Source organism: Rhinatrema bivittatum, chromosome 5 (assembly GCF_901001135.1).
Source record: "Rhinatrema bivittatum chromosome 5, aRhiBiv1.1, whole genome shotgun sequence".
NCBI classification, from domain to species: domain Eukaryota; kingdom Metazoa; phylum Chordata; class Amphibia; order Gymnophiona; family Rhinatrematidae; genus Rhinatrema; species Rhinatrema bivittatum.
This window is the reverse complement of record NC_042619.1, coordinates 231,588,447-232,082,220: the sequence shown is the minus strand read 5'-3', so window position 1 is coordinate 232,082,220 and position 493,774 is coordinate 231,588,447. Positions and strand designations below refer to the sequence as shown.

The 493,774-nt window shown below is 44.8% G+C and overlaps 1 protein-coding gene, 1 long non-coding RNA gene and 1 pseudogene across 13 annotated transcripts; 2 read left to right on the top strand and 1 right to left on the bottom strand.

The window, feature by feature from the left end:
- Positions 1–91,598: 91,598 nt before the first annotated feature.
- Positions 91,599–460,576, bottom strand: ERG (ETS transcription factor ERG). Of its 12 annotated transcripts, none has more exons than XM_029603434.1 (11): positions 460,449–460,576; positions 349,617–349,704; positions 197,047–197,264; positions 149,863–150,014; positions 137,242–137,445; positions 135,225–135,305; positions 129,754–129,825; positions 121,913–121,999; positions 112,131–112,187; positions 106,947–106,994; positions 91,599–93,569 (listed from the first exon to the last, which is right to left on the bottom strand). In XM_029603434.1, the coding sequence occupies exons 2-11, from the start codon at positions 349,653–349,655 to the stop codon at positions 93,049–93,051; spliced, it is 1,479 nt and encodes a 492-aa protein (XP_029459294.1). In that variant the 5' UTR covers positions 349,656–349,704; positions 460,449–460,576; the 3' UTR covers positions 91,599–93,048. The 12 variants fall into 12 exon arrangements, with proteins under 12 accessions (XP_029459294.1, XP_029459299.1, XP_029459300.1 ...); XM_029603436.1 differs by having other exon boundaries at positions 93,049–93,569; positions 121,937–121,999; positions 460,449–460,575; XM_029603439.1 differs by lacking the exon at positions 129,754–129,825.
- LOC115092529 lies at positions 198,537–259,622 on the top strand. Its single transcript, XR_003857018.1, has 3 exons — positions 198,537–198,722; positions 257,431–257,593; positions 258,602–259,622. It is a non-coding gene; the product is annotated as an uncharacterized LOC115092529 (long non-coding RNA).
- Positions 268,091–268,878, top strand: LOC115092528 (annotated as a pseudogene).
- Positions 460,577–493,774: the final 33,198 nt, after the last annotated feature.

The window sequence follows — 493,774 nt, the reverse complement described above, 5'->3', positions numbered from 1 at the left end:
CTTTTCTTATGTCCTTGTCATTAATATTTACATTTATTTTGTTATTCGTATTTTGCATTTATTTTAAATCTGAGCTGTTTGCCCTTCAGTACCTCCCATCGCAGTCTCCGGGCAAAATGCAGATATATGTTGGGGGACTTACTGCTCTGTTTGCCAATTAGAACTTTGCTCACATGAAGCTCTTGAATAAAGCATGCATTCACAATTGATAACCACCTCTTTGACTCTGGTGGATACTCACAACTTTGTGCACACATTGCTTTTGTGTATCTGATCCTTTGGATGCGTGAACTCCTACTCCTTTTATTGGTTCTGCCTGTATTATTTAGCAAGTATCTCTAAAGAAGGTTTCTTTTTCCATACTCTCGGTGCTAAGTACCAGTCTGGCCCATCCATGTTGGTCTAAAGATGAAATCATTATTGGATGGATGTGCATTATTTAACTTGGTTGAAGGTGTTCCCAATTTCCTGTCATCCACTCCAGTGGAATCTAGTGCAACACACAAACATCAGAATTATTTTGTTTGCTTTCCTGAACTGTGGACCCATCCAGTTCCAGTGGTTTCTAAATCTGACCATCATGCATCTAGTGAAAATCATCCTGTTATCTCATGGCATCCACTCAAAGGACACACTATGAGCATGGCAGTCAGTATTCAGTGTGCAATAACTGAACAAACATAGAAAGAATTTCTAGCATTAAACTGAGCAAGTGTAGTCTGGAAAGGCCCAAGTATTCAGATAAGGCAATCTGCAAATTCCATGTTTCCACAGTAAGATGCTTAATAGTTTACTCACTGTTTCATATTAAAGTTGATTAAAAGAAAGCCAACAAAGTGGGTTGGGTTCGGGTGATGCCTTGGTGAAATTACTGAAAGCTCTAACATTAAAAACTTTCAGGACTACTAAAAGCCCTCTTCAAGCAGTCTGAGGCATGTAGGGCAGGCTGATGACTTGAAGAAGTAATCCTGGATTGCCCAAAACAAAGCTGAGATCTTGGAAACATTCATTAGCTTTACATAAATATCTGCTTCAGCCAACTACTTTCTTGGGTTTCTTGTAACTCAATTTAATTTTATTTATATATATATATTTATTTCTGCGATTTGTCAATTGCCTTCCCAACAAACTGCTTGAGGCAGCGCAAAATGTTTTGAGGTGGCACAATAATGACCTTCAAATAGAAACAACATAAAACAAGCCATGCAAATGGTTGAAAATAAATGCCACAGTTTGGTTGGCCAACTAGGTATTATTCTTTTTATAGTTTCAAGTCAACAGGCTGTTTGCCTGTGAAACCACTGTTAATGCAATTCCTATTATCACTTTTAATACCATATCCATTAAGCAATCTTAACTAGCAAAACCATGAATAAACTAACATGCATTATCTTTCTTATCTATATCCCAGCATAGCACTGCTTCAGTTCCTTAATAAAAGGCATTTGCTATATTAAGCAGTGAACCGTACCTTTTTCAGCATGCTCAAATGACTTTCCCAAGCTTCCCAGTTTACTGGCATGAATCCTTCTTCTGGTGGTTTTCTGTTATTCCTTTGCAGAAATATTCCTTCCTAGAGAAGACAGATTAAATAAACATGTGTGCACACAACGGAAGAGGACGATGAAAAATGTATTCATCTGGAAATCTTTCACAGGTCCAACATGCAGGTAAAGGCTTGTGCTAAAACAGAGCCTTCTCCATGGCTAAGCTGTCAGAGCACATGTCTTCCCATTCCCCATGTGTTTGTAAAACGATCTCCTTGTTCTGAAGATAATGACAATTTTTCCATCAAAACCCACTGCTTTATTTTCTCTGTCTCACTCTCCTTGCTGTTCTGTCTCCCTTCAACTAGTTTTAACTTAATAGAGCAGTTAAAAGTATTGCGCAAACAAGGTGCGATTACATTGATTTCCTTTGAAATCTAGGCGATATGGGGGGTCGATTTTAAAAGCAGTGCGCAGCCGTCCATGTGCACTTGGTTCTCGGCGCGCGCACATGGACGTGCCGATTTTATAATGCACGTGTGGGCATGCGTATGTTATAAAATCCAATGACCGCACGCAGATGCATGTCGGATTTTAAAATCCACGCACTTATGTGCGGGCGGCGTGTGGGGGAGGGCGGGAATTTTCGGTACGTACGTGTGGCAATGCAATCGAGCCTCCCCCAGTTCCCTCCCAGTCCACTTCAATTAGGGAGCGAACTGGGAGGGAACTTCCCTACCCCCCTATCTAACCTTCCTCCCTCTTTCCCTCTCCTCCCCGCCCCCTAAACCTAACCTAACTCACCCCAAATTCTTTATTTCAATACTTACTGACCTCTGAAGTAATCTGCATGCACCAGCCAGCTGCCGGTGCGTGCGTCCCTAGAACAGTGTCGAATGGCGCCGTTCTGTCCCAGCCCCTGGCCACCCCCTTTGGAGAAGCCCAGCACTTGTGCGCGTACTGGGGTTTACATGTGTGGCCGGGCATATTATAGAATGTGCGCGGCGTGCGCAAGACCCGGCCACTTGCTTAAACCCCAATATTTATGCGCATGGGCCTTTCAAAATTTACTCGATTCTGAGGAGAAAATAATATGCTACAATAGACCACAGCTGCTTCAAATATTGTCTAATATATGAAAGGAGCAATTTCTTACTGACACTGACACATACAGTTTGCCAGCTACGTGCAGTCTTACCCTGCTGATACACGTTTACACTGTATCCCTCTGACTGAGAGATTATAATTTTTCCTGCTGCTAGCAGTTGTTATTGTTTGTAAGGTTTTGGGTGGACCCTTGGACACTGTGGCAGCTGACCATGCCCACGGGGGGAAGTCCCATGAGTGGCCACAGGTCAGGCTCAGCTTTGGGACACACAACACAGTTATATCTTTTATTAGACAGAGTTGAGAAGCCACCAGAGGTGGCAGTAGTGAGTAGAGATGAAGCCTGGCTGGGCCAGGGTTCCTCAGGATACTGGAACAGCGATTCCCTCTATGGCTGTGCTGTATTGGAGAAAACTGAGATAGTGAGTATAGTGGAGCATACACAGATTTCTGGTATAGAGCCTCGTTGGTAGAGTTACTCACACAGCAGTTTCTCCTGGAAGGTGACACAGAAGCTGGAATAGAGGCAGGCCCTCGAGGAGCGAGTACCTGGTTCCAGGGAACAGCTCTGAGGAAATAAAGTTGGTAACTCACTGATGGTGTAGGCAGCGGCTTCTTCCAAGCAGAAGAGATAGGTTCAGGCAGTGGTCAGGGAACATGGGCCCTCGAGGAGCGAGTACCGGTTCCTGATAGCGACCTGCAAGAAATGAGAGAGGTCCCCGAGGAGCGGGTACCCCGTTAGGATAAAGTCCAAATGTTGGAGAGGCAGAGTAGCTAGGTACGGAGACCAAATCCTATCCATAAGGAGATCCCTTGCTAACTCGATTAGCTAACAAAAAGTGTAGGCTTTTGTATCCGGGATGCGTGACGTCATCACAGGGGGATGCCCCTGAGGTTTGCGCCAAAGAGAGAATAAGAAGCAGGGCCGCGCGGCGCATGCGCCCTATGGTACCTGGACAACATGGCGGGATGCAGCTCCCAAGCTGAACCAGGGACGCCGGAGAGTACGTCAGGCAGATGCTGCAGCAGCCAGACGTCCATCAACCGTGGGAGGAGTCACAAAAAAGGTAAGGTGGGCGGAGTGGAGACGTCGGGCAGTGAAAGTTGTAACAGCAGTAAAGCTAAGACACAGTGACAGTGACTGCAAGAGTATGAACATAAGAACATAAGAAATTGCCATGCTGGGTCAGACCAAGGGTCCATCAAGCCCAGCATCCTGTTTCCAACAGAGGCCAAAACCAGGCCACAAGAACCTGGCAATTACCCAAACACTAAGAAGATCCCATGCTACTGATGCAATTAATAGCAGTGGCTATTCCCTAAGTAAAATTGATTAATAGCCATTAATGGAAAGTAGTCCATTAATGGACTACTTTCCATTAATGGCTATTAATTAATGGCCATTAATTTCACATTTGGATCATCCAAATGCATTTTCCTAGCCCTTTCATTACCAAATTCTCCTCCCTAAACTTTGCAAGCTCTGTCCAGACCTCTTTGCTTCTGTCCATTTCTCTTAGAAGAAAACGCTCTTGATTTTTTTTTTTAACCTACTGGTTACACCCTGGACTCAACCACATAGGGTTTCACTTCAGGAGTGTTCTTGGGGCATACCATTACTTAGCCATTTATTTATTTGTAAGTTACTATGCTCAGTAAGAGACACAGTAGGATATTTAAGAAAGGTTTACAAACAAGTTAATATAAAGAGAACAACGTAAAATGTCTTTGGAAACAAGTTCAAATTCCAGCTTTACCAATGACCTTGAATAAATTCAGTTAACACCATCCCTGTGCCTCCATTCGTTTAGCTGTAACTAGGTAATACAAACCATAGAATTACAATATCTACATACAGATCCAAAATATGACAATATTGAGAGAAAATAAAATGTAAGTACTTTCCTTACATTTTTTTCATGGGGTGAGCAATATCTGAGCCATTAATGTGGGTAAAAAATTATTTAACCACATAAATTGACCATTTGAAAATTGCCCTCTATCAATGCAGCTAAAAGGATGTGTGTTGTTTTAGCCATATTAAGAGGAGTGTTTCCCAGGGGTGTTTCAGTCAGGAGAAGAAAATAACAAGGTCAATATTCAAACTAAAACATTTAAATGGCTAACTTGGAGTTAGATGGATAACATGGATAACGGAGTTAGATGGATAATTTATGAATCAGATGGGTAAAATGGAGTTAGATGGCTAAATTGTGAGTTAGATGAATAACTTGCCATTTAGATGGATAACTTAAGAACATAAGAAATTGCCATGCTGGGTCAGTCCAAGGGTCCATCGAGCCCAGCATCCTGTTTCCAACAAAGGCCAAACCAGGCCACAAGAACATGACAAGTACCCAAACACCAAGAAGATCCCATGCTACTGATGCAATTAATAGCAGTGGCTATTCCCTAAGTAAATTTGATTAATAGCAGTTAATGGACTTCTCCAAGAACTTATCCAAACCTTTTTTGAACCCAGCTACACTAACTGCACTAACCACATCCTCTGGCAACAAATTCCAGAGCTTAATTGTGCATTGAGTGAAAAAGAATTTTCTCCGCTTAGTCTTAAATATGCTACTTGCTAACTACATGGAATGCCCCCTAGTCCTTCTATTATCCGAAAGTGTAAATAACCGATTCACATCTACTCTCATGATCTTAAAGACCTCTATCATATCTCCCCTCAGCCATCTCTTCTCCAAGCTGAACAGCCCTAACCTCTTCAGCCTTTCCTCATAGGGGACCTGTTCCATCCCCTTTATCATTTTGGTTGCTCTTCTTTGTACCTTCTCCATCACAACTATATTTTTTATTTTTTATTTTTTTTTTATTTATTTTATTTTATGCGGCGACCAGAATTGTACACAGTATTCAAGGTGTGGTCTCACCATGGAGCGATATAGAGGCTTTATGACATGTTCTGTTTTATTCACTATTTCAGAAAATTGAAAGCAGATCTGAAAGATCAATGCATGAGGCCATTGCTTTTTTCTCCTCTTCCTTTCCCCCACTCTGTAGGGTCAGGTTTGGTAGGCCTTGTACTGGCAAGTTCACTCCATGGAACATTATGGAGGCAATTTTCAAAATGTGTGCTTTGGGTCAAAGTCCTTGGATATATTTTAACTGATCTTCCAAGATTATATTTTTAACCAATATCCACATGCCATGCAAACATTTCGCCTTTGTAACCATTTCTTTTAGTTTGTTTCTAATTTCCTCATTTTATCACAGTTTTCCTTTTTAAGTTAAATGTTACTGCAGTAGTTTTACTTACTATCCTTCCTCTAGTGATTAATGTCAAATTTGATTTCATTAAGATCTCTATTGCTAAGTGGCCCCATTGCCATCATTCCTTGCACCAGGTCCTGCACTTCGCTGAGGAATGGATCTAAAATAGCTCTCTCTTTCATCACTTTGAGGACGAACTGTTCTATGAAACAGTCCTTTACTGCATCTAGAAATTTTGTCTCCTTATGGGATGCCTTCTGCCTCATGCACTATCCCACACAGACTTCACCTCTAAAGTTCTCATCCAGTCTAGACAGCAGAAATACGCTGTCAGGCAACTACCCAGAAAGCATTGGCTGCAGAGCATTGAAGCAATATATGAAAAGAAGCACTTCTAGGTAATCTGTAATTTTACCTCCTTTAGTGATGGAATGGAATGAAAAACATTGCTCCGGGATCATAATACTCATACAGACATATATTTTTCTGAATTGTCCTTCAGATGTGATGAACCCTATGCAGCCATACAAGGCTTTCAAAGTCAAAAGTAATATTTTGAAATGTGTTAAAAATTATATCAGTAGACAATGTAAAGAGCTTAAAAGAGGGTTGAATATGGCTTTGACAACCAATGCCTTGAGTTAAACTGGCAGCAAGGTTCTGAATTGTTTGTAACCTCTGCATCTGACCGTATGATAGACCAACATACAGAAATAACAAATGCCAAAATTGCATTTATCAAGTCTTTATGTTGAAAGAAAAACCACAATCTCCAGATTCGACGTAGGCAAAAAATAAAATAATTCCTTGTTACAGATGTGATCTAAGAGTCCATGAACATCTTGTTGTCCAACAACACCCCCAAAGTATGAACCTTAGAATTAACAGTTCTTCATCTAATAGAGGCAAAGCATGAGTAGAGGTTTTCCTCACCCATGAAACTTCTGTTTTAGTTGAATTTAACTTTCTAGTTTCCTTTGTCTGTTCTCACCATAATTAAGCCAATTTACTGCCCCCAGACGGTAAAGGGCAACAGGCTGGATGTCATTCACATATATATGGCATGTAATATTGAGTTTTAAGAGAAGGTCCCCCGAGAGATGAGACTTGCAGATCTTTAGTATTTGCTAGCAAGAGTAATACGTGAGGCTGGATTTACCTTGCAGGAGCCCCTAGATGGTGGGGAAAGAAGAGGCTCCACCCAGGTTGCATCACAGTGAAAGTGATGCCCTCCTCTTCTGTTAGACTCACCCCCTTAAGGGTGCAGGTGTGGGCCTGTGGTGTCACTAACCTACTCCTGTACTTTTAAGGTGGGGGGGGGTATGATGGAATATGGTTATGAATGTTCAATATGATTAAAGAGAGAGGAACACCCTATGTTGGAGGAGTAGAGGGAAGTATGTGAGGGTGAGGGGGAGAGGTATTGGATTAAGATGACAACCAACATGGGCCCTGACTTTTATTGGCCGGGGTACTGTTATGCAGACATAAGGGGAAAAGTACAGGACTACTTCTACGGCTAAGTTCAAAAGCAAAGCATGTCAAGCAGCACTGTCTGAATTTTCAAGAAGGCTCATCACTCTCTAAAAGAGAAACAGGGGGATAACCTGCACAGCACAGCAGATACTATCATAAGAAGCTTGCTGGGCAGACTGGATGGACCATATGGTTCTTTTCTGCCATCATTACTATGTTACTATCTTTCATTATTGCGCCCCTAGGTAGAAGCCTACATGGCTTAGTTGGAAATCTAGGCTTGTGCTGGTGTCCCAGGGCCCTTCTAGTCTCAGGTAAACTAGAAGCTTTGCTTTCGGCATTCACAGACATTAGCAGAATCCCTCAATAGGGTTGTGCATTCATTGCAAATTAAATGGGAAATTATAACAAAATTTCCTGTGTCATTTCCTTTCATTTTTAAAACAAAACAAAAGAAAATTTGAACAAAATTTAGTTCATTTTCATTTGTTTCATTTTAAAACAATAAGGCCTCCACAGCCAGAATTTTCTTTTTTAAATCACTCTCACCCCCTCCTCAATTCCTCCCAGACCCCGTTATCCACTTCTTTGCTTGAAAATGTCATCACAGAGCAAGAGTAATCCCCAGATGCTCCTGTTATGTCAGTGAATCAATTACAAATGGTGCTGGAAGACCAAGGTCCACACTGTTGTTCATTTCTTCCATACAAGAAAATGGCAGTCCTACCCCTCAATACATGCATGGACCCATTTATGCCTTCTGCCTCAAACACTATCCCATGTAGACTTCACTTCTGAAACTCCTATCCAATCTGGGCAGCAGAAAGCACATGTACTCAATAGGGTATACAATAAATCTGTCCTGTCTAATTGACAGGTACCATGAAAGTCCAAAATCTCACCATTATACTATTAGCACTTACGAGTACACAAAACAATGGACATGGATGGATTTTCCTCCTCTTTTTCTTCCTGTGTGTATGAGTCAATAATAATAGATTATGTTAAAGCTTTCTTGTGGTTGGAGCCGTTTTCATCAAAACCACTCAGCTTCTTTATGTAATTCAATACACAGAAAACCTGCCATGCATGATTTAACTCTCTGGAATGCCACTTTTCAATGGACTAATAATAATAATTAGTATTTATATTCTGGCTTTCATCAAAAAGACAGAGCTCCAAGCACTTTTCAATGGTAATGCTTGAAAAACATATTTGCAACCACCTCAGTAGGCTTGGCAATGTGTTTCTGCATGAAAGTTTCCACAGAGTGAAGGGAAAGAGGGGAATTATTACTATTACTCAATTACAGTTAGGTAAACAGAGAAGGAGGAAGAAGGAGACTTGCCCAAAGTCACAAGAGAGCAGGACACTCTTTGAAGAATCTCAAGAGGTGTCATGACTCACCATTTACCGACTGTTTTGCTGGCTGTGTTTCGTCATTTTTTACACAGCTCTCCACAGATAAGCACAAGTGAAAACCAGGGGATTACCTTTAAAATATAGCCATGTGACACTCAGCGCAGTGGCGGGAAGCTGTTTTCCCTGTGGAAGAAATGTTAAGCAAACAGGCCTCTGCGTCCCCTCCCTGTGATGAAAACAGCCATCCATTCAGTAAGAAATCCCCAAGGTCTTTGGAGGTCAGGAGAGCAGAACCTGAATGGTTTCTTGGGTTTATTGCTGCCAGCTGACCAGTCCCCTCCCATGCATGCAATCTAAGCACACGGAGTGTACGGGCAAAGCCTTCCATAGACCAGGCCAGGATTTTCTTGAACATGTGGCCTGCCACTTTATTTATTTATTTATTCTATTTACATTTTGCTTTTCAGCCGAGCAGTTTGCTCATCTGTTGCTTGGCAAAGGTCTTGCATCGCCTGCTGAATCTCCTGCCCTTCCTCTCTGATGGTATCACAGAAGCCTTGTGCTTCCTCCCTGATGGTATCATGGAGGGTCTCTGCTTCCTGCCTTACCACATCGTGCAGGCCTGAGATAGCATCCAAGAGGCTGCCTTGTTGAATTAACCTCTCAATCTTACTGGCAACCATTTCAGGTTCTGGCTGATCAGATGCACTGCTGTCCTGTGGGTGATCATGTAACAGATCAACCAGTGTGTCCTCTGGCTCCTCTTCCTGCCACTGCTGCTCCTCTTCCTCCTCAGGCTGTTCCAGCTCCTCACAGGCTCCCTCTCCCTCCTCATCCAAGCTGTCAGAGATTATACGCAGACGCCTGTACTGCCTTTGAGGCTGTCTAGGTGCAGGTCTTGGACACTCATCATCTGGCTACTCTAGAAAAAGAAATAGGAAAATGTCAAACACTGCCGTTCTGTGTGTTCTATGCTTTGGTTCATATGCCCTGCATGCTCCACTGGATAGGCCTAATTACTAGTCCTTTGGTACAGAGCTATTAATGGCCATATCATTTAATATTGCTACAACCACTCTAGCTGGCAGTCCTTGAGGCAGAAGGAGGGCTTAATCCAGGCTGCAGGGTGCTTGGGTATTATGAATTTCTAAGGACACAGAGTACTTTAAGTGTGATCTACATATTTGGGTCACAGTCTACCACTGACACAAGACAAGGCCCTGTCTTTTGAAGAGTAATGAAAGGGGAGAAAAGCACAGAAAGTCATAAAGACACCCCAAATGTCATTTGTACTGCTGGACACAAGACACAGTCAGGATGGAGTTTTGCTGTCATTGTACAGGACAGTTACTGTGGTCAGGGATGCATTCACTGTTAGCTGATCCCACTCCACACCATGGAGGCCAAAAATCTGCACAGCCCCTGCCTTGAGGAACACATGGCTAGGAGATAGAAATCATTACATCCTAACTTGTTTCAATCTTGGGGCCCTGCTTGTACCTGCACACACATTTTACACACTCATGCTTTAAAACACATCCTGTTTTTGCAGACTGCTTTATAAAGGCACCTTTTCCCTTAAGAAGTAGGAAAGCACAGTAGAAACTCACAATAGATGTTACCTCTGCCATTGGTGTAGAAGGTGATTTTTGTGCTCTCATATGTTTGCTATCCCTTGGGGAACTTTGATGGGGAAACTGACAGAGGAGAAAGCCCCAACAAAGAACATCCCTTATGCTCTTTAATATACAGGCTATGCCACAACACATTAATCATTGTACTTTATTTTGCCATTAAAAAAAACCCAGTGTATTATAGCTGACAGCATTTCTTCGTACACACCAGAAAGACCACTGCACAGTTTCACATAAGTGAAATCAACAAAGTGAAATCAACAAAGCCATAGCAGACATAAGGTGTATGCTGCCTTTGCAGATAAATGTATAGATCAGGCATTCCTGCAATGTTTTTATAGCTTGAAAAAACTTGTCCTGTGTAATCAATAATGAGCTGGCCACAAAATGCTTTGCTCTATACTGTGTACATACAGATAGGTAGAGATGTAACAAATAATGGTTTGCATAGCAGACATGAGCAAATTTCTATGGCATTATGTTTAATAAGGCTGCACTGTCTCACTTATAAAGAAATGCCTGATGGATATCTGTACAGCCTACTTTTAGAATGCAAAATACAATGCCCACCTTCCTGCCATAGATGTTGCATGGTGTCTAGCTGCCCAACTCCACCCACAGCTGCCTTAGATAAGATGCTGAGCACCAGCTGCTCAGAGGGGGTGAAGCTGATATAGCTGCCTTGTCCCTCTGCAATCCTCCTGGCCTGCTTCTGCTTGACACGTCTCCTCAGGTCCCTCCACTTGTACATCAGCTCCCCAATGCTACCATTGTGGTGGAACACTGAGTTGACTGCATGCCTGATCTGCTTCCAGATCCGCTCCTTCCTGTAGGCACCCACCCTCCTGAACTGGGGACTACACAGGAGATTCTGGTACTGCATCTCAGCTGGTAAGAAGTTAGGCTTCCCAATCACCGCTACACTTACCTGAGATATGGTGCAAGTAGGACAGTGACTGGAGCAATAGATGCTTTTGTAGGTAGCGTAATTGCACCCCTCCCTGTGTAAATTACATGCACAAGTGGGTCCGATCTGCATGTATAGGAGTTGACTATGCCGGTCATTAAAATTGATGTGGAACATGTGCGTGCTGGCTGATTTGTGCGTGCTGCCAATTAACATTGATGAGTGAGATGTGTGCGCAGGTTAATTTATACGTATAGAAATTACAGTTGATAGCCAACATATGTGTACTCATTCATTTGTGTGCATTGCAATTAAGATTGATGATGCACATGTGCATTCTGTTTGATTTCGGCATGTTGAAAGAAGATTCATTATACCCTCATGAGTAAATTAGATATAGGGTTAGGAATGGGGAGTCTCCACTCACTCATCATCACATAACTTGGCTAAAATGTTGATGATATCCAGTGTGAAATTGGTGAGGATGTTTAAGCAATCATGGGGAGCATTTTGAAAGTTAACCTTTATCAATGTGGAGAACATTAACACCTGACTACCTTGCTGTGTTGGGGAGTGGGATGGTTATCACCTGGCCATGATTGGGTTGATCTTCTCTCTGACCTTTCAATCCAGATCCTGCATTCTTCACTAGGGTTATTATGTGCACAATACCTGGTCTGAGGATGTTTAAGCAATCAAAGGGAATGTTTTGAAGCTTAAGCTTTATCATTGTGGAGAACATTAACACCTGACTGCCTTGCTGTGTGGGGAAGTGGGTTGGTTATCACCTGGCCATGATTGGGTTGATCTTCTCTGTGACCTTGCAATCCAGATCCTGCAGTCTTCACTAGGGTTATTATGTGCACAATACCTAGACTGGAGTTTTGCATGCAGCTGCTATAGGAACAAGATTAAAACTTTCTGTTAAGTATGAGGTCATGTCTATTATCTTTATCAGTTCAGGGACATTTATGTTGAGAGTTTGTATCTCCTATTTTGTTTTATGTGTGTTTTCTCTCTAAAAGGATCCATGCCAGATGTTAGATTTCAAACATGTCTTGTCTGCTTCCTCCCATCCCTATGTGAGGTCAATACTTGATCAATGAGAACTAGCTGGTGACATTTCAAGATCACTAGAATCTCTTCCCACTATACTAGCTCAGCTAAAAAGCTTCTAGCAAGACTGTATTCTATAGTTTTGGATGTTGAAGCCTTTTGAAAGGTTGAGGGGACCTTTATTACATACCAGGTACAACAGAGCCTATTTTCAAGGCTGGGCATGACCTGAAGCTCTATAAAAGGAATGATAGAAACATTTCTTGGCTTTTCCTGTCCTAGCTTAAAGTGATGGATATGAAAGGATGGTAAATTGATAGGTCACTATGAGTACTCTGTTTGTATGATATTGTATGTATGTGCTGTGACATTTAAAGAGTCTGTGATTTTAAAATAAGAACATAAGAAATTGCCTTGCTGGGTCAGACCAAAGGTCCATGAAGCCCAGCATCCTGTTTCCAACAGAAGCCAAACCAGGCCACAAGAATCTGGCAAGTACCCAAACACCAAGAAGATCCCATGCAACATGCCAGTGATAACAGAGGCCATTCCCTAAGGCAACTTGATTAACAGCAGTTAATGGTAGAGATGTGAATCGTGTGATCGATCGTCTTAACGATCGATTTCGGCTGGGAGGGGGAGGGAATCGGATCGTCGCCGTTTGGGTTTGTTAAATATCGTGAAAATCGTGAAAATCGTGAAAATCGAAAACCGGCACACTAAAACATCCCTAAAACCCACCCCAACCCTTTAAAATAAATCCCCCACCCTCCCGAACCCCCCCCCCAAAATGCCTTAAATTACCTGGGGTCCAGTGGGGGGGAGGGCGGGAAAACCGGCACACTAAAACAACCCTAAAACCCACCCCGACCCTTTAAAATAAATCCCCCACCCTCCCGAACCCCCCCAAAATGCCTTAAATTACCTGGGGTCCAGAGGAAGGGTCCCGCTGTGATCTTCCACTCTCGGACCTCCGGTGCTTGTAGAAATGGAGCCGGCGCTACCGTTGCCTTGTCATATGACAGGTCAAAGGTAGCGCCGGCGCCATTTTGTTTTTTGTCCCCCGAGGTCAGGAGCATAGGAGATCGCTCCCGGACCCCCGCTGGACCCCCAGGGACTTTTGGCCAGCTTCGAATCGTGTTGTCTACGGCCGGCGCCATTTTGCGCAAAATGGCGCCAGCCGTAGACAACACGATTCGACTGCAGGAGGTCGTTCCGGACCCCCGCTGGACTTTTGGCAAGTCTTGTGGGGGTCAGGAGGCCCCCCCAAGCTGGCCAAAAGTCCCTGGGGGTCCAGCGGGGGTCCGGGAGCAATCTCCTGCCGCGAATCGTTTTTCCGTACGGAAAAACTAAAGGTAGCGCCGGTGCCATTTCTACAAGCACCGAAGGTCCGAGAGTGAAAGATCACAGCGGGACCCTTCCTCTGGACCCCAGGTAATTTAAGGCATTTTGGGGGGGTTCGGGAGGGTGGGGGATTTATTTTAAAGGGTCGGGGTGGGTTTTAGGGTTGTTTTAGGTGCCGGTTTTCCCGCCCTCCCCCTCCCCCTTCCCCCGATTTACGATTTTTTGACGATAAATCGGGGGAATTGTTATTGTATCGCGGCTCTAACGATTTTTGACGATTTAAAATATATCGGATGATATTTTAAATCGTCAAAAAACGATTCACATCCCTAGTTAATGGACTTCTCCAACAACTTATCCAAACCTTTTTTAAACCCAGCTACACTAACTGCACTAACCACATCCTCTGGCAACAAATTCCAGAGCTTAATTGTACAGTGAATGAAAAAGAATTTTCTCCAATTAGTCATAAATGTGCTACTTGCTAACTTCATGGAGTGCCCCCTAGTCCTTCTATTATCTGAAAGTGTAAATAACCGATTCACATCTACTCGTTCAAGACCTCTCATGATTTTAAAGACCTCTATCATATCTCTCTTCAGCCATCTCTTCTCCAAGCTGATCAGCCCAGACCTCTTCAGCCTTTCTTCATAGGGGAGCTGTTCCATCCCCTTTATCATTTTGGTTGCCCCTCTCTGTACCTTCTCCATTGCAACTATATCTTTTTTGAGATGCGGCGACCAGAATTGTATACAGTATTCAAGGTGTGGTCTCACCATGGAGCGATATAGAGGCATTATGACATTTTCCGTTCTATTAACCATTCCCTTCCTAATAATTCCTAACATTCTGTTTGCTTTTTTGACTGCTGCGGCACACTGAGCTGACGATTTCAGAGTATTAATCCACTATGATGCCTAGATCTTTTTCCTGGGGGGCATCTCCTAATATGGAACCTAACATCATGTAACTACAGCAAGGGTTATTTTTCCCTATATACAAGACATTGCACTTGTCCACATTAAATTTCATCTGCCATTTGGATGCCCAGTCTTTCAGTGTCGCAAGTTCCTCCTGTAATATATCACAATCTGCTAGTGATTTAACTACTCTGAATAATTTTGTGTCATCCGCAGATTTGATAACCTCACTCGTCATATTTCTTTCCAAATCATTTATAAATATATTGAAAAGCACCGGTCCAAGTACAGATCCCTGAGGCACTCCACTGTTTACCCTTTTCCACTGAGAAAATTGACCATTTAATCCTACTCTCTGTTTCCTATCTTTTAACCAGTTTGTAATCCACAAAAGGACATCACCTCCTATCCCATGTCTTTTTAGTTTTCTTAGAAACCTCTCCTGAGGGACTTTGTCAATTGCCTTCTGAAAATCCAAATACACTACATCTACTGATTCACCTTTATCTACATTTTATTAACCCCTTCAAAAAAAGGAAGCAAATTTGTTAGGCAAGACTTCCCTTGTGTAAATCCATGTGTACTGTGTTCCATTAAACCATGTCTTTCTATATGCTCTACGATTTTGATCTTTAGAATAGTTTCCACTATTTTTCCAGGCACTGAAGTCAGGCTCACTGGTCTATAGTTTCTTGGATTGGCCCTGGAGCCCTTTTTAAATATTGGGGTTACATTGGCCACCCTCCAGTCTTCAGGTACAATGGATGATTTTAATGATAGGTTAAAAATTTGAACTAATAGATCAGAAATTTCATTTTTTAGTTCCTTCAGTATCCTAGGATGAATACCATCTGGTCCAAGTGATTTTCTACTCTTTAGTTTGTCAATCTGGGCTACTACATCTTTCAGGTTCACAGTGATTTGGTTCAGTTCATCTGACTCATCACCCTTGAAAACCATCTCCGGAACTGGTATCTCCCCAACATCCTCATTAGTAAATACGAAAGCAAAGAATTAATTTAGTCTTTCTTCCCTAAGAGCCCCTTTAACCCCCTCGGTCATCTAACAGTCCAACCGACTCCCTCACAGGTTTCTTGCTTCGGATATATTTCAAAAAGTTTTTTATTATGAGTTTTTGCCTCTACAGCCAACTTCATTTCAAATTCTCTCTTCACCTGTCTTATCAATGTTTTACACTTAACTTGACAATGCTTATGCTTTGTGGTGTCCATTGCGGTCCGACATCTCTGCTCCGCCCATCTTACCTCGTTGGCGACTCCCTTCGGGGTTGATGGAAGGCTAGCTGCTGCGGCTTCTCCAGGCCATCCTCCTCCGGCATTTCCGGACTGGCTCGACGCTGCAAGCCGCCATGTTGACCAGATACCTAAGGGTGCGCATGTGCGTATGGCCCGACTAATGTACCAGCATTGACGCGAACCTCAGGGGCATCCCCCTGAGATGACGTCACCAGCTCCAGATATTTAAGGTCTCAGTTTTCGCTAACAAGACGAGTTAGCAAGGGTTCACTTCCTCCTGGTCGCTGCAGATGGGATTCGCTCTCCGCGACCCTAGCTACTCTGCCTCATTGGACTTCACTAGAGGTACCCGCTCCTCGGGGCCTCGCTTTCTCTTTTTCTTTGCAGGTCACAGTCCGGAACCGGTACTCGCTCCTCGAGGGCCCACGTCCTGGACTTGCTCCTGAATACCACTTCTGCTAAGAAGTCATTGCTGCTTACAACATTATGAGTTTCCATCTATCTCTCAGAGCCTTCCCTGGAACCAGGTACTCGCTCCTCGAGGGCCTAATGCATACCAACTCCTGGGTTGCCTTAAGAGACTATTGTGTGAGTGTTACCATCAAGGACTTGTTCCAGGACTCTGCATATACTGTCTACTCACTGTCTTAGTTTCTCTACAGCTCAGTCACCCTGGGATCACTGTTCCAATACCTGAGGGACTACAGACAAGCCGGGTGCTTCCAGCTCACTACTGCCACCTCTGGTGATTTACTATATTGTCTAATAAAAGAACTAGTGTGTGTCTGTCTCCTACACTGAGCCTGACCAGTGGTCCCTCTCAGGATTTCCCCCGAGGGCGTGGTCACCTGCCACTGGTCCAAGGATCCACCCACAACTATTCTAAATAATTACAGATTGCTAATACCAGCTTTTACAACAGAGCTTTCTGACAGATTGCTAATTCCCAGCTTTCTCTACAGAGCTTCAGATCAGATTGCTAACTCCTCACGGAGTCTCTGAAAGATTGCTAATTCCGCCCGGAGAACATAACAGATTGCTAACTCCGTTCAGAGTCCATGACAGATTGCTAACTCCTCCTGGAGTCTCTGACATGCGTTTTTCCTATTTTCTTTAGATGGAGCCTTCTTCCAATTTTTAAAGGATGTTTTTTTAGGCTAAAATAGCCTCTTTCACCTTAAGTCTGCCCCTATATATTGCTTCACAGTCTGTATATACTAGATGACGTACAGCAGTACTGGAGACTAGGCATTCTGTGTAACAGTGGAAAAATGTATAGGGCTGATAAGTACAATGGTGTTCTGCCCCTCAAAACCCCTTCTTCTCTTTGCTGTGCAAATGAAAACCCCCCATCCCTAGCACACTCCATAATTATATGTGTGTACCCAGTTCCAACTTCACCCTGTGTTAATAATGATCCCTGTGTCCAATCCCCCTGTACTCTGTGAGTCTTTAATTTTTCCACTCTCATTCATATTAGAATAAACGAGTTACAAAAAAAAACATTTGGGGGTAGATTTTCAAAGGGTTACGTGCGTAGGTTACGCGCGTAACCCCCGAAAACCTACCCCAACCCCCCCCCCCTGCGCGTGCCGAGCCTATCTTGCATAGGCTGCCGGCGCGCGCAAAGCCCCGGGATGCGCGTAAGTCCCGGGGCTTTGTCCTGGCCTCTGGACCAGCCCCCGGACCGGAACATGGCGCGCCAGCAGCCGACTCAGCGCACGCAAGTTACGCCTGCCTCAGGCAGGCGTAACCTTTGGATTAAAGGTAGGGGGGTTTAGATAGGACCGGGGGAGGGGGGGTTAGGTAGGGGAAGGAAGGGGAAGGTGCAGGGGGGTGGAAGGAAAGTTCCCTCTGAGGCCGCTCCGATTTCGGAGCGGCCTCGGGAGGAATGGAGTCAGGCTGTGCGGCTCGGTGCGCACAGGCTGCCGATTTTGGGCAGCCGGATTTTAACAGATATGCGCGGCTACGCGCATATCTATTGAAATCTGGCATACTTTTGTTTGTGCCTGGTGCGCGAACAAAAGTACGCGTGCGCGTAGTTTTATAAAATCTGCCCCTTGGTGCACAACCCAAGTGTCTCCCTGGGTCCCTGAGCTATGCTGAAATAATGAAAAGAAGATAGCACTGGAAAAGTTAGTAATTTGTTTTTCTATATGTGTTTGATGTCCATGTATTTGCACATTGCAGCTGTATGTGGAGATGGTGAAGGTGCTGCAGATCTTCATTCCAACACTGATGCTGCCGATGGCGCCACACCGCCAGTGCTTGGAAAATGGCCGTTCCACCTTGACCATTACGAAGATTAGGTGAAGGTGAAAAAAAAAAAAAACCTGAACTCCTAATAAATGTGTATAATTGTAAAACTGCTACTCTCATTCAGGCCGATACAGTACAGTGCACTCCGACGGAGCGCACTGTTAACCCTCTATTGGGCGCGGGTTTTTGACGCGCTAGCGTTACCCCTTATTCAGTAAGGGGCCGAAAACGCACATCCAACCCCCCGAACCTAATAGCGCCTGCAACATGCAAATGCATGTTGATGGCCCTATTAGGTATTCCTGCGCGATTCAGAAAACAAAATGTGCAGCCAAGCCGCACATTTTAGTTTCAGAAATTAGCGCCTACCCAAAGGTAGGCGCTAATTTCTTCGGGCACCAGGAAAGTGCACAGAAAAGCAGTAATAACTGCTTTTCTGTGCACCCTCTGACTTAATATCATGGTGATATTAAGTCAGAGGTCCCGAAAGTTACCAAAAGTAAAAAAAAAAAAAAAATTTGAAGTCAGCCCGTGGCTCGCGGGTCGAAAACCGGCCGCTCAATTTTGCCGGCGACCAGTTTCTGAACCCGTGGCTGTCAGCGGCTCGAGAACCGACGCCGGCAAAATTGAGTGTCGGCTGTCAAACCCGTTGACAGCCGCCGCTGTTTATACTGCTGGGCCTAATTTGCATAGTGAAGCGTGCGCACAGGAGAGTGGCCTGTGCGCGTGCCGGGAGAGCGGGCATTTGCCCGCTCTCCCGCGGACTTTACTGTATTGGCCCGATTGTGGTTTAGCAGGGGAATTTCCCTAACTAACTCCACCTCTTTCCCTCCCCCTCTTTCCCTCTCCCTCTTCCCTCCCCCCTTCCCTCCGCCTTTCAAACCACTCCCCCTCTGTCACTACATATACAGTAAAAACACCATTAGAAATGCAAAACTTTGTATTTTTGTGGAATGCTTAAAATATTTACAGTATGTACAAATGAAACAAAAATAAGGTTGGGGATGGGAGCACTAGGAACAAAAAACATTGAAAAAAAAAAAAACCCAACCCCAGGGAGTTAGGAGGGCAGGGATGAGAGAGGATGTTCAGGACCATGGGATGAGATTTCCCAGGACCTATACAGCTGCCCCCAGTAGCTGTATGGCCCTGAGAATCGCATCCATGGTCTCATCATCCTCCCTTGGAAGGCTCCTCTCACGCACCCCCCCCCCCCCCCCTCATGTAAGTCCACATTCCCGATGCATTCCCTCCTCTAGTTAGAGGCTGATCAGGAGAACCTGCTCCCCATGATGAGCCTCTGGGATGCTCACTTGGGGGGGAGGGGTTGAAGAGGGTCAAGAGGGCCATGGATGCCTGCCTGGGCCAGCAAAGGCTGGCCCGACTGGTGTCCCCATGTTCCTAACTCCCTGGTCAAAACAGGGAGGAGGTCCTGCTTCATGGGGAACGGGGAAGAGGCCCAGGGTGCGCCTCTTCTGGTGGAGGCGGCTCAAGGTCCACCGCTTCCATGGCCCCAGAGGCGGTGGCTGCTGCATGTGAAGGGGCTGGAGCTGGTCCTTCCTCCATACTTTCTGCTTCTGCAGCAGCATGGGTCATAATTATGTGTTCTTAAACATGGAAATACATGTTATCTGTATATGAACATTGCCCAGAAGCATGGAAGATTCACTGACCCCCAGCCCCAGCCCGCTCAGCATGCAGCCTTTCCAACCACTTCTCCTTATCATCAGCAGCCACCGAGCCTTCTTCTTCAGGTCCTCTATCTATAGGAAAGAAATAGGAAGACTACCATGAGTGTGCTCTGTCGCTGGTAATGGGTCCTCCGTACTGTGGTACGTGACAATGAATACAATTACTACATTTAGCCTCCATTAATGACCATGATACCCCACTTCAGTACTCATGAGGCTGTGCAATATCCATCCGTGTGCAGTAACATCAGTCCTGCAACGGGTCCTCATGCATGCCTTCTCAATGCATTGTTAATTATTTGCTCTCCTAAGGTCTGTGTTTCTCTACTCATTCTTTGGCCAACACCAAGGCATGCAGGTTTTCTAGTTATGATCTAGGAGCATGCATACTAATGAGTAAGGGATACAGTCAGCTGGGCATGGCAGAGTGTCTCATGCACAGTAATTGTAACTACCCCAGAAAAGCCGACTGCCTAATGGCAAGCCAGTGCTGAGGGTAAAACCTATTGAGGGACATAACAGCAGGAAACCATTTTATATTCCATGGGAAAGTAACTACTATCTGTTCCTTACAGCATTTACAATACTTATAGCAGTAAGGCTCGAACCATTCCATGTAAATTAAGCCTAATGTCTTTATTACCTAGTATGACCTCAATGTAACTATGATCATCCATGCAAATAATCTTTGGTCTTAACATTACAGTCTCCATTCATAACCGTATACTATGACACTCTATGTGGCCCACTTGCTTCCCCCCTCAGGCCTAACCTGAACTTCACACTCCCAAAGTGCCCCCATCTGCAGTAGCTTACATAATTGTAAAGACTGTCAACTTACACCTCGGTGGTGGGAGGCACGCTGGTTAAATTCCAGCTGCAGCTGTCTCCACGACTTCTTCAGCACCTGGAAATTTGTGTGCCAGAAAGAGATGATTCTCCACCACCAGGGATGCCAAAAAAGTAACATTCCTGGTGGTGAAGTTGGGTTGTCTCCCTCTCCCGGCCATTTTTCACACAGTAAAAAGTAGCAGGAAGCCCTGCCCTTGTGTTTCCGTTTGCGCGAGCGAACGTAGGCACTCGATTGCTCAGTACGTATAGGGGCACACACAGAGGCACACACAAATTCAGGCGAGCCCAGGGGCACATGCAAATCCACGCTCAGCGCACAAGAGACACACGCGTATTTTGCATAGCTCGCGCGCATATGCGCGAACATTGCAAAATACAGGCAGCCTGCACCGCACCACACCATACGGCGCGTTTATGCCAGTGCGCGCGCATGTTTTAAAATCTACCCTTGTGTGTGAGGATGACTGGGGTGGAGGGGAGGGGCACTAGGTTCACCCAGGGTGCCTAATACCCTTGCACCAGCCCTGGGAGGGCCATGAGCTCACCAGGCTTCCTCTGCTTGGCTTTGAGTGGCAGCAGTTTGTTGTGGCTGCGGGATGATCACTGAGGATTTTACCAATCATTCCAACTCCTGACCCTGCATCCTGTGAGTCCTGAGTGTGGTACCTCCAGACCTCCTTTTTGAGGAGATCGTATTTTCTTCCGTGCTTGTGGTAATATGAAGGTTTGTGCACTCTGGCAAACGCTGCGGTGTCTTTCTGAGGATGGTGTGTGGTGATTGCTTTGGCCAGCTGCTGCTGCTGCTGACCTGGATGGTGCCCCAGCTGGGGTTGAGGGCTGTGGACAAAGTGAGGAGGCTGGGGCTGACAGAAGGGTCAGTACTCCAGGCTGGGTAAGGCAGCTCTAGGTACAGCAGACATTTCTTGGGCTCCCCAGGGTTCTAGCGGTTGTATTTCAAGGGCCTTGTGCTCGCTCCCATTTCATCAATGGAATCTCTGTAGCTTGTGATATTTTATATTTTAATATTTTAAAGATTTAAATTTTGAAAAATACCAATGATGTAACAATTTATCATGTATTTTATATTATTAAAGTTTCAAAGTGTATTAAAAAATGTTTAAAAATCCCAACCAGACAGAAGAATAATTTTAATTAGCTTAGGATGCAATGAGTTATTAGAAAGTTTGCATGCCATTGATAAATGGCAAGTATTTATGATTCTCCCTCAAATCAAATGCATGTTTTCTAAGGGCAGATGACAATAACTGTCATGTGTGGATGTGGAAGGACATTGTCAGCAAAAAGCTTACTCGGTTCCTCCAAGTGTTTGGAATTTTCACAATTGAAAATTGGCAACCCTATTCTCTGGGTATAGACGAAGTGGCAGAGTCCAGGGCCAGGGAAGGGTCAAAGGTGGGCAGCAGGGATCAGAACCAGATATCAGTCCGAGGAGCAGGAAGGCAGGACAGGAAGAGGATCTGGCTGGGCAGAGGAGTCAAGAACAGGCTGGATGGACGAGGCAGGAACAGGCTGGATGGACAAAGAAGGTAGTAACATGCACTATGAGACATAGGAGGATCTGTTGCTGAGGCAAGAAGAGGATGTCTGGAAGGTCCTTAAATAGGGCCCGAACTGGTGATGTCATCAACAGGTGCCACGGCCTTTTCCCGCCACAGGCCCTTTAAAAGTCAGGCCATCTGGCATGCACATGCCTAAGGAGGACCACAGGGACACATCAGTCGCAGCAGCATCCTGCCGTGTGGAGGAGAGCAGAGAGCTAGGCACCAGAGTTAGTAGCGCAGCTTGCAGAAAGCCCCCCCCCCCCCCCCCCCCCGTGAGCTGTGAAACGCAACACTATGCCCACCATGACCCACTCAAACATACAACCTCTGCCAATACCACAGCCTACCATAATCATTGTTGCCTGCCAATCACCCTGCATATACATTGCCAGCCACACACATCTGCCACTCATGCATTCATTCACCTGCATATATATCCACCCTAGCTATCCAGCCACTTTAACCTGCTCAATCACATAACCTCCACACTGCCCCACTCATCCAGACCTAACCCTTCTACCTCTCACAGCAACACAGAGCTCCACCAGCCTTCACACATGCCTTCCCTAACTCCCAAGCCACACACACCCAGGTTCTAATACCCACTAAAGCCCACTCATCTACACTCCCACCAGCATCACAGACAGACACATATACGATATACCCTGCATCCACAAGCACTGCTCTGTGCCATAGAAATACTCACACACTCCATACCTTCCCTCCTTCCAAGAGGCTTGCACGTACAGAAACACCTCTCCCTCCCCTGCCCACTCCACTCCGCTCCCTCTCTCCCGCCACAGAACTGCCCACATACTGCTTCACATCAAAACACACAATCAAACACTCATGCCCTGACCTAACAGTAATTACTTTACTACATACAACATTCTCCAATTAAATTTCAACAGGTATCAGCTGGTATGGTGAAATAAGTTGTGATCATTTGATAACTTGCATGATAAATGGAGGAAGATAATGAAAGTCAGATCTAGCTTCAAGTATATGTCAAAATCCTCCCCTCAGCATCCACTGCTGGAATTTTGCTGGAGTGCCAACATGTTTCAGCCCAACCCCAACTCTTCTGATCTTTCTGATGCAAGTTCTCATTAATGCAGAAATCTGTTGATTAGTGGCAGTACTGTGCATTTTTTAACAAGGTTTTTCCTTTGGGACTGATGGGGGTTTAGACATGTTGAGAATGTCTTGGCCCCAGGAAATGGAAGGCAATCCTGTGGCACACCCAGGAGAAGACTTCATATCTCCCTGCTCTATTTCACCTCGTAACGAGTCTCCATGAAACAAGAGTAGAAAATGTCACAAAATCTTGGATGAGGGACCATCAACAACCAAGTAACAGAGTACAGTAAGTTTGATTAGGTGTCCTGCAGAGACAATCGAGGCTAAGAAATCCATTTATGGGAACAAAGAGTCAACACTAACGCATAGAGTACAGCTTGTCTTAAATTAAACAGTCTGGGACAGGAGATATTACCTCTTCAAATTATAAGCGAGAATGAGTGGAGTGGGGCAGAGATGTTTATATTCATGATTTCGGCATGCTTGTGGCTTTTCCAAGCTGTTCAGTAATGGCTCCCTGGCTGCTGGGGTGCTGATGGCATTGAGGCCCTGACCCTCCCACTGATGTCATCACAGGCCATCCTGAAGAGGTGCGGCTTGCAGCAGAAGGATGAAAGTGCTAGACATGTGCCTTCGTTTGAAACAAAATAATACATTTTAGCTAAATTTCCCATTTCAATTCAGTTCTTTTTTTTAAACTAAATGAGAGAAAAACAAACCAATTTTCTTTGCTTTAATTCCTTTCTTTTTTTTTTTTTTTAATTATGCTACCAAAACAAAACCACTTCTGGGCCCTCCTCGCAATTCCCGCACCCTTTTATACAGAAGAATTAACAATAGTGCTGGCGTTCGTCTGCCGGCACCATTGTTAATTTTGCTGTACAAAACGGCACCAGCCAGGCCGGCACCAGTTTGTACAGAAGAAAATAAAAATGGCACCAGCCTTGGTCTACTGGCTCCATTTTTATTGTAGCACTGGCAGAGTAGGGGGAACGTGGGGTCGCATCTGCCCCATGAAGAATATTAACATGGTAAATGGGTTTGGGAGGAGAAACTGAGAATGGGGGGGTTTTTTTGGGAAGGTAACTGACATTTTTTTGGTTTTGTTATTTTTTTCTTTTTTTTTTTTTTAATAGTGTTTAGGTTCATCTAATTTTAAATAAATGAAAATAAATGAAACAAAAAAACAAAACAAAACAAAACAAATAATGGAAAAAAAAATAATGTCCATGCATACCCATAGAAGGTTTTGCCTCACAGATACCTTCCAGAGCTATCCAGGGGAGGTTTTTCCATCCTTCCTCCCCTAGAGAAGTGAGAGGGCCCTGTCCCCGTGCTTCCTGGCTGCCAGAATGCTGACAGCATTGAGGCCCCACCCCTTCTGCTGAGTTCTTCGCAGGCTGACCTGAAGATGTTGCCCCATTGCAGGATGGGACATCGCCAGGTAGGGCATCTCTGAAGGGCCAACCCAAAGGGTATGGTCCCATTGGGAGCATTTAGGGAGCACTTAGGGGCATTTGTGCTGTCTGCTTTAGGGAGATCGTATTGTTAGTGGGGTAACCTGGGGGTTAGTAAGGCCTTTGGATGTTGTTTGATCACCCTGGCTACTAAAGTTTGTTTTTTTTGGTTTTGTAATTTAATTTTTGTATTATGTTTATAAATTTTGTCCTACCTGTTCCTGTGTCTAGTATGAGAAGGGAGTGTGAATTAATTGGTGTTAGCAGTTTTTGTTATTATTTTGTCCTGTGTTGAATGTGTGCTGTTTTGTCCTGTATTGATGTGTGCTGTTTTATATTTTTATGAATAACATTTAATGTGTGTATACAAACTGTTATAATATGTTGTATTTAAATGTATAGAAGTGCGGAGTAAACAGCACACACATGAAAGTCAATGTAGAAAGGAGAATGTGTGGCTAACAAAATTAATAAAGGCACTGTTCAATACATGACTACAACAGTTTTATTTAATTATAAACAACAAAGGAGATTTTTAGATAACAATTCACTTCTTGAACATGGAACCCCAACATGGCCGTGTTTCTCACCCGAGCTGCGTCAGGAGGACCAATGATGCCTTATGGTCTGGAACACAAAAAAATTCTTTGAGTAGCAAACAATGGGCTAGCACGGAGAACTTATCAAACAATCAAATAATAAGTAGCACGCGGTATATACCAAGCACAAGGAGGCGAACACTCAAAACCAGAAATATGTAATGAAGAGAGAATATAATAACATGTTTCGGCAAATAAGGGCTGCTAGAAGGGAAAGAAGGGGGAGGGGAGAGTGGGGGGAAGAGAGGCTGGACGGAACAATTTAGAAAGATTTCGCTTGTGCAAAAGCACAGGACAGAAGGGGGAGGAAAAGGGGGGGAGGGGAAGAAGGAGGGGGAGGGGGAATAAGTAAATGAATAGATTACAACAGATTATAGATGAATAAACCAGCAGGATGGCAACTAGGAAAAGGAAACCCTCACCTACGTCCTGCTGGCCCCAGCACCCAAAGGCTCCACCCGAGGGTAATGTGGGCTGGTAAAGGTGAAGCGTCTGACCGGTCTCTGCTGCACCTGGGCCTGCCTGCTGACGTTGAGAATCTGTGGGGCTCCTGCCTGCAGGAAGAACCAATCTTGCCTCAGCCCAAGGGAACACGAACACAACAGGATGGGGGCTTAGGTGGAGGTGGGTTCGTGGGGTATTGGGCTACTGGGTGGATGGGGGGGGGGGGGGTTAGATAGGTGGGAGTAGTTTAGGGGACCATAGTGGGAGGTAATTAGTGGGTGATTGGGCTTAGGAGATAAGGAGTCATATTGGAGGGTGGGAGATGTAGTATGTGGGGGAGGGGAATAGAGGGAGGCTTGAAAGTGCAGACTGCCTAGATTCTGGCTGCCCAGCTGCAGGTGGCCCAGACAGGCTGCCAACAGGGTCCTAGAAACAGAACCCGGGGCCTAGGGAGTTTATGGTTAAGGGATGCCAGGTCTGCAATTCTCCAACTTGAGGATTCCTTTTTCAGGGTTCCCGAACTTGGGGATTCTAAGTTGGTGGGTGGCTGATTCTTTAACTTGGGCAAAATAAAATACAAAAGAGACACTAACAACATAGAGCTATATACGTTCACTTAACAGCTGTTCCAATATGTTTTCTTTTGGGAATGCTCGTTTTATAATCATAGGTCTTAGCTCTTTTTTGATTTTTTTAAACTACAAAAGGTGTCCTAGTGCAATGTGCTTTTCATCGTGATATATATACATAATTATATGTATGAATAAAAAAGATGCCTCGGAGTTCAATTAAGACAAGTGCTATGATCCTTTATCACGAACATATACATATTAGGACAGCTGTTAAGCAGGCATATATAGCTTATGGTGTGAGGGCCTCTTTTTAGAGATATTATTCTTTAGCATTTTATTTTGCCCTGGTTTTTGCTTATGGTGGGTTTGTCATACCACGGTATTTTTTGGTTTATTAAGTGTGATTCTTTAATTTCCCATGGAAGTGAAAGGAAGTTAAAACTTTACTTCAGCTCCTAAGTTCCAGTAAAGTTTTAATTCTGAAAAGGCAAGTAAAATATGTGCTACTTCTTAGCCCGATTTGCTGCATTGAAAGTAGTTTTGCATGCATCTCTAGCATGTTGTCTACCTCTTTCTATAAAATCTACATTCCTTGCCTCTTTCCCATACAGAATGTTCTGAACTTTTATCACCTCGCTGTCAAGAGTGTATTAGTATGCAAAAATGTGTTAAAATTAGCTCCGTTTTTTACCGCCCACATAGTGGGGCAGATTTTCAAAGCCTACGCATGTAAATCCAGGTGGATTTACGCGCGTAGGGGCATTACGCGCGCCAGCCCTATTTTCAAAAGGCCTGGTGGCGCGCATAAAGACCCGGGACACGTTTAAGTCCCGGGGCTTGAAAAAATGAGGGGGGTGGTCCGGGGGCAGGGTGGGGCGATCCGGGGGCGGGGTATGGCCAGAGGTCTCCATATAGCTGCTGGGCCGAGGGATCGCCCGATTTCGGAGCGGCCTCTGAGGGAAAGGGGAAAACCATCGGGGCTCCCCTAGGGCTCGGCGCGCGCAAGGTGCACTACTGTGCACCCCCTTGTGCGCGCCAACCCCGGATTTTATAACATGTACGCACAGTTAAAAAATCGGGCCTACATTTGTGCGCGCTGGGTAGCACGCACAAATGTACCCCGTGTGCGTAGGTTTAAAAATCCGGCCCAGTGCATTTTTTAATGCACTAAAAATTCTTATTACATGGAAATTAAGACAGTAACTTTTAAACCGGTGCACGGATGCTCATATGTGCGCATTTGTTGGCCCATGCCCATGACACGGCCATTTTATAATATACATGCGTATATGCATGCATGTTATAAAATAGCCTGACTGCACGCATATGTGCACGCAATTTTAAGAGGGCACACGCCTATGTGGGCAAATGCCGCTTCTGTGTACGTGGGGGGATTTTAAAAGGCGCACAACGGCATTAACAGGTTCCCCAGTTCATCCCCAGTTTGCCCAGGTAAGGGATAGCACTTCCAAACCCCCCTAGTTTAATAACCTCCCTTCTCCCCTGTTAGCCCCGACCTTTAAAACCCCGCTGATCTGCTAGGAATGTTTTGTTTTAACACTTTCACGCCATCCATAGCAGCAGTAAAGTTACGCGGCAGGGGACTTCAGTGCATGCCTGTGTGCGCAAGTATTTAAAATCCAGGAACACCCAGACCACACCCACTCCGCCCCCTTTTTGAACGTTTTCACTTGAGCGCGCAGCAGCAAGTACGCACATCTCTGGGCGGCTTTTAAAATCCGCTCGGTGCATGCCAGCCCAACTTGGGCGCATATCTCTCCCAGTTTTGGCACGCGCCAGGCTTTTAAAATTCACCTTTAAGTGTTTGGTGCATGGAAAAATGTGTGCTAAACCCGGAGTAAAGCAGCGTGCCAGGCCTAGTGAACCTTCACTACATCAGCCCCTCTCCTCTCCGCACCCATCCTGCTTCTAGTGCTCACGGCTGGCGCTGAATGAGCCAGGAGCACTTACAGCCAGCTGGCAGCTGTAAAAGAAAAGTCAAGCTGCTGCTTTTGAGTCACGTGGAGGGCAGCCTCCCAGGACTCAGAATTGCCCGATAGGAGCAAGGTGACATCAAGACGCGATAAGGCAAAGTGACAAAGCAGTGATAGGGCCGTGAAGGGATTCTTATTAACTGCCGAACCTGGCAGGTGTGGAAAGATGGCAAAACGGAATAACAGGAGGAAAGACGGCGAACACTTAAGCAGTGGCAGCTATAACGGCCGACAGTAAAAAGGAAATAGATGTCACTGATAAAGCTGGAGCCAAGCAGTGCCTTGGAGTGAAAACAGTTCATGTGATGGAATTTTTTACATGGCCTTGAGCTTTTATTGGAAAGTGATTCATAAATCTAATAAATCCATACAATAAAATAAGTCATGAAAATTAGGGGGGGGGGGGGGGGGGGGAGGGTGAAAGAGAGAGAGAGAGACAGGGAGAGAGAGATTTTCCATGTTTTGATCCAGAATATTTTACAACCCTCCACCATGAAATTGCTACCAGCCATGAAAGGAACTAGATTTCACTTCTAACCAAGGGAATAAGCACATATTTGATGGCAAGGTACTTTACATTAGTGAACGGTCATGGAAGAAATTGGCACTGGCCAGCTCTGAGACTGGCGCCATTTTGATGTTACACAGTGTTGGACTGAGAGCTGCCGGTGACATTTTTCAAAGCATTGTGGTGGGACAGGAGCAAGTAGACATCACTCCTTCACTTTCTTGGCCATAGAATGGGTAAGTGGGGGCAAGGGGGCACCCCAGACAGGCAGATTTATTGGGGGGGGGGGGTGGAAAATGCCTAGTGAGTCTCAAGGTGGGCTTGGTTCTGCCCAGCCAAGTAGGCCCAGGCCCAAGGGTTTTGGCAGGCAGTGGGGATTTGGGGGATTTTGGAGGGCCCGGCTCTAGCTTGTGGTAATGAGTTTTTTTTTCTTTTTTGTCTTTTTCTCAGGGCACACTATTTCCTGAACGGAAACACTTGAAAATGTTGGGGATTTTCGTTAGGGTTGTGCATTTGTTTCAGGTAATTTGAACCGACATGAAAATGATCCATTCATTTAAAATGAATGCACACCTCTAATAAATATTGTTAGAAGGCTCCCTCCCAGAGTGGATGGATGATGTAAATGAGCTCCACACTACAATAACAGATTTCTACAAAATGCCACCACTTCTGGTAAGGACCTGGTAGGCCTTACATTAGGAATAAGAAACCCAACCAAACATTCATCTATAGTAGCTTAGTTTGATAGGGAATATAAAAGCCTATTACAAAAGGTGAGAAAATTCTATAACCTGAAACACAGAGAATCCTCAGGGAAGATTTACGTAGCACCTACCAACATATTGGGGCGGATTTTCAAAGGGTTACGCGCGTAACCCTTAAAAACCCCTCCTGCGTGCACCGAGCCTATTTTGCATAGGCTCAGCGACGCGCGTAAGCCCCGGAACGCGCATATGTCCCAGGGCTTTGAAAAAGGGGCGGGAAGGGGCAGGGCACCGATCCAGGGGCGGTCCGGGGGTGGTACCCAGGCATGCGCGCGCATGTTATAAAATCGGGCGTAGATTTGTGCGCACCGGGTGGTGCGCACAAATCTACGTGCGCGTGTAATTCTGAATATCCAGCCCATTGTAAACATAAGAACTTGCCATGCTGGGTCAGACCAAGGGTCCATCAAGCCCAGCATCCTGTTTCCAAAAGAGGCCAAAACCAGGCCACAAGAACCTGGCAATTACCCAGACACTAAGAAGATCCCATGTTACTGATGCAATTAATAGCAGTGGCTATTCCCTAAGTCAACTTGATTAATAACAGTTAATGGACTTCTCCTCCAAGAACTTATCCAAACCTTTTTTAAACCCAGCTTTACTAACTACACTAACCACATCCTCTGGCAACAAATTCCAGAGCTTACTAAACTACCCTCAGACAGAAAAAGGCAGCATCTGTGAACAAAAGGAGTCTGAAATTTAAGAGGCCATAGATAACTTATTCTGAAACATGATAAAATGACTTCAACCCAAATTCAAATCTGATTTTAGCAATCCAAAATGGTAAAATCTGGACCAAGCATTTCCAACAACTAATTAAAGATATCAAACCTGAAGATCTCACACAAAATCAAAGACACAACCAAGAGAAATTAAACTTTCTGGAAAGTGTAGTGAAAGATTACCGAATACCATTAGACATTAGGGATGTGCACAGAAAAAAATGTTTCATGTCGTTATTTCTTCTCGGGTAGATTTTCAAACAGCGCGATTTGGCGTACTTTTGTTGGCGCATCAGGCGCCAACAAAAGTACGCTGGATTTTAGTAGATACGCGCGTAGCCGCTAAAATCCTGGATCGGCGCGCGCAAGGCTACCGATTCCGTATAGCCGGCGCGCGCCAAGCCGCGCAGCCTACCTCCGTTCCCTCCGAGGCCGCTCCGAAATCGGAGCGGCCTCGGAGGGAACTTTCTTTTGCCCTCCCCTCACCTTCCCCTCCCTTCCCCCTACCTAACCCACCCCCCCGGCCCTGTCTAAAACCCCCCCCCTTACCTTTGTCGGGGGATTTACGCCTCCCAGAGGGAGGCGTAAATCCCCGCGCGCCAGCGGGCCGCTAGCGCGCCGGGACGCGACCTGGGGGCGGGTCCAGAGGGCGCGGCCACGCCCCCGGACCGCCCCGGGCCGTAACCACACCCCCGGACCTGCCCCCGAAACGCTACGTCCCGCCCCGAAAACGCCGCGCGGATCGGGCCCGCCCCCAACACGCCCCCGACATGCCCCCCTCGGAAAACCCCGGGACTTACGCGAGTCCCGGGGCTCTGCGCGCGCCGGTAGGCCTATGTAAAATAGGCGCACCGGCGAGCAGGGCTCTTAAAATCCGCCCCTTTGTGTTGTGTTTGTGTCTTTTCATTTCTGTTGCACTGAGCTCTTTGCTTTGTTTTATGTCATTTTGTTTCATATTGAAAAATGGTGTCGGTCCTAAGACCCTTTCTCGATTCCCCCCCCCCCCCCTCCCAATCTGCCTGCCCTGTAATAAAATAAATTTGGTTGGGTCCAGCCACTGCTCACCCCCGTTCATCCAATCTTTGGACTACTCTGAGTCTCCTGCTACCCCCTCCCCTACTCACCGATTCCTCCTCCAACTCCCTCACCCCCCAGAATCTCCTCAAAGTTCCCTTAACTCTGTTGTTATTTGCTCCTGGCTCAGCATCCAGCTGGACAGACAGCAGAGCTTACTTAAAAAAGTGAATTTTAAGACCTGCGAGTGGGAGTACATGTACACACGTCTGTCAGCTCGCGCCCATGGCCGTGGTGATTTTCTAGCATATGTGCGTATATGCGCGCGTGGTATAAAACCGGCTATACGCACATACATGTCCGCACAATTTTACATCGATGCGCACATCTGCATGCAAATGCCGCCTCGATCGCGTAAGTGCGGAGGATTTCAATAGATACGTGTACCAATGCAATTACCTGTTTCCCCAGTTTCTTCCCAGTTCGCCCCGGTAAAGGAGAGAACTTCCTAAACCCCCCTATTTAACTTGCCTCCCTTTTACCCTGTTAGCCCTGACCCTTAAAACCCCGCTGACTAGCCTCGGGTTTTTTTTGTTTCACGACCTACACGCCGTCCATAGCAGAAGTAAAGTTACACAGATAGGGACCCCGGCATACACTGGTGTGCATAAATTCTTACACACTGGCTTCATTCATATTTCCTGGAATGCCTGTGCCCTGTCCTTGCCCGCCCGTGCCTCGTCCCTTTTATGAAAAAATGTTTTCCTCGCGTACCGAGAGATATACACGTGCCCGGGTGCCTCTTAAAATCTGTGCGGCACGTGCTGGGCTGATATATGTGCATATCTCCCGGCTTTGGTGCACGTAGGGCTTTTAAAATCCACCAGTTATCATGGCATCGTTGTAATTTAATCTCCTATCAAAGAAGATCTGCAAAAGTACCCAAACTTGTTTGAGATCTCCTGAAAGTCATGGACCCTATAGGGTTCAATCTGTAATAAAAAAAAAACAACAAACATTTTCCAGAAAAAGTGAAAACATCTCCGACCAAATTAACATTTTATCTAAACAACCAAGAAGTAGAACATCACAAACCCTCGACTGTTTATACCTTGACCTAATGATAAATATATCTGGGAGCTTTACAATGGCTATAAAGGCGCTGCCTGAAAAAAACTCTCAGGGCCTGTATGAAATAAAGACACTCCTGTCCAGTTTCAACCTATCAGTAAAACTATTAAATGATTTGAGAGCATCATCCAACCAATTCTTCTACATGGAAGTAAAGTCTGGAGTGCATCATCAACCCAAAATTATATAAAATGAGACAGAACCTCACTAGAATCCCCACACCTCCGGTTCTCTAAGCAACATAAACCTACTTCATGTGCACAGGAGCTCCCCCCTACCCCGTCACAGAGTGCCACACTTCAGAGATTGCTGAGCACTGACACTTCCTTGCAGCCTCTGGACAAAAACACAGATTCGTGCAATGGGAGACAGGATAACCTGCAAGGCCCAGGGGATCACGCTCAGTCACTTCAAAGAAAACAGTCCTCTCCCCAAGTGTTGTGCTCCATAGCAAAAGGGAAGTTCATTCAGCAAAGATAAAGCAGTTCTGCAGTGCAAAAATAACACAGAAATCGTCGAAAGTGCAACAAGCAGAAAGCAGCTTCTTAGACAGCCCACCAATCTCAAAATGCACATCCTCCTTATGCACTGTGAGGATCTTGCCTTGACGTCTACAGGCCCTCTTTCTCCCCAGATACCTGCTCAGAATTTAGGAATCCTCTTCCCAAGGAAAACAGCAGCAAGTCCTTGGTTGTGCACTTTAGGAAAAGAAATCCTCCCGAGTGCAAGAGCCAGCAGTGGCGGTGGTGCCCGCAGCTAGAGAGCACCAAGAGGCTGCGGGGTGTTAGGGGCTGCTGTGATTGATAGGAGAGGCCAGCTCCCAAAGGATGGCTCAGTGGTCCAAAGTTATATTTATTTATTTACTTACTTACTGACGGATATAAAATCCTAGAGAACTGAAGGGAGACTCCTAGAGAACTGAAGGGCGTTGTCGACGAGGCAGCAGCAGAGAGGGCAACAACAGAGGCTACTTGCTCCCTAGACTCCAGGATAGGAGAGGGCAGGTGGCCCGGGCCTCCTGGCCACTGAGAGAACATTTTATGTTTCCTCGTCTGGTTGGAGGAGAATCCTCCAGAGTCCTTTTGACTGAACTCCTCTTGGTTGGGAGCCTCCTTTCAATCACGATAGCTCGTAACACCCTGCAACCTCCCTTTGCTAGAATGTTCCTCATTTTAGCTAATGGACGAGGCCTAAGCAGCCCCTGCACAAATAATATAGAGGTCCATTTGACAGCCGGGTAATGTTAACCGAAAATTCAGCCTGAATCTGCGCTGGCTGCATATCCGGTCTAAGGTTTCTCGGACAAAGTTGTTTGCACGACTTTAGGATAGCTCGTCACCCGGAGAGAGTTTACCTGCATAACTCTGTCCAGCTAGCGCTGAGCATTAGCACTGTCCGGACAAGGTGGAACCACACCCCAGGAACGCCCTCAGTGCTGCCTCTTTCTTTCCAGGTACATTACGTCTGGCCAGAATTAAGCCCATGACCTGGAGAGGAAGGGGAAGGAATATGAGATGTTGGAGAGTGTCCAGCTAACTTTGAACATGGATCTCATTGTAACAGGGCCATAATACTCAGTGTTATGGATCTTCTGGGCTCCTGATGTGGCTCTTTTACCATGCAGAACCAACAAACGTTTTCACTTGGATTTGAACATTCAGGGTTTAATTCCCTAAAAGACTTTGTGAATCAGGCCCTTAGCTGGACTAATCTAGGGCTTGTGATGGGTAAGGGGGAACACAAGTTATGTTTTCGAAGGTACTAGAGAGACCTAGTTCCAGATCACCATCCGGGAATGCAGTTAAATTTTGTTCTTAGTTTTGTAAGTCAGAAAATTCAGTGCTTTCCCATTTGAAAGCATTGGGGAATGCTTTCAAATAGGAAAGCATTCCCCTCTGCTACATGCATTGGGGAATCAATGCATGTAGCAGAGCAATTTTTTTAAGAAAGAAAAGAAAAATGTTTTTCTCATTTTAGAAGTTTTAGGAAGGAATTTTCAGAGTGGGACTAGCTTAAGTCTAGGTGCTGACTCTGAAAGAAATCTCTTTCTTTATAGACCTCACCAAATTATTGCACCCTTTTTTTTTTTTTAGGGGAGGGTGGGGGCATCTAGCAGTTTTCTCCTGCTCCTTTCCACTCAGTCAGAAATGACCTCTACTGGGCTCCAGTGCCATGAGTCAGAAAAGGCAACTATTCGGGATCCAAGGTTGCCAACTCATGAAATTATTTTTAATGACAATTTTCCAAGTATTTGTTGACATCCTAATTATTTTTACAGACAGGTTTTATTCTTGGCTTTTTTTTTTTTGCACGGCTAGACTTACTTTGCTGTGATTCACCCCCAACTCTCGAGTACTGCGGCCTTGCAGAGCCTGGGCCCACAGCACTGGAGACAGACGCCCTGTCATTCATGACATTTTATTAATGACATGAAATTATTTTTATGGATGGGCCATTTTTTTTTTTTTGTTACTTTTTTCTTTTTTTGCTTACTTGGTAAATTTAATGACAGTCGACAACCCCGCCAGTATCTTCTTCCTCCCTCCTTCTTAACCATATCCCGTCTAGCCCATCCATGGCAGAAAGACTACAGCAGCCTCCAGAATCCCGGATGTCTGTGTTCTGAGCTAGGCCACCCACCTAGGGGGGGCTGGGCACACTGCTTCCACAACACCCCAAGGAGCAGACGCCGTTCCCAGGAATCAAACCCAGGTGTCTCACATGGCAATACATGGCATCTCATTCTTTATTCCAGTGTTGCAACTGCTTCCAATCACTTCTCACAGTGTTTTGTTCTGGCTAGTTCTCCTTGGAGACTCGCTGGTTTTGCCAGTAACAGCCAGGTACCACCCACACATTTTATTCCAGTGCCAACGCAAATGTTTTTATGGGAGGCCCTGGGCATCTGTCCAATATGTAGCCAGTTTAAATTAAGGCTAATTCTCCGGGTCTCTTTGATTGTGTTGAAATCAGCTTCTAGATTACAGGGAACTAAACAGAAAGAGACTTGTTGATATATTTGCCATGCTTGGCATTAAAGCGTATTATCAAGAGACCAGAGAGATATCACAAATTCATATACAGATTTGACGAAAGGAATTCTGTCTGACCTCCAAGAATGTGAAAGTTTCTGTATGAAATGGATCTTTAAAGAGACTTTGTGAGGCCAATACTTAGGTTATGTTACAGTAATACAATGCCAAGTGCATATGGCTGCTATCTCCCCTTAGCTCATTTGCAGCTCTTAAGATTGCTATTGTATGTATTAGCTTAACTTCAACTTGAAGGTCATTGTCAAGGTTGCACATCACCTGAACAACGGTAGCAACATTTATGGCACAGACCCTGGGCAAAATAGATTAAAAATTCCACCAGTACAGCATCTGAAACCCTCTCCGAGAATCCCAGGTCATGTCTTCAAAATCTAGAGGCTGCTGCTGAACGTGATGTAGCCTCCTAGCTAGAATGTTAGGCGGCTAGATTCAAGGCATAGAACATTTCTCGAGTGGCTAAATATAGCTGCCTATCGTACCCTGGGCAGTGCTGGGGGCGAGGTCAGAGCAACAGAAATCTAAAGCCTATTTAACCCTTTCTCCAGCGACTCCCAGAATACCAGGGCACACAAAAGTTCCCGGGGCCACTTTAACACCCGGACTTCTGCTGCTTCTTCCTCTCTCTCTCTCGGCACACAGCTCTCCGGTGTCCCCAAGGTGCCAAGGTCCTTTCCGGCGGGAAGGAGGATACACTTCGGGGACCTTAAGGCACACAGGGTGCGGGGCCCACTTCCAGTCTCAACCCTCTTTCCCTCTCTCTCTCGGTGCTCACTGTCGGCTGGCTCCACTGCCGGGTACTCTCTATTGGAAGAACAGGCAGGCAAACTGAAGTCGTTGTTCAAAAGCAACTTTTACTGCAACAAAAAAATAAACTGGGACGTCCATTTCCAGAAAAATAAAATCAACGCCCAATAGTCTTTAAATAAATAAATAAATAAATAAATAAATAAATAAACCCTCACAAAAGTCCACAGTGCCTATTACGAACTGATGTTCTCTGAGCCCGTATTCCTAGAGGATAGGGGCAAGTTTAATACTCCTGGGCAACTGGAAGTGGGCTGTTGGCAAAAAGGCCACCCTCAGCCTCTCCGCTGGTAATCGAAACTCCTGGGACTTTGAAGGGCAAAGCCCAAAAGATATGCCAGCTATAGCTTCCCTCTTCTGTGCCTGGTGGGCAGGGGGTTGGTGGCATGTCCCCTCCCCTAAAAATGGATGGAAAGATATCTCTCTTCTCAAAACAAACATTTCTCTTCCACAGGGAGAGTGGTAAGGCAATGCAGGCCCTCTTCTTGCTCTCTTCAGGCAGGGGAGGAGAGCAAGGTTTCAATCAATCAGTCCCTCTTGATTGAAAGCATGGTCAAAACAAAATCAGCTCCTCTCAAAAATCAAAGCTCCTTCTCTCTTCCCCTTCCACCAAAGGGATCTTCCCCCTTCACTCCTCTCACGCCAAAACTCAACTCCAAAAGCCGCTCACTGCCCAGGCTCAGCTCCAAGATGTAGGGTGGAGCCGACCAATCCCAGGCTGTGGGAGAAAGCCGTACAGGGATGGTCTGAAAACATCTGGTCAAAAAGGGGAGAACACACCGAATGCAGCTCAGATTATCCCTTACATTCTCCTCTGTCAAAAAAAAAAACCAAAAAAATAAATCCTAAAGTCAGGGAAACGGACTCAGAGGAGTATTTTTTTCCATCAAGCCCCTGAGAATTAATCGCAAAAGCTTACACACATAATACATCACATACCGAAAATATAGTTGTTATATTTAAGTCAGCCACTTGTGGGCTCGCAACCCAAAGTGGAAGGTATGTCCAATAAACCTTCTTGTTTAGCTTAAGGCATTTTGCAGACAAACATAAAGCTCAAAACATAGACCCGCCTTCCCATGACATGTCTTTGACTTTACACCCTTAGTATATCACATCTGGAGCTCTCCTGGCAAGAGACCTTTAGAACACAACTCATTCAACATTCTCTGTGGCTCTCCAGGGGGATAGAACAATAGAGGCATGACTGTCACCATCCTCTTCAGCGCTGGGAAATACCCCAAGCTGGGCCCCCCTGGCCCACCTCTGATAGACACCTGGCCCATTGGAAAACCACACCATCAATGGGGGGTGACTGTATCCCGCCTCACCCATCAGACTATTCTCAGGAACCTACACAATTTCTTCTTATGCTTTATACTGTTTTGGCCTCTTATTCAAATGTTCTCTGTAATTGACCCTCACTATTTTCATTTTAGGGTTCTGTTAATTTTAATATGTTATAGCGCTTGCTATCTTTATTCAATTTTTACATTAAATGTTTTCATCTGTTTATATATATATATATGTATATTTTTATATGTTATGTTGAAATATTCTGATTGAAATTTTCAACACGTAGCTACAATTTACAAAAAAGAAAAAAAAAAAACCCCCACAGGATCAGATACATTGGTGTACACTTCCCAATGCCTGTATATTAAATGTGTACCATATCCCTCTAAACTAAACAGAACCCCGTTTAACACCCCCCTCCCTCCCCCAACACTATGACGTATTGTCCAACCAGACAGACAGACAAGGCAATCAATAACCGATAAGTATAACACTTCTAGCCCTATGAGACAAAAATTGCAAATAAGGCTCCCGAACAGGTAGGAATGTCTTGTATTTTCTAGTCATATCTACTTTATCAATATATTTCTCATTCAGACACATGGTATGAACTTGATTTCTCCAGTGCGTTAGAGTAGGGGAGGCATCTCCTACCCAATGCTGCAGCATCACTTTCTTGGCTAACAGCAAAACCTTTCAAATCCACAATCTAATGAATCTTTTCCCCAACACCACCCCCTCATATGTATATTTTTTTAAAGAATTGATTTTTATTTTATTTTGTGGTGTTCATTTTATTATATTATGTTCATTTTTTTTATTGTGCATCACATTGATTTATTTCTGTAAGATTTGTGATTTATCAAGTATTAAATAAACTATACTGAACTCCACAGAAAGGTCCCATGCCTGCTACCTCAGTCTGGGTGGCAGTGACTGAGGAGATCCCCTGTGAGCAGCAGGGCATTGTTCTTCCTTCTCCCTGCTGGCCCCACCGTGGCACATCTTTCCGTTAAGAGTTGACCTGCACAATCCCATTTGGCAGCTCTCACAGCTGCAAGCTTTTCCACAGCTCTAGCGCTGCTCCTCTCTTTCCCCACAACAGGTTGACTCTCCTGCAATGGTCCTCCTGTCAGCTCCAGACTCGTTCTGGCTCTGTAGCAGCTTCTCTCTCCTCCCTTTGGGGTAAGTCCCAGCTACCTCTTGCATATTTTATGCCACCCCACACCACACAGACCTTCTCTCTCTCTCTGCCAGCATGGGGTCCTGCTGTCGCAGTTCTCATTTCTCCCAACCCTGCTCCATCAAAAACTTATCCAATCCATTAAAAAAGGATTGGATAAATTCTTGGAGGAGAAGTCCATTACCTGCTATTAAGTTCACTTAGAGAATAGCCACTGCCATTAGCAATGGTAACATGGAATAGACTTAGTTTTTGGGTACTTGCCAGGTTCTTATGGCCTGGATTGGCCACTGTTGGAAACAGGATGCTGGGCTTGATGGACCCTTGGTCTGAGCCAGTATGGCATTTTCTTATGTTCTTATGTTCTTATCACTGCTGGCTCTGCGTGCGCTCTGGCAGCTTTTCAGCATTCCTCCTCTGCAGCTGTGCTCTCCCTGGGCCGCTCTGGCTAGGCTCTGCCAGCTCCTTGTCATTCAATCTGGGAGGCCCCACGCTCCGGTTGCATCACTGGCCCCAATGGCGGCACAAGTCAGTGGCAGCGGCCACAGCTGGGTCTCAACTGCATGCAGCTTCCTCCCTCCAGCATGCTTCTGCCCAGCTTTGGGCGCGCAATGACATCACTAGCACTGCTCTTCTTCCACAGGCATGCATACGTTGCACTAGCTCTCTGGACCGACTGCAGCAGTTTTGTCTATTCATTGCTGCACCTCGGGTCCCGATGGTGGTGCAACATCTCCTCCTTGGGCATCCTTCTACAGTGGGTCAGTCCTTCCTTCACTGGCCCACTAGGGAGTGGGATCCCTATTTCCCTGGTAACAGAATCTGACGCCTGATGTGGTATCCAGGCTAGAATAGGGGGCTGGCAGCATATTCCCTCCATCTCTTTTCAGGCTAACAACAGGGCCAGCCTCCTGCAAGAGCAACCTGCCTGCTCAACTCCAGGCCATGCCATCTCCCAACTGAAGTTGGCAAGATCTTCAGGCCCCTCCTGGGATCCTGCCAGATACCTTTGACCTGGATTAATGGCCTCTGTTGGAAACAGGATACCTGACCTGACTCAGAATGGTAGCTCTTATGTTCTTATGTAACATATACATTCCCATACTTTGCCCAATGCCAGCTCACCCCCCACCCTCCATGTCAGTTGGGAGGATGGGCAGACTGGATAGGCCGTACCATCTTCTGCCATCACGTTTCTATGTCTTTTACCTGAATTCAAACTTTTTTCTATCACTGCCCTCCATATCAGTCCCAAGCATGCTCAGAATCTGTTAAAGGGCTGACCGTTATCAACTCCACTGGTAGGACCATTTCAGGCCTGGTCATCTTCCTTTGTCTATCCCCTGTCCTTTTTTCATGCCTGTCTACTGGGAAGACAGAAAGGGGAAAGAAGAAGGGATTCACAACAGATCATGTGGATATTTAACCCAAGCTGAAATAGTCACTCTGTTGAATGATACACTGACATTTTAATTTGGAGAGTCATATAAAGGACAAGGAAATATGGAGGTGGTGGGAGACAGTTCATTTAAAAAAAAAAAATAAAAACACAGACATATTCTTAGCTGCCAATATAAATGGGTAGAGGAAATGTATGAAAAACAGAATACCACCCAAAACACTTGAAATAAGGCAGAACACAAACACCTTTTATTCAGTCTCGAACACATGGTTTTAAGAAGGCAGTTTCCAGGATAACAAGGATACTAATTTAATTGCAGCTTTTATGGTGATCCCTTGCTGGGTTTCCAGATTTGTTATTGCACAATAACAGTTCTTCTGCCATATGGCCACACTGTAAGATTTCTAGAGGCCAAGACAGATACAGATCCAATAAATTAGACGCACTACTTTTTACAGATCACTTCAACCTGTGTGGTCTGGTGGCTCTACCATAGTAAACGCAGCCTCTGGCATCGTTAGGAATAAAGTACGTGGAGTAGTATCAATATGGAAAAATCCCGAAGATTCCAGTAATCTTTATTTCATATAGGAACACCGGTATATAAAAATCTAAAAATAAATAAATAAATAAATAAATTATCTGGGTACAAATCCTTGTAGAATCCTTTTATCATAATTCTCCCTCCTGTTTCCTCCGGTCCTGCAGCACTATTCTCTGCCGTTCTGAGAATTTTAGAAGGCCTATTATTGAGAAAAGCTTCCAGGAGTCACAGTTTTGAAGTAGTTGTTTGGGATAACTAGTTGATGGCTCTTAACACATCTGTGACTTCGTTTCATGTACAACGCATGACAGTGGATGGGGGTACAGGCACATTTTCATGAGATCACCTCATTACTTGTACCTATGCTTGTGCATTAAACAAAATACCAAGCTCAAATTTCCAATTACAGTAACCCAATAACTAGAATTAGCTAATCCTTCATTAACATCCTGGGAAATTTAAAATAATTTGGGCGGGTGCACCTTTTATCTTTGTTGAGCAGTAAAAGAAGTGACAGAGAGACAGTAAAATTATTTCGGGTAGTGAGTTAAAAACCCCAAAGTCTCCCTTAGCACAACTCTCGGAAGTGCCCGCTGTTTCCTCCTCTGCTTCATGCCTAATCTGTCTCTGCCTATGGCGCTCCTGTTCACGGACTTTTGCTAACAGCAGGTCCTTCACCAATAGGAGACAATCGTACTGTAGGGTGAGTTTCTCTTTCACACGGGGATCACAGACTGTGGCGAACATGTATGTGTTCTCTTCTGTTAAAGGCCTTAATCTCTCTTCCACCTGCTGCTGCATAATGTCTAGACAATGCAGCACCTCAACTGTCTTTCCCTCTTCCTGTTTAAAGGCCTCCAAATTTTCATCCAGGAAATTAACTAGGATGATGTCAGCCAAGGTGTCACTTCTGGAACTCAGCTCCTCCATGACATCCTTGAAGGGCTGCAGGATTTTTACCAGCTGACTCATGACTAACCAATCATGATGCCCTAGGGGATTCTGCACACCTATGTCCATTGAACCAGAAAGTTCATGAAGGGGTGTCTGTAGCTCCACTAACCTCTGCAGCATCATAAAGGTGGAATTCCACTGGGTGGCAATGTCTTGAATGAGACGCTTGTGAGGCATGTCCAAATCAGTCTGCTTTTGTCAGAGAACCTGCCCCGCCTTCACACTTCTGTGGAAGTGCGCTGCTATGTTCCTGCACTTCTGTATTAACCTATGCAGGTATTCATTCTCTTTGTCATTGGAATCCAACCCCAGAGCTGACTTCACTACCAGGTGCAGAGTGTGTGCAAAACATCGGATGTTCTTAAAGCGCCTCTCGGTTATTGCCTTAACCATGTTTGCACATTGTCTGTGACAAAGAACTCTGTCTGAGGATTCCTGTCTCGCTGGTGTAGTTGCCAGCCTTCCAGCAGCTGTCTGATGCGTGCTAGAATATTGGCTGCGGTATGGGCCTGGTCTGTCAGGTGGGTGTGCAGTAAAGCCCACCTCCACCCTGAAACTTGTTTAGTAATAGAGCTGCTGCCTGCCCCTGCCTCAGCCAGGTCCCACCAGTGTGCTGTCAGGGAGAGGTAAGAGTGTGCCGCATTCATGGCGGTCCAGATATCGCAGGTGAAATGCACACTCCCCTCTGCCTTAGCTAGCAGCGCTTGGATGCAACTGCGACGCTGCTTGTACAGGCTGGGGATGACCTTTCTGCTAAATGTGGTTCTGGAGGGGACTTTGTAATTTGGAAATGCTTGAAACCCACATTCTTCACTAACTGCAAGGGCTGGTCATCAAAGGCAATCATTTTCCCATTGCTCCTGGTTACAACTTTTGAGGCTGCCTGCCTCCTACCCTGGGATAGCGTTACCACAATCCACCCCATTTCCTCCATGGTGGGTTGTCGCTTCTGCCACATGTCAGGGGGTTGCTGGCCTGCCACCTGACTGCTAGAAGGGGCTGAGGGCATGGCCTGACTCTGCTCCTTTTCAACCACTTTACGCTGCTTGCAAGGGGTCCCCTGACTGGTACTGCCACCATCCCCAGATGGCAGTACTGTTGTTGGATGTTGCCTCTTCATATGATGCGTCATGCCAAAATTAGATAGATGTCCCATTTGCTTGCCTCTGCTAATAGCCCTGCCACAGTAATAACACCGAGCAAAACGCGGGTCCTCGTCACTTTAAAGTGGCTCCAGATCGCAGATGTCTTTCGTAATCCTCCCTTCTGTATAGTCTTGGGGGTGGATGCTGGCACTGGAGCTGAAGTAGTGGGTGTACCCTGAGAAGTAATGCCAGGGGCCTCTGTGCCTGCGCTGACTGCTCTTCCTCCTCCTCCTCATCATCAGTTTCATCTCTCCCCTGCTGCACTGAAGTGGAGGCTAAGACAGGACTAACTGATCCTCCTAAAACTTTGTCAGCTATTACTTCTTCCGTTTCTGATGAGAATCCCACACAAGATGATTCTTCATCGGAATCAGTAGCAAACAGTGCCTGCGCTACATTGTCAATGCTAAGTCGAGACTGCTGTCGCACTGCTGCTTTTGGATGTCGCTATTTTGTCTTGCATGACTCAGCCTCCCCTTCCCTCACCTCCAAAACTACAGGGTCAGAAACAGGTGGTGGCAATGCATCATGTTTAGATTTCATTTTTTTTTCTGGATGGAACTGCCAGTGCTTGCCCCTCCAAAGAGTTTAGATTGCAACAGGTCCCTTTTTAACTTTAATGGGGGACTGGCACTAATGCCTTTTGAAGTGCCTCCTCTGCCAGTCCCAATCACTCAACCATAACTGGCTTTCCCTGACATTATGGATTTGTCACTGCCTAGTGCCCACTGGCTGCCCACATGCACAGTGCCTTGATATGCACTAATGTAATGTGTATGCACACACCAGGCTTGTAACTACAAAAGAGGCCACTGGGGATTTGGCTGCACAGATTGTCCCAATAATATACTTGAGTCTGCTAAACTACTCAGTGCCCACTGGCACTGATACCCAGTGCACAGAGAGACTGAGTGAGTTCAATTAACCAAATGCAGTTAACAAAAAAGCTGGAATTGTTGGCACAGCAGGAAAACCGATGAAATATATTTTTCAATGGAAATTCTAGCAAACTAGCTAGAAATCGAATATATCTCTCCCACCCACAACACCCAAATGGTGCTTGCAACCTACCCCAGAGGGTGAATTAAACAACAAAATGCCACTGCTAGCAGCTTCTCTCCCTGGCACAGAGAGACTGTCTCAGATCAAGTTAAAAAAGTGCTGAAAAAAAAACAGGGCTTGCTGGCACTGTAGCCAAATGAAGCACAAATATCTTTTTCTATCTAAGTATCTAGCCTAGATAGCAATTAAATACAGATTTGAGAACTCAGTCTAGCTCTGAGTGCATCCATGTTCCGCAGAGACAGACCACCTCCCAGCCTTCCAAAATCACCCCTGCAAAGAAGTATATATAGTGCTGGGTCATCAGGAAAAGCATCACCGACCACTGAGTGAGAGTGCGATTGGCTGCTTTGTAAAACTTCTTATCGCTGATACGTTGCATTCTGGTCTCCTTGCCAACCTGTCTGACCCACTCTGACAGGGCTGTGAGGTCACTGATGACTCACAGGAAAGGGCTGGTTTTTGGCTATGGATACACCCAAATAGTGTTCTCCGATTTCAAATGACGGCTAAGAAAAGCGCGCGCCGCCAAACGTATGGAACGGATGATATGTTATATTCGTGGGGAATCGCGATACGTTTCGCAACCCCACAAATACAACGAATATGGACATATACTTTGCGGATTGCCAATACGTTGCAAATGAATGCACACCCCTAGTAAATGTTAAATAATACTGGTGACAAGGAGGACCCTTGTAGGACTCCAGTAGATTGGGTGTAGATTTGAGAGGAGCTGCCTTTGAGATTAACTTGAAAGCAGTGGTTGGTGAGATAACTCTTGAACCAGTCTAATACTGAATTTTGTAGGCTGATGATTTGAAGCCTGGATATTAAAATACTATGATCTAGCGTGTCAAACACCATTGAAATATCCAATAATATTATCAGGAAATCTGTATTTGAATCGAATCCCCTAATGTATGTATCAAAAAAGGAGAGGAGTGTTTCAGTTGAATAGCCTTTCCTGAATCCAAGCTGATCTGGATGTAATATGTCATGTTCTAAAAGATGTTCATTTAACTGATGCAAGATGAATGATTCTATTGTTTTTGAAAGTGAGGTTAATGTAGCAATTGGTCTGAGATTGGAAAAATCTAGAAATGATGTTGATGATTTTTTCTTTTGAATTGGAGTAATATAAGATCTTTTTAATTGAATTGGACAAATCCCAGTTTCTAATGATTGATTTATTATTGAGCAAATAACATCGGGATAATTTTCCCCTAAACTTTTAATGAGAGAACCCGAGCAAGGATTCAGCGGGGAATTCGATACTTTTTGTTTATTTATTATTTTTTGAGCAATTTCAACTGAGATTTTATTAAACGTGGACCAGTGATAAATTGGAGCTTGATCTTTATAGTTAGGATAAGGTAAACTGTTAAATTCTTGTGTAATATTCCCAATTTTTGATTGAAAATATAGTGCTATTTGATCACAAGTTGCATTATCAATGTCTAAAAGTTCATGATTTGACAATGTTGAATAAAGCAGCTGGATTTTTATTAGCTAAATTAATTTTATTGGCATAAAATTTCTTTTTCTCTATATTTATCTCCCGTCTATAAATTCTTAGAGTTGTGTAATAATTATTTTTTGAAGAGTTATTTTTTTTGCTTTCTCCATAATCGCTCTTTTTTCCTTGCAGTTGTTTTCAAACAGCGTAGTTTATCATTATACCAAGGATGATTTGATCTTTGTTTGCGTATAATGACTGATTTTACTGGGGCTATTGTATCTAATGTCTCAATGATAGTGTTACTCCATATTTCAATTGTTTTTTCTACATCTTCTTGCACATTTAGAGGTAATTTAGTAGAAAAGGCTGTTAAAAAATCATCTGGTGTAATGCTTTTTCTCTTATTTATGGTTCTATTTGTATATTTATTTTTTTCTTGTTTTTTTAATATTTAAGGAAAAAGAGATCAAATGATGGTCTGACCATGGAACTTCTTCATTGCTATATTTCCCAGGAGGTATATAGTACAATAAGCAGGATTATAAAACCCTAAATCTAGAATATTACCTTTGATGTGTGTAGGTCTGTAATGAGCTGTAACCAGCCCATTCCTTGCATAGCTTCTAGAAAGGAGGTGGTACTAGTAGATTTATTTAAGGCATTAATATGTAGATTAAAATCACCTATTATAATAGTATTCGCTAGCTTTAAATTTAGTGTGGTAACAAACTCTAGAAATTTAGATAAATGTGACTCTAAAGTTGTTGGAGGACAATAAGCTATTATTATATTTAAAGACGCTGTCGTTATTAAAAGTATCTCAAACGGATCTGTATTAGCTCTCGCAGAACACATAGAAACATCGAAACATGACTGCAGAAAAAGTCTTTATAGCCCATCCAGAGTATCCATCCGTCCAATTAATTTGGCTTTATAAATCCTATCACTCCCTTAGAGATCCCCTGTATTTATCCCATGTTTTCTTGAATTCAGATTATGGTTTTGTCTCCACCACTTCCACCGGGAGGCCATTCCATGCATCCACCATCCTCTCTATAAAGAAATATTTCCTAAGATTACTCCTGAGTCTACCCCCTTTCACCCTCATACCATGACCCCTTGTTCTACAACCACCTTTTCATGGAGTTCTGAGAGATATTTAAATGACTATATCATATTTCCCTATATTGCCTTTCATCTAGCGTAAGGAAAGATAGGGGAGTTATGATAGATCTTTTGATCTTTAAGTCTATCCCCATATGCTATTAGAGCAAAGACCATTGACCATTTTAGTAGCTGTTCTCTGGGCTGACTCCATCCTGTTTATATCCTTTTTAAAGAGTGGTCTTCAGAACTGTACACAGTAATCTAAGGTCTTACCAGGCTCCCAGACAGGGGCAATATCACTCCTTTATTCTGCTGACCATTCCTCTCCTTGTGCAATGATGCATATTTCTGGCTTTTGCCATTGTTTTATAAACTTAAGATCATCAGATACAATCACCCCCAGACCCTGCTCCTCTTTTGTGATTAGAAGAATTTTGCCTCCAATACTACACCTCTGTCCTTGGCTTTTTCCAGCCGAAATGCATAACCCTGCATTTTTTAGTATTCAATGTTAGCTGCCAATCTCTAAAACATAAAAATATAAGAAATTGCTTTACTGGGTCAGATCAAGGTTCATCAAGCCCAGCATCCTGTTTCCAACAGTGGCTAATCCAGTTTACAAGTACCCAACAAATACCCAAACAGTAAATAAATCCCATGCTACAAATGCCAGTAATAATTAGTGGCTATTTTCTAAATCTACCTGATTAATAGCAGTTTATGGACTTCTCCTTCAGTTACAGTGACGTCTTTAACCAATCCTCTAGCAATGAATTCAAGAGCTTAATTGTGCATTGAGTGAATAAGAATTTTCTCCAATTTGTTGTAAATGTTCTACTTGCAAACTTCATGGCGTGCCCCCTAGTCTTTGTATTATCTGAAAAAGTAAATATCCACTAAATTCCTCCTTGTGTTTTCCACACCTTGCTGGCTGTCTACCCTGCTGGATATGTTCTTGGAGGAGAAGTCTATTACCTGCTATTATTTAAGTTGACTTTGGGGCGGATTTTAAAAGGCGCGCGAATAGCCTACTTTGTTTGCGCTCCAGGCGCAAACAAAAGTACGCTGGATTTTAGTAGATACGCGCGGAGCCGCACGTATCTGCTAAAAACCTGGATCGGCGCGCGCAAGGCTATGGATTTTGTATAGCCGGCGCGCACCGAGCCGCACAGCCTACCCCCGTTCCCTCCGAGGCCGCTCCGAAATCGGAGCGGCCTCGGAGGGAACTTTCCTTTGCCCTCCCCTCACCTTCCCCTCCTTTCCCCTACCTAACCCACCCGCCCGGCCCTGTCTAAACCCCCCCCTTACCTTTGTCGGGGGATTTACACCTCCCAGAGGGAGGCGTAAATCCCCGCGCGCCAGCGGGCCTCCTGCGCGCCGGGCCGCAACCTGGGGGCGGGTACGGAGGGCGCAGCCATGCCCCCGGACCGCCCCGGGCCGTAGCCATGCCCCGTACCCGCCCCCAAAACGCTGCCGACACGCCCCCGAAACGCCGCGACGACCGGGCCCGCCCCCGACACGCCCCCCTCGGAGAACCCCGGGACTTACGCGAGTCCCGGGGCACTGCGTGCGCCGGGAGGCCTATGTAAAATAGGCTTCCCGGCGCGCAGGGCCCTGCTCACGTAAATCCGCCCGGTTTTGGGCGGATTTACGCGAGCAGGGCTCTGAAAATCCGCCCCTTAGAAAATAGCCACTGCAATTACTAGCAACAGTAACAAGGAATAGACTTAGTTTTTGGGTACTTGCCAGGTTCTTATGGCCTGGATTGACCACTATTGGAAACAGGATGCTGGGCTTGATGGACACTTGGTCTGACCCAGTATGGCAACTTCTTATGTTCTGTTGCAGATTTTGGTAACATCGGCAAAAAGACAATCCTTTCCTGACAATCCTTCCATTATGTCACCACAAAAATGATGAAAAGAATTGATCCCAGGATTGATCCCTGAGGCACATCACTAGTAACGCACCCCCTTCTCAGAGTAAACTCCATTTACCACTATCATTTGTTGCCTCCCACTCAGCCAGTTTCTAACCCAGTCTGTCATGCTAGGTTCCAAACCAAGGACACTCATTTTATTTATGTCACCTATTAGCAAATTTGTCAAAGGTGTTACTGAAATCCAAGTACTATAATCTAATCTAATGCTCTCCCTGATCCAGTTCTCTGGTTACCCAATCAAAGAAATTGATCAGTTTGTCTGACAAGATTTACCTCTAGTAAATCCACGCTGCCTCGGATCTTGGCAATCCATTGCATTCCAGAAACTGAACTATCCTCTGTTTTAGCAGTGATTCCATTAATTTGCTCACCACAGAGGTCAGACTAATCAGCCTGTAGTTTCCAGCCTCATGAGTACCTTTATATGCATAGGACCGGATATTCAGAATTACGCGAGCGCGTAGATTTGTGCGCGCAACCCGGTGCGTACAAATCTACGCCCGATTTTATAACATGCACGCACAGCCGCGCGTGCATGTTATAAAATCCGGGGTCGGCGCGTGCAAGGGGGTGCACACTTGTGCACCTTGCGCGCACCGAGCCCTAGGGGAGCCCCGATGTCTTTCCCCGTTCCCTCCGCTCCTCCCCCCCACCTTCTCCTCCCTTCCTCTATCTAACCCGCCCCCCAGCCCTACCTAAATCCCCCCTACCTTTGTTGTCCTATTTACGCCTGCCTCTAGCAGGTGTAACTTGCGCGCGCTGGCCGTCTGCTGGAGCGTGATTCCCCCGGCTTGGCCGCCGTGCCAAAGGCCACGGTCCCGCCCTGGACCGCCACTGGATCAGCGCCCCGCCCTCGCCCCCGCCCCCTTCCCAACCCTTTTTCAAAGCCCCAGGACATACGCACGTCCCGGGGCTTGCGTGCGTCGCCGAGCCTATGGAAAATAGGCTTGGCGCGTGCAGGAGGGGTTTTAAAGGGTTACGCGCGTAATCCTTTGAAAATTCATCCCATACTGAACAGGTGTTCTAGCGGCGGAGTCGGTGCAGGGTCAGGGATGCCGCACACCTTCGAATTTTGAAAGTGGATTTGTACGCATAAACCTGCTTTGAAAATTCTAGCTAAGGTCTGCAGGTGAAAAGCTTGTTTGGAAATTACTCCTTAAGTCAGTTTTGAAGTGTTTCCTCATTTTATTTATTTATGACAAATGTTATCATTTGAACAGGAAGTTCCTGACAAGGAAAAGAAGTCTCAAGGCTATACAGAATACTCTTCAGCAAAAAAACAAAAAAACCAATAAAACAAAAAGGAAGAGAAAAAATTAGCCATTCAGAAATTCAAGCCCACAACATGGGGGGAGGAACTGGAAGAAATAAATAAGCACAAAAGAAATTGAGTAATCAGACTGTACAGGAATAAATATCACATAGCCCCGTCAACCCTCATCCATCTTTAACAGATGTAATAACTTCCTTCTACAAATCTCCGGAATTGCACAGGATCAACAGACGCAGAATAAACCCTTCACATTTAATTATACGCCTAGCTGGAAACTTTAAAAAAGAAATCTGCATCCATCTCAAAACGTGGCAATGCGCTTCTTTTGTAGTGGCCCAAGAGTCATGGAATTCTCTTGCTCAGCCACTGCGCCTCACCGCGTGCACTAAGACACTCAAGAAAGTGTTAAAAACTTGAGTTCTCACTCAACTAAATCACGCTCTTCTTATTCCTCTGCTGCCGTTTGTTTACTCAGTTGTGTGTTTTTGAAGACTGTTTTTATGCCACAATGAGATTGTGTGTGTTTTTATTATATAAACCACTCCGGGCCAAGGCGGGATACGATATATAAAAACTCTAAATAAATAAATAAATAATAAAGACAAAGGTAAAGATCTCAGCTGAGCCGATTTATACCCTTGGCTCCATCAACTCTGGCCCAAGTATACCCTAACCTAAGCATCATAGAACAGTACAAATAAGTGAACTCTGGGGGGTACATTTTTTTAAAAAACGTGCGAGCACGAACTTTTGTTCGTGCACCAGGCGCAAACAAAGGTATGATGGATTTCAATAGATACGCACGTAGCTGCGCGTATCTTTTAAAATCCGGGGTCGGCGCGCGCAAGGGGGTGCATATTTGTGCACCTTGTGCGCGGAGCCCTGCGCGCACTGCCCATTCCCTCCAAGGCCGCTCCAAAATCGGAGCGGCCTCGGAGGGAACTTTCCTTCTGCCTCCCCCCACCTTCCCCTCCCTTCCCCTACCTATCCCACCCCTCCAGCCATATCTAACCCCCCCCCCAACTTTATCTCAAAAGTTACGTCTGCTTGAGGCCGCCCCCCCCCCCCCCCCCCCCGACACGCCCCCCTAGCAAAGCTCCGGGACTTACACGCATCCCGGGGCTTGTGCGCACCGCCGAGCCTATGCAAAATAGACTCGGCGCGCGCAGGGGGGATTTTTAAAAGTTACGCGCATAACCCTTTTAAAATCCGCCCCTTGGTTTTTTCCTAAATACCATTATATTAGATTCCTGTCTAAGGGAAAGTGGTAATAAATATTTTGACTAAATAAATAAAATAAGCTGTTCCATAGCATTGGTCTTACAACATGAAAATGCCCGGGTAGAGGGAATAACCAATGGAAGTGTATCGGCTGACCATAAAACCCAGGTAGGCAACAGCTTTCTCAGCCCATCTTCCTGTCAAGCTTGAAATAAATACTTTGCCAAGACTGCAATAGGAAGCCAAGGTAACGCCATCAGACTAGATGTAACATGCTCCTGCCTCCCAAGCCCTGTAGCCAGGCAAGCTGCTACATTCTGCACTGACTGCAGCACCTTCAGATATCTGTAGGTAAACCAAAGTAACTGGCAGTACAGTAATCCAATGCAGACAAAGTCAAGGCCTGGGCCACAAACCAAAAATCGTCTTGATTTACAAGGTACCTCAGGCAGTTCATTTGCTGAAACTTAAAAATAAGTGTAACCCCACCCTGATGTGCCTCTCCTACCCAGGTTGGGCCCATTAAAGAATTTATTGTCTCTTCAGGGCAGGGACTTTGGCCAGCTGTAAACTCTGTCTCTTCTCTCCCCAACGTGCATTTCGTTTGTTGGATGGGGGTAAGTTGCCATTCAGTGTCCCCAAGTGTTAAGGGTGTTGCTTGCTTGTCTGTGAATCCCTAAGATCGGACTACACCATATAAAAGTTTACACTGCGGCCAAATGGTGCCAAAAAGCACTCCAGACGCTGAGGTGGTGCCCAAAATTGAAGTTTACTCTTTGGATAATAAAGGGTTTAGTGGCGCAATTTCACTTTGCTCTCAGTTCCACAGGAGATAATGACTTGATTACATTCCCTTCTCTCAGTCTGTGCAAGAGATTTCCTCACAGGGACCCAGGGTATCTCCACGCTCCAGGGTGTTGAAAAGTGAAGGCCTGGAGTAGAGTAAGTACCCCTTTTTAGGTGGCAGGGATCCCCTCCAGCCTGGATGAAACAGGTAAAACTGTCTTGGCACCCAGAGTTCCAAATCCCCTCTCCGACCCCAGGGGTGAGCACGCAGGGTGGGCGTCCTCAATGGATGCCAAAAAAGTTCTTACTCACAGCTTTAAATCCCCATGTCCTTGATCTGCTTACCTGGGTGCCCGATGAGTGGCATCCTGGAACAGCAGCTCCTGTAGCTCCCTTCAAGGAGGAAGGGGCAACCAAACACTTCCTCCTGAGCCTGAAAATAAAGTCTCTCCTTTATAAAGCAATTTAACACTGGAGGGTCCTGGCACTGGATCACTACCTCCTCCGTCCTCGTCAAGGTGTAGAGGGACAGGTCTTCTCCCCGAAAACAGGGTTCCCCAATCCCTGGGTTCAGGCGGTGCACAGAGTTTCACCAGGCCTCCTACCAAGAAACGTGAAAACCCAAAAATATACAGAGAGGGAAAATCCTAAGCAGCCAGTGAGTAGACTGGGTAAGGAAAAGCCCTCCCGATCTTGGTCCAGGTTCCCCAGCTCCTCTGACTGGGCCTGAAAAATATAAAGCAAACTAAACTCCTCAATCTCTCCTAACTTCAGCAAAACCATAAGGGACTGCCTAGTGACTCCCTCTAAGGAGCCGCTTAACAACCCTCTGAGGACGGCCATTTCATACCCCTCAAAGGAAGGGGCTGTATATGAATGGTATCCTCCCCCTTACTGATCTGCACAATTGTAAGCGGGAAAAGGACTTACCCGTGGCTTACTACTAACTGAAAATGGCTATCAGCTACAAAAGTAACTTCTAAAACCGCTCTGCCTCTGACCTGATACTTATAATTAAAATTTGAATTAACAATAACATCTAAGGCCCACACGTCTCATAAATATAGAAGGAAGCGTAGTCTGGTGGTTAGAGCCACAGGCTACAACCCAGGGTTCAAATTTCACTGCTGCCCCTTGTGACCTTGGGCAAGTTGCTTTACCTTCCGTTGCCTCAGGTAGAAACTTAGATTATGAGCCCTCTGGGGACAGAGAAATATATATGTATCTGAATATAATCTGTTATGAAGTGTCAAAATGCAGCATCTACTGAAAATCAAATAAATAGAAAGGACTGGCCATTGATTTGTGGGGACTGGAGTACAACTTACCCATAGAAGCTTAGTTCTTGCCAAGTTTAAACCCAGTTTATTGGTAGCCATCCAGCTTCCTACTGTCTGTGAGCAGTTAGTCAAATAGATCTAAAGCCCTTTGAGCCAAGCTAACTATGGATAAAATAAGCTGCAAATCATGCTCCCCCAGCCCATATTGTATCCCATGAGCTGCAATCAATTTCCCCAGAGGGGATAAATATAAATTGAACAGGGCTGATAGCGTTGAGCCCTGTGCTACAACAGTGGAAGTAACTTTAACAGCAAAATTTTCATTTTGACTTGCAAAGAATGGTCAGAGAGAATTGAAGTGAACCATTTTAATTCATGGCCTGTGATTCCATACTCGGCAAGTCTCTCAAAAGAAATCTGATGTGAAGTGTGTCAAACGATGAACATCCCATTCAAGAACATTACAATGGCTTCTTTGCCTTTGGCCACCCCAGTCACCAATGAGTCCACAACAGAAATCAGCGAAGTCTCTCTGCTGTGAAACACAACCCTTGAAAGAAGTCTCCATCTGGGAATCCAGAGACCATACTTCATGCAAAGAAACATCTGAAGGGTCCCTAGGTAAAGGGTAAGCTCAAACTCGATAGGATCAGGCACCGAATATGTAGACAGACCTGCAATCACTGAAAGTTCAGGCTTCCATTATCCACCTTGTCGGCACCTTCCTCCAACAGGCTCTCCTTTCCACCTGCCACTCTCATGGACTGACGCCAAAGAGCCTCCATGGCATGAACTGTGAGGCCTGTTCACCGTCAATGTCCCCCACCTTTTTCAGCGATGCTGACATCACTACCATGTCATCAGCCTGCACCCGTGATTCCGGGGAATGGCTGCCTCCCTCAGTGATCGCTCATTTTAACTTAGCGCACAGCTTTTCATTGGTAGCTAAGGCAAGTTACATTCAGGTACTACAATTATAACACTGTCCCTAGAGGGTTACAATCTAAGGAGGTCATTTACTAAAGTTTTTTTTTTACCATTTTGTGTCTATGGGAAAAATGCTTAGTAAATGACTCCCTAAGGGGGTTATTTTCTATTGATATTGCACGCAATAGCTTCATAGAGGCGGAGTCAGGGCGGCATCGGCACCAGCACCAGGACGGACGCGGCAGAAACATTGCTGGCAGCGAAAAGGTAGTAACCCTTATTGCTGCCAGTAGCGCGCCCGATAGCAATACCTTTTACGATGGCGCTATTGGGGGCGAAAGCCGGCAGCGATAACACTGCGGTGGTGTGATCGCTGCCGGCTTTTGCAAGGCCGCCCTCCGCTTTGCCCCCCGCCCCCCCCCGTTAGTGCCAGGATTCAGGAAGCCACGGTAGTTTAGAAAATCCGGCCCTAAGTTTGTACCTGAGGCAAAGAGGGTAAAGTGACTTGCCCAAGGTCACAAGCAGCACCAGTGGGATATGAACTCTGGCTTCCGTGGGTCTTAGCCTCCTGTTCTAACCTCTCGGCTACTCCTCAAATGTCTTATGTCCTTGGATTGCTCTGAATTTGCCTTTTAGTATCCTGGTCATAAGGTCATTGATGCAATGGTCTACAAAATCATGAAAAGACTTGAACTGGTTAATGTAAATCAGTTATTTACTCTCTCAGATAATAGAAGGACCTTAGCAAGTGGCTCATTTAAAACAAATCGAAGAAAATTATTTTTCACTCAGTGAATAGTTAAGCTCTGGAATTCATTGCCAGAGGATGTGGTTATGGCAGTTAATGTAACTGGGTTCAAAAAAGGTTTGGATAAGTTCCTAGTGGAAAATCAATAAACGGCTATTAATTATTAAGCAATAGTAGCCAGGGTCGGTGGAACCAACAGGTGAATTAGGCCTGGGCCTAGAGCGCTGACCACTAGAGGGTGTGAGCCATGAGGAGCCATGAGAGGTGGTGCCAAAGAGGAGTGGAGATTTGGCAATCTCCACTCCTCTTTGCTGCCGTGGCACCACCGCTCACGGCCCCACATGGCTCGCGACCGAGGGGGGAGGGATGTGACCGGGGGGGGGGGGGGAGGCAGGCACAAGGCGGAAGGTGCCTAGGGTGCTTAATCCCCTTGCACCGGCCCTGATAGTAGTTTGAGATCTGTTTAAGGTTTAGGTACTTGTGGCCTGGATTGGCCACTGTTGGAAACAGGATGCTGGGCTTGATGGAGCTTGGTCTGACCCAGTATGGCAATTTCTTATGTTCTTAAGTCCTGGGAAATGTTGCCCACGGAGGTGTCGCCTTGCTCTTCTTTGTGATGTGTGATTTTGTGTCTGTGTAAGTTTATTCTTGTCTTGAACTTCTGGCCTGTTTCACCAATGTCGCATCCCTCTTCACATTTTCTGCGTAAAATAATTTAGGCCACATAAGAGGTGGGGCATAAATAGGGTCCTTTTATACTGAATGTCTTTCCAATGTGGGTGGCTGTGGGATTCTGAGATATATGCTGGTATAGTTTGCAGGGATTGGTGCCGTTGTCTTCCCTCTGAGCTTGAGTCTTATAAGCTTTTGCTTCAGATAAGGCAGTTGCCAGATGCATTCCACCCTTCAATCAGGTTGAAAAGGGACTACCCCACTTAAAGAGTTAACTTTTAGGATATCACAGTTTCAGTAAAAATACTAAAAGAGAAACCACAAAAAGGTTGTCACCCCAACTGCAAAATACTACAAACCCTTACTGGGCCCTCCCCAGCCTCCCCAGATCCTCTTCCCCAAAGCTTCTTTATTCATAGGGCAGCAGCTATCCCGGTCGTTCCTGCCCCATTGGTGCTACAATTGTAAATGGCACTGGCAGTCTGAGGTCGGCACCATTATCAATTTCTTCCAAAGAAGAAAATGGCTCAAGTTGGCACTATTTACTTATTAAAATGTTAAAATGTGTTTGTTTATTTATTTAAAATACATATATTCTGCTTCCCCCAGACCAGTCTTTCAGCGCCATGCACAACTGTAATACCGATAATGCAGGAGTGCCTGGGGATTGCTCCAGCCCCAAGGAGAAAGAAGACTTGAGGAAGAAGATCTGGGGAGGCTGGGAAGGAAAATCAAAGGAAGACCCAGAAGGGGTTTGTGAATTTTGCTATTTTTTGCATTGGGATGTCCTGTTTTTAAAACGAAGCAAAATGAAACGAAAAGTAAAATTTCATTAAAATTCACCATTTCTTTTCCAACAAATGTACAACCCTGGTATTCAGAAAATGAATGACAGATGCAGCTAGCTTTACAGATCCAATTTCCACCCTTTAGATACAAAAATGTTCATTATGCACAGCCAAATCACATGGTATCACAGTATATGCTCTGATTCTCAAAGTCCTGACCAAACAAGGCTTTTTTCAAACAAAAAAGGCTACAACCCCAAAATCATCTCTAGGAAAACTACATCTTCACTTATAACACTCAGGACAAGCCTACTGTTAACTCTTAAAAGCTAAATCAAGAAATGTATAAAGTGAGTCCAATAAAAAGATATTGTCTTTTATTTTTGTTGTTTATTTCACCTTTATATCCTGGGCCAGAAACTCATTTCCAGCCTGGGAGTAACAGAGTTAAACCATTCTATTCCCTGCTTTCATACCAAGAAAATCCACCCAAATCCACTTTCAGTTCAGCTGATTCAACAGAAAATGTGGTTGATGGGAAAATATTTGTGTGACCTTCAGCACATGGCTTTTGGGCTGTCTGCCAAAAACAGCAAATCCCACCCTTATGAATGTATATTTCTAGGCTTCCAAAGGGAAAGAACTAGCCTAAGTGATACTATTATGTCTCTTGATTTCTTTTTTAACACCCCATGATTTACACCACAAATGAATTGTGATCCAAGAAGTTTCTCTTCTGCTTTGTCAACACCTGGTTTGTGGTTACTGTCTCATATTTACTGTAAACTTGCTTTCTATGTTCATTTACAGTGTGGTAGTTATTCAAATTGTGCCAGTCTTTACCCACAACAAAGTTTTAGAAAACCTGGAGCTCATAAACCTAATCTGTGTTAACATTTGAACTTTACTGACCTTGTAGCAGAGAAGACGATCTGCAAAGATTTTATTTGCAAAATGTAAAAACTAGGTATATAGAGGTCCATATTTAAAAGCCATTTAGATGGATAGTGAATCTTTTTGAAGACTTAAAATGTGCGGTGCTTAAAGTTCTGAGGAAAGATCAACGAGGAGGCAACGCAAACCAAAGATTGCTGCAAAAAGAGCAAAAGTGGATCTTTAAACTGCGGTCTGTACACCCTGAAGGACTCAACATTGGTCGGTGTATTTGTCAGAAAGAAGCTGATTGGTACGGAGTGAAGGAGGTTGATTTACTGAAAAGAGTCACTTCCGTCATTGAGTGTTTGAGCGAGAAGCGCCATTGTTGAAAGTGTGCTGCGGGAAGGAGCCAGTTGCGGCCGAAGAACAGAAGTAAGCCCAGTTGTATGAATGGTCACGTTTTGAAATTTATTAAAAACTTTTTGAATTAAGAAGTTGTGAGTAGTTAGATAATGTGCCTTTTCTAATAGGTGAATCCCCTGAAGAAGGCGATAGTAAACACCGAAACATTGCCAATGTTGGGAGGTGCACAGCATGTGCAATGTGGATGGCAGCACTGGCAGAGAAAAGAAAAGAGAGAAACTGTTTTTCGGGATTTGAACAGCGTGTAAAACGCGGCGGACAGTATTTATCATAAGGAGGAAAACAGTGGACTAACAATCGAGCACAGCGGATGAAAGACTGGAACACTGCGGTGTCGGGCAAAATTCAAGATAAGTGGTTTATAAGTGATTTGAAAATTTGTGCATTTTTTACAAGGGTTTTTAAAGTTGGTGATACACAATGCATGATTGAAGCAATTTTAAAAAAATATAAAAACATTGGGAAAGAGTAAATGATTTGATCTTAAGTGCCATATACATGATACTAGTTGCAGCCCTTTGTGGGCAAGGGCCAGATGACTGTAAGTGCACATTATTTTCTGATACGATTTCCCTAAGAATATATTATTGAAATGACTTTAGTGTAAAAGATTAAGTTCCTCATAAGCGTTGATTTATTTTGTAACGTAATAGTTATCCATCTAAATGGCTTACCCAATTATTTTCAGCCTTTATCCAGTTAAATTCTAGCTGGCTAATAAATTAGGGGGCTAGAATTTAGCCAGATGTTAGGGGCAGTCCAGGAGTGTAACTGAGAGTAGCTGAGTTAGCCTGCTAAGTTAACTGGCTAACTCCAGTATTCAGTGTTAGCTAGATGACGTTGCCAGCTAAGATTGGTCGAGACAAAAAGCTATCCTATTGACAGCCGGCTATATTCAGTAGTGTTGCTGCACTGTTGAGTATGACTGCATAGTTAGCCGGATAAGTATATCCAACTAAGGGGGTTGTTTATCAAATTGCTTTATGGCGTTTTCACATACGAAAAGCACCATAACACATGGTGCAATGTTAATTTTTAAAAGGGGAGGGGTTTCTGGCCAAGTTTTGCAAATCCATATCACACAGTTTTAACTACATGTTTTTCATTAAGCTGTGCAATATGGCTTTCTTGTACTTTGCAAATAGTGTTTTCAGTATTTTAAGCTGGAGAGAGAGAGAGAGAGAGAGAGAGAGAGAGAGAGAGAGAGAGAGAGAGAGAGAGAGAGAGAGAGAGAGAGAGAGAGAGAGAGAGAGAGAGAGAGAGAGAGAGAGAGAGAGAGAGAGAGAGAGAGAGAGAGAGAGAGAGAGAGAGAGAGAGAGAGACTAGCCATAAGAGGCCCATCTAATAACTCGAGATGAGGTTTAAGTAGTAGTGTAGGGGTTAGGGGCCCCTTTGACATGCAGAGTGAGATGTACAAACAGAACAGTACACTCTTGTGAAGATTTGATGACCTTCAGAGTGAGGAAACTTACACAATGATGAGATTTGTACAATGTTCTTTCAACCTAGCTTGATGGACTCTCTACCTGGGAAACATCAAGCTAGGTTGAGAGAACATTATACAAATCTCATCTTTGTGTAAGTTTCCTCACTCCGAAGGTCATAATGTTTGGAAGGAGATTCAGGTCTTGCATTCATGACATGGGAAGGAGCTCAAGCCCTGAATGCTGCTGTGCAGAGGAATCCAATGCTGTTTGGTAATCATTGAGGAGCAAAATATGTTCAATCTGATTTGTTTCTTTCTTTTTCACACCATTTTTTGAGAAAATTTGATTTTGGATGGGGGGTGTTTATTCAGGGGTTTTTTGGAGTTTTATTTCAGCAAATAGTATGCACTATTTGCAAATAGTTAAGTGCTATTTGCTGAAACAAAAAAATCTGAAAAATTTCAGGTTTTTTGAAAGCTTTGTTGATTCTTTTCGGATTTAACAAAATGAAATGAAAATGGCCTCATTTGATCCTGATGGTGCATTAATGTAAAACAATTGCACATCCCTAGTAAATGTAATATCACCTAGTTTTCCCAAATAACAGCTCTCAGGCAAATGGAGTGCACATTTTCTATAAGACAGGATTTAAATGTTCTCTTGAAGAAACCTGGATAGAATACAAAGGCATACTTTATTGAAAAGCGTATGAAAATCTACACGACTTTTCAGAAAGGGAATTGTCAACTCTGTCAGCCCCCTCCTGCCCACCCCCCTTTCCCTCTTCTGAGCAGTAATGGCATATGAAGACAATTTAAGACTTAGCTAGTACTATTTAAACCTAGTGTAACTGCACTCTTTCTCTTGTGAAGGGAGGAAAATGTAGTCCCCGATGCATTGAGTTAGTCCAATAAAAAGGTATCACCTACAACTTGTTTGTTGACTTTTATTTCTACATAGTTACATAAAGAAAGATAATAAATAACACCTCAAGATGACTAATTATAAGGCTAGAACTCCACTCCCTTGGGTAACTGAGGATTGAAGGACCTTGATGATAGATAACGACCAAGTGTCCCACTCAGTCTGCCCATTTGTCTTCATCTCTGGTTCCCAGTCACTCTGGGTAGATGAGCTACCACTCCCCCTCTCCCATTGTCTTAACCCAAACTCTCAACCCTGACTGGGCCTCTTGTCCAACACCCCTCTGCAGCTCCTTCTAAATGGTTGGTAGCTCATCCCTTGCCAGGTAATTTGCATTTAGGTATCATTAGAGTTGCATAACCCAGCAGGATAGACACTGCATTGTGAAATCGGTATGCTCCCTTTCATGTCAATGTATAACCTTAGAGCAAATAAACAGTGAGATGCAGGTAGTTATTTTCTAGAGAACAATTTTCAGAACTAGTTTTATGCAGTTTAGAAATTGTTTAGAGTAATTATTCAACACTTTTCCTGGACAAAGTATGCATTGTTGACAGGCGATAAGAACAGGAGTGGGAGGCTGGGTGAAGGGAACGGAGAGACCAGAAGTACAAAAGATGCCAGCAGAAAACAACGATTTGGTCCACTCAGTCTGCCCATTAGCACTTGCTTTCAGTGCTGACTCCATTTGTGGACTTCTCCCTCCCTCCACCACTTAGGTCCTTTTGTGAATTCTGCCACTGTTTTGGCTCGTGTAACCTCTGCTAGAAGTCTGCTCCAGGCGTCTGCCAGACTCACAGTGAAAACATGTTTTCTTGCATTCCTTTTCAGCTTCTCTTCCTTTGCCTTCACATGACGACTCCTTTGTCTTGCACTTTCGTTCCATGGGGAAAACAATTCCTTCTGATACTTTCTTAAAGCCTGTTAGATATTTGCACGTTTGTATCATATCTCATGTTTCCCTTTTACTTCTTCAGAGTATATCTAGATCTCCTTCATTCTCTCTGTGTAGGAGTTATAGTGCAGCAAATGCCCCATTTTGGTGGCTCTCCTTTGAAACATCTTCACCTTGTCAATGTCCTTTGATAGATTTGGTCTCCAGAACTGAACATGGCTCTCAAGATGGAGGTCTCCTCAGACATCTGTAGAGAGGTAATATTGCTTCCCTCTTTCTACTAGCGGGATCTCTTTTTAAGCAGTCAAATATATTATACTATTAAAGGTGAATTTTAAAAGCCCAGCAAGCACCAAAATCAGGCGATACGCACACAAGTCTGGCTCGTGCACGCCGAGTGGATTTTAAAAGATGCCCAGACATGCATGTACTTGCCACTGTGTGCATAAATTAAAAATCTTATTTATTTATTTATTTGCTTTTGTATACCGACATTCGTTGAGGTACATCACATTGGTTTACATGTTGGCGTGGAGAAATAGTAAGACGAGCGTGTCTTACTATTTTACATGGAGGAGGCAAATCAACAGTTAGTACAATTACATTATGCAAATCAACAGTATAATTACCTTTCAGCAAATCAGCAGTTAGTACAATTACATTTTAGCAGTGGTGAACAAAGTTCAAAGAAAGGGGGACGAGGCATGGGCATGGTCTGGGCAGGGCATGGGTGTTCCATGATTTAAACCTGAAATTTGCACATGAATACTTACGCACATTGGTGCACGCCGGGGTCCCCTGCTACGTAATGCTAATTCTGCTATGGAAAACGTGAAAGTTGTAAAACAAAAAATAGAGAGAGAGATCAGCAGGGTTTTAAAGGTCGGGGCTTACAGGGGAGAAAGGAGGCTATTAAACTAGTGAGGTTTGGAAGTCCTATCCCTTAACTGGGCAAACTGGGAAATGAACCGGAAAAACTGGTAATGGCATCAGCCCGCGTATCTTTTAAAATCCCCCATATAGTAGAAGCAGCATGTGCATGCATAGGTGAATGTCCACTTAAAATTGTGCACACGTGTGCGTGCATTGAAGCTATTTTATAATATGCACGGTACGGGGGTGTGTGGTCTGGGCGAGGAGGGGAGGGGAGGAGCAGGAGCCGGCCGGGACAGCTGTCCTGGGGAAGCACACGCCGGCAGCCGTCCAGCATGTGTTTCTGACTTCTGCTCCAAAGGAGCTGCTACACTCACCACCCGCGGTAGTCCCGCGGTGCGGCCCCTCTCACCTCTCTACACAAGCTTCAGGCTCCAGATCCTCATCGCTGGTGGCGGTGGGCCACCAGTCCCAACCTTGGACTTCCCCCAGCACCTCTGACCCTGCTCCACTTCCAGGGACCTCCAGCCAGGATGCCTCCATTCGTCGGACCTCTCCATGGGGTTCACGGAAAGACACTGCCGGCAGCGCCGCTCCCCTTCCTAGGCGCGCACGCACCAGTGAATCCTTTGAAGGGCCCGAGGCGGGAACCTGGCCGTGGACCCGGATGTTGACATCAGTTCCCTCAACATATAAAAGCTCAGGCAGCGCTCCTCAGTGTTGCCTTTGCAACAGGTTTCCTCTGTTTCCTGATTCAGTTCCTGAGAGCTCATTGCTTCTTCATGTCTCCTGATCGTGTTCCTGTGTCTTCGGTTCTTGGTTCCTGTGTTCATCTTGTCTTCGTCTTCTGGATTGAATACCTGGTTCTGACCTCTGCTACGCCTGACCATGCCTGCCTTCTCCGTGCTTGACCATTGCTACGTCTGACCATGCCTGCCTTCTCCGTGCCTTGACCATTGCTACGCCTGACCTCGCCTGCCTTCTCCATGCCTTGACTATTGCTACGAATGACTTCACCTCAGACTTTCTTCAGTCCAGAGTTCCACAATGCTTGCTACACCTTCCAAGTGCCGCCAGCTTCCATTCAAGCTTGACAGTGATGCCTCTGTCCCTATCCTCTGGACACAGACTATTAAGGCTTCAACCTTCCTTTGCTCAGGCACCTTCAGTTCCTTCTTGTCCCTTGGTACTTGAGTTTCTGTTCCCTGTCCCATCTGGGATAAGACCACGCCACCTGCTGGCTACTGTCTTTGGGCTGAACCATCTCCTACCTGTACTTAATCCTGAGTCCCGCCTAAGTCCTGCCGGCCCTGGCACCCAAAGGCTCAACCCGAGGGGAATGTGGGCTGGTATAGGGGAAGCTCCAGTGGCCTCCAGCTTCAGCCCACTCCGCCTGCTGATGGTGGGGACCCGTAGGCCCTCGCCTACAGGTTGCATCAACCCCACCTCAGCCCAAGGATCCACCTCCTATGCAACAGGAACAGGTAAGTTTTAAAAAAAAAAAATAGCTAGGTTGGTAGGGGGTAGGCGTCAGGGAGGAGAGGGGAAAAGGTAGGAAGGCTAAGTAGGGTTGTAGGGAAGTTCTCTCCCAGTCCGCTCCTTAATTGTAGCGGACCGGGAGGGAACTTCATCAGCATAACTTCATCAGCATAACATAAAATATTACAGAGAAAAACAGAATGACAACTAAGTAGATGAAAACTTCTCAAAGGAAGACCATTCCCTTAACCACCTTACAATCAAGAAAGTTAAAGGGAACTTTAGGCGTACACAAGAACAGAAAACATTTGAAATCAGTTTGATCAAACACTTTGAATGAAACACAAAAGGGCATAAGAAGGTCATTGGCTTTCTTCCCCATTATCAGATATAGGCCCTTTCATCTGCAACGTTTGACTTTCTCATCATCTCTGGCATTCTCCCCTTCCCTTTACTCAGCTGAAATGGCATATACAGGCAGAACTGCACTGCTTCTTCACTGACCTGACGAAGAGAGGAGAACTCTCCAAAGCTCATCACTGCTATATTAAGTTAGTCCAGTAAAAAAAGGTATCACCTACAATTTGTTTGTTGACCCTTAATTCTATGTAGCCAAGCAGACAAGCATTAATTATTTGCTCATTAATTTTAGAAATCCTAATTATCAAAATGTACGCAATTAATACAAATGAAAAGAAAAAAAACATATCTTATAAAGAAACATTCCAGAAAAATCTTCTACGGAAATTTTCAGACCAGCAAATACTATCCAATATAAATAGTCTTTGACAGGCATTACTCCCAACAGGGTTTCTTTGATAGGAAAATACTCAGAAAGGAACTTCCTGTCAGATCTAATCCCCAAGGAGAATTTGCTGGGCAGGATAATTACCTGAAAGTGATTTTGATATCAAAGCAGTATAAACAAGAACATTCTTGCCAGGACATTTTTTTCCATTGAGGTAGTGAAAAAATGAAACTTTCTGCCACAAAATAAAATAAAATCACCCTTGCTACATTCTGTTTCACTAAATAAAAACATCCCTGTCTGGGGAAAACTAAAAAAAAATGTTTTATAGGAAGAAGCAAACAGGAGAATTTTCTGAGAGAATAAATCCACAAAAGGATTTTCCTTTCAAATCTTTCCAAACAGCTTCCTGCCAGGATATTCCATCACAACGAGAGCTTCCTGGCATGGCACTGTGGTAGTAGGAGAGCCTCTGACAAGGTACTCCTATTTCCTCCAGAACAATCATTTCATAGCTAAATTTCCTGCCAGGATACTCTAATAATAACTGGACTGGGTGACAGGACTGTCCATTCATACCCAGACTTCTTGGGTATGTATGTCAATATCTTGCTAGGATATTCCACTCAAAAGTGGGCAACTAGCCAAGAAATCCCACTACTAATTGAGCCTCTTTCAAGGCATTCCATCAATAAGATTTCCTGACAGCAGATTACTTGGATAAGTGAACTTCCTGCCAGGCTATCCCATTAATAAGGTAGCCTCTTGCCAGGTCATTTCAAATGGCATTGATAAATGTTCCAATGATTACAAAACAAAAGACAAAGGAGGTGGAGGTATTTACACAGACAAGAGTAGATAAAGCTCTGGGACCCGATGGTTACAACCCAAAGACTGGAAAAGCTCATGAATGTGTGGACCGCACCCTTCACTCTTCTGTTCAACTTACTCTTGAAGACAGGGAGGTTCTGAGGGGACTAGCGGAGAGTAGATGTTATGCTCGGGCTTGTGAACCCTTGGGCCTAAGGGAGGATGGTATACTTTAGGAGGAAGATCTGTAGGTTCTCCCATCGGGTGGCGAGGCTGAACAGAAGATGTGACTAGCTGATCCTCGGCACTGAAGACTGAGATGATCGTGAAGGCAGACGAAGAGTCGTGACATCAAGAAGAGGAACTGTGTCTTCGCCACTGGAAGCCCGCGGTCCCCCCAGGAGGAACCCGTAGGGACCGGACGGCTGGGACTTAGGTGGATCTATGAGAGGTCAAGGAGTCGAGAGTTTGGTAAAGGACTAACTGGAGCTTCTCCCCTGGAAGCCCGCGGTCACCCCGGGAGGAGCCCGAGGGACCCGGGCCGCTGGGACTTAGGTGGGCCCTTGGAGAGGATGGTCCAGAGGAAGTCCAAGGTCAAGTGCCAGAGGGTCGTCGCTTACCAGTGCAAGGTTATACACCAAGGGATCGCCGCTTGCCAGTCTGAAGTCACACACCAAGAATCACCGCTTGCCAGTCCGAAGTCACACGTCAGGAATCACCACTTACCAGTCCAAAGTCACACACCAGGAATCACTGCTTGCCAATCCGAAGTCAGGAACCAGGAACACCAAGAAGAGACAGGAACCAGGAACAAGGATCCAAAACACTAGAAGACTCACCGAAGCAAGCAGACTTAGACAGCGCTAGAGGACGTTGCCAAGTCAAGGAATGGGTAGAGGAAGCCTCCCTTTATACTTCCTCTACTCTGTCCCATTGGAAACAGCTGAGAGTAGTTAAGGGGCCTGGCCCCTTTAAATCTAGGGAGGAGGCACGGCCTCGCACCTAAAGATGGCGACGGCCATCTTGGATTTCCTCCGCGGAGGAAAAGACTGCCGGACGCCGCGAGGGAGGAGCAGGGACGGCTTCCCACCCGGCGGCCATCTCGGGGGCCCACACCAGAGCAACGGGCACAGGGTCAGGGGTTTCCCCCAAAGCTGCCGCAGCGGGTCACCACCGCGGGCAAGGTAGGGGGTTGCGGTCGTGGCCATCCACGGCCGCAAAACACAACAGTAGATGTAGTCTTGCAACACAAAAGTGGGGACAACTACACACCTATTAGTCAAACTTCCAGTAGTGGGCAAAACTATGGAACGAATACTAAAGAAAAAAAATAGTACAGTAGGCGAGCGCACCAAAAATATTTTCATTTTGTTTCATTACTTTTTTCAACTTTCATAGCTATTTTCAAAAATAATTCCAGCTGTTTTAAAATTGACCTGGGCTCAGTGTATATAAAATCATGATTGTAACCTGGTTTTGCATATACTTTTATGCATACTGAGGAAAGGTGTTCTGGAAGAAGGGGGACTTGACACAGACATACTATTTATTTAAAAAAAAAATATGCATGGAAGTGTATGTGCTTGAATCATGCTCCTTGAAGAGGAGGTGTAACATCCTCTTCAGAAACTGGAGGGAAGTGGAATGGATGAAAATCCTTTTACAGTAGAAAATGTGTGGGAAGAGCTAAAGAACCTGAAAGTGGACAAAGCCATGGGGCCTGATGGGATTCATCCAAGGATATTGAGGGAGCTCAGAGATGTTCTGGCGGCTCCGCTGTGTGACCTGTTCAATAGATCCCTAGAAACGGGAGTGGTGCCGAGTGATTGGAGAAGAGCGGTGGTGGTCCCGCTTCACAAGAGTGGGAACAGGGAGGAAGCTGGCAACTACAGACCGGTTAGCCTCACTTCGGTGGTGGGAAAAGTAATGGAGTCACTGCTGAAAGAGAGAATAGTGAACTATCTACAGTCCGGAGAATTGATGGACCAGAGGCAACATGGATTCACCAGGGGAAGATCCTGTCAGACAAATCTGATTAACTTTTTTGACTGGGTAACCAAGGAATTGGATCGAGGAAGAGCGCTTGATATCATATACTTGGATTTCAGCAAAGCTTTTGATACGGTTCCGCACAGGAGACTGGTGAATAAAACGAGAAGCTTAGGAGTGAGGGCCGAGGTGGTGACCTGGATTGCAAATTGGCTGACGGACAGAAGACAATGTGTGATGGTAAATGGAACCTTCTCTGAAGAGAGAGCGGTTTTAAGTGGTGTACCGCAAGGATCGGTGTTGGGACCGGTCCTGTTCAATATCTTTGTGAGCGACATTGCGGACGGGATAGAAGGTAAGGTTTGTCTTTTTGCGGATGACACAAAGATCAGCAACAGAGTGGACACGCCGGAAGGAGTGGAGAGAATGAGACGGGATCTAAGGAAACTGGAAGAGTGGTTGAAGATATGGCAGCTCAGATTCAATGCCAAGAAGTGCAAAGTCATGCATATGGGGAGTGGAAATCCGAATGAACTGTATTCGATGGGGGGGGAAAAGCTGATGTGCACGGAGCAGGAGAGGGACCTTGGGGTGATAGTGTCTAATGATATGAAGTCTGCGAAACAATGCGACAAGGCGATAGCAAAAGCCAGACGAATGCTGGGCTGCATAGAGAGAGGAATATCGAGTAAGAAAAGGGAAGTGATTATTCCCTTGTACAGGTCCTTGGTGAGGCCTCACCTGGAGTACTGTGTTCAGTTCTGGAGACCGTATCTACAAAAGACAAAGACAAGATGGAAGCGGTACAGAGAAGGGCGACCAAGAAGGTGGAGGATCTTCATCGCATGACGTACGAGGAGAGATTGAAGAATCTAAATATGTACACTCTGGAGGAAAGGAGGAGCAGAGGTGATATGATACAGACTTTCAGATACTTGAAAGGTTTTAATGATCCAAAGACAACGACAAACCTGTTCCATAGGAAAAAAATCAGCAGAAACCAGGGGTCACGATTTGAAGCTCCAGGGAGGAAGATTCAGAACCAATGTCAGGAAGTATTTCTTCACGGAGAGGGTGGTGGACGCCTGGAATGCCCTTCCGGAGGATGTGGGTGAAGACCAGAACTGTGAAGGACTTCAAAGGGGCGTGGGATAAACACTGTGGATCCATAAAGTCAAGAGGCCGCCAATGAAGAGTGGGTGACTCGCCAGAATGACGGCTACTGCCTGGAGACAATACCCTTATTCAATAAACATACACATGCTTACTGTGACTCCAACATCGCTCTAAGCTTCAACAGCAAGAGGAAATGTGGAAAAATGGATTACACTCACAAAGAGGGGAGTAGCTGGCTTGTTACGGCGGTTACTACCCCAAACCAAATAAGCCTGATGCTTCACCTTCAATGCATATACAGCATAGTTCTCTGCTTCAACGGCAGGGGAGAAGAAAAAAAGGGTTCGCACTCACAAAGTGGGGAGTAGCTGGCTTGTTACGGCGGTTACTACCCCAAACCAATTGTGTCCGATACTTCACTTTCGATGCATATCCAGCATGGCTCTCTGCTTCAACAGCATGGGAGAAGACTGATACATCACGCATTTCCAGCATAGCTCCCTGCTTCAACAGCAGGGGAGAAGAAAAACAACCAATAAGGACTGTATAACATAGTCTGGGTAAAACAAATAAGCATGGGTGTAGCTTGCTTATTGCGGCGGTTACTACCCCTACTACCCCTAACTAATCAAGCTAGATATTTCAATGGTGGGGGTGGAAGGGAAATAGAACCAAGAGCTAAGAGAAACAGATAAGTATGAGAGAAAAAAACGTGTGAAGCTTGCTGGGCAGACTGGATGGGCCGTTTGGTCTTCTTCTGCCGTCATTTCTATGTTTCTATGTTTCCATTTCTATTACGCACGTGAAGGTGTGTACTTGGCCAATTACACAAGTATTTTCAAAGCAAACCTACATGCGTATGTAAGGCAGCTTACGCCTTACTATATGGTTAAATTATGTGCTGTGTTTAACAGTGAGAATTCTCCTGCTCATGGGAAGCTCGGGGAGGTGTGCTTAGGGTATGAGTGCGGGAGAGTTCCTTCCCCAAAAGGAGATGGGTTTGGGAGAAAGTATACTTAAGGTGCTTCCACAAGCACTAAGGGGATGTTATTTTGAGTTAGTTAAGATGGAGCAGTTGAAGGAGTGTGACCTGAGGCTCTCATGTGTCAGACGTCTGCAGATTGAGGCTGAGGCTATCAGCCTTGCTTGGGGCCTAGATTGGTTCTGGGTTTGAGAAGATTTGAGAGGTGGCAGTGCTGAAGAAGCCCGGGAAGATTTACAAGGAGATAGAGAATCCTTCAGCCAACAGGGGTATTTTCGGTCTGCCTTGGGAAGCCCATAGCTTGGGGCAGAGATTTTCTTTTAGTGAAGAGAGGAGTTTTCAGTGCTGCATTTGAGGTCCCATGGGGTAAAGGGCCTTGGTGGGGTTGGACTGGAAAAAGCCCCCGGGAAAATGATCAGTTTGAAGTGGCTAGAACCATGAGTAACCTTGGTGAAGATGTTGGTATTTGGAAGTGAAAAGCTGTGAATTCAAGTGGTGGACTTGCACTACTGAAGTTCTTCTCTTCATCTGTATTCTGCTCTAACTGGACTGTGAGGTGTTTTTTGACTTCTGAAATAAATTCTGTCTTTCTTTCTTTTTTTGAACAACACTCTGGTGTGGACCTTATTTTTTTTCCTGGATGAGTGTAAATATCCTCTTGGGCCTCACAAATAACCACAGACTGAATTAATATAAAAGAATTAATTCTATGTAAAAAGAAAAATATGCTTGTTTCATTCAGTTTGGCGGTACACGAAATCTCACAAATGGATAGTCGACATGCAAAACAGATGGTATGCGCGTTCATCATTTGTTTTGCATGCCTGCTATCCATTCATGAGATACACTTGTGCCACCGAAACGAATCAAACGAATGGAGCAATTAATGCACATTCCTAATGCTTGTTTGAAAAGGACTGTTTTTAAAGCAGACTTGAAAGATTTTGTACAGTTTAATAATCATAGTTCCTCTAGCAATGAGTTCCAAGTAGGAGCAGACACAGTAAGTCTGACTTGCTTTGTTGATGGAATATCAAGTAAACCCCTTTGTTGGGATCTCAATATCCTCAATGGTTAGTACAGGCAAACAAGTGCATTGGCCAGGGACAATCATTGGAAGTAATCAACTTATGTGTGATTACACCAACTTTATATTTAACTCTTTGATCAATAGGCATCCAGTGCAGGTCAATGAGGACTGGAGAAATTTTATTTATTTATTATAAGTTTTGTACCTGAGGCAATGGAGGGTAAAGTGACTTGCCCAAGGTTACAAGGAGCAACAGTGAGACTTGAACCCTGGTCTTCTGGTTTTTAGCCTACTGCTGTAACCACTAGGCTATTCCTCCATGGTTGTTGTGCTGTTTACCTGAGAAAGCCATGCAATGGTGTTCAATAGCAATTGTAATGGCTTTAATGTGACTGCTGGAAGTCCAACGTAGATTGTATTACAATAATCAACTATTGGAAGTATTGAGGCCTAAATTATTGTATGAAAATCAGCCTCTTCAAGCATTTATTTCAGACCATAGAGAACCCATAGTTTAAAAAAAACCTACCCTGATTAGTGATATAATGTGCTGGCAAAAAGTAAGTCCTGAATCTATCCAGATGCCTAGATTTTTTATACATGATTGTACTGGATAGGATACATTATTAATGATAAAAGATGTCTACACTGATTTTGTATGAGATAATTTCTACTGAATTAATACAAAATCTGTCTTGGCCATGATGAGAGCAAGCTTATTAGGGAAAAGCCATTTTTGGATTGTAGATATACAGATTTCCAGTAATTTGTTTGTCTCCAACCCCATGGAGGATAATCAAGTTCCAAGCCCCTGTACCAAGGGACACCTCCACAGAGGTAGAGGCACCATAAATCTGTACTCTCATATGGATGAAGAACCTGGTTGTAACTGGACACAATTCTTTTGCAATCAATCACAGTAAATTTTATTTTGAACACCCATGTAGTGAATCCAGCCTGGTTCATCAGTGTACCTGTCCCAAAGAGTCATAGTAACACACAGAGAGAAGGGATTCCACCCCAGCCCTGGGCCTTGAACGTTATCCTTCCCCCCATGAGACAAGAACCCACACCACAGTACAGCAAGGTCTCGTGACTATGGCATTGGGACTCTGCTCTGGGATTTTTATGGCCCCACTAAGAATCAGCCCATATATTGAATTGTTACTTAAAGCTATTTGGTCACCATTCTTAAAACTAAAAGTGCAGATAAAGTCAGTAAAATAAAGTTATGATTGCAAACTAGTTCCATTCTATGGGGCAGGCTGATTCAGTTCTGATTTTAACCCATTGCATGCAGAGAGAAATAATTCTGATCCCTTTCCCCCCCCCCACACACACACACTAAAAAAAATCCCTAAAACATTAGGGGGTAGATTTTTTTAAAAAGTACGCTGGATTTTATAAGATACGCTCGTAGCCGCGCGTATCTTCTAAAATCCTGGATCGGCGCGCGCAAGGCTGCCGATTTTGGGCAGCCGGCGCACGCCGAGCCGCGCAGCCTGTCACCGCGCAGCCGCGCAGCCTGTCACCGTTCCCTCCGAGGCTGCTCCGAAATCGGAGCAGCCTCGGAGGGAACTCTCTTTCACCCTCCCCTCACCTTCCCCTCCCTTCCTCTACCTAACCCACCCCCCCGGCCCTATCTAAACCCCCCCTTACCTTTGTCCGTAGATTTACGCCTGCGAGAAGCAGACGTAAATCTACGCGCACCAGCGGACTGCTGGCGCGCCGTGCTCCGACCCGGGGGCTGGTCTGAAGGCCTGGACCACGCCCCCGGGCCGGCGCCACTCCCCCAGTCCCACCCCCGAAACGCCGCGTCATTTGGCCCCGCCCCCGACACGCCCCGACACGCTCCCTTCCAAAAACCCCGGGATCTACGTGCGTCCTGGGGTTCTGCGCGCGCCGGCGGCCTATGGAAAATAGGCCGCCGGCGCGCAAGGCCCTGCTCACGTAAATCCGGGCGGATTTACGCGAGCAGGGCTTTTAAAATCCGCCCGTAGGGCTATAAATCCCTGCATTCCAGGCCTGGATCAACCTATGCAGTAAAAGCAAAAACAGTTGGCAAGCTGAAAGAAAATAATATAAAGAAAAAAAAGAGAGAGTCTGACAGAGTCCTGATAAAGAATACAGATTTAAGGAGTAAAGAGCTTGAGAATGGGTCATCAGTGGTATCACAAGCAGGAGAGAAGTTATAAAGGATGAGAATGGAGAAGCAACCATGACTGCATAAGAACATAAGAAACTGCCATACTGGGTCAGACCATCAAGCCCAGCATCCTGTTTCCAACAGCGGCCAATCCAAGTCACAAGTACCTGGCAAGTACTCAAAATTTAAGTCTATCCCATGCTACTGATGCTAGTAATAGCAGTGGCTATTTTCTAAGTCAACTTGATTAATAGCAGGTAATGGACTTCTCCTCCAAGAACTTATCCAGACTTTTGTTAAACCCAGCTAAACTAACTGCACTAACCACATCCCCTGGCAACAAATTCCAGAGTTTAATTGTGCATTGAGTAAAAAAGAATTTTCTCTGATTAGTTTTAAATGTGCTACATGCTAACTTCATGGAGTGCCTCCTAGTCCTTCTATTATCCGAAAGAGTAAATAACTGATTCACATTTACCCATTCTAGACCTCTCATGATTTTAAAGACCTTGTTCATATTCCCTTTCAGCCGTCTCTCCTCCAAGCTGAACAGTCCTATTCTCTTAAGTCTTTCCTCATAAGGGAGCAGTTCCATCCCCTTTATCATTTTTGTCACCCTTCTCTGTACCTTCTCCATCGCAATTATATCTTTCTTGAGATGCGGCGACCAGAACTGCACATGGTATTCAAGATGCGATCTCACCATGGAGCGATACAAAGGCATTATGAGATTTTCCATTTTATTCACCATTCCCTTCCTAATAATTCCTAACATTCTATTTGCTTTTTTGACTGCTTTTGACTGCTGCAGCACACTGAGCCGAAGTTTTCAAAGTATTATCCACTATGATGCCTAGATTTCTTTCCTGGATGGTAGCTCTTAATATGGAACCCAACATTTTGTAATTATAGCATGGGTTATTTTTCCCTATATGCATCACCTTGCACTTATCCACATTAAATTTCATCTGCCATTCTGATGCACAGTTTTGGAAGTTGTTGAGCAGGATGAATGGGGAGGCAATATAAATTTGAGGCTCCTGCAACGTGAGCAGAGATGGATTTTTAAATTAAATACGGTCTCCCCTGCGGGGCTCAACAAAGAAGTAGACTGGTCCGTTTACATATAAGTTAGTTTGGATTGGCTGGTTTGCCAGCCCTGAGAAGTGACTTCTGGTAAAGGTGAACGAAAGCGTCTGAGCGCCATCTTTTCAAACCTGTGTGAGTTGCTGGGTTAAGCTGGGATCAGCTACAACGTAAGTCCTTTGTGAGTAGCCAGTTTTAAAACTTAAATTTTCTTTAAGATTAATGAGGTAAGGTAAATAAAGTTCTTTCTATTGTAGGAACAACGATAAGTCCCCTGAAGCAGGCGTGAATTGCACGAAACAGAGAGCAGGGCTAAATAGTCAATTTTCTCAATGGAGAAAAGTGAATAGTGCTGTGTCCCCGGGGTTTGTTTTTAACATCTTCATAAATGACCTAGAGATGGGAATGAGTGAGGTGATCAAATTTCCTGATGATACAAAATTATTCAAAGTTGTTAAATCACAAGAGGATGTGAGAGATTACAAAAGGACCTTGCAATACAGGGAGACTGGGCATCAGAATGGTAAATGACATTTAGAGTAACCCAAATTATAGCTACATAATGCAAGATTCCACACTGGGAGTCACCACCAAGGAAAAGAATCTAGGTATCATCATGGATAATATATTGAAATCCTCACTCAGTGTGTGGTGGCGGCCAAGAAAGCAAATAGAATGCTAGGAATTATTGGGAAAGGAACGGTGAATAAAACAGAGAATATCATAATGCCTCTGTATCGCTCCATGGTACGATCACACTTTGGGCCTGATTTTTAAAAGCATTTACAAATTTAAAATTGGGTTTTACACATGTAAATGCACTTTACTAGAATAAGTTGGCTTTTGAAAATTGCTACAAAATATGCCATTGAATTGTCCATAGGATTTACTCATGTAAGTGCATTTTGTTTGAGTACATGGCTTTTGAAAATAGCTAAAATAGTATGTTACATGTACGTGTGTAACTCCTTTGAGAATTACCTTTACTGTATGCAGTTCTAGTCACTGCATTTCAAAAAAAATATAGCAGAATTAGAAAAGGTATAATAGAGAAGAGCAACAAAAATGATAAAGGGGATGGAATGAATCTGCTATGGGGAAAGGCTAAAGAGGTTAGAAGAGTCAGCTGAGGGGAGAAATGATAGAGGTCTATAAAATAATGAGTGGAGTGGAACAGGTAAATGTGAATCAGTTGTTTACTTTTTCAAAAAGTCCAAAGACTAGGGGACACGCAATGAAGTTACTAGCTAATTCATTTAAGACAAATAGAAAATATTTTTTTACTCAATGCATAATTAAACTCTGGAATTCGTTGCCGGAGGATGTGGTGAAAGCTGTTAGTATAGCTGGGATTTAAAAAGTTCCTGGAAGAAAAGTCCTTAAACCATTATTAAGGTGAACTTGGGGAAAGCCAGTGCTTATCCCTAGGATAAGTCACATGGAATCTATCTACCCCTTGGGGTCCTGCCAGACTCATGTGACCTAGACTGGGCACTGTTGGAAACAGGATATTGGGCTTGAAGGACCTATGATCTGACCCAGTATAAGTCTTATGTTCTTATGTTGTAGAATATGGGACACACATATAAGAATTGTATGCATGTTACAGGTAAAGTGAGGAATTTGTATAATATGCACTCAGGGATTGAATCCTCTCATATCTAGCTTGCCAGGTCAATCTAGCTCAGCCTCACACCCTTCTTTATTTTCCTACTCCAAGTTAAGGCTTCCTTGTTATAATGTAACTGTATGCTCCGTATCTCTTGTTGATTGGTTAATTGTATATTCTGCTTAGTTCATTGTAAACCGAATTGATTTGATTTGTATCAAGAAAGTCGGTATATAAAAGCCTTAATAAAAAAATAAAAATCAGTAGCAGTCAAAAGTTAAAACTATCTGAAAGCTGTTTGCTGGCCAAGATACAATGAGTTCAGGAGTAGGTTCTATCATAACAAGATAACACGTAGCTCCTCTGCCATTCTTTGGCTAAGTTCAAAAGCATGGTCTGAGTTTTGAGATTAAGTCAGTCAATTTCCCTAAAATCCAATGGGAGGGGATTAACCCCTGCCACTCAACCCCACTGGGGACATGAAACTGTTGGACCCTAACTAAATCAGAATTAAACCTCCCATTAAAAAAAAAGAACAACACAAAATTTATTTTTTACCACATTTGGTGACCATTTTATGGGTGAGGCAAGTATAGAATGGGCATGGCCAGTAAATGACTCTTTCATCCTTCAAGGTGGTCACTCCAGGATAGATTTGAGGTATAATGATAGAGAGTGTGGTATATATTCCCATCCTGTGAGTAAAACTTTTATGCAAAATTGTATTTCAATGTATAGTTAATGAGCAGATATAGTGCAAAATAATGCAAAGCAGCTCATTAACGTTTAGCATGTTGCAAAGCCAATATCACAAAAAAAAAAACAACTATACCTCAGTGGAGTAATTTGGGTTTTTTTGCAATGTTTCCTTTAGAAAAAAATCTGGATGAGTTTTTTCTTTTTTTCAAAATACTTTTTTATTGCGGAGATAGGCAACAAGAACGCTATCAAATGTGGACACAGCAGTCCACTGAAACACCACAGTACAAAGTAAGTGCAAAGCTGCAGAGCAAAAAATTACAGTGGTGCATCCCTCCTTTTCTATTTTCTTTTTCTATCAAGTTTATTTTCGTAGAGGTCCCAGCAGCAGAGCCGTGTCTAGATATTTGCAAATAGTGGGAAATATTTGGCGCACTTTAGTGCATCAGCCTCTGTGTTTGATTCTGTTTGCTTTTCAAGCCGTAGTAGTATATTAAAGGCATGTATTACTTAAAACAATATTATTAAAAAAATAAAAAAAGATTTATTTGAAGACTTACTTTAAAAACAGAGGTCTTCCCAAAAGTTTAAATTCTGGTGCCATCTTCTGGTCAAAAGATGTACTTTGTGTAGCTCGCCAAGCCTGCGGCATCATTCAGGAGCAGGTGCAGCATTTATTTATTGTCTATGCCCCAGGTTCCTTTATACCCAGCAGTAATTTAAAAATGCATAAAGACAGGAAAATAATCTGATTTTTTCCTTTAAATCAATTCACTTAGGTAGGGTGTCAATCGATGGAATTTCTCTCTCTCTCTCATTGTGTCCTGGTCATAAGTCCATGACGAGAAATTATGGATTCACGGGAATCTTAACAGGATCCATGAGGGGAACACATCTGCTGTGGCGTTGCTAGCTGGGCTGAGTCAATCGAATAATGTGATTGAACACCTGCCCCCAGCGCTGTACAAGATGCCTGTTCTGCAGCGTCGTACAATATAATATCACTCAGTCCCACAGAGTGCACTCTGCATGGTGATGCACCAAAAATACAAATGCAGCAGTCTTTTCCTATTGCCATGGCACTCAGACGCTGTGAGTCAAAATTTCAAATTAAGCCATTGGATTAGCTTTGTGGCCAGGAGGCGGGGCTGTGCCCCTCCTTCCTGAGTGAGCTTGGAGTATGGCACAGATAATGTTCTTCTGTAGCTCCTGATGGGCTGATTGAAAGTGCTACCCTTAAAGAGACAGCATACTCATCAACATCCAGGTCAAGGGCAAACATTGCAATTCCAGGAGGGGAAGATGGCAAGGAAGAATATTGGAAGTAAATGTAAGATGTGAAAGCTCACAGTAGAGGTAGCATTCTCCCGCTGTGCACTGGGGGGTAGATTTTCAAAGTAGTGCACTAGCGTCCATGTGCACGCGGTTCCCGGCGCGCGCACATAGACGTGCCGATTTTATAAAATCGGATGGCCACGCGTACATACGTGCCAGATTTTATAATCTGAGCATGTATATGTGGGCAGCGCATGGGGGGGGGGGGGGGCAAATTTTCGTAAAATACACACGGCGACGCAATCGGGCTTTCCCCATTTCCCTCCCAGTCCACTCCAATTAAGGAGCGGACTGGGAGGGAACTTTCCTACCCCCCCCCCCACCTACACTTCCTCCCTCTTCCCCTCTCCTCCCCACCCCCTAAACCTAACCTACCTTTCCCTAAATGTTTTATTTTATTACTTACTGCTCCTCTGGAGCAGAAGCAAGTTACGCGCGCTTGCCGGCTGTTGGCGTGCGCTTCCCCAGAACAGCAGCTAATGGCCGCTGTCCTGGCCGTCCTCTGTCCCGCCCCACCCAGACCATACCACCGGACTGCCCCTTTTTTCGGGGCCCAGCACTTGGCTCTGGACTTACACTCGTGGCCGGGCCCTTTTGAAAATGCGTGCTGTGCGCGCAGGGCCTGAGCACACGCGCAAGGTCCCGATTTTATGCGCGCGGCCCTTTGAAAATTCACCCATGGGGACTTTAAGTCACAAGAGCGCCTGCGTAATTTCAGTCAACCCCCAACATGGCTGCCAAGCCAGAGCACTGCACAGAAGGCAAATTGTGTAGAGCTGGGGAAAACATGGGTTGGAAGATGGGATGGCTTCACTTGTTCTAGATAAGTAGAAAAATTTGTACAGGGAGATACGGCACTGAGTGACTGACTGGAAGTTGACTAAATCAGTTCCTTGGCCTGTACTTCCATAAATCTGAAGAGAACTCCTACAATGTGCTTCTCTAATTCTGTGAGTAGGGCGCAGATGAGATGCCAGTAGTTTATGAATCTACTCGCTATTCCTATCTCTAGGTCATTTATGAATATGTTAAAAAGCAGCAGTCCCAGTAAAGATCCCAGGGGCACTCCACCTTTCCACATTGAGAAAACTGACTATTTATAGCTCTACTCTCTGTGTTCTATCTTTTAACCAGTTCTCAATCCACAATAGAACATCGCCTCCTATCCGATGACTTTTTAATTTCCTCAAGAGTCTCTCATGCGAGACTTTGTTAAATGCTTTCTGGAAATCCAGGTACACTGTATCAACTGGCTCATCTTTATCCGAGTGTTCATCCAGGCCTTCAAAAAAATGTTGCAGATTGGTGAGCATTTAGCCCTACTCACAGAATTGGAGTACGATAGGAAAAAGGTTTCCCGCTCTTGCTCTGAGGAAGCTCTGCAAATGCTTGAGATCACTACCAAACATGTCTGCCAGTTACAGTCACACCAAAACAGATATTCCCCAGCTTCCTAATCCCCGCCTCATTCACCCAGGGTTTCCTGCAGTCCTCTCACTGCATACGAGAAGAATGAGGAAACAGTCAAAGCCCGCAGGGCATACCTCAGTGACAGGGAGAGCAGACACTGGTCAGCGAAGGTGCGGTCTCCAAAACTGTACACAGTATTCCACATGAGATCTCACCAGGGACTTCTACTGGGAGGGAGGAACAGGAATTGGATCTACTTTACGGGATCTGCCAGATACTGGCCACTGTCGGAGACAGGCTGTTGGGCTCAATGGACCTTGGTCTGACTCAACGTGGCAATTCTTTCGTTCTTATGTTAATATAATAACTTTTTTTTTTTCTGCTGACCATTTCTCTACCTCTGTCCCTAAGCATTCTTCTGGCTTTTGCTGTCGACTTATCCACCTGCTTGGCCACCTTGAAATCATCAGATTTGATCACTCCCGGATTCTGCTCATGCTTCGTGCTGAAAAGAGTTTAACCCCCCTACAGTGTACCACTGTCTTGGGTATTTATTTGGAGCCTAAATATACAACCTTGCATTTTTTTTAGCATTACATCTTAGCTGCAGACTCTAGATCATTCCTCAAGCTTTGCTATATCCCTCCTCATGTTTTCACACTGGATCCCAGATAATCATCCGCTATGATATCAGAAACACTGCCCCATTGGTAAGAACCTTGTCCAGTATCACCTCCTCCCCATGTGGATTCTCTCCATTCTTTTATTTCCCTAGCCCTCCCTACTCTAGCCCGCTGATTTTCATTTCTCTTTTAGTACCGTCCAAACCTGGGAACCTTTGAGTTGTGGTCACCCTGAGACGATGGATTGGCGAGGGCAGAAGGGGGAAAGGTTGCATATCATGCCAGCAACTTTCTCTCGTCTACTCCTTTCCCTCACCCTTACACACAGTCACATTCTCTATTTCTTCCTCCAGGCATGAATCCAGCACTCTCCCCTCTATCCGCAAGCTCATCCCCAGCACTCTCCCCCTTCCCCCAGATTGACCCAAGAATTTTTTCTTCTCTGACTTCAGTATGTTCTTCCTTCCCCCCTTCTTGACCCCCCGCACTCTCCCCCTCCCTACGCACAAAGTCCTCCTGCATAGAATCTCATTCAGCAAAGAACAGTCCTCTCTTTGCTGCTCCAGCCCCTTCCTTCTTAGGCAGCCTGCAGAGAACAGAAGGGGAGGAGGTGAGGCTGAGGCTGGAACAGAAAGACAAAAGAAGAGCTATTCTGCTCCCTAATCTGGCCTCCCTCTGAATATGCAGGGAACAGAGGGAGATAGTGAAGCTCGAGAGGCCAGAGCATAACAGAGCAAAGAAGAGCTACTCTGCTCCCTAATTCAGCCCTTCCCCTCCTATTTCTCCCCCACTTCCTAGGCAGCCTGCAGAGAATAGGAGGGGAAAGGCTAGCCCCCAGAGATTTCCCAATTGTCTCTAGGGACACGGAGATTTAATTGAAATCCCTGAGTTTTCGGCTCAAACCCGGAGAGTCCTCCTTAGCACCTTCCATCATCCTTCTCCTTTCTTCACCTCTCTTCCCCTTCCTACCTGAGCTTGGAAGCGATGACAGCACTAGTACTATGCCCTGGGGCTGGGCTCTCCCTTGTATCACAGCCCTGACAGCAGGGCTCTGCTTTTCCATAGGCAGGAAACACATGCGAAGCAGCACGAGTGCACTCTAGCAATGGTAACGGTGGATGAAAACCGTGAAGCAGGCATCAGTTGGCAAGAGTTATTTAATAAAGTTTTCCCACTGTCTGCATCTGTGATTTTTCCTTCCATCTCTCCAATTACGTCTCCTTTTCTCTTCATTGTATTTTATTTCTGGGTTTTTTTTCTTGAAACTTTACTTTCCCTTGGTTTATTCTCTCCTATCTTCTATAAATCACATCTTTCTACTTCTCTATCTCTTTCTTCCCTTTTACTCTATCTTGTCTCTCTTCCCCACATTGCATCTCTTTTGCCTCTCCTTTTTCTCAATCAGGTCCTTCTCTCCCTCCCCCCTCCTCTCCTTCCCTCCCTCCTGCCATTCTCAAGCCCGCAGCCACAGCTCAGTGCCATCTCATGACAGCAGGGTCATAACGAAGGAAGGGCAAGAGGGGCAGTCCCCAGGAAGTAAAACCTCCTTGGAGGCCAAAAAATATCTGAAATGCAAGTGAGGGGCCAGAAGTGGAGAAGGCGCCAGGAAGGGAATGGTGCAGCTCTCTTCCTACCACATCCAGGTTGGAGTGTGGGAGAGGAGACAAAGGGGAAAAGGCCAAGGTTTAGGATAGGAGAGGTAGAGGGAAGAGCAGCCTGGGGGGGGGGGGGGGGGACGGGGGGACGTACTTGCCTGCGCCAAGGGCTAAAATACCAAGTTACAGTTCAGGCTGGCAGGAACTCTGCACCACTCAGACATGAGATATTTTTAAACCAATTCTCTCTTCCTATCACTAGATGGTGCTGGCAAGACGGAAAAAACGCTGGATGCGACATAATAGCTTAGAACAAGGGCTTTCAACCATATTTCAATCAAGGAACTCCAATCCTTTCTCCCCCCTCCCCTTCCTCTGTGCCTGTGGACTTTCTGCTTCTGGGAGGGGGAGGAGGGGGTGGAAGGTGGTGGAGAGGAACCAGGATGGGGGAGGAATTTCAGGTAATTCTTGGAAGGGCCGGTTTGATTTCCCTGAAAGTCATCCCTCCCCCCTTCCCCCTCCCCCATTTGTCCATCTCTTCCTCACCTTGGTTCCTTCTAGCACCGCAGAGCGCAGATCACTGAGAGCACCAGAACAAGGTGAGGGGGAGACAAAATGAGAATCGTAAAGAATCCATTAGGGCTTCCCTCTTGAACAACACTAGATCAGAGGATGAAGCCCTGCCCAACTACATTTATCCTGTTGCTTTGCATACTAACCAAGTTTGTCCTGGACATGCTGACAACATGCGTGCACCTTTCCCACTAATAATTACTGGACTGGGACTCATATCACAAGAAAATGTGTTGCTTAGACTTTTAAAAATATTTACAAAGGTACTACTGAAGGAGGGCATGTCATTGAAAAACTTTAATGTATTAAAAGCACAGGTAGGCTTGAATTTTAGCCTTTCATATGCATGTACTCTGTTCTGTACATACTTATGCAGACAGCTGCAAAACGCAGCTAACGGATTTTCCCAGTACGTATATATATATATATATATATATGGTAGTTATTCAGTTAAGTACTTTTCTGAGTGCTAACTCACAGGCCGACGCCGAAAGCTGAGCTCAGCTGAACGCACAGCTTAACCCTCATTCAAATGCACGTTTTGGGGCTGATGCAATAAAGTGCACCCAGCCTAGCACACGGGTTTACGCATGGTTGGATGTGCATTTTGGACGCGCTAGACTAGCACCCAATACAATAAGATTAGCCCGTCCAAAGCACGCACCCAATCAATTGCATAGCCGATAGTGCCCATCACATGTAAATTCCCTGTAGATGAGGCTATTAGCTATTACTTCCTGATGCAGAAAATCGCTGGGCACCCAGTGCACACTTTTCAACGCAGCAAATTTAACTCCAGCCCTGGAGCTGGTAAGTTAATCCGCGAGTCGAGTGCTTACGATAAATTAAACATTACTGTCCTCTGTGTTTTCTCCTACTTACTATCGTTGCAACACACAAATCGTTGGTGTTTAAAAGTACAGTGATAAAATAAAGGGTTGATGTAAAAAAAAATTTCTGAATGCACACACACTGTACAGACACAATAGCAAGCGGCGAAACCGGCCTGAAGTAGGATGAAATGATGGACATGCGCCTGTTGCATTTCTGGGCGCCCAATGCATGTGAGTTCTAGGGAATGCGCAATGTTTCCCCAGCGCGTGCTATTAATGCTGCACCTCAGTTTAATATTGCGTCAGGCACCCAGGGCATGCGCGTCTTATTGCTTTGGCCCCTTTGTAAGCATAAACCGTACTGCTAAGGCAGCAAGGAGTTTTACGCTCACAAAATGTGCGTCGGAAAATGTGAGGCCTGCTTAGCGCCCTTGCATGGAAATCCCATGCAAATGAGGGCGTGAAGCAGTACTCCCCGTTGCAGAGAGGTGGGCTGGCCCTAACCCGGGTTTTCTTAGCACTAGAAGCTTAACTCCTGGTCAGAGATGGGAGTTTCTATGCTGTTTTCACCTCAACTCTGTGGCTGCAAATAATGTGAAAATAAAATAAAAAATTTCCTGCTCTCAGTTGGCCAGATAGCCGGTGATGCATGTTTCAAGGGACGAAACCGCCCCCCTCGACTTAAAACGTGCGTTCGGCCCATGCTGAAGGCACATTTTCCAGTCATTCATGCTTTTTTTTTAACTCCCAATGCATTTGCATATCATTAGCTTACTGCATGGAGAGTTAAAAAAATGTTTAATCGGTGCATTAAAACCGTGCGCTGAAATCCAGTGCATGGTTCCTTAATGCACAGATTATTGCATTGGCCTGTCAGTATAACAGAATACGGAGGAATCAAAATATAAAAAGAATCAGATCACAGTTGAGGAATTTTTTTTCTATTATTTGTTTTTTTGTGATAACAGGTTTCTTTTTTTTTTTTTTTATTTTATAGCAGTTTTTTAAAGGCAGCTCAGCAACCCTCCATTATTCACCTAAAAATTTACCAGATTTGATTTTAAAACTTTAAAAACTAATTTCTTAGCGTCCAGTCAGATGAAGCCAGAACAAGTGGGTTATGCACCTCTACCAGCAGAAGGAGACAGAGCAAACTGACATCACAGTATATATTTACCCCTGCAGTGACCTCAGCCTGCCAGTATTCTCTGTCTCCAGCAGATGGATGTGCATCTCCCTACTAGGGATTGCTTCATTTTGAGAAAGGAGAATTAAGGAAATAAATTTGCCCCGCTCTCTTGCAGTGATACCAAATGGTCCCTCCCCCAGTTGAGAATGCCTGAGGTGATTTCCGTGGTTCCTCAGATGAGTGCCTTGGTCCGGTAGCTGGTTTTCAGCCGGCATGGACTTAGCTGCTTAAGCAGCTGAAAGGCAGCGGGTGTAGGAAGCTGAACGAGGCAGTGACGGCACATGCCCTCTTCCCCACAGCCAAAGACCATCTTTGTACTCAGCCAGGTAAGGCTGAGCTCTGGTAAGTTTTAAAATAATAATAATAATAATGATGTAATATACACAGACTTAGAAGGAGGGTTTTGTTGCGTAGAGCTTCCTCCCATCCAGTTTCCATGCTTGGCGCGTTGTTCCGACATTCGTCCCGCTCTGTGGGAGGTCAAGGGATGTGGACAGCCTGGCGGGTTGAGCAGCCTCCTTAGGCTAGGCCCCTCTCCAAGGCTTTTTTTGTTGCACACCACCTGGTAGGCTGCAACAGCAGTTCGTGTGCTTTCTCAGGCTGCCCTCTACAGGATTGTTGGTTTGGCGTGTGCATCTAGCTGTGTGCCGAGATTGTGTGCTCAGTTTTTTGGGCGCACAGTCAGGCCTTATAGTCTGTGCATCCAAGTTATGCAGCACCATAGTGGCTGCACACTTACCTGTGCGCATAAGTTATACTGTGCGCTTACGTTTTTTAGGGCGCTTATTTTTGGGATGCCTAAGCCTTGGATGCCTAACTAGGTGCCTAGGTGTGGGTCGCCTAAGTGTTGGGTGCCTAATTTTTGGGTGCCTAAGTTGGAAGTATATATAAATTTTAAAAAAACAAACAGCTAGATGCACGCCTCTGGCCACTGCTCAGAACATTGTTGGCCATAATGGCGCCTATACCTCAGAAGCCTAATCGCCTTCTCTTTGCACTGCCTGTCATATTAGGGCATTTCAGCCAGGCGTGCCCGCTAACTTGTGCCAGTGCTGTTTGGAGGCTCAGGGAGATTTATCTTCCTCTGATTTCACTAAACCTGGGTCTTCCCAGCTGGATGTAGGTCTGGCTAAAGATGACTCAGGTGGGGGTGCCTGAATTTGGACCTCCCCTAACTGGTTTCTCAGCAGGGGACAGTAGCTCAGTGAGTGCACCTCAGGTGCCTCCTGGTTTGGATACTTCCATTTTTTCATGGGTAGAATTTTTCCAGGGGTTCCAATCTTTTTTCAGGCACAGTCTGCAACCCTGTCCAGAGCAGAGGCGAAGGTAGGAGCTTTGCCTGGACTTTCTGTTAAGCTCCAGAGTACTCCTAGAGCGGCAGCGGGACTTCCGGATAGAGATTCAGATGGCACGGATGATGATGCCAATCCTGACTCTTGAGGATGGTGAAATTCCTCCAGGATTAGAACTATAAAGAACTATGGTACGGTTCTTTCATAGAGATGAACTGCCAGCTCTGATCTCCCAGATCTTGGAAATGCTCGAGGTTCCTGAGGCAGATTCTGGGTCTGAGCTGAAGAGAAATCCCATCTTTGACTCCTTCCATAAAGCCTCTTGTTTTTTTCCCCTTGATGAAGGCCATTCAAGAATTGATTGATCTTGATTGGAGTGCCCCAGAGACTAATTTCAAAGGCGGTCAGGATCTGGAAGGCCTGTACCTTCTCGATCCAGTGATAAGAGAGCGCGTTGGTTTTCCACAGGTAGATGCACTTGTGTGTGCAGTCTCCAAGCAAACCACCATTCCCATGGAAGGAGGAGTGGCCTTGAAGGATGCTCATGATAAAAAGATTGAGTCTATCTTTAAGCAAGCATTTGAAACAGTGGCAATGACCTTGCACATTGCTTCTTGTTGTTCCTTGGGGGCTCATTCTTGTTTCTCCCAGGAGGTTGATGACTCTGGGGTAAGCTCCAGGGCAGTTATGGAACCAGCCACTGCCTTCATGGTAGTTGCAGGCTGTAACTTGGTCCCCACTACAACCAGAGAGGGGTGGCTTCTATAGTAGCGGCCAGGCATCGGTTATGGTTGAGAACTTGATTGGCCGATGCAACCTCCAAGACTAACCTCACCAAATTGCCCTTTAAAGGCTTGCTTTATTTGGGAGTGAGTTGGCGGAACTGGCCAGTAAGTGGGGTGAATCCCCAGTTCCTCATTTGCCAGAGGATAAAAAGCAGGTGCAGCGCTCCTTTAACATGAGAGGTTATACTTGAGGAACTTTTGACCCTATAGAGGAGCGACCTTTCAGAGGACTCGACCTTTCAGCAGGTCTCAGTCCTTTTGTCCCAGACAACCCAGAAGAGGCACAGGCTTGGGTAGTGGCACCTTCGGAGCCTCCCAATGAAGGTTTGCCGCTCTATCCCCGGAAACAGGAGATAGGGGGATGCCTCTTTCTCTTTTATCAGAGGTGGGTTGAAATCACAGTGGGTCCTGTAAATGATGCGAGAAGGATATGCAATGGAGTTTCGCAGTGTTCCTCAAGACGTGTTCATGGTGTCTCCCTGCCACGCCCTGCAGAAGAAGCGGGCAGTGGAGAGTACATTGTCAAGGCTTCTCAGTCTGAGGGCTGTGGTCTCAGTGCCCACATCTCAAGAAAATATGGGGCAATATTCCATTTATTTTGTTGTGCCAAAGAAGGAGGGCTCCTTTTGTCCCATCCTGAAGCTCAAAGGTGAAACCTTTTCTCATGACAACCTTGTGCTCTGTTATAATGGCCACGCAGACGGGGGAATTTCTGACCTCCCTGGACCTGTCAGAGGTGTATCTTCACATTTATGTTTTCTGTGGTTCGCAGTTCTGGGGCGCCATTTTCGGTTTCAGGTGCTGCCCTTTGGTCTGGCCACACCTGGAATATTGTGTGCAGTTCTGGTTGCCGCATCTCAAAAAGTATATAGTTGCACTGGAAAAGGTATAGAAAAGAGGAACCCAAGAGATGGGGCTGGGGGAAGTAAAGACTCCCTTATAATGAAGGGCTAAGGAGGGTAGGGCTGATCAGCTTGGCGAAGAGATGGCTGAGAGGAGATGTTGTGGAGATGTATAAAATCATGGTGGAACAGAACGGATAAATGTAAGTTAATTATTTCAAAGGATACAAAGAAAGACTAAGGAACACTACCTGAAGTTATTAAGTAGCACATTTAAAACATCATAGAAAATTCTTTTTCACTCAATGCACAATTAAGCTTTGGAATTCATTACCAGAGAATGTAGTTAAAGCAGTTAGCATAGCTGGATTTAAAAAAGGTTTGGAGGAGAAGTCCATAAATTGTTACTAACCAAGTAGACTTGGGGACTAGCCACTACTTGTTATTGCATATTAGTAGCATGGGATCTAGTTACTGTTTGAGATTTTGGTAGGCACTTGTAACCTGGATTGGCCACTGTTGTAAACAGGATACTGGGCTTGATAGACCCTTGATCTGAACCAGTATGGCAAGTCTCATGTTCTTAAAATTGTTTAAGTTTGGTGAATATTTCAGTGCCAGTTGGGATAAGTCAAGTGTGGAGGGAGGGCAGGTGTTATCTGCCCTTTTCTTCCAGCCTTGTGTAAATAAGGTATTTTATGGGAAGGATGGGGAAGGGATAGGAGGTTGTGCTGGTGTGTGATGCCATTAATTGAAAATCTTTCTTAAAAATTGTTCTCCCTTGGCCACTCCAGTATTGAGAGGGGTTATATTCAGGGCTTGAATTGGGGGGACTAGATGGAACACTATACCCCTTGTTCATAAAACAAAACAGTATTACCCTATTATATCCTGCACAAGTCATCAGTTATCGCTAGGGTTTCAAAGCTTAGGATAGAAAACATCACATGTAGGCAGCTGTGGACATGAAGCCAAGGAGATGCTGACTGCTGAGCTGTCAGAGCTCGGAACAAGCTGGGGATGGACTTTGCAGGCATAGGACTGGCTCTGGTCTGGAATCTGTGTGTGCTGGAAGAAGTACTGTGGAGGATGGAGAGGCAGGGGTGGGTCCAGAAAAACAGATGTGCCTTGGCTCAGGGAGGGCAGAACAGGGAAGCGATCCAAGCCTACAGAGGAAATTCAGAGGCCAGCTTTACCTGCCAATGAAGGGAAGCCTAACCTGCTGAGGAGGAATGAGGGGCAGGGAAGGAATGGGTGAACCAATCCTACAGGGGAGAAGAGCTGGCTAAGGAGGGGGAGGATGAACCTGCTGGGGAGTGCAGGAAGGGAATAGGAACTGGGGCGTGAATAGAGAGGGATGGGTTGAAGGGGAATGGGGACCAGGGCAGGCTAAGGGAGAGTGGAGCAGGCAAAGGGGTATTAAGCCCTCCTGCCCCAAATATAAAAGTCAAAGTCTGCCCATGCAGTAGGGGGGGGAGTAAGGTGGGGAGGGGGAAAGAGTATAAGATGGGTAAAGGACAAAGAGATTGGAGAATGTGAGAGAAAAAGTGGGATTAAGAAAATGAGGTATGGCTGGGCTTGAATACCCCACCCCCCCAATACCATCTTGAGGGGAGAGGTTGGGAGAGAGTGCGTGCTGCCATTGAAAAGAACTACAATACGAAGCAGCAGTTATAACTTGAGATACCAACCCCGGGAAAAGTCAGAGTAAGGGTAAAAAGGTTATCAGACCCCTGCTGTGAAGGTCATTAAACTCCTACTGAAGAGGTATGAGTGAGTTTCAGGATAGGGGTTTTGCATATGACAACTCTGACTATTACTGCTGAATAACGGTGACACATCACTTCACAAATAAATAGTGGCAAAGTCCTAAATTGTAAAATTTTGACTAAAATAGGGATTTGTGTTGGAAATGTATTGAAAGAAAGTCTTATCAAACAGATCCTTACCCTGACTCAGAACGCTTGGGTACCCGGTTTTCAGCACAGACAGAAAAAGACCATGCAGAATGGGAGAGCACGCATTTGTTTTCGTTACATAATCCTGCCTGGACCTTAATCTTGTGGCTAAGAGGAGCTGAGTAGAACCAAATAAAGTCATGGACTTTGCCGAGCTGCAATGCTGAGAGCCATGATCATGGAACCATGAGTAAGCCATGAGCCTAGCTGAGCTATAAACTTTCCTTCCCATGGAGGAAGAAAGCCTCAGGACATTGGCTGTGCAGAGGCTCAGTTGGGTCCCCCAGGAAGATGTGAATCCCGGTGGCTGTTTGGGAGATGGAGTAGGTCCCACAGGAGGATGCAAACCCCTGTAGCTGATTGGGAGGTAATGTTGGACCCTGCAGGAGGGCACAGACCCCCGTGGCAGATCCGGAGGTGAAATGGGGTCCCCCAAGGGATTGTGGGCCCCAGTGGAAAATTGGGAGGTGGAGTATAGTCCCCCAGAAGGGTGTGAACCCCAGTGGCTGATCAAGAAGTAGAGTCAGGGACCCCAAGGATGCACAGACCCGAGTGGTAGATTGAGAGGCAGAATTCGGTCCCCCAGGAGGGCATGGACCCAGCAGTACAGTGGAAGTGGAGCAGAGGAGATGATAATGGATTTCTTTCCCTTATGAATGGCAATACCTACTGCATTTCTTTACATCAGTGAGACTTGGGTACAGTGGGACGGGAAGAAAGGGGATGGTAAGTGTATTGGATCAAAGGGAGCACAAGAGATTCTTTCTTTTTAGTATGGTGATAACTTTTATTGATGGCTAATACTCTTGAGTAGGTAAATTGCTGGTTGATATCATGTAGAAATGTATATGATAGTGAAGCCTGAGACTAATACCCACTGGTAGATAAATGTATTTGATATCTTGTAGATATACAGTATATATAGTCATACAGTTCAATACAATTTGTACATACTTGTAAATATGGGCAGCACTATTATTACCCCTTATACAGTAAGGGGTAATAGCGCGTGGAAAACACGCGGCCAACCCCCCCAAAACGAATAGCGCTCATCACATGGAAATCCATGTTGAGCCTATTAGGTATTCACCCGCAACACAGAAAGCAAAATGTGCAGCCAAGCCGCACATTTTACTTTCAGAAATGAACTCCTGCCAAAGCTAGGAGTTAATTTCAGACGGCACTGGGCAGAAAAGCAGAAAAAACTGCTTTTCTGTACACCCTCCGACTTAATAGTGATATTAAGTCGGAGGCCCCCCCCCCAAAAAAAAAAAATCTTATTAAAAAAAAAAAAATCTGCCCAGTGCCCGCGGGTTGGAAGACGGACGCTCAATTTTGCCGGCGTCCAGTTTCCGAACCCGTGGCTTTCAGCGGGCTCAAGAACCGATGCCGGCAAAATTGAGCGTCGGCTGTCAAACCCGCTGACAGCCGCCGCTTCCGCCAATAAGGAGGCGCTAGTGTCCCTAGCGCCTGCTTATTAGCGCGGGCCCTAATTTAAATACTGAATCGTGCGCCCAGGAGAGGTGCCTGTATGGGCCTGATTGGCAGGAGAAGCCCAGCGCTTCTTACCTGCTCTGCCGCCTTCAGCCTGAAGGAGCAAGGCGGGGCAGGTCCCATGAGACTACGGGGCCTCACACGTGGTTCAGACTGAAGCTGGCGGAGAAAGCGGCGAGGGCAGCAGACGCCAGCAAGAAACAAATCTCTCAGCCTGCCGGTGAGAGGGAGAGGACAGTGGATGGTGCCCAGGCAAGGTGGGGAATGGGAGTGAGGGTGGCGCAGGCACGATGTCAAAATGTGGGGGGGAGGGCCCTCACCCCACCCAAACTTTTTTTTTAAATCATTTTTAAAATAAGCTTACCTCCCCACTTGTAAGTGGCACACTGAGAAGCAGCACATGCCATGGGTGTCTAATGGGAAATCCAGCCCTTCTAATAATCTCCCCTTTTAGTAAGTGGCAAAGGTCAAGCGTACTCCGTCAGGGCCACTGTGGGAATATGAAAAATTGTATCAAAGATAAAACTGATTTCCAGTACTTGGGGCTCAAATTTTGAAAGACTGTGTGCACAAAAAGTTTTCTTTTTCTGCAACTTTTTATAAGCCAAGTTCGAATTTGTGTAATACAAGTGAGAGTAATGCAAATAATAATGGGATTTCGTCTGCGTGGGGGAGTCACAACCTCTGTGCATGTGAAAAATCTATGAGCATATTTTGGCAGCATAGACACCAGGTCTGCTTCCTGGTTACTTTTCTTTCAAATGTGCTTATCCTACAGCCCCCATTGCACATACTTTATCCTCCCCCCTGCCCCAGGGCTGGTGCATCCCAATAGGCGAACTAGGTGGTCGCCTAGGGCGTCAGCCATTAGGGGGGGGGCGGCAAAGATCAGCCATGTGGGGCCGCGAGTGGAGCCCATCCCACTCACTGCTGAGAGAAGCAGAGATTCGGCAGGCCGCAAGCAGCGCCTCTGTTTGTGTGTGAATAAGTATGAGTGAGAGGGATTGTGTGTGTATGAGAGAGTAATGGTGTTAGTGAGAGAGCGGCAGGGAGCCTGGGAAAGGGTACGTGTGTGAATGAGACAAGGAACCTAAGTGTGTGTAAGAGAGGGGGCCTGTCTGAGTGAATGAACCAGAACCAGCCCGGAATCCAGCCCGGAACCAAGGCTTGGACCGGGCTGGATGCAAGGCAGAAGGTTCACTTAGGGCGCCTAATACCCTTGTACTGGCCCTGCTCTTTTCTCATGCAAAACTTCTTTCTCCATTAATGTTTTCATTACTTAATGGGAGCCCTCAAGGAACTTGCAGCCAATTTGCTCAGCTTTTCTTATCGATCCAAGCATGGGATCAAGAGGAAAGATTTACTTCTGATAGACATTTTTTGAATTTTTAAGGTGACTGAATTATAAATGATCATGAAAGATGCCCAAACAGTAGGGTTGAGGTCTTGACAGTTTAAGACATGCTAATCCGGCCCCTTGGCTTGAACCAGGGCTTCCCAAGCATGTCCTAGTGAGCCCCAGAGCCAGCCGGATGTTCAGGACATGCACAGTGAATATGCAAGAAAGAAATCTGCATTCACTGGAGAGCCAGTGCTATCCAAATTGATCCTATTCCTATTCACTGTGGATATCCCGAACACGTGACTGGCTCTGGGGGTCACTAGGACAGGCTGGGGATGCCTGGCAGGGGCATTTGGTGTATAACTAACGAAGTGCTAAAGCAGCAGACCAAGGCCAAATGATTTACAGATAATTCTGCTAAGGGTTAAAAAGAACCAGTAAGACTCCTCTTTTTAGATTTTTATTTCACTCCTGAAGTGTTGGTGCTGTCTAAAGTGTTTTAAAGCCTCCTTCCACTTCGCCACACCCATCATCCTGTATCTGAATAAATTGGGGGTGCAGCTGTGCTAATACTCATCCTGATTCTGCTCCTCTCTCTGCCAGTTATTACCATGGGGTGATCGTTCCCTTTTTTTTATTTATTTTTTATGGAATTTTTCATTCCCTGTGTGCCATTTATTGCAGCCCCGTCCCGCCTCTGTTTTACAAAAAAAATATATATATACCTATATCTTTTCTCCGGAGGACCCTCCTGAGCTGCTTGCCCTGTATGTATTACAGCAGCGCCCAAAAGGAGATTTTCTAATGACGATCAGCGCAGCGGCACTCTTTTATGGGCTTTGACGCCCCACCTCAAACTGGTGGGCATGATAAACAAAACAAAACAAAAAACCAAACGTAACTGAATTCAGAAAAGCTTCAGACGCCCAAGAAGTGAAATTAAAAGAAAAGTGGAACCCTGATGCTTTGGGAGTGGATATTCATAGCGAGTTGACCGGCTATCTCTCGAGGTTAGCTAGCCAGCCCCAACATTTAAAAATCCACTTGACCTGAGTGGCTACCTTTTCTAGCAGCCTAGTGACATTTTGTGGCTGGAAAACACACACCATTCAGACCATGCCATGTAGGTTGGAGTTGCCATGCTAGGCCAAGCTTATTTTATTAGATAAAATCTGCATTCTAAGTACTAATAGTTCATATTGTAAACATTAAGCATACAGAGTTAAAATTCAAGGCCACGGTTTGTTTTTTTTTGGATTGCCCCTCTTTCTTTTTTTTTTTTTTTTTGTGTCTTTGGTTGGCCGAGATCAACTCGTAGTGTATAAATGCATAAGTTACATAATTATATAAAAATGGAAACCCCCCTCCCCCAAAAAAAATAACATTGACTTGTATACTTCATTCTGACAAACGCACAGCGTTCGTGACTCATAAAAAGAAGAACTGGCATCCGCTTAATAAAACATTACCTAAGAAATGATTTCAGACTATGGCACGCGGAGGGTGGGGAGGGCAAGGGGACGTCCCTTCCCGTGAACCCGGAGAAAACAACGACCTTCCCCCTCCCACCCCCGCACTACAGAAGATGAGGTCCCGCACATTCCTTTCAAACATCAGATAATTCCAGTTGTACATTTTTTTTTTTTTTTAGAGATGTATTCTATTCAGTTTCCCTTTCTCTGCTTTCCTGATTGTCACTCGAGTCCTTCTCTAATACTTGGAATAGCAGTGCACTGCAGAACAGTGGTCGAATTGGTTCCTCAACGTTATTTCACTGCTACCAAGGAAGGTCTTCAAGTCTCTTTGTGCACCCCAACCAACCGCCCTCCCCCTGCCTCCCCCCACCCCAAAATAATTCCCCCCTTTTGCATTTTCATTATCTTCTCCTGCCTCCTCCTCCTTGTGTCAGATTCAGGCCCTCGGCCCTTTAGTCGTTCGCGCACCCTTCATCACGTTCTCGGTTCCACCGCATGGCTCATGGTTCCTGGAATACTGTTGAGAAATACGGTTGGTCTTCACAGTTTGACAGAGCTGATATACCTCTCCACGACATGGAATGTATTTCGAGTTCCACTGCAGAATCCACTTTAGCTTCAACTCGACACCACTCGAAAAGTCTGCTCAAAAGCTTTCTTGTGATATGTTTTCATTTTTAAGTACAGGTGCTTTCTTTTTCGGGTAATCATTATCTATACTTGTTGGGTCATTTACTGTATTATCCTTATGCTGCTGTAGTATAATCCTACTTTGTAGCTATGGGATGTCAAACTTTACACAAAAGCTTATTAAAATTTTAAGAAGACTTCTACCTTCGGATCTTGTCTTGCTTTTAGCTACAACAGTTCATAATTTCTCAGTTGGTCCAAACACTTATGATCAATTAACATTAGATTTTTAGCATATTTAACTTTGGTAGTAATACTTTCTCTTTCAATCACTACTTTATGAAGCATTTATTTGGCATCTTCTTCCCCTGACGACTTTTCCTGTAAGGCACTTAGAATTCATGTTCTCCAATTAAGGTTCATCACCATTCGCTGAGGACCATATTCTACATAGAAATGTCTCTTTCTTCTGTTTAGTAATAGGTGCCAAGGTGAGAAGGCATATGGCTGGCTGGGAGCCTGGTATTGGGGTAAATACCTCCAGTAGGTGAATTCCAGTATGGAGTTGGGGCCCCAAAGAAGCTGGAAGATGTTACTGGTAAAGCAGGAGGATGAGGAGCCACAAAGTTCATCTTCTGAGGATGTGCATGGTAGGAGCTCACGTAGGGAAGATCTGATGGGTACTTGTACATGGAAGACTCTGGAGGGTGAGGCTGGAGGGCCTGAGCAATTCCATGGAAGTCAAACTTGTAGGCATAACGTTTGCCATGGACTTTGGTCATGATATTTTTGTCATAGTAATAACGGAGGGCACGACTGAGCTTGTCATAGTTCATATTGGGTTTGCTTTTCCGTTCTCCCCAGCGCCGGGCCACCTCATCAGGGTCGGTCATCTTGAACTCTCCGTTGGTGCCTTCCCAGGTGATGCAGTTGGAATTTGAGCTATCAGAGAGGAGCTCCAGCAGGAACTGCCACAGCTGGATCTGCCCACTGCCTACAGGAGGAGAAAAAAAAAATGAAAAGTTGAGGAACGGGAATCCTTGCCAGGTTCTCCAAAGAGCCAACAAATCTCAAACTTTCCCAAACACAGAATTTCCATTGTAAAGAAAACCTGATGTTCTAACTGGTTCATATTCACGGTGCTCTCACCAGTGATCTCACACATTCGCACACACACATACAGAGGCATGCTACACGGAGCAATCATACATAGGTGACACTGTTCCCACAATAGTAGGGGTAGGCAACCAATCCATTCAGGTTTTCAGGACATCCCTGATCGGTGCTTTATTTTCTGGAAAATAAAGGTGCTGGTACTAGTGCGTCTTCAAAAAAAAAAAAAAAAGCCCTGCCCCTAATATGCATGGGATAGATTGCATACAGTTGAAGTCATGCGCACGCAATACTTCTCATGCATATTGATTAGGAATAACCTGAAAACCTAGGCAGTCCACAGGGACTGGAGGTTGCCGTCCCCTGTCTCAGGAGTTCCTGGGAAATTCTAGCTTTCTACCTATAGGCCTTCAGCAGCAACTGAAAAACAAGTATATTAAGTAAGACAGCAGGACCGCTTCATGCATTGCATTTTTTTATACTGATACAAGCTATTTTCTTTTTGTCTTTCCCCCTCTTTTTCTCAGTTCTTGGAAACACTTGTACAGGGGATACAAGGTTCCCCTCCCAGGTTACTAGGGAAGCCTCTGGCTGCACTCTGTGCTGGCTGGAATCACTCTTCCTGTTCTCTGGGTCTCCATTCCCACAACACGCCAAATCCTCCCTCTCACCCGCCCAACAAAGGCCTCCCACATGTTTAGTGGAGCTCAGAACACAAAGGACATAGATTCATTTTAGCAGAAAAGCAAAAAGCTATGTTCTTTGTAAATAACTTGATTGTGAATGAGTGCAGTAGAATACTACTTAACATTTCTGTAGTGCTACACAACATACTCAATGCAGAATAAACTGGAAAGTCCTCCGTGGCATCAAAAAACTAAGCAGGTTCTTTATTACTATGCAGCAAGGTTCTCCTGAACGTTGCTGCTAACAGCACCAGGCTAGGGTCCGGCCTAAATAGCAGGATGAACGTCAAATAGTGGTGTCTGAACAGCAGCTAAAACAGGCAAAACTGTGGGAAGCAGATGATCAGTAATGCACTACTTACACTGCAGTTCTGCAGAAAATGCATATTCCCGCAGTATTAGGCCTATCCCGCGATTTGAGTAGGTCCCTCAGTATTGGTGATTTCTCCAGAATCAGAGCCACGAGATGCGCTAGGAGGGTCTTTCCATAACTAGCAGCAAAGTCTATGAGGCGTTTCATGTATAAATGCATCTCCAGGGTGCACCTCCCCAAAGAAAAGAGAACATCACATTCAACTAGAAAAATTATCGTCTGAAGATGCCAACGGATTGGTGAGACCATTTGGATTGTAAGCCCTCTGGGGACAGGGAAATACCTACAGTACCTGAATGTAGATAAAGCCCGCCCTGGGTTCTGGCCTTTGCTTTCACTGGGCAGCACCGCAATTTTGAACCAGTAAAATGGCATCAGCTGGGGCTGGTCGCAACATGAAAAAAACGTAATTTATCTGGATCAGGCAGCATTTCTGAAAACTGCCCTCTGAAGCAGGCATGGGCTAAAACCGGGCATTCTTGAGGGCATGTTCAGGTCAGGGGAGGGAAGCCACGTTCATACCTGACATTTTCAAAAACATGCATGCTATTTTACCCATTTCTCGGCTGCCACTGGAAATAGCAAGTGGCGAGTATGTGGGTCGCTTTTAGCACCTGTACTTTGCGCCTGCTAATTCTCAAAGGGAATACACGTGGTTCCCCGTTGCAAACTGATTGCATTGCAATATACATAGGATAAAAGTGTCCCATGTACATTGCAAAAAAACAAAACAAAAAACTATTGAAAATTGTCCCTATAAGGTATGGCTAGCTAGCTCCAATCCTTTGAGGCCACCACCAGGTCAGGTTTTCATTCTCTCAACAGTAAGCAGGTCTGGGATATATTTGCATTGTTAGGTTTAAGAACCAGGTTCATTTACAGATTTTGGTAATTCTGAAAATCAGACCCATTATTAAGCTCCCCTCTTCCATAATGCACATGAGAACATCTCTAGGGGACGATTGCTCACACTCACTCTCCAGGTACAAGAGTTTATATTGTCAATGGCTTTAACATTCCCTTGCAAAATTCGGAGTTTAAATTCTTTAATCGAGCGCTCGGATCTAATCTTGTCTGAAAACATGTGTGAATGTGTTGAGGGACAGGACGCCAGCTGTATCAGAAACATGATGTGCCCCGGACTAAAAAATAATGACAAAACTTAATGCTAATTTAGCAGAGTGTAGCAGATTCTTTTTGCTAAATCTAGGTGTAGAAGTGGTTTCCTTCTACCAAACTTCTAGGTTCAATAAACAACATCTCTTCTCAAAGTATGGTACCCAAACTTGTCATTGTGGTCTGGAGTGACACATGGCAGGAGCTGGCATATCTGTTTATGCAAACTCTTCTTAATGAGTTTCTGCTGCTCGCTGATTTATATCAGCGTTTGCTGCACACGCACACATCTGTGGTATGTGGCAAGCCGTGCGGTTTTAGTGCGCTCTCATAGTAGAGATTATAATGGGAGGGCCATGAACATGCTGGGGCGAGGCAGGAATGTTCAATTCCACCCTCCAGCATGTGTTTCAGTATAAACACATGCTTTCCATACACAGTATATACACACACCGACAAGAAAATAAACAACTGATTGCAATTTCTGGTTAATGAAAAAGCCCATTCCACAGCTCTGCAAATATACATAGCTTTTCTCAAGGGCTACTCTCGTGATTTGTTTAAAGTAAAACAGTCACACCAAAAGAAGCCCCTCTGACTGGGAGAAGATTGTTCCCTCTTATGTACATGTCCGCTGAGCCCTTTGCCCCACAGGTTTAACAGCGGAATGAAGGGAAAAGCAAACTTCCCCAAACCTTCTACAGTCCAGTCCTCATTTCATGACTCTGCATATCTCATGAAGCTCAGGTACCTCTGGGGGTACTTCGTAGACCACCCCAGGTGCCTCAGTTTCTCATGTCTCTCTGTAATCCGTGAGGCTAGAGTTTTGTATGTCTCTCCGATCACAGCCTTAAATAGGGCAAGACAGAGCAGCAGGTGCTACAGAAGACTCCCGTGTGCCCCCACTTTTAAAGAGAAGGGGTAGGGGACAGTTGCTTAGGGCTTCCTTCTCATCCGATTTTCTTGTACAGGGTTGCTTTGTGGCCCAATAGCCAAGGTTCGTGCAGCTTTGTCCAATTAAATAGTGCCCCCCCCCCCTCACCCATTAACTCACTTTTGGACTTTAAATCTTATCCTTTGTTCTCTTATTTCTAGCAGACTGTTTAGAATAGCAGAGAAATGTATTAAGCTAGCTTTAAATGTTAATCAGCCCAAGGGTCGACCTGGGGTCCCTAGAGCTCACACCTACCCGGCTCCTCTGGCTGTCTCTTATATCAGCTTTCAAGAAAATTCATGCCTGGCAGCTTTACTCATGTCAAGTGGCCCCTTCCTCAGTCATTCCCACCTATGACCTATCCAATTTATTTTTTTTCCCCCCACTCATGGCCCACTTTTGAATCCAAAGCCTCTTATTTGGTTTTTTGCCTATGTGACTTGTCTGTCTGCCGTGAGTAAATTGTAAATTTCAAGGAGCAGGGACTGACTCTTATGCACTGCACACATCTGGTCAGCGCAGTACAAATGATTATTAATAATAATAATAATGACATAAACATTCCAGTCCACGTTCCATCAGTTTTAAATAAAACCCCATCATGATTGAACAGAGCTTCCTTTACACTTTAAAAACTGATTTGAAGCTGAGTTCCCCAAAAAAGATAAAAATGAACCCTATACTATGGTCTCTGTTCTGTGAAATGTGAGTCATGGGGGCATAAGACAGAAGGGCCCAGAAGGACGTATGACCGTGTCCAGGCGGCATCTAACTGTAAGCAAATGTCATCGTTTCTTCCTCACACCAGGTCCTGAAATCTCAGCTTCTCTCCCAGATGACCAGCCCAAACAAAAGCAGACTAAACAATTATACCCAAATTCGCATATTCTTGGTGCCATATTGTTGTTTTTGCAATCATACCTGTACTCTTAGATTGATTTGTACCTGTTTTGGCTCCTGATTGTTTTGCTGTCTTTGCTGCCATTCCTGTACTCCCCTAACCCTACTACTAGCGGTACGCTATTGTGCAACAATGCCTCCTTTTATCGGACATTGTGCCGTGACATATCAAACAGAAAGCCACCCATATAGTCCCCTTTTATCCACTCAACAAACTACACACCACAAAACCCCTCACAAAAACAGAAGACTCATCCCTATACACACCACCACTCGCACTCAAGCTATCAGCCTATCTCTCATTTCCATTATCCTTTTTAACGCACAATCTCTTCAAAAGAAAACCCATCTTCTACAAGACATTCTCTCTGATTCTAATCCTGAAATATGCGCTATCACTGAAACCTGGTTCAAACAACATGACACTCCCCTTATCAACCAATTACCCGTAGATATCTATGATATTTTCTCAATCCTGAGGAAGAAGAAGAGAGGAGGCGGCTTACTCCTAGCTGTAAAAAAAGACCTCCAACTCTTGTCCCATAAATGTGACATCCCTCATCAATACGAAATTGGCTTCTTCAAATCAAAAGCATTCCAACTGTGTCTTATCTGTACCCCCCCTGGTCTACTAGAGAAAGATTCATCACCACTTATTGAATTCTTTGCAAACTCACTATCACCTGACCTACCCACTATCCTCCTAGGAGATTTTAATTTACACGTGGATACAACACCACAATCACCTGCCTGTGAAGCTTTCCTGTCTTCACTTGAAGCTATGGGCTTCCAACAGATAGTAAACTCCCCCACACACAAAGCTGGCCACACCCTTGACCTGATTTTTATCAACTCCCCCATCAGCGTGAACAGTCCTCCTTTATGTACGGCAGTACCATGGTCTGATCACTCCTTGATCAAGACCAAACTATCACTTCCCCAAAGCTCCTTGTCCACGCCCCGTCAGCCCATATCTTTCAAATTTCGCAAATCCTGTGATGTAGAGACCATCACGCTAGCATGCTCGGACATAGACAAACAAATTGACCTATCATCCCCAGATAATGCATTCTCCTCCTGGGTTAACCTTACACTCAGCATTGCCAATGAACATTGCCCCCTAATAACAAAAACTATCAACCCCAACCGAAAAAATAGGAAACCATGGTACACGCCTTTCCTCAGAAATCTCAAAATCCAACTCAGAGCTTCGGAAAGGTCATGGCGCAAACACCAATCCCCCGCAACCAAAACTCTCTACTATCAACGCATGCATGAATATAGAAATTCCATCCTACATTCTAAACGGGAATACTACGCCAAAAAAATAAATGGTCTGCAATTCAACCCCAAGGCTCTTTTCACTATGGTCGCTGACCTGACTGCTCCCATACACACGCAACAACTAGCTAACTCCTCGACAAATCGTTGCAACGAATTAGCTCAATTTTTTAAAAACAAGGTATCATCCATCACGGCACAGTTCTCGCACAACAACCTCAACATCTGTCTTCCCAATATCAACTTTCCAGTCTCCCTTTCCTCGTTTGAGTCCTCATCTTCCCTAGAAGTAGAGAACATACTTAAGAAAATGAAACCATCAACACATCCCTCTGAAACTATTCCCTCTAAACTCCTACTATCTATACACAATGTAATCGCCAAACCCATTTCAAATATTCTCAACTGTTCCCTAGAGCATGGCTTTGTCCCAAATTTTCTGAAACAAGCTATAGTTAAACCGCTACTCAAAAAATCCAACCTTGATCCCTCCACCCTTACTAATTACAGACCGGTGTCCAACCTACCCCTCCTAGCTAAAGTTCTTGAGAAGCTGGTGAACTCACGCCTGTCCGATCACCTTGAACAGAACAACATCCTCCCTCCTACCCAATATGGTTTTAGGAAGCATTTAAGTACTGAAACATTGCTCCTTTCCCTGCACGATACCCTTATCAAAGGAACCGACTCCGGATCCTCCTACCTTATTGCATTACTTGACATCTCGGCTGCGTTTGACACAGTCAATCACGATGTCCTACTCAACATACTCAGAAATATTGGGATCACTGGCAAGGCCATTGACTGGATTCAATCTTATCTCCAAAATCGCACTTTCACTGTCACAATGGACAACAATGAATCTGATCCCATCAGTCTTCCCCAAGGTGTACCCCAAGGTTCCTCACTCTCATCCACGCTATTTAATATATACATGCTTCCCCTTACCACTCTTCTCACTAACCTGCACATCAAGCATTTTATTTATGCTGACGATGTGCAAATCATCTTCCCTTTCTCTGACACCATCCAAACTGCTTTACACAGCTGGGAATCCTGTCTTTCCTCTATCAACCAACTCCTAAAGGACATGCACCTAGCTCTTAATTCCAACAAGACTGAGCTATTAATCATATCTAATAGGCAACCGATCCCAGACATCCCTCCTGCTTACTCAGCTACAAACTTCCCATCGCACACTCGCAACTTAGGAGTTATTATTGATAATCACCTCTCATTTAAACCATTCATCAAATCCATCATAAAAGACTGCTATTTTAAACTCCAAACAATAAAGAAACTCAGACCACTACTACACTTCAATGATTTCCGTACAGTCCTCCAAGCTATTATTTTATCGAAGATTGACTATTGTAATGCGCTCTTACTTGGCATTCCTGCAACACACACTAAGCCACTTCAACTCCTACAAAATGCCACCGCTCGGATATTGTCAAACACAAAGAAAAGAGATCACATCACCCCCACACTTATTGAACTACACTGGCTCCCTATACAGTCACGAATTCTTTATAAAACACTCTCGATCATACATAAGAGTCTAGTAAATTCCAACCTCAACTGGCTTAACCCCCCCCTCTTACCTCGTACCTCCAAGAGACCTACATGCCCAGCTCTTCAAGGAACACTCCGTGCCCAATCTATTAAATCTTTTAAACTCTCCTCCACTATTAACAGAGCCTTTTCTCTTGCCGGCCCCACCATATGGAACTCACTGCCCCATGATATCCGCATAGAGACCTATACCCCCACTTTCAAAAAGAAACTTAAAACATGGCTCTTTCAGCAAGCCTACTCCATCTCACCCCCTATTACATAAAACCCCCCTATTGAATGTTATACTGATATCTTGGTATGCACGCCTTTACGTCTGATGATTTTGTACTTTGCACTTTCATGTATATAGTTATAGTTATATTCCATAGCATCTACCCAATGATGCCTGTTATATGTAAGGGCTCCTCCCAAAAATTTATTTATATGTTGCCTAGTTCATCATATTATATTATGTTATCTGTTATATGTTAAATGTACGGGCACTGCCCAATGGTTTTTTGTTCACTGTGAACCGATACGATGTGCGAACGGATATCGGTATAAAAGAAATGTTAAATAAATAAATAAATAAATAAATAAATAAATAAGGACCGGGAGCCCACTTGGGAATCCCCAGAAAGGGGCCAATGCAAGACTGCGCACAGTCGAGCGCACTCTTTAACCCATGGTTGGATGCGGGTTTCGGATACACGCCACAACCTCTTATTCTATAAGGGGATTAGCGTGTCCAAACCCCCCTCCCCCCCACCGGGATGCTAATAGCTCTCATCACATGCAAACACATGAGGTTAATAGCTATTCTCCCCAGATCAAAAAAAAAAAATGTGCGCCCGACGAGCACATTTTTACCCTCAGAAATTAATGCCTTCCTAGAGCAGGCGGTAATTTCTGAGCAGCCCAAACGGTGTGCAGAAAAGCAGAAAATACTGCTTTTCTGCACATCCTCAGTTTTAATATCGTGACGATATTAATTCAGAGGAACCAAAAGGACCAGAATGTTTTAAAAAAAAAAAAAAGTGTGCCGGAGGTTAGGTTAGGATAAGAGAAGCTCAGATAACAAGCGTCCATTTTCCTAATCCGCGGCTGTGCTCAGGTTAGGAAAACAAGACGCTCGTAAAACTGAGCGTCCATTTTCCTAAGCTGTCGACAGCCACCTCTCCTGGGCGCCCGCTGCCAAGGAGGCGCCAGGGGGCGCACATTTGTTCCCTAGCGCCTCCTTGGCAGTGCGATCCCTTATTTAAATATTCAGTCGCACGCCCAGGAGAGATGCACTCGGAGAGCGGGCGCTTTTCCACACAGATTTATTGCGTCAGCCCCAAAGAGTTCTGAAACGTACGAGACACAATGTCCTGTTTCAGCACAGGCTGGAGCATGCTGCTGTGGGCTGTGGCCTACATTACTCCCCCATGAGGAGGAATCAGTGTCTTCAGAGCACAAACTGCATACCCGGATAAATGCATACATTTATGTGGTTATGGCTCAGGAGAGGAACCCCTAGGATGGACGCCTTCCGAGGGCAGAAAGGGGATCCGGAAAAGCATTTAAGCAGTGAGCTTCTGGAAAAAAAAAGGCCAGGTCTCAGTCTCTCTAATGGTAATCAGAACTCCTTGGACCTTGGATGGCAAAGTCCAAAAACTTCCCAAAGTGCAACAAACTGCTTCTCTCAAAAGACGTCTTTTCCCCAGGCATGTGCTCCTCTTCAACTGAGTGTGGGGCTAGGAATGCACTCACACTCTCTTTCCCTCAGGCAGGGTGGTTCCCTGCGTGGGGGCTCCAACAACAGCATCAAGAAAAATGTATTTTCCAAAAAATGAATCTCCACAAAACCTCCTTTCCCTTTTCTTTTCCAGGCCAGGGAGGACTTAGCAAGGAACCGCAGCCAAAAACACTCCTAACGCCTGCTCAGCTCCAACACCCTCTGCTTTCTGCAGGTGCTCAGCTACAATATATAGGGCCAAGCTGACAAATCCCAGCCTTGGGAGAAGGAAACATTTAGGGATGGTCTAAAAAAACAGCAGGTCCCAAGTGCTGGTAGAAAGTAGGGAAAAACTTACTAGTAAGGGATTGGTGTATCCCTTAAACACACAAGCTCTCTCTCACATTCTCTACACACACAAGCTCTGACTCTAACATGTTCTACCATACTCACACACACGCAAGCTCTGACTCTAACATGTTCTACCATACTCACACACACGCAAGCTCTGACTCTAACATGTTCTACCATACTCACACAACGCAAGCTCTGACTCTAACATGCTCTACCATACACACACACACAAGTTCTCACTCTAATATGTTCTACCCTACACACACACACACACACACACACACATAAGCTCTCACTCTAACATGGTCTACCATACACACACACACACAAGCTCTGACTAACATGCTCTACCATACACACACCACACACACACACACACAAAAGTTCTCACTCTAATATGTTTTCCCATACACACACAAGCTCTGACTCTAACATGCTCTACCATATACACACACAAGCTCTCACTCTAATATGTTCTACCATACATACACACAAACACACACACACACAAGCTCTCACTCTAACATGCTCTACCATACAAACACACAAGCTCTCACTTTAACATGCTCTACCATACACACACACACACACACAAGCTCTCACTCTAACATGCTCTATCATACACACACAAGCTCTCACTCTAACATGCTTTACCATACACACACACACTCAAGCTCTTAGTCTCACATGCTCTACCACAAACACAAGCTCTCACTTTCTCACACCCCCTCCAGGCTCCTATTCTCACACACACAGATGTACACCCAGGTTCCCATTGTTATACACACACAGACTCACAATTGTGGCTTATATTCTGTGAAGTATTGAGATCACAAGGACATGGGGAGGTCCATATTCAGAGACATTTAGCCAGATAGGTCAGAAGTTATCCAACTAAATTAATATTTGGGCACTTATCTAGCTAAAATTGAGCCACATAACTTAGGGGGTTTCAGGGAGGATGTATGTAGGCCAATAAATCAGATATTCAGAGTTAGCTAAGTTTGGTCAGGCCACAGAGCTGTCCTAAAGTTAGCCAGATAAAGTTATCTGGCTAACTAAGATAGCCAGCTATTTTCAGTAGGGTGGCTGCACAATTGAATATACCTCTAAATTTAGCCATATAAGTTTATCTGGTAAAGTTTGCTATTCAGACAGTGACTGCAAAAGCAAGAGAGAAGAAGTAAATGACTCCTAAAATTATTTTTTTATGTTTTAATTTGTATACTGAATTTTCCACATTGCACATCATCAATTAACAAAACACTTCTTGGATAATGTACAAAGAATTTCCGTCAATAGCTCAAGTGAAAGACATTAATTCTGCAACCTCCCCAGAGCTAAAACAAACAGTCCAAGACCATTTCTATACTTTGTTTTTCCCTTCCCTCCTCCCCCCTTATTAATTGGAACTCCTTCCCCTCCCCTTTATCCCCATTCCCTCCCCTCCACTTTACCTTCTACCAGCCGTACCTACCAATCAAATTTAGAACTCTTAAGAAAAATCATTGAGAATTTAACTTCTAACTCTGTGTAGTAGTTGCTGTACGTAAGGGAGCCAGATATCTAACATCTGTTTCTTTCTCTTAGGATGGGATCCTTGACATAACATTTGTTCCATAGTGAGTAGATAGTGAATTTTGGTTTCAAAAAAGTGAGCAATGGGACCAACAACTGCTTCCAGAAACACAATATGGCCAGCCTTGCCAGGAACATCACCTTCTGAATCCACATTCGTTGGGAAGGTGTACAGTCCATGTCGGACATAATGGCCCCGAATAAAGCTGCTAGTGCATCCAAAGTGACTGTTCGCGAAATAACATTTCTTACATAATTAAATACCTTCCCCCAAAATGCTCCAGATTCCCTGCCCACCAACACACTTTTCACAGACATCTTATGTTGCAATGTGTGCTAAATAGGCCTGCTCTGTGAAATAGACATCCGTGTCAAAAATTGAAATTGTGTTTCCCTCATTTGTGAATTACCAATATGTTTTGAGACCCCAGCTAAGCATGTCTTGTACTGTTTCATAGGACGAACAATTCCCAAGTCTTACATTTTTGACGTAGCTTTACCAGGTTCCAGTCAGGTTCTCTACGAACCAGTGATTTATGAAAAGAAGATAGAGTATTCCTCCCAGGATCTTCCATGTCAAACCATTCTTGTAACATTGTCCAGCCCTCCTTAGTAAAATTGGACGGGACCAAAGCTTTAACATAATGGTGTGTCTGCAATTATGAGAAATAGTCTTTATCCTCCAAATCAAAAACCTCACGTAACTCAATGAAAGATAATACCTTCCCTTCTTCATTCACCAATTGGGCTACCGCCAGTAGCCTATGAGCCTGCCAGAACCTAAACCTCCCCCTTTCCAATCCTGGAGCAAACTCCTTATTACCTACAAATGGCAAAAGAGGTGAACAGTCTCTATACAATTGTAAGTTACTTAAAAGCCACTTACAAGTCTTGTGGAGTGGACCAATTAAACAGTGACACTTCAAGGAGTCAGGTAATTAGTTATTAGCAAGATGTATTATATATGTTGTGGAAAGGGGAACTCCCAATCCTGCTTCAAAGCCTATGTCCGGATAATATGAAGTACCATGCAGCCAATCCACCACATGGCGCAGATTCACCGCTGTATTATAATGTTTAAGGTCTTGAACCCCTAAGCCACCTTTCCCCCAAGATATCTTTAGTTGTTTCAGCGCTAAGCGTGGCTTCCGACCTTCCACAAATATAACCTCATTGCCCTCCATATAATGTCAATATTTGTCAGATAAAGAGGAAGTAATCCAAACACATATAACCATCTGGGGAGAAGTACCATTTTAAACAAGAATATTCTCCCCATCAACAAAATATACAGTGGGGCCCATGCCTTCAGAGTCATTTTTATTGTCAAGAAGGCGCTATATATTAATCGTATATAGCCAATTCAAATCATTGGGTAGGTCAATCCATTATTATGATATGATATGATTATGATATGAAATTGCTGGCAAAGGTATGGCTGATAAATTAGCTTCCTTTCTAAACAATTTGGTGAGTCTGGAATAAGTGGTCTTCATGAAGGAGAGAGCACCTGTTATGAATGTGCGAAAAAGTTTGGCCACAATGGAGTATGCATCTCAGAATTAGCCAAGAACCATGTTGATCAGCTTTGATGCCGAAAAGGCATTTGACAGAGTGAGTTGGTTATTTCTTTTTGAATCTTTAAAGATGCGTGGATTTGAAGGCCCCTTTTTGCATTTTCTCCTTCTGCTCTATAGCAATCCAAAGGCTAAAGTTCTAGTGAATGGAATACAGACAGCTGAATTGGATCTTAAAAGAGGTACCAGTCAAGGGTGTCCTATGTCCCCATTATTGTTTGTTTTCATTTTGGATCTCCTAATATATCGCATAATAAACAATGCACACATTAAAGGTATCAGTATACATGAGAACCAATTCAAAATATCAGCCTTTGCTGATGATTTATTGTTACACATAGTGGAGCCAGAATTATGCCTGGCAGAGTTATTACACGAGTTTGACGAATATGGTCCTCTGGCATTTGGACAAGTCAGAGGCATTGGCAGTGGGAGTCTGGCCAATGCAACATTGACAAGCTCGAATCTGTTCTTTATCCTTTTTCCTGGTTTTTATGGGTATCACGCTTGGGGAACGCTGATTATAAAGATCTATCAACATATAGGGTGGGCTAAAGCAACACAAATTTCATTCACAAACATCCGATGCCGTTGGCAAATGCAGATTTTGTGAGGATGGCACTCAGAGCCCAGAGATTAGTATCCCTCCAGGTTCACCACCTCACATGACTCCCTAAAATTCTTTTTTATGCAGTGTTACTAGTATGAGAGGGCCTGTCCATCTGTCCATATGCGTGTTGCAACTTGCATATGGACAGATGGACAGGCAATGATCTGCCTGAAATTCGGCAAGGATATTGAGAGGAAAAGTTGTTGGGAACTGTGATTTTCATTCAAGTCCGTGCAAAATTCCAATTGGCGGACAACTTTGAATCTCAAACCCCCATGCTACCTTTCACTGTCTCAGAGGAAGGGAAACGCGCCTTTGTGTCATGTTTCTAGCAGGCATTTTACAACTTGTTTGATTTTGTGCAAAACACTGGGTCGTATAACTCTAATTTCCAAGCACATGAGAATGTTGTCAAATTAAGAGAGAAGGAAATTTGAAGTTCCAGAAATTTACAATTTAACTGCAGAACTTCCTATTTTTTCCTACACTATGTTCTCTGTTTCTTAAAAAAAAAAGAAAACATGCACAATAAGGCAAAATGGGAAATTAGTGAAAGTGTAACAGAAGCCTCCTACCTGGATTTGCAAGCCGACTGCTGGTTGGTCCGAGAATCTGATAAGGATCTGTTCAATAGTATTACAAACAAGAAAAACAAAAATATAAGGGGGTAATTTTCAAAGGAGTTAGGCGCATAAATGTTACATACTATCATAGCAATCTTCAAAAGCCATTTACTCTAGTTAAGTGCATTTATTCGAGTAAAACCCAGTTTTATTTGAGTAAATGCTTTTTAAAATCAGGCCCAAAGAGAATAAAATGCAAATATGGTTTTTGTTCCTTGAAAGACCAGAAATTTCACAGGAAAAGACAAACAATCTGGAACCATTCATGAGGTTTGCATTTAATAACATAATGATGTCTCGGCATCACAGGTCTACACTGAATTTGTTTGGCGAACTTTAAAAATAAAGCACCTGATATTTGATTCCTAGAATCAAAAACTCTGCATTGGTGGTCAATTAAATTCAACCGATTCAAAGGGTCCGCAGTGGTCCGAGTCCAGGCAAATTACTGTGAACTGGAAAATTCACATCAGGCCCTGCTGGATTTTGCCCATATTCACTAAGGAGATTTTCCACAAACTTCTCCAGAGAATTGAGGAAGGCTGAAAACTTTAGCAAATTCGAAGCAGGCTAAAATTGATCTTTTTCAGCTTCAACCATGAATTTCCCCCAAATCCTTGCAATATGCTCTATCAGAATATTACACAGACCTGCAATGTACACTTTGGGATCTATCTAATAAAGTTTAATGCACAGTCTACGGCAATTTTGCATACACTAAAAAGAGGGTGCAATGCAACAAGGCCTTAACGTGCACGTTAAGACAGCCCCTCAATTAGCCCTTTCCCACACGCAAATTAGGGTAGATCATTTTCAAATGAGAGTTTACCTAGCCAATGGGAAATAGCATGGTATGTAGCCCTGTATGCTGCGGCTTAAAATTCTTCATGCTCATTGGCCCTTTCAATTTGTACTGGTTATCATGGAGGATTTTGCTCTCCCCCCACCTAAATCCTGGTGAAGAGAAGGTGTCCCCCTCCCCAACCCCCTCTCCAAGTACCATTAATCCCCTCAATAGGCAGAAATCCCCCACAATGAACACTAACATCCCCCTATCACTGAGAGGCGAACCCTCCCGCAGTGGTGACAAGCCCCCTCCCCACCACCACCTCCCCCAGCCACCTCTCCTGAAACATGCCTGTCATTCTGGAGGGGCTGGATGTTCATGAGCAGAGGCGACATTAGAGCCCTCCTGTGCACGCCGTTGCCATCGGCAAATGAAGCCACTGAGGTCTCTTCATCTGGGGGCAGTGTCATTTGTTGAGAGCAGCAGTGCAGAAAAGAGGGCCCCGATGTGTCTCTTGCCCAGAAACATCCGGCCCCTCCGGAAGGGCGAAACACGTTTCCGGAAGGGTGAGTGAGGCATTGGGGCCGGGTTCTCTGGCCACCGGAGGGATAGTGGGGACGCCTGTGCAGGGGGTTGATGGTGCTTCGAGGGGGCTGGGAATGCTTTCTCTTTGCCGGGTTTTGTCAGGGGAGAAATAAATCCCCTGGGCTAACCAGCCCAAATGAGAAGCATGGGGGCATTCAGGCTGTAGCTACCAGGGATGTTACACTAGTTTGTGTTAACGTCCGCATTACTAGAGAGGTCAAGATACTGAGGGCAAGTTTTACTGTTCCCTTGGTAACTTTTCTTTCGTGGCACATTAAGCCCTGTTTTAACATGCATGTAAACATTTTAGCAAGGTTCATGGTAAAATCCTTCCACCACAAGCTTTATGGCATAGGCCCCTTTGTACTACACAGTGCAAAATTGATCCTGCAAAATATACAGGGCCACTCAGAGGGAGGGCCATTTTCTGGGCCTCACGGTCAAAAGGGCCTCAGATTTAGACACTTAAAGGTGAACTTTAAAAGCCCGGTGCGCCAAAACCAGGCGATACCCACATAAGTCGGGTGATGTGTGCCCCGAGCAGATTTTGAAAGGTGCCCACGTAGTCGCGCATCTCCCGCTATGCGCACAAAGAGTTTTTTCTCATAAAAGGGACGGGGCTTGGGCATGCCTGGATTTCACATTGAGACCAGCACACAGATGCTTACACTATCAAGCATGCGCCGGGGTCCCCTGCCTGGGCGAACTGGGAAAACTGGGAATTGCGTTAGCACACGTCTATTAAAATCCTCCCACTTACGCAGTAGAAATGGCATTTGCGTGCATAGGGCCTGATTTTAATAAGCATTTACATGCATAAATGTAACTACTATTGTAGCAATTTTCAAAAAACATTTACTGAATGAAGTGCACTTACGCTAGTAAATCCTATGGACAAGTCAATGGCATTTATTGCAGCAATTTTCAAAAGCCCACTTACTTGAGTAAAGTGCATTTACTGGAGTAAAACCCATTTTTACGTGTGTAAATGCTTTTTAAAATCAGGCCTAAAGGTGCACAACCACTTAGAATTGTGCAATTGTGCATGCGTTCAGCCTATTTTATAACATATATGTGTTACGTGCGTATATTATAAAATGGCCACATCCTTGGGCGCTAGCCGGCAAACACGCCCACATGTGCAGCTGCGCACTTGTTTAAAAATTGCTGTCTTCATTTTTTGGCATTTGGTAAGTTTTGCAACTTGTTTTATTATTGCTAGGGTCCTCAAGAGCTGGAAGTGGCCCAGGCCTCTCTGGACATCTGTGAGGGCCTAGATGTAACCTTTGTATTACAGTGTTGAGTGGATACCTGCAAGATACACTTTGTATTACATGTAGAATGCATAACTGCAATGCACTCTTTGCATTACACAGTGCGGAATGGATATCTGCAAAGCACACTTTCATAGGATGACTACAGTTTTCTTTTAAGAAACATCTGAATGTTAGGCAGAAATGCATTATATACTATCCCATTTATTATTAAGCTTGTATCATAAATATTAGACAAGATGATTCCTTAGAGGTCAACATTCAAAAGAGTCACACAGGTAAAATTGCTATTTGCCAGCATAAATCTGGCACTTCAAAATGTCTTTCCTTTGTCCGAGTAATTTTGTTTGCAAAACATTTTTGTGCAGGCAAAGTTACCAGAGCAAAAAGCGGGCAAGGCATGATGCATTCGGAGGGCAGGTTAAAATATTGAGCACTTTCCTTCTAAATTTGTGTAAATGAGTCTGTCCGCAAAAATAGCTGGCCTAAAGTTGTCCAGAAAATGTTATCCAGATATTTAGCAGAGATCCACACAATGAAGCAAAATTTAAGACCCGCACGAGCGCCTGTTGGCCGGCACATGCACTTGGACGCGCCGATGTTATAATACACATGCATATATATTTGCGTATGCGTGCGTGTTATAAAATCGGCTATCCGAGTGTACATGTGCGCACAATTTTATATTGACGCGTGCATGTGGGCGCGAATGCCGTCTCAAGCGTGTAAGTGGGGGGTATTTTAGTAGGCAAACGTGGCGACGCAATGGGCTGTTTTACCAGCTCGTTCCCAGTTCATCCCAGTAAAGGAGAGGACTTCCCAAACCTCCCTATTTAACTTGCCTCCCTTTTACCCTATTAGCCCCGAGCCTTAAAACTCCGCTGTCTAGCCTCGGTTTTTTTGTTACACCACTTACACGCAATCCGTAGCAGAAGTGAAAGTTACGCAGTAGGGGACCCCGGCGCTCGCTGGCTTGCGTAACTACTTGCGCGCTGATTTCATGGTGCAGTCCCGGCCTGCCCAGGCCCCGCCCCTTTTTTCAGAAAACTTGTTTTTCATGTGCGTACCTGGAGATACGTGCATGGCCGTGGGCCTTTTAAAATCCGTGCGGCGCATGCGGGTTCCAGTCGCATGCATATCTCCCGGTTTTGGCGCAAGCGGGCCTTTGAAAACCGAGCAGAATGGGCTTCAGAATATGGGGCTTATGTTTGACTGACAACATGTGCTACCTCAGGTCTGAACGCAGGAAACGTCAGTGGCTTGGTGAAACTCATTCAGGCTCCGCTCTGCTAGATTTGGAGGTACGCAAAACTAAGCCCAGGAGTAAGTTTCTACAGGATGAAGAAAGGAATAGATGCCAATCGTCTTATGAAATTCCTTTACTGAAGTGGAGACACAAAGGTAGCCCGACTCTGGCCGAGTTTCGCCGTATCAAGACGGCTGCCTCAGGGGCTAAAACATAAATAAATAATCTCATAAATAAATAATAATATAAAATCAATGAATTAAATTATAAATTAAAAACAATGGATAACAAAATGTCTATTTTTTACATGTGTTATGATAAAGGTGACCTTTGTGTCTCCACTTCAATAAAGGAATTTCATAAGACGATTGGCATCTATTCCTTTCTTCATCCTGACGGCTTTTATAGATCGCCTTCCTTTGTAAGTTTCTACAGGACAGAGCCAAGAACACCCAGACAACGTTTCACAGCATAAGAAAATCAACAGTGGGATGAATATCACCAGTTAGTTATCCATTTCTGTGGATGAGAAATTTCACAGAACAAAGGCCATGGTGGTAAAGAGACCCCCATGACTAAGAGCAAGCATGGCCTTCTACTGTTTTTTAATAAATAGTTCCTTATATGCTGATCCTGGCTCCATACAGTCTCCTGCTTTCCACTTGTCTGACAACACAAATGTGTAATAAATGGCAACATTCCTTATCTAACCTCAGTTTGAGATTAATTCGAGCAATTTCAGACCTTAATTTCCTTTATTTTTTTCATTCAAAAGCTTCTGCCTGCTCTTTCTGGGCTTCCAACTCTGTCAGAACCAGTTTCTATTGGGCTATGGTGCCATGATTCTTCATTCTCAATTACCCAGGGTTTTTACGCCATTTTATAACTATCACCCACACTCCTCCCCTTCCCCAGCCAGCAGCACACCCCTCCCCCCCCCCCCCCCCCCCCCCCACACACACATACATCTAGGTTCAGTCATCATGACAGTCCTCATCCAGGGGCCATCAAACACGGCTCCCCTCCAGAAGCCAATATGCATGTATCCATGTAATCTCAAGTCTGGCCACTAGGTGTCACTGCTGTACTTCTTTAACCCAGGCTCTATAGCATCCACAACCTCGGCTGGCCCAGGTCCAGGGATCAAACCTGGGTCCTCTGCACGGCAGCACCTCCACTGAGGCACACTCTAACAACCAAAGCTTAAAAAGCAGAGAAATTAAGTTAGATAATGTCGCACTAACCTAACTGAGGACGCGGATCTTCTGTTTTGGTAACTGTTGAGGATGAGGGTTGGATCACTGTAAATAAAAAACAGAAAAAAAAAAAAAAAATCAGCAGCAAGACCACTACATCTTGCCCACAGCTCCCATTACCCGGGGATGAGAATAGTATAAATTATGGGAAGATACTAAACTTGGACATTTCAAAAGAAACATTTTTAACTCACAATTCATATGAAAATTTGCCAAAATGCAGCAACCTGGTAAACCTAGCAGAAATTTCAGTTTCAATATATGAGTTTCAAGTGAATTTTTTGCAGAGAACCAGAGCACTCTGCGCCTCCCCCAGTCATCAGCAGATTAAAATTTCAATTCATACATGTTGCTACCGTACTGTTTTATAACTGGCAGCTGCACGACTGCATCCGGAAAGTGATTGTGCTGGCAGAGATTCATTACTTCCCTTATTATTATTATTTCTATGGAAACTGTGAACTTTGATGCCCCTGGAAGTGAGGAAATGGGTAGGAACAGGCACAGCTGGGATGCCTTTAGCAAAAACTGTAATAAATGCAGTTTCACATGAAGAATAACAGACCAGGAACTGATCAAATTTAGAGCTCGCTAGAACTTTTTGGGTCTGACTTCTGGCAGAGACAACCAAAATATTTTGTTGTAGCCAATGTTGGGCAAAATGGTAGACGTTATTCTTGAAAACAAGATCACTGCCCATATAGAAAGACATGGCTTAACAGGGAGGAGTCAACATGGTTTTAGCAAAAGGAAGTCTTGTCTTACCAATCTTTTAGATGTTTTTGAAGGTATAACTAAAATGTAGATAAAGGTGAGCCTGTTGATGTAGTGTATTTGGATTTTCAGAAGGCATTTGACAAAGTTCCCCATGAGATACTCCTCAGAAAGTTGAAAAGTCATGGGATAGGAGGCAGTGTCCTGTTGTGGACTGGTAAAAGATAGGAAACAGAGAGTGGTAATAAATGGTCAATTTTCCAAGTGGAAAAGGTCATTAGTGGAATACCACAGGGATCTGTATTGAAACCTGTGCTGTTTAACATATTCATAAATGATGTGGAAAAGGGAATGATGAGTGAGGCGATTGGATTTTCAGATGACCCAAAATAATTCAAAGTTGTTAAAACAGCAGCGGATTGTGAGGAACTGCAGAAGGACCTATTGAGACAGGGAGACTGGGCATCTGAATGGCAGATGAAATTTAATGTGGATAAGTGCAAAGCGATGCACATAGGAAAAAGTAATCCCAATTACATGTACACAGTGCTAGGTTCTGTATTGGGAAGGTCACCATCCCAGGAAAATAACCTTGGAGTCCTTGTGGACAGCACATTAAAATCCACGGCTGTGCGTGTGGTGGCGGTCAAAAAAGAAAATGGAATGTTGGGAATGATTTGAAAAGGAATGGAGAATAAAATGGAAATATCATCATATTGCTTCTGAATCGATCCATGGCGTGGACTGCACCTTGAGTATTGTGCGCAGTTCTGATTTATTTATTTATTTATTTATTTATTAACTTTTATTTACCGACATTCGTGAAGCACATCATGCCGGTTTACAAAGAACTCAGGCGGGAAATACAATGAAACAATATAACAATATAACAATATAACAATAACACATTAATAACAGAACCAAAAATCTGAATACAACGAGAACCAAAGGATCAATGATAACGGGGGGAGGAAGGGGGAGGGAGCGATGGAGGAGGATAGGCAGGGGGCAGGTTATGGGGAGGGAGGGAGGGTATTCACTAGGATATAGTTTATTTAAGGGGAAACTGGAGGTGCAAAAGAGAGAGAGGTGTACTCGGGGAGATGATAACGGCCAGAAGGCCCAAGGATCTAGGGATGGCTAGGGGGGGGGAGAGGGGGTGGGGATGGGTCGGGCGAAGGGGGGGTAGGGGTAAGTGACAAGGGCAGGGGGGGCTGGGAGGTGTGGGAGCGGGTGGAGAAAAGTCGGGCGGGTGGATCTGGGGGAGAAATTAAGTTTGGTTAGAGTCAGGGTAGGCCTGTCGGAAAAGCCATGTCTTGACTCCTTTCTTGAACATGTGGAGGGATGTCTCTTGGCGTAGGAAGGTGGGGAGGGAGTTCCAGAGGGTGGGGCCGGCGACGGAGAAAGCTCTTCCTCTGGTATAAGTTGAATGTGCTGATTTGAGGGACGGGGTGTAGAGAGTGCCTGTCTGGGATGTTCTTGTAGGGCGGTCAGAAGTGCGGAAACGTGGCATTTCATCGAGCCAGGTGTGATTGTATTTATGAAGGGAGTTGTGAAGGATGGTGAGAGTTTTGTATTGCGAGCGGAAGGAAATGGGCAGCCAATGTAGGTCTTTTAGTATGAGGGTGATGTGGTCCCTTTTACGCGTACCGGTTATGATTCTCGCCATGGAATTTTGAAGAATCTGAAGGGGTTTGATGGTGGTGGCTGGGAGTCCTAGTAGCAGGGAGTTACAATAATCTAGTTTCGTGAGCATAGTGGTCTGTATGACTGTGCGGAAATCGTGTGTGTGGAGGAGGGGTTTGAGTTTTTTTAGGATGTTTAGCTTATAGAAACCTCCCTTTAGGAGAGCTTTGATGTGGGGTTTAAAATTTAGGTGCTGATCTATGAAGACGCCTAGGTCTCTTACAGACTGGGGCTGAGAGAGGGCTGTGGTTGTATTCTGGGGAGTGTTTCGTCGCGTGGGGAGGGTGAAACGTTCAGGCTGGTTAGAGATAACGATTAATTCTGTTTTTGAAGTATTAAGAGCTAGGTGGAGCTCAGATAGCAAGGCGCTTATGGTGGTAAGGCAGGATTCCCAGCGCTGCAATGGTTCGCTTATGGACCCTTGAAACGGGATGAGGATCTGCACGTCATCCGCATATAGGAAGAATTTAAGGCCTAGGTCGGAGAGGAGGTGGCATAGGGGTAGGAGATAAATATTAAAGAGGGTGGAGGATAGGGATGAGCCTTGGGGGACACCTTGCGTGATAGGTATGCGTGAGGATTCGTGCTTGTCGATTTTTACTAGGTATTCTCTGTGTGTTAGGTAGGAAGAGAGCCATGAGAGGGCTGTGCCGGCGATACCTATTTCTGCTAGGCGGGTCATTAGTATTTGATGGTTGACTGTATCATAGGCAGCTGAGATGTCTAGTAGGGCGAGTATGTACGAGTTTCCATGGTCCATACCTTTAAGTATGGTGTCTGTCATGGCCAGTAGTAAGGTTTCGGTGCTACGGGCTTTACGGAAACCGAACTGTAGGGGGTGGAGGACGTTGTGGTCTTCTAGAAAGTCAGTCAGTTGTTTGTTGATTACCCTTTCTAGGACTTTGGATAAGAAAGGGAGATTGGAAATCGGGCGGTAGTTGGCAGGGTCTGTGGGGTCGAGGGTAGGTTTCTTAAGGAGGGGCTTGACTATGGCCAGTTTTAGAGGGTCTGGGACGCTGCCTGCGGTGATGGAGCAGTTGATTAAGTCTTTAATAGGTTTGGTGATGGTGGGGGTAATGGAGAGGAGGGTTTTAGAGGGAATGGTGTCTGAGGAGTGTGTGGCAGGTTTCATCTTTTTTAGGATGGCTTCTACTTCCATGTTGGTAGTGAGGTCAAATGTTGTAAGTGTAATCTTTTTGTCATTGGGAAGGGGGGCGAGGGGGGTGGTGTTGTCAGGGAAGCGAAGTAGAATGTTGTCGATTTTGTTCTTGAAGTAGAGAGCTAATTCTTCGCATCTTTTGTTGGAGATAGTTTCATTGATAATGGGTGTGTTAGAGTTGGTGAGTTCAGAGACATATGTGAATAAAGCGTTCGCATTAAATTGGTAGTCATGGATTTTTGCCGCGTGGAAATCACGTTTGGCTTGGGTAATCGCGTGACGGTATGTGTGCAAGGTGTTGTTGTAAGTAGCTTTAAGAGTGGTGGATGATTGTTTGCGCCAGGCGCGTTCTTTAGCTCTTAGTTCTTGTTTAATTGTTTTTAACTTGGTGGAGAACCATGGTTTTCTTTTCTCAAATTGTACTAGGGGTATTTCTTTGTGGATGATGGGGCATAATTCGTTGGCTATGGTTGTTGTAAGATTGTTCCAGGAGTGGAGTGCACTGTCTGGGTTGGAGAGATCGATGTTATTAGTTATTTTGTCGAAAGCTAGGGTGAGCTCTTCCGTACTACAGTGTTTACGGAAGGAGATAGTTTTACGATGTTTTTGTGTGGTAGGTGTGGGGACTTTGGTTTCAAAGGTAGCATTAATGAGGAAATGGTCGGACCATGGTATCGGAGTGATTACAGGGGGGGTGGTAATGGTTATTTTAGAATTCACAAAGATTAGGTCGAGTGTGTGGCCCGCCTTGTGTGTGGGTTCGGTGATGATTTGTTTGAAACCCAGGGCTTTGAGGGTGTCCAGTAGAATCTCGCAGGCGGAGGTGGCAGGGTGGGCATCCACATGGAGATTGAAATCCCCTAGTATAATGGTAGGCAGGTCTGTTTTGATGTTGACAGTGAAATATTCAGTAATAGGTGAGGGATCTTGTTCAATTAGGCCCGGGGGGGCATAGACTAGGCAGATTTGCAGGGAATTGGATGTAAATAGAGCAATTTCTAGTTTGGGCGGGGGTTGAGTGGTTTGGAGTTTGAGACTAAGTCTTTTTTTTTGGCTGCCAAGAGTAAGCCCCCACCTCTTTTTAGGTCTTGGGATGGAGAGGAGGTCGTATGTCTTTGTTGGGAGCTGGTTTAGGAAAACCTGGTCAGTGTTTTTTAACCAGGATTCGGTAATGGCACATAGATCGGGATTGTTGTCTATAAGCAGGTCATTTAGTATGGGTCCTTTTTTTTGGATGGATTGGGCGTTAAAGAGGGTAATGGCTAAGGTGGTTAAGCCCAGAAATTGTGAGAAGGGAGGGGTTGTGATAGTTATAAGGGATTTGCGAGGGTTGGGTGGAGGAGGGCGTATTGTGAGGGGTTTGCGTAGCAAAGGGCAGTGCCGTCTTGGAATGGGGAGTAGGCACATGGTTCTGGTGGCAAAGTAGGGCCTTGGGCAGTAGGGGACAACAAACAGAAGGGGGGGGGGGGACTGTAGCGTTAGATGGAATAGTAGGGTGTTAGGGAAGAGATCTGGTCTTGGAGATAGCTATAGGTTGTTTACATATGGCCGGTAGGTTACAATGAATGGTTGGGTACACTCTAATGTATGGTACACTCTAATATAGGGTACCATCAAAAGCAGGGTACAATCAAAAGCAGGGTACAATCAAAAGCAGGGTACAATCCAAGGCAGCGTTAGGTGGATCAATAAGATGTCAGGGGAGACGCTGGGTGTTGGGAATAGTTAAAGAAAATTTACATAGGGTGAGCAGGTTACAGTAAAGTGCAAGGAGCGCTCAGATGCATGAAGTAATCAGAAGTACAGAGCATACATAGGCAGGGTGCTATCCAAGGTGTTTGTTTTTAGGCAGGTGATTACACCTTTATATATATCGTCAAAAAGGTAGCAGAGTGTTCCAGTTAGGTCTGAAGCGGTTTTTTTTTTTTTTTTAATTTTTTATAGATATATATGTTCGCCGTCTCCGCTGGTGCCACTTCTGCACTGGTCACTGAGTAGAGGGAACAACAGAAATAGGCTCTTACCCCGAAGTGGGAGGCGCCGACCACGCGAACCCCAGTAGAGGAGGGATGAGATGCAGCTGAGGCCGGGAAGGCAGAGCATTACAATACCCGTTGCGAGCTCCAACGGGTTTCGGATACTCTGCTGTCAGTCATGGGTATAATGCTGCAGTTACTTTGTGGTTCCTCCGTGCGTATGGGTCAGGGCTTCTTCGGGGCTGCAACGAAAGGGGCAAGACAAAGGGGCCTGCCCCTTTGTTGCGCTCCTTCGTGCGCGCGACGCCCGGCGCGCGACGCCGTACAGGGCACTGAATTTGTAAACCCCGGCAGGCCGGGCTCCAATTGGAGGCGCTGGCTGGTGGGCGGGATCAAGCAGGGCTCGGCGCGGTTCCCTTTCACTATGGAGCTTTTTCAGCTTTTTGCAGCTTTTTACATTTTTCTTTAGGCTGCGCTGTCGGTGCTGGGGTCGACCGGGTGGGGAGTCCCATCTCAAAAAAAGACATAGCGAAACTAGAAAATGTGCAGAAGAGGGCAACTAAATTAGGCATCTGCAAGCCCAACATTTTTGTTTCAGTTCAACTTTCGTTTCAGGGAGGTTTCATTTTTTCCATTCATTTAATGTTTTCTTTTGTAGGGTTTGTTTACCAAACCAAAAATCATTAATGCCCTCCCCAAAATAAAACCTTAAAATAAAAAGAACTAAAATGGGCCTCTACAGCCCTCTTCAACCACCGACCTGCCATACATCAACATGATGCCAACTTTACCTGAGGCAAGTGCTGAGTGATGTCACTTCAGTGTGGGCCTCAATGAGACCTCAATGTGGCTAGTGCCATTTTCAAATCTACCACCAACCAGGGCAGGAGCAAGTGGGGAATGCTCCTGTCATCTGGATACTAGGAGGCAGATATTTTTTAAAAAAGCTAAGCTCCTAAATTTAGTCCTCTAAATTAAGTCTCTAAGTTAGGCACCTATTTTCAGACAAACTTAGGTACCTACATTTTCAGCTGAAAATTCACATAAATTAAAGAATCTAAACGTTAGGCCTGTTATTTATTTGCCTAGATTTAGGCCCCTAAATTAGGTATCTAATTCTGAAAATCAGTGCTGAGCTCCTAATTTACCCCTAGATTCCTCAAAATGCATTAGTAACACATTGATAACAAAAAGGGGTGTGTTTAGGGAAATTTTAGAATTATCATGGGTGTAGTTACATAACTCCTATTTTCACATGTGAGTGAGTGAGAGAGAGAGAGAGAGAGAGAGAGAGAGAGAGAGAGAGAGAGAGAGAGAGAGAGAGAGAGAGAGACACTGACTATCTACAAGGCCCTCATAATAGTGAAGTATTTATATCTCTATAGGAGGGCCATCTAATAGGTCAAGGTGAGGTGTTGGTGGTGGTTTAGGGTTTTGGGGCCAGTTTCTCATGTAGAGTGAGACGTATGAACAGCACAGTACATCTTGATGAAGATTTGACTTCATTTGGAGTGAGGAAAGTCTCATAAAGATTCCATTTCTACTATGTTCTCTCACCCTAGCTTGATGGACTCCATAACAGGGTACCATCAAGCTAGGGTGAGATAACATAGTACAAAATTTCATCTTTGTGAGACTTTCCTCACTCAAAATGATGTCAAATCTTCATCAAGATGTACTGTGCTGTTCGTATGTTTCACTCTACATGAGAAACTGGCTCCTAAACCCTAAACCACCACCAACACCTCACCTCGGCCTATAGATGGCCCTCCTATAGAGATATAAATACTTCACTATTATGAGGGCCTTGTAGATAGTCAGTGTCTCTCTCTCTCTCTCTCTCTCTCAGTCTCTTTCTCACAATGACCAAAATGCAATTCTAAAAATTTATCACCAGGAAAAATAAGCATGTGTTATGCTCCCTCATTTCCTAAATCCCGCCCAAACTCCTCCCTGATCCCACCCCTTCCAAAAATTTGCATACACGCCATGCGCTAGCGTTATTATCGCATGCATTAATGCCATAACGCGTTTTGATGAATGACCCAGTTTGTTTCCCCACCCTAACTCTGCCCCAGTAGCCACCCACTTTTTAGGCTCCTACATTTAGGTCCTTAATGAAACTAGGAGCCTGAATTTAGGAACTCAGCCCTAGTATATTTTCAAAAGGACTAATTTAAGAGCCTAACTCCAAAAGTTAGGAACCTAAACTCTTTGAAAATTGGCCCCTAGGAGTCCCCATGAAGGGGTGAGTGGGGAACTTCTGACCATGGCAGTTGATCCTGGGGGAAGGCGGGCATTGAAGCCCAGGAGTTGCGCAGCTGGGCTGAGCTTAATCCAGCTGTGTAGGCCCAGACCCCTCATTTTCTTTTACGGAGTGGGATGAGATTTGAACAGGCCTCTGGAGGCTCCAGTTAGCTTTTAAGGGGGCAAGAGGGAAGTCAGAGAGAGCAGTGAAGGCCCCTGTTATTTTTTGTGAGGCAGGGGAGCATGTTAAAAAGCCTTAGAAAGGCCATTTTTTAAAATAAAATGAAAATACCCCAGAATTTTCAAGTATTTTTGTCACATTTGGAATGAAATGAAAATGGCCTCATTTGTTGCTTTTATTTCATTTGTTAAAAATGAATGCATATCCCTAACAAAAATGATAAAAGGGATGGAATTACTTTCCTATGATGAGTTTGGGAAAAGAGATGCGTGAGAGGCAACATTGCTCTAACAATCAATAGATTTAATCAAATTGTAGAAATTACTTTTTCACTCACTGCATGATCAAGCTATGGAATCTGTTGCCAGAGGATGTGGCAAAGGTGACTAGCATAGTAGAGTTTAAAAGAGGTTTGGACAAGTTCCTGGAGGAAAAGTCCATAAAGCATTATTAGCCAGGTAGACTAAAGAAAACTATTGCTATCTGTGAGAGTGAATAACAAGAAATAGATCAACTTTTTGAGATCTGCTGGGTACTTTGACCCAATATGGCAATTGTTAGAGACAGAATGACGGGCATGATGGACTTTGGTCTGATCCAGTATGGAATTTCTTATGTTCTTATAGGTCTTATGTAATTCTCCCTCTTGCCTGTGATTCTTCCTTGAGTTCTAACCAACAGAAGAACTCTCCCACCTGCCTGTGATTCTTCCCAAAGTTCTAGCCAACAGAAGAACTCTTCCACCTGCCTGTGATTCTTCCCAAAATTCTAGCCAACGGAAGAACTCTCCCACCTGCCTGTGATTCTTCCAAAAGTTCTAGCCAACAGAACTCTCCCACCTGCCTGTGATTCTTCCCAAAGTTCTAGCCAATAGAGCTATCCCACCTGCCTGTGATTCTTCCCAGAGTTCTAGCCAACAGAACTCTCCCACCTGCCTGTGATTCCTCCTAGAACTCTAACAGAAGCCTCGCAGATGCCTGTCCTTCCTTCTATAACACTAACAATAGAAGCACTTTCACAATAACAGGTGCTCCCTTCCAATTTCTAACCAATAGAAAACCTCTCTCAGCTGCACGTACTTGGTTCCTAACCATCAGAAGAGCTCTCCCAGCTATCTGTTCCCTGCCCATGATCTGAGTTATTGAAGGTGTCACCAAGTGTCACCCATGAGAAATATCTTCTCAGAGGTCTATATTAAACTGCTCCCAACTGAATCCCTGGTATAGTCAATATTTATTACTGTCCTGATTTTGTTCATTTTCACCAAAAACTTAAATCTTTTGTTGGACTGAACAGTTTCCTCATTACAGTGAAGATTATCTGGCTAGAACACATTAAGGAAATTAATCATTTAAACGTTCACCTTCTGTTCTGTCCCTAGTTATAAATGTACAAATAAATTAATTCACAATAGGAGCATAAATGTCGAAGGCAGATATAGAGCGCGTGTGTTGTATTCACAGTGGCATAGATCTGGCATCTTTCCTCAGATTTCAGAGGGAATAGCTGGCTTAGTAAATTCCTTGATTATATTGACTTTTTAAACAGTAGAACTTACAGAAGTGCCTTTATGATTGTAAAGTGAATTTCTTTGGACCAAGGGGGGGTTCCAGTTCCAAAGGGAATTCCCTCTGTGACATCAGAAACATTTGGAGAACAGCTCGCAAAAACTGCAAACCAATAAAAGTCAGAATTCCTAAGTTCCATGATCAGTCTATGTGGGTGAAACTGGATTGCAAGGTGAGTTGACTAAGACTTTCCAGACTGATCTGCTGATCCTGACTTGACAGGTTTGGTGCTTGCTTACTGTGAAAGAAAGTAAATACTCTGCCTTTTGATGGAGGGGCTTGGTGGTTTGTCCATGCCGATCTTCTTGCTGGCTCATAAGGTAAATCTGCAGAGAAAAAAACAAACATGGATTGAAGTATCTAGACTGAAAGAGGTTTAGCTTAGGTCTCTAAAGGCTAACTTTAAGTATTCCCAGAGGGGATCAAGAGCACAGATTAGCCTAAGCGATGGAAGCACACTTGTGACTAATTATAGCTGAAATGTTTTTGCTTTTATCAGTAGACTCAAGTCATGTTTCCTTTATATAGCGTGGAAGGAGACCTATATTTGGGGAAATAATCCAGGAAAGAATATTCAATAGGTGAAAGCTTCCCAAGGGATAACCTGAAGAAGGTAGGAATATGTCCGAAGTCTCTTCTAACTCTGTCCTAAGTCTTCCTGGTTGCTCTCTGAATGTACTTCATTAAGCAGTGGTGACACTGGCTCCTTAATAAAGAATTTTTCTGACTAAATGCCCACAATCCAGTCCTAGATGTCTCGCAAATACCCGCGCTTCCTTCAATAGCACTAACCAATAGAATAATTTCCCAATAGCAGGTGCTCCCTACCAATTTCTAGCCAATAGAAGAGCTTCCTTATCCTCTACTAACCAATGACAGAGCTCTCTTACTGCCCGTGCTCCTTTCCACAACTACAACCAACAGAAGAGCTCTCCCAGCTATCTGTGTTCCCTGTCCATGCTCTGAGTTGTTGATGGTGTCTCAGCCCCAGCTTCCAGAGGCCCCTCACCCCTTTCAACAGAAGAGGACCGGAAGGCTCATCTGCATACCCTACCCAGCAGCCCCCAGGAGATGATTCCAGGCTTCATGCTCCACAGACCAAGCTTCCAGAGGTCATCTTAAGGTTCTTTGCTATAAATTTTATACAGAATGAATTTAATTCAAAAGTTGGGTAATTAATATCTTGATTAATTATAGTGTTTTGAGGGTCATTGTCAAACAAATATTAAATAAATCAATAGACTAAAATTACTTTAGATTAGCTTTACATTCCTACTCCCTTAGAAATTTTAACTTGATAACAAATCATTAAATTAAGATGCCGAAAGCAGTCCAGCATCGAGAAGGAGGCTTTCCAGTCTTTTCACTGAGTGCCATATGTATGATTATCTCCCAGCCCCCAAGGGGTTGTATGTGTGCACTAAGTGCAAAGAGCTCCAAGCCCTCAGAGAACAAGTCTGAACTCTGGAGGCTAGAGGCAGACCTGGAGGAGCTAAGGGAAACAGAGGTATATAGAGGAAACCTTCAGTGATATAGTAGCGAGGCCCCACCTCCAATCTGATAGGCCCTGTGCTGCCTTGGAGAATAAAGGTCACCTAGAAGGAGAGCATCAGCTTGATGAGGCAGGAAGCAATCCTGTAGCTAGGACCTGCCCACAAGGTGATGTAGTATCCTCTCGCACTGAGGATAGGTCTCCAGTGGTACATGCCCAGGAAGCAAAGGTTAGGACAGCTGTTGTAGTGCTGATTCGATTATTAAGAAAGTTGATAGCTGAGTGGCTGGTGGACATGAGGATTACTTGGTAACTTAGGGCATCACAGTAGAGAGGTTGCAATAAATGCCAGTAAAGAGCATTCCGGATTTACGCGTGCAGGGCCCTCGCGCGCCTATTTTGCATAGGCCGCCGGCACGCGTAAAGCCCCGGGACGCGCGTAAGTCCCGGGGCTTTTGTAAGGGGGCGTGTTGGAGGGCGGGGCCTACTGACACGGCGTTTCGGGAGCGGGTCGTGGCGTTTCGGGGGGGGGCCCAGGGGCGTGGCGCCGGCCCGGGGGCGTGGTCGAGGCCTCCGGACCAGCCCCCGGGACCGGAGGATGGAGCGGGGCTGCCGGCCGACAAAGGTAAGGGGGGGGTAGATAGGGCCGGGGGGGGTGGGTTAGGTAGGGGAAGGGAGGGGAAGGTGCAGGGAGTGCGAAGGAAAGTTCCCTCCGAGGCCGCTCCGATTTCGGAGCGGCCTTGGAAGGAACGGAGGCAGGCTGCGCGGCTCGGCGCGCGCAGGCTGCCGATTTTGCGCAGCCTTGCGCGCGCCGACCCCAGATTTTATAAGATATGCGCGGCTACGCGCGTATCTTATAAAATCAGGCATACTTTTGTTCGCGCCTGCTGCGGGAACAAAAGTACGCGCTCGCGCAACTTTTTAAAATCTGCCCCTTAGGGAAGAGTAACCCAAATTATAGCTACACAATGCAAGGCTTCACATTAGGAGTCATCATTCAGGAAAAGGATCTAGGTATCATCATTAATAATAAGTTGAAATCTTCGGCTCAGTGTGCAGCAGCAGCCAAGAAAGCAAATAGAATGCTAGGGATTATGAAGAAAGGAATGGAGAATAAAACAGAGAATATCATAATGCCTCTGTATCACTCCATGGTGTGACCTCATCTTGAATATTGTGTGCAGTTCTGGTCCCCACATCTCAAAAAAAGATATAGCAAAATTAGAAAAGATACAGAGAAGGGTGACCAAAATGATAATGGGGATGGAACGATTTCCCTATGAGGAAAGGCTAAAGAGGTTAGGACTCTTCAGCTTGGAGAAGAGAAAGCTGAGGGTAGATATGATAGAGGTCTATAAAATAATGAGTGGAATATAAAGAGTAAATGTTATTCAGTTGTTTACTCTTTCAAAAAGTACAAAGACCAGGGAACACACAATGAAGTTACTAGGTAATACATTTAAAACTAATAAAAGAAAATATTTTTTTACTAAACACATAATAAGCTCTGGAATTTGTTGTCAGAGGATGTGGTGAAAGCTGTTAATGTAGCTGCATTTAAAAACAGTTTGGACAAGTTCCTGGAGGAAAAGTTCATAAACCATTATTAAAGTGGAGTTGCAGATATCCACTTCTTATCCCTGGGATAATCAGCTTGGAATCTATCTACCCCTTGGGATCCTGCCAGGTACTTGTGACCTGGATTGGCCACTGTTGGAAACAGGATGCTGGGCTTGATGGAACTTTGTCCTGATGGAGTATGGAAAGTCTTATGTTCTTAGAGCAAAAGCTGGTTTATAATGGTAAAAAACATACAATTTAAAAGAGAGAAAACAAAAACTCTTTGTAAGAATTTTCATGGGTACACAATTCAGCAGTATTCTTATAGAGGACAACTTTCAAGGCGATCTACGTTCAAGCAAAAAGTAATTTACCCCCATGCATTGGCTGTTGGAAAGTTGCCCTCACTGTAGCTAAACATCCGTGTATAGCTCACATTGCGCAAACGTTTAGTCGCGTTGAGAGGAGGCGCACCTGGGGGCATATTGAGGTGAAAGGAGGAAAGTATGGATGTAGGTTGCAGGTGCATGTGACCATAATTGTCCCTGTAGCAAAGTTTCAAACAGAAAGTACACTGCGGTATGTGCTAAATGTTTAGCTAGCACATTCATTAGTCCGCTCTCTTTAGAGAGCACGCCTGCTGCGTGTCATTCTCATGGAGGGCAATTTTCCAAAGGCATTTCCACAGGCAAAACAGGGCTTTGCCTGTAGAAATGACTTGTTATAAAATTGCCCATTTGATGTGCAGGTAAACTTTGGTACATTTGTCCCGTATGCGCAGAAGTTTACCCAGTCTGAGTAGAGACATTTCTGGGGAAGGAGATGGGGAGAGAGGTGGAACTTACACGCACAGTTTTGGATATTCAAAAGCCCGTGCATAACATTTCCTGAAACATTTCTGCGTACATCTTAGAAGGTGTAATTGTGTGGGGGCAGTTTTGATGGGATAATTTTCTAAGTGAACACAGGCACATAAGCTTGCTTTGAAAACTGGTATAATTTCTGTGCAGTTTTGGCAGCTTTCTTATGCAGGATGTTACAGAATGACTGCCTTAATGAACAGTATGTTAAATATGATTTTAGCATGTACACTAAAATATTTAGTGCCTCCCTGCAACACAGTTTAGCCTGAACTTTTGTGAATCAGCCCCATTGTATCAAAATACATCCCCTGCATATTCACTGTGTATATCCTGAAAACTAGATGGGCCAGGTGAACCCTGAGAATTGGGCAGACACCCATGCACTCGGTTATACAAGCACTCTCAAGATCATATGTCATCAATACCTAAATAAATTGTCAAAAAACCCCAAACCCAACACAAAACTAAACCAGATAAACAGAGTGAAGTAACTTGGCTGCCATTTTAGTCTTCTTAAATATGCAGAAATAAAGACCAGCATACAAATTATCTTTTCATGAGACTAACCCACTACATTTCAGACTAGTTTCGAGAGTCATATTCTTTTGGTTTAACTCAGCATCACTGTTAAGATGCAACTTTGCCCATGTCTGCTTCTTGAATTAAAACATGAAACCATACTATTTATTTAATTCTATCAAAAATGACTGGCACTGCCCAGGATTTTTTTTTTTTTTTACCCGCAAAGAAGTTTTACTCTGCCAAAACACTACAGATGGGATGGAAAGTAGAAGGCAGGGAAACTGACAATCCAAGGACATTCTCTAGACTAGCGCCCCCAGTTAGTCTGCAGAGGACGGCACAGTTTGGGTCTCCATTTGAGTGACCGAGAATATGGACCGATGGGAGAGAAGCTCTGAATAATGTGCGAAATCTTAACCGATCCAGCTTTCTGACATTATTAGGCATGGCGGGAAAATATGGAAAGAAAGCGTAATCCCAGTGTGTGATCCAACATCAAACTCTCTTTAATTTATTTAGTCTGGCTTCTGGGTATCTCAAAGCCACTGTGGTCTGATAGAAGATTACATTTAAAAACTTGAGGCTTTTTTGGTTTTGTTTTGCTTGTTTTGCTGAGACAGACAGTATTTTTTGCTTTTTTTGTTTTTTTTTTTGTTTTCTATTCTCTAAAACCGCAGGTTGTCTATAGCAACAGTTCCCAAACTTGTACTCTGGGACCCATAGCCAATCCGGGGGGGGGGGGGGGGGGGGGTTGTTCAGGATCTCCCTAATGAATATGCATGAGATGTATGTTCAGGCACTGCCTGCACTTTTGCAAACATATTGTAGAGATCCTGAAAACCTGACTAGCTAGGGATCCCTAGCTAGGACAATAGTAAATATATTCTAGTATAAGACTAGAGCACATCTCCTACCAGGAGTCAAGGGGGGTTTAAACCCCGATTCGTCAGTAATTACTCCAGGTATTGCATTCTCTATCCACAGCACGCTCTTTGAAACTCATGCACCTTGGCTATCCCTCTTTCTTTCTCCCCTTTGTCTCTCTCTGCTCCCCACTCTTTCCCCTGCCTCTCTTCCCATTTCCTCTACCCTGCCCTGGCAAACCGCCCCCACCCTACGAGTCACTGAGGTGTGGCAACAGCGTTTAAGATGTGCGCCTATGCAGTCTTCTTAGCTTAAGACCCGCCTCGGTTCATGAGAAGGTCCTAATCCACTTCCTCAAGACGGCGGCAGAATGACAGCGTGACCACCTATCCGAGCATTAAGGATCGAGTCTCACAAGCTTTAACTGGCTAATTTTGAAGCAGGTTAACCCTGTATTTAGAAAATGTTCCAATTCTGACGAGCTAGATTTAACTCCCTAAATGAATATGGCAGGCAGATATAGCTGGGGATAAAGGAGAGGCTCCAGACTTTGCCGGTCAATGTTGATCTTAGTAACCAGCTAAGTTTAGCCAGGCAACCCCAGCTGCCCACATAACTATCTTAGATCTAGTTAGGCACATTTTGGTGAACTAAATTTAGGGGATTTTTTAGCCAAAGACACAGCCCATTAGGTTTAACTGAAAAAGATACCAGGCTAAAATCCACTGATTATCATTCCCGCACAGCAGGGTCTTCGAAAATTGACCCCCAGGCTTAAAAGGAATAAACGCGGAGGTCACAGTGCACTGGGCCTGCCGCACTAGGCCAGCAGCTAGGTTTTTGTTTTGGTTTTTTTCAAAACAAACTTGAGTGGACACATCTTCACACCTCAGCGTTTCACTGCAAGCAGCTGAATGTTCAAACCCGTTTATGCGTGAGGGTGGGGGCTGTACGTGTAAAAGTGCACATAGGAGCACTTTCGTGTGAATACTTTAACAAATACAGTACAGAGGCATTGCGGGGGTAGGGTTGGGGGTGGGGTTAGTATTTATACTACTGAGCAGGGTCGGTGCATATGTTGCAGTAGTTCCATACGCCTAAATTTTCAAAGCCGCCTTGTGCATGGACGTTTGCTTGGAATATTTGAACTGACATCTATGTATACTTTTTTCTCATGCTGTTATAAAATGACCTCCCCAAAATGCAAACAGGGTCACAGGATATTGATAATTAATGATGCGCCATCAGGTTACAAAAAACCTCCTTTTATCTAACATTCTTTCTTGTCTTCAAAGCATTCAGAATCTGTAATCTTGGGCAGCTGTAAGAATGTTTCTTATTGGTCAGAAGCTGTGGAAGGGAGGACAGGCAACCTGGGGAAGCTCTTACATTGGATAAAGCATGAAAGGAAGCACAGACAGATGGAAGAGTTCTTCTATTGGTCGGAGGCCATGCAAAGGAGTACAGGTAGCTGGGAGAGCTCTTCTATTGGTCGGAGGCCGTGCAAGGAAGCACAGGTAGCTGGGAGAGCTCTTCTATTGGTCGGAGGCCGTGCAAGGGAGCACAGGTAGCTGGGAGAGCTCTTCTATTGGTCAGAAGCTGTGCAAGGGAGCACAGGTAGCTGGGACAGCTCTTCTATTGGTCAGAGGCCGTGCAAGGGAGCACAGCTCATCAGAAGCTGTGCAAGGGTGCACACGGAGAGCTTTATGTTGGCTAGATAGCATGGAAAGGAGCACAGGGAGCTGGGAGGGCTCTTCTCTTGGATGAACTTTCCCGCATCAGTTGCAGAAAGACATAGAAAACTGTCAAAATTTGAACATCAATAAATTTTGTGGTCCATTTTCAGTCACCATCCAGCCAACAAAGGTAGCCATTTAAACTTACCCAGCTAACATGGCGGCACTTCTGAATATGCTCAACCAAAGGATATCTGGATATCTTTATTCAGCTAACTTTAGCAGTGCTCTATGGCATGACCAGAGCTAGTCAAATAACTTATCCAACGAACTTAACTCTGCTTCAAAACACCTCTGGAACACCTTCAAGATATCCAGCTAAGCATCATCTGGATAACTACTTAAATGGATAACTTGGAACGGGTCTGCTAGTGGGGATTTCCAAATCCCGCCATTTGTCCGGCCTTTGGCCCGAACTCAAATCCATAAAGCCTCAGTAAGTGCTAAATTTGAGGAAACAAGTTGTAATGTCGAAGTAGAAGACTCTGGTACTCAACATCATAGTTTGCACAGGGTCTAATCCATTAACAACAAACATTCTGGGGAGCTAAAAGCAGCACTGCTACAAACAGTGCTAAACGTAAAATCAAGCAGACCAGAAGAATCCAGGACAAGGAAATGTAAGGCCACTGTTTCAATCCTTCCTTGGAGGGCGATTTTATTCTAGCAACACAAGTCTTCCCTTTCCTTGACAGGGCAGCCAGGGGATAGCAGAGAAGCATGAGCCGAACTAGGGAGTCTAGGGAAGGTGAAGGTTGGAGGGTTAGGCAGGATCCCATCCTGGCCAGGAGATCAGCAGGGATAGGGATCATGTGGCAGACGTGAGGGAGAGGGAAAGGGGAGCCGTGCGACTGAATCAAGCACACCAGTCACAGGTTAGGCACATGCCATGCACATGTCCAGATAAAGATCACAAAACTATACACATGCGCATATCAATGCAACCATTACATAAAAGTACATCGTCATGGAACATAGTGAAGAACCAATTAAAAAAAAAAATACAAATTTACAGTGCAAAAATGTTTGGCAATCATTCATACCTGGTCTGTTTGCAATTCTTTGGGTTGCTTCAGGATAAACTGAAGTATTGGGGAAAATAAAAGTTGCCCCCCCTGTAGACAGAAGAGACAGGACCTATAAGGATCATTTTTCACAGTCCCTGCGGAGTGCGCGTATTCCGACCTCTCCCACTGATGCTCCATACGACCCTGGGCAAGTCACATCATTTCACTCTGCGTTGCCTCAGGTACATACTCGGGGTCTATTACTAAACCGAGGTATTTTTCCCAGAGGGGAAAATACTGTGGATTTCCCAAAGCTCCAGTCCCAAGTATCACAGCTTTGTCAATCGCACAGTATACTCCCCAGAGGTGAAATACCACATCTTAGTTGTTCCCTCAAATTAGCGCACGATGGTGATTCCATATTCTGAGGCCACCATCTTTTAAAAACCCCGAGTGGCCCAAACAGTGCTCTCCCCTGGTCTCGGTAAAAGCCCAGGGAATCTCAAGAAACCCCCCCCCTGTCCCACTCCCTGCTGCCCCTTTCAAAAAATAAATTTATAATCTCCACCCATTGCTGGGCCTCAAAAACACCAACTCTGTGTAAAATAAAACTGATCCCCACCTCCATTCCCACCCACCTTTCTAACCTTTCCTTATATTAACGTATGATCCCTGATGGCTTAGTGGAGCCCAGCGCGCCCCTTAGAGCTCCAGGTTGTTGACGCCATGTTTAAAATGACGCCAGTCTGCTGCAGGAAGACATTTGCCCATCATGGGTTGTTGGGTTTTTTGGTGTGTTTTCACAACTTACACTTCCTCAAGGACTAGCAGGTGTGGGACCGGGTGGTTCTTGAGAATCCAAGAGGTTTTATTGTGATCAAGGTTGGGGACACTATTTGGGCCACTTGGGCCTTTAAGGAGAGCCCTGGAAGCATCAGGACATGTGTTAGCATCCTGATGCTCATACGGAAAGTTAGCTATTATTGCTGTGTTAAGGCATTTACTGCGTGGTAAACCCCTAACACAGCTTAGTAAATCATCCCCTTAGATTGTAATCCCGCTCTGAGGCAGGGACTTATCAACTGCACCTGAATTTGTAACTTGCTTTGAGGTCGGATTTGGAAAGACAGGAAATTAAATCCTAGAAACATAGACACATGACGGCAGACAAAGACCATATGGCCTATCTAGTCTGCTCATCCACACCAATTGCTCAACTCTACAACCCCTACCACTCCCTTAGAGATACCCTGTGCCTGTCGCATGGTTTCTTGAATTCAGATACTGTCCTTGTCTCCACCACCTCCCACTGGGAGACTGTTCCATCGATTCACTACTCTCTCCGTAAAGAAATATTTCCTTAGGTTACTCCTGAGTCTTCCTCCTCTCCCCCTCATCCCATGACCCCTTGTTCCAGAGCCTCCTTTTCACTGAGCGAGGACCGTCTCCTGTTTATTGATAATGTACCTCTGACATATTTAAATGTCTCTGTCATATCTCCCCTCTCCCGCCTTTCCTCTAGAACGTACATGTTTAGATCTTTAAGTCTGTCCCCATATGCTGTACAACAAAGACCTCTGACCATTTCGGTAGCCTCCCTTTGGACCGACTCCAGATGGTTTAAATCCTTATCCAAATCCCATATCCTTCTGCTGGAACAATTAGATAAATAAAAGCTATCTACTCCCCTTTCCTCTGTCCCCCTAGCACAAACAAACTCACTCCCTAGATGCTTGTCTGTTTTCTCCCTCTCCCCACCAAGATTTCGCATTGTCTTTTCCCTCCTTCTCAAATGTCTGTATATGTTCATATTGTAGCCAGCTCTGAACGTAGGAAGGGCTGGCTACAATATGATAAATAATAAATAGAAGCTTCGATTAGTTTGCTGTCTATGCCATGCTATATACTAACGAGACCGTGCTCACATCTGTCTTCAGGGGCCTAATCTTGGATTGGGACACCATTACCCAGCCTTGTTCTCTCTTTTTTGATGGGACTGTGTAGAAGTACATTTTCTCCAGACCACTACAAATGTTCTTTTTGTATAATAGTTTTGGGATGGGAGGGACTGCGAATTCCAAAATCATTTCCTTTGCTGTTTCCTCCAGGTTTGAACTCAGGCCACTGGAGATAAAAACCAGGTGTGCTCTCAATGCTGCCTATAAAACCCTTCAAAAATGTAATGATACCTGTGCTACTCATATTCTTACGAATCACCTTCTCTTGACCATAAATGTATTATTTATTTTATACTAAGTATTATCCAAAGTACAAAAGTACTAAGTATTATCCAAAGATTTTGTACATGATCTTTTAAGATCCTATAAGCAATGATCTTAACATGTGAGATCTAGAAAAGGAATCTATGTGCCCTTAAAATCTCCTTATGTTTGGATTATTCTTAGGTTAATCCAATAAAAGCTATCATAGCTTACAAAAAATATCAGTAGGGCTCCTACAACTCTGCATCCTACAGACACAAGAAGGGTGAAAAGTACATCTGGCCAATAGTTTCCCCATGCATCAGCCATGACAGTCCTGTGGACTTTGGATTTGAAGTTATTTAAAATGACACTGAAAGCACCAACGATCTTTATCATTTTGTTTTGTGTCGCTTCCAAAACAAAGCGAAAACCACCATATACTTGGTTTGTTTCTGTGCCATAAGTGTGCTAAATGGATTTAGCATATGCTAAAATTCATAAATGAAATTACTAGGTGATTCATTTAAGATAAATAAGAGAAAATATTTACTTTACCTTATGCATAATTAAACTCTGGAATTCATTGCCAGAGAATGTGGTGAAAGTTTTAGTGTAGCTGGGTTTAAAAAAGGTTTGGAAAAGTTCTTGGAGGAAAAATCCAGAAGCCATTATGAAGTTTGCCTTGGGGAAATCTACTACTTATCCATGGGATAAGCAGTATGTAATCTATCAATCCCTTAAGATCCTGCCAGGTACCTGTGACCTGGATTGTTCACTACTGGAGATAAGATTCTGGATTTGATGGACCATTAGTCTGAACTAGTATAGCAAAAAATAATAAAAGAAAAATGAAACAAAATTAAAGCTTTTCTCATGCACACCCTTAGACGGAAATTTTTAAACAGCCTCGTGACCACACATGTACGTGCGTATGCCGGCTTGCTTCCAGAGGCATGGCCATTGTATAATATATGCGGGTATATGCGCGTATGGTATAAAATAGGCTGTATGCATGTTCATGTGTGCACAATTTTATATGGATGCGCGTAAATGTCATCTCTACCACGTAAGTGTGGGGACTTTAATAGAAACGCGTGCCAATGCAATTACCAGGAAAATCACTTTGTTCCCAGTTCACCCAGGTAAGGGATAGGATTTCCTAACCCCCCTATTTAAATAGCCTTCCTTTTCCACTCTTAACCCCGACCCTTAACACTCTGCTGATCTGGTTGCATGGTAGGGGACCCCTGCACACATCTGTGCACGTAAGTATTTATATGCACATCTCTTGGCCTTCCCCGACATGCCTCACCCCTTTTTCAAAACGTTTGACTTATGCGCGTACTGGCAGATACGCATGTACACGGACGGCTCTTAAAGTCTGCTTGGCGCACGCCGGCCCAACATACTTGTGTAACTCCCGGTTTTGGTGTGGGCTGGGCTTTTAAAATTCACCTATTATTGTGGATTGGCTAAGTAGATTGAAGCTTTAACAGATGACATATGTAAGATACAAGGGCCACTAAAAAACAAAAATGTATTAGTGTTAGCTGTGAAATACACCTACAATAAGAAGTGCATGTTCATTGTGGCTTAATATGTTGCTAACTCGCCATTCAGTTTATGATCTATGAAATGTCTCAAAGAAAACAAGCAACATGATTGGGGGCATGCAATCACCTGACTGTGCATAGTAAACTTACCAGATTTGCATATCTGTTGAGTCATTAAAGAGCAATTCTTTTCAGAATATTGAAAAATAAATTAGTGCTCTTTCAGTTCAGGAATTAAACTTAATCATACCTCCTTGGGGTGAAGAATTCTTAGTGTAGACAGGGAGGCTAACTTAGAAAGCTATCTATGGTATAGAATTTGCACATATAAGTGGACGAGGGAGCTCCACGGGATATAAAATACCACATATTTCTGCTCCAAAAGAACGCACGTATGTTTCAGTATGCCCAAATATTTCCAATGCACGAAAACATTTTCTCTACCCATTTTATAAACATACACGCATATATTTTATGCATGAAATAATCATTACACTGCACGAATAAACACCCAGAATTACACACGGATGCAGGTATTTGATAAAGTATGCATGTGTACCGTTTTTCATGCATACTTGGGATCATCAGTTTGCTGATCCTTCCACCAGTTCACCCAGTTCTTCTCCAGTGAACCACCTAGACCCTCTAGCACTTCACCCTGAGCCCCCACTGGTCTACCCAGACCTCCCATCCAAAAACTGGAGATAACCAAAAAGTCTGATCTCAATTGCATAAGTCAATTAGCAGGTATAAAAGTGTATAAATAAGTTCGGTAATATATATGTGTATATCTCTTACAAAACGGCAACTACTGCACATACATCTGAATGCCCCTTTGTCCCCCCATTAAAATGTACCTGCAAAACTGAAAATATGCTTGTACTTGCGCCATTTATAAAACAGCATATATGCAGTACGTGTACATGCTGCTTCTGCATATATATGCTATTGTTACGCGTGGAACCCCTTTGAAAATTCTCCTTTTAGTTTGAAACAATTTACTACATACACAGCTTGCTTATGTTAAGTCTTTACATATGTGCTGCCCTTAGCAATACATAACTTATATGTAACATTAGCATATAGATATTATATAGTATTGATTTGGGTGCCAAATTTGCAAAACATTTTGCCCTTTCTCCTCCCAAAGCAAAGCTCTCTTTGAAAACAGGGTCAAAGCATTTATGGGTATTTTGGTTCTTAGAATAACAACAACCAGGTTATTATTTATGAAAATGATTGAGCACTTCCTCTGAAGCTTTGGGGGCATCCACTTTCCAGGCGGGGTACAAATTTTCAGATATGGAAAGGGATCCGAATGCTAACGACCTGTGGCTTGACAACCAACATGGACCAATCAGATCCCTGTGAGTGAGAGCAACTCTCTGCAAACATGGACACCCTTGCAGCTTCTAGAGGACTACTTGTTCTGCTTAAGGAATCTTAAAAAATGAATGTCTCAACAGTAACATTTTTAAACTCTGGACAGTGCATATGACTGCTTCCTTTCAGTATTTTGGAGTACTGCATAGTACACACAGAGAGTTGGGTTTTATTTTAAAATTAGAACTTTTGGCAATCATTGCCCCCGACAGGGGTAGTACTCCTAGACGTCCCGGACTTTAGACGAATTTGTCAACTTCCTGAATCCTCTATGTATTTGATTTATTTTATTTGGTTCATGTATACAACATATGAAGAGGAATCTTTATCTTTTGCTGAAGGAATGGGGGAGCAGTGCCAGCATTACCTGTGTTTCTAGCATGCATTAACCGTGGCGAGTTTTGTAAGGCCTTATCAACATCATCTGAAGTCAAATGTGGAAGAGGAGCTACAAAACAAAGAACAAAAACAAAGCAACACCATAATGAAAAAATAAATTGAGATTTATCTCTTCAAATCAGTTAAGAAATTGGGTTTTGATTCTGAGAGTAAAGCAAGATAACTTGTCAGTTGGGAAGAGCTACAGACAGCTGGGATCGCGGCACTCAACTGTTTCGACAATGGAAATACTTTTGGAAGGCTGGCCATGGGCCATGTCTTTGGGACATATTGTACCATGGTGTTGCACTGTTTCTCTGTTTCTCTTACGCTTGCTATTTAATTCTGAGTTGTAAAACTGCCAGCAATGGCAATACAGGAGGAGCTGGATTTTTATTAGCTGATCAATGAAATAAATGTGTGATTTTTTTTTTTCCTTTTTGGCACGCTAGACATTCTAGCTAAAAATGTTTAAGGTTAGTTTAGATTGAGGCTATGCTGTACATTCATGCCCACAATGGGTTTTTTTAATCATCTATTTAAAGTTTTTTGGAGGTTAACACAGAAAGCATTCCATTTGCTGGAGGAAATGCTATTATATTTGCTTCTATTGTCTTTTCAACCAAAAGCTGGGAGGTGAAGGAACTTTCTTGAAAATATAGAAATGCATATTAATGAACATATGCTTTAAAATACAAATAATTATTTAAGTAGTAAGGAAAATTTAGACTCGGCCATTCCCTGTCCCTTGCACCTAAAGCCCCAGTGAGGATAGCTTGAGAGACAGAAGTAAAGCCAAATACCCTTATCCTATCAGGGCATGAACAAGGAGGAAAAGTCAACACTTTAAATTCATTATGTAATATATATATCTATATCTATAGATATATATAGATATAGATATATATAAGCCAGGTGTGATGTTTGTGTGTTTGTCCCTCCTATTTTTATAATGGCTGCTACTAACACCTGGTGGCCACTGTTGGTACTGCAGCCTCCCTGTAGTTGAATTGGGTCAGTTTCTGATATAGCAGAGATGAAAGAGAGAGAGTGCTGGGGTCGGGCTGGGGAGAAAGTGCTAGCATTGGGCTGGGGAAGAGAGGAAGTGTGCTGGGGTTGAACTGTGAAGGGGAAGAAAGTTATGTGAGGTGGCTAGGGGGGAGAGCATGCTGGGAGAGGGGACAAAAGGGGGAAGAAGGCTGGGGTGAGGAACAGAAGGGGTAGGAAGGCTGGTGTAAGGAAGGGGAGCGGAATAATGTTGGGATCAGGAATGGGAAGGGGGAAAGAAAGCTGGGCTCGGGGAGGGGACAGGGAAAGAGGAAGTCAGAATGCATGTGTGTGTGCATATGTGTGTGTGAGTGCGCGTGCGTGTGTGTGTGCGTGTGTGAGAAAGTTCATCTTTCTCTCCCTCACTCCACCCTTTGCACTGGGGATTAGGCTATACCCATTGGGAGAGGGGCAAAGAGGGTAATTCTCACCCTTCAGACATAAGTTTAAAACCATTGGATCTGGGGGGAGAGGTATGATGGGGCAGAGACTGTACGCGTGTACCTGCTTGTCTAGCCTATCGTTTTTGATGGGTCTCTTCACTACTTGTTATTACAGATCATCCACTAGAATTTGTTGTATGGATATAAAGCTAAACAGGTGACTACTTTATCAGTTGAATATTCTCGTGAATTCACAGGCAGTTTTCCAGTCAGATACTGAGCTAAAAAGAATACCAGGTACCACCCACGCAGAACAGAGGATTCTCATCTGTGTATTCTAGGTAACTCCCACGAGATTTATTAAAGTAAATAATATTTGATTTTCCAGATCAAATTGATAACATTCAAAGAGAAATGTCCAAACTCTGGGCCTCATTTACGATGCATTTTTCCCATAGACACGGAATGGAAGAAAAGAATCGGTAAATCAGGCCCTCAAACCTTAGCCAAATATTTTCATTTGTCTTAGAACAGCTTCTCCTGCATTTCTGATAAAAGAGAGGGAAAGTTGCTTACTCTCTCGGAGGTAGTGAAGGTGTGAAAGGAGGATGTCGGCATTGTAGCTTGGGGTGAGTCTGTGGAAGTCCTCCTTGGTCATTTTGCACAGCTCTTTCCCATCAATGTTCTGGAACAATAAAATGTCAACGTCTGGAAGGCCGTACTCCTTCACAGCCCATTCTAGCCACTGGCGGACGTGATCTGTGCTCCACAATGTCGGATCTGAGCAGATTCAGAAACAAGAAAGCCGTTAGCTTTATTTTCTATTTTGCTGGTGAAATCAGAGTGCATTAGTAAACTAATAAAGGCGGACGGACCTGCCAGATTAAACCTACTAAGTATGAAAAGCAGACACACAGGGATACAGCAATAAAACCATCTGGATTTCCATAAGTGCACTTCATCCAAATGGAATTCTGACACTTTACAATTAATAATAGGCCAAATTTGCAAGGTTCACAAAACTCTGGTCCCATATCTCACATGGGATCAAGTACATCTATCCACCATCTGTCTTTTAGAGGTGTATTCCTATGCATTGGGGTAAGGTCAAAGAAATCCACCGGCTGCACAGATACCTCCACTGCAAACAGCAGTCATTCCAGCACCCAGATGCCAATTTTAAAGTGTCCCTAAGCACAGTGGCTTCTGTATATATTTAATACAATAGAGGACCTTATGCCTTCATTCACCATACAGACACTGGCTCCAATTATAGCTCTTATTTGGATCACGCAGAGCATGTAAAGACAATCTCTGCCTTCACTTTGCTGTTTCCTATCTATAATATACCATACCTTGGATCCCTGCCCTTACGGAAATAGACTGGATATGCTTACCAGTTGCCCCACAGATGTCACATGTGGCATGCATGCTGCAAGCATGTTGCACGCACGTGCACACACACACATTTCTGCGAGGCCGAGCCCAGTCCAAAAAAACTGGAGATCATCCGCAGAATATGGATTTGATTCTTTGTTTCCTAGCCCATCCTTTGCCTTGCCACATCAGCATGTGTGCTGCATTGCCCCCGATGTTCTATAAGCTGGAAACACCTGGAATTCTGACAGCTGAGCTCCATCCAGATATATTATAGCATGCTTGGCACGGAAAACCATTAAAGAGTCTGCGCTGGAAAGCTGCCCTTTCCCTAAGTCTCAGCGGGAAGATGGTGGGGGGGGGGGGGGGGGGGGGGGGGGGGGGGGGGGAACAGCAACAAGTTAATGGAGAAACTAAGCAAGGAATCTTTTCGGCAGGTATTTTCCGGTCCATCTCGGGCGCTCGGCGTAACAGCTTCAACATTGACTCCCGGTGGGGAGGTCATTTTCAGCCGACATAAAGTCCGAGGACTTTACACTTGTTTTCATAGCGAGAGTCCGAGCGCACTCGCAATTCGAAAATAATCCCGGAATTTACACGCAAACTTTTTGAAATGAAAACGCATGTAAGCCCAGTCCCCGCCCACCTCTCCGGAACGCCTCTCAGATATGTGGGGAGGGGAAGCGCACACAAGTTCTCCGTGCGTATTCTTCCCTGCATATTGGGCAGGCAGTTTCACAAGGTGCCATTTATGTGGGTAAAGAATTTATGACAGAGAAGTGGATAAGATTTAAAAGCAGCCTCAATGGACAGGGTGCCCATTTTGTCCCCTTAAATAAGTAGCCCTGCCCTTTGCAAAAATGTCAGAAATGGCTTCAGCTGGTCTTGGTGCCCTCAGAGTGACAGAGGTCTCACTACACCTTGCCCTAAAAGGGACGTCAGTGTAGCGTCTGTGTGTCAGAGAGGTAGTCCCGCCCCATTAGGAGGGGCTGCAAGGTGTATTAAAAAAAAACGCCTCCGCCGATGTGATGCAGTGGGAGATCTGGAGCTCTGCTGAGGGTGCCATCTCTCCCCAGAGCGCTGTCAGCGGGCCTTCTCCCTGCACGGGGAAGGTCTGGAGGAGAAGAGTGTGCTCCTGCTGAGGGAAGGTGGCTGGGACCCAAGGGAGAGGCTGGCCAGGTCTGCTGAGAAGAAGGAGTCCAAGAAGAGTCCTGGGAGTCCAGCGAAAGTTGGGAAGAAGTTGCTCCTGAGGAACATCAAGAGCCTGAAGAACCCTGAGGAGAAAAGGACTGCCGGGAAAGGCTGCGGGAGTAAACCTGCCTGGGGAAATCTACAGCGTGATCAAATCTGCCAAAGCTCGCCAAGAAAAGAGAAATGATCTTCATGCCCAGAGGGTGACAGGTGCTGGGGGGACCCAGGGTGGAAAGGTACCTTCCCCTACGAGCCTACCCGTTTGGGAAGAGCGGGAAAAGAGATGGATCTGTATTTTGGAAGTTGTGCCTTATCTTCGGACTTTGTGTTGCTGGAGTGCACCGTCTCATAGTGCTCTGTTGCTTGGATATTGTTTTCCTGCCACCAGTTTGGAGCAAAGACTTTTATTTTGAACAGCAGCACAGGTATGAGCAGTATTCATTTTTGGGTGACTGGACTGGTCTGCAGAAAAGCGCTGGAAGAAGGAAAACCCTTTATTTATTTATTTTATTTTTATATATACTGACATTCGATCTGAGATATCACATTGGTTTACATTCAGGTACTGTAGATATTTCCCTATCCCCAGAGGGCTTACAATCTAAGTTTTGTACCTCAGGCAATGGAGGGTAAAGTGACTTGCGCAAGGTATGACAGTAGGACTTGAACCCTGGCCTCCTGGCTCATAGCCCGCTGCTCTAACCACTAGGCTATTCCTCCTCCCTTAAAATGACTTCCCCCTTCCCCCAGTGTGGGAACCTCAGAAGGTCACATGACTTTGCAGGGTCTGTGACCCTCCTCCTATGCCCTTGTGCTGAAGAGCTGTCCGGGATGGGGGCTACACCAAAAAACAGTGAGTTTTCAGACTCAATCTGGATATGGCTAGGTACAGGCAGACTTCACCGCTGGGCGGGCTGTTATAAAGTGAGCCTCCCCCAGGCTGATGCAATATAGTGCGTGCAGGCTAGCACACCGGGTAACACTCTGCTGGATGTGTGTTTTGGATGTGATAAAATAACCCCTGATGCCTTATGGGGGAATAGCAGGTCCAAAACGCGCGTCCAATTGAACGCATAGCCAATAGTGCTCATCACATGCAGATTCCATTTACCTAGCATTTTGACAGTGGACTTGCACGCGCACACGTTCATTTCTGAAAATTCTCCTGTAACCGGCCGAGAACGCAGCAAACTACCTCGCGCAAAGTAGCACCCGCTTCAAGCAGGTCGCGACTTGTGCGTGGAACCGTACGCGCACAGGTTATAAAATCAAAAACTACATGCCCAGGTCGCAACTCCGGCCTCCTCGCGGAACACCTCTGCCTCGGTGCAAGCACAAGTATGATTACGCCTGTACTATTGTGTGCGCCGGTCTCCAAAACGCCACTTACACGCCTAAAACTGCTTTTACACGCATGTGTCGCTTTGAAGATGAAGCCCATAGCAGGGAGGCATTCGGGGCCGCAGGGTTAGAATGGGTGAGTGTAGTTTTACACGAGAAGAGTGCCCAGAAGAAAACACAGACGCAAATTCCGGCGGGAAATTTTTCTTGCGAGTATGAGCGGAATTTGATTATTTTGTTGTGATTATTGGTGAAAACCCTGCATGTAAAAAGTACCCACAAAGGGGTCGAGGTAATATCATGCTCACAAAAAAATGTGCGTCCATCCTTGACGCAATTTTTTTAAACATGCACACATCCCCTCTCTTGGGCACTCGATGTAATACTGAAATGAGCTGGTGCGCTGAAAGGGACGCCCAATAGCTAAATTGCGCGTCCAGGGCATCGAGCACCCAGGAGAAGTGGCTGTGTGCAGGTAAGGAAAACAGACACTCAGTTTTCCGAGTGCCCGTTTTCCTAACCCACGCACAGCCACAGATTAGGAAAATGGATGCTCGTAAATTGAGCTTCCCTTTTCCTAATCTGACCGCTGTCAAGATTTTTTTTTGTTTCCATGTTGCAGCTTTCTGTGGTTCCTGCTGCTTAGTATCGCAATGATATTAAGTAGGAGGAACCACAAAAAAGCTGTATTTTTTGCTTTTCTGAGCATGGCTTGGGATGCCTGAAAACTGAACGCCAGCTCTGGGCTGGTGTTAATTTTTGAGGGTTAAAATGTGCATTTCGGATGCATTTTTTTTTGTTTTACATCGGAGGTATTAGCTAATAGCCTCATCAACATGGCATTTGCATGTGATGAGCGCTATTAGCTATGCGCCGGTATGGATGCACGTTTTGGATGCGTTAATCCCGATATTGCATTTGGCGAATGTCTAGCGCATCCAAAACGTGCATCCAACCGCGAGTTTAGCGGCGCGCTGAGCTCAGTGCACGATATTGCATCGGCCCCAAAGCTTGCACCAAAGCAGCCCCTGAATGCATGCTTCAGGTCCTGACTTATGGGGAGAGGGATCAGGAGCTGTGGAAATAGGTGCAGAAGAGCGAGAGAGACAGCATGGCAAGGAGGGGAGTATATGGTTTATTTTTATATATTTAAAATGCATCATGTTGGGGTAGGGAAGCCCCCCCTCATCGCAAACAAGCTCATTTTCTCTTCATATTTTTTTTTTCCTTGTGGGTCCTCCAGACAAGGCATTCCGTGCCAGTAAATCCCTGATTTATGCCAAAATTATTGCTCACTTGTAATGTACGGCCAGGGCACCCATCATGGACTGAGAAACGTTCTCCTTTCTGCAGGGGGGGGGGGGGGGAGTGGGAGGAAGCTCGCAGTACTCTAATAGCCAAGAGGCTGTATTTTGAGAGGAGGGCGCCTCAGCACATGTGCGCAGGTTGTGAAATGCCAACATGCCTGGGTTTTGTGGTTTTCAGATATAACTGACACAAACTATAACTTGCAAGAATTTGGCCACACCGACTCCTCTAGGGCTCCAGCTGAGCAACTGAAAACTGGATTAAGCAACAGCTCGTTAGGATTGCTCATAATAGTAAATCATCAAGTGAAAACACGTTGGCAGAAAATGGTTTTACTTATACAGCTCGACAGACCACAGCTGCAGATGGGATGTGATACCATATTCAGAACCTGCTCCGGCTTTGCGAGCTCGCATGTCAACAAAAAATATGTTTTGCTGTTGAGTTTCTTGGAGCTCCAGTTTTCCATTTTGTGTGCGTGGGGGAGGCGGAAATGCGCAGGCATGCGTAACCAATGCTGGCCAAGCTACAAGCGCCCCCCTTGCATACTCTCTAACCAACAGAAAAGCTCTCCCAAAGGACATGCGCCCCCTTTCACAGCCGATAACCAATAGAAGAGCTCTCCCAACTGTGGTGGGCCCTTTTCCAACCTCTAACCAATAGGATACGTCTCCCAGCTGCCCAGGTTACCGCCCACAGTCTCCGATTGGCTGGACCTGTCCCAAACATACTTAAATCATCTATAGGTTCCTAGAGGGTATACAAGGAGTTTATGGGGAGTAAAGGACATAGGGTCACACTAGCTATGGCTGCACCTGAGTTTCTCGTTGAACAATACATTCGTTTATTGTTTTCTGTACAATATCTCTTGGAGATACTGTATTTTTTTTTCAAATCTTAGATATGTTTCAAAGAAACTATTTACAAAAGATTTTCTTTCACTCTGTGCCTACAGCAAGATCTCAACTGTTTTGTGAAAATATTCCAGAGGTTTCCTTCAGCAGTTCAACTCAGAGCTTTATTCCCACTCAACAGATTTATCAGGCTGTACGGGCTTTCTCTCTGCCTTCAGGCCCTGCATAGGGCACTTACTTCCAGGTCTCTCACTCCCAGCTCCTCCCGCTCAGTTCCCAGTCCTCAGTGACGGCAAACAGCTTTCTTATTCTTAGCAGCTCCGTATGTGGCTTTAAGGACCAATCTAGTTCGGCAGGGGTGGGGAACTCTTTCAGTTACATCTGCTGAACTCCACGGTGCCCAAGTCACTGGCCGTCAGGCCCCAAGTTCAAGGTTAGTGAAAGCCCCTTTTTATCCCCTTACTGTTAGGAGCCTGATAGTTTTCCCATTCACTGAAAATTCCCAGGTTTGATATGCAATGCTGCCAATAAAGGGCGCCTCTGCCGCTTTTTGAGGGCGACCTGAACTGGAGTATCCCCTCCCAGGAAAATGCATTTACAAAAGAGTAATGAGCTCACAGGAATGGCGTACACAGCAAAATCAAACAGGGGAGTTCTTTTAAAAGAAGTCTGCAATGACTGCTTTTGAAGGGCACGCATTTTCCTCCACATGTGGGCCAATTTTAAAAGCCTTGCGCGCACAAAAAGTCGGGGATTCCGCACGTGGGCGGGGCCATGCGCGAGCTGCAAGCATTTTCTAAGGGGCTCGGCCATGTGCATATCCCCTGCTATGCATCGAAGTGCCGGGCCTCAACAAAGGGGCGGGGAAGGGGAGGAGCAGGACAGCACTATTAGACGCCGTGCTGGGGACGCACTCGCCGGCAGCCAGCCAGCGCACAAAAGATACTTCTGCTCCAGAGGTACATTAAGTATTATAATAAAAAAAATTGGGGATAGTTAGGGTATTATAAGGAAAACAAAATATGAAGAGAAAATGAGCTTGTTTGCGATGAGGGGGGCTTCCCTACCCCAACATGATACATTTTAGATATATAAAAATAAACCATATACTCCCCTCCTTGCCATGCTGTCTCTCTCTCTCTTCTGCACCTATTTCCACAGCTCCTGATCCCTCTCCCCATACGTCAGGACCTGAAGCATGCATTCAGGGGCTGCTTTGGTGCAAGCTTTGGGGCCGATGCAATATCGGGCGCTGAGCTCAGCGCGCCGCTAAACTCGCGGTTGGATGCACATTTTGGACGTGCTAGACATTCGCCAAATGCAATATCGGGATTAGCGCATCCAAAACGCGCATCCATACCGGCGCATAGCTAATAGCGCTCATCACATGCAAATGCCATGTAGGTTGCGGAGGAGAGGGGAAGAGGGAGGAAAGATAGGGTTAGGGTTAGGGAAGTTCCCTCCCAGTCCGCTCCTTTATCGGAGCAACTGGGAAAAACCGAAATCACATCACCGCACATAAATTAAGAAATACCCCCCCCCCCCGCACACACGAGCCGCAGGCTGCCTGAACATGCGTGCGCAGATGTTAAAATCTGGCGCTTATGGGTGCGTGGACATCGCATTTTATAACATGCGTGCGCCAATGCACGCATGTTATAAAATGATTGCGTCCATGTGTGCGTGCCAGGAACCGCGCGCACATGGACACACGTGCACACCTTTTAAAAATGTACCCCATAGTGAGGGGGCAATATTGAAATGCATTTATGCAGGTAAATAGCGATTTACTTGGGTAAAGTGACTGAAAGCTGAGCCTCCTCCTCTCCAGTTGGCTAAAAGCAAGTGCATGGCTTCACTATGGGGTAGATTTTCAGACATACGCCCAGGCGTAGATTTGTTCACCCAACCTGGCGCGAACAAATCTACGCCCGATTTTATAACATGCGCGGGCAGCCGCGTGCATGTTATAAAATCCAGGGTCAGCACGCGCAAGGGGGTGCACAATTATGCAACTTGCGTGCACCGAGCCGCATAGCCTTCCTCCGTTTCCTCCGAGGCCGCTCCGATTCGGAGCGGCCTCGGAGGGAACTTTCCTACCGCCTCCCCCCACCTTCCCCTCCCTTCCCCTACCTAACCCACCCCCCAGCCCTATCTAACCCCCCCCCCTGACCTTTATCGTCGAAGTTAGGCCTGCCTCCGGGCAGGCCTAACTTGCGCGCGCTGGCTGGCTGCCGGCGCGCCATCCCTCAGCAGGGCCGCAACGGAGGAGGCCTCGGCCCCGCCCCCCGAATGCCCCTTTTTCGAAGCCCCGAGACATACGCACAACCCGTGGCTTGCACGCACGTATCTTACGCGTGTAACCCTTTGAAAATCTACCCCAATATGCGTACGTTTAAGCGGCATTTGACGGAGACGACCCTTGGAATGTGTTCTGGGCGGGGTCAAAAAATTATGCACCTAGATTGCCTTTTCAAATGTCTGCGTATTATTTTCCACTGAAATTTCACCTCCACAAAAAAAGCAGGAACAGAAACTCCCCAGGTACCTTGGACCCATGCCAATATTCAAAGGGAAAGCAGGCACAGGCTTTCCCTTTGAAAATGAGGTGCAAGGTTAGTGCCAGTAGACTCTGCACCTAGGTAGGGGCGTTGAAAATTGCCCTCATTAAAGACTAATGTCCTAGATTTTCTCTTAATCTTTCAATATTGATCTCTGGAAATAAAAACAAGCACCTAGCAATTCTTAACCGTGGATGCCTGTGGGACTATTCATCCCACCGCTGCATGCCATAATCTACTGGAAAGCTGAGCCACCTTAAACAATCTGAACTGAACAGGTTCTGGCAAACCTAATATGACTATAAAAATTAGGGTTTTAATTTCAGCCCGGTGAGAGTCAACTAGGGAGTCCAAACTAGGGGTGCTGGAGCCACAAATTTTTTTTCGGGGGGCGGGGAGTTTGTATAGTTTTATTCTTTTAATTTTATTTTTGTTTCATTTTTTGAACTAGCATGCACTATTTCAAAATGTGGGGGAGTAAGGGTTTGCTTTGTTTTGTTTCAAAAGACTGCGCATCCCGAGTCCTAGACAAAAACCCAAGCTGGAACAGACCCATTCAAGCTAGGATTAGAGCTGGCATGCAGCTAGTGCTCACTGACAGCACACGTTAGACAGTGGAGATTTGTGACAGTGAATTTCCTGATAGGATAAACAAACAGGATGTCCCTTTTACTCCCAGTATATTACAATGGAGCCAAACTGGTTAGCCCTGTTATAGCAAAAAAAAACAAAACAAATTGGCTGAGCAATATAGGTGATGTTAATGGAAATATTACTAAATCACCACTATGGTTTTTTTTTTGTCTATTTCAGCTTAAACCGATTTTTACCCATAAATTCCTGGATTTTTCCATCGGTGACAATAGTTTTAACCGATATTCACCTTAATTTTAGGATGATTAAAAGCTGCTCCAGAGCTCAGCATTTCAGGAGCTCCAAAGCGCATGCCTTGTTTTAAACTTCACCTCCTCACCCCCCCCCCCCCCCCCCCCCCCTAAGCAGTCAAACTACCTGCTGTCCGGTGCTGCAAATGCGTTTGAAGCAGGCCCTGTCCACCAGAAGTACTTCCTGGCCCTGGACAAAAGCCGAAGTGGAGGGCTGCAGAGCTTGGGAGTAAGCATGTGGCTGAAAGAAAGAGGAAAAACCTGGATCCATCACCAGCAAGGATGAATGCTATTGCTGTGCAGGGAGGGGGGAGAGGAATATGCTAGGCAGGGGATGGGGGTAGAGATGGGGATGCTGCTGAGCAGGTGGGTGGGAGAATCTGCTTAATATTGTTTTATGGTCCTGGCTTCTGTCCACCAAAATAAAGCTCCCATATTTACCCGGAAAAATAATGAGTCAATTTTTTTCAAATGATTTTCTCTTGCTTTTTGTTCTTGTCATAATAAGCCCTGATATATTCCCGGGAAAAATAACGAACAATAAAAAAAGCGAAAATGAAGGTCCCTATCTATGCAGAGGAATGGTAACTTTAATACTGGCGCACGGACACACAAGTGCGTGCATCCGTCGACCCACATCCAGGGCCGCGGCCATTGTATATCATACGGGCGTATATGCGGGTACATTATAAAATAGGCTGTACGGGCGCATGAGCACGCAAGTGCCACTTCCACCCTGTAACTGGGAGAATTTTAGAAGGAACGTGCGCCAACGCCATAGCTGGTTTTTCCAGTTCACCATGATAAGGGATCGAACTTCTAACCATCCCAAGTTTAGTAGCCTCCCTTTCACCCTGTTAGCCCCGACCCTTAAAACCCCACTGACTAGCCTAGACCTTTTTGCTTTAATACTTACACGCCATTCACAGAAGAAGTACATTTACGAGACGGGGACCCCGGCGCACGTGAGGATGCGCATGTATTCACGTGCACGTTTCTTGGCCAGGCCCAAACCCATGCCTTCTCACCCCCCCCCCCCCACCCCCTTTTGCAAACTTTTTACTTGTGCGTGCAGCAGGCGCTAACGCGCGTACTCGGCTAGCTTTTAAAATCCGCTCGGAAAGACGCCCTGTAAGAGGGTAATTTTACAACCAGACGCCTAACTTACGCATTTCAAAAAACACATATAAGTGATGCCAGAGTTTCAAAACAAACTTATGTGCCCCAAGTTCACTTTGAAAATTATCCAAACATCCACTCAAAATGACACCCAGTCTGTGCAGCACGTGACTCGCGCAGGTTAATTTACCCCCTCACGTTTTACAATCAGATGTACGCACGTAAATCTCACGTCCATCCCCACCCCCTCAACCGAATGTCTACTGTTCATGCGCATAAAACCAGGCCACCCACACACTTTTAAGCGCACAAACCTGGGCAATTTTATAACGAGCCATTTACAGGTATGAACCCATGTTTTATGTGGGTAAATGGTTTTGACAATTACCCCCTAAGAGCACAATTCGCAGTGAACCCTTAACAACGTAAGGAGGCAATTTATCGTGCCGTGATATTTTGCCATGGGAGAGATGATATATCACAGGAGGGCACCGTTCTGACGATATTTGCCCCTCCCTGGGGTAAATATCGCAGTGGTTTCGTGGTGACACTTTTTTTTTTACCACGAAAGAAAACCCACGATAAATAAAAATATCGCCAAGAAACATGAAAAAATGCCACAACGACGGCCCCCACTTTACCTGGGGTTTGCCATCATGCTAAAGGGCCACGCGGCCCAAAAACAACTCCCCCTCCCAACCCCTTCTGCTGCCCCTGAGGCGACCTAGCGGGCCAGAAGGTTTAAAAAATAATCGCACACCAATGCTCAGTCCCCAAGACAAAGGCTGGTCAGCGCCATTATGGAAAATGGCACCGCCTGGCCTGGAGCCTAGGGGACACTCCAGGACACCACTAGACACCAGGGATGTCTCCTCAAGGTATGGAGGTTCAGGGGTGGGCCACTAGAATACCAATGACTTATTTTTACCTAAGAGTCGAGTCTGGAGGTAAGGGAGAGGGGCCAACAGATACCAGGGATTTGAGCTATGAAAGGGGAGGGTGAAGACCTTGAGGGAGAGGGAAGGAACTGTGTGGGGATCATTTTGGAAAGGGGTGGGGTTTGGGAAGGGGCGGGGCATGATCATGCAATTATTTTTTATATTTTTCCATTTTTTGGCCTGCTATGCCACCTCTAGAGGCAGCGGGGGAGTGGGTGGAGCTCTTCCAAGAACCCCTCCCCGGGGAGGATTTTTTTTCATTTTGGGGGGTGTTGTTTTTCAGGCCACGTGGCCCTTTAAATTTTTTCGCAGGAGCATCAAGGTGTATGCCAGTGTCCCAATGCTCCCATAGCAAAATATCTACACCTCCTCAATTTTCATTAAAATAATGTAGCTTCCCTTTTCTTTGACAAGCCGCGTTATTTTATTAGCATAGGATTACCTATGCTTTCGTTTCTTTGCATGCATTTGAAAAATGTGTGCATGCAAATGTATGCTCAGGAGCAAATTTCAATAGGGGCATATTTTTTTTAACAAACTATCATGCAATATCACAAATATCACATGATATCACCACAATATGGATATATCATTTGATAAAGAGCATTTACTTTATGGTAAACATTGTTTTTCATGTATGATAGCTTTATTGCGGCTTAGTACATTTTCTTCTAGTGGTGAAAGTACAAAAATACTTGCATGTTATCTTTAATCCATCGAGCATGTATCTTACAGTTTTCTCACATTTCTACCACTAGTTAGTGGGAAAACTAATATATTATATTCTTATTCAGTTTCTTGATGTAGTGAATTTTTTTCTGTCATGAGCAGGTCCAGCTCTTAGAGATGTGAAACATAAAACAGATGTGTGTTAGCATCTTAGATACCCGCGGTATCTTGGGTGTTACAATTGGAGCCTTCCAAGAATAAAACCATGCCCCGTCCACTCCCTGCCATATTGGTTTCCTCACTCCTGCAATCTACATACCTACATCTATGTCAAGCCATATTTTAAAAGCAGCATGGCTCAACGAATAGTGCTGCTACCATGTGACAGGGGCCGACCAATGGCACCAGTAGCCCCTGTGACATAGTGAGGGCAAAGGCTATCAGTGCCATTTTGACAGCCCGAGTGAGGGAGATCTCGCCAGGACCCCGTTGGACCACCAGGGACTTTTGGTAAGTCTTGGGGGGGTCAGGAGGGTGGGGAGTAAATTCGTTAGATAGGCTGTATTCGTGGGGGTTCGCCATACATTTCGGGACCCCACGAATACAACAAATAGGGACATATACGTTGCGGATTGCCAAATCGTCGAAAACGAATGCACACCCCTACCTCTTTATATAGACTTTTAAGAGGCCTCATTCTATGCAGCTTTTCACAATTAAGGTTGTCTCTTCATCAATTAATCCCACTTTAACTCACCTCATTGTTTTAACTCATTGCTTCTTATTTGTTTTTTGATGTATGTCTCGTGTATCCACCTTGACTAAATTGTAAGCTCCAAGGAGTAGGAATTGTCGATTATATGTCTCTGTACTGTGCTGCATAAATGTGGTATGCACTAAACAAATGATAATAATAATAATAATAATATTGTTAGTTTTTTGTTGGCTCTCTAACCTGCTGGAACAATGACTCTTCGCTCATTGGTTGTCATATTTGGAGGTGGGACATGTTTCTCCTCCATGTAGCTGCCATAGTTCACACCAACGTTGTCCGAGCCGCTGACCATCTTCCCTCCCTTTCCCATGCTGCAGTCATCTGGAGAATTCCTACGAAAGAAAAAGGAAATGGGCATGTTTTGATATATCCCATTAACATGTTATATCAGATGCCATCTTCATACCAGTAAAACATATTGGATGCCATCTTTCAATAGCAAGGCTTACAATTCTACCATTTCTCCAAAAGACAGAAGAATTCCATGACATTGTGAGTTTTGTGAGCTTTCTAATAGCCTTTTTGAACATCAAATCCTAAATTCTCTGAAAACCACTGCAAGTCTAATAAAACATTTTTCAACTTTGAAAACTTAAAAACTCTCTCTCAGCTTTCTCTACCCATTGTTTGCCATGCCAGCTTCTCTATGACCATGGAATGCCACGCTGCCCTTCAGTACTTGATGTGATGCTGGGTGTCTTGGGGCATTTTCAATCAGTTCTTAATTACAGAAGGGAGCACAGGCATCTGGGAAAGCTCTTCCATTGGTTGGAGAACGTGGAGCACAGAGTATGGAGAGCTCTTTCATTGGTTGGAAGACATGGAAGGGAGCACAGGCAGCATGGGGAGCTCTTTCATTGGTTGGAAGACATGGAAGGGAGCACAGGGAGCATGGGGAGCTCTTTCATTGGTTGGAAGACATGGAAGAGAGCACAGGCAGCATGGGGAGCTCTTATGTCGTTTGGTGGTAATAGAAGGGAGCACAGACATCTAAGAGTGTATGTTGGTTACAGGTTGTGGAAGGGAGCACAGGCAATTGGGAATACTCTGAAGTTGGCTAGAGGTTCTGGAGGAGAGCACAGATAGCAGAGAGAGTACTTATGTTATGTTACACTTATAAACTACCTTTCTCAAATGAAAGTTCGACCCAGAGTGTTTTATACAAAAATAAAATACAATAATCACATACATAGTAATACTGAGTATATCAATAAAATGCAATAATATATAAATAACCTAGGATATATCCCTAAAATATAAATACATCAATAAGTACAATAATACATTCTGGAACCGTAACTCAAACCAACCCTCTCTCAAGATAAATAAATGACTTAGAAGGACAAGGTGAGTTGCTCAGATGAGAAACCACTATTTTAACTCTCATAATTCAAGAATTCTGATCTCAGAAAAAGCAAACATTGCACATAGGGAGGGTAATTCTCAAAGGGACTCCTGTAAGCAAAACGGTGCATTTACCTGCAGAAATGGCCCCCACCGGGCCAATATGAGCATAAAATTATGCGCATATAGCACTGGTGGAGGTATTATGGAGGGGGCGAATCTGGGCAGGGTGCGTACTTATGCATGTGCTTTTTGATTTTGACAAGTAAGTGCATCAGTTTGCTCCCAAAACCTTTCCCCACACACAGCAGCAGGTGTAACCTTGCACAGGTATTTTTCGTGGGATAATTTTCAAAGTGAACCCATGTGCTTAAGTTTCTTTTGAAAGGTGTACAACAGCTCACAAATGCATGCGGGCTGATATAAAATTATTACCCCTGAATCGTCTGGAAATGAGGCGGCCCGGCTGATTTCCAGGCGCTGGTAAGGGATGTGTCCCTGCTTTTCCCTTTAGCGCAGAACCAGGCGGCAGTGGGACTCAAGAAAACAAGCGCATTGATCATTTTCATTTGCTTTACAAGAAGTTGAACCCACAGGGCCATGACTGGGTACTAAACTGTGCAAAAAAAAAAAAAAGTTCTTTCATTCTTTTATTTCTCCTATCGTTTAGGAGGTTTGTGGTCTTCTGTTTCCACTTGATTTTTACAGTTTTGTACAGCACTGGAAGAAAAAAGGCAGAATCGAGGTAGATGACTACCATTTTAATTTTTTTTTTTTTTTACATTTGAATTCCCTAAAACAAATTCACAAAGGCTGTGACTTTCTGTTCATGCATGCAACGTTCCATTTCCTTTTCCAATAGATAGAATAAACAAAGCTCAAAAAGAAAGCGCACACTTCTGAAATATTGAACTTCCAAATGGGGATCATGTTACGGCGACCGAAAGAGCTACACTCCGGTTTGCCTGGTCTTTGTCTCTGTTCCTATATTGCTTCATCCTATCCCTACAGTTTCTTATTTATTTATTTAGAACTTTATATACCACTTATATTACCTAAGTGGTTCGCAATAGTACATTCACAATAATTAAACATAAATATACAAACAAACACTGGCTCATAAAAATAAAAGCATAAAAATGTCTTTTGCATCTCAGCCTTATTTGCTTTGCTCATAGATCATCAGAAATAAGAGCTGTTACCTTCAGTGATTACTTACACTTCCTATTTTGTTTTGTTTGGGGAGGAGGTTTTTTTAGTCTCCTTACTAGAGTTTATTCTATGGCTATTGGTGCTATAATGATGCCCTGCATGAGCAGGGCCTGCACAGGGTTCTGATGATGATCAGCACAGCAGCAGCTTCTGGTGTACTCCAAAATTCTGAAAATAAATACTACCTCAGGAATGAGATAAAACTTGAATAGATCTTTTTATTATTAACTGAACCATCTGCAAATATTTTAGCCAGTATTACTGCTTTAATGGGACACATATTTGTAATTCATTATCTACTTTCCTTATAAGCTGTTGTCACCCTTTTCAGGGCATTCAGTCGGTTCTGTTCATATATGGCATGAGCTTGCAGTATGTTTTCATTCATAAACAGTAACATATTAACAGTAGATGACAGCAGAAATAGACCAATTTGTCCATCCAGTCTGTCTAATTATTCCTGTCAAAATTGCATCACTGTCTATTGGAATTCACAGGTATATAAGAGCATAAGAACAGCCATACTGGGTCAGACCAAGAATCTATCAAGCCCAGCATCATGTCTCCAACAGTGGTCAATCCAGGTCAGAAGTACCTGGCAGGATCCAATATTGTAGATAGATCTCATGCTGCTAATGCTCAGGGTAAGCAGTGACTTTCCCCAGTCTAGCTTGTTAATAACAATTGATGGGCTTTTCCTTTCAGGAACTTGTCCAAACCTTTTTGAAACCCAGACACTCTAACTGCCTTTAGCACATCCTCTGGCAATGAATTCAAGAGCTTAATTGTGCGTTGAGTGAAACAAATATTTTCTCTGATTTGTTTTAAATATGCTACTTACTAACTTCATGGAGTGCCCCACAACATCTGGGTGTTGTGGAGCCACCATGCAATCCAGGGGGAACCCTGGGTCCTCTAGCAGGGGATGATTTGCTTGTAAAATTTCATTTAAGATCAATGCGAGTTGTGGCACTTTTGTAACTTACTTATAACAGAGTGTTTGTTTTTGTTGTATATTAGACTAGCTGAAGTTTTGTCTATTTTATTTTTTTTTTATTAGATTATGAATGTTTTTAACTGTAAACTGTTTTGATTTATTTTTTATTTGTAAAGGCGGTATACAAACACTTTTAAATAAATAAATAATTAAAATCATAATGATCTAACAAAATGTATACCTGCTTCTGATAACATCCATAATTGTTTTTCAGTAGGTGAAGGTTTTATTTTCACTGATCACTCATGAGGGGGGGGGTGCTTCCATAATTCATGAGTGAAAACAGCAGTCAGCTCTGTAACCATTTGCCTACCCCAAGAAAATAGTGAAAATAAATCATACTCCTATATGAATGGCATTTTGTTTAAAAAGGTGATTAATTAACTCCTAATGGGGGTGGGACTGGTCTGTTTTGCCTTTATGACATCATCAGCCCCTGTGAAGCAGCTGACCCTGCAATGCCAGTTCTGTTTCATTGGCCTGACATGGTTTATTGCATCACTGCATTCCAGTTCCAGAGCAGGGCTGAGAGCTTTAAACACAAGTAAGGAGCTATTATATATCAGGCTGCCAACACACATACGGTGCCAGAACCCTTTACTGCAACAATTATTTTGGTAAAACTTCTACTGACCTCCAAACCTGCTTCAAGAGTCACATTGCCTGAGAGTGTAAACAACCAGAGCGTCACCATTTCAGAGCCAGAGCCGCACCCTTGCTTGTCTTCCCCATGGCAAAGGTACACAAGTCATAAAGAAGATGAGAAATTATCTTTCTAAAATAGTATCGCTATATACATGTGTGTGTATGTACGCGTATGTGTATCTATAGATATATATTTAATGGGAGGTTTAATTGTCCAAAGGGATTCGTGTCCCAATCCAGAGCTGGAAGGAACTTCTGGCTGCACTTTATCAGACAAAAACAAAGATAACTGTACAGGCTGGAAAAATACATAAGTGGCACCTTTATATTTAATACAACATTTGCAGGGAAATTTCAAAAAGAATAATGCACCCAATTCTAAGACTCTAGGTCTCATAACCAAAAATCGCTGCGTCTGTTTAGCCACATCTGGAAAGACTCTAACATTACAACTTTAAAAAGTCTCAGAATGATGCCGAAAGAACTGACGTAAAATCCAGCCTCTGTCAAGTTCTAACAGAAAAGAGGCAATCAAGGTTGCATGAGTGATCCCCTCACTAACATACATTTCAAATATAGCAGACAAATTATCCAAGTCTACTGGTAGGGTAACTGGATGTTGAACGATATTACCAGATTCCCTTTTAAATGGAGGTAAATAGTTGACTTTAGCAATAGGAGGGAGAGCTTGTGCCGGGATTTTTAATATTTCCAGAAAATATTTTTTCACCATATTCTTTGGTGGTTTCGTAGAACTTTTGGGAAAGTTTATAAATCTCAAGGTTTTCTCTCTAATAATATTTTCCAGCTTATAATTTAATGCTTAATTATCCTTAAATATAGTAGATTCTATCTGGATATCAATGTTAGTTTTAGAAGATTCCAATGCTAGGACCTGAGTTTCCATATCTGTACATTTAGTAACCGGAGGATTAAGTTGGGCTGTTATTGATAAGCCCAGACCTTCAATGGCTTCCTCAAATAGCCTCCAGTGTGAACTGGGTAGGTCTTACCAGGGAGAACCTCATCGAGGAAGTTGGAAGATCCACAGAAATCAGTTCTTCATCTTCCCATCTTCCCAATAACTGATGATGGCAGGAATACCCACTTCACCTCTGGAGATTAGCAATCAGGGAGCTACAGACCTCGGCTGGCTGCTGAGGAAGAGCTCGCATCGGTGTCATCGACTTGTGACGCTTCGCTTCCCAGGGTTGACGCCCACGGAGCAGCAGGGTTCGACCGGAGAGAAAGTGGTAAGAGAATCAAGAAAAGAGGTGAGTGACTCCTTTTATCACCCTTTTTCCCACTGATTCAGCCTCTAATATTGGTAGCCCATCGGGCCACACAGAGGGGAATTGGAGAGGGGGGGGGTCTACAGAGATAACCCTCTCTTTAGCCCTTCTCTTTCAGCCAGTATAAGGCATTTGCAGTGGTAAAAGCTGAGGAAAACAGAAAGATCGCCACAAGCAGAGGTGTTACGACGCCATCTTGGATCCCCTAATTCCTGTTACTATGTTTTACCTCCCCAGCTTTCACTGGAAAGTTTTTCCCCTGCATCCTATACACTTTCAGCAAAAAATATTTTCTAATGTTATTCCTGAGTCTATCTCCTTTATTTATATATTTATAGTAATTTCTAACCTGCCTAATTATCAGATATCTTTTCAGGGCACCTTGCAAGTTTACATACACATAAAAAGACAAAACAACAACATAAAAACTATAGCAGCTCAACCAAAGGCTTCATGAAATAAGTGAGCCTTCATTGTCTTTTGAAAAACCTTAGAGATGAATTTTCAGAACCACAAGTGTGTGTACATATCCGAGTGTATGTTGGCTTGCACCAATGGACACAGCCATTTTATAATCTACTCACACATATGTGCCTAAGTTATAAAATCATCTTTAAGCTCGTACATGTGTGCTCAATTTTATACAGATGTGCGCACAAATGCCGTGTCTACCGCGTAAATGGGGGGAATGTTATAAGGGGTGCACACCGAGGCTACTTGTCCTTTTCCCAGTTTGTTCTCAGTTCGCCCAGTGTAGAGACAGGACCCCCCTAGTTTTAAAGGCACCCTTCTCCCCTGTTAGACCCGACCATTAAAACCCTGCTTTTTAAAGTCCTGATTTTTCTATTTTTGGACTTACACGCCAGCAATAGCAGAAGTAAAGTTACTCGGCGGGGACCCCCGGCGTGTGCTTGTGCACTCAAGTCTTTATGCATACATCTCTTGGCCTTTCCCCGACATGCACACCCCCGCCCAGATCCCACCCCATTTTTGAACTTTTTTATTTGTGTGCATACCAGGAGATACGCGCAATCACGGGTGTTTCTTAAAATCCGTATGGTGTACACCAGCCCAAGATATGCACATATCTCCTGCCTTTGACATGCATAGGGCTTTTAAAATCCGACAGTTATAGTCCTGCAAATGTCGGATGTCCACAAGGAGACTATTCCAAATCGACGTCACCACACAAGAGAAGGCCCTATTCCTAGTTTCCTGTATTCTAATTTTAGTGACTCTAGGAACAGAGGCCCCTCAGAGCACAACATCCGGGGTAGAAGATGCCTTCAAATACTCTTGCCCTTCCCCATAGATCGTATGATGAACCAAAGATAATACCTTAAATTTAATTATTTGGCTAACTGAAAGCCAGTACAGGGACTTCAACACTGGGGTAACATGATCCCTGAGAAGGGTCCCGGTAAGCATGTGGGCAGCCGCAATCAGGATTAATCGCAATGCCCTCAGATGGCAATTAGGCAAGCCAACATATAGGATATTGCAATAGTCCAAAGCCTGAATCATGACTCTGAAATCACCCCTATCTAAAATATACTTCAAACGTCGCAATTTGTGAAGCTTAAAGAAACCAGCCCGTACTACTGCCTGTAGCTGTTTCTGGAATGAAAAGTCAGACTCCATTAATACTCCAAGATTCTTAATTACAGGCTAAATCAGGACTATCAAATCATCAAAAAAATAGATGGGCTGAAAAGCTTTGCCTCGAACCCCTAGAAATTTGAATGTTCTCTGTTTTCGTCAGATTCAGCAATAATGGCCCGCGCGCATAAAAACGGGGGTTATGCGTGTGGTTGGGCCCTGCGCACACCACGCGAATTTTACAAAGACCCCTGTTATGCGCAGAAGTGTCGAGCCAAGTTAAAAGGGCAGGCCTGGCACGCGGAGTCTACTGCTGCTCCAAAGGAGCAGCAAGGTAAAAAAACAAACAAATTATTACAGCTAGGAAAGGGTTAGGGGTCGGGGAAGAGAGGAGAAGGAGAAAGGTAGGAAGGTTAGGTAGGGGTATAGGGAAGTTCCCTCCTTGTTTGGAGCGGACTGGGAGGGAACTGGCGAAGCCTTACTCACGTCGCCGTGTATATTTATCTAAAATCCCCTCCCTCTGCGCGCAGAGCAGACCATCCGCCCACACATGCCCGCACAGACATGAAAATCCAGCACGCATGTTATAAAATAGCCACGTCCATGTGCGCGTGTCGGGAACTGCGCGCACATGGACACACGCACGCTCCTTTTAAAATCTGCCTTTCAATGATTTGAACACATCCATCTCTTCACTCTTTTTAACACACTCTGAACACACTTAGAAGTTTCATCCGTTGTCTCCCCCATAGGGAACAGCAGCTGAAAATCCTCCGCGTAAGTCATGAAAGAGTACCGGTGACAAACAAGATCCCTGAGGGACCCCGGAGCCCAGGCTGAACTAGAATCTTCAATTCCTTCCTGCTGCCACCAATTTTCCAAAAATGAACAAAACCACTAAAAACCATTCCTACAACTCCTAACTCCTCTAACCTCTGTAATAAAATCTCATGGGAAAGGGAGTGAAAGGCAGAGGATATGTCTAATAGAACAACCATCACCAGTTCCCCCAGGACAAAGTCAGCAAGGATTCTGTTCCCTGATCTTTTCTGAATCCACAGTACTGCTCATGCATAATACTATTGTCATCCATAGAATTTGCCAATTGGTTCAATACCACCCTCTCCAAATTTTTCCCTAAAAAAGGAAGAATTGTAATAGGGCGTTAGCTTGATGGTTCCTCTGGGGGCAAATGAAACTCCTTCAAAATGGAGTGCACAATCCCCTTCTTAAATTGATGTGACCCTCCTCTTTCTTCTACAGATTGATTAAATAGGGCAGTAAGATTAGTTAACCTGTCTCCCAGGTTATGCTTCTTACAGGGCACTTGCCTAAGCCCTGCCAGCCTCTGGAACTTCATATCATCATCTCTTGTTCTAGAATTTCCTTTCCACTGAAAAAGGTTTGCATCTTGTTTATTATTGATAACTTTGAGATATTTAAATGTGTCTATCATTAGGCCCTTCAGCCTCATTTCAGAGGGCTTTTGCTGCAAACTCTGCACCATTTTGATTGCCCTTTCATGGACTGCTCTACTTTGCATTATCTCCTTTGGCAGTACGGCTTTGAGAATTCCCCAGATGAAGTCTCACCCAGTGGCAAAGTCTCACCCAGTGGCAAAGTGGTCATGGTGCAATTGACTGAGAATTTTCATAAAATGACCTGCAATGTATACAGCTCTTGAGGAAATGTAAAACCAGTCAGATGCTGGAGCAAATTGGACAGAGCATGATTTTAAATCAGTTTGGAGCAACATTTTTGGTACATTTCATTTCATTTCATTTATTAAAATGTATTAATCGCTAAACACAACAGGATTGTAACAGCTGCATTTTAAAAAATTAAAACACCTGGAAAACTCTTAAGCCATCTGTGAAGGGGTATACAGGAGAAAACTTCAGAACACCTTAAAGGCCCAGCTCCAGAGATCTGGCCCAGTCTACCTATACAGCAGGGAATCCTACTCCTGGGGGAAGGAGTATAGCCTGGCCCAGGAGGGAAGAGGAGGCCCCAGGAAGAGAAGGAACCTAGGAAAGGCTCCGATTGCAAAGCTTCAAACTATTTTGCTCTTTTTCTTGTTTAAAGAACTGCTATGGTTAGCAGATCTATTTTTCTGTTGTTTATTAATAAAAGCTGATGAAAGACAAGCCAGAGTCTAGCCTGGATCTATTCTCTGGCCAGTCCCGGACCGCTCACAGTGCCACACCATTACAATGAAATACATATACAGTGGCTTGCAAAAGTATTTGACCCCCTAATAGGTTAGCAGATTTGTGTGGATTACTAATTACACTTACACAGATTATTCCAGACAGTATGTTTATTGCAAACCAGTATGCTGTAACAGTACATTTTCAAAGTCACAATTCATTACTTCTCTGCATTTTTTGCAAAATAAAATTAGAAACGGAAAAATAACAGGTGTAGATGTATGCGCATACATATTTGTATGTACCTCTGAAAATCAACCATTATTTATTTAAATACTTGTGTACTGCCAATCAGAGCTTTCTTAGCGGTTATCAACTTTACGCGAGTAAGCCTGCCTTAATTTTCAAAATCCTAATTTACAGTCACAAGTCTGTTTTGAAAATTTGGGTTAAACTTAGCGAGTATTTTGTACTCACTGTGCAGAAGTGGACGCCCGTTGATTTACCCTAGGATTTTATAAACAGGCCTTTAACTTCAATACCCCTCCTTAGGCGGCCAGCTTTCCTGAATGATGCTTTCTTGGCATATTTCTTTGTTGTTTCTTTTAAATTGTGTGCCCTATGTTATTTTGCATTTGTGAATCTTTCATTGTAACCCGCCCTGTATTTTGCAGGGCGCAGGATAGACATAATTGTGAATAAATAAAATAAAATATGAACTGTGTGGCGGGAACTGCACAGTTTTATAAAATACTGCATGGCTCTGCTCTGAAAGTGCAGGCATAGATTTCCAATGTGAGGAGAGCACATACTTCACCTGTTTTATAACATACCTGTGTATATTTTACATGCAAAAAATGTCACGTATGCATATAACCCTGATTGACAAAAAGAGGTAGGTATATTTTAAAATATGCAAGCATGCTTGAAATTACCAGCTTGCCAAAACCTCCACCAGTTCACCCAGTCCTTCTCCAGTTCACCCAGACCTCCCACCCAAAAATAGCAGAGAGCAGACCAGTCTGATTTCACTTGCCCAAATCAATTGGCGGGTGAAGAAGTATGCAGTTGGCTAATGTATTTGCATACATTTCTTACAAAATAGCAAATTCCACTCATAGCTCTAGACCCTGCCCCACAATGCCCCCCTGTTTTGCTCCGGTAAATGTGTGCAAAACCGAAAAATATGCGCGTACGTTCGATGTTTATAAAATAGCATGTACGCGAATACAATCTATTTACACGCATATATGCACGTAACCCTTCTTAATTCCATTTATTTATGGCCTTCTGAGGACCAAGCCTAGAGCCAACACGCCTTAAACTAGGCCTAATCCCATACGGTTTACAAGTGTCTTTTTTGCAAGGTTTTTTGGTACCACAGCCGGACATATTTGTTATAAGTGACATTTTTATCTCAGAAGACTGTACTTTGAATGTCTTTTCAATATAAAATCTGTTACTATAAATGCATCATTTTTAATTTGTGGGCGGTGATGGGCCAAGGCTGTAAGGTTTTCCTAGGGTGCATAATACCCTTGCACCAGCCCTGCATTCCTTTCATCCCGCTGTCTACTGGAAAGGGTTTACAGAGTTGCTGGCTTGTTCTGACGTTAACAAAGGGGTTGCGGTAAAGAAGCTTGGCCTACTTTACAAGATGGGGGCCCCGATTTACAATGTTCCACAGTTGTAATCAAATACTCCCAAATCAAGCAAGTCGAATGCTTTCCCAGCATCTAGAATAACAAGTATTTCTGGGTTTTTTTCTATAGTGCAAAATAATTGAAACCATGCATCCATCAGAAATGGTGTTGTATTAGACTGCGCTGTTGTTGGGTATGGATCCTGCTTGATTTCTGTAAATTAGTCTATGTCTTTGGCTAGACTGCTAGATTTTTTTTTTTTTTTTTTGGCAATGATTTTAATATTCAATAAAGAAATAGTCTACAGGGACCCTCTTCCCATGGGCCAAGTCAGGGCCATCCCCTCCTCCAACATCCATTTTTTGTAACAAGATCCCACTTACACTTAATCAAAATATTTTGTAAGATTCAGGATGTCTGAATCCGGGATTATTTGTAGACTGATTGTTAATCATGCCCCTCATTATTTCCTGCTACGTTTCCAATGTTTTGCTAGCAAATCCCAACCAAAGAAGAGCTGGAAAGACTTGAATGTGTGGGAGAAATGGAGCTTGTGAGTATGTATGTGTGAGCATGTGTTCATGAGAGGGAGTGTGTGTGTATGTGTGTGAGCATGTGTGTGTGAGAGAGAGCATGTGTATGTGTGAGCATATGTATAAATGGTAGTGTGTGTATGTCAGCATGTTTTTGTGAGAGGTAGCATGTGTGAGCACATGGTGAATAGAAAGGGAATGGTGAATACAACGAAAAATGTCATAATGCCTCTGTATCGCTCCATGGTGAGACCGCACCTTGAATACAGTGTACAATTCTGGTCACCGCATCTAAAAAAAGATATAGTTGCGATGGAGAAGGTACAGAGAAGGGCGACCAAAATGATAAAGGGAATGGAACTGCTCCCCTATGAGGAAAGACTAAAGAGGTTAGGATTTTTCAGCTTGGAGAAGAGACGGCTGAGGGGGGATATGATAGAGGTGTTTAAAATCATGAGATGTCTAGAACGGGTAAATGTGAATCACTTATTTACTGTTTTGGATAATAGAAAGACTAGGGGGCACTCCATGAGGTTAGCATGTGGAACATTTAAAACTAATCGGAGAAAGTTCTTTTTCACTCAACACACAATTAACCCATACCGGTTTACCGGGATAAAGGGTGTTGATATTGATATTAGGCTGTCCCCAAATTCAGGGACAATGGGTTCAAAGGGTTAAACTCTGGAATTTGTTGCCGGAGGATGTGGTTAGTGCAGTTAGTGTAGCTGTGTTTAAAAAAGGATTGGATAAGTTCTTGGAGGAGAACTTCATTACCTGCTATTAATTAAGTTGACTTAGAGAATATAAACTGCTATTATTAGCAACAGTAGCATGGGATAGACTTAGTTTTTGGGTACTTGCCAGGTTCTTATGGCCTGGATTGGCCACTGTTGGAAACAGGATGCTGGGCTTGATGGACCTTGGTCTGACCCAGTATGGCATGTTCTTATGTTATTATGTACGTAAAAGGGAGCACATGTTTGTGTGCTTGAGCATGAATGTGTGAGAGAAGCATGTGTGTGTGTGTGTGTGTGTGTGTGTGTATGTATCTGAGAGAGGAAGTGTATGTGCGTGAGAGGGCATATGTGTGTATATTTGAAAATGTGTGCGCGAGAGGGAGCATATGTGTATCTGTGAGTGTGTGAGCATGGATGTAGAACTGAATATCATCGGCATAAAGGAAGAAGGTGATTCCTAGATCAGATAGTAATTTGCATAGTGGACACATGTAGATTTTGAATAGAGTTGCGGAAAGTGCTGAACCCTGGGGGACAACAACATCACTTGGGAAGAGATCTGAAATATGGTTGCCCAGTTTGACTTGGAATGTCCTTTTTGATAAGAAGAAGGTGAACCACTTCATTATTACAACACCATCAATTCTGATTTTTCTCAGCTGATGGCATAGAAGGGAATGGTCAACCGTGTCAAAGGCAGCGGAGAGGTTGATTTGTCATTTTTTACGTGTGCAAGTGAGGTAAATTTATAATATACGCGTGTGAAGGAGATGACCAGTTTAACCAGCTCGTCCACCAGTTTGCCCAGTCCATCTCTAAGTCATCAAGACCCCCCTGGTTCTTTAGCCTGTACTCCCTTCGACTTACCCAGAATTTTATTTAGATTTCCACCTGATACATAGTAGAAGGAAATATGCACAGGGAAGAGCAGTACACACGCACTGCTTGTGTTCGTAAGTGTTGTCCTTGCCCCGGAACTCCCATGCCCCGCCCATATTCCAACCCTTTTTTAAGCGCACCAATTTCTTGATGTGTCGGCACTTGAGCATGCATGTGCAAGGTTTATAAAATAGGGTGGAAATGTACTTGCGCTATTTGCGCATGCATCTGCCAATTTCTGTATGCGCAAATCTATTAAAATTCACCCTAATACGTGTTACAATAGCCCTAAGGCCATAGGGTTCCAAGTGTCTCTTTTGCAGGGTTTTCCGGTTGGCACCACAGCAGTGCATGTACATATAATATACACGTTGCAAGTGATATTTTTACCTCAGAAAACTGTACTTTGAATGTCCTTTTTCATGGAAAACCTGTTATTATAAATGCATAACTCTTAACTGTGTGTGTATGTGGAGGAAGCCGAGGGAGACTATAAGGTTAGCATGGGGCATGTTATGGATTGTTTGTGTGTGATTTTATTATTGTCTTATTGTGAGCTGCACTGATCAATCCTGTATTGGATTTGCGGGGTATAAAAATGTGTAAATAAATAGAAATAGGGCATCGAATACTCTTGCACTGGCCATGGGTTTCAGGAGAGGAGGTGAAGACCCGGAGGGTGAAAGGTGTCAGTTTTTAAAGTTTAGGTTGCTGGAAGGACTTGGGATTTTTTTTTTTGCGGGCCCAGGACAGAAACTGAATGAAAAGGGACGGGGACAGCCTAGTAATTGTTTGCACGGGAGAGCAAAAAAGCTAGCACTGGCCCTCTGTCCATTCGTAACCCCAGTTTAGGGAACTTTAATGTGACCAGTTCCTGGGAGTTGAGACCTTTCACTGGTGACTGTAGGCTTTTTTTTAAATTGCTTGAGCACATGGTTTTATAACCAGCACAGAGGTCGCTCTTTACTGGACAGGGAAACTTCTCCCCTCTGCAGATCAGCAGCTTCCCCTAAGTGGTTTCATCCCATCAGCTTCCACCTCAGGAAAAACCGAAGTCCTGAGATAAAAAGCTCAGTCTACACTTTGCTTTGGTGGTTCCAATTATGCCAAAGTTTATTAAACACAAAAAAGGGAGGTATCCATTACAGTGCAACTTTTTCCACAGGCTTCCACAATAAAGCAGGGAGACCGAAAGAAAAATAAGTTTTAACAGCAAAACAAATCCCCCAACACAAAGAATTCATTTCTGGCAACAGCCAGCTCAGTTCATCATCAGTTCTTTCAGACTAGATCTCCTTGAAGCATACTCTTCCTTCTTTGCTTGAATCCTCATGATTCTCGCAAGGCTCTTTCAAAGAGAAACTAGGCCTTAAGCTTAGGAGTAGAATAGCTGATTTACTCCCTCCATGGAAAAATGTTGCCCCTGGCAAACCGGAAGATACAGGTGTCACTCGATGCGTGCGGGCCATGCGGATTTTAAAAGGTCTGTGGCCCCATGCAATTCTCCCGGTAGGTGGCTAAAAAAATGTTTCGTAAAAAAGGGGCGGGGCATGGGCGGGCATGGACGTTCCTGATTTTCCCAATGACACCAGCGAACACGCGCACACCGGGGTCCCTATCCACGGATCTTTACTTCACCTGTGGATGGCATGTAAGTAAGAACATTTTAAAATCTTGCCTAGTCAGCGGGGTTTTAAGAGTCAGGGCAGGTAGAGAAAAAGAAAGGCAAGCTAGCCAGGGGAGTATGGAAGTCCTATATGTTAACTGGGGAAATGGGAAAGGCCTGGGGAATGGCCTGAGGAAATAGGTATTGGTGTCGTCCTGCGCATCTATTAAAATCCCCCCCCACTTACGCACTCGAGATGGCACATGCGCACGTTGATATAAAACTGTGCGCACATGTATGCACAGGTAGCTGATTTTATAACATGCGCATTAACACGCTATAAAATCGGCACGTTTATGCCTGTGCGTGCGTGCCGGCAAACACATGCGCATCACTTTGAAAGTTACCGCTACGGAAAGCAAGCAGATGAAGGTGAAAAATTTCTGCTTCCCAGAAAAATTAGATGGCCTCTCACTCTCACTGCAACTCTCACCCTTTTATACCACTAGATGTCACCGGTGATATCATCCAGGCAAAGGGATAAATGTATTTATTTAATTCAATATACACCCTCCACCAGTGAAACAAATACAGCCTATTTTTTTCTATAAGTAGAGGTTAATTAAGGTTTTCATAGAGATTAAGTGGCTCAAATAAAATTTGAAAATGGACCATTTGGGGCCAGTATCACACATAAAAATAAAAAGACAATGGAGACCATAAAAGGTCTGAGATCCGTATCATTACCTATTGATTATAGGTAGTGAAAGGGTGCCAGGCAGCATAAAAACTTTGCTGCTACTTGATCTCTAACATAACATAATTTACTGTTTACAATACTTTGTACGGCAAGGCTGCCTGTGGAAATTGTGTGTAGTGTGTCTAAAAAAGATTGACAGTTTGGCTAAGGAGTAAATAGCTAACTGCAAGCTATTATCAAGGACAACATACACAGTCAGCTTCTGTCTCATAATGAGAAACATTTTCTCATGTTTTTAATGTCTTTCCTTAATGAGGCAGTCCAAAACCAGAATAAATTAAATGTGTTTTGTTTTATTTTTAAATCCAAGCTCATGCTGGGAAAACTGATAAAAGTACTGCAGAGACTATTGGTTAGATGCTATCAAAGGAACACAGGCATTTGGGATAGGGTTTTTTTTTCAATTGTTTCAAGACTAAGGGAGGCAGCACAGGCAATTGGGAGCGCTCTTCTATTGGTCAGAGACTGTGGCAGGAAGCACAGGCAGCTGGGAGAGACTGTGGAAGTGTTGGGGTCCCCCTTCCCTTACCGGCAGACGCCGGTGTCAGCTTCCGTCCTCTCCGCTCCAGCATAGGCCGCTTCGAGGTCTTGCCGCAGCGTCCTCCCCTCGAGGGAGATGCCGCCGTCCTCCACATGGAATCCACCCCCTTAGGCGCGCACACGCAGCCAGGCCCAATTCTTAAAGGGACCGCGGTGGGAAACCTCGGCCCAGCCCCCACATCGGATGTCATCAGCTGGGGCTATTTAAGCCCACCAGAGGGCCTTCCCTCAGTGGACACTCCAGCTCTCGAGCCGGCTCAAGGATCACAGTACTAACAGGAAGGAAGCACAAGCAGCTGGGAAAGCCCTTCCATTGGTCAGAGACTGTGAAAGGAAGCACAGGTAGCTGGGAGAGCTCTTCTATTGGTCAGAGATTGTGGAAGGAAGCACAAGCAGCTGAGAAAGCCCTTCCATTGGTCAGAGACTGTGAAAGGAAACACAGATCTTAGAAAAGGTCATCAATTGGTAGAGGCCGTAGACGGCAGGACAGGAAGATGGGAGAGGTCCTCTCCATTCAATAGACTCTGAACTTTTCGCACTATCAGCTACAAAGGAAAACAAAACTCAAGCTAAACAACCCGAAACCCACCAAGTACATGGAAGCACCACCTACGGAAAACCACATTCTCCATTCCATTTCTTGGAGAATGATTTGAAGAAAATTTTATATTGTTTAACGTTTGAGTTTATTATAAAACTACAAAGAAATCCATAAATGCTAAGATGACAGTTCGATGATGTCATATAAATTTTGTTTTCAAATATATGAGTGCTGGAGACATTTCTTGGTATTGCCGACATTGATTTTCCTTCAGTCAGCTCAGTCTTGATAAAAGAAAGCCACATTTATTTATTTTGCTTTTTTAGCATTCACCATTAAAGACGCAACACCACTTGTCACTGCGAGACAGCAGCCGACAGGATACACTATCCCAGTTAATACCTTGCACGTGGCAGGCACCAAGAAATTCTAAATCAGTTTCAGCTTTACTATACACAATTTCCACTGGCAATCATGCGTCAGAAAAGTAGCATAAATAGAAAATTTTGCCATGGGTCCAGTAACAATAAGACAGTTTGGGGAGAAAAAGAGAACTAGTAGGGTCGTCATTGTCTTGAGCATGGGTTTGGAAAGGAGAGTATATTAAATCCAAATCCAGTACCACTGAATGCAAGAGGGCCAGACTGCACCAGAAAGCAATATTTCTACCATCTGTACGGGTTTGTCACTATCCCCATCACACAATACTAAAAACCACTTCAATTGCATCATTCAGCTGCACAAAATATCTTTCAATGCACAGGATAACAGAAGTGTCATTGCTTGAGGCTATTCCATTTCGGGAGTCTGTTTTGCTTCTGAATCATAACAAGCAGTGGGAAGAGGCCCACTTACAAAAAAAAAATCGAAAAGCCAAAGAGTGAAATGGAAGAAACACTGACTCAAACATCCACCCGCCCATGACTCCCCCCGGTGGGAGGCTGAGGGGCACCAGGAGACGGGGTTCAGCGCTGGGGAGCCTGTCTCATTGTGAACCCTAACGTACAGATCCTATTCTGTGCATGGAGCACTTTGGTTACCAGGGCAGTCAATCTGGCAACCTTCACTAGCATTAAAAACTCATTACCTGAAGAATAAACAGCTACTTTTAAAAAGTCATTTTTGGTGTGCCAAATAACAGGAGGGGTACTGTGTGTAGCTTTTAAGGGGTCCAATTCATTTCTGAATGAAAAGCTGCTCTAAAAAGGATAAAATAAAGAAATAACTAAATATTGGGCATAAGTTGTTGTTTTGGTTTTTTTTAAAGCAGACAACTGGCCTTGGACTACAATTAATTCTAAACCGGAGGGCCAGAAATTTACCCTCGCTGGATATAATGAAAACCCACCAACTCCAAGACCATGTAAAAGTGAGATAACAAGCATAATGAACTCTGAAGGTTTGATCATTTTAAGAACATTCTAATGCATGTTGACGGACATAACTGGTACAACTAGAACACTAATCTACATTCTTTACGTTTCTATTTTTATTTGTATCAGCTACAGAAATATTTTATAGAAGTTGTAATAACAGAGTCCAGGTCATTCACTCTATATTCATTGCTCCTTGGGTTCACACCTGAAAGAGGTCAGAAAGCGAGTTCCACATTAATCCTGGAGTAAATAATCTCTCCCAGAGAGGGCAATTTCACCCCTTGGTTATTTCAGGAGCAACTAATTCAGGATTAAACGTCTGTGAATGGAGCTCTGCAGACAACTCCGTTTGAAGACAACCAGAAACTGTTACACATCTTGTCCTGGAATTAGTTTTAGAGGGGAGAATTTCCAAAGAGTTCCGCATGTAAAAATTTGCAGATAGGCACATAAGTAGCCTGTACACGCTTTTTTATAAGCCTCAAACATATGTGCATGTTTTTGCTTTCATGCGCACATCTACATGCGGGAAATTGGGCGTTTCAGGGCAGAGTCAAGAGTTACGCAAGTATTTATTTATTTATTTATTTTGAGATTTTTATATACCGCGGCACGTAAGAAGATACATCACCGCGGTTTACAATAAACAATAAATTAGCAACAGGCTTTACAGATAACAGGCTTTACAGACAGTAAACAATAAAATAGTAACAGGTTTTACATACAAAAATGATTTCGGATGTAACTAATAAAATCATTTACGAACAATAAAAAACCATAGAAAAATATAAATCAATAAAGGAGCTGAATGTATAAACAGGTACTAAATTGATAAAAGGATTATTCTATTATTTAAAACCAATTTAAAGATCATAATCATGGAGAGAGCGGGAGTAAAGGGAGAGGGATAATTTAGAGGGAGGAAGATAGGTAATAGGAAAAGGAGCAGGGAGCTAATGAAGAGTAGACAATTAAATGGCATTTTAGATTAATCGGAGATCATTGTGTAAATGCTTGTTCAAACAACCACGTTTTGAGACTTTGTTTGAATTTCTTATGGCAGGGTTCAAGACGCAGGTCAGTGGGCATCTTGTTCCAGAAGTTAATTCCAGCTATGGAGAAAGCGCGGTCTCTTGTGGCAACGTGTTTGATATGTTTAATTGGCGCAGAGGCAAGTTTAGCTTGGTGGATATTTCTTATTGGTCTCTTAGAGGTACGGAAAACAAAATGCTCAGAGAACCATTGCATCTCTTGGTTATGGACCGACATATGAATAAGGGAGAGAACTTTAAATATAATCCTAGATGCTACAGGAAGCCAATGCAGGAACATGAGAGCTGGTGTAATGTGTTCATGGTGGCGAGTATTGGTGAGTAATCGTGCTGCGGCGTTCTGCAGCATCTGTAATGGTTGAATTGAGTTTTTAGGGAGATCTAGAAGTAAAGCATTACAGTAGTCAAGTTTCGACAGTATTGTAGCTTGCAACACTGTCCGGAAGTCTTGTGGATGTAGAAGAGGTTTAATTCTTTTTAGCGTGTGAAGCTTGAAGAAACCATTTTTGATTGTGGCCGAGATGAATTTCTTTAAGGAAAAATGATTGTCAATTATGACGCCAAGACTGCGGACTTGCTGCAAATGGGGAGGGACTAAAGTTGAAAGATGGGTGGTGTTAGAGGAGATGTTATTGTGTGGAGTGCTGATGAGGAGTTCTGTCTTGGAAGTGTTTATTGCTAGGAAGTTTTCTGTGAGTAGATTTTTTATTTCAGCCAGGGCCGATTCCCAGGTTTTCAGGGCATTAGAGAGGGAATCGTTGATAGGGATGAGAATCTGGACATCATCAGCGTATATGAAATGACGGAAATTCAGTTTTGCCAGGAGTCGACAGAGAGGAGATAGGTAAATGTTGAACAGTGTTGATGAAAGCGAAGAACCTTGTGGTACACCTTGTAAAAGATTTCTGGGTTTCGATATTTGGCGTCCCATCTTGACACTGTATGTCCTGTCTTTCAGGAAAGATTGGATCCAGTATAATGCAGTGCCAGTGATGCCAATTTGTGAGAGGAGGGCAAGAAGGGTATTATGGTTGACAGTGTCAAAGGCAGAAGAAATATCAAGTAGAGCAAGAACGTAAGAATGACCAGAATCTAGGATTTTTAGAATAGAGTCTGAAAGGGATACTAGTAGCGTTTCAGTGCTATGGTTCTTACGGAAACCATATTGTGAGGGGAAGAGTAATCGGTTATCGTCTAGATAGTCTGTGAGTTGTTTGTTGATGACTTTCTCTATGATTTTTGACAAGAATGGGAGGTTCGAGACTGGACGATAGTTGGCAAGTTCCGATGGATCCAGGTCCGATTTTTTGAGTGTAGGCTTTATTATTGCATGCTTGAGTTGCGTAGGAAAAACACCAGCCGTTATGGATTTGTTGATGATGTTGGAAATGGTAACCTATTTGCACAATTATCTCTACCTGCTAATTATCTCATGCAATTGCTTTCAGACGGATCTGTTGTCAGTTATGGGTTGAATGGGAGATTTGGCTGAACTGGAGGGGAGTTGAGGCTGATGACCTGGAGAAGGACTAGGTGAACTGGTGGAGGAATCAGAAAAGTTGTAATTTCAATTATGTGCGCAAATTTAAAAAAATGCCAGCTTATCCACATATATCAGGGTTTTAAGTCAGCAAGTCGTATTTTTTTTCACATGTAAAATATATGCGCGTATGTTTCTAAAATAGGTAGGAAAAGTATGCGTGTTCCATACATGGAAATTTGCTTTTTAAATGCAGTGCAGGTATTTCTGCATAAGCATACATATATATTGGGGATGGACATATATGTATTTTATAATCTGCGCAGGTTAAAATACTGTTGTAGCTCTCCGCGGGGCCATATACACACATATCCTCCCTGTGCAAAAAGAACAGCAAGTAAAAACAGACTAACAAATCCAGATCTGAATCTTGTATCAGCTAGTCCAGGTGCAGAAGATCCTGTGTGTAGAAAGAATAGCACTGAACAATTTGCATTTCAAAGTTCTTAGATGCACTGGAGAGCAAAACCAGGATTGGTCCAGCAGCCAGCAGAAGATGTTACCTTTAAGGGCCCAAATGCTTGCAACACTATCATCTTTGGAGAATTCTTCTAATGCATCAGGTAAAAGATACCACAGCCTTCAGAAGAGTCCAGAGCTGCTGAATAATTTCACATAACTCCACATAACACTTAACTCACTGAACATGTGGAATGAGGTTTTGCAATGTTTCCAAGCTCTCTGTTTGAGAGAGAGGGACTAGAAATCGTTGGGATATTGGGCTGGATTTAATGACATTGCTTATGTATTTCCTTTACCTTTCTTTTTGTATTTTGTAATACGGATATGCATTCTTATATAACAAACACTCATTCTAAACCAAATGAGGCCATTTTTTTTGTTTTGCTTTGTTAAGTCCAAAATGAATCGAAAATGCCTCTGAAAAACCTGAAAATTTGGGGATTTTTCATTTCGGCAAAGAGCAAACTCTAGGCCTAATTTACTAAGCATTTTTCCCATAGACAAGAATGGGAGAAAAGCCTTAATAAATCTGGCCAACTATTTAAAAATTTCTACATGCTATTTGCCGAAATGAAAAATCAGAATAAAACAACCTTCCAAAAATTGAAATTTGGCTAAAAAATGGACTGAAAATGAATAAAATGAACCAAATTGAAAATATTGTTCCTGCACATCCCTGTTATGTAATTTATTATTGCTGTTATGTATTAATATATACTGCTTGTATTTGTATTACATATTGAATTACGTTGTTGTAAGCCACTTTAGGTGCCTTGGGAGAAAGCAGGGCACAAATCCAAGAACAGAAAAGAGTAGTATAAACCATTCCTCTTTCAGTTTAAGCCCTCATTTCTAAATTTTCTGGGATTTCTTCTAGTTTGACAATACAGACGCTTAAAAAATGGCACTCAAAACAAATCCCAGGCTTGCCTCCAGGAGTCATTCATGACTTGGAAAAGGTTGGCAGCTCTGTTCAGGAGAAGAAAATAAAAAACAAAACAGAAGACTCAACCATAATAAGTTCTTGTTCTCTTTCAGAGCATGAACAGAAATGTAATCCAGTATCATTTGCAGAGAGACCCAGTGAAATGAAGCCTACAATCCAGAATTTTTACAGCAATGAGATAGCGTTTACAAGCTTTCTTATTTTCATCTTCTCCTGTGGTGCAGCTGCCCAATTTACACAAACTGAAGCAACGGGACTGGCCAAGTCCACGGAGCTTAAAGCTCTAAGGGGCTAGCTCGAGGCATCAAAGGTTTGCACCAGTGAAATAAACCTCTACAGATGTGCTGAATATCCCAGTTAATTTTAATGCGTGAAACACCTCTGCAAGCCCAGAACAATTTTGCTCCACAGTAAAAGGCCTGTAAACAAGTGTCAGCCATTACAATGTGGCACCCACTAGGGTCCCAACCGGCTCCACCCTTTCTGGACAGGTTGGTCCATTCCTGGTTTCACCAGACTGTATGCATGGATATGAAGTTCTGATTTCCTTAAGAAAGGTAGGATTACAAGTCCATAAGGGCAGTGGGGGAAGTGGAGGTGGGGGGTGGGGGATAAAAACAGAACTGGATCAGGCTGCCCTGAAAACACGGAACCAGCTGACAATCCTAGGCACACCAGAGTTCCAACTCAATTAAATGTATGTTCACATATATATATATATATATATATCAATAATCTAATGTCAAGCTCAATTCCACAACGAGCGGAGGTAATTTTATTTGAAGTGGGTCTTACCACATACTGTAAAAGAATCAGAGGATGGTTTGTTGGTAAAGAAGTTCTTGGCCCAAGGAAAGCACTCCATTTTGTTGGTCTGGCAAGGAGAGGATAAACCCTCCTTCTGGCAATGGCGCAATGCAACACATTCCATGATGCCTATGGAGTCCATGGCGGCACGTTCCTCATACCAAGTCAGACTCAAATTTCTAAGGATTTGGGGACGTTATATTAACTCTCTCATCGGGCTAGAAGTCTTGTTTTGAACTCTCTTTAAAACCGACAGCAACGTGCTTTGTCTAAAGTTCAGGGGTAGGGGGGGGAGGGAGGGAGGTGGCAGTAGGGACATAAGAAAGGGAATAGAAAAATCCTCGCGGGCTGGGTATACAAGAGTACGGCACTCAGCCAGTCACAAATCACGGGTTTATTGGGGCAGATCTTCAACGGTTATAGTTTTAGATAATCTGTTATTGTATATGATGGTAAGGTTTGGGATATGAATCTGTAATTTTGTATTTATGTTGAAATTCAACAAACAGATTTGAACTAAATATATGTTTACAGAAAACAAAAACTAGCAAATAACTAAAAAAAAAAGAAAATGAAGTAGGTAATGAGTGAAAACCTGTTTGATTGTAGCAGCTCATGGTTTGCCACCTGACCTCTGAACTCCCCAACCAAACCCCTGATGTTCCACCTAAGCCCAGAGGATTCACCTAACCTGCTCCCTATGAAGCCAAGCCTTTCCCCTCTACCTTACTGAAAAATGTTAGCTCCACTGGAAGGCATTTCTGTTATGCTCTGTTTTGTGTATTTTAACTAGTATTGCCTCCTATTACTCATTCTTAATCACACCAGATCTTCGTATCTGTCTATAGACTGTAGCTCACTAATGGATAGATAATACCTCACTAATGTAACTATCATGTAGCACGCTTTAAACTCTTACGCTGGAAAAGCATGACACAAATAAATGATGATTATGATGATGCTGATGAAGAAGTGATCATTGAAAATATTTACAGTACGAGCCATTAAAGACTTCTGATGTGCTGAAAATGGCTGGGGCGACCAGCTATGGCTCTCTTCATTTCAAGTCTGCATCAGCCGCTAGAAAATCTCCACTGTGCAACTAATTTCCTAACATATTAGACGGTTAGCAAAAGCAATCCAGGATCAACAAAAACATAAAGAAAAAAAATCTCCCCTGCCCAGGACTTAGAATGATTTCAAGCACCAATGTGTTTACTGTCATGGCCAAATAAAAGAATGATTGCGGCCCAAGCTTGAAAAATAAACTTGCAGAGAGGCCCATCGCTTCTCACCAACCCCAAATGAACTCTGTTTGCAAGATGCTTTTGACTGTCCCTGCTTTCCAACATAGAATACATTGTCAGCCTCATTAAAATATGCATGAGGCTCATTATCCCTTTTTGGATAGGGAAAGTCACTTTGTTGACCTCAGCAACATAACGGAATGCGATCTACAAGTGAGAACAGCTTGCCCATACTTCAGCTGGCTCATTTTCTCATTAAAATGCGCTCTCAACACTTATACAGCCCAGCTCCATAGGAAATAATGGAGAAATACAGCTTGATGAAGGCTATAAAAGTAATTAAGTGCTACAATACAAAAATACTGTCCCATATATCAACTCATATATCAGCAGAGTTATCAGAAACCTATAGGGAAAAAAATCACAGAAATGCATGCAAACAGCAACTAATTAGTAATTACCACCCCACAGTGGAAATGCAATTAACTATCTCTGATGCATTACGCTGTATGGGTTCCCAGAAAGGAATGAGAATGGCAATATGTTATGCAAGTGTCCACTGAGAAGGCTGTGATAAGAAGCCATATCTGGAGAGACACAGAAGTTTGTGGCGCCCTCAGCCTTTCGAGAGAGAACCACTGCATGCAGTTGGCAGGACTGCTGGTAACCCTCAGGCTCTATGAACCACAGGGATGCTAAAGGCTATCAGCAAGTAACTGACCAAATACCAAAATGACAGGAAGCCCTGCAAACTCAACTTTTATCCCAACGATGTGGGGGTCCATAAAGTGGTTTCACATTTCCCACAGCTCTAGGGGGAGCACTTTCAGACCACTGGCAATGCTACCCAACAGCAGATCTGGAGACAGGTTCTGACTGCTGTTATTAGCATTGGAGTGGCACCCAGAGGCCAATGTGCTCATTTTTTTTTTTTGGTGTGCAAATATTACTCCTGATTTAACAAGTTTTGCACACAAAAAATTGTGCCTGTAAAAATGTGTGTACATGTTAGCATGCTTGCAAGTAAATCCAATGTTAATGAGGGCATTAGCAAATACTCCCCAATGCAGGAAAGTGAGTTAAAGCTCTGAAGGCTTAACCCAAGTGTTTTGAATGCAGAAATGTAACTCCTGGTCTGAGGTAAAGTTATCTCACATTTCTGGTGCTAGTATTAGGCTATGGTTTTGTGCATGTGAGGTCCCTGACCTGGAGTTCCTGGGTCCAGGATCCTAGAGTTGGATCTCGCTGGTCCACGGTGCACTATTGCATCTAGGATCCCCAGATCTGGGACCATGCTTGCACAGCACCATACACTTGCCCCAGAAATGTGAGCTATCATGACTAGCGGAAGCTGACCTAAGCAGCAAAGTCTTAACCTGGTTCAACTCCTTTCTGTCGGATAGGCAACAGTTAGTATATTTCATTGATGTCATGTCGGCTTCCTGGATTTAGAACTGTGGGCTCCCTCGAGGCTCATTACTATCACCAATACTCTTCACCATATACATCAAACCACTAGCACAGTTGATTTGAATGTTTGACATAAGGCTCACATCTATGCAAATGATGACAGCAACAGCATTAAATAAACTAAATATGTGTCTTGCAACTGCTTAAGAATGTACAAAACACAACAAACTTCACCTAAATCCCAACAAAAGGAGATACTATGAATACAGAATGGGCATACACAAATCCCTGCCCTGATGTTGTGCTGTGGCTCCTGCAGAAGGAGGAGTTAGCAATCTATTGTGGGATCTGCTAGCAGGTTAGCAATCTGATGGGATTTGCTATGCGGATGGGAGGAGCTAGCAGATGCGACTAGCAGTCTGATAGAATCCCCTCCCCAAAGGGGAGAATTAGCAATCTGTTGTGTACTGCCTCCTATGGGTCTGCTAAGGAATGGCAATATGCTATGATGTAGACTGCAGAGTTGGTAATCTGTACCAGCGGAGTATTGGAGATGGTGCTCAGCTGGACAGAAAGTAGATAGGCGAATCCTTGGGCCGATGGCAGATGACAGCGCCCCCAGGAGGGAGTCCCGAGAGGGACCACGGGCTAGGCTGGCGTATGGAGACAGACACAGATAGTTCTTTTATTAGAAAGGTAATATAACCACCAGAGGTGGCAGCAGTGAGCTGGTATGCCTGGCAGGGCTGAAGTCCCTCAGATACTGGAACTGCGATTCCCAGGTTGCTGAGCTGCAAAGAGACTGTAGATAGTGAATAGACAGGGTATGCAGATATATATAGCCAGTACTAGGTGATAACTCACATAAGGTCTTGAAATGGCTCAGTAGCTGGAAAGAGTTAGGCCCTCGAGGAGCAAGTACCTGGTTCCAGGGAAAGCTCTGAGAGAGCGGTGGTAACTCACAATAATCTGTATCTGGAATAGCTTCTAGTCAATAGAGAAACTTCAGTGTTCAGGAACATAGGCCCTCGAGGAGCGAGTGCCGGTTCCTATATACCTTCTGAAATAGTAACTCACAATGTCTGTACATGCAATAGCTTCTGGACAAGGAGAATCTTCAGAGTATTCAGGAACATAGGCCCTCGAGGAGTGAGTGCTGGTTCCTATCGGTAGTCTGAAATAAGAACTCACAATGTCCGTCTCTTGTGATCGCTTCCAGGCAATGGCGAGTCTTCAGAGAGTTTAGGAACATGGGCCCTCGAGGAGCGAGTACCAGTTCCTTTCTGTAATCTGAAATAGAGAAAGAGAATGAGGCCCCTGAGGAGCAGGTACCCCTGGTAGGTCCGCAGAGGCAATGTTGCAAGAGTGAAGCGGATCCGATGAAAATCCCGCAAGCAATCCTTTGGGTGCAAAGTAGTCTTGGACAGCCGAAGCTAGTCCAATCGGAGTCCTTGCTAACTTGAACTGTTAGCAAAAGTAAAGACCTTTTATGTTGGAAGTGGATGATGTCAATACAGGGGACGCCCCTGAGGTTCGCGCCCTTGCTGGTACATACTTCAGAGCACGCATGCCCTACGTCATCAGGAACATGGCGGATCCGCAGCGTTGAGCCGGCCCAGGGACGCCGAGGAGAGACGGCAAGAAGACACCGTGGCATCAAGCCGTCCATCAGGCATGGAGGGAGTCGCCACACAGGTAGAGAGGATGGAGCGAGGGCGAAAGCAGGCATGAACGCAACACCTGAAAATCCCATTTGGAACCTATGAGCTCCTGGTAAAAAGCGCTGGAGTCTTAACAAGACTTGGAACTCACCATGCTCCCAAAAATCCAGGCAACAGTGAGAAGACTCTGCCCACTCATCGAGAAGTGAAGCCTACTTGCAGTTATTCATACCACAGATAAGGCCAGTGCAGGAGCATCTAGCATCCTAGGCGAACCACCCCCAACTTACCTACTGGCAACAGCTCCAACACAGCACTCCCTTCTTTGGCATTATTGGCTTTCCTCCGCTGGGCCTCGTACTGGTGAGATTTTACCATCCCCAAAATTCTGGCGCTCTAGCCAACTGTTTAGTTTGCCTAATGGAAGCACCGGCCCTGGCCATAGTAGCCACATGACTGAACTATGGTGACACTTTACAATGGTCTAACAGACAAGGCCCTACAAAAATTCCAAATAATACAGAAGCCCACTGCATGAGTGATAGAAGGATTAAACCCACACAACCATATCACACCCGTTCTACATTGGCTGCCATTAACATGCAGAATGAAATTCAGAACTCTTGATACTGATATTCAAGGCTCTAAGAGAAGTGAAAAGGCTACCAGATACATACCTTCCATAGCACTAAGATACTCACTCAGAGCTTCCATAACTACTCCATCAATAAAATAAATAAGAGAACAGATACCCACAATCCTTCAGGAGAGCAGCACCTGCTCTATGGAACTCCCTTCCAGAAGAGCTCACACAAACACATGACAATTCCCAGTTTAGGGGTAGATTTTTAAACAAACACGCACGCGTCCATGTGCGTGTGCTACCCAGAACTCGTGCAATGGCACGCGCATGTTATAAAATCCAGGGTGGCGCACACAAGGGGGGGGGTGGAATAATGCAGTTTTCGCGTGGCAACACATCGCAGCCTTTCCCAGTTCCCTCCCAGTCTGCTTCAATTAAGGAGCGGACTGGGAGGGAACTTCCCTACCCTCTACCCTAACCTCCCTTCCCCTTCCCCTCTTTGGCAGAGTGCTGGTGCACGCTTCCCCGGCACAGCGGCAAATGGCCACTGTACCGACACCCCAAGCCCCGCCCCTCCCCACCCCCGGACCGCCCCTTTTCTTTGGCCCGGCACTTCTGCGTGTAAAGTGAGTTATGTGCGCGGCCGGGCCCCCTTCTAAAATGCGGCCCACACAAGGCCCGGCCGCGCGCATAACCCCTGCATTTTACGCGCGCAGGCGATTTAAAATCTGCCTGTTAGGGAGCAAATAAAGGCATGGTTATTTTATCGGGGCTTTAAATGCTAAACCCCAAAAGTGACTACTGAAACTGTCTAGCATTTCACCTCGAGCACCTTAAGCATGCTGCAACAATCCGGATTTTTTGCTATGTCACGCTCTAGTTTTGAGGTAATCACCAGTATTGTGTTGTGATTAGAGCTTAGTCATGACTGTAGATTTATTCAGAATTTATTTTGAGTTTGTTCTGTGATTCTGCTGATACTCAGATTTGTTCACACGTTTTGAAATGCGAAAGTACAAACGACCTGTTTGTGAGCTAATTTTTCTAATTCCACATTCCAAAAGGCAGGAAATAAATCCAAGCAATAAATAAGTAAACAAATATAAGTCCGCTTTACTCCACCTCTGCCCCACTAGTTAAATTCCCGAGCCTAAAAACAGAAGCTAAGCATTGGCGTGCCAGAGCCCAAGATGTCAAGCCAGAGACCCTTTGCCCTCGAACCCAGCCAATGGTGTAGAACTGTTGCGCGTGCAGTTGTCCATAGTTACATAAGATATTTATAGGGGCACAGCTGTCACCATCATGTGGCGCTCAATGTATGTACAACTGTCTGTCGCTGTTTTATTACAGTTTTTCTGGATTTGCATAAGACCTGGGGGCACCGCTGGCAGCAGAACAGTTGGCGAGGCAGGAGCTGCATGATGGTGGATAGCGCCTCATGCAGTCAACCGGAGAAGCATGAGGCGACAGCAAAAAAAAAACCCCAAACAAACCAGTTGTGCAAACAGTGAGCGTTGTACAGTAGTGAGTTGTGCTACTATAATTGCCTTTCCCGAAGAGCTTACATAACGTCAGCGCCACATACCACAGTTTTGTGCATAATGATGACAACTCTGCTAATAAGTGCACATTTTTAACTTTATGGCTCTCTAGGGCGTCTTTTCAGTTGTTTTAGTTTCAGAAATTATGTTTTGGGCACACAAACCATGACATTTTGTGGGCAGAAAATGTGCTATGGCACAAATGATGTTTTTTTGCATAAAAGGTATGATTTCTGCATATAACATTTGCACATACATTGCTGTGGTAGTTCACTTTTTTTTTTTTTTTTTTTTTTACACTGTAGTAATCTTTGTGTCATTAGTTTACTGCCTCGGGAGTCTTTATTTATTTATTTATTTATTTTCCCACCGCATGCGTAAAGAAAATATGCCCTGAATTTCAGCACACCTTTGTTGTGCGCACCTTATTACACCGGTCTCTCAGCGAGGTGGAGGAACGCAAACCACGAGTGAGGAGCTACGAGGACACAAGTATTCCTCTGGAGGCTTGCCAGAGGCACTGGATAGGGGGGGGGCGCTTGCACCTCTGGTGACGACTCCTTCTGAGCACCCAGAACATTTTTTTTGGTTTTGGATCTGTCCCATTTGCCAAAACTCAGATCACCTAAGATACTTGCCCTGCCGAGGTCAAAATCAGTGGGGATGAGTCCACCCGTTAGAATAGCCTGACCCTTGGGCTCACAAAGGTCTCTTTCCTGTGTTACCGTGCCCTGACAGCGTCCCTGTGAATAGTGTGCTCAGAGCACACGAGGGCGTATGCCAGCTGTACGGTAACCCACCCACGCCAGCTGCCCAGGCCTTCCAGCTCCAGCTCAGCAGAAGGCAGGCAGGCTGAAGCAGTAAGCATCCCTAACCTTGGCTCTTTCTGGAAAGTGGCATTCGGTAAACAGCTGTTTTGAGTTTGGGTGCAGGCTGTCACTTTTCCCTGGGTGGAAACACTTCAGGGCTTGTTCTGAATACAGAAAGGGGGTGGGGCTGGGGGGAGCAAGGGCTGAGACTAAAAATAATTCTGTTCTGTATATACAAGATAAAATTAGATAAGTGCCTGGGAGAATTCAAACATCAGATGGAAAGGCAATAGCCAGAGCAAAGCCGCAACGTATCCCAGGCGGCTTAAGAGCGTCCAAGGCTGGCTTCTCTTTGTTTTTATTTTATTAGCGTTAAAGAAATTCCATTATCACAGTTCAGGGGTACATTTCATCAACTGTATTTCATTTCAGGAGCCTAGGAGACTTTCTGTGGTTTCGCACAGTATATTGTTTTGGCATCATTCGTAACCGTGCACGACATCTGAGCGCAGCTAAGAACTCTATAGACAGAAGGACGGCAAACAGTGCCTTGTGCTGCAAAACGAATTTGTGGCCCCTGGCTCTATATGCAGCTGTCGGGCTATGGCTTCACTTAGCGGGCCAGGGCGTAGCGGGGCCCAGCTCCCATGAGGTCCTGCTGTGAAGGGATCCGAGAATCCATTCTACCTCTTCCGGAGGACCAGGCTAAGGTGTCTTCTGGGAGCCTGCCCAGCGAGGAGATACACTGACCAGGGAAAGATCAACACGCCGTCTTAAATCACTCATAAGAACCACAGTTTTAATGAATACAAATTAAATCCTACGGAAAAGACAAGATGAAGTCTGAAACGTAAGGTGGGCCCAGCTGTATGGCAGGGTAGCCTTCGTTCCATAGTACCAGCCAGTCACAGACCAGATCTTTTTCCTCTTCGCGGCCTGCAGATGCTGCTGCTGAATAAAAGGGAATTTGGTTCCCCAGTCATGCTTCTTGCTGAGATGTGGATCACGGCAGAATGGCGCGTGGTAGCGCCTCCACCCAGGAAGGCTGCGTGCACAGATTAGGATGCATCAGTATTAGTTACCCCAGGAAGAAATGTGGTTAAAGATAATGCACACAAACACAGGTTTAAAAAAAAAAAAAAAAGTGGTTTAATAAAGCTATATTCAAGAAATAAAACGAACACAGCAGCAAATTGGAAGTTTTCAACCCATTCCATCTCCTTCAGGTTTGGCAATTCATAACAACTTGGTAAAGCTGGCTGTTGCGCATTGGGTACCACTGGCGCTCTTACCGCTGTTTAACTCGCCTTGAGGTAAAACAAAGAACAGTCCCTGAGTGTGGCAATAAATCCTTAGCCTGGGTTTTCCTGAGGAGATACCTTTATCAACGTTCCCGCCTCAGGGTTTCCCTGCTGCAGGCCTATCTAACTAGCCAGCTACTTGATGTGGGAAAGTTCCCTGTAACTCGCAGTTTTGTGATCGGTCATTATATAAGTGCTTGCTCTCAAGGATCCATTCTCCTCGCAGAGCAGGTAAGTCTCCGGAAATGCAGTCAGCTGTCGCTCCCACCCAGGTTCTGGTTTGGTACATCCCTGCTGGGGGGGTGTCAGAGAGCTTTTGATTTAGCAGGATGCTGTCTGCTTCTCTCCAGATTCAGCAGGCTGGGTTGCAGTCTACTCTAAAGGGTGGTCATGTAGTGAGCTGCTCCTACTTCTTTTGCAGATCTTCCACTGTTTCTCGGGTCATACCAGTTCTTTGCCCTCTTTTTGCTATAAGTCTTCTTTAAAAAGTCCTTTCCCTGGATTGTCATCTCCTTTAGTTCTCTTTCAGGGGGGAGAAAACCCAGTGCACGGCTCAATAGTACAGTCTGCAGTGGCGTGTAAAAGACAATACAAGATAGTGGTAATCATGACCACTGCCAGGACCTGTTCAGGCAGAAGCAATTCCAGTCGTAGGTACCTTGGTGCAAACCCGAGGGGGACGGGTCAACATTGCTCTTGGTGGCCAGAACTCAGGTACGCACCCTACCTACCTAGAGCACTGAGAACACACTGATATATCTGGATGCCTGGCCGCAGAGCACAATTAATAAAGACAATTCAGGATGAGTGTATTTACAACTTAATAGAGAAAGCTTTGACTAGGATTACCTTGTTAAACAAATCCAAATGTCTGGGGTATGATAGCATTAACTTAATTGTGTACGAGGAGAAGTGGATGTGTTGCATGTGTGAGCGGACACAAGCATAAGTGTGCTCACAGAAAAAAACTTAAAACCTGGCTGTTCTCACAAGCCTACCGTTGAAGGAACCCCTTTCGACCAACACTGTCTCTCACCCTTCTACCTCTCCCTTATCCCTCCCCCCCACTCCTCCCACCGGACATACCATGTCAATAACCGCTGAGGATAAATCTCTGTTTATGTATTACTAATTTATTGTTTTTTTGTTGATTATATTTATCACTCCTTATTGTTATAGTTTAATTCTGCCCTATCTTCCATCTTCCATGTTTTACGCTCCCTGTTTTAATGTAACTTTTCATTTCTACCTAGATGTTAATTGGTTTCCCCCTGTTCTATTGTAAACCGGTACGATAAGACCTGGTCTTGAGTATCGGTATAGTAAAAGAAGTTAAATAAATTAAATAAATAAATAAATTGCATTTATCTAGAATAAGGGGAATCCATGATGGCCCTTTGTAATGTATGCTTCAGTACCTATCACCTTTAACTGTATATGGTAAATCATTTAAGATCTAATTACTGAGGTTGAAAACCCTTTAATATCAACCTTAATCATGAAGATTCCAGTCAATAGGCAGTGTTTCTCACCTTTATCTTGCCACACAGTTTAGACCATTAACAGATAGCAGAGCCTCGGGTAGGTAAACAAGTCATCCGCACACATTTCCTAGCCTGACCTTGTGTTATGTTAAACAGATAGCTGTGCTGTGGGGAATAAACCTGGAAGTAAAGAAGAGAAATATTGGGAGAAGCCAGCAGATCCAAGCTCTTGTGGATGAGTACTATTTATTTATTAGTACAGTTTTATATACTGTCATTCGGTTTAGCCATCATAACAGTTTACTAGTGACAACGGTAAAAGTTGCCATTTTACTAAATCCACCTCCAGTCTTTTCGATGAGCGAACGGCTGCTGCCCACGACACCTTGCCAAAAGTGCTGTATTTCACGAATATTCTTAGCAATTGGTAGTAAGACCTGCTCTTGTTGACAAATGCTACTGTTAATACTTTTTTTTTTTTTTAATTTCTATGAGCTGTTCTTTTGCATCATGGCTGCCCCGCAGGTTTTCAGCGGAAATAAATTCAGAGCCTCATCTATGAAGCATTTTTCCCATAGACGGAGAATGAGAGGAAAGCGTTAATAAATCAAGCCCTCAGAGTGCACCATTAGCACATTAATTGAACTGTGCACTGAATGTACATAGACATTCACAGCTTTCTTTCCCAAAATTCAGACCCGCCCAAAAAAAAAGAGTCCTGAAAGAGCTTGTGAATGAGGATTCATGGAATCCTGCACCAAGCCTAACACTGACTTTCCTAAAATGGGAAAGGAATCTTTTTTTTTTTTCACTTTGGGATGAATTTTTAAAGCATTGCTTGTGCTAAAAGGCCATGTACGCAAATATCTGGGTCATGCATGATAATGCATATTTTAAAAGCCACAAATTATGCGCGTATCTACGTGGAAACGAGTAAAAAAAAAAGGGGGGGCGAAGTTAGGGTGATCCAGGGCAGGCCCAATAATTACGAGCGTAAATCTGTATTTTAAATCCAGTGGATGCAATGCTCTGCGGTTTGTTAGCCGCGTATATTTACCACTGCTCCTCTTGGGATGTAAGTCTGCAGACATTGCTTTTTGGCCTAACATCACCGGGTTAGGTGATGTTAGGCCTGCTCTCCCCCCAGGGTCTGCTCTCCCCCCAGGGTCAACCTGGGGGGAGAGCAGGCTGAAGAAGTAGAGGAATCTGGATGACCTTGAAACAGACTGGGCAAACTGGTGGACTAATTGGTAAAACTGGGAATGGCTTTCGCGCAAGTGTGGTTTTAAAATCCGCTTACCTGCGTGTGTTAAAGCTGACAAAGTCCTAAGGAAGATACACAAAGTACGTTTGCTCGCATACCGGCTTAAAATTCAGTAGACAAATTTTAAATCCTATGCATGCAACTGCGCACATGATTTAAAATTCCTGCGTATGGGCACCTGCACACTTGTTTGAAAGTTACTGTCCCTGTTTCCACATCCTTTTCTATGAATACAAAATGAACTCCAGTGAAATTCTGGTAAATCTAAATGGTCATAAAACCTAAATTTGTTTTTCGGTAATTACAGTTTAGAATTTTATTTTATATATTTTTTTTTGTTTTGATTTCATTAATTACCCATCAGATTAGTTTAATTAATCATTTTATTGTGAAAATACATAAAACCCCACTAGACATATTTTTTATAACATGGGTTGGTTTTTTTTTTAAGATGCATTGCTTGTTAATAGCAAATGTCATACTTCTTGTGTAGGATAGACATGCAAAATGTACTGTCACATCAAGACTTAAAAGTTATCTAAATGGAGCATCTATTATTTTGTTGACTGCTTTTTATTATTTTAAGAATCAGAACAATTCCATTTGGGTTCTGGGAACCTCGGACTTCACACACACTCACACACACACACACGATCAGTTTCAGTATTTAGCCAATGGATTAATTTTCAAAAACAAAATGCATATTCAGTTGCTTGCATATTCCTCAGAACCCCATGACTGAAATAGGCTCAGCTTCAGCCTATGTCATGGATATGTGCACCTCCGATTCTGTTGATTGGCAAATGACGAGGCTTCTGCACAACAGTCACCTGCCAGCCAGCGCACACCCACATCAAAACTGCTATGGCAGCAAGAGGTGGTGACATCACTAGCCCATTTGCTGAATCAACCTGCCAAGACCACATCAAAACCCACACTACATAGACAAGTTGCTTGTGAGAGCATTTTTCTCCTTGGCCAATGCACTGTGCCAGCAATACAGCAAAGCCAAAGAAAACGCTGAACTGGTGGCTTTTTGTACCGAGAGGTTGCTTCATGAGGCACAGTGGGATTGTGGAAAGGCTCACAATATGAAGCGAAGACGTTGAAGTTTGCCTTCTGGTAGGTGGCCAGCACCACCCACTCACTGTTGGGAAAAGGTTTATACAGAATGAGGAGCTGGCCAGCACCAAATGTCGGTGCCCAAGTCAACTATCAGCATACGGGTGCTCTGTAACAGACAGCCAAGTGCTGTAACATTAGAGACCTTGTCCCATTTGGCAATTATTTCAATTGTCTATGGACTGTAATAGTTTAGTCTGCACTGAGGATTACCCAGTGCTGCGTTCCAGTGGTAAACCACCAATTGATGGAAGAGTTGTCATGAGGCACCAGCTGGGTGGCTCTTCATGTCAGGGTATGGAAAAACTGTCTATGCAGTAAGGCGGCATTTTAAGACATTGATGTGCTTCAAGTCAGGATTTTCCAGTTGATGATATGAATTAAAAACTGCACTTACATGAACTGAAGTGTTAAAAAAAAAAACAAACCCTAAAAAACAGTTACATTTTGTTTTACTCTGAAGACAGTTTTAAAAGGGATCTAGCTGGCTAATTAAGGGACTAGATCCGTTCTTTGGAAATTATCCCACTGCTAATTGGCTAAATATTGCCAATTATTTTCACTAGGCGGCTATATTTAGTTCTTCCTAATGTTGGCATTGCTGGGAATGTGGTTAGGATAGGGGAAGTAAACTACACATGTGTAATTTGGTTTTCAGATTATCTGCAGGTAATTTCCCCCTGACACCCCAGCCATACAAATAGCAAGGGCAATGTGTAGGTACTTTTGTATCCTCGTAACTTAAGCTAATATCCAGAGGGAAACTTCCTGGGTACTTTCCCTTTTCAAAGTTCAAAGTACTTGCATAGTTTGCATCTTGGCAACTTATTCAAAATGACCCCCTTTATTCTTTAGAGAGCTCAAGTCATTCTTTGTCAGCCTCTAAAACTCTGTGTATTTCGATGTCCTCCAGCTCCAGAATGGGTCCCTGCAGCTATCTATGGGGGCTGCATGGCTAGAAGATGGGTACTTCCATGTTTGTAATGGTAGGCACGGTGTGTCTTACTATTAAATAGGGACACCTCTCAGATGTTGCGCTGATGGTGGACCCTTGGCCCGAGGTGGGGGTTGACGCTACCCGCAGGGCAAGTCCTACAGGTCCCCACCGTCAGGAGGCGGAGCAGGCTAGGAGACGGAGACTGACTGGAGCTTCACCATTTCCAGCCCACGTTCCCCTTTAGGTTGAGCCCTTGGGTGCCGGGGCCGGCTGGACTTAAGCAGGCCTCCGTGTGACAACTCCCAGTTAATGTAGACAAGGGTACACCAGGAACCAGCAGAGGTATTGGAGGGCCGAGGACGAGGCAGGGTTCCAGAGACCCGGACGCCAACAGGAACAATGGAAGACAGGGGGCGTTCAGGCAAATATAGGCCGAAGCCTGAGAGGCCAAGTCCGTAGGATACAAGAGAGGAGTCCAAGGCAAGCTGGAGTCAGGGCAGGCGGCGAAGAACCAGAAGCAGAGCAGTAGTCTGAGCCAGGAGATCAGATCAAGCGTAAGTCCAGACGAAGCAGGGGTCAATACCAGAGAATCCGTCCAAGCGTAGTCCAGGCGAAGCAGGAGTCAATAACCAGAGAATCAGTCCAAGTGTAGTCCAGGTGAAGCAGGGGTCAATACCAGAGAATCAGTCCAAGTGTAGTCCAGGTGAAGCAGGGGTCAATAACCAGAGAATCAGTCCAAGTGTAGTCCAGGTGAAGCAGGGGTCAATACCAGATAATCAGTCCAAGTGTAGTCCAGGTGAAGCAGGGGTCAATAACCAGATAATCAGTCCAAGTGTAGTCCAGGTGAAGCAGGGGTCAATACCAGATAATCAGTCCAAGCGTAGTCCAGGTGAAGCAGGGGTCAGTACCAGAGAATCAGTCCAAGGGTACGAGGAGCAGACGAGGGAACAAGCAGGAGCAGGAACAATGACAAGAGCAGGAAACAGGAACGATGAAAGGTACAGGAACCAGGAACCAGCACACGAGTAATCGTGGAGACCTGTTGCCAAGGCAGGGAACAAGTGGCTGGGCCCTGCCTTTTATGCAGAGGCCCAGTGATGTCATCATCTGGGGCTGCAGGCTACTTTCCCGCCATGGCCCCTTTAAGAGTGCTTGAGTTGCGCGCACGTGCGCCTAAGCCAGGGCCCAGAGGAAGCAGGACGGCAGCATCACTCCGCGGCCCACGCAGGAAGGCACACCAGGCGCAAGGAGGAAGTGCGCAGGAGTCAAAAGCGGCAGAGGTGGCTGCAGGCGCTCGGGGGCGGAGGCAGCTGCCCACCGCCGCGAGCGAGGGTGAACCAGAGCTGGCAGTTGGATTCCTGGGCTGAGTAGGCCCGGGCGTGGGCCTACCACAGCCGGGGCGCGTAACATCAGATACAATCAAGCGTCTTCTTTTCTTTGCCAGAATGACAAAATTAGGAAAAATAAAAAATAGTATTAACTAATATTTATCCCGCAAATTCTGTCTCCTGATTTCCCCAAGCAGGTCTTAAAAAGTTCATGATTATTATATCCCCCTCACTATCCTTCCCTCCTTGCATCATTTCTGTTTGCTTCTTTCCCTCCAATCTCTCCTTCCTCTTTGCCATATTTTTCCATCCCTCCCAGTCTCTCTTTCTCCTTCCATCACAGTTTCTTTCCTTCCCCCTGCCAATACTTTCTCCTCCCTTTCCCTTACATTCCCTCCTACCTCCCCCACCGTTCCAGTCTGCTGCCTCCCTCAAGCAGCCTGTGGTGCCCTCGGTGTGGCTCTATTTATTCTGATACAAGCAGTGCTAAGGATTGCCACTGCAGCAGTGTAAGGCTCTGGTTGGAGGGAGGTAATGACCCCAGAGCAGGAGCATCCAGGAGGAGGGGGGGGGGGGGGGGGGAAGAGGCACCAGGGGAAGGTGGCGATGCAAGAGACAGTGGCAGGAAGAAAGCAGTGGCATGGAGCTGTAGGGCCAGCATCAGCCTGGTGCACAAGCAGGAGCAGTGGAGCAGCAGTGCTCGCACACCAGTGGGCAGTTTTGCCACAGTTCCGCAGCCCGGGGCAAAATTCTTCACCACAGAATGGTGGCAAATCGGAGGGTCCCCAACTACAGCGGAGAAATGACACACAGCTCAGTTCGCCCAGTTTCCTTCTGGACTCCAGAGGGCAAACGTTGGGAAGAAAAGGCAATTATTCATTGTCACAAAAGCAGAACTTTATGAGTTATTTAGCAAAATAAAACCCAGCAACCCCCAAACCCAAATATTCATTCAGCACAGCCTAAACAAAGCCATTCAGAGGGAAGGGGAAACCATACACCCGCCATTAAGCCCTTCATGCCACCCACGGACATGCCCACCAACTCCCTCAGACATACCTGCTTTCTCATTCCCCTCATTACTTTCTGTGCTTTACTACATATTCAGAGGAGGCAGCAGGGGAATTGTGGCACTGGGCAAGCAAGTTTTGCTTCTTGCTCTTAGTCTGTGCTGACATCACTCACAGCACTTCCTGCATCCGATCTCAGATGTTGGTGACCCGAGCACATGGGCGCCACTTATCTATTTGTATCATTATGCAGCCGATAAGGCACTTATGTGATTCTAATTCTTTAATTAATGTATTTACAAGCGCATCTAATCTACTCATATAGAGAACCTCAGGCTAAGCAGAGTACAGTCAAGAGCCCTCATAAAATGCACAATAAAATTCATAAAACCCACAAAGAGGGTGCTAATATGGTTTTCCAAGGTCTGCATGGGCCTTTCTGAGTCGCTTTGATTAAACAGAGGATTTGATCAGTTTTACTCTCTAAAGTTGGCGAACCCATTGTCTGTAAAACTGGCAAACACTGAATTTGTACGATTCCTCAGGGTCAAGGGTTTCAAACGCCTGCTTATCAGAATATCCATGATGGATATTCAGTGGGCACGTCTGCACACATTCGGTCTAAGATGGCCAATCTGCATCTTTTAGATCCCTGAAAACATATTTCCTTATGTCCCTCGGTGACTGGAGCTATTATCCCTCCCCTGTGTGTATAATGATGTTGTCAAAGGGAATCAATAATCGGCAATGCCACGGGAGCAGTTCCTAGGGAGGGTGATTTACAAAAGAGCTTTATCCGCAGGCAAGGCTTGCTGTAAAATTGCACATGGACGAGCAGGTAAACTTACGTGCGATATGTTCTGCGTGTGCGCAGGTTTACCCAGGAGGCGGGGGTTGGGAAGGGGTTTGGCCCTTCGCGCATACAGGTGAATTTTCAAAAGCGTGCTTGTAAAATTTCTCAAAACATTTCCATGTACATTTCAGCAGGAGTAATTATGTGCAGAAAATGTTGGCGGGATGATTTTTGAAGAAGATATAATGCATGTAAGTTCATCTTGAAAACTGATGTAATTTACGCACGTTTTTACCGACTTTCTTACCTGGGCTGTTACAAAATTACCTCCTGAATGATGGAGCCCAAGCAAAATTTAAGAGGCAATTTACAGAGCCACGCAACAGGGGCAAAATGTCAGAAACAAACAGATCGCCCGCATACATAACATTGGCAAACAATAAAACCCACACATTTTCATGAGCGCTCATCTTCAATGTCCATCATAAGATCCCCGCACTGTATCTGATGACAATTTCATCGCGTTTTACTCAGTCGGTTGAAAACTAAAACCAGACATTTCACAGGCTGTGTTTGTGCGGCAGCAAAATTGGCAAGCCACGACTCTCCCCTCCAATTCCCAGAATATTCATGCCAGATAAGAAACAAAATCACAGTCGCTTCACGCCATCTGGATTTCAGAAGTATTTGTAAAGCACGTATTTAAGAGCAGAGAAAGCAGAGCGCAGTGAGAGCTGATGGAAGAGTAGCAGGCATAGGTTGCCTTGAGTCACCTATGGAGATGGCCAAATGTATCTGGAGCAAAAGCTAAAACGAAAAGTTAAATCTTGTTGGGAAAAATGGCAAAAAAACATTTACTTCTGCAAGGTTTGTTTTTTTTTGTACTGTACATTTTAGCAGGAGCAATGTTGAACAAACAAATAACTAAAAAGCTCTTTTAGCTACAGTTACAAACTTTCCTTTAAAAAACCAACAATAAAAAAAAAACAACAACAACAAAACTTTGAATAAATGTCAAATGTCACTGCTTTCTGCCTTTTCTGCATCTTTTGGGAAAACAACACCCGAAGCATTTGAGCAGGGCAGCAGGAAGTTCCTGGGGATCGCGTCTGCTCATCAAATGAATTCATTACGGTTGGATACATGGAGGCACAGAGAGACAAAATGCAAGCAGTTGCGCCGTGACTTGGACAGCTGGTGACAGACGGGATTTGACCACTTAAACCAAGACGTCTCCTAACTCATGCGGCAATGCTCTAAGCATTAAACTAGACCTGCTCCTAGAAGATGCAAATTCTTTACTGGCAAATGCATTTAGAACGCTATAGAAATCCAGCTGTAACAATATCAATTCCTTATTTGTGTACATTATTGCTTTATAGAAGCTGACAGTGTTGAGCTGACGCCATATTGGAACGTGGCAACCGGCGGAGCAGGAGCAACTGGGGATTCTTCCTGTCCCCTGAAGGAAACTCATGGATGGGGTAAATGAGGGGGGAGGATATGGGGACAGCTTCTAAGTCCAATGGGTCTTTTTTTTTTTGATTGGCAGTAGAGGGGTGGGGGTCCCTTGCAATACAAAACAAAAAAACAAAACATTGTTGAGATTTCCTATTTTGTTTCCAAACAATAAAAGCACATCCCTACTTTTCATCCCCAGCCTTGACTCTGGAATCTTCCAGTGTGGTCTGTAGAACAGGAAGAGAAGAATTTCAGAATAATCTGTGCTTATCTTCATCATTCATCTCCTTCAGCCCAGACAGAACAGGAGAGAGAGATGGCTCAGAACACTCTGCCTTGAAGAGTGGAGATACCTCTGAATCCGAGAACAACGCTGAAGCCCCCAAGTATCCTCCCTACTTGGTGAAGTATCTACTAGCGATGCACAGGACTTAATTTTTTGGTTTGGTTTGGTTTGGTTTGGCGCCAGCCATCTCTAGGCACTTTGGTGCCTAGAGACGGCTGGCGCCATTTTCCTGTATGGCCATACAGCTGTAAGACACCGACCAACCAGCCATCTGGCAGGCCTGCAGAGCCATTTCCACAGTGCCGAAAATGAAGGTAGCAGTGAATGGACTTCACCCCTGTCTTTCCAACTGCCGAACCCCAGGAATGGGTGAGGATACCTGGCCCCCAGAAAATTGTAATGGGCAAGAATGGGGGGATAGAAGGGCTCAAGTAGGCCCGAGCATACCTGGGAACTCTCCAGATCTGACACGGAGACTCAGGGTTTAGAGCCCCAACTCCGGGTCTTAAAAATCCTCCCCGTTCCGTGTAGCTTTTTCTGTAGCACAGGGTAAAGAGATGGAAAGCACTAGGAAGCAGGGAAGGCGGGCAGGATGCCAGCGGGGAGAGGCCTCTCAGCCTGCAGCTACTTCCCCGCCTCTCCCTTCTGATTGGCTCTGGGTAGCAGAAGGAGCCAATCAGCAGTGAAAGGAGGGGAAACAGGAAAGGCTTCCCTGTCCTTCCCTCCTGCTGCTTCAGTCCTCAGAGTAACTACGCTGGCCCAGTGGGTAGAGAAGAGAGAGTGACTGTGCGAGGGCAGTGACAAGAGAGAGCAAGAGACAGAGGGGGAAAGAATGTATGTGTGTGAGAGGGGGGAAAAGAATGATTGTGTGTGAGAGGGGGGGCAAGAATGTATGTGTGTGAGAGAGGGGGGCAAGAATGTATGTGTGTGAGAGAATGGCAATGAAGAATTGGGGGGGCAAAGAGTAAGGATGAGAGAGCTGTAATGAAAAGTAAGAAGAGAGAAAAAAGGGAGAGAGATGAGAGGGGAGGGAAGGGAAGAGGAAGATAAAAGGGAAAAACAGAAACAAAAGTGGAGGGAGAAGGAGAGGACCCTGGATTGGGGGGGGGGGGGGGGGGAGGGGTCCAGGAAGATAATGTTGGAGGAAAGGTAAGAGGAATGGAAGAGTGAGCATGGGAGAAAGAGGAGCTGAAACAGTGAAAGGAGAGAAGGTAGAAAGAATAAGAAGGGAAAAACAGGAGAGGCTAGAAATAGAAAGTATTAAAGTATCTGCAGCTGAAGGAAAGAGAAAGAACTGAAAGAGAATAGAAAAAGGCGAGGACACCACAGAGATAAAGAAAACAAAAAAAGAGAGACAGAAAAGGGCAGAGAATGAGAAGGAGGCTGAGCCAGAAACACTAAGATCGAAACTATTTTATTATCTGCTAGAGAATATTATTTTAGTTTATTTATTTGATTTATATTCTGCTTTTCAACATTTCAGAGCGGATTATATTCAAGAAAGGGGTTCCCTAGGAGGGGGAGGGGGAGGGGTTGGGGGAAGAAACAAACTCTTCAGTGCAAACACCATTCTTACATTCCCCACGCTAATCTTGGGGTGAGCCTAACTCAAAAGTTCCCCGGTATGGGCCTGAGCTCCAGGCTGGATTTTGAACCAGCGAGGGTAGGGGGTCAGAAGGCCCGGGAAAGCCTCAAATGGGCCGCAGGTTTCTCTTTCCAAGGCAGGAGAAGGTTAGAGGGCTTCCAAGATGCCTGGTTTTGTTTATGTTTTGTACAAAAACTAAAAATACCTGAACATTTTCGATATATTTCAATTGGAGGCCATTTTTGGTTCATTTCATTTGGAACAAATTACAAATGGCCTCATTCATTGCATTTCATGCATTTGTTCAAAATGAATGCACATCCCTATTATCTACAGCTGGATTATTTGCATTTACATTCTAAAGTCCAGCTGGCCCAAAAAAACACATTTATTGGATCTAAAGGCTTCAATTCCCTGCTGCACTCAACAGGAAGTATATGGGATTGCACTTATGATTTAAGGGTTGCTTTAAAATAAGACAAGCGGGCAATTTACCACCAAAAGGAACTAAAACCAATGCACAAGAAAAATCACAAAGTAAAAGCAAATACAAAAGGTTAAGAAAAATGCAGAGATAAACAGCACTTATGCGCCGAGCACCATCTTAGCTTACATAAGAACATGTGACATAAGAACATAAGTCAGACCAATGGTCCATCAAGCCCATCATCATGTCTCTGACCATCTAGGTCACTTAAAAAGTACCTGGCAGATCCTAAAAGAAAGGCCCTATTCTTGATGCTCACTCCCGGAAAGAAGAGGTGGAGATACCCAAGTCCATCTGGTTAATAACTGTTAATGGATGTGTCCTCCAGAAACTTTTTTAACTTTACTGCATTACTAGCCTTGAGCAAATTTAAGGAAAAACAGAACAAATCTTGGATCCTGGAACATTTACTTCCTCCTCCTCCATTTTCTTGGAAGGGTTGTTTTTGGGGGTTTTTTTGTTTTTGTTTTTTAAAGAAAACTGGTTCTAGATATGGGCTAAGGGACCATATTGAGCAAGCCAGCAAGTGGGAAAGTTACCTGGATAACTGCCAAATATTCATTCAGTGGAACTTACCAGTAAGTGTTTGGATGAATATACCTGGATTAAGTTATCCGGATAACTTTAGGACAGCTATTTGTCCCCAGAACATCCCCAGTTCCACCTCTTTTTACCCAGGTAAATTTCATCCGGGAAAATTTAGGAAGGGCGCTTTTGGACAGACCCTTTGAATATCAATCTCTAAGGCTTGCTCCCAATCTGTGGCCACATGGGGAAAAGTGCCTGCATGCATTAGAAATGTGAATGTGCTTTGCACACACAATATGCTTTCTGTTATTTTTCTTTAACTCCCCCGACTAGAATATCTAATTTATCTGCTACTCGTTAGGCCTGGGGCACACTCCAACTGTTTGGCAATTATGCTGAAGTTTATATTTGGCCCTGAAATACTCAAGAAGCAATTTTTAAAAAAATCATATTTAGTGTTCTGATTTTTGTATAAATATGCAGCTGTACGCTGTCCCTGGCATTAGTCTCACATGGAACAGGCTAGGAATAAGGACAGCATTTGTTGGTCTGAAAGCCATTCTCTGATGCCAAAGTCGGGCGGCAGCTCCGGGTTGTTTTCTTTTGCAGTAGATTGGCATAAAAAGCTTTGCTTCAGCCCATACCTTGCCAGTGATTTTTTTTTGTTTGTAGTATATGAGACAGAAAACATTTCCCTGCCTTCCACGTAGAGTAAAAAATAGGCTTTGCTTTTTTTATGTATTGTTTTTTTAATGGATTTAGCATCCTATGGGAACCGCGTCTAATTGATAAAAGGGATTTCACTTGTAGGCTCTGCGGGTATGTTCCTTTGTTGAATGATCTGCTCCGTTTTACTTGTTTTGCTGGATGGCATTCTGTGAAATGCTCCTCATTGAAGCTTGGAAGGTTCTCTTCACTCCGGTGAGAACCTTGCTGCAAGGAACACCACTTAAAGGAACAGTTCCTTTTGGATCTAAGGAGTGCATTCCCCTGCTTTACAGAGGGGCACTTTCCCAGTGGGGCTTTACTGCATGAATGACTGCTTTTTGTTCTCTTACTTCATTCACGGTGCTAATGAGTCAGCAGCTCACCAAACTCCCTAAACAATCAGTACGGCATCCCGGATGGTCCAAACAGCAAATCAACGTCATTTCCGTGGGCAAAAACAGGGCTAGATCCACTCAAAAAGTGTTTCTGCTGAAACATCCCTCCCCCCCCCCCCCCAGCTTCTACTCTACCAGGAAGCCAAACTGGGTTTCTCCCGTTTAGAGTGGTAGCTTGGGTTCTTTAATTGCTGTAGCACCATGACAAAAAAGAATTAATGAGTTGTGGAAAAAACTGAAGGTTGTACAGCATTCAGCCTGAAAATTGTCCTGGCTGAGAAAACAAAAAACAAAAAAACTAGAGCTAAACCAGCTGCTTTTATATCTTTGAGCTGATGTCTACCAAACCCACCCCTAAAGGGTTAACCGGCAAAAAAAAAAAAACCTAGCAGGAAAGGAGAGGGGAAGCTTCCTGAAGAAACAAGGAGTCAGCTGATCCCCCAGGAACCTATGAGAGCTGCAGATTTTCAGCACCAATGAGAAATGGCAAGAAAAGCAGCTCATTTTGCAGGTTGAATGCCCTAGGCAGCTAGGGCAGGGAGAGGGAGAGGACCAGCCCTGCTGTGGTGGACCAGGAAAGTCAGTTTTTCCTGTTGCTGGAAGTTGCAGGAGCCACTCACCAGCTGTTCCAAACGAATCCAGAGACCGGAGGGGAGTGTCTGCACCTAACCACACATTTGGACTGGCAGAGTATTTGAATGCTGCACCCTGCCAAGTGTGAAAACAACAGATAAGTGATCAGAGTTTCAATAGAGGGATGTACAGCTACACGGTAGTTGTGCGCCTTTCTCTGCCTGTTTGAGTAGTGAGACAGCTCTGGGAGAGAGGAAAATAACCCCACTAGCTCTGCCTGGAGTCACAGATGTTCTGATTCTACTGCATTGCTAAGGCAGGGTGATGCTGTCCAAGGAATTGCCCGGAGTGGCTGTGAGCAAGTTAGAAATTGTCCCCAGAGTGATTCAAAGCCAGAGACTGAGCTGGGTGAGAAGCATGTATCAAAGACAAGGAAAAATAAAACCCCAGCTTGCCTTTAAGCCACTTCAATATGGGCCCTAACGACGACTGAATGCAGTGAACACATTTATAGGCACTAACAATTGTAGGACACCTAGCATTTCATATTTAAAATGGTTAAATGAAATAATCAGCCATTTGCTATAGATGACTGACACTGTTGCATATTTGATTGTGTTGCACAGATTTGTTGACTTGGGGTTTTGTTCATTGGGGGGTTTTTCTTTATTATTATTGATGGTAGGTTTCAATTGCAATGTTATTTCTACTGTCATTTTTGAATTGCTTCCAGTAAAAGTTAAAACACTGACTTCTGTTGTTAGTGTGTTTAGATCTGCTGAACTGAGGGGAAATATTACTGTATGGAGAATCTGGGAGTCATGGATGTGATATTGGGGTTTCTGGGATACTGTCTTATCACTTGAAGGCGAGTGAACCTGCAAGAATTTATCATAGTAACTTAAACTACCTTAAAAGGGGTTATACGTAGAAACGGGCTTTTTGCAAATTGCCTTCCTTGTGTGCAGGTAAAATGACACATGGAGTGCCACTAAGCACATACATTTACCGGCAGTAATAGGAGGCGTTCTTGGGGAGGAAAGGTTTGGAATTACATGCATACTTTTGGAAATTGTGTGTATTTTCGGTCAGAAAAACTTCCTATGCGAGCAGAAGCTGCACGTGTTCAGTATAGTCTTGTCCTTCTGCATTGCTATACTATAGTTTTCTGTGGAGCTTTAAGAGGTGTTTGAGAATCCAGGTGCATGTATCCCAAGGGGAGGCCCTGCCCATTACGTCTCAGCCCGGCCAAATTTTATGGAAACTACTGCTTTCTAACAATAGTTGCAGTCAATATCTGTATTCAGCATGGCTCTTTTCCACCATCAAATATTTAGACTTGCAGAGACCAAGCTTGTGCTATAACCAATGATCCCTCTAAACTGCACGAGTGTCCACCAACCGTGTTCTGTCCACCGGGCGTGCCAACGCCATCTCATTGTTTGTTTGTTTTTTTTAGTTTTGACTCAAAGGTTTCCTCCTGCTGCTTTGGACTTCCAGCTCAGTTGAAACCAGGGCTGGGATCCTGGCACCACAAGCCTTCATTATAGGCATTGTAGCAATGGTCCTGGGCTGGAGGCCATGCACTAGGACTCCTTTCAGAATCTTGCAGTCATAGGTACTTAATCCGGCCACTAGGTGTCACCTTTGAGTGATGACCAATTCCTCTGCACCCCCAGGGTGGGTGTGAACGTTGCTTCTGCAGCATCCTCCACCCCAGTCAATGCGGGGAGCGGCCATCTGAACTGGGGGCCTTCCATAGAGCAGTGCACGGCACTACTGTCGAGTCACAGGGCCGGCTACTGTCTTTCACTTCGAACCACATGTGATGGGAAGCTCCCATGGAGCAGTTCAAATTAGGAGATGGCTGCAGCAACCCCGGCGGATAGAAAGCAGTTTGTGGGCCACTCATACGACTTAGAAGAAACATTGATTTAAAACTCACCTCAAAGAGTTCAGCCATCAAAAAACATGAATGTGCTTTGGGTCTTGGCCTCTTTCTACTTTTGTTTCTCTGGATAGCAGTGGTTATACAGTCAAGTGCTACCCACAGAAATCTGTGCGCATGTTGCAGCCCACCAGGGAGCCCATATCTCGCCTTTGGGCATTCCCATCTCTTGAGTGGTCATCGCTGTGACACTAGTATGTCTTTAAACCATTAAACCAAAAAAAAAATGCATTTATTACCTTGACCCGTTCACCTGACTTGGATTACATTCCATCTTGATGGTGACTCTGGCTGGAGGCTGAGAGAGCCAGTCCTGCTGAGGGACACGCGGACTCATCTTCGAGGTTTGCCCATATTCACTCGAGGAGGATGCCGTCATCTCCGTCTTAGCAAGGTGCGGAGTTCCGTAGGCACACTCAAACAATGACTGGTCTTCACTTACCACTGATAGTGCTTCCTGCAAACAAAAAGGGGAAATCAAAATTGATTATACAAACCAAAAACATGACAAGTCTATCCGATTATTTGCACAGAAATGCATAATATTATTTTTGAGACTGTAGGATTGTTTCCCATGTTTTGCAAGAAAATATTTGCTTGCAGTGCAGTTTTTGCTGCACAGTTATCTTAACGAATAACAGTCTAAGGTCTGCAGCCTAAAAAAATAACAAAAATATCCCGAGAGAAGAGAAGATCTGCAGAAATAGAAATGCACTTTTCTCACCTTGGCCCAAGATGCAGAATTAGAAACGTTCCCCAATTCAAGTACCTTTGCAGTCCAATGCTTGACAGGAACTGCAGAGGCACATCATATGAAAAAATAAATCTAGGGTTGAGTCAGCATGGCCCTAAGGTTGATAATGCATAAATCTTTCTATTCAACCCTGCAGAAATATAAACACAAGGCAAAGCAAATCCAAACCAACCTGTTTCCAATCAATAGAAGAATCTTGGAGTAGCAGAATCTACTAGTAGACCCCCCCTCTCTGTCTCGCACCCCTCCCTCCAACACACACACACACTCACACGCCAGTTATCAGCCTCTCATTAGTTTATAGCGTTCTGTATTTAGTCAATAGTTTATATATAATCCTAGCAGGTACATGAGGTAGAGGGAGACAAAGTGGCTTTGCCCAAGGTCACAAAGCACATTAGTGGCTAAAGGAAGCGCTATAATTCCTGCCTCCTTATTCCAGGCGCATTATTCTAAGCATTAGAATGCTCTTCCCTGTCTCTCTCGCTCTGTCTGTGGTTATCTCTCTGTTTCTCTCTGGGTCGGCCTCTAACTGTTCTGTGTTGGCATCTTAATCTAAAAATCTCTTTTAATAGCTAAGAGAAGAAAGAGCTGGAGCTTGCAGAAGAAATGAGAGAGAGAGAGAGATGGAACAGTGAAGTATTTCTAATCCTGACCGATTATAAAATCAACAGTTTCGGTCAAACTTTAATTGAAACCAAATACCCTGTGGTGATGGTGTTGGAAAATTAGCTCAAAAGATGGAACAGCAAGAACATCTCCTTTGGAAAAAAGTACTGTATGTTGTTTGATGTCTCGGTTGTGATTTTATATATTTGAAATAAATAGCGTGACATGATGCCCCTTGGTAGAGGGTTTTTTAATTATATATTTCTTTCTAATTATTCCAGTGTCTGATTTAAGCAATACTAAGGAAGCATTTTCTTTTTTGGGGGGGGGGCAGGGGAGTGGGGAAAATGTAGACGATACAATTGTCAGCGAAACCGGCTAAGGTTATGATTAAGCTCCCTGGTTTTTTGTTTTTTTTTTGTTTCCCCACCCCCAGTGCTTCTCAAGGCAGGAGAACGAGGTCGAGACCAGTCCAGAGCAGGAGAAAGCAGCCCGCTCAAGAAAGGCGGGAAAGCACCACCTTCTCCTACAGGCAAAAGAGCTTAACTGTTGGTCAGTAAAGACGAAGGGGGCACGTGACCTGCTAAAATAAAGTAGTGAGGTTGCCGCGTTTAATCCGCTTACATACACGGAAATATAGGCTAACAAATAAAACCAAAAATTATATTTATTGGACTGACTTTCAATATATTTCTTGACTGGTGTTCGAGAGCTCATATTTCCTTCCTCTGGTCAGGACAGAATGAGCAAAAGATGACGTGATCAGAAAATGTAAGTGAATCATAAAAGGTAATCCAGTGATAGCGTGAAGGGGAAGAGGGTTTGGATGGGTGATGAGAAGACGACAGGTAGTATTAACATTAGGGCTCACAATAGATTAAGAAACCCAGGTCTTTGAGTCTTTTCTGGTTAGTTTCAAAGTGTATGATCTTTTTAACTTAAATGTCTTCCACTCCTAGATTGTTTTAACTTTTCCTTTAATTATTCTGATCCTGAAGTCATTTGTTAGAAAAGAAAGAGTACAAGAAAGCAAACAGGTGCCATTAAGCCAGAGCGCTGCTTCCATATTACAGATGTTCAAAAATGAGACTGGAATGTACTCAGCATGCATCTCTTATCTATTATTCAGGTACACTTTTATTTATTTAGCCCACATCTTTTTAACTGGAAGATCAAGATGAGTTACATGCAGATACTATAGGTATTGCTGTCCCCAGAGAGTTTACAATCTAAGGGGCTTATTTACTAAAGTGCTGTATGTTTACTGTAGGGAAAACTAGCACAGGATTTACTAAACCGCATTCCTGACCACAGCACATCCCACATTCCAGGGCTGTCATGTTTTAAGGGGGCCTCACAGGCCCAGAAAAGTGGCAAGGAAAAAAAATCCCAAGGAGGGGTCCTAGTGGGGCCCTCTCTCTCCTAACCTCCCTCCCGGAGCCTTGAGTGGATAAACGTGAAAAGGAAAAATAAAGGTCCCCTTGCCCCATTCCTCGTTTAAAAAAAAAAGTTTCCTTACAATTCCTGATGGTGTAGTGGGCACAGGAGCACCCTCCACTGGCTCCTCCCCACCAGCTCCATTTTCAAAATGGATCTACCCAGCCTCAGGCTCGCCTTCATCTCATTGCATGAGAGGCTACTCCTCCAGTCAAGGCCCGTTCTTTACCAAATTCTCAAAATTATACGCAGTGAGCATTCCGTCCTGCTGCACTGGGAACCACCAATGCTGGGCGAGGAACTGTTACTGAAGGACATTATCACACTATGGTTTAGCACAAAGTCCTTTGACACTCTATGTATATCATGACTGCTTTATCAAAGGGTTTTCCCTCTGGCACAGAATGAGAGGAAACTTTGGAAGGATCAGATCCTCAAGGAGTCTGAGCCTCAACCAAAGCTATCAGCGTCAAACCCTCATTATCCTCCCAAACCCCCCCCCCATTTTCAGATCGATCGCACAGAATAAAACTTGAGCTGTATAAGATTTCACAGAGAAGGATATTTTAGCATGGGTTTGGGGATTGTTGTAATTTGTTAATGATATATTTTTTGGTTGTCTTGTTTAATGCTGATTTAATTTGATGTTTTTGGTGTTATATATTTGATGCACTATTATACCATGGGCCGGATTTTCAAAGCCTCACGTGTGGAGGGGGGGGGGGGGGGAACGCATGCCGGGCCTATTTTAGAAATGCCCGGCGATGCGTGTAAAGCCCTGGGACGCGTCTAAGTCCCAGGGCTTCGGAAAAGGGGAGAGGGCGTGGTGGGGTGGGACCATTTGCTGCTGTGTCGGAGGATCGCGTGCCGGCGCACGCAAGAGGTAAGTTAAAGAAATGGGGGGGGGGTAGGATAGGGCTTAGGGGGTGGGAAGGTCAGATTAGGGGGGAAGGGAAGTTCCCTCCAAGGCCGCTCCGATTTTGGAGCGGCCTTGGAGGGAACGGGGGGAAGGCTGCGGGCATCGCTGTGCACCCCCTTGTGCGCGTGCGTCCCCCGATTTTATAACATGCGCACACGTTATAAAATTGGGCGTCCATGTGGGCGCGCCGGGTAGCGCGCCCACATGGACGCCCGCATGTGTGTTTTAGAATTTACCCCCATATGTATATATATTTGACTTATTAATTTAGTGTCTTTTATTCATCATATATTTTTACATGCCTCGAGTACTGGCTTACCATTAGAAAGGCGTGAATCTCACTGACATTAAATTACATTACTGTGTCTTTCTTTCATATGGACCCGTTTTTCTTTTTATCTTGCTTATGTTGAATTTGATTTGTAAATTTGTATCCCTATATGTACCACAGCAAGAAAGAAAAAAAAAAGGTGCTATTCCAGTGGCTTATACTGAAGTAGTAATGCTAAAATATGCCAGGCACTGATGCCCTGACAAAGACCTTCTCAGAACCCACAAGTGTTGCTGGCGTGTAGCAAAATTCTTTAGTGCTTCGTAATGAGCAGAGTGCCTGGCACACTTGAGTAGTGTTACTTCTAACTGGGCTGTGGGCGAGCAGGTTCTAGTCCCCTCCCTGCTTACTATGGTGCTTATGTGGTCGTGGTCAAACAGACGGGGGGCAGTGAACCGGCCTGAGGTGTAATATTTCTCCGGGTAGAGACGGCCAGTCCTCGGTGTGGTGGGACAATGGTTAGAATATGCCAGCCTTGGATTTTCGTGCCAGGAAACACTGCACTGACAACAGGGCCGGCGCTTCCAATGAAGTCTGTGTATGGTCTGAGACGGCAGAAATAGCTTCCACATCCACAGACATTCACGGTAAGGTCATTCCAACCCACGGAAGCAAAATAAATATAGAGTACAGCAGCTCACTCACTCTCTCTCCTTAATGAAAATAAAGCACAACAGGGCCAATATTCCACCACAGGAGTGGCCAGTTAAGTTAGCCGAATATTGGAATTAGGCAAAAAAAAACTTATGTGGCTAACTCCTCTCCTCCCGGAAACACCCCCAATTAATGCAGCTAAATGGCTTTGGAATATCAACCTGAACATTATTAGAAGGGCCTGTCCAGTTTGAAAGAATTATTTTCAACAAAAACCACAACAGGATTCAAGGCCCCGGACTGGACCCTGACCTCCTGAGTCAATAACTTTCTGAACTCCTCTTGCCTCCCGAGTTGACAGCTCCAGCTCCCCTTCAGGTGGCACAGTCAATGAAACTTCCCTGCTGGACTGGGGAAAACGCTACTCAGAGGTCGCGCTGCATTATCCACCTAGTGGCTGCTGGAGAAAGCCTAAGGCTCAAACAGCTGGAAAAGAGCAGAAGCTCTCCACCCCTGGGGGTGAGGGTTAGGGAAGCGAGAGCACAGTGAAGCAGGTACTAACTCTAGGGCTTCCTCCTGCAGACTTTAACAACATAAAAAAAAAACAAAAAACACCTTACTGTTCCCTAGAGGTTTCACCACTTATTCACATGCCGAAGGTCTCCAGACTAATAGTGTAAGGGTTTAAAGGTATATCCTCCTTACCAAATAAAGCATAGTATATTTACAAGCACCATAGCCACAGGGCACCAGTGCCACATATTGCTCCAGTGGTCATTGCTGGCCAGAAGAACGCAGGCCAGATGAATATCCTTGCATGTATTTGCAGTTTGTATTCAGGCTTTACTTTAGTTGTTGAGTTTCTGTGGAATCGGTACAAGTTCTGTAATGCATGGCATTGCCAGCAAACTAAAGGATTTTCTCCGTGCTCACTGGATTGCACATTACAGGGTTACACCTTTCAAACCTAACCACGATGCAACATTTACATGCGGAAGTTGTTGGGCAGAGATTAATGCTAATGTTTTATAAAATATCACATACGTCTGTTCAGAAATTATGTGCCTGTGTTTCCGTGCTTACCTTTATTTCTAATGCAAGAAAATACATACATTCTCTACTCCTTTTCTAAACATATGCACCCAAAATCATTGACACTACATAAGGTATATATGAGTATGCGTGTATATGTATGTGTGTGTATATATATATATATATATATATATATATATATATGTGTCAACTCCAGTCCTCGAGAACCAGGTTTTCAAGATATGCACAATGAATATGTATGAGATAGATTTGCCTACAATGGAGGCAGTGCATGCAGATGTATTTCATGCATATTCATTGTGGATATGCTAAAAACCTGACCCCCTCCCTTAAAAGATTCTGATGCAGTTTCAACAGCTGATAGAAAGAGAAAGGTTAACTGCTTTCTCACATCTCCCCTGTGGTAGTGTTGAAACCCTTTGATACCTATTTAGCATGTTTTTGGTTTGAGATATATGTGGTGAGTGTGTGTGTGTGTGTATGTGTAGATATATATATACACACACCACACCAGTATTGGCCCCTCTGAATTTCAAATGATGCAATATCGAGCCGGTCCGGTGGCTCATGCAGAAAGACCTAAGTTTGCTCCCCAGCTGACGTCTTCTGCTCCCCAGGTCAGCTGGAGCTGAGGTCGCTACAGAAGCAGCATTCACAGGCGGGGGGGGGGTTAGTGTATCTAGGGGGTTTTGGAGGTCCTGTCCCTTACCTGGGCAAACTGGGGAAAACTGAAAGTTTTGTTGGCGCACATCTACTAAAATCCCCCCCACTTATGTGGTAGAAGTGGCATAGGCACACGCCCACTTAAAATAGCAAGCACATTTGCATGCAGTCAGGCTATTTTTGATAGCATGTGCACATATACATGCATGTGTTATAAAATGGCCATATCCCTGGACACGGGCCAACCAATATGCACACATGTGCGCTCGCATGCTGGTTTATGAATTACCAACCCTGTGTGCACTCTTTCTGAAATATAAAAAGGGAAAACATAATGAAAATAAAAATCAACCCCCAATTGAGCTGACACGAAACAACATTTTTTGGCCTGTACACCCCTATTAGTTTCCATTATTTCAAGGTTTTATGTAGCACTTTAAGCGAGAGTCCAGTTGACATGGGCAGTCATATTATTCGCGGGTGATTAGTGTCTATAGTTCTCCTCACTTTTGAAGATTTTGTTTCATAGCTCCGGGAGCCCATCTGGAAAATCATAATCCTTAACTTTTGTTTTTCAAAAGTTTTATAATACATTTTAACCTTTTCATTTGGCAAACAAACTGCTGCTTAACAGCATATTTTTTCCCCATATCAGTTCTCCTTTGAGCTCGTCCTGATTTATCACTTTATAATTTTACAGCCAGACTCCTTCGAAAGAAGGCATGGGGCTTACCAAAGGTAAAAAGGCATTTAGAGTCATATGGTGAAAACGAAACCTTTGCTTATCTATCCGTGGCTGCCCTACAGCTTCTTGATAGTATCTATTCCTTTTAGTGGTTAAAACACTTTCGCACAAACTCAGTTACTACCCGGTGAAATAGGATACAGGGCCAATGGTATCTCTCCTGGAGCAGAGATTATGGAGTGCATAAGGAAGCAATCAGATGTAGCAATACCAACATACAGTCAGCGGATCTAAACACTGACCCTGTCCACTGCACCATGACGTCAGACGCGCACATCCTGACCTTCCCGATCCTATTCTCGCTGAGCTGTGATAGGGGGTATAGACAAAGCAGACCTGAGCGGGAAGTCTCCGAACAGACCTTACGCATTTTTGTACTCTTGACTTTTTATCCCTGTAATGGGAGGTGCAGGGGTAGGGGGGGATCTCCAAGTTATGGGCCGATTATAGTAAAGTGCGTTCCGGTGGAGCGCACTGTTAGTCCGCGTTTGGCCGCGCGTTTTCGACACGCTATTTTTACCCCTTATACAGTAAGGGGTAATAGCGCGTCAAAAACGCGCGGCCAACTCCTTCCCTATGTTCATTTTTCAGCTCTTGGTTGCTAAATTCATCCTCTGCATGTGTCAGCATGCTGCTTGCGTGCAGGCTGTGATGATGATCAACAGCGCAACCACCCCACGTTTAACGATGATAGGGGGGAGGGGTCAAGAAGGACAACTAAAAATAACATTTCAAATGAAAAAGAAGACTCCTCATGATTTTGTTTGCCTCAACTATCAACTGAAATATTTTTTTTTTTTTTTTTTTTTTTTTAAATGTCTTTGATAATATCGTTTCCTTAAATACTGTCTCAAGTGTGTAAACATATCAGTTAAAAAAAAAAAAAAATAGTTAAATTGTTTTCATAGTAAATGACTAGATTTTATTAAGGAGGATAGCTCGGTCCAGTGGATCGGTGGCACAGCTATGTGGAGGATGTAGCTTCAGTCCTTAGCTCTTTCATTCCAGATCAGCCGGAGCTGCAGATGCTATAAACACTAGGGAAGGGCAGGCAAAATATTTTTTATCTGGTGGGTTTTTTTTTTTCTCAAATTTCAGGTCTTTTGGGGGGGGGGGGGGGGGGGGGTTTGCTTTATTTGGATCTTTCATTTCAGCCAATAGCACACAGTTTGCAATTAGTGTGCACTACTGGCTGAAATAAAAATCCCAAAATTTTTGGCATTTTTCAGAGGCATTTTTTAAAATTTATTTTCGATTTAATAAAATGAAATAAAAGTGGCCTAATTTGGTTCGGAATGTGCATTTGCTTGAAACAAATGAGCATCCAAGCGGAGATGGCCTGTACTGCCCCTGGGTTGGAGAGAGTCTCAAGCCATCACTCCCAGATGGCGTCTGGTGGCTGGATTTAGGGCCGATGACTGACTGCAAACCTCTGGAGGGACTGCTGGGGCATGGCTGCAGTGACTGGGCTAAGTGACTTGGGAGAGGATATAAAATATGGGATGAATGAACAGGGAATAGCAAATGTAGGCTCCTGACATTGCACCCCATAAAAGACCACTTTTGATTGTCTTGGACACCCAGAGGAGCAGACAATACAATGTAAGTACTCAATCAAGAACTGTTCTGTATGAGAAGAGAAATGTTGCCCCAGTAACTGGTGTCAGTATTGCACTGGTGAAAGCATGCAAGTTACGCAGGCCCAATGTACAAAGTGGAGTCTCCCATCTTGTGTCTACGGAAAATTACTAACATCATGAAAAAGTACGATTTTCACTACAGACTTATTTTTATGTCCATATTTACAAAGCTTTCCGCATGAAAGCAGGAACATGACAACAATTTGCAGTTCTGCAGCTTTTTGCCAGGGTATTTTTAGTAAAGGGGAATAAAAAGAAAAGTGCTGGCTTATACGGCGAGATGGGAGAACTTGCCAGTTTTCTATGTGGCTTCGGCAAAATGTTTTTCATGGAAAAAAAAATTCGTCATGGAAGTAAACATTTTTTCCTTGAAATTATCTGCCATAATGGACAAGATAGAAAGCCAGTTGCCACTGCTTCTGCTGCGCATCCCTAATAAGTTCTTAATTCGTACATCTGGCTTGTGTGCCACATGAGTCACAACTGCGCATTTATATAATTTCTGTTTCACTTTACTGAGAATGATATAACAACGGGTACAATGCAGGAAGGATACAAGTATAGTACTAAACAATAACTATCCCAATATAAAACTTTGCATGCTCTTTACGGCCATCATAATAGGCACTTCCGGTATAATAGTTACCTTCTTTTTCCTTATATCTAATCATCAGCCAGAAGAAGTTAATGCATTTTTTACTCTTTTTTTTTTTTTTTTTTTTTTTTTTACTTTTTACATTTTTCACATAAAACTTTGCTTAGTCCAAATGCAATGTACCCACTTTCTTCTTGCCATTATTTATTCATTCATTTATTCAGTCTTATTGACCATTCACTCAGGGATAACCCTGGCTGGTGCAGAATATAATAGTTTAAAACAATACATAATACAACAAAAATAATCAAACACATCAAAATTAAAATAAAATGTAGAAATTTAAATACAAAAAATTAAAATCAGAATAAAACATAAAAACAAAAATCTACCTATGGCTGCTGCTACTCATTACCTTCGGCCTTAGCATGGAACTAACCAAGACTTCCCATTCGTTTTATCTCTGAAAATGTTTTTCGCTGTCATCTTTTTACACTTGCTCAGAATAAAAGGCATATATCATTCATTATGGCCATAAGCCATGCGGCCATTTTTTCAGCTGTTACTGTATTTCAGCACCTCTGTGTATGTATCACTGTAGTGATAGCACAATTTCTGATGTTCATCCCCCTCCCTGATATTCTTATAGCTAACACAAGGAGGATGGCTAAGCACAGAGAGAGAGAGAGCGCGAGATCAACATTTCCAACCATTTATTTCACCTCAGCAATGACAACAGAATCAGGATGAAAAGCTGCTGAACTAATGACTTGGGCAATATCTTTTTTTCTAAACTTCCATCTGACTTGTTTAAAAACAAAAACTTCACAAATTAGCACACATGTCTGTAAATTCTTTGCTCCTGCGAAGTCATTCAAGTTGGGGTCATTGTTCTGCCACTCTGATTTCAAAAACACTCTACAAAAACAAACAAAACACATTTTTACTTTTTATATTTAATGTTCATTGCCTGGCTCGCTGGCATAGCCGTTTCGCATCGTGTTATATCTGCACGTAACACAGAATTTTCAACTAGAGATTGTGGAAGATCAAACGAAAAGAGCAAGCTTTGTTTAGTTTCCTTCTTCAGTGACAATAGCTCAGGAGGAGAAAGCCTATATGTAATCCCTGCAGCCATACATTCCAGTCAAAGCAGATCTTTCATTGTTTCTCCAAACGCAGCCCTTCCCACAGTTTGCTGGCATTATCTTTTTGTACCAGGGCCAACTTCCCAGAAAGGCTACAGGGAAAAACCTAAATATGAATGGAAAACAATCCAGTTCCAGCGAACAATGCACCATACCAAGAATGTAAAAACAAAATGAATCACTTTTTAAGCATTGCTCAGGGATTTGTAGAAAGCAGATGGAGAGATGAAGGTTAAAAAGCTACATGGAGGAAGAGAGGCATAACTGTAAATACACCCAGAGGCAGGTTGCCAGCTGTATCACCCTTTACAAGAGAATATTTAGTACAGATAGGTACACCTATGGATTTAGGGCCTTTAGCTGAAAGGTTACTGATGGTTTTCTCGCATAGTGGCCAATTTATCAAGAGCTGCGCTATTAAGGAGTATCTGTATATCACATAGACATTACCTTGCAGTGAAAATTATTGTTTTCCATGATTGTGCTACTGAGGAGCACGTCTTTTAACACTACCCAAATTGCTGGGCCCCATCCAGACCCTCCAGACAATTATCTACAATTGTATTTGTAATTTGGTTGATCTATAGGCATTGGCTCTGCGGGTGCTTGAATACTCCCAATCTCTGTCACCTCTTCAACCTCCTCTCTCGTCTAGGTGGTCACGGGATCTGGGAGATTGCACAGGTTGTTTAGCAGGCAGATCTTACACAGTATTTGGGGTGTCAACAGGGACACCGGAACGAACTAAGGCATAGATTTTCCACTGTGCACGTGCGACCACGCCCCCGGGCTGGCGCCACGCCCCCGGGGCCCACCCCCGAAATGCCGTGTCATTTCAAGTACGCCCCCAACAAGCCCCCCTCCCCACCCCTTTTAGGAAGCCCCGGGACTTGCGCGTGTCCCGGGGCTCTGCGCGTGCCGGCGGCCTATGCAAAATAGGTGCGCCGGCGCACGTAAATCCGGCCGGATTTACGCGCGCAGGGAATTTAAAATCTGCCCCATATGGACGCGCCGATTTTCTAATGTGTGCGCGGGCATGGTAGAAAATCCATGGGCTACTCCAAATAAGGAGCGGACTGGGAGGGAACTTCCCTACCTCCCCTACCTAACCTCCCTTCCCCTTCCCCTCTCCTCCCCACCCTCTAAACTCTACCTTTTTCTTTTTTTTTTCTTTGTTTCACAACTTACTTCTGCTCCCGAGCTGACGTAAGTTCCACGCGCCGGGTCTTCGGGACAGCGATCAATGGCACTGTCCTGGCCCGCCCCTTCATAAGAGTCTCGGCATTTATTCGTGTACCGGAGTTTACACACGTGGCCGGGCTTCTTCGAAAATTCGCCCGACATGCGCAAGGCCCGGCCACGCACACGCGGGCCATGTATAATCTATCCTTAAAAGTGCATGCAGGTAGTGGGGTAAAATCAGGACTGGATCAATCTGTCTTGAAAATCTGGAGTCAACTGGTAACCCTACTTGACCAAGATAGCGAGGTTAATGGACCCCCATGGAAGGGGACAAATGAGGGGAGTAGGTCCCTTGCCCTAGCAAACGTTTCCAGAGGCAGGAGGGGCCTGTGGAGGCCCTTTCCAGGCCTGGCTATGCCTAGCTAGATAGGCCTGGGCTTTGTAATTTTCTCTCTGTGGCATGGGAGGGGGGGTTGGAGGGCCTTGGGAAAGCCTATTTTGGAGTTTTTTTAAATTTGGGGGGGGTTGTCTTTTAATATTTTTTCGGTTCAGGAAACAAAATGAATAGAAAAAAAACCCTGAAAAACAAAAAAACGAATCAAAACGACATTTCTTATTTTGTACAACCCTAGAATCCATCACCCTTTCTGTGAAATAACCCAAATACACCAGTTTGCATGTAACAGTGGGAATGTGTGTGTTCTTGTGGGTTGGAGGTGAATTAGGGGGTGTTCTAGAAGGTGGGGGTGCTATTTTTAATGCACTGCTTTCTGACATCTAGCTGATGGCTCATGAAGGCTTATTTTTTAAAACACTGGTTGGACGAATTTTAAAAACTAGTAGACAGGATGTGCTCCATTGTGTTATTTCTAACCTCTGGCTCTGCGTCCGGTTTGTCAAGGACACAAAAACAGAGAACAAAGTATTCTAGTTGTACCCAGAGTTTAGTTTTAGAAAGAAATTCTACTTGGCAAGTGAAACTGTTTGTCTTCTAGTTTGTGAATCAGCGCATACCGTGAAAGGCCGTGGCATCCTTCCCATTTACTTATTAGATCTTTATCTTTAATGCAGATTTATAAATTGCCTATACCAAAGCACGAGACAATTTACAATAAAAACATATATAAAATAAAACAAACTGGAAGTCTAGCTCACATTTAAATAATGTTTTGGACAACAAGTCAACCAAAGAGGGCACATTACACTGAACTAACCAATAGTGTTGGCCATTCTGGAGCTCTCACCCTGGCCTCTGTCAAGCCATTTAAACACAGATATATGACAACAGAACAGAAGCATACATCCTATCTGGTCTGCCCATCCACAACAACTACTCAGCTTTACAGTTCCTACCACTCCCTCAAAGATCCAATAGATACACAAAAACAAAAATAGCTATGCCCAGTCTTGAAACGGGATCTGTCCTGTTAGAGGGATTGTGCTCTGCCCATTTAGAAGAAACCACTTTATGCAAACAGCGACTGGGTTTCAGGATGGAGATGGCCCATAGAAATCATGAGAATTTTTTTTTATTTTTAATGAGGGGGAAGTCTAATTTTCCCTTTTTTTGGTAATGATGGTAACATAATTGTGTCCTCAGTGTGGCTGGGTAGCAGGGGGGTTAACTCCTCCCCTTCACTCTTCCCTACATTGTACAGATTCTCATCTCAGCTAAGGGGCTGTCCTTTGGCCGATGTCTGAGATCTTATATCTCATTTTAGACAAAAAAGTGGCTGAGCTCTGATAAAGGTGATATTTTCTTCTTCCCTCCTCCCCGCCAGAAGCATCAATCAAAAGAAGTAGCCATCCACTTCAGCCATGATCGTAAATTACCCCAACGTAGATAGGGGAATTTTCCCTTAGGTGGCCTAGACCATGATAAAAAGAATCTTTAATATTAGGGGCAAATTATGGAAGTCTGTGTATTTAGGTTGAGATTTACAATCTCATCCATGATTGTGACATTTTTGGCCCATTTCTAGTTTGAAATGCACTCGCTCCTTAAACCATACTGGAATTCTGTCACAGGCCAGTTCTATAATCTTCAGTAACAAGAGTGCCTTCACAGGCTTTACAAACACCTTGAGAAGTTAACGCAACCATGGAAGTATTTAAATTGTCAACCGTAAAGTTATACAGACATTGGACATCTAGATAGTTTTATCTTGTTTCATTTCATTTTCAATCTACCTGTCACCCTATTCCTCAAAGGACCCAGGAAGGCTAGCAACATCATCAAAACACATCATTCAGAATACAATAAATACAATTGCATGTAAATACAATAACATATAAATACAGGAAATGCAATTGCAAACACAGGAAAAACCCCTATAACTATCCCCTCCTTTCCTCTCTTTTCACAAGGGAGTCAGCATAGCAAATACGAACATAATGTTCTCAACAAAATCCTTACCCCAAAAGATAGCTTAACCCTCCAGGACACTCCCAAAAGGGCAATCCCTTAGGAACCACCCTTTTGAGAGTCATCCACTTCCTGTAGTAGGCCGAATTTCTGATAATGTTTAGCTTCGCTTTTCTTAAAGTCTTCCCTATTCCTTTTTCTATTCCAAAAATATAATAATAACAATAAGAGGCTAGAAGCCCCAAATACAGTGGGATTGGGTTTAAAGAACAATTGGTTTCTACTTAGGCTGTAAACATGTATATAGCTTAAGGTAGTGACTTCTAACTTCAGAATTTTCCATATGATTTTATTTTCTGATCACAGGAATGGTTTCAATAATGGTGACATCAGTTACAGGTGCCATATCTCACTTAAGCATATGTTCATTGAAATACTGGTATTTTACTCATCCGTCTTACTCATGTTAGGCCCATAGAAAGGACCAGATGGAGGAGGGGTGGGGCAGAGTGCCATGGCAGTACCCCTTAGAAACTGCGTCTGCACAATCCTACAGCAAGCAGAAGCAGGCTCCACATCAGTCCATGTATTTGGTGATTTCAGGGAGATATCTGGTGCCATAGACAGTTGCCTGTGTTGTCTCTTCCTAAATCCAGGCCTGTGGGTCTTTCTTTTTGTTCCTCACTCTGAGCTAGGTGTAGAACGACAAGTAAGAAATCAAAAGAATAAATAATAAACGTGGCAACATACAGTGGTAAAAACTGCAGCGGTGGGTTATATGAAAGAAGGATCCATCTGAAGAAAATAGGAAAAAGCAAAAGCATTGTCAAGTTAAATGTAAAACATTGATAAGACAGGCTAAGAGAGAATTTGAAAAGAAGTTGGCCATAGAGGCAAAAGGTCATAATAAAAACTTTAAAAATATATCCAAAGCAGGAAGCCTCCAAGAGAGTAGATTGGACTGATAGATGACCAAGAGGTTAAAGGGACACTTAGGGATGATAAAGCCATCATGGAAAGAATAAATGAATTCTTTGCTTCAGTGTTTACAAATGAAGATGGAGGTAGATACCAATTCTGGAGATGGTTTTCAAGCGTGATAATTCAGATCAACTGAACCAAATCACGGTGAACCTGGAAGATGTAGTAGGCCAGATTGACAAACTGCAGAGTTGCAAATAGCCCAGACCAGATGGTATATACCCCAAGCTTCTGAATGAACTAAAAAAATGAAATTTCAGATCTATTACTAGTAATTTATAACCTATCATTAAAATCATCCATTGTACCAGAAGACTGGAGGGTGGCCAATGTAACCCTGATATTTTAAAAGGGCTCCAGGGATGATCCAGGAAACTATAGACCAGTGAGCCTGACATCAGTGCCGGGAAAAATTGTGGAAACTATTCTAAAGATCAAAATCGTAGAGCATATAGAAAGACATGGTTTACCCAAGGGAAGTCTTGCCTCACAAATCTGCTACTGTTTTTGAAGGGATAAAAGTGAACCGATGGAAGTAGTGTATTTGAATTTTCAGAAGGCATTTGACAAAGTCCCCCATGATAGGCTGCTAAGAAAATTAAAAGTCATAGGATAAGAGGTGATGTAAATTTGTGGATTGCAAACTGGTTAAAAGACAGGAAATAGAGAGTAAGATTAAATGGCCATTTTTCTCTGTGGAGAGAGGTAAACAGTGGAGTGCCTCAGGGATTTATACTTGGACCAGTGCTTTTGAATATATTTATAAATGATTTGGAAAGGGGTACAATGAGTGAGGTGATCAGATTTGCAGATGACACAAAATTATTAAGAGTGGTTAAATCACAAGCGGATTATGATAAATTGCAAGAAGACCTTGCGAGACTGGAAGATTGAGCAGCCAAATGGCAGATGAAATTTAATGTGGAGAAGTGCAAGGTGAAGCATATAGGGAAAAATAATCCATGCTATAGTTACACAATGTTCCATATTAGGAGCTACCACCCAGGAAAGAGATCTAGGCGTCATAGAGGATAATACTTTGAAATCATCGGCTCACTGTGCTGCAGCAGTCAAAAAAGCAAACGGAATGTTAGGAATTATTAGGAAGGGAATGGTGAATAAACAGAGAATATCATAATTCCATGTTTATTAAAATATTTATTATCTGCTTATAAAATAATAGTGCTAACAGGAGACCACACCTGAGTACTATGTGCAAGTCTGGTCGCCGCATCTCAAAAAACTACAGATGCACTGGAGAAGGTACAGAGAAGGGCGACCAAAATAATAAAGGGGATGGAACAGCTCCCCTATGAGGAAAGGCTGAAGAGGTTAGGGCTGTTCAGCCTGGAGAAGAGACGGCTGAGGGGGGATATGATAGAGGTCTATAAAATCATGAAAGGACCTGAACAAGTAAATGTGAATCGATAATTTACTCTTTCAAATAATAGAAGGACTAGGGGGCACTCCATGAAATTACCAAGTAGCTCATTTAAAACAAATTAGAGAAAATTCTTTATCAACGCACAATTAAGTTTTAATAATTCGTTGCCAGAGGATATGGTTAAAGGCAATTAGCTTAGTTGGGTTTAAAAAAGGTTTGGACTAGTTCCTGAAGAGAAGTCTATAAATTGCTATTGGTCAAGTTAATTTAGGGAATAGCCACTGCTTATTATCGGAATTAGTAGCATGGGATCTACATAATGTTTGGGTACTTGCCAGGTACTTGTATCCTGGATTGGCCTCTGTTGAAAATTGGATGCTGGGCTTGATGGACTCTCAGTCTGACCCAGTATGGCAAGTTCTTATGTTCCTGTAATTAACGTTGGTGATAATGTAACATCTAAGCGAAACATCTGTCTCAGCAGGATGATTCACGAAAGCGTTATCCAAAATCTTAAAGGATTAAAAATATTTGTAATCGCATAGTTATATTATTGCATTTTCTGGCCCTTTCTCCCCTTCCAAGTCAAGTGGCGACACAACACACACTCTCATCTTCCAACCTTAAGCCCAGCCTAAATGTGTTCTTCCCACTCTGTGTCTACAGGAAAAACTTGATAAATCAGGCCCCTGTTTGTTTACAGCAGAAGGGCAATGGTGGTCAAATAAATACAATTAAGGCTAGTGAGCGCACTAACTGGAATGAAGAATATTGGATGCAATGGCCCATGAAGTAGGCAGTCATCATCAGGATAAATATGCAGAGAGGAAAGAGCAGAGATTTGAGATTCTGATTGGGAGGAAACACACACACACACACACACACTTTCCATGTTCTGCTGAGCGCTGACCCGCAGAGACATCCCAGGGTGGATCAAGGCAGTCCAGAATGTGCAAGAACTATTTCCCATCCCATAGCTTCCTGTTAGTCACACATTCTGTTAGACGTGAAAGACAGAACCTATTGTGTCTGGTTTCAAATATGTGCGTCCCCACTGGGCCTTCTGCAAAAAATAGATTGTTGATACTCATTTGATGTCACTAGCAGTAACTTTAACTTATTTCTTGCTACTTTACATCTACAGATACAAATTGCTTACGACACATTAGAGCACTCGGTAGCACTACATAATGTATACCTGCATGTACATAGCGATGAAGAGCTAATGCACAAGATGTATGTTGGCATTTGAGATTTATAGCACAGGCGTGTCAACTAGAGCAGTGCTTCTCAACCCAGTCCTCGGGGCACACCTAGCCAGTCAGATTTTCAGGATATCCACAGTGAATAGGCATGAGATAGATTTGCATGCACTGCTTCCATTGTATGCAAATCTATCTCATGCATATTCACTGTGGATATCTTGAAAACCAGACTGGCTAGGTGTGCCCAGAGGACTGGGTTGAGAAGCACTGAACTAGAGTATCTGAAGCAGAGGCAAGGATAAGAAAGACTCGGAGCCGGCCTGGCACAGGGGCGGAGAGAGGAGGAGAGACTCAAGAATCCTCATTGACTTAAAGTTATTCATTATATAGCTTATCCAGTTCAGGTGCCAAGGGGAAATGCTTCCTCTTCCACGTGCAGGTCCCCAGAGGCAGGCAGAGCTCCAGAGTCTCAATGCAAGGATGAGACGATGGTGTAGGGAAGAGGGATTCAGTTTTGGGGAAGGGGGAGACTTTGTCGAAAGGATGGGCTCCACCTTAACCAGGTGGAACCAGACTGCTGGTGCTAACTTTTAAAAGGAGATAGAGCAGCTTTTAAACTAGAAGTAGGGGAAAAGCAGACAATCACTCAGCAGTGCATGGTTTGGAGAAATGTATCCTTGAAGGATACTAATGAAACAGGAGTGTTAGGGCATCCCAAGAGAGAGGTTCCAATAAAAGCAAATGTAGTCCAAGTGCCTATAAGTAAAGAATCACCTAAGCTAAAGGATTCCACATTATCCCTATCAACTGAAAAGCAGGTTTTTAATACAAACAAAAAGTGTACTTTGAAATGTCTGTATGCCAATGCCAGAAGTATAAGACAGCGATTCTCAACCGGTGTTTTGCCAAGCACTGGCAGGTGTGTCACGGTGTCCGGTGTCCCACTACCCCAGTTGTCGTCTTTCTGTACTTGGTGAAAGTCAGTTCTGGGTGTGTGACTGAGGTGAGGTAATTTACTAGCATGTAGGCATGTGTATCAATCTTATTTGTTGTGTTTTCTCAATGGGACATGTATTAGTGGTTCATTACTGTCTTTTCATAAGGAAGGCTATTGTGCCTGGTAGTAAAGGGAGTTTGTTTTGCTATTACTGAGATGTCATCAGAACCAGAATATCTTTTTTGTATGGCGAGTTGTATAGGTAATGCCCTAGTTCTGCTCTGCATCCATTGCTAGGGGTCGAACGGGTTCCTGTGAATGCAGAGTGTATGTTTACAAATAGCCCCATGACAGTGACATGTTCAGTGTGTCACACATGTGAGAACCATCTGTCAGGTGTATCCTGGCTGAAAAAAGGTTGAGAACCACTGGACTAAGTGAGATGGGAGAGTTAGAGTATATGGCAGTAAATGATGAGATAGACATAATTGGCATCTCGGAGACCTGGTGGAAGGAGGATAACCAATGGGATAGTGCTATATCGGGGTACAAATTTATCACAATGATAGGGAAGATCAACTTGGTATGTTTGAGAGGGTATAGAGTCCAACAGGATAAAGATCATACAAGAGACTAAATGCCCAGTAGAATCTATGTGGGTAGAAATCCCATGTGTGTTGGGTAAGTGAATAGTGATAGGAGTATATTTATTTATTTATTTATTTATTTAAATGATTTATATACCGGAGGTTCCTGTATAATATACATATCACCCCGGTTCACAAGGAACAGTAACTGTTGCTACATTTAGCGGTTTACATAGAACAGAATAAGAATAAAACAGGAGTTTTTACATTGAACATTGAAAATTAAGTAAACAAGTTTTAACATTGTACAAATTAATCGAAGTAGGTTACTTTTCTTCGTGTTCTTGGCTCTAGGGGAAAGCTTGTTTGAACAGCCAAGTCTTAAGTTTCTTTTTAAATGTAGAGTGGCATGGTTCCAGACGAAGGTCTGGAGGGAGCGAGTTCCAAAGTGAAGGGCCCGCTGTGGATAATGCACGTTTCCTCAGAACGGATTTCGCCGGTTGTGTGATTAGTCTGTTCTGATAGGCGCTTCTGGTTGGTTTCACGGATGTGTGTAGTTGAATTTGAATTGTTAGGTTGAGAGGTGCGATGTTGTGTAAGGCCTTATGTATCATCATTAAAGACTTGAACTGGATCCTGAATTTAATCGGAAGCCAGTGGAGATGGTGGAGGATTGGGGTGATATGATCTCTTTTTTTGGCATTTGATAGAATTCTTGCAGAGGCGTTCAAGACCATCTGAAGTGGTTTGATGGTGCATGCTGGTAGGCCTAGGAGGAGAGAGTTACAGTAATCCAGCTTAGTGAGAATGATGGCTTGTAAAACCATGCGGAAGTCTCTGTATAGGAGGAGTGGTTTGAGTTTCTTTAATGTTTGAAGTTTAAAGAAACATTCTTTTGTTGTGTTGTTGACGAATTTGTTGAGATTGAGTCTGCTGTCTATGATGACTCCCAGGTCTCTAACTTGTTGCGTGGTGGAGAGCCCTGCAGTGTCCGGATGTTGATTAGTGTTAGAATGTGAGGAGGGGGTATAGTTTTCCGGTGCTATAATGAGGATTTCAGTTTTGTTTTTGTTTAGAACCAAGTTGATGCTGGTGAGTAGATTGTTGATAGCTGACAGACATTTATTCCAGTATGATATAGCTTTGTGTAGGGAATCTTCTATAGGGATGAGGATTTGAATATCATCCGCGTATAGGTAATGTCTTAGCTTAAGGTTGGTGAGAAGTTGACAGAGCGGGAGCAGATAAATGTTGAAAAGAGTCGGGGAGAGGGATGATCCTTGTGGTACCCCCCTCTTGGATTCGATGGTATGGGACTCTTTGTTATTTATCTTGACCTTGTATGATCTGTTCTCCAAAAACGATTTGAACCAGTTAAAAGCTACTCCTGTAATGCCGATGTCTATTAGGCGTTGCAGGAGGCATGAGTTGTTTACGGTATCAAACGCTGATGAGAGATCCAAGAGAGCGAGAAGGCAAGGTTGGCCCTTTTCTAGGTTGAAAATGATAGTGTCGGATAATGATGTTAATAATGATTCGGTGTTCATAGTCTTACGAAAGCCAAATTGGTTTGAGGCGAGGATATTGTTTTCGTTAAGGTATTCAGTAAGTTGTTTGTTTACAACTTTCTCCATGACTTTGGCAATGAAAGGGAGGTTTGCTATGGGTCTAAAGTTAGCTGGGTCTGTGGTAGGTAAGTTAGGTTTTTTGAGGATCGGCTTGAGCATGGCTAACTTGAGTTGGTTCGGGACATGTCCTTGGGTGAAGGAGCAGTTAATGATGTCTGCTAAAGGTTTGGCTATGGTGTTGGTGATCAGACTCAATTTGTTGGATGGAATATGGTCTGATGGATGGGAGGATGGTTTTATCTTTTTGAGAATATTCTCTATTTCTAAAGAGGATGTGAGTTCAAAAGAGTTGAGCACTGGTAGTGAAGTGTTGGGTTGTTTGACATTTGGGTGTGATGGTTGTTGATCTGTTGGGAGTGGTGGTTGTTGAGCGGTTGAGAGTGGTGGTTGTTGAGCGGTTGATCGCGATGATTGGGGGCTGAGGTTGATTACATGTATTGGATGTGTAGATGGTCCCTTGAGGGGGGCTAGGAGTGAGGTGATTTTGTTGTCGAAGAAGTCTGCCAGTTCATTCGCTTTATTGAGTGCTTGATCGTCTGAAATGGTAGGTGCCGGGGGTTTTGTGAGGGTTGATACAAAGGAGAAAAGAGCTCTTGAATCAAAAATGAGGTGGTGGATTTTTTTGGAGAAGAATATTCTCTTTGTTGTGTTGATGTTGTTTCTGTATGAGTTAAGGCATGATTTGTAGATGAGGAGGGTGGTTGAAGATGGGTTTTTTCGCCAGTTTTGTTCCTTGCATCTCAACTCGTGTTTATGATTTTTTAGCTCCGGTGTGAACCAGGGTCTCCTGTTGTCTTTGTTTGGATTGATGGATTTAGTTGTCATGGGGCAAATTTGATCTGCAACCTTTTTAGTGATGTTGGTCCATGATAAAGTTGCTGAGTTTACGTCGGAAAGGTCTAGGTGTTCAAGTTCCTTGGCCAGGTGTTCACTGAGTTGGTCTCCTGAGCATTGTTTCCTAAACGATATAGTTATTGGTTGTGTGGATTGTGGTGGAAGTTCTTTTATTTGTAATACCGATGATATAATTCTATGGTCTGACCAAGGTATTGGAGTGCAAGTTGGAGTGGTGTGGGTTGTGATACCTTCATTTATGAATATAAGGTCCACCTGGCCAAAATGATCAGACAGATGATGAAATGCTAAGAGAAATCAAGGAAGCAAACCAATTTGGCAGTGCAATAATAATGGGAGATTTCAATTACTCCAATATTAACTGGGTAAATGTAACATCAGGACTTGCTAGAGACATAAAGTTCCTGGATGTAATCAACGACTACTTCATGGAGCATTTGGTTCAGGAACCAATGAGAGAGAGAGAGCTATTTTAGATTTAATTCGTAGTGGAATGCAGGATTTGGTAAGAAAGGTAACGGTGGTGGAACCGTTTGGCAATAGTGATCATATCATGATCAAATTTGAACTAATGACTGGAAGGGGGGTCAATATGTAAATCTACAACTCTATCACTAAATTTTCAAAAGGGAAATTTTGATAAAATAAGGAAAATAATTATAAAAAAAACTGAAAGGTGCAGCTGCAAAGGTTAAAAGTGTACAACATGCATGGACATTGCTTAAAAATACGATCGTAGAGGTGCAGTCCAGATGTATTCTATGCATTACCTGCATGGTTAAAAGGTAAGGTGAGGTGAAAGGCTATTTTAGCCAAAAAAAAACAGTCTTCAAAAACTGGAAGAAGGATCCATCTGAAGAAAATAGGAACAAGCATAAGCATTGTCAAGTTAAGTGTAAAACATTGATAAGGCAGGCTAACAGAGAATTTGAAATTAAGTTGGCCGTAGAGGCAAAACCTCATAGTAAAAACTTTTTAAAATATATCCGAAGCAAGAAACCTGTGAGGGAGTCGGTTGGACCATTAGATGATCGAAGGGTTAAAGGGGCTCTTAGGGAAGATAAGGCCATTGCAGAAAGACTAAATTAATTTTTTGCTTCTATGTTTACTAATGAGGATGTTGGGGACAGGGCCGTCCCGTCCATTAGGCGAACTTCGGCGGTCGCCTAGGGTGCCGAGCTGTAGGGGGCACAGAAGAGCAGCCATGTGGTGCCGCAAGCAGGGCCTATCCTGCTCGCGGCAAAGAGAAATAGAGACTGCGTGCTTCTCAGGGCCGCACTTGCGGCACCACATGGCTACTCTTCTTCGGCGCCCTTTATGGCTCGATGCCCTGAGAAGCACACAATCGGTGCCGATACAGGTAGGGGGGGGGCGTGACCGGGGGGGGGGGGGGGGCAGCACAAGGGTCGCCTAGGGCACCTAATAGCCTTGCACCGGCCCTGGTTGGGGAGATACCAGTTCCGGAGATGGTTTTCAAGGGTGATGAGTTAGATGAACTAAACCAAATCACTGAGAGCCTGGAAGATGTAGTGGGCCAGACTGACAAACTAAAGAGTAGCAAATCACCTGAACTAGATGGTATGCACCCTTGGGTTCTAAAGGAACTCAAAAATGAAATTTGAGATCTATTAGTTAAAATTTGTAACCTATCATTAAGATCATCCATTGTACCTGAAGACTGAAGGGTGGCCAATATAACCCCAATATTTAAAAAGTGCTCCAGGGGCGACAGGCTTGGTGGGACCGGGTGTGCATACCGTGTGTTTGAACGGTAAGGCGCACCTGGGGGAGGTGGCAGGCTGGCAGTAACAGGAGAGGCTGTGGGGCCACCGGTGGAGTTTAACCCATCGGCGGCTAAAGAAGGAGAGAGGCCCCAGCGGGATGTGCTCTACCTGTGGCCTCTCTTCTTTTTCAGCCACCAGTGGCCTGCAGCCTTCCTCACTGCCAGTGGATCTGGGGCCAGTAGAAGCAGTAGGCAGCCGCCTAGAGGGGCTTTAACGGCATGGCCGCTCCTTCTTTTGGCCTGCGCGGCCAGAAGTGCTGGGTCCGAGGAGGGTGGGAAGAAGCAGAAAGAGTGGCGCACGCCCCACCGAGCCAGCATGGGCAACGACATCGGCTCTGCCCACACAGCGTTTGAGCGTAGGAGGAGGAGCAGCGGCTACAGCTGCCCCCTCTGGCATAGGAAGCAAAGCAGCAGCAGCCCCCCAAGGCCTCAATAAAGAGAGAGAGTTTCAACTGCCAAGGAGGCTGCTGCTGTGCTTCTGACGGGGAGCAGGAAATGAGTGAGAGAGAGAGCGTGTGTGTATATGTGCATGTCTGAGAGCATGCCTGGGTGTTTCTGTCTAGGTCAGTGATGGCTAACCTATGACACGCGTGTCAGAGGTGACACGCCGAGACGTTTTTGCTGACACGCGCAGCGTTTCAAGGACTATCGGGAATTTTTTTTTTTTTTTTTTTTATCGGCTGTGCCGAGCCTTTAAAGTTTGTTTTTTTAGTATCCTCATACCCTCCGGACCCCTCCACCAATGCCCCCGGGCGCAGGGAGGCTCATGTGGCGCAGTGATGAGGCTCAAGACAAAGATCGCATTTAAACACGCTGATGCTCCTCCTCCTTCCTGCCTGTGCGTCCCCGGAAGTAAACGTTGCCGGAGCCGCGTGGGCAGGAAGGAGGTGAAGCATCAGCGCGTGCAGAAGAGGAGCAGCATTTGCGTTTACGGGCCGCCACAAATTCCAAGTCGCAGCGACCCGAGAAGAGGAAGAGGCCCGGTAGCAGGGCTGCTGCGGCCCGAGAAGATCAGGGCCGCTGCGGCCCGAGAAGATCAGGGCCGCTGCAGAGCCCATCCTGCGGCGACCCGCGAAGAGGAGGCCCAGAGGTGAGAGAGAGGCTGAGGGTCTGTAGAGTGTGCATGTGTGCGTGTTTGAGATGAGCTGAGAGACTGTGTGTGGGAGTGAAGACCTGAATGTTTGCAGAGACAGCATGTGAGAGCCTCTGTGTGTTTGTGAGAGAGAGAGCATGTGCCAGTGAGAGCCTGTGTGTATGAATGATTGTATGAGAGAGAGCATGTGCCAGTGAGAGCCTGTGTGTATGAATGATTGTATGAGAGAGAGCATGTGCCAGTGAGAGCCTGTGTGTGTGAGAGAGAGAAATGCATGTGAGAATGAGAACCTGACTGTGTGTTTGAGGGAAGAAGAATGAGAGAAAAGAAACAGAAAAAAAAGACAATATAAAAGGAATTGGCAAAAAAAATAAGAAAGGGAAGGTGGGAAAAAAAAGCCTGTGACCAACCAATTAGAAAACTAATATCAGACAGCAAAGGCAAAAAAAAAATAAAATTACTTTTTAGTGATTGGCACATGTAATCTTTGGGAATGTGCAAGAATAGCACTTTCTCTACGGATCTCACAATGTACGAGATCAACATGGAGAAAGTGGAAGCCCACGGGGCCTGCACAGAGGAGGCAGCAGAATGGGCTTCAGTGTCAGTAGCAGCAATCTGCACCTCCCCAATAGCCATGCAGCAGCAGTGACAGTGGCAGCAGAGGAATGAGAGAGGTTCCGAGGTTGCTGGCAAAAGAGAGGGGGGTCTGCCTTTAGTGTGTGCATGTGTATGAATGGGACTCTGCCTGGGGGTGTATGTGTGTGAATGCATGGGTGCCTGCCTGGGGGTCTGTGTGTGTGAGAATGAATGGGTGCCTGCCTGGGGGATGGGGAGGGAGTAGTGTGAAAATGAATGGGAGCCAATAAAAGAAACCGACTGACAGATGAAGTTTGTAACGCTTGCTTGGGCTTGAAGTGTACGAAATACCAACCTTCAATTGAAGATTTAGCCAATGAAATTCAGCAACAAAAAAGTCACTAAGCAGGTAAGGTAAAGAATTATTTGTTTTTGCTTTATTAATAAATACAGTACATATTAAAATTATAACTTTTTGTTATTGATTAGAGCTACAAATATCACAAAATTATGGATTTTTCTAGAAGTGACACACCACCCGAGTTATGCTCTGTTTTTTTATGAATTTTGACACACTGAGCTCAAAAGGTTGGCCATCACTGGTCTAGGTGGTAGAGCATCTGTGTGTGTGTCACTGTGAGATTGTGTATGTGTGTGTGTGTGTGTGTGTGTGTGTGTGTTTATGTAGTACCGGCGGTGAGGAAGGAGAGATGTTGTAGGCCGCTTGCGGCTGAAGAAGGAGAGAGGTCGCCGGCAGAGCTCAAGTTGCTGACGACTGAAGAAGGTGCCGCCAGCAGCTGAAGAAGAGGCCACCGGCGACTGAAGGAGAAGCCTGTGTTTTTGTTTGCCCATGCACAACTTCTGCTCCCCCTCCCCAAGCAAGAAGGCCGTTGGGCTGTGGTGGAGCTCATCCCACCACAGCCCGATGATAATAGGAGGCCCTGTATGTATATGTGTGAGCTTGTATGTGTATGTGTGTGAGAGAGAGCATGTGTATGTGTCTGTGTGTTTGTGTGTGACAGTCTGTGTCTATGTGAGCACATATGTTTGTGTGAGTGTATGTGTGTGTGTTTGTATGAGAACCTATGTGTGTGTGTGTGGCTCTAACAGGCGCGCGCGCGCACACACACATACATACACACATACATAATGTATTTGTGAGGAAGAAGCAGCCTGTGTTTGTGAGAGAGAATGTGTGAGTGAATGAATGTGTGTCTGAGAGGGAAGATAAAATTTGTACAGCCCTACGTCCCCAAATCCACAATGATCTCAGGGTGACTGGAAATAAAAAGATCCCAGGTATGGAGAGCAGGAGATTTTTAAATCCTTATTAGTTTTAATTATTGGATGTAATTTGATGTTTCTGCTCTTTTGAAATATTTAATTTTTGGTAGGAAAGTGAATATTTTTTAATTATTTGATTTTTTTAATCATTAGATGTTTTGAAATATTTTATTGGTGTTTGGGAAATTTTGGATACTCCTATTCATTAACTGGTTTGAAATAGTTATTCTTTTTATGAATATGACTTTACTATTATGATTTATATTTCTTGATTTTATTATTTTATATTTTATGAAGAATGGTTATATTTATGTTTTTCCATTGTTGCTCTGCATATAGAGGTTGGCTTGTTGCGGGTTCCAGTTCTGTTCTTCTAAGCAGGTTTCTATTTATACTTTCTGATCTCTTCATTCTGTATTTGGTCAGGGTCTCTCTGTGTTCTGCATATGTGATTGGAGGTGAGAGGGGGGGGGCATGTCAGTTTTTAAAAATAAAAATTGCAGGAGGGAGCTGGGCTTTATTTGATGACTGAATGAATCGGGGGGAGGGGGGGGGGCAGCAAAGAACCTAGCATCGGCCCTGAGGGGCAATCTGGGAAACTATAAACCAGTGAGCCTGAATTCAGTGCCAGGAAAAATAGTGCAAACTATTCTAAAGATTGAAATCACAGAGCGTATAGAAAGACATGGTTTAATGGAACACAGCATGGATTTACCCAAGGGAAGTCTTGCCTCACAAATCTGCTTCATTTTTTTTTTTTTTTAAGCTGAGCCGGTAGATGTGTATTTGGATTTCCAGAAGGCGTTTGACAAAGTCCCTCATGAGAGGCTTCTAGGAAAAGTAAAATGTCATGGGATAGGAGGCGATGTCCTTTCGTGGATTACAAGCTGGTTAAAAGACAGGAAACAGAGAGTAGGATTAAATGGTCAATTTTCTCAGTGGAAAAGGGTAAACAGTGGAGTGCCTCAGGGATCTGTACTTGGACCGGTGCCTTTCAATATATTTATAAATGATCTGGAAAGGAATACGATGAGTGAGGTTATCAAATTTGCAGATGATACAAAATTATTCAGAGAAGTTAAATCACAAGTGGATTGTGATAAATTTCAGGAGGAAGATTGGGCATCCAAATGGCAGATGAAATTTAATGTGGACAATTGCAAGGTGATGCATATAGGGAAAAATAACCCTTGCTGTAGTTACACGATGTTAGGTTCCATATTAGGAACTACCACCCAGGAAAAAGATCTAGGCGTCATAGTGGATAATACTTTGAAATCATCGGCTCAGTGTGCTGCAGCAGTCAAAAGAGCAAACAGAATGTTGGGAATTATTAGGAAGGGAATGGTTAATAAAACGGAAAATGTCATAATGCTTCTGTGTCGCTCCATGGTGAGACCACACCTTGAGTACTGTGTACAATTCTGGTCGCCGCATCTCAAAAAAGATATAGTTGTGATGGAGAAGGTACAGAGAAGGGCGACCAAAATGATAAAGGGGATGGAACAACTCCCTTATGAGGAAAGGCTGAAGAGGTTAGGGCTGTTCAGCTTGGAGAAGAAAAGGCTGAGGGGGGATATGATAGAGGTCTTTAAGATCATGAGAGGTCTAGAACAGGTAAATGTGAATTTGTTATTTACTCTTTCGGATAATAGAAGGACTAGGGGCACCTCATAAAGTTAGTAAGTAGCACATTTAAAATTAATCAGAGAAAATTATTTTTCACTCATCGCACAAATAAGCTCTGGAATTTTTTGCCAGAGGATGTGGTTAGTGCAGTTAGTGTAGTTGGGTTTAAAAAAGGTTTGGATATGTTCTTGGAGGAGAAGTGTATTAACTACTATTAATCAGGTTGACTTAGGGAATAGCCACTGCTATTACTGGCATCAGGAACATGGAACAGACTTAGTTTTTGGGTACTTGCCAGGTACTTGTGGCCTGGATTGGCCACTATTGGAAACAGGATGCTGGGCTTGATGGACCCTTGGTCTGACCCAGTATGGCATTTTCTTATGTTCTTATGACAAGCTTGTGATCAGAATTGCCCAGGAATCATTCGGAGGGCATGACATGTGCATAATATGAAACAAGTAAGAAATATTCTTAGCTAAGAACTTGCTCTCTTGTAAGTATCTATCTGTCTCCTGAGTTGTTTTTTTTTTCAGCCAGGCCTTCCCTTAAGACCTACATCCTCAGCTCAACTTCCTGAATTCCCATTGAGAGACAGTTATACAGAACAGGAGCACAACCGGGTCTTGAAACTATTCGGAAATGGGTTTTCCTCTGCTGGATTCCAATGCTACATTAATTGCAAATTCTGATTTGCCTGTAAATTGTACTAATTCCTCTGTTCATTTAAATTTATTGTAATCTACCCTGAGACCAGCTTTGGGGAACAGCGGAATATCAAATGTTCATTTATAAATAAATTGTATATACTCATACATTAAATACGCCCATTATAATGTACCCTCTGTGGGTTTATTACAGTGACAAGAAGGTAACAGGAACAAAAACTAATAAAGGCAAAAAAATCTGCCTCCTGCTCTCATTGCATATAAGCAGAAATTTCCTGGTGGATAAACATGCAATCGAAAAGAAAAGTAGTGTTTCCATGGGTGATAAATCCAGCTGAAATTACAGTTGTGCAGAACAGCAGACAGCATCTGGGCTCAGGCACATTTTTGCAAACCCACAAATTATGTGTTTCTTGCAAACCAACAGCCCTGTGAACCTCCCCCCAAAATACGGAGCCCAGACACCTGCTGCCCCCGACTGGTCCTGGAGAGAAGAGGACTAGGAAGGACGAGCTGCTCTCTTCCCCCTCCTCCTTAATAAGCAGGCAGATGTGGGGGGATCACTACCCCCCTGCTCCCGGGAGAGAGCAGCAGGAAATGGATCTCCTCTGCCAGGTACTTCCGAGTGGCCTGGACTGTGAGAGGCAGGATGGTGGGTTCGATGGACCCTTGGTTCTTAGGCTTTCAGGAGTGCGCGCCTGCCGATGCGTGAGGAGTCAGTAGCCAGTGCTGAAATTCTAAGGAACTTTCAGCCTTTGCAATCTCCAAACAGAGATTTCAGACTTCCTTGCCCCTCCTACGGTTTCACCTGCCCATTTCATGTAAATGAATATTTATATTCCACCTCATTCAGGTACTCCAGAGGACTCGCAGTCTAAGTTTGTACCTGAGGCAGCGGTAGGTGTAGTGACTTGTCCACGGTCACAAGGAATGGTAGTGGGATTTGAACCCTGGCTTCCCTGGTTCATAGCCCACTACTCTTAACCACCAGGCTACTCCTTCCTTCCCCCCTGCTCCAAGACATGAACTTTCTCATGCTGACAACAGTTTGATGGTATATAAAGAAAATTAATATAGAAAAAAATGAGGCTGTAAATCAGCCACAGGTCGCCAGTTAGCTCATGGCTTCTGAACCGGCTGAGCCTGACCTGGATTTGCTCCTGTTGCATCTATGAAGCTGCAGTCCCTGCTTTTCTGAGAAGAAGAAAATGCGACCAATAAGCCTGTAGATGACATAGGGTAAAAACCAGGCTCAGCTCAGTCTGTTCCCAATGACATGGAGCCAGGGCGAGACAGTGTTCAGCTAGGACCATGTGGCAACCTTGGTTTTCAAACATGATAAGATCAAATCAGGGGAACTCAAGGCAATATGCTATCTGCGGTGAGGGATGAGATGGTGCACCCTCCTCCCCAAGGCTTGGAGTAGGTTAAATCACTAAGTTAGCCAAGGGGGGAGGGAGGGTCTCATGAAGTCTGGCCCTTGCTGTGTTTTCAGATGCTGGGAAGAGGGGGGGGGGGGGGTGGGTCAGGGTTCCAGAGAAGAGGCAGATAGTGTCAGTGATAATATTTCTAGGAAGCTGGCAGCCATGGCACACTCCTGGGAGCCTTATCTGCTTCCCACCCTTCCCCCAAGAATCTGCCCCCCCCCCCCCGGGAATACAAGAAATAGGTGAATGGTGGGTGCCTGTGTGGTGCACTCTCTCAGGACCCATGCAAAAGGTATTAGGTGCCCTAGGCGAATCTTACAGCTTTCACCACTGCCCCCACCCATCCCCTACCTGCTCCAGGCCTTCTGGCCAATCCTCCTCATGCACAATTAAAAATTATGCATGTACTCATTTTAAAATTTCTTATTAACCACTTCCTTGACCCAAAAAGGGAGATTTTACATGAAAAAGAACATTTAAAGTTCAGTCTTCTGAGGTAAAAATATCACTTACAACATGTATATTATATTTACATGCACTGCTGAGGGAGACAACCAGAAAACCCTGTAAAAAAGACACTTGGAAACCCATATGGTATTATGCTTATTGTAAAGCATGTTGGATATGAGCTTGACCCTCAGAAAGTCATTAGTAAATAGAATTGCTATTACAATATATTAAACCTCCCATACCAAAACATAACTAAATGCCAGCACTCAAACAATAACAACCATACATATGAAAAGGCACCATTGCAAATATTACATTAGGCCCTAAAACACCAATACAACTCCTATTAGGAAAACAGAGTGAGTCAAGCTGCTATAGAGCCCTACAGAGGAACTATAAACTAGCAGAATACTTCACCTAAGTCACATATGCAGGACTAAGGCAGACCCCTTGCAAATCCAGAATCAAGAGACCATAAAGTATAAACAGAAATATGCAGACAAAAGCTGAATTGGAAATCGCAACAAGCCAGACTCTGTATGCAGTGCAAGAATGCAAAAATAGAAACATCACCATTCCTCATAAAACAATAAAATTAAGAAATGTAAAACAATCATAATAGTAAAACCATACTAATAAAAATAACAAATATTTCAAAGCAGCTGATGAATAGTATATCCAATAATTATAATATTTATTTTTACATTTCCCAAAAGCCAACAAAATATTTCAAAACAGCAGATGCAACAAATAACACCCAATAATTAAAACCTATAAAGACTACAATAAATTCTTTGCTCTCCATATCTTGGAACTTTTGATTTCCAGAAGGTCCAAGACTGTGGTGGATTAGCATGGGGAGATGAGCTGTTACTCTCAAGCTTTCTCTTCTTTTTCTCTCACACACACTCAGTCACAGGGACATGCTCTCTCTTACACACACACATGCTCAATCATAGGAACATGCTGTCTCACACACACACACGCTCAAAGAAACATGCAATCTTGCATACATGCTCTCACACACACATCCTGTCTCCCTCAAACAATGCAGTCTCAAGCACACACCCTTTCTTTCTCTCTCAGACACACAAACACACACTTTTTCACTCTCTCATACACAGGTGCTCTCTCCACACACACTCACACATACACACACCAGTCACAGGAACATGTGTAACTGCTTTCTTCCGCACTACAGTTCCAGTTTGTTTTTTCTTTCTATGCACCACTGTTTTAATGTAAACCAGCATGATGTGATTTTATCATGAATGCCGGTATATAAAAACCATAAATAAATAAATAAATACGCTCAAAGAAACATGCACTTTCACATACATGCTCTCATACACACACACTCTCTCACAAACACATCCTCTGTCTCCCTCACACACATGCAGTATTTCAAGCACACAATTTTGATCTCTCTTTCTCTCTCACACATATACACACACACACCCTCTTTCTCTCTCACATACACAGGCTCTCATTCACACACACACACCTGTAGCTTTCTCTTACTCCTACAAGTGTTGTCTTCTCACACTCACAAATACACTATCAGGGCCTCCCCTCACTTCCTGACCTTTCCTTCAATGCCCTGTCGGGCCTCTGAGTCTTCTTGGGCCGTGGCAGAATGGGCTGTGCAGCAGTTCCATCAGGCATGAGTGTCTTCTTGGGCCAGAGTGGGATGGGTTCTGCTGCAGCCACATCGGGATTCTGTGTTTTCTCGGGCTGCAGAGGGATGGACTCCACTGCAGCCTTGGGGTCTTCTCAGGCAACATCAAGATTGACTCTGCTGTGGCCTCACCAGGCATCTGGGTTATCTCAGGCTGTGGCGGAATTGGCTCCACCATGGCCCCGTCAGGCATTGGTGTCTTCTCAAGCCATGGTAGGCTGGACTATGCCATGGTCCCGCCAGATGTTGAGGTCTTCTTGGACCACAGTGAAATGGGCTTCACTGTGACCCCACCAGGCCTCCGGGTCTTCTTGGGCAACAATAGGGTGGACTCCCCCATGGCCCTGAAGTCTTCTTGGGCCATGGTGGGATGGGCTCTGCCATGCCACCAGCGTCACCATACAGCTCATGTTCCTCCTCAACATATGGCGGCCATAACAGGGCTACTTTTGGGGGCATGCGGTGTGTGTGTCCCCCCCCCATAATATTAACACACCCTGCCTTATTATAGAACTCCCCTGGATCAAATATGTCAAATAAGAAAGCTTTAACGAAACAGCACAAGCTACAGTAGATTCCTTTAAATATTAATGTGCTTGCTTCTTGGTTTTATCACTTCCTCCTTGGACCTTTTTCCCAGGTTTCCTTTCTAATGTTTTTAATGCTAATATGTTTTGCTTCCTTAAAGGAGACCTGTATCTCCCCGATACCGTGTGGTATTTGAAAAGTAAACACAGCTGAGTGTTAATACTCACGCGATACCATTTTAAAGTCTTTGGTGCTAATGAGCTGGTGTGGAGGACTCATTAAGGAGGTTAACTCAGTCTCCACCCCCCCAAATCGTTTGATTTGTTTAAGAATCACAACCTCTGTGACCACATGTAAAATTGCTGTCCCCTAAAGATGTTCCCTGCCGATAGGACCAGCCCTGCATTGTTTCGCTGCACACCAGCATTAATATCCCAGAGGTAATCCACCCTTCTTCTAATGGCTGGTGACAGGTCCAATGGCAGAGCAAAAATCAGTTGAAGGAAAAGGAAGTCTTGTCGGAAATGAGATTAATCTTGTAACCAGTGTTCAGCCCTGATAACTCAACTGTGCAGAGAACTGCTTTAACCGGAGAGTAATTATCCTTCACCTGACAAGCTCTGTCCAACCGTTATAAACAACATTAAAGGCACAGACTCCTTCTGTTTCTCTTCTACCCTGCTCCCCCTTCTGCAGACCAAACAATAAGATATGAATTGCATGCAAAGAACCGTATATGCTTTTTTTTTTTTTGTTGTTGCAGATGTGCACAACAAAAAAGTCAATACAAGACCCAGAACATAAAAGCCAGATAAAGTGGTAAGCTGCAAGATAAAGCCCCTAAAATTGCCCCCTTCCCTGTCCACGTTCAGCGAACAGGGCTGTGCATACCACATGAACACGAGACCAAGAGAGTGGGAGAGAGTCAGCAGAACGAAAATGCCCTAGACGAATCAGAAAGCGCTAGATAAGTACATCAGAATCTCCGAAAAACAGATTTTGTTTTACCGAGGTAGGGATGAACAGTCTAAGGTACAAACTTAGACTGTAAGCCCTCTGGGGATAGGGAAATACCTACAGTAGTACCTGAATGTAATCCACTTTGAAGTGCTGAAAAAAGTGCGAAAAGCGGAATAAAAATAAATGATGGGGAGGCAGGGATTTGTTCTTATGGTCAGGAAGGAATTTTTTAACCAATAAAACACGGCGACACCATTTCAAAAGCCATCTAAAAGTGGGAAAACATATCTTCTGGGAATGGCAGATGCCTAAATCAGATGTTTGTAGACCCCCATGCCGTCCCTATTATCAACTATTGTAGTTAGTAAGGGAACTAATAAACGTATTTGGAACTGTTCCAGTAGTGTCATTATAGGAAGATGTATTAGGGATTTGAATTAAACAATCTTAGTAGCTGTGTAGATGAACGGGATCCATCAAAATGTCTTCCCTTTCCTTAGTGCCTGTGTAACCAAGCTTAGAGGGTCCTAGACTGCAGTCAGTGTTGTCTTTCAGCAAAGCCATGGCAAACAGATGAGTTTGAAGTTTTCCTAAAGTGAAGCAGGTCCTTTTTAGCTCTAAGCTCCTCAGGCAGTTCATTCCATAGGACTGGACCAGCTATACTAAAAATGTTCTCTGGTAGAAGCCAGATGAGCATGTTGTATCATAGGCATCCAGCCTGGTACTGTTCTCCTCTGGATAACTACCAACAAATAATGTATCCAGAACATTGAAAAGGTTGAACCTGATAGACTGATGGCTTTGGTTCATCAAACTAGCCTTCTTAGAAAAATATAGACTGAGTTTTACTTGTGTTTTATAATTGTAATCAAAGAAAATATATATCCCTGCCCAACATTTCCCTACCATAATGGAAGCTTCCTTTCAACAAGCTTCCATTATAGAAATGAAATGTTTGATATGGTTGTAAGGCTTTTTTTACTGCAATCTTTTTTTTTGGTTGAGTGTTGTGAAAGTGTCATGAGTCCCCTCACTCTTAGAAATTGAGCCATTCCTGGTTTTGCGATAACGGGGATTTTATTTTTAATTTCTTGAAGAAAAATAGAATTTAGGAGTATACATGGAAAAATGTTGGTTCAGTTTGGTTGTCATTTTTTATTGATTTTGTTAATTTTGGTTCCCAAGTTCATTCGTTTCATTCATTATGTTTCATTTGTTTTCGTTACAGTCAATGGGAGAAGTAATGCATCCTATTTTGCTATCTAACTTTGGAGTTTTCTATCCAAGTTTAATAAAACTTGCAGACAGGCATCAGTGGCAGAGGGAACAGCACTCCAAGACACCAAGAGTGGGGAAAAATGGCACCAATCTACCTTATAAATGGCCTGTGACCGACGGCCCGCAAATGCGCAGTAGAGCACAGCTCTACTGCGCATGTGCGGGCAAGGACGTCGGTCAGAAGAAAAAAAATGGCGGTGGGGCCGCAGGAGCGGGAGGAGAAGCAGCGGCGCCGCGCGCGCGCGGTGCCGCTACTTCTCCTCCCCAGATCTGCTGGCAGATCTCGGGGGGGGGGGTGTCACTCCCGCGCCCCCCCCCCCCCCGAGATCTGCCGGCAGGAGCGGGAGGAGAAGTAGCGGCACCGCGCGCGCGCAGTGCCGCTACTTCTCCTCCCCAGATCTGCCGGCAGATCTCGGGGGGGGGGTCACTGCCGCGCGCGCGCGGGAGTGACACCCCCCCCCCCCGAGATCTGCCGGCAGGAGCGGGAGGAGTTAATGGAGCCGGGTGAGGGTTGCGGGAAGTCGCGCTTACGGCGCCGGGAGGAAATGGAGGTGGGTGTGGGCTGCGAGGAGTCGCGAGTACGGCGTCGGAAGGAAATGGAGGCGAGGGAGAGGGGGGACTGAGTGTGTGGGAGGGAGGGAGAGGGGGGACTGAGTGGGAGGGAGTGAGGGAGAGGGAGGGAGGGACTGAGTGAGAGGAGAGGGAGGGTGGAGAGGAGTAGGAGTGGGTGGGGGTGGGGGTGGGGGAGGGGGAGGGGGGTGGTGAAGAGTGAGGGGAGAGAGAATGAGGGGGAGGTGAGAGACAGAGGGATGTAGCCCGTTTTAACGGGCTTTACGGCTTGTAATGATATAAACAGCCCCAGGCACCATGAGGGAGGCAAAGAAGAATGAACAATGTCATGAACAACCCACAGCACTATGAGAGGAGCAAATAATCACAAACAGTGACAAAAATGTTCCAAGACACTGTGAGAAAGCAAGAGGCACCAACAACAGTGGCATGAACAGCCCAAGACACCATGAATGCGCAAAGCAGAACCAACGGTGGCAGGAACACCTAAGACAGCATGAAAGAGACAAAGCAGCACCAACAGTGGCAGGAATACCCCGAGGCACCAAGGGAGGGGCAAAGAAACAGAAACAGTGGCATGAAGACCCCAAGGCACCTAAAGAGGGGAAAGCAGTGGCATGAACATCCCAAAGAATAGAGTGAGAGAGATGGAAGCAAGCATGGTGGCATGGACACCCAAAACACAGAGTGAGGGGGAAGGCATCAAGAGATGTGACATCAACACTCCCAGGCACAGAGTTCAGAATGAGGCAGCAGAAGGAGAGGCATCAGCACTCCCAGACACCGACTAAGGGATAAGTCAGCAAGAGGAATGGCATCAACAACTGAAATCATGAAAGAGACGGGGCAGAGGAGCAAGCTGGGCAGCACCAGTGGATCAACAACATGGCAAAGCATTGACACAGAAGAGAGGCAGAGCTTGAAGAGCAGGAGAGGCTGAGGGCAGCAGCAACAGCAAAGCTTCAAGATCCCAAGCCAACCAGGGAGGGGCAGAGGAAGAGAAGGTTTGTTTCTTTGTATTTTTTTTGGGGGGGGGGGGGGGCCAACACCCCAATATAACCAGAAGAGAGGTAGGGCAGGAGGAGCAGGCCAGATAGCAACTGAAAGAGTGGCAATCGGGAAGAACCCAGCAAGGCGCTGAACCAGAAGAAAGGCAGGACACGAGGAGCAAGCCAGACAGCAGCAGCAGCAGCAGAGTGGCAACACCACAGCAAGGGGCTTAGGACAAAAAGTGAAGGCGTTGATTCAGTGCACCTGTGCAATCAGTCCCTCCACCAGACCCTGCAGAAGGAGGTTTATTTTAAGGAAGACCAACGTTTCCACCAACTCTTGTGCCAGTTTTGAACGGCGTGGACTCTCGTGCTGATTTTGGCTGATGCCTTCCTACCCTTAGCGCAGCCCGACTGCTGCAATTTCCTCTGCAGAGTCTATTTCTGCTCTGCTCCATACTAACAGAAGAGATGGGAGCAGGCGGCTGCTGTTCTACCTGCTCAGCTAACCCTGACTTTCCTGCTGCTTTCCGCCTTTAAAAAAAAATAAAAAAAAATCATTTTGAGCACTTCTGGTCTTCATCCTAAGCCTCTCATCATCGCAGGAAAAGCCTTCCCCCCCCCCCCCCCCCTTCCTCTCCCATTACCAGGGTTGCCTCATGCTGCCAGTGACATGACAGAATTTATTAAAACAGATCACTAGTGGGTAGGACCTTATAGTGTCACAATGTTTGTGCACCATAGTGTGGACACACTACAGACAGCAGACCACTCACTTTTGTTGCAAACAGAGCAGAACGAGTGACCTGATGATGCTTGCTGCATGAGCATGCTCACAAAAAAAAAAAAGTCAAACTTAATGCAAGAGTAAAACACACAAGAATCAGCAAACTTTTCACACTGATTCTTTTATACAGAGAAAGCCAGAGGTTACTTCTAAGTCACTGCAGTGTACACCCTACAAGAAGCAGACAGCCTCGCTGAATCGTTTCTGCAGCCACTGGCACGGTGTCAGCTATAGTGGTGGGCTTATCCTGATGATGCACGCTGTAACCCTGCCACAGAGATAAGAGACTCAATGCACAATAAAGTTCTGGAATTTGTTGCCAGAGGATGTGGTTAGTGCAGTTAGTGTAGCTGGGTTCAAAAAAGGTTTGGATAAGTTCTTGGAGGAGAAGTCCATTAACGGCTATTAATCAAGTTTACTTAGGGAATAGCCACTGCTATTACTAGCATCAGTAGCAGGGGATCTTCTTGGTGTTTGAGTACTTGCCAGGTTCTTGTGGCCTGGTTTGGCCTCTGTTGGAAACAGGATGCTGGGCTTGATGGACCCTTGGTCTGACCCAGCATGGCAATTTCTTATGTTCTTATGTTCTCCTGCTACTAGGTAACACCCCAGACCACAGCCTGACACAATCACAGTGAGTGAACCTAACAGCACGTTTTGCTTTTTCCTGTAAATTAATTGTTTATAATCTTTTCTTTCACTCTAAATTTTGAAGCGATGAGATTCAGAATCACTGTTCTCTCACTCTCTCTCAGATCCAACAGAGGAATGACTGAGAACAAAAAGGTCACTGCTCAGAGTGCTCTTACAGGCCGATGCAGTATCGGCACGCGTAAAACGGGCGCAACATGATTGAGCGCCTGCTCTCCTAACGCGTGCCGATCCACCTCTCCCCAGTACCCGATTTAATATTTAAATGGGCCGCCACGGTAAAAAGGAGGCGCTAGGGGAAACTGTGCGTCCCTAGCATCTTCTCGGCATCGGGTGCCCAGGAAAGGTGGCTATCAGTGCGGGTTAGGAAAATGGACGCTCGTTAATTGAGCATCCATTTTCCTAACCTGACAGCTAGTGACTTTTTACATTTTTTTAATGTTTTTTTTCCCTAACTCCTTTGTTTGGTTCCTCTGACTTGATATCGCCATGATATTAAGTTAGAGGAACATCAGAAAAGCAGTATTTTCTGTGATGAACGCTATTAGTGACGTGCTTGTTTGGTCATGCGTTTGGGACACGCTAATCCTTTTTATTGCTTAAGGGGTTTTGGATGAGCTTCCAAAACGTACATCCAAGCACATGTAAAGCTGTGCGCTCATCTGAGCACACTATATTGCATCAGCCTGTTAGTGTCACTTTCACCTAAAAATATGATGAAGTCATGACATGCAGCTGCCAGCTGGGATAGGCTAGTTGAAAAAATACTGAAAAATGATTGGCCCTGGGCCTTCTTTGTCCCATCCCCGAATTACTCCAGTCTGCCTAGTTTGGAGTATGAAAAATGTATGTTTTGCTTCCCCCGTAGACTTTAATGGGACCAAAACAAATGAGCCTAAAATGATTTGGAATTTTTAGGGGACAGTAGTCATTGGTTAACCCAAACCAAACTGAATATAGATTCGTTCACCACATTTTTCCATTTGGATCAAAAGAAATTCAGATCTCTAACAATTAGAAGTCCAAAACTGGAATGAGGCAACTCCAGAACTGGTTTAGTCTGTCCCTGATGACATGAAGTAATTTGGTATCCCACATGTATGCGCAAGGTCAATGCGATCTGCAAGCTAATATTATAAATGGAATCGGAAGTAAAACAGAATATATAAACACCTTGAGCTTGGAGACTGAAATCTTTTGAAACCAGACTGTACAGTAGCTCACAACTGGTTATTTCACTCATACCTTCAGCTCTGAACACGGCACTTAACCATAAGAAGCTATATTCCAAATAAAATATTAACCAGCTGGATGAGCCAAAATACAACTGGCACTGAGCCAGCTCAACTGTATTCAGTAGCACAGCTGCAAGAACAAAGACACACAGCAGACCCCAAATCTCAAGGCCTTAATTTAGCACTTGTTGAATACAGCAAGTTCTCTTGACCCATGCCAGCATGTCTGGCTGTGGCTATCTAGACTGGAGCTCATGGCTGTCATGTCTAGTGTCATAAATGTTCCCTTTTAATATTTAAAAAATGTTTTCACTTACAGACTGGAAATCTGCTCTTACAGAGTAGTGGATGGGCCTTGTATGTCTGTATTGACAGTCAGATTGCACAGCATTCAACTCATATGATGTTGTTAGTTATCCAAAAGATAGCCGGCTATCTAAAAGGGTCCTCAATCAAATCGTGATACGGCCTTATTGCAGGTGTTAAGGCCCTAACACCCATGATAACGGTATAATGCATGCGATAAATAAAGCATCGCGACATGTGTATGCAAATTCTAAACATTTAGTCAAAAGAGAGGAGTTTGGGTGGAATTTATGAAAATAAGGGTTTTTTTAAGTTGCGTGCAATAATGTGAATCGGCTATTTACTCTTTCGGATAATAGAAGAACTAGGGGCCACTCCATGAAGTTAGCATGTGGCACATTTAAAACTAATCGGAGCAAGTTCTTTTTCACTCAACGCACAATTAAACTCTGAAATTTGTTGCCAGAGGATGTGGTTAGTGCACTTAATGTAGCTGTGTTTAAAAAAGGATTGGATAAGATCTTGGAGGAAAAGTCCATTACCTGCTATTAATTAAGTTGACTTAGAAAATAGCCACTGCTATTACTAGCAACAGTAACATGGGATAGACTTATTTTTTGGGAACTTGCCAGGTTCTTATGGCCTGGATTGGACACTGTTGGAAATAGGATGCTGGGCTTGATGGACGCTTGGTCTGGCCCAGTATGGCAATGTCTTATATTCTTATATTCTTAATGCCGCAAATAACTATGCCTTTTTTCCTTGTGTTATTTTGTGCAATGTGCCCGAAATGGGATTTGCGCTAAAAATTGCAAATCCCATTTCGGGCAGGAGAGGGAAGTGGAGCAGAGTGGAGTAGAGAGAGAGAGAGAGCCTCTGGGGAGGCACACATATTAGTCAAACTAGGTCGAGAGTACATTGTACAAATCTCATCTTTGTGTCCCTTTCCTCACTCCAAATCTTCACCGATGTGTACTGTGCTGTTGGTACCTCTGACTCTGCATGTAAAACTATCCCTCAAAATCTAGGCTACCACCAAAACGTCACCTCGAATTACTAGCTGCCCTTCCTACAGTGGTATAAAAAGTTGACTAATATGAGAGCCTTATAAAGAGCTTGTCTGAATCTGAATCTCTCTTTCTCTCTCTGTTTCTCTCTCTCTGTTTCTAGCCAGGAGCAGCCCAAAACATGGAAAAGCCTGTCTGGGCACTTCTCAGCTTGTGATGTGAAAATATCTCAGGTGTGATAAATTTAGTGCACATTGCAGTATCTTAAAAATGACTTTAACCATGCCCCTTTTTGTTTTCATCGTGGGTGCTATTCATGCAAAATTTATAGCAAAATGATAAATCTAGGTCTAAGTTATCCAGGTAGACTTATCTGGCTCAGCTAACTCCAGGAGAGGGGGAGGGAGAGAGATAGAGAAAGAGACCAGTATATGTTTCCTATTTATACCACTGTAAAAGGGGGCACTTCAAACTCGAAGTGAGGTTTGGGGAGATGGGCTAAGTTTTGGAGGACAGATTTACAATCACAATTAGAGGTACAAACAGCAAAGTTGACAACAGTGAAGATTTTCTGTCATTTGGCGTGATGAAAGGTAAAAGAGGAGTTGATTTGTACAATGTACTCTCTACCTAGCCGCAATCAATTTGCATACTAACACGCATTGCGCTATTTACCACGCACATTTCAGAATTATCACATGCATTAGGGCCTTAACACTAGTGTTAAGATCCTAACGCGAAATGATAAATGATGGGCAACTTATCTGGCGAAGTCTGAATATTGCTAATTTGCTGGATAATTTATCTGCCTAAGTAGCACTACCCCATTAAGCCCATTGCCCACCTACAAGTTATCTGGCTAAAAACTTAACTGGCTGAGTGACTTATAAGTGTCTTATAAGTGACATAGCTGGATATTCAGTGGCCACGACTTAACCAGATTAAGTCCTACTTATCCAGCTAAATAACTTTTGAATACCGACCTTATGGTTTGCATGGATGCTGGGGAGCTGCTGTAATCACACAGGGAGCACATGTGGTCAGCAGTGCTCTCATAGCAGAGGAGGGAAAAGCTCTCTCTATTTGAGGCTGGCCTCTCTGCCTTCTTCTAGGGATGCAGCACAAAGGGAAAGGGCAGGCCTGGAGGCCAGGGCCAGTGCAAGGGGAACTGGCGCCCTAGGCACCTTCTCCCATGTGCCTACCCCCCACCCGGTCTCGCTGCTCCCACCCGGTTGCTCCATCCCTCTTAGAGGGTGCGAGCGGCGGCAAAGAGGAGTGGAGATTGACGAATCTCCACTCCTCTCTGGCGCCGCCGCTCGCGGCCCCACATGACTCGCACCGCCTAATGGTTGGCACCTTAGGCCCGGCAGAATCTCTGTTTTACGCTGATCTGATGGGGTGGCGGTGGATAAGTAGGAAGAGGCCCACCAGACGCATACATTTCTCCGAAGGAACAAAATAAAAGTCAGACATCAAAAAAGGGCTTCCGCTGCTGGGCACGGTTTCTTCTAGTGATGAATGAATTAAGAATGTGTTCAGGGGTATTCCTGTGGCACTCCTGCTGTCCCCCGGCACCAGCTCGCTTAAGCAGAGCTGGTCTTGAGCTGAAAGTGAGCCAGAAGCATTTGGCGGGAAAGGTTCTGCCACTTGTGAGTGAGAGAGAGATGTCTCACTCTCTCTTTATTAATTCTTCTCTCCCAGAAACAACAGAACCTCCAGCCTGGGGCCAGCGCCTGTTAAGAATCTCTTCCCATAGAAAAGAGATAAAAAGTGAGCGTGAAAGAAAGAGAGCAAGCATGCATGCATGTGTGGGGGGAAAAAAGAAGAAAAAAAAAAAGCACGGAGTCTGTGCAAAGTGTGTGAAAGCAGGAGTTTAAGACGGAAGATACCTTGCGATTCTGTAAGAACTGCTGTATCTTGGAGAGGCAGCAGGGGCTGGACCTCACAGCGCTGGCCCCTTTACTGCATGTAGTTCTGCAAGGCTGAGGGCTCTCCCTCACTTCCCACGGACAGCTGAAAGGTGCTGCCATGTCCTTAATCTCTTCCTATCAAAATCAATAATGCTGTCTACCTTCTCCCCCCCCCAAAAAAAAATATTTAATGATTTTAAAGAAAGAAAGAATGAATGGTGAAATGGAAGGTCAGGCAGGAAGCTCCTATTGAAAGCACTTCCTGTATTGCTACTCCCTGATTTGGCCGGTTATCAGTGTAGGAAACGAACAAAGGAAGTCTCCGTCTACAAATATTTTATCATGAATGCAGTTGCTGTGACAGCATTTTAGTGTTTGCCAAGATGACCACCAGAGCTCTTAATAACATTCGGTTTTGAAAGCTAAGTAACAAGAAGGCTGGGAATGTGGATTTGTGATCATCCGCGGCGGGGGGAGGGCATTGAACAAGAGGAGGGTGATTTGAAGGTGTGCGGCAGACTCCAGGACTTGTGAATCCCATATGTGTTACAGACTCCTGGACCTGTTCTGCTCCAGGCAGATGAGCATCTCGCCAAACAATCTGTGACTCACGATCCACGCTTTCCAACAAGTATTTTCAGAAGAACGTGTCAGGCCACCATTCAGGCCCAGGAATGTAAATCATCAAACTTATAGGTCACACCCTTTAACTTTCCACATTTCAGTTGAAAATGTGTTCCAGATGCTGTTAGCACACTTAGGGGCTGATATTCAAACGACTGCAGTTAAAATCAGCTTTTTAACTGCATGAACTGACCGGTTATATATGCTCCCAATTGTCCAGCTAAATTTTGTCTGCACAAAATTGCCTTGCACACAGATTTGGGGGGGTGGACAATGAAAGGGGGCTGAGTCTGGGCCTACCTACAGTGAGCCTTTCAAATTCAGCCGATCAGCTCACCTAAATCTAAGCACGGCAGGTTTGTGCAGTTAGATGTAAGCGGCTATTCAACCCTACCTTTAACTGCCCTGCCGCAGCTGAATATCCAATGATTTTGAGGGTGAAGCTCTTGTGCAGGGAGACTGAATGAGGACCGGACTGTGCCTCTAGGGCTGGGGAAAAAAACATGAAGCAACTTCAGAACCTGGCGGGCAATCTCTTTACCCCGGGAGCTACGAACGTGACAAGGGAGAGCCGCATTTAGAGGAGGCGTTCCCGGGGAAGCGTTTAGGTCGGGGGGGTTTAATAAGATTGTGCGTGGATTGTTATATTTTCAAAACTGCACACGGATTTTCCTAGCTCCCTTCTAGCCACGCAAAGAACAGGAGCAGGGGGCGGCTTGCACTTCCTAGCCTCGGCAGTTTTTCACAGAAAGCACTGCTGCAAAACTTACGGGTGCAAAGCAGGCAGTGACTTTGAAATGAATTGTCCTCCCTTGCCGGCAGGGAGGCCATCGTGGCTACAATGCCAAATCAGTTCTAAAGAAGGCCGGCCACGTTTTTGTGGGGAACAAAGTGCCGAGGTATTTAGATTCTAGGCAGGTGACCCCAGAGTCAGGAAGAAACTGATCTTTTCCGGGATGAAAGATTAGCTGCGGTGGAGGAGAGGAAGGTTTCTTTTCTCTGTATTATTGCACAGAAAGAGCTCTTCGGCACTTGGGAAAAGTCTGAAAATGCCAGGTACCTCTGCGTCTTCTTTCAGCTTCTGAAACTTTATACAAGGATCCCGGGCATGCTGAAATCCTCAGGAGCCCCGGAGAAGGCAGTGACTGACATCTTTATGCTAAGAAATTTAAAACACTCAAGTAACCCAAAGATTTTTTTTTTTTTTTTTTTTTTTTTTTTGCTTTTCACTAAATACTGCAGGGATGCAAACTGAGCCATCAGCGGGGGTCACCAACTTAGTGACAAAGTAAGTATCATTAAATTTATGGTTGCGGAATCCAGAACAATTCATGAATCCAAATGAGGAATAATAAAAATCATATTTTATTTATACTCCACCTGTGGTGACATTTCAAAGTGGATTACATTTGGGTATTTCCCTATCCCCAGAGGACTTACAATCTAAGGAAGTCTTTTTATAAGTCTGGCATTTAAATTAACAGGGATGCCCTCAGATTTTTTTTAAAATTTAATTTTTATTCTGTGTCCGCACCATACAGCAACACATGAAATATAACATTGTCCATAGCATAGTATAATGGGTACCAAAAAGAGCCAAAAGAAAGGTTTGGAGTGGCTTGGACGGCCACAGCTTTTTATATCAGCCATGTGCTATGACTCCCTCAACGCACACCCACTCAGAATCCATTCAGACATCTAAGCATCGGTGCATGTTACTCGTGCCTCTATGGCTAGGAGGGCACAAAAAACATGGAATCGGGCTCTCTAGTTCTGAGGTAGATGAATCCTGATCTGCAGGTCACAGGGTTTGGCGCATTTTCTTTTTAATATCCAAAATACTACTGGAAAAAGAGGAAGGGTCGATGTTTAGACCGGTCTCCACAGTGGCTCAAAATCCAATGACTTCTTTAACTTCTCCCCTTTTATTTTTACAAAAAAGACTGGGAGATTTTTTTTTTTCACTTATTTCTCTCCTCAGCCTTTTACTTGCTGCAAATATATATTTTTGCAACCAGTAGGAGGCATTGCTGTTTTATATCTGTTTGATGAAGGGGATTTGGAAATATCCTCGGATCTCCCCAGTGCAACATGGATGGCCATGCTATGCCCTGCTTGCCTAGGGCGCCTTTCTGCGTATCGCACATCTGCAAGCTGTTTACTGGGTCACAGTAAGCACCATGGGGCACATGCACTACTTTCCCCATATACACAAAATGGGGGGGGGAACCCTCGGTACACCCGGCCCTGTGCGACAGTCTGGAATGCTATTGTGATTCTAGGGCAGTGTTGAAGGAGATCAAAATCTTCCAAAAGAAGAAAATTTAAGGAACTGGGAGCAGTGGGGGGAGATCCTGATCTGAAGTTGCAGGTAGAGGAAGTGTAGTGGAAAGATGAGAAGATACTACTTTACTGAGAGGCTGCTTGATGGTCTGGAGTAGCCGATGGGCAGAGGTAGTGGCAACCGAAGCCCATGACTGAATTAGGAAATGCTTAGCGCGCACACAGAGCACGGGGGTCGAGGGCTGGTGCAGAGGCCCTGAGAAGCACACAGTCTCTTATTTCTCTTTGCCGTGAGCGGGATAGGCCCCGCTTGCGGCACCACGTGGCTGCTCTTCGGTGCCCTGTACGGCTTGGCGCCCTAGGCGACCGCCGAAGTTCGCCTAATGGACGCGCCGGCCCCGTTGCCACCGTAGGCACAGGCCTAATATGTTCCCACTGACAAATCCAGGGCTCACTACCAGGAATGCCAATAAACACACCTATGTCGGAAACATTAAAAAAAAAAAGAAAAAGTCATGCTACAGATCCTGAACTACAATTATCTGTTTTAAAAAAGATAGTCACACTTTGTATCCATCTCGTCTGGGAATCTAAGAGAGGCTATTACTGTTGCGCAATATCTCAACACAGTGATCTAACCACAATGGAGTTTATCTGTATGCGCCAGTCAGCAAGGAAAATGCCACAGCAAGCTATCTAATGTTCTTGTCATGCTACATCTCCCAAACTGCGAACGCAAAATACGCATTCAGAACCTTTGGATCTGTATGTGAATGTGTCTAAAGCATCATAAGCGTAACGCACTTCACAATCCAGTTTTACTAAAAGCCTCACAAAGCCAGACTGGTATCGTTGTACGTTCCTCGATGTTCTTTACCCGGGGAAATTAGGATGTCGGGAGAAGTGCACAGGGATCAGCAGCGCGGGGGGGGGGGGGGGGGGGGGGGCTGAGAGACGTGGTTAGGTCGGGGGGGGGGGGGGGTGATTACACACGTAGTTTAGCATTTCCAAAACTACAGAAATTGGTTTGTTTTTTTCAAGAGGAAAAAAAAATTACCTACAGAAAAAAGCAGGTGAAAATCACTGCCGGTGCCTTCTCCCTGGTCAGTTTTCAAAGGGAACGACTGTGCATCCTCTCCTTCTGAGGGCGGGTGCAAGGTCCACAGGGAAAAGGAGCCCTAAGCTTCGCAACTACCTGCACTGTTTTGAAAATTGCCCCAAGTGGGTTTTTTTAGGTTTTTTCAGGGGCAAATTTTTAAAGCGTGGGGATTGTGAGCTAATTTTCAAAGGGGGAGCCCCCCACATGGGGGTTGCCTTCTGAAAATCCAGTCGGCGCAGCCAGCGGCTCCCAGACACCTGCGTGCATTAGTACCTTCTTTCAATCGGCTCCAAAGGCGACTGCGGCACGCATGGGGGGGGGGGAGGGGGTCCTTTCAGAATGCAGACCCCTTGCATGCACGTCCCTGGCCTCCCTCCTTCCCCCCGACTCCACCAGCAGAGGGGGAAGGAACAATCTTCACTGGGGCCTTACCCACGGGAAGAGCTCTGACAATTACCCCGCCCTATTCTAATTAGCGCTTTTCAGCCAGATGTACTAACGCATTTTGTATTTATGGGGGAAATGGTTAGTACGTCTGGCCCACCGCGTGGATTTTGGGCGCCCACTGGAGGAATACCGCTCGTCCCTGCAGCCTCTTGATCCAGTATTTCAGTTTCTCAGCGAAACGGGGAGCTCGCTTTTATCTCCAAGAGTGTAGCTTCTCAGTAAACCACAGAAAGGAAGCTGGTTATAAAAAAAAAAAAAAAAAGCAGGCAATGTGTATATTTAGAGAGAGATTAGGTAAGGCCTGCACAACTGCACCAGATAAGCCATGGCTGGATGCAGATTAGTGACTGGAGGTTCTCTCTGGCTTATGGAAATTACAATAATTCTGCTGGCGGTCAAAGAAAGTAAAGCGGCTGGCTTGCAACAAGACCTAACATTATAGGGCCAACTGAAGACAGATATTTCGTGAACACTCTGGAATCTGTGTCCATTAACATATGGTTTAAAGGTCATCATTTGTAATCTTAAAAAATATATAACAGTATGACAAGATATGTGTGTGTATACACACACACACACACACACATCTATATTCTTGTACTGTACAATTTGCTTTAAAAAAAACAAAACCAAAACCCATGGGGAACATAGGTTTATGTTTTAAAATAAATCAGCTCCCTTCTTCCTGGAGACCATTACCTGGCTAACACAAGGGGATAGCACAGCTACCCTACAGCACTAACCCCAAACATGGGAAACTTGAAACCCTGTCTGTGAAATAATGAGATATCCACGTATTAAAGTTATCGGGGTCAATACATCAGATCACCCGCAGAAGGAAATCCAATGAAATGCATCCACTTCCAGCCTGGTATTTCTCAGACCCTGTCCACCAAGCCCCCCGACAGGTGTGCAGTTCTCTCAGGCTGTTCCTGATCAGTGTTTCCAGGGTACGTTTTCATGCGGCTGGTATACGCATCAAATTGCTCTGCTTATTTTGGTCACTGTGCAAAACAGCCCTGTTTTGGGGGGCCTCGTGAGTCAAATTTCAGAAAATTCCCCTCTACCACTCCTATCAGAAACCTCACTAGGATTCGCTCCTTGAATAGCAATCTTTCCAATTCGATTTGCTTTCAGCCTCCTTTCCTAAGTCTATAGGAATCCCATAGCCAGCTGCGCTGTATTGGTAGCGCCAGCCTCTTTAATAGGCTCAGGGACAGAACGAGAGACCGCCCGGTTTTCTTGGAGAAACTGGATCTGCAAGTCCACAAATGAAAAGGGGGATGGCAGGGAGTGGCTGGACCCAGAACCACTGTTATCCCGCGTTTGGACGCACGTTTTCGATGCGCTAGGTAATAGCGCGTCGAAAACGCGCGGCCAACCCCCCTGAAACTAATAGCGCCCGCAACATGCAATTGCATATTGATGGCCCTATTAGTTTTTCACGTGCGATTCACTAAGTAAAATGTGCAGCCAAGCCGCACATTTTACTTTCAGAAATTAGTGTCTACCCATAGGTAGGCGTTAATTTCTGCCGGCACTGGGAAAGTGCATAGAAAAGCAGTAAAAACTGCTTTTTTGTACACCCTCCGACTTAATATCATGGCGATATTAAGTCAGAGGTCCCAAAAGTAAAAAAACAATTAAAATTTTTTTAAAAAATTTAAAATCAGCCCGTGGCTCGCGGGTTGAAAACCGGACGCTCAATTTTGCCGGCGTCTGGTTTCTGAACCCGTGGCTGTGAGCGGGTTTGAGAACCGACGCCAGCGTCGGCTGTCAAACTCACTGACATCCGCCGCTCCTGTCAAAAAAGATGCGCTAGGGACGCGCTAGTGTCCCTAGCGCCTCTTTTTACCGCGGGCCCTCATTTGAATACTAAAACGCGCGCACAGGAGAGTGACCTGTGCGCGCACCGCTCTCCCGCGACTTTTACTGTATTGGCCCATAAATTCTTAGTAAATGCTGACATGGGTCAAGCTGCTATGCAGAGGGAGTCTTTAGACAGGAACAGGTGCCATCTCATGACAAAGGGTTTAGATGGCACACTGGAAGGGCAAATTCAGAAGTACTCTGTTTCTGCATGTAGTTATTTAGATTATTACAAAGATTGGTGGCTAGATTGGGGGTGGGGGAGGAGGAAGAGAGAGGAATTTCTGGGTGTTGAATTAAGTACAGAAATTTGTACGCTCATCTACCCAGCATGATACTGAATCAAAGAGGAAGGTAACAAAAACTGGCCTAGCTAAGAAATGATGTCCTACAAACATTCAAGCTTCTAGCGTTGGGGTCTGGGATATATCCTTAGCAGTGTAGAGCAGAAAAGCCTGGCAGACTGGAGGAGCTGCTGGGTCTTTGACTGCTGTCACCTGTTTAAGGTTACTATGAAAAATAATAACCCCCAAATTTTCAAAGTACTAAGAACAGACTCTGAAAGTCGTTTAATCTCTGCATTCTTGTTTTTGGAGTAAACCTACATCCAACGCAGGGTAAGCCCTGCACATGCACACGGCCTGCTTGAAATGTCTTTGCTCTTTAAAGAGGGGACACGTGTGAATACAAGACCCTGTTTGCATCTAACTCTTCAATGAAGTCATGATTAGGTGAAACCGCTGGCCCGTGGACCAGAGGATGGTACAAGGCATCCATTGAGGCTGGTGCAAGGGGTAGGTACACCCCCTCGGTTCAATGACATAGTTTTTGGTGCTGTTCCTGAAAGTACAGTAGTCATATGCCCTCTTTCACCTCCTAACCTTACAAAGGCTGTATTGAAGTTATCTATTATAACCATTAATTTCTTCATTTAATCCACAGCATCAATGGTACTCAGTCCCTTGTTAATTTCATTTCTCTAGCTGTTTAATTTCTAATGAATACTCCTTCAGTTGATCAGAAGCATAATTCAACTTAAGATATCTGCCTTTAGCATCTGGGCACCTGCACTCCACAGAGGGAAATCCCAGCCTGATCAGTTCAGCCTTGTATATTTCCAATGTAAAGTGATTATTCATTACACTCGTAACAGGGTAAGAGCAGAGTGAAATATGCTAAGTGCACTGAGGTCCATATTCAAACTTATCCGGCTAACTCTGGAGGTATATTCAATAGTGAAACCGCATTATTAGCTCTCTAATTCAACTCCTCCCAGTTGTGCCCCTGGAACACCCCTGATGTATCTGGCTAAATTCTAGTCTGCTAACTTATTAGCTGGCTAAAAGTTAGCTCGATATGTGCCCAAATATTCATTTAGCTGGCTTAACTTCTGAGCTAGCCAGCTAAATGCTTTTGAATAAGGACCTCAATATTTTTACATATCAATATGACATATCTATATCTATCTCTCTATATATACTGCAGATTTCCAAGTACAAAATATTTCTAAATAGCAATAACCTTGTCTGCTTCATCACAGAGAGTAAAACGGCTCTGATGGTCTTTTAGAATGTTATTTTAGCATACCGAAACCTTGATGAATATGACACAAGAATAACATTTCTTTTCACCAGACATGAGTGGTGAAAACCAGAAAAGAATCAGAAAGTCCTGAAATGTTTTCCCTGTTCTTGTTTTCATCTCCCAAATCAAACTGACTGATCTAGAAGCAGAAGGCTACTTGATACATAAAATCAAAACAAATGTGATGCACACAGAACTAAAGAATAATGTTAACTGCACTGAAGTTTACTGCATGTGAACGCTTGTGAAACATATGAAATACACAAGTACTTTAAGCAGGGGTATTTACTGAATCTTTTTCATTCATGTTTCCAAGAAACTCAGCTAAGTCAAATTAAAAAAAAAAAAAATTCTCCCATATTCTCTGCAGTAATTCACGGCACTCAGTTTATTTAGAATCTGAACGGCATATTCCTGGTTTTTCGGTGCGAGCATTTTCCTGCGTACAAACCATTCCTGTGCCTGAAGGTTGGCAGAGCCCTTCTGACCTCCCTAGGCATGCGATAGCTCCATATCTGTGCACATATATCTGGAACAATCCATAGAAACATGTCCGCGAAGGCCTCGATCATGCCACGTGGCGTTCTGTCTGAGCCCGAGGTGATGCTCCTTTCTTCTGCTCATATTTCTCCCGTATCACTGTTTTTTTAAATTTTAAACAATCAAATAAAATTGGCACCATGTTAGTCTACCTAGATATGTAGAAAGAAAAGTCTGCGCCAGGTTTTACTATGCACTGACCATGATGAAGATGAGCATGGCTTCCAAAAGCTAGCCATAAATGTACGAAATTAGTCCACTAAAATAACAGCAAAACCTACAATTTGTTGACCTTTGTTTCTCCTACAAATATTAAGAACCATCTCCCAGAAATGTTCAAGGAATTTAGATGATAATTAAAAAAAAAAAATCCACCACTTTGCTGGACCCTAACTATTGTACAGGCTGAAATTCAATAAGTAAAAATAACATATTCAAAAAAAATGTAAAGCTAGAGTTAATTATACAGCATCCTGCATACATGGAATACAGAAATCCTATTGTACATGAGGCACACTAACTTCACTAGTTGGATCACTGCAGTGTTTGCAATTCATGTTATGTGATTATGTATTATTTTAGAAACTAGAAGTTTAGGCCAGCCAAGCAAAATTAAGGTCCAGCAGGCATGATTTTACAGAAGAAGCCCACAGGAACTTGGCGCTGAAACGGCAAGGTAAATTAAAACTGAAAAACATGCAGGAGAATAAAACCCATCGGGCACTCCCGTGGAATCAGCTGCCTATAATCTGTGCACAGGGATCTCACCTTGGAATACCTAAAACCAACCGGAGACCAAGCCTAGTACATGATACACCTACTAGCCAGTTTCAGCTACCTTTGTTGGAAAGTGATTTTACTATTAATAAATATGTAAAAACTTCTAAGATGGAAGAAGGTAAACACATAGCATTCACAACTATAAACATCATTACTTAAAAAGCTGGAATCCTTATACGATCATTGTCGGCCCCTGCGCACAAAATATTAAATCTAAATGGGAGTGGAATTAAGGTTTCAATTTCCCAGCAAGAAACAAACATTCAACCCCTCCCCCTCCAGACTCCACTCTTGTAAAAAGATCTCTGCTGAACTTTCTTCTCTGACTTCCTCAATCCTGATTTTGCAAACGTTTCTCAAATTCTGTGCAGAAAGATAAGAGAGGGGAAAAAAATTCCCCAATGCAGAAAAATAATAGATCAGAAAAAAAATATTAAAAATGTGTTCCTTTTCCATTGCGCGCCCCCAATAAAAGTTTCTCAGGTGCGATATGCAAAGCCTTAAAGAATCACAACCCAGGGTGAAGAGAGATAAGAAATCTGAATGAAAGCATGTCTGAGAGTTTTGGATTAGAACATGTCATGTGTTTCTTTATTCTCTTTCCTAAAAGTTCACATTATTGAATGCACAGAACCATGCAGTCATGGCAAATCCTGATACTTTAAAAAAAACAAACAAAAAAGCAAGCTGGTTCATCATAGAAATACATTTACTACTTTGCCATTTGGTTATTATGGTTTTTGTGTTGCATATTTTGAGTTTTTAGATTAAGCGTAGATTCATTTGTTCGTTGGACCGCTGGATTAGGTAGCAAGAAATAATGTTGTTATTAAAATCTACAAAAGCATAACCCGGGTTACATCCGTTTGCCTTCTCTAAAACACTTACTTTGCACATCTGACCAGAGCTTATCGCTGTTACCGCCTTCAGAATGCACAAAAATACACTTGGCTTCAAATTGCATCTAGATTTACTGGCAGCCTTAAAAGCAAGGAAAAGCCCAGAGACATCAGCTCCTCAGAGGACCGGACCGACCAAGGCAGCGGGGGATAGAAACCCTCTCTGCTAGGTGCTGCTTCTCAGCACGCTGCCACGTTTAGGTGGTAAGCGCTTGTCCAAGAAGTTTAATGATCAGGAGAAATAGGGCTTTCGGGTTTTAATCTCTCCCGGCGAAGTCCAGGTCACGTCCAGACCCAGCGGTCTGAATCTTCTGAACATCCTCCATCCCCCGGCAAGAACCCCGAGAGCATCCCCATCACAGGGGAAATTTTCAAGGTGATCCTCAGACGGCAGCATCACGCAATGAATTAAAAACACACACAATTTTTTCTCTGTTTCGACGTTTTGGTTTTTTTTTAAACCTTGCGGATGGTAGCAGTAGGAAAAGGAAATTTACAAGGCAGCGCAGAGGAAATCTCCTTCTCTTCTATTGTGGCGACTGGGGGTGTAGCCCAAGCCAAAACTTATCTCTCTCTTGATAAAGGAAACCAAAGAGAATTTCAGTCTAAGAAGTTTTTGTTGTTTTTTTTTTGTACAGAAAAATAACAGCAGCTCTTACCTTGATGGTGCTTGCCATGGTTGGAATCACGTTTATTGACGTTAAATGATAGCTAATAATATTAATAATTATTATTGTGTCGTGCAGATCAGGGAGGTGGTTTGCATGAGTTTGTTTAGAGCGGATGAGATTGTGTTAACTCTGGGAAATGAAGTCAGCCAATGGCAGGAAGCGGTTTCTATTGGTCCTGGATACAGCAACTCGAAGAAACAGGAAATTTGGGAGCAGAGAGATAAGGGGGTACTGAAAACAATGTTGTTTTTCTTGATGATGCATGCTAGAAGGGGGCCCTTTTTTTTTTATGCCAGAGATCCACGTCTGCCTGGGCAGGTGCGATTCGATGGCCTAAATGCGTGATATTCTGCCCCCAGGGCAGGATGCAGATGTCAGGTGCTACGGGCCAAGGTCTTGATGGGCTTTGTGGCAGGCCACGTCCCCTGGAGACCTACAGATTCCATGTGCCTGAATACCATGTTACCTAATTTATTGACATTTTCTTATTTCGGTCCAATCATGGTGCTATTATTGTGACAGATGATGTAGTCATTAAGCCTAGGGAGATTATTTCTTTCCCACTGCTGGAGAGAACCGGTGTAACAGGTTTCAGTGCTAGAGGAAAATCTCAGCTTTAACCCACAGAGGGCGATGTGGAAAAGGTAGTTACCCAGATACCAATTAATTACCCGGGGAAAAACTGCTCCCCTCCGATGCACCTAAAAGTCCTTGCAGGTTCCGCAGCGTTTACATATTTACAGCTGCATTGAGAGGAAATGCTCCTCTGGATGCCGTTTAGATCAGGGGGAGGTAAATGGAGCGTGAATGTTCAATTTTCAAATGTAGCAGGGATTGGGGGTCATTCCGCTTTGAAAATGCTCTGGAAGTACGGGCGTCGAAAGCACCCGCAGGGCTCGCGGTGTCGCAGGACTATTTGTAGGTTGTGCTGCTAATGCCTCCCTCTTACGCCGGCCCGGGGCTGCTGGAAGCAGATCTGCGACATCTGGAGACTTGCCAAAAGCCCGGCTCGCCATCGTCATCCGTGCGACCCTGAACGTTGGGAAATCCGCGCACGAAACACGCGATGCAAACTCGTAAGGTGGCCCAGGCTGCTGCCGTGGATTGCCTTTGGGGTACGCGAGCCTTTTAACCCCCTCCTCGTGTCTCGCCCATACGCTCTTCGGAGAGGCGCCATCTATCGTGTACACCGCCGCGCGCGTCGATCGGTACATTTTCACAACGTTTGGGCGAGTGGAATTGGCACCGTACACCTGCAGTCGGTATTTTGCAAGAGCACAAAGTAAATGTATACATGCGGTGTCGCACATAAAGGCGAGGGGAACAAACAAGGCGGGTTCCAGTGCCGGCTTCGGAAATGCACACAAACGTCGTTACTTTGTAAAGCAGTATAAGGGCCTACGTTTTGGAACTTGTTCTTGCACCTTCATTCCTGCTAATGTACAGGAGTTTGCCCGCTCGCGTCCAGAGGCGCGTCCATTTTATAACACACGCGCGTGCATGCGTGTACGGTACAAAACGGTCTGAATGCATGCACACGTGCGCGCAGTTTTAAGTGGGCGTGCTCATATGCCGCTTCTGTGGGGATTTTAGTAGACACGTGCACCGACGCAATTACCAGTTTTCCCAGTTCGTTCCCAGTTCACCCAGGCAAGGGACAGGACTTCCAACCCCTCCCCCAGGTTCCATAGCCTCGCTTCCCCCTGTTAGCCCCGACCCTTAAAACTATGCTGACATGCCCAGATTTTTTTTTTACTTTATGACTTACGCGCCATCCATAGCAGAAGTAAAGCTGCGCAGCGGGGGACCCCCCGGCACACACTTATGTGCGGAAGTATTTACGCGCTGGTTTCATTGTGAAATCCAGGAACACCCATGCCACGCCCATGCCCTGCCCCTTTAAAAAAAAAAAAAAGTGTTGTACGCGTGGTGGAGGGGTGCGCACATAAACGGGCGCCTTTTAAAATCAGCTTGGCATGCGCCGGCCCAACTTGTGTGCACCGGGCTTTTAAAATTCATCTGTAAGACTTTTGTCTGCAGTTTTTGATAAGGACGTCTGGATTAGGTGGCAGGCGGGGGGTATCAGGTGAAGTGTGTTGAAGGGACTGGGCTAACTGGTGGAGGTCTGGGTGAACCAGTGGAGGCGTTGGGGAGTTGGTGATGGCAAGCAGGCGTACAATTTAAGTATTCTGAGAAGCGGAATGCATGTGTTCCACCTATAACTCAGGTTATCACACACACGTTTCAGATATTATTAACAGACTAACATAGTAGTGATGGTCCATCTAGTCTGCCTGGTAAGTTTCTTTTAGTATCTGGCACGCCATGCAGGTTACCCCCATGTTTCTCTTAAGGGTAGCAACTGCCGCTCCGTGCGGTTATTCCCATAAAAATTGCACTACTAGCAACATTTTTACTGGGTGATGAGTCTTCTTGAAAATTATTATGCATGTAAAACATATCTGCACATTTTTATAAAATGGGTAGCAGAAATACGCTTTTTCCTGCATTACAAATATACGTGCGTAGGCTCTCGACAGAAACGCATGGTGTTTTATAAATTGTGCGACCCTCACTACACAGTTTATAAAATACTGATAACCTTAGATGTGCAGACTTATGGACATATGCACTGAATTAGGCAGGCACACTTTTGAAAACTACCCCCTGTTATCATTATCCATTCCTTTCACAATAAAATACAAAAGGTGAACCTCAGAAACATATTTGTGCATTTTTTCCCCACTTCAGTGAGATATCCATTTTGTACCTTTAGACCTTTCTTGCAATATGTCTCTCACCACAAAATATTACCAGGAATTTCTTTGACTTTTAAAACCGATTCCCCTCTACATCTCCCTCTGATTCTCATCTCCCTTGCAGTCCCTCAATGTCTCAGTTATTTCCTCACTTTCTTTCTCTCTGTCTGTCTTTCTGTGCTTGTCTGTCTCGTTCCCTTTCTCTCTTTCTGCCTCTTCTCTCTTGCTCGATAGGCACTGCCTGTGACTCTGAGCTCAAATCCCAGACTGTTGAAATTTACTCAGCGCAGAAACCAAGCAGGATAAACCTGAGTCATAGTGGACGAGGTTTCAGGCTACGATTCTAGCTTGTTTTTACTCTGAGAAAGCACACTCTGTAGAGTTACACATTTCTAAGACTATTTCCACCTCGACTCATGTGCAGTAAGTGTTGCAATCACGATGGGAGGGAGCACTAGGGGGCACTCCCCATTGCGGGATGAGATGTGTGTGCCCTTGCGGTGAGGTAGACCTTGTCTGGGAAAGCAAAGAGTGGACCCCTGCCGACCTGCACAGCCTCAGTGAGACCAACCATGCAAGGTTTGGCCTCTGAGTAGTCCTTCGACCACTCCAAGCCCTTTCGGACCTGCCGCAGGGAGCAGCAAAGGTGGCAGGCCAGACAGAGGTCATGGGCTGAAGAGGACATCGGCACTGGAGGAAGAGACGAAGACGCCGATGTTGAAGACTCAGAGGTTGGAGGGTGAGATGAGGACTCAGGCGTTGATGGATGAGATGAGGTCTCAGGTGTTGATGGATGAGACGAGGACTCAGGCATGGCACGACAAGGCAAGGCATGGCAAGCTAAAAACAGGAAATAAAAGTCCAGAACTACCAAGCAAGTAATGTCCCTTAGGCGCCCTACACAGCCCAGCCGGGCTAATCACGGACCACACAGAAGGGCATCAAGACCCTGGGAATCCAGGAACAGGACGAAGATGGACTGGTTAGCAATATCCCTCAGGCGCCCTACACAGCCCCGCCGGGCTGGTTGCGGATCACTCTGTCTCCTGCGCGCCCTACACAGCCAGCCGGCTGGTCGTGGACCACGAGGAGAATGGGATCTGCTCAAGAAGGGGCAACATCCAGACATCAGGAATAGACAGGCATCAGGACAGGCAGACATCTGGACATCAGGAACAGACAGACATCCGGACATGAGGAACAGACGGGCATGCGCGCAATGTCCCTCAGGCGCCCTACACAGCCCAGCCAGGCTGGTCACGGACCACACAAGAAGGACATCAGGAACAGGTGGACATCAGGACGATGAGACATCAGGGCAAGAAGACAGCGGATAACCGGAAGAGCTGGAGACATCAAGACAGGGCATCCAGTGAAGAACAGGAACGAAGAGGGATCCCAAGAAGAGTTGGACCACCAGGCAGGAGCAGGAAACAGAGATCCTCAGGAGACCAGCTCTAGGAAGAACTTGCTCCTTGCGAAGGCAAGGTTGAACTGACGGAGGAGCCCTTTTGTAGGGCAAAGCAGGAACACCCAGGGAGGAGTCAGAAGAGGACCACACCTGCACTGGCCAATTAAGGCAGGCAGAGAGGCACGGCCCCACGCCTAAGGAAAGCAGGAACAGGAAGTGCAGGACCACGGACAGCGGCCCTGTAGACGATGCTGAACCAGAGGAGCCAGAGCTGGACCGTGGAGGCCGCAACATGGGAGGTGGCGTCCTGCCGCAGGAAGAAGTACTGAGGGCGGCTCCTGCCGCCGGGAGACCCCGGGGACGGCCTCTGGGCCGCATCAGAGTGGACATCGGCAGAGGCCTCCTGCCGCGTGAGGAACCCCGGCATGGCTCCTGCCATGCTGGCAAGATAGCGGCCCCAGGCCGCGGGATCCAGGGCATCCGCGGCTCCTGCCACAAGGTAAGAACCCTTCCGTGGCAACAGCCACGGGAGGAATCGCAACAGTAAGACACTACTAAAAATAAATAAATAAACATTGCGTGCTCCTATGGGTTCCACACATGGGGTGATAATGACGTTCGTTGGGCACAGTACCAAGGGACATAGACACCTTCTCTTGCGGACATCATGGGCTAAATTTATTTATTTAAAAATTCTTATATTCCGCTACTTCCTAGACTCTGTTCAGCGCAGATTAAATAAAACAATCATAAAATCAGCATTATACAAAATAATACACATGACATTTAACATAAAATCAATACACATACATAAAATCAATACATTTACATCAATACATTAAAAATAATGCTGCTTCACCCAAATGATTCTTAAAAAAAAACTCTGTTTCTAACGCCTTTCTAAACACTTTAAGATCCTGCTGGGATCTAAGGTCAGCAGGCAGCTTATTCCACTCATTTCGTGCTATTGATGAAAAAACTCGCTCTCTTGTTTTAGCCCACCTGAACTTTTTAACCGGGGGAATAACTAATAAGTTGGTACCCTCAGACCTCAGTGCACAGTTTGGAATATAGTGCTCAATATGGTCTCGCAATACACAGGGAGAGATGGTTTTCAAAAGTTTAAAAACCAGGGTTATGTGTTCTCTTCTGGAAACATCAATTATAACTCAGGCGGCTGCATTTTGTCCCAATCGGTTTCATCTGTAACAAGTTAGTGGGAGTTAGCCTGTTGCACAGGTAACAGGCAGATGCCCTGCATCAATGCCAACCAGACTGTGGTGAAATGGCACAGGGCCAGAACAGGAATAGGAATACTGCACTACCCAAAGTTTTAATCTGCCACCTTCGACCAAGGAAGCTCTTCCTTTTCCAGTTTTCCAATCCCCACAATCCCTTTGCTGGTTTCTGTGCTGAAAGGAGGTCACAGACAGGCAAAACATACTCACTAGTGGCCGAATTTTTTTAAATGGCCACGCACGCAAATATCATCACTTATGCGCATCATTTTCAAAAGGGCTCGGCCACGCGCATAAGTGACCCTGAAAAAGGGCCAGGCCAGGGGGGCATGGTCTGGGCTGGGTAGGACCAAGGCCATTAGCCGCTGTCCCGAGGAAGCGTGTGCCGGCAGTTAGCTGGCACGTGTAAACTACTTCTGCTCCACGAGAGCAGTAAATAGTAAAACAAAAACCCCATAAGTTGCTGGGACGGGTTTAAGGGGTGGAGAGGAGAAGCGAAGAGGGAGTGAGTATGGGTAGGGTAGGTAGGGAAGTTCCCTCCCAGTCCGCTCCTTAATTGGAGCGGACTGGGAGGGAACTGGGGAAGGCCCAATTGTGTCGACATAGGTAATTTACTAAATTTCCCTCCCCACACACGCTGCCCGCACATGCGCGCACAAGTTATAAAATCTGCGTGTCCATGCACACGCGCTGGGAACCGCGTGCACGTGGACAGGCGCGCACCTTTAAAATCTACCCCCAGGTGTCCACTCTCCTTTACTTTGCAAACAAACGCCTAAAAAGCTGTTGCTTTCAAATGCACTGCAAGAAAACTTAAATAATACATATATCTACTAGATAAATGAAGCTTGACCGACGTGCCGCAAATGCACAGTAGAGAGCAGCTCTACCGCGCATGCGCGGGCTAGCATGTCGGTCAGAGCTTGCCTGTAACAAAAATGGCGCTGGGAGGAGAAGTAGCGGCGACAGCGAGGAGCGGCGACGGCGAGAAGCAGTAGCGGTGCGCGAGGGAGGGAGGGAGGGAGGGACCTCCCCCAAAGATCTCTCGTTTGTGCCATCCGAAGGGGTTGTGAATTAACTGAGAGAAGGGGGAGTGACTGAGGGGAGGAGGGAGTGACTGAGGGGAAGGGAGGAGGGAGTGACTGAGGGAGGGGGGAGGGAGGAGGGAGTGACTGAGGGGAGGGGGAGGGAGGGGGAAGGTGAGAGGGAGGGAGACTAGAGGGGGAGGTGGGAGGGGGAATAGAGGGTGAGGGGAGAATGAGGGGGGAGGGGGAAGGAATGGACCGAAAACTTTTTTTTAATGTAGCCCGTTGTTACGGGCTTAACGGCTAGTAGGAATATGAAGTAAATTACTGGATAACGAAGGAAATGAAAAGTGAATTTTTTTTTGTTTCATGGTTATTTTCTTGACATGTGATAGCATTTGTGGACTCTCAAAATTGTTCACTATAGACTTTAATGGCAGAAGTTTTGCATAAAAATTCACCCAGAACTAGGATGTATCTGTGTGCAAAAATAGCTTTTATTTTTGCTTTTCTAAAAGTTAAAACAAGGAGGACAGGAGGTTTTTGAAAATGCAGAAAATATGTACCAATTTCTCTGGTCCATTCAAAAAGAGTTATCAATAAATTTGATGGCAAACGCAAATCACAGAAGCAGAATTTGCTGCAAGCATTTTTCACAAACAGCAGAAAGCCCAAAGTTTGAAGAGTTTGGGGGAAGGAGGGAACATAAAGCGGGTTTAACCGATTTTGCTTTTATGGCAAAGTTTCTTTCGAGCCTCATTAAAAACCAAGGCTGGGAACAAGCAATATTGGGAATTCAAAATTAACTCGGGATTTTTTTTTCTGGCTGTTTATGATATCTTTCGTTGACCTAACATAAGAATTCTTCAGAGATGCTGCTGCATCTGAGGTTTGGAGAGTCAGAACCAACCTGTGTAAGTTCAGGCTCATCACGATCTGTAGATAATGCTTATGTTGCTCCCATCTATAGGTAATCACAACCTGTAAAGCTGCCAGTGCTCCCCGGAACTGCATGACAGTGAATTAAGTGACAACCTCTAGTGCTCTGTCAGGCGACTCTGGTCACAGAAAGTCAGAAGGCCTTTGAGAAAGAAGAAAGCAACTAACAGCAGGACAAGGATAAGTATTTGGAGGTAAAGCTACTAGAACAGGATTTTAAAATAATTATAAATAAAAACACCCATTATTTTAAGTTTTTTATTTTTTAAAAATTTTTCGTTGCATCATTAGGTAAGGACTGCTGGGCCTGGACATTGATGATCTGCTGGCTTACGCATCCCATTTTGTAGCATTTCATTAGAACCGCAGATCCAACTGACCTCCAAGCACATTTGATCAATGAAACTTTCAAAGTTTAAAGGACAAATCGTACTTCACAGCACACAATAGTAAAAACTGTAGCATTATTGTTTGGGGGGTTTTTTTTGTCCTGGGAATTGTTTTGGGTTTTGTTTTGTTTTTTTTAGAGTACCTTTATTATGTCTATATTTCAAACATTAGTCTTGGCTATGAATCTGGTCCAAGTTTGGATCTGTTTTCATTCTACGCATCTAAATGCAAGCTATTCAACACTAGCCCCTAGAGGGCAGTAAGTATACACTGCTAGAGGGAACTCTAAGCAGCTGGACATGGTCAGCAAGCAGGTCACTCTTCAGTTTCTTTTTCATTTTTGTGGAAGTACAAAAAAAGACAACAGAAACACACACAGGCATCTTATAGAAGAGAAAAATATTCCTCCCTGTTTTAAATTTAAAAAATGTGGATTCAAAGAGTTTTAAAATAATGTTTCAATGCAACTTGCAGTAGGAGCTTGTAAATATTCTTGTCCGCTGCTAAGTGAACCTTGACTACAGACTCATTCCTTGACAATACATTTCAACACAGAACAAAACATTTTATTAGCCAGGCTGACCCTGGATTTTATAACATGTTATAAAATCGGGTGTACATTTGTGCGCGCCGGGTAGAACGCACAAATGTACCCCCCCCCCCCCCCCCCGCCCGCAATTTTAAAAATCTGCTAATGCTTTCTACGCTGAGAAACCTGGTATTGGAGTTTGTTAACTTCTGTTCTCTTATGTAAATAATCTGACCTGTCAGAATCATCATCTCTGAGTACAGACTGAATTGTTTCTCCCCAGGGTTTGGATTCCTGACAGGTGAAAAGCAAGTGTGTATGAACCGAGGGTTTTTCAGGTTGTTAATCCTGGAGGGGAAATCCAGCCACAGAGGAGCTTTGTCATCCCTGTCCAGTGTGAGTTTTCACCTTGGGCCAGGCCCATTATGCCACTTGCTTGACTACATTCCAGTAAGAACTCTGCAACCAGGGAGGGGTTTGGAACCCACTCATCAAGTCCAGGTTCGATAGCGACTAATCTCTTTGATGGAAGTTTTAAAATTATACCTTCCCCATTTGTTCTGTACTCAAATCAAAAAGACACAACAGATGGATCCCTGGGAGGGTAAGTGGCAGGGTATTTTGGTATTATCTTTGTATTATGTATGGAGGGTATGTTGATGATTTTATGTGATTATGTTTGTATATGTTGTTCACAGCCTTGGGCAGTTTATGTAACGGGGGAAATGGTAGATATATTAATGAATGAACCTCGTGCCAAAGAAAGATCCAGTGTGTGTTGTCAATGCAGTCAGACTCGGTGAGCCCAGTCTCCTTCACCCGCTTTATCACACACGGTACAACTTTGACAAAGGTTTTTAACCTTCTGTTCAAACTTATTGCAAACTGTTTGTGGTGGAGGGAAGGGGGTTGCAGATAGTGATGTACATTTCCTGGAAATTTTGAATTGAGGGAAAAAATGGGTAAAAGCAATAAAAGCAGAAACAAATGGGAGAATTTAGAAATTATGAATAATTGCACCTGAGCAGCACCACAGTGAATGGTGTATACATATTTTTATTAAAGGTACAAAGGAAGGCAATAAAAATGATAAAAGAGATGGAACAGCTCCCTTATGAAGAAAGCCTAAACATGTGCTTATGATATCTGTTAACCATATATTCAGCTGCCTTAATCTCTGTTGATTTTGAATATGACTGATGATTGTGGATATTGACAAATGTTTTCAACAATTGCTTATATATTTGAATATGGGCAATGTTTTGTTGACACTGTTCAATGTTCTCAATACTTTTCTATATGAAATTCATGTTGTGTTTTGTCATGTTTTATGTTTCTCAATTATTTTATGTATGTGTTTATTGTAAATCGCCTTGACCATTTGTGAAAGATGATTAATAAATTTTAATAAAATGAAATGAAAAACGGTAGGGCTCTTCAGCTTGGAGAAGAGACAGCTGAAACGGGACATAAAGGAGGTTTATTAAATCATGAGTGAGGTGGAACAGATAAACAGGGAATGATTATTTACCCTTGCAAATAGTATTTGGACTAGAGGACACACCCTGAAATTAACTGGTAGCAGATTTAAAACAAACTGGAAAAAGTATTATTCCACTCAACGCACAATTAAGCTGTGAAATGTGTTGTCAGAGGATGAGGTCAAGGCATCTAGCATAACTGAGTTGAAAAAGGGTTTGGGCACGTTACTGGAAAAAAAGTCCATAAACAACTATTAGTCTAGTAGACTCGAGGAAGCTCATCACTTATAAGAACATAAGAACATTAGAAATTGCCATGCTGGGTCAGACCAAGGGTCCATCAAGCCCAGCATCCTGTTTCCAACAGAGACCAAACCAGGCCACAAGAACCTGGCAAGTACCCAAACACCAAGAAGATCCCATGCTACTGATGCAATTAATAGCAGTGGCTATTCCCTAAGTCAACTTGATTAATAGCAGTTAATGGATTTCTCCTCCAAGAATTTATCCAAACCTTTTTTGAACCCTGAGAGTGATCAATAACGAATTGGATTTACTCTTTAGAATCTCCTGGATACTTCCTAATGACCTGGATTGGCTTTGGTCAGAGACAGGATGCTAGATGTCATGATAGACAGCCTTTGCTTCCCCCAGACGGACATGCAGCAATGACCTGCAGAGAAATGAACAATGCAACATCATCTACAACAGGGGGTTCTCAACCCGCTCTTCGGGATACACCTAGCCAGTCAGGTTTTCAGGTCATCCACAATGAATGTGCATGAGGTAGAACTGCATGCCTTGATGTATAGCAATCTTCTAGCACACAGCATGAGGTCAGAGGGAAAACTACTGGAGACAGTCAGTGCTAAGATGCAGCCTCGGTAGCAGGCCTGTCAATCTGAATAAAATCTAAGTGGTTATAAAATGTATGACTCTGTCTGGATTCAGCCACACAAACATGGTGTTAGAAGTCTGAGTGCCCTGGTAAATGAAGAACCAGCGCAATTCGAGAAGCACATGCCTCAGCCAGTCTGATTCCAGGCTCTGGGCCCATGGAAACGACAGATGAAATAGTCAACAATTAGATGTTTTTTCAGAGCACAGTAGGAGAATTAAGAAACTGCAACAGGACCGAACAAAAAAGATAAGCAAATAAGGATTGCGACCCTGCTAGCTGTCATGCAGAAAAGACTCAGAATGCTGCAGCAGCATCTGCACATGACTCCAGCAGAAAGAGAAGATCCCTGAAAAATTTGGGGCATGCTCCTACATTGGTAAATGCACGAACCTTGTAAAATGAAATCTTGTGCAGGAAATTCATACAATAAACTTTTACCGCAGTGCAAACAGTGTACAAGAGCACACACAACAAGGGGGACTATCCATGACAAATTCGAGCTGAATACAAGGCATGTTACCCCTCCAAATAGACAGCTGTATTCAGCCTGTGCAACATCTGCCATACCAGGTCCCCAGTAGTGCTGAAAGAGAAAATACTGAAGGCTGTAAAAAATGGAAAAGGATGGCATCATTGCCAAAGTGACAGAGCCCGCAGAACGGATTAGCAGCTTGGTTGCCATAGAGAAACCAGGAGTGCTCTGCATCCAAGCAGTTTGAATAAGGCATTGCTCAGGGCTGATTATCAGATGCCCAGGTAACTCCTGCTAGGGACGACATAAAATAAGAGTCCTGGCACTATGGGTTTTCCGTCCTAGAACCAAGTCTATGGGGTAAGATGCTGAAATGAACTGGGCTCAGATGGAATGGCGTGCAGTTCTCTGCAGGAGAGGAGAAAGAAAAACTCACAATTTTTGCCCTCCGTGAGCATCTAACCGCCCCCTAAGAGAAACTACGGGTCTCCTTTTCAGACTTTCTTCTAAGTACCTTATCTTCGTCGAACCCTCAACCCTGGGATTGCCAAAGTGAGTCTCACGCAACGGCTTTATGCTTCCAGCTTCCAAGCTTTATTTTCTCTTCTAGGGTCCAGCAGTAAAATTAGAAGTAATCACAAAACAACGATGAGTCACAGGATCTTAACTGCAGACAGGGCCGATGCTTCCATTAGAGCGCCAAAGTTTTAGGGACAGCAAAATCCTTCCAGCACAAGGCCCAGAGGGGCGCTGTGCTAGAGTTAATATCGCCAACACAGGGAGAAACTGTTCTGGAGTTGCTGTCAAATTCAGAGCCGACAAGAATTGAAACCATGATATTCAGCAGCACAGCCTCAAACACCTCCAAATGTTACAAAACAGAGCCACAAGGCTTTTGGCAGGGTCCAAGTCCAGTGACCATATGAATCCTAATCTGAATAAGCTCTGATGATTCCTAATTGATAGCAAGATAAAGTCAAAGCAAAGTACTTTAAATGTTAAATGCCTGAACTAAACAGCACCAGCATAGCTTTCTCAAATTTTGCCCACATACACTGCAATGAAGGAGGCTTGGTCCTCCCAACAGTCCCTTGTATCCACCTCTTAACTAACACAAAGCTAGCTCACATGAGGCTTTCTCCATTCATAAGAACATAAGAAGTTGCCATACTGGGTCAGATTGAGGGTCCATGAAGCACAGTATCCTGTTTCCAACAGAGGCCAATCCAGGTTGCAAGAACCTAGCAAGTATCAAAATCTTAAAAAGATCCCATGCTACTAATGCTGATAATAAGCAGTGGCTATTCACTAAAGCCAGAAATTTAAATCCCCTGCGCACATAAAATCCAGGGGTTAAGTGTGTGGCTGGGCCCTGTGAGAGAGATAATCTCCCATTTCACCGCAATGTCCAAGAACATGCCTCACAAAAAACACCATGTTCATGCGCAAGCAGCACAATGCAAACTTTCACCACAACTCCTACACCAGGAGACAATGGGAAGTCTGCTCGTTCACCAACCGGACCACCACTGCATTGCAACACCACTCATTGACAACCAAGCGCCTCACCCCATGGCAACTGCAATGGGAAGACAGCTCAGTAAATGTGATGTTCCTGGTTGGGCAGCGCTGGCCAGTACACTGCACACCAAGCTATTTTGACATAACACCAAAACAAACGCCTCCTTACACATCAGAATATACTTGGATGTCCTTGCTGCTAACCAGTCTAGAGTAGGGACTTAGATCATAAAGTTAGGTCTTCCCTAATTGGCCTGCTTATATGCAAGTGGTGGTGGTCACAAATCAGACCCTCCATGGTGGAATCAAGCTCGATCCCTATGAAGGTAAGTACCGTTGTGAACCTGCCCGCGAGAAGCGTGGGCAAGTCCCCTACCTCCTATGGCCAGTCGGGCCGCCGACGCTGTTTCATTGCGGCAAGCCTGCCACTGCCTCCAGGATCCTCGCCAATTATCCTCAGCCCTGCTCGGCAGGGCCGAGCAGCCGGGAGCCTTTTCACGTGGCGGATACCTCTCCAACTCCCTGACGTTCCTCCTGGGGTCCTCGTCGGATGGCCAGAGGCCGCCCTGTAGCCTGCCTGTTCTGTTTCCTTTGTGCGGCTGGGCGCCGCTGTCCATGGCGCTTCTTGTTTCTTCCTGCTTCCTCTTAGGCGCCGGCGCGCACCTCTTCACTTCATTTAAAGGGCCCGCGGCCGGATATGCCCCAGGCTCCACTTGATGACAACTTCCTGCTTCTGCCCTATAAGAGGGCCTCTTCTTCAGTCACTCCTGGCCTTCGGATCGGGTTCCACAGTCGTCTGTGTCTTCTCTCCGGTCCAGGTCCTCTGTGGTCTTCTCCTGCGTTGACGGCTTCAGCTTCTTGTTCCTGATGTCCTTCGTCCGTGCCTCCAGTTGTCTTCCTGTTCCTGATATCCTTCGTCAGTGCATCCAGATGTCTTCAGATTCCTGATGTCCTTCGTCCGTTTCGTCAGATGTCTTCGTGTTTCTGATGTCCTTCGCTTGTACCTCCTGATGTCCGATGTCCTTCCTGATGCCTTTGCCTTCACCTCTGCCTCCATGCCCTGGTTCCTTGATGTCCACCTTCCTGGCATGCTGTTGTTTGGTCCGCGACCAGCCCATGAGCAGGCTATGTAGGGCGCCTCATGGTACAAGGCCATCTTCATCTCCGCAGTGCAACCCTCCGGAAGACTTCTGCTTCAGTCCTAAGTTTTTAATCCTTGAGAATCTTGAATCCTATGCTTGAATCTTGTCCTGGTCTTCGGAGCCTATTGCAATTCGCGTCTGTCCATGTCAAGACTCTGTTCGAACTTGCTCCGCTCCAGCATGGTCCACAACCAGTCCCGCAGGTGGACTGTGTAGGACGTGCCCCAGTGCAGGCCTCTTCAGTATCTTTGTCATGTTCCAGTATCAGCTTCCACTATCCCTCCTGGAGTCTGCTTCGAGTCCAGCGTGGTCCGCGACCAGTCCCGCGGGTGGACAGTGTATGGCGTGCTGCGTCGCAGTCTCGACCCAGCGCTTTGATCCTTGCCTTCGTCTACAGTGCCTTGATCCTTGCCTTCGTCTACAGTGTCTTCGCCTTTGTCTACAGTGTCCTCGCCTGAGTCTTCGTCCAAAGTCTTCTGTGTTCTAAGGACTCCATCTGCCCTCATCCTCTATCCGGCCTCCTGCCTCTTGCTGTACCCAGCGGCAGGTCCAAAAGGGCTTGGAACGGTCGGAGGACTGTTCATCGATCAACATTGCATTGTTGGTCATCCTGGGGCATGCAGGTCCGGTAGAGGGTCAGACCTTGTATCCTTGTCTCTGCTTCAGCTTTGTCCTGCTCCTCGTTACCCGAGCTCGCACCAGCTCACCTCCCGCGGTATGTCTTGAGGCTCTTCCCTGAGTCATGCCATGGCTCAAGGGCTTACCACACCCGCTTCAGAAATGACCATGCCCTCGGTTCGTAACAGCAGCCGAGGCCGCACTCGTAACACCGTTGCCGGGCTTTGAGACTTATCCTCTACCAAAGGGATGCCAACAGCTCCTGAATCACGTCAAACAACTTGACCCATTCAGGTATACCTCCTTTCCTCTAACAAGAAAGCATCCAGATGAAGAAGTGACAACAGTGGCCTAGATGCCTCTGCAGTTGCCTCATGCAGGAAGGCACACACGTCCGGCACGGCGATGGCGGCACCCCCCCACGGATGCAGCAGGTGCCCAATTATTCCCTGCGCCAGCATATCCATGCTGGGGCGCCTTCCATGCGTAGTCATCCGAAGCCTGGTAGATATGCAATGCCCCCTCCACCTGGAAGGAATCTGGAAAGCATTTCATTTAGAAACCCATACAATTACAGCATCAAAACATACTGCCAAATAGTTTCATGAATTGCCCATGAGAGGACTGGATGTGCATGTCTAAAGAAACAACAAAAGGGGTTAGCTGGGAGCATCGTGGTGTCAAGGAGTCACCATTAAAGAGAGGGCTCTAGAACCAAATTTAACTGCACAGTAGAAGTATCTTCACAGTTAATATAATTACGCCTGCAAAATTGGTCATCCCAAGCATTTCGCCTCTAGCAGTCAGTAGTTTCCTCTCCCATATGCTAATCATTTTGTTAGGGCTATGGCTGTTCATTCAACATTTTCCAAGCCATGGCCCACAAAAGTGTCAATTGTTAAACTACAATGTATAGATAATGCATTAAAAGCTGGCGTTGTTTAAAGGAACTCCTTGCATTTTGCTGTTTTCTGAGCCATCCTGACAACCCAGCAGCAGTGCTGCAGTGCAGGAATCCTGGGCTCAAGTGCTGGAGCTTCCTCCTTGTAGCTCTCTTTTACAAGGGGCAGGATCAGATTGTCCTTGAGGTACATAAACTTTCATTTCTAACACATGGATTGTAGGCTCTTGGAGAAAAGGAAAACATCTCCATTTACTTCTGATCGGAGGCAATATCTGCACATCCACACCAAGATGTCAGTTCCCAAACAGGCATACAATATACATAATATAACATATAAATAAATAGCTAGAACAAACCACCCTAAAGAAATTGAACTCTATAATCCTCTATCCACTTTTAAACAATTCATCAGGATGAAATTCTTGCAAATGAGATTTATTTGGGGTTTATTTGACTGATATTAGATGGCATTTAGATGGTTTTGGATATTTTTGTTTTAGTGTGATAGAAATGGATTAAGCAGCACTGTAGAGAAAATCCCCTGAGGAAGCCAGGCACAGGCAAAACATGTTGGGCATACAAAGATGCTTATAGTGCTCTCCATTCTGGATCACCACTACTTTTGGATTATTATTGAGACACTTGGGCATATGAGGAGTTTGCCCTTGTCTCATATACAGACTTTATCATTTCCAGGTGGCTATAGCTTGGACTTCATTTGCAAGAATTTCATCCCGATGAATTTTTTTAAAAGTGGCTAGAGGAGTTTAGAGACCAATATCCATCTGCTATCTGGTTGAGCAAGTTAAGGCCTAGATTTATGAAAATGCTAAAAATCTAGCAGAAATAGCACCTGTGATTAAAAAAAAAAAAAGGCATGGTTAGGCTAATTACCCTAATCCCGCATAGGCAATTTCCATAGCTTCACACAATGATTAATGTGAGAGAGAGAGAGAGAGATTCTGTATAGAGGCAGTCTGACACTCTCTATATACAGGTACCACTGTAGAGGGGCACTTTGAATCGAGGTGGGTTTCGGACGGTAGGGGTTTTTTTTAGGGGGGGGGGTTGTTACAGAAACATTCTGAGGTACTGATAGTAAAACTGACATCACTAAAGATTTGTAATCATTATAATGGATGAAAAGTATAAGTAGAGGAGTTGAACCTCTAGTTGTACTTTTCATGAATCCCTCAGAATGTTTCTGTAACACCATCCCCCTAAACCCCCACCTTCCGAAACCCACCTCGATTCAAAGTGCCCCTCTACAGTGGTACCTGTATATAGAGAGTGTCAGACTGCCTCTATACAGAATCTCTCTCTGTCTCCCAAAATATTTTCTCTCTGCAGCTAAATCCTACATTGCTGTATCTCACTGAGTGCTACTGACCTGCCAAACTCCTCCCACTGGAATACTCAATTTTATGTTTCGTTATTTATCACATGCGTTAGGGTTAGCCAAATAAGTAACCTCACACTTATCTGGCTAAAAGTTTAACCAGATAAACACAAAGATAATACAAATATGGACGGTATAATAGGTATAATAACCAGGTACAATGTACAGTCACATCACCAACAACAAATGTACCTGACAATCTATTTTAGTAGTACAATTAAAAACACAAAATCACCACATATAATCAAGCACAATGAAATATTACCACGTTTGTACAATAAAATGTTCCCAAAAAATTCTCACATTCCCAATATTCTCACATTCGCAACAATGGGTCCTTGTTTTGCCAAATAATCGTCTTCTTCAGGGGACATTAACACATGTAACAATTACAAATATAATTTTCAATTGCATAGTCCATTTATAAAAATAAATTATTATAAGTATGGTTTTTGCGAATCTATGTTGGTTTCAAATATGTAACACAATGAATTTCCCGTTTATTCAGGTTGATGTTCCTACACTTTGCTCACATATCACCAACCCCATACACAATCAGTATCAGCTTCTTATGATAGCACATCAGTAATAGAAAAATGTCCTCCTTCCAAATTGTATAACTACAAATGGAATCATGGTGGCGTACAATGGACTCATGCACAGCATTTCAGCTATTCGCCACCATTGGGTGGTTTGTTCTAGCTTTTTATTTACATAATTGAGTTCCATATTCAATAGCATTTAGCCGGCTAACTCAGAAGTTAGCCAGCAAAATGAATATTTGGGCACATATCTGGCTAACTTCTAGCAGCAAACAAGTTAGGTGGTTAGAATTTAGCCACATAAGTAACGGGCGCTCCAGAGTCCTAGCTGAGAGGAGTTGACTTAGCCAGCTATGTTAACAAGCTAATTCCAATATTCATAGCTAGCCGGCTAAGTCGGGTGGGGCCAAAGAGCTGTTGTAAAGTTAGCCAGCTATAGTTACCCAGCTAACTGTAAGATAGCTGGATAATTTTATCCGGCTAACTTCAGCTATCCAGACTGTGTCTGAATATGGATCTCATTATATGTATCCTATGTCTATTTGCAGGGGCAGCTCAAGGCAATCTGCTGCCTGAGGTGAGGGATGAGATGGCACCCCACTCCCCCCCCCCCCCAGGCTCCCTCTCTCTGGCATCCAGTGGGAGCCTGCCACCTAACCTACTTCCTCGCATGTCATGCGCTCTGAACTTGCCGTCTATGGTGTCCAGACGTTGTTCTCCCCGTCTCACTTGCTGGTTCCGGTGGTCGCTCTCATTCGCTCTGCCACCTGGTTTGTTTCTTGTGGGGACAGGATGCCAGGGGGTAGCTGATGGATCCGCGGCCCATAGGAGTCCTGCTGCCCCTGCTCTATGCTCCGCTCGAGCCGCTGCGATCCCCGGAACAGGCCCAGACGACGCCCAGACCTCTGTATGCGCGCGCTGGGCTGCTGAGCCAAGCTAAGGGTTCGACCTACGTGGAGATGGGCAGCACGAGCAGTCCTTGGGAGGCTTAGCGGCGGGACAGACCCGGCCTGCGCGGGGCACGGCTCTTATGCGAGGTCCCCTGGGCGCCATTTGCGCAGTTTGGGGCTCAGTGTGGCGGTGGCGGCGCCAGGGCAGCCACTGAGTGGGAACTGAGCCTGGCCCTGCAGGAGAGCCTGGAGCCGCTGTCCGCTTGGAGCGGTATCCGCGAGCCCAGATCCATGTCTGGGTGCTGGTGCCGGAGGACCGCGGCTCCGCCTTCATCAATGCCCTCTCCAGTGCTTCTCTCGCCCTGACCGACGGCCAGCATCGAGATGTATGACAAGGTAGTGAGCTGTGCCCTGAGACGGGGTCCCGGAAGCCACCTGCTTCTGCCAGGAAAATGGCAAAGAAGGAGGAGACCCCCGGCTGCGCAGGGGGAAAATTCTGCACTGAATTCCCTCAAGACTTATCCACTAGAAGACTTATCCACTAGAAGAGTTTGGGGGGAAAGGGGGGCAGCTTTTGCCGCTTCCAAAGTTTATTATCTGAAGCGGCCGCCTCACCCTGCCTCATTATAGAACCGCCCCTGTCTATTTGGGCCTATTTGTGATGTCTTGTAATTGAGTTGTGTTTTGAGATTTTCTAAATGGTGGTAAATTAATTCATGTTTTTTGAAGATTTTGTATAAAATGATAAATAGATTGGGTATAAATCCTTGAAAAAAGTTGCTCTTAGCTAACATGTTTGCACACCACTTTTTGGGGTAGTCCTGCGTCTTCCATTTTATATCAGCATTCCAAATACACCAGGAAGAGAAGGGAAAGTGAAACGCCTGAAGTTTTTAGGTCATTTGATAGCTGATAAAGAGGTCATCACGCTCCTGATCAGGGGGGAATCCATTCCAACTGAAAATCTTTTCACATTGAGGAACTCCCCAAATTCTTTGCAGCAGAAGTTAAAAAACAAACAAAACTGGTCATGTGCTCATTCCCTACTCACAATACATTTGGGCCTACAATTTATTGTCAAAAAGTGATCCTTCCAGCCGGATGGAAAAAGCACTGCCTTGAGATTTGGGGATGGGATTATGTCTTTAACAAGCATCTAATCATCTCTACATTGTCGTACTAGCTTGCTGCTAGATTTCAGAAACAATGACTAAAAGACAAAACAAGGAAAACGTCTCAGGACTTGAAGCAAATGGATTGCAAGTGTTGTTTACCACAGTCTTGAATTCATTAACTAATTTGATGCTAAATGTGTTAAACAGGAAAAGGAAGCCATTAACAATTTTAATACTGTTGTGGTTTGGAATCTCTTTTCTTAAATAACATTATAAAAAAAACAATGCCTATAACCAGAATTTAATATGGAACCACTGACTGAAATAGTTTGCAATCCTCAGAACTAGCAAAATATTATTTTAGATAATTGACAGGGTCACTCATCAAAATGCATTATGGCGTTAATGCCATAACGCATGTGATAGTAATGGGAGAGTTAGGTGCAAATGCAAATTTTTCAAAGGGGTGGGATTGGGGAGGAGTTTGAGCGGGATTAATGAAAATGAAGGACATTTTCTACTGTGCGATAACTATCCCATGCTTTTAATGAGAGAGAGAGAGAGATACACACAGAGAGAGAGCCTCTGGGGAGGCCTTCACAGTATTCAACTATTTATATCATTATAGGAGGGCCAGCTAATAAGTCAAGGTGAGGTTTTGGTGGTGATTTAGGGTTTTGGGGCCAGTTTTACATGCAGAGTGAGACATACGAACAGCACGAGACACCTCAGTGAAGATTTGATGTCATTTGGAGTGAGGAAAGTCTCACAAAAGTTGAGATTTCTACAATGTTATCTCACCCTAGCTTGATGGACTCTATACCAGGGTACTATCAAGCTAGGGTGAGAGAAAGTTGTAGAAATATCATCTTTGTGAAACTTTCCTCAATCCAAATGACGTCAAATGGTCACCAAGGTGTACTGTGCTATTCATATGTCTCACTCTGCATGGCCTCAAACCACTACCAAAACCTCACCTCTAGTTATTAGCTGGCCCTCCTATAGTAAATAGCTCTCTCTCTCTCTTCCGACCTCCCAACTGAGTAAATGCCTGTCTGGGGTCTTATCGCGGGCATTATCCATGTAAAATTATAGCATTTTCCTGAATCTAGGGGTTAGCTGGCAGATAAATCACACAGAATTATTCCAATACAATTTGTACCCAGTTTCCATTTCATCCTTGAGAAGGTATTAGGGTTTTATTGTCTGAAGGCACCTCGCACCTAACTGCTGCCACCATGATATAAATCATGGCACTGCTAAACCAGTGCTAATCAGAATCCCGTGCAGAAGCAGCAGTGATACAGGTAAACATGAATACAGCATGAACAGCTGAAAAGTAGACGCAGGTCTAAAGATTTCTATAAACAGGAGCATGCATGGCCATTATTTAAAAGGGTGATCCTGGGAGGCCAGCAGTATGAGAGACCCCTGAAACAGATATTTTTTGAAACATGCGTGTGCCTTTTTTGATGAATCAGGCTGTGCCAACAGTTGAGGTTGCCTTTTTACACACACATCATTTAAAAGGTACACACCATTTAATTACCATAAAAGGTACACACCATTTATATACCATAAAATATATTAGCACAAAAAAATAAGAATACTGCAAAATGAAACAAAGTATAAGCCAGGGAACCCAGAGCCGAAAAGCAGAAGGGAGGATATTCTGAAGAATCTACCTAATAGCGGGCAATGCTTTGATTTGAAGATGACCTTGATCTGTTGAAAGGTTTTGTGTCCTAGAATTTAGTCTTTAAACAATAGGTCTATCTAATATTGCCATTTTAATATCAGGTAGTGATTTCAAAAGTTATTTTGAATATTTTTGATGCATTGAATTTTAAGAAAGCATAAAACCAGTGAATGGTAAATTTCATACTGGCGCATGGGCGCACATGCGTCGGTACACGCCCAGATACACGGCCATTTTATAACTTGTATGCGTATATGAGCGCATGCTATAAAATAGCCTGACCGTGAGCACGTGTGCCAAATTTTAAGGGGGTGTGCTCCTAAGCGAGTAAATCCTGCTTCTAAGTCGGGGAATTTTAAAAGGGGCGCGCATGCCGATTTCACCAGTTCATCTAAAGTTCATTCAGTTAACAACTAGGTCTTCCAAACCCCCTGGAATGATTGTCTGCATTCCCCCCTGTTACCCCAGACCCTTTAAACCTCTGAGAAATGTCTCTTTCTTTTTATGTTTAAACTTACACCTCCTCCAAAGCAGAAGGAAACTTATGCAGCAGAGGATCCTGGTGCGTGCCCAGGCGCGTAAGTATTTACGTGCACATCTCTTGGCCACGCCCTGAAATGGCAGTGCCCCGCCCAGACCACACCCATGCCCGCCCAGACCACGCCCACACCCCGCCCCTTTTTTTAAAACCTTTGAGATGTGCGCACAATAGGAGATATGTGTGCATCTGGTCAGCTTTTAAAATTCGGTGGATGCGCGCAAGCCCGACTTGTGCACATATCTCCCGATTTTCACCTCGTATTGTCTTCTGTAGGAGGACAATATATTTCAACCAACTTCATTTCTTCAGTGGACTGATAAAGCATCAAAAGTCCACAGTCAGCATGGAAATAGAGAATGTGATGGAAAAACTGTGAGACCCATCTAGTCTCTGCCAATTAGCTCTTCCTGTGTCAATAACGCAAACCTTACCTGAACTGGGATAGTTATTTCCTCTACATCTTTTTCCCTAGGAGGCTGTTCCATGCACCCACTACCCCTCCTGTGACGATATATTTCCTTTCACATTGTTCTGTAATTTTCTTTCCATTGGAAAATGCTTGCCTCTTGCACATTTTTTATATCTCTGAAATGTTTGAATGTTTTTATCCTCCATATTGAATCTTTCACCAGATCAGGCTACTGATATAATAACTGCACCATTTTGGTTGCCCTCCTCTGGACTACCTTTTCTCTGTCTGTATCTTTTTGGGGACGTGGCCTCCAGAATTGGATACAATAATCCCGATGAGGTCTCAGCAATGCTTTGCCTCCTTTTTTAAGCTGGCTATAACTATCCCTATGTATCCTAGCATGCCTCTTGGCTATCGCCACTGCTACGCCATACTGCTTGGCAACCTTGAGAGCGTTAGCTATGATCACTCATGTTCCTCCTCCTGTTTGATGCACATCAGTATCTCCTAGGGGTGTGCACGGGAAAGATTTTCAATTTGGTTTTGGTTTTTCTTTTTTTTTGTTTTCTTGATCATTTTTTTCATTTTGTTTTGTTTATCCAAAATAAAATAAACAAAATAAAACAAAAAAAGAAAGTGAAAAGTGTCCTCTCCACTTGCCCATTAAACCAGTGAAAGTAAAAGAACTCCTCTGCTCTCTTTCCCCCCCCCCCCCCCCCGCCTAATCCCTATAAGCCTCCCCCCTACTACGTTCTTACCCCATCCTCAGCTCTTCCAATGGCAACAGCAATCCCAAGTCACTCCTACCATGCGGATCTGGGATTTCAAAATGGCCGCCAGTCAACCCGAGGCCGGCATCATGATGATGTAAGGCTGAATCTGCTGTACCACACAATGGAGCCTGCCTCAGGTTGACCAATGGCCATTTTGAAAAACAGAAGCTGCGCTGCAGAAGCAAGTAGGGATTGCTCCTGCCTGTGAAAGAACTGTGGTTAGGATGAGGAGCTGTTGAAGGGAGCCTTTCATTTTTGCATATCTGGTGAATGGGAAGAAGGATCTGGACCAGGTGATATTTTTTTAAGGCAGCATCAGTGGCTTCCTACAAAATGAAACAAAACAAAAGTAAATGTCATTACTTTTTCTGTCGTTTCATTTTGAAAATGAAATGAAATGCGGAATTTTAACATTTCCCATTTTATTTCAGCAATGGCACATCCTTAGTATCTCTCCCCATCGTAGACTGCATCCCATATGCAATATGATTTTTTTTTTTTTCTGTAGCCCCCTGTCCTGCTGGATATTGGCTAACAGGACTCAGGGGCTGACGGGGGATCGCTGGAGCTACATTCTGCCCCATGCACCTGCCTGCATTCTCCTGACAGGGACAAAAGGAAAGAGCTTTCAAGGCCCTTAGGGTTTCTTCCGCCCTAGTCCAGCAAAATGAAACCCACAGGCTCAAGGTGGCTGTTGTTTAAAATTAAATCCCTTAATGGAAAACATGATTGCAGATATAAAATCTTTTGAATAGTGTGCATCAATACAGAAAAATAAATGTAACCCCTCTGGGTCAGACTTCCGAACACTCACCCACGCTTTGCAGCCTTGGGGACACAGGTTTGGTGATGGGGATAGGCATAACCTGTATAGTCTTAGGGAGGATCATTCTCCAAAACTTGCACAGCCCACACAAAGTGTTGTACTCCAAACCAAAAATAAGACTTTACTGAAGACAATAAAAGGCTCAGCAGCTACAAAAATAATGTCAGTCTAGAAGACAAACATCAGAAGCAGGAAACAGTTTATTACTTTCCAAAACTCACATAAAGTCAGATCAGTTCCTTATGTAGCTTAAGTAAGATTCAGGGACGCTGGACTCTCTTAATACTCTCAAAAAGGCCTCCGAGTCTTCAGCGCCACGAAGAATTTCAGAGAATCCAAAGTTTCTCACAGATGGCTGGCTTTACAAGAACAAATTCTCTCCCTGCTGTCAAAAGGACTGAATCTCCCTAGATCAACCCCACACAGTTTGCAGCAGGGGGCTCCCCTCTCCAAAAAATCTAATGGAGCTACCGGCAGAGCACAGCTCCTTTGCTGCCCGTTCCTGGCTCCCTCCAAGACATCTCTCTGCAGGACTCACAGAGTCCCCCTTTTATAACGTTTGACTCTGTGGACCCACCCCACGGGGAAAGGACCCACCTATCACTCCTTAACTTTCCAAACTACAAGGAACTCCCTTTACGAGAAAGTTCCTACTGCCAATGTTCTCTAGTAAACTGCACCAGTCTTTATGTAAAGTTCCAGAATAAAATCACAGACAAGGATATTGGCAAATCTGGGCGCTTCTTTTTTTTTTTTTTTATAATAACTGTTTATTGAAAAAACATAGTGTAACAGTATCGCTGCACAGAACTGAAGGAAAATGGCTCTGAAATACAGTATTATGTATTCATAATGTAAACAATAAAGATTTTTACAACCAGAAATCAATAAAGGAGTGGCTTTTAATCTTTGAACCCCACAACCCTTCTCTTCCCCCCCCCCCTCCCCCGTGATCATACAAGTTGAAAGAAACCAGGTGAGATCCTGACCAGAGACATCACAAATACAGAGAGAACACATAGAATGGGATGGAAATAGACCATACAGGAAACCATAAGCACAAGCAGGCATATCTAGCAAATCGGATTTAAAAGTCATACCCTCTTATTCCCCGACATCCATAGCGGACTTAGCCTTCCACAGTATATAAGGAGACCATATCTTCTCAAAACTAATTAGCCTATCATTTCTAATAACTGTTAATTTCCCCATGTAGCAGACTCCATCAATTCTGGAACATACATCTAGTAAAGATGGAACCCGTAGACCTGCGTCACCAGAATGCAAGCTCACATCTGCTAGCAGTGACAACTTGTTGTACCTGACATTGAAAGAACTCATTCCCCATGGCACCTGGTATACACAATAAACAGAGATCCCTGGGGATTGTAATACCACTCAGTGAGTGAATAAAGTTAAGAATGGCCTCTCACAACTTCACTATTTCTGGGCATTCCCACCCCAAGTGAATGAATGTACCCCAGGCCCCGCAGCCTTTCCAGCACCTATCATTAGATGCATGAAACATCTGGCTCAACCTAGCTGGAGTCAAGACAGGAAACAGAGAGTAGGATTAAATGGACAATTTTCTTAGTGGAAGGGAGTGGACAGTGGAGTGCCTCATGGATCTGTATTGGGACCCTTACTTTTCAATGATCTGGAAAGAAATACGAGTGAGATAATCAAATTTGCAGATGACACAAAATTGTTCAGAGTAGTTAAATCACAAGCAGATTGTGATAAATTGCAGGAAGACCTTGTGAGACTGGAAAATTGGGCATCCAAATGGCAGATGAAATTTAATGTGGATAAGTGCAAGGTGATGCATATAGGGAAAAATAACCATGCTATAATTACACAATGTTAAGTTCCATATTAGGAGCTACCACCCAAGAAAGAGATCTAGGCGTCATAGTGGATAACACTTGAAATCATCGGTTCAGTGTGCTGCGGCAGTCAAAAAAGCAAACAGAATGTTAGGAATTATTAGAAAGGGAATGGTGAATAAAACGGAAAATGTCATAATGCCTCTGTATCGCTCCATGGTGAGACCGCACATTGAATACTGTGTACAATTTTGGTCACCGCATCTCAAAAAGATATAGTTGCAATGGAGAAGGTACAAAGAAGAGCGACCAAAATGATAAGGGGAATGGAACAGCTCCCCTATGAGGAAAGACTAAAGAGGTTAGGTCTGTTCAGTTTGGAGAAGAGACAGCTGAGGGGGGATATGATAGAGGTGTTTAAAATCATGAGAGGTCTAGAAGGGGTAAATGTGAACTGGTTATTTACTCTTTCGGATAATAGAAAGACTAGGGGGCACTCCATGAAGTTAGAGTGTGGCACATTTAAAACTAATTGGAGAAAGTTCTTTTTCACTCAACGCACAATTAAACTCTGGAATTTGTTTACCAGGGGATCTGGTTAGTGCAGTTAGTGTAGCTGGGTTTAAAAAAGGATTGGCTAAGTTCTTGGAGGAGAAGTCCATTACCTGCTATTAATTAAGTTGACTTAGAAAATAGCCACTGCTGTTTCTAGCATCAGTAGCATGGGATATACTTAGTTTTTGGGTACTTGCCAGGTTCTTGTGGCCTGGATTGGCCTCTGTTGGAAACCAGGATGCTGGGCTTGATGGACCCTTGGTCTGACCCAGTATGGCATGTTCTTATACAAAATTTTTCTTTTTTTAAATGTTTTGGTTCATTTGTCCCGTTTTACACTTTTGTTTCAAAAGAATGCACATTCCAGTTAACTACTCACTCGATCTGGGGTATCCACCCTATTGCAGATCTGTAAAAAGACAATTTTTTTCCTTCCAGTATCCTGCAATATCACTTATGAAATGACTGAACAGTACTGAAGCCAGTACAAATCCCCATGGCACTCCGCTGATAACCTCTCTTTCCTTGAAGTCAACTCTGTTTACCTCTACCCTTTGTTGTCTATTATTCAACCATCTAATCCAGTTTACCATCCTAGAACCCAGCCCCAGACTGTTCAACTATTTTATAAGTCTTCGGTGCAAACCAATGTAAAAGATCTTGCTGAAACCTAAGTAAACCACATCCAGGTCTCACTCCTAATCTGATTCATTGATTATCTAGGATCTGTGTATAGTCTGAATGATGGTTCAGTAACAGCTATAATATCTTGCAAAAAATCCAGTTTTCTCTACAATCAGTACAGATATTAGAATTCTACATTGGGCTGAACTTATTTGGTAAAACTGTTATGATGTAAGAAAACCAGACAATAGTGAATCTGTGCTTGACAAGCCAAAAGCAAGCCTTTCAATTCCAGTGCCTCTATACATCCGAACAATAGCCTTACATAGATCTCATATAAATCAAGAGTGGTCAACTCTGGTCCTCAGGAGCCACAAAGAGGCCTGGATTTCAGGATAATCACAATGAATATGCATGAGATAGATTTGCATACAATGGAGGCAGTGCTTGCAAATCTATCTCATGCATATTCATTGTGGATATCCTGAAAATCAGGCCCGTTTCTGGCACTTGAGGACCACAGTTGGCCACCCCTGATATAAAGAATCAGAAATCCAACTTTTGCTGCCTCCTTTAAGTAAACATGTCATCAAGACAGAAACACTGAAATGGTTTGATTAGAATATTCTTACCAAACTACAACAAAAGAGTGCATTGTACCTTCCAGCTATATTATAAAAAATAAGACGTTCAATTTAAAATTAATATACGAGGCCAGACAGCTATATTAAATTTCTTGTTTGTGTTTTTCTTCTGTTATTATGGTAGTCTTATGATATGACCAGCTGGTTATTGCTTCTTTTGCCTTAGGTACATCATGTGTTTCTGATTTCAACAAATGGCCCTGCACCACCTCATTAAAGCAGAGGCTTATGCAAAGTGAAAGGCTTTGATGTAAATCCACTGCAAGCGTACCAGGTATGAAAACGTCAGTGAAACCACATTTGACTATGAACCCAAGGCCGGGCTGGCCCAGTGGCTCAGTGCCATGCAGAAGGTCCCTCGATTCGAAGCCTGGATTGGGTTTTTTCGGCTGCTTGGGTCAGCTGGAGATGGGGATACTACGGTGGGAGAGAAAATGCTCACAGCCCCCAAGAGGGGGGGGGGAAGGGAGTCCTGATCATTGTTGAAGGGGGAACATCTAGTGGCCAGATGCAAGGGCCCATGATTACAGAGTCCCGGAAGGAGCTCTGGCCCAGGACTGTTCACTGCAATGAGCAGACTAGGGGGAGGGAGGGGGGAAAAATCCTCTGCTAATTGTGAATGAAGGCTCGGCACCAGAAACCCAGTCCTGGTTCCAAACTGAGCCAGAGATCCAAAGGAACGGTAGGAAACTGCCCGGTTAAAAAAATATATATTCATCTGTATCTATGTCTATGAACCAAGGAAGATTTCTTCTAGTTTGCTCGTTACCTTTACAGAGAGCAACAAAGAAAGCGAACGGGGATTTCAGAGTCTTTCCATACTTCTGCATCGAGCAAGAGCAACGATCATAAAAAAAAAAAAAAATACAATTTGGGCTATCAATAAAAAGCAAGAATGTCTGCTTGGCTGTGACGGAGGCTCCACAGCTCTCCCCTCCCACCCACATGCTCCAAAAAAAACCACCATCACAATTTTAAGTATGAGGACAGATGGCTTTCAGATGTCTTGAGCCCCGCTCCATCCACCTTCAGGAAAATGCCTCGCTTTGTTCTACTAAAGCAGAGGCATTAGTAAAAAAAGAAATGTTTACGTGATTCAGCCGGTGGCAGGTCAAAAGCAAAATCGTTAGGGTTCGCCGTTTTCCTTCTGGTGTTTGTTTAATTTCCGAGCCGGTGTTGGTTGGCATTTTGATAAATCCAGCCATTGCTCCCTGTTTGAACGAGCCAGCATCAGAGTTTTCCTCTTTCTCAGAGCCACCTGTGGAAGGCTCAAGATTACGCCCTGTAAAAGCGACTGTCGGGGCTGGGTTTGTTGCCTTTGAGACACAGTAACTGGTGATATGTACCACTTTAGTATGGGTTGCGCGCAGTTCCATGCATGCGTTCATTGCTATTCTGGAAAGCCAGTGAAATACAATAAAATAATTATTACAGACAGACCAAAGAAGGCGCCTGATAGAGGGAGGATAACTTTCAAACAAAGGTGCGCGTTGGCATGTGCATGCATATACATGGGAGCGAGCGGAAATGCATAAGTATTTTATAACCTACGTACGTTATATAAAATACGTGTATCTCTATCCCACAACATACACGCATATATACGCATACGTGCAAATACATGAAATGCCCTGAAACCACATACTTTTCCTACTTATTTAAAAAAAATATACGCACATATATTTTACTCCCAAAAGAAAGTAGGACTTTGTCACATAAGTCCTGATTTACGTGTGCAAGTTTGCCAATTTTAAAACTTGCCCACGTACATTAAAATTACTTTGTAAGCCGCTGTGACCTTTACATGGAACGACCGGATATAAAATGTTTAAATCAATAAAAGAAATAAATGAACCAGTTTACCAATTAGTCCACCAGTTTGCCCAGTCTTTCTCCAGGTCATCAAGACCTTCCTGGTTCTTCAGTCTTAACTCCCCCAGTTTACTCACACCTCCTACCCAGTCAGTACTGCCCATTAAACATGTTTATTATCACTTAAGCCAGATAATTAACAGGTGTAAAAATGTGCAAGTAGGTTGGCAAATGTACACGGGAACAGCCTTAAGTTGCTCCTTTTTTATGCACGCATATGTGGGTGCAAAAGTGAAAATCTGCGAATACTTTTGACATTTATAAAATATGGAATACACGAGCTGAGGCTACTTATGTACATACACGCTAGTAATTCTTACACACGTAAAGTTTTGAAAATGCACCCCTAAGACTGTAATTCCTTGTACACTTCTCCTGGTGGTACATGTGAAAAGCCGAGAGGATGCCCGCTAGATCTTTGCATAAATAGGGATTTGCAAGTTGTTTGAGACGACATAAGAAATGTCAACGATATTTCTTCTGTCATTTTGTTTCATTTCTGAAATGAAATGGAATAAAAATCCCCAACACCTGGCGGGGGGGGGGGGGGGTGGTGTTAAGGGTTTTATTATGTTTTTTGAAATAGCACGTGATTTTTGCAATTAGCGCATACCAAATCATTTTAGCATGTGCTATTTTTTTTTAAAAAATGTGAGCATTCACACTCTTGATTACAAGCTCTCCAGGGCAAAAAAGTTCCTTGCCTGTTGTATGCATCGCTCTCAACCATCCAATTCTGTGCTGTAGTGCAGAGTAGTAGCAGTTGCATTTATCCTGCAGAAAACTCATTTTTTGTAGGATACTTTTTATTGGATAAAACATAAGAATAATACACAATGTTAAAGTAAACCGTCTTCCAAGCCCACTAGGTCCCTTTTTTCAGATGACAGTATTCAGCAAAATGTTATACTACTACTATTAACATTTCTATAGCGCTACATGACATACGCAGCGCTGTACAATCATGCAAAGAGACAGTCCCTGCTCCATACAGCTCACAATCTAATAAGACAAACATACAGGAGAAGAGACTTGTGATATTTCAGCAAGCAGAGACAATGGTTAAAAAGAAAAGAAAGTTAGTTAACAAGACTAAAAGCAGACAATCATGGATAAGATTTAAAAGCGGTTTCAAAAAGGTGGGTCTTTGGATGGGATTTAAACATGGCAAGAGAAGGAGCATGACGCACCAGTTCAGGAAGACTGTTCCAAGCACACGGTGCAGCCCAGTGGAAAGTTTTTAAACTGAACCTTGAGATATGTCCAAATTCCTATTTGTTTGGACTCAGAGAATACAATCTGGTCTGCCATTTTTAGTCAGAAAGCCTTTTAAGGCACTTGCATGAGTCATCACTTTTGAGCCTAGGTCTGGAAGGCAAGAAAGCTTTTGAGACAGCCCTGCCTCTGTGTGAGTATATTTGTTTTTTGTGTCCAACCTAATACCTTTTATGTTGGGTGCCCTATCCTCACCAAATTTTCAGGACATGTCAGGTGGCCCAAGGGAATCCTGACTGGGGTATTATTTGATTTACTTACTCGCGCCGCTACACATACGCATCCGGAAAGTAGGCTCCGTTAGTTCCGTGTAAACATTTTTAAGTAGATTTCTTGTTATAGCTTCCAATCTATTTATTTTGCTGTTATTGTTTTACCCTGGATTTCTCTTTTTTTTTTTTTGACCAGGTTAATTACCCAGAACCTCTTTGCCAACTTAGGAGTTGGAAAGGAAACTTCTTTGGGCCGTTCCAGTACCAGGAGGGGGATGTGCTTTTCCTCTCATCCTTTCCGTGGAACCTTCTTCTTCCTTCTCCTGAGATCCTAAGGGTTGGGAAACTCAACCTCTAGCCAGCTTTGCAATGTGCCATGTTACTACTCAGTGACTATGCTGGCACACTTTAAAAGACTACGCAGAGCCTTCTCGGAAGTTAGCTATTGATTCCGCCTGCCAGCTTAGGAAATTCTCCTCTCTTTCCAAAATATTGCAGCAGGGAAAAATCAGAGCTGCGAAATGTCTCAGGGCCTGCACAATGGGTGTCAGACAGGTGTTACTCCTGGGGGAATTCTGCGCAGAAAAACTGAAAATTCTGCAAAATTCTGCAAACTTTATATTGGTCAAAATAACACAATTTACATGACAGTCTTTAAGTAATTACATTTTAAATTATTACAGAAAAAAGTTATTACTTAAAGTTGCAGAATTTTAAATATTTTTTTTTTTTTTTTTTATATTGATAGTTTATTAGAGTTTTAAACATTTTTACAATGTATAAAATCAAAGAATAAGTTTTGACTTCAAGAAATTAATACATACATGTTTGAAGTAATATTCCAAACCAAAATTTCCTAGTCCTCATTATGGGAGGATAAATTCTAATAATAAATAAGGAAAATGTAAATCAAACTTTACACACTGGAAATTTCTACTTTTGCAGCTTCCTTAACTGTCTCAACCAACTTCCTTATCTGAAAGAAATATTTCTAAATGGGCGGGATCTTGGAAAATAAATTTGTTCTTCTGATGGACCACAATACACTTACAAGGAAACTTTAGGAAAAAAGTTGCTCCCAGAGTAATTACTCTGGGCTTTAAATTCAAAAACTGTTTCCTCCTTGTCTGAGTAGTGCGGGACACATCAGGAAAAAGTTGGACTTTTTGTCCGCAAAACAGAAATTCCTTATTCTTAAAGTATTTCTGCATGATTAATATCTTATCACTTTCTCTAACAAATGTAACAATCAATGTTGATCTTTCAGGTATATCATCCAAGGACGATTCTAGAAAGGCAGTCAGATTAGGAGACTGCTGCTGGACAATGTCCATTTCTTCCTCTCCCTCCTGCTTTCTTAACTTAGTATTAATCACATAATAAATTTTTGAAATGCTTTTGTCATCTATTGATGTAATCGCTAGATTTTCCACCAAATATTTCTTTAGTAATTCACTGGGAGATAGAAGTCTAGTCATTGGAAAATTCAAGAATCTTATATTTCTCACCCTATACTCATTCTCTAGACTTTCAATCTGCCGGTGAATACTTATACTATCTTTAATAAAGGCATTATTGGCTGTCTGAAGTGATGTTATCTGTAGGGTAGCCGTTTTACTTGCTTCCTCTACTTATTTCAGCCTATTATCACATGATTCTAAAGCATTTTTTGTTTCAGCAGATGACTTGTTACTTTGAGCCATGAAGCCCATCATAACCTTCTGCATTTCATTAATTGCCCTCCATACATCAACCAATGTTATGTTTTGGGGGTCAATGGGACCTGGAACCACACACTGTAGTTCTGAGCCTCCTATAGCCCCCAGTTCATTCTCCCGACCTCCTCCTGCAGAGGGGGATACAATACTGTCAGTAGATATCATCTCTGATTGTTTTGCAGTTGGTTGAGGTGAAGACAATATTTCTGCTACTGGTTGGGACCCAAGCTGCTGGCTGGGACTTACTGATGCTCCTGATGAAAAGGAAATATCTGGAATAGAATTGCGGGCTGATTGACTTACCCGCCTAGTTAAATGAAAATCCATGGGACCCTTTACCTGCTGAACAGCTGGAGACGATGTAACGATCCTCGATTTTCTTTTTCTACCCATATAACTTAAAGTAAGTCACTTAGGAAAACTTTTTACCAAGTGGCGCGCGGCTTCGGCAGCGCGCCGACGGCTGCGCGCCGTGCCTTCGTTGAATTTATGCCGGCGTTCAGCCCGGTCCGTGATGTCACTTCCGGGGGCGTGGCTCGGGTCCGTTCGCGGTGGTAGGCTCAGGTGTGGCAAAAGAGCAGCGATTCAGTCCCGTATGCCTCCCTCTCTTTCGAGAGCAATTCCAGCCAACAACTCCTCCCAGAATTTTAAATATTTTGAGCAGAATTTCCCTAGAAATTCACTGTAAGAGTGTTCCTTCCACATACACACACCCTCATGCAGGCTCCCTCACTCTCTCGCACACACATATCCCCTCATACAGGGCCCTCTCTCTTGCATACATACAAGCTCCCTTTCTCTTTCACACATACATCCTCACACAGGCTACCTAAGTCTCTCTCTCATGCAGCCCTTCACACAGGCTCCCTCTCACACATACACAATCCCCCTTCACACAGGCTAGCACCCTCACATACACACGATCCCTTTTTCATACACACCAGCTCCCAATCTCTCACACACATACACACTCCTTCACAATCTCCTCATATAGGCTCCCTCTCTCTGAAACCCACACTCAAGCATCCCCCCAGCCCCCTCTCTTACCTCCCATGCTCTCTCTCTCACACCCTCCTGTTCTCTGTCACCCTCCCCTCATATAGGCTCCCTCTCTGAAACCCACACTCATGCATTCCCCCCACTCCCTCTCTTACCAACCAAGCTGTCTATCACCCTCCCCCACACCCCCTCTCCTCATATAGGCTCCCTCTCTGAAACACACACTCAAGCATTCCCCCACTCCCCCTCTTACCAACCAAGCTGTCTCTCACCCTCCACCATACCCCCTCTCCTCTCTCACACACACATTCTCTCTCACCGGCATCCCCCTTCCCTCATATAGGCTCCCTCTCTCTGAAACCCACACTCAAGCATCACCCTCTCTTACTTCCCATGCTCTCTCTCACACCCTCCTGCTCTCTCTCACCTCCCCACCTCCCTCTTGCCAAACATGCTCTCTGTCACCCTACCCTCTCTCACACACACACATTCTCTCTCACCGGCATCCCCCCCCATGCTCTCTCTCATACCCTCCTGCTCTCTCTCACCCTCCCCTCCCTGACACACATTCTCTCTCACCGGCATGCCGCGGGACGCGCTCCGTTTGCGGCGAAGATGAAGGCCCGGCGCGCCGTTCGCAGCAAAAAGGGAAGGCCCCCGTGTGCCGCGGGACGCACTCTGTTCGCAGCATACTGGGGTCTTCTCTACTATTTTCTGTGCAGAATTTGGCAATTCTGCACGGGGGGGGGGGGGGGAATTCTGCACAAATTCTGCATTCCGCAGTAGCGCAGAATTCCCCCAGGAGTAAGGTGTGCACAGTTCTTGAAAAGAGGTGCATAAGGCAGTTCAACAAGCTCTGTGCAAAAGCTGTGGGCTTGTCAAACTGCATCAAGAAAGAAACAATTCATTTGCTATAAAAACCCGAATTAGGACTGTGGAAATCCGCTGGTGGTTGCTGCTAAAAGTTTGTTGCAGATTTTCATGAATCTATTTTGAACTTCTCAAATCTTGTCGAGATCCGGGGGGGAATATCAGTCCTGGTTGAGTCTACTCGTAGATGCACCATATTATTACATATCAGATCTGCATCCATATCTGATCCTGGTGTTATTTCTGACATACTAACATTGAAACTGTAACTAATTGCTCATTAGTTGCCCAGTGACAAATTCTGAGTCTACTAGAATTTAGCTTCCATATACCTAGATTCTTTCAACTCCTCTGGGGTTGTTGATAAGCTTTCGGTGATATGGAACCTCTAGTCCATAAGCTTTACCATGATGAGCAAATCCACCTTAAAAGAATTTTAAATTCTTGAAACATGACATTTGAACCCAAAGACTGCCTTTCAAAGGTTTGATTTGATTTTTTTTTTTTTAAGAACTGTTTCCCAGAAGATCCAGTTGAGATAAATAGAAATCCTATACAATCTCTACCAGCTTCCACTGCTCCTTTTTACAGACTCTAAAACCAACTGAAGACTTATCCCCGGCTTCTTTTACTCTCATCCACAGCCTCTTACTGCTTTAAAATCCCCTCTGCAAACCCAACCTGAGCCCAGGTGTTGGAAGGCAGGGTGGTTTCCTATAGATATCTGAAGGTTAGGAAGGTAAAGAAAGCTAGGAGGGACAAATCACTGATTATTACCATGGGTGGGTTTGTTTGACCCATTGAAAGAAATGCTTTAAGGGGCAGGTTGCTAATTCTACAAGCTTCTATAGTATTTAATTGAATGCAATAGTTTTGGCTATGCTCGGCACCCTAGCCATTTTAAAACATATGCTTTAATGTTGTGAAAGCTGTATCACATTTTATGGAAAATAAAATGTTTTGTGAAGTATCTAATAGAGTATTGCCAGCCAAACATCATGAGATTCTGGTTCAGCCCCAGTTTTCTTAATCCAGTCTTGAAAAACTGTAGTTCGTATAGTGTCAGTTTTTCTTGGAAAAAAAACGATAAATATTACGAGAATCACAATGTAGTGTGCTATACGTTAAGGAACCTGAATGGGAAAATAAATCTCCCAATGACATAGAGTTAAGAGGACAACACAGCTAGAAACTTATAAATATAAAGGTTTGGCTACATGCCCAACTAAAGATAAACCCAAGGATTCACAAAATTCCAATGCACAATGCTAAGGTGGTTTGTGAGATGCATTTTGCAGGCTGCAATCCTCAGGTCACACTTCAGAATAAAATCTTTTCCTGAGCATGGAGATTTGGGGGCTGTGTAATGGTAAGGAACACAGCTTGTAAAAAGCAATGCCCGGTTGCAAGGGGGGAATTGCTATTGGAAACAAGGAGCCATGACAACCCATATGTCCTTCCTCCATCCATCCCCACTCCCCCCCCCCTCTTCTCCCCTAGGCTCATAATGAGAGACGCATTTCACCCCCCTCTCCATCCTAAACAGCTCCAAGTTCTTCCATCCTTAGTTTGCCTGCACTCCTGCACCTAATCTGAAGCTTTTTTTTTTTCTTCTCAGAGGTAGACTTTACTTCTTGGTGGACGGTGGGAGGTGAGAGGGAATCACAAATAGTTGCCCAATGACAAAACAAAATAGCCGCCTTCACACATAAGCAGGTGCAGTATGAGAGAGATGGAGACAATTCTCCCCCACAGCAAATAGTTTAAGTGCTACTTTTGGTTGCATAAGAAGTTACCTGTGGCCAAAGAATCAAGCATTACCACGGGTATGTCGTCATACAGTAGGAATCCAGTGCTGGGGGGTGGGGGGGTGGCTGTTCACGCTCGTCCTTGTACAGTTTGCTGCTTATTCTGCAGGGTGAATAATCAGGACCAGACTCCCCCTTCATGATGGCTTGGGTCATCTGGGTCTTAGGAAGTCTTTTCAAAAGCTAAAAAGGGGGTGGAGTTTTTGGGCGGTGAGATGCCTGGGGTAGTATTTGAGGGGGATGTTTTACTAAACTTTTGTATAACTATGTTTATATGATTTTGATGGCACTGCTGACCTTTCTCCCTAGTGAGGACAGGGGTGAGGTACAGCTGTGTGATAGTGTAAGCCACGCCACTTAGGATAATCCTTAGGAATTGATTAGGTGTGGGGGGGGGGGGGGAATGTAATAGATAAGAAAGTTATTGATGGTGTAACTGAGAGCCATTTTCAGTTCCCAGTAAGCCCTGGGAAATGCCAGTAGAATAGGTTAGTGAATGGGGGGAGGATCCCTTTGAGGGGTCTGGGAATGGCCGTCCCCCTGAGAGGCTTTAAAACAGCTCTCTCCTGAGAGTCTGTGGGCAGCCCTTTATACAGGGTGGTCCATGGAAACATAGCCTGCCTTCAATGCACTGGTATTGGAGGTGGGCTATTTTCCATGGGTCACCCTGTAGTTTTTGGAGAGTTAGGAGGCAGTGAGGAGTGTTACCTTTCTTCATCTTTTCCAGGCCCAGTGAGAGGAATCAGGATAATCCAGCCTGGGGATCCTGACCAGACTACTCACTGACTGGTCGGGATATCCCTCCAGATTGTTTTTGAGACTTTGAGATTTTCATAGTAGGAGCCTTACTGGACACCTGGGCCTTTCCTGGATTCAGGGCAGGGGGAACCCCTTGTTTGGGACGCCCAGGGATAGGGAAAACTTGCCCATCTGAGGTGGCTACCTGCTGCAAGGAGTAACTCCGGTGTTATTTTCGGTTAAGGAAAGACGGACAAAATCGATTTGGGAATCGAAGCTTGTCATGAAGTTCGGTATAGAAAAATGTTAAATAAATAAATAAATAAATAAACTATTTCAACTGCTCAGACGTTTTGGGAAAGAACAGAGGAAATCTGAAAAGTGGCCTCCGTTCCTGCCGAAAGCGCTGTTCCCACCAAAACGGCAAGTATTTAGCAAAAGTACGCCAAACGAGGGGGGGGGGAGGGGTGTCGGCGAACATATGACATCATCGGCTGGGACCACACCGGGATGTCAGTGCAATGTCATTGCGCTGATGGAATTTTAGCCTGTACAGAGCTCATTACCACCATTGCAGCTGGTTCAAGTGCAGCAATCATTGAACGCAGTGATGCAGCACACAAACCTCTCTCAGTGATGGCCAATTCCGCCCATTCCGGCATGAGTAACAGCCACCACTCCACTCGTGGTTCAGACAAAGGCTCTGATAACCACCGCTGAGCACAAAGCAGTGCCGGATGGCCAGACCAAGAAGACCCTAGTGCAGGAGCCACTTCGGGAGATGCCTCACCCGTTGTTGAGATGTCAACCTTCTTCATCTCTCATGGGAGTGTTAAAGTCACCCTCAAAGGTGCTCAAGTAATGGGGACTTGGGAATGCCAGCGCTCCTCTACCATGCAGCCCGCCCAACCCATCCAGCTCTAGTGTTGGAACTGTCTTGGTCTAATGTTGAAGGTGGCCAAGTTAACAAGCACATTGTTAACTCCAGGGGCAAGCACATTGCCTGCCCCTGGAGAAACCGGCACCTAGCTAGTGGCTGCCCTAGAGGCAAAATTGTCAAAATCTAGAGAGGGAGTCAGTATCGCTGTCTGAGGGATCGGATGGCAGCGGGGACCAAACGACAAGGGCACCAGCGCCGACAGGAGTGACAGCCTATCCAGCAATTCCAGTGAGTAACAGCAGATCATCGCCATCCGAGGAGGTGGCTGGGGCCTACCAAACCATCAGCCTTAGGATCCCCCTCAGCAGCTGATCCTAGACGACTGCCATCGAGGCTGAGTCAACTCAAGTGGGGAGAGCTAGTGGAAGCAGTGCTCCCAATAACTGAATCAGTGGCGAAGCAGCCTTTTGGGCGACATAGGCTTCCCCTTAGGAGACCATTTACCCAGAAAAGGCCCCGAGGGATGGGGCGAAGTGTACCAACTATGTGACCAGGAAAGATAAACAGAGGAAGAGGCTGCTCTTCAGATGCAGGATTCACCAGTTCCCACTTTAGAGATCCGGTGGAGTCCAGGAATTACCCCAGTGGAATATGGCAACCAGCTCCAGAGTGTCCTGAGAATGATTTAACATTGAGCATCCTAATGTCAACTTATACACCAAAGAGCTAAAGACTTACAGAAAATATTGCATCCAGGCCATGAAAGGGTGCCAAGTCCTGTCCAGCTTGGGTCTCTCCTCTGCTGGGGCCTTACAAGCGGGCAGCAGGTCACCAGGATCACCTTTCCTCAAATAACTTTACGAGCAAGTCATCAGTGGATCTGTCTATCCAGAGCCTGAGGATACCAAATTAGTTATTCGACAAAAATTTACAGCCTATCATAAGGGAACAATCTTGGGTGGTCCCAAGCACCTTGTCCTGATCCGAAAGGACATCTACAAGCCTCCCAAGCATAGAGGCTAGTTTGCCGAAAAGTCCAACAAGATTTTGGCCTTTATTACCCCTATGTCTCAATGTACATCAAGGACTATGTGGAGGCAAACAGACAAGAATGGCTACGGGAGGAAATGGATCTGCGCATTACAAGAAACCCCACCAATCCCAGTTTCAGGAGGGTCCATCCTGAATACCCGAGAGAGGTAACCAAGAATACCAGAGAGATGCAACCAGGCTGCAGCATCCATAAACACACTGCAGTATACCACCATGTGCTTGGGCCTCCTACAGAGCACAGTATAAAATGTCAGCTTCCCTGCGAGGTAACCATTCTTAAACCCCACCCTGACCACTACAATCCTTACCCTTTTCCCCCTCCTAGCCAGGAACAAGTAATAAAAGTGAATTTTCTGGTTGGAATTGTTATGTTTTTAGGGTTTGGGTGGATCCTTGGACACTGTGGCAGCTGACCATGCTCACGGGGGGAGGGGGGGGAGGGGAGTCCTGTGAGGGGCCACAGGTCAGGCTCAGATTATATCTTTTATTAGACAGTTTATGAAGCTACGAGAGGTGGCGGTAGTGAGTAGAAGATGGATCCCGGCTGGGCTAGTATTCCTCAGGGCACTGGAACAGCGGTTCCTCTGGTAGCAGTGCTGTAGGAAGAAGAACTGAGAAAATGAGTACACTGAGATATTCACAGAGTCCCCAGTATGGAGAAGCCCCGAGATAGGGAGAGCTGGCCCTCGAGGAGTGAGTGCCAGATCCCTGGGCACAGAGACTCGTTGGCAAGTACTCACGCAGCAGTTCTCCGTAGAAGATTGCACTGGCGCTGGAACGGAGTAAGGCTCTCGAGGAGCGAGAACCTGGTTCCAGGAAAACAGCTCTAAGGAGTAGATGGTAGTAGTACTCACAGATGGTCTCTGTAGCGAATTCTTCCAAGTAGAAGAGGAGATGGACACAGGCAGCGAGACAGGGAACATAGCCCTCAAGAAGCGAGTACCGGTTCCTGATAGCGACCTGAAAGAAGCAGAGAGGCCCCCAAGGAGCGGGTATCCCGTTAGCAGAAAGAGTCCAAATAGAAGTTGGAGGCAGAGTAGCTGGGTACGGAGAGCGAATCCCATCCGTAGGAAGTCCCTTGCTAACTCAAAGGCTAGCAATAAACAGCAGGCTTAAATATCCAGGCAGTGTGACATCATCACAGGGGGACGCCCCTGAGGTTCGCGCCATAGAGGAAATAAGAATGAGGTCCACGCGGCGTGCGCGCCCTAAGGTATCTGAGGAGTATGGCAGGAGGCAGCACCCAAGCCGGTCCGGGAACGCCTGAGAGGACGGCGGGCAGACGCCGCAGCAGCCAGACGTCCACGAGGAGCAGGAGGAGTCACAGAAAAAGAAAGGTAGGCGGAGTGAAGCCGTCGGGCCGCGACGGTTGCAACAGGAATATCACAATAAAGTTCTGTGTTTCACCCTGGGGAGGAGAGTGGCTTGTTATGATAAAATGTTTGCCTTTGTTGTGGTGGGGAGTTGGGACTTGTATATACCAGAGACTGGTTCGTTTTCCTCCTTTGAGGAGGACTAGTTTCTGTTGGACTTTTCCTCTTCCCGACAGTACATCTTCAATCAGTCAGATGACCTGGCAGGTCAAGAGGCCTACAAGAAAGGGAGATCTCTGCCTCCATCCCTGGTTGGGAAGAGACTTTATTTATTAACTTCTTTGCCATTTAATAACATCAAATGGATGGCAACCTATTAATTAAATTCTATAAGTTTATATAGCCTGCGAATACATGCCAGTTATTTTTCTGTTTGAAAATGCTATTTATGATACCATGTTTTTTTTAATTTCTAAGAAGAATGTTTCACATAAAAGAATATTTTTCTATAAAAATCTCAAAATTTGTTTGGAAAAACAGTGTCCTTGGATTTATTTTAGCTGTAACTGCCATGTAAAATAATTGTTTCCTTTGTAGCTTGGGTGCCAACTGCCCATCCGATGCATTATAACAGTTTTGTTACAGGAGGAGACCACAGAAGGAGGCAACCATCTGCAGAAGACATATTAATTATCAATTCTCTCCCCAGGTTATGGCAGAGATACCTCTGTATCTTGCCAGTGAGTACGAGCCAAGGATAAAGCAGTCATCTGTTCTCCTTCCAGGAGGTTCCTAAGGGATTCACTTTCCCTTTGAAGGTGGAAGTGTGGTGTAACAATGAAGCATATGTTTACAGGATGGTGACAGGATCCACTACATCCCAGGGTGGTGGCAGCACCCTCTGCAGGCCAACAGTGGCAGTGTTGGGCATTCATCTTCTAAATTACTATTTTCCATCCAAATTCCAGTGGCAATGTTTGGTATGTCTGTAATTTGACTTTTCCTTTGTAGGGTGAAGCCAGCAGGCCAAGCATGTTAGTGCCTACACCAGGTGTAGGCCCAACCCAGACAGATAAGGCTGCATATGAGGTGGCTTTTTTGTCATTTTTGGTGGTATGGATATTTCTATGCAATATTTTAAGTGTATTCAAACAATCTGTGCAAGAGTTTCATCCCTGCTCAGAATTTGTTTAGGAGGGAGAGGGGTGTAATTGAGAGCCATTTTTGGTTACCAGTAAGCCCTGGGAAATGCCAGATATAATAGGTTAGTGAATGGGGGGAAGATCCATTCAGTTTCAGCCCCTCCCTTTGAGGAATGGCCAGCCCCCTGAGAGGCTTTATAACAGCTCTCTCCCGAGAGCCTGCGGGCAGCCCTTTATAGTTTTTGGAGAGTTAGGAGGCAGTGAAGGGCGTTACCTTTTTTCGCGTTTTCCAGTCCCAGTGAGAGGAATCAGGCTAACCCAGCCTGGGGATCCCGACAAGGGTCAGAAGGGCTTTCCTTCCAGACTACTCACTGGCTGGTCGGGATATCCCTCTGGGTTGTTTTAGGGACTTTGAGATTTTCATAGTAGGAGCCTTGCTGGATATCTGGGCCTTTCCTGGATTCAGGGCACGGGGAACCCTGTATTTGGGACGCCCGGGGATAGGGAAGACTTGCCCCTCTGACTTGGTGACCTGCTGCAAGGAGTAACTCCGGTGTTATTTTCGGTTAAGGAGAAAGGACATTAAGTTGAGACATCCAGGTTGAAGATTGTTTTGGCTGTATTGGAGCAGGGTAAATTACTTGCATCCAGGGATCCCTCCCATCAGGAGTCCAAAGAAGAGACTGAGTCCGTGAGAAATCTAAGGAATTGGAAGTGTTGCTAACCGTGAGCAAAAGAACTGTAAAGATCCTTGAGGCCACCCAGCCGGAGTCTTCACCCCCTGGGGAGAGAGAGAATTGGACTCTCTGTGCAAGGATGGGATTTTTGGCCACCCTTGAAAGGGGTTTTACTGACCAGCTGAAGGGTTACCCTGCCCACCAGGACCTCCATTTCCAGATCCCTGCAAAGATAGAGGGTAAAGAAGGTAACCAAGGAAAGAAAGTCTGTAGTACTGGATTCATATTGATTGTGCCATTATTCACCCAACTTCTGAACCTTAAAGTTTTATTTTGGACACTAAACCCAGTGCATCCCTTGTGGTTTTTGGCACACAGTGAAGAGATCACCCCTCTCACAGGGAAATTTCAGTAAGGAAGAAGTCACCCCTGCACTGGGCCCGAAAATAAACCTTTCCCTCCAACCAGAAGGATCCCCACCCTGGGGAAAGGGCCCAGAGAAGAGCTAGCCAGGGTACCAGCCCTAAAGAGACTATAAATTCTTTTATGACCCCACACACCAGGGTGGGATTGCACTAGTAAACATAATCAACCTCTACAGGGATCAAAGAATAATAAAAATATACATGAATTAAAATGAATCGTTCTGCGTTGGCCACATGCAACTATTGAGTGGCCAACTCAGTTAAGTACCATAGCAAGGCATTAGGATTCAGAAAAAAATATTATAGTATTTTACACAACAGAGCACCTTTTATCCGAACCAGGTGGAGATCAGTAGAACGGATACCTACTCACTGCTTGACACCTGATTACACAGGCAGGGCTAGCTCCCTTGACCTGCTGTGCAAAGGCTGGCACGAACTGGGAGTCCCCAGGAAAAGGAAAAAAACAATCTACAGGGTTTTTTGTTTTTTCACTCCTGTGGCTGTGGGCTCTTGCCTGTGCTTCCCACTTCTGCAAGAAATCCCCACTGTTATCACCATCTGTGGTAACATGGACAACTGTAGCCTAGGAAAACAACCAAGGAAATAAGGAGGAAGATTCTTGCTGTTCCTTGGGTGCGGCTTTTTTATAGTGAGAAAACCAAAATTAAACAAACGGTGCATCTCACCTTAACTTCAGATAACACACAGTCCTTAAACCTAGCAGGTTTTAATATAGGGTGGGTCTCTCCCTGCTCCCCAGGGCCTTTTTCACCCTTCTAGGCCCTGAGTTCTTATACGCTGATGAAGGCTCCTCCCTTCACCCAGGATTCCCTGTGGGTCTGGATCTTAAGGAGGACCGGGCAAGACAGCTGTGCCCGGCCCTTTAAGGCAAGCTAAGGAAGTTTCCTATGAGCTCCCTCACAGAAAGCCATGTGTAAATTGAATTACAATATAATAAACCTCTTTTATCAAAAAAGCATAACTGCCAGTACTCAAAACAGCAACAACCTTACCTAGGAAAAATGCAACGCTACAAAGATTATACCAGGCTGTAAAACACCAGCACACCTCTTATCCAGAAAACAGAACAAGCCAGGCTGCTATTGATCCCTACACAGAAATGAAATGCTAGTAGGATACCTTACCTCAGTCACACATGCAGAGCACAGATCAACCCTCACCAAATACAGAATACAGAGACTATAAAGTATAAATAGAAACAAGCAGACAAAAAAATGAAGTGGTAACTGCAACAAGACTTTGTATGTTAGTAATATGTAGAAACAGAAATATCACCATTCTTTGTAAAACATCAAACAACAAAACAAAAAAATATAGAACATGAATCATAATAGTAAACCATACTATTACAAAGAATAAATACTTCAAAACAGCTAGGGAACAGAGTAACATCCAATAATGAAAAACTCATACATAAAGTTTTAAAAATTTTCCAAGCACCAATAAAATAGTTCAAAACACCAGACACATCAAATAACATCCAATAATTAAAACTAATAAGGAGAAAAAAAAATTCCCTGCTTTCCATACCTGCGGTCTTTTTATCTTGCGATTGTCATAGATTAGTGGAAGAAGGTGGGCACACAGACTTTCTCCTCTCTCTCTCATGTACATATACAGAGGCACATACATATTCATTCTCTCTCTCACGCACAGATGCATACATACATGCTTTCTCGTCCGTAAAATCATATGCTCTCACACACATGCTCGCTCCTTCTGTCTCTCTCACACGTGCTCTCACTCAGGGTGGCTACTATTGGCTTTGGGCGGCTTGAACTCTGCAGATGGCTGGGCCTCTCATTTTCTTCACGCACTGATGGGTTGGAATCTGCTGGTGGCCCAGAGGCCTCTTCTTCAGCCCTCCTCCTCTTTGGCTGCTAAGTAAGGGGGCAGTGATTCTTCTCAGCAAGCTGCCGGCGAGGCCTCTCTTCTCCTTCAGCCACTGGCAGGTTGAGCTCTGCCGGCAGCCAGCAGGGCCTCTTCATTCGTTCCGCAGCCACCCGAGGGTTATCCTTTGCCAGTGGCCACAGGGCTTTTCTCTCTTCTTTGGTGCTGGCAGCCCTCGGCCTCTTCTTACTCATGGGCCCCTGGTGCCGCACCACTGCCCCCTCCGAGCCACCACCCTGTGCAAGTGCACAGCCTGCCCAGTGGATTCCAAAAGCCCTAATATAGGCACGTCCTCGCGGCAATGCTGGTAGGTTGACTCATACGGCACACCATCCAAATCAGAATTATGAGGCCCACGTAATGTTTTGTATTTATCCATTCCTATTTCAGAGTGCTTTTCAGCATAAAACTTTAGAATCTTGCTTCCCTGTGACTTTAGATCATAAACTGGTGCTTGACCAACTCCAGAGCTTTGCCAAAGTTCAGCATTGCTTACTCCCTGATCAGGTTTTAAAGCAGCTCCACTTTCTGCTGAACAGATACTGTAAACGGCATTTACAATTCTACTTTTACTCCTGGATTTCTTTCTAAGGAAAACATATTCTTGGATAAGAGACTCATTGCGAGGTTTACATCAAGTTCTGTTATGTACAGGTCTTTTGGCCCTTTTTCCTCCCGGACTCACCACTACCAGAATTGCTGTAAACAGAAGAGGAGCAGGGCTAGGGTGGCTGTGTGTGAACACACTTTCTGTTTCTCACTGCACTCTCCCTGCTGTTACAGGATATGCCACTCCAAGCCAAGCCAAGAATATAATTCTTTGCTCCGTGCTGGACAAAAGCAGACAGATTGCTGAGTAAATGATGAAAAGCCTCTTGCCCCACTAGCCACAGATGTGATGCATTAAGTTCTGCTGCTGAAATGATTTGTAATAGGAGAATATGTGGCGGAACCGAATTGCTACCAAGACATGTGCCTCGCTGGATTCCACACATGTGCCCCTGGCTCTCTGTGCAGCGTGCATACCGATCGTCCCGCACAAGCCTGCCAAGAATTGCCAAGCATGGGGGCAGTGCCGCAAGAACCAAGAATGGCATAGCTTGCCATAATAACAGGTCGATAAACGCTGGACCAGATATGCTCACTGCCAGGAAGCCTCACAACTATTGCTTTTTTTTTTTTTTTCGCAGAAGACAAATGACTCAGATCTACAGCCTTGCAGGGCACCTTACCACTACTTCAGTGAGCTAAACATAAGGGCTAGATTTTCAATAAACTATTCGGTGGCCAAATAAGTGGCTATTTTTAGGAGAATTTTCCACCACCAACTAGCCAGCTAGTTGGTGGTGGAAAATTCACCTAAGGTTAGCCGGCTACTTTTCATTTGCCACCTAAAGTTATGCCTAATATTGGTGTGCTCAGCTGGCTAAGTTTCTCCCCTTGGCCTAAAAATGCCCATAGTAATTACTGAGAGGTAATCTTGTTTAATATTGCGCATAGGTTTGTCGGCAAATATGCTCGGAAATTACACCAGTTTTGGAGGCGGACTTAACATGCACAAGCCCACTTTGAAAAATACCCTCCCTGAGTGGCCAGGTCTTGCCTGCTTATTGAAAGCGGCCGGCGGGGAGTTTTCAGCCAGTCAAATCTGTCTCCATAGTCAGCTGGCTGGATCCGTTTGAAAACAGACCTCTCAGGTCCCAATGGCATTGAAGGATAGCAGCACTGAAATTTTTATCACTGGCTTCTGCTTATTCATATGGTCTGATACATTAAAGTGTTTCCTCAATAGGTATGAAATAGGAGAACAGAAATGCCTCTGTAAATCAGATCTTTGTGGTTAGTGGCAACAGAGGCAGAAAGAGCTGGAGCGTGCCTATGCGCATGATGGGGAAATGTTCTTACAGGTTAGAAAATATACTTCTATTAGCACAGACACAGTACACAGCACCAGGATGCAGTAACATCCCGGAACTCTTAACAAACAGCCAGGCTGCGTGTTCTCTCTTTCTTCCTGCCTTCTTCGCACTTTCGGTTCAATTGCAAGCGGCCTCTTTTGGGCTACAGCTCCACAAACTTTCATTCACAACCGCCCCCCCCCCCCCCCATCACCTCTGTTTTATATTCCTTCCTGACTCTCAGAGTCCACCCACAGCAGTGTAACGGTCCTCGGCTGGGGCCCACAGACCATGGTTAACATGCACCCTGGGTTTAACCAGCAATAGCTGGGATTTCCCCCCACCCCGCTCCAGGAGGTGTGGGGGGGGGGGGGGGGGACTATGAACGCTGCCTCCACAGCATCCCCAGCCTTGGCTGGCCTGGGCAGCAGAGTCTTGGTCCTGGGATCAAATCCAAGGCCCCTCTACCTTGGAAGCACACAAAGCTGCCACTCAGCCACCGGCCCAGATCCAATGCACTGTTTCTTATTCTTCTCAGGGGGCGTTCCCCTCGGGAGCGACAAGCTTCAGCCCCATCTGCATTCGCTTAAAGACCACCCAAACATTTCACCCATGGGCTTTGCACCAATTCTCTCACGGTGAAAGTGTGAGGATACAAATGTGCGCAGGTGCTACGAACGCGTGGTCATTTGGACCTGCTTTTTTCTGCAGGTAGAATTTGCAGGAAAAGTATGCGTGTAGAACTGAAAATGCAATTTACTTCCTCCCCCATCCTATACACGCCCCCCCCCCCCCCTTAATGCGATGAAAAGGACGTGGTTGAGGACTTTTAGCCACATTGAGGGTGGACAATTTTTTAGATGGGCGACTTCCGCAGGCAGAATACGTTTTACCCACATGAATCACTTGAAAATTGCCCTCATAATGAGCAGCAATTCAGAGTCCTAGCTCCCGCTCTCATTGTAAAGAATGCACACAATTATCCTTGGGTTCCAAATCGAGGAAACTGAGAAAGTGCTGCATTTGTGAAATTTCTGGGGAATCGAACTTGACAATGTCTTCATCAATGTGCTGAGAAGCCCACGAAGAAAGTCTTCTCTACCAAGATGTGCATCAGTGTAATGGAGACATGACCTAGGAATCCCCAAATATAAGCCAGTATTCATGGGAGCTGTCTAATTTATTTTTGCAGAGAAAAATCTAGAACTAAGAGGATACTAAAACGAGCATATCTCAATATAAACAGTATACACGGGACATTTACTTTAGGACAGAGACATAGAAGGGTATAGCAAGTGGTGTCACATGACAGCCTTTTCTCTGTCCCTCATAAAGGGGCCTCTTAACAGCTATAGAGAAGTGGGGATGTACATTTGATTTATAACAAAATGAAAAATGCAGCAAAATAATTGTTTCATTTTTTCTTAGAAAAAAAGCGAAATTCAAGGAAGGGTTTTTTGTTTCCATTTGTTTCGGAAATTAAAAAAACAACAACAATGCAACCAGCATTTAAAAGTTCCTCACCCCACCTCAAGGACTTTTCCTATGCCCCCCTCCCCCCCCCCCCCATGCCCACATGTCTCTTACCCCCATCTATGAGGCTCCAGCCAGAAGTCCAGATTGGTCAGGAGCAACTGGGGGATTGCTTCTGCCCAATTTGGACTACTGGAACTTTGTGGATGGGGTAAGAAACATCCAGGGAGAGTGGGGGATATGGTAATGCTCAGTTTTTAAAAGTGACGCTGAGCTTTTTTGGCTGGGGGAGGACCCTTTGTTTCCTTTTGTGTTTTTGGTTTGTTGTTTTTCTTTTCTCTTTGGTGCTTATTTCATGTCTAATTAAAAAAAAATAAAAGAAACACCAAAATGAACAAAAAGAAACAAAGAAAACAAAGAAACAAGATTAAATGAATATTGTTTTCTGCGCACAGCCCTAAGGAAAAGGAAGGATACCTTTGATTAATTAGACCCATTGAGCCGGATTGCAAGGTATTGCAAAATCTGTACAAAACAAAACACACAATGCAACAGATGCTGCAGGATTTTGGTATTTCTATTGGCAGACAATGTAAGCAAAATAAATTCAGATTAGGGGAATATTGTGCTTTATATCCACTGCCATTTCTTGCAAAGGCCTCAAATTCCTCTCTAGCTTCTTACAGCTGGTGATCCTGGACTCCTAAGTCATCTTTAGTGAGAGGAGGTGGCCTGGAGCCCGATCACAGCGCATACCATGCAGTTGCCAAAAAAAGGGAAGGGGGAGAGAAATAGCAGCAACAGAAAAACAAAAAAGCCCAATTGCAAAAAGAAGTGAACCTCCATATCCTGCACCCCCTCCCCACCCCTGGCAAGAATAAAAATAGAAAATAGCAAAGGTGCACTTTTCTATTCTAATGGGCCTGAGATATCCCAGAGGTCCTGCTTATCAGGCTGATATAAGGCGGCTTTCTGAATGGAAAGACAGAGATATCGGAATTTTTTTTTTTAATGAAAAGCCAAGATATTTCGTAGCTACTTTTCATCAGACGGCTTTGGAGGCACCGAAAAGAAAGACAGCTGCAATTAATTGAGCAGCGTACATGGAACCAATTATTAGGGCTTAGCATGCTGATATGTACAGAATTCGGCCTAGGGCTGTATTGTGAAACATTGGACCACCGTGCACCTACAGGGTCTCCTTTCCTGCTGCTCCAAGATTTCATTTAGGTGTAAGAGCAACTGGAATTAGGGACGGTGGCACCTCATTTGACCCTGCCTGAAGCCAGGCTTGGGTTTGAAAATATTTCATGCAAAATTTACTTGGATCATTAACATTAGCTTTGATCCGGTTTAAACCCGACTGATTTATTTATTTTTTTTAATCCAGATTTACTTAGATTGTTTAGTCTGGTGCAGATCTGAGCTGTATGAAGCCCTTGAAGATGGGACATATCTTCAGAGGCACCGAATGGAAGTGTGAATCTGTCTAGAAATGGCTTGGATTCATCTCAATGAACTTGTAGCCCGAGCTAACAGGACTCAAACTATTTGAGTTCCCTTTGCTCAGATGGAGATTTGGATTTAATTCGAACCAGTTCATCCATCCCTAATTAAAAGTATTTTTTTCCCCATATTTGTACAGGAAGGGAATCTTTCTAGACTTTACATTATAAATGAGATTTTTGTTTTTCTTTATGCATTTTAACAAATTTTACAAGAGAACTCTTGTAGGAAAAATACAGAGAATACATCCAATACAACCAAGGAAATGAAATATTTTCTGTAATAAACATCATATTCTCTAAATTAAAGTCCTCAGAATGTGGGGGTGGGAAACACAACCTCAAAGAAAAATTATTTAAAGTAATTACACAGTAGCCTACAGAGAGCAATCGTACTGTTCCCTACGGGCATTGTGGGAACTTTCCCTATAAGGAATTGAGTCAGTTGGGGGGGGGGCTCAAAAAATATATGTGAATTATTAGCATATTTTATTATGCATTTGCATGGAAATTTGAGGAAAAAAAGCTCCCCCCACTGACAATACGTGCGGTCTCAGGAGAAAGAAAGCCTTCCTTCTTCTTTGAGTATCTCTCGACACGTCTGGGAATACTCTTATTCTACAGCCTAAAAAAACAACATTTCTGTGTCTTACTCTTAAACACCACCTGAGCAACAAGTCCGTCCTTGCCTGGCTCTAAAGCCAGAGTAACAATTAAGAGTTGCAGGTGAAGCTTGCTCAGTGTCTGACATCTCCAGTATCGCCCAGATATCCCATGGCAATTCCCCCCTCGGGGGTTTCTGGATTCACAGCTTCTCTTTGTTCCGTTGAACCTCTAGCCTTTGGCAAATAAAAAATTTCTGAAAGAGCCAGCACAGCCGATTCCTCAACTTGCAGCGCTTCCCGGAGACGAATGAGATTTTAAACACTCTCGCAGCCGATTATTCAGTTTAAGAGCTCAGCTATCAAATCAATCCTGCAAACTTAGCAGCGCACAGGGCCAGAATTCATGGTGAAACGGGGCTCACAAAGGTTTAAAGAAAAAATTCTTTCAGTGCAGTGACTGACTATGAGCGCGCACACCTCGAGTACTGCAATAGAAATCTTAAGTAGCACTTTGTAGTAGTAGATGGTATGCAGGGATCCAGCGGTTATTTTTTAGAGATGTGCATCGTTTTTTGTGTTCGTGTCGTTCTTCGTTTTTCGGCCGCCATGGAAAATGTCGTTTTTTTTCGGTTCGGGTCTTTTTTTTCGCGAAAAATCGATTTTTAGTTAGTGCGTGCTAACACCCCATTAGTGCGCGCTAACTCCCCGTTAGTGCGTACTAACTCCCCGTTAGTGCACACTAACAAAAACCATTAGATTTTGTTATTTTTTGTTACTTTTTGTTAGTTTTTGTCAGTGCGCACTAACGGGAGTTAGCGCGCACTAACGGGGAGTTAGCGCGCACTGACTCCCGTTAGTGCGCACTAATCGGAAAAATGAATTTTTGCGAAAAAATGGGAAAATCCTGATTTTTTTCGGGCTCCCTGAAACATGCCGAATTGGACAATTTCGTTGCAATTTTCCAATTCCGCAAAAACGAATGCACATCTCTATTATTTTTACACCTGGCGCGAGTTTCACAAACTGCGTCCCCGTGCCAACGTTTCTGTGCGATGAACTGTACCCCCCATTCTGCACCCCGGGGCAGGATAACTGCTTGCCCTGCACTAATCATATCTCCCCCCCCCCCCCACTACGGGAAATCTTTTTTATTCCCAAGGAAATGAGGAACGCCGTGATGACTGCACAATCAGCACACACGGAACGTCTGCTACTGCCAGAAAACAGCTAAGTCCTTCCACCACCGACTGACAAAGGCCAGATCAAACCTCTGGAACTCATCCCCCCCCCCCAAAGCAGAAATGATATCTTTGAAAAGAAACAGTTCCAATTTACGTGAGCGCTGGAATCGTCTTGCTTTATCAACAGTGTAGATTTCTTTGTTGTTGTTGTTCTTGTTTTCTCGAGGGATATCCCACAGTAATAAAATAATAATAATAATAATAATTTTACTCGACAAGGATCTTGTGACATGAACAAAATAATAATCAATATACAATCTTCTTATTTCTCAGCTCAAGCCCTCCTCCCTGTTGGGAAGCCACGCTGGTTCCTGATGTCTGTAGCTGGAGAGTGAGTGTGGTGGTGGGTGGGGAGGGCGCTTGTAATCAATCAGAGGCTGTGAGGGGGGTCACAGGGTACTGGGAGAACTCTAATACTATTACCCAGCGCGCCTTGGCTGTGCACAGCATCAGCTGCCAGACTGAAAATGAATTACATACAGAGCTCTAACAGGTTAGTGACAATTGAGCTGAAGAGCCGGACCCCTTGTGAGCCCTAAGTGATTCCTTTACAGTGCCTTTGCAATACTGGACTGGGCCCGCTAAGGAATTCAGAGGCAGAGCTGGGATCAATGCTCTTAACACTGACAGGCCGATATATAAAGTGCGCTCAGCCGAGCGCACTGTTTAACACGCGGACACGTGTTTTCCATGCGTGGCCAATACCCCTTCTACTGTAAGAGGTTTAGAACGTCGAAAACACACGTCCCAATCCACCCCCCCCCCCCCCCCCCCAAACTAATAGCGCTCATCACATGCAAATGCATGTTGATGAGGCTTTTCTGTACACCCTCTGACTTAATATCCTAGCGATATTAAGTCGGAGGAACCAAAAGTGTAAAAAAAAATGTAAAAATGTGCCGGCCGGTCAGGTTAGAACGGACGCTCAATTTTACCGGCTTCCGTTTTCCTAACCCATGGCTGTCAGGAGGTTTGGAAAACCGGCACTCGTAAAACTGAACGTCGGTTTCCTGAACCTGCTGACAGCCACCTCTCCTGGGTTTCCGCTAATAAAGAGGCGCTAGGGACGTGCCATTGTCCCTGGCACCTCCTTTGACCCCACCCCCGCCCTGCCCCCGGACTGCCCCACCCAGGCTCCACCCCCGGACCGCCCCTTTAGTAAAGCCCTGGGAGTTACACGCGTCCCGGGGCTTTGCGCATCGCTGGGCCTTTAGAAAATAGGCCCAACGCGCATAACCCTTTGAAAATCCAGCCCTATGAGTATATAATTATGACATTATCTTCCCTTTCCTTTTTGCTGCAATATCTATTTGGATTTTAGTACTTTTTACATTTTTAAGTCGTTCATATATATCTTCCTAGCCTACTTCTGAAGGCTTTAGAAGAGTAGGAATTGATAGCTGGGACTGGACAAGGAGATCTGTTTGTTTAATAAAATTAAGATCCTTTTGGGTGGGGGGGGGTTATTAAAATATGCACTGGTACCACCAATCTTTATTCTGGATCTTCCAGAATAAAAGGTTAAAAGGTTGGTGAAGATATGATCTGAAGAAGCCACTTGAAAATGCTAAGTAAAATCATAGAGATCGATATTTAATTGTCCTCCATAGGGAACCATTGTCTGTTTCAAAGGATCTTGTATCAGTTTTTCTAGTTTAAACATCATACTATATAACATTTCAGTTTTTTACATATATATCTTTTCATAAATGATGTTATAAAAGGCTTTTAATTTAAATAATATTTCTTCTATTGATATCTTTGGTTTTATAAAACTATATATTGGCAGATAATAGAATACAGGTTACATCCCATCTAGGTAACCCTTACTGTCCTACCCCTCCTCATACAGGGTCAGGTGTTACAGTCGAAGAATATATATTTAGGGGTAGATTTTCAAAGGGTTATGTGCGTAATATACGCGCGTAACCCCCGAAAACCTACCCCTGTGTGCACCAAGCCTATTTTGCATAGGCTCGGCAGCACACGCAAGCCCCGGGACGTGCGTATGTCCAGGGGCTTTGAAAAAGGAGCGGTCCTGGGACGGGGTCGGGGGCGGTCTGGGGGCGGGGTCGTGGGCGTTGCACTGGTCTGGGGGCGGTCCCGAGTCCTCTGGCACAGCCGCTGTGCTGGAGGTTCGCGCACCGGCAGCTGGCCAGCACGCGCAAGATACGCCTGCAAGAGGCAGGTGTAAAAAATAAAATAAGGTAGGTGGGGATTTAGGTAGGGTTGGGGGGTGGGTTAGATAGGGGAAGGGAAGGGAAGGTGGGGAGACCGGAAAAAAGTTCCCTCCAAGGCCGTTCTGATTTCAGAGCGGCCTTGGAGGGAACGGGGAAAGCCATCGGGGCTCCCCTTGGGCTCGGCGTGTGCAAGGTGCACAAGTGTGCACCCCCTTGCGCGTGCTCACCCAGGATTTTATAACATGTGCGTGGCAGTGCGCACATGTAATAAAATCGGGTGTACATTTGTCCGCGCCGGGTAGCGAGCACAAATGTACCCCGCGTGTGTAAGATTTAAAATCTGGCCCTTAGAACCTAATCTAATATAATCTAATCTGAGGTATATATACCAGCTTTCTGGTCCATCAAAGGACCACCCAATGTGGTTTCCTGTAATATGAAAATACATAATCACAAAATAATTGCCTCATCATGCTGACCTTGAATTGTAAGAAGACTGAAATTCTCTTCTTAAGCCACCCACCAATTTCAGATATGCCACCCACCTTTTCTTCTGAAAGCCAGCTTATCCCTATTTCCATGCAAGTACATAATTTAGGGATTCATATTGATCCATCACTGTCAATGTTGCCACAAATCAAGTCTATAATTCACTCATCTTATTACAAAATGCAGATGTTACACTCTGTTAAGCCATACCTATGTCCAGCAGATTTTCATTTAACTACCCAAGCACTTGTCCTATCTCTTCTAGACTATTGTAACACACTCTATTTAGGTCTCCCACTTTCCGCTCTTAAATCTTTACAGTTAGTTCAAACTTCTGTTGCTTGCTTAGGAACTGGTGTTTCTTCATGGGAACATTGGCTACCAGTGGCTTGGCATATACAATTCGCTTAGAAGTAAAATTTAAGACCTGCGTGCATGCACACATGTGCGCTCGTTTGCCAGCACGAACATGGACGCGACGATTTTATAACATATGTGCATATATGCGCAGGTGTGCGCGCGTGTTATAAAATCGGTTATCCGCAGGTACATGCACGCACGATTTTGCATTGACGCGCACGCGCGTGTGAATGCCGCCTCAGACACATAAGTGGGGGAATTTTAGTAGGTACGTGCAGCGATGCAATAGACCTTTTTCCCAGTTCACTCCCAATTCACCCCACAAAACACTATTAAACAGACTAAAAGAAATAGGCCTAACAGGTATTACCTATCAATGGTTTGAATCATACCTAAGCTAACGATCATATAGAGATAAAATAAATACACATGAATCCGAGCAAATAAAGATTATTCATGGGGTTCAGCAAGGATCCTCACTGTCCTCAACCCTTTTTAACTTTTATATGCTTCCCCGTTGTAAGTTTTTATCAGGTCTCAGATTGACTCATTTTATTTATGTGGACAATGTCCAGTTTTTAATGCCAATCACAGATATTATTGATGCGGCCCTAAAACTGTGGGAAATTTAGCTTACTTCCATCAAACGACTTTTAACACAAATGAGCTTATCCCTGAACCCAGCCAAGACAGAGCTTCTTATACTCTGCCCCAAACTCAACAATTCAATTACAGCAGCTGGTAAATACCCAATGTCCTATGAAGCTAAAGACCTTGGAGTTTTCCTCGATAGCGAATTAACCTGTAAAACCTGGATAAATAACCTAATCAAAGACAGCTATTTTAAATTACATGCTTTAAAAAAATTAAAACATCTTCCCTACGCTCAGGATTTTAGAACAGTTCTTCAAGCTCTTCTTTTTTCAAAAATAGATTATTGCAATGCTTTACTTCTCGGACTTCCTGCTTCCACCACTAGGGCCCTTTCAACTGCTCCAAAACTCGGCCTCCGGAATTCTAACAAACACCAAAAGGTCCGGACATATTACCCCAATTCTAAAAGACTTACACTGGCTTCCAAATACATATCGCTCTCAGTATAAAACACTTCCATTAATCCACCAAACACTTTATAATGAGAAAATGGAATGGCTTACTGCAGCACTGCATTTTCACATCCCTCAGAGAATTACTCGTTCCGTGAATAATGGGACACTACCCATCCCTTCCCCCAAAACAGCGCACCTGAATGCAGTAAGACAAAGAACCATTTCAACAGCAGGCCCTCAGCTATGGAACCAACTACCTCAAGAATTAAGACTAGAACCTAACAGCAAAATGTTTTAAAAAGCCATTAAAACCTGGCTCTTCCAGCAAGCCTTCTCATAACACTGGAAACATATAACTTTTACTCATTTTATTCATGACACAGCTTTTTATTTACTTTTAACTTGAACAACTAGAAACATTAACAGCACTTAATTGTATTTTAGGATATTTTATCTGTATTCTTATGTCATAACTCTAATTTTATTGTATTTTATGATATTTAACAGTATTTTAATGATGTTTAACAGTATTTTTAAATATTCTATGGGGGTTTTTTTATATATTATTATCCTATGCAACTGAATATTATTTATTGTAAACCGATATGATGTACCATATGAACGCCGGTATACAAAAAACAAACAAATTAATAAATAATAATAATTATGAAGAGGGCTTCCTAAACCCCCTACCTAACTTGCTATCCTTTCACCATATTACCCCCGACCCTTAAACCCCACTAGCATATTTTTTTTTGTTACATGCCTTCCATAGTAGAAGTAAATTTACGCGGTAGGGGACCCTTGTGCGCGGTAGGGACCCTTGTGTGCGTAAATACTTACGCGCTGGATTCATGCTTAGGACCTGGCCTGCCCATGTCACGCCCATGCTCCACCCAGACCACGCCCACTCCCCTAGCCTTTTGGTGAGAAAAATGTTTAGGCGGGTACCGGCGCTGGTTTTAAAATCTGCGCAGCACATACCAGGCCAAGTCATGCACCTATCTCCCAGCTTTGGCGCGCGTAGGGCTTTTAAAATTCAACCGTGTGTGTGTTCAAAAGTTTGTACAATCTTTCCCCACTGTTTGTTTCTTCCTCCATTCAATCCATCAGCCAAACCACTCGTTACGCTGTTCCTCGGGAAAATCTGCTTCGGTTTACCCTCCCGCCAAAACACCGAATTTTCTACGTCCTTTTATATATCAGAAAATGCCACCTTATCTGAAAGGCTCTGCTGGCTCTTAATCAAAGTTTCTGGTATCTCAGGAAACGCCGAGATTTCTACATCCGTATATATGTCAGGAAACGCCAACATTGACAACATTTTGCTAAAGCTTCATCAGGGCTCTCCGTAATTTATATTTTCTTTTTCTTTCAACATCACCGTATGTGCTTGGGAACTTAGGCTCAACTATTAAAAGATGTAGAAAATTTGGTGTTTTTTGACACGTATAAGGATACAGAACTCTTGATCAAGAGCCAGTAGAATTATTCAGATAAGCTGATATTGAAGTCTTAATGGGCATTTTTTCCGAATGGTTCAGATTTCTAAAAAATAAATTCTGTGAGAAGCATGAAGAAAAACAGTGAGTTTAAAAAAAACAAAATTTGCTAGATACATGAAGAAAAATAGTTTTTTTCCTGTGGTCCTTTAATATATTAAAGAAGAAAAGATATTTTATATATTGGATGAGAGGATAAGGAATTTCAAAAAGGACTTCAATAAAAAAAATGAGAGGTTTTTGACCCGTGATTGCACTTACTGGTTTTGAATTCAGTTGAGTACGTTTTCTGCCAGTGCTGAGGTCCTTTCCTCTCAAGAAATAAATTACAATAAATAATTAAAAATAAACAAATTAAAAATAAAACATTTTTCTTTAAATATTAGAATTTAAAATAATTTTCTAGAGCATTTTAAGATCTTATGATATTAAAAGTAGAATCTGAAGAATAATTGAATAATTATTACACTAGTTTTTGTGTGTTAAGAAGAAAGGCCTTTCCTCAAAAGTGAGATCTGGGAAGAATGTGGCGCTAGAGAGCCTTCCTTTATGTTGAAGAATTAATTTTAAGAATATTTGCTTTTCTTAAGTTGGGAGTTTTTCCACCCTCCTGGACTCAGGTATTTTCCCCTCTTTCCTGTAAAAGAACATAAGAACATAAGAAAATGCCATACTGGGTCAGACCAAGGGTCCATCAAGCCCAGCATCCTGTTTCCAACAGTGGCCAATCCAGGCCATAAGAACCTGGCAAGTACACAAAAACTAAGTCTATTCCATGCTACTGTTGCTACTAATAGCAGAGGCTATTCTCTAAGTCAACTTAATTAATAGCAGGTAATGGACTTCTCCTCCAAGAACTTATCCAATCCTTTTTTAAACACAGCTATACTAACTGCACTAACCACATCCTCTGGCAACAAATTCCAGAGTTTAATTGTGCGTTGAGTAAAAAAGAACTTTCTCCGATTAGTTTTAAATGTGCCCCATGCTAACTTCATGGAGTGCCCCCTAGTCCTTCTTACATCTGAAAGAGTAAATAACCGATTCATATCTACCCGTTCTAGACCTCTCATGATTTTAAACATCTCTATCATATCCCCCCTCTTCTCCAAGCTGAAAAGTTCTAACCTCTTTAGTCTTTCCTCATAGGGGAGCTGTTCCATTCCCCTTATCATTTTGGTAGCCCTTCTCTGTACCTTCTCCATTGCAATTATATCTTTTTTGAGATGCGTCGACCAGAATTGTACACAGTATTCAAGGTGTGGTCTCACCATGGAGCGATACAGAGGCATTATGACATTTTCCGTTTGATTCACCATTCCCTTTCTAATAATTCCCAACATTTTGTTTGCTTTTTTGACTGCCGCAGCACACTGAACCGACGATTTCAATGTGTTATCCACTATGACGCCTAGATCTCTTTCTTGGGTTGTAGCACCTAATATGGAACCCAACATTGTGTAATTATAGCATGGGTTATTTTTCCCTATATGCATCACCTTGCACTTATCCACATTAAATTTCATCTGCCATTTGGATGCCCAATTTTCCAGTCTCACAAGATCTTCCTGCAATTTATCACAATCTGCTTGTGATTTAACTACTCTGAACAATTTTGTGTCATCTGCAAATTTGATTATCTCACTCATCGTATTTCTTTCCAGATCATTTATAAATATATTGAAAAGTAAGGGTCCCAATACAGATCCTTGAGGCACTCCACTGTCCACTCCCTTTCATTGAGAAAATTATCCATTTAATCCTACTCTCTGTTTCCTGTCTTTTAGCCAGTTTGCAATCCACGAAAGGACATCGCCACCTATCCCATGACTTTTTACTTTTCCTAGAAGCCTCTCATGAGGAACTTTGACAAATGCCTTCTGAAAATCCAAGTATACTATATCTACCGGTTCACCTTTATCCACATATTTATTAACTCCTTCAAAAAAGTGAAGCAGATTTGTGAGGCAAGACTTGCCCTGGGTATAGCCATGTTGACTTTGTTCCATTAAACCATTTCTTTCTATATGTCTGTGATTTTGATGTTTAGAACACTTTCCACTATTTTTCCTGGCACTGAAATCAGGCTAACCGATCTGTAGTTTCCCGGATTGCCCCTGGAGCCCTTTTTAAATATTGGGGTTACATTTGCTATCCTCCAGTCTTCAGGTAAAATGGATGATTTTAATGATAGGTTACAAATTTTTGCTAATAGGCCTGAAATTTAATTTTTTAGTTCCTTCAGAACTCTGGGGTGTATACCATCCGGTCCAGGTGATTTACTACTCTTCAGTTTGTCAATCAGGCCTACCACATCTTCTTTTAGGATTTTTGTTTACGTTTTTCTGGGCTCCCATTAACTAGGGGCTCAGCCTTTTATTTTGACAACCAAAAAGGGAGAAGTCCTTTTAGTGAGACGGAACCTGGGATTGTCTGTACCCAGGTTCCAGAGGAGGGGAAGGAGGGTGAGTGGATCCCTACAAGGGCTCCCGCACATCATTTAAGTTCATGGGAGAAGGTATCATTTTTGATACTATGAGGAGAAAGAGAGGTGGAAGAAGACTACTGGAGAGTTTGGAGATTTAATGTAACTAATTGGACAATTAACTCACCAACTTGATGGGAGGAAAGTCTACAGCTGCCCCTTACCATAAATTTCAAGATTTTAGGAAAAGTAGCTTCTGCAACTTCTGATAAACCAAAGTACTGAAGAGGTCACAGATTTATTAAGAACTAAACTGTAACATCTAAAGGTAAAAGATCAGCTGTAAAGATCAACTCATGTTTGCACATCAATCCAGTCAAAGCAATGTTGGAAACCAGTAGCTTCCAGTGTGCTTTGTACTGCATAGTGACCTAAGCACTCATCACTGCTGCATACTATGCTGCTACCTGGAGATATTATTAAAAGAAATTTGATTAAGATTTGTCTTCTCCCCTGCTTAGGGAATCCTGGTGAAGAACATAATTATAAAAGGAAGGATAGCATCAATGAAAGTACTTGAGAGGTGGCCTCTAGGATCACTATCTCGGACATCCCAGGAGTTGCGAATACTTATTTTTGCGATTTTTAGGAAAAATCTCAACTGGACAGACTGGAAGGGGCAGTGGGTGTTTATCTGCCACCATTTCCCATGTTGCTGTGTAATATCCCAGTGAAGGCATGAGCTCTGCTCGGGCTATTAATGGCAAAATTAAGCTTTCTCAAATGAGCTTGGAAATCCACACCTCACTTGATCAGACCTAGGCAAATGCACAGACGTAAAAGCCAGCATCTTATAAACGTGTGGCACTGTTTGCCCTGAGACAGCTCAGGCTGCAAGCAGGGCTCCAATTAAGCTTTGTTTGGAAGCATTTTACTAAAAACAATAAATAAATAAAATATAAAGAGGTCAATATTTCCAAAACCCAGAGGATGGGAAACATTTGACTTCCTAATTGTTTTTGTTTCTTTAAAAAAAATGTGGGATCTTACTGGTACTTTCACTTCCAAATAATACAAACGGTCCCAGCACCGTCCGGCTCCTCCTAAATTCCTGAATATATACCAGCTAGTTGTGCCAACTTCCGTCCAAATGCTGGGCGAAGCTTGACCGCTCCCCAAAGACGATTCCTCTTCAAAATGTTAAGGCGTGTTCAGAGCTGGAACCTGCTCGGGCTCTTTCCTTCCGCACCGAGCTTACGTTACGCTTTTACCACATCCCGACGTGCGGTTCAGCCCGAGTAAATAAGTAAATGCGTGCATGAAATGTGTCCTCGCTGTGTGTGAGGAAGAGGACTCGGTGTGCTGCAAGATTACTATACCTCCTTGCAAAGCTATGAAAGTACTTCCAGATCTGGTGGGCTGAGCAATTTCTTCTATCTTTCTTTTTTTCTCCACTTTGAAACTATACATTTATTCAAGCCCTTGCTTTAGAATACAGAGAATTCTTAAAACTGAGTCATGCATGCTAGATTTTTGGGCAAGTAAACGGATGAAAAAGGACCGGAAACCTAGCAACCGGCAGTGGCCATGAACATTCCTAAATGTTGCACCAGTCCATGTGTTGCAAAAAAAAAAAAAAAAAAACCAAACCCTCTGGAATCTTTAACTCTGCAGAAAAGGATTTGACAAATGTCAAAAGAAAAGTCGAAAGGCGTTTTGGGGGGTTCTCCCCACCCCCTTTAAGTCCCTGCTGCAGGATCCATCCTGACATCTGGACAGCAGAATCTGCTAAGGGACAGACAAATGCACATGTGGAAGCAAACATACGCCCGCAGCACGGCTGCTCTTCAGGCTTGACCTATAGCCCTCCCCTGTCTCTCATTCGCTCATTTTATGTGTGATGGGGATGGGGGGGGGAGGGGAAGGGAAGGGGAGCTAAAAGGTTCCTTAGTCACCCCCAGATTGCATTCCCTGTCTTCTGTGATCATCTTGCTAGACTTCAGCTGTATCTGTTGCCCACTAGTGAAACGTCATGTGGTTTGGGCGACACCAATAGATCCTCGCATTACATTTAAAACGCCCATCAGGTCCACTCTCTCTAGGAGGCAAGCTGTGCACTGAACCAGGAATTTCTTTTGATGGACTATCGTTCATTCATTTTTTCATAATGGAAATCAAATTGAGAGACTGTGAGATATTGCTTGGAAGTAATTTGCCACTGTTTATCAAGAGATAGCCACACTTGGAAAGTGACCCATTCAAAAGCCCTTGAAAATCCCTGCAATGCATGCCAATGAATTGTCGATAGGTTTTGCCCACATTAAGTGCACTTCACACGGGTGAATAGGCTTTTGAAAATTGCTACGATATCATGTTACGTTTACATTTTCCTTTCAAAATTGCCCTGCATGCACATAACTGTTGGCCCCATCCCAGAACACCCCTTTTTTTTCCCACTCGTATATGTTTGCACAAAACCTAAAGTACGCATGCACTTTCAATATTTTTCAAGTAATGATTACACGTGCAGGCTACTTAAGCGCACATATGCTATCTTTTATGTTCGGATCTCCTGCAAATTCACCACTTAGGAACCAGCATGGGAGCAAGGAGGAAATAAGGGATAGTTCCTCTGTCTTAGGGAATCAGGGAGCTAGAACTTAGGAAGAGCTAAGGCTGTTGATTGGGGGGAGGTTGTAGTCAGATGAGAAGAGGGTGTTCCTCTGAAATGAAACAAAATAACATAATCCAAACAAAAATTTGTTCTGTTTCATGTCGTTTGGGATGGAAAAAGCAATGAAACAAAGCAAAAAAAAAAATTCCACTGTATGTTACTCTTTCATGTTTAACGACAGCACATCTCTTTTCCTTACGCACTATTCACGGACGGTCCTCGAGGACCGCACATGGCCTTTGCACTCACACTCCCTCAATTGTATGCAACTCCCTTCTCGTGCATATTCATTTGGGATATTCTGAAAATGCAATCCATGTGCAGCCCTTGAGGACCGTCAGTGAATGCTACTGCATGAGATGGTTGAAGTTGCCTCCAGTGCATCCAACATTAATTGCAGGTATTAAGAGACAGAATAAATTGCTGTAGGTGCAGGAGAATATCATAGAGGTCTCTAAAATCATGAGGGGGGATAGGGTAGAGGTCTCTAAAATCATGAGACGACTAGAACGGGTAAATGTAAATCGGTTATTTACTCTTTTGGATAATAGAAGGACTAGGAGGCACTCCATGAAGTTAGAAAGTAGCACATTTAAAGCAAATCAGAAAAGATTCTTTTTCACTCAACACGCAATTAATCTCTGGAATTTGTTGCCAGAGAATATGGTTAGGGCAGTTAGTGTACCTGAGTTTAAAAAAGGTTTGGATAAGTTCCTGGAGAATCCATTAACTGCTATTAATTAAGCTGAATTAGGGGTAGATTTTAAGAGGTGCGTGCAGGAGTAGATTTGTTCGTGCAACCCAGCGTGAACAAATCTACTCCCGTTTTTATAATATGCGCGCTGCCGTGTGTATGTTATAAAATACAGGGTCGGCGTGCGCAAGGCTGCACAAAATCGGCAGCCTGCGCATGCCGAGCCGCGCAGCCTTCCTCCGTTCCCTCCGAGACCGCTCCGAAATCGAAGCGGCCTCGGAGGAAACTTTCCTTCCGGCCCCCCCCCCACCTTCCCCTCCCTTCCCCTATCTAACCCACCCCCCAGCCCTAACGAATTCCCCCCCACCTTTATTTTACAAGTTACGCCTGCCCGAGGTAGGCGTAACTTGCGCGCGCCGGCCAGCTGCCGGCGCGCCATGTTCCGGTCCGGGGTCTGGTCCGGAGGCCGCGGCCATGCCCCCGGAACGCCCCTGGGCCAGAACCATGCCCGTGGCCCCGCCCCCGGAAAGCCCCCCGATGACGCGCTGGCCGCAACACGCCCCTCCCCCCCCAGGAAAGCCCCGGGACTTATGCGCATCCTGGGGCTTGCGCGCACCGCTGAGCCTATGCAAGATAGGCTCGGCATGTGCAGGGGGTGGAAGGGGCAGCTTTTCGGGGGTTACGCACGTAACCCTTTGAAAATCTGCCCCTTAGGGAATAGCCACTGCTATTAATGGCATTAGTAGCATGGGATCTATTTAATGTTTGGGATCTTGCCAGGTTCTTGTGGCCTGGTTTTGGCCTCTGTTGGAAACAGGATGCTGGGCTTGATGGACCCTTGGTCTGATCCAGTATGGCAACTTCTTATGTTCTTATGTTGAAATATAGGAAAGCTAGGTGCCCTGAAGTGTCCCAATGCCAAAGTCTATCACAAACCGAGAGACCTCAGGAATCCTCACTTTTTTGTGTAAAATGACTGTGCATCCCTAGTGTCTGTGTTAACATAAGAATGTCGGTGAACGCTGGAAGAGTAAACTACGGATAACCTGTTTCTGACAGAAGCAGTGCTGGATAGTCGGGAGCGGGTGAGTTGAGACCTTGCTCCTGATAGGGGTATTATTTTAGTATGGGGGTGAGATGGAGGGGACACAAAAGAATGGGGGGAACAGGCAGGACTATTAACACTGCAGGTGGGTGAGAGGGATTGGGAGAGGGAACTGCATTCATATAAATGTTAATGGGTTGGGGAGGGGTGCAGGGATCTGCCTACTGCAGGAGTTTTAAAGATTTTAGGAGAGGTTTGGGGGATGCATGGCCCCAGAGGCGCATGTACAAAATTTGGGGAGTGGGAGGAGAAAAATCCAGCTGCCGGCCCCTTTATTTATTTATTTCCTTCTCTGACTGTGCGGCTTACCCGGATATCTTTTAAAGATATGCAGGTAAGTAGGAAATTATCTGGCCACATAAAAGCTGGCCAGTTAGGTTTAACGTTATCCGGCTAGCAGTAGCTGGATAGCTTTAGTCGACTATATTCAGCGGGATGTTTATTCCTCTGAATATCTGGGACAAGTTATCCGGCTAACTTGCCCACTAACCGCTCTACTGAATATTACCCCCTTTGTGTATATCCCAGAGAGAAGCAATGGAATATCTGTTTGTCTGTGGCTCATCCATCCATAGATGCACACTCTGTGGTGAATTGCTCCCATTATTAAGCATAAAATGTGACTAGTAGCCTGATGTGCCTTAATACGGAGGGAAATTCATACTCCAATTAATGAGAATGAGTTGTCTATCATGAGGACAGTTTTCAAAGGAATTTACACTGGTAGATATAATTGATTATAGCACTGGTCATTGGCTGCCCTAAAACTGTCCTCCTTCAACATTCATAGTGTTAGCTGCACTGGGAGGAGGATGTCGAGACATGCGTAACTCAGGGGAAGGAAATTATGCATACGGAGGATAACTTTCAAACAAATGCATGCAGTGGCACATATATGCATATATGGTCTCGAGCAGATCTACACAAGTAATTTTATAACCATGCTTATGATATATGCATTCACCGACCCACCAGACAATCACTAGTTGTCCTTCACGCTTACCCGTTATGATGATTATACTCTCGAATGGACTCTGACTCTCCCAGGTTAAAGCACCATTAAGCTTTAACCCGTACGCCCTATGGCATGACTTCATATTTATTTCCTGCCTTATCTTCTTTCCAGCTTGTTGCAAGCTTCCAAGTTCTCTTCCCTGTTGATTGTAACTTTGACTCATTCCTACTTACTGTTTATCTTTCGTTTACTTGAATAGTTACCCCAGTTTTTTATTCTTGTTAATTGTAAACCGATCCGATATGGTTATTTACTATGAAGGTCGGTATATAAAACTGTTAAATAAATAAATAAATAAATAAATAAATAAATAAGCATGTGTTATAAAATATGCTTTTGTCTTCCTCACAACATATGCACGTATGTAGCCTTAAGCAAGAACGCATGCAATGCACTGAAACCACATATATCAATGCACTGAATGCACGTATTTTTCCTAGCCATTTAAAAAAATATATGCGTGCATATTTTGCGTGCAAAAATAAAGTAGGACTTACTAGCATATGTCCTGATTTATGTGCATAAGTCGGACAATCTTAAAACATGCACACATAAATGAAAATAACCAGTTTACCAATTAGACCACCAGATCACCAAGTCATTTTCCAATGACTTGGTGATCTGGTGGTTCACTCAGACCCCCCCACCCAGTCAGTACTACCCATTAAACACGTTTAATATAATTAGCAGGCGTAAAATTATGCAAGCAAATTGGCATATGTATGTACGTAAGTGTCCCTGAAAATAGTAACTTGTGCTTGTCTTAGCCCCGCCCCGGACCGACCCTGCACCTCCCCTTTTTTATGCGTGTATATGTGCGTATTTTCAATGTTTATAAAATATGGCATACTCAAGAAGAGGCCACCTATGCGCGTACATGCTAATTCTTACGTGCATGACGTTTTGAAAATTCACCCCATAGGTTGACTTTTCAAGTCTATGTGCATCGTTTTCCATGAAACAAAAAATCCCCACAGAAAAATGAGATGCAAATGTCCCTGCTGCAAGTTTCAAGGTGAAAGTGCACCCATGCTTTCCCTTTGAAAATTGAAGCAAAGCCCTAGCGTTAAGGGTAATTTTCAAAGCCATTTCCATAGTCAAAACAGTGCTTTACCCACAGAAAGGAGCTTTTTGAAAATCCCTCCCCTTATATGCGGGCAAGAGCACACACATCGTGCATACTTTTATCCGCACTAGGGGGAAGCGTTCTTAGGGAGTGAGGGCGGGGGTTGAAGAGGCAGAGGGACCGTACACCCGCTTTTGAGAATTCAAACGCACGCACGCACGCATTTATTGTCAGATAAGTTATTTGAATGAAATTGCAGGTGCAAAATGCAAGCAGGTAATTTTCCTAAGGCAATTTTCCAAGTGAAAGCGTGCACCTGAAAATGAGTGCATTTTCAAAAAGTACCCAAGGACTTTGCAGGCATGCAACCAGGCTGAAAATTGCACCCTCCAAGTGCAGCCTGGGAGCTCAGAATCTGAGAGGGAATGTTACTGTTACGCTTGGGCTCCGGTCAGGAGTCGTGAACACCACCCAGCAGGGTGGTTCCAGGTGGAGAGAGACAGGAAGCTAGAAACAGTGTCAGGATCCAGGCAGGGTCAGGGCAGGCAGCAAGTATCAGAGTCTGGGTTCAGGCTGGGTCAGGGCAGGCGGCAAGTAGCAGTGTCTAAGTACAGGCTGGGTCAGGGCAGGCAGCAGTAGCAGTGTCTAAGTACAGGCTGGGTCAGGGCAGGCGGTAGTCAGCAGTGTCTGGGTCCAGGCTGGGTCAGGGCAGGCAGCAAGTATCAGAGTCTGGGTTCAGGCTGGGTCAGGGCAGGCGGCAAGTAGCAGTGTCTAAGTACAGGCTGGGTCAGGGCAGGCAGCAGTAGCAGTGTCTAAGTACAGGCTGGGTCAGGGCAGGCAGCAGTAAGCAGGGCAAGGCAGGTCAGAAGGCCCGTAGGCCACACACCATAAGCGGGGCAAGGCAGGTCAGAAGGCTCGTAGGCCACACACACACAGACAGAAGGCCTGTAGGCCACACACCGTAAGCAGAGCAGGCAGGTCAGAAGGCCCGTAGGCCACACATACACAGAAGGCCCGTAGGCCACACACCGTAGTCAGGGCAAGTAGGTCAGAAGGCCCGTAGGCCACACATACACAGAAGGCCCGTAGGCCACACACCGTAAGCAGAGCAGGCAGGTCAGAAGGCCCGTAGGCCAGGTAAGAAAAGCGAGGAAGAAGGCCCGAAGGCCGCGCAGGGCAAGGCAAGGAAAGGCCCGAAGGCCGCGCAGGGCAAGGCAAGGAAAGGCCCGAAGGCCGCGCAGGGCTAGAGCAGGGAGCCCAGGTGAGCTCGATGCCGAAGCACCGAGGCAACTGTCAGGCAGGGTTATAAGGGCACACCCAGAGCATAGAGTGGACAGAGGAGATGGACTGGGCCTGTCAGGAAAGCCAGCACTAGAGGGACCCCTGGTGGTGAGGCGGTTGCACTGCAGCCAAAACTGTAACAGTTACACCCCGCAAACCTGATGTGCATTCTGGGGGCAGCCTGTCAGCAGCACCCTGGCGTAACAAGGGACTTACGCACTCCTAATGCCGATTTCAGCTTTCACTTTATTTCATTTCTAAATGTATTCAAAAACACATTTTCTGTTTTGTAAATTACATAGCTACTGACGTATTTTATCAGACAGAAATAGAAGAGAGAATTGCCCAGCCCTGATGGGCCTGAGAAGCAGGTACGGTGTCCAGGAACTGATCCCCAAAACTCTTGCATGCCACTGGTTCTCGGGACTGGCGCCTCCGCTGATCACTTTCAGTTAAGCTGGTGCTTTCGGGAACAGTCTAGAATAATAAGCATCTTAATTCTCTCCGTAGTGTAATTCGGGTTCCTAACGAATAACTTTATGCTTTCGTGATGTAACACTTTCACTCTTAAGTTTTTGAGTTCTGATTTCATAATCCACTTTGCCTACACAGTGAAAGTAACCTTCTTTTTATTTAATTTTCCTTTCTGGAATTCATAAATCTTATTTAAAAGGGAATTAAAGTGTTGAGAAGTTCCACTTGGCGCATCTGTGCGAGACATCTGGAGTTGATTTAATGTGGCACGTCCCTGCCGAATCTCTCTTTGGTCTCTGCTTTGGGTACTCACAATGAGATATCAGTTAAGGAATCACACAGTTTGAAAGTCCTGGATATGCATTGCTAGCCAGTCATTATAAAAGTAGGTCGGAAAGCAGAAGTACTGGTACCCACATAACTCAAGAAAATCAGTACCGGTACTTCTCTTATGTATGACTATTTCTTCCTTTGTTAATGATTCTCCAGTGTATGCTTTCTTCTTGATTCAAATATGTTTTCCTTCTCATTTGTATTGAGCTCCATATAGTGCTGTCACTCTCAGTGCATGCATTTTCACATTGTTGTAGAATAATATGTAGTAACATAGTTATGACGGCAGTAAAGGCCCAAATGGTCCATCCAGTCTGCCCAGCAAGCTTCTTGTGGTAGTGTCTGCCGCGCCGTGCAGATTCTCTTAAGAGTATCAACTGCCGCTCCGTGCTGTTATCCCCAAGCCTTATGATAACCTATAAAATATTTACTGCTAGTAGTAACATTTTTACTGGGTGAGGAGCCTTCTTGAGAATTCAGACAGTGCTGAAGTGTTTTGCTTATGCACTTGGCCTTAGAAGTCCTGTGCTTTTTCCCTTCTGTCTGCGTATCAGTACCCCAGACTGTAAAAGTCAGGGCCTGTGTTGGTTGTCGTCTGAATCCGAATCCTCTTCCACTCCCGCCGTCAAAGTGGAGAACAATGTTGTAGTTGAGTCAAAAGCATCAGGGCTGGTTCAGGGCAGTAACTGCTGCTCTGTGCTTATCGGGCTTCATTGGTTGCTGTCTGAATCCGATTCCCCTTTTCCCCCCTGCCATGTTGCAGTGGCATCAAAGCTTATTGATTAGGATAATAACCGCCGCACCAGCAAGTTACTCCCATGCACCCTTTTCTTCATTTCCATCCTGTAACCTTTAGGGATCCACAGTGCTTATCCCATGCCCTTTTTAATTTGTTTACTGTTTTCATTCTCACCAGCTCCTCCGGAAGGGCATTCCAGGCATCCACTACTCTCCCCGTGAAGAAATATTTCCTGGTGTTGAAACACAGAAACATGGAAGTCACAGCAGAAAAAGACCAAATGATCCACCCAGTCTGCCCAGCAAGCTTATGCCAGTATCTGCTGCACTGTGCAGGTTATCCTCGTGCTTATCAGTTTCCCAGACTGTAAAATATCAGGGCCCTTGGATGCTGTCAGAATCCAATTTTCCCTAACCCCTGCCGTGGAAGAAGAGAGCAATGATGGATCCACATCAAAAGTATCATGCTTAGGGCCAGATTTTAGTAGTTATGCGCGGGCGCACAAATCTACACCCAATTTTATAACATGTGCGCGCAACCAGTCTGGTTCTTGAAATTTATATTTGGCGTTCCTGTAGTTCACAAGGCATCTACACGGGTACTGCAGAAAAAATTGTCCACCTTTAGGCAACACTTCAGGATGTAATGCTAAAAACGTCTTCTTCCTACTCTGTGTAGCCCTTGTGAGGTCTGGGAACACCCATATCTTCAGTCCTTAGAATAGCGATGTTCTTGCTCTGAAGAAGAATTTTAGCACATTATCTCTGTCCGATTGAAATGTAAATGAAACCAATAATGTTCCTCTGTTTATTTCCATATCTTATGAATTTTGCAGAAATTCAGACAAATTCAAATTCAAGTCTATTTCTTTTATAGGTGTTCTTTCTTTCATGTCGTCCTGTTGATTTTGATTTTGATTCCTTTTATTTCCCTGAGATATGTAAAAAGCTTTGCTTACTACAGGCATACAAGTATCAGGCATTTTAAGTGACTGGCGAACATCGAGCTGGATTTTCCAAGGTCGCAGACCATAGAAAATCCGGCGGTAACAGGGGGTGGGGAGGGGGGCGAAGCGGGGGTCTGACTGGTACTGACCTCAGCTTGTTCCTTGATCTGCCTGTCTGCCTACTGCCTGCCTCCCGATTTCAGCCTGCCTGTGACCTTGTCTGATCTCCGGTATCTGACCTCTGCCTTGTTGACCATTCCACGGACTGACATCTAGACTCTGACCTTTGCTCACCTGACTTAGTCCCTAGATTCTGGCTCTGTTCCTTGCCTTGTCATTACCTACGCTATTCTAGTCCTCCTTGCTCCATCGGACCTCTAGTCTCGAACCCGATCACGCTCTCCCTTTGTCAGTGGGCACGCCGGACTTCTACTCTCCCAGGAGACCCTGCGAGGCCCACCTAAGTCCAAGCGGTCCGGGTCCCTTCGGGCTCCTCCCGGAGGGGACCTCGGGCTTCCAGTGGTGAAGCTCATCAAGCCTCTGTCTCCTCCAGTGCTCCGCCCCCTGGGGCCAGTTGCCTTCTGATTCCTATCAGGAGGTGTTCCATCTCTGCCCCAGCACAAGGGTTCCCCTCCGAGCGCAACACTAGAAACACTCTTAATTGTTCCGGGGCATAAAATATATATATATCTCTTTATTATAAGTAACCACGCACTTGCATGGATATCTGAGAAGAAATTTTTCCCCAATCAAAATAGATTCCTGCCTCATTAAAAGAAAAGCTTTCCCTCTCTCCTGCATTGCTTTCGATAAATCTGGGAGAATTTGAACACGTTGTCCCAAAAAACTTTCTCCCATATGTTGAAATAATATCTCATCAACAAACTTACAGCAGATTCAACCACCAAAGAAACAAGAAATGTCGCTCTCTCATATATTTCTACAGAGGATTCCAAGACATCTGTTAAGTTGTTCAAATCTAATTATGGTAGATTTCCCTCTCTAGGTCTATTATACGGCAAGAAATAGACTTTATTCACAGATGATATACATTCACTCGGTATTTTTAACACCTCAAGCATATATTTTCTCAATGTTAATCGAGGCTGCTCCCCTATAACTTTAGGGAAGTTCAAAATTCTTAAATTTAATCTCCTCAGTCTATTTTCAGTGGACTCCACTTTTCTATTTACCACATGTTTATCTTGTATTAGCTTTTGACAAATGTTCTGTGTCGACTTTACTTCTTGTAATGTAGATATCTTGTTTGTATTTTCTTGTAATAAAGTATCATGTTCTTGGGACACTTTATCCGACTTCCTAGATAGCGAATTCATCTGTCTTGTAAGCCCCTGAAATGTGGGGCCAAAAGAGGCTACCAACTCCCATAAGGAGTCGAGAGTAACCATGTCCGGTTTATGAAAGTCCTTATTCACTAGAGATGTGAATCGGAACCGGAATCGGTTCCGATTCCGGTTCCGATTCACATGTGGGGGTTTTTTCATCGGGCCCGATCGCAGTTTTGTTTATCGGCTGCGCCCGAGCCGATAAACAAAAAACCCACTCCGACCCTTTAAAACTAATCCCTTTGCTTCCCCCACCCTCCCGACCCCCCAAAAAACATTTTACAGGTACCTGGTGATCCAGTGGGGGTCCCGGGAGCGATCTCCTGCTCTCGGGCCATCGGCTGCCAATAATAAAAATGGCGCCGATGGCCTTTGCCCTTACCATGTGATAGGGTATCCGTGCTATTGGCCGGCCCCTGTCACATGGAGGGAGTACTGGATGGCCGGCGCCATCTTTAAAAATGGCACGGGCCATCCAGTGCTCCTACCATGTGACAGGGGCCAGTCAATGGCACGGATACCCTGTCACATGGTAAGGGCAAAGGGCCATCGGCGCCATTTTGATTAGTGGCAGCCGACGGCCCGGGAGCGGGAGATCGCTCCCGGGACCCCCACTGGACCACCAGGTACCTGTAAAATGTTTTTGGGGGGGTCCGGAGGGTGGTGGAAGCAAAGGGATTAGTTTTAAAGGGTCGGGTGGGTTTAGGGGTTATTTTTGTGTGCCGTTTTTCCCGCCCTCCCCCAAAACGATAAGAGAACCCCCACGATCAATATTGTGGGGTTTTCCTATCGTTTCGGGGGAGCCCCCGATTTCTGACGATTTTGAAAATATCGACGATATTTTCAATCGTCCGAAGCCCGATTCACATCCCTATTATTCACTAGGCCTCTCTGCTGCCCTCTTAGTTCTTCTACCGCATTTGTCCCCCAGCTTCCTCTAATCGAGGCAACTCACCACTTCCAATGGGGCCTAGCGGAATTGGAGCTGCAGCTCCTAGCGTTTCTGGGCTTCCAGGCTCATCTGCTATCTCCGGACCTCACCTCACCGCTTCCACTCCCTCGGCCTGTTTGCAGGACTCTTTGGTTCTGCTTCCAACGCCGTCGTTACAGAGAGGGCTTGAAGTCATGGTGCCACTGGGTTCCGCAGGTCTGGGGGGCTGTTTCCCCAGATGCGGACGATGCTCCCAATGGCGTTCCATCAGCGGGGTGTTTAGCGTACCCAATCTGGTAAACTGCAGCCAGTTCCGGGATCATACGCTGTCCCAGCAGAGTTGGTGGTGTGGAAGGATTCACCATATTAGTTGGTTTTATAATCTTAATCTTACCGCTCAGGGTGTTTGATGTTTCCCCATCAGATCGTGGACTCACTGCTTCGAGAGCTCCAGGAGATAATACCCCCCAGACCTTCTGGAGTTGAAATAAACAGTTTTACCATCTGTTTAGAAGATGGCGTCCTGGCTGCGGCCTGCAGCTCCTCTGCGATTGCAGGAATCGTTCCAATTCTCCCGGCTCCCTCTTCTTCAGTTTGCCACTTTCTCCTGCTCTCTCGGAGCTTCTCTGTTTCTGGAGCATCTATATCCAAGACTGCTCCCGGAGGTGTAGGTGTTGCCGGCGCTCCCGGGGTTAGTGAGATTTCCTCTGCCATAGAAGGAATGCCCCGCTCCAGGTCCTCCTCCAAGCGGCAGTCGCTCCGGGCGTCTGAGCGGGGGTCACCGTAAAACACTCCTCAATTTTCTTCTGCACCATCTCAGGCTGCTTAGATTGTATAGACTCTACTCCCTTGAGTTTTACCTTACGTTTTGTATGCAGCATAGAGGCAATAAATTAAAATAATCTTCCGAGGTAAGAGGAGCGATTTCAGTGTGTTGTTCAATGGGCAGCCATTTTGCTTCTCCCCGACTTCTTTTTTTTATTTCAAAACTTACTTCAGCCCTGGGGCTGAAGTAAGTTGTGCGCGCCAGCCGACTGCCGGCACGCGTTCTCTGACACAGCGGCAAATGGCCACTGTGTCAGAGGCCTCTGGCACCACCTCCATCCCGCCCCGCCCCAGACCACCCACGCCCCGCTCCCTCCCCACCCCTTTTTGCAAGTCCCAGGACTTACACGTGTCCTGGGGCTTTATGCGCGTCGCCGGGCCTTTTTAAAATAGGCCCGGCGCACATACGGCCAGTTTTGAGCGTAAATCCGGCGGATTTGTGTGTGTAACCTTTTAAAAATCCGGCCCTTATTTTTTAAGGGTAGCAACTGCCACACCATCAAGCTACCCCCAGTTACCCCCATGCACTCTTTTCTTTAATTCCATCTTCTAGTCTTTAGGGATCCACAATGTTTATCCTATGCACCTTTGAATTCCTTCCCTGTTTTCATCTTCACCACTTCCTCCGGAAGGGCATTCCAGGCATTTACCCCCCTCTCCACGAAGAAATATTTCCTGACATTGGTTATGAGTCATCCTTCCTGGAGTTTCATTTCATGACCTCTAGTTCTATTGATTTCTTTTGAATGGAAAAGGTTTTGACAATTGTGCATCATTAAAACCTTTTAGGTATCTGAAGGTCTGTACCATATCTCCCCTGCACCTCCTCTCATCCAGGGTTTACATATTTAGGTTCTTCAACCTCTCCTCATAAGTCTTCCAGTGCTAACCCCTCACCAATTTGGTCACTCTTCTTTGGACTGACTCTATCCTGTCTTTATCCTTTTTGAGATATGGGTACCAGTAGTGAACGCAGTAATCCAGGTGAGGCCTCACCAAGGACCTGTACAAGGGCATTATCACCTCTTTTTTCTTATTGGTTATTCCTCTCTCAGTGCGGCCCAGCATTCTTCTGGTTTTAGCTATCGCCTTGTCACATTGCTTCACTGCCTTCAGATCATCAGACACTATTACACCAAGGTCCCTCTCCCAGTCCGTGTGCATTAGTCTTTTACCACCCATCACATACAGCTTTTTTGGATTACTGCACCCCCAGATGCATGGCTCTGCACTTCTTGGCATTGAATCAGAGCTGCCAAGACTTCAATCACTCTTCAAGCTTTCTTAAATCACTTTTCATTCTCCCTACTCCTTCAGGCGTGTCCACTCTGTTGAAGATCTTAGTACCAACCACAAATAGACAAACTTTACCTTCTATCCCTTCTGCCAGGTCATTCACAAAGATATTGAACAGAACCGGTCCCAAAACCGATCCCCGTGGCACTCCACTTAACACCATTCTTTCTTCAGAGTAGGTTCCATTTATCATTACATGCTGTCTCCTGTCAGTCAAACCAGTTTGCAATCCACGCTACTACCTTGGCACCCACTCCCAAGCTTCTAATTTAGTTCACAAGTTTTCTATGTTGGTTCTATATCTCCCATTTTTAAAACCATGAGATCACACCTCGGTTCTTTATTTTGCATTCATGCAACCTTGAAGCATTTTATTCCTATAGCCTCCCAATCAGAAAAGATAGTGTAGCTCTGGCAGCTGCCTTCACTTGATTACAGTGACACTGTGGCCATTGGATTTGCAGCGTATTCAAGAATGCTTTTGCAGGAACACTACTAACTTTGCTGTTGGAATTCTTAAGCCCATGGCACCCGTTCACAGCAATGTATTCCCATTGTATTAATCGAAGGATTAATCTATCATGTGTGTATAATCAAAAACTTTTCCCAAATCTTTACACCAATTTTTACATAAAAATCCACCTAAACTTAAGTGATCTTATTTCCATGAAAGGACAATCATAAATATTTACCAATCACTGATGACTTATAGAGGTTTGAAGGCCTAATCATCAGTCTATTACTGTTCGGTCTTGATTTGGACCATTTTTTTTTAGAAATCTATTTTATATTGCAAATAAAATTTCACTTAGCTTTAAAAAAAAGCAAAATCTTGCCCTAGATTTCTTCAATCACATCTCAAGTTTCTCCAGACATCCCAACACGGTCCATGTTTGATAAAAATCTGCATCACGGTAGGGAAGATCCACCATGGGAATCATGTTCACAACCGGCTGACTGATTTAATCTATCATGAGCCATGTCTCCTACAGCAGGTAGAGATTCACATTAAGATGGATGGGCTCAGGCTAGAACTTCCCCCTGCCTGGAGACACCAAGTGATAATTGTTTATTGCACACCTTTATGCCATGCCTCGAAAACACACTTTTCCCTGGGTTAGGGGCAATTACCATTCTAGCAGCAGGGCCTCACCCAAATGGGTAACAGTCTCTCATAAAAAATAAGAGCAACGTTTCCTGCGTAGACTGTGCAGGTGTGCATGCAGGCACAGGTCGTGAACCCAGCACACATACAAAAACCCAGCACAGGCAAGAAAAGCAAAATAGAACACAGCGTAGGGGTTTGTACACCACGTGACACACGAAAGCTTGTTGGGGTTTTTTTGCGCACACAGCCCACAAAAAAATGAGAGGGAACGTTGGTTAGGAAGCTTGAATATTTGATTCAGATTCTCAGCGAATGGTCGTTTTTTTCCTGTAACTCCATGATAAAAACCAGGTTTCTCAGGGCCCCAGAATCCACACCTTGGATTACTTGGAAGTACCGCTATAATACACCCGTAGTTTTTGCAAGGTAGTTTCGCTGAGGTCGGTACCACGTGATCTCTCACCAGTGCCCTGGCGCTATCAGTCGGATCACTGAAGGCGCTGTTTGCTTGCTAATCACTCCGTATTTTATTTCTTTCGCAGAAGAGCGTTCTCTTTGAGATGACTTGGTGGTCTCGTTACAACTCCTGGGGGGAGAGGGGGGGGCAGGTTTCCACATCACTAAAATACCACCCTAAAGCTCGGCAGAGCGCACGTGCATTTCGCACAGCCACCATTTCCATACCTCAATCCCCCAGAGAGCACGAAGCGCACCCTGGCTGCATCTTAAGTGAGATTTGAGATGGGAGAAACACAAAGCAAGAATTTTTGCTCTCGGTGAAGGCAATGGCAATAGGTATTGAGTGTTATAACTTTTACTTTTCAATCAGATGACTTTTTGTGTATTTTTTTTTTTTTTTACCAAAGAGACCCAAAGGAATTGTCCATCTGCCTAAATTTACCTTCAAAATATTATTGGGATCTGTCAGTCAGCTGTTCTGGAATTTGGAGAGAATTTAAAGAGAAAATGATACCCTTTCTTCAGTCGGCTGCAACTGTTTTGCTTTCCGTCTGGACGTTGGCAGTCTGCTTGAGTTTTGCCTTGGAATGCTGAAGGAATAAAACGTTCACCACATTCTTGTTTTTCCTTCCTCGGGACAACCCAGCTTTTGTCAACAACATGTATGGAGCAGAGTGTCTACGATATCCCACCTTTTACACGCACCCATGTTTGCTGCTACATAAAATGTCACTCATTCATGTTAGACTAATGTTCCCAAGCATCAAACGAGCCAAAACCAGCAACAAACAATATCATTGAGGTGTCCAGATTGGGTTTTTTTGGGGTTTTTTTTGCAGTGCATGGTTTACTCGGAGAATCTGAGTTTACAGCTTCCAACCTCTGTCCTTCACCATACCCAGCTCGCCTATGAACAACGAGAGGAAAGCAAAACCTGTGAGCGCTCTGCACTGCTGCCTCTGGGTAAAGCAAGGCGGTTCCCTATGGGCTCCAGAAATCTGAAGCCTTCTCTTCGGCGTTGACAGTCTGTGCAGCTCAAACAGACAGGAGGAAGGAGAGATGTGACAAGCCACTTCTGATTAGGGAACTGCATGAGGGGGGGGGGGAGGGGAGAATAAAGTAGCTCAGAAGTCCCCTCTGCCCCCCACCCTCCTGATGCAAAATAGCTTAGTTTAGGCACTGACTAGACTGGGCAAAGCAAGACAGGGAGGGATCATGGCTTGGAGCCCCCTTCTTCTGTTTGGTTGCTGAAGTCCTGCATAAGCACAGAAACATGGCAGATGGTAGAAGAGAAGGACCGCAAGGCCCGTGGAGGTTGCCCAGCCTCTGCAAGGCCATAGATCTCAGGCGATCTGTGGCTTTCCCCACCTCCTGGGTTTATCCCCGACTCTCTTGAATTCTCTTTACTGTACTTTGCCTCCACCGGGAGCTCATGCTTTGCATCCACCACCCTTTTCCCGTTTTTCATTCTGGACACCAAAGGTAGAAGGGACATTTGGGGGATGGGAAATGGAAATGGGGAAAGGATGAGAGCCTTGAGGCCGGAGAAACAAAGCATCTGCAGAGTGTATGAGACAGTACAGAGCAACACGGAAAATAAAAGACATAGGGGGTCAGATTTTAAGGACTGAGCGAAGAAAAAACAGGGGAAAATGCCTGTCAGTCGATTCGCACCCAGGGACAGGCAATCGCGAAGGCGCACATTGCATGCATTCATCGGCCCGCGCCCAGGGATGCGGCCATTTTATAACATGTGCATCTATGTGCACACATGTTAATAAAATGGCCTGAATGCACACACATGTGAGCGCAATTTTAAGTGGACGCACGCCTATGCATGCAAATGCCGCTTCTACCATATCAATAGACACGCCTGCTGACGCCATTACCAGTTTTTCCAGTTCGTTCCCAGTTCGCCCAGGTAAGGGATAGGACTTCCAAACCCCACTAGTTTTAGATCTACCCTTCTGCCCTGTCAGCCCCGACCCTTAAAACTCCACCAGGCTGTCTATTTACCTTTATTTTATTACTTAAATGTCCTCCATGGCAGAAGTAAAGTTATGTGGCAGGGGAACCTGTGCGCATAAGTATTTACACGTAAATTTCAAGGTGAAATCCAGGAACGCCCACGCCCCGCGCCAAGCTTTTAAAATTCACCTTACAGTTTTCAAACAGTGCCTGCTTTGCGAAAGGATTTAATTGCCTGCAGATTCTGGATATGGAAAAAAATTCCAGACACACACACAGACACACATATGAAAAGGAAAGGTGAGAGAAAAACCTGTGTGGACAGGGTCCCGGGACGTTCGTCCCTAAGGCTTACATGTGAGGATTAGGCACAGTTATCTGTGAAGCCTCTCTTGCACAGGTTTATCTGGGAAACTTTTACCTTCCTGAAGATGCTGTTCCCTATTTCCCCTTCCTCCTCTCGGGAAAGAGTTCACCTAAATTAATTCCGGATCACAACTTCTAGACCAGGCCAAGTCTAGCCGACGGATGCATAATGTGCTTGGGCCCCGAAACCCAACCTGCACTGCCATCTTTAAAACTTGAGAACGTTTGGAAGATTTGGGTCTCTTCCATTTCTACACATTTCATTTCATTTCATTCATTTAAAAAGATTTATTAAATGCCTAACACAAAATGGCCTAGGCGATATACAAAATAAACAGACATAATAATAAAAACAATAACATAAAAATAACATACATAGATATGGGTTTCATAGAAACTATCACAAAATATTCCAGACTATCATTAAGGACATATCCCTGGACAATCGCTGAATTGCATACATAAAGTAAGCTTATCAGGGAAATTCAAAGGTTAACACTCCATGAATTCACAATAGAATTGTAACACATTAACATTGTAATTATGCAATATTAAATGCACGGATTAACAAATAATTCTTAAATACCATCTTGAATTTTTTGACATCATCCAACACCCGGATTTCAAAAGGGATTAGGTTCCATTGGACTGGAGCCGCAATAGAAAAAGAAGTTTCTCTAGTATTAAAGAGTCGTGCCTGACGAACTGTAGGAATTTCTAATAAATTCAACTGTGAGGATGAGAGCTGAGTTTTCAGAAATCATCCAAGTAGTGCAGATACGGCAAAGACTCCTCCTAATTTCATAGTAACAGAGTAGATGATGGCAGAAAAATATCAATCGGCCCATTCAGTCTGCCCAGTTATTTTGGTCCACATTGCTAAGGATATGTCCCAGCTGCCAGCTAGATAAGCTTGACCACTTATAGGATATCTCTCCTTACCCAGCTCGGCTTTTGTTGTCTTCCTCTTTGGTTCTCCACCAATCCATGCAAGTAACTACACACGATCCATCACCCATGGTACCTCCCACCCCCATCTCAGCCCCAAGCCCTATAACAGCCACTAAAACCAATTAGGGCACTGCTCAATAATCCAGCTACTTAAGTCCCCTAGGCCTTGCCAGACAGTACCCACCCAGGCACCAACCTGCTGGCACCGATCTCATTGGTTTCTGGGGAGTCAAGGCCTGATGGTACCAACCGGGCCCTCCCATGGCCAGCTGTGATATCAGAATTACTTGGCCTCTCAACCTTGTTCCTACCTGTGCCTGACCCAGGCATGCTGACCTCCCCCACCACCACTGGTGAGCTATTCCAGTCTGTGTGGTCTTCCTCTCTGATTCTTGCAATCCCATACTTACGTCAACTTTTAGTCCCTAACTTTATTTCAAAGCATAAGAATATAAGATATGCATGTCATACTGGGTCCGTTCAAGGGCTAATCAAGCGCAATATCCTGTCTCCAACAGTGGCCAATCCAAGTCACAAGTACCTGACAAGTACCCAAACATTAAGTAGATCCCATGCTACTAATGCTGGCAACAGGAACTCATCCAAACCTTTTTTAAATCCAGCTACACTAACTTCCTTAACCACATCCTCTGGCAACTAATTCCAGAGCTTAATTGTGCATTGAGTGAAAAATAATTTTCTCCAATTTGTTTTAAATGTGCTACTTGCTACTTCATGGAGTGCCCCCTAGTCCTTGTATTATCCAAAAAAGTAAATAACCGTTTCACATTTATCCATTCAAGACCTCTCATGATCTTAAAGACCTCTATCATATCCCACCCCCCCTCAGCCATCTCTTCTCCAAGCTGAACAGCCTTTCCTCATAGGGGAGCTATGGACTTTTTTTTTATCTGATTCTTAAATTTAGCACATTTGGGCAAAAGTCCCAAGTGCATAAAGATTTCCTTGCAATATTTTCTCTGTCAATATTTGCGCCTTCTTGAAAGTGCAGGAAATTAAATCCTTGTGCAAAAGATGAGTTATTTCAGAAGTGTGCAAGCAAGCAAACTTCTGAAATAGCTCATCTGATTTCATAGCACGTGCCAAATTATCAGTTTAGCACCAGCAGCTTCCCGTGAACTTCAAGCCGTCTTGTGTGTGTGTGTGTGTGTGTGTGTGTGAGAGTTGGAAATTTTTTTTTGGGGGGGGGGGGGTGAGAAGGAGTCAGAGGAATACATAAAAATTGAACATTTAGGGCCAGATTAACCTCTTTTTTTTTTTTTTATAGCGGTAGGATTAAAATTCAAGTGCAAAAAGACTACAGGTTTGTTTACTTGCACACTAGTACTCTTTTTGTACTTGTATTTTAATCCTACTACCATAAAAAGTAGATCTGGACCTATAGATTTAACATTTACCTACTTCTCTGACTACTTCTTTCCCTCACTCAAAAAAAAAAAAATCCATCTAACGCACACGCGCGCGCGCGCGGCTTGAAGTTCACAGGGAGCTGCTGGGGCTGAACTGATTTCACACTTTCTGTTAGTGTTAAGCAAATATTTTGGCTAAAATAATGATCCTGATCTGGATTCTTCATTTGTTTTAAGCTATTCCAGACTTTTTTTTCTGCTGAAACCTAACAGATGCTCGCTCTTACATACGATAACATCTCAGCTGGCGTGCATAATTGTGCCACGTGACCCCAGAGACAGAACGGTATTGTATATGTTATGCTGCTGCGGTTTTTTGGAGCCTAGATATGCAAATTTCACAAGCATGGTTCAAATTTAGTTCACAGAGCTCAAGCTTTTAATGACTTGGGAGAGAAAGGCAGAGCTAAATGTGATAACGCGGTGCGAGTTATGAGGTCAGAATTCAAGGGTTTGTCCAGCTATCGTTTGGTGTTAGCTGAACAAAACTCAAAATGATACTACCACCCCCCCCCCCCCCCCCCCCCCCCACACACACACACACACACACACACACACTCCCTGTCCAGGCAGCTAAATGTATCTTGGTGAAAAGAAGGGGTGCATGAGGCATGCACGGTGTGTGATTTCACTCTGTCCCACCAGCCGGCTAGACTTAAGCCAGGTAAGTCTGTCCTAAAATTATCCTGGTAACTTAATCGGGGGATATTCAGTGGAGCCCTTTTCCAGGCAAGTTTCACTGAATATCCGGTTACAGTTTCCTGGGTATCTCTACCCAGAGAACTTCCCTGCTCATTTGCTTACTCAGTATGGACCTCTCTATTTTTATATCGCTCGCTATAATTTTCATGATTAGTATATAAGGTGGTTCCAGGGTTTGATGGAGAGGGCAACGAAACAAACCTAAACCACCCCACCTCTGATTTCAACAGCAAAACAAAACTCCAGGTTTCTTTTGCCAGCTTTATCTAAAAAAACCTAGCCATGGGCTTGGAATACAGATGCACAAAGACCAGGAATTTCAATGTTAAAACCAAAAAGAAATCCGTGGAAAAATGGCCTCTTCCCTGATTTTTTTTCCTGTGTGTTATATCAAAGTATTTTTACGCTGATTTTTTGTTGTTGTAGCATTGAAATTCCCAGGTAAACGAAATAAAATCTGAAAACCAAGCACGAAGCAGCAGATGTGATGGAGGAAGTACACAAACATCAGAACATGTAAGATTTCAGATGGGGCTTGAGATATGTCTTGAATGCAGAAATGGGTTGAACGGCACAGATGGCTGAGAAACTCTATTCCAAAGATGGGGGTGAGGGGAACAGATTAAATAGATGAAATGATGATGTAGCTGCCCAGGTGAACATGGTGGCAAGAAGGGCATATTGGGAATGGAGAGATCATAAGGGGAGAAAGGAGTACGTTTTTTAAATAAAATTTGATATACCGCAGGTCATTAATCACAATGGTTAACATAATAATAGCAATATCAAACAGAATACAACATAGAATGATAAGATAAAAAAATTAAAATCATCAAAATAAAAAAAAACAAAACCTGAATAATAAATCGAACAAACCTAGCCAGATTGATTTGGTTGTTTGTCCACTGCTCCCATCATGGCCACTTCATTTCTGAGCCCTCTTACCAACAAAGAGATAGACCTAGTTCGAAAATGCCTGATGGAAAACGCCATGTCTTAATTTTTCCATTAAACCATAAGTGAGTTGCAATCTTGTTTCTAGTGGAATGGCATTTAATACTGTGGGCTCTTGATAAGCAAAAGCATTTTTTATTTTTTATTTATTTTTGGTTTTTATATACCGGAAGTTCCTGTATACAATACATATCACTCCGGTTCACATTTAACAGAAATAACTATCGCCGGGGAGGCGGTTTACATGGAACATATCGAATTAATGAACGGATAATATATAATAAAGTACAATCTATTGGGAAAAACAACTAAGATCAACTTAGAACACAACTTGGAAACATATAACTGAAGTAATATAAACATTAGATTATTGCTGTAAGGCAAGGATGGTTGTTGTTCTTCTTGCTTTTAGCTCTCTGGGAAAGCTTGACAGAAGAGCCAAGTCTTGAGTTTCACTTTAAAAGTAGTATGGCACGGCTCAATGCGGAAGTCCGGTGGTAGGGAGTTCCAGAGAGACGGGCCTGCTGTAGATAGAGCACGTTTCCTCAGGGTAGATTTTGCAGGTTGGGTGATCATTCTGTTCTGGTATGCCCTTCTGGTTGGTTTTTTAGAGGAGTGTAGTTGAAGCTGGAAGGTTAAGTTGAGTGGAGAGATGTTATGTAGGGCCTTATGAATCATCATGCAGGTTTTGAACTGAATCCTATATTTGATGGGCAGCCAATGGAGATGCTGGAGGATCGGGTGATATGGTCCCTTTTTTTGGCGTTTGTAAGTATCCTTGCAGTGGCATTCAGTACCATCTGGAGTGGTTTGGTGGTGCATGCTGGAAGGCCCTGCAGGAGTGAATTGCAGTAATCTAGTTTAGGGAGAATGATGGCTTGGATTACTGTGCGGAAATCCCTATAGAGTAGAAGAGGCTTTAGTTTCTTTAGCACTTGTAATTTAAAGAAGCATTCTTTTGTAGTGTTATTTATGAATTTATTGAGGCTGAGTCTGTTGTCTAGTAGTACTCCCAGATCTCTGACTTGAGGTGCGGTGGCATATCCTGAGGTGTCTGGAGAGTTGCTGGATGTTGGCGGGGCAGGTTGATCCGGTGCTATTATGAGTATTTCTGTTTTGTTGGTGTTTAGAACCAGGTTGAGGCTGGTTAGAAGATCGTTGATGGATGAGAGACATTTTTTCCAGTAGTCCATGGTTTTGTGTATGGTCTCCGTGATAGGGATGAGAATTTGTATATCATCCGCGTATAAGAAATGGGTGATCTTGAGGTTAGTAAGTAGATGACAGAGTGGGAGAAGGTAAATGTTGAAGAGGGTGGGGGAGAGTGATGATCCTTGTGGTACCCCCATCTTGGCTTGGATGGGGTGAGATTCCTTGTTGTTTATCTTAACTTTGTATGTTCTGTTCTCTAGGAAGGACTTAAACCAATTGAAAGCTGTTCCTGTGATGCCGATGTCTGTAAGACGTTGTAGTAGGCTAGAGTGGTTCACGGTGTCGAACGCTGAGGAAAGATCCAGAAGCGCGAGGAGACAAGGTTGGCCTTTTTCGAGATTGAAGATAATGGTGTCCGTTAGTGTGGATAATAAGGATTCGGTGCTCTTTTTCTTCCGGAATCCATATTGGTTAGTGGTGAGGATATTGTTGTCGTCAAGGAATTCAGAAAGTTGTCTGTTGACAATTTTCTCCATGATTTTAGCTAGCATCACATCTCGTTCCTTAACCTGATCTCAACTAGTGGGGGAATCCTCAACAGCTTCTGTTATGAGGAGCAGAGAATTAAGATATTAGTCAAGAATTGTGGAAGATCTCTCTTTAACTCTGGGATCCAATGCAGTTCCATTATAAGGGAGTAATATGATCATATATTGAAGCACCAAATATCTCCCTGGCTGTGATGTTCTTTAAAAGCTGCAGCCTTGTTAAGTGCAGTAGGCATGGTCATTCCTAAGGCATTGCTGTAGTCCAGGCACAATTAAACCAGCGCTTACACTAAAGTCATCAAATCAAACTTCTCCAAGAAGGGTCTCAGGCGACTGATAAACCACAGATAACATAATGTAGTTTTTGTCACGTATACGAAATTTGCTTCACCACTGTGAGACTGGTATCTAATCTCTTCCCCCAAACTGTAACCACTTCCTTCAAGGGCATCTCACTTCCTCACATTTCTGATATTAGATCAGGCAGAGAATCTCTTTTCTTAATCCAAATAGATTGGCTTTCATTTTAAACATGCTTAGCCATTCTGCCATTAGAGTTAGATAATAATTACAATTCTTCATCTCTTCATAGGGATGGGAATTAAAATATGCTAGGATTTGCATATCATCTGCATATGGATAACCATTATAGCCTAGATCCTGGGTCAGCGTCGCTGATGGCACTAAGTAGAGGTTAAAACAGTGCTGGGGACCAGAGTCATCCTTGAGGAACCAGCACAGCTTACCTCTCCAGGCTCTGCCACCTCTGACTGCCATCCAGCCCTGAGGCGTGATATGACAAGAATGATTTAAACAATGCCAATGCCGTTCCCTCCATCCCCGTGTCTATCAACTCCAATAACTATCAGGCAGAAGCAAGGCTGTGCTTAGATGGGTAAAGCCACAATACGGAACTGTCTTTGGAAGAAGAGCAAGCAGTAGCACTAGCAGAAGAGGGGAGTAATATCCCAGCACGTCCGTGGACAGTAAATGAGAATGGCTGTGGGAATGCTGATTAGGCTTTAAAGGGGAAGAGGAAGGGGGACAAGGAGCAAGTTGCAGAATCCAGGCTGCAGCTGTGCAAAAGGGAATGTGAGCAAGAAGTAAACGTGAATAAAAATACATAGATTATTATTCTGACATGCATTGAAAGGGTTGAAAAATTAGTGGAGAAGGATAGAAAGCATAAGAATGATATCAACGTTTTCTAGGAGAAGGAGACTAGGTTAATGCACAGGATGAAATCGCGGCATCATCCCCAGCCATCATCATCCACCATCTTGGGGGTAACGTGAAGCTTGCCTATGTCGGTGGAAAGTCTATGGGTAATTTCCACCTGCAGGCACCACACCATTTTTCAAAGTGAAAGCAGGGCGTGTACTTCCATTTTGAAAATGATCTCAGGAAATCTAACCACACAATTTTACGCCTCCTGACTCTTTTTCCCAGAGGAAAAATCTGGGCATACTTTTGAAAATATTAAAGACCACACCCCTCCCCTTCCCAGTTCCCGATAATGCTTCTCACCACTGTGGGCAAAAGTGGGCCTATAGAGGTCCTATGCATGTGATTTTTCCTCCTTGTAAGGCGGGCACTTTTTTTTTTTTTTTTTAAAGCCCATTTCCATGGGAAAAGCACCAATTTAGCTGTAGAAATGGTTTTGAAAATGATCTTCTCTGGGGGTAACTTTATAATTGCCTGCACAGAGTTACGCCTGCTCCTTTTGGGTGGGGCAAGGGTTCAAGAAAACGCATACATTTCAAAACTGAAAAATATGCACAGGTAGCCCTTCTTCTAGGCATAGCTATGAAGGCAGGGGCACATCCAGTATCAGGATTTAGCCCATGGACAGTCCCATCAAAATCCCTGGCGTGGATTCTCAGAAAGGAAGAGAGCATAGGCCTCTAAGACCCAAGGAATAGTGTAAAATCTCTTGTCATGTCGGTGTTAGCTCAAGCTTTTTTTCATGTGGGGCTGCTGAGTGCCAATAAACAGAATTGACACATGGGTAGGGTGTTCCAAAACAATAGTCTAGGATTTAGGCTCCTAACTTTCAGTTACACTCCTAAACTGGCCCTTTTGAAAGTTTACTAAATGTAGGTATATATTCTGAGGCACTTATGGGCCGATACAGTACAGTGCGCTGCGATGGAGCGCACTGTTAATCTGCCATTGGACACGCATTTTCCCTTACCCCTTATTCAGTAAGGGGCGGAAAACGCACGTCCAACCCGCTGAACCTAATAGTGCCCGCAACATGCAAATGCATGTTGATGGCCCTATTAGGTATTCCCGCACGATTCAGTAAGTAAAATGTGCAGCCAAGCCGCACATTTTACTTTCAGAAATTAGCGCCTACCCAAAGGTAGGCGCTAATTTCTTCGGGCACCGGGAAAGTGCACAGAAAAGCAGTAAAAACTGCTTTTCTGTGCACCCTCCAACTTAATATCATGGCGATATTAAGTCTGAGGTCCCGAAAGTTTAAAAAAGTAAAAAAGAAAGAAAAAAAATTTTTGAAGTCAGCCTGCAGCTGTCGGGTCAAAAACCGGACGCTCAATTTTGCCGGCGTCCCGTTTACGAGCCCATGGCTGTCAGCGGGCTCGAGAACTGACGCCGGCAAAATTGAGCGTCAGCTGTCAAATCCGCTGACAGCCGCCGCTCCGGGCCAAAAGGAGGCGCTAGTGTCCCTAGCGCCTCCTTTTGCCCGTTTCTACCGCCGGGCCTCATTTAAATACTGAATCACACGCCGGGAGAGCAGGCATTCGCCCGCTCTCCCGCAGACTTTACTGAATCATCCTGTTAGATAATTCACTAGTTATAATATTTGGGTACTTATCTGGCTATGTGGCACTGAATATCATCCTCCCTCTGTCCAGCATACCTATTTAGATCAATAATGACTATTTGTGGGCACAGGCCCTCACATAGTTAGTGATAGTGCTTAATTGTGAACTGTGCACAGTACCTCAAATGATTGTAACAGGTGAGACATAGTCTGCCCCTGTCAAACATGCCCTTTGTGTTCTGTCCCTGATCAAAACAGCCTCTCTTCTGCAAGGTTTTTCTGCAGCTGCTGACATCTGTATGGAAACAGTTAAAGTACCACCAGATTACCTGTGGTTCTTCTCTGATCGATGAGTGTCTACTATTTATAGTTGATGTTGCGTTCAATCAGTTGTATCTTCCAACACAGGAGCCCCGTGCTTTCCAAGAATGAACTTAGAGGTTCTATGGTGGTGGTAAAACCCTCATGTAATTTGAGTCAGCTAATGACAAATATGTGCTGACACATATTTATCTATTCATTTAAAAGTCGTTTCAGTTTATTTCACCATGAAACAAATGCCCAATCCTGCCAAGTAAATTAAAATTGTTCATGCCATTTGTTTTCAGAAAATAGCATGCACTGTCTTCAAATAGTGAGTGCTATTTTCACAAAAATGAATAACACAAATAAATAAATAAAATGACACAATATTAAAAAAAACAAAATACAAAAAGAAAATGAAAATGAAAGAAAACAAACCAAAAACATTTCTGGGCACATCCCTAATGCTGATAAAGCAGGCATCTTGGATCTACAGTGTGGCACATTCAAACTGCATAGGTTGCTGCCATTCTTCTGAAGTTTAGGGTTGCAATGCTGGCCAAGAGGTAGAGATTGTTTATATTAGTTGATATAAGTTAACTGATAACACCTCTATGATCTTTTTTGCATTAATGAGCCTCTCCCCTACAGAACATGCATTCTTCACCACTAAATAATGGAGTGCCAGCATAGTTGATCCTAATATGAATGCATTCAGTCCCCTTATAGTACTGACCAGTTTCCAGATGTTTCATTGTGAGCTCATCTTCACCCTTGTTTTCTTAACATGTGCCGGTATGTCAGAGACCTATTGAACATTACACTGTGTTAAACGTGATTTGGGCAGTGGGCTAATTTTAAACTGTTCCATCTGAAGGTGAGTTCTGGTTTTATATGAATGTTCCTTATGTGAAAAACACATTTTGGGTTTTAGTTTGGCTCATAGTAAGTAGCTAGGCTTGTTAAAGTCATCAGGATCATGTTGACACAGTAGAAAATCCTTTTTTTGGGTTGTAACACATAGGTAACTTAGATGAAACTTCTGGAGTCAGGGTGAACTGGTTGATCCTTGGGGTAAATTATGGCAGAGAAATAGAACATAAAATAAGGAAAGTTCAAAGCAGGAAACTATAGAAGCTCAATCTTCTCCATAATCTCGATCCTAACAGCTATGAACGCGCTTGGTTTCAAGCAAATCGTATCTGACCCTACACACAAGGCTGGGCACACACTCGACCTTATCTTTACCAACACCTTTATCCAAGCTGACCATCCCAGTTGCACACCTATCCCCTGGTCAGACCATTTCCGTATCGATACCCGATGCACAATCATAGGCACCCCCCCCGCATTCGCTACCCAAAAAAACTATATCATATCGCAAACAAGGCAAGACCGAAGACATCATAGAGGCCCTTTCAAAAGAACTCCCCAACCTAAACCTCACAGACGCTAACACAGCTACCTCTTCTTGGTTCCAAATCACCACCAACATAGCTAATAGATTATGCCCCCCCCAAACCAAAGAAATCAATGCAGATAAAAATAATAAAAAACCATGGTATACTAACGAGCTTAAAACCATGAAAACAGACCTTCGTAAAATCGAGAAAACCTGGCGGAGGAATCAACTCCCGGCCACCCTATTACAGTTTCGCACTCTTCTAAACACCTACCGAAAAGCCACTGAGAAAGCAAAGAAAGATTTCTATGCCGCACGAATTCATCAGTACCAGTTTAACCCACAAGCCCTCTTCCAATACGTAGCCAGCTTAATCACATCAACAGACAGAAATAACCCTGACAACGATGACAAGTCAAAATGTGAGAAATTAGCAACATTCTTCCTCACCAAAGTGGAGACCATTATGGCACGCTTCACATCCCAACCCGGCCTTCCCAACACAGCAACATACAAAAACATTTCAATTGATCACCCTAACCATATCTCCCACTCACTACCACCTACACAAACCTCATACGCCCCCCTCTCAAAATTCGAATGCACCTCTACCCTTGAACTTGAAACCACCCTCAAAAAAATCAAACCCGCCTTTCATCCCTCAGATAATCTGCCCACCAAAACACTACTCGCAAATCCATCTTCAATAGCCAAACATATTGCTAACATTCTGAATAAATCTATCACATCTGGCCAGGTCCCAACTGAACTTAAGCATGCCATCATAAAACCTATACTCAAAAAGCCAAACTTAGATCCCTCAGAGCCAGCCAACTATCGCCCAGTATCAAACCTCCCATTCCTATCCAAAATACTTGAAAAAATCATTAACAGGCAACTCACAGACTATATTGAAGACCACAATATTCTCTCCCCATCCCAGTTTGGTTTCCGTAAACACCACAGCACAGAAACCTTACTCATCTCCCTTTCAGAAAACATACTTAGAGCTCTTGACAAAGGACAATCACACATACTAGCACTGCTAGATATATCAGCCGCCTTTGACACAGTCAATCACAACACACTTATCAAACACCTCAAGGAAATTGGCATCTCTGGAACTGCCCTACTCTGGTTTCAATCTTACCTACACGACAGGAGCTATAGTGTAAAAATTGGTCGTAACGAATCCAAACCTGTTAGGCTTTCACAAGGAGTACCCCAAGGCTCGTCCCTCTCGTCAACCCTTTTTAACATCTACCTCCTCCCCCTCTGCCAACTTCTTTCCAAACTGGGTTTCCAGCACTTCATCTATGCTGATGATGTGCAGATTCTCATACCTATTACTGATTCCATTACAAACGCAATGAAGTTCTGGAATTCCGCCCTATCTGAAATAAACAAATTACTCACAGATAACTTTCTAGCACTCAACACCAATAAAACAGAGCTACTCATCCTTTATCCTCCTAATAACCCCCCTCTCAACCTCTCTCCCCCCTCGCTCTCCCCCTGCCCTTCCACACAACTGGTCCGCAGCTTAGGCATATGGATAGACAACCATTTTAACCTAAAAAAATTCATCTCTGCTACGATTAAGAGCGGATTTTTCAAACTTCACACCCTGAAAAGAATCAAACCCCTATTACACGCATCCGATTTCCGAACAGTACTACAGGCCATGATCCTATCCAAGATTGACTACTGTAATGCTATCCTCCTAGGCTTACCAAAAAATACCCTCCAACCACTTCAACTCCTACAAAACGCTGCTGCCCGCATTCTCACCAACACACACCGTCACGAACACATCACCCCTGTCCTTCAATCACTACATTGGCTCCCTGTAGCCTCAAGGATAATATATAAAGCCCTCACACTCATACATAAAGCCATTCACAACCAAAACATGCAATGGTTCACGGAACATCTCCAACTCCGCAACCCTACCAGACCAACTAGACAGCAACACAAGGCCAAACTCCCAACACCGTCCCCCAAACTCATGAAACACGCCTCTACTAGAGAACGCTCTTTCATCATGGCAGGAACCTCCCACTGGAATAATATGCCCCCCCACCTACGCCTGGAACCATGCCACAAAAAATTCAAACAGAATCTTAAAACATGGCTCTTCAAACGAGCATACCCCGACTAATCGACTATTTGACTACCATCCACATCTACAACTCTACCCCCCTACCTGATCCAATCTTACTAATACTCTTCCCGCATCTACCCGCCTTCTCATCTCCCCCCTCCTCCGACTTCCTTTTTCCCTTCATTTTCCTTTCTGCTCACACTACCTCTCCTCCACCCACCTCCTCCCCTAACCCTTACTGTTTCCCATGTTACCATTCCATATTCCCTTCAGCTCACCCTACCTCTCCGCCTCCCCCCTCCTCCCTAAACCTTACTATTGCCCATGTTATCAGTCAATCTTGACTGCATCCTCCCTTGTATATAGTTAATTTTCAGCCTCTTGTATATAGTTTACAAGCAAATAATAATCTTTTGTATCATTTGTATCATTTTATATTGTGAACCGTTATTTATATTCATTGTAAAGCTATTTGCTATGTTATGTTACACTGTGAACCGAGGTGATGTTTTGCTACGTGCCCCGGTATATAAAAATTCTTTAAATAAAAAAAAAAAAATAAAATAAAAAAATAATCAATTTAAAATAATTACTGACCATTAGAAGTGGGAAGAAGTAAAAATTTTGGGGGTTTTTTTTCCATTTCATTTGGGGGGGGGGGGGGGTCATCACGAATTTCATTTTATATAATGTTTATTTTGTTTCTTTAGTTTTCTTTAGCATTCCGTGTCCCTCACCCATCCTTCTCACACTGAAAAATGCCAGAGCCAGGATCCTCCTTGGCCCCCGGTCCAGGGAGGATCTGCCTAGGCCGCAGTAGATCATAGCAACCTAGTGCAGCCTAGACTTATGCAAGGCCCAAGCTTGGAGGCCTGAACATGACACCTGGGCCTCAGCCAGGGCCCATGCCATGGCCTGATGCTGCAGCCCGGCCCAGAGGCTGAGTACCGATGCTGGATCCTCAGCCCGGATCCAGGCCTGACGCCGGGGCCCGGACCAAAGGCCGGGTCCCAATGCTGGGGCCTGGCCCAGACCCAAGCTCAACACCAGGACCTTGGCCTGGACCCAGGCCTGATGCTGGGGCCTTGGCACAGACCCAGGCTTGACACCGGGGCCCGTGTCAACATGATCCTGATGACTTTAACAAGCCTAGCTACTTACCATGAGCCAAACTAAAACCCAAAATGTGTTATCTGGCTAACTTTAAGATAACTGGATATATTCAGCAGCATGGCTCTGCCTCTGAATTTGCAAGCTAAGGGGGTCATTTTCTAAAGGGATCGGGGCGGACTCCACAACGACTTTGCTGACGGCGAGATGTAAGACTCCTTATCGCTGCCAGTAGCACGCCCAAAGCACCACCTTTCACGATGGCGCTATTGGGTGCAAAAGCCATCAGCATTAACACCACGGTGGTGCGATCGATGCCGGCTTTCGCAGGCCTGCCCCCGCTTTGCCCCCCCTCCCCCCACCGCCCCCTGGTACCGCGCGATTCTCAAAGGCCTGTGATGTTAGAAAATCCAGGCCTAAGTTAGCCAGATAAGTTTATCCAATAAAAAGATAAGCATAATCGAGGTCAGTTTCTTTGCTCACATTCTCAAGCTGCTTTTGTTGCAGTAGAGCACTTCCAGCTGCTATTATACCATTTCAGTGCAAAAATCCGGCCAGTCCATCAAACCAGGACTTTTGAGAGCTTTTACCAAAAAAGGTTTGATTGATCTTTGTTGTCCTTTATTTGGTGACAACGGAAATGCAGATCCATGAAAAGTGAAATGTGATTGACCGCAGCAGCCATTTTGTGATTTCATACCCCACGATGTAATGGCCGGGCTATAGCATCATACATCTACAAAAAGAAACCATGCAGACTGGGATGCCTTTAAAAGGCAAGATGTTGTAGTACACAAGCTTTAAGCCACATGTCAGGGACTGCAATTCTGTTTCGCCCCTATGGGAGCACACAATAACGGTGAGCCTTCCAATTGCATTTCCTTTCTCGTTTCACAAACAGAAACGCATGAGAGGAGAAAGTGCTCACACAGTAGAGCCGCCAGTCATATTTAACTCTTTAGGTTATATTTCATCATCGCCCCCTCCTTCCATGAGTAAGAGAAACTTGTTTTTTTGAAAACATTTTTAAATGCTTCAGCACACAATATAAAAATCACAATCGCAGCGCATAACCTTTCATCATTAAAATGTCCAAGACCCCCTCTCTTTATCTGTGATGGCGGTATCTACGTATGAGCTTTCAGGAAACCCGACATGGGCCGCGTTTCGAAAAATGCTGATTTCTTCTTCAGGGGAAAACTTCTTTTTTGAGTCGCACCACTGGTAAAGGCTCATACATCGGTAAAAAATCGCTCGTAGGAAAAGATTTCTTCCTTGGCGTGTCGGCTTTAAAGAAGGCTTGTGGATCATTTACTAGATGAAGCTCTCCCTCAGCATAACATAGTAATGATGGCAGAAAAAGACCATATGGTCCATCCAGTCTGCCCAGCAAGTTTCTTACGGTAGTAACTGCCGCTCCGTGCAGGTTACCCCCATATGTCTTGTTAAGGGTAGCAATATTTACAATCAAACCAAGCAACTGTCAACCCCATAACAAAATTACTGCTAAAAAAAAAAACATCTTTACGGGGTGAGCAGCCTTCGTGATAATTCAGACAATGCTGCTTGAATGCGTCGTGCTTTTATGCCAACCATCAGTAAATTTAGTGACAGCCGATAAAAAAAAAGTATTAGCAAAAACGTCATGTCTATAAAAACATTACGTCAGTTACGGCATCCTGAGCGATGGGGCACATATCTTTGGGGAATGGGGGCAGGCTTGGGCCTGTGAATCTGGTGCCCGTAGGCTCAAATGCTGTGAGGCCGCAGCACACGGGAGCTGAGTGGTTGCATCCTGGCCCATGGATATATGATGCCAGTGCTCTGCATCTGCCTGCCTGGGCCTCCAGGCTTTCTGCATAGGTGGTTTCTTTAATCTATCATTTTCTGAATTCCTTTACTTGAGGGCAAAGGATCAACTTTATGGATTATAAACTAGCATACCATTACCACAAATGTGTTTTAGTTTAATATCTACATATTTTTTTCTCTTCCCTACGTATCTACATATTTTGTTCTGTGTGCTCAAATCCCATCAGCAAACAGACCTTATCTGGCTTTTTGCTTGGACATTCACTCACTTTCCAATTCAGGCAAAAAAATAAAGTGTACCAAGAAATACACTTTAAAAAATGTCTGGGCAATCGATTTGAGTTTTCCCATTTTTAGATCAATCATTCTTGCATGTCAATTCCGAGTACAGTTTTTTTTGTATTTCATTGCCAAAATTTTAAAATTTTCCCTATAAGACATAGTAGTCTGATGCTATCAACCATTTCGGTAAAAGCGTTTTTCAAGTTTTGTATAACAAAAGGACAAAAGATAAGCCATGCCTGGTCATACCAAGGTCCATCAAGCCCAATCTCTGACAGTGACTAATTTTGTAATTAGGACGTACCCAGCAGATCCCACAAAATAGATCTATTTCTTGTTACTCTCTCCCAGGAGTAATGATGGCTTTTCCCCATCTAACAGAAACTTCTGGAATATGGTCTAGGGTGCCATTGGGCTTTTGTTCATAAGAACTGATTTGTTTATTCATTTGATCAAACTTACTACACTCCAAATTTATCAAAAAGACACGCTAGCCAAATTAAAATACAAGGCCATAATAAATAAACAGCAAAAACCAGACCAACAAGCAATAAAGAAAAACATAAAAATAATTTTAGAAAATCAGGAGGACATTATATAGAAAATAAACATTACCAAGTCCAAAATAATATAATAATATTAAAACTGAGCTAAACTAAGACCCAGGTGATTCAAATCAGCCAAAGGCAAAGCCAAATTAAAGATTGTTAACCATTTTTCAAAAAGCTAAATAGTCAATACATATTCAGGCTGACAGAGGCAGTTGATTGCAAAGATGAGGGGGCGACGCAACAAAAGTGCATGCCCTCTAGAACAGGCCAACCAAGATACTTTCAAAGAAGTAATGGGGAGCCTTGTGATGGACGTAGCAAACTTTTGGGACTAATCCTTATTTTAAGTAAGCTGCACCAAGGTCACGCAATGACTTAAAAACGAAACAAGCGGTCTTGAAATCTAGGCTGAACTTAATAAGTAACCAGTACAGCCCTGCCAGTATGGGACTCATGCTATTTTGATAACTGCAGCTCAGATTAATGTGAGTGCCTGTATTTTGAAACAACTGCAAGCAGTGGAGATAATTTATTGCAGTCCAACAAGAAGGGCATTGCAGCAACTGAGTCTACTAGCAATGCAAGCATGAACCACTGTAACAAAATCGTGTGTGCGTGCCAAAAACAGGAGATATGCACGCATGTAGCACGTGCACACACACACCCGATTTTATAAGGTGCCCAGATGCACGTACAAGTGCCGATGCACAAATATCTCACATAGGAGGGGAAAGGGGTGTGGTATGGGCGGGGCATGGGCGTTCCAGGGCGGGGCCAAGGGATATGCGCGCAGGTACTTACAGGCCTGGGTGCGCACCCAGGTCTAGTGCTGCGTAACTTTACTTCTGCTATGGAGGAGGTGAAAGTAAAAAAATCTAAAGTTACAGGCATCGGTGAGGGGTTTAAAATGGGGAGAGTGCAGGCTAAAGAATCAGGGGGGTTTAGAGGACCTAGTTGTGGACTGGGAAAACTGGTGGACGAGCTGGTCAAACTGGTTATGGCATGGATGCGCAACTATTATAAAATTCCCTCACATGGCTCAAACCCAACCTTACGCTGCTAGGCGCACACAAGCTTAAAATTAGGCACACATATAAACATGCCTAGGCTATTTTATAACATATGCTCACATGTGCGTGCATGCTATAAAATGTCCATTCATCGGGGCATGCGCCAACATGTGTGCCTGTGCGCCCAGTTGAAAGTTACCGTCCCTATGTGTACACGGACAATTATTTTATTTTGTTTGTTTTTTCATTTTGTTTTGTTTTTATTTTTCATTTCATTGGTTGTGTCATTTATTTTTCTTTAAAATAAAAAAAAAGCAAATGAAACTGAAAAAAAAAAATAAAGAAATATTAAACCAAAATAAAGGCTCACTCCCAGGTCCTCACCTGTTCTTTCTCTCGCCCTGGACCCTCTTACCCTGTAGTTGAACATTTCTTCATGGGGCAGGAGTAATGCCAGGTCACTCCTGCCCTGCTGCTGCTGCTGCGGGTATTGGAAACGGCACCGGCAGACTGAGGCCGCCACCATTGAAGTTTTGCAGCACAAAATGGCTCCAGTCAGTCTCAGGCCAGCACCATTTCCGTTCAGTATTTGGCTAAATGTATATAATCTGTTCCAGAGCAATGACTTTTCCAGAACAATGATTTATGTTTTATTTTCTACCTGTTTGTTCGTTTTTATTATTATGAATGTCTTTTACTGTAAGCTGCCTCGAGCAACATTGTAGAGCACGGGTTAGACATTTCTAAAAATAAATAAATGGCAAAAATGAACAATTGTGCTGGCCTCGGGCTACCAGAGCCATCATTTCCAATAGAAGCAGAAGCAAGGCAGGAGCAACAGGTGTTCGCTCCTAACCCATGAACACATTTTTCACTCTAGGGTACCAGGATCTGGGAGTGGATTTTTTTTTTTTTTTTTTTTTTAAACAATGATGGCATTTTTTTTTTTCAAATAAAATGAATCAAAACTAACAAAACGTAATTCATTTTTCTTTTGTTTCATTTTTTTAAATGAATTAAAATAAAATGGGAAATTTATATTAATATTTAGTTTATTAGATTTGAATAATCTTTCTATAATAAAAAAAAAACAAAGAGAGGTATAGAAATGAAATGCAAAAACATAACATTATAATAGGCAATGGGGCAGATTTTAAAAGGCCTGCGTGCGTGAATCCCGGGGTTTACGCACGTAGCTGGGCCTTGTGCACGCTGCGCAGATTTTCAAAGAGGCCCAGCCACGTGCATAAACCCAGAACGCGCCATTGTATGCTGTTCTGATGACTCGCGCGCCGGCCAGCTGGCTGAAGTAAGTTGCAAAACGAAAAAAAATAGATCGGTAGGGTTTAGAGGGTGGGGAGGAGAGGGGAAGAGGGAGGGGGTTTAGGTAGGGGGGTATAGAAGTTCCCTCTCAGTCCACGCCTTAATTGGAGCGGACTGGGAGGGAACTGGGGAAGGCCCGATTGTGCGTGGAAATTGCAAAACCTAAATCTAGATAAAAATGTCCATGAGTCATAGACTGAAGACACAATTAAGGAATAGATTTTCAAATATATGCACGCATCCATGTGTGTGCGGTTCCTGGATTTTAAAAACTGTGCGCGCATGTGCAGGCTGCGCGCAGAGGGGAGGATTTTAGTAGATTACGCGTAGCGACAAAATTGGGCTTTTCCCCCTTCCCTACCCCCCTACCTAAACCCCTCCCTCTTCCCCTCTCCTCTCCACCCCCTTAACCCATCCCAAAAACAATTTTTTTGTTTCCCTACTTACTGCTCCCCTGGAGCAGAAGGAGTATGCGTGCGCTGTCCTGGCCGGACTCCATCCCACCCATCCCACCTCTCCCCACCCAGACCATGCCCCCGCCCCGCCCCCTTTTCAGGGCCTGGCAATTATGCACGCATTGTCACTTATGTGCGCTCAGGGCCTGGCCATGCGCGTAAGTGATGATATTTGCGCGCGTGGCCAATTTAAAATTTGTCCGTAAATGTCTAATTTGGAATAAACTAAAACCTCATCGAAAACATAAAAACAGATAACAAGAAACAATAATTTAGACAGAAATAACAGCATTCAATATAGAGAGCCTTTGTAAATCCAAGGAAGGTTCAGTGGGCCAAGAAGGATGATAAAGGTAATCTACATAACTCTGGGGAAAAAGCCAGGCTTTAAAACCCTTCTGAAGCTGAACAGTCCTTCTCTTAAGGCAGTGGAAGTGAGAGGGAGTTCCAGAGACTTGGGGCCAGGAAGGCAAAATTAACTCCCATGTTCTTTCAAGCCATATATCCTTGTACATCGAGATTTCTCATTTCATTTAAATTAATTCACATCCCAGGAAATCATTTTTATGTAGGACTGGCTGAAGTCTGAAAAGTTATGGACTCAGTAAACTCAATGGCATACTCATCTCAGCTAATATCTAAGGGACCTTGCTCAGGGCTGTAGGCGGCTAGGGCAGTGAGTGTTCGAATAAAGTTTCCATCAGACCCAGCGTAGCCGAAGGAGCTCAGCTGCTTGCAATTTTTTTTCTTCTTTGGGCTATAGCATAGCACCCAGCACCACAAAATGAAACCACTCTAAAAATCATAGCTTTTACAAATTGTTCCTACAGTCTTCTAATACAAATACCATAAAACTAAAATTCCTCAGTTCCACATGATTCAGTTACTGGCTGTCCTGAGATTCACCTTCTTTTCCCAACGTTGCTTGGTGCTGTGGCTCATTTTTAATCTTGCATACTCCACTTCTGAGCGTCAGCTTGTAGAATGAGATCAACTAATTTGGGATAATTCTGTATGATTAAGTGTGATCAACTGACTCCAGATTGCAAAGAAGAGATTAGTAATATTTTTTTTCAGCTCCTGGTTCAAAGCATGCTAGGAGTTTCTCAGCATGAAAACCGTAGAACTAGGAGTTGCAAATCTAGGACCCAATCACCTGTTCCTTATCATGACTGAATTTTTTATTTTTTACAGAATCCTCAGAAAAAAACGACAGTGGTCAAGCAGTATGGGCTACTGTTTGATGCTCTTCTTTGTTTTGCATATCACAGTATGTAAATAATATAATAGAAAAATAGATCAACCTTCTGCTTTTACGAGCACCAGTTTTTTAATTTAAAATTGCAACTGCTCATATATCTAATTTGCATCTCAAAGGAAATATCCTATTCATCTTTTAAGAGGAGAAATATTATATTGAATCCTTGAAATACAGAACCACAGAAAATGTGGACAGCTTGGGTTCATTCAGGCTGCACTGGATAACTGGAAAGCTGCTCCTCTTATCATTGCAGTGATGTGTCAAAATGCAAGTATGAACTATGCAACATGAATCTGAAATTCTGGAATTGGCGCTCCGCAAACAAGCATAATCATTGTCAAAGCTCATTTTGCAATGACCTGACAGCACAAGTGTCAAACAGCCTGCAAAGTCACAAATGTACTAAGCTATTCGAACAAAAAGGGCTCACCTACAACTTGTTGGTTGACCTATATCTCTACATTTTAAAGCTTCAAAGTTGGCATGCATGGGTTGGTTCCCTAGAGAGCAGAGAGCATAGGTGCTTTTTAAGAGGGAACCTGCAAGCTCTCAGTTAGAAAGCAGTTACAAATCTCTTTACAAACACACCAAAACCTTTCAAAATGCTAGAACAATTCCCCCCTCCTTCCCGCTCCACCAAAGAAAAAAAGAGCCCAGAGCAACACTGCTTGTTTGCAGGTGGTGTTTTGCAAGGTTTCTTTCTCAAACTGAGGTTCTCTCCAGCGCACAACAGTGGTTAGATTACAAAATGCTGTCAAATAAATATTATGCACTCCAAAGCAAGAGAATATGGAGGCGTGATCAGTCTGCTTCCTGGCTGACACAATAAAAGAAGACTGTAACTCCAGCTATCAGAAGGATCCTAATAAACTAACCACTTTCTCACACCTCCATTTCCTTCTGCGCTTTTTCAGAGGTGCAGAGATTCTGTTCAAGGTAAAACTCTTCCTTTTAAGGACAAATTGCTGGACTGATTACACAGTTGCACCGCATCCCTGTGACTATGAGTCTAACTCTCTGCTTCCCACCTTTCTTCACTGTGGGCCGGATTTTAAAAAGGCTAGCGCATAATCTGACTTACACGCGCTGGGCCTATTTTAAAAAGGCCCGGCGATGAGCGTAAAGCCCCGGGACACGTGTAAGTCCCGGGGCTTTACAAAGGGGGCGGTCTGGGGGTGGGGCGGGGGCTGGGCCAGAGGCCTCCGACACAGCGGCCATTGCCGCTGTGTCGGAGGATTGCAACTTGCACCTACCCAAAAGGTAAGACAAAGGACAGGAGGGGAGTTAGAGTAGGGCTAGGGGCGGGGAAGGGGTGGGAAGTTCAGGTTAGGGGGGAGGGAACGGGGGAAAGCAGCGTGGCTCGGCGCACGCTGCGTGCACAATTGTGCACCCCCTTGCATGCGCCGACCCCTGATTTTATAACTTGCGCGTGCCTGCGCACGCAAGTTATAAAATCAGGTGTACATGTGTGCGCACTGGGTAGCACACGCACATGTACGCCCGCGTGCACCTTTTTAAAATCTACCCCTGTATGCCTAGATAAAACTTCCTGCATCAGTGTCTCATGCTCCCTCTCTGGCCATGCTGAAGTCCAGTCTAAAAATTCACCTTTTTGAGGCTGCTTTTAAATCTTAAACACTTCTGTACAAAAAATGCACTTCCCACAGACTCTTGATTGTCTTGACTAGACGGTAAGCTCCATGGAGCATGGATTGTCTCTGTTGCGCCTCTCTCTTTTCAGTGCTGCATATGTGTTGTAGCGTTTTAAAAATGAGAAATAGGAGCAGTAATTCAATGACGTTCTTGGCATCGGTAAACAGTGGGATTAACAGGAAATCTTAATAACCAGTTCTATTCATTTCTGAGCTTAATTTATCAGTAAAAGCTGTCTGAAATAATCTAAAAATGTAGAAATTCCTGAGTATGTAAAGCAGCTCACAGACATTGAGAATGAATGGTGTTACTTTCTATGAGGAAGGAGCGATCGGCGGCGGCCGGAGACGTTCAGCAGAGTATGGACGGAACTTACTGCGATCTGAGCTGCAGGATCTGGGACAGTCTGAATCATGTCCTTTCCCAAGCTGATTTATATACCAGATCTCCAGTCTCCAAGGCAGCTGAGCCACAGAACCGAGAAAAGAAAAAGAGAGACAGCGCATCAGTGCATGGCTTCTGCTAAACTTTTCTTTATCTGTAAGACAAGATATCAGGGAAACAGAGATGGAAGAGAGGGGATACTCAAATTTAGAGCCCGCTTTGTGGATTGCCGATTCTGGCATGATCAGAAAAGGCATTAAGGGGGCAATTTTTTCAGATCGTTTGGTTTGGGACAATGTACTTTTTACCGGCGGACTTTCCACCAAGTTTTTAAGGGACAGTATACACTTTGAATCTTGCCCAGGGTGTTCTGTAAGCGGACCTTTTTGTGCCAGTGGGTTTTGTAAGGAAAATAATGCACGTAGACTTGATAATGCTATCTACGTATGTTATCTTCTGATCCTGCTCAAATCCCGCCCCGGAGGCACCTCCAGCTAAATGTGGATAAAGGTGTACACACATTGTGGAACGCAGCACGCGCTTCTAGCCATTCTGGGGGGGGGGGGAGGCATTTTCAGTCCTGGAAACTCTTGAGGAAGACAACTTTCAAAGCCATCTATGTGTATTAATTGACTGTCTGGAAATTACCCTCCCTTGTTCTGGCTAGAAGCGCATGCTGCATTCCACAAGGCGAGCACTTTTATCCACATTTAGCGGGAGGCACTGTTTTGGGCGGGATCGGAAGATAATACACGTAGATGGCATTTTTCAAGCTTTTGTGAATTATTTTCCTTACAAAATCCACCAGCAAAAACAGTAGGCAAAAAAAAAAAAAAAAGTTAAGAGCCACAAACAGCCAAGAGATGTGAAGAGTTCATAATTCTAGAGGGTATCAGAAAATCTAGGGAGGATCATAAGTAGGTTGCAATTCATATGTGACACCAGGGCCTACTGCACATAATCAAAATATCTGACAGAAACTCTGAAAAATCCTTAAGCAAATCAGGGAGATAATTGCAGCAGCCCAAAAAAATCAGTTCTGAGATGAGGCTCCATTTCAGCTTTGGGCCTCATTTGATAAGCATTTTTCCATAGACACAAAATGGGAGAAAAGCCTTAGCAAACCAGGCCCAAGGTTTGAGAGTCATTTGCAAGCAGGCAAATATCACCTCTCCATGTTTTCAATTCAACCTGTGTTGCCAGATGAAGATCTGCGTCTCACATGCTGCCTGCGCAATAAAGCTTGGTTTCGCTGGGAGAACCCATGTGCGCAGCATCTACACACGTGGAAAAGTCGACACACATGGATTGCTGTACGGCCAGGCTTTAGAAATAGACAGATTCCTATAATGCAAGCTCCAATGTCTGTGCATTATATTCCATTGAAACTTGAGCATAACGATGAAGGAATTCCTTGGCTTGACTATCACAGAAATCATTAAAAATCCCAGAAATAAGTTATAAAGTGCAGCTTAGAGGGGCACAAAAACAGAGCAAATTGGTGAGCCTTCCAACTTAATCAGGTGAGCCATGGAAAAGTCGCCACTGCTTGATGCTCAGATCCAGGCCCGAGGCTCTGCTTCCAGTACCTTGCAGCAACACTAGCAATGGGTCTTTAACATGCAGGAGCTCCTTTCTGAATCATGCCCATTAATTACCCCAGTGTGGGGTAATTAATGGGCAGCATGCATGTTGTTCATAACTGGGGCCCCGCTTTGTGCGGCACATGCACTGTACACAGCACCTCCTCGTCTTCTCCCCTGCTGAGCCTCCTCCTTTGAGTCCTTCCAGTCTCCGTGCTCTCCCCAGGCTGAGCGAGACGGGGAGAGCACGCACTGAGCACTGGAAATGACTTACTCTGAGTGTCGAGAGCAGCAGCAGTGAAGGAGATCTGGCAGCCACATGTGGCAGTCACGGTAACTAACCCACACCACACTTACGTCTCCCTTCTCCTGAGCGAGTTGGGCCATTTTGATGGGTTTATGTGTGTTTCTGCCCCATTTCTCTCTTTGTTTTATAATTTGGAAGAGAGACTAGAGGGGCTTCAAGCAGTCCTCTAGCTTGGCTATGTGAGTCTTCTCCATGTCCACACTGCCACACCACATTTTTGTTAATGTAAGGGTGCCTTGGGATTGAAAAGGCTGGGAAACACTGAGCTACAAGACTCTTCGTCTTTCCTTTGTTCAAAACATCAGAGTCAGCCCTCCCTAGAGGGCCTTCCTTCTTTAGAAGACTAATCTTCATTGCTAGTCCTCACAGGCCACAGACAAGCCTGCTTTTCATCATAAACAAAATATGCAAATGAACCCAGGTCTTGAACCAAGTGTATGTAAATATATCCGAATATTTATTGCAGACTTCCTGAAAACCAGATTGGTTTGCAGTCCTTAAAGTGCGGAGATGTGAATATATGAGGCAGCACGCCGTACATGGCTTTCGTTTCTTGAAAACATCAACGGCACTGCATCCTACAGCCCTATACTGCCTTCAGAACATCAGGGGTAGCCTTCCATACAAGATTTTCCTTTGCTGCAAACATTAGAACTATGCTCATACTCTGAGAACCATGTGGCTTTTTCGTTTTGCAATTAAGTGTCTGTACCAAGGTCAGTGAACATGATCATGACATAATTACCTGTGTCAGCTGATATCACAGTTGAACATATGGGTACCTAATGGTAAGCAAGGCCAATTACTTCATGATCATGTCCTCTGTGAAGATGGAAATTTAATCCTAGTTTCAAATGTTTCTCTCTGCTGGTTCTCAGTCGTCCCTGGAGTTACCAGTTGGGATAAAATCAGGACTGGATCAGCCTGTCCTGAACAAACGGAATCCTATCTGAATCCTATTCCATCCGACCCTGCAGGCCTCACTGTCGGTTTCTATCTCCACGGGTTCCACTGTCAGCAGATGCTCAATGAAGACTGCATCTGATTGGCTAAGGCCCCCCCCCCGGATTACAACAAACTTCAGCTCGGTCTCTGCTACTCGGTCAACTCTGGTGGCCAACTTTGTAAAGTACAAACTACCATGTGAATCAGTCACTCTTCCATGCCTGTGGAGTGCCAAGTGGACTCCTGTTTATTATTCCAAAAGAAAGCCTGCTTCATTTGCTATTCAGATCCCATACTTGCTTGAGAATTCTTTGCTGTAAAACAGCTTGCCCTGCTTAAAAGGACCTCTGTGGGATGGGGGTCCACCGGCAGCTGCATGGGGCTCTTGCTACTTCCGCTATTGGTGGGATCAGGTCCACAGGCAGCCCCATGGGCTTCTTCTAGCTCCCTTCTTTCTCTACCAATGCCCGCCCCCCCCCCCCCCCTTCCCTTGGTGTGCCACCCTGTGCAATTACACGGTTTGCACACCCAGTAACGCCAGGCCTGCCTGAAATACCTATCATCAGCTGCACGAATTAGGAAACAGGATGGTTTTACTTAGGTGTACCAGACCCCAGTATGAGTGATGGGAAGGGACGTTTGATGGTAATTGTGTTCATGCAGCTTACAGCAAAAAAAAAAAAATTTAAAGTAACAGAAAGGAAAATTACAGGTAGATTCATCCTGAAACTGACAGTAGACAAAACCTCTGATAGCCCAATGATGTCAAGTTAAGACCATCAGCTTTTGCATTGTACAGTAAATGCAAGTAAGAAAGTGATCGTAACCGGCAGGCTGGATAAAGATGAGCTGAAAGACACAGTAGCCTCCTGTAGGTAATCTGCAGTTCCCACATTCACAAAAAGACTATTGCCAAGCAATGCATCAATTCTTCCTAAAGCTGAAAAATGCTATGTGAAAAACCTGCAGTGCTTTTAAAAACTCATCTAGAACTTTTCAGAGAGGTGTTGATTTCATAAATCCAAAAACATATTTGAGCTCCCTCTACTGGTGCTTGGTAAACTCCACTATCCAGCATTAGATCGCCATCATTTCTGCCTCCCAAAGTCTATTTTATCTTGGTCTTTCCCAGACAAACTGTGATTATTCATAGTTCCCTAAATTTGCTGCTTTCTCTTTTCTTTTCAACTCTAATCATTTTTAATTCCTATTTTGGTAATTATATATATGTTTGTACTGGCACGGGGCTGGGGTTTGTCATGTCATGATCTTTTCACTTCTGCAACTGGAGTTGATACGTTTTTAAAAGCCCAACTACAAAATGTAGTTGAGAGACTTCACGGGCCTCTGCATGGAAATTGCTGCTGCTGCTGTCTGCACAAGGTGTGCGAGATGCGCAGCCATTCGTTTCATTTTGTGAAATAATGTACACTGTTTGGAAAGAGCGCGTGCTAAATCGTTTTAGCGTGAGCTATTTGAAAAAATGAGACAAGAAAAAAGCAAAACGAAAACCAAACAAAACACGGAAAGGGAGCATGCGCACCCCTAGAAGGCATCCCTGTAAGGTATCAGAGAAACACAGAGTACATGACAGATACAGATCGCGGGGGCAATTTTCATGCATAAAGCCTGGTTTTATGCACATAATTGGCGGTACCACAGCAGCCGGGGTTACGTATGAGTAAAAGTGTCCATACGTTTATGTGACCTGAGCAGAAGCATTCCCGGGGGGGGTGGGGGGGGGGGGGAGAATCGGGGTGGAATCAGCACTTTTTCATGCATTGTTTTGTTTAAAAAAGGATCCATGCAAGTGCACACATGTAAATCATGTTCTCCGAAGATGGGGGTGTAGCTTTACGCAAGTGAACCTGTGCGCATATTCGGTGAATATACCCCCGGGTATTTTTTAAGCAAATGTGTGTGTGCATAAGTTCATTTTGAAAATACTCAGCAAAGTCTGAATGTATAATGAGCGCTGTTTGAAAATTATCCTGTAGAAGAGCAATCTAGTCTGCCCAATTCATTTCCTGGTGCAGTGCCACAGATGTCGGTTAATTCCCTCGCTTTCCCTCAACTTCTTCACAAGTACAGATTTCCGCGCTTTTCCCGGAATTTCTTCAATTCTTTTTTTTTATTGTTTTTGCCCCCACCCCCACTCCGTGGCCAGGCCTGGATTTCCCAATAAGCAAACTATGCCGGTACTCAGCTCGGCATAATATTGGAGGCAGCAAAATTCTTACGCCGTCTGCTCTGCAAATCTCCAATACTGCTGACTCTCTTCTCCCTCACACTCTTCCCCCCAATACGTGACCCAATTCTCTCTCATCGCCCCTCCACAGAGCTCAGGGCTCCCACTCTACCACTGCTTTTATCAGAAACCGGTGAGTGAGGGGACCATGTGAGGTCCCACCATGTACTCAAGGCCCTGCCTCCTCTGCAGTTTCCTACACACAAGTCCAGAGAAGGCAAGGCCTTGAGCGCATGACTCAGACTGACTCAGACTCTGCGCTCAGTGATTTCCGATAATGACGGAGGTACAGCATGAGCCCTGAGCTCTGTAGCGGGGTGGCACGAGCAAAAGGATTGCCAGGTCTGGGTTGCATTGGGAATCGAATCAGGGTACTGCATGGAGGAATGGCAGAGGGGATCATGGAGCAGAGGTCCCAGAACAACTATGGTCCTTCAGAACCGGACAGCACGCAAGGTGCTGTGAAAATCACTTGCCCCATCCACATGGAATGCCTACATTCTCAACTACAATAAAGTGAAGGCGTTTCGCATTGTGAACTGCTGTCTGATCACCAAGTTCAGAGGACTTTTTGATTAGCCACATAGTGCACGCCAAACAGCAGGGATTGTCCAGGAACATGGTTCGTTCACACCTTGCAACTCTGGCGTTTTTCTCGAAGCTGGAAATGGGCTGCGCAGAGCAGTAATCTGCCATAAAAAGGGTGATGCTAGGCTGAGCCAGGGAGTCCCTGCCTCACCACGATGCACAGAGACCACTGACTTACGACCTACTGTTACGACTTTGGTGCATCTTGCCCTCGAAATCTACAGACAAGTTTGAAACTATACTCTTCCAGGTCGCATGTGCGCTGGCATTCTTCAGTGCTTTATGCGTTAGCAAGTTCATAGCGTCATCATGGAATGCATCACAGCTATGTGGCTTACAGGGGGAGGACATCAGTGTCTCAGACAGCACCTTATACCTAAGACTGAGACAATCTAAGACTGATCAGGGAGCCTGTGATCATGTCATTACACTAATAGCAGTTAGAGGCTTGGTAACATGTCCAATCATAGCCATGACCCTATACTTAACCCTACATCCAAAAGGGAGCGGTTTGTTTTTGCTTAACCATGATAGATCCCCATTAATGAATGGCAGGAGTTCAGAGCAAATGTTTTGGCATTCACTCATTCAGCATCGGAGCCATTTCCAGTGCTGCCACCGCCGGTATTCCACAAGCTGTTATACAGCAGTTGGGTCGATGGAGATCGGGAGCCAGCCCATGCTGCAGTTGGGAAGAGTGAGTCTGACACCGCCAGACCTTATCATCATACACCTTGGTGGCAACGATTTAGGCAATGGCGTCGGCCTCATTTTTTTGAACATGATCAGGAATGACTTGAGCCACCTTGCCTCATTGTGGCCAACTTCAAAGATCTGCTGGTTTGAAATCATGCCTCGTCAAAGGATGATGTGTACTGGATGGTGGGGAAGGTACCGAGCAAATTTCAATCAGCAGGTAGCCAAAGCCATCCAATACTGGAGTGGCTATCATTTGAGACATGAATGGGTGGACGGTCATTGTGCAGAATTGTATGCTCCAGATGGAGTACACTTCTCAAACTTGGGAATTGATTTGTTTCTACAAGCTATTCAGACGTTATTCCTTGGTTTGATGCATGAGCTGTAGCCGTTTTGTTTGGAGGGAGCCAGTCGTGTGGCAGAAGAGTGCTTCCTTACCCTCGCATGATGGGACCCCTGTGGCAGCGGCAACTGAGTCCAGGAAAACCTATTGTAACTTGAAATGCATTAAAAGGAAGCTGGGAGGTGCCGGTATAGACGAGAGGGGCCTCCTCTTGGTTTGGCGACAGATGATCAATGTTGGACCCAGGGCTTCAGGGACTTGACGGATCGACGGCTGGATATATGGGGAGGGGCTCTGGCAGGGCTTGCTGCAAGGCGACCGGGTCAAGACCCCCTCTGGTGTTAGCGGTCACGACACCTATCTGGGGGCTCATAGGGAGCAAGACCTCCGCAGTTACGCTTGGGTGGAAAGAGTCAGAGTTATCAGCACCTGCCCAGCAGCAGTACATTATTGGCAGGACTCAGCATCTAAATTAGACTCCCCTGTTAGGGACTCTAATAAATGGTTGTGGCCATTTCATCCAAGTTATGTGTCACATTTTCATTGTCTGTGCTATTGGAAGAGTCCAGCTAGATTGGGTGAGGGAGGGGCTGAGCCATGGGTGTCCGGGCTGCCCGGTTATTAGCCAGATCTCATTTCCAACAAATAATGTCTTCAGTGAGCTGTCTGACTCTCCTGGGAACTGTTAAAGTCTCAGCTTGTTGATAGCTGTTGGCCCAGCCAGTGCAATTATATGGCTTCTGTACAGAATCCCACCACCCGTTTACATCCATCAGTTCTCAGTATGGAGGTTTGGGGGACTGAACCGAAGGCTTGGCAGGAGAGCTATGCAGAGCGCCCTCACACCGGACCCGGGCTGAGGTCTCCTGTCCTTCAGGGCCGGGAAGTTCATGCACATTGTATTGCTAACGTGGAGACAGAAAGATTGTGTGCAGTGGCTCCTCATCCAGCAAAAGCATCACAGAGGGGGCGAGGTGGGACTCTGGAGAACTACTTTTAAAAATATTTAAAAAAAGAGATATGGAGAAGAAAAGTAGGGAAGGTTTGAATCTACCACTAACATGCACAAGAGTCATGGAGTATTTAGAAAGGAGAATGTTAGTGTGATATTAAAACGTCCAGAGGGAAGACATGTTAACCTGCAAAAACAACATTCTTATAGCACCTTATCGACTTACCAATTTATTGAGGCATGAGCTGTCGAGGACAAGCATGTCCACTTCATCACATGCGACCAGCCTCAATGTTATGTTAATTAGCTATGATCTTATTTAAGTTAGGATGCTATGGAAATCAACCTCTTAATAGTCACATCTATCCTAAAAGTCAGTCAGCTGATCATTCCTGCACTCTAGGGATAAAGCTTGCATCTTTCCGGTAACTATATGACAGGCCGCAACCAGGCACTGCAGACTGGCCAAAGGTAACTGGGCGAGGATCATAGGGCGGGTCCAACTCAAAGCTGAAGCACCACAACACATGGCAGAGGCCTTGAAGGACACTTTTAAGAGACTTTTCCATTTACTAGATTTCCTACTGGGCAGTTTTATATTAATCAAAATGCTTCAGGGGCTTTCTTTTGGTTGAAGAGGGTGTCTTTTGACCAGTTTTGGAGATGGAACCACAAAGTAAGGCCAAGGAGTTCTGATCCCAGGCCAGACTTCTTTAATTGTAATATAACTGAGCTGCCCTTAATATATATGTATATTGTTTTTAACCTTGACTTTAGTAAATGTACAAGAACCTGCTCCCCCTACAGATGCTGTAGAAATAAATTGTATAAATTGACAGTTAAAAGCTTGGTGCAAGAGCTCTTTATGGTAAATTAAGTGTATATTAAAATGTTGGCAAAAGGAGCATTCTGACAGGCTGAGAACAATGTCCAGTTATGGTCTGTTATTGTCCAAACTGCTTGTGAACAGCATTGCATCACCTCTACCTTGATGTTCTTTGCCCCACCCCTTGGTTGAGCTGATCTAATTCTGCCTGGGGTGCGGAGAGGTATGGGAGAGGGAAGTTCCTGACTTTCCTTGTCTTGAAATTGTGATCTCTGTCTATCTCCAGTGCAAATATGGACTGATTCAGATCGGGATCGGAACTAGGTCCTAGTCAACTGGACAAGATTCTGAGCCTGTGATGGCAATCTTGTCCACTCTTTATCTAATTGCTTAATTTGTGCACGATTGCTCCTTATTGCCTCCAACTGGCACTGTAAAAAAAAAAAAAAAATGTATATCTGGGATCATTTAACACCGTGGAATGCGGCCCCTAATGCTGACATCTGTGTATTAAAGGGAAAAAAAAAGGCCTGGAATTCCCCAAGCGGTGTTTCTGCTTCTCAAAGTCATTTACAAAATGTGGTTAGAATAAACTCTGCAATTTCGCCAGCAGGAACAAAGACTTGAGTCATACCTGACACATTTACAAAAAATGACCTCTTTCCTGACAAATTCTGTGGCTCAGGATTCCAAGGGTTTCAGTTATTCTCCTAAAATATTCAGGAAAACAATTTATCAGCTTCAACTAAATAAAAAAAGAAATATCTAAAACAATAAATTTGTAGCTTAAACAGGAAAAAATCATCTTGCCAGTAGAGCAGGACAATTACCTTACTAAAGAGCTTGCGACGGAAGAGGACGAGCAATTCACACACTATGGGGATCAATATTGAAAACCTGAATGTAATCCACTTTGAAGTGCCAAAAAGCGGAGTATAGAAATCTAAATAAAGTAGTAAATAAATATCTACGTTAGCCAGATAGACATATCCAGCTAACGTAGATGGGATATTCAGCAACACCACTATGCTGCTGGATAAGTTATCCACCTAAGGCTGAATATCATTACTTAGCTGGATAACTTATCTGGCTAAGTAATGCCACCCCAATTTGCCCATTGCCCACCCAGAACCTATCCAGCTAACTAGATAGCCAGATAAGTGACTTATCCATCTATCTTGTGGCCACTGAATATAACTGGATATTCAGCAGCTGCTAGATAGCTGAATATGTCCTACTTATCTGACTATCTAGTGTCTGAAGACCTCCATAACTTTTTGGAAAAAGGTGTAGGTCTCATAAATCTAGATGCCACGGTCTTTTTCAAAAACTTTATTGAGGTGGAGACGTCTAAAATGTTATAGCCTCATTTTTCAAAAACTTTATTGAGGTGGAGACGTCTAAAATGTTATATGGGGCTATGACATTTTAGACATCTCCACCTCAATAAAGTTTTTGAAAAAGACCGTGGCATCTAATCTTTTTTGCAATCCTGACAGTATTTTTAGATCGCCTGCCTTCAGGTTTTTTGGTCTCATAGACACCAAGGATTGAGAACCTTAAAACAAAATGACAAGTCTAGTTTATAAAACTGTTTATTGTACAAACTGAACATTTTGAAATTAATTTCACAAATGTTAAGGTTTTTAAATAATTTCCCGCCGAGTGTGCAAATAAACTCATGCACACAGTGTCATGATGCATGTAACTTTATCCACACTAGAGGGGAAGGCAATCCTGGGACGGGGGCACAACGGAGTTGGGGAGGGTGTTGTACTTATGCCCATAGGAGTGAATTTTCAAAGGAGTGGCAGGCATAAAAGTATCAAATTTTCAAAAGTCCAGTTTCGAGCGTAATACCCAGTTTTATGAGCGCAAATTCTTTTAAAAACTGCCTGCAATCTTTTGAATTTTTAGATGCATGCAAAGAAAGTTTCTTGGGAAAAATACCCGTACAGATTAAGAACATAAGAACATAAGAAATTGCCATGCTGGGTCAGACCAAGGGTCCATCAAGCCCAGCATCCTGTTTCCAACAGAGGCCAAACCAGGCCACAAGAACCTGGCAATTACCCAAACACTAAGAAGGTCCCATGCTACTGATGCAATTAATAGCAGTGGCTAACCCTAAGTAAAATTGATTAATAGCCGTTAATGGACTTCTCCTCCAAGAACGTATCCAAACCTTTTTTGAACCCAGCTAGCAGGTGTAAATTTATTTATTTATTTATTTATCTATCCCATTTTTCTAACCGGTGTATGGATCAAACCTTCACATCGGTTTTTCAATATTCTAATAAAAATACATCATTTCAGCAAAAATAAAAATAAACATACATCATTAACTTAAAATTAAATATCTTAATACAAAATATAATACATATACTAAAATTTACTAAAAATCGCAGCCTACTTCATAAATGTGTGCGGGTAGTTTATGTGGGCAATTATCAAAGTGAAATTACACATGTAACGTCATTTCAAAAATGAGTGTAAAGTCCTTAGGTCAAAGATGCCCTCATGCTCTACACCAATGTGGGCAATTACAAAGTTACCCCTTTAAGATATATGAGAATACATTAAGGGGCCTAGGCACTAACCAGTTACCTGTTGGCTTTAATGCCAGAGGTGCATTGGGTTTTAGTACTCAATGTGAGGCAAGATTTGCTTCACAAATCTGCTTCATTTTTTTGAAGGGGTTAATAAACATGTGGATAAAGGTGAACCAGTAGATATAGTGTATTTGGATTTTCAGAAGGCGTTTGACAAAGTCCCTCGAGAGGCTTCTAAGAAAACTAAAAAGTCATGGGATAGGAGGTGATGTCCTTTCATGGATTACAAACTGGTTAAAAGATAGGAAACAGAGAATAGGATTAAATGGTCAATTTTCTCAGTGGAAAAGGGTAAACAGTAGAGTGCCTCAGGGATCTGTACTTGGACCGGTGCTTTTCAATATATTTATAAATGATCTGGAAAGGAATTCGACGAGTGAGGTTATCAAATTTGCAGATGATACAAAATTATTCAGAGTAGTTAAATCACAATGGATTGTGATGAATTGCAGGAGGACCTTGTGAGACTGGAAAATTGGGCATCCAAATGGCAGATGAAATGTGGACAAGTGCAAGGTGATGCATATAGGGAAAAATAACCCTTGCTGTAGTTACACGATGTTAGGTTCCATATTAGGAGCTACCACTCAGGAAAGAGATCTAGGTGTCATAGTGGATAACACATTGAAATCGTCGGCTCAGTGTGCTGCAGCAGTCAAAAAAGCAAACAGAATGTTAGGAATTATTAGGAAGGGAATGGTGAATAAAACGGAAAATGTCATAATGCCTTTGTATTGCTCCATGGTGAGACCGCACTTTGAATACTGTGTACAATTCTGGTCGCCGCATCTCAAAAAAAGATATAGTTGCGATGGAGAAGGTACAGAGAAGGGCGACCAAAATGATAAGGGGAATGGAACAGCTCCCCTATGAGGAAAGGCTGAAGAGGTTAGGATTGTTCATTTGGAGAAAGGGGGGGGGGGGGTATGATAGAGGTCTTTAAGATCATGAAAGGTCTAGAACAGGTAAATGTGAATTGGTTATTTACTCTTTCAGATAATAGAGGAACTAGGGGGCACTCCATGAAGTTAGCATGTAGCATATTTAAAACTAATTGGAGAAAATTATTTTCACTTGCACAATTAAACTTTGGAATTTATTGGCAGGGAATATGATTGTTGCAGTTAGTGTAGTTGGGTTTAAAAAGGATTGGATAAGTTCTTGGAGGAGAAGTCCATTACCTGCTATTAATTAAGTTAACTTAGGGAATAGCCACTGCTACTACTAGCATGGGATATACTTAGTTTTTGGGTACTTGCTAGGTACTTGTAGCCTGGATTGGCCACTGTTGGAAACAGGATGCTGGTCTTGATGGATGCTGGGCTTGATGGACCCTTGTTCTGACCCTGTATGGCAATTTCCTATGTTCTTATGTACTAACTAATGATATGCAGCATATAGCACATTTGAAAATTACTGCAATATATGCTATTGCTTTGTCAATAGGTTTTACACACATTAAGTGCACTTAACATGGATAAATGGGCTTTTGAAAATCGCTGTGATAGCATGTTACATTTACATTTTCCTTTGAAAATTACCCTGAATGAGTGAGAGCTGTCTTCCACTCTAAGGAAACGCTCTGTTCTTTCTCCTATCCCTTCCTTAGGCCATAGAGAAAAAAAAATAGGAATGGAAAGCTTCAGACTTGCTTTCCCCTCCTTACTCTCCCAAAAACACGAGCTCCTTCCTTTGGACCTGCAGCTTCTGCCCTGCATAAAACAGCGCCTACGCTGGCAGTGCTGCTCCTGCAGCTCACTGCAGGGGAGAGAGAGAAAACTACTCCCTGCCTCACAGAACACCTGGCTCCTTCTGGAAAACTCTAGGGGTCTCTACATATCACCGCAGGGACAATCCATTCTGGCAACCTCCCAAAGGGGTGCTTTTATGAACAGACCATACCATCTATTAGTAAGGGGGTCTTTATGCAACATTTTATATGAAATTGCTTTTCCTTTGAACACTGTTTTCAAGATAATTAATATTATTTGGTCATCTTCATCATAATGCCACTTAAAGCATGGTGGGTTTTAGTGGCCACAGAAGGAACCATTTGTAAATCGCTGGCTTTGGACTAATATGGCAGCCATACACAGTGACTGTTACAGTAAAGCGGGTTACAAACACAAATTTGATTTGATTGGTGCAAAGTCCGCACTTTCTTTTCACCTGCGGTCTTTCAAAGGGAAAGTACACAAGGACTCGCTTTGAAGACTGACACGGGTACAGTACTTAGAGTGCATGCTCAATTGCACCTACTTTCTGCATGGGCAGAAGTTCTGCTTGAAAAGTCCAGGGGTAGATTGGAAAATGCAATCATTAACAGAGATTAGGGAAGCTAACAAATATGGGAGCACAGTAATAATGGGAGATTTCAATTACCAGAAACCACAATAGTGCAAGAAAATGTCTGGGTTCCACCGACACGGTCCCGTGTTTCGCCGTGGCTGCGTTGGGAGGGACCGTAGACTTCAATGTAATCTTTTATAATGGCATTATAAAATATCACCAAGGAGCGCCAAATTTATAATGAAATTTATAATGCCATTATAAAAGATTACATTGAAGTCTACGGTCCCTCCCGACGCAGCCACGGCGAAACACGGGTCCGTGTCGGTGGAACCCAGACATTTTCTTGCACTATTGTGGTTTCTAGTACTTGCTAAAGTGCAGGTTGTTGCTTCATTGAACTTTTAGATTTCAATTACCCCAATATTGACTGGGTAAGTGAAACATCAGGACATGCCAGGGAGGTAAAGTTTCTAGATGAAATAAATGACTGCTACTTGGAGAAGTTGGTCTGGGAATTGACGAGAGGGGGTCCATTTTAGACCTAAGTCTTAGTGTAATGCAGGATTTGGTGTGAGAGGTAATGGTGGTGGGGCCATTCAGCAACAACGATCATAGTGCGATCAAACTCGACTTAATGACTGGGAGAACATTAAATAAATCTACAACTCATAGCAATAAACTTTCAAAAAGGAGACTGATAAAATGAGGAAAATAGAAAAAATCTGAAAGGTGCAGCTACAAAAGGTTAAGAGTTTACATCAGATGAGGTCATTGTTTAAAAATACCATCTTAGAAGCCCAGTCCAGATGTGTTCCATGCATTTAAAAAAGTGGAAGGAAGGCCAAATAACTGCCAGCATGCTTAAAAGATGAGGTGAAAGATGCTATTTTATTCAAAAGAACTTCTTTCAAAAATTGGAAAAAGGATCTATCTGAGGAAAATAGGAAAAAGAATAAGCACTGGCAAGTTAAATGTAAAACATTGATAAGATGGGCTACAAGAGAATTTGAAAATAAAGTTGGCCTTAGAGGCAAAAACTCATAATAAAAACTTTTTAAACTATATCCAAAGCAGGAAGCCTATGAGAGAGTTGGTTGACTGTTAAGATGATCGAGAGGCTAAAGCTGCACTTAGGGAAGATAAGGCGACTGCGGAAAAGTTAAATTATTTACTTTGGTGTTTACTGAAGAGCATGTTAAGGAGATACCTGTGCCAGAAACAATTTTCAATGGTAATGTTTCAGAAGAATTGATACAAATCACTGTAAAGCTGGCAGAATGACAAATTAAAGAGTATCCAATCACCTGGACCAGATGGTATATACTCCAGAGTTCTGAAAGAATTAAAAAATGAAATTGCAGACCTGTTACTGGTAATTTGTAACCTATTAGGATTGTCCACTATGCCTGAAAACTGGAGGGTGGCCAATGTAACTCTGTTCTTTAAAAAGGGCTCCTGGAGTGATCCGGGAAACTATACACTGGTGAGTCTGACTTTAGTGCCAGGAAAAATCGTGGAAACTATTCTAAAGAACAAAATCACAGACCTTGGTCTGACCCAGTATGGCATTTTCTTATGTTCTTATGTTTTAATGAGACGTAGCCAGCATGGATTTACACAAGGGAAATCTTGCCTCACCAATCTGATATATTTTTCTAAAAGGGTTAATGAACATGTGGATAATGGTGAGCTGGTGGATGTAGTGTATTTGGATTTTCAGAAGGCATTTGACAAAGAGACTCTTGAGAAAATTAAAAAGTCATGGGATAGGATGCAATGTCCTATTGTGGATTGCAAATTGGTTAAATGACAGGAAGCAGAAAGTAGGATTAAATGGCTGGTTTTCTCAGTGGAGAAGGGTAAACAGTGAACTGCCTCAGGGATCTGTAGTGGGAGCAGTGCTTTTTAATATATTTGTAAATAATCTGGAGAGGTCATGTAATGCTGTGAGAGAGACCGGACATGTCACTGATCTCTCCTCCCATTTATTTGATTTAGCAGCGAGTTTAATCCCGAGATTCCTTTGAGACTACAGGAAACATCTTTTTTTCGTATTGCAGGGCATTTCGCTTTTTTATATGCAATTTGCACCTAAGAATGGCAGCCAAAATGACGAAAAAAGAAAAGAGGAAAGCAAAAGGGGCAGACTCTAAGATGGCCGACGCATCTAACCCTTCCACGATGGCTGAAAGTGCCGATACGACATAAGAACATAAGAACATAAGAACATGCCATACTGGGTCAGACCAAGGGTCCATCAAGCCCAGCATCCTGTTTCCAACAGTGGCCAATCCAGGCCATAAGAACCTGGCAAGTACGACGAACTCTGATATCGCTGCAGTGGTCATTGTGGCCTTGGAAGGCAGATTTACTCACCTCTCCGCTCAAATAACAGGGATGAGTACACAGCTAACCTCAATACAACGTGGAGCAGTGCCTCTCTGATGTGGAAGATGCCTCGGCCTCTATGCTGACCAATCTAAAAAAGCTAAATGATGCTTGCGAGGACTTGCAACTAAAAGTGGACGATCTGGAAAATCGGTCGCAAAGAAATAACTTAAGGGCCATAGGAGTGCCTGAATTGATCCCTGAGAACACCTTGGGAACTCAATTGGAAATCTGGCTGACACAAGCACTTCCCTTAAATAACCAAAATGGGGCCCTGAGGACTGAGCGAGACCATCGCTTGGGGCCTTTACCCTCCAGGAATAGCAACTTTTCAACGCCCCAAGCCATAATCTTTAGGGTCCTCAACTTTGCTCCCAAAGTTTATATCTTCCGGGCACATAGGCGCCAAAAGGAATTATGCCTTGAAGGAGAGGGGATTCTTTTATTCCAGGATTACTCTGCCTCTGCTGCATCGTGCAGGAAAGTATTCTCCTCGATTTGCAACCAATTGGCAAAGCTGCGAATCCGCTCAATGCTGCTTTACCCGGCGAAACTCAAAATTTTTCACAATGATCAAACTCGTTTTTTCACTTCTGTGGCAGAAGCAAATGACTTCCTGCATAGACTGCCTGCTGGTTGATTGCAGTAAAAGGATATGTTAATTGCTATAATGCCGTCAAAGGTTCTTCTTTTGGCTCAATTGCTGTCTCATTATCAGCATTTCAAGAGAGAACTTGTTGCTCATGGGGTTTTTTTTTTATGTTTTTTTACTTTTATGGTAGGTAAGGGGGGGCCCTCACAGCACCAATGATTCTCATGTTTTGGAGGTTTTTTATCCTCTTGATTGCAGGATGGGGTGTAAGGTATCTTTTTTTTTCCCTTACCCCATATTACATCCATGCTGGGGTATTTCGCAGGGACACTTGCTGAGAAGGCTGGAATTATGCCAACGCAAATTTATTTTAATGTTTTTCTTGTTAATGTTTTCTTTTGTATTAGATGCTTTTACATTTGCTTTTTCTGGCTTCTAGCTTGCTGGATTTGCAAGATTTGTCATATTATTCGTTATGATTATGTTTTCTTGGTGTGGAGTCTAAGGTGGGGGACCTTATGCCTACGGGATAACTATATTAATCCTTCCCAGCTTAATTCGTTCCCAGCTGCGCTTCCATGGTAGGTCTTCAATGTTGCACCTGGGATGTTGGTGGGATAGGTTCAGTTACCAAAAGATATAAGATCTTACAAGCAATACGGAGACACCATGTTGATATAGCCATGTTAGAGGAGATTCAGCTTTCAGAGGTTGAACATAATAAACTACAGAGGCAGTGGGATGGGAAGGTTTTTTTCAGCCTCCACTAATTCTAGGAAAGCGGGAGTTGCCATTTTATTTAATAAAACCCTTTCTTTTACACAACAACATTCTTTGGTTGAACCTGAAGGAAGGTATATCTTTTGGTAATTGAATTTTTTGGTAAACTGTTCCTTCTGGGAACATTTATGCTCCAAATGTTTACTCTCAGTCTTTTATTAACTCCATTCTTAATATCTTCCTCTTACACTCCCATTTACCAATTGTTTTTTTTTTGAGGGGGGGGACTTTAATGCGATGTTCGACACTACTATTGATCGACAACCGCTGAAGCCTGCTTCACGGACGGATAGTTCTCGGGGGTCTTCCCTTTCTTTGTCACAACTTAAATCTCGCGGATGTCTGGAGGGGGCTCTCCACCCTATGGTGGAAGACTTCATACATATTTCCAGGGCCCATGGTTCCAAATCCCATTTAGATTATTTGTTGATAAAATGGGAATATTTTTCTAAGGTGGTAGGATCGGAGATTGGCCCACTGGCAATATCCGATCATGCTCCCATATGGGTAGATATATGTGGGTTTTCCCCGGTATTGTTGAACCAGAGATGGAAATTCCCAGCTTTTCTCTATTATGATATTAAATTTCAAGACTATCTCCGAGAGAAATGGAGGGAATTTTCTCATTTCAATCAGGATCATCAAAGAGAACCAGTGCTCTATTGGGAAACTGCTAAAGCTATCTTACAGGGAGAGGTGATCGCCTATGTGGCAAAGTGGAAAAAAAGAGATTGCTAGTGGGATGTTTACGTCTGGAAAAGCAGCTGGCCATAGACAAGTGAAGACACTGCAGGACCCTTCCAACCTGATCCACACTCAGTTCTACACAACTCAAAGTGCTTTTAATGGGCTTATACACAAGAAAACTCAGAAAAGTTTGCTTTATTATAAATATAAGCTTTTCAGATATGGAAACAAGGCAGGGAAATAAATGGCCAATATTATAAAGTCATGAGAGGGCAGGACTCATATTCTTGCCTTGAAAGATAGCACAGGTCAGATAAAGAATTCCACTAAAGATATTGGGGACATTTTTTATCAATATTACCAAGATTTACACACAGCTGAGCTCCCATCTACTCAAGCTTATTTGGCTAAGACTGCGCTGCCCCGAATTTCAGATCAGGAGTTACAGCGCTTGAATGCCCCAATCATGCAATTCAAGCCTCTGCTCTTTGTAAGTCGCCTGGCTCAGATGGACTATCTAATGAATTTTATAAGATATTGGCTGACCAGGTTTGTTTTTGCCCCTAGGCCCACCTGTTTGAAACTCTGGCGGATCCCACATTTTCCACTTGGTCTGCTATCAAAACTACTATTGTAGATCCTCCTAAACCGGGACGGGATCCCACTTTAGCTAGTTTTTATAGGCTATATCACTTATCATGGCAGATCACTTGCCTTCTATTTTGCCCAAATTGATATCGCCTGTTCAGGTGGGATTTGTTAAAGGAAGACAGGCAGTTATTAATGTACGTAGGGTCCTGGCTTCATTGGATTTTTCTCTTAAAAGGAAGCTGAATTCTCTTTTAGTTAGTTTCGACGCCAAAAAGTCATTGATAGAGTAAACTGGATATTTCTGTTTGAGGTTCTTAAGAGATATGGGTTCGAAGGTCAGTTTATTTCTTTCCTAACCACACTATACTCACAACCCCAAGCTGCAATTTTGGTGAATGGAGAATTTTCCAAAGAGTTTACAATGCATAGGAGAACTAGACAAGGCTGCCCTTTGTCCCCATTACTTTTTGTTCTTACACTGGATCCTCTCTTGCGGATCTTGAATACCTCTGATGATATATGTGGAATAGAGATGGGGAACACTATATTTAAGGTAGCGGCATTTGCCGATGATTTATTAATACACATTACGGATCCTATCAAATCTCTGCATAAAACACTGACGGAACTTGAAGCTTATGGGCCTTTGGCTGGCTTTAAGCTGAATCTGGACAAATCGGAGATTATGGCAATTGGTACCTGGAATACTGCAGATTAGGAAGAGGAATTTCCTTTGAAATGGACGGGGAATCATCAAATATTTGGGTATTTGGCTTCCTAAAGATATATCTATCTTATATCAAATTAACATTTCAAAACTACAGGAAAAAACTGAGTCTTCGGTGTCTTCTTGACTGAAATTGCCAATGTTTCTCACGGGACGTATCCATTTAATTAAAATGACTATTCTTCCACGTTGGTTATAAGTACTAGGTGTTCTCCTGATATCTTTGCAGAGTTCCACCCTCACCAGACTCCATGGGGTGCCTGGTAAGTTTCTTTGGAAAGAGAAGAAACCCAGATTGGCTTTGAGAGTACTGATGAAACCTATCTCCAAGGGAAGGTTTGGTTTATAACCAATGCCATTAATTTAAGGCCCATAGGGGACTGGCTTATGAATACTACTTCTATTCTGATGTTATTTTGGAGGTGCAGCTGGTTTCACCTTTGTCTTTACACTGTGTCCTCCAGGCTAGATATTCCTCCATCTCTCATTGCATAAAATCTAGGGTATTCATATCTCCTATTCGCAGAACTTGGAAATGGCTCACAGTGAGTGCATCCCTGTCTCCTTTCCTTATTATTTGAGGTAATGTGGATTAATGGGAATGTCGCAGTTTCAGAAGTGGGAATTAAAAAGACTAATCTTTGTTGCTCAACTATTAGATGCTCATGGGTCTCTGCTGTGTTTTCCAAATACTGTACTCAATATAACTTGCCTTCCACAGGTTTCTTTTTTTATTACCAAGTTCGACATTATTTTCAATCTCTTCAGGTTACGGATTTACAGAACCCAAACTGGCAATTTCTTTTAGAATGGTTTGAAGACCCTCAACATCATTCTGTGTCCTTTTTTTTTTTTTTGTCTTTTGAAAATAATTATAAACCTAGGTCTCTAGATGATGCTTGGTCTAAATGGCAACGTGAACTGCAAAGTACTTTCCCACTCTCGGCTTTTATTGCATCTTCTAAGATTATTCCTACAATCACCTGTAATCTATTGACGAGGGAAACATGATAGAAGGTATTTTATTGGCTTTATTTTTCGCAGCACCAGGTGTACATAGCGAAGATTGCAGGCTTGGATATCTGTGTAAAGTGCATGATAGAGGCAGCACATTTGGGTCATTCTCTTTGGTCTAACCGTTTTGGAAAAAAGTTTTTCATTTTGTTACTTGGGTATTGGAATTTGCAGTTCCATTTTTACCACAACTTGCATTATTTGGCATCTTTCTGGCGCATTTTGCAGGTACTCTGAAACATAAAGTCTTTATACTAGCAATCACAGCCGTATTATGGGTGTGGCCACAACCTGAGGAGTCCTCTATCACACACTGGAACAATAAAATTATCAGTTTTTTAAATATGGAAACTTGCCCAAGTAATCACTCCTCTATATTGACCAAGAAAAAGGCTTTGTCTGTATGGATGCCTTACATAACAACTTTACAGCATAAGGCAAGAAGCCAAGTTCTTAATGCTTTTCGGACAAATTTTAAATCCCCCACGCGCACAAAAAACGGGGGTTATGCACGTGGCGGGGCCTTGCGGGCGCCACATACATCTTCAAATGGGCCCAGCCACGCGCATAACCCCCGTTTCGGGCTGAAGTGCTGGGCTCAGTTACAGGAGCAGTCCGGGGGCGGGGCTGGAGGCAGCCGGTACAATGGCCATTTGTAGCTGTACCGGGGAAGGGATGGTAGGCGCGCAAGTTGCAACTGCTCCGTTGGAGCAGTAAGCAACAAAATAAAAAAATTGACAGGTAGGAGAAAGGGTTTAGAGGGTGGGGAGGAGAGGGGAAGAGGAAGGGAGGTTAGGATAAGTGGTAGGGAAGTTCCCTCCCAGTCCGCTCCTTAATTGGAGCGGACTGGGAGGGAACTGGGAAGGCTACGATGCGTCGCCACGCGAAACTTGCAGAAATCTAACATCCTTGCGTGCACCGCACGCACATGCACACACAGATTACAAAATCGGGTGCGCACTTGCGCACGGCCCAACAATTTTATAACATGCGCTGGCCAGCGCACGCATGTTATAAAATCGGTGTGTCTATGTGCACGCGCCAGGAAGCACGTGTCCATGTTCGCGAGTGCATATACTAAACTCTACCCCATAGCGTATTAGCACTGATCTTTTCCTGGTTTTTTTTTCTGACATGCCTTCTCAGCAAGGGAGGGGGAAGGGGGATGAGGGTTGGGAGCCTGTGGGGGTGGGGGGCTTTGAAATGTTCTGAATGTACTTGACTTTACATTAACATGTGATGTGTAACAGAGCACATTATATATCATATATTACCTTTTGTAGTTGTTAGTTTTTCCTAAAATGTCAATAAAACGTTTGCACATAAATGATCTGGAAAAGGGAACAGTGAGTGAAGTGATGAGATTTGCAGACAATACAACATTATTCTGAGTTGTTAAATCACAAGTGGATTGTGAAAAATTATAGGAGAATCTTGCCAGACTGGAAAACTGGGTATTTAAATGGCAGATGAAATTTAATGTGGACAAGTGCAAAAATGATGTATGTGGGGAAATATTAGATTCCATATTGGGAGTTACTATCCAGGAAAAAGACCTGGGACAAAACTTTGAAATACTTGGTTCAGTGTGCTGTGGCGGTCAATAAAGCAAACAGAATATTAGGAATTATTAGAAAAGGAATGGAGAATAAAACGGCGAATGTCATAATGCCTCTGTCTCATTCAATGGTGAAACCACACTTACATGTAAATTTTCAAAGGCCCGCACGTGCAAATACCGGGGTTTACACACGTGGCCGGACCTTGTGCACACCGCGCACATTTTATAAACAGGCCTGGCCACACGCGTAAACCCCTGTACGCGCACAAGTGCCAGGCCTCTCCAAAGGGGCTGGCTGGGGGTGGGGTATGGGCCAGGACAGCGCCATTCGATGCTGTCCTGGGGAAGCGCGAGCTGGCAGCCAGCCAGCATGCGGAGATTACTGCTGCTCCAGAAAAGCAGTAAGTAGTAAAATAAAATATTTTGCGAAAGTTAGGTTAGGTTTAGGGGGTGGGGAGGAGAGGGGAAGAGGGAGGAAGTTTAGGTAGGGGGGTAGGACTGGGAGGGAACTGGGGGAGGCCTGACTGCATCACGGCGCCTATTCAGCGAAAATTTGCCTGCACATGCGCACATGGATTTTAAAACCCGGGTGCACATGTGCATACGGCCATCAGATATTATAACATGCGCACGCTGGTGCACACATGGGAACCTTACCCACATGGATGGAAGCACGCTGCTTTAAAAATTGACCGCTTAGAGTACTGAGTGCAGTTCTGGTTGTTGCATCTCAAAAAACGATATAGTTGCATTGGAAAAGGTATAGATAAGGTCAACTAAAATGATAAATGTGATGGAACAGCTCCCCTACAAGTAAAGGCTAAAGAGGTTGGGTCTGTTCAGCTTGGAGAAGTGATGTCTGAAGGGAGGAAAGATAGATGTCTATAAAATCATGAATGGAGTAGGACAGTTAAATGTAAATCAGTTATTTACTCTTTCAAAAAATACAAAGACTAGGGGGTGCTCCATGAAGTTATTAAGTAGCACATTAAAAACAAATCAGAGAAAATTCTTTTCACTCATTGCAGTGGAAGCTCTGGAATTCATTACCCGAGGTTGTGGTTAAGGCAGTTAGCATTGCTGGGTTTAAAAAAGGTTTGGACAAATTCCTTGAGAAGAAGACTATAAACTGTTATTAACCAAGTTAACTTAAGAAATAGCCACTACTTATCACTGCATGACATTCGCATGGGATCTATTTACTGTTTGGGATCTTGTCAAGCACTTGTGACCTGGATTCTTCTCCACAGTTGGAAACAGGATACTGGGCTTGTTGGAAAATTACCCCTTGTATCTGTGCTTTTCCTTCCCTGACCTAAACACGCCCTCCAGGAACAACTCCTCTCAATGTAGCTAAAGTCTGTGCATTATGAAACACAACATGCAGCATGTTAGTTGCTTTAAGAGTGACCAATTTTCAGACAGCTTATTTAATGTGGATAAAATGTTTTTGACCAGCGAAGCTCACTTTGAAAATTTCCCTTCCCATTTATTTATTTATTTATTTATTTGCTTAAAGTTGAATTTTAAAAGTCTGATGCGCGCCGAAATTAGGGGATGCGCGAATGCTGGGTTCATGTGTGCCGAGTGGATTTTAGAAGTCGCCTGGATACATGCGTAAATGCCGCTGCGTGCACATCTGTGAACTTCTAAAAAAGGGGTGGGGCTAGGGCACTGGTGGTCCATGGGTGTTTCGGGACTTTCACCAGAAATTTGTGCATAAATATTTACGCGATCCGGTGCGCGTCGAGTCCCCGCTGCGCGTAACTTTACTTCTGCTATGGATGGTGTGTAAGTCCAAAAAAAAAAAGTCATTTCAGAGGTGTTTAAAGGGTCTGGGGTAAGTGGAGGGGGGTTGGAGGATCTATCGCTAACTGGGTAATCTGGGAATGAACTGGTAAAACTGGCAAATGTGTCGGTGTGCACCCCATTTAAAATCCCCCCACTTATGCGGTAGACGCGGGATTTGTGTGCACAGGTGCGCGCCCACTTAAAATTCAGAGCACATATGTGTGTGGCGAGGCTATTTTATAATGTGCGCGCATATACGCGTGAATGTTATAAAATAGCCGCATCCCTGGATGTGGGCTGACGAATGCACACATGTGCACCCTTGCACCAGTTTAAAAGTTACCATCCATGTTTCTAGCCCACACAATCCTAAATTCTTGGTGGGTTACAGCATACAAACCTACAATAGGTACAAAATAACCAGTGACTAAAAAGCACAAATAAAATCAGACACAAAGTAAATTTAAACATTAGTCACAAGCTAAGATGAAATATAAAATAAAACCATCATACAAAGTACATACAAAAAAATCATTAAAAATAATCTCAATAAGTGCCTGCATTAAAAAAGAAAAAAGAATATATAACTTAATGGAGCCCTGATTGAAAGTGGATCCACAATAATAGGCTTTTTTACGTGCTTTCTAAATGTGGGATAGCATTGAATGCCTGCTTTCTAAAAATGCTTTTTCCCTGGTTTCATCCTAGTGCGCATGACGAATTGAAGGTATGTCAAGTAACTTTTGACCCATAGATCTTACGGAACGGGTAGGCTTGTAACTTTGAAGGAGTGAGCTGACACACACAAGTGTTTCACTACTGAGAGCACAATTTACTAATGTTACAATTTTCAATCATATACTCCACTGGACTGGAATCCAATGTAATGAGCGTAAGACGGAGGTAATGGGATCTGATAATGTTGCACCAGTAATCAACCGTGCAGCAGCATTTTGCACACCTTGCAGACATCTCAACATATATGCAGATAGCTGAACATAAAGAGAGTTACAATAATCCAATCTAGAGATTACTAATGACTGTAAAATAGCACAAAAGTCAGCAGTTGTCAGAAATGATTGTGCAACACCCGCAGTTTTATAACCACCATCTTTACCTTGCTCCTTCATTGATATATCAGATTCAGTCGTACTGCCAAAATTCCTAACTATCGGCGAGATCTGCAAGGGCCAATCTTCAAACTTGAAAGAGGTGGGATAATCCTCAGATGGAAATCTACTTAATATGATTAGATTTGTTTTGCCAATACTAAGGGCCGATTTGTTATTATACTGTGCATCCAGTCACAAACTGAACATAAGTAGTTTCCTACAAAATTAAGCCTGTCGGGAATTGAGGCTGTAAGTGGTACAAAAAACTGTACATCATCCGCAGAGCGTCTGTAACCTACTCCCTTACCTGTGGTGAGTTAGGCTACAGATGGAGTGGAGGTAAATGTTAAAAAGGAGCACAGAAAGCATGGACCCTTAAGGGACCCTCGTCATAACCGAGTACCATTCAGCAGTAAAAATGTTTCAGCCAGAAGCGAGCATGGTGCAACACAATACGTGCATAAAAGACGCTCTGTAGTATTGTATCATATCCCCAAATGCTTTACAGTCACGCTAGGGAAATACAACAAAATAATACAGGAAATGCCAGGGAGAGACTGAGGAGGATGAGAAAAGGTTCATGGGACTGAAGAGAGACTGACTGAAAACTAAAATAAACTATACCAGACTGTGGGAAAAGGTAAAGATAAGAGAACTATAGGAGTTTCTAACCAAGATTTTGCATTGCCCTGGTGAAGGCAACATAGCTCTCAAGCTCTAGTGCAGTCACAAATGCATCAGGTTTGTCCAATAACAAGGTGTCGCCCAGGTCTTGTCTGTTCATCTCTACTTCTACGGTATGCAGGTGGACTAACGCGAGGACCGCCCGACTTCAACCGAGATTTAAACTGGAGGGAAAAGGCAGCCACATGGCTGCCAGTGCACCTCAGCCACCACCTACAGGAACAGAGTAACCTGGAGTCTCTTTAATAAGCCCTTTAAGGTGAGAGATAGCCAAACTGTGTCCAGTTCTGAGATGAGGGAATTAAACTGAGATCATCGAGCTCTTTAATTCCAGAGTCAGAGCTTCTCGACCTTACAGTCTCCCAAATGAGGAAGGTGCGCGCATTAGGCCAATGGGGCCACCATCCACTTTCCTCTCTCGCCTCTGTTTTCAATGTTATTCATTACTCTTGGTTTTACTGTTAAAGACATGCTTGTTATACTGCTAGATGCCCTAGAAATATTTTAGCAAGGAAGAAATGGTGAAATGAGGACTAAACTGAAAGATATCTCGGGATTGGTGTACTCTTGCTGGAGGATTTGATTTTCTCTTTAATTCCAGTAAGTTCAATAATGTTTGCTTTGGTGCTTTTTCATTGCATTTTTGTTGTTGTTGTTGTTCATAACCTGGTGACTGTAAAATATGGGCTTGCAACCTCTCTGCGGACACGCACAGAGCACAGAAAGCTCTTTCCAAAAAGGACCGGACCGGGGGGCCTCTAACGAAAGCAGCCTTACGTCAAAGATGGCAAGTGATTAGAAAACCAGATAAATGGGCCGCCTTCTCCAGCACACATTCGGGTCAGTCATCGGCGGGCAGGACTTTTTCCAAAGACTTAACCCCTGGAAAACTTGCCCTGCAAAAGCTCAGCTGGCGAAACAGCTTAAATCCACTGTGGTGGGTTCAGGGAAATAACTAGAGATGATTAGAGAGAATGAGAAGCAAATGAAAACAGAGTTTGCTATCATCGCCCATGTGTAAGATTTACAAAGGGATTCAGTCATGAAACTCGGCAATCTTTTTATAATTATTGCTACTTAAAAATAATTATAGGATCTGGTTTCTTATAACATGACATAACTCCTTGTTCCCTCTACAGTTCATGATGTATATTACAAATAACATAATTGACTATTATCTGGTCACTTAAGGACTGCAGTTGAACAAGGCCCCCCACTCCCATCCCATCATCTGTCAAACTCTATAGTGCAAACAGACCTAGTTGTTTCCTGTTCTACGTCTGTCAGATGAAATCCATGCACCGTGTTCCTCTTTAGTGCATGGCTGAAATTCCCTGATAATACCCGACTGGGAGAGTTCTACCTCTTGTGTCTATATCCTTTTTGGTTTGCATTAAAACTGTACATTCAGGGCCGGCCTAATGGCTAAGCGACAGTGCGGCGCGCTGCCATGGAAAGGGACCTGGGGGAGCGGCATTCACAGGCGGGAGGAGAGGGGCAGGGGAGTGGAGTCATAGTCGGTGCAACAGTGACACCTGGTGGTCGGATTTAGGGCTCAAGATTGCAGGGTTCTGGAAGGAGCTCAGGTGCATGGCCCTCCCCCAGCTAAGGACCTGCTGCTACAATGACCGGAGTAAAGTAAGTTGGGAGATGATACGAAAATAGGAGGGGGGAAATCATTGGGTATTTGCAAAGGAGGGCTCACGGTGCCAGATCCCACTCCTGGTTCCGTCAGAGCTGGAAACCCAAAGGAGCAGCACCAAACTGCTGGGTCAAAGAAAATGTTCATTATTGGTTTCTTAACTCTACTACCATTACAATGTATGAATTATAGAATATGTACAATCGCAGTGTAACTCCACCCCAGGGAGCTTACTGCACTCCGGTGGAGCCGTACACGAATTTAGTGTCTCTTTGGGGCTGGAAGCCCTCCTGGCTAGTGCTAGCACGTCTCCCTCTTCCCCAGGGCTAGGTAGGATCCTTTCTTAGTCTGTGTGTGTGGGGGGGGGGTTGCTTCCAAGGCCCAGAGTGCTAGGGGTGACCTTTCGTACCTTCGTTCTTGTCCTTGGGAGAGAGGGGTGCTTTCTTCCACTTGGGTGTGCTGTGAGTGCCAAAGAAACACAGGACCATCCGGGTTAGTGTCCAAAAGTAAAGTCTTTAGTGATAGAAAAGTTAAGTGAAATTGGCACAATTCAAATAAATCCACAGCACCACAGGCTTTCTCCTCCTGTATGGCGGTCTCTCTTTCCTCAGGCTTTCTCCTCCTGTATGGCGGTCTCTCTTTCCTCAGGCTTTCTCCTCCTGTATGGCGGTCTCTCTTTCCTCAGGCTTTCTCCTCCTTTGTGGCGGTCTCTCTTTCCTCAGGCTTTCTCCTCCTGTATGGCGGTCTCTCTTTCCTCAGGCTTTCTCCTCCTGTATGGCGGTCTCTCTTTCCTCAGGCTTTCTCCTCCTGTATGGCGGTCTCTCTTTCCTCAGGCTTTCTCCTCCTGTGTGGCGGTCTCTCTTTCCTCAGGCTTTCTCCTCCTTTGTGGCGGTCTCTCTTTCCTCTGTCTGTGCAGGGAATCTCTAAGCCAGGGCCCAGGGAAACCTCCACCCTTCAGGGCTTGGATAAAGGAGCGTTCCCCGGTGGGCAGGATAATCCTTTGCATGGGCAGGGGGAAAAAAAATCCCTTTCCAAGCTGGTACCGAGATAAAATTCCCGTCTCCGCATGGAGAGTCCAATCCTCTCGCTCCCCGGGGTGTGAAGGCTCCTGTTTGGTGTCCTGAGTGATCCTAAATGGTTCTTTTCTCAGAGTCACTTGCTCTTCTGCTTTCCTTTTTGGTTCTTGTACGAATCCCTGATGGGAGGGACCCAAGATGGAAGAAGCATCTCCGGGGTTATCCTTCTGGTGGGTAGGAAGAGAGGCAGCAAAGCTTCCTCCGAGATTTTCAACAAAAACTCGTCTTCCCCCCAGAATGACGCAGACGCCGGAGTTTCTCCTCGCATTGTGTCTCATCGCCCTGAAGGGCAGGTCTTCCCTATCCCGGGGGTGCCCCAGGACGGGCTTAGGTCTCACACAAGGCTCCTACAAATTAAGCCCAAATTATCCCTGCACACCGACCCTTACCCACCAGGGAGCGGATAGGCAGGGCAGATCCCCGGCCTGATTCCCAGACTCCCAGCAGGGTCTGCTGGAGTCCTAAGAGCAGGCCCAGCAACCCAAACTTAGGCAAAGGCTCCAAAACACCTCCACTAGCTTCAAAAATCAACTGAGCTCCCAGGAGAGAGCTGCTTCTAAAGCCTCTTAAAGGGGACGGCCATGCCACGCCCTCAAAGGGAGGGGCTGTGCAGAATGGTTCCACCCCCTCCTTCACCGGCCTGGTCTCCACTGACTATCTCTGGGATGTGCCCAGGGCTTACTGGTATCAGAACTGGGGTGTCCGTTACAACAAAATGTAAGGTTCACCAACAAAGGCGTACTGTCAATACCTGCTGTACACCCCGCACATCTGAACCAAGTCAGAGAAAGAGCTGTGTCGCCTACAGGGCCTAAACTATGGAATGTGCTACCGAAGAATGGGAGACTACAAACTGGTTTTAAGAAGTTCGAGCGGGATTTAAAAGCCTGTCTGTTTCGAAAAGGCCTACACGGCTGGAAAATGAGATAGCGTCTATTTATAACTGTCAACTTCTTAACCTTTTTACTTATTTTATTTTTTTATCTTTTTACTTATTTTATTCAGTGATCTTTATTATTTATTCATGGTTTATTCTTATTGCCATTATTAGTTTAAATGCCTACTGTTTATTAACATTGTATGCTTTATCCTATGTATTTTACAATTTGAAAACCGTTGTGATGGCTCGTCTTAACGACGGTATAGAAAAACGTGATAAATAAAAAAATAAATAAATCAATTACTTTATGTCCACACAAGAGAAAGTGAAAAAGAAGCCAAATAGCAGAAACAGAGAATATAACGTCGGATAAGGACTAAAAGGCCTATTCAGCCTGCCCAAATTGCTTCCTTTTGCAGCACCATAGGCACAGGTTTATCTTTAGCTTTTCTTTCACTTTTTTGCAACACTGGATACTCTGTGGCCTGCTTTCAGGAATCATGTTACTTTTTTCACCTCTGTCATCTCCTCTGGCTGCCCTGGGATCAGGGCCGGTGCTAGGTTATTAGATGCTCTAGGCGAACCTTCTGCCTTGCGCCCACCCCCATTATGCCACCCCCCCCCCCCCCCCCCTTGGACTCGGCCTACTTCATTCGCACCCACCGTGAGTGTGGGCTTCTCTGGGCCACGAGCAGGATGGGCACTGCTTGCGGTCCGTCGAATCTCTACTCTTCTTTGCAGCAAGCAGGATAGGCTCCACTCGCGGCCCCACGTGGCTGCTCTTCGGCGCCCCCTAATGGTCGGCGCCCGACGCAGTCGCCTAGTTCGCCTAATACAGGGGTGGGCAATTCCGGTCCTCGAGGGCTGCAAACCAGTCGGGTTTTCAGGATATCCTTAATGAATATGCATGAGAGAGACCTGCATACAACTGAGGCAGTGTGTATGCAGGTCTCTCTCATGCATATTCATTAAGGATATCCTGAAAACCCGACTGGTTTGCAGCCCTCGAGGACCGGAATTGCCCACCCCTGGCCTAATAGGACGCGCTGGCCTTGCCTGGGATACTTCAATCTAAGCTCCTCAGATCCTGGCAGCTAAGCTAGGAGTAACCCAGTGGTTAGAGCAGTGGGCTATGACCCAAGAGAAACCAGCTTTCAAGTCCCACTGCTGCTGCCTGTGACACTCAGGCAAGTCACTTTACCAGCTGATGCCTCAGGTACAAACTTAGTACCTGAAAGTAATCTGCTCTGAAGTGTCAAAAAGTGGAAAAAAAATAAATAAATAAATAATCTAGGGCTGGCTTGGCTCCTACCCGGGCTCTGTGAGCTGCAGAAGACAATGGCAAACTCCTGTAGTCCTCTGCCAAGAACATCACGGTCACGTGCCGGGCTGTGACTGCCTAAGACTGAAAGAGATGGGGTCCCCACCACCTCTCCTGGGAGGCCACTCCATGCATCCGGCAAAATTTCTACAAAGCAAATATTCAGAGTTAAAGCTAATTTTAAGAGACCAAAACACACGGAGTAAGACCAGCTGAAGCACAAGAGGATGAGTTCAGACAGTGGCAGAAACAGTATCAATGAGTGCAAGACAAATACAAGTGTAGCCCCTAACCCCGACTTCTTCTGGCCTGTAGGGCCTGGCCTGAGAGGTCATGGGCCAAGGCTGCACCCATGCTCCCAGGTTCTGCCTATACAGGGGGGTAGGGGAGGGGGGGAGTCGGTTTTTCAAGGCCCTTAAGGGCTTTTCTTCCTGAAGCTCCTCTAGAAACCGTCCAGTAGAAAGGCACACATTTCACACAGGAGCTGTTGTTCAAGAATATAATCCTTTGCTGCTGACTTGATTGCAGGTAGCAAAAATCAAAGCAGGAACATTATGGTTTAGTGCACAACCAGTGCATAAAAATAAAGCCCATTAAATGTTCAGTCTTAGCCAACGGCAAGACTGCACACCTTGGCAGGTAGATGCAGCGGATGAGGCACACCCACCCCGTACCCTTCCTCTGCATGCAGCTCTCTAACATAAGAACATAAGAACAGGCCATACTGGGTCAGACCAAGGGTCCATCAAGCCCAGCATCCTGTTTCCAACAGTGGCCAATCCAGGCCACAAGAACCTGGCAAGTACCCAAACATTAAATAAATCTCAAGTTACTATTGCTTATTAATTACCGTAATAGCAGTTTATGGATTTCTCCTCTAGGAACTTATCCAAACCTTTTTTAATGTTAGCGCTGCCTGGACAAAGTGAAACTGTGCCTTGGGAACGCCCCCAGTCCTGCCTCGTCTCCCCGGGTCCATTTTGTGCAGGCAGCAATTTGCCCAGATAAAATTTAGCAGGGGAGTGGGGGGGATTTGTCCAGCTGGCTCCAAAGGTTATCGGGGCTGATGCAATAAAGTTTGCCCAGCCTAGCGCCCAGGCTAACCCGCATCCGGACATGCGTTTTGGATGCGCTAGACTTACACCCAAGGCAATAAGGGGATCAGCGTGTCCAAAACACGCATCCAAGCAAACGCATAGCTAATAGTACTCATCATATGTAAATCCCATGTAGATGAGGCTATTAGCAATTATCCCCTGATGCAAAAAAATCGTGGGTTGACCAATACACCCTTTTTATCACGGAAAATTTAATGCCAGCCCCGGAGCTGATGTTAAGTCATAGCATGAGACAAAAGCACATGAAAAACCCCCCAAAATAACTGGTCTCTGTGGTTCCTACGACTTCGTATCATTACAATACTAAGTTCTACTGCTTGCAGCACTTACAATTAGGGGGAAAATGTAAGGGCTAGATTAGAAAAAGAAAAATATCTGGGCACACAGTATGCACGCTGCAGGCGAGCGTGTATATTGTGCGTGTGAGTTATCTGCGGTGGGATAAAACGGATGCTCATACTGAGCGCCCATTTTCTTGGCCGGTGCACAGCCACATCTCCTGGGCGCCCGATACTTTTGAGTTAGGGATGCACAATTTTAGCTGAGAGCGTCCTTTTTAATGCAGCAGCTCACTAAAATATAGCATCGAGCGCCCAGGAGAGGTGGATGTGCCCACCTTTCATGCACATTTTTAAGTGCGTGATATTGCTTCAGCCTATTTATGGGTGCTTAAGAATCGAGTTCCTCGGCATTCTAGGCCTACAAGCAAAAACCCCAGGAGGAATATGAGGATGACTGTTTCAGGATTCTCGAGACACTCAGAAGAAGTTGAAGTGTGTGGCAGCCCACAGGGACAGAGTAAGAGTTTAACTTTGTCTGGTTAAGGGAGAAGTCACTGGAAATTCCACAACCAGAAGTAGCAAACCAACCAGCTGGCAATTCCTACTCATTGCCATGAGGCTAAGTCTGGGTTTCTGTTTGGATATTTTGCTGAGAAGTTTGAGAGAAGGAGTTTACAGCAATATTAAAAAAAAAAATAAAATACTGGCTGTGTGGTGATGCCTGTGGCAATGGACTGTGAAAAGCTATCTTTCCTCCTGTAAATAAACTTTCTCGGAACCACATCCATTGCCTACCAAATTATCTCTTTAATCTCAGCTTTTGGGTTTTGTGGTTTTGCAAGGAGAACCTTCTTACGGTGGGGTTCCCGGACCGTGAGGAACAGGGGAAGCAGTCGTCCACGGACTCGGTCCTGTCCCTGTGTAGAGAATCCTTCTGGCGGATGACTACTCCAGCTGTTTGACCACGGCTTCTTAGAGCCCGGTAAGCCAGGAGGAGTTTGGCACTCATCCACTCAAAGCCTGCTCACACCGTAAATACTGGAAACATGAGGTAAGAGATGAGCCAGAGTCACAGCAAGATCAAGAGCAGAAATCAAAGTATGAAATATTAAAGGAGGCATCACCAAGAGGAGAAAAGAGAGGGGACGCAGAGCAACTGAGTGCTCCCCAAAATAAGTTTTAAGTAGGACACTGAAAAATAAAAATAAAAAAACATCGGGTGGCGAGAAGAAAAACAGAGAGAGGTCAGAAATGGAAAGCAATAGCCAAGGGGAGAGGAAGTATGGGAAAGAAAGCAGAGGCACAGGTAAGTGAAAGCAGAGGGGGAATAGGGAAAGCAGGAGCAAGAGAAAGGGAGAAATGAAGAATGGGAGAGCATGAGGCAGCAAGAGGAAGAGGGCAGGAGAGGAAGGGGGAAAGAAGGAGCAGGGAGGTGGGGGCCAGCGTGCAGGAGAGGACGGTGAGTGAGAGTCCGAAAGCACAAGGGGGAAGAGAAGAGAGCAGGGGAGAGGAGACGGGCGGGCTACTGCCTGGCCCTAGCAAGGAAAAGGTTCTGTTCTGACCAAAGGCCCAAAAGCTACCCAGGAAGGGAGCGATTTTCAAAGACTTCTGGGGGGGGGGGGGGCTGAGCACATAAAGCCTGTGTAAGCAGCCTCTGGGCATGGTAAGCGAATTCTCAGAAGGGCATAAGAACATAAGACATTGCCATGCTGGGTCAGACCAAGGGTCCATCAAGCCCAGCATCCTGTTTCCAACAGAGCCAATCCAGGCCACAAGAACCTGGCAATTACCCAAACACTAAGAAGATCCCATGCTACTGATGCAATTAATAGCAGTGGCTATTCCCTAAGTAAAATTAATTAATAGCAGGTAATGGACTTCTCCTCCAAGAACTTATCCAAACCTTTTTTGAACCCAGCTACACTAACTGCACTAACCACATCCTCTGGCAACAAATTCCAGAGCTTAATTGTGCGTTGAGTGAAAAAGAATTTTCTTCGATTAGTCTTAAATGTGTTACTTGCTAACTTCTAGTATCCGAAAGTGTAAATAACCGATTCACGTTAACCCATTCTAGACCTCTCATGATTTTAAACACCTCTATCATATCCCCCCTCAGCCGTCTCTTCTCCATGATGAACAGCCCTAACCTCTTCAGTCTTTCCTCATAGGGGAGCTGCTCCATCCCCTTTATCATTTTGGTCGCCCTTCTCTGTACCTTCTCCATCGCAATTATATCTTTTTTGAGATGCGGTGACCAGAACTGTACACAGTATTCCGGGTGCGGTCTCACCATGGAGCGATACAGAGGCATTATGATATTTTCCATTTTATTAACCATTACCTTCCTAATAATTCCTAACAGGCAGGAGTACGCACACACTTTCCCTGCCACAAGGAAGAGTAAACGTGTGCCAGGGCAAGCTTTGCAACTACGTGCTCATTTACGTATTTTATAAAAAGAATCCGCACATGCGACATCAAACATGCGTGCGTGCCTTTATGCCCTCTAACCAAGTTGCAGATATGAAGTCCGGCTTCTCTTTTATCTGCAGTTTTTGGGTTAGGGGTCTGAAGCAAGAGGTGTTAAGATGTGGGCGCTGGTGGGTGAACTGGTGCTTAAAAGTACATGCACAAGTAAGTAGTTTCCTTAGCGAGATACTCGTGGACATCAGCTGGCTTTATAAAATGCCTGCCTTCGTGCATAAACTGAGGGTTATCACGCGCACATGGTACAATTACTTAATGTGTAAAATACATGCACGCACTTTTATAACATGGGACGGCAACTTTCAAACCGGCGTGTGGGCGCACATCGGTGCGTGTGTGCCAGCATGCACCCAGGGACACGGCGACTTTATAACTTGCACGCACATATGCACGAATGTTATAAAGGAGCCTGCATGTGGGCACGTGTGCCTAATTTTAAATAGGTGCCCTTCTAAGCGTGCAAATCCCACTGCTACCACGTAAGTTGGGGAATTTCAAAAGGGGTGCGCGTCCATGCCATTGCCAGTTTAACCAGTTCGTCCATGCCAGTTCTCCCAGTTCTTCCAAATCTCTCTGGTTGAATAGCTTACTCTCCCCCCAGTTACCCCAGACTCTTAAAACCCCTGAGATATGGCTAGTTTTTTATTTTTTTAAACTTACATTTCATCCCTAGCATAAGTAAACTTACGCGGCAGGGGATCTGTGCACACGCCCGGGCACGCAAGTATTTCCACGCACATCTCTTGGCCATGCCCTGAAATGCCCACGTCCCGCCCCTGACCACGCCCACACCCCACCCCCTTTAAAAACGTTTGAAATGTGTGCGCAGTGGGAGATACGCACGCATCTAGACGACTTTTAAAATTTGGTGGGCGCGCGCGAGCTCAACTTGTGCGCGTATCTGTTGATTTTTGGCCATGCGCCGGGCTTTTAAAATCTTCCTCTTAGTGTATGAGCTATGCGGATCCGTGCATTAAAAAAATGTATGTACTGACACACACGCACATGCTTTCAGGGCAATGCTAACGCAGTATTTTATAAACGGTGAGGCTCCCGCTGCACACTGCATAATTTGTAAAACACAGGCCTATGTTTAGGTGCAGCTACTTATGTGTGTCTCTGCTGAGTTATGCACACGATTGCAAAATTCCCTTTAAATGTATTTAGTCACATAAAAAGGCATCTCCTTACATTGTTGGGGGGGGGGATGGGTTTTTTTTGTTGTTAACTTTTATTTCCGTACAAGGAAAAGAATAGTCAGTTCTCACCTTTTTAAAAATTTCAATTTTAAAGCATTATGGAAGCTTTTTCGTAGCAAAAACTTGGAGGAATGAGTTGTAAACTTAGCACTTAGCCCCTGTGTACTTCATGTACTGGATCTAGGTGGCCACCTTAGAAGTAGTGTTACCCACTGGCTCCAGATTTTCAAGACAGGTTGATCCAGTCCTGGTTTTATCCATTGCATGGGTATCCCTATTGCATTCTTTAAGAAAAGCAAGACTACAAGTACCTGGATGCAGGGGAGTAAAACCAGGACTGGATCAGCCCATCCTGAAAATCTGGAGCCAGTTGGCTACCCTACTTAGAAGAAGGAAAGGAACAGAGTCTGTAATGGTTTTCCAGAGGGCGGGGGGGACAAACAGCGAGAATCCTTCTATTCAGAAAGTGAAGGGATAGGGGAAGCATAAACTGTTGGTACCATAGGCCACAAGCATAGCCAATAGGCATTACCTGGGTGGAACAATGGTTACAATCCTAACAACAGTGTTATACAGAGCCCGTTGCTGGCAATTGGGCACCAATGGCCAAGTGAAAAAATCTGCCCTACCCTATACACAGCTCACAAGCTGGGAGATTCCTTTAAATTTCTTTTTTTTTTTTTTTAAACATAATACTATTATTTATAATCTGTAAGTAGACACAAGTATGACCTTGGTTCCAAAAGTGTGACTCTTAGGTCAGTGTAGATGCGATTCTTAACCTCTACGAGAGCTGAACCTTAACCTCTTCCCAATTGATGAGTGATCTCTACTTTGTTAGGCAGTAGGAGGTTGAAAAAAAAAAAAGAATTTCTGCCTTTAAGCCATGATGACATCTTCCACAGACAGACCCTCAACAAATACAGAATAAGTGACCATAAACTGGAAGTACAAACATGCAAACCAACAACTCTACTAGAAACTCTGAGGAGCCAGACTCTGCATGACAGAGAGAAACAGAAGCGCGTGTCCTCCTGTTTTGTGCAAAATACATGAGACACAGTCCCAGACTTGACATATGCAGTTCCCTAAACTGAAAACAACGCTTTTTCTTCCTTTGTGATCTGGAGATTTTTCTAATTTTTTATGTATTCATTTAAAATACTTATGTCGCTCAATAACTACAGCTCTGAGTGGCTTACAGAAATACATTCATTAAAATAAAACAGTCTTCAACAAGCAGGTCGCAGCTCAAAACATCACTAATATGTTCTCAGTGATGGCTTTGCTCCTCATCTCTTTTTTTCTGATTTCCTCATGTTGGACTCCTGATTCCTTTTTCCAGGCTGTCCTGTCCATTTTCCGTTTAGTCTTTCTCCTCCTGTCATTTTCAGGTCCTCCCCTACCTTTTCCTCTGACATTGTTCTTTCCCTGTCGTCTCATTTTTCTCCATTTCTCTCTCTCTCTCTCACTCTGAAACTCATAGCTAGATTTCATCCCTCCTTCTCCAGTTCTCCACGTTCCAATCTTATATCTTCCCAACTTTCTCCCCTATTTCTCCTCCTCCTACTACTCCCCCATGTTGATTTGCTCCCTTTACCATCAGCAGCTACCCAGCTCTTTCCCTCAATATCTGCTCCCAACCTCCCTTATAATTCCATCCTTGCCTCTTCCTTCCACCCTCTTCTCCTCCATCCAGTGGCGGAGACAGAAAATGTTTTGGGGGAGGCCCAAGGTTAACATGGGTGGGCAGTTGACAAACAAGTCTAGGCCCTACTATTTGTACTCTTATCAATAAATAATGTCTTAGAGTGCGTCTGACAATGGGTTTCTAAGTAGTTTCATCATGAATGATGCTTTAAGATATTTTAATTCTATTAATTCAAGCACTTACCAACATTAAACATACATTATTAATCTATATAATTTATTTTATATTTATTGCCATTTATAAATACACATCATGTAAAAAGTAACGGAAGTTTAACAAACATTAGATCCAATTACGTAATAAACAAATATCAATATATTCTTGTATGAATCCTCTTTCCAAAAATGCAGAGAATATCATAACTACAATAAAACAGCAATAATCATAATAAACATCATAAGAACTTAAGATCTGCAACAGGTGCAGAACAGAACTAGAAAATGCAAAAAAACCATATATTTAAATGCTGGTGCCACCTTAGTGACAGCAAAACAAACTCCCTCCAATGCCAAACACTTTGTGAAGTAAAACAAATCCTTACAAAAAAAAAAAAAAAAAAAAACCCCACCTAGAACCTTCTCATGCCATAACAGCATCAACCTTATCTACAAAAAGGCAGCAAAGGTAAGCATTACACTAAGCCCTAGAACATTAATACACTATGTAGTGGGCATACAGAACAAGCCAAACTGCTACAAATCCCTACAGAGAAACTAGATGCTAGCCAAAATACTGCATCTCTAGACCCTTATCAATACAGAATAAAGGACTACAAATTAGAAACAAACATGCAGACAAAACTGAAATGGGAAGCCTGAGAAACCAGCCTCAGCCTCTGTGAGCACTGGAATACTGAAGAAACAGCAAAATACAAATATATCAGAAATGGACATTCCCAAAGATGGCATATTCCAATTGCTGAAAGTCAAAATACATTTTTTTACCTTTGTTGTCTGATCTTATTTTTCTAATCAGTTAATCCCAGACTTTTTGTTCCCCTTGTCTGTCTTTTTCCTAATTCCTTTTTCAGGATCTCTTTTATTCTGTTTCTTTTCTCTTCTCTTGCCTTCTTTCCTTTCTCCTCCATACACACACAGATTCTCTCTCATATGCACTCTCTGAAACACATGCTTTCTCTCACAGAGACTCCCACTCTTACATGCCCTCTCTCACATACACACAGGCTCCCACTCAGGCTCCAACTCTCACATGCAGGCTCCCACTGTCACATGCAAGCTGTCACTCATAGGTTCCCACTCCCACACATACACACAGGCTCGCACTCTCACAAGCAGGCTCCCATCCCCCCTTACAGACACACACAAGCTCTGGCTCTTACATTCTCTCTCACACACAGGTTCACTTTCCAACACAAACACACAGGCTCTTACATGCAGGCTCATACACACACACACACACACACTCAAACTCTCATACTCTTCCTCACACTCAGACTCCCACTTCCACGCACATACTCTCCCTCACACATACACACAGCTTCTCCATTCCCACGTTCTCTCACATATACAAAGTTCTTGGCAGGCTCCCAGTCACACGAACACCCCCCTCCCCCAGACAGGCTCTCACACACACACACAAACACAGCAGGCTCCCATTCACTCGAAAACATGTCCAGACAGACTTCCCATGAGGAGCAGAAGGGGGAGCCAATTCTGCTGCTGCTCCTTCCCGTGTGCCGGCCCCTGCGCTATTCAAAATTCTTGCGGCTATCACTTCCTCTGTGCTGATCTTGTGCATAGCGAGATTAGCATAGAGCACCTGATAGCTGCAAGCGTTTTCAATTCAGTAGGGCCGACACACAAGGAGGAGAGAGAGCAGGTGAATGGGCTCTCTCTGGTCAGGTTTCTCTTCTTGGCCGTCGGTGGGATGTGGTCTACTGGTGGCCTCCCGGGCCTCATTCTGTTTCTAGCCTCTGGTGGGACAGGGTCCACCAGTGGCCTTCAGGCCACCTTCCTTCGTTGGTCACTGCTTCTCAGGCTGCTGGATTAAGTGGGTGGGCCTGAGCTCAAAGTGGGTGGAACACAGCCCACCCAGTCCTACCTGAGGCTATGCCACTGCCTCTATCTCCCTCCTCTTCTTCACCTTCTACCCTTTTCTCTCCACTCCCTCATCTTCCAACCCCCCTCTCACCTTCCATTCTTTACCCTTCCACTCCCTCCCATCCTTCCCTGTTTTCTCTTTCACCAATCAACCCTCCCCCTCACCTTCCAGCCTTCACCTTCCTCTCTCTGTTTCCAACCCCCCTCATCTATTGTGGACAGACAGGAAGATGGCGCCAGCAACTGGCACATAAAATCTCCTCTTGTTGTGGGTCTTCTCTCTTCTGCACAAATCAGCTTTTGAACCATGCAGAAATGAGCAGAGCCATAGCAGGAAGAGCAGGAAGAGCAAGCATCGGGCTGCCAATGTCTGTCCTCTGCAGGAGAGAGGGGATGCAGCAGCTGATTATCGGCCATGTGAGCATTCGTGGAAAGGGGAGGGCAGGAACAGCAAAACATTTTTCAGCCCCACGGGCAATGAAGAAGCCATCAGAAGCAGCTCTTAGGTCCTGTAGACCATCTCGGGAGGGCTGGGGCGAAGGAACAACTGTCTTTTTCAGTAGCTCATCAGCACCCCCTAGTGGATGGCACCTATGGCCAAAGCCATATTAGCCAGAATCGCGCTACGGTTCTGCTGCTATGACTGCATCAGAGTTCTAAGAAAGCTGGGGTAACATGAAAGAATCAAAGAGGAATATAACAAGACCTGAAACGGTCTACCAGAGGAGATGGTGGAAGCCAGCACATAAACAAATTCTGGGCAGGCTTGGGCCTAATATAGAAGGCAGTGGTAGAGAGAGGTTTGAAGATTCAAATGAAAACCACAAAGAGTGGGGAATTGATATGGGGCTGAATGTGGGAATTATATGCTCATCTAACTAAAGTGCACAAATCTCAACAGGGCAGATTGGATGGGCCATTTTGGTCTTTTTCTGCCGTCATTTACTGAATTACTGTGAGGTCCATATTCAAAAAACCCATTGAGCAGATAAGCTATCCAAATTACCTTTATTCAGCGGACCTTATCTGGATAGCTGTTCTCCTGAATATCCAGGTAAAGTTATTGAAATAAATTTAGACCTGCTATTTGTGCGGACAACTTACCTGCACATATTTAACTGGATAGCGTTCAATATTTATTTTTATTTACATATTTGATTCATAACCCACTTCATTTGTATCATAACACCCTAAGAAGAGGGAAGGGGGACTCAACAAAATGAAACACAGCCCACAACTATCCAACTAAATATGCTCGTCCTCCCTTGCCATGCCTCCAGCCCCGCCACATTGTAAGAACAAAAGAGCGAAAGACGAGCCATGCTGGTCAGACGAAGGGCCATGGAGCCCACCATCCTGCCTCCACCAGTGACCAGCGCGGGTCACAAGTTCTCGGCAGATCCCAAAAAAGTCGATCTATTTCTTGTTACTCACGTCCACGGACAGCATTGGCTTTCTCTACCTTTTCCCATCGTGACACACGCTCACATGTGTGATACACTGCTCATTACAATTCACGGCGGAAATAAAAAATAAAGGCCCAGTATTATTTTTATTGTTAAGAATGACACAAGGGAAAGATGCATATACCGTCTGAACAGAAATTGCATAAATAGTAAACATCCCACACCAAAACAGCACCAATTTCCAGTACTCAAAAGTAAACATCTTACTTAAGAAAAGGCAATACTGAAAATATTACACCAGGCCTTAAGACACCAATACACCTCCTATTAGGAAAACGGAACAAGCCAGGCTACTATAGAGCCCTACACAGAAATAACATGCCAGCAGAAAACCTCACCTCAGTCACATGTGCAGACCCTCACATAACAAAGAATAAAGAGATTGAAATGCATAACTAGAAGCATGCAGACAAAAACTGAATTGGAAACTGCAACAAGCCAGAGTCTCTGCATGTAGTGCAACAAAGGAAAAAAAGAAACATCACCCATCCTTATAAAACAAATCAAGAAATATAAAATCAGAGCAGTAAAACCATACTAACAAAAAAGAACAGATTATTTCAAAACAACTGATAAATGGAATATCCAATAATTAAAAACTCATATACAAATTTTCTAGATACCAATAAAATATTTCAAAATAGCAGACACAAAGGCCCAATAATGAAAAATAATAAGGATACAAAAAATGTTTTGCTCTGTATACCTGGGAATATTTTGATATCCAGGTGCCCTGAGATTGTTTTGAATTAGCAGGAGGAGGGATGGTTTGCTTGGAACATTTTCCTCTCTCTCTTTCACACTGGCTCTCAGTCACTCACATATACACATGCTTTTTCTCTCTCACTTATACAGGCTCTTAATTACACATTTAGACACATGCTTTTTGTCTTTTCACGCTTACACATACAGGCTTTCAATCACACACATACATGCTGTCTTTTTCTCTCACACACAGACTCTCATTCACATGCTTACAATCATGCTCTCTCTTTCTCTCATTTACACACAGGCTTTCAATCACATACTGACATGCTCCCTCACCTAAACCAGCTCTCAGTCACACACAGACACACATGCTCTCTCTCTTTCTCTCATTTACACACAGGCTCTCAATCACACCCTCACATGCTCCCTCACGTAAACCAGCTCTCAATAACACACAGACATACATGTTCTCTCTTTTACTTATACACACAGGCTCTTAATCATACATACACATGATCTCTCTCACACACAAAGGATCTCAATCATACATACATACTCTTTCACACAAACAGGTTTTCAATCATAAACTTACACATACAGGTTCCCAGTCGTAAACTTACATTCATGCTCTCAATCACACATATACTCTCTTTCACATATACAGGCTCTCAATCACAGACATACATGCTATCTCACTCACACACACAAGATCTCAAACACACATGCTTGCTCATTCACTCACTCTCCCCCCCCCCGAACTAGTGACAGCAGCAGCCTCTTCCACTTCCAACCCTAAAGGCAGCAGCAACCTCCTTCCTTTTCAGCCCTCGCAGAGAAAGGAGTCCCATCGGCCATGGGGGGTTAACGTTGTTCCTCATCTTACTCCGAGCTGCGCTGCTCATCCTTCAGGCCGCACCTCTTCTTTTCTTCGGGCCGATGCTTCCCACACTAGCATGGTCTCTTCTTCCCGCGCACGCACCCGCTGCTCACCACTTCCTCTTCCAGGCCGTGGGGGCGGGAAGAAGAGATCGTGCCGGTGCCGCTGACTCCAGCTGTCTTGCCGCGTCCCGCCCGGGCTCTCAGCGTTTTAAGCCCAGGCGGAGGACCTATTTTGCTCTGGTAGGGGGAGCAGCTGGGTCAGCGGGGCACCGGGAAGTGTGGCGACACACCGGTTGAGAACCGCTGCTCTACGGTGACCTAGCGCATTTTTTCCTCTGAAAAAGGTTTACTACTTGAGCATTATTTATATCTTTGAGATATCTGAAGGTCTCATCATACCTGCCGCATCCATTCCCCCATCTCTTCTCTCATCTAGGGTGCCCGTATTTAGTTCTTTAATTCTCTTCTCCTAGGGCTTTAGGTGTGGGGCAGGGAAGTAACTACAGTACCTGAATTGTAACTCGCCGTGAGCTCAGATTTGAAAAAGGTGAGCAATTAAATCTAAGATCCAAATCCAAACCCATCTTGGTAGCCTTTCTTTGCACTGCCTCCAGCCTCTTAGAGACAAGATCTCCAGAACTGAACACCATATTGTAGGGGACCTGTGCAGAGGCATAATCAACTGGCTGTGCCTCTCCCTTTGCACCCTGACATCATCTTTGCTCTGACCACTGCCTTATCACACTGTTTCGCTACCTCGAGATCAAAAGACACAGTCACCCCCAAGTTTCTGTCCTGGTTAGTGCATGAGAGCGTCTCCCCCTCCACTGTGTACTGCTCCCTCAGATTTCTGCAGGCCAGATGCATGACTCTGCACCCTGAGGACGGAGGGGGCTGACCCGGCTCATATTTCTGGTGCCGGCAAGACTGTGCTTGAAAAGGAGTAAGGGGAACGAGCAGTGTCAATTATTATTGTTGTTATTACCCAATCCCAGCTGGGTTTTCTAAGGCAGTGGGGCAGACAGTGATCTGCCCAGGGTTCTGCAGAGACTCCGTGAAACAGGAGGCCTTTAATCCGCAGCCCAGGAGCTCCCCTGACTCACTCCTCAATGCTCTTAACCACTGGACCGCATCCTCCCTGGAGAGAAGAAAAGAGGAAGCAGCTCTGCTGTTAACCCCATACTTATTCTATGAATATGGAATGAAATATGCTTCAAGCATTTTTTGCTTTCTCTGTGAGCACGAGCTGCGCTTCAGAGCCGGAGAAGATAACTTAAAGACTCGTTTTTGTAAGAAACATAGTTGAACAGAATTTTGCATGCGCAAACAAAAAGCATAGATTAAAGCTAAAACAAAAGCCACATACAATGCAGGAAATAGATCTAGGCAAGGTTGTTTGCTGGCTTCTCAGTTCAAGGTTCCGATTTACTCCTGGGCTGGGATCACCCCGCAACTTGGGGTCATAAGGGACAGACTGACCCTACTCTGGTTTTGCTCCGCTGCTTTTAGAAATTTGCAGGTCTTACTTCCTTAAGAAAAGCAAAACTGCAGGTCCCATCGGCCCTGGAGGAAGAGGAACCAGGAGACGCTCAAGACTGTCCATTAAGACCTGGAGTTGTCGAGTGCACGGCTTCCCAGACTTGGTCCTCAGGACCTTCAGCCAGAGCTGGCTGTCAGGAAATCCACAAGGAAAACATTTACATATATTTGGTCTAAGACCTAGGCTAATGGGCATATTTTAATTATCCTGAAAGCCTAACTGAGAGTGCTGATGGCCAAGTTTGGGGAAATCTCCCTCTTGTACAACACCGACCTATCACCAATATCAAAAATAAGAAATTTTTTGGTTTTGATCCTCAAAAGTTTAGCAATTCAGCTTGATCCAATTTTCTTTTCATATGCAATTAGCAAATATCGCCCAGTTAGACCAAAACTCATACAGTCAAAGCCGGCACAACCCACTGTGTGAGCCATGTACTGGCACAGGGCAGTGGCTCCCAGAGACAGGTGGCCTGGGGACACCAGCGGCCAAAATGGAGCGGAGGCCACGGGGCTGCCTGGCAGAATCCACCCCGCTGGCGACCAAAGTAGAGAAAAGGCTCCGGGCCGTCCGCAACATTGGAGACGCGAAGGGAGTCTTGCCTGCTCAGATTTAGACATTAAACTGAGGGGGGGGGGGTTTTAACCCAAACCCCTTCGTTTTAGTGAAGCCTCTCCTACTGTCGCGGGGCTGGTTTTGCGGTAGGAGCTGCAAACTCTCGCTGCTCCTCTCGTGAGACTGGCGCCGGGGCAGTAGAAGATGACATCAATGAAACACTGCTAGCTCTGCTGGCTGATGCGGGGGATTCGTGTGTTGCTGCGTTGGATCGGGCAGGGGTTAAGGTTACCCTTGCCCAATCCGATTCCTAAATCTGAGCAGGCAATCCTCCCTTAGGCTTTTCTATCCCACAGGTGGCCCAGAGCCTTTTTTCTGCCAAGGCCGCCGGCAGGTTGGAGTCTGCCAGGCAGCCCCGCGGCCTCCACTCCATTTTGCAGCCTTAAGGGGCCCAGTGCAGCTATTTCGTCCAGGAGGAGGAGCCTGGGAATGGGAAAGAGGCACAGGGTCGATGTTAGTTTTTTTGCTCCCCTGTGCGAAAAATTACTGTGCTTCCCCCCCTCACCATTCAGTGTCTGTCCCGGGTCCATCAAATAAAGCCCGGCTCCGTCCTGCAATCTATATTTTTAAAAACTGACAAGTTTCCCCCCCCCCCCCCCCCCCACCACCGAACCCAAGGATAGGGAAGGGATCAGGTACCCTAGGCAAACCTTTCAGCCTTGCACACACACCACCCCCCCCCTACATTCAAACTCCCACCCCCTTTACAGACACACCATTAAATTATGCATTTATAACACATTTTAAATGAAAAAGAACATTCAAGAGTACAGTCTTCTGAGGAAAAAATATCACTTACAACACACATATTATATTTACATGCACTCCTGTGGTGCCAACCAGAAAACTGCAAAAAAGAACCCTGGAGCTCCTATGGACTTAGACGTTTTGTAATGTGTACTGGGTGTGAGCCTGGCCCTCAGAAAGCCATGAGCAAACAGAAATACCATTACAATATAGTAAACCCTCCCATACCAAAACAACCCTAACAACCTTATCTATGAAATGGCAACACTGCACATATTACACCAGGCCCTGGAACACCAATAAAAGCTCTTATTAGGAAACCAGGCTGCTATAGATCCCTACACAGAAATTACATGCCAGCAAAATACCTCACCTCGGTCACATATACAGAGCACAGAGAGACCCTGACCAAATACAGAATAGAGAGATCAGAAAGTATGAACAGAAACCTGCTGAGAAGAACTGAACTGGAACCCACAACAAGCCAACCTCTATATACAGAGCAACAATGGAAAAACAGAAACATTACCATTCTTCATAAAAACAAGAAATATAAAACAATAATAATAGTAAAGTAATATTCATAAAAAGAATATTTCAAACCAGTTAATGAACAGAATTTCAAAAATTTATCAAACACCAAAAAATTAAAAAAAACAAACTGGTGAATAAAAAATCCAATTAAAAAAGGTTCTTTCCCCCCCCCCCCCCCCAAAGAATCATCAAATTATACCCAATAATTAAAACTAGTAAGGATTTAAAAATCTACTCTCCATACCTGGGATCTGATTTCCAGTCACCCTGAGATTGTCGGGGATTGGGGGAGGTAGGGCCGTACAAATGTTATCTTCTCTCTCACACACATTCACAATAACACATTCATTCTCTCACACACTCCCTCTCTCTAACATACACAGGCTGCCTCTCCTTCACCCTCACAGATACATTATGTGTGTATGCGCACATGCCTGTGACACATAGGCTCTCACAGGCACACAAACACACAAGCTCTCACATAGACACATTCACGGGCACAAGGGTTCTCACACAAACACACACAGAAGTTCTTACACAGTCACACAACCACACACACACACAGGTTCTCACACAGGCACAGAAGCACACACACATACACACACACATAGGATCTCACCCAGATACACATATGCACTCACAAACAGGCTCTCAGACACACACAGGCTCTCACTCATTCACACATACATGCAAGCTCACACACACACACACAAATGGTCCCCTATTATCATTGGGCCATTCCATCACAGCTCAAGTTCCTGTGATGTCTTTAAGCTGTGATGGAATGAGCTCCACCACGGCCCCATGGGCCTCCTGCTGTCTTCGGGCCATTGTGCCACGGACCTCCTGCTATCTTCGGGCCATCCGGCCCACTGACCTTCCTGCTTGGGGGTGGGGGGGGGGGGTGCGGAGGAAGCGGAAGCTGTGCACAGGCATGTGCGCACGCATGCCCATACCCGGAAGTTGGGCCTCTCTGGGTGCACACGCAAGCCCATACCTGGAAGTCATTATTAATATGCTTTTACTGTTATGATTAATGTTTTATATTTCTTGATTTTCTTGTTTGCTGTTTTATGATAAATGGTGATGTTTCTGTTTATTCATTGTTTCACTGTATTCAGAGTCTGGCTTAGTGTGGTTTCCAATTCAGTTTTTGTGTGCACATTTTATTTTATACTTCATGGTATCTTTTTTTAATTCTGTATTTGGTGATGGCCTGTGTTCTGCATGTGACCAAGGTAAGGTATTCTACTAGCGTGTAGTTTCTGTGTAGGGATCTATAGCAGCCTGGCTTGTTCTGTTTTCCTAATAAGAGATGTATTGGTATTTTAGGGCCTGGTATAATATTTGGAATAGGAGGTTTACTATATTGTAATTATTCAGTCATGGCTTTCTGAGAGTCAAAACCACATTCAACATGTTTACAATAGGCCTAATACCATATTATAATTTGCATAATTTTTTAGTGTGTGTGTGTGTAGGGGACTGGGGTGGAGATGGGGGTGGGGTGTGGTATTTAAAGTTCTCTTCGAGCATCTAATACCCTTGCACTTGCCATGGGGGTGGACCTGGGTAGGGAGGAATATCAGATTTTAAAGTTTAGATTACTGGAGGGAAATGAATGAACTGGGGGACATGGGGGGGTGGGGGGAAGCAGCACAGTAATTGTTCGCACAAGGCAGTAAAAAAGCTAGCACCGGCCCCGCATACAATTTAAAGCAAAAGGACTGCATTAATTGGTTCAAAGAGCAATTGAAAGAGTGACTGAGCTTCCAAAAAACTTTTCTTTAACCCCCAACAGCTACAAAAGAGCAAATGCAACCCAATCAGTCTTATTAAAGCCTAAACTTGTCAACAGTATTGGTTTTGCCTGAGTGACCAAATACTGCCAGAAATAAGTATCAGCCTGCTTTCTCCTCTGCCCTCCTGCCTGCAGCTCTCCCCCAATGAATGGGTCTCTTTCTCCTTGCCCTCCCTCCCCTCCCAGTTACTCACAGGATCTGGGCAGTGCCTGCTTTCATTTCCCCATTGTTTACCATTGTTTTTGCCCCCTCTAAGGACCTTCTGGCTGGGTGCAGATGAAAACCAAAATCCAACTTAGAAGCAACTTTGGCGGGCGCGCAGGCTCCTTCTGAGGCTTGTTTGGAGGGGAGCGATGATCGTTTCAGTTCGTAGGACAACATTAGGCTCCGGGCCTAATGCATGTAAAGCCCCGGGGCTTTACATGCATCTCCTAAACATTTCCAGGAACACCTGGAGCTTTATAATATAGGTAATATAGGTAGCCAGGACTATTGCTTCTGCCCAAGCCCGCCCCTTTACAACCGAATAAAACACATACACAGATATGGAGTCAACAAACCGCAGCTTTATTAAACACCCCCAGAGCCCGAGCCATGCAAATGTAACAAATTATCTCCCCCACCCCCACCCCCATTTCTGCCCATCCGTCACAAACCAGCAAGATGGGCAACCCAGGCTATCCCAGCCTGTATGATGCGCCCATCCTCTACCAAATCCCACAACTCCCACCACCACCAAGCAAGGGGCTGATAAATCGACCCCCGCCACCGTCCAGCAAGGAGCCATAACACCACCAACTGTCCCCTGTCAGGTCAAACACCAGTTCACCAATGTGATCCCACCCCCAATCGGCTCGGGCTACCCTCCTTCCCCCCCAATTCCAGCTGCGACAACAACAAGCCCCGGTTTTAACAATCAGTAACAACAAAACAACAGGAACGGGCGGGTGGGGGATGCAGCTCCGGTGCATCAGCGAGCCTGGCGCCATATTATCCTGGTCGGGCAGGCATGAAGCCTACCCGACCTCACACTCTGCTTGACAGAAGAAAAGAGAGAAAGGCCCCAGCTCGTTCAAGAGAAAGAAAAGAAAGGGAAACATGAGCTGCAGTCCACCACATTCGCACACCCGCTACCCTCCCTCATGCTGTATCCCTAGACTGCCAGTTCCTCCCTCTCCTTGCAGCCACTTGGGCCCCAGCCCCACATCCCGTGATTTTGTATTCTCTTCCGGCACCTCCGATCTTGCAGCCTCCCTCCCTCCCTCCACGCTCTGGGTTTGAGCTGTGCAATCCCCAAAAAACGCTTCTGCCCTGGTTGCTTCATTCTGCAGGACCTCCCGCTAAGCCTGCCCCTTGGTGCTCATTCAGCTGTCTCCCCTCATTTGAAGGCTGAAAGACGAATCATCATACTGTCACCTCTTCTCATTTGGTTTTGTCTTCTTTTCTCCCGTTAAAGTTCTCCATCTTTGATTTTTTTCCCCTCTTTTTTCCCTGTTCCCTCCGGAGCGGCCTTGGAGGGAACAGGGAAAGCCAGCGGGGCTCCCCAAGGGCTCGGCGCGCGCAAGGGGGGTGCACACCAGTGCAAATTGCGCGCGCATGTTGCAAAATTGGGTGTACATTTGTGCGCGCCGGGTTGCGTGCACAAATGCACGCCCGCGTGTATGTTTTAAAATCTGCCCCATTATGTATATAAATGGACAACGTTTACTCCTTGTTCAGTGGCTACTAGGCTCTTCTTGGCTTATCTCTTGTATCTCTTATCACTGTCCAACAATAGTCTGCAAGCATTGAATGACTCCATTTGCCCTGATACCATTTTTTCCATTGCTGCAATGTCCTGGTGAAATCACTCGCCAGGCTCATCGCTCATTGCTCTGCAGTTTGGTGGAAAAACAAAAATCTAGATGAGAGTGCAAAAAATGTATCTTTAGCCAAGGCTTTTGTATGCCTTGAGGAGGTTTTCCACCTACTCCTTGCAGTTGTCTACCTTGTTGTTTCTGAGAAAATGTGTTACCATTAACTGGAAGGCTTTCCACGCCGTACTGTCCAATCCCATTCATAGATTTATTCATAGATTCAGTCAAAATTGTATATTAGTCATTTCTGGTTTAATTTGAGATCCTTTCTCTTCTTAACTCACGTATCCTCCGCAATTCCCAGGTCAAAGGTCGTGTATAATGACCCAGGAGCATATCTTGAAAACTAAAGCAATCAACAATTTGTTCTCAGTGACCCAGATTTAGTAAAGCTCGACTACATTCACTTCGGAAACATTTTGATTGTAGACCAGTGTTTTCAGAACTAGGCACCTAATTTAGGGACCTAAATCTAGGCAAATGAATAGCAGCAGTCTTAAATTCAGAGGCATAAATCTTAGGAACCTAAATTTATGTGAATTTTCAGAAGAAAACCTAGGCTCCTAAAATCTGCTCAAAATAGGCTTCTAATTTAGCAGCCTAATTTAAGGGCTTGGCTTTTTTTTTTAATATAGGAAAATTAGGTTCTTACCTTTGCTAATTTTCGTTCCTGTAGTACCATGGATCAGTCCAGACAGCTGGGTTATGCCTCCCCTCCAGCAGATGGAGTCAGAGAGAAAACTGAAAGCACCCCCTAGATATACTGGTGTGCCACCTGCGATCCCTCAGTATATGCGATATCAAAGCAGAAGTACAAAACTAACCATCGCAAATGCCACTCCCAATAAATTTCCATAATCGAACGGATTGTAGTGCAAACTCGAGGTCAGATCAAATAGTAACCTCCATGAACACAGACAAACAAACAGAACAGCAGGTTGTAACATCTACAGAAAACACTGACAACCATACAGTGAAGAACAAACACTTCATCCTTGGTGTGGAAAACCACCTGGAAATATAAGAACACGAGCGGACTCCCAGAACACCTTGGGCGGGCGTCTGGACTGATCCATGGTACTACAGGAACGAAAATTAGCAAAGGTAAGAACCTAATTTTCCTTTCCCTGTACGTACCAGGATCAGTCCAGACAGCTGGGATGTACCCAAGCCGCCTCAACTGGGGTGGGACCCTGAGAGTCCCGCTCGAATCACGCTGCTACCAAACGACTGTGAGGACGGACCCCTGACATCCAGGCGATAGTGCCTGGCAAACGTATGCCAAGATTTCCAAGTGGCCGCCCTACATATCTCCTGGGAAGAGACCAAACGATTCTCAGCCCACGAAGTCGCCTGAGCACACAACGAATGAGCCTTAAGCCCATCCGGAACAGGCTTACCGCAGCTAATGTAGGTGGATGCAATGGCCCCCTTCAACCATCGGGCAATTGTAGCCTTAGACGCCTGAAGACCCTTCTTGGGCCCATTCCACAACACGAAGAGATGATCCGACTTTCGAAAATCATTAGTAACCTCCAAATAGCGCAGGAGAATTCGCCGGACGTCCAGGCGCCGCAAGTCCTTACCTTGGGGAGACCGCAAGTCCTCCGCCGAAAAGGAGGGTAGCTCAACCGTCTGGTTGACATGAAACGCCGAGACCACCTTAGGAAGAAAGGACGGCACGGTCCGTAAGGAAACTCCCGAATCAGAAATACGCAAGAACGGTTCTCTGCAAGAAAGAGCCTGAAGCTCCGACACCCTCCGAGCCGAGGAGATAGCCACAAGAAAAACCGCCTTGAGGGTCAGATCCTTCAACGAAGCCGAATGAATAGGCTCAAACGGAGCCGCACACAAACCACGGAGTACCAAATTCAAGTTCCAGGAAGGACAGGGAAGCCTAAGAGGAGGACGCAAGTTCCTAACTCCTACAAGAACCGAGCGACATCTGGGTGACACGCAAGGGAGGACCCTTCCAGCTGACCTCTCAAGCATCCCAGAGCCGCCATCTGAACGCGAAGCGAATTATACGCCAAACCCTTCGACAGGCCCCCCTGTAAGAACATGAGGATCTGAGGAACGGTCGAACGCTTAGGCGCAATACCCAAACCAGCGCACCAATCATGGAAAACCTTCCAAACCCTAGCATAAGCGAGTGTAGTAGAAGACCGACGCGCTCGAAGCAGGGTAGACACCACCGCATCCGAATAACCTCTCTTCCTCAACTGCTTCCGCTCATAAGCCAAGCCGCCAGACAAAAGCGATCCGCCAGTTCGAAAACTACCGGACCCTGATGCAGGAGATTGGGAAGATGACCTAACCGTAGCGGGCCGTCCACCACCAGGTTGACGAGATCCGCGAACCACGGCCGACGCGGCCACTCCGGAGCCACGAGAATTACCGGACCTTGATGGGACTCTATGCGTCGTAACACCTTCCCCACCAGGGGCCACGGTGGAAACACGTACAGAAGAATGCGACGGGGCCACGGAAGTACCAGCGCATCCACCCCCTCCGACGCGTGCTCTCTTCTTCGACTGAAGAAACGCGCCGCCTTCGCATTTATCCGAGTCGCCATGAGATCCAAGTGCGGAGTCCCCCACCGCCGAGTGATGAGACCCATCGCCTCCGGGGAAAGCTCCCATTCTCCGGGATCCAGACGTCGTCGACTGAGGTAGTCTGCCTGAACGTTGTCCACGCCCGCAATGTGGGAGGCCGCTAGCCGCGACACGTGGCGTTCCGCCCAGGCCATCAACAACGCGGCCTCTGTCGCCACCGCACGACTTTTCGTGCCTCCTTGTCGATTTATGTACGCCACTGTGGTTGCGTTGTCCGACAGAATCCGTACCGACCGGCCGCTTACCATGGGAAGTAGGCGACTCAAGGCCAGACATACCGCCCTGGTTTCCAAGCAGTTGATGGACCAAGTGGACTGGCGCGCCGTCCAGGTGCCCTGAACAGCTCGGGATTGGCAGACCGCCCCCCCAGCCGGAAAGACTGGCATCCGTTGTCACCACCGTCCAAGATGGGGGTTCCAGGGTCACTCCTTGGAGCAGGTTGTCCGGATTGAGCCACCAGGCGAGACTGGATCGGGCCTCCTCCAGTAGAGGGAGCTCCAGACCAAAATCCTCTGATCTGGGATCCCAACGAGATAGCAGAGATCTCTGTAAGGGCCGCATATGCGCAAAAGCCCATTGCACCATCTCCATAGTAGATACCATATGCCCAATGAGCTGTAAATGATCCCGCACCGTGGGAGTCGTGAGAGCCAGCAGGCGCCGTACCAGTGTCATGAGATTGAGCATGCGCTGATGAGGAAGAAAAACCTTGCCCACCAAGGTATCGAATCGCGCGCCCAAAAACTCCAGTTGTTGGGTCGGCTCGAGTCTGCTCTTCGCAAAGTTGACTACCCAACCCAACGACTGAAATTGACGCACTACCAGGGAAACTGCCCATTTGCAAGCCGCATGCGACTTTGCCCGGATGAGCCAATCGTCGAGGTAAGGGTGCACGAGTACTCCCTGCCGACGAAGAGAAGCCGCGACCACGACGAGCACCTTGGTGAACACTCGCGGCGCGGTGGCCAGACCGAAAGGAAGGGCACAAAACTGATAGTGGGACCCTAGCACCATGAAGCGTAGAAACCTTTGATGCCGCTCTCGGATACCAATGTGGAGATAAGCCTCCGTCAAGTCCAAAGAAGCCAAATATTCTCCCTTGTGGACGGCCGCAATAACAGACCGTAGAGTCTCCATCCGAAAGCGAGGCACTCGCAAGGCCTTGTTCACGCCTTTGAGATCCAGGATCGGTCGGAAGGTACCCTCCTTTTTGGGAACCAGAAAATAAATGGAATACCGACCCGTCCGAAGCTGGCCCGGTGGGACCGGGATCACCGCCCCCAGAGCCTGTAGGTGATCGAGCGTTTGAGCTATAGCCAGCCTCTTTTCTATCGGACCGCACGGCGACACCAGAAAGAGATCCCGGAGGGGACGTGCAAAATCCAACTCGTAGCCGTACCGGACCACGTCGGGGACCCATTGATCCAAAGTTATTTTGACCCATTCCTCCCAAAACTGGGACAGCCGACCTCCGATAACAGGAACGGAGGAATGGGCCTGCGCACCTTCATTGCGCGGGCTTAATGGCAGCGAAACTTTGTGAGGAGCCTCCACGTTGAGGCCTCCTGCCCCGAAAGGAAGGAGACCAGGGCTGGGTTCTCGTGGCCTGCTGTCTCTGGGGAAAGGTACCACCTCGTCCCGCACGGAAACGCCGTTGACCCCGAAAACGAGCCCTAGCATTCCCAAACGCCCGTGATTGACGCGGCTTATCCTCCGGCAACTTATATACCTTGTTGTCGCCCAGGTCCTTAATAAGCTGATCCAGCTCCTCTCCAAAAAGCAACTTGCCCTTAAAGGGAAAGGAGCCTAATCTTGCCTTAGAGGTGGCATCCGCCGACCAACAACGGAGCCAGAGCAACCTCCGAGCCGAAACAGCCGATGACATGATGCGAGCCGAAGTACGCAACAAATCATATAAAGCATCCGCGGTATAAGCGACCGCAGCCTCCACACAATTTGCCTGCTCAGCCTCACCCGGAGGAAGCTCCTGCGTGGTCAGCAACTGCTGGACCCATCGCAGGTTGGCCCTCTGCACGAGGCTGCTGCACGCTGCTGCCCGAACACCTAGGGCCGCCACCTCAAAAATACGCTTCAGTAAGATCTCCAGCTTACGGTCCTGGAGATCTTTCAAGGCTATCCCACCCGTAACAGGGATAGTCGTATGTTTAACCACCGCCGTGACAGCCGAATCCACCGCCGGTGTCTTTAGGAGTTCCAAGGCATCCTTAGGCAAGGGATATAGCTTTTCCATAGCTCGAGTGACCCTCAGAGAAGACTCTGGCAGCTCCCACTCCTTGGAAACAATCTGTAACACCTTGTGATGGAATGGGAAGGTCTGAGGAGGAGCCCGAATCCCCGCCATGGCGATATCCCCCGTAGAAGTATCAGCGTCCTGAGGGGGCGCCGTCAGCTCAAGCTCTTGCAAGACATGGAGGATAAGAGAGCTTAACTCCTCTTTGCCAAATAAGCGCAGCACCTGGGGGTCATCCCCCTCCACGGACAGCTGTTCGTCCGCTGCCAGCAAATCCGAAGGCTCCTGGGGACTCAGAACCGGTTCCGCGTCCCCTGCGCCCTCAGCCCCCCCCCCCCCCCCGCGGGCGGGAGACACTGGCCCCGGAGGACCCCACGCCCGACGGATTCCCCTGGGGCAAGGAAGGTTTAGGGATCTTGGGGGGAGAAGGGACTTCTGCTTCCCAACCAGATACAGCCTGTAAGAACGCCTTGTGCATCAGGAGCACAAAATCGGAAGAAAAAGGCACCGATCGTTTTAAATTCCTGGCAACAGCCCCTGAAGGAGGAGGGGGGCGGGGGCTTCCCGAATCGGCCGGGGACCGCAGATTTCGCTCGCCCGGGGAGGGGGGAGGGGAGGTTTCCTCCTCCGATGCCTCCGAGTCTGCCTGCCGCGTGGCCAAGATGGCCACCGCACTCCTCCCCGATGGAGGAGGGGCCGAAGAGCGGCTGCTAGCAGCGCCGCGATGCTGCGGCGAAGGAGGCAGGGAAAGATCGCTGCGGGCAGCGCTCGGCCCCCGGGAGGGTCCCTCGTCCCCGGGGAGACATCGGGGACAGAGGCCCTCCCTGGATAGTCGCGCCCCCGCTCCCGCACAGGCCACACAGGGCAGAAAATGGAGCCCTGAAGAAAAAAGGCGCCAAAACCGAGGTGAGTGCTAACCCCTCACCAGCCCAGTGCGCCGGGTGACTAAGCCACCCTCTCCGGGGTCCGCAGAGGCTCTGGCAGGCCGGGGTGTAAGGAACAAGCCCACTGCCTGTTACCAACAGGGCTGTAGTGTCTAAAATCAAAAGTTCCTTTTTTTTTTTTTTTTTTAAACCCCCTTCAGGGTTGGGACCCCTGGAATTGGGGGGGGAGGGTGACCGGCCCACCGGTAAGCTCTCCCCCAGCCTCAAGGACCGTCTAGTCCGGGAACGTTCATAGGGTAGGTCCCTATGTGCCTGCCCCACACTGAGCCCAAACCGCGCTGCGCACAACCAAACACACCACAGACAGGACAGAGAGAAGAAAACCAAATGATCTGTCCCCCTAATAAAACGTCTAGTTTTTCTTTTCCCCTAGTACGAACACACTGACCAGGGCAGGACCGCAGGGTTATGCCTCTCAATCTGCTGGAGTCAGAGAATATACTGAGGGATCGCAGGTGGCACACTAGTATATCTAGGGGGTGCTTTCAGTTTTCTCTCTGACTCCATCTGCTGGAGGGGAGGCATAACCCAGCTGTCTGGACTGATCCTGGTACGTACAGGGAACAGCCCCTTAATATGTACATTTGAGCACAGAGCAGTTAAGTGATTTCATGAGGGTCACAGAGGGAATGAAACATGGAGCAGTGGTTCAGGTGTCTGTGCTCCCATGGGACCGTGCTCTGCTGCCAGTTTTTAGCTCCTGTCATTTTCTATCTGATGACTAAGTGGTGCTAAATAATAGTAAGAATAATAGAACCATCCCCAACCCCGCTCAGAGCCCATTACCATATCTTCTTGTCAAAAGCGTGAGCAGACAGCACAGGTGTCCCAATTAATGCCTTTGCTATTAATATCGATTATTTTTCATATCGATGTTATCTCATTTCTGAATCATTTTATTTATTTTTAGATTTTTATATACCGGTGTTCCTGTATGAAATACAGATCACATCGGTTTACATTGAAACAGAACAAAAATTTCGCCTAGAGGCGGTACATGGAACAAGGTTACGGAACTTGTTCCAGTCATTGTTTATATTATTCTTCTGTACTTTCCTTCTGTATTGCAGTATTTATTCTTAGCATACAGCCATTATTTCTTCTGGGTTAATTTTTGCATCTAACATTTTGCGCCTCCATTACAAATTCATGATCTTAAGGAAAATGAAACAGCTGTGAAAACATCAGGCACTTTCAACGGCGGAAAGCTCTGGAAAATGTAGGTATCATGCATACTATGCCGCTTTTGTGTCCTGTTTTCAGATGAACTCTTGCCATGCTGGACTGGTGGTAAAGAGATAATCCAAACTGAGCAGTTTGAAGCAAGCTTTAAATTCATCCATATCAGTATCAAAACATGTTAGCGAGTCTCAGGGGAATGCTGCAAGGATACAGTGCCTGTCACCTCTAAGACTGGGGATGGCTCAGGGGATGGGCTCAGGGATACAGATCCTGTCACCTCTAGGACTGGGGATGGCTCAGGGGATGGGCTCAGGGATACAGATCCTGTCACCTCTAGGACTGGGGATGGCTCAGGGGATGGGCTCAGGGATACAGATCCTGTCACCTCTAGGACTGGGGATGGCTCAGGGGATGGGCTCAGGGATACAGATCCTGTCACCTCTAGGACTGGGGATGGCTCAGGGGATGGGCTCAGGGATACAGATCCTGTCACCTCTAGGACTGGGGATGGCTCAGGGGATGGGCTCAGGGATACAGATCCTGTCACCTCTAGGACTGGGGATGGCTCAGGGGATGGGCTCAGGGATACAGATCCTGTCACCTCTAGGACTGGGGATGGCTCAGGGGATGGGCTCAGGGATACAGATCCTGTCACCTCTAGGACTGGATGGTTGAGGGCAGTGTCACAAGGATGCAGACTCTGTCCGCAGTGGGGGACTGAATGATTGCAGAGCATGGTCAAAGGGACACAGAGCCTATTGCCTCTACATTTACATGTTCAAATCTGATTCTGATAGACAGTGATTTTACATGATTCTCATGACAAGTCTAACCCTACTCATGGTAATGATTGAGCAATCTGGGAGCTCTACCTAAGGTGAAATTTATTATTTATTTATTTATTTAATTGCAATTTCTCATATTCCACCTTATTGAAAACATATCATTCTAAGCACAGATAGTACATCAGTTAAGCATACCCAGTATATACATATAAACAATAAAAACCTATAATCCTTCACGATGACTCTCTCCTTCAGACATCTAAGCTTTCCCTTTCATGATGAACCCAGCATTCCTATTCAACATGAGCTGTACTTCTATACAGTGCCCAAAGCAATGCCACCACTTCAGCATCAGCATGCATCCTTGCTGACAATATTAGACTGAATCCTCCTCTTAGAAACTCAGAAACATGACGGAAGATAAAGACCATATGGCCCATCCAGTCTGTTCTATGCATCCATCACCCTCTCTATAAAGAAATATTTCCTAAGATTATTCCTGAATCTACCCTCTTTACCCTCATCTCATGTCCCTTCATTCTAGAGCCTCCTTTCCACTGAAAAAGGCTCACTTCTTGTGCATGGAAATGTTTGGGATATTTGAATGTCTCTATCATATCTCCCCTATTTCGCCTTTCTTCTAGGATATACATGTTTAGATCTTTAAGTCTATTCCCATCTGCTTTAGAACGAAGACCACTGACCATTTTAGTAGCCACCCTCTGGACCAGTTCTGTCCTGATTATAACCTTTTGATGGTGCAGTCTCCAGAATTGTACACAGTGTTCTAAGTGAGGTCTCACCAGGGACCTATACAGGGGCAATATCACCTCCCCTTTTCTGCTGAACATTCCTCTCCCTATGCAGCCAAGCATATTTTTTTTTAAATAAATCTTTCTGGCTTTTATCATCAATGTATCCACCTGATTGGCTATCTTAAGATCATCAGATACAATTACCCCCCAGATCCTGCTCTTCCTTTGTGCCTAGAAGAATTTCACCTTCAATACTGTACCTCTCCCTTGGCTTTTTGCATCCTAAATGCATTACTCTGTATTTTTTAGCATTAAATCTTAGCTGCCAGACCTTAGACCATTCCTTCCTCTCTTTCCTGGCTGTCCACCCTGTTACAGATTTTGGTATCATCGGCAAAGAGACAAACCTTCCCAACAACCCTTCCATTATGTTGCTCACAAAAATGTTGAAAAGAACCGGTCCAAGGACCCATCCCTGAGGCACACCACTAGTAACAACCCTCTCCTCGGAGAAAACTCCATTTACCACTACACTCTGTTGCCTCCCACTCAGCCAATTTCTAACCCAGTCAGTCACTCTAGGATCCATACCAAGTGCTGTGATTCTGCTCTCGGGCCTAGCCGCAAGCAGCCTCTCACCTCTTCGCTGCCAGCCTGCCTGCCACCCCGATGCCATTGCGCGGCCTGGAGGCCGCCGCTTGTCTTCTGTGGCGGTCGGAGCCGCCACCGTTCTGCCTTTGTGGCCAGGAGGCTGCCCATGTCCTTCTCCTGCATGGTGGGCTGTACTGCCGTGCTTCCACGCGGGCCAGAGGCCGCCGACGTCATCTTCTCCCCTGCGCTGGGAGTCTCCATCTCCAGCCTCCTTCTTGCGGCCGGTGGCCACCGCTGTTGTTCCTCCAGTGGCCTGGGAGCAGCCTCCGATGCCTCTGGCATGCCTTGTGGCCTAGTGCTGCTCCTACGTGCTCTTCGCGGCATGGACAACACTCTCCAGGGTCCTGCCCCTAGGCACAGGGCCAAACCTCTCTCCACTTCTTAAAGGGCCCGCTATGGGAGTAGCCCCGTGGCCCCCATTTGATGACCTCATCCATGTGTTTCCTCTTCAGCCCTATGAAAGGGCTCTTCCATCAGTTCGTGTTCGCCTTCGCAAGGAGCTGCCTGCTCCTGAAGTCTCTGCTGTTCCAGCTCTTCGTCCACGAGGCTCCGACATCCATACTTGTTTCTTTAAGGCACTCTGTTTCTTTGTGGGAATTCCCTTGTCTTCATCTGTGGTTCCTGATCCTTCTTCTGCATCTTCGTTCCATGTCCTGGTCTCTCGACGGATCCCATGTCCTTGTCTTCAGATGTCCTCGTCTTCATTTGTCCTTGCCTTCAATTGTCCTCGCCTTCAGATGACCTCGCCTTCAGATTCCCCTGATGTCCTCATCTTCAGATTACCCTGACATCCTTGTCTTCAGATGCTCCGCCCCCCAGGTGTTCACTCTTTCTGGCTCCTTTCCTGGGAATCTTTGTCCTTGGATGTCCTGGTTCTGGATTCGACTCCTAGCGGACTGCCATCCTCTGTTCAGCTTTGAGATGACCTTCTGGTGTGCTTTCCATGCCGTGTCTGAAGTTTCATCTTCTTCTGGTTGACCTGTCAGGTGCGTCGATCACGCTGGGTCATTGAAGCTTCTGTCTAGATCGGTTGCTGCTTCGAGTGTTGCTCGGATTCCTCTTCATGCTGAGTTTTAACTCTGCTGTCGTCTTTCCACTCATTAAGTGTTCTTGTCGATATTCCTGATATTCTTCTCTTCATCCCGAAGCCTCAGCCTTGCCTTCTTGCCTAGTGTTCTCACCTGACCAAGTCTCCAAGTACCTTCGCCCAGCTATGTTTCCAAGTACCTTCGTCTTAGCATGTCTTCAAGTGTCTTCGTCTTGTTCCAGTACCATCACCTGTCCTCGACCTCTGTCTGTCCTGTCGCATCTGCAAGGACTATCAAGCGGCCGGAGGGTTACCCCAGAGACCAGCATTGCATTGTTGGGTCTCTTCTGGTGCATCAGGTTCAGCAGATGTCGGAGTTCCTGGTCTGCAGCCTGTCCGTCCGAGCTTGGACATGTCTTGCCTGCCTCGGCGCTTCCTCAGATCTCCTCTGCAGTCACACCAGGGTCCAAGGGCACACTAACCTCTCCAAAATTGGGACCGCTCCCTAACGTTCTCACAACACCAAGGGCACACAATTTATTTAAAGTCTTCTGTGTGAAACCATGTCAAAGGCCTTGCTGAAATCCAAGTACACTGCGTTTAGCACTCTCCTTTGATCCAACTCGCTGGTCACCCAATCAAAGAAATTGATCAGATTTGTCTGACAAGATTTATCTCTGGTAAAACCATGCTGCTTTGAATCTTGCAGTGCATTGGATTCAAAAATCACACTATCCTCTCTTCCATTAGTTTGCTCACCACATAGGTCAGACTAATTGGTCTGTAGTTCCCAGCCTCCTCCTTACTTTCACTTTTATGAATAGAAACCACATCCATACTCTTCCAGTCCTCCAGAATTGCTCCAGACTCTAAGGAAACATTGAAAAGTAGAGATGTGAATCGGAACCGGAATCGGTTCTGATTCCGGTTCCGATTCACATCGTGGTTTTTTTTTTCGTCTGGTCCGATCGCGGCCCGCGCCATTTTTAAAGATGGCGCCGGCCATCCAGAGCTCCTTCCATGTGACAGGGGCCGGCCAATGGCACAGATACCCTGTCACATGGTAAGGGCAAAGGGCCATCGGCGCCATTTTGATTAGTGGCAGCCGACGGCCCGGGAGCAGGAGATTGCTCCCGGGACCCCCACTGGACCACCAGGTACCTGTAAAAAGTTTTTGGGGGGGTCGGGAGGGTTGGGGAAGCTAAGGGATTAGTTTTAAAGGGTCGGGTGGGTTTAGGGGTTATTTTTTGTGTGCCGTTTTTCCCGCCCTCCCCCAAAACGATAAGAGAACCCCCACGAACAATTTCGTGGGGTTTTCCTATCGTTTTGGGGGAGCCCCCCGATTTCTGACGATTTTGAAAATATCGTACAATATTTTCAATCGTCCGAAGCCCAATTCACATCCCTATTGAAAAGGTCAGCCAGCTGTCAGGTGTGGCATGGGTGTGAGCCCTTGTTGCTGTGATGTAATTGACGTAGCCTCATAGGTGAACCTACGGGGCCTACGCCAGCAGCTAGCAGACACAACCTGTAGCGGGAAAGACTGGAGTTTAACCTATACCAGTCACCTTCCCTGCAAGTTGAGCCCTTGGGTTTTGGTGGCTGGCAGACATACAGAAATGGAGGTGGGCCAAGTTCAGGGCTGGTGGCAGACAAGAGTGGTTAGTTCCAAGCAAGAGGTCAGTTCCAAGTAGCAGGCAAAATGTAGTTAGGTCCAGGCATGAGGTCAGAATCTGGGAATCAGGCCAAGGGAGGATGGAGACACACTGAAGACACTGGACAAGATGGACAAGGAAGTCTGGATGAGGCAGGCAAGGCTGGGCAAGGCAAGAACACAAGACAAGGCAATAGAAGACAACGCTGAAGACACAGGAACTCATGAATAGTGGCAACACGCACTGCAAAGCAGAAAACCCATTACTGAGGCATCCGATGCTCCTCTGAAGGAGCCTTAAGTATAGGAGTGCCGGTTATGTGATCAGGAAATGGCATGGTAGGTTTCCACTGCGGGCCCTTTAAGACAGGGCACTTCGGGCACACACATACCTATGGGGAGTCTAGAGAAGCGGCAGCTGGTGACATTTCATGCTGCACTATGCAGCATCCAGTCTCCGAGGTGGCGTCCTAGCCGCGCCCTGAGCTGCCGGCTTTGGGAGTGAGGCAGCTCATTGGGCATCCCATGAGCTGCTAAATGTGACCCTGAACGGAGCTGTCAGGACATCTCTTAAGTTCCCTTAGTACCCTCGGATGTATCCCATCCAGCCCCATCGCCTTATCTACTTTAAGTTTAGTTAGCTCCTCAAGAGACTGTTCTGAAAATCTATTGAGGTTTACCTCACTTCCAATCTTATTTTGTGTTTGTTTTATGTGGTCTTGCTCCAAGCCTTCCAGAGTGAACACCGAACAGAAATATTTGTTAAGCAATTTTACTTTTTCCTCATCAGCCTCTTCATATTCCTCCCCTTCACCTTTGAGTCTCACAATGCCACTTTTGCACTTCCTTCTATCTCTAACATATCTAAAAATGTCTTGTCCCCGTTTTACCGTATTTGCTATTTTTTCTTCTATTTGAATTTTCACATTCCTGACGACTTTCCCAGCTTCTCGTAATTTTTCCAGATATTGTCGCCTGTCTTTCTCTTTCTGCGATCTCTCGTAATTTATGAATGCTAACCTTTCTCCCTTACCTTTTCAGCTACTTCTTTAGAAAACCATAATGGTCTCTTTTTTCTCTTCCCTTTATTTACATTCCTAACAAAAAGATTAGTTGCCCTTATATCTCCTTTTAGTTTTGCCCACTGCCCTTCTACTTCTCCTAGATTTAACCATCCAACTTCCTCCTGGGGGTGGTTCTTCTAGAAGTGCCTTATCAGCAGGGAAGTATGCTGGAAGGCTTGCATTGGCCCTGAGCTTGCTGTACATGTCCTGGGGATAAATGAAGTCCTTCAACTTCCAGTGCAGTCAGTCTGGCATCCTTCACAAATGCTAAATTCCTTACAGCAATTTAAGAAAAAGCTGAAACACCAAACTGCTCTTAAAATAGCAACATTCCTGTTTTTCTTTTTCCCTCTGTTCTTCTTCTTGTTGATCTTGTTCCTACAAAACAGTCCCTGCCTTTTAGTTAAACATTGTTTTATTTTGAATACTTGTACATTTACTTGGAATATAAAATATATGCAGATTGCTATAATTTAAAAATCTCCTTCTCTGAGTTCATTCATCAGCTGATTATGGCCACATCAAAGCAATGGCAAGGCAGGATTCTGATGAAGAACAGCAGAATATCACCCCGATTTCTTTTTGAATTCTTAGCTCTGTTTTCTTCCCTTGCAGGGTCTCTGCTGCACCTGTCTCCCTCCCCAGATGGAAAGCACTGGAAGCTTAGGGTACTTTCTCCAGCCCCAAGAGCTGAAGGGAATCTACCTCCAAAGGCGTACCCTCTGTGCCACTCATTAGCGGGCAGGGGCCACCAAGTAGAGGCAGCCATCTTGCCTCCTTCAGTAAGCATAAGCGCACCCAGCTCCATGGCAGAGTCTGGCCCTGTTGGACGGGGACTCCAGATCTGAATCCCCTGCCCCTCAACCACATTCCATAGTACTGCAGCCTGAGCCCCTCATCACCCCAGTTTACAGCGAGGTCAATGCAAATGTTCCAAATCATTCTTTTTCCTCAGAAATGGAATAAAAAAATAAAAGGGGAAAATGTAATAATTATGTTTGTTCTAACTATGAACTATATTCTTAAAAAAAAAACAAAAAACTACAGCCTAAATCCCAGCTTAAGCAAAACACGTGCTAAGGATATAAGTCACCATTAAGAATAGTCTTGATTTCTGGTCCTAATCATTTTGTTTTCATTTGGTTTCCAGAGGGCTGGAATAGCACCAGATGAGTAATTTTTCAAGGGTTTTCTTGACATAAGGAGCCCCAGCCGTTTACTGCAGGAAATAGTGATCCCTCGCATACTTCCTGAGCTGGCAACTAGGAGTGATGTGTGGCCTCCACCAAATGCATTCTCAACAGTTAGCAATAGCCACGCCTCCATCCGAGAAAAGCCCTGCCCACTGGTCAGGAGATTTAAAGGGGAAGAAACTGACTCCAGAGAGTTAACAAATATTCACAGATCTTCACCAGAAATGCCCAAAAAGCTCATTTTAAGCAGCAGTGTGGGGGTCATTTCCTTCTTTAAGAACAAAAAATGCACAAGAGAATGACCGGCACCGCATCGGTCAGGACTGCCTAGAGGCCGGCGCAGAGGGACCCCACATTTCTTCGCTCTTCATTTTCATCCGTTATATCCAAAACCTATCATTTTAAGATGACCAGAAGTTGTCCCCGCCACCCTGCCCCTCCCCGTTTTTTTGACAAGTGTCCCTCAAATTGAATGGCTCATCCCAGGAAACTGCTTCTCCAGATTCCAATACAAGGAAAGGGAGACAATCTCAAATGGATGTCAAAGGATAGAGCATGCAAGATTGCAGCATAAACCCTTGGCAAGGGTCTTCATATCCATTTGAGTTTGTGGTACCATAGATGCCCAATTGCATTAAATCTCAGGCCATCACTAGTTCTTTTATAGCCCCTAATGTAAAAATTACCCCAAGGGATTTTGCCTATCAATAGGAAAACATATGTGAACCCATGTGGGATGCATAGTAGCACACACACAAAGCACAGAAACATGGAAGATATCTACAGAAAAGTCATCTGGTCCATCAAGTCTGCCCAGAGAATTGCCACAAGTTGAAAACTTGTGAACAGCACCAGCAATCTCAAACTAGGGTTGAATCCTGGACAACTGGTACTACTACTCTTAAGCTTCAAACTTGTACTAATCCAGCCTCTTTATGAACATCAGCAGGGAAGTGAGTTTGCAGGGGAGGGGATGGGAAAATGGGGATGCAGGAGGTTTACATGTATGTTATTGATTTTTATATTGCCCATCACAGTCCTTAAAAGTCCTGGAACAGTATTCTCTGACTTCTTTTACCAGCCCAAGCCCCTGTTGTGAGATCATGAGATGGGTGAATAGAGGAGTTTTTTGCTTTTCTTAAGAAAGTGATTGGATCAGGAAAGTTTATGAACAATGGGGTAGATTTTCAAAGGGTTACGCGCATAACTTATATGCGTAACCCTGAAAACCTGCTCCTGTGCGCGCCGAGCCTATTTTGCATAGGCTTGGCGACGCACACAAGCCCCGGGACACGTGTTTGTCCCAGGGCTTTGAAAAAGGGGCGAGAAGGGGGCGGGGTCGTGTGCGTGGCGCCGATCCAGGGGCGCTCTGGGGCAGGGCCGAGGCCTCCGGCACAGTGGCTGTGCCGGGGGTTGGTGCACCAGCAGGCGTAACTATGGAAAACAAGGTGGGGGGGATTTAGATAGGGCTGAGGGGTGGGTTAGATAGGGGAAGGGAGGGGAAGGTGGGGGGGAGAGGAAGAAAAGTTCCCTCCGATGCCGCTCTGATTTCGGAGTGGCCTTGGAGGGAACGGGGAAAGCCATCGGGGCTCCCCTTTGGCTCGGCGTGCACAAGTGTGCACCCCCTTGCGCGCGCCAATCCTGGATTTTATAACATGTGCGCGCGGCAGCGCACACATGTTATAAAATCAGGTGTACATTTGTGCGTGCCGGGTAGCGCACACAAATGTACCCCGCGTGCGCAGATTTTAAAATCTGCCCCAATGTGTGCAGCAGCGAAGGATGAAGTCTTGATGACTGACGCTGTGGCTCATAAACTGCAGGCCGGCACTAATTCAATCAGTTATCTGTACATGCCACGGTAGTGCAGAGATTCAATTCATCCATAGGCCCAAACGTGAATGGTCCAGGGCTGCTGGTCTTCTCTTCTGATGTTGTCCTGCTGGCTGTGCATCCGGCAGTCAATGTTCCAGGGCTTACTATTCTCACCTTTGAGCAATGCTTCTGCCTAGTGGCAGTGCTTTTGATTCTTTCACCAATGTACCACCCCCTAGAGCAGGGTCCCTTGATAGTACAATTGGACAGCAATTGTTGGGGAGGGAGGTGCTGAAAGTTGGTTGTCACCATGGTTGAAATTTCATGGAGGCCAGAACATTACTGATATCATATAAAGATATCTTACCATTGTTCGGTGCCTTCTGTTGGAACTGACTGACTGTATTAAAGGATTTTGATACATGGTCACATGATATCCCCCCATTCCACAGACCCCCATGGCACCTCTGTGTCTGTGTGACTTTACTCTTGCACCCCCTGCTCCGCGGGTAGTGCTGCTCTACCTCTTTAATAAAGACTCTAGACTTAAACTGTGTCTGACGTCAGCTGAGCCCTCGCCTCCCGACGGTGAGGCTCACGGGGCTCCTCCCCGTGGGTGGTACCCATCTCTCACCTCGGCCCAGGACCCACATACCCACTAATCCTGGCACAGTACATGTAAATATAATTTGCATGTTGTTGTGATATTTTGTTTCACCTCAGAATGTCCTATTTCATGTAAAATCTTCATAATCTATTAACTGTGTGTGGGGAGGGGTGACACCTAATGGCTGGATTGGGGGCCCATGACTACAGGGTTCCCTTTGTCTGCAGGGTTCTGAAAGGAGCCGTGGGGCATGGCCCCCAGCCCAGGACTGACACTGCAATGACTGGAGTAAAGAAAGTTGAGAGGGGGAAAAAAAAGATCCCTGGGAGTTGTGAATGAAGGCTCCTGGTGCCAGGACGTCTGTACTGGTTCCGACAGGGCTGGAAGCCCAAAGGAGTCAAAGAAAACTGCTGGGTGAAAATAAAATTCAAAGCCCCCTCCGTTTAAGAGCTTGTGGTGTCGTATGTTGTGCTCAGGATGAGGGCGCACTTTTTCACTTGGCCATAGGTGCCACATGGCCTGGCGACGGCTCTGCATGGAGCAGAAGTCATGATCCAGCATTCCCACGGAGCCACTGAGCCGCTCCTACTTGGCACCGTTATAAAAGGTGAATTCTCACCAGATGTATTCTCAAAATGTCCCTACATACTTTCGTCTGTTTGCACCATTATGAGGACAATTTCGAAAGGATCTAACCAGCTAACTAAGGGCTAGATTTACTAAGGTCCTTCTCCCACCTTGTGGCGATGAGAAAAGGACTTAGCAAATCAGGCCCTAGGGGGTTGTGGAAATCAGTCACCACTGAGCTCCCTACACATGTTTATCCACTCCAAAAAATGAATATTTTGCTAGGCAGATCATGGTCAGGCTTTTTCCCACACCCACAGATAAAGCAGGGCAAAGGGGTAGTGAATTATCAAATGGAAACTGAAAATTCACTATAAGTAATATGGGTGCAAAAATGCCCCCCTTTGCATCTAAAATCATCATAAAGCTGCATCAGTAAACCCCCAGTTCTCCAGGACATCCTGCTGCATGCTGATGGCATCACTGTTTCAAAATATGCACGAGCTATGATGTCAGGAGCGTTTGCACCATCCTACGGAGTGGCAGTCCAGCTAGCCAGCTGCAAACACTGCTGGACAAGACGTCTCGTCTCCCTTCACCCTCTCCTAGTCCCTCCAAAACATTTTCTTTGCTGTTGGTGAACTAGCCCTCCCTTACCGCAAGTCCAGGGTGGCCCTGTCTCTTCATTATCGGCACGTGATCGACGACCATTTATTTGTGTAACCCCTGTGCTTTGGAGCTCGGCTCTAACCTAGAATTAAACATTAGTCCTCCGGCCCCTAATCCCCTCGAGTGAGCCGTCATTGCCGTGATAAAGAAAACTGCAATTAGAATAAAACTAAACAAACCAGTAGTTTAAATTTAAAAAACTGGTTTTGATCTGTCACAATGACCATTCAGGGTTTTTGTTTTTCAGAGTGAGGTAATGGTCCAAGGAAGTAAACAGAAAGTTGGGTGGGAGTCAACCAGAAGAGGGGATTCCTATCCCAGCATTCCAGGCTCCTCTTCCAAACCTTGTCAATCTTTTCTCTGCTTCTCATACTAAACACTTCAAGCAAAAATGTATATTCACTCCTCTTGTGCTCTCGGCAAAGGAACAAAATCTCGAAACAGAAGGGACAAAGTCACCTGAGATACAGAAAGGGCAATGGGTCACCGTATGAGGCTGGACAGAGATAAGGTCAGGGGTGGCACACGGAAAAGAGTTGCTTTAGAGCAAAGATGGCGGCTGCATGGAACAGCCTCTTGCTGGAAGCTGTGGGAGTCAAAAAAAAAAGGATGCCAGAGTGCCAAAAAGCCCAGGGGCATGCATAGAGGACACTTAGTAGTGGGGCAGCAAGGGTAAAATTGGAGGTCAAGTAGGGTCTATGGCATTGCAGTAGGTGGGGAGCAGGGTCAGACCGAATGGGTTGGCCATTCTGTATGCGTCATCCTATTTCTAATGCTGCCTGTGTTTCGTGACTTTCTATTTCTACGGGCTGGCATGCTGGCTCCAAGAGATGCCACCTGCAAATTTAATGCATTGAGCCATGGGAAGCGCAATTTTCAAAGGCCATTTTCCCACATAAATTAACTCTTCGATAATTGCCCGCCCTCAGTGTGAGCAAAACAGCCACATTGTTCTACTGCATGCATCATTTTACCAGCATGGTGCAGCCACGTACCCTGGGATGGGGTTACGCTAAGGGAAGGGAATAGTGTGGCTAAATCCCATCTTAAAACCGCACGCTCGATTATCCTCGGGAAAAGCACCCCCAGAAGAGCAGCTACCAACGTCTGTGGGTGATTTTTCCTGAGGCTGATATTTTCTCTTTGACAAGCTCATAGCTGAAAATACTCAAGGACCTTGCACCCATGCCCGTAGTTTTGAAAATTACCCCCAGGACCACAGAGGGCAATTCTGAAAGTGCTTCACACAGGGTAAAAGAAGCATTTTGTTTGTGTTCGTCGGTTATTTGGAGATCGCTGTCGGTGTGGCTGGAAGCCCACGCACTGTTTCACAAGTGTTACGTTTGGCCAGCCGCGGGGTAGGCCCGCCACCAACCGCTCTCTCTGACTGACCCCAGCACCTCCTGCGCCCTCCCAATGTGGCAGGAACGCCACCATGATCCAGTGGGTGCCAGCGACTGACGCAGCTCTGACGCTGCCTGTAAGCCGCCATCATCCTGCTCCTCCCTGGGGTCTCCATAGCTGTTGCGCATGTGCTGCGCATCTGTACTTAAAGGGCCAGTGGCAGGAAAAGTCCCACAGCATCTAGTGATGACATCAGCAGGTCCTCATTATAAAAAATAACTGTTTTATATTATATTTAATAGCATAATCAATTTTATTTAAATTGGTGAAGAAAAGTGATCTCAAGTATTAGTATAGGGAATAATGTGATCTTTTTGCTGCAGGCTTGCTTTCTTTCCTCTCCTGTTCCCTGCACGCTGCTTGGCGGGGCAAGGCTGGATCAGGAAACAGGAATGTTTTCTGCTGAGTGAGATTCAGCACAGCTAGAAGGCAGTAAATCTTCGGCCAGTCTGCTGCCCCCCACCCCACAGATTTTTGCTGCCCTTCAGGCCGATACAGTAAGGAGCGGTAGGAAGAGCTGCATTAGTGCCGGGCGCACCCGCGTTTGCCACACGCACAGTTCGGATCACCTACCGCTCGATACTGTATTTAAATAGCTTGCAAATGCAAGCCGCGTCCGTGAAGTGTTAGGCCCGCGCAATCCATTTTACTGTATAGAGCGCTATACAGCGCCTATACAGTATCCTGGGTGCGCTGGTACCTGTCATTTCAAATGACATTTGAAATGACAGGTACCAGGGGGGATTGCGAGTCCTCTCTCCCCCCCTCCCGAAGCAGGGCGCAGGGCGAAAATTAAAACAAAAGTGAATAAATTGTAATAAAAGTAAACTTACTGCATGTGAATTTTCTTTGAACAGTCCTCTCTCTCCTCCTCCCGAGGCATGCACCGCGGCTCCCCTGCCTCCCGGGGGCAGCCGGCGGCGAAAGCAGCTTCCAGCAGCCCCCGCCGGCGAAGGTGAATGAATGTGCGCCTGTGCGTGCAATTTTGGTGCTCAAGGCGTGACGTCACGACGTTTGGCGTCACGGCGTGTGACGTCGGCGTTCGCTAATGCACTGCCTTGAGCGTCCAAATTGCATTCATTCACCTTCACCGGCGAGGGCTGCTGGAAGCCGCTTTGGCTCCCCTGCCCCCGCCGGCGAAGGTGAATGAATGCATGCCCGCCGGCTCACGCCTGGATGAATGCACGCCCGCCGGCGCAAACAGGTGTGCATTCATTCACTCACCTTCGCCGGCGGGCGTGCATTCATCCAGGCGTGAGCCGGCGGGCGTGCATTCATCCAGGCGTACGGGCATCCATTCATCCACCTTCGCTGGCGGGGGCTGCTGGAAGCCGCTTTCACCGCCGGCTGCCCCCGGGAGGCAGGGGAGCCGCAGTGCGCGCCTCGGGAGGAGGGGAGAGAGGACTGTTCAAAGAAAATTCCCCTGCAGTAAGTTTACTTTTATTACACTTTATTTACTTTTGTTTTAATGACATGTCGAGCCGATTTTCGCCCTGCGCCTTGCTTCGGGAGGGGGGGATTTTGACCGGAGCCTGCCTATTGCTGTCGCACCACACTAACGCCAGGGTAAGGGTCCGGGGGGTGAGGGGGTCGTTTGCCCATGAAATTTCGTCTCTCTGACCCGACGCTCCACACTAACGCAGGGGTAAGGGTAGGCGGTAAGTTAGCAGGTTAAACGCGCGGCAAAACTACAGGTTAAAAAGGAGATAATCGGGGCGCACATTACTGTATGGGAGGGAATAGCTAATCGGAGCGTTTACAACTCATGTACATGCTGCGGGCGGAAAGGGTTACCGGTTGATTTAAAGAAGCAGTAAGGATGAGTTAAAAGGGATAGTGAATCGCGGGTTGGACTAACGCGGCCAAATTGTGAGTTAGAAGCGGGTTAGAAGCAGGGTAACCGCAGCCGCACTTTACTGTATCGGCCTGCTAGGCAGGCACAGGCCTAGTGTGCCTATTGACAAATCCAGGCCTGACTGTGGGGACGCAAGAACAGAAAGCAACAAGACTTGCACCTGTGCCCCTCCCACAAATAAGTTTCATGTAGTGGCACAAATTCAAATTAAGGACCCCCAAATGACAATTTCAACAAGGGCCCCCAGAGCAGGGTGGGGGGACAGGGTGTTCCACCTCCAAAGGTCTAGGAGTGGCTTCAGGTGGGCCACCTTCTTCCTTAGGCCCCTGGCCTAGCTCTGCAGGGGCTACTTGGGCAGAATTTATGTCAGTGGTTTGATGACAAAACTACAGCAATTTATAGTATATACACAGTGCCCATAAGATAAGCAGAGAGTGTGAACAGGAAACTGAAACAAGTACATAATACAAAAAACACAGAGAAAAAAAAAAGCAAAAGAAGTAATAATCAATTGTCAAAACTCATCATTTAAATAAGTAAAGGCAAAAGACTGATGCAAATATATATCACTGATAAACAATTCATCAGGCAAACATTAAGTCTATCACGAAAGCAAACGGAATAAAGGCAATACAAAACAAACACTAAGGAATAACAGAGAATTGCGTTCTAAATGCTGACAAATGTTTTATCTATCGCGGAATAGTAATCAGCCTACATTAGTTCTACATTCCCTTTAGAAAATAAATAGGTAAAATGCAACACACAGTGACATCTCCAATGTAAAAATGTGCAAAAAATATTCAAAAGGTGAAAAACAGAAAAAATAAATGTGCCTTAAAAAAAAAGTCCTGGGTACTAAGCAAGTAACCCTGTGCACACATCATCCACTATCCATCAACACCAGGGAACAGGCAAACAGGCAGAATGAGCAGAAGCTGCAGCTCCCTCATTGGAAGCAACTTTACTATTGCTATTTGCCTTTGTAAGAACCCTGCAGGGTGCGCTGCCGTAGCCTGACCAAGGGCCCTGCTCCCCGGATCGGCCGAGGCTGGGGGATGCAGCTGAAGAGGCTGCGTTCACAGCCTTTGCGGTGGGGGTGGGGTGCGGGAGGGACCCAGGTTGCTGTGCAATGGTGACACCTGGTGGCTGGATTTAGCGCCCACGGTGGCAGGCTTCCGGAAGGTGCTCGGGCGCAGGGCCACCGGTGGACTGTCGCGTGTGAGCAGGGCTGCTGTAAGGGTAGCGGGCGACCTAGGCGATCCTTCATCCCTGCGCTTCCCCCACTGCCCCGTGCCCCGCCCAGCTTACCTAACATTCAGGCCGATAAGGTACAGTGCGCTCCGGCAGAGCGCACTCTTAGCCCGCATTTGGCCACGCGTTTTCAACGCGCTATTTTTACCCCTTAATTTACCCCGTTAATTTCTGCTGGCACCGGGAAAGTGTACAGAAAAGCAGAAAAAACTGCTTTTCTGTACACCCTCTGACTTAATATCATGGAGATATTAAGTTGGAGGCCCCAAAATTTAAAAAAAATTAAAAATTTAAAAAAAAAAATTTAAATCGGCCGGCGGCCCGTGGGTCGGAAGATGGACGCTCAATTATGCCGGCGTCCGTTTTCCGAACCCATGGCTGTCAGAGGGCTTGAGAACCGACGCCGGCAAAATTGAGCTTTGGCTGTCAAACCCGCTGACAGCCGCCGCTCCTGTCAAAAAGGAGGCGCTAGAGACGCGCTAGTCTCCCTAGCGCCTTCTTTTACCGCGGGCCCTCATTTGCATTCTTGATCGTGCACCCGGGAGAGTGGCCTGGGCGCACGTTGGGAGAGCGGGCGCTCGCCTTGGAGTGCCAGCTCTCCCGCGAATTTTACTGTATCGGCCCGATTGGCAGCTCCAACACAGCACTCCCCCCTCTCTCACGCAGCACACTCTCCTCCCAGTATCACCCCGTCCCCCCTTGCCATTCAGCCCAGCAGCACCATTATTGTACCTGTAACCTATCCAGGTGAGCAGGGGAGGGAATTCCCCCATCTTGTGCTGTTTGTACACACGTCCGCTCCACATTCATCCAGCTATGAAATGTTTCCACACAGCCACCACCAGGGATGCACGGCCGGGCTTTCTGCCTGGCTCCCTCCATCTCATCTTTTCTCACTCCCCACTAGCTTTTCTCACATCTTTTTCAGCTGTCTTGCCTAATGCCTATCTTCCTCTCTCCTACCCTTCCATTCTTATGTTCCCATCCCCTCCACCTTCTTCTCCACCTCACTTGTCATCTATACAGTGTCTCCTTTCCTATTCCTATGCTGTGCTGCCACGTACCCTCCATTCTCTTCTCTAACAAACTCCGCTTTCCTGCCTCCTTGCCACTCTTTCCCACTATCCAGCCTCCTGCCTCCTTCCCCGGCGCCCAGCCCCCTGCCCCTCCCCCTCCCCTGACTAATGACAACAAAATAATAAAGGCTGCTCACAGGAAGGTGGAGGTGGGCCAGAGCAGCCTGGCTGTCGGGCTCCTCCCAGCCCCTGCCAGCAGAAGACAACCAGGAGGCGCGGGCAGCTGGAGCCGAGGAGCTCCCCTGGGCCTGGCAGGAGGAGCAGCGGCGGGAGAGCCCGTCCTCCTGCCGCTCTGCCCTCTGTGCAGGCACCTCCAGCAGCCGTCAGGCAGATGGGCCGGCCCGCCGCTGCTCCTCCTGCCAGGCCCGGCCTCCCGACCAGCTGCTCTCCTGTCCGGAGTGAGGGGCAGCCGTCAGTGGCTGAGGTCCTCAGGGCGGCGCAGCGGGTCTCCCGGCAGGAAGGATCGTTGCCCAAGCAGCAGCAGCAGCAGCAGCAGGCCCAGGCCAGGGCGCATGGCAGTGCCTTGGCTCAATCAGTTGTCCAGCACGGCGGAGCAGGGGTTGATGGCAGGGGCAGAGAGTGCTGAAATGCGAGGGAAGGATGGGCCTGGCTAGGGGGGAGGGGGGCAAACGGCAGCTCTCTTCTGGCCTCCCCCAAGGCAGCACCTTTGCTGTTCCCCTCTCCCCCGGTTTTGGCCCTCTAGGCAGCCGCCTGGTTTGCCTAATGGAAGAGCTGGCCCTGGCTGTGACAAGCAGGCTAGCCTAGTTGGTGAGGAGATATAAAACAGGAGTTGAAAATCCCCAGGTAGTTGTGAACAAAGCCTCCTGGTGCCACAGTCCAACAGAGACCAGTTCAGTCTGAGCTAGAAGGAGCAGGGGAATAGCGCAGTCTTTTTGGCATGGATTTAGCACTTTCTCTCACCTGCCCCTCCCCAGCTGGCTGTCAGGTCTGCATCCCGTTTTATCTTTAATTCACCTCCCTCTGCTCACATGCCCCTTCTGCTTGTTACCCTTCACTGGTTCTCTGTACATCTTCATTTGCACTTCAGAGGCCTGACCTTTGCTTTTCCATTCCCAGTATGGCTGCTCCTCCCTGACTTTCATCCCTGATTACTCCTTAGTAATCATTAAGACAGGGATGCCACATCACAAGGGGCAGGCTGACCTGGTCCTGGTTTTACCCTACGGCACACATGGGGGTATAGTTTTGCTTTTCACAGGATAATGCCATGAAACCAAATCTCCATGTCTGCCATGGGGGTTAAACCAGGACCGGGTCAGCCTGCCCCTTCTGACAGGGAGCCATCCAAGTTGGTTCATTGTCCAGCACCTTTTTACACTGCCACCACTTCCTTGTCAAAATTTAACAACCGAAGCCTTCTAGCTATTAGCAGTTAGCACTACCTCTCAGGAATCAACTTCCCTACAATAAAATAAATAAATAAATAAAAATATCTGGCTACATCTACCATTTATTTATGTATTTATTTGCTTGTATCTTCAATTTCTAACCACCTTTCCATAAAATGTCCAGGGTGGGATTACAACAACATAAAACGTATCTTACAATATCTTAAAAGTACAATATGCAATTCTATAAAATCTACACAAACCAACATATTAAAATCAACATTATAAAATCAAAAGATATTAAACATAAAATCACAATACAAAATGCATATTCTCAAAACGATACCATAAAGGATAGCCACTAAGAAAACATAAAGCCTGAATCAATTAACATTTTCTGCAAACATCAGAATACCCAAAACCTAATCAAAAGCTGCTGAAAACAATCACTTCTACTATCCTTTTGAACTTTAAATAGTGTGGCTATCAGTTCACTTGAATGCACAGATAAATAAAATCTGTGTATGTATGTTATGTTATTCAAAAGTCTTGCATGCCACTGCATCCACCAGGCCCCTCCATCAATGATCTTATGAGGAGGCTTTGTTCACAAAGCAATAAAAATAATAAATAAATAAAAAATAAATGATCAGGATAATTAAAGGAAAATTTAAAACAATCCAGGAATGCAGGACTTTTCAAGTTGAACTGACAAAAAAAGGACTCAGAGACCTTTCACATTATAAGCCATAGAATTATATTGCCTGGCACCTTGTGATCACCCATCAGACCCCCCTCTCCTCTTCCCCTCCACTCTATCACTGGAATGCCTTTTATGATTCACTTATGGCTGCCACACTGCTTTATATTTCCTTGCTCATTTGAATTCTTACCTGAAGAAGAGAGTATGAGCTCTCGAAAGCTCACCAAGAAATATTTATTCCAATAGAAAGGTATCACTTTATATTTTTTTATTGCTGTTGTTTCTTTTTCTGAACTGTAGATATTCTCTGATGACCCGAGTATCTTATGTTACTTCCTTCATCTAGGAAACATACGTTAAAGAACGACCTATGTGTGCTCTTCCGTGTACATATGTTTACTGAAAACAATCCCTGTATTCACATCCCATTGGCAGATGTGATTTTGGAAACGGCATCTGCTTCAAAAATCAGCCCTCACTTTAAACAGAAAAAAAAAATCTTTTTTTCTTTTTATCACAATGCTTGTAACTGCTTCCAAAGGTAACTGCAAATAAAGGGATCTTGGCTGCCAATACCCCTGCAGGAATGCGACCACTGCAGTGGTGTTGCCGCAGGATGTCAGGCTGGTGCCCCGTGCGGAGTCCGATGCTCGTGGCAGGACACCCATCTGCCCCCCACTGGAACGGCCAACAGGAGAAAAAGAGGTGTGGGCTTTTAGCCCCTCGCCTGCCAGAAGATGTGCGGGGTCTACTGATGTCACCCCAGTAAATCCCCTAGCACGATGGAGGGAGGTTGGGAATGAGAATATTTTACGATGCATTCTAATTTGTAATGTTATCATGCTTATATTGTGCTTCCATTTATTGTACTGTATAGATGTGCCTTGCCTTGAAACGGAGGGTTAGGCAATCAGTACATTTATTCAAATAAGTGAATTAACGAAAAATCACTGCCGACGCTTGAAATTGGTGGCCTAAACGCGCGGTTTTAGATGGCAAAAAAAGCAGGTGGGGTGACACCGGCTGATACGCAGTATTGTACCGCCTCGCTCTGCGACCCAATCCAGACTTTTATTGGTGCCAAAGGTAATCTCAAGTTTTCATACACCCCCAGGCCCTAGTGCTAGAATGAGGAACTATAGAGGGTTCTGTGAGCTTTTAATGCACCCAAAAAAAGCCCTACATCTACAAAGCAATAACATTAGGTAGAAATATAGCCTCGCACTTGGGAGAAAAATCCTTATTTTTCTAGCACATTGATTCACTAATGACTTTGAGCATGTGTGGTGGTGCTGCTAGCAGCACAGTGGAGTATTGTTAACTGTGCCACATGTTTCCGTAGGCGTTGGAGGTGTGTAAGAATGAATGGAAAATGCACCCGCTGTGACTGGAGGTGTCAGGGCCAAATGAGCATTGACTGTGATTCAGGGTTTCCACTACAGCATGCCACATCAGAAACTTGGTGGGGAGAAAGGAAGGTGGGTGAGGGAAAGCATGCCGCTTTGTATATGCGTGAAAGTGCCCTAGGTTATATAGGTGTTGCAAGTTTTGAAAGTCCAGATTGTGTTTTGCGACAGCACAGATGCATTTCTGCAAGGAGTGGCTGTGCCTCCCTGACCCTTCCTTCCAATGCAGCTAGAAGAGGTGAGCTTGGTTAAGAGGCTGCTCTCACATAAAGCACTGAGTACAAGAGAATGTATTTAAAGCTGTAAGAATTATGCAACGAGATGGTCAGAATTACAAACTATGTAGAAAGTGTCATTTCATTTGGGATTATTACAATATCTTACCTGTGCCTTGCTCTGAGTATTGCTTTGCATTTTACTTTGCTTAACCTCTCTGCTATGTGGCTGTCAAACTTTCTCTTCCTTTTCAGAGCTAATCAAATAGAGATAAACCCAAACGTTGAATGAAATGGAGCGCAAAAACTACTTGTAATAGTATTTGCCTGCAGTAGACAACTAGGTTTTAGAACGGGGTCACTGGTTTACAAATCCGTGGTTTTAAAAATATTTTGAAGGTGGTATAGTATTTATATAGTAGATTGCACAGTTCATGTCTACAGAAAAAGACCCAAGTGGTCCATCCAATCTGTCCAGCTCCTCTTTTTTTATTATATTCTTAGGGTAATTGTTGCTCTGTGCAGGTTATCCCAGTCAACACAGGTTATCCTTTTCTTCGTCTCCACCATTTAGTCACTACGTTTATCCCACGCCCTTTTGAATTCCTAGGAGGGCGTTCCATGCATCCACCAGCCTTTCTGTGAAGAAATACTTCCTGAGGTTGGTCCTGACTGGACCCGCCTTGGAGCTTCATATTATGACCCCTTGTTTCACTGTATTCTTCCATTTAAAAAAGATTCATGCCTGTGCGTTATTACCACCTTTCAGCTATTTGAAGGTCTATATCATATCATCCCTGTCCCTTCTATCCTCGGTGTATACATATTTAGGTCCTTCAATCTCGTCTCATAGCTCTTTTGGTTCAGACCCCAACACCATATTGGTCTCCCTTTTCGGGACGGCTTCCATCCTGTCTCTATTCTTTTTGAGATACGGTCTCCAGAACTGAACAACAGTACTCTTGATGAGGCCTCACCAAAGACCTGTACAGGGGCATCACCACCTCCTTTTCCCTGCTGGTTATGCCTCTCTCTGTGCAGCCCAGCATCCCTCTGGCTTTAGCTACCACCTTCAGATCATCAGACACTATCACCCCGCGTTCTCTCCCCCAGTCCATGCACATTAGACTTTCGTCTGTTCCCCCCACCCCCCCAGCATGAACAATTCCTGTGGATTTCTACTCCCCAAATGCATGACTGCCTCTTGGCATTGAACCCCAACTGCCATGGGAATTTTGGCTTTGGATGTCAGTGCATTCGTGCAGTTCCTGCACTGACATTACTGCAATCCCTATAAGGTAGCAAACTTTCCAGTAAGCTCTTTGTGCTAGGGACTTCTCTTTCCTTTCCACAGATGGCATAAAACCTAGGCATGATTTCTCTTTTTATATTCACTCAAAAGTCCACTATTTACAGGTCACAACTCAGTTCTACAGCCTAAACTATCAAGGCATTCTAGATATACATATGAGGGGTTAAATAGCAACCAGCATAACTCATGCAGTGAGAAAACAACCCCTGCTTCTATGCACTGGCGAACTGCTAATAACCTCTAACTGCTGGCTGCCTAGGCTTTTCACATGGAAATTGTATACCAAGCTAACTATTGTATTGACTCTTTGGCTATCCAGTCCAGAATCTGGGTTCTGGCTTCCTAACAGCATTTCAATCCCTATTTATCTTGATGGCTTCTTTGCCAGGTATTTGTTTTTCTCCCATCTTCTTTCAATTTCCTAATTATTTCCACCTGGCCCCCAGGCTAGATTGCCTTGAAACTACAGTTCCCAGCAAGCTTTGCAAAAGATTTTATTGATGTATTATATTGTATTTTTTTTGTACACAGTTGTGGATCAAACATTTTGTTTGAGGAAGGTGGTGTATAAGTGTACTCTAACTTAACATAATATAACAAGAGTGACAGCATCTCTTTTCTGGCTTGCAGTGCCTCCGCTAGAGGCATACCCCTGCGAGAGCTCTGAGGTCAGAGAGTACTAATTTGTTGGCCATTCCCCTGGTTCAAAAATTTAGTGGGGCCCAAATGAGGGCAAGAGCATTTTCTTCAGCAGCAGATGCTGAATGGAATAAGTTGCCAGTTGCACTTCGGTGGGAACAGGATTTAAAGGTGTTCAGAAAGGCTTTGAAGATGTTGTTTGTTGAGGTATTTGGTGAGGCAGCTTGATGCAAATTTTATGATTTTGCATATATATATTTCATGATTTAAGTTTGTTTGTTTTTTTTTTTTTTTATTTTATGCTGTTTGTAATGTTTTTATTGTATTAATTCATTGTGGATGTTCAATTGTAATTTGCACTGAATGAATTATTTGGAAGTAGAGGAATATAAGTATTTTTAAATAAATAAATAGAGTTACCTCTAGTGGCCACTTGCCCAAAATTCAGAAAAGATTTGTATACTTTCTTACAGCTCCATTTATTGAGCTGCATTTCTTCACTGACATTGCTGCCACCCTATGCACAGCACTGCATTCCTGGACTGATATTGCTGATGCTCTATCTTTTACACTGCATTCCTGCACCAATATCACTGCAGCCATTATGCAGCGCAATATTCCTGCACTGATATCACTACAGCTGCCAGGACCAGATTTACCTGTTAGGCGCAAGAGCAGGAGCTGGCCCCGCCTCCAAGGATGCAGTATCCCAGGTGGGACATAGGGGTGCAGGACAAGATGTAGCAGTTCCTTTCTGAAGATGGGCCATGATGAAAGGGACTCCTTCTTCTCCATCCTGATGGCACTTTCCTGTGCAGCAGAGTCCTGTCACACCTACCCCTGTAAAGGCACAGAGGCAGTGATTCTGTTTTACAGTCCTAATGCTGCTGGCCTTCCCCTGCACCTTTGATAGGGTAGGTTCGATGGGAAACGGCCACTCAGAAAATGCCAGTGGGGTGGAGGGAAAGGCACCCTTTTACTGCAGTGCCCCGAAGCAGCTGGGAAATAGGCATGGCTACAGCTCACATATAGCATTGAAGCCCTGCACTGGCATCGCTCCAGCACCACATATGATGTTGCATTCTTGTACTGACATTGCTGCAATCCATATATGGCACTGCAGCCCCAGACTGTGCTGCATTCCTGCACTTAACATCACTCCAGCCCTTTGTACAACACTGCATTCCTGCACTGACAGTACTGCAGCCCCACATACAGCACTACATTCCTGCACTATCACTGCAACCCCACATACAGTGTTGCATTTTTGCACTGACATTACTGCAGCCACTCATACAGTGCTGCATTCTTGCCCTGACCTCAGCCCCACATACATCGCTGCATTTCTGCACTGACATCACTCCAGCCCTACATATAGTGCTGCATTCCTGCACTGACACTGCTGCTGCCTTTTGTATAGTGCAACATTCCTGCACTGACATTCCTGCAGCCCCACATACAGTGCTGCATTCCTGCACTGATGCTGCTGCCACTGAACATTCAGTGCTACATTCCTGCACTGACATTGGTGCTACCTAGGCATGGTGTTGCATTCGTGCAGTGTCAACCAAAGCCAGGTTTCACAATAGCAAATATTATTGAAAGCAATTACAAATATGTGTGCTATGTGGGGATGTCTATGTGCATGTATGTGTGTAAGTGTGTATGCAGGGCCGGTGCAAAGGGAGGCAGGGGGTGGAAAAAGAAATCTGTGCATTGCACCACCCCCCCCCCTCCCATGCTAATCTCAGGGATGCAGATCCCGCCCTGCATAAATTGGGCACCCAAATGTTGTGCTCCTGATACTGGCGGATGCAATAATCTTGCTGCTAATAAAATGTGTGCTGCTTTTCAGCGCACATTTTTAACACCCAGATTATTTTTTTTAACTCCCAATGCAGTAAACTAATGATATACCAATGCATCGGGAGTTAAGAATGCATAAAATCTGTAAAATGTGCATTCGGCACAGGTCGAGCGCGCATTTTAACTAGGGAAGGGATGGAGGCCCTAATAGGCTATCTGGGTAAGCGACAGGAGCCGCCGATGTCACTCGGATAAATTCTGATGTATCCGTCCATCTGGCAGCGGGGAACTGCTGCCAGATAGCCATGTAAGTCAGTATTTATACGACTATCTGCTGCTTGTTGCCGCTACTTAGTCGGATAAGCACATCATTATTTGGCTAAGTAGCAGCAAACCGCACCAGACAGCCTTACAAGTCCTCACTTATGCGGCTATCTGGTGGCTGCTTCCCGCTTCAAGATAGATGGATGAATCAGAATTTATCTGGGTACATGGCACGGCTGCGGCCATCACTTACTTGGGGAGTTTTTTAAAACTTTTAAAATCTTTTTCTCACAGCACTAGAAACGTAACTCCAGCTCTAACCAGGGGCACACTGGCCAGATGCAGTTTCTCTGCAGTGGGGATTAATGCTTAATGCCCTCCTTTGCATGGGATTTCCATGCGAGGGTGCTAAGCAGTACTCCCGTTTGGAAACGCGTGTTTTTTGCACGCAAAACTCCTTGTAGAATAGGCAGTACGTTTTGCCTACAGAAAATGCACTTTGAATTCCTTGCAAAAAGGTTAGGTTTGCCAACTGGCTCCAGATTTTCAGGACAGGTTGATCCAGTTCTAGTTTTTCCCCATTACATGCTGGGTCTTATTCTGATTTATTATTGCATTCTCTAAGAAAAGCAAGACTATAAGTACCTGCATGCAGGTGAGTAAAACCAGGACTGGATCAACCCGTCGTGAAAATATAGAGCCAATTGGCAACCCTAGGAAAGGTGCATTCGCTTGGAAGCACCTTTCTGCATCAGCCTGATTGTGCGCACAAAACATGAGTTAGGGGAATAAGTGGCAGGAGATCTGCAGGATCTTTAGACCATTTAGTTAATGGTCTAAAGCAGGGTCCTCAAATCTGGTCCCAAGGGCCGCAGACCAGTTTGGTTTTCCGGATTTCCACAATGAGTATGCAGGAGATATCTTTTTGTGTACCGCTTCCAACTACCTCCTGCATACTCATTGTGGAAATCCTGAAATCCAGACTGGTTTGTGGCCCCCAGATTTGTAGACCTTCGGTCTAGCATATTCCAGAGCTTCCACCCATGTTGCCAACAAATTCAAACTCTTCAATTTAAAAAAATGAACATCCATTCCTTCCAATATTACCTTTTGCTTCTTTGGAGGGCTTACACTCTAAAGAGGAGGTCAGCCACTATATTCAAATCTTCAGTCACCAAATGATAGCCTGAATATAAAGTCAAGTTTGCCACAGTGGATGAGAGGAATTTATGATCAGAGACACTGGATGCAAATATGTTGCAAAGAGTGTACTTTTGATTGGCTTGCTGCCCTGTCTTAAGAATAAATCAGTCCATTGGCTCAACTATTTGTATCTCCAGCATAAAAGGAACATTTTTGTTAATCGAGATCGCTACTCCTCTTTGTATTTTAAGTTATATAGACTTTTATTCCACTTTGAAATTCGTCCAAGGTGGTGTACAATGGAGCAATAAGAATAATTTATTTATATAGAATTCATATAGTCCGCCTTCCTGAATTCTTAGAAGACCTTCCAATAACAAACATAATGAAACCAACCAACCAACAAATACAAAATAATAACATTCCCCAAAGCCAACCAATGGAACCCATCTTTAAACCTGCATTATACTGAATAATCCAGAACTGAGATAGCGCAAGCAACCCGATATCTTCCCAGAACTATCTCTTCTCAGTCTCAGGGAGGAGCCAAGCCTTCTCCTATTTTTTACGGAATGCCAGGTGGTTCCGTTTCTGCCTGATCCCTAGAGGGAGCTCATTCCATGCTGTAGGAGTCTCCATGGAAAACTGGGCACCACCTTCAAGGAAAGCACTCAGAGTAAAGCCCCTTGACTAGACCGTAGACTACATGCCAAGCAGTACCAATCCAATTTATTAAATAATAAACCAGCCCATTGCCACTCATTTACAGACATAAACTATCAAATAGAAAAAATATATATATAAACAGGGGGTACCCCACAGTACATAAAAGCAAAGCAGTTTGTATCAGGTCCATGCTACCCCAGGGTACCATGAGAAGAAATACATTACAAACTGAATAGAAAAAGAAAAAAATTACAAATCACCAGAACTTCCAGGCAGGTCAAATATTGCCACAAGTCATCAGAGACCATCAGACGATTACAGATAACCAAAGTCACCTCAGGATAAAATTCATCACACTCTAGAGTTTTTAATGCCAGCTATCGGCAGTCCCACACCCATCTTGATCCTTGGTTTAGGTGGCAATCGATCCTTATAGAAAAATCAAGCTTTTAGTTTGTTCTAAAAGACAAGTAATTGAGTTCTGATCTAATCTCTAGTGGGAGGTTATTCCAGCGAAGTGGCGCTGTGGCAGACACTGCACAGTCCCTATAACATATGCTCTGCATATATGTAACAGAGAGGAGATCCACTACTGCTCTTTGGCTTGTTCTAAGAACCTATCCTGGCACACATCATTGTAATCCCTTGGAAAGGAGAGATAGGAGAGACCATGAACGAAATGCCTTTACTGAGTCCGATCCACAATCAGAAGCCAACGAAGGCTACGGAGAAGTAGAGCAGTGCTAGTTCCGACCAGCAAACTCAAGTTCCTTCTCAAGGCCATACTCTGCAGTACTTGCAGTCTATACGTGGGCCTCACCTGGAGGCCCACGCTTAGTCTATTAAAGTAGCGCAGCTGAGAGATGACCATGCCTGGAGGAAAAGTCCATTAACCATTATTAAGGGAGAGTTGCAGAAATCCACTGCTCATCCCTGGGATAAGCAGCTTGGAATCCATCTACACCTGCCAAGTACTTGTGACCTGGATGTTGGTCTTGATGGACCTTTGGTCTGACCCAGTATGGCAAATCGTATGCATGACTGTTCTTGGTGCATTTCTGTCCAGAAAAGGTGGCCCTTTTCTTCCTTCTGCCTTAAATTTCAGGCCAGTATTCCTAACAAAAGTTCAGACTGGGATTCAATGTTCAATGCTGAATTCAGCTGCATTCGCAAATTCCTCACTGATTTACAGATCAAACTAGAGGCGTTCTCTATGGAAGGGGTAAGAGCTGGAAGGAGGGCATCTCCCCACCTCTCCTCAATTCCTAAAATCTGCATCTTTCTGTTGTTTAATACCAATTTGCCATCTCATTTCCCATAGGCAATTTTTTATAGTCCTCTGCTTAGGAACTCAATGGCAACCTCAGTTTAGGAGCCAAGAGCTGCCATCTAGGAAAGGAGGAATAAATCGCATTATCCTGCTCCTTTTTTCGGAGGCAATTTTCAGGACCTTGCACCAGTTCCAAAAGGGAAAGTAGGCATGGGAAATTGCCCCTGCAAAAAGGACCTGTGGGGATTTGCACTCCATTTTATTTTCTGCGGATCCATTTTCCCCTTCAGAATAAAGCGTTGTGGTTTTGAAAATACAAAACTTGGTGCATTGTTACCTCGCCCGAAGTAACCCCGCCCCCACCTACTTTTTTCATGGAGTTAAAGCACGCTCATTGCCGAGCTCCTGGGTGCTTTTACTTGTGGGTAGCGTGGCCAGGTTTCACAGGGCCAATTTACCCGTGTAAACAGCTTTTGAAAATTGACCTCATTGTTTGCTGTGTTTGCCCATTTCCTCCATTTGCGTTTCTTGCACAAATGCACTGCTGGCCCTTTAACCTCTTCAACCTCCTCAGGGACTGGCACAGTAAAACGCACGCTGGGATTGAGCGCCTATAGTCTTAACGTGTACGCAGCCACATCCCTTGGGTGCCCGATGCAATATTTAAACGAGAGGCAGCATTCAAAAGGGTGCGCTCAAGGAGACTCGTGCGTCTGCAGCGCTCAATAGTTTATTGCACTGGGCGCCCGATGACAGCGGACGCTCAATACGAGTGTCTGTTTTCATCCCTCTTTTTTTTTTTTTATTATAATTCACTTCAGCAACCTCAGCAAAATATTAGGCTCCCCTTGCTATGGAGGACTAAACTGTGTGACCATAAGAAAAGTGGGTTTCTTTGAATCAAGTCAAAATATACATTTATTTTTCTCCACCGCAAAGAGTAAATTATAGTGTCATAACGATACTATGGAGGAAGATACTATGGAGGAAGACACTATGGAGGAAGACACTTATTGCAAAACAGAGAGCCCTATTTTCTCTTTTTTTTTTTTGTGAGACCTTGATTGCGAGTTGACTTTACCTCCAAGGCTGGAATTAAATTCGCTGCATTAAAAAGTGTGCATTGGGCATGGGCACCCAGCACCTTCCTGCATAGGGGGATAATAGCTAATAGCCTCATCTCCATGGAAATTTTCATCTGACGGGCAGTAACGAGTATGCATTTGTTAGGGCACACATTTTGGATGCGCTAATTTCCTTACTACATCAGGCGCTAGTCTAGTGCATCCAAAACGCATGCTGAACCGCGGCTAGGCCCGTGCGCTAGGCTGTGCACACTTTATTGCATAGGCCCCTCCGAATCATCTTTCTTCTCACCAGACAGTGGATACCATAAACGTTTAGAGGATAATTTTGAAAGCCACGACCCCTGATGAAATGGAACATTTCCGTGGAAAAGGGCTTTTTCAAAAACATCGTCCCTGTGTGCGGGTGACCTGACCCATGCAGTGCCACTACAGGCGTAACATTAATCGCACTGGGACGAAGCGATCCCAGGGGAGTAGGGGGGTGGGCGTTGTACTCACTCGTATATTTTTTACTTTTCAAAAGCGTGCAGGGGTTGTGTTTTTTTTTCTCAGGAAAATTGCCGGCGCAAAATAGCGGGTTTGAACATGTGCGGGTCGTTTCCCTCAGAACATTTTCAAGGGGAAAGCACCCCGAGGGCTTTTCACCAATGCGGACAGTTGGAAAAGGACCCCCTTAAAGAAGAGTAAAGATTCATGTCACACAGAACATTGCTTTAGTATGATTCGAATATAAATGATTAACGTGATCATTTAAATCTCCCAAAGTACCCCCTTTACCTAGGGGCCGATTGTAATAAAGTGCGCCCAGCTTAACGAGTGGTTGGACGCGTGTTTTGGATGCACGTCCGTAACCCCCAATGCCATAAGGGGATCAGCGCGTCCAAAATGCGTGTCTAGACTCGCGCGTAGCTAATGGCGCTCATTACATATAAATTCCACGTAGGTGAGGCTATCAGCTATTACCCCGCAGTGCAATAAATTACTGCTCATCCAACGCACACTCGTTAACACGGCAAATTTAATGCCAGCCCCCGGAGCTGGCATTAAGCCTTGGTACGCATCAAGGGGCTCACAAAGAAGCAAAAAGTTCCTGCTTTCTGTGATCCCTCCTACTTAGTATGGCGACGATACTAAGTCGGAGGAACCACAGAAAAATAATGAAAACGGGGGGGGGGGGGGGGGGGGGAGAAATCCTGGGCGCACAATGTATACGATCCAGGCTGTGTATATTGTACGTGTGCTGATAGCGGGATAAAACAGACGCCCATATTAAGCATCCGTTTCCCTAACCCGCACACAGCCACATTTCCTAGGCACCCGGTGCACTAGGGACGCACAATTTTCCCTAGCAAGTCCTTTTTAGCACGGCAGTTCACGTACACATTGCATCGTGCGCCCAAGAGAGGTGAATGTGCGCGCGTTAAAAAAAAAACAGGTGCCCAGTTTGGACGCATGTTTTCTTCGCGCACTTTACTGCATCGGACCTCCCGAGCTCTAGAAACCAAGTGAGGGCTGTTCATAGGACTCTATAGCGCGTGAATCTCGACCGAAAACCGCAGCATAAAAAAAAAAAAACGACAGAACTGAAGTTTTTCATTCTGAGCACTGCGTCTTCAGTAACAGCAAAAACTATAGAAGAGGGTTGATGGGTCTAGCTGCTACAGTCTAAATGCACAAGGACAATCAAACCCTGGAAGAAAAGCCCACAGCCGCTGCTCTTGCTACAGGTTCAGCCTCCTTGCAAGTGGTAACAATCAGCCAAGACGCTGCAGTGGGCAGGAAATCTAAAATTAGGTTTTACTACCTATAATGGAAGATTTATGGGATAGCTTAATTGGCAGTCTCGAGACTTGGCCCTAAGGTAGAGGAACAAAAACATCTTTCTGAATATGTTATAGGAAGAGTCATTCTTTTAGAGGTCTGAAAAAAATCAAGGTTAGCGGGAGGGCCCTGGAGAGGGGGGATACAGGATCCCATTGCTGAAGCCCTGCTCTGGGAAAGTCAACTGGTGGTGCTGGGTAGTCATTTCAGCCTCAGGCATCTCATGAAAATGGTAGCACAAGATCTTCTGGCTGCAGAAGGCTAAAATCCCAGAAATATCATTTTCTGTTTGGTTTTTTCTTGGGTTTGGTTGTATTTTTCCTTGCTTTTTTTTCTTTGTAGATGTAGCTCCCTTTTCCACCGGGCACATTCTGGATCAGTAGCATAAGTAGACATCCCATGCTCCCTTGGGCTCTTTCCTGATTGGGGGGGGGACACGAGAGTTACAGTCTTATAAGGGCTTTAGGCTTTTAGGAAGGTCTTCTGACACCTTCCAGTGAAAATAAGACACTGCCACAAAGTGTGCTGTTGTCCAACAATAAACCTTTACTGGAATATTGATGCAGATGAATAGAATCCATACTGCGAAAATAAAAACCCAGTACACGGTCCAAAAAGATCACTGCAAATCTTCACGCACACGTTTTCTTCCTCTGCCACCCACTAACTCTGAACGAATACTCTTAGAAGATTGGGACCGTCCCCGGCCTTCCCCTTATTGGAACCTCCTGCTTCATACGCAGATCTTTGTAGCCCAATCGCCAAACCGGACTCCGCTGTCCTGAAGAGATGAGCTTCGGCTGACTCCCTCCAAGCAGCAGCTCCGAACGTAGATCTCCCAGACGGGCAGTCCTTACTCCCGACTCCGGCCAGCCTTAAGACAAATCTTCGGCGAAAGGAAAAGAGCATGGGATGGCTCCCCTTTCTCTAACTCTTCGCCTGCTTTGGTTCTCTCAGTCTCCCCAAGAAATCTCCCTCCCTCCTGGAAAAGCCTGAGGTCTCCACCCTTGGTCCCCAGCCACCTTCCCAGGACAGAAGACTGGGATGAACGAGAACACCAGCTTGAGCCCATTCCTTTACAGAACGCCTCTCGCCGGGGAGAGTCAAGGATCACCTCATCCTCCTCCTCCTCCTCCCTCTGACGTCACACACTCAGCCATACAGTTAAGGGGCACTTTTGTGACACTCTGTGTTACACAGGACTAGGAAGGTGCAAGGTGGCCCAGCCCTGGAGCTCCAGAGCTAGAGTGCGACTCCCAAGGAATTCTCTTGGCCAAGTGGGAGATTTTAACCTCCGACAAAGCTGCAATGTGCAGCTCCCGGCGGTTCCCTTAATATTCAAGGAAATTTGCAGGTTTATTGAAATTGTCTAAGAACTAATAGGGCAGGAAAGGCCTTTTGAAACACTGCCTTTTAATTCTTTATTTAATAATTGAATATGCCACATAACACATAGAAACTACAAATGCAGCTCACAGCCAAACGTGTAATACCAGCTTGGGAATTATCTCTGTGAAGGGGGGGGGGGGGGGAGGAGATTTTCTTCTGGTTATTAATTTTTTTGAAAAGCATTTTAAAACCAAAGTCCTGCTTGGGCATAAAGCACGTACACGTGTCAGTGTCATGACCTTGGATCACAATCGGAGTATAAACAGAAAGTGATGATGGGAAGGGCAGAGCTAAAAGATAAATTAAAAAAGAACATCCTGACAAAACGGAGAGAGAGAGAAAGCGGAAGCTTTGTGGAACTGGCAGTAATGTGGTGGAGGATGGAAAACAGGAGAGGTCCTAACCTACAAGGCAGGCTCTGACTGGTTTGGTGGCCCTGGGAGTGAGAGAGGCTGAGAAGGAATTGCAGGAGTAACCTGGAGAGGGCAGAGGCTTAGGATCAAGGGAAGCCCAACAGCCAGACTTTTGAAATGAGTTTCCTGAACCAAATCCTGCACAGAAGTAGCTGGTTTGATGCAAGGCAAATGGCCACGTACTCATGCAGGCGTACCACATGTGCAGCAACCATAGGGTGAGGGTATAACTCCAAGTCAATAGGGACGGACCGAGCCAGCCCTGGCTTTACCCCCTTGCGTGCATGGAGTTGTGGATCTGCTTTTAATGGGGAAATAAGACCCACACCTGCATGCATGCATCGGATGTAAAAAAAACAAAACAATATTGGATCCACCTTTTGACAGGGAACCGTATGAGCAACCTATGCTAGCATGGTGCAAGTTTATCCTTCTCCTAAGAGTGGAACCAGTGATAACTAAAGAGGAAGTTGCAGGCTCAGCTAGATTCAGTCCCTCAAGTAGCAGCATGCATGCTGATAGCAGCTGGGAGCTGACTGTCTTTGAGGCCGATGCGGCAAATTGCGCCCAGCCTAACGCACAGTGTCCTTAACCCCCAATGCAATAAGGGGCTCAGCGCCTCCAAAACACATATCCAAACAAAGGCGTAGCTAATAGTGCGCATCACATGTAAATGCCATGCAGATGAGGCTATTAGCTGTTACCCCTCGATGAAAAAAAAATCATCATGCACCCAAGGTGCACTTTTTAACCCGTCAAATTTTTCGCCTGCCTCGGAGCAGGTTTAAAGTCTTGTTGCACATCAAGAAGTCTACTTAAAAAATACTGCTTTTCCGTGGTTCCTCCGACCTAGAATTGTTGTGATACGAGTAGGAGGAACCGCAGAATCCTGAAAAAATTAAAAAGGCTTGAGGGAAAAAAAAACATCTCTGGGCACACAATACACACACACACAATATACATGCTCCAGGCCGTGTATATTGTGCATGTATATTGTGCTGGTAAATTCGCTTCCGCGTCCGTTTTGGTAACCCGCACACAGCCACGTCTCCTGGCCATCCGATGCCAAGGACGTGCTAGGGACGCACAATTTATCACCAGCGCTTCCGATTTATTGTGGCAGCTCATTGATGATTTGCATCGGGCTCCCAGGAGAGGCGGAAGTGCGCATGTCAAGAAACAGGCCCAGTTTGGACGCACGTTTTCTTTTTTCGCGCACTTTATTGCATTGACATCTTTGTCGGCAATTAATTTCTTTGCCCAGGAAAGAAAACAACCCTAAGGGGAAGTGAAGAAGGCTCTGAGTGAGCAAAGCATTTATCCTTTAACTACAGCTTCCATCTGGGAAGGACGAGGAATTCTCTCCAGGAAACATGCTCCAGAATTCAGTTCCATGATAAAATAATAATAATTCTTTCTTTCTGCTGCAATCCGATGTGTTTTGTCACTCACCCAAATGCGCATCTTATGTGAAGCTTACCTTAGGCACAACAATCATTTTTTCTACAATAATTTCCATTTTTATAGAGGAGGAAAACAAGGCAGTGGGGTGAATTGCTGCCTTTTGTGCATCGTCCACACTTCAAAACCAGAAAAGGAGAAGAAAACCTTGTCTTTATCCCAGGGGCCCTTGTTTCCTCTTTGTTGGATCAGATACTGATGGGTTGTGATTCTCTTCATGCGGGCACCCCACTTTTTTTTTTTCAGTTCTGGATTGTGGGTCCGAAGTCCTGAGCCAAACTCTCCATCGCTCTGTTGCATCAGATACCCCCCGCGGACACTTCCACAGGACAATTCAGGGCTGCAGATAGGCGGGGATTTCGGAGAAACCAAAATATGTGCATATCCACCTACTCCTTGGACCAGAGGGATGCGCAAATATAGAAAATGAGCAGTCGTGGCCAATAGCCTGAAAAATAAGCAGTGCCAGATTCCGGCACAAGCGACATAAACTCATATCTCAAGGTTTCAGATTATGAGGGCCTCTAAATACAAAGGGGCTAATTTTCAAAGAGTTTAGATTCCTAACTTTTGGAGTTAAGATCCTAAATGAATCCTTTTGAAAATTTACTAGGGCCGAGTACCTAAATTTAGGATCCTAGTTTGATTAAACTCCTAAATTTAGGATCCTAAAAAGTGGGGGGCGGAGTTAAGACAGGGAAGCAAAGTCAGGAGTTCAGCACTGATTTTCAGAATTAGACACCTAATTTAGGACCCTACATCTAGGCAAATAAATAGCAGGCCTAACTTTTAGGACCCTACATTTATGTGAATTTTCAGCTGAAAACTTAGGGACCTAATTTAGAGGCCTAAATATAGGAACTCGTCGTTTTTTAAATATCTGCCCTGAATTTCAAGTTTTCCATTAGTTTTGGTAATGCTATGGGGCCTCTTAAACTTGACACAAGTTAATGTCTAAACATGTCTTAATCCGGCCCTGCCTTTGGGAACCTCAGCTGAGAATCCCTGAGTTTAGAGATGAAATCAATAGATAAATATGTTCTCTCTGCTTCAGGAGAAAGGTTTGCTCCCAGTGAGCACAAAGACCCCTCTGTTGGACCTCTTGGAAGACAACACAGATAATCTACACACAAGTGGTAGCCACAACAGAAAGATTACTAGCCATCAAGGAGGAGATTTTTAAATGCCGGTGAGCCCTCAGGTTGGTGAGTCCCTTTGCTACCTGTGGCACACCAAGGGAAGGGAAGTTTAGGGAGAAAATGCTGCCAAGACAGCCATGAAAGACAAAAAGAGAGCCTGTCTGGCTGAGCCTAATGGCATAGTCAACTTCCAGCTATGGGGAAGGGCTGCTGTAAACTCCACTTTGAGACTTGTTCATTTTTTTAGTTTGCAAGAAATTCTGGAAACAAGATGGTGGAAGTAACTGACTTGCCAAAAAAAAAAGTTGGCTGTTGAAAATCTTGAATTCTTATTCATGTTACGGCATTACAAAAGAAAGAGAATTTTTCTCAGCTTGACTCATAAGTACATAAGAAGAGCCATGCTGGATTAGGCCACAGGTCCATCGAGCCCAACATTCTGTCTCTGACAGTGGCCAATCCAGGTCATCAGAAACTAGCAGATCCTAAAGAGTAGATCCATTCCGTGTGGCTTGCTCCCAGGGAGTTTCTCTGAGTCCTCCACATGGCTAATAATGGTTTACGGACTCTTCCTCCAGGAACTTGTCCAGGCCCCTTTTAAGCCCAGCTGTGCTAGATGCCTTGAGTACATCCTTCCAGAAGAAATTCCACAGCTTGATTGTGCATTGAATGATCATATTTTTACTCCAATTTGTCTTAAATCTGCTACCTGCTAGTTTCATGGAGAGCCCCCTAGTCCTAATACTGTTTCAGAGAGTAAATAGTAATTTCCTACTTACCTCTTTCACTTCACTCATGATTTTGCAAATTTCTGTCATATCCTTTCTCAGTCATCTCTTCTCCAAGCTGAAGAGCCCTCGACCTATTTAGTCTTATTTCATGGGAGAGCCGTTCCATCCGTTTATCTTTTTATTTATTATTTTTTTTGCCTTTCTCTGTACCCTTATCCAGTACCTTTCTTGAGATGAGGCAAATGAAAACTGCACACAATCCTCAAGGTGCAGTCGCACCATAGAACTATGCCGACCCATTGTGATATGCCCCGCTGGTTCTGGTTTATAAATAGTGCGGCGCCACGTTGTAAAATAACACGGCTGTAAACAATTCAGCCATACAACAAGCTCCACCTATCATTTTTATTATTAATATTGTCCTGCACACATGGCTTACATGGTAACTACTTAGTGCCAGAAACTAGTAAACAGTAAGCTAATTGCTCTTCTTTAGGGCTTATATTTTGCAGTAGTAAGTAAACCAAGAAATCCAATGTATATCCTCAGAGCAACAGTACTATAGACTTCTTTTCATTCATTTTTCCAGTTTTCCAGTCATGCTTTGACTGACACTGAATGCTTCACTTATTTTCCTGCAAACAGATGTCACTCAGCAGCTCTGACCGGCCCAAGGGCTTTAAGAGGTCACTCAGCAGCGCTGACCGACCCAAGGGCTTTTCCCGTTCTCTGCATGTGGCAATAATCTTTTGACGACAGGCTCCGGCAGCAATGTGCCAAGCGAGGCTCCTGAGAGCCCCTTCTTGAATTATTTTATGCAAAACAAATGGTGTCTCAGCCAGTGGCACCGAGCTGGGTGAGAGTGCATGACCAGAAACTGGCAGGACGGTGCTGCTGGGGTCCAGAGTGAGTCTCGGATTTTACGAGGGAGTTGCATTTCCTTTTGTACCTCAGGGAAACATAGTAATGACCCCTTTTCAAGACTGAAATGGTCCACAAATAATCAGCGGATTACTTTCCAGGAAAAACAGTCAGTACTTTTCAGAAATAGTATTAACACTTCTGCTGATGTAGCGACTTTAACAAAGCACTTTAGCAACCTGAGTGACAGGCAAATGGAACAATATGATCACTTATGTAGTTACATTATACAGCGTTTTACCTTGGGCTTCGGGTAATCAGAGATCGAGTGTTGCTTAAAGCAAGATATTATTCCTTATAAAACCAGAAGACTTTCCCCCCCTGTTAATCCTGCCCCATATCACTTTTCTGCCATATTAACGCCACACACACACACACACACACACATCAGCTTATTCTTCTATTTTGAATGAAAGTATCCAAGTTCATTTCTTTGGCAATATTCCTCTTTTGGAACTGGAGCGCCTACATACAACCCACTAATTACAGCAAGTAGAGAGGTCAGAGTGCAAGCGATTGGGATAGTTGGAGAACGGGAAAGAATGCTCCCAGTAAGCCCATTTCAACAGCTTGATGCATGGAAATGGATTCTTTCAGGCTGGGGCTACCTTTCGGCAGACCGATGTAAGAGTCACCCAGAGGTGCTGCCGGACACGAGCCTTTGAGACTACAGAGGCCTCCCCCCCTCCCCCACCCTTCTTTGGAGGTGGCTGAGGGAAATGGAAAACAAAAGAGTGGGGGAGCTGCCCCAGTCCTGCCATGATGCTGGTCCCTGATATAGGGTGCAAACAAAAAAAAAAGTCACAAATTTCTGAGGGCAACTTCGCGTGTCTCTGTGTCAAGTGCCAGCGTTTCCCCGGTGGGGTCCGTGGTTTGCCCACGTGCATCCAGAACCCTGGAAGAGCCTGCCCTGCACTGAGAGTGTGCACGGCTGGCAGCAGAGGGTAGCAGGGCATCTGAATGCAGAAGTCACCTGTCATCTTTACTTAGCAGTCCCGGAGAATAGGACACAGGCTGTCAGGTATTTAAGTAGCTTCAGCCATAGGGATCTTTTATGTGATCAGCTCTTGCTAATATTTTTTATTCTGAAATTACTGTGCTTTTGTGCTTGATTTTCTTTTTGGAGATTATACACCCCCTGTTGTGCAAACAGAGGAGTCCAACTGTCAGTTTAAATATAGCAGCTACTGAACGTCAGGGACTACAATTTAAATACACCCTTTCATTCTTTGTCCATTGCCTACTTTTTAATTACGTTTAAATTTAGATAACTAATTTTAGATCGTTTGGTTCTTACCTTCATCAGACTTGGACAGTACATTTGGAAAATGAATGTCTCCTTCGTCACTGCGTAAAAGTTAGACTTTTGTGCTGCCTCGTGTGTCCACGTGTCTCTCTGCTCTGTGGCTCCCGGCTCACTGGTTAAAATCTTTATTTTACTCAAAGATGAGACAGAATGGGGATTTTTTTTTTAATTATTTTTATGGAATAATGAGGGCTTTCTACAAATAAACTCTTAGGGGTAGATTTTAAAAAGCATTTACTCAAGCAAAACTGGTTTTTGCTCGAGTAAATACACTTTACTCAAGTAAGTGGGCTTTTCAAAATTGCTACAATATATGCCATTGAATTGTCCATAGGATTTACTCAAGAAAGTGCACTTTACTCGAGTAAATAGCTTTTGAAAATTGCTACGATAGTATGTCACATTTACATGCGTAACTCCTTTGAAAATGACCCCCTTTATGAACAGCAAGACCTGAATTAATATGGCAACTCACAGGAGTAGCAGAGCACATGTCATGGCCATAATCCATGAAGAGACAATTTAGGAATATGAAAAAAGCAAGGAGAGATTATTTCCAGCTAAATTTATCAATAGTTCCTATAAGGGCCTCATATTTATGAACCTTGTGTTTTAACGACTGAATCTTTCAGTCTAAGTTTTACACAGTGACAAAGGGGGACATTCATTTTCAAAGTGTACTGCCCAAGATTGATGAAGATAAGAACCGAACGATCTAAAATTAGTAGCATGTCTCTGACCTGACTTCAAATAGTGGGTAAATGTATGCCCAGCAGACTGTCGCTAGCTTCTCCCCCCCCTCTCATGGACCCAATAAGACAGTACATGAAAAAAGCACTCTACTGGTGTAGAGGAGGGTAGAGAAAGGTGAGGGGGAAGAAGGGGCCTATTATGATGAAGGATACTGGATGAGAAGGGGCAATGCCATGGGGGTGTGCTGGGGAGACATGAAGGAGGGCAAGGGGGCAATACACGAAGAGGAAGAGAGGACGTGGAACAGGGTTCAGAATGAGGTCACAGAACCTGGATTTTTGACCGACCAACTGCCGCCGCTGGTAGGGCCCTTTTGTCCGTATGGTTTCTCTGGTTTGTGTCTGTCCTAAAAATAAAAAGGGATAGGTTTTTTGGTTTTTTTTTAGCATTTCAGAGGGAGGTTGATGTCTTATTTTGGACAGTCTTTGAACTTTCGAGCCCGTGGATCGGGCCTGCGATTAGAGAGGTGAAAAGCTGCCAACAGAAGGGGGCAGTCAGTTGGCAAAGAGTTGGACGGTGACTGAGTGTTTCACAGGGTAAAGAAAAAAAAGAAAAAGCACAACAGCAACACCATGTCATGAAGTTATGCCAATGTGGCAGTATGAATACGTAATGAATGTGAGCAGGAAATAGTGCCATTCAGCCTGAAACATTACTAGAATCCCCCCTCCGCCCATACTAACATCAGATCTACAGTAAGCCCTGGTCTTCTTTTTTTTTCTGTCAAGGAAAAATTCTCCAAAATAGTGCATTACAAGTTAATTTCCAGTGAGTTTAACAAACTTAGCATCTTCTGCTGCTGCTGCATAACTACTGCATTGGCTGTAGAGGTCAATGAAGCGTAATGTTATATGAACACAGAGAACAAACAGCCCTCACATGACACCTTTTCATGTGGTCTGGCTAGTGCTTTTCTAGCAGCAGAGCCGAGCACCCTTGAAAGAGGAAAGCAGCCACCGAACTCATGACTGTATCCTGAAAGGCCTGTCTGGAGGAAAGAGAGATTTTCCGTATTTCAGAAGGCTGAGAGAGCCATTCATGCTGTTGTGCTTCAAATCAGAGGGCACAAGTTACAAAGGATGAAAAATAGATGCACTTTCATCTCTAGGGGAACGCTTTTATGGTTTGTGCCTGGAGTGGATTAATTTCCATCAGATTCATTTGAATCTTGGCTGTGCCACGTGTATTAGTGAGGAGGATTGCTGTTGGTGGTGTAGCTGTTGGTGGTGTGAGGGAATGCCAGACTCCTGGGGTTCCTTACTTGTGAGGTGTGTAGGTGCTGAAGTGGACCTGAGGTGGCTCTGTCCTCATGTCTGACTCTGCTTGTTGTCACTCTGCTAGGCCAATTCCACCATAAAAGCAGACTGCTCAGCCAGAGTGGTTCTGATTTATTTACACAGGAGGCTGCCATATCAGGTTGCAGTCCACAGAAGCAGCGAGTTAATAGTTCTCATATTCCAGGGCGAGGACGAGAGTGCACCCCAAGCACAAATCACGGAGGGGACTCTTTCAGTGGAGCTAAACTTAGAAACAGAGGACATGACAGCAGATAAAAACCATACGGCCCATGCAGTCCGGCCAGCCACACCTCCTGCGCAGCTTTACTGTCCCTTCCTCTCCCTCTGAGATCCTTTGCGCTTCCCCTTATGCTTTCATGAATCCTGACGCCATCCACCTCTACAGGGGATGCTATCACCACCTTTACAGGGAGGCCATTCCACATGTCCACCACCCTCTCCATAAAGAAATATTTCTTGAGTTGAATCCTTTTACCCCCTTTTGCCCTCATCCCATGATCCTTCCTGCGCATTTAATCCTTGGAGGTGTTTAAATATCTCTAATATACCTCCCCTTCCATACTCTCCTCCAAGGTATACCTGTTCAGATCTTTAAGTCTGCCTTCATATGCATAATGACGATCGCTGACCATTTTCTTGGCTACCCTCTGGTCTGACTCTGTCCATTTTATCTCCTTTTGAAGGTGAGGTCTCCAGAATTATACACCGTACTCCAAATGAGGTCTCACCGGAGGCTTGTAGAGACCTAGATCATCTTGCACATGGCGCTAGAACAGGAATAGGGAGAGGTACCTAAGTGTTGGGCTGATTCCCCTGATTCCTGGGGTAGTCAGACGCGTCTTGCCCTCCTGGGGAACTCTTTTCACGTCCAAATCCTGGGACCTGGAGTAGCAAGTCAGTGTTTTACTGCTCAGATGGGAAAATCCCTTCTGCACTCGTAGTCCTAAATACAGTCAAGTCATTGTCTTCCAGACATGAGTGGTTAACAGTAATGGAGTCCTCCCCAGAAGCTGCTGGCACCCGGGCCAGGGAGCTTTTTTTGCTTCTACCTGGTACATGGTAGTGGCTGTGACAGTGGGCTGACTTCCAGACAATCTACCCAGAATCTTCTCAGGGCTGTGTCACGGGGTCTGCAGAGCCCGTACCACCACACAGGGGTCACAATGGCGTTAGCAAGCACCAGATGACGTATGAGCCCCAAAAGAGCAGCGACTGTGAAAGACACGTGGGAGGAGGTTAGTGGAGGGGATCTGCCATGCTCAGAACTCCAGATGGCTTCTTGTCCAGTTAGGTGAATGCTCTCACCTGGCATAACAAAATGAGACCTGTGACTTAGCGCACCCTCGAAACTGACTTTTACAGCTGCTGGGAGCATTAGTCAGGCAGCAAGGTCACACAGTGCCCACTTCTCACGATGGCAAGGGCCCTCCTTTGGCATCGCCACTCTGCTGTTGCCAGCACAAAAAAAAAAAGGTTAACCCCCAGCAGCAGGAGATAGTTCCCTTGTTCAGAGTTCACCATCTGCCCGAAGCTAAAACGTATTGTTCGGTCAGGTGGGTAACCTTCACCTGGCTGGACAATTGCCCACCTTACATTCTGAGTGTGGAATCCCCATTCAGGCCGATGCAATATGGGTGCGTAGAAATGCTGGGCGCCCGCTTTCCTAACGCGCGCCCAGCCACCTCTCTTGGGCACGCAATCCAATATTTAAGTGAGGGAGAGGGGTCGCGCTAAAAAGGAGGCGCTAGGGAACATGGTGCATCGCTAAGTGCTTCCTCGCTGCCCGGGGGGAGGTGGCTGTCAGGGCGGGTTAGGGAAACAGACGCTCAATACGAACGTACGTTTTCTCCCGCTACCGGCGCAATATACACGCACAAGACACGGCGCCCGGAATTATTTTTTATCGAGACTTTTTTTTTTTTTACCTGGATCTGCTTTCTGAGATTCCTCCTACGTGGTATCCTGACAATACTAATAGGAGGAATCACAGAAAGTGGGATATTTTATTTTTTTTCCAGTGAGCCCTTCAGTGCCCTGGGCTGGCGTGAAATTTGCCGCATTGAAATGGGTGCATTGGCCGCGTGGGAAATTTCTTGCATCGTGGGGATTAGCTGCTAATAGCCTCGTCTACATGTACTTCATATGGGGTGAGTGCTATTGGCTTAGCGGTGGTTTCCACATGCAGTTTGGACGCGCTCAGCCCCACATTGCATTGGGGGTTATGGACACACGTCCAAAATGCGCGTCTAATCGCGTGCAAAGCCATGTGCTCAGCTGAACGCACAATACTGAATTGGCCCGTTTGTGTGACAAACTTTTATTCTGCTTGAAATCACTTCACTGTGTTACTAAGGACCTGAATTATTCGTGCTTTCTTTAACAATCAGATTTATCTATGCACGACAACCATCAAGGATTTTAGCAAGCACGGACGAGATAAATAAGCACACGATACCTTTTTTTGTTTATACTTATTTTATATTACAATTTAGTGAAGAAACACCGGCTGCTGTCAGAAGTGGGTACAAATGCAGCCGGGCACCCAGCAGTGGGCGTCTCTGCGGAGGGACAGCTGGATCCCCAAAGGGAAACCAGTCAACATGAGCAGAAGCTGGGTCTGAAGCTGGAACCAGGGCCTCTGACACGAGGGGCGAGAGTGCATGTTATTCTGAGAGTACACCATGCATAGCTGATGCATACCATAATTACAGCGTGCTTCTGTATAACTGTAATTACAGCGTGGAACGGGGTATGGAATGCGGATGTATGCAAGCGTGTGTATGTGTGCGTCTGTAATTACAATACAGAGCAGATGTAAAGAGTGTAAATATGTGCGGTTGAAACTCCTCTACAGTTTAGAGCCCATATCTGAAGAGAGAGTGTGAAATAGTTACAGTACGGCATGGAGCAGGTGGATGAAATACAGGTGTATATGGCTGTATTTGCAGTAAGGAACAGGTGTGTGAGCTGAAGTTGCATGGCTGTAAATGCAACATGGAGTGGGCACATCTAATTACCATGTAGGCATGCAAATCTTCACAATGGGGCCTATTTATTAAGATGCATTGCACATACAGTAACACTATTATTACATAAGAACATAAGAAATTGCCATGCTGTGACAGACCAAGGGTCCATCAAGTCCAGCATCCTGTTTCCAACAGAGGCCAACCCAGGCCACAAGAACCTGGCAAGTTCACAAACACCAAGAAGATCCCATGCTACAGATGCAATTAATAGCAGTGGCTATTCCATAAGTCAAATAGCAGTTAATGGACTTCTTTTCCAAGAACTTATCCAAACCTTTTTTGAACCCAGCTACACTAACTACACTAACCACATCCTCTGGCAACAAATTCTAGAGCTTAATTATGCATTCAGTGAAAAAGAATAATCTCCGATTAGTCTTAAATGTGCTACTTGCTAACTTCATGGAATGCCCCCTAGTCGTATTATCCGAAAGTGTAAATAGCCGATTCACATCTACTCGTTCAAGACCTCTCATGATCTTAAAGACCTCTATCATATCCCCATCAGCCGTCGCTTCTCTAAGCTGAGCAACCTTTCCTCATAGGGGAGCTGTTCCATCCCCTTTATCATTTTGGTTGCCCTTCTCTGTACCTTCTCTATCACAACAATATCTTTTTTAAGATGCGGCGACCAGAATGGTACACAGTATTCAAGGTGCGGTCTCACCATGGAGCAATACAGAGGCATTATGACATTTTCCATTTTATTCACCATTCCCTTTCTAATAATTCCCAACATTCTGTTTGCTTTTCTGACTGCTGCAGCACACTGAGCCGACAATTTCAAAGTATTATCCACTATGATGCCTAGATCTTTTGACCTGGGTGGTAGCTCCTAATATGGAACCTAACATTGTGTAACTACAGCATGGATTATTTTTCCCTATATGCAATACCTTGCACTTGTCCACATTAAATTTCATCTGCCATTTGGATGCCCAATCTTCCAGTCTTGCAAGGTCCTCCTGTAATGTATCACAATCTGCTTGTGATTTAGCTACTCTGAATAATTTTGTATCATCCGCAAATTTGATAACCTCACTGTCATATTCCTTTCCAGATCATTTATAAATATATTGAAAAGCACTGTCCAAGTACAGATCCCTGAGGCACTCCACTGTTTACCCTTTTCCACTGAGAAAAATGACCATTTAATCCTACTCTTAGTTTCCTGTCTTTTAACAGTTTGTAATCCACAAAAGGACATCGTCTCCTTTCCCATGACTTTTTAGTTTTCTTAGAAGCCTCTCATGAGGGACTTTGTCAAACGACTTCTGAAAATCCAAATACACTACATCTACTGGTTCACCTTTATCCACATGTTTATTAACCCCTTCAAAAACATGAAGCAGATTTGTAAGGGAAGACTTCCCTTGGGTAAATCCATGCTGACTGTGTTCCATTAAACCATGTCTTTCTATATGCTCTACGATTTTGATCTTTAGAATAGTTTCCACTATTTTTCCCAGCACTGAAATCAGACTCACTGGTCTATAGTTTCCCGGATCACCTCTGGAGCCCTTTTTAAATATTGGGGTTTCATTGGCCACCCTCCAGTCTTCAGGTACAATGGATGATTTTAATGATAGGTTACAAATTTTAACTAATAGATCAGAAATTTCATTTTTTAGTTCCTTCAGTACCCTAGGATGCACACGATCCAGTCCAGGTGATTTGCTACTCTTTAGTTTGTCAATCTGGCCTACTACATCTTCCAGGTTCACAGTGATTTGGTTCAGTTCGTCTGACTCATCACCCTTGAAAACCATCTCCGGAACTGGTATCTCCCCAACATCCTCATTAGTAAACACGGAGGCAAAGAATTCATTTAGTCTTTCTGCAATGCTGTATCTTTCCTAAGAGCCCCTTTCATCCCTCGATCATCTAACGGTCCAACCAACTCATTCACAGGTTTCTTGCTTCGAATATATTTTAAAACCTCTATGAGTTTTTCCCTCTATGGCCAACTTCATTTCAAATTCTCTCTTTACCTGTTTTATCAATGTTTTACATTTAACTTGATGATGATTATGCTTTATCCTTTTTTCTTCAGACGGATCCTTCTTCCAATTTTTGACGGATTTTTTTTGGCTAAAATAGCCTCTTTCATCTCACCTTTTAACCGTGCCTGTAATCGTTTTGCCTTCTTTTCACCTTTCTTAATGCGTAGAATACATCTGGACTGCGCGTCTAGGACTGATTTTTAAACAATGTCCATGCCTGTTGAACACTTTTAACCTTTCAGTTTTTTTCTATTTTCCTCATTTTATCAAAGTTTCCCTTTTGAAAATTTAGTGTTGGATCTGTAGATTTACTTATTGTCCCCCTTCCAGTTATTAGTTTAAATTTGATCATTTTATGATCACTGTTGCCAAGTGGCCCCACCACTGTTACCTCTCTCACCAAATCCTGTGTTGTACTAAGAATTAAATCTAAAATAGCTCCCTCTCTCATTCGATCATGAACCAATTGCTCCATGAAGCAGTCATTTATTATATCCAGGAACTTTATGTCTCTAGCAAGTCCTGATGTTACATTTACCCAGTCAATATTGAGCTAATCTCCCATTATTATTGCACTGCCAAATTGGTTAGCTTCCCTGATTTCTCTTAGCATTTCATCATCTGTCTGACCATTTTGTCCTGGTGGGTGGTAGTATACTCCTATCACACACATGGGATTTCTACCCATATAGATTCTACTGATCATTTAGTCTCTTATATGATCTTTATCCTGTTGGACTCTATATCCTCCTGGATATAAAGTGCCACATCCCCACCAAGTTGATCCTCCCTATCACTGCGATATAATTTGTACCCTGATATAGTACCTTCCCATTGGTTATCCTCCTTCCACCAGGTCTCTGTGATGCCAATTATGTCAATCTCATCATTTACTGCTATACACTCTAACTCTCCCATCTTACTTCTTAGACTTCTGGCATTAGCATACAGACATTTCAAAGTGTGGTTTCTATTTCTATTAACAACCTGCTTCTCAGTTGTTAGGGATATATAGCGTTAGTGAATAGCATGTTAAATGCGTTGCAATCACATCTATTAAAAATATGCATTACTGCATGTTTAAGGCAAAACTTTTACACCTCAAGGTATAAAGTTTTGTGTTAACAGCAGAATTAATGCAGATGCATATGTTAAGATGATCCTCATTGTGTTTAAATGAGCTGCTTTGCATAATTGTGCATATTAACTCATTTACATTTTTAACACATTTACATGCTTAGAGACTCATGTACTAAACTGTTAATATTGGACATTAACACTCATAAATTCAGTGTTTAATGCAGTCTAGAGAGTGGCAATTAGAATGGTCAGTGGTCTTCATTCTAAAGAATATGGGGACAGACTTAAAGATCTAAACATGACCACCCTGGAGGAAAGGCAAGGTAGGGGAGATATGAAAGAGACATTTAAATACTTCTAAGGTTTCCATGCAGGCAAGCCTCTTTCAAAAGAAAGAAGGCTCTAGAAGGAGGGATCATGGGATGAGGGTGAAAAGGGGAGACCCAAGAGTAATCTTAGGGAAATTGTCATTATAGAGAGTGTAGTGAATGCATGGAACGGCCTCCCAGTGGAGGCAAAGGGGACAAGGACAGCATGGGAGAAGCACAGAGGATCCCCGAGGGAGTGGTAGAGATTGTAAAGCTGAGTCGGTGTGCATGGGCATTAGTAACCCATAATAGTCTTTTTCTGCCATCAATGAAATGCTAATAAAGCACATATTACTTACAGTCGGTAAGGTACACATGTGAAAATACAGAGGTGGTAACGACATGGCCCTGAATTGTGGTTCTTTTTTTTTTTTTTTTTTTGTAGTAATGCATGTGCATTACATTTTGTGTGTTTTAATGCACTTATGTTTCACTGCACACATAGGTAATGAGCTATTTTGCATATTTTTGCATCTCATTACTTCATTAGCGTAGATTTTGTATTAATTTTAGCTAGTATATATACATTAACAGTGCTATTAATGCACATTAACCACTTGCAATAGATAACACGGGCACTTAACGAGGGTCAACACTTGCGTTACCATTGTACTTTGGCAGGTTAATGGGAAAAACTACATATTAACGCAAACAAGTTAATGGCGCCTTAGTGTGCATTTAGCGGTGGCACGGGCGTTTAACGCACTATCATACCGGCATTAAGGCTCTTTAGTAAATAGGTCCCATGTTGACAGTTCCATGCCTGGATTTCGATGACATCCTAAAGCATGTAAGGATACATAATCCCTGCCTTGCCTGATTCCCTTGATGGAATCCCAGCAGTAAGATTACTCAGGTTCAGATTGTATTTAAATGTTTAGAATTTATAGATGTTAATGTTTATTTTGTAGCCAGAGTTACATATGCGTGCATAAAATTGATGTTTTTCGCGGGGGGGGGGGGAGTTTTCCAATCACCAGCTCTTCCTCACCCCACTTTCTTCCTCCGGCTCTTCCTCCCAATACTCATTCTCTCCTCCTACCTCCAGCTCCGACATGCACCCTGGGGAACAGCGGATGACCCATCGGTTAATAAAAACTTGTGAGGCTGAGGAGTTGTCAGAGCAGAAAAGGCACAAAAAAAAAGAGCAGAGGGTCTGAGGCAGACAAGGGGAGGGGGCTTGAGAGAGCACTGGGGCACTGGGTTTCCGGTTTTTATCCAGACGGGTGTGTGGGGTGGGTTTAATCAGTAAAAACCCTTAAAACAGAAGCTGCACTTATGTTGCGTTGTATTATCAAATTAGATTATGTTTTCTATATTACATTTAGCACATAGGCTGTGTTATGGTATGTTTTATCCTGTTTAATAAAACCATGTGTCTGTATTTCTGTCACACTATCATAAAAGGAGTGGGGATGCCCTGCCCCTCAAGTCGCTGAAGGGCTGGGGGAAGACCCTCACGTTGCGCCCTTCGAGGGGCTGATTTGGTGGCGCTGGTGGTTTCAGCAGCATTGGCCGCGGACAACCCCAGGAAGTTGTGATGATGGCATTGGCGCTGGCAGATCCTTCTCACACTCCCGACATTAACTTTGCCTCTTCTCATCCATCAGACTGTGGGGACACTGCGGCTCTGGGACGATCCAGCTGATCTCAAGGCAGCATTTGCTGGGTGGCGAGCAGCCAGGTTGGTGGCAGAAGTAGGGTTGGGACAAGGCCGGACTTAAGGGTTTTTGCACCCATAGGGCAGAATTGGCGAGACCCTGGAGATCAGCATGTGGGGGAGTCCCTTACCCCCCACCACGCGACAAAGTCCCAGAGTGTCATAACAATGCCCCTTTGACGTGGATTTTGCTGAAGCAGGAGCCACTTTAGCACAGTAGCAAACTCCTTTCTGGCCTTCAAAGTTTGGTGCTCTAGGCACTTGCCTACGTTGCCTATGCCGAGGTCCTGGCCTGGTTGGGTGCCAAGAGAAGGAGCAGTTAGGGAGCCCAAGGAATGCCATCCAGAGCCCCTCAAGGCTGTCAAGGAGTATTTGAACTGTAAAATCCCACGATTATCGACCCACATTTGATGTAATCCTCTATAAAAAGGGTGGCCAGCTCCGGTCCTCGAGAGTGACAAACAGGCCAGGATTCAGGCAATGAATATGCATGACCTAGGTTTGCATACAATGGAGGCAGTGCACGCAAATCTATCTCATGCATATTCACTGTGGATATCCTGAAAACCTGGCCTGTTTGTGGCTCTGGAGGTCTGGGGTTGGCCACCTCTGCTCTATAATAAAAGCCAGCTTCTGTCTGCCATGCTCCCTCCCATTAAAGGATTCTGCTGTCAGAAAGCCTCGACAATCTATCAACTTTTGCACCAGGTGGCAAGCAACCAAGCAACCACACTGCCAGCCAGAGGCTTAAAGGCCCGGTTTGTTTCTCTTCCAGATGCTGAAAGGAGCTTTCCTCCCCAATTCTGCAAAATCATCATCTGGTTTACCATTTTAAAAGAAACACAATACACATGCAAACACAGAAACAGGAGAACTGAGTCTGGAGACTGCTGAAAGAGGGCACCGGGACCTGGCGCTGCCAAACCATTCTGCTAAGATAAGGGAACGAGCTGCTGACGGGGGAAATTGAGACTGGAGGGAACAAAGTTAAGGCTGAGGAGGACCTAAGGGTTAGGGGTGACTGAGACCAAGGGGAGTTGCTGAAAGGGGCAGTGAGGAGGAGGACTGAGGCTTATTGGAGGGGTGGGGGGGGGGGAAGCACTGAGAGAAAGGTGGATTGAGCGGGAGAGGGCAGAAAAGGCTAAGAACTGTGTGGGGAGAGAGAGGAGAGAAAGGACCGAGGATTGAGCAGACACACATAAAGCACAACACGCAAACACATAATGCAAGGAACACCTTTAGAAATGTCGGTGTGCTCTACATAGAGTGAAACTTCCCAGTCTTGACAGGAGATTGGTGGGGTGGGAATAGAGGGTCCTGTGATGCAATGGTTTTCAATTAAAAAAAACCAAACAAACACTTTGCAAGTTAAGATGAAGGAGAAATTGTCTGCAGTGAAACGCAGTTTCCTCCGGGGTTCCCCAGGGTTCGGCACTATCAGCCATATTATTTATTTCATACTTGGCCCCTCCCAGAGAAAGTAATTTCAGCGCATGAGGTACGGTATAGGTTATCACTTATCTTACCCATAGTCCCTTGTGTACAGGGTGCTCTAGATTACTGACTGCTTGTGTACAGGCCATAGAGGGCTGGATGCTCACCAATAATTTAATTCTAAATCTGGTAAAAACTGAAGTACTATGGGAAAGCAATTTCACCGTTTCCAAAAACATCCAGGAGCTCCAAATTAGGGGGCAACCATTCCCAAACTTATCGGAAGTTCGAGATTTAGGAATTACAGTAGACTCCAATCTTAATTTTAAAGCTCAGATAAAAACAGTTTTAAGGGCAGCTTTTTAGAAGCTGAGATTGGCGAGGCGCCTGAGATATTTATTAAATCAAGATGATTTTCGGTTAGTGGCCCAGGCGATGATATTATCAGCGCTGGATTATTGTAATGCCATTTATTTTTGGTCTGCCAACGAAAATATCTGAAAGTCTTGCAAATGGGCCAAAACGCCGCAGCGCGTATAATCACAGGACTTGGAAGGCAGAAACGCATCACACCTCCTTTAATAGCATTACATTGGCTTCCTATAGCTGCCAGGTCAAAATTTAAGGTTGTGATTATGGTGTTTCAAGTCCTGAGAGAAGACAGCCTTTGAAATATCTGAAAAAAAAAAAAGTATAAGCCCTCCCGAGATGTTACAGTCATCAGATAAGTTCTTGTACGCAATTCCCTCTATCAAGAAATAAGTGATGCAGGTCTCTCAGTTGAGGGCTTTCTCACTTGTAGGCCCTGTATTGTGGAACAGCTCGGCACTTCTCCTTAGATAGGATATGAGGGTATTTAGAGAAAATACAGCTAAAAGCTCTTTTATTTCCTGAAGCATTTTCTCTGAAGAGTTAATCAGGATCTTTGAGACGCCGAGGTCTTTTATTTCGTTCTCTTGTATCTTATTTTATTATTTTTGTCTGACCTATCTATGTTGTATGTTTTAATAGCTTGACGTTTGATGTCTTAATATTGCAATCCGCCCTGAACAGCACCGCTGACAAAGGCAGACTATGAATGTTTAAATAAATACATGTATCCTGTGAGCTCTTAATGATAATTTTTAAGATGTTACAGGATAATGATCATGAACACTTAAAGACAGCATTAACAACCTACACTCCAAATTGGGCTTTGTGGTTGACTGGCCAACGCCAACTGGTTGCCCTGGCAGTGAAAGAATGCCAGTTATAACCAGCCTGCAGGGGCCCCCCTCCTGTGGTATAATCTTCTGCCAGCTCTCAGACAAGAAACTGACTTGTTGAATTTCAGAACATTTATTAAAGCGTTTTAATTATTAAAGCGTTTCTTCAGTGTCTTGTGGATTTAGGTGTTGATTGGGAAAGCTCAAAGCCAGGGCCGGTGCTAGCTTTTTTGCTGCCCTGTGCGAACAATTACTGTGCTGCTCCCACCCCCCCCCCCCCCTCACTCATTCATTTTCTGTCCCAGGACACCAAAAAAATGCCCAGCTCTCTTCAGTGATACAAACTTTAAAAATTGACACCCCAATTCCCCCCCCCCCCAAACTCATGGCTGATGCAAGGGTATGAGGTGCCCCATGTGAACCTTATATCCTTACACAACGCCCCCCCCCCGCCCCATTCCACACACACAGTTAAGAGTTATGCACTTATATTTTACATAAAAAATATCAAAGTATCAAAGTACAGTATTCTGCAGTAAAAATATCACTTAAATTAGATTTACATGCATTGCTGTGATGCCAACCAGAAACCCTGCAAAACAGACAATTGGAAAGCATATGGTATTAGGCCTATTGTGATGTGTGTTGGGTGTGGACCCTCTGAAAGCCCCAATACACTAATATACTTTCTATTAGAAAAATGCCTCACCTCAGTCACACATGCAGAACATAAACAGACTCTCACCAAATACAGAATACAGCAACCATAAAGTAGAAATACAAAAACCATAAAGTTTTCAGACAAAAACTGAACTGGAAACGCAAGAAGGTAGTAGATGCATTCCAAGATGGCAGCAAACAGCTCGTTTTGCAGTTGGTTGCCACACTGATTTAACAGATGAGAGGCCAGGCTGTATACTGTATTGTATTATGTAATGCGCTCGTTATGTTTAATGTTGCATTAAGCTATATATGTCAGTGAAATAATATCACATGAAAATAAAAACTTCACTAGCAATCAAGCTCTGCTATGGGTATAGATAATTTTTTGTAGCAGAATAGCGAGAGGGTTTGATGTGATTCAATGAAAGTATGCAGGGAAGGAATAGGTAAAACTAAGAATGTGACCCATCTCCACGTGAAGCCTACAGACCGGCAATAAAACAGCTTGGCAAAGCTTTTCCCTCCGAACAGTAAGAATTAGGCACATTATTGCTGGAAATTAGAATGCTATACTTGTTCTTATTAATACAGAACACCGTCCCAAAAGATACAGAGAAAGCAGCTTTTGTTAATGAAGGTAAGCAGTTGTGGCTTTAGAAAAAAACGCTGCAGAATTCTAGGGGGTTATAGAATAGACAGTTCTAGAATAGACATCTAAAGCAACTACCAAACATATGCTGCAGGACTTCTGTCCTAAAATAAATTCCTGCAAATTGAGCTAAGAATTTCCGATCTTAAAAAACAGAATTAAAAAAAAAAAAAAAGACAAGAACCCCCCTCTTAGCCAGCACAGTGAGTGGCGTGATATGTCACTGTCTCAACCAAGGGTCAAGTTCCATAGAAATCCCTTTCCCTCCCCCTCCAAACAAATGCTAGGTGTCCCGGCTTGCAAACATTTCCAAGTTTCAGAAAGCAACATAAGAGTAACAACAGTGATAACCGTATCTCAAGTTTTTACACTGTTTAAAATGCACGGTTCCTGTGCTGGTTATGCCCATCCTCCTGTCGGAAAGTCAGGAGGCGCTTTGGGTTTAACTCAGACTGGGAATAGGGCCTGTGTGCTTCCACCCAGTCAGGATGCAATCTGCCCATGCAAGAACTTGGAAGCTGACTGCACACAACAGCTTGTTTACTCCAAGGCACTCAAATGCCCTGGAACTGCAGACTTTCACATGGCTCCAGCGGAGGACCCACCAGAGCCCAGAAACCAAAAGCCATGTTTGGCTCCGTCTGCCTAGCGCTGCTGCTTTACCCGGAAAGTCGGTGAGTTCCACCCCATAGGGAACCATTTTCTTCCCAGACCATTCAGTGATGAGCACATACCTGCCCCCTGCTTCTAAAATGACCTCCCCTCCCTGAGGCCTGTCCTCAGCTGTCGGTGCTGGACCCCGGCTGGGACACCTGCCTGGCCCTTGGACAGGACAGTCAGTCGCCTAAAATCCCACTTCGCGCCCATCTCATTAGCTGAACGTTAAAACTAGGCGCTGAAAAGTCAGTGCCCGGTTCAGTAAAGCACGAGCTAATGTTTCAAAACTCCCGAGGCAGAAAACTAAAGGGCGGCTAATGTGTCGGGAGTTAAAAAAAAAAAAAAAAGCCGCACACAAATCCGAAAATGTTCCCAGAGAAAAGGTTTAGCGCACAGCAAAACATGATTTATGCGCACAAAAAAAAAAAAAATCACTTCCTGCACTGAAAGCATTGTTTGTGCGCATAAATCATATTTTATGTACATAAAACGTGCTTTTTCTGCCCAATGCATATTACCTGTGCATAAAATACCGACTACAGGTCCCGTCACTGGAATTGTGGGTTCTGCCCATAGACTTACCCTAACACTGGCAACTTTATTCCACCTTAGACCTGCCCTAAGAAAACGAGGGTTAAGCCGACGCACCTCTCTGCAATGTGCGGGCAGTAGCTAACACCTTCATTTGCTTGGGTTTTCCATGGGAGGATGCTAAGCAGTGCCTTGTGTACAAAACTCCTTACTGCATCGGGCATAAAGTTTGCAGACAAAAATAGTGCGCACAAGGTAAAATCGAGCCCTCTACTGAGCGCGCATTATTACACCGGGCCCTAAAGACAGGTAGAAATAAAGGTCGACAAATAAATGGTAGATGATTGGCTGACAATACCTTCAGGGTTAGCTGTGGCACTGACCTGCTGAAGGGCCGCTAACTCTGCTAAATTAGTTACAAAGCTGATCAGGTTAATCCCATGGAGTCCCCGACAGCGCTAACAGCGCCCGCTCTCCACCATGCGCACCCCCTGCCCTATCCTGGACAGGGAGCCGGCAAAGGTCAGAAGCCGCCTTCCCTTCAGGCCGCCCCGCCACCCAGGCAGCCTGGCCTGATGCTCCCAGGGGCCCAACCTTTCCACCCCAGACTAGAAAGAAATAACCAGAGGCTTTTGCCAGCTGTAATATCGCTGGATTCTCTCTTCCTTTGGGGAGGGGCTGCATTGCTACCTTGCGCATTATACTCTGCATGCAAGGTAACAATGCAGGGACCCGTTCCTTGCTCCAGAGGGGGCCCTGCTGTACGGTTTCTGCCGCCCCGGTGAATGGGGAGAACGAGGTAACAGCGTCAGAGTTCAAGGGGTGGGGGGGAGACATTCAGCTTAGAGCAGGGGCCGCGTCTTTTAGATTAGGAAGGTTAGAAGTGGGAATTGAAAAAAAAAAAAGAAAAGGTGCAGTGGTTAAATAAAGAGTGGGGGTGCAGGTGAAAGGCTAAGAGAAGATCAAACGAAGCAGACTAACGGGGAGAATAGTAATCGTCTCTGAAAGTGATTGATGTGACACCTAGAGATCTCTAAAGCTCCTGAAAAGCATCGCGCACGTGGGGGGACTCCGTGGTGGCTCTCGTCTTGCAATAAGAAACACGCGCACTCCTTTTAGAATCCGCGCGATTGTTCTTATCCCAAGCGACGATAAACCCTAACAAGTGTGCGCTATACACCGCATGCACAACGACTGCTGACGGACGCCGGTGCAAGAGCAATGTTGGATGGATGCTACGAAAGCCTGCAGGCAACCCTGTGTCCACCGTGGAAAGTTCACCGACATTCTGGGAATCTCTCTTCCATCTGCAGTCTGAAAGAGTTTATCCCTCTTTGCACAATCCCGGCCGTCGGAGGTGTCAAACTTTTCTCATCTAAACTTGCGAGCAAGCGATCGCGAGCACGGAAGCAAACGACGAAACTCGGGGATAAAAAAAACGAGTGCCTGCGAGCCCTGCCTCTCGGGGCGCGAGCGACTTTGGCTGTCATCCTTCTCGGGGAGCGATGAGCCCCAATCCCGGGCGGCAGACGGGGGCTCGTCGCAAGCGGAAGCGCTGCAGCCGCACCGCGGCTGCAGGGCTCTCACTTGACAGCTCCTCGGCTCCCCTGTCTGCTGTCCGGATCCGTCCGGGAAGGGGGAATAACCAGGTCCCCCTCAGAGCAGGCTAAGGATCCAATCTGTCCCTCCTCCCGGGAAACCCCAGGCAGGGACCTCGGGTCAGCCACCCACCCCCCTCTGCCGCCCTGGGGCAAGAGAACCCCGCGCTGCCCAGCTTCCTCCTTCCCTCCCTGCCTCCGATTCCCGGGACCATGCAGGCGAGGACGGCGGGACTCACCGAGACTGCAGCGGAGATCCGGGCGTGGGGGCGGGGGGCTCAGGCTGGCTTGTCGGGGCGAAGGGTGGAGGCTGTGGCCGCCTGTCCCGCTGAGTGTGTGGGTGATGGTGAGCGTGTGTGAGTGTGTGAGTGTGTGAGTGTGTGGCTGCCGGGCTGGAGGGAGATGCACTGACTCATTGCTCTGGGAATGGGCTCAGCCCATAGTCATAGTGGAAGCTTCAGTGAGTCTCTCTGCTTTCTCCAATCATGGATCAGGGCAGCTAAAAGTAAGAGCCTGGCTCCAGCTTCTACTCCGGCAGGGTTAGAGCCACAGCAGCCAGGCTAAGAACTCCTCAAATGGTCCATGGTGCGTGTGTGTGTGTGCTTATGTCTGTCTGTCTCCTCAAATCACATAGCATGTGTGTGTCTGACTCTTCAAATAATATAGCATGTGTGTGTGTCTGTCTCATCAAATAATATAGCATGTTTCTGTCTCTCTCTTCAAATAATATTTCATGTGTGTGTGTCTGTCTCATCAAATAATATAGCATGTGTATGTCTGTCTGTCTCCCTCCTCAAATCACATAGCATGTGTGTGTGCCTGTCTCCCTCCTCGAATCACATAGCATGTGTGTGTGCCTGTCTCCCTCCTCGAATCACATAGCATGTGTCTGTCTGTCTCTTCAAATCACATAGCATGTGTGTGTCTGACTCCTCAAATAATATAGCATGTTTCTGTCTCTCTCTTCAAATAATATTGCATGTGTGTGTGTCTGTCTCATCAAATAATATAGCATGTCTATGTCTGTCTGTCTCCCTCCTCAAATCACATAGCATGTGTGTGTGCCTGTCTCCCTCCTCGAATCACATAGCATGTGTCTGTCTGTCTCTTCAAATCACATAGCATGTGTGTGTCTGTCTCCCTCCTCGAATCACATAGCATGTGTGTGTCTGACTCCTCAAATAATATAGCATGTGTATGTCTGTCTGTCTCCCTCCTCAAATCACATAGCATGTGTTTCTCTCTCTTCAAATAATATTGCATATGTATGTGTCTGTCTGTCTCATCAAATAATATAGCATGTGTGTGTCTGTCTGTCTCCCTCCTCAAATCACATAGCATGTGTGTGTGTCTGTCTGTCTCCTCAAATCATATAGCATGTGTCTTTCTCTCTCCTCAAATCACATAGCATGTGTGTGTCTGTCTGTCTCCTCAAATCATATAGCATGTGTCTTTCTCTCTCTTCAAATCACATAGCACGTGTCTGTCTGTCTGTCTCCTCAAATCATATGGCATGTGTCTTTCTCTCTCTTCAAATCACATAGCATGTGTGTGTATCTGTCTGTCTCCTCAAATCATTTAGCATGTGTCTTTCTCTCTCCTCAAATCACATAGCATGTATATGTGTGTGTCTGTCTGTCTCCTCAAAATCATATAGCATGTGTCTTTCTCTCTCTTCAAATCACATAGCACGTGTCTGTCTGTCTGTCTGTCTCCTCAAATCATATAGCATGTGTCTTTCTCTCTCTTCAAATCACATAGCATGTGTGTGTGTCTGTCTGTCTCCTCAAATCATATAGCATGTGTCTTTCTCTCTCCTCAAATCACATAGCATGTGTGTGTGTCTGTCTGTCTCCTCAAATCATATAGCATGTGTCTTTCTCTCTCTTCAAATCACATAGCACGTGTCTGTCTGTCTGTCTCCTCAAATCATATAGCATGTGTCTTTCTCTCTCTTCAAATCACATAGCATGTGTGTGTGTCTGTCTGTCTCCTCAAATCATATAGCATGTGTCTTTCTCTCTCCTCAAATCACATAGCATGTGTGTGTGTCTGTCTGTCTCCTCAAATCATATAGCATGTGTCTTTCTCTCTCTTCAAATCACATAGCATGTGTCTGTCTGTCTGTCTCCTCAAATCATATAGCATGTGTCTTTCTCTCTCTTCAAATCACATAGCATGTGTGTGTGTCTGTCTGTCTCCTCAAATCATATAGCTTCCAATCTCCATCACCAGCTGATAGGCAGAGGCAGGACTTGAGCTGTACCAAGATCTGAAATGTGTCATTACTGCTGTAAGCAAAGCATATAATACATCTCCCTCCGCTGGCCGTATGCTGTCTGCAGTTGTAATATAGGACTTCACCTTTCCCCTGAAACTCAAAAGTTTTAATCAGCACAAGGAATCCAGCAAAATGCTAATTTCTGCTGTCTAGCTGTCCATATTATATCTCTGTCTGTGATGCGTGTATGTGTCCTCTCTTGTGGATCTCAACTTTGAAAGCTGTCCGCTGTACACCATGTGCATTGCTAAGTGGGTCCACAGAGATTTATGCTAACATTTTATACACTGGGTTCTTCCTAGGTGCATACATGTAGCATGTACTCGCGAATGTCCTATTTTATAAACCTCCAGAATATGTGTGTGCACGCAGTGCGGCAGGCAAGTATGAACAGGGAGGGGAAAAGGGGGTCATGTAGGGGAGTTCCGGAAGTACACACACAAATTACTATTTTCTAAGCAGTACACGTGCATACATTACCAAACTCGTCCATATGCTTTTACGCCTGCTAATTGACTCATACAAATGAAATAGGACTTGGGGGTTTTTTGTCAGTGGCTTTTGGGTGAACTGGTGAGGCTTCGGGGTGAAGTGCCGGAGGGTGTAGGTGAACTGGTGAAGGGCTGGGTAAACTGGCGGAGGTATCTGCGAACTGATGATTCCAAGTATGTGTGCGGGTAAGTAGTTTCAAAATGGTATACATGCATACTTTATAAATACCTGCCTTCACATTTGATTCTGGGATATTTTGCATGTTTTATTATAATTGTCATGCGCATAAAATATACGTGCATAACTTTATGAAACTGGCAGTGAAAGAATGCACGAACTGAAATATTTATTTATTATTTAAAACAAAATTGTATAGCCCGCTGCCCGCAGGCCAAGTTCAAAGTGGCTGACAAGATGACAACCACAAAATGATGAATCACACAAAGAACAAAAATGAACTAAACATATATGCGTGCTTTCCGGGCAAAAATATGCTGATTTTACACACACCGCCCCCCTGGAGCTCTTTGCAAATAACTCCCTAAAGCACATCTGTGTAGTTTTGCTGGGCAGACTGGAGGGACCATTTTGGGCTCAATCTGCTGCCACTTATTGTGTTACTGTGTTATTAATCGTCTGCTATTAACGAGCAGTTGTGTGTGTGGACCCTATAGCTGACAGACGTCCGATTGTGAGTGAGGAGTGTTTTCAATGAAAGTGGAGTTATTTTAGCTGCAGACGTGTTTACATTTCTGTGGTTTAGTCTATAACTTTCCCTTTCTCTAGCTTAGGGATTCTGCGCTATGAAGCAAAACTCCTAGCTCCCAGACATTCCAAAAAGGCTGCCAAAATAATAGGGAAAAAAAAAAAAGAAAGAAAGAAATAAAAACACACACATACACAGACCCCCAAGTCTGGGTCATGCTCGGGGCTGAATGTGGATAATTTGAGTTCCCTCCCCTAGTCAGTCAGTCACTCACTCACTCACTCATTCACTCACTCACTCTCTTGCCAGTTAGAAAACCTTCAGGGCTTCATTTCCTGTTTATAAGGGTGGGGGTGGGGGTGGAGAAGAGAGTGGTGTAGCTAGTACTGATTTTGAGAAACTGCCTATTTTCCAGGTACTGTGCTGCAGACTGCTTTTTAACTGTTACTGAACCAGGGAACTGTTTTTAATACTTTAATGCACAAAATCTCTCTCCCCTGCACACTCACAGTCCTCAACACACACACACATACACACACACACATACATATACACACACACACACAACCCCCTTAGGCAAGTCACTTCACCCTCTATTGCCTCAGATATAAGCCCTCTGGGGATAGTGAAATACCTACAGTCCCTGAATGCAATCTGCTTTGAAGTACCTAAAAGGCAGAATATACAGTAAATCGAATACAAAAATAAATAATAGTGCCTGTTATCCAAACAAGAAGAGTAATTTACGGAAATATTTCTTTACAGAAAAGGTGGTGGATGCATGGAGCAGCCTTGCAGTGGAGACGACAGTCTCTGGCTTCAGTAAGGCATGGGACAAGTACAGGGAGTCCCTGAGAGAATGGTAAGGACTGTAGAGCTGAGCAGTTGTGTGGATGGGTGAATTAGAGAAGGTCATGTTCTTATGTTCTAAGATTCCAGCTAAGATTTTTTCATTTTATTACACCTCAGCATCATTCATGCAGGCACCTCTGGCAGGGGAAGTCTGGCTACCAGTTTTGGTGCCTGATCTGACTGACAGCTTCAGAGGGTGGGGAGAGGGATAAAGCGGCGATGCTATTCCTATGATTATCAAGTTGCAATGGGGTAAAGTCAGGCACAGGAAGATCCAAGTGGTTTGCCCGAGGCCGGGCAGAGTCCCTAGCAGTTCAGAATGGTACCTCCTGGATCCCAGGAGCACAGTGCTCCCTCGCTCATATTTCAAGGGCCTAACCACCAAACCCTACCTACCACTGACAAGGTGGGATAATACACAGCATAAAAGCCTGTTAGAAAAAAAAACAAACGGCTGATGCTTACTCCAACCATGATTTATATTGTCCGGTTATGCATCCGAATAATAAAACAGAGCAAATACTTTCAATTCTATAGTTAGAAGATAACTTTTCAACATGCCTGTCTAAACGTACCTAGGAATGCCTCACGGACTGACCGAGGCCTGCAGCTCTGATTTTGGAAAGGGCTCGGTATGGCAAAGAGCATCGAGGGGAAAAAAAAAAAACCCACCCCACAAATGAGATGAATAATGAGAGCATCATGAAGATGTGTACATTTTATCGGGCTACCAAACGGATTTTTCTCACAGTCACTTGGATCGGAACTTTACTTCTGTTTTGCCAGTGAGGGAACTGCAGAAACAGAGGGAAGCAGGGTTGGTTGGGGTTTTGTTTTTTTTTCTTTTTTGCATTATTCTAATTAAGGTTCAGAAGTGCTACTGACTTCTCGCACAGACAACAAACGGGAAAAACCCATTAGCACATCTGGCCTCTTATGAGACTAAGGCAAGCATAGGGATGACTCAGCTTTTGGTTAGTGAATGTTTAATGTAGGTTGTTTAAATCTTCAAGGAGATTTTAGTAGCTACAATAAGACTGGAGAGGCGGGGAACTCCATAGCTTGATTTTTTTTTTTTTTTTAATTGTACCTGCTATGTATGTAATAGTTTAAAGCAGGCAAGGCATGGCAGTGATATTGTCTTGCTTTGGGCATGCCACTTGTAAACTTCTTTTACCACTCTTCCTTGCTCCCCTGAGCCCTGGTGCAAGAGAGAGTCACGGATGGCGTTGCATAAGCCGGTGTTTTCTCCTGGAGGCACACCTATCCAGTCAGGTTTTCAGGATTTCCATAATGAATATGCATGATACAGAGTTGCATGTACTCGTGTCATGCATAATTCATGATGGATATCCTGAAAACCCGACTGGTTAGATGTGCCTCCAGGAGAGGGTCAGGGAAACACCTTTGATGTGGAATGCCAGTCCATTTGTGATGCTAAAGTCAAAATAGGCCAAAAGGGTCCAGCATGTATAAGACAATTTATGACTCCGTTACTGTAGGTGAGGAAGAGGAGGGGTGGTGACAGGCATGACAATATGATGTTATAGATAATGATAGGCATAGTGTTGATAATAAGATATGTGTGGAGGGGGGGGAGATGATGAAATTAATGTATTTGATCATGCTCACCTTAGTGATGATAGCCGTGTGTGATGGTGATGCCAGTGAGGATATACGTAATAACATTGATGTGTTTAGGGATACGGCCAGGACTGGATTTAAGATTATGACACCCATAAGTAGAAGATAGGGGATGGGGGCTTTCACCCACAGGAATCAGAGAGCAGCAGGAGGAGCTCTGATTTTTGGGCACCCTCAGAGCTTGGCGCCCTGAGCAAGTGCCTACAATGTGTTGCCTCTGCCTAAATCCGGTCGTGGATATGGCCCTACAGATCATGAAGAGGGCGGTGGTGGCAATGTTAGGTGCTGATTGAAGTAGAGGAATTTTTATTTATTTATTTATTTATTTAGCACTTTTATATACCGATTGTTGCGATCCCCCCTGCTGCTGCGCTGCAGGAGGTCTCTTACCTTCCTCCAGAGGCCGCTCTGAAGCCAGGGCCTCGCCTGCGCATCATCCAGGACTTGCTCCAGGGCCTGAGAGGCCTAGCTGCTCCTGAGGCATGCCGGTGGCTTGCAGCCTCAGTGTTTGGACTTCCTGTTGGGCGACGCCCTTCCCTAGGGGCTGGCCCGCAGCTCTCTACCCTAGTTATAGGACCAGCGATGGGCGGTCCTGGCAAGCTCCTCCCAGGGAGTTGCCCTCTACCTCCAGTATTTAAGGACTTTCTGTTCACTGTGTCTTTGCCTTTGGATCGGGCTCTACAGTAGTCTGTAACCCTGCCGATCCAGGTCCTCCGTGGCTCCGACTCCTGCTTGTTGTCAGCCTGCCTTGACTCCGGTCCGTGACTCCGTCTCCTGCTTGTCTTCAGCCTGCCTTGACTCCGGTCCGTGACTCTGACTCCTGCTTGTCTTCAGCCTGCCTTGACTCCGGTCCGTGACTCTGACTCCTGCTTGTCTTCAGCCTGCCTTGACTCCGGTCCGTGACTATGACTCCTGCTTGTCTTCAGCCTGCCTTGACTCCGATTGTGCATTACAGTTGTCTGTAACCTTGCCGGTCCAGGTCCTCCATGTTTCCTGATGTCTGCCTTGACGTGTGCCTGTTGTCTGCTCCTGTTCCTGCCAGCCGAAAGGGCTTCGGATGTGAGTATCCCAGCATCGGAGTTCCTGTTCGCCTGGGTCTTCCCCGCGCCCTCCTTCTCAGCGTGGTCCGCGACCAGCCTTCCTAGGCTGTGTAGGGCGCGTCTGGGACAGGGTGGTCCGCGACTCAGTCCCACGGGTGGGCTGAGTAGGGCGCCCTGATGGACAGTGCAATGTTCCCGTCCAGCCTTGTCTTCAGTGTCTGCTTCAGCCCTTGTCCGGATGTCTACCTGTCTCTGCCTTGACCTGGTTCCTGAGCCTTCTGTCCTGTTGGGCCCTGGAGTGGCCAACAGGAGGGATTCGTCCCACGGGCTCTTGAGCTTCTGCCAGCTGAGGGGGCTTCGGATGTGAGTATCCCAGCATCGGAGTTCCTGCTCGCCTGGACCTTTCCTGTGTTTTGCTTCAGCCCTTGACCTGATGTCTCCGTCTTGCTTCTGCCCCGTTTGTTGTCTTCTGTTTAAAGGACTCTGTCTGCCCTCGCCTCTGTCCGGCCTGCTGCCCATTGCCGTTCCCTGCGGCAGGTCCGAAAGGGCTGGGAACAGTCGGAGGACCGTTCACTAGTCAACTTCCCCGTGTTGGCTACCATGGGCATGCAGGTCCGGCTGAGGGCCGGGCTCCCTGTTTCTGTTCCTGCCTGCCTGGCTCACCATGCCTGCTCAGCTCACCTCCCACGGTGTGGCCTTGGGCTCCTCCTGGGGTCCTGCCGTGGCCCAAGGGCTCACCACCCGCCCGAGACGACCGCGCCCGCGCGCGCTCGTAACACCGATATTCAAGTAACAGAGTTACCAATCAAGTCGGTTTACAATCCAACAATAACCATGACATAAGAATGTCTTTCAATAAACAGGATGATCGAACTTGGATACAAAGAACTGGGTTTCACAACATAAATAAGATAGGTAAGGAGACCGGCGAGCCTAATGCTAGCTGGTGTAAAGTTCTGAGATTAAGAGTAGGGCAAAAAGGTATTAAGATTTGACTACATCGGGATAATTAGGGCGAGCGTTCTCTTAAGGAGTTACCAAAGACTGAGATCACTAGTGGGAGATCTAATAAGTTATTGAGTTAGGAGAAGGCTTGGTTGAACAACCAGGTCTTGAGTCTTTTTTTAAAGGTGATTGGGCATTGTACTAGCCTGAGGTCTGGGGGAAGAGAGTTCGAATGCTTTGGGCCGGCAGTGGAGAGAGCTCTTTTACTTAATGATTGAAAGGAATGTTGATGCTCATCTTCCCAAACTGGTAAATAACCAGAGAAGATTTCTGGACAGGCTGGGTGAACCAATTGGCCCTAGTCTGCTGTCATCTACTGTGTTACTCTGCTACCGGCAATTGCAATTGGGAAAACCGGGCATTGGATGAATGACAGGAAATGGAATGCCCGTGTTGGGCTTTTAGAGAAAGGATGAAGATAGTTTGGGAGGGTGATGTACTGAGATTAAGCTTGCAGTCTCAGTGGTTAGTTCATTGTATATTTATGCTGTTGGTGATTTTGGTCAGTATTTTTAATCTGCCTGTCTGTGTAAATCACCTTGAGTTAACCATAGACGAGACAATTCAAAGATTTCCATAAATACCGTGACGAAAACTGCTGTTGAGAGTAATAAAACTGACATTTGGCATCAATTATGCTGTCAACTAAGAGTTGTTAGTTTAGCCGGACAATCTGGGATGCAAGTGAAGTTAAAACCAAGGGTGGCATTCAGGACAAGCAGTTTAAATGAAAAAAAAAAAGGGAGGCATGGCTTCATGTTTTGACTTGATGAAGGTCCCACCTAGGCAGTATCCCTGTAACATACTGCATTAAGTCATTATCACATGTAGGCTTATAGCTAGATTTTGGTGGGGCTGTGCTTGGTCCCAGTTGTTTCTTCTTGATAGTATAAACTGATTATACTGAATTCGATTTTCCCCTCCCCCCCACTTGCATATCATTTGCAACCCCATAAATCAGCTTTCCTGTTTCTGTTGTGATATCACTTCATATAAATTATAAATGGAGCACAAAAAAAAGAAACTAAAGATGTAATAATTTTTAATAGCGAATGTTCTCCGAGCAGCTTGTTCGAGTTTCATGCAAACGGAATCATTCCTTTACAGTGGATTGCCCTTCCTGTTTTATCCTTATTTATAAATACATCAAAGAAGCAGTAGTGCCTGTTGGTAAAGAACAATCTGTGAACCGACACTCAGGCCGTTAGCCCCCGTTTGGACGTGCATTTTCGCCTCGCTATTATTATCCCTTATACCCCTTGATACAGAGCGTAAAATGTGCAGCCAAGCTGCACATTTTACTCTCAGAAATTAACGCCTGCCCAAAGGCAGGCGTTAATTTCACCCGGCACCGGGAAAGTGTACACAAAAGCAGAAAAAACTGCTTTTCTGTGCACCCTCTGACTTAATATCATAGCGATATTAAGTCAGAGGCCCCAAAAATTAAAAAAAAAAAAAAATCTGCCCGTGGCCCGCGGGTTGGAAAACGGACGCTCAACTTTGCTGGCGTCCGTTTTCCGAACCCGTGGCTGTCAGCGGGTTCAACAACCGACGCCGATAAAATTAAGTGTCGACTGTCAAACCCGCTGACAGCCGCCGCTTCTGCCAATAAGGAGGCGCTAGGGATGCGCTAGTGTCCCTAGCGCCTCCTTATTAGCGCGGGCTCTCATTTGCATACTGAATCGCGTGCCCAGGAGAGTGGCCTGGGCGCGCCTTGGGAGAGCTTCTTTGCCAGTGTTTGAAATCACTAGCCACTCATACACGGCCAAATGCATCTTCCCATTGCCCCTCGGTGGGGGTGGGGTGTTGGAGGTATCCTGCTCCAAAGATGTGCTTGGAGTGGGAGGGAGTGGGAAGCCCCCACCCGTAAGGAAATGCAACAATGAAAGTGGTGCAGCAGCAGGCATTGCATCAACCCCACTCCCCCCCCCCCCCCCTTAAAAGCTCAGGGGATTGCTCCAAATGCTGCTGCTCTGCCCTTGCCCCTCCCCTCCCCTATGGGAAGCTGCCCTCGTGCTGAGCGGCCTGGGACAGAGGAGGAGCAGGAAGAGGAGGTGGCCTATTCCCCCCCCCCCCCCCCACCCAGGGAAAATCCGGCCCCTGAGTCCCTGCTAATGATTGATAGAACTGCCTAGATTGTAGATTTCAAGTTCCCTAGAAGCGAAAAGCAACAGAGACGATATGATTCATTTGTTCAAAGTAATGATTCTTATTGGTCTCTGGGTATTATTATTACTAGAACGGCTGTTGGTTTAAACAGTGGTGCAGGGCGTACGCAGCTCTGTACAGAACACATGGAAGGTCCCCTGAATAAAGAAAGAAAGGACACAGTATTGCACTGCTTTCCAAACGTCGCCGAGGTTTCACTAAAAGCAAAGTCATGGAGGACTTTCCCCCGTGCCTGCCTTGATCTCTGTTTAATCCCATTGCATGTAATGCTCATCCTTCACAATTCCATCAAACCTCGAGCCAGGGCTCCCCATCCAGGCACGGTTCTTATTACTGTAGCTATCTGTGACTGGATAATGTCAAAGGTCTGACTCTGGGAGATGTCATCTCTGCTTGGGCTGTCCCACCTACTAATCCTTCCCTTCTTCTGATACGATGCCGAGGGGGCCTTTTAACGGTTTAATTCTTTCGGCATGTGAATTTTTTTTTTTTTTTTTTACTGCTTTCAGGAACAATAGGTTCAGGCAGGTCTCTAGGACTTGTAACTTTTCGGAGCTGAAGCTTAGGGGGATGCAGAACACCGAATGGAGAGAGAATTCTGGTTTCAGTGTAACAGCCCCTGTTCTTCATTTATTTGTCCAAAAAAATTCCCAGGCAATGAACTCGAAATCGTGTAAAAGAAATCCCATGACTCTGTGTGTGTCTGCTCAGTATCAGTGCTTTAATGCTGCCTCAGATGGCTACCATTCATGAGCTGGCCAGGTGCACGGCTCCAGGCGGGTGACAGGGCAGTAGCCCGAGCCAGAGGAAGGGTAGGAGGTAGAGGGAGTGGCATAACCAGTAGAAAACACCCTCGGTACAGGAGTCCTCACCCAGGAGATGAAATGGTGTCTTCTTCTGTTGGCCATATTTCCGAAAGGATATAGTCCACGGAGGCCACCGACTGAACCCTGAAGGCCACAGACTGGTGTGGCTTTTCAGGAAATCTCTCTAATGCATATGCTTGAGATTAATTTTTATGCATTCCCTTAACTGCATGCAAATAAATATACCTCACTCAAAAGCCTTAGGGGTGACCTGAAAACCGGACCCATTTGCAAGCCTCTGCAGTGGCAATTAGGTTTTCAGTGCCTCTAGGTACTGCCGAGGCAGGCGGCACCCTGCCCCCTCCTTCTCCACCCACCACCCCCTTTTCTGTAGGGCAGAGACCATGGCAGTGCTGTAGCATCCTGGCCCTTATATTGCAGCCTCCATCATGCAGTGAAAGATGCAGAGGAAATGGGCGGGCTGATAGCGCAAAAGAGCTCCCCCCGGGTCCTGCACAGACCATCAGGACTACAAAACTCTGCTTTCCTTCACGGGGGAATGCAACTGTGCGGCCTGACAGGATAAGGCCACCGCGGGCTGCGACCCTGGCGCACTGCAACATTTTGCACTTTGCCAAAATATATTGCTCTCTCTAGGAAAACAAATAAATAAACACCAGGCGCAGCAGAGTGCATCCAATTTGTTTGCTGGATGAAGATCTTTATAGTCTGAATTTGCCTGAGGAACATGTGATATGTGGCCTAAGATGTATCAAGGACATTTTTATGATGTGGTCTGGAGGACAGACAGAATTACAGCAGTTTGTTGATGAGCTAAACTCAAGCAGGAGCTATTTATGATTTACATTAAATTCTGGTCCCGACGCAGTGGATTATTTGGGCTATGAGAGCATTTACTCCTACAGAAGATCTTTCGTCCCCCTTGTTTGGAAAAGCTGATTGGAATATCATCCTGTGATGATACATTTCATCCGGTCTCTCGCTGAAGATGAAGCTATATTGTTGGCCAGTTCCTTAGGTTAAAAAGAGTTTGTGACTGGGTCGGCCCCCATGGCTCTCGCTGTAGCAAGGTGCATCACAGCACAGGGATATCTGTGTTCCCATTCCCCTTTCCATCGAGCTGGTTGGTCCGGGAGGGTCATGGATGTGGCGGGCTTCGGCCTGGGGAGAGAAGGTGGCTCTTTCCTACTGTGGTGGCCCCTGCTGACCAACGAGAAGCGCTAAGGATGTACCAGAGAAGGTATCCCCCACCACCACCAGGCCTGTGAGGGTGCATAGGGCTGTCCAAAAAGAGCCACAGCCAGGCTATTTGGCACCTATGGCCCAAGTGCAAAAGTGTGCCTCACCCTGAACACAACATACAAAACCACAATCCCGGAGACTCCTCTTACATTAACAGGCCGATACAGTAAGGAGCGGTAGGAGGAGGTGCGTTAGTGCCGGGCGCACCCGTGTTTGCCGCATGCACAGTCCGGATCACCTACCGCTCGATACTGTATTAAAATTGCATGCAAATACTAGCCGCGTCCATGAAGCGCAATCCATTTTACTGTATAGGTGCTTATATAGCGCCTATACAGTATCCTGGGTGCGCTGGTACCTGTCATTTCAAATGACATTTGAAATGACAGGTACCAGGAAGTGGATACAGGAGAAGGGCTGACTGACCCCCTAACTCCTCCCCCTCCAGGACTCCTTCCTCTCAACAGGCCAGGCCATCCTCCCCCTGAGCCCCAGCCACCCCCTGACTCCCCCCTAACTCCCCCCAAACTTTCCGCCAGCCCCCGCTCACCTGCCCTGGCTGCGTCCATCTCCCGCGCTGACAGCTCCGGAGCAGCCCCAGTCCTCTCTCCCCTCCTCCCGGGGCAGCCAGCGGCGAGAGCGGCTTCAGCAACCCGGGGCGGATCGGGCGCTCCCCATGGCTCACTATTCTCTAAAAGGTAATGAGTGCACGCTGTGACCTTGGACGTTGCACGCCGTGACCTGAGCTCCCGGCTGGCACCAGGAGCCTTATTTATTTATAAAAATGTATAAAATGTATAATTCGCCCTATCTGCAAGTTCCAGACAGGGTGCAAAATTACATTCATATTCAAACTTATAATCATCAAAAGGCTCACAAACAAGCCAAAGAAAAAATATTTACACATCCACCCATCAAATACTGTTCATCATGTTTAAATTAGTTAGGTTTCTAATATTGAAATAATAAGCATGAATGATATTTATTTTATTTATTTATTTATTTATTTGCAGTTTTTATATACTGACATTTGTTTAGTAACCTCACATCTGTTCACAATTAACAGAAACATTGCAACTGTGCCAAATAGAACGAACATGTGCAACAGTGCTTTACAATAAACAATAAACATTTACAATAAACAATAAACTTTACAATAATCTTGTTAACGAACATATGCAATAGTGCTTTACAATAAACTTGTTAACTGGGGGGGAGGGGAGAGAATAGTGAAACAATGAAAGGGAAAAATAATATCGTGGTACAAAACAAATTGTATCTGTATTTGTATCTGTATTTGTATATTGTATTTGTATCTGTATCTTATGGATGCATCAGAGGATTCAGTATCATCAGACGTATACAATGTTTATAGTATAAAAGGTTGGGAAACTGCCCACAAAGTTTCTCTTTGAAAATATGGGAGGCCAGCTGAAGCCGTGGGTTACTTGCACATCCACAGAGGGCTGATGCAATAATTGTGTGCAGAAAATAGGCACTCAGCGTTGCGCACCCTCTCCTGGGTTCACAATTCAATATTTAAGTGAGGGGTCGTGCTAAAAAGGAGGCACTGGGGAAAAATGTGCATCCCTAGCATCTCCTCGGTTTGGGGCGCACAGGAGAGGTGGCTGTCAAGTGGGTTGGGAAACAAGGCAGGCTGTTATAGATCGCTACACAGAAACTACACACTAGCAGAATCCCTCACCACAGTCTCACATGCAGAACACAGACAGACCCTCAAGCATAGAATAAAGAGATCATAAAGTATAAATAGAAACAGGCAGCAAAACCAAAAACTACAAGCCAGACTCTGTATGCAGTGCAACAATGGAAAAACAGAAACCTCGCCATTTCTCATAAAGCATTAAATAAAATCAGGAAATATAAAACAATTGTAATAATAGAACCATATTAATAAATAGAATATTTCAGAACATGATAAATAAAACATCAAATAATTAAAAACTCAGAAAACTTTTCCAAATGCCAATAAAATAAGGATTTTTTTTTTTAAATCCCTTGCATTCCATACCTGGCAACTTTTGATTTCCAGATGCTCTGAGTTTGTCATGAATTAACAGGGGGAGAAGAGGAGGACTGCTACACACAAACTTTCTCCTCTTTCTCCCATACTCAGTCATACACATCACATACACACACACTCTTTCTGCCATGCTCAATCACATCCACACCCACATTCTTTGCTATGCTCAATCACACCCACATACTCTGCCATGCTCAATCACACTTACACCCACACACTCATTCTCTGCAGTGCTCAATCACATCCACACTTTCTGCCATGTTGAATCACACACACTCTCAGCCATGCTCAATCACTTCCACATTCTCTGCCATGTGTAATCACACCCAAATCCACACTCTGCCATGCTTTATCACAATCACACCCACACTCTCTGCCTTGCTCAATCACACTCTCACTCTCTGCCATGCTCAATCACACTCACATCCACACTCTCACTCTCTGCCATGCTCAATCACACTCACATCCACACTCTCATTCTCTGCCATGCTCAATCACACTCACATCCACACTCTCACTCTCTGCCATGCTCAATCACACTCACATCCACACTCTCATTCTCTGCCATGCTCAATCACACTCACATCCACACTCTCACTCTCTGCCATGCTCAATCACGCCTATTCACTTACTCTCATTCTCTCATTTGTTTCCCCATCTGGAAGCAGGAGCAGCAGCCTCCTCATTCAGCCCCAGAGCCCATCAGGCTCCTCCTTCTAGCACCAGGGCCACGCTGTACCTGCTCCTGCTCCAGACCTAGGGAAGGCCAATGCTGTATCTTCTGGCCAGTGGGCGGCGCTGCTCCTCTTGCACCTGACTACCAGGAGAAATGGGGAAGATGATTACTCTTCTTGTGGAACCGCAAACTGTGCTGCTCCTGAGTGCCCGGGGCAAAGGAGGCTGATGTTTTTAGCGGCTCTGTGGGCTGCACTGCTCTAACTGCCATGGGGGGGGAGGGAGACCAAGGCATCTGCTTTAAGCTGGCGGGCACTCTTGCTTTTTCTGTTCCCGACGATTCATCTCGCGCTCTGCTGACTGCGCTGCTCCAGGCTGCAGAGTGAGGGGTTCCTGCTCAGGCCACCTCTGTTGATATTTGTGTTTCAATTTCCCTTTCCCCTTTCAAGGTCAGCTCTGAGGGGAGGGGGGACAACAAGAACAGGCTCAGCATCTCATTCTCTCCCCCCAGGGGAAAACCTCTGGGCTGCATCAGGAGGAGAGGAGGCAGAGTTTCCACAACACCGTGTGAGAGCAGTGGTGCCTTTAGGATGGAGGGCACCTAGGGCTCTGTGTCCACGCAAGCCAAGTGAGGACAAGGAAACAGCAAAGACATCTTCTCCCCAACTCCCCCCCAAAATCTGCTATACCATACAGGAGTTTCCAAATCAAGCCAGGGATGTGAAAGGGGAGGTCCCAGAAAGTTGAATAGCTCAGAGTCTGTATAGTGCCAGTAATCCTGTCCTGGAAGGACTTCTAACCGGTCTAGTTTTCAGGCTATCCACAATGAATATGCATGAGGTAGATATACATATAATTGGTCTCCAAGGTATGCAAATGAATGTCATGCATATTCATTATGGATGAAACCAGACTGGTCAGGTTTGCTTTCAGGATGGGGTTGAGACCACTTAAGAACAATTAGCAAAGATACATTTTGTCTCATGATCCTTTAGCATCTCATTTTTAAGAAAACAGCACAAACCAGATTTGACGTTGTGGGCAATCACAGGAGTATTTATAGGTTGCCAGTGAGGTGATGTGGTATAAAAAGCAAGAGCCCTCCCTCCTCTTGATTTTGCAGCTATGGCAACAGTCACAAAATCTACCTCCTCCATCCCACCGTCCCCACCTCGTCTGTCTCCAACCCCTGTCCCCGTCCTTCCCTGACCTGGCAGGCTGTCCCTTTTCTCATCCTCTCCTTCCCTCCATCCCCCAGGGCTGTGTTCTTCCTGGCAGAGACATTCACTAAGTCCGAGCCACACGGGCCTTGGGAATAGGGAGCAGCTCTGGATTTGCTTCTGGAATTCAGTACTGATGTCTGAATTGAACACTTGCATTTTTTTTTTTTAATTCTCTGTCATGTGATTGGCATCTCCATGACTAAGATCAAGGGTAAGATCTGAACCATGAGCTGAGGATGACCGTTAGGCCGAGACTGAGAGTTTGTACAATATTGGGGGGATGAATGCCCTGCCACCCAATCCCATGGACCAAAGCAGGAAAATTATGCCTCCTGTTAAAAAATGAGATATGATATGCTATGCCCAGTGGACACAGAGTAACCTATTAAACTTGAATGGAAGTGGAGGGAACAGCTTTATTCTGGTTTTGATTGAACTGAAGGGAGAAGCTGGTTTTTTGCACAGGTTTATATATGCTTATGTGTCATGCATTACCTGTAAACTGAGCTTTAGCGAAAATATTTATATATCCTCAATCCGCTGTATACAAAAGCCTGTGTTTTTATACCCATGATACATGGGAACTGTGGGATATGGTTTCATTGTTTTAATTAATTGGGGGAAAGGTATAAGGAGAATTATATGGTTATCTAGGTGCTCACAACAAGTAGGTATAAACACTGGACTGAGACATTTTTGCTGAATTAAGACATTTCAAATCATTAAAACCAATTTGCTGTACTTTTTGGGCATTGAATACAGTTTGTATGTATCTTCATTTGTTTCCTGCATAAAAAATAGCAATAAGAGGCACCTGTTGAATGTATTTATTTATTTGAAAACCTATATACTGCATCACAAGCAAAGCTATCAGAGTGGTCAACATACAAAAAAAACAGCCATATATGAAAAGTGATGAAACTGTCATCTTTTAGCTTTAACCCTACTGAAAACGGGTTCACCCTAGTCAGATCAAGGTTAAAGATGATATTTTGAATGTCTCACTCTCCTCCTAAGTTTGGAACCAAGGAATGAATTTTTGCAGGAGCTATCATATCCAGAGATAGACGGATGGATTCAGCCACTGCTAGAGCACGTTCAGCTCTGGTTGAAAAGCACTAAAGAAAGGTGCCTCCACGAAACCTAGAGCCAGGCATCTTCTAGTCCAGTGGTTCCCAAACCTGTCCTGGATGACCCCCATCCAGTCAGGATTTCAGGATATGCACAATGAATATGCATGAGATAAAATTTGCATGCTATGGAGGCACTGCATGCAGATTCTATCTCATGCATATTTATTGTGGATATCCTGAAAATCTGACTGGATGGGAGTCCTCCAGGACAGGTTTGGGAACCAGTGTTCTAGTCTTATCAACCAACCTGCTGGAAATCCTCCTCCGTCTCAGGCAGAGGTCTCCTCATCCTTCCTCAGCTGACACCGCTCTCGTCTCTTACTAGGTGTTCTTTCTGGTAAGAGGGGCTTGACCTTCAGCTCACAAAGGCAAGCTATTCCAAAGGTTATTTATAAATGTGGATTTATTTATTCAACTCACAAAATCACTATGCACAAGAGGACACGTCAGGGCTGGATTTAGGCATAAGCAACATAGGCGTAAGTCCAGAGCGCCAAACTCTGAAGGCAACTCACAAACTGGGACTTCTCCTGCCGCTCTTTGATTTCTGAGGGTAAATCCCCCCCACAACCCCACTGCTCTGCCTCTGGTGAGTGCCATGCTCTTAAATCCAGTCCTGGAACACGTGAGGGCTCTAGGGATTCAGATCCACAAATGAGAGCTGCAGGAAAGGTTCCACAAGGACAAGAATCTGATGTTTTCTGTCGCACGGTCAACGGCAGTGAAGGTTGGCTAAAAAGAGCGCCTCCTACTGCCCAACCCTTGGAGGCGCTGCTGTCTTTCCTCTGCTGTTCTTCTCCCTTTATACCAACAAGATTCATTATGAGTTCATTAATCACATCAGTGACTGGCCTCTGAATGAACCTGTTCTAGACTTTAGTCAAAGAAAATAAGAATAATAATAATAATTACTAGCTGAGAACCCCCCTCCCCCCCTCGGAACCATAACTAAAAAATAGCTAGAAAAAGTCTGACAGTTTTGTGTATGGTTTCTTCCAGATAATGCTAGAGGTCTTGAACAGTAAGCAAACTAATTCTATACAAACTTTTATTCAATGAAATGCATTTTCCGTTGATCCCATATAATTCAGTCCTTCTGTACACACAGCAGCTCTTAATAACACATGGTAACCACAAACCGCTCCATAAAATTGCATAATTCCCATCAACTTGCATGACACACACAATACGATGATGGGAATACAGTGTGTGTGTGTGTGTGTGTGTGTGTGTGTATGTATCACAGGGCTTTAGTGACAAGGCTCATGTGAAACAGATCAGGAAAAGCGAATTGCTATTATTCTTTTCGCCCAGCAGTTTCCTTCTGCTTCCAGCTCAATCATAACCCATCTCTACGGTGAACAGTGTCATGAGCCTTTTTGGGTTCTTCCCTGCTCCCCCATCCCACCTTGCAGCCGTTCCAGAGACATTCCTTGGCCAGGTGCCATGGATCCAGGTACATGTGCATCCTAAGTCTGACCAGCAGGTGTCACTGTTCAACAATGGCTGATGTCTCTCACCCTTCCTCCCCAGGGCTGTGAACGCTGAATCCACAGCATCACTGTCTGCCATAAGAAACGTATTGAGTTATAGAATATATAGTGATTCTATTGTTTAAGGTATATCCATAGGGCAGCAAAACAGCTATGATGAGATTTTGGGAGCGTTCTTGCACATTTTGGGGTCTCATGAAATGTCTAGAACTTTTTTTTTTTTTACTGGGAAAGTTTGAAAAGTTTTGCAAAACAGTTCTGTCCTATGATGCCTTTGCACTGCCCCTAAGACTCACTCAGGGTTAAGCCTGCGGACATGTGGAGGGCCCTGCCAATCACTGCTTAGGCCCAACCGGCATCTACACAAGTGTCCCTATCAGTGTTGCAGCCTTGCTTATTTCCTGCAAGTTTGGGGGGTTTTTTCTAGCGATTCGCTTTTTTCTTTTCAATTTGTAGGTTGATTATTATTGGGTGTTTTTTTCAGCCACGCGCATTTTTTTGGGCTTGGTGGGCGGGACTTGTGCCCAGCTATCCCTGTGATTGGCTGCTGCTGCCAATGAGGCCTGTCCATAGCAGGTCACCATCAGAGGAGCAAGTGGGCAGACACGGCAAGCAATACAAGCAATAGTGTCGGGTGATCAAGGAAGCTTTTATGTAGCAAGGCAGGCCTGAAGGTTGAAGGGAGTGAAGCACTCATCTGGCAACTGTCAAAGAGAAAAGGTACCTGGAGGGGCAGGAAGGAGTGTGCTGGGAGAAAGGAATGAATGGTGGGGATCGGAGATGTGCTTAGAGGGGGTGGGGGGAATGAGTGTGTGGGGGCCAGATGTGCTTGGAGGGGCTGGGGAGGGGGAATGAGTGTGTGGGAGCCAGAGATGTGCTTGGAGGGGGAGAATGAGAGTGTGGGGGCCAGAGACGTGCTTGGAGGGGCTGAGGAGGGGGAATGAGTGTGTGGTGGCCAGAAACGTGCTTGGAGGGGCTGAGGAGGGGGAATGAGTGTGTGGGGGCCAGAGATGTGCTTGGAGGGGCTGGGGAGGGGGAATGAGTGTGTGGGGGCCAGTGATGTGCTTGGAGGGGCTGGGGAGGGGGAATGAGTGTGTGGTGGCCAGAGACGTGCTTGGAGGGGCTGGGAAGGGGGAATGAGTGTTTAAGGGCCAGAGATGTGCTTGGAGGGGCTGGGAAGGGGGAATGAGTGTTTGAGGGCCAGAGACGTGCTTGGACGGGCTGGGAAGGGGGAATGAGTGTTTAAGGGCCAGAGATGTGCTTGGAGGGGCTGGGGAGGGGGAATGAGTGTTTGAGGGCCAGAGACGTGCTTGGAGGTGCTGGGGAGGGGGAATGAGTGTGTGGGGGCCAGAGGCATGCTTGGAGGGGCTGGGGAGGGGAAATGAGTGTGTGGGGCCAGAGACGTGCTTGGAGGGGCTGGGAAGGGGGAATGAGTGTTTGAGGGCCAGAGACGTGCTTGGAGGGGCTGGGGAGGGGGAATGAGTGTTTGAGGGCCAGAGACGTGCTTGGAGGGGCTGGGAAGGGGGAATGAGTGTTTGAGGGCCAGAGACGTGCTTGGAGGGGCTGGGGAGGGGGAATGAGTGTGTGGTGGCCAGAGACGTGCTTGGAGGGGCTGGGGAGGGGGAATGGGTGTTTGAGGGCCAGAGACGTGCTTGGAGGGGCTGGGGAGGGGGAATGAGTGTTTGAGGGCCAGAGACGTGCTTGGAGGGGCTGGGGAGGGGGAATGAGTGTGTGGGGGCCAGAGATGTGCTTGGAGGGGCTGGGAAGGGGGAATGAGTGTTTGAGGGCCAGAGACGTGCTTGGAGGGGCTGGGGAGGGGAATAAGTGTGTGGGGGCCAGAGATGTGCTTGGAGGGGCTGGGAAGGGGGAATGAGTGTTTGAGGGCCAGAGACGTGCTTGGAGGGGCTGGGGAGGGGGAATGAGTGTGTGGGGGCCAGAGACGTGCTTGGAGGGGCTGGGGAGGGGGAATGAGTGTTTGAGGGCCAGAGACGTGCTTGGAGGGGCTGGGGAGGGGGAATGAGTGTGTGGTGGCCAGAGACGTGCTTGGAGGGGCTGGGGAGGGGGAATGAGTGTTTGAGGGCCAGAGACGTGCTTGGAGGGGCTGGGGAGGGGGAATGAGTGTGTGGGGGCCAGAGATGTACTTGGAGGGGCTGGGAAGGGGGAATGAGTGTTTGAGGGCCAGAGATGTGCTTGGAGGGGCTGGGAAGGGGGAATGAGTGTTTGAGGGCCAGAGACGTGCTTGGAGGGGCTGGGGAGGGGGAATGAGTGTGTGGGGGCCAGAGATGTGCTTGGAGGGGCTGGGGAGGGGGAATGAGTGTGTGGGGGCCAGAGATGTGCTTGGAGGGGCTGGGGAGGGGGAATGAGTGTGTGGTGGCCAGAGACGTGCTTGGAGGGGCTGGGGAGGGGGAATGAGTGTGTGGGGGCCAGAAACGTGCTTGGAGGGGGTGGGGAAGAGGATTGTGTGTGAGGGGCCAGTGGTTTTTTTATTTTTCACTTTGAAGGAGCCTCAGAGTTCAGTGGCTGAGACTGGAGTGGTGGTGCACCAGTCAGCCATACAACTGGCCTGCATGGGAGAGTGGCTAGATAGAAGCCTTTACTGAATAATGAATTGTGACTGTAAAAATGAATTGTGACTGTAAAATGACTGTAAAATGAATTGTGACTGAATAATGAATTGTGACTGTAAAAATGATAAAAATTGTGACTGTAAAAATGTTAGCACATACTGTGGCCGAAGTAATAAGGTGCACTGAAGTTGCTGCAGGTTTGTGTGCGCATGTACTTGCATTTTTCCCAGGCAAAGCCCTATACGGGGATGTAGTAAGGTGTTCGTGCGTGGAAAAAAGCATGTACGAACGCACTTACAGACCTGTGTTTCTTTTCCTGCGTGAATGTATGCTAACGGCATGCAAAGGAGGCGATTGGCTAATCATACGCGATGCAGGGAGTTGCGCTAATGCTGGTGCTGATTTTTTTTAATGCAGGTGTTTTACCGACACGGTCAGGACACGAGTTAAGTGACAACACCAACTTGGGGGCCATTTTTTTTTTCAAAACTTTATTTATTCCGTTGCTTGCACTGGTGTGGTGTGGTGTGGAGTGGTTGTGCGTTCCTGCAGCTCTGGTGTGATTTCTATGATGGAGATTTCTGATTGTGTATATCCTGCGGGGGTCGTGACAGGAGAGAGAGGGAGCAGGTGGAGAGCCGGGAGAGAGGGAGCAGGTGGAGAGCCGGGATTGTGAGGAGCAGGCTGCTCTGGCTGGAACAGGCCACAGAAGGGTACGGAGGGAGCGGATTTTTCTTCTAAGGATCACGCTTCTGGGAATGCCTGAGTCGGACGTCATCAGGACCTGCAGACTGAGCTGCAGGGCTATCATGGGCCTGTCTGAAGAGCTCAGGGAGGACATTGATCCCCCTCACAGAACGTGAACCTGCCATCCCAGGCCTGATGAAGCTGCTTGGAGCCCTTCATTTTCTGGCTACTGGTTTCTTTACAGAACACAGTGGCTGTGGTGGCTGGCATGGAGCAATCCACGTTATCTCGTCACTTCACCCAGGCACTGAGGGCCATGCTGAAGAGGGTCGAGCAGTACGTCAGATACCCACAGCAGTTTCAGGAGTGGCAGCAAATGAAGAGAGCGTTTTTCGACGTAGCCGGTGTGCCAAATGTGATGGGAGCTATCGACTGTACCCATGTGGCTCTCACCCCTCCTCGTGGAAGAGAGATGGCATACCAGAATTGGAAACATTACCACTCTCTTAACGTGCAAGTGGTCTGTAATGCTAACCTGAGGATACTCAGTGTGGTGGCAAAATTCCTTGGCAGCAGCCATGATTCCTACATCCTGTCGCAGTCAGCACTGGCGCAGCAATTCACAGAAGTGAAATATGGTGAAGGCTGGTTGCTTGGTAAGATATAAAAAAGTGATTTCTTTTTCATTGATATTTGCTAGGTGGGGATACCCCGTGCAGTGAAAAACAGAAGCAAGTGTGCAGAGGAGGGAATAAAAGTCTAATTAGTATTATGTGCTTTATGTTACATGTGTGCCCTATTAAATGGGTTATTTACCTGCGAGTTCACATGTGTTACTTTTTGCTTTGCATTTTAGTACACATGCATGAGAAAGATTATAACATTATATCCTGGGAGCCTTCAAACTGACATGTATTACCAAATTATTTATTTATTTATTTATTTATTTATTTAGGAGTTTTTTTTATATAATTATATATATATATATATATATATATTATATATATATATATATATATATATATATAATATATAGAATAATAGTTACCAGAGCAAATAGGTATTGTACAGAATATACTAATATGCATGCAGTCTGATTTAGCTAAGTCATCATTGTATATGCTGTATACTACATGGGTGCTTTCATGCCTAATAATTTGCCACACGTCAGTATCTAGTGATGAGCATCTAAGGCAGAATAGTAAGGGTTTATAGAGTGTCCAGTGTGCATGATAAAATGTTTCAGTGGTTATTTTGCAGGGGTGGGTAAAGATGGCAGGGAAATCATATTTGTTTTAGAAAAGATATTAATTTTTTTTTTGTGTTCTACAGGTGACGCTGGCTATGGATGTATGTCGGGGCTGCTGACACCATTGGCAGCGCCTCGTACTACTGCTGAAATAAAAATATCAAGAGGCACATGTGCAAACAAGGAGCGTAACAGAGCGTACATTTGGCCCTCTTAAAAGTAGATTCAGGTACCTTGACCACTCAGGAGGGGGCTCTACAATACTCATCTGAAAAAGTTGCTGATATTGCAGTAGCATGCTGTATGCTCCATAATATAGCCCTTCATAATGGCATCGAGCATGAACTGAATCCGGACCTGGTAATAGAGCCAGAGATGTGCACTCCAATTCCAGAGACTGACAACACAGGGAGGGGGAATGAAACTAGACGACGAAAGGTCATCACTGACTATTTTGGCTGACCTGCACCATTCCCTGCTGGACTAATCCATAAAGTTCTGGAAATGTGTTCTTCTAAGTACTGTTTGCTGTTATGATAATAAAAGGTTCTATTTTTAAATTAATTGTTCCATATCTGCATTGGATGTTGTTCTTGGTATGGGAGGGTTTTGTTTTTTTTTTTGGGGGGGGGGGGGGGGATGCCAGGTTATCTCCCAGGGTCTGGTGGTTTTCAGACCTGGGCAGGCGACGCACAGAGCACACCTCTGCCAAGCTAAGCGACCACGTTGCAGTTAATTTCCCTTCAGAATGGGGTGGGAGTATCCAGGCTCAGACTCCAGTACTCTTATGATGTGTGACAGGAAATGGAGATTTCCATATTGTTTTGGGAGGTGGAGGGAGGATGGAAATAAGAAGAGGGAGGGTCGGAGAGGAGTTAGTGGAGGTAGTTGGGAACAGGGGTTGGTACTGGGAGAGGGAGTGTTACCGATGCAGCCAATAGAGCAGCACAGCCTTTCTCGCTCTTAAAAAGACCCACCATTATAGCTGCCATGCGGTGTGAATTATGGCCTATGAAAATAATTTGCCAATTTTTCTGTGAAACACATTAATAAAAATAAATTCCAGGAAAATACTTTTAGTGAACAGGGAGACGTGTTCGCAGCCAGATTCGACATTACCTGGGCACTTTTCTGGGCGCCTGACTGTATAGATTCACGACCAAGCAAGCGCCTAGCTCAGCTACCTGAGCGGCAAGATTAGCATCCATGAAAATATTTGCCGTGTTTTCTGCAGCACAGTTATTTGAAATATTAAAAATACTTTCCAGGGTCATACTTTCACTTAATAGGGAGACCCGTTCGCTCGCTCGCTTTTATGCGTAGATTATCTGTGTGGGTGTTGAGCGTGGATGTGGCCACTTGTTACATAGACCCTTACTGCACTTAGGTACGCGCATTTTCCATACGTGCGCAGATTTCTGTGGGCAAATAATTTGCATAATTTAAGTTTTTCACATCCCGTGGAAGCATCTTCAGCTGCGCCCGGTGATCAAAACCCACGCTCATAACTAGCGCCTGTTTTGCCACGGGTCTTATTACATCGGCCCGACTGTCTGGAACAATCTGTGTAGTGTTATGTAATCCACAAAAACCTGCTGGCATTTTAGGGGGTTGAATACTATTGAAAGCCACTGTATTTCTTCCATTACACTCAGAAAAAAAATATTTTTAAGTGTTTTCTGTATATAAATACATTCCAATAAAAGTCGTTTTAATCTAACGTGTTTTGGGCTTTTTTTTTTTTTTTGGCAAATAGCACTTGTTCTTTCATGATTACCTGGCAACCCTGGTCCCTACACACCAACAGGGTTTCCGCTCGCTAGGGATATGCTTCTGTTCGCTTTTTCTTTCGTTTACTTTTCCAAAGCAGCCATCAGCCCTGGAACGTAAAAGGTAGCATCTTCTTCACAGAAAGGTAAAAATTAAAGCTCCTCCGCCCCCCACACTGCCACCACCACCCCCCAGGGCGTGCCCACATCCCACATCAGACCCATCTTACCCTGTCCATGGGCTTTAACGAACTCCAAATGGGGCAGGAGCTGGGATGGTATTTTAAAATAGTTCCCGCTGGCACCTTTTTGAATAAGGACCCGGCGGGGACTGATCCTGCTGCATTTGGATTTTTTAAAACCCGTGGATGGAGTAAAACGGGTTCAGGGCAGGCCAGCACGGTATATTTTTTGGAAATGGAAGGGAGGCTCCCAACCCCTTCCTTTCATTTTGTTTTTATTTTTATATGTATATTTTCATTAGTTTTTGGTTCATGTCATTTGAAATAAACTAAGCGCAGCAAAAGAAACCATAAAAGAAACAAAAAGACAAAGAAAACAATGACATAGACGCTCTTGCTGCTCGCCACTGGGGCCCCTAGGCTGTCTGCTGGAGATTCCTAGGGACACTGCAATCCCCGCAAAACCCGGCAGGGTGGGGGCACCCAGGTCCCGGAAATGACACCCACACACCAAACACACAAAAAAAACAAACAGCCACTGCCTTCTGTGCATACACACACTCACTCATCCCTGCTCCTTTCCTCTGGAGATCTTTTCTCCTCCACATCGTTGCATTATTTATAAAACGCATAGGAGTCTATTTTCAGAGACTTTCATGCCTGCAAGTCAGCCACATCGGGTTAAGTGGATTTCAGCTGTCTTCTTTCCCAATTCATGCTCTTTTGGCCAAGCTGCATTCCGGGGAGCAGGGCAGGGGGAGAGGTGAGGGCTTCGGAGACGAATTTGAAAAGTGCGTGCCTGGAGTCGTGCACGTGGGCTTTTAGCTGCACAGCAACCTGATATTCCAACCCAGTGAATGCAGGCTCCTTGCGTTTGAGAGCCGATCTTGTGGGGAGGCTTACACAGCATGCGTCCCTTTGCAGTTAGGCACCCTGCTGGGGAAAAAAAAGTATCCTATAAAGTACGGGGACCGCCTCGTCCCATCTTGTTGAACTTTCATGGCAAATCTGGGTGAAATTGGAAGGAAATCTCGAGCAGCTCCGAAAAATGCTCTTCCAAGTTTCTGAAAATCAGAAAGAAAAATGAATCCGAGAATATCTGCTTTGGGGAAAAGTTTGGATGAACAGTTTAATGAAACATCGCCCTTTTTTTTTTCCAGGGGACAGACAAGTGAGGGGGTTCCCAGGTTCTATGATGCCCAGGCTGGGTGCATGGAAGCCATTTCTATTATTCCTTTTGCCATAATCTTTAAACCCAGTGAAAAGATGGGATGCCGTTTCTTCTAGTCCCCTAGTATCTTTATAGAAACTTAGTAGCGCCTGGCACTACAGAAGGCACACGCAGCTGTGGAGGACCTGAATTTCCCTGCATTCTATGCCCTGCTTCGGGGAACTTCCTGGGAAAAGTTTCTGAAGTGTAACTTTAGTTTTTGTAAGAAAACTAAGGAGCTAGCATTTCTTACTGGTGTGACTTGTTTGAAAGTGGATTGAAAAAAACGTGCACACTGGCTGAAAAGTGAGCACCCACCATAGTCAAACGCACTTCCCGGCATCCCAAGGGTGGCTCCAGAGGGGGGGGGGGGGAGAAGAAAGCCCTCTCCCCCCTCCAAAAAAAAGGGAGCTTGCCTCCCAGCTGCTCTACCCCAATCTTGGTAGACCACTTTCATTGGCTGGAGGGGAAAGGCACTTGCCCATTCTGAAATGAATTGTGCCCCCTCAATGCCTTCCATACAAAACTGTCTGGAGCCTCCCCTGCACTACCTCAGCTGTTGGGCTTTTCTTTGGAAAATATGGCCCTGAGAGCACCACACTTTCTGAGGTCTCTAGACTGTTGAGTTCCTTCACATAAAAATAACTACATAATGATAGCAATAATAATTTGCATTGATTGATCTTTCTGGCAGGCATCATCCAGGGAGGCCTAAGGTAAGACAGACACTCGAATTCCAGGGAAATCATCTCCAAAAACACATGCACTTTGTAGCGATGGAAATACAATTTGTCAGGGAATATAACGTTAGAAGAGGAGCTAAATATCAAAACCTAAAATATTGTAGTTAGCAAACGCTAGATTTCAATACACGGAAGTTTCTGCTTGGGGATTTCTCTGTTGCCACCTTCTTGTACTGGTAGGGGGCGGTGTGGGAGTGCGTCTTTATACGAACGGCATTGTAGGTATTCACAAACATTACTAACATCTAGATCCGATGACTTTTTTTTTGGCGGGGGTGGGCTTTGTGACTTTTCTTTTTGCCAGTGGTCCCTGTCTGAGCCACACAGAGGGCCACGTGTCTGCTGACCCAGCCCCCCGGGGTTCTGGCTCTCGTCTGGGGCCCGAGCCATGTGTCCCACGTCTTCCTGAGACAGCAGGACGAAAAACTGCTGTGTTTTGGCAATCCACACTGGAGACTGTTTTGAGCCCAGGAAGAAAAAAAAAGAGAGAGAGAGAGAGAAACAGCAACGTAGAGTCTAGACAGAGGAGATTGGGTTGAAATCTGGAAGCCATTGAGTTGAAGGGAGGGGGGAGGATAGCAGGACGGCAACGGGGCTGCAGCGAGGGATCGGGTTACAGGCAGGGATGGACGCGGCGCTTCTGGCCGGCGATCCAGCGCTGACTTGGGAGGGAGCCAGATGTGCGCAGCTGGAGCTGGCCCTTAAGAAAGCGTCTGCGCCTTGCGCAGGCTGATTTTAGCTAAGAAAGATTTCCAAATTTAGGGTCTCATTTACTAAGCATTTTTCCTATCGACACAGAATGGGAGAACAGTCTTAGTAAATCAGACCCTTAGCTCGAATCTATTAAAAGCAGGCACAACACCTACTGTTTAAAAATTCTGAATACATAAACTTGGTGTTCCGAAAATGACTTTAATAGAAAACAGGAAGTTTTGTAAGGTGCATGCTTTTTGGAGATTTTATTGATTTTTTTAAACCCGGCGCTGTAAACCAGTGATGCTTTTACCTACTCTTAGCTTGAAATATTTCCAACGAACAGGGTCCATCTTTCTTAAAGGAAAACAGTACCCCTTCTATAACACCCCCTCCCAGGGCCAGTGCAAGGTGTTAGGCACCCTAGGCAAATCTTCTGCCTTGCACCTTGCCCTTCCTCCCAGTCCCGGCCGTGACCTCATTCACTGAGATGACGCTGGTGACCCGCCGAGTGTCTGCTTTTCTCGGCCGCTCGCAGGATGGGCGCAGCTTGCAGCCCAGCCGATTCTGTGCTTCCCTGGGCTGCGAGCAGGATGGGTGCCCCTCGTGGCCCGCCGAGGCACTACTCCTCTCGGTCGTGCGCAGGGTAGGCTCCGCTCGCGGCCCCACACCGGCTGCCCTTCACCGCCCCCTAATGGTTGGTTCCCCCCTGGCGACCGCCCAGTTCGCCTAATGGGACGCACCGGCCCTGCCCCCATCCGCCTGCAATCACAGGAGCCGGGTTTATCAGATCTTTCCCCATCTCATCATCCCTCAATTTGCCTGGGCTCAGAGGGCAGCAGTGAGTCCATAGCTGAGAAATACTGACCAGGGATCCCTTCAGCACCCCCCCCCCCCCCCTGCAAGGCAGCACTTCCCTCCCTCTCATGGTCTCTTCCCTGTACCTCCAAACTGACAGCTCAAGCAGTAAGGCTTGGGGATGGCAATGGGGACTGGAGACCACCGGGCAGACCCAGCATGAGGTTTTGGGGGGGAGGGGGGTTGTTTGTTTGTTTTTTAATTTGCAACACTGTAAGGTCATGAAACTTAGGCCATGCCACTTAGTCTGCCCAACCGAGACTGCCTGCTGTGCTGTAGCAGGTCTCACTCCATCTCTGGCCTTCTCCCTCCCTCAGTATATATAATGCTCCCCTATCAGCTGCTCTAATAAACAAAGGGGCCGATGCAATGATCGTGCGTAGAAAACGGGTGCTCAACGTTGAGCACGCATCTTCCCAACGCGCGTCCAGCCACCTTCTCCTGGGCGCCCGATGCAATATTTAAATGAGGGGGGAGGGTCACGCTAAAAAGGAGGCGCTAGGGAAAACTGTCGTTTTATGTTGATTTGCCTTGGGTGTTTCTTTGTTGCCCGCTTAGGATCTTTGGATAGGCGGGCTAAAATGTGCTGAATAAATAAACTAATATTTAAAAAAAAATAATAATCCCGTGTTTAATGTTTATTTTTCGATATAAGCCCATTAATGTTCCAGGGCTTAAAATGCCCAGCAGGCCAAATTCAGTTAGGGCTGCTCTCTCTGCAAAATGTGCCCAGAATCAGTTCTCTCCCCCCGTGCTGGGTGTGGCAATAATCCTCAGGCAGGGCAAGCCGCTCAAAGCCCAGCTCGAATGATAGCTGGCACTGGAGGGCGTGACACTGAAACAAACAGCTGAAAACAACGTTTTGGAGGCGTTCGGGTCTCTGCCTCCCACCTCGGATCCTTCTCTGCCCTGCAGGAGGGAGCTGTTAAACGTCTTTCGTTTCCTTTTCACATTCAGAATGTTCCTATCCGCTCATCCCATTGTCACTATTTATTCGTATGCTCTCTTTTCCCCCAAGCACTGTGCACCTGAATAAGGGACAGGCGACTTACCACAATTATCTTTTTTTTTGCCAGCAATCAGGGTCGCTCTGCGAGGTGAATTTTTTTTAGCAGCTTGTGTAAGCCCTGTGTTGGCCATGACTCCAGGGGTTAAAATAAAAAAAAAGTGCCCGGGCCTTCTTGGCGACCAAGAACAAGCAAAAGCAGCTCCCTGACCACCAACTCGATAGCCTTAAAGAAAGGAAAAAAAAACCCCTAATTATGACTGCATTCATATTTATAATAAGAAAACCTTCCTCCCAATTAAAGAGGCAGTTCTGTGCATTTGCTATTTTACCTGCAGAAAGACTGAACAGAGAGGGTATGCCATGTTCATATTATCCCATGTAGACCTGTCCTGTGCCCTTCCAGGATCCGCCTTTTCTCTCATTAGACTAGGGAAGGGCTGGTACACTGGCAGCTTGCAGCAGAAGGCTGGCACATTAATTAGCAGGGCTGCCTTCTGCCCTCTGTGCTACAGCACCCGGCACATGCCCCTTTGAAAACCCACTGCCGGGTAATCATCCTTTCTGCAACGCGGAGCTCACAGTATTTAACAATATTCGCAATAAAGGGACAGACGGAGAAGCTGCATTTTGGTTATTTTGGTCTAATTATTCATTGTTTAGAGACTGCTTGGAATTGGTTTTTCAGGCTCTGAATTTAACTTGTATGCATGACTTGTATTTTTAATATGCTGTGTTTAATGTTGTAAGTTTAACATGCTGTAAGTAAGCTGCTTTAGGAGGTCCTAAGGGACTCATTAGTTGGGATACAAGTGTAAAATTAGATAGATAATAGTGGATATTACTCAGTAAGGCGCACCACAACACGAAGTCAAAGGTGTGTAGACATTAAATAAATCAAGGACTGTCCACAGTCCAAAAAAGCACGAATGAATCAAGGTAATATCGACAAAATCCGCTTGACAAGTTGAAGAGTACAAAGTCTCAGGTCACCCCCCCCCCCCCCCCCCGGCCCACCCCCCCCCCCCCCCGGCCTAGACCTGAATTAGGAGCCAAGGGGCCGAGTTTTCTAGTGCTAAATCTGAGCACTCCCGGAATGAGGGTTGGGGATGGAAATGCAATCAGGGTCCCTACAGCAGGACACTGCCCTCCCACTGCAGAGGGGCAGAGATCCCGACCCCCTCTAGTCGTGCTGAACCCCTGCAACGCACTCCCTGCAGCCGAAGGTCGGCCACAGCCTTGGCCCTTGATAGCTTTGGCTGAGATAAAGGGCTGTTTAGATTTATGCTGACTTTTAGGGGCTGGCTCTACTTGGAATTAATTTATTACCTGACCCTTTTAATTTAAGCTCATTGTATTTTAATTCTGTTGTTAAAGTGTATGTTATGTGGTGCACTATTAGAGTTATAATTGTATTATTTATTTGCCTAGGGGCCTATTTGCCTTAGAGCATTGTAATCCGTTTTGGGGCACTCTGGTGTAATAATTATGTGGAATATCAAATCGGTGCTAATTAAGTGGGAAAGTACACTTCCGGTGTTTTGTATTCCCCTCCTGCCTCTTCCCGCGTCATGGAGCTCACCCAGGTCACCCTATTTACTGCAAGAGCTTTTCTACTTCCAGACTGCAAAGCGCCTCCCTCCCTTGTGGATGTGCTGACAGCTTAAATCCCGCTTTAAATCTTGACCTAGAGTGAAAACAGGGCAGTAAGGGAGAGCCCCAGGCAGACAAAAAAAAAAATCTGCACACACAGAGGTGTTTGCAGCAAAGCGTGCACAAGCCAGGCCCTTTCTGGGTAATTTCTTAAAAAGAAAGAAGTCTGTAACTTTTTTTTTTTTCTGCTGGCGGCTTGCAGGTGAAATTTTACGGTTCACAGCTGTGAATCCGATTCTGCAGCTTTCCCCAGACTGCGGAGGAGAAGTAGAGCAGGAGGCTGCTGAGGTCGCAGTTTCCTCATGGCCAGTGCGCCCTTAGGTGTACCTGAAAATGCTCAAACCGCCAGACCTCCCTTTCTTATTACACAGGCGTTTGCAGGGCATATCAATGATGTCTTCCAACCTAATTATTTCCATCTTTGCTATTTGTTTATTTAATTGTATTGCCAGCCATGTTAACGATAAATACTATTCTCTATTAAGCAGTTATAGTCGCTGAAACTGTGCAAGCAACTGATAAATCTAACCATACCAGCTGCTTTAAAAATAAAACTGTAATTCTCTGTACTGTGCAATATTTCAGGTACACAGCACTAATAATGTTAAGTTTTAAGCAGACATAATTGTGACTCTTTGTAGACTGTAAAAGCTAACATGGAGGGTAGAAATATGCACTCTACATCAATTCCAAATTATTCCTGAAATTCTCCTAAACTTCTGGGAGTGGCAGCAACACATGAGCAAAACAGTCACAAATTCCCTCCCACTCAAGCGGTGTCCCATACCACTGCTGCGTGTGACAATCAAATGCTATTTCATGCATGGTTATTTGTAACACTGCTCTAAACACAGCTGCTTTCGGGGGGGGGGGGGTCTCAGAAGCAGGGCCAGTGTTAAACACACCAGGGCCCCAAGGCAGAAACTAAGGAGTAGGCCCCAGTCAGTGCCAGATGCCTTGAAGCTCTGCCTCGATGATATCATTCAGCTTTGACCAAGTGGGGCCCTTATAGTGCTGTGGCCCTGGACACTTGCTCTGCTTGCCCCCCACCCCCCTACCTCCAAAACTGGCCTTGACACACACACACACACACACACACACACACAATGAACCAGTCCAGATGTCATTCTATGCAGGATAATCTGTGGCACTGCATCTGGCAAGGCTTCTACCTGGTTCCAGATGATTAGGAGTTTCAATTAGAGCAATTTAACAGTCCAATGTAAAAACGGATCAAAGAGGTGTCATTTCTGCTCTGCACGTTGCACAGCCATCCTTGAAGGAGAAAGCACTTCCTTGTTTTTTCTTTTCCAATTAAATGAAAAAAAAATGGATTAGTTGAATCTGAAAATGGAAAGCCTAAGCTAAGTTTGCCTGCTGTCCTGTAGAGCCGTTTCGTTCCTGCTTCTGTGGTGAGACGCGCGGGTGTGCTGCAGGGCCTGCCTCAGGTAGGGTGCCTAGAGCCTCAGGTCCTGCCAGCCTGCCAAAAACATCAATCATGCTTTTCAATCTCTGCACCTTTTTCTTTTCATTCTTCTAACATCTGCTGCTTTAATAGCACTACATTAGGAAAAGTAAAAGATAAGCAGAATTATGGGATCGCAATAATCCGCTCATCTTGAGTGGTAAGAAAACAAGCTGTTCCCGGTCCAGCTGCACTTTAGGAAGATTACTCCCAGGGATAAAGCACTTATTTCTCATCTTCAACCCAAATAAAAAAAAAAAAACATTTGCGAAAAAGATGATTCCTATTAGTAGGAGCCTGGGACAGATACGGAGGATAGCAGTAAAAACATGGCTGAAAGGGTAAATAAAAGACAATTTGGGGGTGGGGGCACTGGATGGTAGCGTAGGCATGGCACCTTGTATGCCTTCTTACTCAGAATGGCATAGGATCAAGAAGGGATGGCAGCAAAATCTGACTTGGTCAAGCCTCTGCGGCTGACAGCTGGGAAATATCTATTCTTTATCTGGAACTGGGCAGACTGGGTGGGCCTATAGTTCTTATTTGTTGTCATTCTTTCACACACTCCCTCTCTCATACACACACAGGCTGTCTCTCTCACACACACACGTACATTGTCACACCCTCCTTCTTTCTTGCTCACATACACACACACAC

Excerpts from the sequence above, each read along its gene's own strand:
- ERG (XM_029603434.1), bottom strand. The coding sequence starts at position 349,655 with ATGATTCAGACTGTCCCAGATCCTGCAGCTCAGATCGCA. Across the intron at positions 197,265-349,616 it reads ATCCTGCAGCTCAGATCGCA|GAAGCACTATCAGTGGTAAG; the intron begins GTAAGTTCCGTC and ends TTTTGTTTGCAG. Across the intron at positions 106,995-112,130 it reads AGATCCGCGTCCTCAGTTAG|ATCCTTATCAGATTCTCGGA; the intron begins GTTAGTGCGACA and ends ACTATTGAACAG.